This window comes from Podarcis bocagei (genome assembly GCF_964188305.1).
Source record: "Podarcis bocagei genome assembly, chromosome: 15".
In the NCBI taxonomy this organism is placed as follows: Eukaryota; Metazoa; Chordata; class Lepidosauria; order Squamata; family Lacertidae; genus Podarcis; species Podarcis bocagei.
Genome location: NC_138141.1, coordinates 1385267 through 1961982, shown reverse-complemented (window position 1 = coordinate 1961982; position 576716 = coordinate 1385267). Strand labels below are relative to the sequence as shown.

General features: G+C 45.6%; 5 protein-coding genes across 21 annotated transcripts; 2 read left to right on the top strand and 3 right to left on the bottom strand.

Annotated features, from left to right (window-relative positions):
- Positions 1-21982: 21982 nt before the first annotated feature.
- Positions 21983-69535, top strand: PHYHIP (phytanoyl-CoA 2-hydroxylase interacting protein). Its single transcript, XM_081171464.1, has 5 exons — positions 21983-22051; positions 49965-50148; positions 58637-58811; positions 62243-62360; positions 64042-69535. The coding sequence occupies exons 2-5, from the start codon at positions 49984-49986 to the stop codon at positions 64574-64576; spliced, it is 993 nt and encodes a 330-aa protein (XP_081027590.1). The 5' UTR covers positions 21983-22051; positions 49965-49983; the 3' UTR covers positions 64577-69535.
- A 33329-nt stretch (positions 69536-102864) lies between these two features.
- On the bottom strand, positions 102865-281669 carry BMP1 (bone morphogenetic protein 1). 3 transcript variants are annotated; one of them, XM_081171377.1, is made up of 20 exons: positions 281474-281664; positions 192078-192191; positions 180355-180516; positions 176858-176975; positions 176422-176600; positions 175877-175982; positions 160374-160498; positions 142413-142528; positions 141002-141104; positions 134705-134821; positions 133656-133801; positions 132066-132261; positions 131038-131163; positions 129820-129980; positions 128632-128812; positions 115228-115353; positions 112453-112580; positions 108196-108409; positions 107111-107361; positions 102865-103532 (listed from the first exon to the last, which is right to left on the bottom strand). In XM_081171377.1, the coding sequence occupies exons 1-20, from the start codon at positions 281616-281618 to the stop codon at positions 103398-103400; spliced, it is 2949 nt and encodes a 982-aa protein (XP_081027503.1). In that variant the 5' UTR covers positions 281619-281664; the 3' UTR covers positions 102865-103397. The 3 variants fall into 3 exon arrangements, with proteins under 3 accessions (XP_081027503.1, XP_081027504.1, XP_081027505.1); XM_081171378.1 differs by lacking the exon at positions 281474-281664 and adding an exon at positions 191045-191135 and having other exon boundaries at positions 192078-192190; XM_081171379.1 differs by lacking the exons at positions 102865-103532; positions 107111-107361; positions 108196-108409; positions 112453-112580; positions 115228-115353 and adding an exon at positions 116190-116614 and having other exon boundaries at positions 281474-281669.
- LETM2 (leucine zipper and EF-hand containing transmembrane protein 2) lies at positions 161296-428895 on the top strand. Of its 4 annotated transcripts, XM_081171437.1 has the most exons (12): positions 161296-161305; positions 390311-390333; positions 392049-392128; positions 392894-393341; positions 395567-395710; positions 396977-397114; positions 397760-397963; positions 401829-401948; positions 406222-406329; positions 407221-407307; positions 407543-407617; positions 425105-425459. In XM_081171437.1, the coding sequence occupies exons 3-12, from the start codon at positions 392082-392084 to the stop codon at positions 425153-425155; spliced, it is 1422 nt and encodes a 473-aa protein (XP_081027563.1). In that variant the 5' UTR covers positions 161296-161305; positions 390311-390333; positions 392049-392081; the 3' UTR covers positions 425156-425459. The 4 variants fall into 4 exon arrangements, with proteins under 4 accessions (XP_081027563.1, XP_081027565.1, XP_081027562.1 ...); XM_081171439.1 differs by lacking the exons at positions 161296-161305; positions 425105-425459 and adding an exon at positions 428803-428895 and having other exon boundaries at positions 390247-390333; XM_081171436.1 differs by lacking the exon at positions 161296-161305 and having other exon boundaries at positions 390247-390333.
- NSD3 (nuclear receptor binding SET domain protein 3) lies at positions 295348-378182 on the bottom strand. Of its 4 annotated transcripts, none has more exons than XM_081171369.1 (24): positions 377813-378182; positions 365187-365908; positions 360159-360230; positions 358656-358815; positions 355240-355391; positions 353784-354296; positions 351208-351334; positions 347066-347166; positions 344671-344716; positions 339684-339814; positions 338944-339072; positions 335095-335221; positions 334382-334579; positions 331824-331997; positions 320302-320325; positions 317019-317175; positions 313084-313286; positions 312348-312460; positions 306998-307267; positions 302263-302379; positions 300138-300279; positions 298097-298203; positions 297523-297727; positions 295348-295626 (listed from the first exon to the last, which is right to left on the bottom strand). In XM_081171369.1, the coding sequence occupies exons 2-24, from the start codon at positions 365862-365864 to the stop codon at positions 295385-295387; spliced, it is 4188 nt and encodes a 1395-aa protein (XP_081027495.1). In that variant the 5' UTR covers positions 365865-365908; positions 377813-378182; the 3' UTR covers positions 295348-295384. The 4 variants fall into 4 exon arrangements, with proteins under 4 accessions (XP_081027495.1, XP_081027494.1, XP_081027496.1 ...); XM_081171368.1 differs by having other exon boundaries at positions 320302-320451; positions 377813-378181; XM_081171370.1 differs by lacking the exon at positions 320302-320325 and having other exon boundaries at positions 377813-378181.
- Positions 428896-467006: 38111 nt separating the features above from the next.
- Positions 467007-576379, bottom strand: FGFR1 (fibroblast growth factor receptor 1). 9 transcript variants are annotated; one of them, XM_081171388.1, is made up of 18 exons: positions 576176-576379; positions 552194-552417; positions 532216-532479; positions 528694-528777; positions 527792-527967; positions 519176-519299; positions 508167-508357; positions 506117-506267; positions 499578-499780; positions 497263-497408; positions 488138-488259; positions 486239-486349; positions 482466-482656; positions 481780-481902; positions 473187-473257; positions 471600-471737; positions 467983-468088; positions 467007-467550 (listed from the first exon to the last, which is right to left on the bottom strand). In XM_081171388.1, exons 2-18 carry the CDS (start codon positions 552282-552284, stop codon positions 467374-467376), a joined length of 2469 nt encoding a protein of 822 aa, XP_081027514.1. In that variant the 5' UTR covers positions 552285-552417; positions 576176-576379; the 3' UTR covers positions 467007-467373. The 9 variants fall into 9 exon arrangements, with proteins under 9 accessions (XP_081027514.1, XP_081027517.1, XP_081027513.1 ...); XM_081171391.1 differs by lacking the exon at positions 576176-576379 and adding an exon at positions 575810-575954 and having other exon boundaries at positions 499584-499780; XM_081171387.1 differs by lacking the exon at positions 576176-576379 and adding an exon at positions 575810-575953.
- Between the last annotated feature and the right edge of the window lie 337 nt (positions 576380-576716).

Genomic DNA, 576716 nt, shown 5'->3' with positions numbered 1-576716 from the left:
CTCCTGGCGGGAAAGGTGGCTCTGGAATCTCTGGAATGCGGAACTCCTTCCAATGTTCCCCCTTCCCTTCCCGCCTCTCCAAGGCTCTCGCCTCCTGGCGTGCTCCTATGGTCAGCGCGGATTTGGTCAGCTGGTCCATAGACTCCGCCCTGGGGCCCCAGGAAAGTTCGTCTTTCACAGCCGAAGAAAGCCCTTCTTCAAACAGCATTTGTATGGGTTCCGCCGATAGGTCCCACCCCAATCTATGGATCAACATGGTGAACTCAGTCCAGTACTCACGGACAGATCGGCTCCCCTGTTTGCAAGCCATTAACTGTCTGCGTACCACTCCCTGCTCAATATCGCTGGAAAACATCAGATCCATGGCACGAAAAAACTTCATTGTGTCCTTTAGGACGTCATTATTCGCTGCCATCAGGGGCCTAACCCAGTCTTTCGCCCCCTTTTCGAGATGCCCAATCACGAATGCCACCCGCGATTCCTCGTCGGGAAAGTCATCAAACTGCAGATTGAGGGCATATTGCATCTCTGTCCTAAAGGCATGATAGTCCTTGGGCTCCCCCCCAAACTTCTGCACCAATCCTGGCACCTTTCTGGTGAGCGGGGTGGTTTTCCCCTTCTCTGCATCTTGAGCCCTCCTCTCCTCGAGCCTCGCTGTCTGCAGCGCTAGCTGGACCTCCAACGCCCGGTACCTTTCTTCCAGGCTTGGACCCGCTCCAGCTCCTGCTTCTCCGGTTCCGGCTGGGTTGCTCATGATGCCTTCTCCTGCTCAAGCTGCTCACAGAGTCTGTCGGAATGCTGTGCTGGGACGATGAGCTGCTTGTGCGTAAAAACCAAGTCCCTCAGAGTTTGTTCAAGTCCGCAAACCTCTGTCTGTAACGGAGCCTCTCTAGCATGGCTCCGTCAGTCACTGGCAGATTCCGACAGTGGTTGCTTTCGGAATCGCTTCCAACATAAAAGCTCCTTAACGGAAACACGTCTTCTGGACTCACGGCGTGACAGTTTCCGGCGAGGAGTGGGTGTCCCTATAGGAGGTCCAGAAACCTCCCCACTGTTCTCGCTGGACGTGTCCCTGAGCCATCCCTCCTGCTCACTTTCCCTCAGAGACCCTCCTCTCCCCCTGCTGGTTCCCTCTTCAGCTGCTGAGTCTCTCCCAACCTCCGTGAGCCCTTCCACCACCTGTCCTCCCGATGGCAGTTCCCTGACACCATGTGAACCAGGAAGTACTGAACCTGCTTCTTCATGTGGCTCTGGGCACTGGCAACCCACGCTATGCCACTGCAGTAGGCAGTGTTGGCCACCACCTTGAATGGCTTTAAAAGAGGATTATACAAATTCGTGGAGGAGGAAAGGGCTGTCGATGGCTACTAGCTGTGATGACTGCGCTCTGCCTCCATAGCTGGAGGCAGAAATGCCTCTGAGTAGCAGTTGCTGGAAACTACAGGAAGGGAGAGTGGTCTTGTGCTCAAATCCTTCTTGCAGGTTTCTTACAGGCATCTGATTGTCACCTGAGAGAACAGGATGCTGGACTAGATGGGCCACTGGCCTGACCCAGGAGGCTCTTCTTACGCTATTTTGTTCTAATTTCTGTAATGGATATTGACTGCTAACAGCAGAGCTTGGTATCCTGGTCTCGTGTGCATTCCCACTTTACAAACAGTTGATAGTGTGGCCAAATAGTCCCAACCTACCATATGCAGTGTTCTGCATGTGCCCAGTCTTTTGCAATGTGCAAGGAATTCTTGGATGCCTGAAGGAAATCCCTCAATATCATAGTGGAAACATATTGTTATGAAGGTTGCATGCCTTCCTAATCTCTGCCAAACGATAGCAAAATTCCAGGGGGTTCCAGGCGCTCACCCAGGATTGTGTTTCTGTTGGGAATTCAAGGCACAGTGGAAGCTAGTGTCTTTAAGAAATATGGTTTATTTTACACATATTTACACCTAAAGTCTTCAGTGGTGGGGGAGCAGAATGTTACACCCCAAGAGTGTCTCTCATTGCCCCTCTCTTAGCTTCAGCAAGCTGGGGTCCAAAGCAGCAGTCGGTCATGGCTCCCAGTCTCTCAGGGCAGCCTCTTCCAGCCAGTGCCAAGATGGTTCTGCCCTTCAGTCCCCACATGGAGTTCTGCCTACCTCCCCCTCCTTGTCCCCATAACACCTTGCCCATCCCTCTGTGTAAAAGGACACTTTCCCCCTGAGGGCACAGCCTGCCTCCTCTCCTGTTTCCAATCCTAAACCTTTCTCTGCTCATGGTGACCATGGCAACTCTGTTTTGCACAGACCCAAGGATCCTTCTTTGATGTGTAGGTAACTGGCCATTGTTTGATAATGGCTTGCATACATCCAGCCTGGTCAGGCTAGTTTTCATAGGCTAGTCCCAGAATTTCTGTGTTTGGCACAGTTCAGGAGAACTGCTGCAGCCTGAATTTTCCCTTCAGTATCCCAAATATTATCACTTATTAATTTCTAACATTCATTAACTTTAGCTGTTATGGGTGCCCTTGTACATTACCCCAGATCTGCAACAGTATTAGGAGTTGAAGGAATGCCCAACCTCTGTGGGTCCTGTTGTGTCTCGTTAACATAGCTTTGCGTGGATGTGATCACCACTGGGTCACACTGCTGGCACATATTTCCTGTGTCATCATTTGAGTGTTCCAATCATCTGAGATGACTAAGAAATATGGAATGGCTAGTCTGAAATATTAAAATTACTAGTCAGCCACATAAAAGAATGAAGAGGATTTGGAAACAGGTTGTGACAACACAATTCTAACATACCTAGGCTGAGTACACACCAGAATGTTAATGAGCCCATGGGTTGCACAAATAGGATTCTGTTTGAGTGCATGCTCGTTTGCACCCCTGGGCGCTTACAACTGAATTCTATCTCAATGTTTTCTGTCCACACTAGTGGGTGGCACTTGATAGGATGCATCCGCAGTGTGTTTTGTCCCCTCCCCTCCCCACCTTCTCTGTGTTCCAGAAACCTACCGGCCATGGTGGGCATGTGTTTGTATGCAGCTAATTTATTCATTTGTCTTAGCTACAAGTTTTCCAATATACCACACTCAACATGCCTCCCCAGCAGAAGTAGGCAATAGATGGCACTGAGTAAAACATCCCCATGCACTTAATGCCGTTACCAGCAGACACACAAGGTGCTCCAGTATACCCAGAGTTGGGTGACATCCAGTTTTATGTTGAGTCCCCGCCCCCTTACCACATTATTGGCAGATCAGGAAAATCAGAATTGAATGAGGGTAAAGTGTGGGCCCAGAGGATTGGAGAAGATCAGTCTACATCCCAATCCCAAAGAAGGGCAGTGCCAAAGAATGCTCCAACTACCGCACAATTGCACTCATTTCACACGCTAGCAAGGTTATGCTTAAAATTCTACAAGGAAGGCTCAAGCAGTATGTGGACCGAGAACTCCCAGAAGTGCAAGCTGGATTTAGAAGAGGCAGAGGAACCAGAGACCAAATTGCAAACATGTGCTGGATTATGGAGAAAGCTAGAGAGTTCCAGAAAGATATCTGCTTCTGCTTCATTGACTATGCAAAAGCCATTGACTGTGTCGACCACAGCAAACTATGGGAAGTTCTTAAAGAAATGGGAGTGCCTGATCACCTCATCTGTCTCCTGAGAAATCTCTATGTGGGACAAGAAGCTACAGTTAGAACTGGATATGGAACAACTGATTGGTTCAAAATTGGGAAAGGAGTACATCAAGGCTGTATATTGTCTCCCTGCTTATTTAACTTATATGCAGAATTCATCATGCGAAAGGCTGGGCTGGATGAATCCCAAGCCGGAATTAAGATTGCCGGAAGAAATATCAACAACCTCAGATATGCAGATGACACAACCTTGATGGCAGAAAGTGAGGAGGAATTAAAGAACCTTTTATTGAGGGTGAAAGAGGAGAGCGCCAAATATGGTCTGAAGCTCAACATCAAAAAAAGTAAGATCATGGCCACTGGTCCCATCACCTCCTGGCAGATAGAAGGGGAAGAAATGGAGGCAGTGAGAGATTTTACTTTCTTGGGCTCCATGATCACTGCAGATGGTGACAGCAGCCACGAAATTAAGAGGCGCCTGCTTCTTGGGAGAAAAGCAATGACAAACCTAGACAGCATCTTGACTTCCGGGTTGGCGCGACCGGCTAATGGCGGATTCCCTCCGAGCTCCGGAGGGAATCGGCTTAGCAGGGGGCTGGGTCTTGCCGTGCCGGCGACACGGGGACCCTTAAAAACCATGGGCACGGAGCCCGTGGACATGGTGACTCGGCGGGCACCGTAAGCGCCCTCCCGACTCGTGAAGGAGCCTTTTTAAAGGCTACGGAACGGGTGCCGGGGAGCGGCGTGGTGCTGTGAGTCCTCCGCTTCCCCTGCCGAGCGAAGCCGCATGCCATTTGTCGGACAGCGCTGACTTCTTCCTATCAAATTTGGACTTAAAAGCAAGAACAACAACCTGTGAATAATTTGAAAATTGGATTACAAATTTGGATTTGGCACGAGCGGGGGAGGTGAAAAAAAAAAGGAAGTCCGTCTCCCCCCTATTGTAAACAGTTCAAAGCAAGGACCTGTCAACTAAGGTTGCGGGAAGAATTGTCGTGATTGGATAAGGATATAAATTCCACGGATTTAAAGGACTAAGTTAATGTGCTGGAGGACTAGAGTTTACTTTGTTTGGATTATAGAATCATAGAATCATAGAATCATAGAATCATAGAATCATAGAATCATAGAATCATAGAGTTGGAAGAGACCACAAGGGCCATCGAGTCCAACCCCCTGCCAAGCAGGCAACACCATCAGAGCACTCCTTCAGAGTACCACTTTTCTCAAGCCCAGGAGTAACCCGTGTAAAGAGCCTGCTGAGGATCTACAGGAACTTTTGACAGCTGTCAAACTAGCTGTCAAAGTTGGAAAAACTGAAAGCTGAAACTCTAACCGGTTATATTGTTACAAAATATTGAAAGCTAAGAAAAATTGATACAAATAAATCTGACTTTTGGATCAGAAGGGAAAAGAACACTAAGTAACCAGAATCCCTCTAGAGGGGATTCTTGGACATTACAAGAATGGAGCTAAAACAGGGAATACAGGAAATACGTGCTGGCCTGAAAAATCTGATCTTTCTCGTGGGAAAGTTGCTAGAGAGGAATGAGAAAGGTCATGTTTTGTCTACGAGCCCTTCAAACCCAAAGTTAACTGAAAATATACCTATTGAACTGGAAAGGGGCTCGATGTTCAAAACACAGGCAGCTGGACAAGAAAAAGAACCAAAGATTGAGGAGGAAAAGACATCTGCCAAACAGGAGGAGCTGAAAGAAGGGATGGCTGAAACGTCACAGAAGAAAAAAGAGAGCTGGAGACCTGCCAAGAAGAATCTTAAACTGACCAAGGTGAAAGTTGGACTATTTGGGATATACAGACTTAAGAAACAGAGTTGGAGCACCACCTTTAAACAAGTAGGCCTCGTTGGAAGAACAATGGTCAGCATTGGGAAAATACTTCTTCGATCCTGGGTGTTTAGTATGAGAGACTTTCGAAGAAACTGGCTGAAAGGGATTGAGAGAGATTGGCGAGCCTCGGACGTAAGATCACCAGGCTAGAAAGATGGACTAATTGGACTTTGGTTAGGGATTGAAACCGGGGAGAGAAGGGCGGGATCTAGAAGTCCAAAGGGGGTTTGCTTTTTGTCTTTGCAGCGTAAAAATTATAGGCTTTTTATTATTATAAGAATGGGGAATCCGTGGAGGGGAAATAGTGGCAACCTTAGGAAAGGTATCTTTTTAAATTTTATTCTTACATCTCTGTTTCTTCTTTTTATATAGGGCTAAGGTATATATTTTAAAAACTGCTAAGGTATAACAACGAATTAAAGTTTAAAATTACTACAAAAAATTATTTTAATTAAATTAAGGTTAAGTGATTTTAATAAACTATGTTTAGGACATTAAGGGAAAAACTTGCTTGAATAAACAACTGGAGTTGGAATACAATAAGGGGAGACGTGGGGAAGTCCTGAAAAGAAGTTACTGAAAATGAGTGTTAAAAGGTGGAAATTTTCTTTGTTGTTTTTTGTGTCTTCTTTTGGTTTTCTTACTTTTTTCTTCTCTATTTTTTCTTATCTGTTCTGTTATTTGTAACCTTTTGAAAACTTAATAAAGATTATTTTTTTTAAAAATAGACAGCATCTTAAAAAGCAGAGACATCACCTTGCCAACAAAGGTCCATATAGTTAAAGCTATGGTTTTCCCAGTAGTGATGTATGGAAGTGAGTGCTGGACCATAAAGAAGGCTGATCGCTGAAGAATTGATGCTTTTGAATTATGGTGCTGGAGGAGACTCTGGAGAGTCCCATGGGCTGCAAGAAGATCAAACCTCTCCATTCTTAAGGAAATCAGCCCTGAGTGCTCACTGAAAGGACAGATCCTGAAGCTGAGGCTCCAAGACTTTGGCCACCTCATGAGAAGAGAAGACTCCCTGGAAAAGACCCTGATGTTGGGAAAGATGGAGGGCACAAGGAGAAGGGGACGACAGAGGACGAGATGGTTGGATAGTGTTCTCGAAGCTACAAACATGAGTCTGAACAAACTGCGGGAGGCAGTGGAAGACAGGAGTGCCTGGCATGCTCTCGTGCATGGGGTCATGAAGAGTCGGACACGACTAAATGACTAAACAACAACAACAAAGTGTGGGACTTCCGGGGTGGCGCCATCGGTAATGGCGGATTCCCTCTGATCCGGAGGGACTGGCTCCACGGAAAACGGGTCTGTTCTGCTACGGTGAAGCGGGGACCCTTTAAAAAATCACAGGCGGATGAAGCCTGTGACCATGGGACTCAGCGGGCACCTTTCGCGCCCCCCCAATTCATAAAGGAACCCAATTACGGGCTCCGGAGCGAAGAGGGGCTAGTGGCGCGGTGCTGAGAGTCAACTGCTTCTTCCATGGAGAGAAGCTGCACAGCCATTGCCGGAGAGTGCTACCTTTTTCCTGGGACAATTTGGCTACAAAAACAACTACCCATGAACAGATTAAATTTGGACAATTGGACTTTAAACAACGATCTGTGAGTAGAATGGAAAATTGGATTAAGAAATTCCTCTTAATTTGGCACTGAAGCGGGAAGGTCTAAACAGGAAGTCAGCCTTCCGTTTCTTGTAGATAGATTAAAGCAAAGACATGGCAAACTAGAGTTTAGAAAATCGTTTGTAAAGGATCAACTTTCATCATCTAAAACTACTGAACCCCCTTCGGAAGCAGGAGAAGAGGGGGGATTTTTCCGGATTGTTTAAACCTGCAGAAGAGAGTGTAAAGAAAAGTAATTTTCCACCGTCTTGAACCTAGGAGCGGGGTGTCAGGACAGACGTTTTTGGGAAGTTCATTGACTATAGACAAATGTTTTTGACAGACAGTTAAAAGAAGAGAAACATAGTGATTCCATTGTTCTCTTTCGCATTTTAAAGGAACAAATATTGACAAAATATCTGAAAAAGGAAACTTTGTTGTTAGATCTGCTGTTAAAAAAGAAAAAGAAAAGAGATTGATACAAATAGAAGTTCTTCCCCTAGAAGGAGCTTGTGAAACTGTTATTAAATTTGAACTGGGGAGCTTCGCAGCTGCAAACAGATTAAGATTGTGGGAATAGACTTCTGACCTTGCATAACAATGTATTCAGAGGCTCTGGTGCGTGCTTTCTGCAAGACAAGTGCTTTATTGGAACAGTTACATGAGAAGACGGATTTGATGACTGTTGCGATTAGAAATTTTGAACAGGTAGTGGGTATCTATATAGAGCCCACCCAGGAATCAACTCAGGAGTGTGCTCTGACAGATCAGATGAGGGAGGAGGTTGTTGCTGGACCTCGGGTGGCAGAGATGGAGGGAGCTGTGGCCCAGCAGGAACATGAGTTGTTGGATCTGACAAATGAACTTGGAAACAGCCAGATTTGGAGAGATAAGAGTTTTGTTTGGCTGGGAGATGGGGGGCTGGATAGACCCCCCTATGCAGGGATGTCTTGACTTTTCAAGTCTGGCAATGGGCCGTGAGGAGTTTGGGGTTGTGGGGGTCCTCAACTCTGGAGGGACCTTGAAACACGCTTTTAAATACCACATGGAGTTCAGTGTGGACTATGGAAAAGGGGCTGATCTGTCGAGAAGGGACAAAAATACTGTTAAGTTGGAGTTTCCACGAGTGAAAGGCCTAGGAGACAAGTAAAGTACAGGTATAAATATGAAGAAGATCTGCGGAAGGGACATGGAAGAGACTTAAGGGCCTCGGACATAAGATTACCAGGTTAATGAACTAGATGGATGGGATAGAAAGGACTGACAAAACCCGGGACCAGGAGGAAGAGACGTTGGATGAAGATTGGAAGAAAGTTTTAATTTTTTTTTATTTAGGATTGCTTTGTAAAATTAATGAGTATTAGAAAAATGTTGGAACGAAATTATTTGGCTTTAGCAGAAATGTTAAAAAGAACTATGCAAGAATATGTTATGGTTATGATAAATTGGTATAAATAAGATTTAAGTTTTAAGTTTTAGGGTTTTTATAGTAAGATAAGGTTAAAATAGATTAAGGTAATTTAATGACAGAATATTATGAAAAATGGGAAGGATTTGCTGTGATAATTAATAACTAGAATACAAAAAAGGGAGGTGTGAGGAGGTCGATGAAATAAGGTAATGATAGTTAAGGATTTGAGAATATTGGATCTGTTTTTAAATTTTTGTGGTTTATTTTTGTTTTTTGATTTTGATGTGTTATGTGTTTTGGTTTTGCTTTTTGCTTTTGATTTTTATTGATTTGTATTGTTTGATTGCTGTTTGTTTTTCCCTTGTTTTTTTTTGGTCTTTTTGTTTTCTCTGTAATTTTAAAATGCTTAATAAATATCATTTTAAAAAACAACAACAACAACAACAACAAAGTGTGGGCTGCCACTTGGGTGAGAATGTCATGTAGATGTCTTGAAGAACATGTACCTGTGGGATGCACAGAATCCACTATAAAGTGATGTTTGTATACAGTCCTACTCAGAAGTAAAACTCATGTAGTTCAATGGGGCATGCTCCCAGACAGTGGCAGACTGTAAGGTACCACTGTTTGGGGTAGGCGCGCAGGGCGCTCCCCTGAGTGAGGGACGCACTTGTGCGCCGCAACCCAGTAGAAGAGTCCACTCCAGGTCAGACCTTGGTCAGCTCCCTCATGCGCTGGAGCCAGGCTCCAATGAAGGAGCGTGTTGTGGGGGCACCTGGTTGCACCCCCCCAATATTGTGCCCAGAACCGCGGGGGCCCTCAGCTCCCCCACACCATGCCATTGCTGCCAGACAAGTGGGTATAACATGGCAGTCTGAATCTGGAGGATGTTGTGGCTATCAGCTTGGATGACTTTAAAAGTGGTTTAAACCAATGAATGGAAACCAGTCATGATGGCTGCATATTATTATCTCCAGTATGCAAGGCATTAGGTCTTTGTTGCTGAGCTTGCCCTCATGTCCTGCTTGTGGGCTTCCCTTTGGCACCTGACTGGCCACTGTGAGAACAAGAGGGCTAAAGGGGCCTTTGGTCTGATCCAGCAGCCAGCCTCTTCTCATGTTCCTAAGCCTTCACATGAAGACAAAACCAGTTGCCAGGAAAGCGCCTGTCAGGGGTTCAGAGACAGAGGCACAGGTGAGGGGGGAGACGGAGAGCGATGGGGAAGAATCCCAGGACAGTGAGGAAGAGGATGACAATGACTTGAGGTCTTCCATGAGTCTCTCAAGTGAATCGGAGGATTCCCAGAAGGGGGCGCCCCTAGTCAGGCCAAGGGGGGTCACAGGGGGGACCTGCCAGGAGCAGGGAAGCAGCAGGGAAACCCCGAGTGGGAGTGGGAGATCGGGGCCGGCTTCCCAGCAGGAACGAAGTGAAGAGAGTGGGGTTCCCAGTGTGACACACGGAGCGGAGCAGGAAGGAGACAGGGGAAGGAGATCGGGGCAGGACGTCCTGCCGGAGGAGGCGGAGAGTAGTACAGGGAGTAGTGTAAGTGTCAAGAGAAAGGTCAGGGGTAGCGAACGCGCGCCAAGTTCAAATGTGGAGGCGCGCGGAAATGGAGAGAGCCCGGAGGAGGAGCCTGGCCCCAAAGCACGAAGGAGGGGGGAACAGGCATCTGAGGAATCCGCTTCAGGAGAGAGCAGGAGGGAAGGAACCCAGGGGGGCAGAAAGACCCTGCGGAAAAGGAAAGACAGGAAGAGGTGGACTAGCACAAGCCTCTTAAGCTGGTGTAGGGGCGGGACCGATTCAGAGGGGACTTAAAACGTCTAGGCTAAGAGACGCGGGGCTGCGCGCCTCGGTTGTGGAACCAATAATGAACTGCAATAAACATCCTTGTATATAAGAAGAACTTGGCGTTGGTCTTTTGTGAGCTGAGACCTGAGGCAGCCCTGACAGTAAGTCCCCTCTCCCAAGATACGCAAAATTTTTTTTTGCAAAGCTCACGAAGTTTGGCAGCCATGAGTATGGAGCAGCAGATAGCTGAGCTACGCAACGCAGTCTCCCAGCTTACCGCTGAGGTAGCGATCTCCCAGAAGAGGGGGGAAGAGGCGGAAAAGCGGTGCCAAGATCTGCAAGCCAGGTGGGATCATGCATGCCAGGTGGGGTTCCCGGGGGCCAAAGCTGCGGGAGTAGCACTGGGCAGAAGAGGAGGCAACTTGGTAGCCCACTTCGATGGGAACCTGAAGCAGTACCCCAGTTTTAGAGCAGACGTAGAATATGCGTTGCATTTGCTTCGCGACGACTTTAAAGATGAGGAGGAGAAGGTGGGTTTCATTGTGTCCCACTTGCATGGGGAAGCGAGGGCTTGGCTGCGCAATCTGTGGCGCGAGGATTGCCCTGCTCGAAGGAACTCTGATGAATTTATCAAATGCATGGACGCTTGCTTCCAGTCTAGCGTGGATGTGGATGTAGCACGCCAGCAGATGCATGGTTTAAGGCAAGGCAAGGCTTCAGTACGTCAGTACCATGCTCGCTTTTTCGCCTTGCTGAATGTGCTGCGATGGGAGAAAGATTCTCTGGCAGTCAGAGACTTGTTTTGGGAGGGGCTCTCTGGCCCTGTGAAAGACGAACTGGCAAGGGGGGACAGACCTAAAACCCTGGCAGACGTGGTGCAGCGGGCGCTTGCCATTGGAGTACGCCATGAAGAACGCCCTTGGCGCAATGAGGGGGGTAGCCAGCTTCACGCACCGTCTAGAGTGCCTCCTTTCATTCCCAGAGATCCAGGACGTACGCGTCCCTCCCCTCAGCTGCCGGCAGGGGAGGAACCGATGGAACTGGGGAGTGCAAAGGCTCAGTCAGCGGCCGGAGCCCCAGCGTCCGGAGCAGTCAAGACAAAGCCTCCTAGAGGGAACAGGAAGTGTTACATCTGTGACAGTGGGACGCACATGGCCAAAGAGTGTCCCCAGAGGCTCCGGCAGCACACTGCAGCCTTAGCAACAGTAACTGCAGCAGCACAACATGAAGAGCAGTTTCAGGGAAACGGCAATGCCTGGCTGGAAGCAGAAATGCTGGGGCACAGCCAGGCGAGTCAGTAGGGCAGTCCCCAGCGCTTTTGCAGCCTACAGACCCCCTGCCACCTAAGCCAGTGGTGCAGCTCACTGCAACTCTCCAACTACCTAATGGACGCACCCTAGAAGTCCCCATTACAATTGACAGTGGGAGCAACGCAGACTTCGTGGGGGTGCACTTCGTCAAGCAGCATAGCATAGAGCTCCTGCCAGCCACGCTGCCTTTGAACGTCGTCACGGTGGATGGCAGGAAGTTGCTGGGTGGGCAGGTGGTGCAACAGACGCCACCCATGGTGATGCAGATTGGCAATCACCGAGAAATCATCAGTTTCAACGTCACCCGCCTGTCAGACACGCCTATAGTGTTAGGCATGAGTTGGCTGGATAGGCACAGCCCAACCATGGCGTGGTACCAGCGGCAGCTCACCTTCGGCTCGTCCTACTGCGCGCAGCATTGCATCCAGACCGGTCAAGAGGAGGAGGGCCCAGAGGAAGGGCAGCAGCTGAGGCTCAGCATGGTGCAAGCTGTACCCCTCAAGTACAAGGGGTTTTTGGAGGTTTTCTGCGAGAAGGAGGCTGACCAGTTGCCACCCCACCGGCCCTACGACTGCGCAATTGACCTCTTGCCAGGGACAACGCTACCGACTGCGAAGCTGTATTCCATGTCCGAGGACGAGCTGCAGGAGCTCAAGGAGTTCATAGCTCACAACCTGCAGCGGGGATTCATCCGAGAATCGAAGGCTGTAGGGGGCAGTCCTGTGTTTTTCGTGAAGAAGAAGGACACGCCCCAAAAAAGGCTGATCGTGGACTATCGCTTCATAAACTCGAAAACAAAGCCTGCAGCCTTCCCCATGCCCAAGATTGACGACCTGCTCGGGACGGTGCGGAAAGGAAAGATCTTCACCAAGTTGGATCTCCGCAGCGCATACAATCTCATACGCGTGCGAGAGGGTGATGAGTGGAAGACGGCCATGTTCACACCGTTGGGCACCTACGAATACAGAGTTATGCCGTTTGGTCTCCAAAATGGCTCCCACTTCTTCCAAGCTTTTATGCATCACGTGCTAGCGGGACTCCTCTACAAGAAGTGCGTATGTTTCCTCGACGACATTCTTATCTTCTCGGAATCGCCGGAGGCTCACGAGAGCGACGTTAAGGAAGTCCTGCAGAGGCTACGGGAGCACAGGCTCTACGCCAAACTGGAGAAATGCCAATTCGACGTGACGGAGGTGGATTTTCTGGGCTATCGGCTGTCCGACAGGGGACTAGCCATGGACAGCGCCAAGGTCCGCGCGGTGTTGGACTGGAAGAGCCCGCGAACGCGGAAGGAGGTCCAGAGGTTCGTCGGTTTCGCCAACTTTTACCGCAAGTTCATCAGGGGTTTCGCCAGGGAGACGGCAGCTATCACGGACACTCTCAGCTCCAAGAAGAAGAAGTTCACCTGGACGGACCAGGCGGAGCAGTCCTTCAGGAGACTTAAGAGTCTCTTTGCGTCCGAAGAACAGCTGTTACACGTGAATCCCGGCAGGCCCATGAGGGTGGAGACTGATGCATCTGACAGAGCGGTGGGGGCCGTCCTCTTGCAGGAAGACCCGCAGGGGTACTGGAGGCCCTGTGCTTTCTACTCCCGGAAGCTCAGCAAGTCGGAACAGAACTACACCATCTGGGACAGGGAGCTGCTGGCCATCCACGCAGCTTTCAAGGCATGGAGGCACTTTCTCATCGGAGCCAAGCACACCGTGCAGGTCTGCACGGACCACAAGAACCTGGAGTACTGGCGCACGGCGAAGCTACAGAGCCAGAGGCACATACGCTGGGCGGAGTTCTTTGCGGATTTCGATTTCAGGATAGAGTACATCCCAGGTGATAACAATGTCATAGCAGATGCGCTCTCCAGGAAACCGCAGTATCTCAAGGAAGCGGCACTGGCGGCAGCCAGGCACATTTTTGCACCACAGGCGTGGGCGTGCGCTTCAGCCGCCGTGGACCTGGAGGCGGTGCGTCGCGCGTTGCAGACGGATCCGTTCGCACAGTCCAAGATGGAAGAGGTGCGGAGAGGCACGGCGAAGGACGACGAGTTCCAGATACGCGACGGCCTGCTGACCCGTAAAGGTGCTCTCTACGTTCCGGGAGACGATCTCCGCGCGAAGGTTCTGCAGCAGTTGCACGACGCACCCAGCGCTGGCCACTTCGGCAAGGAAAAGACGACGGAATTAGTGGCCAGAGACTTTTGGTGGCCCCAGATGCGAGGGGAGGTCGCGGAGTATGTCGCCAGGTGTGACACATGCCAAAGGTCCAAGCCAGTGCACCAGAAGCCAGCGGGACTGCTGGAACCGCTGGAGACGCCACTGCAACCGTGGGAGCGGGTGGCGCTGGACTTTGTCACTGATCTGCCCAGTTCGCGAGGCAAGACGGCGGTGCTTGTGGTTGTAGACCTGTTCACCAAGATGGCGCATTTCATTCCTTGCGCGAAGGTGGCGACAGCGGAGCAGACCGCCAAACTGTTCATCGACCACATGTTCAAGGTGCATGGCTTGCCACGGTCCATTCTGTCCGACAGGGGGCGCCAGTTTGTGTCCAGCTTCTGGCAGAAGCTCCTAGGGATTCTGCACGTCAAAATCAACCTGTCGTCGGCGAGACATCCGCAGACCAACGGCCAAGCGGAGAGGGTCAACGCGATCATGCAGCAGTACCTGAGATGTTACGCCAATCAACGACCCGCGGCTTGGGTGGATTACCTGCCGATGGCTGAGTTTGCCTACAACAACACGAAGCACGCGTCGACGGGGGTGACGCCGTTCTTCGCTAACAATGGACGGCATCCCAGAACCTTCCCGGGGCTCGTAACGACGGGGGAGGGGGCGCCACAGGAAGCCGACCATTTCGCAGCAGAATTGCAAGAGGTCCACGACGAGCTACGGAGACATTTGGAGCTAGCCAAACAGGCCTATAAGGTGCAGGCAGACAAACACAGGAGGGAGGGGGAAGACATCCAGGTGGGAGACTGGGTATGGTTAGCGGCCCAAGCAATGCCGGCCAAGTCGTTAGCTAAAAAGAAGCTAGGACACAGGCAACTAGGGCCGTACCAAGTTGAGGCCAGGATCAATCCCGTAGCGTTTCGACTGGCCCTCCCCGAAGGTTCCAGAATGCACCCGGTCTTTCATAGGTCGGTGCTCACCCCTTACAGGGCCCCACACAGATTTCAGGAGTCAGGGACGGCACCAGAACCGAGCAGAGAGTCGCCCAAGAGGGGGAGGTCACCTAGGGACGAACCAATCAACGAGGTCACAGAGATTCTGGACTCGAGATGGGGGGAAGAGGGAGTAGAATATTTGCTCGCCAGGGAGGGCGCCCCGGCCAGCGCCAACAGTTGGGTGCCGGACTACGCTTTGGACGAACCCCTCCTCAAGGACGAGTTCCATGCCCTTTTCCCACACAGGCCCATGCCAGCACAGTTTTTCGACGATTGGCTTTTTACGCCCACACTTTCCGCCACCACCTTCCGAGGGTTCTCCTCCGCAGAGGAGACGACGCCAGAGTCGAGCCCTCCAAGGGGATCGTGTTCGGGGGTGGACACCAACCCTTCTTACTGGTGGGACGACCAACCAGAAGAGGACTGGCGCATGAGGTGGCGGATGGGTCCTTGGCAAGCAGACCCCACCCAGGCAACAGGGGGAGGGGAGGACATGAACATGTTGGAAGAGGACCTTGGGTTCGAGCACACAAACAATGAACTGGAAGCAGAGGAGATCGACGTCGACGACCTGTGTCCGGCAGCGACCTCCGCAACGACGGAGCCCCCGGAAACTGCGCCCGATCAGCGGGAGGGGGGAAGGGGGGTCTTCGAGGGGGGGATGGATGTCAGGGGTTCAGAGACAGAGGCACAGGTGAGGGGGGAGACGGAGAGCGATGGGGAAGAATCCCAGGACAGTGAGGAAGAGGATGACAATGACTTGAGGTCTTCCATGAGTCTCTCAAGTGAATCGGAGGATTCCCAGAAGGGGGCGCCCCTAGTCAGGCCAAGGGGGGTCACAGGGGGGACCTGCCAGGAGCAGGGAAGCAGCAGGGAAACCCCGAGTGGGAGTGGGAGATCGGGGCCGGCTTCCCAGCAGGAACGAAGTGAAGAGAGTGGGGTTCCCAGTGTGACACACGGAGCGGAGCAGGAAGGAGACAGGGGAAGGAGATCGGGGCAGGACGTCCTGCCGGAAGAGGCGGAGAGTAGTACAGGGAGTAGTGTAAGTGTCAAGAGAAAGGTCAGGGGTAGCGAACGCGCGCCAAGTTCAAATGTGGAGGCGCGCGGAAATGGAGAGAGCCCGGAGGAGGAGCCTGGCCCCAAAGCACGAAGGAGGGGGGAACAGGCATCTGAGGAGTCCGCTTCAGGAGAGAGCAGGAGGGAAGGAACCCAGGGGGGCAGAAAGACCCTGCGGAAAAGGAAAGACAGGAAGAGGTGGACTAGCACAAGCCTCTTAAGCTGGTATAGGGGCGGGACCGATTCAGAGGGGACTTAAAACGTCTAGGCTAAGAGACACGGGGCTGCGCGCCTCGGTTGTGGAACCAATAATGAACTGCAATAAACATCCTTGTATATAAGAAGAACTTGGCGTTGGTCTTTTGTGAGCTGAGACCTGAGGCAGCCCTGACAGCGCCAAACTCTTCCCTGAACCACCTGTCCCTCACTCTTTTTTCAAGAAATGTAACAAGGCACCAATTTCCTGAGGCAGCCATGTTCGTCTGTCCAGGCAAATTGTGTAGCAGTTCCATATCTAACAGACTGATTACGGCACAAGCGTTGATGGTCTTACAGTGTAATTCCTAACATGTCTACTCAAAACCAAGTCCTATTAAACTGAGTGGGGGCTTACACCCAGGTGGGTAAGGCTAGCGTTGCAGCCTAATTTATATACTGTGTTAGAGAGGGAGATTCATAAAACAATGAAGGCAAGAAACCATCTCTGACAGTTCTATGCAAAGCTCATCTTGAATGCAAGATAAGAACAAAATGACCAGTACACACTGCAGTCTTTCTGATGGATTTACTAGTTGCAATGGGAAGGAAACTCACACGAACCTGATGGAAGCCATATTTAAATAGCATCCAATTTGGTGATAAGTTAGAGCCCAGCAGCTTCTCTTTGTGGTCTTTTTTTGCCGAAGAACCATAGCACTCAGGTCATCGGCAGGAGAGACTGTAATGTTTTCCTACTGGTTCTGAATGTCACACTTTAGGGAGGTCAAGTGTTGTGTTCATTTATCCTTTTGCATAAGGTAGCCCTGTGTCTCTCCATTCGCTGTGCTGAATGACTCTGCCGGAGCCCCTTTCTCCACAGCCCTCATTTCTCTTCTTCTTTGATTCTCTTTGTCTCTGACAAACACAAATCCTTCATCTCTGCGTGCCAGATTGTTAGTCCTTGGGCTTTTTCATGAGTTACATTAAAAGTGCCTTGCGTGGCGAGTTCCCGCCCCCACCAGGATAAATAAAGACACGAGACACCATGGTTTAAGGTTAAATGGGCGAATTAGGCCACAACTTTATTGAATTCAGGAATGAGAGGCATTGGCTTAGGCATTGGTCCTAACAACTATCCGGCTCCAGCCCATTTGCTGGAGACACGGGGAAGGGTTAACACTATATCGGGGGAGTCTCCCGCCGAGGCACGTCGACTAGGAGCTCCCCCGGGTCACCGCTCGCGGGCGTGCCTTTGGCCCACACCTCCATAGGCTTCGGACAGGGCCACGCCCCCCGGAGTCCTTTAAGGGACCACCCTTCGCTCACTGGGGGGAAGTGATGGCGTTCCTCCCCCCCAAACATCCTCTTAACCCCTTCTTACCAATGCCTACCGCCAATGCCGAAGAGTTGTGACGAGTTGCTACGAGGTAGGCGAAAAACCAAATGGCTGTAAATTGCCAATTGGGAAAAATTCCTACCATGCCCCATGCGGCGACAGACCGAAGTCCATAGCAAAGTCAGAGACCTACCTAAAGGGAGGGAGGGCGGGAAAACGTGGGGGCAAAAAGAGGGTGAGCCCCCTCTGCGCCGGCCCTAAATAGGACAGACACGGCCGGGATTCCCCTGCTCTCGCGGGGGCTGAAACCAGCCCCTGCTCACGTGGGGGGTGGGCGTGAAGCCCGCAACCCCACCTCCTGGGCAGGCCGGAAGTGGCTTTGTAGTTTGGCATGTGTCACTTGTGAACATTGTTGTTGGAGCACTGAAAGCAGAGGAGAGCTACATTCTAGACTAGTAGTTCCCAAACATTTCTTTTTTTGGCAACAGATCACTCCCAAATTGCTGAAGGTCTTAGCAGACTACTTAATTATTTTTCTGCCTGATGTAGCAATTGTAATGTACTGTGCTACATGCAAGATGCTTTTAGAGTTGTTGTTTTTTGCTTTTTTCTATTGTATTATACTCTATTACAATTTGAATACCACAGGATTCAAAGTGTAATTCAATAAAGTGTGATATAATAAATAAATGAAGCAATTAATACAATTAAAAATTGTAATTAATTATTACAATTAAAAATACAATTAAAAATCAATATGAATATATAATGTGATGGATCCCACTTTTAGCAGCACTTTACACGCACATAAACAAAACAGCAAAATTTCCCTCAAGCTGGAGCTCTGCGTTGATTGTATTAATACATAAGAAAGGCCCACGTACAGAGCCGAGCAACTTTAGGCCAATCAGCCTGCTAAATGTCATTGGGAAGATTTACTCGGGGTACCTGCTAAACAAACTATCGAAATGGATGGAGGACGACAATATCATTGCCGATGAACAGGCGGGTTTTCGCCCTGGAAGATCTACCATAGACCAAATATTAACCTTGAATCATCTAGCGGAAAAGTATGCCGGCAAAGCCCCAAAGGTTCTTCATGTGGCTTTCATTGACCTTAAGCAGGCATTTGATCGAATCTCTAGAAAGCAGCTATGGACAAAACTGGCTGCTACAAAGATCGATCGTCGTCTCCTTCATCTGATTATCAGCCTCCATACAAACACCTTTCTGAGAATCAGGCTAGACAATAAAGGCCTAGTCTCCAACCCTGTTACCACCACTAGAGGGGTAAGACAGGGTTGTCTATTGGCCCAAGCATTGTTTAATTTTTACATTAACTCACTGGTGACCCACATGGCCAATGATGCTTTCCACACACCCCCCCAAAAAAATTAGCAGGCCGATCTCTGAATGTTCTTCCGTATGCGGACACCGCCGCACTTCTTGCCAGATCCCCTATTGGACTGAGGAGAATGCTGCAAGCTCTACATGAATACTGTGATCAGCATGAGCTCCAACCCAACTATGCTAAGACCAAGATCATGGTCTTCTCTGCCCGACCGAGACTCCATCGATGGTCGATGAACGGGATCCCCTTAGAGCAGGATAACTGCTTTAAATATCTGGGACAAGTAATACGGTCAAATAGGTCTTTTCTGGCTCATAGAGACTATATAACAACCATCGCATCTAAAGCAGCCATCCAGATTAGATCCCTATATGCTAAGAATCAGGCTCAATCAGTGAAGATAGCCTTGAGACTCTTTCAAATGAAAGTCCTCCCCCTTCTTTTGGTGGGCATTTCTTTAGGCTCCCGTAGGGATTTTTTGAAACTGGATTCTATCCAAACGCGATTCCTTAGAGCCATCCTTAGGATTCCCCCCTCGGTAGCGGGTGCGGTTATGAGACTAGAGGTCGGCTGGCAAGCTCTACGGCATGTGGCCTTGAAGACGAAGCTCTGGCTATGGCTCAAGCTTTGTTTTAAACCAGTGGGTATTGCCCCCTTGATACTGAGGGACGATTTCCAATCATCGTGGGAAAGGGAGGTCACTAACGAGGTTCAATCCTGCGGATTGTCTCACCTTTACCTTGAGTCTATGACGTACAATCAAGCTAGAGCTGTGATCTCCCGGAGACTGAGTGACATTGCCAGACAAGAGGATATAGCCCAGGTAAAACCAGGGATGTTCCTAGGGGACCAGATTTATCGGATCATACCAGCCCCGATACATACATACAGACCTTGCAGAAATTCACTATGTGGAATACCGTAGACTTCTTACAGCGGCTAGATTAAATGTCCTTGACTCTGCGATATTGTGGGGAAGGTACAGGTGAGTACCATACGCCCAGAGAACCTGTCATTGTGCCATGGGTGTGGTTGAGTCCACTGAACACATTCTTTTGACTTGCCCTTCTTATGCAGAGCTTAGACAAAATTTTATAGACCCACTCCTATGTCAATCTAGCTTCCTACCCAGAGAAAACCAGGTTTTACACTTGCTGAATAACGTCACTAGAGCTATACCTTCCTTGGTGGCCAAATTTCTTTTTTTAGCTTTTAAGCGTCGCAAGACTATAATTGACTGTATTGATATGGGGCTATCTGTTTAGCCCATTTTAGTGTTGACTAAGTTCTAAAATCTTCCTGGAGTTTTTAACTGTGTACTGACAAATGTATTTTTTTTACTGACTGACGGTCGAATAAAATGATTGATTGATTGATATAATGTGATGGGTATGACCTCTTCTGTCTTCAATCAGAAATTCACAGACCACTAGAAAGAAGTTCATGGACCACTGCTGGACCACAGTTTGAGAACTTCTGTTTTAGCTAGTGTGCTTTATTGTTCCAAGAGGATAAATAATGCAAATGAGTCATCTGGGTATGCAAACAGATTGTTAGCAACAGGTGTATTTTTTTTTTAAAAAAAAATTGCTGGATTTTCCATGGATTAAATGGGGAAGGGGAATTGGTTAGCACCCATTTGCCTCAGGAGACAATGGAGGAGTGTGCCTTTGGGTATGAAGTCAAACTGTTGGAAGGTTGCAGCGCCTGCTGTGGCTGTGGCGACCAATGCGGGAGAGACTTTGTTTTGTTGCAGTTGGGGCAGATGAAGGTGTCCAGTTGTGCTGCTGCACATGCACCATGGTGTTTCTTCTCTCTGCGCTCATCCCAGTGGTCTTTCCTCCTCTGGATACACAACCTGACTGACTGTCTCCAGGCGGTGCGGTTGCCTGCAATGGAGTCTCACAGGGCAGGGTGCAGGAGCAGCTCCAATTCCACAATAAATGCCCATCTGGAAGCACTCTAAAGATATATTTGTACCTAAGTGCTATTTAGGCCAAATGTGATAATCAAAGAATGTGTGTGTAAGACAGTTTGCAGAGTCTGCTGCTCAGCAGATGTTGTTAGATTGCAATGCCCACCATCCCTGGCCATTGTTATGTTGGTTGAGGCTGATGGGTGTTGTAGCCAAAGAACATCTGGAAGGCCGCAGTTCCCCACCCCACTGCATCCCTGGTGCAAAAGAAAACGTATGTAGCAAACTCATTCTCCAAGGATGGATCTTTATGCAGACAAAGCAGCAGCACTTATCGGCAAGTAGGAGGTATCAGCAGACTTGAGAGGACACCAATATTTGAAGACTTATAATTATTTAAATAGAATAGAGGGACCCTCCAAAACAGCCCCATGATGACGGGGCGTACTCAGTAGCCCCAAAAAAACAGAGTGTCTGTTGGGCAGAGGAAAAACAGAAAAAAAGTCAAAATGAAATGGAACAGCGCCTGGCTGGCTGACTCCCTGAGCAGCATCCATTCAAATGGCAACATTTTGTTGCAGATCCCACTTGTTGAGGCTAAAAGTGAACACACAAGTTATAGGTGCATTTAAATCGATTGATTTCAGTGGGGCTCAGTTCTGCATTGGATGTAGACCATAATGTCTGCTCTAGACCTGCCTTCACCAGTCTGGTGCACTCCAGATGTTGAGGGTGAAGCTGATGGGAGTTGTAGTCCAATGGAGAGCAGCAAGTTGGAGAGCGCTGCTCTGGACGATGCGCTGCAGAATTATTTATACAAAATAAACCTCGCCCCGCATAATCGATCACAAGAGGCGGCGAACAATGCCCGTCCACTTTGGGGACCAGCCACCCCCCCATCTTTTATTGGGGGGAGAGCGGATTGTGATGCGAAGAGTCCCTGGGCGCCTCTGGCTCGCCTGCCCCTTCGGGACTCCCTTTCGCGTCGCCCAGCGGCCCTGCCCGGCTCGCCTCCCTCCGTGCGCTCCGGCGCCGAGAGACTGCGGAGCTGCGCGCTGCCTTGCGCGCTCCCTCCCTCCCTCCCTCCTGCGCTCGCGCCTCTCGGCGCAGTCATTGGCTGCAGCCCTGGATGCTGCGCAGGCTGAGAGCTGATTGGCCGAGAGGAGCCGGGCTCCGGGGGCGCCTTGCCTGCCTGCCTCCCTCGCCGGCTGCGGAGCCTCGGAGTCCTGGCTCGCTCTGCGCGGCGCCTGCTGGAGTCGCCGGATCGCGCTGCGCTCTCGCGCTCTCCGCGCGCCTTCCTGCTCCGGCCCGGGCAGCAGCTGCGGGATCCCGCCGAGTTCTTGCGGGGGAAGGCGCTTTGGGACAGGCTCGCTCTCGCCCTCTCGGGCTCCCCGCGCAGCCGCCACCACGTGGACTTCCCAGAGGTCCGGGGTCTCCTGCGGAGCCAGGTAGGACGGCGATCCTCCGGGAGAAGCCTAGGCGCGGAAGGGAGGGAGTCGCCAAACCGAGGCGCCCTTCCTTTTCCGCCGGTTCCGCTCATTCCGTTTCTTGCCCGCCTTTCCTTCCAGGAGCTCGAGGCGGCGCCCGGCCCTCCTTTCCCCCTGCAGCAGCCCGGTGAGGTGCCGTAGTGGTTGCCGGGCGAGAGCAGAGGCGCGGAGGCGCAGGTTCCCGCCTGGCTCCCGCGATGCCCCTGGGCTTCTCGTGCAGGCAAACTGCGGGGGGAGAACCGTGTCCGTCAGCCCCTCGGAGCGGCTGAGAGGAAAGGCAGGACATCCATGTAACAGATACAAATGAAGAGCAAGTCAAGCTCCCTGCCCCAAAGAGATTCCAGTCCAGTCATCCAAAGGCCAGCAGTGTAGGAGGGGAGAGCAGAGGGACGTAGCTCAGTGGGTAGAGCAGGAGACTCCTAATCTGAGGGTTTGGGGTTCAAGCCCCACGTTGGGCAAAATATTCCTGCATTGCAGGGGCTTCGACTAGATGAGCCTCAGGGTCCCTTCCGACTCTGCAGTTTTATGATGCTTCTCTGACAATGACTCCCGTCAAAGCCTCAAGCAACTCACTTCATCTTCTCAGGGGACACATTTCGCCAAGCCGCATGGTTTTCCCCTTTAGAGTAAAGGCCAAAGGCACCTCCAGGCAGCAGGACTTTTCTCCTCTGCTGATGGGGTTGGGGGGGGGAATGTTTGCTCTGGAGAATTAATGGATCTCGGGGTGGGAAATGCTGTAGGAGTGACACACTGCTTCAGCACAGAGCTCCCCCCTTAAAAACAAACCCATATATTGTAGGACAGGCAGCAGGAACCTGGTCCAAACAATGAGACCAGATAGGCAGGACACAGATCCTGTCAACCGATTCCTCCTCACTTTGGAATCTACTTAATGAAGGCAACTGGACCTGTCAGACTGAATTTCACAGTCCCGAAGGGATGACCTTCCTTCACTCCCACAGCTCCGCCAAACATGGGGAAACCACCAAGAACTTCAGCTAGGTTCTTGCAAACAAGGAGCAGATGATGTTGCAAGCATAATAAAGCTTAGGGAAAAGAAAAAGTGCGGGGATGGGGGGCACAGAGGCCACACGGATGGAGCCTGCTGGTGCTTGCCTGGCTTGGTGAGCCGGTCTGTGTTTCAGATGGGTTTTTGGTATATGCAGATTCAAGTGATTGTATGTGCATGCACAAGTCTGGGGCTCTAGACAAGGTGTCGGAGAGCATGAGTACACACCACTTGCATGCATAGGCAAAATGTGTGTCGCAGTGAAAATGTGAAGTCAACTTATTCCATGCACAGTCAGATGAGTGTGCATTACATGCTGGCTTAAGTGTTTTATAACTATCCACCTGAGTACTTGTGGGAACAGATTTTAGAAGTAGGGAAGAGGTTTAGAGGCAGCACAAACAGCAATAAGTCCCAAGTTTAATTCCTGACAACTCCAGGGAGGACTGGGAAATATCTCTGTCTGAAAACCCAGAGAGCTGCTGCCCATTGGATCAGTGATGTGATTTGGTGTAAGGCAGATTCTTGTGTTCCTACGTAGAGCCAGTGTGGTGTTGGAGTGTTGGACTAGGATTAAAAAAACCTGGGTTCAAATCTCCATTCTGTTATGAAGCTCAGTCAGTCTCATTCAGCTGCGCTTACCTCACAGGGTTGTTGTAAAGTGAAAAGGCATGTGTGTGGGGTGAGTAGAATATAAGAAACTTGGAATATAAATATAAAAAATAAATCAAGGGTTTATGTGTAGGGAAGATGTGATTTTAAAAGGGCATTTTGAATGAAGGCATATGTAGAATAATTAGGATCTTATTTATTCATATTTTTCGATCTGCCTTATTAAAAAAACTCAAGCTTAGTATTTCAACATTTAGGTCAGAAGGAACTTGTATGTACAGTGGTACCTCTGGTTGCAAATGGGATCCGTTCTGGAGGCTCGTTCGCAACATGAAAAGCCCGCAACCTGAAACGCTATATCGGCGCAGGTGTGCGGTGCAATTTGGTGCATGTGCGAAGCGCGATTTAGCACTTGTGTGCATGCGCAAGCGGTGAAACCCGGAAGTAACCCTTTCCGGTACTTCTGGGTCGCTGCGGGACGCAACCTGAAAAAACGTAACAAAACAAGTTTTGTTTGACCACAAACTTGACATGAGCCAACAGTGTGACGCGGCAGCTAAAAAAGCCAATGCAATTCTGGGCCTCATCAATAGGAGTATAGCATCTAGATCAAGGGAAGTAATAGTGCCACTGTATTCTGCTCTGGTCAGACCTCACCTGGAGTACTGTGTCCAGTTCTGGGCACCACAATTCAAGAAGGACACTGACAAACTGGAACGTGTCCAGAAGAGGGCAACCAAAATGGTCAAAGGCCTGGAAACGATGCCTTATGAGGAACGGCTAAGGGAGCTGGGCATGTTTAGCCTGGAGAAGAGGAGGTTAAGGGGTGATATGATAGCCATGTTCAAATATATAAAAGGATGTCACATAGAGGAGGGAGAAAGGTTGTTTTCTGCTGCTCCAGAGAAGCGGACACGGAGCAATGGAGCCAAACTACAAGAAAGAAGATTCCACCTAAACATTAGGAAGAACTTCCTGACAGTAAGAGCTGTTCGACAGTGGAATTTGCTGCCAAGGAGTGTGGTGGAGTCTCCTACTTTGGAGGTCTTTAAGCAGAGGCTTGACAACCATATGTCAGGAGTGCTCTGATGGTGTTTCCTGCTTGGCAGGGGGTTGGGCTCGATGGCCCTTGTGGTCTCTTCCAACTCTATGATTCTATGATTCTATTCTAAGCAAATGTAAAATGAGGCATGACTATATTCTTAAATGATTTTATTTCTTTAAGTGGATACAATAATGCTAATTAAGATCTTATGTCACTCTGATGTGTGTGCCTAGCTGTAACAGTACACATGAAATGGTATTGTGGGGACATGCAGGGTTGCGCATGACTTGCACATAATTATGGGAATTCATAAGTGTGCAGAACTATGAGGAAGTTACGTGATCAACCAAGAGAGAAAGTGTCTGCTTGAGACTGTGAAATATGTGTGCCGACATATTTGCAAGTGCGTTATCATGAGTGGGTGTGAAAGTATGGACATTTACATTAGCATAAGCAGGGCTGCTTATGTGCATGACTTTGCTCGGGGAGTAGTGGATGGGCGTGCAAGGTTCTTAATGGGTACGTGGACATTATTTGGATGTAGGGCATTCAAGTACACATTGAATATGGGCACAAAGCTATTGCTGCAGGCAGTGCAAGATTCCAGGGGTTCCATCACTCATCCAGGGTTTGTTTCCTTTGGGAAATGAGGCACAGCAGAGACTGTGTTGTCTTTATGATATATGGTTCTGTTACACATATATACAAACCTATATGGAGAGAGTACAGAGCTTTAACATCCCAAAAAGGGCTTATTTCTTCCATAGACTCAGCCTTGGATTCAAGTAATTTCGTTGTCTCCGAAGGGAGCAATGACAATAAAGATATTATTATTATTTTTTAACATAAATCAAACATTGTGCTCTGCCTCTCTGACTTTACAGAGAAGCTCAACTGCAACTCTGGCTTTGTCCTTCTAACTATCTAAGAGCTGGAGGAGGGGCCCAACTCAGTTGTCATCTGGCACAGGGTCCCCTCTCCTTTGCTCTCTTAATGGCCCATTACCTTTCTGTTGCTCTCCCATAATGGCCCATCACCCAGGCAATTACCTTTGTTCTTCTGTAATGGCCCATCACTCAGGCAAAAACACAGAAAACTAGCCTGGCTGATATTTTAACCCTTACTGGGTCCAGGGGCTCAGGACCAGTCTGGCACCCACAAACTCATTACCCTGTATTTCATAATATGGAGTATGGGTGTGTGAATCTGAGTGTGCAGAGGGGTATTTGCAGAGCCAGCATGTTGGTCACATGCTGAGAGGGTGTTGGTCACCATCCGAGGGCCAGAGTAGATGTGACATTTGTCATAAGATCTTAAGAACAGCCCTGCTGGATCAGGCCAAAGGCACATCTCGCCCCACAGCCTGCTCTTTGAGGAGTCAGGGAATACCGGGTGGGGGGCCCTCCAGCGTGCTTCTTTCCTGCTTGCAGGCTTCCTATAAGCACCTGACGCCCAGTGGTGCAAGTAGCACACAACCATGATATCTGGTAGCCCCTTGGTACATCGCTTGAGCTTGCGCAGCTGATTTTTGTTTAACAAGTAGTTGGTGTAGAGGGACCCCCACAAGCCGGATTGGGACCAGGGTGTGGGGAGTCTAAGCCTTTGCCCCTGCTGTGGGCCCAGTGGGAACCAAGGCCTCCTCAGTTTTTATTTGCAGTGGGAGGGAAGCTGCAGTCAGGGCTGGCAGGAGTTTTCCTTACAGTGTGAATAGAAAAGGAGCTGAATCTAACTGGCACCAGGGCGGAGTAAAGAGTTAAAGCTGTTGCATCACATTCCCAGTCTGACCTGCCTCCAGCGCTGGCTAATTTTAAAACAAAAATCATATAGGCAAGGCCTAATGGTGTGAAAAAAAAATAATTTGGCTCTGAGATCTGTGTGGGTTGGTATAATTATCCTAGTAATATATTTTTTTGGGGGGGTGGGAGTTTTGTGCCTATGCCTTTTAACTCTGATACATAAGCAGATATATTTTTTCACAACAATAGGCACTCAGATGGTGGCCTAAAAGACATACAGGTCCTTTTGAGGAATCATCACACAGAACCTGAAGCATATTCCCCACTCACTAATTTTTTTGATTTTATTTCTTTTAAGCTGATTCTAATATTATATTTTAAATTGCTGTAACCCTTCATGGGACCTTTTGGTGAAGGATGTGTAAGAAATTGAACAACAACTACTACAATAATAGTGCATACTAAGTTTTAGCTGCCGGTAAAAGGAAGGAAACAGGAAGTGGGCAGAGAGAAGTTTTTCTTTGTGTCTCACAAAACCAAAGGCCAAGGCTATCCAAGGCAGCTGAATCGTGGGACAGATGAGGCTGATTTCTTTCTTTCTTGGATTAATACCTCACCTTTCCTCCCAAGGGGCTCATGGGGGCCTAAATGGCTCTTCCACCTCCTCCTTTCTTCCTCACAACAACCCTGTGAGGTAGTTTCGGCTTGAGACACAGTGAGTGGCCTGGAGTCACACAGGGAGCTTCGTGGCTGAGTGATTATTTAAACCCTGTTTTCCTTGGTCCTAATTCAACACTCGAACCCACTGGGTGTCAAAGGGTCTGGCAGGAGAGGATGGCAAATGTGGCAGGAAGATTCAAGGACAGAAACATTTAAACATTTCAGTGTAGAATAGGGGAGTAGAGTATCACAATATTTATTTTTATTTGCAGAATATGGATAGATATATTTTCAAATCCCCTTTTAAAGCAGGGGGAGGTGATGAGCACCAAATTTAGTGACTTTAAAGGGGAATTAGACAAATCCATGAAATGTGAGATTACCAGTGGCTGCTTGCCACAACGGCTGTGTACTATGTCCAGTACAGGCAGACCCTCCCCCCCCCCCTTTTACACAGGTGTTACGTTCTGAGGCACCGTACATGTCAGTGAAATCATATATAATTGAAACCCAGTGAAAATTAGCCTGCAAACACTGTTTGGCACTGCCCATGCCCCACCCTTTGGGTGATGCTTCTGTGATGTGTTTATGACGTTCCTGGGTCACTTCTGGGTTTGGCGCGTTGTGTGTGTACACAGTTGCACACATATTGAACAAGGGACTACTGTACTGAAGGCAGCAGGCCTCTGGATAGCTGTGCTGGGACTCACAAGTGGAGAAGTTCTTCACAGTGACCCAGGTTCAAATCCCTAATCATTTCCCCAGGACACTGTGTGGTCTTTAAATGTGTGGTAAGAACGCTCAAGTTCCACTTTCTGCACTGAAACAAGAAATAAGCATGCAGCCAGTTGTGAGGTGGTCTCTGCGAGATTTGGAGTGTGCACCTGGACATGTGTCCATCTCTCATAAGAAGCTGCCTTGCGCAAAGTCGGGGCATTGGCCACCCTGCTCAGGACAGAATTGTCCATGCCAGGCATGTAGAACCTCGCGTCTCCTCCCATGCCCAGCCTTTGCCGAGCTGTGCTTTGCACTCCCCAAGTGATTCTTGCTTGGCTGGACTGTATCCTGGAGCTGCTAAGCATGCCATTTGCCTGCCTCGATGGAGGACCCACAGATTGGATGCTTAGAGGCCTCTGATGTTTGTGTGACTGGAATGGGTACATTGCGCAAAGGAAGAGGCATCCATTGGTCCACACACATTTGCCTCTGGCATGCAGCCCCTTAAAGTTGCACACAAGGGGATGTGGCTCTCAGGCCAAAGAAGAGGGATTTACTTCCACATATTGCATTTAAGATTGGAGAATTTTAGCAATCAGCAGCTTCCCCAAACCTGACTACAGCCAGCCATAGACCAAATTATCTGGGGGGGGGGGTGCCAGGCTGGGGAAAGGCTGGCATCTTTCTGGAAGGGAGCGAACCTGGTAGCCTCCGTGGTAGAAGCTGGGGGAGATTCAGGTGTCTTTGCATGTGCATCTGAGAAAGAACCTGGCGGAAATGTGCATGTATGGTTTTGAGTCGTTATCTGCAGGGATGTGAAGGAGTTGGATTGCTGTGAGTGGGTGCATATCCACGTGGCGGTGCTTGCGAACATGTGAGTGGAGGAGAAGCATGAGGCCATGTGAGCTTGCCTGGGGGGTTGCATACTGAACCTTTTTGTTGCTGCTGTTTCCTGACAGGAACATTTTGACCTGACCGTTATCCTGGCTCCGGTGATTGCTTTCCTGTAGATGGGTGGTCCATATTAATGGAAAGGCCCTTCACAGCTCCCTTTGGCGGCAGTCAGGCCCTCACCTCTTTGGCCTCTTCCTCTGACTCCTCTGCTTCAGCTCTGCAAACGGGAGATGGAGCTTTTTCTTGGGGAGGCTGTGCAGGCACGTCTAAAGGGAAGGTCTGGAATGTCAGAAGGGCGGTGCTGTGGGAAACACTTCAGGGACATGAGTGGGGGAACCAAAGAGTTCTGGCTTTGCTTCCTACGCCTTGCTTCAGAGACCTCCCCTTCAACTCTCCTCTCTGTGCAAGTCCTTGCTTAGCCAGGACTGCAAAATGTCTTTTATTCCATGTGACCCGCCTCAAAACTCCCACACCCCGTTCTGCTGTTCTTTATGTTGGCATGTTGACTGGGATTACAAGCAAGGCATGTTATGCTCTTCCTCTGAAAGGGATGTCTCATTTCTTGTTTTTCGAGGCATTTAAAAAAATAACTGAAGCAACAGTGATTGAAATGGCATGAATTCAACAGTTAGGGAGATGCGTTTGCCGGCCTAGGTGAGTCTGTATGCAAGAAGGGGTTTGGATTAGCTTGGCTACGAGGAAAAGGCTCAAGCGCCTGAAGGTTTTTTTATGACAGAGGTTTTTTTAATTTCAAAGTATCCATAGAGAGTGACACTCCCCCCCCCCATTCGTTTCTCATAACATCTCCATTGGAGCTTATTGCTGCTGGTGCTGCTGTAGTGACATTTGTATTTCGCCTTTCCTGCAAGGACTTCATGGTGGCCTGAATGCCGCTGCTTGCGCTCTGTTTTATCCTCACAACAACCTGGTGAAGTAGGCTAGGCTGAGAGGCAGTGACTGGCCTAAGGTCACCCAGGGAGCTTCATGGCTTAGAGTACAGCAAAAGGAAGGGCTTCTGGATACAGTGCACAATTAACTCAGTGGAACAAGGTGTGGGCTTTGATTAGATGGCTTTGAAGAGGATTAAGTAAATCTTGTCAACACCTGCAGTAGAACCTCCAGGTTAACAGGCAATATATCTCTGAATATCAGGCACTGGGGGCAAATGAGTTTGTCAGTTCCCCAGAGACCTCTGCCTGAATGCTTTTAGAAGCAGGTTAGTGGAGCAGGTAGACCTGTAGTTAGAACTAGTTGGGCAGTTCTTATGCCCTGAGACTATTTAATTACGGAACTGGTGTTCAAAAGTCTGAATAGCTGTGCATGCACCTAATTAAGTATCATCCCTTGCTGTTGTTCATCCCATTTGCAGACATGCACACTTTATTTCTCTTTCATACACGTGCTTTTAGAGACAAAACAGCATTTTTGCAAACACCCACATATTCTGGCACGCAGGAGAAGCTATCTTCTGGAGTGATGTCCAGGTTATGGAATTCCCTTCGCTTGGAGGCCGATTGGTCTGCTCCTTATTGACATGTATGGACGGTTAAGAACTCTTGGTTCCATTTAGGGGTGTCAGAGAATTCTGAGGGAAATGGGAACAGAAATTGCCAATGTTTGCTTATGCATCCAATGCCCAGAATGAAAATCAATCCCATCCCTCCAGCCCCCCTTTGCCTGGGTGAGATAATATCATGCCAATGTGGTTTGAGTAACATGTAATTAATTACGTAATTTACGTTAGTTATGCAATTTTGCCACAGTGGATGGCAAGACTAAGAATGTTGGTTTTGGAGATGAACGGCGGCAGAAGGGAAAGAGTGCTGTAGGTGGCAAAGGCAGGACACAACGGAAACTGATGCCTTCGTACACCCCTAGTTCCACTGCACCTTCAGTTATCTCTGCCCCAAATAACTGTATGATCCATGGGCTAGATTTAACTATAATCCAGTGTGCTACGGAAACCAGCACTCCCCCCTCCCCAGTGCAATGGGGCTTTCTCCCTCTACAAAGCAGATGCTCCAGCACTGAACAATGGCAACCTCCTGCTCAAGGCAGAGGACAAACAGTATTTCATGAAGCACCACTCTATTCTGTCTTTGTCAGGCCACACCTGGAATACTGTGTCCAGTTTTAGGCACCACAATTTATGAAGGGGATTGACAAACTGGAAGGTGTGCAAAGGAGGGTGATCAAAGTGTGGGAAAGGTTGAGAGAGTTGGGTATGCTTAGAGGAGATGGAGAGAAGATATGATAGCCATCTTCAAATACATCAGATTGATGAGGTTGCAAGCTTGTTTTCTCTTGCTTTGGAGGCTAGGACTCAAACCAATGGATTCAAGTCACAAGCAAGGAGATTCTGACTAAACATCAGGAAGAACTTTCTGACAGTAAGATTGGTTTGACAGTGGAATGGTCTTCCTCAGGAAGTGGTGGACTCTCCTTCCTTAGAGTTTTTTAAGCAGAGGGTGGATGGCCACCTGTCATGGACGCTTTCGCTGTGATTCCTGCATTGCAGGGGGTTGGACTAGATGACCCCTAGGGATCCCTTCCAACTCTGTTATTCTACAATTCCTAACAGATGGCTCTCCAGCCTCCTATTGGAATCCTTCCTGGAAGGAGATTATTATGCAACCTCCCTCTGATGCATCTTTCAAAAGAGAGAGAAGAGCTCTTTGCTCTTGCCAATCGCTCACGCTTTGCTAAGCAACTCTTTCCCATATCCAGAATCTCTCCCAGGTTACCAGGAGCATTTTACACCCACATGCTTCCCCAGCCACGTGCTGCTTTCTGCTGCCTGAGTCAGGCCGGAATCTGATGCACCCCTTGCGCACGAGTCGCAGCCGCCTTCCTGCCACTGTCTTTCTTGGATCTGGGAGTGCTTTAGGGCAGGATCCTGGTCAGCTTGGAATTTGGGAGAGGCATGCTGCCAGGATTCCTCGCCTGCTCACAGTCGAGCTGCTGGGTTGCATCCTCCCTCCCCTCTTTCTAAAGGCCAGACTTCAGTCTCAAACTGCTCTTGTACTTCTCACAAGGAGGAGTGGAAGAATCCCTCTGTTTTTTGGTCCATAGCGTAGCTTTTGCATATATTCATTCACAAGTCTGTTTTTGCCCATTTCTGTGGTGTGTTTTTAATTTGCACACAAAAATCACATTTCAGTATGTATTTTTAATGGCTTTTCTCTCAAAATAAGCATTTTGGTATATTTCATGAGCTGAGGACTGTGCTAGAGCATTTGGAACAGGCAGCAGCTGGTGGGTAACCAAGTTCCACATTAGTCCAGGAGGTGCTGATCTGGTTAGTTCATATCAGAATTTACAAAGCTCAAACTTCTCAGGAATCCCTAATTACTCTATGGCAGGATTTCTGGGTGGCACCCCCAACCCCCCCCCAAATTGATTCATATACAACTGAAGAGTTGGAAGGAACCACGAGGGTCATCTAGGCCAGTCCCCTGCAATGCAGGAATCTTTTTGCCCAACGTGGGGTTCAAACCCATGACCCTGAGATTTAGTCTCGCTTGCTGTACCAACTGAGCTATGCAGTTGGCTATTCTACACTGACAGGCAACAGTTCTCCAGGGTTTCACGGCGGGAATCTCTCTCAGCCCTACTTGGAGATTCCAGGATGGAATCCAGGACCTCCTGCACAGCATATGCTCTACGGCCATTGAGCTACAACTACGGAGACCATGTTTGTATTTGGGACCAAGTGGCTCTCTCACAGGAACCAGGTCACCCCTGAGAAGAGGCTGTTACACTCTCATTGAGGGGACTCTCCGCAGGGCATTGTTTGCCAGCCTTAAAGGACGAGGGCTGAGCAACACCTGGCCCATTCCAAGTCAGACCATTGGGCCATCCGGCTTGGCCTGATCCAGACTGATTGGCAGTGGTTCTCCAGGATCTTCAGGGAGGCAGAACTCTCTCAGCCCCACCTGAATCTGGAGCCTTCAGCCTGAGAAGCAGTTGTTCCAGTGCTGAGCAATGGCCGAAAGAGATCACTCAAGAACAGGGTCCTTCATCAGCCACATTCTTTATTGTCAAAGCCATTAGAACATAGCAAATCTTCGTATGACAGAAAATTGTTCCAGTGCAGCAAAATTGTTATCTCCATAGCAATGGGTTTGCCTCCATGAAAAAATCGCCTTTGTTTTTCTACACTTTTAGTATTTGATCTTAGAAAAGGGTGTTCTTACAGGTTGACTTGCCCTGTAGTACGCAGCATGGCTCACTTATGCAAGTCATCTAGAGTGACCTGCTGTGCTGGCTCCATTCTGCAGTTTACCCAGATGGCATTCTGCATTGTGCCATAAGGGACTTGTTTTGTCCAGGCTTGCTGTAGCTGAAAAGAAATGATTTTAATTTTGAAGTACAATGGTATCTCGGTTTTCGAACATAATCTGTTCTGGAAGACCGTTTGAGCACTGAAATGTTCAAAAACTGAGGCGCAAAGAGTGGTCTGCAAATTTAATAGAGAAAATTGAGAAAAATAACATATACACTCAGTGGAGGCCGTTCAACTTCTTTTTTTTTAATATAATTTTTATTGGTTTTTCCAGTTTTTACAATTTTTGACATCCTAAAAAAGAACATTTTATCCCTTGCTCTGCCGAGCTTTTGACTTCCCTCCCTCCATCTTCTGGTTTTTTATATCACATTTATATTTCCCCACATTTTTTACATTTCGATTCTGATTCTACCTTATATTATTAAACACTTTAATCACACATCTGCACTCTGATGGTGTTTCCTGCTTGGCAGGGGGTTGGACTCAATGGCCCTTGTGGTCTATTCCAACTCTATGATTCTATGATTCCATAATATCAGTTAGATTTAGTATAAATATTATTAGGTGAACTGTTACCTGCAATAACATTATAATCTGAAGTATCCTTTGTTTGATCCACTTTGTGTCATAAACTTCCTTTGTGTAATAAAATATTTCTTGTTTATTTGATCCAATCCTGCCTGAGACTCCAAATCATTAAGTTTTCCCTCACACAAGTCCCCCACTAGATAATCTGGGGCAATTTGTAGAATTTCATGTAACTGGTGTACCGTGAGGTGGTCTCACTATATTTAAGTGAGGGCCAGCCCAACGGCACCAGGGTAGGAAAGGGCTGTTGTGCCGCCACAGCCCCACCTCCAGGAAGCAGGCCTGGTTCCCTTGAGCCAGTGTAATGGGAACCAAGTGTAAGAGCTGCATTGGGCAGACCTTGGCTCAGTTCCCAGAGGCCCCCGGAGGCCGAAGGGGCTGCTGCTTGGCCAGGGCCTCCCCAGACCTGGAGCTGCCCCAGGCAGCTAGCTGAGTTCTGCTGCTCGGCCCAACGGCCCCCTAGCCATGGAAGAACCATCTGGGTGTCCTCCATCTGTTGTGAACGAAAGCCTCCATCAACCCTCATTCTTGGTCATGGTGGATGGAGCTGCTGTGAGTTGTACTTCGGTTCCCATCTCACTTCATGTGGGCTACCCCTGCTGTATCCTTTCAGCAGGGGCGAAACTAGGCTTTATTTCACCCGGGTCAAAGACCCAGATTGGCACCCCCAAGGCGCATATGCAAACACACACATATAGGCTGGGAGCCTCAATGGCGCCCCTGGAGGCTTCACCTGGGGCAAAAACCCTGGTTCAACGCCCCCCTGCCCCCGGCACTGCTTTTAGCTCTGCTGCCTCTGAACAGGTGCCCACTTCATAGCCCTAGCTCTTTCCCAGATCCCTAGGGGCTGCCATCCTCTGCAATGGGTGGAGCTGTATCTTTGCCATGGAAACAGAACAGAGAGTCCTGCTGTGTCGCCATCCCTCAGTTTTTTGCCCTCTCAGAGCCTCCACTTTGGCACAGCTTCCAGATGCCTCCTCCCAGAATTGTGGTGGGGCTAAATTGAGATAACCCCCATGTTTGCCATTCCAAGCTCCTTTGGAGGATGGGCAGGATGAAAAAATGATGATACCTAACCTCTGACTGCTACTTTTATGTAACTGGAAGAAAACTAAACAGCAGGATAAGCGAGGCTGGTGTGGTGGGGGGTCAAAATATTAATCAAGATGACAATTTCTGCCTCTCTAAAATGGGATAATAAAGGCGACACTTATGCACACTTATTTGCAAGTCCAATTGAACTCAGTGGGACTTACTTTTGAGTAGACATAGATAGGATCTTGCTGAAAGAGAACCTCAGTCAGGTAGTAAACAGTCAGGATCTTTGTAATAAGAACTTTATTTGAACCTGTCCTTCTGCGCTTCACCCCTGAAGCTGATTAAATGCTGCAGTTCAACCCTGAAGAATGATGGGCTCCCTGAGCAAGCCAAGAGTGCTTTTTCCTTCACCACTAACTACGCCTAGCCTCCAAACATCCAGGCTCATGACAGCAGTGCCTCTTATTCTGAAATTCAGTGCTAGAAATGTGTCAAATTTTTTACTATTGCACCATGAGTAATTGTTGTTGTTTAGTCGTCTTAGTCGTGTTCGACTCTCCGTGACCCCATGAACCAGAGCATGCCTTGGAAACGCTCACTTTCTTCTCAAAGCTTCTCCTTGTTTATGTCTGTGGAGTTTTCTTGGCAAAATACTGGAGTGGATTGCCAGTTCCTTCTGGCTCTGTTCTGACTGGCATCAGTTTTCCAGGGTTTTGGCATTTCTCTTCCCTACCTGGAAATGCCAGGAATTGAACCTGGAACATTTTGCATGCAAGCCTGTGTTCTACCACTATAGCTACAAACCCTAAACAGAGTACGTGGTAAAAATATAGCTTAAAATACATTTAGTTTGGGGTCTGCCTTGTTGCAAGTGAAGATACGGAGTATTTTAATGGTATTCTGCTTTTTACATCTTAAACAAAACAAAACGAAAGAGATGTTTCTGAATAAAAAGTAGTCCTAGTACCTTCTGCTTTTATATTCCTGGTTTTATTTATTTTAAGCCACCCATTTCCTGACAGCAAGAGCCACTTCAGGGACGGTTGCAGTCGGGAGACTGTGATTATGGGGCCGGCTGACAGGTTCCTTTGCTCCCTGCAATCAGTTCTTGTTGATAGCTGGTTTGTTCTCTCTCTTTCATTAGAGGAAGTGGAGCTCTTGACTTTTTGTTTCAAGCTGGGTCTGCGTGTGCGCAGATAAGTTTCATGCTGCTCCTCTTTGCAGCTCAACTCATAGCCGCTATCGAGAAGGTAGATTTGGTGCTATCAGATGGATTTATTAGGCCCACCAGAGGGTTCAGTTCTAATCAGCTGAATTCTGTCAGGGAAAAAAGCAGGCGTGGGGGCTGCCAGGGAGACAGCTATAAATACAAGCAGTTTCTTCTCAGAGCACAAAAGGAGCCGTCACGGGGAAAGGAGTTGGCAGGGAAGAGCTGTGAGGCTGCCACGGAAGCAGGTGCTGCTCACGTAGATGGAAAACGAGTAAAGTCAAAGGAGAAAAGAGGGAGTGATAGAGGGGAAGCAGAAATACAGCTTATTTATCCCATAACATGGAGAAGGGAAATGTGTGGTGAATTTATTATTGGAAGTTAGGAATACCAAACATAGTATTTGATATGTATATTATGAGCATTAGTATTTATTTTGCAGATTTATAAACTTCTTAATGGCTGAAAACTACTGAAGTGGTGTATGATAAAATGAAATGAGACAGAAATACCAAAGATAAACTCTTAATAAACAGTAAACTCATCTCTATGATGGTACAGTTCTTATTCCATAAAATGACTCAGCCACACTTCAGGAAAGGCCTCATTAAGCAAAAACATATTTAGGAGCTGCCTAAATATCAGGATGCTAGGACTGATATTGCTGCCCTGGGTGCTTATGCAGAAGAACATAAAGAATGACAAGGAGGGGGGCGAGGGGACAAAGAGGGGCCTTGGTCCTGGTTTGCAGTTGTTTTAGGAAGCTCTCAGGGAGGCGTCCGGTGGTGCTGTTTATGCAGGGACAGGTGTGTGGTTGGCCTTGGTGGACTTACCTGGACTTATTTGGCAGCACCACTGGATGGCTCAGCGATGCCATTTTGATTTCCCACAATGCAGCAGAGTGATGCTAAGTTGGGGACATTCTGGGAAATGAAAATGACAACAGGACCAAACTGAGTGGGAAACTAGTCAATTTTTGTTAAGGTGGGCCAAAGGCAGGCATGACCAGCAGAGCATTAGGCTTAACAGAGACGCTGGCATTAGGCTCATGGATTTCATTAAGGTGCCCTCTTCCCATGTATTTCAACCTTGTAAGAGAATGTTCCTTGGAGGTCCGGGGTATAATTTAGCTTCACTCATTCCAAGTCTCCACCGATTTGCTGAGAATCCCCTTGAGGTCCCAGGCAGTGGTTAGCTAGTTAGTAAATTTGCCAGCTGTTCTTCTGCATAAGCACCCAGGGCTGCATATGGAAGCCCTCAAGGAAACATAGCAACCCCAAAGCATCAAAAAGAAAAAAAAGGAAAAAAAACCCCATAAAAATGAAAAGCTGAACTATAAAATAGTAGATTATACAGTTGTTTTGGATGCCTGGGCAAATAATAATAATAATAATAATAATAATAATAATAATAATAATAATAATAATAATAATTAAAAAAAACAACTTTCACCTGCCAATTGAAAAGTATCAGAGTTGGCATCAGGTGGGCTTTCTAAAGTGGAGCATTCCAAATGCAGGGCACCTCAATCAAAAAGGCCTTCTGTCCATTCACCACCTGCCTAACCTCGGGTGAAGGTGGGACTTGGAGGAGGGTCTCATATGAAGATAATATGGCTTAGTTCCAGTTGAATGGTAGAAGGCAAGTCATCTGTGTGAACTAGTGTAGCATAGTGGTGAAGAGACTTGCAGAGCGTCTCCGAGTACAAGAAGCTGGTGGAATTTGCAGAGGCCTAATGGAAGCTGGTGTAAGTTATCTCTCTTCCAAACTCTGTTCAGGAGTGCAGCTCCTGCCAACTGAGCTGGCCAAATCCAGTCAGAGAGAAAACAAACCTTTAAAATAGAGTTATACCACCCTTTTTGCTGGTGTGAATTGCTAGGTAATGTGACTGAACTGAAAAATGTTTGGATTAGATGTAACACTCTCCTTACCCCACCCAACTCCCCCTTTTGAGGTGTGTGCTGGTGTGAGTTCTGCCGGACATCCCTGACTCAGCTGGGATAACCCAAGCCCTGTCTATTCGAGTCTTGTTTATTCTGGTGAATATTGGGTTTGGATTGGGCTGTTAGACTGTAATTCTAATCTCACCATGGAGTGAACACAACTGAATTTGATAAAACTTACTTCTGCATAAAGGGCAGGTGGGGTTCGTCAGTGTGGGAAGGGAGCCCATCTAGGAGAAGGAAAACTCTGATCCTAAATTTCTGCTCCCTTGTGGTATATCTTTGGAAGAAGAAAAGGCTAAGGAGTAAAGCCCACATAAATCCGGAGTGGACTCCCTAAGATGGTTGGGTGGCACCTTGTACACCTCCTTCCAGCTACTACTGCAGCCCAGCTGGGCCAAACATCTTGCTCTGCCTTCCTTTGGACCCCACCAGTGAGGCTGAGAGAGGGGGGGGGTCTTGTCGTCTGGGCAGCCCTGGACCTCCATACATACAGCCCAGGCTTGTGTCCCAGGAGGTCACTTTGATGCTGACTTCACTGCTGGAGGCACACTCTATTGTCTCTTGAGACAGATGGATGCCAACAACTTCTGCATAGACATGGTTAGGATTATAATGTTAGTTGTGAACTGGGATGTTGCCTGCTCAGATATCATCTCTTTTATGAACTCACTGGTAGGCTTAGGCAAACTTCTCTCAGCCTCGGTGCCTCTCCAACTCCTGTACGGGGTTAGTAATACTCAGGGCCTTTTTTTCAGCCAGAACTCACCAGAATTCAATTCTGGCCCCTCTCAAGTGGACGCTATTGCCATTATAAGAGAACAAGGGAGGCTTTCATGGTGAATTCCAGCACCATTATCCCCCTAGAAAAATAGCACTGGTAATACTGACCTACAGTGGTACCTCTGGATACGAATGCTTCTGGTTGCACAAGTGTTGGGTTACAAGCTGCGCTAACCCGGAAGTAGTTGCTTCCTGATGTGAACTTTGCCCCGGGATGTGAGCAGAAATCGAGCGCCGGAGGCGCACTTCCACCACTGGCACCTCATGTTAAGAACAGTTTCAGAATAAGAACAGAGCTCTGGAACGAATCAAGTTCGTAACCAAAGGTACCACTGTACTTTCCAGGGAGATTGTTAGAATTACTGAGATCATATATGCCAGGCCAGCCCAATACATTTTGCTGCCTGAGGCAAAGGACACAATGGTTTCTCATTCTGCATACAGAAGTCAACTGGACTGACAGTAGCTGAATGTTACTTTGACACTGGCCATGGGATCATGTCCCCCATGCCATCTGAGGGCAGCAAGTTAATTTAGGGGGTGCAGGATCTGCTGTGTGGCACACCTAGCATTTATTTACAGAAGTATTCTGCCAGCATTTATTTGTGACCATTTATATCCCAACTTTCCTCCAAGGAGCTCAAGGTGGTCCCATGGTTCTCCCTTTCCCCATTTCATCCTCACAACAATCCTGTGAGGTAGGTTAGGCTGAGAGACAGTGAGTGGTCCAAGGTCCCCCAGTGAATTTCATGGCTGAGGGAGGGACTAGAATCCTGGTCTTCCAGGTCCAGCACTCTAATCAGCACCACATTGCCTCTCCACACCACACTGACCGCCTGAGACGGTTCCCTGCCTTATGGTGCATATATGGAAAACACTATGAACATTCAAATAAATGCTAGGTATGTATATATCATCATCATCATCATCATCATCACAACAATCATTTATTCAGTTAAAAGGGAAATGGTTAGGGATGGGCAAATACATCAGTTTCATTTTTTCATTTTTCCAATCTTAAATTCGGTTCTTCACATTTTCACATCAGATTGCAACTTTAAAAAAAAGTTCTTATGAAAAGTTAACAGCATTTTAGTACACATTTCTCCTGATATACACATTTTTGTATACAGCTTTATACACACTTTTATAACGCAGTTTCCCCTTAATATAATGCATTTTTCTACACCATTTTCACAAATACAGTGGTGCCTCACAAGACGGAATTAATCCGTTCCGCGAGTCTCTTCGTCTAGCGGTTTTTTCATCTTGTGAAGCAACCCTATTAGCGGTTTAGCGGCTATTAAAGGCTTAGCGGCTATTAAAGGCTTAGCGGATTAGCGGGTAAAAGGCTATTAGCGGCTTAGCGGCTTAGAAAAAGGGGGGGAGCGAAAAAAAATCGGAACACTCGCAAGACGTTTTCGTCTTGCAAAGCAAGCCTATAGGGAAAATCGTCTTGCGAAGCAGCTCAAAAACAGAAAACCCTTTCGTCTAGCGGGTTTTCCTTCTTGCGAGGCATTCGTCTTGCGGGGCACCACTGTATATGCATTATTATGAGAATTTGGTAGGTTCACCTTTAAATGTGAACTGAATTGAATTTCTCCTCCATCTCCATACCAATGATAAATGACCGTTAACATGATGATGCAAAAGCGGTCTACTCCCAAATCTCTGTTCTACCAGGGAGATTACTGGGTAGCTTCACAGGATGGTGGTAATGCTAACATGAGGTGTCACCGTGGATGGTTAGGAGACAAATGTGCAAAGTAGTAGGGCGAGAGGTGCCAAGGTGCCAGCTTGCCTGAAGTCACATCCTCTGACCCGAAAGTGTGTTTCCATGCTCTCACATTTCCAAAGGCTTATTGTGGTGATGCAACACAAGGCGTATGCCGTTTCTAATTCACGTGCTCTGGTGTTATTTGGCTGAAATTAGGCCTTTCACATGTCCCATTAATTTCTCTTGCTCTTGGAGAAGCCAAGGATGGGACTCTAAGCCACGTGTGACTGGACTCTAGAGAGTCATCAAGGAGCACAGCATCTTCAGAAATGATCTATGAAGGAAAGCACTTTAGCTGTCTTCCCAGTAAACTCCTCTCCTCAACGAATCATGAGAATTCTCAGTCAGCAACCTCACAAAACCAAAGAGACTCCCATGATCCTTTGGGGAAAGCCAAACTGGTAAAAGCGATGCAAAGCACAAAAGTATTTGTAGTGTACATAGAACCAAACAGCTCTACTGAGGTGTCTACCAGCAGCTTCCCCCCTTCAGCATCAAACTCCTTGATTTTATTATTACATGACAACCTTCCTGAGAAGAGGCTGGCTGCTGGATCAGGCCAAAGGCCTGTCTAGTCCAACATCCTCTTCTCACAGTGGCCAGCCAGATGCCTGAGGGAAGCCCACAAGCAGGGCCCGAGTGCGAAAGCAGCCCTCTCCCCCCCAACAGCAGTGGTGGACATGGCCCTGAGAGCCTCATCCTCCATGAATTTGTCCAGTCCTCTTTTAAAGCCAGCCACACTGGGGGCAAATTCCGTAGTTTAACTGCACCAGGTGAAGAAGTATTTTTTGTGTCTGCTCTGAGTTCTTTCTCAGAATCATGCATAATTTTATACACCTTCATTATGCTCCCCACACTTACTAGCCCTTTTCCAAACTAGAAATTGCTCCCTGCCCTTGACTATTTTGGTTGCCCCTTTCTGGACCTTTCCCAGCTCTATCATATCCTTTTTGAGATGAGGCTGCCAGAATTGTACACAGCATGCCAAGTGTGGTCTCTCCACAGATTTGTATAACACTAAATTTCCTCCAAGGAGCTCTAGGCAGTGCACACGATTTTGCCTGGCTCAGTGCTGTAAAGTAGATTAGATAGAGAGGCAGTGACAAATGCAAGGTCACCATGAGCAATAGCTGAGCGGGGATTTGAACCCTGGTTTGCCAGTTGCTAGGCCAACGCTCTAACCACTACACCACACTGACTCTCCATGAAGGTTTTTAGGTACTTGGCTCTGCTAGGAATGCAGTTCAAACCCTAGCCTACACCTACATAGTTAAACTGGAAGGGTGAAGAAAAGGGGCAAGGAAACTCACCCCAGGAAATGACTCATCCAGTGCCCCTCCCCCACTCAAAGGGGGTGGACAGACTTGTCCTCTCTAGATAAGGCCTCACCCTACCAAGTTGGTTCCTCTTGTTGATATACAGGATGCTTCTCTTTGGAGCCAGAGTAAACCAAACTGCATTTTGGAGTCACATAGGCCAGCTGTCTCTGCCCTAACACATATGCTCTGTTATGATGACAAGGTCTTTGAAAGAGCTGGTCTGTTTTAATTTAGAACTGGCTTCACCAAACCAGATTCACATTTTCCTTTCTCCTATCCATGCTCTATCCCAGACATTCTAATCTGGAATGGGAAGTGGTTTAGTCTGGATTAATTTTGCTATGAAACTGTGAAGCCACACCAATGGGACTGGTGTGAGGTAGATGTTTACATTTCATTAGGGCCTCTTTAGGGACATAGGAAGTCGCCTTGTGCCAGGCCACCTCCGCACCATTCCTTTAAAGCAGCATCAGATCACTTTAAACATTCGTAGCTTCCCAGTGCTGAAAAGGCTGCAAAGGGGACCAGCAAATTCATGGAGGGCAAATCTCACTAATGGCTGCTGCAGGTTTTGAAGGCCATATAGAGCCTCTAGATTCAACAGCTGGTGGGCACCTGGGTGGGAGGGCTTTAGCCATCTGGCTCTAGCCTCCTCCTTGAATTTGTCTCATCTGCTTTTAAAACTATCCAAAGTCACAGCCATTGCTACACTCTGTGGCAGAGCAGACAAACACTTCCTGCATCCTCAATTCAGACAGATGTTTTGCTCAACTGAGGGCTGTTCAGATATTATAGCTTTTTAAAGGTGCTGTTTTGAGAACATCGTTTCCTTAGCAAACGTGCGCTGTCATATGTATTCTGTCCTGGTCAAACTAGTTTGGCTAGGATTTGGGTAGTGATTCAAGCTGTACTGTGTAATACTGGGATTAGCCCCTGAGTATCTCTAGTTGTTGGTGTGTGTTCTGGTATGCCTGTTATTGGAACCCACAGAATAGTATATATGATTTGTTTAATAGACTTTTCTCCACCCCAGGCCCAGACTGGATTTAAACCATGTTTACATTCTTTTTTATCAAGACAATGTGCATATTTACCGCTCTGTGTGTGTATGTGTGTAAAAAAAAAGTAAAAGTGTGAAGTCTTTTTTAAATTAAAGAGTGAAATTAACTAGAGCACAAACAGCTTGCATTTTGGTCTAATCAGTCTAACCACCTCACTAATCTGTACAGAACTAGGGAAAGCATCTACAGTTTGGAACGAGGCAGGAATGGTCCAGAACCTTTCCTTCCTGTAAACATATCCCAGTTGGCTGGGTTTCCCAGCGTCTTGCTGCCAGTTACTGCCTGAGCACACTGACTAATTACTACTTTTTCCTCAGACTGAGCCCTAGCTTGTTTTATTGAATGAACACAGCTCTCCAGGTGGGGGTGGCAAGCCACATGTGATTGAATTTGAGAACTTCTCCCAGCAACTTCCCCCCTCCACCCAGAAGGTAGGAGCTTCATGAGACGGATGCATTTGCCAGGCCTGCTAGCTCATTTCTAAAAAGAGCTGCCAAGGCTCAAGCCAAACCCCCAGACGGGACAACGGAGGCCATGAGGCAGACCCTCCGGGTGTTTTCCAGGGACAGTCCTGGATTTACAGAAGCTGCCCTGGTTTCTGTTTGACCCCAGAATGTCCCACTTCCTTAGGACTTCCCTGTTTTCATCAGGAAAATGTTGGAGGGTATGGAGTTATCCGACATCTGAAGGCAGCTCTGTATAGGGAAGTTGTTTTTTATGTTTAATGTTTTATTATATTTTTATATATGTTGAAAGCCACCCAGAGTGGCTGGGACGACCCAGTCAGATGGGTGGGGTATAAATAGTAAAATAATAGTAACAACAACAACAACAACAATAGATTTAGGATGTCCCTATTTTCATTGGCAAAATGTTGGAGGGTATGCATAAGGTTGTATTTGCAAGCTTATTACCTGTAAAGTTGCATCCTATTGGTATGTCATCCAACAGCCACTGACTTGCCCCTCTCCCACCTTCTTACAGGAAACTGACATTGTTGAGCCTTTTAGCTTCTCGTGTGGTTGTGGAAATGGTGTTTTGTTGCTTTTGCTTTGTTAATAGCTTGGGTACTCTTGAGCTCCCATGATGCGAGAGAGTGAACAGCAGGTTCCTCTTGTTCATAGCCATTATCTGAGTTCTCCTTTAATGGGTTTAACCTTTTAAAACCTTGCCTCCAGACTAATGAGATTACTTTCTTTAAACAGGTAGGGTAGCCTGCTGACGGGACTCCTGTGCCCTTAGCAGCAGCATAACAGCCAGAAATCATCAAGTGAAACTGGATCTGGCATGAAAATTTCAATGATGGCAAAACTATCACTTGTTGATTTATGATAGGGGTAACCAGTTTACCTGCCGGATGTTTAGAACTACAACTCCCATGGGCCCCAGCCAGTATGGTCAATGCTCAAGAATTATGGGAGTTGAAGTTCTAAACATCTGGAGGGCCCCTGATGGGCTACCCCTGATTCATGGCCACTATGAGGCTGTTAAGGGCACTGGAGCTCTGCAGTGGGAAAATTGAGGTAACTCACAAGAGTCTCACTTATCCCCACAATACCTTGTGAGGCTTCCTACTATTACTCACATTTTAGAATAGAATCATTGTGGCTGAGTAAAAGAGGTTTGCCCAAAGGCTATCCTGTGTGTTTATGTCTGAATTTGGCATACACCTGATTTAATTCTCCCTGGGTCCACTATAAAAACTTCACAGTGACTCGTAAGCGTTTTTCTCTTAGCTGTCAAGTAGCGATTAACTCTTCATCTGTCTGTCTGTCAGAAGCCTCTTCTGTTGGATTGCCATGTTGCAACCGGAGATTCATACTGCAGCTTTGAAATGACCAGTTAGGCAGCAGAGACAGCCCCCCCTCCTGTTCCTCCCCAGTTCTGCCATCTACCTCTATTCCTTCCTTGTGACTATCTCCAGGGGTATACCAAGCAGGGGAAAGAGAGGGGCAGGTGGAAGAAGCAATAACTTTGGCATCTCTTGGTCAGCTGGCAAGTTGTTAAAGTCATAACATGAATCTCCCAGTTCAGCCAACTCTGGCAACTCTGTGTTTTTTGTCTGCAGGCGTTTTGGCTAACATTCTTTATAGGCCCCCCTTTCATTTGGCAAACACTGAAGGTGAGAGTACACACACACACACGAGTTATGCTTGTACATGTCTGGAATCAACTTCCACCCTTGGCAAGCTATTAGAATAAATCATAAAACAATCCATTTGTAAGCACATAAGAGACAATTGGATAATAAGCAGCCAACATGGATTACTTAAGGACAAATCATGCCAAACCTGATTTCCTTCTTTGAAAAGGCAACTGGTTTGGTGTGTAATTTAAGCACAGAGGTTTTGTAAAGTATCTTAGACATTGACATAATAAAATTCGGGCATGCATAGCTCAGTTGGTTAGAGCCTGGTGCTGATAATACCAGGGTTGCAGGTTCAATCCTCTGATGGGAGAGCTGCCTATTCCTGCATTGCAGGGGCTGGACTAGATGATCCTCAGGGTTCCCTCCAACTCTACAATTCTGTGATTCAATGATTGCTCCAGCCCTTATGCTGTTGTGTCCTAAGCATGTGTATTTAGAAATGGCCCACTCTGTAACTGGGCTTAGGACTGCAGCCTTGAGTTGGCTTTCTGGCTCGCAACCTGGAGAGCTCTTTTGCCGTAAACATCCCCATAGTTATGAAGGAAGATGCGGTTGGTGCCTTCGGGATGTAGGAAGATTTGTACCAAGTTAGCTCATTGTTCCGTCCAGCTCAGTAGTGCCTACACTGACTAGCAGTGGCCCCCCAGGGTTCCAGAGAGGAGATGCCATCTGGGACCTTTGGTATGAAAAACACATGTTGTACCACTGGGCAACAGCAGCCCTTTCCTGCCTGGCTCAGGCTTCCCCAGCGCTACCACCCACCCTCTGCCTGCCTGCCGAGGGTCCTGCTTGTTCTAGTAAGCGGGAGCTTTGGGGCTTGGAGAAGGTGGACAGTTCTTCTCCCACATCGCAACATGACAGCCCGAATAATGTAAAGTCCTATCAGTTTCAATTGGGAGAGTGACAACTCTCCCAAGGCCAGTACTCTGCTCCCTCTCTTGCACAGTTGCTCTGGCTAAGACCAGAGACCTCTTTGGTCACACAATGCATTGCTCCCCCAAATGCTGCTGCCAGTGAAACTCCTGGGTGCATTAAAAGGCAGCACAGCATCTGAACAAACCCTAAAGAAAGGCTGTGCTGATATGTGTTGTCTTTGGCTTCCTTCTAGGGAAGGGTAGATGACATAGTGCCCTCCTGATGTAGACTACAGCTCCCATCATCCCTGGCCATGGGCTGTGATGGGAGTAATAGTTCTAAACATCTGGAGGAGCATATGTGCCCCATCCCTGCTGTTTTCTCATGGCCACCAAGTTGTACAAGTGCCAATTCTTATGTAGCCAAACAGCAGCAGTCACCCACAGGAAAGAAGTTTCAGCAGTTTTTTCCTTAAAGCCACCGAAAAAATGCCAATCTAGGGAATCTTGCCATTGCATTGGGTTGCATCATGTGCTTTCTTTCTGCTGCCCCAGGTGGTAGGAAACTTCAGGGGCCAGTTTGAAGAGGGCCTCTCCTTCTCCTTCTAAGGAGAGAAAGAGTACCCGAGACTTGTGGCATTTTAGTAGTCTTTGTTGCTTGAGTAGGAAAGGCAGGGGCAGCAGGCAAGCAAGCAGGCTGTGTTAGTATTCAGAGTAGTAACAGAAATATTTCAAGTACAAGGAGGCAGGGGGGCTCAGTAGCTACTAGCAGCAACCAGCCTCCTTGCTTACTGACCTTCTAGTCATCTGTAACCACCAAAGCAGCATCTTTACTTGTTTTGCCTGTGCATACAAGGGTCGCAAATGCAGTGCACAAACTCACGTTGCACACCTCATTTTTGTGACAAGCATTACAGAATTATAGTTATACAGCCTGTTTCTCCACACTCACGGGTTTGGGCAACACAGGTGGATGCGTGTGTGACTGTGCATTAGCTGTGCACCAATTTTACACCAAGCATGTGTGATTTATGTGAATAATAGTGAATAATAATAGTGAATAATAATAAATGTGAATAATAACACTTATTCTAAAAAAAGAATATGTGAATAATAACACTTATTCTAAAAAAAGAAAAGAAGGACTTCCGGGTTGGCGCCATCGCCGAATGGCGGACTCCCTCCGAGCTCCGGAGGGAGTCTGCTCGGCAGGGGCTGGGTCCTACCGCGCCGGCGACGCGGGGACCCTCAAAAACCACGGGCACGGAGCCCGTGGACATGGGGACTCGGCTGGTACCGTCAGCGCCCTCCCGACTCGTGAAGGAGCCTTTTTAAAGGCTACGGATCGGGTGCCGGGGAGCGGCGTGGTACTGTGAGTCTATCGCTTCCCCTGCCGAGCGCAGCCGCATGCCATTCGTCGGAGAGCGCTGGCTTCTTCCATTGGAAATTCGGACATTTAACAACAACCCGTGAGTAATTGGGTAACCGGGTATAAAAGGAGAAAAAAAGGAATTTTTTTTGGATTCGGCACGAGCGGGGGGGGATCTAAAAAGGAAGTCAGTCCCCTACCTGATTGTAAACATGCTAAAACAAGGACTGAGAAACCAAGATCGATTCAGAAGTTTATTGCTGACAAAAAATATCAATTCCACGATGGGATATTACAAGAATTGTGCTGGAGGAGAAAAGTCGAGGGTGAGAGGGAAAAGGCAACCCCCCCTGGGAACCGGGGCGATTCGGAGAACCTGGCGGAGAGAGATGGAGAGTTTGACAGCTGTCAAAGTAGCTGTCAAATCTTGAGAATACAAAGAGGACTTTGTTACAAGTATTTTGCTGGTTAATTTTGTTACAATTGGACATAAATATGGATACAAAATGTCGGGGGAAAAAAGAAACAACAACTTGACTTTTGGATTAGAGGACACAAAGTTACTGCAACCCCCCTAGAGGGGCTTTGGGACATTACAAGTGGCGTATGTGGAAAACTACTCCGGGATGTGTACTGGTCTTAGCTCCTGGGAAAGTAGCAAAACTGAAATATTGTTTTGTCTACAGAGGTGACAACACAATAGAATCTTTCTATTGAAACAAGGTAGGAACTGGACGTAAGTTTTTGTTCCTGAATAACAAACCTCTGTAGAGATACTAGATTTCAGAATAAGAATGGTTTTGCAGCTGAACAAGACAGAAACCTGAGAAAGTAAGAAACAAAAGAGCAAAGGACCAACTATGCCACAGAAAGAACAATGGGAGGAGCAACTATGACCAAGGGAAATTAAAGGCCTCTATTAGACTGGATTTTTGAAGTTAAACATTATCAAAACAAGCAAATTCAAAGAAAACCGGCAAGATGGATTGAGGAAAATTTGGTTGTGGACTTGAGACCTCCAGGCCGACAACATACAGACTGATGGACATGGGGAATCCAAACCGGGGAAGGGAGGGGGAATTCTAGAATCCAAAGGCTATGTAACCAACTTTTGGAATCTTTTTCTATCTTCTATCTTTTATCTTTCTATATAACTTTGGTATTTTGATTTAACATGTTTTGGAAAAAAAGGGGAATTCGTGGAAGGAAACGGGGCAGATCTTGGGGGGGAAATCTTTGTTCTATTTTGTTAAAGATGAGGAGTGATGTTAAGATTGTAATTTAAATTGGCTAATAGGTACAACATATTAGGTTTAAATTGGGAATGAGAACTTGTGGAACCAACGTAGGGAAAGGGGAATACAGTCGGGAGGGGAAGGAGGGAGTCCCAGAAAGAAGGTTATGAAAATAAGGGTTTAAAATTGGTCTTTCTTTTTCTTTCTTTTCTTTATCTTTTCTATTTTTTCTATTCTGTTATTATTGGAAATTTTAATAAATATGATTATAAAAAATAAAAAAGAAAAAAGAAAAGAAGCATAGCTGCAGCATTGTCCAAATTGTATCACTCTCCAGCTTGTTTGCACAGTGGTGTTAAGCCAAACTGCCTTATATGAAATGGAAAACAGATTTCATACTCTGCAAGACAGGATTACTTCAGCCTCCACACCAAATTATATGGAGATGCCTATGTGGTGCTTTCTCTGTATGCCTCTTACATGCCTGCACATGCGTTTCCCTCCCTCCCTGAGCTTCCCCTTTGTTCTGCCTCAAAACAAAAATACCCCCCTTCCTTCTGAGCCTGTTGGCCGCGAGCCCCTTCCCTCCCTAGCACCATCTGCTCTGAATCTGTCCCTTCCGATGCTTGCCATGTACTCTCTGAGCACTGACATCTGCAAGGAGCCGTCTGCTCTGTCAAGGCTTTGTGTGGGATGACACCCGCTCTTCAGATGGCTCCATGGTTGCAGAAAGAATTAATTAGACACAGGAGGGAGAGTAGGGTAGTTGGGGTAGAACCGGTAACTATAGGGTCCCTGTCTGGAGGTAAGGATTGTTTGGGGAAGGGCTCATAGCTCTGTGGTTGATACAGGTGGAAAAGAAAGCCAATTAAGTTCACATTTAAAGGGGGATCTGCCTAATTCACACTTTTTGAACCACTATGTGTACTAAAGCACCAGATTTGTGCTGCTCTGAATTGTGCAGTACATTTCTTCCACCAAGAAATGTGTACAAAAGAGTATATTCTAAGGTGGTGTGCGTTAAAATGCATATATAGGAGAAAATAACATACGAAAGGCTTTATATTAAGGGAAATATAAATATCACAAATAAATCTCAGGCAGCATTTCATACAAAAAACTGTGTATATTGGGATAAATTTAAACCCAAGTGCTGATGAATTTAAAAGATTCTATAAAAGAAAATTGCAAACTGTCAAGGAGAACAGAATTTAAGATTGGGAAAATGAGGAACAGAGACAAAAACTGAAGTGGACTAATTTGCCATCCCTAGTGGGAAAGGTTTGCTTTGCATGCAAAAGGTTGCAGTTACAGCTAGAGGGTTCCAGGTTGAATAATGTCTTTCTGCGTCAGAAGGGGACTCTGACAGCCTAAGGCAGCTTATGAGGCCTTCTGCATCTTCAGAACATTTGGTAAGGAGGGTGACTGCACCAGTGGCAAGCAGCCTCAAGACACCTCGTCCTTGTGCCAGTGTGAACGCCTTCCCAGGGTTCCAGGGTATTCTGGCCACGCCCAGCTGGACCTTGGTTGCTGCAAATCTCCCCCCTTGAACACCCATCTTTCACTGTCTTTTGTCTGTTCCAACCATAGGAGCCAAACGGGCCGGATCATGGAGTTGCTGTCCACCCCACACAGCATTGAGATCAACAACATCACCTGTGACTCATTCCGGATCTCCTGGGCCATGGATGTTGGAGACTTAGACAGAGTCACTCACTACTTCATCGACCTGAACAAAAAAGAGAACAAGAACTCCAACAAATTCAAGCACCGGGTGAGCTGTTACAATGGGCTGCCTTGGTGTTCATCAGGGGTGAAACAGAAGAACCTGTGGACCTTCAGATGTTGTTGGACTACAACTTCCATCATCTCTGGCCATTGGCCATGCTGTCTGGGGTTGATGGGAGTGGAAGTCCAGCAGCATCTGAGGAAGGCCACAGGTTCCTCATCCCTAGCATACAGGGTGGGGCAAGACATGCTCTCCAATACATCTCTACTAGCAATCCCTTCAGCCAATAAAAAGCACCCCCCCCCCCTTTGCTTCAGTTGCACGCAGACTTAGATCCTTGTTGGCAGCTGTTGATTACCAACCACTAGGGGTGAGCAATGAGATTCCCTCCTGATGGGCTAGATTGTATGTTCTGTGGTTGCACAGCCCACAGTCGGTTCTAATGGGAGCAGTGGTCCAACACATACAAGGCAAGGGCAACTAGGCAGCCTACCGCCAGTGCTCCATGCTGTGGCTGCCTCTATATTTATGAACCTACCAATGCTTCTGATAATAACCAGATCTCTCACTTGGAAGGCTCTGGGCATTGCTCTGCGGAAAGTGGCAATTTTTTTTCTCCAGGGAAGCCTGGGAACAAAGGCTTTCTCTTACTATAAAACAGAGATGGGCGAGTAGCTTTAAAAGCTGTTTGAGGTGTAGGGGTGTGCGTGTGACACCCTCACAATGAGAACACTTAAAAAGTATGTTTCTGAACAGAGGCTGCAGAGTCGTGAAATGAATTACTCACATCTTTCTCCCTCTGAAATGGAGTCACTAATTTGGATGCTGTTTAACAGGTTGGTTGGTTGCTATGACAATGCTACTTAATGTTTAACATTAATTCACACACACACACATTACCCTTTCTGTGAGAAGGTTTTCTCCCCTCCCTTTTGCTGCCGTCTCCTGACTCTTCCACATTTGCTGTTGCCACAGAAACAGCCTTGCTCCGCAGAGGACCCCCGGTGGCTTGCAGGCTGGTGTGACCATGTTCTCCCTTACTAACAAATATTTTTAAAGCACTTGCTCTGTTCATTGGGCTATTCCAACTACATTGAAAGAGGATGGGTTTTTTAAAACCCTTTGTCAGTTTCTGCCTAGGCCTAGGGTTTGTTATGGGCATGGGTAGGCAAACTAAGGCCCGGGGGCCGGATCTGGACCAATCGCCTTCTAAATCCGGCCCGCGGATGGTCCTGGAATCTGTGTTTTTGCATGAGTAGAATGTGTCCTTTTATTTAAAATGCATCTCTGGGTTATTTGTGGGGCATAGGAATTTGTTCATTCTCCTCCCCCCAATATAGTCCGGCCCCCCGCAAGGTCTGAGGGACAGTGGACCAGCCTCCTGCTGAAAAAGTTTGCTGACCCCTGGTTATGGGTGCTGAGAGTTGTTAGGAGACCCCCATTCCTCCCACAGAGATACAATTCCCAGAGTTCCCTGGGAAGCGGGATGGATTGTTAAAGCACCTTGGGAACTGTAGCTTTTGGAGGGAAATAGGGATGTTCTAACAGCTCTCAGAACCTTTAACAAACTACAGTTCCCAGGATTCTTTGGGGGGAAGCCATGAATGTTTAAAATGGCTTGATAGTGCCTTAAATGTTCTAGTGTGGATGCTGGTAAAAGTCCATGCCATTTCAGGTCAAAGGTGGAGACTCACATGACCAAATGTTCATTCATATAAAAAGTGCTTTGTACATATACAAGGAGCCTGTCTAAGAGGAGGCTAGGAAAGAACTTTCCACTTGGCTAGGGGTCCTCAAGGATTTTGTTCAGTCTGCATTTCCCCAAGCTATTATCCAGATCAGAATGTGGTTATCCTTTGGGTTTTGCAGTTCTTTTAATTTTGCATGACAATGTGTAGAAAAACATGCAGTTTAGATTAAAGCATACGAAAAAGCAAGGTATTTGAAAAGATATGTACAAAATTATGCAAACAGGAGCAGATTTGCCTAACTCTTACGTTTTTATTTATTTATTTATTTAATTGACAGGATTTACATACTGCTTAAGCAACTAAACCTCTAAGCAGTTTGCATAAAATATAAAATAATATATTAAAATTACTCATAAAATCAGATGCTAAAAACAAGTTAACCTTTCCTCCCCCCCAATATAAATAAAATTAGAAGTTTTAAAAATAAACATGAAAAAGGCATATTAAAATGCTTGTCAAATTTATGTCTGGGTAGGCATTCTTAAACAAATAAGTTTTTAGCAGGTGCTAAAAACAGTACAGTAAAAGCACTTTTCTAATAATGTTTTGTTAACCACTTAGAAGACACCTAGGCATTAAGTAGTAGTGGTGGTAGTAGTAGTAGCAGTAATATTATTATTATTATTAATAATAATAATAATAATAATAATAATAATAATTACTATGTGGTTGCTTCTTAAGGAAATATTTTCATCATCATCACCATCAATGGGCAGGGAGTTCCATGTGGTAATGGAACAGGCTTATGAAAGAAAACATGCGCAGCTGACACAGGTGGGAAATAGACTGACTTGTCCATTCGTATCCCTGATATGCTATATACAGGAATGTATTTTATTTGGCCTGGAGACATAGGGGCTTATGTGAGCCCCCCATAATCTGAAGTGGTACAAGATGGATGCAGGTTTAGCAACTCAGCAAGAGCCAGGTCCTGGGATGAGGGTGGAGAGGCAATATTCGGACCTCACTACAGGGTGAGTCATTTTGAAACCTGAGTATACAGCAACCATATTAGTCATTTTAAAACTTAAACAAACCGAGGTAAGTACACAGGGAATGCAGTGCTAATAAAATGCTGCTGTATTTCACAGAAACATACTGCCCTGTTCATCAATAATTTTTTTTAAAATAATTTTTATTGGTTTTTCACAATTTTTATAAACACAAACATAACACAATACAAAACAAACAAACACATAAATAAACATGTATAATTTCAAATCCTTTTTTCTTAAACCTTACTTCACCGACTTCCCCATACCTCCCCTTTCTGCATCCCAGTTCCCAAATTTGTTTCAACAAATCCTACCCCTTGGTTTTATCAAATTTTCCCTTATTCTTTTCTTTTACTTAACCTTTTACAGCTGTAGTCTCCTTTTAACATTTTAACATTCATTAATTTTACAATGTTTCTTAAGATAACTTTTAAATTTCTTCCAATCTTCATCCGCCGTCTCTCTCCCCTGGTCACGGATTCTGCCCGTCAATTCAGCGAGTCCCATGTAGTCCATCACCTTCATCTGCCATTCTTCCAGAGTGGGTAGAGCTTGTGTTTTCCAATACTTTGCAATAAGTATTCTTGCTGCTGTTGTAGCGTACATAAAAAAAATTCTGTCTTTCTTTGGCACCAATTGGCCGACAATGCCCAAGAGAAAGGCCTCTGGTTTCTTAGGGAAAGTACATTTAAGTACCTTTTTCATTTCATTATATATCATTTCCCAGAAAGCCTTAATCTTCGGGCACGTCCACCAAAGGTGGTAGAAAGTACCTTCAGTTTCTTTACATTTCCAACACTTATTATCAGGCAAATGGTAGATTTTTGCTAGCTTGACTGGGGTCATGTACCACCTATAGATCATTTTCATAATATTTTCCTTTAAGGCATTACATGCCGTAAATTTTATACCGGTGGTCCACAACTGTTCCCAGTCAGCAAACATAATGTTATGACCTATGTCCTGTGCCCACTTAATCATAGCTGATTTTACTGTTTCATCTTGTGTATTCCATTTCAACAGCAAGTTATACATTCTTGACAAATTCTTAGCATTAGGTTCTAGCAGTTCTGTTTCTAATTTTGATTTTTCCACCTGGAAGCCAATTTTCCTGTCCTGTTTGTAAACCTCCATTATTTGATAATAATGGAGCCAATCTCGCACTTTATCTTTCAATTTCTCAAAACTCTGTAGTTTCTCCCTCCTGTTCCAAAATTTCCCAATATTTTGGCCATTCGGCCTCCATATTGAGCTTTTTCACGGCTTTTGCCTCCATTGGCGACAACCACCTTGGGGTTTTGTTTTCCAACAGATCTTTGTATCTAATCCAAACATTATATAGTGCTTTCCTGACAATATGATTTTTAAACGCTTTGTGAGCTTTAACCTTGTCATACCATAGATATGCATGCCATCCAAATACATTGTTAAAACCTCCCAAATCCAAAATATCTGTATTCTTGAGGAGCAGCCAATCTTTCATCCAGCAGAAAGCTGCTGATTCATAGTAAAGTTTAAAGTCCGGCAGGGCAAATCCCCCTCTTTCCTTTGCATCCATTAAAATTTTGAATTTTATTCTGGGTTTTTTGCCCTGCCAGACAAATTTCGAAATGTCTTTCTGCCACCTCTTGAAACAGTCCATCTTGTCAACAATCTGCAATGCTTGAAATAAAAATAACATTCTAGGCAATACATTCATCTTAATAACAGCAATTCGGCCTAACAAGGAAAGCTTCAAATTTGACCATATTTCTAAGTCCTTTTTAACTTCTGTCCAGCATTTCTCATAATTATCTTTAAATAAATTCACATTCTTGGATGTCATGTTAATCCCCAAGTATTTCACCTTCTTAACCACAGTCAACCCTGTTTCATTCTGGAACCTCTCCCTTTCAATAGCTGTTAAGTTTTTCTCCAGTACCTTAGTTTTTTGTTTATTTAACTTGAATCCTGCAACTTGACCAAATTCTTGAATTAGTTCTAAAACCCTTTTCGTACTAGTGTCTGGCTCTTGTAGGGTAAGTACCAAGTCATCTGCAAAGGCCCTTAATTTATACTGTTTAGCTCCGACCTGAACCCCTTTGACCAGCTGGTCACTTCTAATCATATTCAGCAAAACCTCCAGGACTGATATAAAAAGTAATGGGGAGATTGGGCACCCCTGTCGTGTCCCTTTTTCTATTTTAAATTCTTCCGTTATCACATTATTTACAATTAGCTTAGCCTTTTGTTCAGAATATATTGCCCCCATACCATTCTCAAATCCTTGGCCTACCCCCATCCCATGTAGATTCTTCTTCATAAAACTCCAAGAGCTATTGTCAAAGGCTTTCTCCGCGTCCACAAATATCAATACTGCTTTAGTGTTTATATTCACCTCTAATAACTCCAAAATGTCTATAATGTTCCTCACATTGTCTGACAAATGTCTTCTTGGGAGAAAGCCAGCTCGGTCCTTATGAATCTCTTCCACCAAAACTTTTTTCAATCTTTTTGCCAAAATGTCTGCAAAAATTTTGTAATCCACATTAAGTAATGATATAGGGCGGTAGTTCTTAAGCTGAGTCTTCTCAGTCTCTGTTTTCGGTATGAGTGTAATATATGCTTCTTTCCACGATTCTGGTGCCCTTTTCCCCTCCAAAATTTCATTGCAGACTTCCTTCAGAGGTTGTAACAACCACTCCTTCAAAGCTTTATAGTATCTGGAAGTCAACCCATCTGGTCCTGGAGATTTGCCCAGTTGCATATTTTGAATGGCACCTTCTATCTCTTGTTCAGTTATTTTCTGATTCAGATCTATTTTACTTTGATGGGAAATTTTTTGTAGTCCAAATTTCTTGAGAAACTCATCTATATCTCTTTCATTCTGCGGCCCTGTTCATCAATAATTACTGATAGCAATAAATATTGCAGTGTTCCACAGTAACCAAGTACTATTTTAATGAATGTTATCGTTCTCCACACTTAATTTATACGGTGCCTTTTCTTCTGTGAGCACTGTAAGCAAAAAGCCTCCCATCACCCATCTTTTTATGGCACCTAGGATGGCCATTCTGCAGTGTTTCAAACAAGACTTTGATGCACATTGATGTAGAGGCTGGGATGTTGTGCTCAAAAGATTTTTGAAACCTTTAGAGAAAATGTACTTTTACACCACATAGTAAACACATAAGGAAGGTTGCAGCATATTGTCAGTTAACAAGTTAGATTAATTTATTAAAAACTTTTTGATTGATTAAAAGTTTGCCACCATTAATCAGACAGCAGATATTTTAAAAAACTTGTTAATTCTCACACAAAGGCAAGATCACTCACCCCCCCCAACCTGGCTGTTAGGTGTTCAGTGGCTGGCAGCTGCCACCAGGCATCAAAAGCTGTTGAGTGTCCATCAAAGTAATGTCTTCAGCTGAACAAAAGACTAGAGCCATAGCTCTTAAACTGTGGGGTAGCAGTGACATTTTGGGACAAATAGGACCCTAAAGCAGGTGGAAACTTCTCTGCTCTCCAGCCAAGATGCAGGTCGTGTTTTGAATGGCTCTGGCCAGGGACCTTCACAGATCCATGTGGGATTTGTGGGAGCTTGCTGCACCCTCATTGCCCCATCATCTCGCATATGATTTTAGAAGAACGGCGCTTAGGAAGAGCTGCCAATTTCTTCTTACAATGTTTCTCAGCCCGTTGTTTTAGGAAAGCATCATCGATAACCTTTTCTGTTCACCTTCTAGTGCTAGAGTGGAACTTTTATTATCTAGAGTCCCTTGCACCCTTGGCAAGGAGCTGTATCAAACAGTAATGGGCAACAGCCAATAAAACCACAAAATACCACCAAAGCAGGTGTGGGGAACCACTGGCCCTCCAGATGTTACTGAACTACAACTCCCATCATCCCTCACCATTGGCCGTAGTTGCTGTGCCTGATGGGAGCTGTAGTTCAACAATATCTGGCGAGCTTAGACAAATGGGGAGAAGAATAAGGTAGAGCCCTGCTGGCTATAGAGAGACCCCATCTTCTGAGCATGGCCTCTGAGCATAGGTTCTGCTGAACATAGGAAACTGTTAGATCTGGCCATTACTCTGATTGGCAGCATCTCTCTTGGTTTCTGGCACAGAGGTCTTTCCCACTGCCTGCTTTTTGGTCCTTTTAGCTGGAGATGCTTCAGGGATTGAACCTGGGTCAGTCATGCAAGGTATGTGCTCTCTCATGATCACACTTCACCAAAGATCTTAACACACAGGCACTTTTATAGGGCAGCAAGCAGCCCCTTCCCTTTCCTGCTCCAGGTTTTGGAAAGAAACTGGTAGCATTGGCCAATTATTACCAGTTCTACCTCTCCCAGTTGATGACCTGGCTGTCATCAGAGCCATAGCTAGGGGGTGGTGAGGTGGGCCCCGCCAGGGGCGCAGGCGAGGGGGCACGCGCACACAAAATTGGCTTAGAAATATGTCCATAAATATGTCTATAAATAAAAATATTGATTATTGCCTCATAAGAAAAGGTTTTTAATAGAGGGCGAATTGAATGGGGGGAGGTTGGAGGAGAGGCGGAAAGAAGAGCTAATTTGTCCATGGCTGGGGGACACAATCTGGACAGTTTTTCCAGGGGTGCAAGATCACCTAGCTACAGCTCTGGCTGTCATTCACTGCATCATTTCCAGTTTGCAAACAATCTGTACAGACAAGCCTCCCCACCTAATGCAATGCATAGACAAATGCATCAGGATTAAAGGTTCCTGAATTAGAAGATCTTTAATGGTGGGAAAGAGGGCCTTCTCCAGGGTGAATTTTTAAAAATCTTCTGTTGCCTGTTAACAGACTATTATTATTTTTTAAAATTATGCCAAGGATTCCAAATGATGAATTAATCTGATTGTTCCTAACATAGCATGCAACTGAGTGGCATCTTGTACCTTGTTCCAGTAATGAATAAACAGGCTCAACTTCCTGCACAAATGAGTCATGTAGTTGTTTTCCCTCTGTCTTATTCTTATAATATAAATTTAAATTATATATTTTTCTTCCACATCCTGAGATCTCAGAATAAAGGGCACTCTGTACGTATTTTAAATAAACAAAAAGTGGAGGAAAAGTTCTGCTGAAAGGCAGGTTGCCCCCCACCATGACTTCACCTGCCCAGCTTTGCGGGAGTGTCAGCTGTGAGTTGCACAGCACCCTCTCGGCTTGCATGAGATAATGGGGAGGCCCAACAGTGCTAGCCAGTGTCCTGCATGGACTGAGATAGCACCCTAAAAACATGGTTGTCAAATCCTCTGCTTTGCCCAGGTGCTTTGCTGCAGCCACACAGAACTTTCATGGCCGACAAGCAGATACGGGAAGGTAGAAAATTTGGGAAGTAGACTATTTGGAGAGTGCACTAGTCTATAAAGCCAGGAGTGGGTTGGTGCAGGATGCACAAGGGTTATCTTATTTTGTGGACCAGCCTTTGTCAACTTTTGGCCATCTAGATGCTTTGGGCTGCAACTCCCATCAGCCCCAGTCAGTTCAGTTGGAGTTGGGATGACTGATGGGAGTTGTAGTCCAAGGCATCTGGAGGGCAAAGGTTGGCAAAGGCTGCCATAGATCAAAGGATGGAGCACAGCCTTTTATCAGGCCAGGAGAATGTAACTTCCCATCTGTGGCCAATCCAGAATTAAAGCAAGAAACCTTGGCCTCTCCCTTCTCCTGATGGTGCCTAGGGTGGTGGCGCCTGGGCCCAGCCATTTCCTAGGAAACTCCAGGCCACAAATCTAGTTTGATTCCTGACGCGGCTTGATTCTTTTCTTTGGGCAGGATGTCCCTACCAAGCTAGTGGCCAAGGCAGTTGCTCTGCCCATGACTGTGCGGGGTCATTGGTTTCTGAGTCCCAGGACGGAGTACAGCGTGGCCGTGCAGACGGCAGTGAAGCAGAGTGACGGAGAGTACCTTGTGTCTGGATGGAGCGAGACCATTGAATTCTGCACAGGAGGTGAGTGTTCAGCAGAAGCCTTGAGCCTTGGCAGTCCTACTCTTGAGAGGGCCACATACCCAGAGGTGCACTTGTACTATGTACTAGAACCATAATAGCCAACACATCACACTCCAGATGTTTTAGAAGACAACTCCCATCAGCCCCAGCTAATATAAATAAATGGTCAGGGTTGGTGGAAATTGTGGTTGTAAGCATCTGGAGCAGGGGTGGGTAACCTCTTCTGGCCAGAGGGCTAGATCTTTATCTCCTCCACCCCTGGGCAGAGCCACCCACCTGTCAACCGCCTGACAACATCATGACATCCGCTGATCCACCTTCCAATTGTTGGGACTTCAAAGTGAACCAACAGCCCTTAGTAAACATATTTGTGTGTTTAAGAGACCCCCCTCCACTATTTTTCCTTCAAACTACAAAGATTTGAAGGAGCACAGAGGTTGGGAGCATGCTTCCATTTGCCTTCCAGCTGATGGGCAGGTGGGAAGACACCTTCAAATGCCCTCTCCACCTTCTCCTTCAAAGTTCCATGGAGCATGATGCTCCTGCCATCACCTGGGGTGCGGGGTGGGGGGCATGGCTTCCTGTAAATGGCCTTGCGGGCCAAACAGAGAGGCCTGGGGGCCAGGTTTGGTCTGCAGGCTGGAGGTTCCTCACCCCGATCTGGAGGTTATCATGTTGCTAGAAAGTGTGCTCTTTTTGTTGCAGCCCTCTGACTCAGTTACCAACTAGACAAGTGCCAGGTAAATTGATGTTTAGGTGACTATTGAAGGCCCCTTTGCTTTAAGAAGGCTTTTCCGGAAGTTTGAACCAGGAATGTTAAGGACTATTGATTGCAAAACCGCAGAAACACTGTCATTCATTTCAATGAAAATTAAATCATTGAATTTGTATTCTTCCGTATTTTATGTTATTTTGTCTTACTAAACACTACTTAAGTAGCTTGGGTTGCAAAGCAGCTTATAAATCAGCAGATAAATAAAATACATGCTAGAATCGGAGAATAATAGAACTGCAGAAACATAGAATTGCATAAAGTTGGAAGGAACCGCCAGGCTCATCTAGTCCAGCCTCCTGCAAGGCAGGAATCACAGCTAAAGAATCCCTAAGAGATGGCCATCCTGCCTCTGTTTAAAAGCCTCCAAGAAGGAGGCCTGGCAACGTGGCTGCCTTGTGCAGCGGATCTTCTGTGCTAGAGGTGCTAGGGCAGTGCAGGGGGCCTAATTCAGGGGGACAGCAGCCCCCAGAGCTGCTCTCTTCTGGAAAACCTGCTGACCTCAATGGCAACGTCTTGGAGTCACGGCCACAGGGAGGCCTCTTTCATATACCCCAGACACCTTGAAATTTTTGTTCTTATTTTTAAAAGGGAAGCTTCTGACTTTTATGGGTGAAAAAGATACAACAGGGATGCAGCCCTTGTGGCTCTCCCTGGCTGGTGGGAGTTGGGGTCCCAGGGCATCTGGAGGGCCACAGCTTCCCCACAACTAGACAGGAGGAAAAGCTGGCAAGCAGGATTTTACCCAACTGTTCACTAAGGGCTCATCCACACTTCCACTTTTCCCGTGCCTAGAAAGCAGAAGTCTGAATGAGCCCTAAGAGATAAATTTATTCCACTTCCCACTAAGTTCAAAGGAATTGAGATAGCTGACAAGGCCCTAGGCACTCATTTTTAAGGGAAGCTTTTTTTCCTTCAATGAAAGCTTTTGCCGCACAAAGCAAATTGCAGGTGTGGGGGCCCTGATCCATTTCAGGGCTGCTGCAGTGAGAGCCCCACCCCCACCCCTTGCCTTGCACCTGGGTCCCAATCCAAATCGCTCTCACCCACCAACCACCCCAATGTCTGCAATTTGCTTTTTAAAAGTGTAATGGTAAATTTTTGAAATGCAGAAGCTTACCATGACTGTCCCTGTAATTAGACTGGAGATAAAATAACACATCTCACTATTGTTTGCGGCTTGGCTTAAGTCCTGTGCATAGTTATCTGGGTGTAAATGCCATTGAACTCAGGGATGCTGGCTGCATAGGTTCAATTTGTAAATACATTGAGCTTTAAGGAAAGCTATTCAGCCAGCTGAAATGCAGGCTTTAGCTTTTAAATAGAAGGACAGACATTTGTGCCAAGAGGTAGGAACCCCGTCAAGGAAAAGGAAAGAAGTATCCAGCCTCTTGATTATTTTCCTTATTCTCTGACTTCTTTCTGCCAACTAACAATAGTAAAACTCAATATCACTTCTTCCCTATGGAGGGTTTGTTAATTACTGTGGTGCTCCAGAAGAGAATGTCCTCACTCCTGCTCTGAAAAAAGAGTGCCTGTTCTGCACTCTTCCACATTTCTGCTCCACAACACTACGGCCTACAAGCTGGTGCCTTGTCTGAAAGCACTTAAGCAGTCTCAAAAGACCTACTTGCATGGATGGGAAAGGGAATGTGGGCCATTACAGTGGTACCTCTGGTTACGTACTTAATTCGTTCCGGAGTTCTGTTCTTAACCTGAAACTGTTCTTAACCTGAAGCACCACTTTAGCTAATGGGGCCTCTTGCTGCCGCCGCACCACTGCTGCGCGATTTCTGTTCTTATCCTGAAGCAAAGTTCTTAACCCGAGGTAATATTTCTGGGTTAGTGGAGTCTGTGACCTGAAGCGTATGTAACCCAAGGTACCACTGTACAGTGGTGCCTCGCAAGACGAAATTAATCCGTTCCGCGAGCCTCTTCGTCTAGCGGTTTTTTCGTCTTGCGAAGCAACCCTATTAGCGGATTAGCGGATTAGCGCTATTAGCGGTTTAGAGGCTATTAAAGGCTTAGCGGCTATTAAAGGCTTAGCGGCTATTAAAGGCTTAGCGGATTAGCGGCTAAAAGGCTATTAGCGGCTTAGCGGCTTAGAAAAAGGGGGGGAAAGTGAGAAAAAATCGGAACACTTGCAAGACGTTTTCGTCTTGCAAAGCAAGCCCATAGGGAAAATCGTCTTGCGAAGCAGCTCAAAAACGGAAAACCCTTTCGTCTAGCGAGTTTTCCGTCTTGCGAGGCATTCGTCTTGCGAGGTACCACTGTACTGTATGTTTTGAAGTTTAAGGAATAAGGGAGATTTTATAATAAACACACTTGTTTGGGCTAGCTAAAAGGCGGGGCCTTGTTTGATGGGAGCTGGAACAGGCTGAGTGGTGCTGAAAGGTAGTAAATCCAGATTTCGTGATGAAGCAAGAGTCTCTGAGTGGGAGGCAAAAGGCATGCCGTTGCAAGACGCCCAGAGCAGGTGAGGTGGGTGGGGGTGACAAGCAAAGAGAACTGGCTGGAGGCAAAAGATCCAGGTGTGGGAAGAAGAAGAAGAAGGGGATAGGGATATATTGGGGCGGGGGGCTGAAGAGAGGTGGAGATTGGTCATGTGGCAATTGATGGAGGATTTGATGAAACCCTGTCCCCTTGGTGTCCCCTGCAGACTATGCGAAGGAGCATTTGGCACAGCTGCAGGAGAAAGCGGAGCTCATTGCCGGGAGGATGCTCAGGTTCTCCGTCTTCTATCGGAACCACACCAAGGAATATTTCCAGCATGTCAGGTAAGGGCTTTCAAGCCACGTGCGAATGGGGACCAGAGTGGCAGGAAATGGGTGCTGGTACCCCATCTCTTCCTCCACACCAAGTTGCCATATCCCGTTGTCACGGTTATCGTTTGCCCATATCCCTCTTCTCCCTCCGACAATTGCACTGGACAGAGGTGTGCTATGACATCCGATATGACGTCAGAGAGTTGGATTTGGACTTGGGGCCTCCAGTTTCTGACCCCAACGTCTATTCTAGAGTCTCCCTTCTAGTTAGGGATCATAGAAAGTGGGTGATGGTGGGGACCCTCACAAAGAACTGCCCAGTCATAAGCTGCAATTCTTCACCTTCCCAAGTTGTCTTGTCTTAAAGGTGAAATCCATTTCAGACTCTCCACCAGAGTTGAGAATACAGGTCAGGCCTCTGGATTCCTGCTACTCCCCCATTTTGATCAAGGTTTCCAGTCATTACATTACCGTTTTATCCCATCCTTCCTCCAAGGAGCTCAAAGTCTCCTTAATTTTCTCTTCACAACAATCCTGTAAGGTGGGTTAGTCTATGTCAGCTTCAAGGCTGCATAGGAAACTGAACCCTGACCTCCCTGGATCTAGGCCAACACGGTGACCATTATATAATACACTTTAAAAAAATGAAAAGAAATACCGTATTTTTTGCACCATAACACTCACTTTTTTCCTCCTAGAAAGTAAGGGGAAATGTCTGTGCGTGTTATGGAGCGAATGCCTGCAGGTGGCGGGGGGGATCTGCTGCAGTCGTGAGCAGAGGATCCATGGTTCCCCTTCCTTCCCTCCTCCGTGGTTACAAAGCATGGATCCACATGGATCCTCAGGATTTTTGCACTGGGCTACTCCAAACTCACTGTCAGATCACATGTCTGTGGCCACAGCATGAACCACAAAAATCATATATCCACTATTTCGTTTAGAATATTTTTTTCTTGTTTTCCTCCTCTAAAAACTATGTGCGTGTTATGGTCTGGTGCGTGTTATAGAGCGAAAAAATACGGTACATTTTCTTTCTTCCCTTCATCCAAAGAGCTCAGAGCACAATGCATAAATCTCCCTTCCTCACCCACTTTTAACCTCCCTGCAGTCCATTGAGGTAGGTCAGGCTGAGAGATCACAAAGGATCCAGGGTCACCCAGTGAGCTTCACGACTGAGTAGGCGTTTGAATCCAGGACTCCCAAGGCCTAGTCTAAAACTCTTGAGCCACTGCTTCACACTGCCTCTCACTCCTGCTCCCTGAGCTAGGTTGAAGTACTAAGGGTGGGGGTCAGAGGTTGCTTCACCTGCTCCAGAGTGTGGTACAGTGGTTAGAGAGCTAGGCTAGGACCTGGGAGAGCAGGGTTCGAATTCCCACTCAGCCATGAGGCTCACTGGGTGACCTTGGGCCAGTCACCAACCTGTAGCCACACCTACCCCACAGGGTTGTTGTAGGGATGGAATGGGGGGGGGGGAGAACCACGTCCACCACCATGAGCTCCTTGGAAGATACATGTTGCATATAAATGAAATAAATAAATAACTATTCATGTAACAATAAAATAAGAAAGCCCTGATGATCCCCTCCCACCTTCCTGAGGTCACTTCCTGTAATTCAGGGTGGGGGCATAGTCAGAAGGGCTGCTGCTTCTTCCCCCCCTTGTGGCTGACTGTCTGCCTCTCCCTCCCGGCCAGAATTCACAGTGGGAATGTCATGAAGCCCTACCTGAAGGACAACAGCGGCAGCCACGGATCTCCCACCAGCGGGATGTTGCATGGCATCTTCTTCAGCTGCAACACTGAGTTCAACACAGGGCAGCCCCCGCAGGACTCCCCCTACGGCCGCTACCGCCTCCAGATCCCTGCCCAGCGCCTCTTCGGCCCCAACACCAACCTCTACTTTGCGGACTTCTACTGCATGTACACCGCCTACCACTATGTCATCCTGGTGCTGGCGCCCAAGGGGTCCCCCGGAGACAACTTCTGCCAGGAGCGCTTGCCCCAGCTGGACATTACGGGCAACAAGTTCCTGACCTGCAGTGTGGAGGAGGGCGAGCTGGTCTACCGCCATGCCCAGGACATCATCCTGGAGATCATCTACACCGAGCCGGTTGACCTCAGCCTAGGGGTGCTGGGGGAGATCAGCGGCCATCAGCTCATGAGCCTTTCGACGGCCGACGCCAAGAAGGATCCCAGCTGCAAGACGTGCAACATCAGTGTGGGGCGCTAGAGACCGGAGGGGGTGGGGTGGATTAGGGAGGGGAAGGGAGGGGATACGTGAGATCTCTGTGGAGCAAAGGCCCCTGGCAGTGACGTGGCCGGCTGTGAGCTACCGCCTCCCCATTGCTAGAGAAGTGGGCCCCTCACTGCATCCATCTCTCTAGCCCTTGCATGCTTCCATAGAGCCACTGTAAATAAGATCCTGAGCTAGAGAGAGGTGGGTGGAGTCAGCACTGCAGGGCCCTGCTCTTCCAGCAAGATAACCTGTGGGTCCACTTGTGAAAGGTCAGCCTAGATTTCTTGGGTTCTCTCTATAGGGAGAAAGACCGCTTGCCTTCTGTGCCCCTCACCCTGTTCAAACTCAGTGTGGGCATTTCACTGCACATGCAGCAAACACTCTGGCCAGTGTGATAAAGGATCTGCCTTCTGAAACAGGTCCCAAGTGGGAGCCGTCTCGACTTCTTTACCACCCTATTTCCGCTGGCCGCTCCGCTCCTGAAGGCTCACTGTACCACCCAAGAGGCCTTTCCTGCCGCGTCTCCCTCCCTCGTCTACAGCAGAGCCTGGGAGCCTGTGGCCCTCCAGCCGTTGCTGTCCTGCGTCTCCCATTCTCCCTGCCCTTGGTCATGCTGGCAGGGAGTGGGGAGAGCTGCAGTCCAGCAGCGCCAGGAGGCTCACCCCTGATCTGCAGCCTTCTGTGTGTACGGAAGACTGGAGGGGGAGAACCCCCCTCCTTCTGGGGGGAAGCTCACATATTCAGCTGGCACCCCCCCAACCAGGTTTTGTGATGTGCAGAACTAGTCTGTGGTTTGCACGGACAAAGGGATGCAGGAGGGAAGCCTTGGATGATGCGCCATATTTCTGGGGCTCCCAGCAGGGAAAGGAGAATCACAGGTAGATTCCTTCACTTCCTCTGGGCGCGACATCTTATTGCTTCACGTCATTTATGTGTTTTGATGAAATAAAAGAAGCAGTTGGAGGAGGGGAAAGAGGGCAGAGAGAGAGAAGAGGCAGGCTCCAGCAGGCCTGTTGGCGCAGCCTCAAAGAGGACTGGAATGCTGGTGGCTGGTATTGGCACAGAGGCTCCCAGCCTGACTCCCTTGTCTGTCATGCAGCCCAGCCTTGCCTGGTCTCCCTGCTTATCTGGCCTGGCGGAGGAATCCAGTTTGCCCACGTTGGGCCAGGCTGTGTGTCCTCACGTGACTGTCTTTTGAGACTATGGAAGCACGGGGAGCGGGAAAGCGGCACCTCGCCATGGGGCCAAATGACATGCAGCCCCACCAAAGTATGATTTAAGCCAAAAGCAGCCTGGTGGCCATGGCATGATAGGGGGACAGGGCTGCTCCACCCTTTCCCTTCCATCTGACTCTCTTCTTTTCTCCCCTCTGGCTGGAGTGGGGAGGGATATGCAAGGGCCACCGCCACCCCGTTCCTTTGCTTCCAGGTGCAGCTCTCTTGAGGCTGCTTTTGGCAGCTGACAGTCATGCAGCAGGTAATTGGCCACGTCTGAAGCTGCTAAGTGCTGGACCGCGCTCTCTGCCTACAGCCAATCTGGGGAGCAACTGCTCTACTTGCAGCAGGAAAGAAGAGTCAGAGGAATGTGGGGGTAAAAGCAAAAATCTCAGGCTTGGCCTGACAGGTGTTAGCACTTCCTTGGCAGCCACTCCCCAGCTCTGTCTCAACCTGCCCCTGACTTCATTCAGCCACCAAGAACCTGCTCTGCTGAGACAGGCTAGACCTGCTCAACCCCCCCCCCCAGCTCAGGTCTGCGCTTCAGGCTCAGGCCACCTCCGTTGATTTGTTTGGGTTTTCTTGTGCTGTGTGCGCGCGTTCGAATATTTTGCCTTCCAAGAGAGCTGCTTGCACACTGCTCCTTTTGATGCAGGGCAACCTGAGAGGGCATTGGCACAAAGACAGGCCAGCACAGCCATTAAGAACATGAGAGGAGTCCTGCTGGATCAGGCGAAAGGCGACTCTCATGCAGCTTCTGGTCCTCACAGTGAGAAACCCGTAAGCAGGACCTGGGTGCCCAAATGCCTCCCTGCTGATGATTCCCAGCAGCGTAGATTCAGCGACATCCTGCCCCCAAGAGCCAAAGGAGAACGCGGCCGTCACGGCTAGGAGCCACGGAGAGCCTGGTCCTCCATGAGTTAGTCTGGTCCTCCTTTCAAACCATCCAAGTTGGTGTCGTCACAACATCTTGTGGGAGCAGATGCCATATTTGAACTACGTGCATTCTTTTCATTGTCCTGAATCTTCAGTCATTCAGCTCCTTTGAATAGTCCCAGATTCTCGTATTGTGTGAGGAGGAAGAGGACTTCTCTATCCGCTTGTCTCCCCACAGCCAGGAGGAAAGAGGGTTTCCATTCGGTCAGTGTCTCTATTTTTGCTGAGTTGGCATGTAAGATATGGCTGGTGATGAGCAGAGATTCCATTTTGCATTGGGGTAAAAGTCTACGACTGTTGAATAAATAGGAGTGCTGTGCCAGAGAACTCCCCCCCCCCAACCCCACTGGCAGATTTAAAGGGAATACTCCAAAGGAGCGCTCACACCTTGAGAAAAACAACTTGTGAGCACACAGAGAGAAATGGAAGGCCACTGGGTGGCAACTTTTCTGAGGTTCTTCTGAACCTATAAACAGCCTTTGCCCAACTGGGGCTGAGAGGAGTCAGCTGGTCTATAAGAACCCTGGAGTGTCTGTCTACCATGAAGATCATAGCCCACCCCCTACATGTGACCTGGCAGGTCTGTCTGTCTGTCTGTCTGTCTCTCTCTCTCTCTCTCACACACACACACACCCCTCCTATCCCCCCCCCCCAGGAAGCAGCAAAGCCAGAGAGTTCATCAGGCCTCTATTGAGCCTCCATGTATGGCTAAGGGGGGCCATTGGGCTCAGTGGGCTGCAGATTTCTGCAGATCTGCAATGCATTTTGCCATTCTTGTGGGTTTTCAGCATGTGTAGCTGCTAGGAAGCCTTGGACAAAAAGATCTGTAATGGCTGCCAGGTGTCTCTAAAAGGCAGCCTGTCTGTGATCTGGAACCATAGCAAGGCCAAACAGATATGGGCAGGCTAGCCCATAAACTCACACTGGGCCAGAGTCGACTAGCCTGGAATGCTGGCAGAAGCGATCACAAGGAATCCTGCTAGAGCAAAGGGCCTTTCACCCCATTGCCTCCCCCAAATCCTCTCTGGATAGTCGAGGGAACCCACAGATGGGTGGAGAAGAAAGGAGATAATTCATATTCCTAATACTAATATTCGTATTAGTGTGGAATCCCACCCAGTGCTTTAGACTGCATCCCCCAAAATCCTCCACTGTGTGTGGAGATTTGCAGGAATAATTCTGATGAATATAACAGCAGATGAATCTACAGTGGTACCTCGAGTTACATACGCTTCAGGTTACAGACTCTGCTAACCCAGAAATAGTGCTTCAGGATGAGAACAGAAATCGTGGTTCAGCGGCGTGGCAGCAGCAGGAGGCCCCATTAGCTAAAGTGGCGCTTCAGGTTAAGAACAGTTTCAGGTTAAGTACAGACCTACGGTACAAATTAAGTACTTAACCCGAGGTACCACTGTACATGGAAAGGTGAGCCTCATAGAAATCTTGAGGAGAAAGGACCATAAGAGCCCATCTAGATCATCAGCCTATTCTTCCAGTGGCCAAGGAGTTGCCCATGGGAAGTCAACAGGCAAGACGTGAGTGCGACAGAACTCTCCTTACTTTTCATTCCATGCAACTGGTGTGCAGAGGCCAACTGTCTCCAACCACAGTGGCAGAACATGGCAGCCACTGATAGCTTCACGCTCAGTGAATATAGATTGGGAGAGGCAGTGACTTACCCATGGAGGAACAAGAATTTGAAACCAGATGCCAACCACTTTCCCCCCTATCTGCCAATGGTGGTCTTGAAAGCCACCTTTTAGATGACAGCAATTCCTCAGTCGCCAAATCCAAGTAATTTCAAAAACAGGAGATGATTCTGGAGTTGGGTCAAGACACTGTAGAATATAAGGCACCTTCATGGTGTTCAGCTTTTGCCAATCTGGTGCCCTCCAGTCCCATCGGAGAAACAGTCCTGAAAATAAGACATTTGGGGCCATCTCAGATGGGGTTGTCTTGTTGGTTGCTGAATGACAAGGCAAACTGAAGTCTCTTTTGCAGACAGTGAAAGCAAATTATAATCCTCTTGGATGGATGATGCAGAAGGATCAACAGTTCCCTGTGTAGCCAGTGTGTAGTATTGAGTGTATTCCTGCAAAATACCTCATTGGCTGAAAAATACATGAGGGTACATCAGCAATCAATCACAAGCACTGTCAGCTGGATCTGTGCTCAGCTGGGGCTGATGGGAGATGTACTCCCCAAACAGCTGGAAGGCACCAGGTTGGGGAAAGCGTTGTTGTTGTTGTTGATTACCTGCCCTTCACCCAAAGGTCCCAAGGTGGGTTACAACATTCACACACAATATTAAAAACAGTTTAAAACAATTTGCAATCACAAAAATAAGGTGGGTCCTAAAAATATACACTTCAAGTGTAAAAAGCCACAGGAAAGAGGTATGTCTTCAGCATTCTACAGAGGCTGCATAATGAAGGTGCCAGGTGGACCTCTGTGGGGAGGGAGTCCCACTGCAGGGGGCCACCACAGAGAAGGCCTTCTAGTCCACCAGCCCCTGAGCCTATGAGGGCAGAGAAACTACCAAGAGGGCCCCCTCTGCTGATCTCAGCACCCGAGAGGGTCTGCAGGGAATCCCACAGCTAGACCAAGGATGTCTGGTATATATTGCACTTCCATGTTACATTCCCCACTCATTTTGGAGGACTCTGTCACAACAAACCTATCAGCAAAGCTGTGTAGATTGTACTTCAAGCCTGGATTCAAGCCTTTTGCAAAATGACTAGTGTGCTCAAAGAAGTCCTAACAGAGAATGTTTTTTCGTTAAAATAAATATTATTACGTGGCAGTCAGTAAATCAGGTTTTAAAGCAAAGAGGTTTTGGCAGGGGAGGCTTGGCTTTCAGGGCTGCAGATAAGTTTTTATTCTTGGCAGCATTTCAAAATGAACAAGTGAGTGTCCAGATGTTCAGTGCAGCCAGCTGTGTGGTGATTGCTGTGTGCTGTCGCAGGTATCGTGCCGTGAATGCTGCTAGCATGGAGTAATAAGAACCCTGGCTTTTTCTATACTAGCTTTCAATTTCCTCTCCTCCCCCTTCCCCCTTCCTGTTGCACTGCAAATTTCAACCTTGCTGATGGAAAGTGTGACACCTGCCCCTGGGAATGCTGTATTTACTTAGAGGCTGTTGGGAGGCAAATTCAGCTGTCCTTGACTCTTTCCAGCTTTGTGTTATGCTAAGAAATCCGATGGCAGTATGTGTTGGATTTGTTAGGTGCTTTCCCCCCTCCAGCAGGTGTATCTGAAAATTGTATTGGGAAGAACTGTGGGATATGCCTTCCTGTCTCTGTGAGACAAGAGCCTTTCCCCATTTCATTTCCAGTGCAAAAAAGAGAGCATTTGGCTGGTGAACCAGGCATAGAAGGGGAACAGAACAAGCGACAGGCAGCTTTCCTGTATTGCATATCTTCACACAGAATCTGTTTGCCAAACACCAAGGGTGCATAACACCGATTGCTTCCCCTGTGCAGAGGAGGTGAGGAGTACTATAGCACCCTTGGCCAACCTGGCGCCACCCAGAGGTTTTGGACTACAGCTCCCATCAGCCGCAGCCCAGACTGATACAGGCTCAGTCTGCTGAGTTCATCCTGTGCAAAAATGGCTCCTGGACTGGTGGGGGAATTGGGTGATGCAAGGCTCCCTCCCTATAAAATCTCTTCACTGAACCAACCAATTAAATGAGAAAATAAATGTCAAACCTCAGTTAGCTGTCTTAAATTAATGTACTTGATCTTAAAGAGGGGAATGCTGGTTGGGAGAATTAGGAGGAGGAGATTTTATTTATTTTCCTTCCCAATATCAGAACTGTAACATTGCATAATTGGATTGAGATTAGGCTAACTAGTTGATGGATGATAAAAGATTGAATAATTTTAATATCCTCATAAGAAAGCATGGGAGAGGAACTTTCAGTCTACCAGATCAAATGCCATCTATGCCCTCTAGGATTCTCTGATCCTTTGACTGGCAGCAGGGGGTTTTCCCATCACCTGCCACTTGGGTCACATCCACACCATCCATTTAAAGCACTATTATACCATGGGAAGGGTAGCTCTGTGAGGTCAGTAACCTCACTTTGCAGGATTCTATTAAAGTGAGAGTGAGCAAGAGAGAGCTTTTTCAAGTGGACAAAAGAGAGCAGGTCGCAGCAAAAGATCCACTTCAAAAGTGCAGACCATCAGCAGCTGATGTGATACACAAACTGGGTGAGAAACCCAGGTAAGAGCATGTGGGTGTGTTCTAGAGACCAGGTAAAGCACAGATCCACACTACATTTAAAGGGCATCTAACAGACATTTAAAGCACCTGAGCGCCTCCAAATAATTCCGAGAACGTTAGCTTCCCTCTCACAAAGCCACAATTCCTCGCATCCTTTCCTAACTTCACTTCCCCAGGAATATGTGGGAAAAGTCATGTGTTTTAAATGTCGGCTGGATATGCTTTAAATGGATGTGGTGGGTCTGCCCCTAGTCAGCCATTAGCCTGTGTAGGCAAACATGGAGTAAGTAAAAACACACATCTCTCTGAAAAAACACATGCCAAGTATGAAGTATGTCAGTTACATTCATGAACACATCCCATATTTAAAAAATCATAAAATGCAGGATTGGGAAGAGGCTTAGCCTGTCAATCTACTCCCTGTTCTTTTCCTGTCATGTGGAGCTAAGACATGCTGAGGATTGCCAGCTCCATGTCAAATGCCCTTGCAAGCCCTCCATTGGGGCTGTGGCTTAGTGGTAGGGAATCTGCTTTGAGTGCAGAAAGCCCCTCCTTCAATCCCTGGCATCTCCAGGAAGGACTGGAGGGTTTGTAGGGCAGCAGTTGAAGAAGGGGCAAAAAGGGTTTTCTTGTGTGTGTGTGTTTCTTGTGGCTGATTAGCTCTTTTCCCTGTGTAAAGGTCAGAGGGGGCAGGGTTTCTGTTGAGGCAGGGGATTAGCTGTGGGAGGAGCTTATCAGAGTTGCAGGGCAGCAGTTGAAGAAGGAGCAAAAAGGGTTTTCTCTTGTGTGTTTGTGTTTCTTTGTGGCTGATTAGCTGTTCTCCCTGTGCAAAGGTCAGAGGGGGCAGGGTTTCTGTTGAGGCAGGGGATTAGCTGTGGGAGGAGCTTCTCAGAGTTTGTAGGGCAGCAGTTGAAGAAGGAGCAAAAAGGGTTTTCTTGTGTGTGTGTGTTTCTTGTGGCTGATTAGCTGTTTTCCCTGTGTAAAGGTCAGAGGGGGCAGGGTTTCTGTTGAGGCAGGGGATTAGCTGTGGGAGGAGCTTCTCAGAGTTTGTAGGGCAGCAGTTGAAGAAGGAGCAAAAAGGGTTTTCTTGTGTGTGTGTGTTTCTTGTGGCTGATTAGCTCTTTTCCCTGTGTAAAGGTCAGAGGGGGCAGGGTTTCTGTTGAGGCAGGGGATTAGCTGTGGGAGGAGCTTATCAGAGTTGCAGGGCAGCAGTTGAAGAAGGAGCAAAAAGGGTTTTCTTGTGTGTGTGTGTTTCTTGTGGCTGATTAGCTCTTTTCCCTGTGTAAAGGTCAGAGGGGGCAGGGTTTCTGTTGAGGCAGGGGATTAGCTGTGGGAGGAGCTTCTCAGAGTTTGTAGGGCAGCAGTTGAAGAAGGAGCAAAAAGGGTTTTCTTGTGTGTGTGTGTGTTTCTTGTGGCTGATTAGCTCTTTTCCCTGTGTAAAGGTCAGAGGGGGCAGGGTTTCTGTTGAGGCAGGGGATTAGCTGTGGGAGGAGCTTATCAGAGTTTGTAGGGCAGCGGCGCGCGCCTAGCGGCGCGCGCAGTTATATCCATCTTTTAGATTTAGGGGAGCTAGTCTCAAACGTTTGTTGGGGGAGACCTAGGGTTTTTTTTGTGGGCGAAGTTATTTGTCCTGTCTTCAAGCTTTTTATGATGGAGGACCTCTGTAGCCACCCCCAACAACACGATCTCAAGATGGAAGGGGAGGGAACAGCTGCAGTCGCCTGCGATTCCTGCGCAATGTTTGCCATCTTGCCAAAGGTTGCAGGCAGCTTCACCTGCAGCAATTGCATGTTGATTGCCCTTTTAAAAGACAAAGTCCAGCAACTGGAGGAACATGTAGCTACGCTCCAAAGAATTAGAGAGCTGGAGCTCTTCTTGGAAGCAACAGAGCACACCGTCCCCACCAAGGAGGAGACAGGGGACTCCCCTGAGAAGGAGGCTAGTTCATCAACACAGGAGCCAGATATATGGAGAAACGTGACGCAAAGAAGTAGGAGGCCCAGGGTTCACTCTGATTGTTTAGAAATACACAATCGCTTTGAGGTCCTCTCCCCTAGCATGGAAGACGAAGAGCAGACTCCATTTGAGGATCTCTCCCTCATTACAGTCGAAGAATAACAGAGACCTCATTGTGGGAGTTTACTATAGACCCCCAAGCCAAACGGAGGACATAGATGATGCCTTCCTGGAACAGATGGCCAAGCATGCAAAAGGAAGGGAGATAGTAGTAATGGGGGACTTCAATTACCCGGATATTTGTTGGACGTCAAACTCAGCCAAGAGCATAAGGTCAAACAGATTCCTCACTGGCCTTGCAGACAACTTCATTGTCCAGAAAGTGGGAGAAGCAACAAGAGGAACAGCCATTTTAGATCTGGTCCTAACCAATGTTGATGACCTGGTTAGTGGGGTAGAAGTGGAAGGATCATTAGGCGCGAGTGATCATGCTCTTCTGAAGTTTACTATACAGCGGAAAGGAGCAGCCAAGCATACTAGGACTCAATTTCTTGACTTTAAGAAAGCCGACTTCATAAAACTTAGGGAAGTGCTGGGTGAGATCCCATGGACAGCAATACTAAAAGGAAAGGGAGTTCATGATGGCTGGGAGTTTGTTAAGAGGGAGATAGTAAAAGCACAACGTCAGGCAATACCAATGAGACGGAAACATGGAAGGTGCCTAAAGAAGCCAGGGTGGCTATCTAAAGAACTTTTAACTGAATTAAGATTAAAAAAGGATGTGTACAAAAAATGGAAAAGGGGGGAAACCACCAAAGAGGAATTCAAACAAATAGCCAGCACGTGTAGACACAAAGTCAGAAAAGCTAAAGCACAGAATGAACTCAGGCTTGCTAGAGAGGTTAAAAGCAACAAAAAAGGCTTTTATGGGTATGTTCGTAGCAAAAGGAAGAACAAAGAAACAGTGGGGTCACTCAGAGGAGAAGATGGTGAAATGCAAACAGGGGACACAGAAAGGGCTGAACTCCTCAATGCCTTCTTTGCCTCAGTCTTCTCCGATAAAGAAAACAATGCCCGACCTGAAGAATTTGGAGCAAATGATTCAGCAAAGGAAACACAGCCCAGAATAACTAAGGAGACAGTACAAGAATATTTGGCTAGTTTAGATGTATTCAAGTCTCCAGGGCCAGATGAACTGCATCCAAGAGTATTAAAAGAACTGGCAGATGTGATCTCAGAACCACTGGCAGTCATCTTCGAGAAATCCTGGAGAACAGGCGAAGTCCCGGCAGACTGGAGGAGGGCAAATGTTGTCCCTATTTTCAAAAAGGGGAAAAGAGAGGACCCAAATAATTACCGCCCAGTCAGTCTGACATCAATAGCAGGGAAGATTCTGGAGCAGATCATTAAGCAAACAGTCTGTGAGCACCTAGAAAGGAATGCTGTGATCACCAATAGTCAGCATGGATTTCTGAAAAATAAGTCATGTCAGACTAACCTGATCTCATTTTTTGACAGAATTACAAGCCTGGTAGATGAAGGGAACTCAGTGGATATAGCCTACCTTGATTTCAGTAAGGCATTTGACAAGGTGCCCCATGATATTCTTGTAAAGAAGCTGGTAAAATGCGGTCTTGACTCTGCTACCACTCAGTGGATTTGTAACTGGCTGACTGACCGAACCCAAAGGGTGCTCATCAATGGTTCCTCTTCATCCTGGAGAAGAGTGACTAGTGGGGTGCCACAGGGTTCTGTCTTGGGCCCGGTCTTATTCAACATCTTTATCAACGACTTGGATGATGGACTCAAGGGCATCCTGATCAAATTTGCAGATGACACCAAACTGGGAGGGGTGGCTAACACCCCAGAGGACAGGATCACACTTCAAAACGACCTTGACAGATTAGAGAACTGGGCCAAAACAAACAAGATGAACTTTAACAGGGAGAAATGTAAAGTATTGCACTTGGGCAAAAAAAATGAGAGGCACAAATACAAGATGGGTGACACCTGGCTTGAGAGCAGTACATGTGAAAAAGATCTAGGAGTCTTGGTTGACCACAAACTTGACATGAGCCAACAGTGTGACGCGGCAGCTAAAAAAGCCAATGCAATTCTGGGCCTCATCAATAGGAGTATAGCATCTAGATCAAGGGAAGTAATAGTGCCACTGTATTCTGCTCTGGTCAGACCTCACCTGGAGTACTGTGTCCAGTTCTGGGCACCACAATTCAAGAAGGACACTGACAAACTGGAACGTGTCCAGAGGAGGGCAACCAAAATGGTCAAAGGCCTGGAAACGATGCCTTATGAGGAACGGCTAAGGGAGCTGGGCATGTTTAGCCTGGAGAAGAGGAGGTTAAGGGGTGATATGATAGCCATGTTCAAATATATAAAAGGATGTCACATAGAGGAGGGAGAAAGGTTGTTTTCTGCTGCTCCAGAGAAGCGAACACGGAGCAATGGATCCAAACTACAAGAAAGAAGATTCCACCTAAACATTAGGAAGAACTTCCTGACAGTAAGAGCTGTTCGACAGTGGAATTTGCTGCCAAGGAGTGTGGTGGAGTCTCCTTTTTTGGAGGTCTTTAAGCAGAGGCTTGACAACCATATGTCAGGAGTGCTCTGATGGTGTTTCCTGCTTGGCAGGGGGTTGGACTCGATGGCCCTTGTGGTCTCTTCCAACTCTATGATTCTATGATTCTATGATTCTATGACTGGGAAAGAGTCTGGTCTGAAACTCCCAGGAGCACCTGCCTTTTGGTATAGACCATGGCTTGGCAAATTGAGGCCTGCGGGCCGGCTCAGGCCCAACTGCCTTCTAAATCCAGCCCACGGGTGGTCCGGGAATCACCGTGTGGATCGCCAGCATGCGCACGTTCTTTCCCTCTTCCTCCCATGGCGGCGTCAGCACCTCCTCCCTCCCTCCTCCTGGCTTCTCCCCGCCCTGCCTAGAGGAGGAAGGGGGCTGGGCTTCGCTGGTGCCAGCCCCTCTCTGGAGCCCTTTCAAATGCCACTCATTGTCCCTCTGCCACCAGCCCCTGCTGCTTGCAAGACACAGGAGCCGCGGTTGGCTGAGTGCCCCTCTTGAGCGGCCGCCATTTAAAGCAGCCCCTCTCCGGAGCCCTTTCATGCACCACTCATCGTCCCTTGTTCATTCCCCCCAAAAAATATATAGTGTGGCCCCCCACAAGTTCTGAGGGACAGTGGACTGGCCCCCTGCAGAAAACGTTGGACTTCACACATCTCTTAAAGGTAGTGGGTTTTAATCTGTGCTGTTACTCTGGGATTCCTCAAGGAGAGGGATTATTACTCAATGGCCCACGGCAGCTTTCCTTGCGATCTGTAACTGCAGGAGAAAGATGGAGAAGTACATACTGTAGAGCATGCTTTCATGGGGGGTCGGGGTCATCTGACAAGCCTCGCCAGTTCCCTACATGGATTGAGACTGTGCCCAAGAATATGTCCCAGGATGAAGGGCAACATGCTGAGTTCTTGGCCTGGAGCCTGGGCTTCCTCTGCAAATGTGGGAATGGTTCTCTGAATGACGAGAACTTGAAAATCAATGTCTCTTCCACTAGCACCAATGGCAGTTTTCCTCCTGGAAATACTAGCAGGTTTGAGATGTTACTTTCACTGGACCCAGGATTCAGCTAGACTGGTAAAGAAAAAGTGATTTATGGTACAGTCATACCTCGGGTTGAAGTAGCTTTGGGATAAGTATTTTCAGGTTGCGCGCTGCAGCGACCCAGAAGTAACGGAGCATGTTACTTCTGGGTTTTGCCGCATGTGCAGACGGTCAAAATGACGTCACGCGCATGTGCAGAAGCGGCGAACCGCGAACCGCGCACGCTTCTGGATGCGAACGGGGCTCCGGAACGGATCCTGTTCGCATCCAGAGGTACCACTGTCTATGTGTTGTATATGCGATATAACATTGTGCCACTAGATGGTGATGTGGAGTCCCATTTTTCTCTACCTGTTTCCCCTGTTTAAATTTACAACGCTTTAAATTGAAACGCTTCTTTAATGTGTCTAGATCTAGCCCAAGAGCATAATGCAGGAGAAGAAAAGGTTAAATGCCCCCTCCCTACCCCCGCCCCCGTGGCCTCAGTCCTTATCAGACTCCTCTGCACCTGCCATTTAAGTTGGGGGGAGAGTGGATAACAAATAACAAAGAATGCATGGATGCATTTTATGTATCATTTGGTCAGTAGACACTGGTTTTCCTGGAGAGCATTCTGAAATTGAATCAGGATAACCTTCAGGCTGTGACCGGGAATATGCCCGTTAGAGCAACTTTTGCTGGCTGGGGGTGACAAGAGCTGTAGTCCAAAACATCCACCGCGTACCATATTGGGGAAGGCTGATTTAGAAAGTGGTGGGTCTTATGGCAAGGGTTTCTGATTGCAGCCTAAGAAGTTGGCTCCCTAGCCTCACTCCACAGCCCTCCCAACGCTTGCATGCGGCTGAGAATTTCAGCATGGCTCTCACGCCACAGCCTAAGCTGCATCCTTTTCCAGACTCTGTGTATGATGCACTCTGTGAAACGATATCTTGAGCAAGACTGTGCTGTGCTTACAGTGTGTATCAATAAACTACGAACCTGTGTTCAACTGCCTCTGCTATTTTGACTGTCTACACTGCCACCAGAGAGCCCACAACAAGAGTGCATTGACATCTGAATAAACTGTGCATGGGTGGGTGTGCAGTAGAGCTATCCTTGCATTGTGGGCATTTTTGTTTCTTGACATGCACAAATGCCATAATTGAGAAAGTTTTTTTCTTGGTCCTTAAAGACTCTAGTGCAGACTGAGCGATGATTTCTCTTGTTTCATCATTTTCCATGAATCCATATTCATAAATGTAGACTTTGTTGACCACAGGCAAAGGTCCTCACACAAAGTTCTCACATCCCATCTAACCATTTACACAATCCATACCTAAGGATAATTCAGCATCATTCAGAGCAGGAAAACCATTACAATCTCAGGTTTCATTCAGAATTCAGATGACCTTATTGAGTAGTCATCCACATTTTGCCCAAAATTAGCAAGAGGTTATACCACATTAGTATACTGAGCCTTCGTTCTGATTTGTTTGCAAGGTGCTTGCTTGATGTTGCATCAAGCAATTGCAACCCCCCACTTTCTGCTACATTTTCCTGTTACTTTCCTAATTGCAAAAAGTATGTTGAAAAAAGCAGGTTTGTAGCTCAAGGATGCCAAATCCAGTTAAATTACACAACCTGAATTTGCTGATATGTCACTGAATCTCAAGAACACTAAGCATGAAAGTGCCCTCTGTGCTCAGGTTAAATTGTATCCTTGCTATTTGCAGAAGTCTTGCTCCAGAGATAATGATTGCTGTTGCCACATGAGTGTTTATTTAGAGATGATGGTAGAGATGCATTTAAGCCGAATCCTCCATACATATACGAACTTCCACTCCCTTAAACCTTACAGTAACTAGTAATATTAGGAACCTTAATAATAATGTAACAGGAAGTTTTTAATGTTTAATGTTTGCTTTTTATATGTGTTGGAAGCTGCCCAGAGTGGCTGGGGCAACCCAGCCAGATGGGTGAGGTATAAATAGTAAAATTATTATTATTAATGATACTAATAAGCTCCAAAGCTGTTGCTGGAGCTCCAGCTATTTTGCAACTACAATTCCCATCATCCCTGACCACTGGTCCTGTTAGCTAGGGATGATGGGATTTGTAGTCCCAAAACATCTGGAGGGCCAAGTTTGGCCATGCCTGGAACAAAGTGGTCCTTCTGTCCATCTCTTTTGCCCAACTACCAAAAGCAGACATGCTTTGGGTATGTCTGCTCCTTAGCAAGTTGTGTGCCGTGAGCGAATATCCAGTGCATGGTGCGAAAATATTTGCTCTACCTGTCTATCATGGATTTCTATATATTGCCCTTCAATCAAATGACCAGGGTGGCTTACATGCAGAAAAAAATTACTGCAAAGCAGTAAAATGACAACAAAACAGCAAAATTTACAAATGCCAATAAAATTAAAAGGTAGCAAGACTGTGAATGTCAAAGCCACATAAAAGAGTCAACAAAATAAAACCTGAAAGGCTTGTGAAAGTAAACAAGATCTTTGTTGTCCTCCGAAAAGGAAACAATGCGGATGCGAGGCCAGGTTCTCTGGGGAGAGAAATCCATCACTAGAATGGTATGCCACAATCAGGGCTGGCCCACCCAGGAAGAAGGGTGAAGCAGCTCCTCAGTTAGCAGAAGCCCCCCCCCCGGCCCCCACTTGCTCTGCCGCTGCCACTTCATGCTGCTGCTGCGCAACCTGGGAAAGGAGGCTTTGGTGGGGGAAGGACGGAAGGGGCTGCGCCCCTCCTGGGCAGAGCCAACTCCTTCCAGACTGAGCACTTTCCTCCTCCCTGGTGAGTTTCACAAGGGCAACCCTGAGAAGGAGGAGGAGGAAGCTGACAGCCAGCCCCCCCCCCCTGGCAGGCAGATGGGGCTGCCTAAGGGCAGACCAGCCTCCTCTGCCATATCACTCAAGGAAGACCTACAGAGCCAATGAATAAATGTAGATTCGCTACCTGTCCATTGGGGGTCCACATCCAATATGCACAACTAAGGATGGGCAAACCTGTCAATTTTGGTATCTCTCACTTCCTCATTTTTTAAATCTTAAGTTCAGTTTTTTATATTTGCAGATCAGTTTGTGATTTTTTTAAACAAGTTCTCATGAAAATTCACATTAGTGAAAATTTCTTCTAATATGCACATTTTGTGTGCAGTTTTGCCTAATATGTTCATTGTATATTATTTTCATCAATATATGCCTTTTTAAGCACACTTTACCCTAGTATATGCATTTTTGCACACATTACGTGATAGGAGAATGGCAAATTCCGAAGGATGTCTGTGTTGCAGTTTGTGTATCGTTTCAGAAGCGCAAATGAGGTAGATTTGCTGTTAAATGCAAACCGAATCAGATTTCTTCCCCATCCCTTGGCACAACCAGGTGGTGGAAAATAATGTTGTTTTAAAGGATCTTTGTAAGAACAGGTTTTTCAAGCTGCTACAATTTAAACAGCTACAATTTCAGCAACGTGATGAGAGAGACATTTTTGCATTAGTCATCTGAAGAGGGGCATCTGAAAGTTAGTCACAGCAAGAATTATGCCAATTATCCCAGCAAGGCTTGGCACGTGTCTGTAAATGTACTTGGCAAAGCAAGTTAGGCACAGGGCAAGAATGGGGGAGGATTGTTCCAGAACCTTGGCAGGGTTGTAGCTTGAAATGTGGGAAGTTTCTATCTCAGGCCTTTTCAACCCCAAACACACACGCCCCTGCAGATACTATTTTTATTCTTTGACAGTTGTTATTGCTATATACTGAACACACACACACACACACACACACACACACACACAGACACACGTTGCAAATCAGACAACCCGTGTAGAGAGAAAACTGTTGAAACAAGATCTGGACTAAGTGGCAATTAGTTTGCAATTACCCAACATGCCCTGTGTCATTATTATCTCACTTGGAGTATTAAGCATTAAGTACATAAAATAAATGAGAAACCAGCCATTTTGTCTGTCATCCTTCTCTCTGAAGGGCTAGCTGTGGCTGTGCATGTCATTTTCAAATACTGCATTCACCGGTGGCATTTCTTAATAAGATGAGTTGTACAAAGTAGCCCTGATAACGAAACCAAATTCAGAATACAAGTCTTCCCCAACCAAAAAGGCCACAAGAAGTCTGTGTGTGTCCCAAAGAAGCAAAACATTCTGTTTTACCATGTGAACAATTAACGCTACCCAGAACAAACTTAGTTGGCTTCTAAGGTGGTACTGGACAATTTTTTAATTTATTTTGACTGCATCAGACCAACACGACTACCTACCTGAATCTAGAATTAACGCTACAGTCATTTCACACATTACATAGGAACAGTGTCAATTTGCTATTGGGTGGTCAATCTCAGGCCACTGACAAGAGTATTGACAGGTTTACGAAGGCTGTTCTCAAGTAGTGCCTTTCAGCCCCTTCAGCTCTTCTCCTGACTCCCTGCCGAAGCTTAGGCTGGTAGCTATGAGAAACAGGATTTCCTTGCAGTGGGACCTGTCATTTGGATCTGCTGAGTTTTTGGGCAAATGGCCAACCCAATCTGTATAACAAGACATTTGGAGGATAATTTTTTTTGAGACTGGTTTTTTTGCAACAAATCTGTTTCTGTTTTTTTAATAATGTTTATATCCCACATTTCCACCCAGGAGCCCAAGAAAGTGCATATGGTTCCCTTCCTTCCTGCAACTGGTATTCAGAAGCATTCTGCCCCTGACAGTGAGTTTTCATCTTAAATTATTGATGGGCATGGGAGCTTCTCTCCTTGTAGCTTCTCCCCTATGACGGCCCCCCTTCAAGCCCATCCTTATGCTGCATGTGGGAGGAGTGAGCGGGATGTGACTGCTGTTGCTAGGCAACTGGACCCCATGACCCATCATTGGTTCTTGGTGCTGACTGAGATGCTCAAGATAACTTGCTCTCCCATGAGATTGGGATGCAGGTTCTAAGAGGGGCAGCCCAGGATCTCAACCTCTATAGCAGTCTTGTCCAATCGAGTGCCCTATAGATGATTTGGACTGCAGTGTCCATCAGCCCCCAGACAGAATGGGTGTATATATATATTTAAAGAAATGTGTGGCCACAATTGTGCTACTTAGGAAGCAAACTGAATCTCAAGGAGATGCAAAGTAGACAATGACTATTTGGTTTGATTTGTAATAGTATGGAAAATCAACAAAAATAATTTGGGGGGAAACACACACACACGCATAGGTGATAAAAAAACAAACTGTAGTAGACAATGAATGGATGGTAAAACAGTGGCATGGCAACAGGTTTCTTAACTAGGATGCATTATTATCACCAACATGCTCCAACAGCAAGCAAGATCACAGTAGCATTCACACAAACTCCTCGAACCCAGCTAGATTGGTAAAGAAAAAATGTTTCATATGCATTGTATATGCAGTATAACAATGTGACACCAGGTGGCACTGTGGAGTTGCATCTTTCCCTACCGAATTTCCCTGTATGAGTTTACAACGCATTTAACTGAATAACTTCTTTGACATGTCTAGTTCAAGCCCTTGTGAGATGTCTGCTCCTCCACCCGTGTTCACTTTGTACCTTGTCAAGTTCTTATATACTCCAGGGCTGTTCAGCTCCTTAAGATTGGCCAAGCAGGGCCGGATTTAGATGAAGAGAGGCCCTCAGCTCCTCCACTTGTGAGCCCCCCATCCCCCACCCTCAGGACAAGAAGAAAATGGAGGTGTTATAAACAAAATTGAGTGAAGCAAAGGATGAAGATCCGTATTTAAAATTCTGCAGTTCTCAATTTCTCCTCTAAAGGACATAAGATGTTAACTTAAATACCATGGTGATGTTTAAAAATGCATAGAATTAACACTGAAAAACTTTTGCAATTACTTAACTTTGTAAACCTGTTGTGGAATAAGCATAATTTTTTAGGAAAATGAAGTTGTAATGTTATCCTTTAAAAAAACACCTTGAGCTTACAAATTATATTGCCTGGGAAGTGTAAATAATATGTTCATGATTACCTGACAAATCTTTTACTCATTCTTGGATTAGAATCTAAAAATAAGAATAAAAATTAATCTTCAACTGGGTAAACTTGGGTTTCTGTCACTCTTCAGTAGCTGCCACCACTCACTGACTTCCCTATGCCTTTCTTGAGGGGCAGTGAAACCCCTCTGGCTGACTCCTGGGGTTTGGAGATGAAAACCCCTAACTTTGGGTTTCTCTCTCCCCCCCCCATTTTTTTATTGATTTTCACAAAATTAATAAACACACTAATAAATAAACAGACAAACATGAATCACAACCTTATTAAAACTAATATTCTTAACATTGTTAAGTGACTTCCTCATATCCCCCTAGTTTAATTTCAGTGGATATCATTTTAACTGTTTTCCAAATCAAAGTTCTTAAAATCTTAACATAATCACTTAACATCCGTCTTTCTTCCCAATTCAGCGTTAAACATAATAATTCCTCACATTACTTATTTAAATCCTAAGCCTAACTGGTAATTGCAAGCTTTTTCCAATTATTAACTTAATATATTTAACTAAATAATCATTAAATTTCATCCATTCTTCCTGGTACTCCTCCTCATTCTGGTCACAGACTCTTCCGGTCAGGTCGGCTAGCTCCGAAAAGTCCATCATCTTCATCTGCCATTCTTCCACAGTTGGTAGTTCTTGCGTTTTCCATTTCTTAGCTAGTAATATTCTAGCAGCAATTGTGGCATACAAAAATAATTTAACATCTTTCTTGGGCAATTCCAAACCTGTTATTCCAAGAAGAAAGGCCTCTGGTTTCTTTATGAAAGTATATTTCAACATTTTTTTTCAATTCATTATATAGAAAATAAAATGGCAAGGAAAATATTCTCCAATATTCCCCTTGGACCTAGGGAAAGTGAACACTTTTTAACTGATTTAATATGTAGCCAGACAGTGCAGGAAAATTTGTAACCAAGTCGGTGGAAACGGAGATTGAATGTTTCCTCTTTCATTGTGACGTCACAATGGAGACTAGTCTTCCCTCCCGGGTGGTCCGCTGCAAAGTGGGGAGGTCTTGCTTGCAAGGTTTCAAAAGTTTTCACTCCTTTAAGGCTTCGGTCTTTGTGCACCGATTTTAACTTTCTCCAACAAAAGGGGACCGAACTCTGTTTTTAAATCCCCTTTTCTTCCCAATCTTCTTACAAATTAGCTTTGTAGTTACTTACAGTTCCGAATCTTAAGTCTTTTTTCTTGAAGGAATTGGCCGCTCACAATCACCAGTCTCAGAGCTTCACGCTTTGAAGGAAGCAGTTGTTTCCCTAACCCTAACCCTGTCTCCAACCCCGCTCGCTCTCAGGGCTCTTACGAGGTTACCGGGGATCGGGGGAGTCTCCCAAAGGCACCTGCAGGAACACCAGGTCCTCAGAACGCCCAATCTGAGGTTTTTTGTGGGGAACAACAACGCTCTCGCTGTCTCCCCAACTTCAAAGCTGTGATAGGATATTTATGGTTTTAGATATATAGTAATGTTCATAACTGCACATACATAGATCAGCACAGGAACCATTTTGATTCCTAAACTGACCAAATCCTTTCTCTGCAAGGTTAAAAATGGAAAAGCCTCCCCATTGTCTCTTCCTTTAATCTGTGTTTGAATAAGGTGTGAGCCTGTGACCTGGCCCAGGAAATAAGTATTTTAGCACTACAAAGGAATGGCCAGGCTCCCCAGAAAATCCAATCAAGTAACCTGCTAGACAGGAGATAAACAAGGACAAGAGAAAAACAACATTTAAATTTCTGTGATGTAGGTGGGATGTATCTGAGGGGTGGTCTTAGGTTACACCCCTTCTGTGATGTATGCATAATGTTTCTGGGGGTGGTCTTGATCTAGAGAATGGGAGTTTCAAAAGTCTTTATAAGGCCTTGCAGGCCATTGTTCTGGGTCCTCTTCCTCTCCTGCGTGTGAGGGGGGTACCCTGTTGCAACAGATCAATAAAGATCAAGCTTACTAGCTGCTTTGCTTCTCAATATTCTCTGGTTGGCCTCTGTTATTTTCTCCTACCAATAGGGAACCTATGTAAGGACTCTATATGGGCTCTTGGATACCCCATAAGGGAAAAGGGCATATTTTTTATTTACAACAGATGGCGACCACGCACGAAGGGACTTTTGGTTACCCGGATTCTGGAAACGAGGAAGGACTGGTTATCCAGCGCGCACCAGGCAGTTTGCCAGGAGGAATAACCAGTCTTCCATCGGTCCCAGGGTCTGGCAATAACTTGGAGTTTCAGCGGGGCTAACCAGAGGAAGCAAAGCTTGATCAGGCCGGCCTTAAACAACCAGTCAAGAGATCCCGGGATCACCAGGACAGCGCTTGCGAAGTGAGTATGAGTAGGAAAAATGGGTAGTGGGGTGGGATTCTGCAAACCACAGCAAACCTATACTTCTCAAATCCTTACTTCTTTCCTCACTTTAACTCTTGAAAAAATTGCCTTCTACTCCTTTCTGTCCCCTCGATCTCAACACCAGCCTTAGCCCTTCGGAGTATGCCCAGGCAAAGGTTGTGTGTGATTTCTTCCACTTAACTCTGTATGCCAACCTATTCCTTCGGAGTTTTGCCCAGAAAGGTTGTGCAATTTCTTCTGCACTGAAAACTATAATTCCCAAAACTATAACTCCCAGGTGTAGCCGCACCTCTGCCATGGCGATCTTTGTTAGAGATGACCTGTGAGCGGAGAAAGCAAGGGCACCTGATTCCTTTCCTTCTTTGTCATTTCTGAGTCTCAATCTGGCATTGCAAGTGTGCAAGCGTTCAGTAGGGACTCTGAGTTAGATTGTAAAAGGCAGGGAGGTTGCTGTGAGTTGTAGAATAGAGATTAAGTGAGGTATCCCCAGGTTTTTCCCCTCGGAGATTTGTCCAGGTATCCCCAGGTTTTTTTCCCTTGGATCCCCAAGTTTTCCCCTCGGAGATTTGTCCAGGTATCCCCAGGTTTTTTTCCCTTGGATCCCCAAGTTTTCCCCTCGGAGATTTGTCCAGGTATCCCCAGGTTTTTTTCCCTTGGATCCCCAAGTTTTCCCCTCGGAGATTTGTCCAGGTATCCCCAGGTTTTTTCCCTTGGATCCCCAAGTTTTCCCCTCGGAGATTTGTCCAGGTATCCCCAAGTTTTTCCCTTGGATCCCCAAGTTTTCCCCTCGGAGATTTGTCCAGGTATCCCCAGGTTTTTCCCATCGGAGATTTGTCCAGGTATCCCCAAGTTTTTTTGTCCAGGTTTCCCCCTTTTCCGGACCCTTCGGAGTTTTGCCCAGGTCCAAAACCCTTTTAATTGAAAATGGGTGCACCTCAGTCAAAAGAAAAATAGTCCCCAGACCCCTGGCGTGAAAGAAGCCCAGTTGGTGCTTACTTCCCGCCTGGACTCTGACAGTCCCCTTCAATTTGTGTTTAAGAAACGTTTTTCCTGTGTTTAAATTGTACTTAGGCAACATCCAGCAGCTGCTTATCTTAAATGTGCCATCTAAAATAAAAATGCAAGCTTGCTCCAAATTCTAAATCTAAGGAAGCCATGTTGAACCTTATCAGTCTTAAAAACAAGACAAAATGGAGAATGAAGTGTGCAAATGTTTGTTATTTGAGAGAGGCTCTAAAAGAGAGTTTTTCTCCCAAGTGGTAAAATCCTGTATACGTGCTACTTGTGTTCTGAAAGGAGGATTACCCCACCTCCTTTCTCTAGTTTCAGTGGGGAGGGTGAATGGTAAATGATGATGTGTTGTAACTTTTGAGTTTGTGAGTACACCTGTGTTCCAGTCTAAGTTAACCTAATGTTTCTGCTGCAAAAGCCTAGTTGAGCCAACTGCTCTCTCAAGCTAAAATGCAGTGTATGTATTTCATTAAGCATATGCCTATGAAAGTATGGTGTTCCTTCTAAGAAAAATATCTGAGTCCAGTTTTAACTTTGATCTGGTTGGACAGAAGAGTTATTGTAAGGCTCCTGATATCAGTCTCTATAAGACGTCCTGGCCTCTTTTCTTAGAACATGCCCCCCCTTGTTTCATTCTGTCTCTTTCAGGGTTTTTTTTCCCTTCTCCTTCTTATTCTGTGCCAGGTAAATTTACTCCCGAGTAAGCTTCCTTTAAAGGAAACTGCAAAGGGGGGGGCATAGATTAGGCTTACTATTCCTCTGCAAGTTCAGGAAAAATTGTCACTTTTGTATTCCTTTTAAATCAAATCTATGGCTGTTTTAACTATGCTTTATAAGAGATCCTCTCCCTATCTTAGGAAAAATGTTCACTTCAGTCTTTAAAGATAATTTATCTAGGAACTTTCACTCTTTAGTCTAAGGAAGTAAACACTCACTCAAACTAGCTTCAAGATCTGCTAAAAGGGTTGGGTACTTTTATTTTCCTCTTCCTTAGTACATGATAGGCGCATGGCTTGTGGTCTCTTCCCCAGTTGTGTCTGTGTACATAAGTATGTGTGTGTCTCTCTGGTAGTACAAATCTTGCTATGAACCCTGTATTTTAGGGTTGGACTAGATGACCCCAGGTCCCTTTCAACTTTCCCAATTTGTTGAAATCCAGCCCAGATTTGCTCTTTGTTTTTAAAGGTGAGAGGTGAATGTGTGTGTTTCTGGTAGTACAAATCTTGCTATGAACCCTGTATTTTAGGGTTGGACTAGATGACCCCAGGGTCCCTTTCAACTCTCCCAATTTGTGGCTGTGTGGAAGACCATGTGTCTGCAAGCATTGGACGGTAATTCTTAAATTCTGGTGTGGTAATGGAGTTGAAATTCAGCCTAGCTTTGCTCTTTAGTTTTAAAAGGTGAGAGGTGAAGCCCAACTGGTAATATCAAGCATTTGAGTGATTACAGTGTTTATCATTTTGTCTACTATTTAAAAAATCAGACTTAAAAGTCTACTCAAAGTTTAAGCACATACAAATGAATAATCAAGTAGAATTAGCCTTGACCATTCCTGTAAATAAAGGGCAGGAAATAATAATATTAATAATAATAATAATATTTTTTGTCTGCAAATGGTAAGGCTGAAATGGCTGAGAATGTTAAAAAAAAAACAAAAAACCTATGAATTCTAACTCTGGCCATTTTTACTCATAAATAAGAGAGCGGTTGATTGTTCCGCGAATGGCCAGAGGGATATTAGCCCTTTCCTGTACATAAAGGAAGCAGTCTCAGTTTGCTTGGGCTGAAATTGCTAGCTTTGGTGAATACTTAAATTGCTGAGTTTCTCTTTTTTGTTTAAAATTAAACCCTGTTTTCAAAATCTACTCCTTACCCTTCCTTTCCCTTATTCAAATGGTAATTTAGCCAAAGGATGCAACATTTTCAATAGTATAAAAGGTTTGCTGAGACATGAACTCTGCACATGCACAGAGGCTAGATCAGCTAAAGAAGAGAGAGAGAGAGGAAGGGGGGAACTGTAAGGGGGGAGAGGAGGTTTCTTCCAAATGTAAAAGAACCATTGAGGAACCATTGAGGGAAATCACCCTTAATGTGTTTTGCTCCAGGGGCTACTTAATACAAAAGAGTGAAGTACTGGACATGCCAAATTCTTTTCACAGGTAAATATCAAAGCACTCCCACTGTGAGTTCCTCTCTTGAGTAGTTTCCCCCCCCCCATGGGATTTAAATTTTATAACAGTTTTTTTTGTTTTTGTGTGTGTGTGTGTGTGTGTGTGTGTGTGTGTGTGTGTGTGTATGCCTATGCATTTTAGGAACAGCATTTCCTGACAGACCTCTCACATGAAATAATTTTCCCTTTTAACAGAGTGTCCTTTCTTTTCTCCCACAGCACAAATGATAATGAGGGGATGCAAACAGTGATTTAAATACTCTATAAAAAGTAATTGCATTTGTTTTTCTTTTTGTCTTTCTTCCCTTAAAGGCAAACAGTCACTTTCTTTCTGTTCAGCAAAACAAGTCTGAATCCCTGCTATATTAGTTGATTTCCATCTATCTCTTTGTGGCTTTGACATTTTTTTTAGGTTACAAATAATTTGTTTTCGTTTATTAAGTTCGTTTTATCAGTTCTTTCATTATATATATGAAATTAATCGAAGCACAACCAAACATTGTTTGTGGAATGGTATTGTTTACCTTTTTGCCTGAGCATTTCTTATTAATTCTGTCATTTTGGCTAGTGCAAGTTATTTGCACAACTTTAAAATTGCCATTCATTTTTTCTTGGTATTAACTCATTTCCCAGTATTAACATTACAGCTGATGATGTCACATCAAGAAACACTTTTATTTTCATTCGGGATGTTAGAATGCCAAAACAGATTACTTCAGGTTTCTTATTAATTGTGTGTCTTAGCATTTATTTATTTTGGTTCCTCATAGCTCATTTTGTGTGTGTGTGTTTTACTTTGGGGACATGTTCATCACATGTTGAAAGTCAGTCTCATGAAGTTCTTTTATTGGATAGCACATGGTGAATTTTAAGTTTTCCCCATTGTTTTCCCATTTTTTTTTTCAGTCCAGTAGTAATATGTGTGGTTTTGATAATATCTTTGTACTATTTAATAATAGTTATTTTCTGAATCTGATGTCTTTGTGTCAAGTCCATTTTCATCTAACTGGTAATCTAATTTTTTGCTTTCTTTTTATTTTTTAACCTTTCTTGTGATAATATCTTTGTACTATTTAATAATAGTTATTTTCTGAATCTGATGTCTTTGTGTCAAGTCCATTTTCATCTAACTGGTAATCTAATTTTTTGCTTTCTTTTTATTTTTTAACCTTTCTTGTATTTTTTACAGTTCTCTTTCTCTACATGTGGAGTAATTTTTTATTAAGTGAAAGAAAGCAAACAAACTTAGCAGATAATAACAGTAATTATATGGAAATGTGATAATAAATAATAATAAATAATACATTTTATTTATATCCTGCCCTCCCCAGCCGAAGCTGGGCTCAAGGCGGCTAACAACAATCAAAATAGTCCAATAATGATAATGAATAAAATGTTTAATCCACTAAAATTGTTATTATTTGCAGCTTCCCATGGAAACTGGAGGACATCCTTTTTGCCTTTTGCCCCTTTCATGTCTAACTGTGTTTTTAAGTCACCCCAAAACCCTGCCCCTTACAGGATATCACTTCTACAGATGTGCAATGATGAGCAGCAACAACCCCTCAACTCAGTCAACCCATCACAAGACCAGCAACAACAGAGTTTTCAAAGTGCCCACAGCTATCTCTTTCAAAAGATATAGACTGCCGGGGGGGGAGTGGACCTGACAAAGGGGGGAGTGGACCTGACAAAGGGGGGAGGAGTTGAATTGCAAGGACATTTTTTCACTTGAACCTTAAGACTGTGCTCCAGGATTCAAAAGATACATACGTAAAAGATCACAATTGTGTCAAGATATGCAACAGATATTTAATTATTTTGTTTTGTATTATGTGTTATTATGTAAGAATGTTGAAATGTGTCTGACAGTGTGATTTCCACAAAGGGGGGCAATTTATTGTGTGTAACTGTTTTTATGTTTAATGTCTTATTGCTTACACACCAATGGAGAATTCTCATGCATATTATACTTTCTAATAGCTCACACTATTGTGTAGTCCAATGTTTAGATAACCACATTTCATTGTCCCACCTGACACTATGCCAATCTTTCCCTATCCATTTTAATATGTGTTAAACCTCGTTTTGCCAAGGACAAACTTCTGGATCCATAAAACACCAGGTACATGACGGTGGATATGCTTTAGTTTAGCAGGAATGATCCCTTATAGAGTTAAATTGACTTATTTGGACAAAGTGCCCTTTTTAAGAATGGTTTTCTTTAACAGATTGGTTTGAAGACTTGAGAACCATGGGGCAAGATAAATTCAAATTGGACTCAGTTTGAATTGGGCAAGTGTATCCAGGCTGCAATTAGCTTTTGGTCCTTTAAGTGCAAGTGAGCAACTTCCCATTGTGCGAGTGCGAGACCACAGCCTATAATAAAATCCCATAGCTAAAGGCCAAGGCGAAGACCTCTCCCTCACGAGATGCCCAAAACCTGTGCCAGCTATGGTGAATGCCAGGCGACATGGTTAAATGAAAGCCCTGAGGGGATTCAACAGAAGGGATGTGTTGCTGTAGCACTATGTCAGTGTGAGACCACATAAGAGCTACCTTGACACCTGAGAACACAAAAATGGCGGGGGGGAAGCAAACTGCACTTTTCAGTCATTAGTGGACCTTACCTTCCTGCTAGGTGTAAAGCATAGAACACTATTGAGTAAATGGTCTCTCCCAAAGTGTTAGAATGCCACAAGTAATTTAGTAGCAAAACGCAACATGTGTTATTTTTATGATATATTTATACGAACACATCCATTTACAACATACGATGTTATTATTTGTGGGGCAAAAATTTTTAAGAAAAATTCTAGCCCCAAAGGGGGGAATATTGTGATAGGATATTTATGGTTTTAGATATATAGTAATGTTCATAACTGCACATACATAGATCAGCACAGGAACCATTTTGATTCCTAAACTGACCAAATCCTTTCTCTGCAAGGTTAAAAATGGAAAAGCCTCCCCATTGTCTCTTCCTTTAATCTGTGTTTGAATAAGGTGTGAGCCTGTGACCTGGCCCAGGAAATAAGTATTTTAGCACTACAAAGGAATGGCCAGGCTCCCCAGAAAATCCAATCAAGTAACCTGCTAGACAGGAGATAAACAAGGACAAGAGAAAAACAACATTTAAATTTCTGTGATGTAGGTGGGATGTATCTGAGGGGTGGTCTTAGGTTACACCCCTTCTGTGATGTATGCATAATGTTTCTGGGGGTGGTCTTGATCTAGAGAATGGGAGTTTCAAAAGTCTTTATAAGGCCTTGCAGGCCATTGTTCTGGGTCCTCTTCCTCTCCTGCGTGTGAGGGGGGTACCCTGTTGCAACAGATCAATAAAGATCAAGCTTACTAGCTGCTTTGCTTCTCAATATTCTCTGGTTGGCCTCTGTTATTTTCTCCTACCAATAGGGAACCTATGTAAGGACTCTATATGGGCTCTTGGATACCCCATAAGGGAAAAGGGCATATTTTTTATTTACAACAAAGCGCAGGGGTTCTTTCAGCCAAAAGAGCTCCTGACCGCCATTACCGGGCGACCAACCGAAAGTCCTAACTTTGGGTTTCTCCTGGAGGGTTGGCACTTGCACATTTTTGGGCTTTTCCCCTCCCAGGACCCTTCTTAAGGCACTGGTAGTGGGCAGAGCAGGTGAGACTCTGTAGGCACAGCACCAGACTGGGCTTTTAAACAAAGAACAAATATTTTCTTGACTATCTACAAGTAACAGGATTTTAAACACAAAAGGCCCTTTAAATTAAACACAGAAAAGGAAAACACCACCGGGCACAAATAAAATAAGACAAAACACAGTTCCTCTGACCCTGAACTAATCCCTATACTTCTTTCCGCCCTCAGGATGAGGTCCAGTTACCAACCTGCAGCCTGGCCTCCTGCCTTCTACAGGTAGTGCTGGATCCCTCCGAGGATCCCTTCCCACTGTTGCCTTCCCTGATCCCCAAGGCCTCTCTCTGCCTGTGGGCAATCTGCAGTGCATGCTGCAGGCACCAACAGGGCTCTGTGCAGTGTGAAAGATAGACTTCTCTGCCTGGGAGGGGTGAGGCCAGTGCCAGTCATGTGCGCTTGCCTTGCTCTGTTCAGGCCAAGAAGGAGGGAGGGAATGAAAGAGACTTGGGAGAGCTAGCTTGCGTAGTCTTATCTGCTCCATGCGGCCTCCCGCTCACACGCTCCCACTGATTAAAGTGTAGCACGTACCACTACTGACTGACCCTTGAGCTGAGGAAGGCTGTGTGTTTTGTTAAGTACCCACCACCTAAAGAACAATAAAACTATCAATGCATATCCTTGCCTTCTGGCCTTCCTGAGGATGGGCTGTGGGAACACCAACCTCAGGAAACCCATCAGTGGATATTCATTGTTCCCCTCAAGGGAGGGGTGCTGTGTACTTGACTGTATATCCCAAGGATTATGGGGGAGGGTGGTATCCAAGTTGAGTACGTGACCTCTCCCTTAGAGGATTATGGAGGAAGGTGATGTCCAAGCCTGTCTTTCCTTTTGAAGCAAAATGTCGTTGAAATGGGGGAGACATGCCTTCGCACGAAGTCTTGGGTTTGCAATTTTGGGAGGGGAGACTGTCTGCAGCGCTGGGGAGCGGGCCGGCTGGCGAGGCCCCCTAGATCTAGAGGCCCTAGGCTTCAGCCTACTTAGCCTATACATAAATCTGGCCCTGGAGCCAAGGCAACACTTATTTGCAGTGTGAAGCTCTCCAGCCAAGGACTATATTGAGAAAAATGCATATGATAAGTAAATTGTGCACAAAAACACTTATTTCAGAAGCAAGCCAGCAATAAACCACCTGGAGTAAGTGAAGTTAATTCTTTATTAGATGAAACAGGATATACACAGGAGTGCCAGGCCTCCTGAGCACAGCAACTCTTCTTCGGTATCTATCAGGCAGTTGTGGAGACTGAAGGTTCCCTGTCTTCTCACAGCTGCCTAAGTCTCCTTCTCCTGGGTCTTTCCCAAGCAATCTGAGACTCTACTGCCTGCCTGCCTTTGCTCCTCCCGCTTCATGCCTCTCCCAGTGCCGGAAGACATGGGGGAGAGGGGAGGGGGAGCCCCCCGTGCTTCTTCACCAGCCTGACCGATATCTGCCTCTTGACCTCCCTCTTCCACTTCTGCTTCTGCTCCAGAAAGTGTGGGGCCTGTTATAGTCTGGTCCAAAGGAAGTAGCAGAACTGACAGCAGTGCACTGTGACTTGTTTGCAAGGCATTTTGAGGATAAAATTGTTTGCATCCGCCAGGATCTTGACTCTGCTGTTATAGCAGATGAATCTCAAGAGGTGTCCAGAGCACAGTCTAGTCCTGTTGTGTTGCATGAGTTTCAGTTGGTAAGGCTCGAGGATGTGGACAAGGGTGACCACTTGCATTCTGGGCCCTTGCCCCCCTTGGCGGATAAAAAAACTTCTCTGCTTCTCCTTTACATCTGCAGGTGAGGCAGGGGATGTGCTGGACTGTTGTCTTGCCTCAGTAATGGACTGGATAAGAGCCAGCAAAAAGAGGCTCCATCCAGATAAGACGGAGGCACCTTTAGTGGGTGGTTCCCTAGAGCGGATGGCTGGGAGGTGGCCTGAAGGGGTTGCACTCTCTCTGAAGAAGGGGGTACACAGCTTGGGAGTGCTTCTGGATTCTTTGCTGTCACTTGGGGGACAGAGTGCCTTCCATCAGCTTCAGCTAATGGTGCAGCTGTGCCCTTATCTGGACAGGGAAGGCCTAACTACTGTTGTCTATGCTCTGGTAACCTCTAGGTTAGATTACTGCATGCATTATATATTGGGCTGCCTTCGAAGACTGTTCAAAAACTTTAGCTGGTGCAGAATTCAGCGGCCAGGTTGCTCACAAGGACATGATGATTTGAGCATATGATTTGAGCTGGTCCAACTGCAGTGGCTGCCAATTAGTTTTTGGGCCCAATTCAAAGTGCTGGTTTTGACCTATAAAGCCTTAAATGACTCAGGGCCCCAGAACCTCAAGGACCACCTCTCTCCTTATAAACCTACTCAAACTCTGAGATCATCTTCTGATGCCCTTCTTCTTGTGCCTCCTCCAAGAGAGGTCCGGAGGGTGGCCACATGAAAACGGGCCTTTTCTGCAGTGGTTCCCTGCTAATGGAATGCTCTCCCCAGGGAGGTTTGGCTGGTACCTTCATTATACATCTCCAGGCAGAGATGTTCCTCTTCAATCAGGCCTTTGGCTCATTGACATCTGATGCCCTTTTAAATGTGTTCTGGTGAAGCTGCCTGGACGTGGTCAGAGATGGCCTTCATAACTGTGAAGTGAGCCACTGATCTCAGATAAAGTCCCTGTTTGCTTGCATCAACATATCAAAACACAGCACTAGCTTGTCTAACAGAAAGTGGGAGAAGCAACAAGAGGAACAGCCATTTTAGATCTGGTCCTAACCAATGTTGATGACCTGGTTAGTGGGGTAGAAGTGGAAGGATCATTAGGCGCGAGTGATCATGCTCTTCTGAAGTTTACTATACAGCGGAAAGGAGCAGCCAAGCATACTAGGACTCAATTTCTTGACTTTAAGAAAGCCGACTTCATAAAACTTAGGGAAGTGCTGGGTGAGATCCCATGGACAGTAATACTAAAAGTAAAGGGAGTTCATGATGGCTGGGAGTTTGTTAAGAGGGAGATAGTAAAAGCACAACGTCAGGCAATACCAATGAGACGGAAACATGGAAGGTGCTTAAAGAAGCCAGGGTGGCTATCTAAAGAACTTTTAACTGAGTTAAGATTAAAAAAGGATGTGTACAAAAAATGGAAAAGGGGGGAAACCACCAAAGAGGAATTCAAACAAATAGCCAGCACGTGTAGACACAAAGTCAGAAAAGCTAAAGCACAGAATGAACTCAGGCTTGCTAGAGAGGTTAAAAGCAACAAAAATGGCTTTTATGGGTATGTTCGTAGCAAAAGGAAGAACAAAGAAACAGTGGGGTCACTCAGAGGAGAAGATGGTGAAATGCAAACAGGGGACACAGAAAGGGCTGAACTCCTCAATGCCTTCTTTGCCTCAGTCTTTTCCGATAAAGAAAACAATGCCCGACCTGAAGAATTTGGAGCAAATGATTCAGCAAAGGAAACACAGCCCAGAATAACTAAGGAGATAGTACAAGAATACTTGGCTAGTTTAGATGTATTCAAGTCTCCAGGGCCAGATGAACTGCATCCAAGAGTATTAAAAGAACTGGCAGATGTGATCTCAGAACCACTGGCAGTCATCTTTGAGAATTCCTGGAGAACAGGCGAAGTCCCGGCAGACTGGAGGAGGGCAAATGTTGTCCCTATTTTCAAAAAAAGGGGAAAAGAGAGGACCCAAATAATTACCGCCCAGTCAGTCTGACATCAATACCAGGGGAGATTCTGGAGCAGATCATTAAGCAAACAGTCTGTGAGCACCTAGAAAGGAATGCTGTAATCACCAATAGTCAGCATCGATTTCTGAAAAATAAGTCATGTCAGACTAACCTGATCTCGTTTTTTGACAGAATTACAAGCCTGGTAGATGAAGGGAACGCAGTGGATGTAGCCTACCTTGATTTCAGCAAGGCATTTGACAAGGTGCCCCATGATATTCTTGTAAAGAAGCTGGTAAAATGCGGTCTTGACTATGCTACCACTCAGTGGATTTGTAACTGGCTGACTGACCGAACCCAAAGGGTGCTCATCAATGGTTCCACTTCATCCTGGAGAAGAGTGACTAGTGGGGTGCCACAGGGTTCTGTCTTGGGCCCGGTCTTATTCAACATCTTTATCTTTATCAAAGAAGCGTGCTTTGGCACTTGTGGCTTTTGCTCAGTCTTTGCAGGAGGCTCCCCTGAGTTTCCCCCCTGCAGCTTGAATAAAGCCATGCTCTTTCTACTTGCTGTTGTCTTCCCTGGCTCAGAGAACTGGCAAAGCCCAGACCCCTTAGAGGTGCTCATAGCCATGAATAGCAAAATCATGCATTGCTCCCTACAAAAACCTGAAACATTCCAAAATTTTGAAGAGGTTTTGCACAAGGCCACTGTTTTCATTCAAAGAAAAAAGATAAATTTCAGTGTACATGCTCACTATTTACAGTGCAGTGATTTTAATATCTAGCTCCTTCCAAGCAGGTTGTTTAAAGTCGGAGTAGGGAATAGGGCCACTTTGTTTGGTATTGGGGGAGCCACCCAAAGCAAAATGGCTGAATCATGCTCAGGGGAGGAGCCAATGGACATTTGGGTGTGGCGTTAGAGAACTCTTACCCATCACCACACACATGGCAAACCACCTGCCACAAAAAAACATAGATGCTAATGAGTTTTCACATGAGTGGTGACTGTCAATATTTTTCTACTTATCACATGTTCTGTGGTAAGGGGGTATCCATATTAAATGTGAAAAAGCTGGTATTTTGATGATGACATCATGTGGACGCCATAAAAAAGGAGTGTGTGTGAGAGCGTCATGCCAATTCTACAATGAACTACTTCTGGAAGAACTCTCAGTCTCTCTCTCTGGTGTGAAATCTGCTTCTTCCTCACGGTGCAATCTGATGCCGCTGACAAATTGTTTTAGAAAAGTGATTAAGTTCTGCCTGGTCCTCTAGTTCTTCAGCTGCATCGAGGGCACACCAGGCAGGAAGCTAAAGAAGAACTTTATTAGCACTTCCCCAAAAGGCCAGGAGCAGGAATCTCCCAATTCCACCCAGATACAACTAGGTCCAGGGCAACCCAGTGTCCAAAGTACACACACATATCTAAATGGAAATGGAGGCATGGTCCTAGCCTCAGTAACAGGGGGGAAGCTGCAGCACGGCAGGGGCATGTTCACATCAGTGGGGCAGGATGCGGTTTGCCCACTGTCTGCCCACACTAGCGGGCTGAGAGGGGGCATGGATGTCTTAAGGCTTATATTTTCAGATCAGATCAACACATCAAAACAAAGTATTTCTCAAGAAACTACCGGATAGGTGTCAATTGTGACCAGCGCTGTGAATACAGGGCTTCTTCACAAGTCAGCAGTGGGAGTGCAATGAACGCAGAGTACTGTAAATGTGAATGTGTACTTTGTAGCTCTTAGGAAAGGTTTGATTCCTATGGAAAGCCTTGTTGCCCCTGCTGATCATTCCCATAGCCAAGTACTGTTTACTCTGACTGCCAATAGCTATGCACTGTCGTGCTTCCCCCCAGCCTTGCCGTGTGATCTCTTTTTAACTGGAGGTGGGACCTTCTACATTCAGAGCACCTGATCAACCCCACCCCCGCCCGTTGCTGGTTGATTTTTCTATATGTTTAATTCAAGCAATACTTACCTCTCACACAAGCAAATGTGCTGCCCTCTCCCTAGCACTGTGCAAAAGAAAACAAACAGAAATATAAATGACACCCCCCACCCCAAAGAACCCCAATTATTTAGGACATTTATTTACTATAGAGGACAAAAGAGACTCAAGAAAGAGCATGCACTCTTGGATCCTTTCCCACCATGAAACTTGGCAACTGTCTCCCGCTTTTGGCTTCCTGCAGCTTTCCTTTCCTTCTGAACTGGAGTCTTCACATGGGACACATTCGTCCATCTCAGTCTCTTCTTGGTCATCTGATTCCTCTTTCCATAGCTCAGCTGGGAGCTCTGGTCTTCGACATGCACCACTCTTCAGTCCGCAGTTGTCATCTTCCTGTACGGATGGCACTTGGACACAAGGACTCTTGTTTTTCCATTTATTGCATGGCTGCTGGACCTCATTTTCTAACTCTATGCCATCTTCATTATCCAGAAATATATTTAAAGGTACATTTAGGTGGATGTCTATAGGGACGATTCTGCGCTTCTTCAGGCTGGGCTGTTCAGTAGAGCTGCATTTGACAGTTGCTTTGCATGTAACTCCTGCATTGCTTTTTCTTCCATGCTTTTGCCTTCTCTTTCCTCTTGAACATTTTGCTTTCCGGAAAGCAGTGGGTGACTCACATATCTGCCCGCAGGAGCTGCTACAACAAGATGAGGTGGGGCTCTTACATCGGTCTTTGCTGCTTTTGTTACTTCTTGAGAGGGAGCATAAAGACTCCTCGGACTTGTATACCTTTTTAGTTTTGGTCCAAGCAAAAGGTGAAGAAGGATCTTCACACTCCCTTCGCTGCTCCTCTGATCTTTCTCTCTTTCTGCTACAAGATGTTGATGGGGCTGCAAAACCAGGCGTTTCTTCACATCTGCTTTTGCATGTGATCTTGTATGTACACTGGTTCTTCCTGGGGCACTTGCGCTTACATGGAGGTGAACAGATGCGGGCATCTTGTGGGACTTTGATTTGAACTGGTATGCGGTAGCTCTGTGTGATGAATTCGGCCATAGAATAGGTGACCCCTATCTTCTTGGACAGCTGCCTGGGGGTGAGGCCCAAATCCTGCCACCTGGTCTTGTCGATGTTCATTCTACTGTTACTTTCCAGCTACCCCATCTTTATGCCCACCCTTGCTCTCCAGAGCTTGCAGTGGTCCTTGGGGAGCAGGAGTTCTGTGACATCAGTAGCTACAGAGCTGATGTCATAAGCATGACTGCACCTTAGGTTAGCATATGTGTCACATATGAGTCATTTTTGTTTTAAATAGCCTCTTGCGGTAAAAGAGAAATCCTTCATTTAAGTAGTTCCTGAATTTTGACATTGCAGGCAACACACCTGCAAGAATGTTTATGGATCAGCAGCATTCTGGCAGTCCAAGAGCAAATGTAGGAAACAAGTTTACCTATCATTCCTTTCTGTTTTGTGATCCCAGGACGAGCTCACTCTGGTGCCATCCCCCAGCCAAGGAACGAGGGCCTCTGAGAGGCTGCTTCCCTGGAAGAACATCACGGCAAGGGGTTGACCTGCCCAAATGAATCTATTGGCCAGAGAAGGATCTTGCTTCCACCACCCTGCTTCAAAGAACATTTGGGCTCCCACTGCCATTTGCTATGGGACAAATAGTGAATCCTTTCCCTTTTAGTTGTAACTGAATTAACTGTGAGTCAGAACTTATTGGTTATTTTAATGAATTAATATCCTGCTTTGCAAACTGTCATCAAAGTGGTTTACGGCACAGGGGTGAATTTTGGTACTCTTTGGTAATATGGCCCTGTGAGTGTGGCCAAAATTTGGCAGCCCCAAATGGATTTCAGTTATGGGTCTTCTAAATTTTATTGTTGTTGTTTAGTCGCATCCAACTCTTCGTGACCCCCTGGACCAGAGCCCGCCAGGCACCCCTGTCTTCCACTGCCTCCCGGAGTTTTGTCAAATTCATGTTGGTAGTTTTAAGAACACTGTCCAGCCATCTCGTCCTCTGTCGTCCCCTTCTCCTTGTGCCCTCCACCTTTTCCAACATCAGGGTCTTTTCCAGGGAATCTTCTCTTCTCATGAGGTGGCCAAAGTCTTGGAGCCTCGGCTTCAGGATCTGTCCTTCCAGTGAGCACTCAGGGCTGATTTCCTTCAGGACAGATTGGTTTGATCTTCTTGCAGTCCATGGGATTCTCAAGAGTCTCCTCCAGCACCACAATTCAAAAGCATCAATTCTTCGGCGACCAGCCTTTTTTATGGTCAGCAGAGCTAAATTTTATACCCCCTCATATTGGCATCCTGTGTGGGGGAAACCACCTGCACCGCCCTAAATCTGGCACTATCCAGCCTCACTGTCCCTGTGCAGCTAGCTCCACTGGAGCAGGAGTTGCCATTGGATGTTACTTCCCAGCAGGTCACCTGGTGTTATAAGGCCTTGTGGAGCAGGTGCTTGCTGCTGCCAGAACAGAGCAGGCGGATACATGATGAGTCAAACCTGTGTTCCATTTAACTCAGTATCATCTAGAGCAGAGTTTCCCAAAGCTGTCAAGTCCCATCAACCCTAGCTAGCAGTGGCTCTCAATAATTTTAGATGGCGGACATTCCCAGCTCTACCTTGAGATGCTGGCAAGTGAAACTGGGACCTTCTGCATGCAGAACAGATGCTCTGTCGCTGAGCTACAGAGCTTCCCATGTCCTCACCTCCCTCCTGTGATAGTGAAGTTGGTTATTAGTTATCATGCCAATAGCAGCTAAAATGTGTAGACAACAATAAGGAACTGGATCAGCGCACACTACGTTAAGTGTTGGACCATCACAAATAATATTCCAGAAGATAATCCTCTATGATATGGATCACATCTGGCCCAATGCTTGTTTTGGGTACAACATACTGTCAACAATATGTATCCATACCACTAATCACCAAAATATATGGAAAAGGAATAAGCAACTGGGGCTCTGCTCCCAGAATAAACATTAGACCACAACAAATGATAGTTTTATGAGAATACCCTGAAATAGCATTGAATCTTGTTTGACCCAAAGCTTGACACAAGACACTGTGCTTATGTGTCCATGCCAATAGCCAAAATATGTAGAAAGGAATGAGGATATGTGAGTATTATCCCCACAATTTGCATGCCCAATGAAATGAGTGAGAACTGCACCGGTAGCTGCCAATTCATCAATGAGGCATAAGGAGAACTTTCTGGTAGATGGTGACCTGTGTTGGTCAGCACCAAAGCATCTCAAGTGCTGGATAACTGAGATTCAAACTTAATAGCTGTGTCATGAGTATCACTGCAAATACTTCCCAGCATCATTTATTATTGGGCTCATCCCCATTACACAGAGAGTCTTCACACTAGCTTAAGCCGCTTCCAGGAACATGTGATGTGAAGACTCCATGCAGTAACTGGTTTTCACACTGCAGCATCTGTTTGGAGCTGCCTCTGGGCATTTCCTGTGGCCCTTGTGTGGCTGCTGCTGCATAGGAAGTAGTCCTTTTACTACTTTTAGATGTAAGGAGTTGCTTACTAGCGAGACATAGGAGGTAGCAGGGAATTCATTATTTGTTCCCCATAATGCTTTCATGCGACCTCCAATTCTGATTTTACTCCTTTAGGGACAAATGACTGGAATCAAACCTACTCTGCTCCCTTGGCCCCAGGCCAGATGATGGGAGCTATACCCTTCTCACTCATATTTTGTTCAAGTTAAGTGCTCCCTTTTCTTCTTCATCTCATTTATTACACAGATTGCCATAACTTGCCTCTGTTGCAGCCCAATGAATGTAGGAGCAAGTTCACAGCTGGACTTTGAATGTGACTACTTGAGCCACTGTGATGGAGTGCAGTGCTGGACTAAAACCAACCAGCTAGAGTACAATTTTTGTTTAGCCATGAGACTCCAATGACCGTGTGCCAGTCAGTCATCTGCTCTCAGCATCATTTAGTTCACAGGTTGAGTGAAGAAGTGAACTGAGTGTTTTCTCATGCTGGCATATTCTTGGTGGTACTTGCAATGTGAGAATGTTCATGCTTTTAGGGCAGTGAATCCCTTCCTTGGGGTCTCAGGAAACCTCCAAGACCCACTGTCCTTTTGTTGAACTTTCCATCTGCAAAGAAGGGCTGGCTGGCTTTTCCTCAAAGGGAAGGAAAAATGGCCAGGTTAGTCACCTGTACTAATAACTCTAACTCAATGCACACCTGTGCAAAAAAGAAAAGATGGTAATGGGGTCCAGAGACCAGGAGACTCTGGTGAAATGCTCTTCTGGGCCACGGCCTTCTTGCAGGGCCTTGGGAAAGAGTCCCTCTTTTCTGAAGACTTCATAAGAAGATGAGTGAAATAAGGACCACAATCCCAAACAGCTGAATGAACTGGTATAGGATTGGGCACAGTAGTGAGCGCTATTTTGTACACCTTTTCTACAGCTGCTCAGCAAAATGGTCAAGTCTGCAATCCTTTTAAAAACCAGTTGCAATAAAAGTTCTCAATGCTTTTCTGCTGGCCAAATATCTGGCTTCTAGAATTGTGAAAAAGGACTGTGGAACATTCTACTATTCATGGTTCCATGGAGATACATTTACAGTCATCTAAAAGTAGCTTGGGCATTCATCCCCCCAAGATTCAGACAATGAATTCCACAGAAATTAGGAGAGTTGAAAGTACAGGCCCCCAAAAGAAACTGCAGCTAAGCTGATGCCTGAACTGAGGACAGTGAGAGTTCACGGCATCTATTTCCAGCGTCCAGTGGCGTAGCGTGGGTTGTCAGCACCCGGGGCAAGGCAAGTAATTTGCGCCCGTGGATTTTCGCCCCCTAACCCTAACCCCCAGATGTTGCGCCCGGTGCGCCCGGCCCCCCCTGCACCCCCCACGCTACGCCACTGCCAGCGTCAGAGGAAGTAGGCCTCCAAATCCCACTTGCTGGGGATCACAAGTGGGGAGAGGGCACTTGCCCTTAGGTCCTGTTTCACTTGGCCACTGTGAGAAAAGGACGATGGACTAGATGGGTCTTTGGCCTAATCCAGGAGCACTCTTACTTATGTTCCACTTGAGCAGGAAGTGAATGGCAGGAATAATGAACAGGAAACCAGAAGGGAAGGTGATCACTAGAGAAAAAACAAACCATCCCAAAAGGAAAGTGCAGCTGGAATGGGGGGAAAGAAAGAAATGGCCAAAACCCCGTTTGAAACAGCTCCAGAAAGAGAGTTGCACAGAACCAGAACGAAAAAGGAACCCATGAAAATAAAGATTCACATGGTAATTTCAGGAATTCTGGTTGTAGTACTTTCCCTTTTTGTAGGTCTGGACAAGTGGGGACTGCAAGTTCTGCTTTTATTCCAATTAAAAATTTAATTTAAAAATAAAAAAGTTAATGAAGGAGCAAGAAGTTTTCAAGTTACATTTTTCTTGGTAATGGAATAATATTTTTTTTAAAATCTCAAATAGTAAACGTTTAAAGAGGCTGTTGTGCATCTCTTGAGAAGTACAAGAAAGAGTGTTTATTACATCATTACAACAGATAAGACAGCTTCTGCAAGCATGGCAGTCTCTCCACTGCATGTGGGTCTGTATAGTCAGACACTTTGCTGGTCAACCTGCTTTATAGAGTTTATAAAGGAAAGCGTCTGCCATAGGTTGGATTTCCCAGTATCTAAATCATAACCTCCAGGACGGGGGGAGAGCCGTGCAGACAAAGAATCAAATTGTAAATGGAAGCTGTGAAGTGGTTAGTCCTGGAGACACTCTGCTCAAGAAACAAAGAGGCACAGAAACGGACATTTGTTTTTTAAATGAAAGGACTCCCCCGAGACAAGTCTGTAGAAGCAGCTGGCAGCACCTTTGCTTTTGCTTGAGTGTTTCACACTCTGAGGTGTATTGTGTTTTTCTCCTTCCAGTCTATTTGAATTTTCTCCAGAGTGTCTTTTTTCCTTTTTCTGCAGACAGTGGAGACCTGCCCCTCCAGTACTGGAAGGCTTGCTCTCCTTCGTAGGGTGTTGGGCGGCCAGAGATCACTTCCGTGTGTGCAGCGTGTCCTGGAACTTGGTACTGGTGTACCGCAGGTGGAAACCCTTCTTGTTAATGGTGTCATCTGAGTGGAATCTTACCATCACGGAGTCACCAGCAGAATAGACCTCTTCTGGAGGCTAGCAGGAAGGAAGGATCAAGAGAGAGAACAGGTAAGATGAACTGGGGAGACACGATTCCTTCTTAACCCTAAGAGGTAAGATCCTCCCTTTCTCAGGATAGGCAGGCTTATGTTCCGTCCGTGCCCCCCAAAATCCAGTTTCTGTACCTTGAAAACCCAAATCTGTGCTTGAAATTAGGCAAGTCAAGCAGTGTGGTTGAATTTGCATTGGAGGCCGAGGTGATTGGTGCCAGTAATTAAGCCTCTGCAAACAGATGTCGGGGGGGGGGCTGACGGAGGGGGGCAAGGAAGCTCCTCCTTTCTCAGCACCCTCCTGCTTTTGCCATTATCCAGGCAAAGTGTACTGAAGTGTTGCAAATACACTACTTTTCAATTTTGCTTGCCTTTCTATTTGGCCTCTCAGTTTCAAGTGCTGCCTAAGGTTGCACCAAGTGGTCTCACAAATGCATTATAATGGGAGAGGAAATGTGTTAAGGTAAAATTGCTGGTGAGCAAGGGCTGGGGATTTCCATGCAGCCATAAATATACCTAAGTGACCTTGAGCCCATCACTATCTCCCAGCCTAAGCTTCCTCACAGGGTTATTGTGAAGACAGGAAGGAACCATATTTTCTACCATGAGCTTTTTGGACGATGGGAAGAATAAAAATGTAATAGTTAGATGGATAGATAAGTGTTTGAAAAGAGGGAAAACTGTCTTTGCTACATTACTTAAAGTCTGTAAGGGATGTAAGTGAAGTACACTGGTACCTCGGGTTACACACACTTCAGGTTACGCGTTTTCGGGTTGCGCACCGGGCCGAACCCGCAAGTACTGGAATGGGTTACCTCTTGGTTTTGGTGCTTGCGCATGTGCAGAAATGCTAAATAGCACTCTGTGCATGTACAGAAGCACTGAATCGCAACCCGTGCATGCGCAGACGCGGCCCTGCGGGTTGCAAACGTTACGGGTTGCAAATGTGCCTCCCGCATGGATCACTTTCGCAACCCGAGGTTCCACTGTACCCATGACATGTACACATGACGATGCAGCAGAAATTTCAGGCTACTGCTGTAGAAATCTATGGTGCAAAGCTTACCATATTTTTCGCTCCATAGGACGCACTTTTTCCCTCTTAAAAACTAAGGGGAGGGGAAGTCTGTGCGTCCTATGGAGCGAATGCAGGGGGGAGGCAGGCAGGAAAAGTCCCCAAGAGCTGCACACAAGCTTCGCACGGCTCTTGCGGGCTTTTCCCCAGGAGGGAGAATGGACTGACACGGCCAGTCAGTCCCTCCTCGTAGAAAAGCTCGCAGGAGCCACGCGCTCCTTAAAGGGTGCACAGCTCCTGTGGGCTTTTGCGAGAGGTGGGGGAATTGCCATAGCCGCGTGCAGCCTCTCCAGCTGGGAGAGGCTGCACAAGGCTAAAGACGCCAAGACAGCCAGCGGGATCCATCCCGCTGGCTGTCTTGGCTTCCTCTTTAGCCTTCCACAGCCTCTCCAGAGCGGGATGGATCGCGCTCGCTGCCTTGGCTTCTTTAGCCACACTTCTTTAGCCTCGCTGGAGAGGTTGTGTGGCTATGGCAGAAGCCAAGACAGCCAGTGGGATGGATCCCGCTCGCTGTCTTGGCTTCTTTGCTCTTTGGGGCTGGGGGCGAAACCCGGGCTCCCCCCCCCCCAGCCCCGAGAAGCTCTGGGAGAAGCAGACAGGCTGCGGGCATAATATTTTTTTCTTGATTTCCCCCTCTAAAAACTAGGTGCGTCTTGTGGTCCGGTGCGTCCTATAGAGGGAAAATACGGTAATATGCAATCCTATCCATGTCTATTCAGAAGTAAACCCCAGTGACTTCAATGGAGCTTACAACCAGATAAGCAGGCATCTAGTTACAGCCTTAAATGCTTAATTATGGTATCTATTCTAACAGGGTTTAATCAATCTAGACTGGCTGCAATAGTGTTTTTAGATTTCTATTTTATTCCAATTGCATTTACAGTGGTACCTCAGGTTAAGAACTTAATTCATTCTGGAGGTCCGTTCTTAACCTGAAACTGTTCTTAACCTGAAGCACCACTTTAGTTAATGGGGCCTCCTGCTGCTGCCACACCGCCAGAGCATGATTTCTGTTCTCATCCTGAGCAAAGTTCTTAACCCGAGGTACTATTTCTGGGTTAGCAGAGTCTGTAACCCAAAGCGTCTGTAACCTGAGGTACCACTGTATTGGGCTTCATTGGATCCAAATATTCCAGCAAGGGCTGGAGTAGAAAAGGATATGGAGTCAGGCTCAGGTTGTATGGCAAATCAGTCAGGAGAAAGAAGTCCACAAAAGAGGAGTTAAGTTCTCTTCTGTGCCCCCATATTACTAGGTGCTTCCCGCTTATGCAACAATGTTAAAATATGTTTACAATGGTATCTCGGGTTACATATGCTTCAGGTTACAGACTCTGCTAACCCAGAAATAGTACCTCGGGTTAAGAACTTTGCTTCAGGATGAGAACAGAAATTGTGCTCCGGTGGCGCGGCAGCAGCAGGAGGCCCCATTAGCTAAAGTGGTGCTTCAGGTTAAGAACAGTTTCAGGTTAAGAACGGACCTCCAGAACGAATAAAGTATTTAACCCGAGGTACCACTGTAATTATCTCTATTTTAGCAACATTCTCAACAGGGCTCATGCAAAACATTTCTGTTGCCTGAGGTCAAAGAGAAGAGGTCACCCTGTCCTACTCTATGAACTGCCAGCTGACCAGACTGGCCCTTGAACCTGGCTCTCCCACGGCCCCCGAGGGCAGCCAGCTGGCCAGGTGGCACACACAGTGGGGGCCTCCCGCCCTGGGGGCTGCTGCTCCTTGCCCCCCTATTAGCTGCCACCTGAGGCAGCTGCCTCACTGTCTGCCTTATGACACCCTTGATGCTTAATGGGTTTTTAAAAGTGGTTTTTTTTAAAAAGAAATTAACATTATAGCAGTACAGTGTTATAGCACTGTACCTCTCTTTCATGAAAAGAAAAGAAGGCTAACTGGATTATCTTTTCTTACTGCTAATTAAGAGAGTGATAAAAAAACGAACCAGGCATAAATGTCAGCTATTGCAATGGTTATAAATGAGCTGTGATAGGGTCATATGCTCATTATGCCTACATAAATGAAAGCAACCCTTCTTTTCAAAAACCTGCAACAGTAGCACTGAAGGCATTTATTCCTTCTTCTGAAAAAGAAAGATGGGAGAACCACAGGGAAAAGGCACGCTGTCCCTGGCAGGGTCACCTGGCCGTGTGGATGTGCCTGTACAAGTGCATCCTGGGGCTCTTGGGAAGATAAATTTTGTGCTGTTTTCATATAGACGAAGAAACAATGGCCATCCTACAGAATTACAGTCTTGCCCCTGGACACCATAACAAACGTTAGAAACGGTTTGCCCAAGTTCTAAAGATAAGCAATTCACCAGAGTCACTTCTATCTTATTATATAGATATGCATTCTGCTCCTGTCCCAATTTTATCATCTAAGTGCTTTGTGCCATCTTTGTTTTGTGTTTCCGCCAGAGAGAGACTCCTGGAACAGTTGCACAAGAAGAGAGCAACAGGGGTACTAAGCAAGTAGCTCACCCCAGAGCCGCAGTAGCGTCCCAAACGGGGGGCTGTCCCATCATAGCCATCAAACAGCTCCATGTAGTCATAGCCACAGTCTGCCTCTTCCTCAATCTCAAATGTCTGGAAGATGAGCTCCACCCCATAGCCTTCTTCAGCCACAATCACCCATTCGCACTCCGAGCCTCCAGGGTAGTTGTTGTCTCCAAACTGGGCATGAGAATAGAGATCCTTGGTTTTTACTTCAGCTCGCATCTGGCCTCCACATTCTGGAAATAAGAACAAACACACAGTGGAATTCTTGGTTGTCCCAAAAGAAAGTGCATCCTTCACACAGTGAGTGAAGCAGACAAGATGAGTCATTTGCTAGCCAACAGAAATCCCACCCCACTCTTCTAGACAGCTGGATTTGGCTAGACATCCCTTAGCTGGGATCTCAGACTAGGAAGCTGCCTTCTGTCCATCTAGTCTAGTGTTTTCAGTTCAGTTTGGCAGTGGTTCTCCAGAGTCCTGAGTAAAGTCTTCCTCATCACCTGCTTCTTGAACCTTTCTTTCCTAAACTCACCGTACCAGGACTTGAACTCGGGACCTTCTGCATCTAAGCATGTGCTCTATCGCTAACCTATTCTCTCTCCACAAGGGCACTGACAAATGGTTGCCCATGGCACGCGCTCACTAGGGAAGCGGTGAAATAAAGGCGTTTGGTCATCTTTAAACATTCCTGGGGGACTGGAGGGAGGGAAAGTGAGATATTTAAGGTGTGCCCACTTATACAGTAGGGCAGGGATGGTACCCTTCTATTCCCTATATGTGAATTACTGTTTTTTGACCAGAAAACCCTGGTGGATGAACCTTTTGTGATGGGATTATCTGATGCATCAGCTTCTTTTATAAGGCCTTCATAGATAGTATTCTGGTTTCCAGGGCTATTTTTCCAGCAGGAACTCGCAGGTACTCAGTTCCTGCCCCTCTCAGGTGAGTGCCACTGCCATTCTAAGAGAACGAGGGAGGAGCTCCTGATGAGTTCCAGTACCTCTTTTTCTAGAAAAACAGCACTGCTTCAGACCACCCATCTTTGGCAACGAACCAGTGTGGGGTGTTACCTGATGTGTAGGTTGCCTCAAAGCCTTTTCTTTGGACGGAGTTATCTGAAAAGAACCTGAGGAACATCCTGTTGCTAGAAGAGATAATGGGGTCTGGTTCTTTAGACCCACAAAACCGGCCCAAGACAGGAGCTTTGGCGTCTTTCCCATTGTAAACTTCCAGGTGATCATAAGTGCATTCCTGGTGGCCTTCGATATCCAGCTCCCTGATGGTCTGAAATAGGAAACTTGCTTACAAAGACAGTGGGCAGCAAAGTGCATCGCGTGGCTTTACTGAAGACCTGCTCTGCGGAGGGGATGGTGGCCACAGGCCACATCAGACTGCCTGGCCTCACACGACAAGACATTGCTTTGTCATACAGACATACATTCATTCATACCCTCTTGCCTTGGCAGTTTCCAACTGGAAACCCAGATCATGTCTACCTACTCTGGAAGAATGGCAGACGAAGGTGATAGACTATATGGGACTGGCCGAAATGACTGGCAGAATCCGTGATCAGGGGAAAGAGACGGCGGAAGAAGATTGGAAAAAATTTAAAGTTTATCTTAAGAAATATTGCAAAATTAATGAGTGCTAAAATGTCGAGATTTGAGGGGGAAAAGGGGTTTACAGCTGAAAAAGACTAAGTAAAAGAAAAGAATAAGGGATAAATCTGATGAAATTAAGTGTTAGGATTTGCTGAAATAATTTTGGAAATTGGGATGCAGAAAGGGGAGGCTTGGGGAAGTCAATGAAGTAAGGTTTATGAAAAAAAAGATATGAAATTATACATGTTTGTTTGTTTTTCTTACTTGTTTGTATGTGTCTATAAAAAACTTTTGTAAAACCAATAAAAATTTTATTAAAAAAAAAGGAAACCCAGATCATGACTCTCAAGGCTTAGTATTGACACTATGATATCTATAATAAGATCTAGATATTATAGATCTTTGAAAGAGTGGTTAATACAGCCTTTAAAGGAAGTCTGCAATGAAATACTGGAAGGGAAAAGGGCACCAGAGTCGTGGAAAGAGGCGTACATTACAATTATACCGAAAACAGAGACTGAAAAGACTCAGCTTAAGAACTACCGCCCCATATCATTACTTAATGTGGATTACAAAATCTTTGCAGACATTTTGGCCAAGAGATTGAAAAAAGTGTTGATGGAAGAGATTCATAAAGACCAAGTGGGCTTTCTCCCGGGAAGACAGTTGTCTGACAATCTGAGGAATATAATTGATATTTTGGAAAAACTAGAATTGAACATAAATACTAAAGCAGTTTTGATATTTGTGGACGCGGAGAAAGCCTTTGATAATATTTCTTGGAGTTTTATGAAGAAGAACCTACAGGGGATGGGGGTAGGCCAAGGCTTTGAAAACGGTATAAGTGCAATTTATTCAGAACAAAAGGCTAAACTAATTGTAAATAATGTAGTGACGGAAGAATGAAAAAGGGACACGACAAGGTTGCCCAATTCCCCCATTGCTTTTTATATCGGTCCTGGAGGTTTTGCTGAATATGATTAGAAGGGACCGGTTGGTTAAAGGTATACAGGTCAGAGCCAAACAGTACAAATTGAGAGTGTTTGCAGATGATTTAGTATTGACGTTACAGGAGCCAGAATCTAGTACCAAAAGAGTTTTAGAACTGATTCAAGAATTTGGTCAAGTTGCAGGATTTAAATTGAATAAGTCAAAGACCAAGGTTTTAGAGAAAAATTTAACACCAATGGAGAGAGAGAGGTTTCAGAACGAGACAGGTTTAACAGTGGTTAAGAAAGCTAAATATTTGGGGATCAACATGACAGCAAAAAATGGGAATTTATTCAAAGACAACTATGAAAAATGCTGGGTTGAAGTGAAAAAAGATTTAGAAATTTGGTCAAATTTGAAGCTTTCACTGCTGGGCCGTATTGCTGCGGTAAAAATGAATATATTGCCGAGAATGTTGTTTTTGTTTTTGTTTCAAACATTGCAAATTGTGGACAAAATGGACTGTTTCAAGAGGTGGCAGAGATATATTTCTAAATTTGTCTGGCAGGGCAAGAAGCCTAGAATAAAATTTAAAATACTAACAGATGCAAAGGAAAGAGGTGGATTTGCCCTGCCAGACTTTAAACTTTACTATGAATCAGCAGCTTTTTGCTGGTTGAAAGAATTGTTGCTTCTTGAAAACACTGACATTTTGGATTTAGAAGGTTTTAACAATGTATTTGGATGGCATGCATATCTGTGGTATGATAAGGTCAAAGCACATAAAGCATTTAAAAATCACATTGTCAGGAAAGCATTGTTTAATGTCTGGATAAGATACAAGGACTTATTGGAAAATAAAACTCCAAGGTGGTTGTCACCGATGGAAGCAAAAGCTCTGAAAAAGCTCAATATGGAGGCCAAATGGCTGAAATATTGGGAAATTTTGGAACAAGACGGAGATAGATTGAAATTGCAGTTTTGAAAAATTAAAAAACAAAGTGCGAGACTGGCTTCATTATTATCAGATAATGGAGACATATAATTTGGATAAGAAAATTGGTTTCCAGGTGGAAAAATCAAAATTAGAAACAGAACTGTTAGAACCTAAAACTAAGATTTTGTCAAAAATGTATAACTTGCTGTTGAAATGGAATACTCAGGATGAAACGGTGAAATCTGCTATGATTAAATGGGCACAAGATGTTGGACATAACATTATGTTTGCTGACTGGGAACAGTTGTGGTCCACAGGAATGAAGTTTACGGCATGTAATGCCTTGAGCGAGAATATTATGAAAATGATTTACAGGTGGTACATGACCCCAGTCAAGCTTGCAAAAATCTATCATTTGCCCGATAATAAATGTTGGAAATGTAAAGAAACTGAAGGTACATTCTTTCACCTTTGGTGGACGTGCCCAAGGATTAAGGCTTTCTGGGAAATGATATATAATGAACTGAAAAGGGTATTTAAATATACCTTCTTGAAGAAACCAGAGGCCTTCCTCCTGGACATAGTCGGCCAATTGGTGCTAAAGAAGGATAGAATTTTTTTTATGTACGCTACAACAGCAGCAAGAATACTCATTGCAAAGTATTGGAAGACACAAGATTTACCCACTCTGGAAGAATGGCAGATGAAGCTGATGGACTATATGGAACTGGCAGAAATGACTGGCAGAATCCGAGACCAGGGAGAAGAGTCGGTGGAAGAAGATTGGAAGAAATTTAAAGACTATCTACAGAAATATTGTAAAATTAATGAATGTTAGAATGATGTTGGATAGAAATTAAGTGGTTTCCAGCTGTAATGCTTTAAGGGAATATGAAAAATGGGTTGTTAATAGGGAAAAATCTAATGTTACTATTTTAAGACGAAAGATTAGGATGGAGTCGGTGGAAGAAGATTGGAAAAAAATTAAAGTATATTTACAAAAATATTGCAAAATTAATGTTAGAAGGATGCTGGAATGAAGCTATATGGTTTTAGCAGAAATGTAATAAAGAATTAAGTAAAAGCTGATTGATAATGGGCCAAAATGAAAAAAATTAAGGTTAGACTGTTAAGATAAATTATAGAACAAAAATTGAGAAAGATGGAAAGAATTTGCTGAAATAGTTAATTGAACTAGAATACAAAAAAGGGAGGTGTGAGGAGGTCGATGAAACAAGTAAATGAAAAGTAAAGATATGGAATATTGGATGTGTGTTTTAGTGTTTTTGTTTCTTTTTGCTGTATTGTTGTATTGTTTTTTATGTATTGTAATGTATGTTCTGTTAAACTTTTTATTGTTTTCCTTTTTTCTTTTTTCTGTAATCTTTAAGCTTCTAATAAATATCATTTTTTAAATAAAAATAGTATTGACACTCCGGCTGCCAGGTGGTGAGTCCCAATAAGCTTCACTTTGATGAGCCACTTCACCTGGAGGACCAAAGTTTTTAGTTTTATGTTTGTATGTTTTATTTCACATGTGCATTGCTTTTTACTGAAAGCAGCCCAGAGACTTTTGTATTATGGAGTGGCACACAAATAACAAAGATGGTCGTCTCCCAGAGGGGATGCTTCAGGGTTCTTGGTTTTTTTAATCATCAGCAAAGAACCACCCGTCCTTCCACAAAAATTCTGTGAAAACAACCTGTTGTTATTTATGGTAAGGGACTCCCCACCTGACCCCTTATTTGCCTGCCTCTGTTCCTGGTGAGTTAGAGGACTGCCAGTCTAAATGCAGTTTGAAACCCTGTTGATCTATGCCTTGTTTTTCCTTCTAACACTCTTCCCTCCTGCTCAGTTACCAGTTTGACACGGTGTCCTGGCGTAGTTGTCATTGCCCAGGTGCATTCCTTCTTGCTTGGGTATTTATCAGGCCAGTTTGGGCTGGTGATGGTTGCAGTGATGGAAGTCATCTTGTGATCACAGCCAGCTGTAAGAAGTGGGACTTCAGTAAACAGACAGATGCCATGAAGTCTACTATCTATTTCCGTTCCATCTTTCTTTATCCATCACATACAAGGTCACTACAGACAGTTGTTGATGAAATGGCCACAGAGAAAATAGGAAGGACCCTTACTAATCTATCAGAATATTTCTCTATCTAGTCTTGTATTGCCTATACCAGACAGGCAGCAGCTGTTTTAGGCAGAGGTTTTTCCCTTTCAGCTAATCTCTTTCCTTGTAACTGAGGTTAGCAGGGGCTGCACCACCTGCAACCTTCTGTGTGAAAAGCTTGTGCTCTAAACCATGGAGATTTTCGGCCTCCCTGGGAATTAGATACAATGTTATAGATAGTCCAATGGGCACATTAACACTGCCTAAAATATTATATAGTATTTTAAACATGCAAAGTGCATTTAACTTCTGTCTTTGCCCCTCCACAATCCTGTGGAATAGGTCACAGTCTATCCCCACTTAGGGCCAAGAACTGAGCAGGGTAATTCATACCCCCATTGCTACAAGTCTACCAAGTCTCTCCCCTCAGCAACACCCACCCACAGCTCCTCCACCTGGCTTCATTCTAGTTCCACCCATTAACCCATCAGCCATGATAAATAAATTGAATGCTTGCGTTTATAGGTAGCGTACCTCTGAAGATCATATGCAAGGGCATATGTTAGTTTCCCATGGCCTTTGGCTGGAACCAAGAGTGCTGGACTTGCCCAAGGCCACAGACAGGAGCACAGGGAAAAGGTGGGGAGACTGAGCCACAATGCGCTATCCATCTCCCTTCAGTTAATTTACACCCCACCACAAAGAAACCTGCCCAAACAAATTCCCTTTGAATTTACCTGCTAAATACTCACTTCCCACCCAGATTCCACCACAATCAATTCTTCTTCTTTTCTCTCACTCATTTCTCCTCTGCTCATCCTCCCCTAAATAAAGCTCCTTCTGGTCTCATTCATGCCTGCCCAGAACTCTCCTTAGATGCCACCAAGGTTGTAACAGCAGATGGATCCTCTGTTGCCCACCCTCTAGGTTTCTTGAGGAGAAAGTGCAACTGTTGTCCTGGAAGAACACACTTGATGAGCCAGTCCAGCCTGCAGCCACTATGCTACCCCACCAAGCTCCTCCAAAGTAGCAAATAGTTAAAAAACACACGTTTGCATTAATGCTACTGCCAGAGCACCAGAAACCACCAAACAATCCAGTATTGATATCCATGGAGTTTCCCCCCTTGAGATGACAGTTCAGGGGCAGTTTCTTCCATAAAGAGCACAGCATGATGAACCACACCGAAGGGACAGTGGCCTACCCACCCCTGTGAATCCACAGCACAAAACAGATCTGATTCTTGATCTTCCAAATCAAGTCTGGCACCTTCTCTGCTGAACCACACAAATTCTAGTGCCCCCAATAACTTTCAAGTGAGAGCAAGCACAGTACATTTGCCAGACTAGTTCTTCAGAAAGCAGTGAAACAATCAAGCCTGGGATCTGGGATGTGTGTAACAGTACATTGCATTAAAGCAGGGTAGGAGAACAGGATCCAACCCACGGGCCAAATATTGACCTCCCTAACCCTCTGCAGGCCATTTTGATGGGTGGATGCAGACTCCCTCCTGCCAATCACCCAATGTCACAATGGCAAAACAAAAAATACTTCTTGGCGGACACAGCTGGAGTTGCACCTACAAAGGAGGAGCATTTGCACTGCGGATTCTTGGGCTTGCTGCCAATGCAGATCCCAGCCAGCTTGCTGTAGGTGCCCATCAGCTGTTGGCTGCCTACATGAAATCCGCTGGGATGTGCTGTGCTACCAAGTTCCTGAAGTGGAACTCCCTTGTGCAGCTAATTGGGGCAGGCTTGCTGCCAGCACCAATAAGTAAACTGGCCCTGAGAAGAGGCACTTTTAAGGCTTCAAATTGTTCCACAGCAGCCACATTTTCACCTGCCCCACATCTGATATCACATATGACATCAGAGGTGGGACACATGGGTGCCTCACAGGGGGAAATTGTGACCTATGCTCTAGGGCCTCTTGACGTGTGCAGGCTACAAGTTCCCCACCCCAACATTCAAAGCAAGGATGGGGAACCTGTGACATTCCAGATGTTGTTCCTGCTCCCACTCCCATCAGCATCAGCCAGCAGGACCAGGGTTCAGGGGACCTGTAGTCCAACATCATCTGCAAAGCCACAGGCTCTCTACCCCAGCATTAAATACTACTACAAAAACCTGACCCTGGCCCCATATCTTCCCTTGCCCATGGACACCCCTAGTTCCATGGGACGCAGGGGGCTGCCCTATGCCCTTGCTTCATCTAGCCCAGTCTTGCCTATTCTTAACTGGCAGCAACTCTCCCGCTTCTTAGGCAGAAAAAGATCTTTCCTATCCCCTGCTCCCTCTTCCTGGGGATGGGACCAGGGATTGAAACTGGGGTCCTCTGTATGCAAAACATGTTAAGAAAGTGGTCAATAGCTGGCACGTATTACACAGGTGGAGGGCATCTATCTTGCATCGCTGGACCCAACCAATCTTTAATGCCTATGGATTTTCAGACAAGGATTTTGGCACTGGCACTGGGAGATCCACAAGGGGGACCCTTTTCACCAAGAAAACCATGTAACGCACCTTCTTTGCAGTCATGCTTGTTGTCGTGCAGCACAAAGCCGCTGCGGCACTGGCACTCGTAGCTGCCAAAAGTGTTCAGGCACTCGTGCTGGCATCCACCATTATCCTTCGAGCATTCATCTTTGTCTAGGAAAGAAGCGTCACTTGCTTAGCAGCTGCCCCCTACTGACCAACACAGTTATTGTAGACAAAGTGGCATCTAGATCAGCTGAATTAATTTGAAAACTGGCAACTTCCAGTGTCAGTGAGCCCATGGCATGATTTCAGCAAGATTAAGTCCTTCATAAATTCTATGGTTTACCACATGATTTGAGTCCTCCCTGAACAAGGGAGAACAAAACACAATGACACTTTGGGCCAGTTTATGCAATCAACAGAATAAAACAGTAGAGCTATTCCTGGGCGGTAGCAGTCCTCAAGTAATGGAAGTGCCCCCTCCCAATGAAGCAGCATGTCAAGAGCAGTTTTGTCCCGCCTTCTCCCAGAGAAATGTGCAGAGAGGGGCCTTCAGGAACTGCCTATAGTTGTCCATAGTCCAACAAAAGCTTTTCCACTTGAGTCTGCTGACTGAATAAACTGGACTTTTCATGCCACTGCTTGCCTCTTCCTTGGTTTATGTTAGGCTAGGTTAGTCACTGTTCTTCTGATGGGGCCGTTCGACTCCAGCACCTCCCCTGCACATTCTCAGAATGCAGAAAGAAACTACCAAAGCACCAAGCTACTCTGATGCTCAGCAGCACCCAGATTGGCAGGACAGCCCCGATTAAGTCTCTCAGCAGCACAAATCAGGATTCCACAGTATGTGAACAGTAAAATGGATGGTGCCAGAGCCCATAATCCTAGCCAAGACTGCCCTCTATGTACAGATGATGCTACACAGCACATAACAAATGGGCATAACCATTACCTGCTTACTGAACAGATGAGCAAGAAGAAAAACAGACACATGGACAACAAGGAGATGCAGGAAAGAGACCAGGACATGGTGCCCCTCTTTACTTATCAATGGAAAATGTCACAGACACAATAAAAAGGCAAAAACAAGGTCAGCTGGTCAATGACAAACCAGAGAAATCGAAAAACAACAGTGAATGTTAAAAGCACCAGCAATCAGTTCAGTCAAGAAAGGATTTGGGGAGTTCTGTTGGGGCAACGACTAGGGCTGTTTTCTTGATGGCAAAACCTCCAAGCTTAGGGTAGAACAAAGGAGGGGGGTTCTCCCTGTCTTGGGGAACATGAGGAATACTGATGGACCCATCCTTTGGAGGTGCTGTGGAGTTCCTGAGAAACAAATGGAAGGGCAGCCAAGTTCAGTATGGGGCTTGTGTGCGCTTCTTCAGGCGAAATTTCAAGCCTGGAGGACGCATTTTCGGTAGCTGGTTCTTTTCTGAAATGAGAGAGGGAGAAAAGATGAGAGGAAGTACAAGGGAATGGGCTGAGGTGGGGGAAAATAATGTTACTTTTAAATAATCAGTTGGAGGGGCATGCAGTGAGAGGCCATACTCTTACAGTGCATACCACAAACAGCCAAATTAAGAAGCAGCTAAGATACAGAGAGGGACACAGCTACAGGAAAGAGAGAGACTGCATCAAGAAGAGGCACTGCAGTCTGGCTGAAGGCAGAGGGGTCTAATAAGCTGATTCAACCTAAAGCACAGTTCCAGGACCTTCAGCCGAGCTTCAAGTGATGGCTATCAATACAACTTTGGTGTACCTGTTTGCAGTAGAGACAAGGTGGAGACCTGGGAAGGATGCTACCCACAGCTCAAGAAACATCCTTGGAAGATGATTAAGACCCTACCCTGTTAAATCAGCAGAAATTCTGGCTATGCCGAACTGTGGCATCGTAATCTAACAGCACAAAGAGAACTGAGATTTCCAGGGCCCAAAATCAAAGCCCCCCAAAATGGCTCACTGCCAGATTGCAGGAAGCAGCATTGGCAGGAGGCTCAGGAAGGTGCAAGCCAGAGGAGGATTGCTGATGCTCCATAAAGGAGAAACGTAATGTACCTGCACGTTTTTTCCCTTTGGGGCAAACAGCAGTTTGAATTTGGGTTATGAAAAGAGTGCTGTGGGAAGGGTTAAAAATACCTCTCCCCCACTTGATTTGGCTTCTCTACCCTGCTTAGAACTAAAACAAAAAAAGAGCAAAAACTTAAAAGCCAAAATGTTGGCTACAGATGTGCTGCTAGAACTCTGGCATGGCAAGCAAATTAAGCAAGCCAGTTGCAACTGCCTCCCTTTCTCTCTCTGCTTTCAGGCAACCTTTGGTCTCAAGCAGGCAGAGGGCTGGGACAATTCTGCCGCTCACACCAATACTGTCCACTTAGTTGTCGTGTTCTGTCCCTTCCCACTTTTTTTGCCTGGTCCTCTGATCCAATGCATCTCAGGTGTATACACATTCACACCATCCTCTCGTTTTTCTCAGAGAAAGAGATATATATATAATTCCTTTCTTTTCTTGGGCAGTTCTGCTGCTGCGTCTTTGGCAGGTGGGGAGAGGCCAGAAGACCTAATGTTCCTCTTTAAAGAGAAATTTGCTTCCTCACTAGGAAAGCTGGAAGTGATTACTCCCTCTGGGCTCCAACTGCACCAGCTTTCCTCAGGACACATCCCAGGAAAAGAGTTGATGCAGCCTAATTGCTCCTTTACCTGTTTCTGATTTGGAATAGGGTCTACTGGAACTCTGCAACTTCTTACACCAGAAGGCCATCCATGGAGATGTCTAACTTGAAATGACACTGACCTGGCAGTGTTGGAACCTCTGGTATAGTAAAGAGCACAAGGTGGCACTTGCGTACCTTTAAACCTTAAACTGTGCACACAGATCCCAGAGCACTAAAGTACACAAGCCTAAGCCTGAGGTTGCGAGCATTTCTGAATCACAAACACAAAAGCTCTACCAAAACAGATACAGCAAACAAAAATTTAAGCAGAGCTGCATTATGCTAACATTTAACGGCCTCTGACTCTAAGGGCTGTTTGGATACCTGTTGACAAATATCACTGTTTTACATGTGCCTAAATAATAATAATTTTATTATTTATACCCCACCCATCTGGCTAGGTTTCCCCAGCCACTCTGGGCGGCTTTCAACAGAACATTGAAAACAGAATAAAACCTCAAACATTAAAAACTTCCCTAAACAGGGCTGCCTTCAGATGTCTTCTAAAAGTCGGATAGTTGTTTATTTCTTTGACATCTGCTAGAAGGGCGTTCCACAGGGCGGGCGCCACTACTGAGAAGGCCCTCTGCCTGGTTCCCTGTAACCTCACCTCTCGCAATGAGGGAACCGCCAGAAAGCCCTCGGTGCTAGACCTCAATGTCCAGGCTGAATGATGGGGGTGAAGATGCTCCTTCAGGTATACAGGACCGAGGCCGTTTAGGGCTTTAAAGGTCAGCACCAACACTTTGAATTGTGCTCAGAAACGTACTGGGAGCCAATGTAGGTCTTTAAGGACTGGTGTAATATGGTCTCGGCTGCCACTCCCAGTCACCAGTCTAGCTGCCGCATTCTGGATTAGTTGTACACAGTTTCTGGGTCACCTTCAAAGGTAGCCCCACATAGAGCGCATTTCAGTAGTCCAAGCGGGAGATAACTAGAGCATGCACCACTCTGGCGACACAGTCTCCAGGCAGGGATGGTTTCAGCCTGCGTACCAATTCTGGACACAGAATTGACCTGTGCCTCCATGGACAGCTGTGAGTCCAAAATGACTCCCAGGCTGCGTACCTGGTCCTTCAGGGGCACAGTTGCCCCATTCAGGATCAGGGAGTTCCCCATACCGCTTTATCACTACCCGAAGGAGTCTCAAAGCGGCTAACAATCTCCTTTCCCTTCCTCCCCCACAACAAACACTCTGTGAGGTGAGTGGGGCTGAGAGACTTCAGAGAAGTGTGACTAGCCCAAGGTCACCCAGCAGCTGCAGGTGGAGGAGTGGGAAAGCGAACCCGGTTCCCCAGATTACGAGTCTACCGCTCTTAACCACTACACCACACACCACAAGACTTCATTTTGAATCATCAGAGAAGCACCAGGTACCTGCAGCACTTCCAGCTGCCCATGTATTCCTTGGCTGGCAGAAGCACCCTAGGATTGCTTTCTTACCGTCTGCCATCACTCTGGTGATCTTGTCCTCTTGCTGAGGTATGTGCTCTAAGGCAGAGGGATTCATTCTCATGCTAACCAGGCCTTGGGTTAGATGGTCCTCAGGGTCCTTCTGACACTACTGTTCTAGGATTCTACAATTCCTCAAGTGGACTCAGTGGTCTTTCTGCTGCCTACACTTTATTCAGCTCCAGACACAACCCACTGTGCGGAGAAGGGTAATTTTCCCCACAAGAAGGGCATGCACACAAATGTGTATTTGCTAGAGGAGCTGAAACACCAAGTAGTTTTTTCCCCTGCATTCCCTACAAGGTTTTGCCACGCCAGGGTCCTAGAGAGCTTGAGGAGAACATTAAAATGGCTTTTAGGGAGCTATTCTTCAGTTACTCTAGGTTGTTTGAGCTACATCACTAGGACAAGTGACAAATAATGGGGCTTGAGACAGTTTTGGAAAAGGAATCCAACGGAGGTTTCATCCTGCTGCTGGGCACCTGAAGGTGTGCTACTGTGACCTGTGTGAGAAGAGACAGAAGGGCAGGAATTGGTTTATAGCTTTGCAAGTCTTGCATCTTTGGTCTTTGTAGAAGCAAGAAAAAAATGTACTTCCCTATTTACATTTTCTGCACATTCAGCATAAATATTTGTTGTCAAGGTGGCTAACAATTATAGATAAAATATAGCGCAAGGCAGGGGTGCCAGGTCTAGGGGGTGCATGGGCTTCAGTCCCCTCAATAATTTGAGGCAGGGGGCCCAGCCCCACCAATATGAAGGGGGACTGTCACCCCTCACCACCGCCAGCTGCCCTCCATGCATCCTTGCCCCCTCCTGGCACTTGCCGCGGGGAGAAGAAGGCCCAGCGTGGAACCCAGCTCTGCACTCCCCATTCTCCCCCCGGCGTGCGAGCAGGTGTCACATGATGCACCCCTCCAATGTGGGGAGCAAGTGGGCACCCTGGCGCAAGGCATGCTGAAAAGATGAAACCCTTATACATAGTTGGAAGAGATAAAAACCAAGAGAATCTTAAAATGTATATTTTAACATGAAATCAAAGCTAACCAATGTCTGGGGTTTGTTGAGCTTAAATGATGGTTCTGAGCTAATGTTAAAAAGCTGCCTATATATTTAAATATGTATACTGATGTACTTATACGATATATGAACGTGATTTTGTGTAATTTTCTTTATGGTTATTACAAGCAAGCAAGCAAGCAAGCAAATAAATAAATAAATAAAGGCAAAGACAAAAACTGCAAAATGAAAAACAACAGCTAAAACTGTAGCAGGTTTTGAGTGTTATTGATTTTCCACGTAGTTTCTGCTGCTGGCATTTACCTTTCTGCTTAAAGATCCCTCTTTTATCCCAAAGTGAGAGATGGAGCTGCATTTAATCTATTATTGTCACTCTGTCTCCTCTCCTTCTTTCCTGACAGTTTCACACAAGTGGCTTTAACTAGTTCTTGATTCAATCTTTTTTTTTTTTTGTCATGTGACTATAAACCTACATTACCCAGAATGCTCAGCTGCCTTGCATATGCCTCTCCTCTGCTTTGTCTTCTGCCTGAACAATGGCCAACCCCAACAGAAGTATTGCATATAAAAAGAGTTGTTGTCTTCTTGCTCCCTCGTGCCTCTCACCTCTCCCTCTCCCTCTTCCTTTTCTTTCTAAAAAAGCAAAACCAGAAAATGCTGACTGTTCCCCTTGCACCACCTGTGCGTGCCCCAGTTGTGTGCTATGAAAGTCAAAGCTGCAAGCCACAGGAGCCCAGGGATCCGGACAGCACCTAGCAGAGGAACACGCTGTGCAGCGCTGGTGGTTTTCAAATCATAGGTTTAAAGGAATCTCTTCCTTCATGCAGAGAACTGTTGAAGAGCTCACCCAACATAGTAAGTGATAATAAGAATAAGAATAAAAAATAAGGATGACTATTATATTTTATATTAGACTGATACCTTTTGGGTTTAACTTTGCAAGCTTTCGAGCTACACAGAACTTGTGAGGCAGGAAAAGGCTGATGTTCACTGATGGCTTTTGTTATCTTCAAAAGGCATTTCTCAGCTCTAACAACACTTCAACTTGCCCTCCTGATGTGGTGGCATAATGCACATCCAGAGCAATGCTCGGAAGACAAGGATGCCCATTGAAGGGGCTTTGCACACCTTTCCCTCGCTGCCCATTTTCTGCCTCACTGGAGTCTGCAAATGGCAGCATGAATGGGGTGCAGCTTGTGGAGATTGCTGTCCATCAAGCAATGGCTTTTCCCAACTGCTTTGCCCCCCCCCCCGCCTGAGGAGCCCCTCCCAGACCACGACTGGAGGACAGCAGAAGCCGCTAGGGAGAGAGAAGAGGAGCTCAGGGATATTTCTTTAAAAAATAATTCAGTTGTGTGTCCTTGTTTCTCAATTTGATCCTCTTACATGGTGTTGTATGTTTTGTGGTATTTTATGCATTGTGACTTGACATTATTTTTTATTGATTATTGTTTAGTAATTCTTTATTGTAACGGAGAAGTGTAAACTGTTTAATTCTTATTTGCTGATATTTAATTATACTGTTTACTACTACATTTTAATGGATTAATGCTTTGCCCCAATATTAATGAATATTGCTTTATTTTATATGTTGTTTATTTTAAAGCTATTGTGACTTTTTTGCATTGGGTCAGATTGTTATTAGGTGTGTGAACATTGCTGTCTATTTTGTTGTTTCTTCAGCTTGTAAACTGCCTTGTGAATAGTAACAGAGTAAGGCGGTATACAAATTTAAAGTGAAATGAAATAAATGACTGAATGTCTGTGGGAACCGAGTAGTGGGGATACAGATATGCTCTAAGCACACTGCCCAGCAGGGACCTGGTAATCCAAGATTTATGTTCGACAAGGTTCCAGATGAACTCTGAGATATCCCCGCTGCACTGAACATTGCCACTTCTCAGTTCAGGCTACTTCCCAGGGTTGTTGTAAAGCAAAACATTGCTTTGAGCTCCTTGGCAGAAAACAAAAGCCACAACTTAACAATAGTTAATAATGTTCGCTGATGTTCTGGTGATGAGCTGGCAGTACTGTGACACACAATCTGATGAGAACGGGATAAAATCTGTATTTGTAACCAGTTTTGCTTTCTCTAGACAATCTGCATGGCCAGATTGTTCTGACTGGGATCACTTTGAAGGCAGATTGCAGGGGCTATGGCATGATGGCACAGGCCTGGTGGGCAAAGGTTTCCCAGGACTACTTTATCGTTGTGATTTTTGCTTTAGAATTCAGTGCTACTTGGAAGCTTGCACATTCCTTTACCAGCAGATCTTGAGTCAGTAACAAATACCTCCAACATTCATTTGTGTTTCATTTGCAAGGCCTGTTAGGGACATGATAGTACACAGATTAAGAAGGCTAAAAACGTTCATCTTAACAGTGTCAAATGTTCCTATATACAAACAGTCAATAAGGCCTCTGCTCAGGTGAGTTCCCTTGAACCATAAGGAAGAGGAAGATAACAAGGTACTCACCCTGCTGCCTCTGAAGTCTTGTTGGCTGGGTTTTATTCTGGGATGGTTCATGGCTTCTTGATTGCTGGGTGAAACATGCCTTGCTTTTGTTTTTAAAAAAGTAATTCAAACATACCATACCCCAAAACCAACTCAAATGATTTTTTATCTAGTTGAATGTTCCCCAGCTAAGAGCAAGAGAGCACCTTCGCAAACAAAGTGGCCAAGCCATCTTCTTTAGAAGCTGGGCTCATCAGATGCCATACGTGGAGGCTGTAGAATGCCTTGCCCAGAACGGGGGGGGGGGGTATTTCTAAGCTGGGGTGGCAAACAGGGTGCACTGATAGGGACCGGAATCCAGGAGAGGGAAGAAGGAAGCACAAACCTTTCATTGGCTTTCACCTGACTTTTATAGACGGAGAGTTGGAATGGGACAATTTTTTTTTACCACACCTGACATTTGGTAAACTTCCTTCTATCATTTGGGAGGTACAAAGAAACCAAATGGTTACATACACTCTGTGCTAAATTACCACTTGGTAAATGTTTGTGTGGCTCTACCCAGATTTAGGGAATAGCCCATACATGCACATGGTGAAGCCCATCTTACTTCAGACATGACTTAAGGAATACTCATGCATCCAACTTCTGTTATAGAGACAAGAACAGTCTTCAAAGGAATTGCTCCCCAGAACCAAATCCTTTGCAGCAAATAACCAGGTCCCTATGTACTGGCATAATGATGCAAAAGCAAACCCTTCAGGATCAACCACCCTCAAGGGTTTCACAGAAGAACAAAAGCTGCAGATATCCTCAAAGGTTTATCCAGGAATTAAACAATGATAATTTAATAAGATAATTTAAACTGACGAAGTTATTGCCTAGACTTTGATCCCACCTAAGGGCTCTGCTTGATGCTCATCAGGTGATGTGGAGAGGCCTGATAGCCAGCGAGCTTCCTTTGAGCCCTGACTGGGAGCATCGTTCCAAAGCCTTGGGCAGAAATCTCTCATAGCCCTGCTGGCTGAGACCTTGTTGGCCAAAGACTCCAGAACTGAACCCGGGACTTCCTGCATGCAAAACAGGTCGTCTCCCATGGCGGGGGGGGGGGAGGGGGGAGAGTGCATTGCTCCATCTGCATACATAGAGGCCTTTAATAAGCCGTTGAGAGTTTATGCGGCTTTTGTTTCCCTGCCATCTCTTTCCTGTGACATTGCTGAAGCTTTTGCTGATTAGGCCAGCTGGGGCGGCCTGCTTTTGAAAGTGTCAAGATAAAAGTTGCTCAGAAACCAGAGATTATTTTGTCGCACTGACATGAAAGTAACAAGACAACATGGAACACAAGACAACATAAGCAGGTAATGGTTTCCCAACATCCTCTGCCTTCTCTGAGCCAGCAGTGGTCTGGCTACATTCTACATTCTCCTCTAGAATCTCTGTGTGTTTGGGGGGGGTATTGCCCCATCTTATATGCTACATACATCAGACAGATCATTCCTGCAAAAAGGCAAACAATCTTCAGGATGGATTGACAACAATGCCTAACTAGTCCAGAAAAAGGGGTGTTGGCTCCCCACTGTCTATCCTATATCAGGGTTTGTCAAAGCAAGTGGAGAAACAGAGAAGCTGCCATCAAACAGAGCAAAAGCCACGTTGCCTTGGGATGTGGTCAGAGTGTGTCATAGCTGAGAGTGGAGTTGGTAAAAGGTCAAGCAGAGCACCGTGTGCGGAGCACACAGACAGCATAGTACAGGCAGGAAAAGCAGTGAACTTGCAGAGTTCATACGCCTGGTGAGTGTTAAAAATCGAAAAGAGCAATGCTAGAGGATGCAGTGCCTTAAAGAAGGCAAGTTGGCTCAATGTGAAAATGGAAAGCTCTGTCTGTCATTCAAGAAATGGCCAACTTTGGATTTGGCTCCAAGTCAAGGCTGAAATGAAGAGCAGCATTTAGGTCAGGGCTTCCCATTGTGGAATTTGTGCCTTCTAGGGATCAGGAGAGTACAAGCTGGAGAAGGCACCAGATGGAACCCGATGGATGTGGCAGATTAAGGGCTTTTCTACACTTCTTCACTTTTCTACACCCAGATGGAGCAAACGGCAGCTCAGGTTTCCTCAGGAATGATTTCTGCTCAGATTTAGAGCTAAAGAGCAGCTTTTCTCTGGGAAAGGGAAGGTGAAGGGAAAACTGCTTGGACCTGAGCTTTCTCAGCATTGGAGAAGTGGAAGCAGGGATGAGCCCTAAGACGTCCAAGCAGTTCCTGGCTTTGTGGGACGTGCGCAGCAAGGGAAGCCAACTGGGTTTCCAGTGAGAAATGGTGCTAGAATGCTCCTGAGGGGACCGAAGAAGGGCTTGGCCACAAACCATGACAAAGCTGTGATCGAGAGAGGCTTGGCCTTGACTGCAGTTGCAGCAGACAACCAGCTCTTCCCCCAGCGTGCATATTTAAGAAGTATGTAAAATCAGGTAGAACAACACCAGCTTCTGTAAGGTCAGGGCAGCCGACCATCTGCATCTGGCAAAGCTTCTTGCTGGCTGCACTTCTCTCACACATACTTCATAGGAAGGCAGTTGCACTGGGTTGTATTCAGTGCTAGCCCTGCTCAGCACAGACCCATGGAAGTTAATGGACATGACTAACTTAGATTAATTAATGGCAATGGGTCTGCTCTGAGCAGAATGAGCACTGAATATGGTCCTGTCAGACTTATCTCAAAGTCACTCTGTTCAGGATAAGGATACTGAACTCACATCTGACTGTTCCCATTTTACATAGACTGGCATCATGCATCTAGTTATAGTCACATCCCTAGAATCAGATTGCCCCTATGGAATCTATGGGAATTTTAAAAAGCTCACCTGAGCACAACTGTAGCTACTGCTTGCATCTCCCATTAACCAGCAACTCAGATAGCTAACAAGGATGGCTCACGATAAATGCTTAGAAAGGGAAACCGATGCCTCTTTAATCTGATGTAATTAAGTGCACATCAGATAGCCAGAAGTCAATTTTAGCAAAAACAATGCAATTTAGTAAGAAGCACTTCACTCCAAATAAGAAAACATATTTGAAGAATAGCTGTCAGAAGCTGCAGACTGACAACAAAGCAACTATCACCAATAAATCTCTCCCTCACCACTAGTTCCTTTTCAAGGCAATGTTTTCCTCAAAACACTGTGCCAGAGTTTGTCAGTCATAAAGTCCTGCAAATGGCTTAGTTTCTGTACCTGACAAATGCATTTTGTTTGAGAAGCAGAATATGCTAAACGTCCTTGCTAGTTGCAGACTGTATAAAGATGAGCAAAAATATAGACAGGGACATAAATTCAGCAGTGGTACAAGTATCGTGAGAAAATTAGGGCTTTTTTAACCAAATTCCATTTTGGAGGCTACATCTGTTTCAAGAGAATTTTTATTAAATACCAGCATAAAAGGCAGTATCTGAGTTAAGGGGACTTTAAAAAGGGCTGCACTTGGCAGTATCAGCCCTGGGAATTACAATGTATTCCCATAACTTCTCCTCCCCCCCCCCCGCAACTCTGCTCTTTTCCTGCTTTATACTGTGATTTAACCACTTTGCAAGGGCTTTCACAGATAAAGGCAGCAAGTGGTGTTATTTAATACACATTAGCTCAGTCTTTGTAGCAACATATGATGTCAATGGGCCATCCATAGGATTGAGGCTAAGGCTAATTGTGTTCAGGCCAAGACAAAAAACACATTTTCACACACATGAGAGAACATCTGGATGGGCTTTTCAAAAGCCAAACTACATGTGATGTTAAATGCATCTTTGTTGTCCAAGGCGCTGTATTTTACAAATTCAATTTGCATTGGGCACATGGGAGGGGGCTGATAAATTAAGGGGCTAAGAGCAGGCATGGAGGGGGAGTTTAACTGCTTCCTCCCCTGTTGTGGACCTGAAGAAAATTCTTCCTCTGAACCTGCTATTTTCACCAGCAGAAAATCCCCCATCAGCACCACAAAGGGAGTTTCCTGCAAAGCAAATTCGGCTGAACTTCCATTCATGTCAATGGGGACTGGAATGGATGGTCCCAGCAGTTTGATGTGAGATGACACAGGCCGGGATCGTGTGGGTGCCCGATTACACTTGGTATGAATGAGGAGCAATTAAGAAAGGAAAGAGCCTGACCACAGTGGTGGCCTCTCCTCTGCATGTAACAATTATAGAAAGACTAGCACAAGAAGCCTCAATGAGGCCGAACGAGAGCAGCTGCAGGATGCAGGAGAACATGAGCCCAGCCTGCTCTTGGTGGCAAGTCTTCTTTAGGTCTGCCCCAAGTGTGAAGGAAACTACAGGTGTGCTGGCAATTATAACCCTCTTCAGGTATTATACACACATGGAATATGCACACAGGAAAGAGCACTCCAACCTCCACACTCCCCCCCCCCTCATCCAGTCACCTCCATGAGTTAGGTGGGTCATTTGGCAGGGGTGCTCCAGTTATGGGATGCCCAGAGCCTACATGAATAACCTTTCTGCACTGGGCAAAGACCTTTTCATTCATTCTCCCAGACCTTTTAGAACTATGTTTCCCCCCATGGAACAGATTCATTCTGCATCTGGATTTAAAATGCTGTTGTGTTGCTTGTGCTGGTTTTCAGGCTGAAGTCTGAAGTGATGGCTTTCAATGTTTTCAATGTATATTGCCTGACTCTGTGTGAACTGCCCCAGGGGACATTGTTGATTTCGCAGCCAGCAGATGTTTTAAAGGAAGAACTAAATAGGCTCCTGCATGATGTAGAACCATAGACAATCAGGATTCCACACCATTTGGGAGCCTAAATGAGCACAGGATGCCCTCCCCATAGATGGGTGATAGGGGGCAGATCCCATGCATGCATCCCCACTCACACGCTCTAATTCCTTGTGGGTAGAAGGTCTGAGAAGAGGTTACACCACTGGGGCTGCATGAAAAATGGGTGTCTTAATGGCCCTTCAGCAGAGGAACGTGAATTCAGCAATTTTGCTTTCTCTTGCTCTGAAGGGAGCGCCTGACAACAAGATTCGTGCAAGAATCAATCTCCTCTGTAAAGAGGAGCAGAAATCATGGCTACTGTTAGACACAGGAGACATGGCTCCATAGTCAAACAGACTCACCTGCTGCACATGACAAGGGAATAGCACCTCACATGACGCTAACAGGGCTTCAGCAACCATGGGTGCCTAAGGAAACCAGTAGACCTTTTAATTACTGGGAGTATAGCAGTCATGGTATTCTGACTGACAACCTACAGGGTATGTTAACTCCCTCCTAATTCAATGCTCTGGAAGTATACACGCAAAGAAGAGGAACAGCACCATCTGGCCATGTCTACGCAGTGCCCAAGAGAGAAGGGGAAAAAGGAATCAGGATGGTTAGGCAAGACTCATGTTTGTGTGCCTGAAAAGAAGTTGAATACCTCACTGTGTTGACAGAATACTTTGCTGGTTTAAAATACAGATTTCTGAAATGTGGAGTTCTTAAGGGACTCAGTATGCACTGGGGGCGGGTCATCCTATCCTCAGCTGGTGCAAAGTGGAACATTAAGTCTCCTAGGACCAAGGAAGATTCACACCCAGTTCAAGAGTGGGGGGTGAACACTATTCCTGGTGAGTTCCTTCCAGGGGGGGCTGCCAACAGAGCCAAGTGCAGAGCAATCCTTTAAAGAACCCCAGAGTGCTCCTGTGGGGAGAGATCAGGGACTGCACCCTCTAAGCACAGGTAAGTGTATAAAAGGGGTTAGTTGCTGGAATGAGGGGAAGCAGCCAAAAGATATCCATGCCTTGAGTGCACCAAGCGGCTCTACCTGAGAAGAAATGAGCTTTGAAACCCTTCTTGGAGACAGTGTTGTCGGACTTGAACTCAATGCGCATGTTGTTGTACTGGGAGGTGATCACATCAGGCTTTTCCGCCCCACAAAACTTGCCGTGTAGTTTGGCCTCAGAAGTGAGGCCGCTGCGCACTTCTACAAAGTCATACTTGCAGACCTGCGGGAAAGGCAGAAACAGGTGATTCCCTAGAGTTACGGAAGGTGGGCGAGAGGCCAGAGGAAAGAGTCTGCGGATCTTCTATGCAGCCCACAGTATTTTGACACCTGAGGTTAAAATATGCTCCCTCCAGCCCCAAGCACAGAAAGACAGCCTTTAATATCCATGCGTCATCTTCCCTTGGTACAGGGATGTTTTACATTGTTTAGGGGTGGAAGGATGAGAAGGGCTCCCCCCTTGTGCATTTATATCTGTAGAGAACAAAAGGACACAACAATATTTTCTTAATAAGAATCTAAGAAGATCCCTGGCTGCATCCGGGTCAGAATCCTGTTTTCCACTGATAGCTAGATTCTTCTGGGCAGCTCACCAACAGGGCATGAGGACAGCAGACCTTCCATGCGATTGCACCCCCGGCAGTTGACATTCTGTGTTTCCTTTCTCTGAACAAGGAGGTTCACGTAACCATTATGGCTGATAGCCCCCCAAAGACCTTTCCTCCTCCATAAACTCCTCTAATCCTCTTTCAAATCCATCTAACACAGCAGCCATCACCACAACTCCAGGCAGTAAAGTCAATTTACTTATGTGTTTTCTGAATAATATTTTGTCGGTACTGATTCTAGAGTTAATCAGTTTCACTGGGTGACCCTGAGTTCTATTATTAGGCGATAGGGAGAAATATTTCTCTCTATCCACATTCTGCCCTTCCCCCTCCACCCCTGCCACTCATTCCTTCTCAATACGCCCCCCCCCGAAATACTAACTCAGGTACCAACTGCAGCATGGATCAGGGCCTTTTGGGTGGCTGCTCCAGGGTTGCAGAATAATTTACCACGGGGGGTGTCAGAATACACCTCACCTCTGACCCTCAGAAAGTGGCGCAGAGGCCAAGACGCTCTTCGCTTCCTAATCCCAGGGGATGCAAGGGAGCTGGATACCCTCCTAAGGGGTGTGACACTCCAAAGGGTTAGTGAAGGAAGTTCTGCTTAAAGCCAGGCACTCACATCATTGCCCTCTGTCTCAAAGAAGTCAAACTGCAAGGATATGCGGTACTGGGTGGGTGCCACCAGCTGCCAGATGCAGTTCTTGTTGGGCGGGTATTCCTTTGGCCATCCAGGGCTTGTGATGGAGCCATTAAGTTTGGTGAGGAATCCGCCACAGGCAGCTGCAAGACAGAAAACCCAACAGGTCAATCATGATGGGCATATGGCTCTCACATCCCAAGCTATCACCCCGTGGGCACTGTGTGGAACTCTGTTGTACTATAAAGGGTGTGCAATCAACCTCCTGCCTTAATCGATTTGGGACCTACCGTATTTTGGGGGGGAAATAAAGGAAACAATTTTTATTCCCCCCCCCCAGCCACGGATATCTGCCCGAAGCGCGGGGCGCTCTGCTTTGGCGCGCCCCACGCTCCGGGCAAGCAGGCTGCGGATATCTGCCCGAAGCGCGGGGCGCTCTGCTTTGGCGCGCCCCACGCTCCGGGCAAGCAGGCTGCGGATATCTGCCCGAAGCGCGGGGCGCTCTGCTTCGGCATGCCCCATGCTCCGGGCAAGCAGGCTGCTATCCCCGCGGGCTCCCCAGGCTTGCCAACCCCTCTCGCTCTCCACACTTCAGCGAAAGCCTGCATTCGCCCCATAGGATGCACACAGATTTCCCCTTTATTTTTGGAGGGGGAAAAGTGCGTTCTATAGGGCGAAAAATACGGTATATATATATATATATTTAAGGACTGCCTTCTTTCATATGGGATCTTGCAATTGTTCTGTCCAACATCTGAGGCCTCCTCTGAATGCCATTCTAATATGAAGTTTGCAGGTCATCTGCTAGGAGCACAGTTCACTGGGTAGTGGCACTGACTCTGTGAAATTCACTCCCTGCAGAGGATAATTATGCCAGTTCCCAACACTTTACTCCTCAGCGAAGGCCTGGCTGTTTCAGAAGGCTGTCGGCCAGCATGAATTATTTTTACACTTCTAGGTAACCAACACAATAAGGGCTAATATTGAACAGTCAGTTGCTGCTGTTTGGGGCTACGATAAGATAAGTGGTTTTTATTGTTTTAATTCAGTAGTTACTTTGGCTGTTTGTAAGTCATTTTCATGTTAAAGAGAAGCAGTGTATAAATTCTTCAGTAAAATGATTTCTGCCGTGCCCTCGTAGCATCAACTAGGAAAAGGAGGCCCTCTGTGGCGGAGAGGTCCCACTCCTCTGGTACTCACCCTCACACCTGCGCTTGTCTGGTGCCAACTCATAGCCAGGGTCACAGGCGCACTTGTAGCTGCCCAGAGTGTTGACGCAGCGCTGCTCACAGCCTCCATTGTTGGGCCTGGAGCACTCGTCCACTTCTAGGGAGACAACAGCAGAGAAGTCCCAGGGTGCTGGGTGTCTATTTGGTGCCAACTTTGGGGTCAAAGAACCTAACAATTGTAGGGTTGGAAGGGACCCAGAGTGCCACTTAGTCCAACCCCCTGCACTGCATCTCTCCTTCTAATTCTGTTCCTCTCTTAAACTCCAGAAGGAGTTTCTACCTTGCTTCTTTTTCATATCGTGCCCTTAAAGAGGTAGCTATCAAGACGAGAGAGAGAGAGAGAGAGAGAGAGAGAGAGAGAGAGAGAGAGAGAGAGAGAGAAACTAAACTACCAGTCCTGCAAAGAAGAAAGGAAGGAAGATGAGAAGTCTTGGTAGTCTTTTGATTTAATATGGCATTTAAAAATGCTTTACATAAATACATACAAAAAATTGTCTGTGGAGGCAGGAAAGTAACAGCTTCTGGAAGTCAGAGGATGCTGGTTTCCTCAGCTCAGCAAAATACACATTTTCCTGTGCGAAGCCTGCCTCCTCGTTGCCAGAACAGGAACACACCAACCACATGGAATGCCTTCCCAGCAAAATGCAAGGTCAGCCTTCCTAGCCGGGGGCCCTTCAGATGTGGGGCTAATGCAAGTTGCACTCCAAAACATCCAGGAGGCACCAGGTTGGGGGAGGCTATGTAAGACGTCGGCTGCAGCATGTGAACGGGCGTGAATCTTCAGGAGCACTTTGCTTTAAGATCAAGATCTCAGATCAGAGGGCTGAACAAGCTGATCCTTTAGATCCAAACGAGCACATAGAAAGTGGCATGGTTATGTGCCTTTTTTTCAGCTGAATAAGCACAGATGCTCAGCCCATAGAAATCTGCTCCCCATCCCACAGAAAACTGATGCTGATGTACAACACCATTGCTTCCTAGGGGAAGGACCGGGGGTACCTTTGAAGAAACTGACAGCAAAGCCAGCCTTGTTGATGGACCCATCTGACACAAACTTCATCCACAACTTGTTGGAGGTGCTCTTAATGTCATCGGGCTTATCGTAACCGCAGTACCTCCCTATCAGATTGCCTGTCTCTGTGTTACCATCCCGGATCTCCAGGTAGTCGTAAGCACAGCTATCATGGCGCTCAATCTGCGGGAATGAGGGGGAAATGCAAGATTAGGGAACATTTCATGCAGTCTTAGCCAGGATACACAGTGCAGGGGGCTGCCAGAGTTGACTCTTGCAGGTCGTCTCAGTCACAAGCGGTGGTGGTGGGCAGATCCACAAGCCCTCCAGAAAGAATAACAGATTCCCAAACTCGGAAGGGACACTTGCTCTCCCCTCATGGTGCAAAGGTCCACTTCAAACAACCCACCTTGACAGCCTTACTCATTCTTCCACCGTCACTGGACCCTGTCTTACTCTATCTCTGCTACTCATTGGACTCAGCTATACAGCTGCAAATAAAATGCTTTAAGTGCATTATACAAATGTGACCACTAGATGGCGATGGTGAGCTATGGCAAATTCAATATCCCCCCCCCCAAAAAAAGTTGTTTAATAAAGCATTTTCACAGTGTTTTTTATATGTATGTAGATTCCACCATTGCCCATCCTTCCTGTCCTGATTCTCTGCTTGTCCAGCCTAATGTAGATTTTAAGTCCTGAGGGTGCAGGCTGCCCTTCTCTTGCTCCACACGCCTTCTATGCTGCTGCCATGAGGTAAGAAGTAACAATAATGAGTAACTGTGAGTGAGCAAGTAAGTTGTCGGTGGGTAGAATGCCTAGGTTGCCATGTCTAGACCCAGAAGGGATAAGGATTCCATGATATGCTACTTTTATGTGTGTAGGGCATTTGAAAAATAAATAAATAGACAAACAGTGAAACATGTGACCCACCCCACCTTGCAGTCTTGAGAGGTACAGTCCCATGTGCTTTTTGTGACTGTGCAAATAAGCTCTGAGTGGGCCCAAGCTGAGAATGTGACAGGAATGAGGTTTTGGTTTTCCGGATCCTAGCCTGTTGACTCATGTTGCTTTCAAATGTGGATGGAACTCAGGCACTGAGATCCTAGAAAAGGCTAATGCAGGGGTCCCTAAATGCAGTAACTTTGCTGACCCCTGCGCTAAAGGCTGTAGCAGAAATGGCATCAAAGTTGTCTTGGCACTTAACATGCACATAATTTTTAAAAATGCAAATAGCAGCTCGGGGGGGGGGGCTGATTAAAGGGAACCATTTTCATCAGGACCACAACAGTAGAAGACAGGGTGAAATTTCCTTTCCCTACCTGCAACTATGATTATTATCACACACATACACCCCAGCAGACGCTATCTGCATTTTTAAAAACATGCATATGAAACAAACAAACAAGCAAGCAAACACACACACACACACACACACACACACACACACACACACACTGAGAGTCTTGGGGAATGGGAGAACTGCAGGTCCTTTTTTATGGTACAATATAGCACTGGTGATCTACTGGGAAGGCAACCCAGATGCTGGTAGTTGCTTGTGGCAATGCCTTTGGTACCTCAAATGACAGGAAAGAAAGCCCCACGTGGTATCCTTCAGAGACGATAATCTTCCAAACACACAATTTATTGGGCCGGTAGTCATCAGGATAGTTGGGAGACTGGATGTGCCCACTGTCTTTCTTCACATCTCCCCCACAGATGGCTGGAAGTAGAACATGAAGGTATGAGAAATGGATCCCATTTCTTGGAAAGGGAACCTCTGGGAATGACACTCCAGAGCAAGAAGCTCACCACCAGCTAATGCAGGGAAAGCCCACCTGGCTGCCTTTAATGCAACAAAAGAATTTCCCCCCATGAATGCCACACAGAGACCAACCAAAAGTTGAGTTGGGGAGATGGACTGTGCAAGCTGCTTTCCTTGGTCGGTAGAAAACTTGACAAGATTTATTTAAATCTGAGGTTCCCCATATGGGGCATCCAGGAACTGCACTTGGTTCCTGTTCTTCCTGATTTTTAAATTCAAACCTTAAAAAAAAAGAGTAATGCAGGACTGGTTGGAAAGTAAAGTGTAGGTCTCCAGCCCCCCAGCCTCTCGTCTCCCTTTCCCAGACTGGCTCTTGGCCCCGCACTTTGTCTCGCAACAATTTAAAAACAATTAAAACAATTTAAAAGCAAAAAAGCTAAAAGCAAGCATCAACAAATCGTTCTGGGATGGGTATTCTTGCCTGCATAGACTTGGAGGAATAAAGAAGTTTTCAGCAGGTCTTTAGAAGTTGGCACAGAAGTCACCCGCTTTCATGTGGTTTGTGTGTGTGTGTGTGTGTGTGTGTGTGTGTGTGTGTGTGTGTGTGTCTGTTTTGCTCATGTTTTGTTTATTTGTGCTGTTTGTGCTGTGTCATTTAGGATATTTGTGTGTGTTTCTCTGAGCAACACCAGTTTTCCTTCTGTGAAATAGTCCCATGACACTTTCTCAGATTTCCAAACCTAGGAAAAATATCATTCTGGTTTCTAGGTTTTTTCTAGCTCTTCCCCAGCTCTCTTCCCAAATTTAACCTCTACCCCTCCCTCCCCTGACTCTGCCAGGTTGAAGAAGAGAAGACAATACCTTCATAAACAGCAAAGAATCCTTTTCCCACCCAGTTGCTGCTACTGCTGAATTCTATCCAGAGGCGGCTGTCCGTAGAGTAGATGGGCTCTGGTAGTTTGTTCCCACAAAACCTACCTGGAGAAAAACCACAGGCTTCCTTGGGTATGTCACTTGCACCTCTGTTGCCATACCATTTATTGTATGGTCACGTATACTCCTTATAAACTTTAATAATAACAATTTTATGATTTATATGCAGCCCATCTGACAGGGTTTCCCCAGCCACTCTGGGCAGCTTCCAACAAAATATTAAAAACACAATAAAACATGAAGCATGCACATGCCACAAGGTGAGTAGAGCAGGAAATAAAGAGATAAAGTATGTTGACACATCAGAAATGGAAAAAAAATCGTTAAAGGAAGATTACTACCCAGCCCTAACCTCTATTCCCAACCCATTGCCAAATGTGTAAAATTCTTTGATAACTTGGATCTTGGAAGCAGAAGAAAAACAGAAAAAGTATAAAAGCTTATATACACATATATGTAACTTTAATTGCATAATTTATTGTGAATATGAAATCGTACAAGAAAGGATTGAAGGGCTGGAAAACAGTGGAAATGCAGAAGAAAATGGATTCTAAAGGAGTCTTATATCTGCCCATAATAGAAACAGAGGTTTGGTTGTTAAAGTCATGCCAGTTTATAATGTAAATTAGACACACTTCTGGTGAACAGTTACACCACTGGGCAGATTGCCCAGGAAAGGAACAGATTTTACATCAAATGCTGCCTTTAGATCAAGATGAAGTTCCCTTCTAAATGACAAAGTGCAGCCCCATCTGATCTAAGGGCCTTTGCTGCGAGCAAACTGGCTACTTTATTAATCACAAACCACCAACACATATCTGCCTCCAAACTACAGTTCTTGTAACCAGGTAGTCCTTTACAGCAGAGTAAAACTGCTCTCAGGTAAAGAAGGAACAAAGTGCAGTGCTTTGTATTCATCCTTGATTGAATTTAACTCACTCTCCAAAGGGCCCTAGATACGGCCAGTGATGAATGAGCTGATAATGATTCTAAGGGAAGTACAATTACTCATCACAAGTGAGCATATTGGGTGCTACACAAGTATGTAAGTACACAGGGAGAAAAGGAAACGGTTCAAAGATTTCGTGTTTTGTTCCCCTGCCCCTGCCTGAGTGGAGTTTCTAATATTTCTCTCTGCGCTGCAAAGAGGAAAGAAATTATGCCCCCAAACATTAAACCCCCTAAGGCCTTCCCCTGAGCTGTGAAATACAAATCAAACCAAGCATCAATCTGGCATTATAAACTGGAAGGTCAGTTATAATAATAATAATAATAATAATAATAATAATAATAATAATAATAATAATAATAATTATTATTATTATTATTATTATTATTAATACCCCGCCCATCTGGCTGGGCCTCCCCAGCCACTCTGGGCGGCTTCCATAAAAACCAAAAATACAGTAAAATATCACACGTTAAAAACTTCCCTGAACAGGGCTGCCTTAAGATGTCTTCTGAATGTCAGGTAGTTGTTTATCGCTTTGACATCTGCTAGAAGGGCGTTCCACAGGGAGGGCGCCACTACTGAGAAGGCCCTCTGCCTGGTTCCCTGTAGCTTTGCTTCTCGCAATGAGGGAACCGCCAGAAGGCCCTCGGCACTGGACCTCAGCGTCCGGGCAGAATGATGGGGGTGGAGACGCTCCTTCAGGTATACTGGGCCGAGGCCGTTTAGGGCTTTAAAGGTCAGCACCAACACTTTGAATTGTGCTCGGAAACGTACTGGGAGCCAATGTAGGTCTTTCAAGACCGGTGTTATATGGTCTCGGCGGCCGCCCCCAGTCACCAGTCTAGCTGCCGCATTCTGGATTAGTTGTAGTTTCCGAGTCACCTTCAAAGGTAGCCCCACGTAGAGTGCATTGCAGTAGTCCAAGCGGGAGATAACCAGAGCATGCACCACTCTGGTGAGACAGTCCGCAGGCAGATAGGGTCTCAGCCTACGTACCAGATGGAGCTGGTAAACAGCTGCCCTGGACACAGATTTGACCTGTGCCACCATGGACAGCGGTGAGTCCAAAATGACTCCCAGGCTGCACACCTGGTCCTTCAGGGGCACAGTTACCCCATTCAGGACCAGGGAATCATCCACACCTGCCCGCCTCCTGTCCCCCAAAAACAGTACTTCTGTCTTGTCAGGATTCAACCTCAATCTGTTAGCCGCCATCCATCCTCCAACCGCCTCCAGACACTCACGCAGGACCTTCACCGCCTTCACTGGTTCTGATTTAAAAGAGAGGTAGAGCTGGGTATCATCCGCATACTGATGAACACCCAGCCTAAACCTCCTGATGATCTCTCCCAGCGGCTGCATGTAAATGTTGAAAAGCATGGGGGAGAGGACAGAACCCTGAGGCACCCCACAAATGAGAGCCCAAGGGTCTGAACACTCATCCCCCACCACCACTTTCTGAACACGGCCCAGGAGGAAGGAGCGGAACCACTGTATAACAGTGCCCCCAGCTCCCAGCCCCTCAAGACGGTCCAGAAGGATGCTATGGTCGATGGTATCAAACGCCGCTGAGAGATCCAGCAGAACTAGGAAACAGCTCTCACCTTTGTCCCTAGCCCACCGGAGATCATCAACCAGTGCGACCAAGGCAGTTTCAGTCCCATGATGAGGCCTGAATCCCGACTGGAAGGGATCCAAATGGTCCGCTTCTTCCAGGCGTGCCTGGAGTTGTTCGGCAACCGCTCGCTCAATCACCTTGCCCAGGAATGGAAGATTTGAGACTGGGCGATAGTTGGCCATCATGGCCGCATCTAAAGATGGTTTTTTAAGAAGCGGTTTAATAACTGCCTCTTTCAGCGGGTCTGGGAAGGCTCCCTCACGGAGGGAGGCATTCACCACCCCACGAAAGCCCATCGCCCAGTCCTTCCCGGCTAGCTTTTATAAGCCAGGATGGGCAAGGATCCAGGAGACAGGTGGTTGGTTTCACTCGTCCAAGCAGCCTGTCCACATCCTCGGAGGTAACAGATTGGAATTGATCCCACTCAACTTGACTAGACAGAACTTTAGCACTCTCCCGCCCTGGTCCTGCTCCCACGGTGGAGTCTACTTCTTCCCAAATCTGAGCAATTTTATCTGCAAAAAACTTTGCAAAATCATTGCAGGAGAACATGTGGCCCGTACTGGGCCCCGATGTTGCAGGTGGTTCCGCTAAATTGTGAACCACCTGGAAAAGTCTCCTGCTGCTGTTTTCTGCAGATGCAATAGAGGCGGTGAAGAAATTCTTCTTCGCCGTCGCTATCGCCACTTGGTAGGCTCGACGTTGAGCTCTAACCTGTGTCCGGTCAGATTCGGAATGAGTTATCCACCACCGGCGCTCTAGCCGTCTCAACGATTGTTTCATTGCCCTCAGATCCGTGGAAAACCACGGGGCTGTCCGGGCTCCATGCAATCGGAGAGGGCGCTTCGGAGCCAAACAGTCAATAGCCCTGGTTAACTCCACATTCCAGCGGGCCACCAGGGAATCAGCTGAAAGGCCATCAACATGGGATAAAGCATCCCCCACCACTCTCTGGAAACCATTTGGATCCATTAAGTGGCGGGGGCGGACCATCCGAATTGGTCCCACCTCCCTGCAGAGGGGATGGGTCGCAGAGAAGTCAAGTTGCACCAGGAAGTGATCTGACCATGGCACTTCTTTCGTTTCACTTTTACTTAGTGTCAGATCACCAACATCCATAGAGGTAAACACCAGGTCCAAGGCATGTCCACGGCTATGGGTTGGGCCAGACTTATTCAGGGACAGCCCCATGGAGGCCATGCTTTCCACGAAGTCCCGAGCGGCCCCTTGTAAGGTCGTGTCGGCATGGATGTTAAAATCCCCTAGGACGACCAAGCTAGGTGTCTCCAGGAGAACATCCGCCACGACCTGAAGCAGCTCGGGCAGGGAATCCTTGGTGCAGCGGGGAGGTCGGTACACCAAAAGGAATCCTGTACTGCCCCTATTGCCCAACTTCCAGAACATGCACTCAGAAAACTGGGTCTTCCCAATAGGACGCCTGGTGCAAACTAATGACTTCCTAAAAATCACTGCAACCCCCCCTCCCCGCCCACATGACCTGGGTTGCTGTGCGTAAGAGAAACCTGGTGGACAAGCAGCGGCAAGGACAGGCCCATCTGCTTCATCCAACCAAGTCTCTGTTACACATGCCAGGTCAAGTCCTCCATCCACGATCACGTCATGGATGGCAGTGGTCTTATGAATCATTGACCTGGCATTGCACAGCAGCACCTTCAGGTCATGCGGGTATCCCTTGCTGATTCTAGTATCCATCTGGTCAGGACCAAACCCAGAGGCAGGAATAGTCCTCAGACAACGACTAAAATGAATATTTCACAGGATGTCAGACAAGTTGGACATGGAAACTTCTTCCAACGGCAAGATATAGGCCTCCATATGGACTTCCGGGTTGGCGCCATCGCCGAATGGCGGACTCCCTCCGAGCTCCGGAGGGAGTCTGCTCGGCAGGGGCTGGGTCCTACCGCGTCGGCGACGCGGGGACCCTTAAAAACCACGGGCACGGAGCCCGTGGACATGGGGACTCGGCTGGTACCGTTAGCGCCCTCCCGACTCGTGAAGGAGCCTTTTTAAAGGCTACGGATTGGGTGCCGGGGAGCGGCGTGGTGCTGTGAGTCTATCGCTTCCCCTGCCGAGCGCAGCCGCATGCCATTCGTCGGAGAGCGCTGGCTTCTTCCATTGAAAATTCGGCTATTTAACAACAACCCGTGAGTAATTGGGTAACCGGGTATAAAAGGAGAAAAAAATGAATTTTTTTTCGGATTCGGCACGAGCGGGGGGGGGATCTAAAAAGGAAGTCAGTCCCCTCCCTGATTGTAAACATGCTAAAACAAGGACTGAGAAACCAAGATCAATTCAGAAGCTTATTGCTGACAAAAAATATCAATTCCACGATGGGATATTACAAGAATTGTGCTGGAGGAGAAAAGTCGAGGGCGAGAGGGAAAAGGCAACCCCCCTCTGGGAACCGGGGCGATTCGGAGAATCTGGCGGAGAGAGATGGAGAATTTGACAGCTGTCAAAGTAGCTGTCAAATCTTGAGAACATAAAGAGGACTTTGTTATAAGTATTTTGCTGGTAAATTTTGCTACAATTGGACATAAATATGGATACAAAATGTCAGGGGGAAAAAGAAACAACAACTTGACTTTTGGATTAGAGGATACAAAGTTACTGCAAGCCCCCTAGAGGGGCTTTGGGACATTACAAATGGCGTATGTGGAAAACTACTCTGGGATGGGTACAGGACTTATCTCCTGGGAAAGCAGCTAAACTGAAATATTGTTTTGTCTACAGAGGTGACAACACAATAGAATTTTTCTATTGAAGCAAGGTAGGAACTGGACGTAAGTTTTTGTTCCTGAATAACAAACCTCTGTAGAGATACTAGATTTCGGACTAAGAATGGTTTTGCAGCTGAACAAGATAGAAACCTGAGAAAGTAAGAAATAAAAGAGCAAAGGACCAACTACGCCACGGAAAGAACAATGGGAGGAGCAACTATGACCAAGGGAAATTAAAGGCCTCTATTAGACTGGATTTTTGAAGTTAAACAGCATCAAAACAAGCAAATTTAAAGAAAACCGGCAAGATGGATTGAGGAAAATTTGGCTGTGGACTTGAGACCTCCAGGCCGACAACATACAGACTGATGGACATGGGGAATCTAAACCGGGGAAGGGAGGGGGAATTCTAGAATCCAAAGGCTATGTAACCAACTTTTTGAATCTTCTTCTATCTTTTATCTTTTATCTTTCTATATAACTTTGGTATTTTGATTTAATATGTTTTGGGGAAAAAGGGGGAATTCGTGGAAGGAAACGGGGTAGATCTTGGGGGGGAAAACTTTTTTTTTCCAATTTTGTTAAAGATGAGGAGTGATGTTAAGATTGTAATTTAAATTGGCTAATAGGCACAACATATTAGGTTTAAATTGGGAATGAGAACTTGTGGAACCAACTTAGGGAAAGGGGAATACAGTCGGGAGGGGAAGGAGAGAGTCCCAGAAAGAAGGTTATGAAAATAAGGGTTTAAAATTGGTCTTTCTGTTTCTTTCTTTTCTTTATCTTTTCTATTTTTTCTATTCTGTTATTATTGGAAATTTTAATAAATATGATTAAAAAAAAAAAAGATATAGGCCTCCATATGGCCTAGCTACATGCCGTGGCTTGGTCACCAATATATTCCCAATGGTTACCTCGCAGGTTGGCCTTCCTCCAGAATCCGTCTCTCACCTCTACGTAGTCATACCAGCACAGCCGACTTCGGTACAGATCCATGGATGTAAAGTTCAGAATGATCTGAGAAGCAAGCAGAGGTTACACCCTGAGTAAGAAGCGGGTACAAAACATTACTTCAAAATGTTCTGTAATTTTCTTCCTAGGAGACCAACTCTCTCTCTCTCTCTCTCTCTCTCTCTCTCTCTCTCTCTCTCTCTTAAAAACTGAGAGTCTGGGCACTGGTGCAAAGGCTCCAATTGCGCCACTGATAATCTCTCTGCTTCCAGATTATTGGAACTGGTGGTCAGCTGTCAGCTCCCTCAGGTCCCAGAACTTAGCCCTTCTTAAACTCTGCCCCATTCCTTATCAGGTCAGGGCTGTCGCCTCTTCATTTAGCAGAAATGTGTCATGCTGTAATTCAGGCTGCTTTTAAAGTGCACAAGCAAGCACCATTAAACTTGTGGCCCTCTGAGTCCACGTGGAATGTTGTGAGCAATACTGAAGAGGCCAACAGGTCACTGGCACTGGTTCAGATTTCCCCTATTATTACTCTGGATCTGCACTTTTGAGATGATTTTAGACCTCCCAGAATAGCTCCAGAAGCACAAAAAACCAACAACGTCAAACTCTGACTGCTGAAATCATGTGTCCTTTTGCAACTGTGGAAAACAATTGCAGACAATGTTGTTCCAAGATAGCAGTCATTTAGGCTCATAAGTCTGGAAATGGCCCCAAATTTCTGTGCCTGAGTCCAGCTCACACTTTGCTTGACGTGAATGATCACTCTCTATTTTAAGTCATTGGAAACAGAAATAAACCTACAGCTTAAGAGAGCAGTATTAGAGACACGGATATGGCAAAGGTCAACAGATGATGGGAAATTTTTGTTATTGTCTGCAAACCTGACAAATAGCTGAGTAAACAAGAGAAAGAAATTGAGTTTCTGTCTTTTTGTTTCCCTGCTCTGGTCCTGAAAATGCATCTTTGTAATACTATGAAAGGCCCCTCACAAAGCTGGAGTCTTCTCCTCACAGCATGCATCTGATAACTTTGCTTTCCAGCATCACAGCATTCAAATGTCCTAGTTTTCACAACTAAGGGAAATGTTACTTCAGAAGCAGTGTTAAGATGGGGTCAATGGAGGAAGACACTGCACAAGAAGGGGAGGACAAGCCTTCACTCACACACCCAGATCCAACTTCAGTTGGGTGATCCCATCCTGCCTTCCCTTTGTGGGCTGTGGATTCCAAGGATAAGAAAGCTCAGCCCACAACATCAGATTGGAAACAGTCACTTCCCTGTATCCCAGCCTCCCTAATGGCAGTGAGTTGGAAGAAGGAGAGGGAAGGGCCAGGGGCTGTGAGACAGGTGGACTGGAGCGGCAGCTACCTTCTCCCCGGGGGTGACGGAAATCCTCCAGATGCAGTGCATGTGTGCAGAGTACCCATTGGGAAACTCGGGTGAGGAGAAGTTCCCTTGACTGTCCTGCAGGGTTGCTCCACAAGCTGGAGGTGGTGGCCGGAAGGAGAGAAAAGAAAGCACATCATAAGGCGGTTAGAAAACAGCTGTGAACTTGCCCACCCAATGCTCTCCCCTAAACAAACACCTTCAGCACAGCCAGGTGGCTCTCGTTTCAGGGACACGCTGCTTCCACAGTCCAGGAGACTGTTTTGCAGTTAGGTCATCCATACCCTGGAGGGGAAAAAGCACCCCCCCCCTTTTCTGGGATACTTCCTATGCACCTGGTTTGCTCAGCTGCAAGACTGGGGATGAGACACGGACATCTAGACAGGACCATGAAATTAAGGTTGCACTTTCCCCCTCCCCCCCCATCAAAATCCTCTGCCATGCTTAAACAATTTCTTCAAAAAGAAAAACAGAATCCTGCAGCATACGTATATTATGCAATTTAAGGACATGTTTGTTTTGCATAATTTCCTCTGCTAGTCATGGGAAAGAACAAAGAAGTGTACATGACACTGAAGCCATACAGCTGTAAATCCTAGTCATCACAACTCCCTCTGGATTCTGAGATTTCTCCAGACATCGGGGACATATCTTTGAGCCTTAGGGACTAGCAGCTTGCTTTAAAAAATAAAAAAGGAAGTGTTCTCACAACATTGTTGAAGTCTGTGTTGTGACCCATTTGAAGCTCCTGTGGAGGGGGCCAGACTGCAGAGTAGAGCACTCACACTCCTGCTTTTTTCCTAAGCAACTATACGCCACAGGATAAACTCCTGTTTTCCCTGCGAAATTGGCTCATTCCGGATAACCCCCCTTCTCTTTCCCCAAAGTATCTATAGCTTGTTCCGCAGCTGTGAAGGTAGCTATGGAAACCAAACCTTATGCCATGTTGCCACAGTGACGGAAGTCGGGGCTTTAGCGCAGGCAATCGAAACCTTTACAAGAGTTTTCATGTTCTCTCTTGTTGCTGCTCTCCCTCCTTCTGCAGCAAAGCACCAGGGGATCCTGGATCCTTTAGGAAACAAGGTCTCCCTCCCCTCCTCATCCTTCCCTGCCAGCCTGCCAGAGCCATGATCCTAGCCAGCTCTTAAAAACATCCAAATGCCAGCAAAAGCTGCCCTACCAAAGGGCAAAGACCCAGTGGCAGTGCCCGCAACTGGCCTCCTGTCCCCTTCTTCCATCCAGGCACGGGCGAGGGGGTCAATTCCCAACACTGCCACGTCACCCTCCTCCAGGCAGCTCACTTGCCAGCTGGGACCATGACAGCTCTCTTTGCTCAGCACCACCTGGACCCAGCCCAGCGCGGCCATCTGGAAGCCACATGGACGAGGCTTCGCTTAGGGGCTGATGGGGAGCTAAGACACCCATCCTCACGAGTGCTTCCAGAAGGTCTCAAAAAGGGGAAAGGAAGCAGCCCTGGAGTAAAGGGCAAAATTGTTCATTGCACACCAAGAGCTTTCTTGCCCATATGCCCCTGGGCGACACATACTGGGTGGAAAACAACATAATTAGTGGCAGCAAGATCCAGCAATTTTGAGAATCTTTATATGAATGAATATATATATATATATATATATATATATATATATATATATATGAATGAATATATATATATACAGTGGTGCCTCGCAAGACGAAATTAATTCGTTCCGCAAGTTTTGTCGTCTTGCGATTTTTCCGTCTTGCGAAGCACGGTTTCCCATAGGAATGCATTGAAAATCAATTAATGCGTTCCTATGGAAACCGACTTCAGACCAGGTCCGGGGACAGTCTGTCCCCCGACCTCTTCTGAAGGCTGGGGGGACGACCAAGGGCTTTTCTTCCCACCCCCAGCATTTTAAAAAACCCCGGGACAGCGGGGGACTTCTCCGCTGTCCGGGGCGATCTTAAAATGCTGGTGGGCAGGAGCGATGCCTCCGCAGTCGCCCGCCAGCATTTTAAAAAGCCCCGGGACAGCGGGGGACTTCTCCGCTGTCCGGGGAGATCTTAAAATGCTGGCGGGTGGGAGCGATGCCTCCGCTGTCGCCCGCCAGCATTTTAAAAAGCCCCGGGACAGCAGGGGACTTCTCCGCTGTCCGGGGCGATCTTAAAATGCTGGCGGGCGGGAATGATGCCTCCGCTGTCGCCCGCCAGCATTTTAAAAAGCCCCGGGACAGCGGGGGACTTCTCCGCTGTCCGGGGAGATCTTAAAATGCTGGTGGGCGGGAGCGATGCCTCCGCTGTCGCCCGCCAGCATTTTAAAAAGCCCCGGGACATCGAGGGACTTCTCCGCTGTCCGGGGCAATCTTAAAATGCTGGCGGGCGGGAGCGAAGCCTTCGCTGCCACCCGCCAGCATTTTAAAAAGCCCCGGGACAGCGAGGGACTTCTCCGCTGTCCGGGGCGATCTTAAAATGCTGGCGGGCGGGAGCGAAGCCTTCGCTGCCACCCGCCAGCATTTTAAAAAGTCCCGGGACAGCGGGGGACTTGTCCGCTGTCCCGGGGCGATTTAAAAGCCCCCGGGAAGGCAGGCAGGGGGGACAAAGACTTTTGCCCCCCGCTGGCCTTCAGAAGAGGTCCTGGACCTCTTCTGAAGGCGGGCGGGGGGCAAAAGTCTATGCTCCCCCCCAGCTGCCTTCAAAAGCCCTCCGGGACAGCGGAGAAAGGCGCTGCGTTTCTCCGCTCTCCCGGGAAGGCAGGCAGGGGGGAGCAAAGACTTTTGCCCCCGCCGGCCTTCAGAAGAGGTCCTGGACCTCTTCTGAAGGCGGGCGGGGGGGCAAAAGTCTATGCTCCCCCCCGCCTGCCTTCAAAAGCCCTCCGGGACAGCGGAGAAAGGCGCTGCGTTTCTCCGCTCTCCCGGGAAGGCAGGCAGGGGGGAGCAAAGACTTTTGCCCCCGCCGGCCTTCAGAAGAGGTCCTGGACCTCTTCTGAAGGTGGGCGGGGGGTGAAAGTCTTTGCTCCCCCCCCGCCTGCCTTCAAAAGCCGTCTGGGATAGCGGAGAAACAAAGGCTGGCGGCGGGAGGAGGTCTCTCTGCCCGCCGCCAGCCTTCGGAGGAGGTCCGAGGACAGTGGGGAAGACGCGCTGCGCTTCCCCGCTGTCCCGGAGATTTCCCTATGGGCTTTCGTCTTGCGAAGGAAGCCCATAGGGAAATTCGTTTTGCGAAGCGCCTCCAAAACGGAAAAACCTTTCGTCTAGCGGGTTTTCCGTCTTGCGAGGCGTTCGTCTTGCGAGGTACCACTGTATATGATTTCATTTGGGAGACCCCTACTCTACTGCCTCCTATCTAGCCACCAAGGGGGACATAGTCAATAAACCCATTAAAAATATAATAAAATACAACACAACATCTACATTAAAAAACAAAACAAAACAAGAAGAGTAAATAAACAGCAATAGGAGCCATAAATGCTACAGGAGAAATAGAAGGAATAAAAGAGTAAATTCTTCTTCCTTTTCCCCATGACAAGCAGGAGCTGCCTGAGGCTGCAGTCCTGTACACATGTACCTTACTTTAGGTCAGTCACGGAATTCAGAGTAATTTTGGGATAGCTCTCCTTATGCCTCATTTTTCTTTGGGGTTGCACTTCTGTGGAAGTGTGTCAAGAAGCATGCAGAGAAGCTTGCGTGTTTCTGAGGCTTTTCCAATGCCGCCACATGGTACTCTGTTCCTACGGTTGAGCCAGGCAGCCAGTAATCTAACATTTCCCTGCAGAGATGCTCCTCCTCCGAACTTCCTAGAGCAGGGGTCTGCAACCCGCGGCTCCAGAGCTGCATGTGGCTCTTTTACATCTTTGCTGCGGCTCCGGGGCGGATACTAGCGAGGGGAGGAGGCGCATTGTGCGCCCCGACACTCCTCACTGTGGCGGGCGCTGTACTGCCTGTGACGTCGCATGGGGGCGGTGCGTGCGTTAGTCACGCACCGTCCCGACGTCACCTTTCCACCCGCTGTCAGATCGTGGCTCCGGAGATATATTTGTTTTAAATGTCGCAATGGTTTTGCGGCTCCCAGTTGTTGTTTTTTCTTCGGAAACGGGTCCAAGTGGCTCTTTTTGTCTTAAAGGTTGCAGACCCCTGGCCTAGAGCATCCCTATGCTCCAGAGGCCTGTCCTGCACCGCAAAGGCTATTGCATGCCAGGGCGTCTACCTGATTCCACACCTGGCACCTCTAAGGTGAATCCCAAGCCTCAACCACATTTATGCTAAGTCTTCTCAAGGTGAAATAGTCACGTCCCAGTAACCAACTCCTGATAGCAAATTAGACTAGCTATATTCCAATTAATGTCATTTCCATTTAGTTAACTGTCCTCCTCTTCCCCCCACACTTACTTTTTATTGTTTCAATATAACAATGCAAACAAAATAATTCCAGTTACATGCACATGCAAAGCAGCACTGAATATGGAGTCAGGCAGAATGGACATTAAAGCAGCTAAGAGAATGGCCCCCGTAGATGCACAGAAGGCTCCAGCTCCCCAGGGAGATCTGGTGTCATACTCAGAGCAGCCCTTGCATCTAGGCGGCCACCATATAGCCTTTGCACATGAAGACCTGGGTTACAGGAGGAGAAAGGAAGGCCGGTCCTTGTTAAGGTACAAGAAGAAAAGGAGCCATGCTTCCTTCTAAGAGAAGCCTCTCACTACCCTCCTAAGTTGCATGAGATGTTCTGATAGGACTACATTCCAGATGTTATTTATCCCAGCCTCCCTTAGTAGCTTTGAAGCAGATCTCCAACGCTGAGCAATGCCCAACTGTGCCACTGTCAAGCAGAAGAGCACCAGATCCACAGCATATATATCACTGGCCAGCAGTAGCAGAGCTAAGGACGGGTCAGATTTCAAAGACTGGCTCATAAAGGAGGAAACGGCTGCAGATGAAGTGAGCTGCAAAAAGAGCACACCTGGGTTAGCAGAAACCAACTAGGTGTCAGCCCCTCCAGCTTCTCGCAGAGAACATCTTTTGTCAGCAAAACCATGGACTCCCCTGGGTTCCCAGGCCTGGAATTGTTGAAACTTACTCATGTGTCAAAAAGCTAAGTGATCAAGTCTACGAGTGAGTGGGGACACTCTTAGGGCCGACACAGAGCGCCAGCCACTTCACACCAAAAGAAATGACTCTGTAGGGTAGGTTCATATGGGAGAAAGTGATCTTTACAGGATTTTTGCTTATGACCATTTGGCTTTACAAGGCAGATCCAGCCTTTAACAGTCTTGTCTCATTTGTCATGGGAACATTTTATTGCACTAGAAACTTGCAGCTCTTGCAGAAGATTGTGTGTGAGGGATCCATGAGGATTTCCTTGGACTAACCTCCTTCCTCCTGTGTTGAAATCCCTGCAGCCTGAGATTCAGTGTGCTCATTGAGGATTCACAACTTGTCAATCACCCAGCCCAACTCACAGAAGATCCTACAGGCGGAAAGAGAGCAAAGGCCTACAGGGGTGGTGGCAACACCTGGAGGAGAAGAAGCAAGGTTGGCCTGGGGTGACTCTGAAGCAGAAAAGACTACAAGAGGACAAGAAAGTGAGGCTGTCAAGAGGATGACAGATGGATCAAATAAGCACCCTTTCTAGAACCAGCTACTTTCCCCACTCTAAACAGGTCCCACTACTGCCAGGTCAGACCATCTCCATGTGGTGTTATTGGTGTCTAGGACGGCCTGGCTGATCCTCCTGGTCAAGTTGTCTCAGAAATATCAAGAATTAGGCTCAAAGAGAGTCTGAATAAGAGGCCAGGGCCTAAATATTAGCAACAGTTATGGGGAGACTTGGTGATGCTTGGCCCATTGAAGCTAATGAGGACTGTTGGGTTTTGCCTGTGAAGCAACTGATGAAACTGCACTGGCCCTGCGGGAATTCTGGGGAGGGTGAGTTTCTGCTGGGGTTTTGGCTTGATCCATGGCTATGGATTGGTGTTCCCCTACCCCTGCCACAACCAGATTACATTTGGAAGAACTCATGATCTGCAGGTGACGTGTTTTATTTCATGGGTCTGTTGACACAAAAATAAAAAATAATGTTTGCAGATGCAAATTTTAAAAATTGACTTGGGCCTTTCTGTACCTTCATGACAATTACTTACTTTTAACAAAAATTCTCCCTTTCTTGTGAGCAGTTTGAAAAAAATAAAACTTTCTCCTAACAAGAAACCATAAATTTTAAAGAATCTTACTGATCAGAGACAAAATGCCTTTACAAAACCTTGTTGTTTTTAAACTGTCTTGGGTCGATTAGTTTTCATCCCCGAAGGGAAGAAAGGTGTGAGAGCATTGTGCACAAAATTAAATTTTAACTGAAAAACTGCCATGCAAGCAACCTAGACAGTTCACTTCTCAGGAAGCTGTACACCCCCAGTTTTATCATGTTTTGGCCATGACCTTTGGACCAGTGACATTTATTGCATTTGTAATCCGAGGGCTCTGGGGACTTCCAAGAAGTTTGGGGAATTTCGCTGCAAGTTCTCACAGGATGGCTTAAGCCCTGACACTGAGACGACGTGCAACTGACTCATGTCTTGTCTGACCACACTTCTGCATCTCATGAACAAGCATCTCTCTAGGGGAGCAAAATGCCCCTCCAGACTTGGGGAGAGATAAACTGTGAGTCATTTATATTCTCCAGTGTGCAGAGGCACCACCTTGGGATGAAGATGGGGGGAAAGTGGTGTGGCACGCAATGTGTGTCACATGCCTGTAATGTTGCATGTGTGTTGTCAGGAGGAGGCCTTGTCCAGGGCCACGCAGTTTCAATGGCCACAGCTGGTCCTCTCTTGCGCTAGGGAGAAACCTGACTATTATGCTGTGCCACGCTTGGTGGTTCAGCCTCCTCTGCCCCTTCATTACTGGGGGGAATATTGAGAGGGCTGATGACACCTCCACCCCCTAGAGTTGGCATGCCTGCCTGAATGCCACATCAACAGAGTCTCATTGCCAAGGCCAAAGAGAATACTATTGAGCAAGGACTCCTGAGTGTCAAATGGTCCCCTATGCCTACCAGAGTTTAACATTAGAAAGGGATGGCTTTAGTGTTCCAAGTGCCCAAAAGTCATGATGTTCTCAGCGATAGGCTTGACTACTTATAAAAGCAAAGAGGGTGGGTGTGTTTTTAACCTGCTGTTATTTACTCTTCAGCCCCATGGCCAAATACTTCTGGCAGTGTTTGACAAAGCGGTGCAAAATGCTGCAGCTGAAGCAGTTCCTAATGGCAAACCTTAGGTGCTCTTCCACCTGTTGTACTTGGTCCTTCTTTGGTTATGGAATGACGCAGGAGAGCTGCCTCCCCCTGATCTGGAGTATCAGGCACCTCCAAGTACTGACATTCTGAGGGAGCCCCACAAACTGAGAGGGACAGGCAGCCGCACCTCTGGCAAAGGAGGAAGACAGACACCTCCTTCTTGCCTTGCTCTCCTCCAGCAAGTTATCTCGTCACTCTGTTCAGGGGCAAGTTTGCTGCTAGCTAGAGCTGAACGCAGTATAGTCTTCTCCTGGCACACTAACTGATGAGTAAGATATTGTGCTTGTTCCAGTCCACAAAGGCAGCATTGCCATTTGGCCACACTGCTTCGTGGAGATGGATGAGTTTCTCCTGCACTTCAGGAGTACCACTCACTTGTTCTTCCTTTTAGAAGGTAAAGTTGCTCTTGAAATTTCCTTCCATCTCAAAACGTCACCAGGCACCATAACAGTACACAGCTCATGTGTTCTCAAGCTTATGTTTACAGCTTTTCAAGCCCTAGCCTTCATCAACCCACCCATTACACGCATGTAAGCAACAGTCCCTAGAAACTGAAGAGGATGCCAGCTGCTTCATTTGCCTATACCAGAAAGAAAGGTTGGGCGGAGTTAAGAAATGATCTGATGGCTTGCATGAGCAAGCTGCACTGAAGTTGCTGCAGGGGTAAATTCCCAGTGTGTGCACACATTTTCAGCACATGCAAGCTTGGGACTGCAGCCATATCATCTTTCCACCAGGTACAAGACAGCTGGGAGTGAGCCAAGTGCCTGCAGTTTCTGTGCATTTCCCTCATGAAGGTTCCCCTCCACTGCAGTTTGGGAATCCAGGCCAACATGCAGGGCCCAATAAAGCAGTCAATCTCCCCCCCCACACACACACACATAGAGGAGGCATGCAAATCCTTCCCTCCTCACATGTTACCCTGAAGCCAAAAAAGGAAGCACAAGTCACTCAGGAGTCCTCCTCTTCTGGCACTTCCTCCTAACATGTGAAGGCACCTTCTGTGAGCACCAGTTCACAGCAGCAGCATCAGTTGCACAGGTGCTGAGTGGCGAATGCTGGTTAAGCAACTGAGACGAAGTGTGTATCTCCATGGATATGCTATGGGGCCAGGGCCCCACAGCCCAAGCCTTCTGTTGCCTGGTACTCGGCTCAGTTCTCTTCTCGCCCTTTTCACACTGCTGCTTTGCAACTGCCACAAAAATTCAGAAAGAGTTCTTACAGCTGAAGCATCTGATAAAGACAAAAAAGCAAGGGGGGAAGGAGATGGGGAGCTTGTATGTGGAGAAAGAAAGATGGGAAACAGGCACGAGAGAACTTGGATGCTAGGTTCTGCTGCTAATGCCCCCACTCTAAACTCACTCTGCACTGCACTCCCAGTTGTTTCCCCTGCTCCTCTCTAAACATTTCCCTGCCAACTCCTCTCTTTTGCTCATTCTCACTGCCCTTCTTGCTGGCTGACTTTCCCATTCAGAAAAGATCCTGCTGCACTCCTCACTAGAAAGACATTCTGTTGACAAGGCTTTGTCCTCTCCACAGAAACAGACACCCGGTAGGGGACGGATGCTGGGGAGCTCCAAGCCAGATCAGGCCTTGGGAGTCAAACAGGAAGCAAAAGTTTCACACACACACCCTGCTTGTCTTTGGCTCATGGTTCCTGGCCTTCTGTTCTGACATCTGTTCTGTTTCCAGAGCCAGAGCTGGCGTAGATGGGATGGTCTCCAAAGCCTTGGTGAAGGTGGGAGCCTCCCTCCAGCCCAGGCTCCCGTGTTATGTCCTGATGTTTCCATTCATAAAGCAATGGGAAGAGTGCAGACTGAGCATGAGGTCAGACCCTGGGGGGATTATAACATGCAAGAGAAGGGCCAGGACATTCCGGGCTCAGCTTAGTCCAGCCGCAACAAGCTGATGTCACAAGACTGGAAGCAATGAATCTCCTTCCACTGTAACTCCCCAGTTGCCTCACTGTGGACAGTTGTGGCAAAATAAGGGGAAGGATCAGTAGCCAGACCATAGATAGGAATAATTAGGAATGATTTGATATGTTTCAGAAAATGTAAAATATACAGAACTAGAAATATGGAGTAGAATATAATATAGGAGCCAATTAACGAAATAAGCTTTTGGTCAAGGGCTTTCCATGTTCACTCAAGCTCCAAAATGCCAGGAAATGGTAGCTGTTAAAGGCCACACCCTCACCAGACCTGCTATCCAGGCAATACAGACATGGCATCTCGCATTGTGATTAGTTCCAGTTTCATCGCTCCCTTGGAGCTGGATGGCTGTCAGTCACGCAGGTGTCCCAGATTTGTCTGTTCACAGTGATAGATGCCTGGTTTGTAGGCACCTGAAGATATTGTGCAAGTGAAGTTACTGTTCCATGTTCCAAGTGCCAACGGGGAACGAATGCCACTGCCATGGAACAAGAGAGTTGGAAGGGACCTTGTACTGATGGCAGAGGCAGCAGCGGGTGGATCTACCGCCCTCCCAGGGGGTCCAGATCCATTGTCAAAGCAAGGTACTGCACCCTGGGTCATGCAAGGACTGACCATGCCTCCTCCCCAATTATAATAGTGGTACCGTATTTTTCGCTCTATAAGACGCACCAGACCACAAGATGCACCTAGTTTTTGTAGGAGGAAACAAGAAAAAAATATATTCTGAATCTCAGAAGCCAGAACAGCAAGAGGGATCGCTGCGCAGTGAAAGCAGCAATCCCTCTTGCTGTTCTGGCTTCTGTGATAGCTGCGCAGCCTGCATTTGCTCCATAAGACGCACACACATTTCCCCTTACTTTTTAGGAGGGAAAAAGTGAGTCTTATAGAGCAAAAAATACGGTAACTAGAATTTGCCCTCTGTGACAAAATGGCTATTGTCCTTTTTAAAGTTATGTTTATGTTTACTATGACGTACATTTGATTTTAATGGGATTGGTTTCTGACCACGCCCATGATTCATGGCGCTAGCTCTCTTTTGCCCTCTGGGGCAGAGGGGAGGTTCAAGCAGGGGGAAACCAGGATTTATGAGGAAAAATTCCTGGCAATGCTCCTCAGGCGGTTCTGGGGAGTTCACTGCATCCTTGTACTGCTTATGCCTGTTTCTGCCTAACTGAAAGGCAGAACGGGCGCAAACTGGGAGTGTGTCCCTGCCTTCATCGGCAGCACGATTTGTGAATGGTTCCTCAAGAATTTGGAATATTATCATGAATTATGGAGCACTCCTGAAGCGGCATATGATAATGGGCTGCAATTAACCAGCTACCGAATGGACTGGACATGAGCTATCATGGTACCTGAATGACTTTGAACAAGCAAGAAATTTCTTACAGCAGCCGGAATGAAATGGGGGCGGGGCAGTGTTTGCTTTCATGGTTTTTTAAGGGTCTTTTATTTCCTGACCCCACCCCTACAAAATGAAATAACTGTGTGCAGGCGTTATGATGTTATCTGACACTGAGAGAGGGGGGAGCCAATGATTTGTGCTCTATTAAGGGTTTCACAATGCTTTTCTCTACACCCCCCCCCCCTTTCGACTGTATGGATTTTATATAAATTATGCTTGGACTGGATCTGGAGTGAGAAGAGAGTGATTTGTGAGGACAAGAAACTGCTAATTATACTTGGCAGGAAATTTTATATGTGACTTTGATTTCCAACTGCGGGCTCTGGAAAATAATCCCCAGAGTTTTAATGGCGGAATGGTTGTCTTGTTGGGGAGTTATTTGTGGCTCAGTGTATCCTTGAACAACGGAAGGACTGCTTTCAAAGGAGTTCTCAGGGGAGTGGAATGTGAATGGACAATGAATGATGGTGGTTAATCTCTCTACACACCAAACCTGAGAAAAGAGGGCTGCACACGGGAAATGTACTTTTATGTGTTTGGGAAACAACAGAAGAGCTGACTGCAAGGGCAACAAGAGCGGGTAGCTATGTAAATGGATCAAAACGAACAGAAGGATGAGAAGATGATTCAATAAGAAAAATGAAGAGGCAACATCAGGAAGAATTGGGCATAAGTTTTTAACAGGAGCGGGAAACCTAATTATTTTTTTAAAATGTTGAAATAATTTGGATTGATTTGTTAAAATATGGAAAACAAACGAATAAATAAATAAATAAAGATTTTAATGGGGGTTACTCACAAAATGGCTGCTCAGAAACCACACACTGTACTTGTTCCCTATGATAACTGTGTATTGAAATCATCTACTGTAATACAATGTACAACACTGTCTGGAAAAGGGTCCTGAGTACAACCTTTATCATCTGAAAATATCTGATGGCATTTCAATTTGTGGGGATGCCTTAAGCCTCTTGGTGCCCCTTGCCACTGTCGGGGGGGGGGGGGTCACGGTAGCGCCTCTGCCTGGGTAAGGTCCCAGGTAATTTCCCACCTTCCATCCAATTAGCTCAAGGGGGCTACATGGTCCTCTGTTACAAGATGCATTGTCATTTCAAGATCTTACCGGGGCACCACTTCTTTGATAGAAACAAACAATATTAATAAAGGGTTTCTTATTAGATCATAACCAATAATTTCTTTCATTGCTGCTTATGGTTGAGCCCAGTGCATTCCGATTTGGGGGCACAACCACAAAAAATGAAAAGTGCCCGCCCCACAGATTGGCTGCCAATATAGGCTGCTTGAATTGGGATACATTTTATTTAATTTAGGTTTTTGAAAGATACACTTAGATGTGTGCATAGCAAATGTGTAGGAGACTGGCACTTATATAGGTGGCAACCATTTTGTGCTCGTCTGATTGATGTGAGACCCCCAACGCGTTTGTCGTTTTTGGCCCCAGAAGAGGGTGGAGCCACTGACGCATCCAATGACTGGGACCTCAATCTGCATGCAAATGGGGGAACTGCCTGTAGAATATCGACCTGAGCATTCACTACATGCTGCTGTGGTGAGAGAGCACAATGTGTTTTCTGGACACACGAGGGAAGAATTCCCAGCTGCATACATAGCATTAGCAAACAATTCTGCCTGGCTATTTTGCACCCCCCCCCCAACATGCCTCTGATTTGTGCCAGAATAACCTGTTAAATAAATATTCCAAATAAGCCATTTCTTGTCCTTTCTCCCTAGTTTGTAATGGACCTTACCTTCCTTATGCTGCCAAGTTTCAAATCAGTCTGTTGAACCATTTTCTAACTATACCCCCTGGAACCTACTGTCCTCCCACCCCCTCCTGACACAATTTTGGATTACAATGGCAGCATGTGATTCAACATTTTCACATAATCCTAGAATTGTAGGCACCCCAAGGGTCATTTAGTCCAATCCCTGTCATGCAAGAATCACAGCTAAAGAATCCCTGACGGACGACCATCCCACCTCAGTTTCATTTGTGATAAATAAATGAATACATTCCACATACCTCTCATCTCCTCCTCCCAGTCCTCTTCTGTCCCTCACACATCCATCTCCCTGTCACTCATTCTCACTTCATCCAACGTGCCATTCCCGCCAATTAACCTTTTCTCACAACAGGTTTGCCCCACCGAGTAACATCATCCACAGAAATGCCTTTTTATTACAAACTACAAAGATGTTAACATTACTATTTAACAAAAGCTAGATGCTGCTCTTGACCTAACACAAAAACCCGTTCCACAAAGCACACAGGGAAAACCTTGCCAGCCAATTCTGGGGAGAAAAATGCACATCCTGGCAATTTGTCAGAACCTCTGCTCAACGTTTGTGACTTGTTCAGATTAAGCCATTTCTTATCCTTTCTACCCTGAATTCATGAGGGAACCCCTCACAGTGACTTCTGCCCTGCCATGTTTCAGATGTCCTAACTGCTGCCCCCTAGTTCGTTCCTCATTTGACTGGAGGAAAGCAATTCAGCTGGAGCCCCTCACACTGGGCTATGGCAGACAATGATTAGATAAAGACCTGGAAACTCTGAAACCTGGTGGGATAAGTCCCACGATTGGAATGTAATAATGGGGGGATACAATCTATTTCAGAGAAACAGACCAGACAAGAAAGGAGGAGGAGTGGCGTTATATGTCAGGGATGTGTATACCTGTGAAGAGATCCAAGATTTAAAACCTCAAAGCCAAAGTGAGAGCATTTGGGTCAAAATTAAGGGAGAGAAGAATAACAGTGACCTCATTGTGGGAGTTTACTATAGATCCCCAAGCCAAACGGAGGACATAGATGATGCCTTCCTGGAACAGATGGCCAAGCATGCAAAAGGAAGGGAGATAGTAGTAATGGGGGACTTCAATTACCCGGATATTTGTTGGATGTCAAACTCAGCCAAGAGCATAAGGTCAAACAGATTCCTCACTGGCCTTGCAGACAACTTCATTGTCCAGAAAGTGGGAGAAGCAACAAGAGGAACAGCCATTTTAGATCTGGTCCTAACCAATGTTGATGACCTGGTTAGTGGGGTAGAAGTGGAAGGATCATTAGGCGCGAGTGATCATGCTCTTCTGAAGTTTACTATACAGCGGAAAGGAGCAGCCAAGCATACTAGGACTCAATTTCTTGACTTTAAGAAAGCCGACTTCATAAAACTTAGGGAAGTGCTGGGTGAGATCCCATGGACAGTAATACTAAAAGGAAAGGGAGTTCATGATGGCTGGGAGTTTGTTAAGAGGGAGATAGTAAAAGCACAACGTCAGGCAATACCAATGAGACGGAAACATGGAAGGTGCTTAAAGAAGCCAGGGTGGCTATCTAAAGAACTTTTAACTGAGTTAAGATTAAAAAAGGATGTGTACAAAAAATGGAAAAGTGGGGAAACCACCAAAGAGGAATTCAAACAAATAGCCAGCACGTCTAGACACAAAGTCAGAAAAGCTAAAGCACAGAATGAACTCAGGCTTGCTAGAGAGGTTAAAAGCAACAAAAAAGGCTTTTATGGGTATGTTCATAGCAAAAGGAAGAACAAAGAAACAGTGGGGCCACTCAGAGGAGAAGATGGTGAAATGCAAACAGGGGACACAGAAAGGGCTGAACTCCTCAATGCCTTCTTTGCCTCAGTCTTCTCCGATAAAGAAAACAATGCCCGACCTGAAGAATTTGGAGCAAATGATTCAGCAAAGGAAACACAGCCCAGAATAACTAAGGAGATAGTACAAGAATACTTGGCTAGTTTAGATGTATTCAAGTCTCCAGGGCCAGATGAACTGCATCCAAGACTATTAAAAGAACTGGCAGATGTGATCTCAGAACCACTGGCAGTCATCTTTGAGAATTCCTGGAGAACAGGCGAAGTCCCGGCAGACTGGAGGAGGGCAAATGTTGTCCCTATTTTCAAAAAGGGGAAAAGAGAGGACCCAAATAATTATCGCCCAGTCAGTCTGACATCAATACCAGGGAAGATTCTGGAACAGATCATTAAGCAAACAGTCTGTGAGCACCTAGAAAGGAATGCTGTGATCACCAATAGTCAGCATGGATTTCTGAAAAATAAGTCATGTCAGACTAACCTGATCTCGGTTTTTGACAGAATTACAAGCCTGGTAGATGAAGGGAACGCAGTGGATGTAGCCTACCTTGATTTCAGCAAGGCATTTGACAAGGTGCCCCATGATATTCTTGTAAAGAAGCTGGTAAAATGCGGTCTTGACTATGCTACCACTCAGTGGATTTGTAACTGGCTGACTGACCAAACCCAAAGGGTGCTCATCAATGGTTCCTCTTCATCCTGGAGAAGAGTGACTAGTGGGGTGCCACAGGGTTCTGTCTTGGGCCCGGTCTTATTCAACATCTTTATCAACGACTTGGATGATGGACTCAAGGGCATCCTGATCAAATTTGCAGATGACACCAAACTGGGAGGGGTGGCTAACACCCCAGAGGACAGGCTCACACTTCAAAACGACCTTGACAGATTAGAGAACTGGGCAAAAACAAACAAGATAAATTTTAACAGGGAGAAATGTAAAGTATTGCACTTGGGCAAAAAAAATGAGAGGCACAAATACAAGATGGGGGACACCTGGCTTGAGAGCAGTACATGTGAAAAGGATCTAGGAGTCTTGGTTGACCACAAACTTGACATGAGCCAACAGTGTGACGCGGCAGCTAAAAAAGCCAATACAATTCTGGGCTGCATCAATAGGAGTATAGCATCTAGATCAAGGGAAGTAATAGTGCCACTGTATTCTGCTCTGGTCAGACCTCACCTAGAGTACTGTGTCCAGTTCTGGGCACCACAATTCAAGAAGGACACTGACAAACTGGAACGTGTCCAGAGGAGGGCAACCAAAATGGTCAAAGGCCTGGAAACGATGCCTTATGAGGAACGGCTAAGGGAGCTGGGCATGTTTAGCCTGGAGAAGAGGAGGTTAAGGGGTGATATGATAGCCATGTTCAAATATATAAAAGGATGTCACATAGAGGAGGGAGAAAGGTTGTTTTCTGCTGCTCCAGAGAAGCGGACACGGAGCAATGGATCCAAACTACAAGAAAGAAGATTCCACCTAAACATTAGGAAGAACCTCCTGACAGTAAGAGCTGTTCGACAGTGGAATTTGCTGCCAAGGAGTGTGGTGGAGTCTCCTACTTTGGAGGTCTTTAAGCAGAGGCTTGACAACCATATGTCAGGAGTGCTCTGATGGTGTTTCTTGCTTGGCAGGGGGTTGGACTCGATGGCCCTTGTGGTCTCTTCCAACTCTATGATTCTATGATTCTATGATTCTATGAAAGACAAAACAATATTGAGGAACAAAAAGCCCACAGCTTGATTAAGTTGAGCTGAGTGAGTGGCTAAGGAAATAGAGAATTTTGATAAGAGTGTATTTTGTGGGGAGATTAGATTATTTTGGGGGTGCAGGTTACAATCAGCTGGAAAAAGGGTGAGGGAAAAGGTAGAGTTACCTGGGAAAGTCCGAAGGAAAGAGCTGCCTGAGGGATATCTGTGTGAGTCCCAGACTAAGGAAATGCAGGAGGAAAACAACAACAACAACCACCTCTGAATCTTGAGAAGCAAAAACTGCCAGATCAGACCCAAGCACTAAATAGGTCACATTGTGTTTTTGTAATATTATGCATTTGATTGACTTACATTGTTATAATAATTTTCAGGTCTTATATATATAATAAATGTTCATAAATGTAACAAGCAAACACACATATAAATATATAAACCACACGTCTGAAACCCAAAGGAAAAGTCCTAAAGCCATTTTGACTCTTTAAAGGTAAAGGGACCCCTGACCATTAGGTCCAGTCGTGACCGACTCTGGGGTTGCGCCGCTCATCTCGCTTTATTGGCCGAGGGAGCCAGAGTACAGCTTCCGGGTCATGTGGCCAGCATGACTAAGCCGCTTCTGGTGAACCAGAGCAGCGCACAGAAACACTGTTTACCTTCCCACCGGAGCAGTACCTATTTATCTACTATTTATCTACTTGCTCTTTGACGTGCTTTCGAATTGCTAGGTTGGCAGGAGCTGGGACCGAGCAACGGGAGCTCACCCTGTTGTGGGGATTTGAACCACTGACCTTCTGATCGGCAAGTCCTAGACCACAGAGCCACCCACGTCCCTATAATTATAATATCATTTTGACTCTTTCAGTCACCTCTACAAGGTAGAAGGAAATGCAGAAGCCTCCTGATTGTCACATCTAAGGTGTGAATAGGGTGAGCCTATGACCTAGCTCAGGAATTAAGTATTATCATTACAAAAGAATGACTGGGCTCTCCAGGTAATCCAGTCAAGTGGCCATTAACAGGTAACCTAGCAGACAGGGTAAAAACAATGCACTTAGATTTCTGTTGCAGACAGAACCTTTTCTGTGATGTATGTATGATGTTTCTGGGGGTGGTCGTGGACTCCAGGGTGGGCAATTTAAAATGTCTACATAAGGGCGGGCACACCTAGGTTCTGGGTCCTCCTCCTTCTACTGCATGTGAAGGGGGCATCCTGTTGCAACAGTTAATAAAGGCCAGGCTTACCAGCTGCTTTGCTTCTCAATATTCTCTGGTTGGTCTCTGCTATTTTCTCCTACCAATAGAAAACCTACAAAAGGACTCCATAAGGGCTCTTCGGTATCCCATAATGGGAATGGAGATGGGGTTTTTTTTTTACTTATATCAACTTGAAATAACCCCACTTTCCCACAAATATAAATTAATAAATTATATCCCTGTGCAAAGTGCTTCTTCACTTTTGTCTTCAGATTAACCCCTTTTTGCTCCTGTGCGAGTCTCATGTTTTGCACCCTGACAAACGGTGCTGTGGTCACAACATGGTCCAGGCTGTGTTCCTCATCATCAGCGATGCCACAGGGGCAGGACTGAGAAGGCCACCTCAGGCAACCACATTCAGGACTGCATGCCAAACAGCAATGGCTTCTCTAACTGGGGAAAGAATAGCATTTTCCTAGTGATATCATCTTGTAGTATGAGTGATGAGAAAAAGTGAGAGATCATCAAAAGAGTAGCATTTCCTGAGGAAAGGTGTTTGGGTCACTTGAGCAACAATTGTGCAGACTGTGCTATTTCACGCTGGGTGGGGTTGGAGTACAGCCATAAGCATATTGTCTGGGAAACCCCCTAGGACCGCAGACCCCCTGGCCAGGCCAAACAAGCTGAAGTACTCAGTTCAGAATATAACTTTAGACCACTAGCAAGAAATAAACATTCAGCATTGGAGGCAGTTGCAAAGCCCTGGATTTCTACTTGCCTGGTGTATAGTCAGCAATACTTACCGGGGCATTTATAGAGCTTGCGCGCCTGGGCAATATCTCCCTTGCTCAGCCGGGTCCGTTGGCCAATGACGGGCTGCACCCCATTCACCTCATATTTGGGATGGATGGTGTCTAGGAAGATCCCCCTGAAATCACAGCACAGAGCAGTGAATGAGCATTCCCAGGATCTCAGCCCCTGGCCTGGGCACATCCTCGAGGCAAGCAATCTGACTGCTTTATTCAGGTTGCGTTGAGACGGCTGCTGTTTTCCAGGTAGGAGTCAATTGTACACTGGCAAATTTAGGTTTTACAATTAAAGTGGATTTGATGCTCTTGCACAACAAACACACGTCCCCAAAAAGCCCCCAATGACTTAATTTTTGTAGAACAAAAAGTGATGGGAAATGTATTGGAAAGTTTGGGATAGCAGCAATGTTAGATGATGGCATAGAAGCTCTGCACAAACAAATCCATAAACCGGCCCTATGGAATGCCCTCCCATCAGATGTCAAAGAATGTCAAAGAAATAAACAACTATCTGACTTTTAGAAGACACCTGAAGGCAGCCCTGTTTAGGGAAGTGTTTAATATTTGATGAATTATTGTATTTTAATCTTTTGTTGGAAGCTGCCCAGAGATGGGAGGGGTATTATTATTATTATTATTATTATTATTATTATTATTATTATTATTATTATTATTATTATTATTATTATTAACAGCAACATTGCTTAATTCCAGCGCAACCCTTGGGCTCACCCATAATTACCTTTCACCCCAAGATTTCAGGTCAGGGCTTTCCTGCCCTGTGTCTGAGCATTTGGGTTTCTTTTTTTTCACTCTGCCACTTTCCTCACTCTTTAATGCTGAATTGGAACAAATGGCAATCTGGGTTTTCCATGGAATTGTTTTCTGCGGTAAAGAGCAGGTTTTTGTGGGGAAAGCGGCAGAGCAGGAGAAAAAGCGTTCAGACATAAAGCTTTAAGGCGCAGAAACAGGGCACAAAATGAAGTCTAGATGCAGGAGGGTCGGGGGGCTGTAGCCCCGGGCACACAGTTTTTAGGGGGCACGAATCAGACCCCCCCGATCCCCATCCCACCCTGCCTGCCACCAGGGGTCTTTAGGCCCCAAAGCCTGGCCTCGCTGGCCCTGGCTGTCTCTCTCTCCGGGGATTGTGTACGGGAGGCTTCTCTGTTGTGGCTGCTTGACTCCCTCCCTCCCTTGCAGCCTTTGTGATTGCAGGGGTGGACACCGGCTGCTTTTAGCTTCATGCATTTTCCTGCAGCCGAGTTGACCTCTGGGCTGTTCCCACAAACTGAGGAGACTCCAAAAGCTTGCAGGGAAAAACAGTTTGTAGGTTACAAGACAAAGAAAAAAGACCCAGATAGCCCAACAAGTACTTTTGCTCTGTTGTTTCCATGAGCTACATCAGATGAAATGAAGAAAAAAATTAAGAGCAAGGGAAGGAGAGAGGTTTGTGTGGAAGGAAGCAAATTGGTCTAAAAAACCTGTCAGTTCACAGTATGGAAGGGGATGCATAGTACGAGGCTCCCTTTCCTGTGCTATATGAAATTTCAGATTTCCAGAAACACCACAATACATCTTCAAGGCCCCACAAACGCTACAAGGCTCGTGTTCTAAGCTGGCTGAAGGCTCAGCAAGAACACTCATCCTCTTGGGGTAAGGAGATGCACTGCAACATTTTGTTGCTGATCTCCACTCAGGTCTGTCTGTGAGAGCAATATGTGTATAGGAGTGTGTGTTTGACTGACAGAGATCAGGATAAAATTATATTGTTAAAAGTTATAAGCTTCTATTTTCATCCATAACACACAGCTGTTAAGATTTCAAAACAGGAACTGGTAATTCTTAGCATGCTGAAGGTGAAAGAAATTCCAACGAAGGCAACATTGGCCATATAAGTGGTAACGGAAAACAAATGTTAAAAATGAGATAAGATGTAAAATATATGTATTATCCTCCAAGTTACAGGATGTTAATCATGTTTCTGTCTGTATGTCCAAAAAGGGAGTATATCTTGCTTCCAGTGATTCATGAGTAGACATTTCTCTTTTGGAATTATTTCCATGTTTGAAAGTTTGACAACAGGTTGCTCAATAATTCCATTTTTGTGTGTGTGATTCACTGTTTTCCATCAATGCCAACCCTAAACCAATGCCTAGGCTGCCTCACTTCTTGCAGAAAATAATGTCTTGGAGCTACAAACTCACCACAGAAAAGATGCATCTTGGTTGCTAGGAGAAATTTCAAGGAATTGAAAATAAGACAGAACTAGGAAAAGATTGGAGAAAACAAAAGCTCTTTGGGACTCCAGGGACTCCCATTGCCTAGGGTCCAACTCACTTAACAATCACAGCTCTGACTTCACTCATTGGCTAAAACACTGACAGGCGGGAGCACTCCATAGAAATTAAAGGAAGGTTGTAAAATGTTCCTGATTCTCTTATTGGTAAGACAATAAGTCTTTTTGTAAAACTGCTTTGAGGGTTTTTTTTAAGCAGCCATGCAATGTCTAAGTTTTTATGAAACACACTAAATATAACATTGCTGGGTTTACATGAGATATTCTAGGTACTGCAGATGGTCTTGCTGGTGGTTCTTTTGAAGGCAGTTGATTTCCAATGAAAAGTCATGGGCCAAGGGGAGAGACACGGACTGGTACAGGAATGGCACTGCTGTGGCTCTCTTGTATATAAAAAGTGGGGGGGGGGGTATCCAGATAATCAGAATTCTAGATATCCTGCTGGTAGTCAGATCTAAAGGCAGGAAAGTTTTCTTAGTGCTCACCAGGAAGCACAGTGGGGGGAGCCTGTAGGTAGAGCACTGCTGGAATCACAAAGCTGGCCATGAACACTGCACTGCTGGTATTGAGACACGATTGCTCTGCTTGGTTGCTCCTTCCTTGCTAGGAGCAGAAGGAAATCCCGAAGAAAGCCCCTGGTACCTTTCATGAGCACGGAATACACTCCTGAACCTTTTCCCAAACCTCTGCAGAGAGGCATGCAATAAGACCCGGGGATGAGCTTGAATCGGAGATCCTGGATTCTCTCCTTAAGCTGCCAGAAAAGATTTGGGTCAGCTGGGCTAGACGAAGAGAGCAAGGAGCCAAGACTTAAGGCTTTTGTTTCCATAACCAAACAGCAGCAGCATCAGGCCAGATTTTTATGGTGGTTAAAGCTTAGTTGAATACTGCAGCCTTGAAAACAAACCAGGAAAATGCATGAAAACATAAAGCAAAGGCACAGAAGTATCTCTGCAAGTAATGGGGATGTTTCCATGGAGATGGCAGCTGGAAGGGAAAAGCCTACGTGTAAGATCACCCCCTGCCTTATTTTTGAGCGTGCGATGAAAGGGGGGGGGGGGGGAGAGGCACCAGGCTTATTACGCCAACCATGGACACCACCTGTCAGAAAGCCCTAAGGGAGCTGGGAGGAATTATATGTTTAGGAAGGGGAAAGTAGATAGAGGCTCTGGGGGAGGCTTCCATTTCAGTGTGACATCCTGCATCTTGTGAGAGGTCCTCATATAAACAGAAAAGGTCAGGGCCCACCCTCCTTCTTTGCCAGGGAAAGTTCTTAAGGGAGATTTAAAAAACTCAGCCAGAGAAGCTCCTTATGCCAAGGAATGTCCAGCCTCTACAAAATAAGGAAATTAATTTGGTAAGATAAAAACAAAACAAAAGCTATGGCCAAGGTAGCAAACATTCTGCACGGGGTAGCGTGGGGGAAGGAAGAAATTTTGCACCCTGAATGCAGATGGGAAGGGCTATGGCTGGATGGTACAAGGGGACAGTTCCCCATGGCATCCCCACTTAGAAGGGGCAGGTGGCAAACAACACAAAGGATGTTTCCGCCAGAAACCCTGGAGAGCCCCTGCCAGTCCAAGGGACTATACTGATCTAGATGGACAAATCACTGGCCTGCAAGGGCTCCAACTGTAGAACAGCCTATGTGGCATGTAATCCACTGGAGCAGTCAAGTACAACATTACCTGTTTTGCTAGAGTGGTCATGCAGGGGATGTTGGTCCAGCCAGTCAAACTTCCTGTTACACCTGGCTGGAGCATCCTTCCTTTTTGCATGTGACTAGTAGGTGGGTGTGACCTTTCCAGACCTGGTAAAAGGCCAAGTCACGCAGCCACCTCCCTCTCTTTGATCTTCTTTTTTGTCCTGCAAACTTCCTGATTCACCTGGACTGGGGTAAACCTGTTTGTAACTTTAAGCCTAAAGCCTGCCTTCAGGGATCACACTGTGCTCTGCCTGATCGTGAGTAAAACTACTTTTTGTTACTTATGAATAAGACAGTTGTGTCTTTATTCTTTTAGGAGGGATCAAATGGGTCTTACCAGGAATAACAGAATTTATCTCAATCTGGGCAAGCCAGATTGAATTGTTTCTTGTCTTAAGAGACTCACACGAGTCTGCAACCAGTTTTCTGCTGCGTAAGAAGGAGAATGCACTCTGCTGTATAAAGAAACTTGCTGATGGAAGTTAGGAAGGCTACCTGTATATCTTTTCCTGTCACCCTCAAAATTCTCACAGCCTTGGCCCAAGGTGTCATGGACTTTGAAGAAACACGAACTCAGGACGAAAGGGAGAAATGTGCTAAGAGGAAGGCACATTTGGCAAATCCTCACCGTGACCAACTCCTGCCTGAAATCCTATGTCCCCACTGTGGAAGGACGTGGGTATCCAGAATTGGCCTCCACAGTGACTTACAGACACACCATTAAGATCATGTTCATAGAAGACAATCTTACTCCGCTATGAGTGATCGCCAAAGAAGGAGATAAATAACCCGAACTGGTATGAGGGTGCTTTTTTTTAAATTTCCATAATTTATTCTGCTAATGAAAGCCAAGGGGAGGACGTCAAGGAATTCTACATGGCAGTGAGTCTCCTGATCAGGGCTTCCTTTCTGACCACCTTCTGAGATTGCACAAAGAAATGCCTTTGTGTAGCCAGTTCCCATGAATATAAGCGCTAGACACTTGATTTTTTAAAAAAGAAGATATGCATAGTGATTACTTCCACATGGGGTACCAAACTCCATTTTGCATGGCACAATGCATTTTGATATCTTGAGATAGAAAGCTCCCAAGAAGCCCACCCTGCACAGTGGTAGAAACAGAACAAACTACATTAACTGGCCATCTTTCTTAATGAAACCTGCAACTCTGGCCCCAGGGGGAGTTGGGGGTGGTCTGCATTGCCCTATCCTTGTGTGGCCTACCGTGTACCTGAACTGTCACTGGTCAGCAGGTCAAGGAGAGGGAGGAACACAGGAAGACCACCAGACCATCTAGTTCAGGCACTCGCTCTTTGGGATTTCAGACAGGAGTCTCTCCCAGTCCTGCCTGGAAATGCCCTTGGGGTTGAACCTGGAAAGCAGGCCTTCTGCCACTTAGCCATGGTCCTTCCTCAGGCTGTACTGAGGAGCCAGGCTCCTTCCTCCACCAACTGTCCCCTGAGCATAGCCATCCTATCAGGCTACATCAGAGAGATGAAGAAAAGGACTGCAGGACTACCCTACTGGCACCACCAAGAGACCAGCGACTTTGGGTTTCTTCTCTCCTTTGAACAGTTACTTCAATATGCCTATTCCAGTGAACAGGCAAACTCTGCTACTAACAGATATGCAACACTAAGATAGTGGTGAAGGTGGAACTAACCACAGTATAGGATACCATACCATGCATGGTATTCAACCAACCCCTTCTATCACTATAACTTCCCCCCTTTCGCTCCCTCATAAATCGGTTCTGGGGGTTCCCCAAGCCCCCTGGAGCTGATCTGAGGAGGCTGCAGGGCAGACACAGAAAGAGGATTCCACTGTACAAGTGAAAATCCTTGTGCAAATGGCATGAGTTAGTCAGATACTACGCCATATCTATTAATGGTGTGGCTTTTAAAGGGTATAATATCTCAGTGTCTGGGGGCTAGAGTGAACATTGAAAACCCTTAACACAACACACGAAACTGAAATGTGTTGTTTTGTTTTTGTTAACTGGGTATTTCTAAAGCCGAGTATCACTCATGCTATTGTGAAAATTCCAAGAGGAGTAACTGTGTGAGTTATAACAGTTTTGTGGTACCTTAACAACTAATATATTTTATTATGTACATGATTTCATGAAGTAGAAGCCACTCACTGGAAGCATGGATATGATCTGATGAAGCAGACTCTAGTCCATGAAAGCACATGCTGTGATTAAGGTGCTGCAAGCCTGTCGTCTTGCTTGTGTGGCTTTCCTGGGAGAGAAGACCTTCAGCAAAAGAGGTAGCAGGTGCCTTAATGTTTGGGCTCTGACAGATTTTAGGCCTTTGAAGAGTTTGCACCAACCTTGCAAAGTTTATTCAAGTTTATTCTCCTATCACTGATGATTTAGCCATAGAAAACTTAACAGTGGTGGCTACAGCAATTTGGAGAAGTAAGTGAGGACCGTGAAAGAATACGGAGAGGAAGAGAGAGAAAATAAGGAAAAAAGCTGAGAGTCTGCATGCTGACACAGTTGTCTCTCTCAACGCATGGGAATTTGGTTGTTAGCCAATAGAACCTTTCCCTTGCCACCCATATTGACCTGTTTTAAGTCTGAAAGAGCTATTTTCACTAGTGACCTACAAGTTTCCATCCTGCTGCCTTAAGTGATTTTCAGGAGTATTTTCCTGGCCTGTTGCACTTAATGTTACACCTTCCTCCACTTGGCAAAGGCCTACATCTGGCAACTGACCCAGACTGACAGAAGCAAAGGAATTTCAAAAAGGAGCAAAAGGGAAGACTGACATAGGGCGGCCCCTACCAGACGCACAGAAAATAGTTGCAACCTGCCTCTTCTTCCTGCTGCCTTCCAAATCTCCATCCAGGAAACCAAGTGGGAACAACTCCAGGACAGCACCACCATGAATAAACATACATGGAGTTTTTGTGTACAATCTTGGAACCCGAGTCACAAAAGCACCAAGGCTGCTGTTGCCCAGTTGGTTTATCAAGCAGGCTTAAAAATACCAGGCTTGTTCTTGGAAGACGCTTCCCAGAATGGTGGGATTAGGTAAAGCTCTTAGGGAAAGGACTGGCAAATGCAAAAATAATCCAGGGATAGAAGCTCTCCAGACATCACAGCATGCTATTGTCACAGCCCAGAAAGTGTCTGTGTGTAGACAGTGGGTCACCCTGTGTCATAATTGCAAAACTTCCCATTCATTTTGGGTGCCTCAAGTTTCCACCCCCCACAGATACACCTGGAGACATTTTGAAGCCTGTGGGGTTTGCAGGCACTGCTTGTTTACCTGCCTTCCCTGAATGAGTGAGCAGGGGCAGGAGCAAGAAGGAATAGCAGCTTCATTTTGCCTCTCCCTCTCCCCAGGGCTGGCTATGGGGATTAGACCCAGAGGGCAAGCAAATGGGCAGCAGGAAGGAGGAGAGAGTCCACGCAAGCAAAAGCAAAACCAAACACACCTCACTGAGGGCATCTTCTCTGAGCAGCTTCCCCCAATCTGGACTCATTGTGGAGAGTACCGGGCTGGAGGCTAGTGCCAGGTCCCGGTCTGGGCTGTCAGGGACCAAATGCAGAGAGAGAGAGAGAGAGAGAGAGAGAGAGAGAGAGAGAGAGAGAGAATGTTCTCCAACTCAGGGTCCCAGAAGACCATCCTCAGAGCTGGAGGCTTGAAGCAGATCTGCAGCAAAGAGAAGATACTCCTCCATCAACTAGGCAAGGGCTGAAGTGATCCAAAAGATTCATATCGCCTTCAGTCAGAGTGGTTGATGTTGCAACCTCTTAATTGCTTGGCTCGCTGAGGTTCATGGTTCAAGCCTTGGGACCCGTGAAAGCTGGTGTGTCAACCCTGATATAGCTCAATTAATGGACCATGTAACTAGAAATAGGCAAACTGGACTCCACCCACCCTGGGATGGCAAGGATGTGGGCAGCAGGCTGGCCAGTGATGGGGCAATGCCATCTCAAGGGGGAGACAGCACAGCAGATGGCCCCACTGGCATCTCCCCTTCTGGGATGCTAGCGGGGGGGGGGGCAAAGGCTGAACCCACATGGAAAGGACAGAAGGACCTTGAGCAAGAGTCAGGGAAGTTAAATTCTCCCAGGGTGAGAGGCAGGGAGAGGAAAGGAAAGGAAAGCTACCAGCAGAGAGCAGAGGCTCTGGCATCTTCTTAGGAGGCCAGGAATTTGCATTTGTCTTTGGCTTCTGTATTCTGGGACACCATGCTGCTGATTTTTCTTTCCCTTATATTTTATACTGTTGCTATATTGAGAATCTGTATTTTATTATATTAATTCTTAGTATTTTATTATGCTTATATAATTGTTTTAATTTATATGTTGCACAGGTATTTGGTGATATTTGTGTTGTAGGTTGTAAACTGCATTGTGGTCTTCTGCTGAAGGGTGGTCTACTACTACTACTACTGGACTGCAGTTACATAGAAAGGCCTGTAGAAAACTCCCAACTACAGCCCATTGTCAAGAGCCCTGCTAGAAGACAAGTTGGCAATGCTAACGATAAGGGACCCCGGGGCTCCAGGGCAAAGAGTTTTGGCACCATAATTATCAACAGCCTTCCATCAGAAAGACCCAGAGGCGTGTCTTGGGCAGCCTGGATATCCCTGACAGCAATACCAGCCTCAGCATGCTGAATAGCATAAAAATGCTGAGCAAGAGCAAACATTATGGGGGCCACACCCTCCTAGCCTGGGGCCATATACTTCTGCAGAACACGCAGAAATCATCATACTTAAAGATTCCCTTGGCAAGCCAACCTTCCCAGGGAAAAACATTGACAAGCCCAACAAAAACGAAGGATAATCCGGAGACAACAAGAGGCTCAGGAGACAACAGCATAATTTGATGGCAGGCAAAGGCATGATCAGATGAGCGATAGGGCTGTGGTGTAACAAAAGCATGCTCACCTCAAGCTGCAGCTGAAGAATGCAAGCTCAGCACCTTTGGCCCCTTCCCAGGAGCCCAGATGCTTTACTACAGAAATCAGAGATTATTTACACCTCCTCAACACGCCACTGGCAGGACTGAAAGGACACAGGCTCCTCCACTGGGCAGACCTAAAAGAGGCAGCTCTTAGCTAATGTACTGCCAAGAAAATGGCTCATATGCCAAGATAAGAATTCGTATGCCGGTGCCATCCAAAGAGTAGAAGGCTGCATTCACATGTGGGCAAGGAAGCCGATGCCAAGCCACAGACCTGGACAAACCATGTGGCTTATATCAGTCTCTCAAGCAAAGGGTTAACACGTCATCTCCAAGATTACTGAAATCCAAACTTGGGGAATTATTTTCCAGAGAACAATCCTCTATTGACATTTGGGGGAAACAACCAGGAAATGACAGCTATGTTTACTATATAGCTCCCTTCAGCTGCAATTCGAGCTACAATCCCTCCACTCATTCATCAGATTTCCTTCTGCAGAGTCACACCATTTAGACAAAAGCTGTGCATTTAATTTGGTTTGCAGTGGGAACTAGTTGAAGAGGGCCAGAAGGGTCACCATTAGCTGTTTTTTTCCTAGCGCTGCCTGCTTCTCTTGTTGGTAGCAGAATAATTGGCAAGGGGGGGGGAGCAGCAGCCTGGAGGTTTCTCAGCTTTGGCATCTTTCACGCATAACTCTGTGAAGAGGTGGGCAGCTGCCCTGCCTTCAGGCAAGGGGGCAGTGGGAGACCCTGGGAAGAGGTACCTCGGATGCAGTGTCCATTACTACAAGCAATGCTTGTTCTAGTTTTAGAAAACAACTGGTGTGGTTTGCCCAACTTTTCCAAGACCCTTTCTTCTGCTCTTACTTTTACCAGTCATTGCTAGGCTGCGTAACTCTGCCTACATTTAAATTTATTTCCTTAGTGCTGTGATAGCCTATGCTTCCTCATATGTGCTCAAGAGGCTGTACATGGTTCTCATCCTCCCTCATTTCATAGACTCACAGAATTTTAGAGTTGGAAGGAACCCCAAGGGTCATCTAGTCCTACCCCCTGCAATGCAAACCTCTGCTTAAAAACCTCCAAGGAAGGAGAGTACCACCTCAGTTTCCTGTGCATCAATGAAACTATTATCCCCAGTGCCCCCAGGTGTTCTTCTCTCATCTGTAATGTTTTGCCCTCCCCCTCAGGATCTAGTTTAAAGCTCTCCTGATGAGGTTCGTGAGACTCTTATCCAACACATTCTTGTCAACTGCTATGAGGCATAGCCCATTTCTTGCCAGAAGTCCTTCTTCAAGGAAGCAGAGACCAGGCTTTTTTCAGGGGGAACTCACAGGAACTCAGTCCCAGCACCTCTCAGGTGGGTTCCAGCACCTCTCAGGTGGGCGCCATTGCCATTCTAAGAGAACAAGGGAGGTGTTAATGGTGTGTTCCAGCACCTCTTTTGCTAGAAAAATAGCACTGGTGGAGACCATGATCCAAGAAGCCAAACCCTTCCTTTGCGACACCACCTGCACAGCCACTGGTTGCCCTCCAGTATTTTCCTCTCTTTCTGGGTCACGACCTTCAACAGGAAGGAGTGGTGAAAATGCCACCTGTGCCCCAAGGCTCTTCAGCTTCCTGCCCAGAGTCCCTTGTTATACGTTGAAGGCTGTGATGGCAGCATTATTTGTACCCACATGAATCAGAAGGAAGGAGTAGTGGTCAGTGGGCTTTATAATCTTCACAACAATCCTGTGAGGTGGAATAGGCTGAGAGAGGTGAACTGAGACCACCTCAGTAGGCTTCATGGCTATGTTGAGATTTGAACCTGGGTCTTGCCAGCTCTAATCCTGCAATAATATTTTCAACTGTGGGATTATTTAGAGTCCCCAGGCAAATGTCTCACCTTTGGACTGGCATGGGCAAAAGGATAAGAAATGAGAGGAGAAGGGAGGTAAGCAAGGCCCTCAAGCTCTGCCTGGAACAGGGGCAGCCAGCCTGGAGGCTTTGCAGAAGTGGTTTGACTACAATTCCTAGCATCCCTGGCCACTGCAATGCTCAGTTTGCAGTACAGAGGTAACTCGGTTTTCGAACATAATCTGTTCCGGAAGACCGTTCGAGTTCTGAAATGTTCAAAAACTGAAAACTCAATAGCCGACAGCTAGGCCTCAGGATCTTGCACTCAGTTGAAGCCGCATTTCCTGTTCGAAACCCAAAGCATTTACTTCCAGGTTTACGGCGTTCCAAAACTGAAATGTTAATCAACGGAGATGTTAAAAAACCGAGGTACCACTGTATTTCCTTACTGAGGATGGTTTCAAGTTAACCTGGAGGAGAAAGGATCATTGCTGCTAATGCCTAAGACAATTCCCCAAGTTCATGCCAATCAAGCTGTCTGACCTGTACTAACCCTTCCTACCCCCAATTCACAAACTGACAGGAGGCTAATGTCAGACAGCTGATATTCTGCACAGCTTTCAGCCTTGGGTCCTGAGAGGGAAATATCCTCTCTTTTACAGGGCTACTTCCCACAATTTTACTTGTGCAAAAACACAACTGGCATTTACTTGTGCAAAAGCACAGCGATGTGTACATCAACACACAGAAAAACAGGCAGAAGTGGTCCAAGCCTGAGAGGGGGCAGAGGGAGCTGCAGGCATTTCACTTGTGCACAGATTGCCTCCTTCTGCCTTTCCTAAGGCAAACATTTGACTCTGCTCCTAATTCTTAGAGAAATCCGGATGCTGCCTCTCTGCTGCCAGGCCTCACTAGGAGTCTGCCAGGGCTGTTTCTTTGAGGGGGTGTTGGTGTTGGCCTTGGGACCATCATGTGACGAGCCTTCCTCTACGGCAAAGCGTGAACTTGTTCAGTAGCTGCTCCAGGATGACCCTCTGGCACCAGACGGTATGCGGGATGCAAAGCAGGGGTTCCTCTGGGATCCGCGGTGGAATATCCCCGTTTGAAAGTGCGTCAGAGCAGAGTGGCTGAGTCAACAGTTTTTCCTCTTCATTACCTCTGACAGCATCCCCCCTCCCCTGCTGCTTGTCCCCCAGTCCCTCCACCTGCCCTCTGGCACCAGTGCATTCCCTGCCACATGAATGAGGCAGCTGTTTCTTTCTCTCCCAAGCTCTCCAGCTCTCGCCTGGGCACATGCAGAAGCCCATTCAGCAGTCCTTTCTGTGTCTGCTTGCGCCTGGACTTAGAAAGACCTACTGTGGTGCTATTCAGAAGCCAGACTAGGAGAGAACAGAACATCAGGGTTCCATGCATGCCTGGCAGCTTGGGCATGGACTCCCCTTCCTGTGGCCTTAAAGAAAAGAGACAAAGGGTGAATGAAAGTGGTTTTCTGACATCTGCAGTGTGCGAGAGAGAGACACAGAGAGAGGATGGGATTAACAATCTTGTCATATGGACTTCCTTCTGAGTAATCCCATCATAGACAACACTACGCTGCAGCCTGTGTCACCCTCACCGGCACCTCTTTCTCTCCTGTCAGCCTGCTTCCTTCTTCCGCTTCTCCCAATTAACACTTTCCTCCCCTCTGGCCACCACTATCTCCAATCCTGGTCATTCTCCTTGTAAACCAGCAACCATGTGCAGAGTGTGCACATGGGGGGGGGGGCAGAGAGAGACACAATCTTGTCTGTGGCGCCATACCCTGCTCTCGGAGAAAATGGTAATTCACTAATCCTATGATTTAAAAAATAAAATTAAATAAAATAAATAAAATAAAATAATAAAAGCTAGAGGCCATTCCTGATGTTTTAAAGCAGGGGTGGGAAACCTGTGGTCCTCCAGATGTTGTGTAGGACTACAACAACCATGGGCCATGTTATAAACTTTATAGGGCCAAAGGATCAATTCTTCATCAGAAGCATAAAATCCTCTTCTCAAATAACAGAAGGGGAGGGGTAGCCTTGCCACGAGTGAATCGTCATACTTCTGATGACAGGCACAGACAGGGCTGATGTGTTGTGTGCTTGATGGCTGTCACATCAGGAGAGACCAGCCAGGCCTCCTCCCAATGCAACATTCACCTGCCAGACTGCCTGGCCCGGGGAAACAACCTGTCCCCTCAAGATGGGGAGGGGCTGAGTCCCATCCCAGCAGACATGGGGGGGGGCTGTAGAGGCCTCAGCCCCATCGAGTTGGCAACCCTGCTTCTGATTGTCACCAAATACTAAAGGATGAATGCGTACCCCAGTTTTTGCAACAGAGGAAGGAATGCCTTTCAGAGAGCTAAACAACAATAGTGTACATATCCCCAACATATATATAATCTAAATCTAATGATGTCAGTTCCCAATTTTAACTGGAGTCAGAAAGAGGCCCACTTCTCAGTGAGGCAGCAAGCCTTCCCTTTGCCTGCACCTCTGCTTTTGGCTGCAGGTAGGGTTTCACCTCAATACTATTTCCCCCCTGCACACAGAAAACAAGCTTGTCAAGGAGAAGGCTAGTCTAGAGTCTTTCTCCTTAATACCTGGGGTGGGATTTTTCTTGCAGGGGGTATGGAAATGCATTCAGTCACAGGAGCTTCCACCTGCAGTCTAAAGTGGTCTAGGCAAGATTCGCGGACGGAAGCTGGAGCTAGAGCTCTCTTCCTGTGGGGGGCTTTCAAAGAGGCCAGACCCCCCACTCTTGGCCCCCTCACAGTTCAACCCAGGTTGCTTCCAGACAATCTGTTTACTGAGCCGATTTGTTTGCACAAAGCTTATGGGGAGGTTAGACAATGCCAGGTCAAGCAAGTGTGACTTTCTGGTGCATTTTCCTGTCACTTTCCTCACCACAAAAATTGGCTTTCAGCCAAAAATGCCTTAGTCAAGGGCTTATTTTTTGTTTATTACCTGAACCAATCTCAAAAGCTTTTGTTGTCAAAAGAAACCGATAGAGCGAAATCTTGTGGGAGGACCACCTCACCCCATACCTTCACATGCTGCAATGCGCACCAGCATGTTTCTTTTTTGCAAGTTACATGAACACAAGCTGAAACCTCATTGCAACCAGGCTCATAAGCAACCCAAGGCAGCCGACAGTAGCTGCTTCCGGACACGCGGCTTCTAGCACTAATCGTCATTGTTCTTCCGCTGCAAGCTAGAAGCAGAATCACAACTGACCTTCCACACTACTGGGGACCCCATACTTCTTTGGTATGAGTCTCCTGCTAGTCCCTCTTCACACCAGTGGACATCACACAGCTGCTGGTGGGGGAGCAGGAAGATGCTGGTCACCTGAGCAGTTATTTGGGGGGGATTTCAGGAGAAGAAGAAGAAGAAGAAGAGTTTGGATTTGATATCCCGCCTTTCACCCCCTTTAAGGAGTCTCAAAGCGGCTAACATTCTCCTTTCCCTTCCTCCCCCACAACAAACACTCTGTGAGGTGAGTGAGGCTGAGAGACTTCAAAGAAGTGTGACTAGCCGAAGGTCACCCAGCAGCTGCATGTGGAGGAGCGGAGACGCGAACCCGGTTACCCAGATTACGTGACTACCGCTCTTAACCACTACACCACACTGGCTCCCAGGAGGTGGTGACCAGGAAGGAGTCTCCTCATTTTTTAAAAAAATTAGCATTATATGTTACAGCACCATAACCCTCTTTCACTTAAGGAGTTTTAGTGATAATGTAGAGATTGATTTAAATAATAATAATGAGATTATAAAATGGTGTCCGCCCAAAAAGTTTATGGTGAATGTGTGTTGAGCTGTGAGAGGTTCACCTGCCAAATACATCACTGGCCATTAAAAAAACCACCTCCTTTTTTAAAAAGCAGCAGCAGCAGCAGCAGCAGCAGCAGCAGAGTTCTACTAGGGGCAGCTACACCTGTGGAGAATGTGGTACTCTTTCATCCATCTCAAAAGAGACAAACTTTCTATGGTAAGAAAAAGCAAGTAAGCAGCACTAGGAAAACCTGGGAAGATTACACACGGATCATGTGGAGCCCCTGCAAAATCTGAGTGGGCAAGACATGGCGAATCCACACTAGAGCTGGCAAATGGCTGTTCTTGGGGACATCAATTGGAGGGAAAAGCAGCCAGGGGGGCAGATAGCAGCAATCAGAACAAGGGCTAAACTTTAGGCCCCCAAACAGCTGGAGTCACTCCTGAGAATGGTTCAGATATGGATTTCCTACTCTTGATGAAAGGGGTTGACTTAGAAGAAGAAGAGTTTGGATTTGATATCCCGCTTTATCACTACCCTAAGGAGTCTCAAAGCGGCTCACAATCTCCTTTCCTTCCTCCCCCACAACAACCCTCTGTGAGGTGAGTGGGGCTGAGAGGCTTCAGAGAAGTGTGACTGGCCCAAGGTCACCCAGCAGCTGCATGTGGAGGAGCGGAGACGCAAACCCGGTTCACCAGATTGCGAGTCCACCGCTCTTAACCACTACACCACACTGGGTCTTTAAAATCCCTCTCAGCCTCTTGGGCTCATTGGGCTTTAAAATCCCTCTCAGCCTCTTGGGCTTGCGAATGAAACCAGGAAACCTTTCCCCCAGGGTGTGGCCTTCACCTGAAAGAAGAGCCAGGTGCGTCTGCGTGTCAATGCATATGGGCTGAATGAATGTAAGAAGTAATAGCATCTTGGACTCTCACTTGGAGAAGGTGTTCCTGGCATAGTGCATTATGCTGTCAAAATCGTACGTCTCTCCCAAAGACTCCACCTCTTCATACTCCATCTTCAAGAAGTTATACTCCTGCCCTGCGGAAACAGCAGGAGGTAGAAGCATGAGAAAAGCAGACTAGGCTAAGCTGGGCAAGGAGCAAATATCTGTCTCTCATGTACTAGCATCTCCCAGGTCTCCTGCTCACACAGAACTGCTATCCAGCGGTAGCGATTAGAGCAGCGCCTTGGCTTAGGCTGCTCAGTGATGCTGACTGAGCTATATGCTTCACTGTTTTTGACTCTGCACAAGTTCAGCAGTGAAATTTGAGGTACATCAATTTGCCAGCCTGTCCCAGGCTCTGCCATTTTCTAAGTTTGTCCAATGACAAGGTGAGTCGTGAATGGATGAAGAAAGAACAGTGGGACTAAGGACAGAACTCCCGTGTTCCATGCTGGACTGCTCATGCTTGCTTTACATTACTTTGCTTTGTTGGGATGAAGACTAGAAGAACAGGGAGAAAATGGGCACTTTTACCTGGTTGGATGTTTTCACGGATAATGGACACGTGCTCATCTCTGTCTGGGCGTGTGTGCTCATGCCAAAAACCAATGACATGGCCCAGCTCATGCACCACAATGCCAAACTTGTCACAGTTTTTCCCAATGGAGATGGCCTGTGGTCCTCCTCCTCTGCGCCCCACATAGGAACAGCACCTGTGAGGAGAACAAGAGAGTGCCAAATTCACTTGCAAATAGGCCAAGAACATCTCAGCAAGAAACACAAGTACAAACTTCTTTGCTTTTTCCACTGTGAGAAGGAGAAGGGTCTTTAGAAGGTAAAATCATGCTCCTCTCCTCACCCCCATTCCCTTCCCAGGAGAAGGAAGAACTGGACCAAGGGAAAGACATGCTGCTGGGGACTTCAGCATCCATGCGACTTCAGATGTTGAGAAGTTCTGTCTCTGGCTTACCCACAAGGTCTAAAGGTAAACACAATGTAGCTGTCTTCATCATTCCGTTCCAAGAAGGTGACACAGGTGTGCTTCTCCCAGTGGCGCATGGCCTGCCGAAAGACGGCTCGTTGGCTGCCTACAGGAAACAGAGAGAGGCCCAAAGCTGACTAGAGAGGGAAGATGTCTATAGTCATAGAATCATAGAGTTGGAAGAGACCACAAGGGCCATCGAGTCCAACCCCCTGCCAAGCAGGAAACACCATCAGAGCACTCCTGACATATGGTTGTCAAGCCTCTGCTTAAAGACCTCCAAAGAAGGAGACTCCACCACACGCCTTGGCAGCAAATTCCACTGTCGAACAGCTCTTACTGTCAGGAAGTTCTTCCTAATGTTTAGCTGGAATCTTCTTTCTTGTAGTTTGGATCCATTGCTCCGTGTCCGCTTCTCTGGAGCAGCAGAAAACAACCTTTCTCCCTCCTCTATGTGACATCCTTTTCTATATTTGAACATGGCTATCATATCACCCCTTAACCTCCTCTTCTCTAGGCTAAACATGCCCAGCTCCCTTAGCCGTTCCTCATAAGGCATCGTTTCCAGGCCTTTGACCATTTTGGTTGCCCTCCTCTGGACACGTTCCAGTTTGTCAGTGTCCTTCTTGAACTGTGGTGCCCAGAACTGGACACAGTACTCCAGGTGAGGTCTGACCAGAGCAGAATACAGTGGCACTATTACTTCCCTTGATCTAGATGCTATACTCCTATTGATGCAGCCCAGAATAGTCCTCACTCTGAGCTGTGTGAGCAATTGAACAATTGTCAAGATGAGCATGTGGAGTATATGAGACAGCATATTACAATTGCAATGGTGCTGTAGGAGGAAGTGCAGGTCTTAACCAGAGGGGAGTGGAACTCAGGACTGCTCTCTAGCATCTGTACAGGAAAAGGCAAGGTCACATCACCAGACTCAGGATTAGAGGGGGCAGGTCTCAGAGGGGACTTAGCCATGTTCCCCACAAGATGGAAAGAAAACTGCCCATGCTGTTTGTTGGCAGAGCCATACATATTATTTCAGAACTGCACACATTGCAAAACATAAAAACAGAAAACAAAGTCATCTGCGTAGGCAGATGCTTCTGTTGAGATGCAGATGACATAACCCGGATGTGAGTGTCAGTGATGGTTTGCTAATTTCTGAGTCCAGAAGAGAGCTACTAATAAAAACAAATTAATGAAAAAATATAAATATATGACCTATTTGCCAGAGAACCCCTAATTTTGGAGTTTGCCCTGCTGGTTGCCACATATGATGCCCTTAGAAGCTAGAAAAATGATCACAATCCAGTTTTCAGAGATTCTAAGTATAGGCTTTAACGTTTAATGGAAATTTAAATTTGTCTGTATCTGGGGGTTTTTTAAAGAGAGAGACTAAGATGAGTGAATAAAAAAAATGAGTTGAATTTGGCCCAGTGCAGAGAGGTGTCCGTCTTGGTAGTGGAGCACAGCAGGAAGGGAGATTTCTCTTGTCCCAATGCACTGCAGGTTCATGTGGAATTTGGTGTTAAATATTCATAGATGGCTTTAATTTCAAAACATATGATTTATTAATTTTAGATCCAATGGTATTGATTGCCATGTTGTTGCTGTCACTGTTGTTTTAAATCACTATTTATCCATCTTGGCTTGGTAGCTACTCTGTTGGTATGAAAGTAGCTGATGAAAACCCATCTTCACTCCCCCTAGCTTGCAGGCCTGACTTAAACTGAAAATTGAGCTTCCAAGGCATAAGAGCAAGCCCTGGTTAAAACTGGACAATAAATTTCTTACTTCATAGCCTGGAATTTAGCAACTGAACATCCAAGTACTTTTTGTTCAGATCACTAAGGAGATGAGGCAATTGGATTACAACTAACAGGGAACCAAAACAGAGCAATAGCCATCAGTGAAGCTGCTCAACATGATGTCCATACTTGAACCTAGAATCTAGATCACTGTTTCTCAAGCCTGGGACTCCAGGTGTTGTTAGATTACAATTCCCAGCATCCCTGGCTAGCAGGACCAGTGGCCAGGGATGATGGCAGTTGTGGGCTGGATCTAGACACATCAAAGAAGCGTTTCTGTTTAAAGCGTTGTAAATTTAAATAAGGAAAAGAGGTAGAGAACGGGAACTCCATGTCACCATCTCGTGGCACAATCTTATATCAAACATACATTGCATATAAATCACTTTTTCTTTACCGGTCTAGCTGAGTCTGTAGTCCAACAATAGCTGGAGACCCAAGTTTGAGAATGGTTTAGACAGGTAAGCGTCTGTTGTGGCCCCAATCTGCCTCAGATGGCCTCACCTACATCACCTGCTTTCCCTTTCAGTGGTTCAGCTTGGAGAGGAGTGATGGTGAGGCTTCTGTGATTTCTAAGATGCAAAGAGCTGGGCAATGAGTGGAAGGAGAACAGGAAAGGCCTCAGCTGCAAGGCCTTCTAAGGGAGAATGAAGCACAATTTGTCCCATGCAGATTTTTTTGAGAAAGGCAGGAGCAACACTCAGAGGTGCCCTTAAAGGCTCATTACTGAAGAACCCCCACTTCTGGAGTAAGGCCTGCTGGCGTTTTTTGCATTCAATATGCAGCACACTGAGTTCCTGGAGGAGGGAAAACGGGATTCATACGCTCTGCAAAGCCTCTCCTACTATCAGCATTCTTTTCCCTACAGCACATAACACTGTAGGGTTTCTGGCAAGAATGGAGTTCTCAGTTCAGTTCTCAGAGACTTGCACTGGCACATTCTTACCAATCCAGTTTGTTGATAAATGATTACTCAGTTAAGGTATGGGACTATTATTTATTTTAATGCAATCTCAATTACCTAAATCATTAAGATAATCAGATATCTGAATACAGATTGACATGGGAGCTACAGACTGAAGTATGTGGCATTTCTACTAGAATTCAGACATAGGGGATTTCCCTTGCATATTCCTTTGTAGTGGCATGTACACATTGCATGCTAATAAGTGCTGAGTTCAGGTGTTTTCTTGTGCACACACAACATAATCCCCAAGTCATCCTTATTCCACACTACTTAATCAATCAAAAGCACATTCTGTAGGACGGTTATAATCCATTTTGTACCAAGAATGCTCTTCTCAAGCTGCCTGGCATAGCTCTTAAGTCTAGTACAGCCTTTCCTAGTGTGGTGCCCCCAGCTGGCTGGAACTGACAGGAGTTATAGTTCCAAACATCTGGACAGTACCAGGTTAGGGAAGACTGATGGAGTAAATGAGTATTAACCTGAGAGTACGAGGTTCTCTCCTGAAATGTAAGAGAAACCAGTTAGTCTATTTTTCATGTTTTGTTTCAGGCGGAATAGTAGGCTTCACAAAATATGCAGTGCAGAGCAATCTGGCAATCTCTCCACAATATCTCTGTCTCACCGGAATCATGCTGTAGGCCTAGCAGTTTGCTCTTCTTCATCTCTGCATTTTAGGGGAGAATCACAGTTTCACAGTGTGTAAAACTTACCACTGAAATTTCCGCTGATCACATAAGGAATGACTCCATCTGGCCACACCCGCTCAAGGCGGGATGTGGCGGCCCGGCGGCTTCGAGGCTGCCCCCGCCCCTGCTTCCATCGCCTCCTCTGCTGCCTCCCGGGTCTCATACTGGTACTGTTTGAACTGTTCCCTTTGATGGAGACAATAAAGAGGTTCATGAGCACAGTTCTTTCCCATTTCGTGCAGGGAGAATCCCTCACCCAACTTTCGTTCATTGACTTCAGGGCAGAGCTGGCACGCAAGACCAGTTCTGCAAATATCTTGGTATCACTTTCCAAGCTACATCTAGCTGGCTTGCCCACTTCAAGACTGTAGCCCTTCTAACACGTAGGACAATCGGTGCTCTGCTCAGCTTTTTCTATTCGAGGGGAGGGCAACTGGTGATCCCGGCACTAAAAGCTTTTGTTGGAAAAGTGATTCCCCAGATGTTATATGGAGTAGAACTCTGGGGATGGAACCAGAAGCTGTTAGAACGGCTTGAAATCTTCCAAAATTTTTATCTCAGAAGAATTCTAGGCCTCCCTCAGAGTACTCCGGCAGCTCTCCTAAGAGTGGAAGTAGGATTACCTTCTGGGTCTGCCAGGGCCCACTTAAGATTCTTGCGTTTTTTCACCAACCTCACAGATGCCCCGAACACCTTATTGGCTAAACAAGCCTTTGTATCATTACAAAATAATACTACTTGGCGTAAAAATCTACTAGATATCCTATCTAGTGCTGTCTCCCCGGGGCTAAGATCCAAGATGTAACTGAACGGCTGCAAGGAATCATAAAACCCACTGACAAATACCCCTTCCTCTTGGTTCATTTGGGAACCAATGGCACTGCAAGCAATAGCCTCCAGAAGATCAAAAGAGACTACGAGGCTCTGGGCAGGAAATTGAAGCAATTAAATGCACAAATTGTCATCTCATCTGTCCTCCCAGTTGAACGGCGTGGCCCAGGGAGAGAGGGAAAAATAGTGGAAGTGAACAGCTGGCTTCGCAAATGGTGTAAACAGGAACGGTTTGGATTCTTAGATCACGGACTGCAGTTTCTTGAAGATGGACTTTTGGCAAGCGATGGGCTGCACCTCACAACGGTTGGGAGAAATGTTTTTGCCAAAAATCTCAGAAACCTCATCAGGAGAGCTTTAAACTGACTAATGTGGGGGAGGGAGACAGTGCTCCTGAAGGTAGGAGTCTATCAATTGATGAAGATGATCATCCAAATGTCATAGACCAAATGGAGCAAACAGCACGCAGACCTAGTGGTGGGAGGAAAAAATCCTTAAATAAGAGACACGGGGGAATGATTAATGGACTTCAATGTCTGTACACTAATGCGCAAAGCATGGGAAATAAACAAGATGAGCTTGAGCTCTTGGTACAGCAAACTAAATATGACATAATAGGCATCACTGAAACCTGGTGGGATAAGTCCCACGATTGGAATGTAATAATGGGGGGATACAATCTATTTCAGAGAAACAGACCAGACAAGAAAGGAGGAGGAGTGGTGTTATATGTCAGGGATGTGTATACCTGTGAAGAGATCCAAGATTTAGAACCTCAAAGCCAAAGTGAGAGCATTTGGGTCAAAATTAAGGGAGAGAAGAATAACAGTGACCTCATTGTGGGAGTTTACTATAGATCCCCAAGCCAAACGGAGGACATAGATGATGCCTTCCTGGAACAGATGGCCAAGCATGCAAAAAGAAGGGAGATAGTAGTAATGGGGGACTTCAATTACCCGGATATTTGTTGGATGTCAAACTCAGCCAAGAGCATAAGGTCAAACAGATTCCTCACTGGCCTTGCAGACAACTTCATTGTCCAGAAAGTGGGAGAAGCAACAAGAGGAACAGCCATTTTAGATCTGGTCCTAACCAATGTTGATGACCTGGTTAGTGGGGTAGAAGTGGAAGGATCATTAGGCGCGAGTGATCATGCTCTTCTGAAGTTTACTATACAGCGGAAAGGAGCAGCGAAGCATACTAGGACTCAATTTCTTGACTTTAAGAAAGCCGACTTCACAAAACTTAGGGAAGTGCTGGGTGAGATCCCATGGACAGTAATACTAAAAGGAAAGGGAGTTCATGATGGCTGGGAGTTTGTTAAGAGGGAGATAGTAAAAGCACAACGTCAGGCAATACCAATGAGACGGAAACATGGATGGTGCCTAAAGAAGCCAGGGTGGCTATCTAAAGAACTTTTAACTGAGTTAAGATTTAAAAAGGATGTGTACAAAAAATGGAAAAGTGGGGAAACCACCAAAGAGGAATTCAAACAAATAGCCAGCACGTGTAGACACAAAGTCAGAAAAGCTAAAGCACAGAATGAACTCAGGCTTGCCAGAGAGGTTAAAAGCAACAAAAAAGGCTTTTATGGGTATGTTCGTAGCAAAAGGAAGAACAAAGAAACAGTGGGGTCACTCAGAGGAGAAGATGGTGAAATGCAAACAGGGGACACAGAAAGGGCTGAACTCCTCAATGCCTTCTTTGCATTCAGTCTTCTCCGATAAAGAAATCAATGCCCGACCTGAAGAATTTGGAGCAAATGGTTCAGCAGAGGAAACACAGCCCAGAATAACTAAGGAGATAGTACAATAATACTTGGCTAGTTTAGATGTATTCAAGTCTCCAGGGCCAGATGAACTGCATCCAAGAGTATTAAAAGAACTGGCAGATGTGATCTCAGAACCACTGGCAGTCATCTTTGAGAATTCCTGGAGAACAGGCGAAGTCCCGGCAGACTGGAGGAGGGCAAATGTTGTCCCTATTTTCAAAAAGGGGAAAAGAGAGGACCCAAATAATTACCGCCCAGTCAGTCTGACATCAATAGCAGGGAAGATTCTGGAGCAGATCATTAAGCAAACAGTCTGTGAGCACCTAGAAAGGAATGCTGTGATCACCAATAGTCAGCATGGATTTCTGAAAAATAAGTCATGTCAGACTAACCTGATCTCGTTTTTTGACAGAATTACAAGCCTGGTAGATGAAGGCAACACAGTGGATGTAGCCTACCTTGATTTCAGCAAGGCATTTGACAAGGTGCCCCATGATATTCTTGAAAAGAAGCTGGTAAAATGCGGTCTTGACTATGCTACCACTCAGTGGATTTGTAACTGGCTGACTGACCAAACCCAAAGGGTGCTCATCAATGGTTCCTCTTCATCCTGGAGAAGAGTGACTAGTGGGGTGCCACAGGGTTCTGTCTTGGGCCCGGTCTTATTCAACATCTTTATCAACGACTTGGATGATGGACTCAAGGGCATCCTGATCAAATTTGCAGATGACACCAAACTGGGAGGGGTGGCTAACACCCCAGAGGACAGGATCACACTTCAAAACGACCTTGACAGATTAGAGAACTGGGCCAAAACAAGCAAGATGAACTTTAACAGGGAGAAATGTAAAGTATTGCACTTGGGCAAAAAAAAATGAGAGGCACAAATACAAGATGGGTGACACCTGGCTTGAGAGCAGTACATGTGAAAATGATCTAGGAGTCTTGGTTGACCACAAACTTGACATGAGCCAACAGTGTGACGCGGCAGCTAAAAAAGCCAATGCAATTCTGGGCTGCATCAATAGGAGTATAGCATCTAGATCAAGGGAAGTAATAGTGCAACTGTATTCTGCTCTGGTCAGACCTCACCTGGAGTACTGTGTCCAGTTCTGGGCACCACAGTTCAAGAAGGACACTGACAAACTGGAACGTGTCCAGAGGAGGGCAACCAAAATGGTCAAAGGCCTGGAAATGATGCCTTATGAGGAACGGCTAAGGGAGCTGGGCATGTTTAACCTGGAGAAGAGGAGGTTAAGGGGTGATATGATAGCCATGTTCAAATATATAAAAGGATGTCACATAGAGGAGGGAGAAAGGTTGTTTTCTGCTTCTCCAGAGAAGCGGACACGGAGCAATGGATCCAAACTACAAGAAAGAAGATTCCAGCTAAACATTAGGAAGAACTTCCTGACAGTAAGAGCTGTTCGACAGTGGAATTTGCTGCCCAGGAGTGTGGTGGAGTCTCCTACTTTGGAGGTCTTTAAGCAGAGGCTTGACAACCATATGTCAGGAGTGCTCTGATGGTGTTTCCTGCTGGGCAGGGGGTTGGACTCGATGGCCCTTGTGGTCTCTTCCAACTCTATGATTCTATGATTCTATGATTCTATCCAGATACAATCTACCTGAGTTTAATACTCTCAAATTGTGGAGCCCTGATAAACTTCGGCAATGGATCTTTGAAAAAGACGCCTTTTTGGACTCCACAAAGATAAAAAACTCGGGGTTTTCTTACTGGCTTCCCCGAGTAAAAGCAGTCAAAATCTGTGCCAACTACTTGGTGGAGATCACTGATCCCACCCTTCGGAGAGCTTTCACTATGGCACGGTTTCAAACATTGCCAACTGCATATCTGACCGGTAGATTCACAAAAACCCCAGTAGAACATCGTTTATGTCCTTGCCTTATGAAAACTAAAGAGGATCTTACACATTACCTCCTCTATTGCCCCATCTACTCGGGCTTTAGAGACGCATTGCTGCAAATTATACCCAACTCTATAACCAATCCTGAAGATAGAGTAAAATTCTTGTTAGTTGATGCAAACCCACGTATTACCCATGTGGTAGCGGTTTTTGTGATGAAGGCCATGAAAGCCAGGGAAAGATTTATGGATGACAATGCAAAGACCCCTTCATCGTCTGTTTAACTCATTGCTTGTTTTCCCTCTCTTTCTATTTTGTGGGATGAAGGTCTTGTTGACATAGTATGTAATGAATTTTAATATTTTTAACTATTGTTGTGTTGATGTTTGTGTACAGGCATGGTCCTCACAATAAACAGATTTGTTGTTGTTGTTGTTGTTGTTGTTGTTGTTGTTGTTGTTGTATTATTTTAAATAATATTTATTAAGTTTTCCAATCAACAATCCAATAAATGCCACATTAAAGACATTCCGAATTATAAAATAATCAAACAGTCCAAATATTAAGCCAAATCATAGATCTTTGTTTGACTTCCCACACTCTGAGGTCAGAGGATTGCCTTCATCTCACATTTGCGCTGCTTTTTTAATTAGCCCAGGTGGTTCCCATAAATCAATCCGATGTTAATCCTTCATTCGTTTTCACAGCCTCTGAGTTCGTCCAGCAAGTGAGTTATATCAAAACAGTATGTTTCTGTGTGGGTGTTTATTTTCTTCTGTGTCTTTCACTTTTGCTTCCTCATGCCAGTTGTTATCCAATACAACACGTCCCAAAATGGAGGAAATCTGGCTTTCTGCCAATTGTTTCAGGCATATGTCCAAACCCTTCCGTTTTGTCTCATACCAGAACAGATAAGCCTGTACTTTACCTAGGAGCCTCAATTCCCATCTTCCACTCTTAACAGTCCATCAGAATTAATTGCAAGTTCATAAGTCTTTCCCACACAGTTAATAACTCACTCAGAGCATGCCTGTTAATTAGGTAAGTCTGAATTATCATCTTAAATTATCATCAGGAGTTTGCTCGCTCATGGTGGCGACTTTGGAGAGTTGCTGAAGAGACGCATGGTGTTTTCCACCCAGCGCCCCCTGCCCCCTCATTCCTACCAGATTGGGGGCAGGTGTTGGGCGATCTGTGGGTGAAGCTGCCCACCCGGCCTGGGGGGGGGGGCTGGAAGGATGATTACTCACATTTCATCCTCAAAATACCCCATGCGAAATGGCAGAGATGTAACCAACAGCAAGCCAACCATGGATGACCAAACCGGAAGTCTCAATGGCTGCCTGGGTTTTAAGTGCATTGAACTGCTTTGCTAATGCTTCTATTAAGATGCAGATCTCAGTTAACCACGATGTAAGTCCTGTTGAGTGAAAGAAACCACTAACCCTCTCACTACTTGTTCACCTTCCTTTCCCTCTGGCCCAGAAAAAAAGTGATGCGTGCAGACAGTAGATGATGCCACTTGCTTGCTCATTGGTTCTCTGTCTGGCAAACGGTGATGAGGAAGATGACAGCTATCAAACAGCATCGAGATGACTAGGGGGGTGAGACAGGGTTGCATTTTGGCCCCCACATTGTTTTGTCTATTCTTAAATGACCTAGAAGAGAGCTTAATAGACCCAGATTCCAAAAATAGGAATGAGAAGGACCCCCTTGTTGTTATATGCTGATGACGCGGCCATCATCTCACGTTCCAGACCGGGTTTGAATTATCTGCTGAGGAAATTTTCTGATTACTGTTCTGGAAATGGTTTATCCATTAATTATGAAAAATCTAAAATTTTAGTTTTCGAAAGAAGCTTCTCCCGGTCTAAATGGGTGTTGGATGGCCATAACCTTGAACAGATAAAATACTTCAGTTACCTAGGGCTCACATTCCATCATACAGGATCTTGGAAGCATCACTGGCAAACCTCCCTTCAAAAGGCGGAGATTACAAAGCTAGCCATACTCAGATTCTTTTTCACAAAGGGCGGCAAATATGTTCCAGCAGCCTTAAGGGTTTTCAACGCAAGACCCGTTTCCCAACTCCTGTACGCAGCAAATGTCTGGCATAATGGGGACCTGCCAAAGCTAGATGGCTTTCAGGCAAAATTTCTACGATCTCTGCTGCAGGTACCCAACTGCGTCCCCAACTCCATTCTTCTGTTAGAAGCTGGTGAATGCCCGATTTCAACTAAAGCGTGGTGGGCTGCCCTAAAACATTGGCTCAGGATTTCAGTGATTAATCTAGGGAAGGGTTTGTACCAACACCTGACCAATGAGGAATTTTTTCAGCAAATGGCAGAAAACCATGGCTAAAAAAGCCATCTCTATTGATCTGTCATTCCCCCAACTGTACTACCTGAGTTATGAAGTTAAAGCAAAGATTATGGGATAATGCACACAGTGACTTGCGATCACGATCATACGCAGTCTGTAGTCCGCTGGCAGTAGGAGTTCAATATGGGCATGTCTTTAAGTTAACATCTTACATTAAAAACCTGACAGTACCAAACTACCGAAGGCTTTTCACCAAAGCCAGACAAAATGTCTTCCCTTCTGCAGTGTTGGATGGCAGGTTGAGAGGAGTTCCCTACCAGGACAGACTTTGCTCGTGTGCTCAAGACATCGATTCCATAAAACATATTTTGTTGCATGGTGCAAAATATGAGCAAGCCAGGGCTGAACTGATACTACCCTTGCTGGTACCTTTCCCGGGAAAATCAGAGGCTCATTATGTCAGGTTCCTACTGGAAGACTGGACAAATGTTAGAACATTAGCAGTGGCAAAGTTTTTATCGGTGGTTGCACAATCAAATGAGCCCTATATTCTAAACAAAATACCCTGGAGGTAGGCTGTATGAATTGTGTATTGTTTTGTAATGATTTGTTAGGTCTCTGGACCGTAATAAAGACTGATGCTGCTGCTTGCTCTTTGGTTCTCTGTCTGGCAAACAGTGATGAGGAAGATGAGCATCAGCAAGCTCTGCGGCTAATGGCAAAGAGTAACTAGACCCACGGGGGGGGGGGGGGTGTCATGCTGGGGGTCCTGGAGAGTGTCTTGCCAAAGGGCCCATCAAAACTTGGAGCTGTCACTACATTCCTTATCAACCAATAGTCTAATGCCATTTTTCATGTGTCTAAAGACCCCTGCTGCCTGCCAAGGTAGGCTGCGACACTAGATTAAAGATTGGGCTGTTATTTCATATCAATCAGTGAACTTCAGTTTTTTCCTCCAAGTTCATTTTCTCTCCTACTTCTCCTTATCCCCCCTCAGAATCCCACTTTTTGCTTTCTCCTCATTCTCCTGAGACACTCCTTTTTCCTCCAAATTTGTTTTCAGGGGGCAAGACAAGATGGGCCACTACATACCACACCTGCTATTTATGCAAACAAGCTTGAACGGTGCCACATCTAGTTTGCCCCACAGGCTCCAGCCTCTTCTCTTGGGGGTTTCTGTTTGCTCCACTCAAGCAGCCACTGCTAGGGAGGCCTTTCACTGCCCAGCCCCTCTGTGACAGAAAGGCAGGCAAGCCAATCATTGCCCAAAGCTTCTTGAGCATCACTGCTTCTGCCACCACCACCAAGTCTCTTAGTAATTTATTAGATAGCTAGTGACATGACAACTCTTACCACACAAATTGAATCCTATGCATTTTCTTAAACCACTCTTTGTCCAAAAATGCTGACTCCTTGGTGTGTCTTATACAGCCATTTTCCATTTTTGTAGGTTAGGTATTTATTGTGGTCTTCAAATCGGAACCAGTGAAGGCGGTGGAGGTCCTGTGTGAGTGTCTGGAGGTGGTTGGAGGATGGATGGCGGCTAACAGATTGAGGTTGAATCCTGACAAGACAGAAGTACTGTTTTGGGGGGAGAGGAGACGGGCGGGTGTGGAGGACTCCCTGGTCCTGAATGGGGTAACTGTGCCCCTGAAGGACCAGGTGTGCAGCCTGGGAGTCATTCTGGACTCACAGCTGTCCATGAAGGTGCAGGTCAATTCTGTGTCCAGGGCAGCTGTTTACCAGCTCCATCTGGTACACAGGCTGAGACCCTCCCTGCCCGCAGACTGTCTCGCCAGAGTGGTGCATGCTCTGGTTATCTCTCGCTTGGACTACTGCCATGTGCTCTATGTGGGGCTACCTTTGAAGGTGACCCGGAAACTACAACTAATCCAGAATCCGGCAGGTAGACTGGCGACTGGGAGTGGCCGCTGGGACCACATAACACCAGTCTTGAAAGACCTACACTGGCTCCCAGTACGTTTCCGAGCACAATTCAAAGTGTTGGTGCTGACCTTTAAAGCCCTAAATGGCCTTGGTCCAGTATTCCTGAAGGAGCGTCTCCACCTCCATCATTCTGCCCAGATACTGAGTCCAGCGCCGAGGGCCTTCTGGAGGTTCCCTCACTGCGAGAAGCCAAGTTACAGTGAACCAGGCAGAGGGCCTTCTCGGTAGTGGCACCCGCCCTGTGGAACGACCTCCCACCAAATGTCAAAGAGAAAAATAACTACCAAACTTTTAGAAGACATCTGAAGTCAGCCCTGTTTAGGGAAGTGTTTAATGTTTAATAGGTTATTGTATTATAGTGTTTTGTTGGAAGCCGCCCAGAGTGGCTGGGGAAACCCAGCCAGATGGGCGGGGTATAAATAAATTATTATTATTATATTATTATTATTATTATTATTATTATTATAGGTATGAAGCCATGGAAAACCCAGGTGGCAGAAGGCAGGTTGGTTGCTTAAACTGTTTTGCCTGCTGTCATGTCAAGAAAACAGGCCATTGCATCTTTTTCTTCTAGTGGATGGTATTAAGGCAGCTGCAAGACATGGCTAGTTTATTCAGATGCAATGCATATTTGACTGTGAAAAAGCAGTTTTTCCTCCAAAGCTTTGGCTGGTTTTGTTAACGCAAGAGCAGAAGTGCAAGGGTTTATGCCAAGATCTCTGTCTCCAAATTGTCTGGAATGCTCTCTATCAGTCAAGCTGCTGACACAGCCTATAGAAAGCCTATTACCTGGCAGGAGAACCTACCCAAAGGCCCAGGGAGGAAGGCCCAGGGAGGAAGGCAAGGAGAAACTCAAAGCTAGGCTTTGTACATGCCAAACATGAGCAAGGAGTACCCAAGGCCTCCCTGCACACCTCACAACATGAACCAGGTCCTTTTCACTGCCTCTTTGCCATGAAAAGTGGGGCAGGGTGATGGGGAGGGCCCAATCTGAACCAGAAAGGACACAACACCCACGGAGGCTTCGCGGTCACATTTTGGTCCTCCCAAATGAGGACAAAATAGTGAGTTGCCAGCCAACATTCCAAGTCAAATAACAAAATCCAGGTGTGCCAGATTTGACTGAAACTCTGGGCACATCCTTCAGATACACTCTAAAATTCGGGGGGGGGTGTGTGGTAAAAACAAACCCCAATACCTGAATAGCGTATGTTTTTAGTGAGCAATTTTGTTGGAATTAAATAATGTTGCTGCCTATATAGCATCCTCCAGTCTTTCATCCCTTTCTCTTGAGGAGATTATCCCACAGTTAAACAAATGTCACTGTCAAGGAGATTTCATTTAAAAAAACCACCCTGGGCAATAAATCTTCCAATTGTTCCCTCTCTGCTAAAGAAATGCAGAGAGTTACACGGGTGTTCTTGAGGATGGCTGAGAAGCAGACCCATGTCAGCCCAGTTACCTTTGTCCTGTGCCTGATGAACGTGGATCCTGTCAATATTATCCATGGACCTGAGCCAGGCTGGCTGCACCCTCTTCCAGGCTCCCCCAAAGGAACAGCAGCTGAGCTAACAGTGCTCTCCTGACCCTTGACTTTCAACAGAAGCATGATGAATATAATGCAACCCTATAACACTTTCTTTATCTTTGCTGCACTGACTTTCCTCATCTCCATTCAGTCTCATTTTAGAAATCCTTTAGCTAAGACTACAGTGAAAACTAAAATGAGTCTACAGAATGGAAGAAACAGAAATCAGGTTTGGAAATGGAGTATCGCAAAGCACATCCCAGCTGTCAACTACTGAATTCTCCTGACTTCTGCCTTCTGGAAAAAGGGTTAGTTTGCACAATCAGCGGAATCAAGTAGCAAAGTTTTTTTTCTAGACTGTCCCCAAAAGAAAATGAATTAGAAACCATTCACAAAATGGGTTTTAACGCAACAAAAACAAAACCATATTTTCCATCCTGTGCAACTCACCTGTTGCAAGTGTAGCAGATACATTTTTGAAATACATGTGGTGAGACTATAGAAAACTTTAGAAATTCTTTCACGGTGGTTTAGAAATAATCTGCGTAATGAAAATTGCACAGTCCAGTTCAGTTACAATTCTGCTATATCTAAAAATTCTGGTTAAATTTGAAATACAAATAAACAGGGTCAACCTGGGCCCTGCTAGGCCTATATGGTCATCCCACCCAGCAGCTCTTTTATGCACACAGTAGGGCAGCCTAATAATGGGTCAACATGTAGGACACTCTATGCCACTTTGGGGTCTCTTTTGTAGAAGCGGCTGGGACCATTGTGCATATATTTGTTGCTTTCAGTAAGACTCATGGGGACCATGCGGCCTAAACAGATGTGAAGGTATAACATGTGTTGATAGAGCAGTGCTAGAAGTGTGCCAAAGTTCCCTGCATGGCTGTGGGGAAGGGAAATCTTAAGCACACCCTGAACAAGAGGTGTGGGTTAGGGTTTTGGAGAGTGTGGTGGGTCACTCCTTTGCTTAACAATATAAAATGTTAATATGCAAGCTAGCTGACAATAATTGACAGTAACTGGTGGGTGTAAGCTGCATCACCACCACCACCACCATCATCATCATGTGGGTGGGAGATGGGGGTCCATCACCTCCTCTTCCTCACTTGAACAGTCAGTAACCCGGAGGCAAGATGCCTACTTCAGTGGGCAATTACCAGTTCACAGAGTTTTCAGTCAGTTCTGAAACCGTTATAATGACCGTAAACATTACTATTATTTTTGAAAAGCTAAAGAACCAGACTGAGAATAGCTAAAAACTTGAAAGTGAGAACTGAAGCGAAACTGTACAAGTGATGAGTAATCCAAACTAGTACTGAGAATCAGATTCTACCCCGGGCCGTGTGTCAAGACACGCTATCCAAGTTCCAGTACAATAAGTCTGCTCATTAGCTACCAGAAACACGGAAGTCACAGGTTTGTCTCTGTGTGTGCATTGTCTGAGTCCTTGTTGTATGGAGATGTGCAACTGTACCTGAGGAGTTAGTGGCAGTTCTCTCAATGGTGTGCCGTGTGAGATCCACAACCCGATCCACCTGGAACATCTTGAGGTCTTCTTCATCCAAGGCAATGTCTCCTAAAAAGGCAACTGTGGAGGGTGGAGAGAGAGAGATAACTTGTGAGGAAGAAGTTCAGTTCTGATTGCTTTGTCTAGACCTTGAAGGAATGTGTTGTTTTTTTAATGGATGGGAAAGCAGGACACATTCACCCGCTTTGCATGTGATTTGTGTGAGAAACACCACGGTCACCAAGGGGAAGGGGACCAGTATGGGGAAGCAGGAAACAAAAGACCTCAAATGCACATTAGAAACAGTTTATTGAGGCAAAGACAATGTGTTTTTGAGGGTTTTCCCCCTAGTGTAACTGAGGTTATGCACACACTGGACTGTTAATGTGCTGATGGATTTCACAGATCTGGGATAGCTCAGTCAGTAGAGCATGCGATACTTAATCTCAGGGTTGTGGGTTCGAGGTCCATGTTGGGCAAAAGATTTCCTGCACTGCAGGGGGCTGGACTAGATGACTCTCATGGTCCCTTCCAACTTTACAATTCTATGATCCCAGTTTTGCACAAACCTGCCCTATATATAGTGTGTCATTGGAAGCATGAGGGCTGTTGCGGCTGTGCACCTTTAACTTTTTAAAAAAATTGAAATACAAGAGCAGTTCTGTGCCGAATAGCCATTAGAAAGGGTTTGATTGTCTTAATTTATATAGTTAATGTATGCTGAAGATCAGGACGCAGGTGGTGCTGTGGGTTAAACCACAGAGCCTAGGACTTGCCGATCAGAAGGTCGGCGGTTCGAATCCCTGCGACAGGGTGAGCTCCTGTTGCTCGGTCCCTGCTCCTGCCAACCTAGCAGTTTGAAAGCATGTCAAAGTGCAAGTAGATAAATAGGTACTGCTCCAGTGGGAAGGTAAACGGCGTTTCTGTGCGCTGCTCTAGTTCGCCAGAAGTGACTTAGTCATGCTGGCCACATGACCCGGAAGCTGTACACTGGCTCCCTCGGCCAGTAAAGTGAGATGAGCGCTGCAACCCCAGAGTCGGTCACGACTGGACCTAATGGTCAGGGGTCCCTTTACCTTTACCTATGCTGAAGATCTGTCCTTTCCATTTGCACTTTTGTGCACGTTCAACCAGACAAGCACTTTCAACTGAACACTTTCTCACTGTTTCACATTCACACTAGTGTTCAATGTTCAATGGGGTGTATTTGTACTGTGTGTCCCCTCAGCTAGTACTTCTCCATCCTCCCTCAGTTCCAGAAACCTGAGCTCCATTGTAGGCAAGGGCACAAGTATTTGTTTATCTGTGTACATTTTTCAATATATCAGACTTGCAGAAAACAGCAGAAGCCCACTGAAGAGCACCTCACCAAAACCCCAGCCTTGAAGACTTTCGTCTTGCTCTCTGATTTTACTTTTTAAACTTGCTAATTCAGCATATTCCATCCATTTCCATTCCCTTTCATAGATACTGCATCCTCCTGCCATTTGGGGGCACAGTACTCTCGCTGCCGTAGTTGCATATGGAAACAAATTCCTTTGATTCTTTGCTCCATCTGATCCAGTTATCCCTAAAAGAAAAGCTTCTGGTCTTTTGGGGAGAGTCCTCTTCAAAAAACATTTCATTATGTATCATCTCCCAAAATCCCTAAGTTACTCTGCAAGTCCACCACATGTGGTAAAATGTACCTCACTTTCTTCTTCTTGGTAAATAATGATGTTTGATATACAATCATCTTGGCAGCAAATTGTAATAAACCAACACTGATAAAAGACAACAGGAAGCATCTACTAGCATGCACACTGAGCAGTGCAAACAGTGCACATGCAAGTCAGGAGTAGAATGCGACAGCTGTAAACTGGTCAGACTTTAATTCCCCCAAGACCCCTGCAAAGTCCCTGAATATCGCAATCTGTTTCTGTCTTTTGCTTGAAGCGGCATCTGATAACTCTCCATGCTACTTTTGGATAAGAGAATTCCAAAATAAAGCCTGAAGAAATGTATTACTAATATCTTCGTCCCGTTAATAGAAATGTGATACAGCTTCAAAAGAAGAGCACCAAAAACCTTCATTAACTGAACTGGCTTTTTTGCAGCTGCATCACATTTGTGGCTCAGGCATCCTGTGATCAAGCAGGATCTGCAGATCTCCGTCCTCCTTCTGCTGCTCCCAGCCCAGCAGTCTCTAACCAGTAAGAAGAAAAGGCATGATTTTAAACAAGACAGGATGATTTTAAACAAGGTCTTTAAACAAGACAGGAAAATTGGCTTCCAGGTGGAAAGATCCAAATTAGAAACGGAATTGTTAGAACCCAATACTAAAACTTTGTCAAGAATGTATAATTTGTTGCTGAAGTGGAATACACAGGATGAGACGGTTAAATCAGCTATGATTAAATGGGCACAGGACTTCGGTTATAATATTATGTTTGCTGACTGGGAACAGTTATGGACCACCGGTATAAAGTTTACGGCATGTAATGCCTTAAGAGAGAATATTATGAAAATGATTTACAGGTGGTACATGACACCAGTCAAGCTTGCAAAAAATCTATCATTTGCCCGATAACAAATGTTGGAAATGTAAAGAAACTGAAGGTACATTCTTTCATCTTTGGTGGACTTGCCCAAGGATTAAGGACTTCTGGGAGATGATTTATAATGAAATGAAAAAGGTATTTAAGTATACCTTTCTTAAGAAACCAGAGGCTTTTCTCCTGGGCGTGGTTGGCCAATTGGTGTTAAAGAAGACAGAACATTTTTTATGTACGCCACAACAGCAGCAAGAGTTCTTATAGCAAAGTATTGGAAGACACAAGAACTACCCACACTGGAAGAATGGCAGACGAAGGTGATTGACTACATGGGACTAGCTGAGATGACCGGCAGAATCCGAGACCAAGGAAAAGAGATGGTGGAGGAAGATTGGAAGAAATTTAAAGTTTATCTTAAGAACTATTATAAAGTAAATGAATGCTAAAACGCCAAGGTTAGGAAACTACGAGGTTACTGCTGTACTGATTTGGTAATGACAAGAGGGGTTAAAGGTCAATTAATTAAATTTTGAAGTGAGGATTTGCTAGAAGAAATTTGAAAACAGGGATGCAGAAAGGGAAGGTATGGGGAAGTCGGGGAGACAGGGTTATGAAAAGAAGGTTTTGAAATTTTACATGTTTATGTGTTTGTTTGTTATTGTATTGTGTTTTGTATGTGTTAATTATGTGTTAAAAAACCAATAAAAATATTTTTAAAAAAAGAAGAAGAAAATGCATGATTAATCCCCAAATGCATGACCTTACAGTTTATACTATTCCATTTCATTCCATTTCTATGACTCTATTTCATGAGGCCATCTGCTTTTCCCTGCAGAATTCCTAGATCTTTATTGTATTAAAATATTTTCTAAATTTTGTTTCTCCAGATTTCATCAACACACTTCTACTTCCGTCCACAGACTGTTTGCTAAAAGGTAAATAAAGTAGTCCTGGGACCAGTCCCTACTGAACTTATATTAGTTAATTCTTCCTAACTTTAAAACTTGCTTATAGCACAAAACTCTTGTCATTTTACCTTTAGTTAGTTTCTGTAGGGCCTGGATCTCGTTTCCCTGTTTAAATAGTAACATTAATGTTGTGTGGTATAAAATGCTCTACTGAAATCCAGGCATATTGTATGTATCAATTACAACTCCTCTCTGTCCAGTGAATAGCTCTCATATAAAAAAGGATGAAACCATGATCTTGTGTCCTGCATCTTCAAGGAAACCACACTACTATATGTCACATTAGGTAGTTTTTTTTCATTCCTTTAGTATTTATTTCAGAGACTTGCTTTAAGGGATATAGTTTAAGTCCTGTACGTTTGAGGAGGGGTCCATAGTGTTGGGATCTTGACCAAAGTCCAGGCCTTTCCCCTGAATTCTGAAAAGCACTTTAAAAAACACAACTACTATTTACAGAGAAATAAATGAAGGCACACTTGTTGCTTAAGAATTGTACTCGCTTTATTTTAAACATGCTGTCTAATAATACTGCTTCCATTTGTTCTCTAGGGCAGTGTACTATGGCCACTCGCAATGTTGAGTTCTACCCCAGAGTTCTACCCTAGTTTCAACTGCTGGGTGCTCTGGTAGGTTGGGTTTTCAATGGATAACTAAGCCATCCAATCATTTGTGTCTTGCTGTCTTCAAATAAATTCAGGGCAGGAGACATGTACCTTGTACTCTCACAACAACCCTGTACCTGAGCAGATATCTGAACTCACTTCTCCCTAGATCAGAGCTTTCCAAACTTTTCTTTTTTAAAAAAAATAAATAAATTTTATTAACCAACCAATCAAATCACATCACATCACATAAATTCCAAATTACAAAGCCGAATTTTTTGTTGGGGGGACCCATATTTCAAGTTCCGAAGGGGATTCCAATCATCTTCTTGTTGCTGCGTTAATATCCACAAATCTGTCCACATAATGTTCATAATTCGATCCAGTCCTATCTTGCTGTTCTCACATCTCATCTTGTTCATATATTTTTCTTTTTTCCTTTATGATCTCTTCTGATAATCTCCTTAAGCAGGTAAACACCAGTTATAATCCTGTGTGGATTTTTCGTTCGTCCAATCATCATGTCGAGATGGTATCCATATATCATCACTTTCATAAATAAAAGCACTCTTTCCATCATCAGTCTCACACATCTGTCGCCTTCTTTAGTCCCTCTGAGGAGGCTCACCCACGGTATGAAAACAAAACTATTCATAGAATCATAGAGTTGGAATAGACCACAAGGGCCATCGAGTCCAACCCCCTGCCAAGCAGGAAACACCATCAGAGCACTCCTGACATATGGTTGTCAAGCCTCTGCTTAAAGACCTCCAAAGTAGGAGACTCCACCACACTCCTTGGCAGCAAATTCCACTGTCAAACAGCTCTTACTGTCAGGAAGTTCTTCCTAATGTTTAGGTGGAATCTTCTTTCTTGTAGTTTGGATCCATTGCTCCGTGTCCGCTTCTCTGGAGAAGCAGAAAACAACCTTTCTCCCTCCTCCATATGACATCCTTTTATATATTTGAACATGGCTATCATATCACCCCTTAACCTCCTCTTCTCCAGGCTAAACATGCCCAGCTCCCTTAGCCGTTCCTCATAAGGCATCGTTTCCAGGCCTTTGACCATTTTGGTTGCCCTCCTCTGGACACGTTCCAGTTTGTCAGTGTCCTTCTTGAACTGTGGTGCCCAGAACTGGACACAGTACTCCAGTAAGGTCTGACCAGAGCAGAATACAGTGGCACTATTACTTCCCTTGATCTAGATGCTATACTCCTATTGATGCAGCCCAGAATTGCATTGGCTTTTTTAGCTGCCGCGTCACACTGTTGGCTCATGTCAAGTCTGTGGTCAACCAAGACTCCTAGATCCTTTTCACATGTACTGCTCTCAAGCCAGGTGTCACCCATCTTGTATTTGTGCCTCTCATTTTTTTTGCCCAAGTGCAATACTTTACATTTCTCCCTGTTAAAATTCATCTTGTTTGTTTTGGCCCAGTTCTCTAATCTGTCAAGGTCGTTTTGAAGTGTGATCCTATCCTCTGGGGTGTTAGCCACCCCTCCCAGTTTGGTGTCATCTGCAAATTTGATCAGGATGCCCTTGAGTCCATCATCCAAGTCGTTGATAAAGATGTTGAATAAGACCGGGCCCAAGACAGAACCCTGTGGCACCCCACTAGTCACTCTTCTCCAGGATGAAGAGGAACCATTGATGAGCACCCTTTGGGTTCAGTCAGTCAGCCAGTTACAAATCCACTGAGTGGTAGCATAGTCAAGAACGCATTTTACCAGCTTCTTTACAAGAATATCATATTCCTCCTCCCAGACATAAGTCTTTCGACAGAACTTGCCAAAATGGCGACGCTATTTTTTGCTGCGTCATTCCAAAGCTCTTATACTTTCCACGGTCTTCTTAAAACATGCTTTGGTTAGAAAATTATCTCCACACAGTCTTAAATCCTCAGCTTAAGTCATTTAAACGGCATTTCTGACTTGTGACTTGTGGGGGGGGGGAATTCTTGGTTAATCACATAAAGAAAGGAAAGTCCCCCCCCATCCAGTCCCGTTGCCGAACATACCGAGCCTTAGTTACAGATAGGTAGCCGTGTTGGTCTGCCATAGTCAAAATAAAAAAATTCCTTCCAGTAGCACCTTAAAGATCAACTAAGTTAGTTCTTGGTATGAGCTTTCGTGTGCATGCACACTTCTTCAGATACCTGCACACGAAAAGCACACGAAAAGCTCATACCAAGAACTAACTTAGTTGGTCTTTAAGGTGCTACTGGAAGGAATTTTTTTATACCGAGCCTTAGTGTGTCTTCTCATGATTTATTCCTGTTCCTCCGACCCGTCTTGTTTCTCAGAGATCTCTTCGGTTAGCAGTCTTTACTCCCCATTCTTCCTTGAAATATGTGCATTCGCTTCCTCCTAATTGTTTCTTTTGAAGTTGCTGCAGCTAGTGGCGCGAATCGGAGACAGTGTCCAGGAGCGCCGAAGTCCGCACAAGGGCTTTCTGCCTAGTGCCCCCACCCCCTCAAATTCGGGGGTGGTATAGGGCACAGCAAGCAAGGGCAGTCCCCCCCATGCTTGGGGGGCGGGGCGGGAGGCTGTTTACTACCATCACAGCCTCTTAATTACCTCATGTGGGTCGGAGAGATGTTATTGTCAGCCATCTTCCGATGCGCCCCTAGTGCCCCCCCCCCAGAGCTTTCCAAACTTTTCATGTTGGTGACATACTTTTTAGACATGTATCGTTTTGTGACACAGTAATTCAGTTTTACTAGCAAACCAGAGGTTAAACTAACCCTTTTCCAGCCCCGGGAGGAACGTTTGCGTGACACACCTACACATTGCAGCCAATTCACTAATGTGGTGCGACAAACAGTTTGGAAAGCTCTGCCCTAGATTAAGACAACTTGCTACAGAATGCATTGTCCAGATTTGCTTTTCCCCCTACCACCTCCATATTAAGATGGATCTAATAAGACAGACCACTGGAAAATATAAATGCTACAGCCTCCGCCACCAATTCCCAACCTGCCCAGAAGGATACTTTGATACCATTATCAAATGCTGCAGAGAGATTCGGGATAATTATTAAATTTACACTCCCCCTGTCCTCCTCCTCCTTCATCACGACAACCAAGGCAATTTCAGGCTCTGCAGAGCAGTGAAGCTTCAGTTTCAGGTTCCCATGACTGCACAATGGCCTGCCAACAACTTCTAAATCTTATTTCCACAACCCAAAGTGCTTTTCAAAAATAAAAATCAATGCTGATAGTTTTTCCCCAATGTAGACATTCCAGATAATGAATGCTATCCTGAGCAATATCATCAGGGATGCAAGGAATGTAGACAATATAGCTCAAGGTCTCTTTATGTAGGGGTTTCGTCTCAAAGACTGGGATGAATTGGCTTCATCATCAGATGGTGGTGTGTGGAGGGTGTGTGGAGTAGCTAATCTAGGGGTAATATTTGCTCTCTCCTTTTGAGAGCTTGGTTCTTCCAACCCTCAGGATGAGGTGAGGAATAAAACTTTCGCTTCAGCAAAGCTACACCTTCGAAAGAATGCCACAGCCCCATCCTTCTCATCTGCCTTTATATGAGAGCACAACGCATGCAGGGAGGCAGCTGCCATGACCGACAGTGCCCGAGTACCCCATCAGCTCACCGGCTCTGCTGGCAGCTACAGTGTTTGAACATCTGGCTCCCAGAAAGACTGCTGCATGTCTTAGAGATCTTTTCTTTAAAAATTACTACACAAATTGTTTTAACCTTGAACTTCTTTTGCAAATTCCCTTTCTAGTACACCCTCCTATTTTTCTCTCTGCACACACATGCTGCTGAGCCAATCTGAGCTCATACAGCCAAGGGATACTCAAATAACCTCCTATTCATTTGCCACACAAAGTATCAAAACCATATGGTCTAGCTGAAAGAAATGGGTAACAAGCCCTGCTCCCTGGAAGAGAACCTGGACTCAGTTCCCTCCTCCCATAGCCCAATTCAGGGACACTTCCCCACTCTAGGCAATTAATACAGAGGACTCAAAGTTCAGAGTGTGTATGCAAAGGTCCACATTCTGCAATCAGCAACACTGAATTCTGTAATCAAAATAACACATGTTCCCATTTGCTCCCCCCTCCCAATCTACAAGTTGTGTCGTTTTAAGACTTGAAGCATGTCTGTGTAACTCTGGTGGGCCAATCTCAGAAGTCTAAGCTTTGCCTGAGCTCACAACCCACTGGAGGAGGCTGCTGGTGAGCCTGATGCTCACAGGTGCCATTCCCTACACTTAAAACCTCTCAACTCTCCCTTGGCAACTGAGGGTGAAACCGGACTCCTTAACTAATCCAGCTGGGGCTGCCAGCTGCTGGTTTCAAATCTGGATACATAAAATATTTAATATCTGCAAAAGCATGTTTGCATGCTTTATTCTGCTAATTTTCTCTTTCAAAGAATTTTACCTAATAAGATATTCCCAAACATAGTGCCCATGCAGACAGATGCATGAAAGGAAACTCTAAGACCTAATCCAAAGAGGGTGGTGCATGGATGCCACAATGGATAAAGGTGTGTGTCATGTTCTTTGTGTTAGAAGTGTATATCGAAAAAGCATGCCATGTCTCCACACAGGCATCCTGGGGACAGTGAACACGCTGGGCTGATCAGCAGACTCTGCATTTGCTTTGCCATTTAAAAGTTCCCTGAGGGAACAAAGAGACAACCACCAGCCAGAACTTTGCACAGAGCAAAATCATACAACGGGAATAAAGGCTATGTGGCAAAGCAATCCTGGAATGTGACACATGAGGATCCTTGGCGCACAGAATGGAAACATCTGCAGTCAGTGAGTGAAAGCAGGCAGAAAGAGGCCTCTTGGTGCCCAGCTCCCAAAATGGACCAATTGCATCCCAAATTCATAGTGATTTCTTGGAAGCAGCACAGCTCCTACTCAGCATCTCCACCGCCTTCCCCCTCCTTTTCTGACTCAGCTTGGTGACCCCTGGAGTGATGGCCCCCTGTGACAAAAGGGTGGCACCTTATTCCGACATGTGGGGCAAATAACACAATTGCCAAATGCAAAGAATGTACAAGTGGGTTCGCCTTTATTAACGCCACTTTTGTAACCATATATCAAGAGCCACCTATCACCTTGTACAGCTTCTTGAAGGACGTATTTAAAGGCATCTTTAAAATCCTTTCTATTACCTAGGCTTATTTCCTCCATCCCCAGGAAGTTGTATGAGATGCCTATTTGACACTGCAATTCCCACTTCAGAGCACATTAAACAGGATGCAGCTGAATCATGTTCCCTAACTCTGAAACACAGCTGCTTCCAGTTGGAAAGACCTGGCTGTTGAACAGGGCCAGGCTGGGCTCAAGACATGATGAACTCAGGGGATGCGTCTCCTGGGAGTTCTGTTGAGCAAGCGCACTAAAATTAACAGGAGATGTGCAAGAGCACTACTAGAGTGTCATTTTTCATACAACAGGATGGTCAGACCCTATAAAATAGGCTTGTTGAATTAATTACTTATTTCGTCAAGGAGACTCAAGGTAGCTAACAAACAGTATTAAAACTGGAATAAAAACAAAAGCTTGAAGATATGTGGAAATAAAATTACAGTATCTAACCTGTTTAACAAATTTCAGCAGCACAAAAGTAACACAGAACTGAGCAAGCAAGAATTATATAATTAACCAAGAGCCTTCTTTAAAAGTCAGGTCTTTGCCAACTGCCTGAAGCAATATAGCGGAGGAGAAGTGCCTCTCTCTGACCCCAACCTTGCCTCTTGAGGTTGAGGGATTTGGAGCAGGACACCAGCTCCTTCTTGCAAAGGAACCTAGAGAAGATGCCAGCTCTTAAGGTGCCATCTAAAGGTAAAGACCACCTTGAAACAAGCCTGAAAACTAATAGGGAGCAAATGAAATAATGTAAAGCTGGAGTTAAAAAATCCACAATCTGGCTGCAGAATACTGTGCTAAATGAAGTTCCCAAACACTTTTCAAGGGCTGCCTCACATAGAACATATTAACTTAGGTCTGCTGTTGTCAGGAGGGGCTGTAGACAGTGTACCAACCAAAGCTGGAAAAAGACACCCTTTGCCACTGAAGCCGCCTGCATATCCAACAGGAGCGCCAAAAGGAGTACTCCCAAACTAGGTGCAGTGCCTGATCTTTCAAGAGGAGTGCAACCCCATCCACAACTGGCTACAAACACAACTCTGAGTCACATGGTCCACCTACCAATAATCCTTCCATGTTGGCTGGATTAAGTTCCAGTGTACTGCACCCCAGCCAGTCCTTTGCAGCTCTCAAACAGCGGTTTAGCCTTTCAGCTGCCTTCTTAGAACCCAAATCTCTAGATGACCTCCCCAGAAGAGAATGGGGGACAAGATGGAGCCTTGTGAAACTCCATTGGGAAAGGCCATTGAGAAAACCAGCAGTCCCCCAGAGCACTTTCCAGAGCCTCTCTCAGGAATGAATGGACAGTTCAACACCATGCCCCCAGTTCCCATCCCTTCAACATGACCCAGAAGGACACCTTTGTCTATGCTATCAAACCAACAGGGTGACACTTCCCCTACCATCTACCAGCACCGATCACAGAGTGACCAGAGCAGGCCAAAATCCAAACTGGAATGGATAATTGTTTCCATCGCTGTGGTCCATGCACACTCCCCAAATGGGTATTAGACATGGAGTGATAGTTGGGCAAGTCTGAGGGGTGCAAAGAAAACAGGCCATACCATTGCCTCTTAAGATGGAGGGTGTGAAGCCCTCTCTAAGCGAGGCATTTCTTACACAGGCTGTGTGCATAAGCCTGACTATTGATTTTATCAGCCAGGACGGGCAGAGATCAAGACCACAGGTCAGTGAACGTACTTCTCCAAAGGTTTTGTCCACTTCCTCAGGGCCAACAAGCTGAAAGGTATCCAGTAAAAAGGACAAACCTATTCCCTATTTTCCCATGGAGCCTCTACGGACAAACAACAGCCCAGGTCAGGGTAGATTCAAGTTATTTTATTGGCAGAGAGCTTTGCAAACAAAGTGCTTTGCAAAGCAAGTTTCTGTGGCCTCATTTAACTCTTTTCAATGACCATGAAGTTAAAAAGATCCTTCACAATATAAAATAGCTCTGCTGTATATCACTGAGCAGATACAGCAATGGAGGGAAATTTAGCAGTCTTTGTCACCACCATTGCCACAGAATAGTTTCAATAACGAACTCTTAACTGTGTTCTGTCACTCAGCGCAAATCTTCCTCAGCTATCATTGTAGCCTTTCCCTCTCTCATTTATTGAGCTTCTAGGTCCTCAATAAACCATGGGTGGGTGGGTGTGCTAGTGGTCCCATCAGAGGGAAAAGGGTGCTTAGGACTTATTGTGCCAATTGCCTGAGTCATTTTTGTGTTGCAAAGACTGGCCAGAGCACTGGTGGAACTGCCAAGCCATGGCAGTTGGGAAATACCCGAGCCATCAGGAATCTCTTTGAATCCATCAGTCTCCAGGGGCAGATTTCCCTTAATTGGCACCCCAATCCTGTAGAGTTGGACAGCTGACCAGAACCTAACTTTATCAGGCAATGATCTGACCATGGCAACAGATGCACATTGAGCTCCCCCCACCTTCAGTTCATGGCCACCATGCCCAAAGCAAAAGGTGAGGTTAAGCTAACGTCCTGCAAAATGAGAAGGTCCAGATACTGCTTGAATTGCCATTAAGGCCATGAAGTCCAGAGTTGCTCCAGGAAGGATATCTTTCACATGAAGACTGAAGACACCCAGGACAACAAAGCTGGGGACTCAAATGCTGCCAGAGATTACCTCTGTCAGTTCAGGCACGGAAACTGTTAGAAAGCAGGGTAGGTAGTACAGTAGCAAAATCCTGATCTTGGTCTGGATATGAAACTTCACATGCAGGCATCCAAACCCAGTAGATTGCAGGCCAGGACCACGAGCAAGGGAGACAACCAGCAATGGCAATGCTGCCACCCTGCTTGCTGGGCCTGTGCTGCTGCACCACCAAGTAAACTTGGTGGGCCCAACTCAGAAAGATAAAAACATTCCCTCTCTCACATATCCATGCAGACTCAATGGTTCAAAACAAGCCAGTGGGATCATCCAGGAGTAAAGCTGAGGTAATAGCAGATTTCCCTTTCACTAACCTGGAATTAAAAGCACAATAGAGCCAATGGAGAACTGACATGGCATAGCTGAGGACCACATTTGGATAGAGGCATGAGTGAAGGTCTAGCCCCCCTGAGATGCCTCTATCCTTGTCTTCTCACCTGGATCCAGATGGGGGCGGTGGCAGTTATTGCAGCCATCGGAAAGCTCACTCCAAGTTTGCAGTGAGGTAGTTGCCCACAGGTCATGCCCAGCTTTGACAGTGAGCCTGAGAACATTTGCCTGTAGCCAGTTTGGCGGGGCTGCTGCATGTGTCAGCAGGCCCCTTGCTTAATAGACTTCAAAGCATTCAGAAGCCCAGGGCAGAGATAAGCTAAATTAAATAGGAGACTTTGGGAAGACTTCCTGTTCCCAAAAGGAGCAATATGGGAAGCATAATTGCATGGTCATGCTTATGTGGCAAAAGAATGGGAAGATTCACAGAAGACTGAATTTTTTTAATAATGAAAAGAACTCCTTAATAATCTGAAAAAGGGGATTCATGGAAGTGAAAAGAGAGACTATTCAAGGAGGGGTAAATGTGTCACGAGAAAGGCAAAACTCACCAATAAGCTGCAACAGGCTGGAGTGGGGGGGGGGGAGAGACTAGACAACAGTTCCCAGCATCCCTAAACTGCAGGCTTGACATTGTAACCCCCCTCCCAACTTGTCATTGTGTGCTAATTAGGGACTGATTTATCACAACTCTGGTAAGTCAGTCAAGCCAGTTTCATAACCCAAGGTTTGAAACTGGTTTGCTTTGCAACTGACCAGAGTTTGCGACAAACTAAGATCACACCACTCACTACAAGCGGAGACGAGGAGAAACTAACCATAATTCTGACAAAATCCTCCTTCTGGCTGTGTCAGAGGCGGTGGCGAGGAAGTCAAGAGCCTGAGGTTCTTCTTGGGTTTCCTCCACTAAACCATGTTTTAGCATTAGGTACAAACGCAGCCAGATTATACTTGCCAAAAGGCTCTTTTTCGTGTGTTTGCAGCAGCAGACTAACACAGCTATCCCTGAGTTTACCAGAGCAGGAGATCTGAACATGGTCAAGTAAGGATAGGGACAGAGCGGATAAGGCTACAGCAGGATGGAAAAATACTGATGTCTGCATCCTGTGAAATAGGACCACAGCAGTGGCTAGAAAGTGCATCATAACCCACAGCAAGGAAGCATCTAATGAACTTGCCATATTGTTCCTGACCAGCTTGTGACCCCAGGCTCCCCGAAACAGTGCCTTGTTCTGCTCAGACCAGCCCATTTACTGAAGTTGTTGTCACTCGGCAGAGGTACATCTTACCCCATGGAAGGCCTTGTCTGAGGTGCTGCCACATTGTGGAGCAACCTTCTACAGTGTGCAAATGTTTTGCAAGCTGGTAAAAACATACCTGTTCACACAAACATTCTCGGGCACTGATCCGCACTACCAGCTCTACTGAATTTTGGATAGCCGACTGTTTCCCCGATCGGTCTGTGAATGATTTTAAGCAAGCAAGCAAGCAAGCAAGCAAATGTTGGCCAGACAGAAGGAGAGAGCAATCAGTTTTTCTGTGATTTCACTCATGTGGAACTGGCATCTGGTGCAGAATTTGGATCCTTATAATTAAGCAGCTTTCTAGTCCTCATGGCTCTGGAGAAACACTTGAGGATTCGCAGACTGTCTCCACTAAAAGTTGGAACTTTTTTGCACGAGTGGAATATTCTGGAGATGTGCTCTGCATCCTGCTCTCCACACCTCTGCCCCCCCCCCTATGCAGGCATCCATCCTGGTTTGCCCCCCGTGCATGAGTCTCTTAGAACTCTAAAAGATTAATTTAGAATAAAGATGGCTCATGCAAAATAAGCAAACCTTCTTGACAATGGTGTGTGGTGAATTTTCTTTGCAGGGCTAGAATTAGGGCTAGTTGCCAGGTGAACCCTGCCAAGAGCAAGGAAGGGGGCTCATCAGGAGCTTGGCAGGGCTCTAGCAAGGGCAGCCTGCACAGAGCACCCCTGGCATGCACACGCATGGGAGAGGAGTGGGGTGAAATGCCCCCCCCACTTCCCTAACCTCCAACATTTATCCATTGAAAATAGGGATTCCATATTCCAAAATAGTAATTTTACTATTTATACCCCACCCATCTGACTGGATTGCCCCAGCTATTCTGGGGGGCTTCCAACATACATAAAAACATAATAAAACATTAAGAAAACTTCCCTATGCCGGGCTGCCTTCATGTAGCTCCAGGGTCAGATAACTCCAACATTTCTCTAATGAAAATAGGGACAACCTACCATACCCTCCAATATCTATCTGGTGAAAATAGCGACATCCTAAGGAAAAGCAGGACATTCCAGGATCAAATTAGTAACTGGGATGACGTCTGTAAATTTGGTGGTCTGCAGTTCCCCCAGGAGTATGTGTGGGCGCCCGACTGCTGCTCCCCACTTCCTTCCTTCCTTCCCAACCTACCTTCCAGGTGCCTGGCCGTTTGCTAGAGAGGCTGGGGGTGATGGGTGGGTGGAGAATTCGAACACCCTGCCCCATCACTCCTGGGAGAAGGAAGGCAGGAAAACCCAACACATTTGGAGCTCTTAAGTACACCACGATCAATAGCAAGGAGATCTTTGGATAAATTTCTACTTTTGAAATGATTCACACATCTAAGGAAGGGGCCCTAAAATTACATGAGCAAGCGCCATTTCAGTCCAGGAGATATCAGAGTGCTTGTTACTGGATAAATGTTTGCAGAGCTGCAATTTGAGGGGCTTGGTGTCTCCCTCATGCCAGTCCCTGCTTAGCTGAATTTTGACACTTTTGTCCTTCATGCAGCCAAATTAGAAGGAGGCTGTGAGCATTAAGAAAATGGCAGCAGGGAGGACAGGACAAGAGGGAAAGAGGGAACAACCATCAAGCAGAAGAAGCTCTGAGAGTTCAGGCACGGGCCTCTTTCCATGGAATTATTAAGCCATGAAGATGGCCAAGGTCTGAACCCTCTCTCCCTTATTTAGACAGTTTAAAAACTCTTCTTTGAAGGCATCCGCAAAAACCACACTGCCATTCCCCCCCCCCACCATCCAAGGAAAGCGGTGAGGCACCTGAAGCAGGGAAGGCTCCTCTTGAGTGGACTCGGGGCTTCCTTGGCCCTCTCAACATCCTGCACCAGGCCCCTGCCAGGTCTCTCGCTCTGGGTTTTTTTGCTTCCTCACACCAGTCCAAATGCGGTCGTGTTTGTCTGTTTTGGGTGTTTGTTGTGTGTGGAGGCAAAGGACCTGCCCCTGGGAGCAGGCATGACCCCGACCACACATGGGCACACAAGCACCAGAAGCTGCCTTGGCCACTGGCAGGGCTTTTCAGCCGGAACTCACTGGAACTCAGTTCTGGCCATAGCCATTATAAGAGAACAAGGGAGGTGTTCATGGGGAATTCCAGCGCCTCTTTTTCTAGAAAAATAGCACCGGCCCTGGGAACATTTAGGGGACTAGCCTGCCCCCCTCCTGATCCACTGACCGCAACCTACTGATTCCTGAACTGTAACATATATTTTTGTGTGGCAGAAATGGAGCATTCTGGGTGAAACATGAAGACACTGAATGTGGAACAGCTGAGTGTCTGGATCTATAATAGGCAAAATAAGCAAGTGACCATTGCATCCCACAGCTTCTGTGCAGTGCACCACAGAGAAAAGGGGGAAGCCAACTCACTAAATGAGGATCAACGTTGCATTTGTAGCCAAAACTCATAAATAAAGAAAATGCGAAGAAAGCACATAAGGTGGGGGAAGGGAGAGCCAAGAGTGAATTTATAGTGTGTGTAAGAAAGCTGAATGACCAAACTGGGAATAGCGCGGAAGAAATTCAGAATATCCGTGAAGCTTAACCCTCCTTTGACTGGAAGAGATTCTGCCCTGCGGCTGATTTGTACTTTCAGCATCTGAAACTGTGTGGTTAAATAGGACTTTTAAAATAAAACAATAATTACAGCCTGCTTTTTAGCGACAACACAATTTCAACAATGAGTTGGACTGCTTCACATTTTATAGTGCTACAGATCTCTTTTAAAATGAATAATCAGAAAATGAGAATGACCATCAAGCAGAAGCAGCTCTGAGAAAGCTGCATGGTATTTTAATAGATCCAGAGGGGCTCCTGCCTTGGCAGAAGGGCGACAGCAAGGATGTGTGGAAATGGCAGAGTTGGTCTCTCGGCCACCTCTCAATTCTTCAGGGTCAACTCCCAAGGAAAGGGCTTTTAAATAGTGCTGTCCTGTTTTTACTACCTCTGTTTTAATATATCTGCTTTTATATTGTTTAAATTCAATTACAGTTTAATTATTTTTACCTGTTTTAAATATGTTTTTCACATTCTGTATTTTATCTCTGTAAGCCACTTTGAGTACTGGTCTTGGAAAAAGGCCGGATGTTAATAACAACAACAACAACAACAACAATAATGTTCTCCACCTACTATAATGGGTTGCCACTAAAACATGATTTGTTTTATATAGTGCTTTTTCCTAAGTGCTCAGAACAGTTCATATATCCCAGTCATCCCTAGAAAAACCCTCCATATTGTTATCCCCAAAGCAGAGTTGGGGACTGAGGCCGCTCAGTGAGTTTACTGGTGAGATTTGGACAGGTGTCTTCTAAGTCCTGCTTGGCGCTCTGATGGCATGACTGTGCCTGCTTACTACAATATGCCAGCCCTGACCACTTTCACCATCACTAATGCATCTCTCTAGCCAGCTTTTGTGCTACTATGTTGACTATTCCAAAAATGTTGGTCTAGGGTAATCGGCTTAAACTGACATGTCCAACGGCATGTTCAGCAGTGAAAAGTCATAAATACCTGAGTGCCAGAAGATACACAGCCTTCTGATTGGTTGGCACTCATCTACACTCTGCTTGCCCCATGTCTAGAAAGGTCAGGTCCGAGCAGTTCTCCACTTGTCCTGAGCTTTCTAGGCATGGGTCCCGGTGATTTTACCTTGGCCCCATCACTTCCCCCCAGAAAACCTGTCCCTTAGCTCTAAATCAGAACAAACTGCAATTCGTGGAAAACTCGGTTGCCAACTCGGTTGCTGTTTGTTCCAATTCAGTGCTAAACCACGGGTTTTCCATGGGGAAAGTGGTGGGGAAAGTGGAGGTGTGAATAGGCCCTTGCTGGTGCAGTTGATGCACCCCATGGTGAGAGGTGGTCTTCGCCACAGAGGCAACCTGGGTCTCCCTGGGCAAATATGGCTCCAAGAGCATCCCTAAGCTTTGCACCTTTTGTAAACTACTTTGAGGTTTTATACAATCAAGCAGTGAATAAAATTTTATGAAATAAATAAATGTCTGTTTCCTCAAAGGGAGTGCAACTCCACCCACAACAGGCAAACTCCCCAATTCTCATACCTGGCACCACTCACCCAGAGTGCCTCTGTCGTAGAAGGATTCCGTTTTACTCTACTGGACCTCACACATTCCACCAACTCAGTTTGTGCACGGTCTCTCCTGACTCAGATTTAACAGAGAAGTAGAGAAAGGTGTCATTAGCTTACAGTGATATAGTGCCCCCAAACCTCCTGATAACGGCTCCCAATAGCTTTGTTTAGATGTTAGCATTGGGGACAAAATAGTGCTTTGTGGCAGATAGGTGCAAAACTGCCATAAAACAGTGCCTCCAACTCTCAACCCAGGAAGAAGGTCCAAAAGGATGGCATGGTCAATGGTACCCAAGCAGCGGTGGAGAAAGCCTCTCAGGCACCTGGGGCAACGTGCCAGGGGCGGGGCAGACCGGCCATAGGGGTGGGGCACAGTGCCCATAGGGGCGGGGGGGTGCAGCACCCATAGAGACAGAATGGGGCGCTCGGTGACCCGTGCCGTCCCTATGGGCACAGTGGCGCGCCCCATCCCTATGGATGCCGCGCACCCCATGTCGTGCCATCCTGTCCCTATGGGCGTTGCTGTGCGCAGCAATGCCTTAGTAGGTGGGTGGGTGGGTGAGGGAGGGAGGGAGGGAGAGAAGGAAGGAGTGCCAAGCAGCTAAGCTGCCCCCAGCGCCCAGCCTTGGCATCAGGCCACACCCCTTCCACACACCCTGCCCCCCCTCGCCTACACCCCTCCCCATCTTTTAATGTTGGAATTGGTGCTGCTGGTGAGTCCTGGCACTTGTTTTTCTAGGAAAAAAGCACTGATCATGTGTATGATATCATTTCCCCTGCCCTAAACTATGAATCCAGGAGAAATAAGGTGCAGCTTATTAAAGTCAGTTATAAAACTCCCTGTTATTTCTGTGTGGCCAACATTTCACCTCTGACGTTAACAACAGAACAGCAGATCCGGGGCGATAAAAGCAGAGGGTGCCGAATGACTGGCAGAGCGCCAGTGGTCTAAGCAGGCAACTTCAACCTCAGCTGCTGTCTCAAGTTTAAAATCAAGTTAGCTTATCTGCACTAACTGGAATTATCTAATTTGAGTCAAGAACAAGCTCCTTATCTACTAATGCTTTATCCCTTTTCACTCCTGGTAAGGCTGAAAGAAAAGAGCTATTGGAAAACAAAACCAGTGGGTCAAGGAACCAGGTCTTGGGCAGGGGTCACAGCCAAAGATATTGCTGGGGCTTAACCAGGTCACATATCAGGCAGCATGACACGCGCTGCACATCCCATTGGGGTTTCCACAGGGTCAGAGTGGGCTCTTTTCAGGTGGAGGTGTTAGATTTAAGGCATCTGGAGAAGTGTGCATGTGCATGGAAGCTTATACCCAGAACAAACTTAGTTGGTCTCTAAGGTGCTTCTGCTCTCTCAGGCTCCTCTTCAGCCAGGTTCTTCCCCAGCGGCCTTTATCTTGTTCTTTATCTTGTGGAGGCAGCCCACCTTGTTATAGCTCAGGGCTGGAAAGATGGTTCCGATTGTGATGCCTTCAGTCCAGGCAACAGCCTCCTTGGGCAAGGGTTGCTGTGATCACTAGGTCTGCGCTGTTTTGGTTTCTGGGAATAAAGAGTTCACTGACAGCGGGTGTTTTGTTGCTGACCTGCACTGGTCTCCGGCTCCTGACAATAGCCCAGAACTGGAAAGGACTGGAACATCTGAATATATCTTGTTGGAAACAGTATGTGTGGAAAACTGCTATACAGGAAAAATTAACAAAGTGACTACATGCATCAAACAACGCAGATTACTTTATTAAAAATTGGGATCCTCTTATAAAATATTCCATTGATAATGCTGAAGAATACGGAAATGACTGGCAGAATCCGAGACCAGGGAGAAGAGTTGGTGGAAGAAGATTGGAAGAAATTTAAAGACTATTTACAGAAATATTGTAAAATTAATGAATGTTAGAACGATGTTGGATAGAAACTAAGGGGGTTTTAGCTGCAATACTATAAGGGAATATGAAAAATGGATTACTAATAGGTAAAGATTTAATGTTATAATATTTTAAGATTAAAGATTAGGATAAACAAAGAGGGGAAGGATTTGCTGAACCAACAAACTGAACTGGAATACAAAAAAGGGAGGCGTGAGGAGGTCCGGGAAACAAGCTAATGAAAAATAAGTAATGGAAAGATTGAGTTGTTTTTAATTATTTTTACTTTGTATTTTCCTTTTTTTATTTTTATTTTGTAATACTTTGAAAATCTTAATAAATAATGCTGAAGAATGGAGTCCACCAGAACCACAAACAGGACTTTGCCAAAACTTAATAGCCCAGTGGTTCCCAACTGGTGGTCTGTCGACCCCAGGGGGTCTGTGGTCCCATTCACATAACAAAAACCACCACAGAGATATCAAAATTTTCAAAAAGTAGGGGCTCCATGACTTGGCTTTTGAAAAAACAGGGGGGCTGTGGTACTGAGCTAATTGGGAACTACTGTAATAGGCTGTCCTGGGAGGGGGTGACTTTGTAATTGTGCTTATCAGTAAAACTTCTTATGAAAAAGAAAAATGACAGGTGGTTTTAACGTTACTGAGGAATTATAGCTTTTAAATATAGGAGGGAGGAACAGAGCTCGATCCGGCTGGACTAAGGTACAAATCATGTTGCTAACCATATTTTCTATTCACAACCATCCACAGGCAAAAGGATAATATTATTTTGAGTTGCATCCACAACAGACCCATTGAAATCAGTGGACATTACTAAATTAGGTCCATTAATTTCAGCATATCTACTCTGAGTAGAACATAGTTGGAAATATCCCATTGTTTCCATTGTCTATGTTATAAGGGCTAGGGCTGGGTGATAAATACTTTTCAACATCACAATATGTCACCATTGTGATATAGTGATATATCACAATGTATGAACTAAGGATGGAGCTGTGCAAAGGCATTGGCTGGCTTCATGGCTTTTCCTACATCATGATTTTTGCTTAGCCTCCCCCCCCCCCCGCCCCGATTCGCCACGTCAAAAATTATGAAACGGTTATCACAATATGGACTTCAAACTGCACCCCACTTCTCCCCCCCCCCACAGTAAGAAAAGAAAAGAAAAAGGCCCTGCAAGGCAAAGGGTTCGCAGAAGAGCCCCAACTGGGTGAATGATAGGAACCAGGATGTGGGAGAAGTGGGAGAAGCATCCCTAAGGCACACTCACACGCAGCCTCCCAGCACAGCCCCCTGGGATCCCTAGGCAATGATGTTGTGCTCAGAGTTATGCAAATTATTTGCACTGGCATAAAGAACGTGCAACTGATGAGGAATAGCTTGTGAGGTTACTGGGCTAGGCTGTCTTACAGCTACAATCCTAAATTCTTACATGTAATTGATGGGTTTGGCTTATATCTGTTGTGTTTAGGACACCTCAATCTGAATTCCCAACAACTGACATTTGCATCACTGAGCCTTCCTTGTATGAGACATGTTACCTCCAGGCAGACAGGTTGAAGCAAGTTTGGATTTACACATTTATCTGTGGTTACAGAATGGGCTACATATTTTTCTAAATAGATTGTAATATGTAACACTGTGCTCAGTTCTGCCATATGTAAGCCATAGTGTTGGTCCAATACATTGTGCTGCCTGAAGTGGAGCACAAATGCTCCTCCCCCTGCCCCACCCCATGCTTTAAAAAGTCTTGCTGCACCATTTCTAGTCGTTGCCTTCATCAGCGGCCTCTGACCACGGAGGCCGAGCACAGACATCATGGCTACAAGCCATGGATAGACTTATGCACCATGAATCTGTCCAATCCACTTCTAAAACTATCCAGGTTATCCCCCATTCCATGCTTTGCTATGTGAGCATAAGTGAGGCATCTGATCAAGATCTGCATTTTAAAATGAACTTAAAAAATATATTTGTAAATGTTTTGTATCTCTCATGCCAGGCAGAAACCAGCTAGGTGTTTTGGCAGATGTTTATCTTCCTAAACAGGGCCCCACTGATCTATAAGCAGGAGACGAGCGCCTCAGGGTTGTAAAAGGAAATTACAGGCTGGGAGCAAAAGGTCACACTGACCATACAAATTACAGAATACAATCAAGCTGGAAAAACCCAAATTAAGAGTTGGTAAATAGTAAGTTTTATTGTTTAACAGAAGACTCGAGTCATATTTTCATAAGGTTAAAAAGGGCAAGAGCTAATAGAAACAGCAGCTGGCTAGGGAAAGAAGGGTTGTAAACCGAAAGTGTTTTTATTAAGTTCCTTTTCTTTTAAAAATCTGTATATGTTATGTATAAAATATATTGGCTTAAATGTAATTATGCAAAGGATTTAGAAAGTAAGAAATGTTAGATTCTTATGTTAGATTCTTATTTCATTGATGGTGTGTGAGAAGGTGAACCCAAGATCTCTGTTTAAGATAAAAATTAAAAACCATGCACCATCTGTTTTAGCCAGCTGTTTTGCAGTGAATAGGGCAATAGGGCAAGGATGATCTGATAATTAAGGTGCCTGGTCGAGGCAAATGTAAGATATATGGCTACTTGTTTGCCATTTATGGATAGAAGGAAATATAGCTCTTTGTCTCCCATAAAAGGTAATAGGAAATGGGTGTATCTTTTATGATTGGTTCTAGCAAACAGCCAATAGGAATTTCAACCAGGCTGATTGGACAGAGGCAGCCAAAGGAGGAGCAAGGGGGCTGAGCTGAAGAAATATAAGCGCTGGCCATCAGGGCTGGAGTGGGCAGAGCTTTGGTAACCATATACCACTGTGTCTCTCATTTATTTGTTCGACAAATAAATTATTATTTTAATTTCTCTATTGCTGCGTTGAATATTTCATTCCAGCTAAGCGTTAACCACAAGCAGGGTGCTACATAAGAACATAAGAAGAGCCCTGAATCCGGATCAGGCGAATTTGCCCATCTAGTGCAGCACCCTGTTCTCACAGGCACCCACCAGATGCCTCTTTTGGGAAACCAGCAAGAAGGCCATAAAGCAGAACAAATGACAATCCACTGAAAACCCGGCTGCTGTTTTCTCCAATTCAGCACTACACTGCGAGTTTTCCTAGGGGAAAGCACTGAAGCCAATGGATGCGTGGATGAGCCCCAAATCACAACAGCGTCCATGACAAGCAAGAGCAAACATAAGGTGCCACTGGCACTGCCAGTATCCTGAGCAGCCCTGAAAGGTCCATATTCCAGGTCAACAATTAGATATATTGGAGTTTCTATATGAAAACCAATAACACAAGTCTAATCATGTCTGATCAGGATTAAGCATTTTATCCAGCAGGGCTTACTTCCAGCTAAGTGGGGTTGGGACTGAAGCCCAAGTTTTTGATTCACGGGAGACTCAGTACCTAACTTTTGAAGTAGTCTGTAGTCCCATTGTCGCTGCTTTTTCTACAGCAGGGTCAAATTTGTCTAGGAAGGAGTGCCCAAGGGTTCATCTTGATGTCAAATCCTTCATAGAGAAAGACATGCAGAGAAACGATCATGATGGAGTAAAAATCTGTGTGTATTTTGCTAGAAAGGGTAAATTGTCTCCTGAGGGTGTCTCCTATTTTGTGGGCAGGATTCAAGCCCATAGCAGAAACTTACGTTGTGTAATTATGTGGATTAAAGTGCTCTGTTGCTCTAGTCTAATGCAACAAATCCACTAAAAAAAAAACAAACTTTCTGGGGAAATTCACTTAAGTGTGGGGTGAACCCATGATTAAGAGAAAGATGTCTAAACATACTGCAAGCATGAAGTCGCAGGAAGTTGCCTTATCCTGGATCATAGAATCATAGAGTTGGAATAGACCACAAGGGCCATCGAGTCCAACCCCCTGCCAAGCAGGAAACACCATCAGAGCACTCCTGACATATGGTTGTCAAGCCTCTGCTTAAAGACCTCCAAAGTAGGAGACTCCACCACACTCCTTGGCAGCAAATTCACTGTCGAACAGCTCTTACTGTCAGGAAGTTCTTCCTAATGTTTAGGTGGAATCTTCTTTCTTGTAGTTTGGATCCATTGCTCCGTGTCCGCTTCTCTGGAGAAGCAGAAAACAACCTTTCTCCCTCCTCTATGTGACATCCTTTTATATATTTGAACATGGCTATCATATCACCCCTTAACCTCCTCTTCTCCAGGCTAAACATGCCCAGCTCCCTTAGCCGTTCCTCATAAGGCATCATTTCCAGGCCTTTGACCATTTTGGTTGCCCTCCTCTGGACACGTTCCAGTTTGTCAGTGTCCTTCTTGAACTGTGGTGCCCAGAACTGGACACAGTACTCCAGGTGAGATCTGACCAGAGCAGAATACAGTGGCACTATTACTTCCCTTGATCTAGATGCTATACTCCTATTGATGCAGCCCAGAATTGCATTGGCTTTTTTAGCTGCCGCGTCACACTGTTGGCTCATGTCAAGTTTGTGGTCAACCAAGACTCCTAGATCCTTTTCACATGTACTGCTCTCAAGCCAGGTGTCACCCATCTTGTATTTGTGCCTCTCATTTTTTTGCCCAAGTGCAATACTTTACATTTCTCCCTGTTAAAGTTCATCTTGTTTGTTTTTGCCCAGTTCTCTAATCTGTCAAGGCCGTTTTGAAGTGTGATCCTGTCCTCTGGGGTGTTAGCCACCCCTCCCAGTTTGGTGTCATCTGCAAATTTGATCAGGATGCCCTTGAGTCCATCATCCAAGTCGTTGATAAAGATGTTGAATAAGACCGGGCCCAAGACAGAACCCTGTGGCACCCCACTAGTCACTCTTCTCCAGGATGAAGAGGAACCATTGATGAGCACCCTTTGGGTTCGGTCAGTCAGCCAGTTACAAATCCACTAAGTGGTAGCATAGTCAAGAAGGCATTTTACCAGCTTCTTTACAAGAATATCATGGGGCACCTTGTCAAATACCTTGCTGAAATCAAGGTAGGCTACATCCACTGTGTTCCCTTCATCTACCAGGCTTGTAATTCTGTCAAAAAACGAGATCAGGTTAGTCTGACATGACTTATTTTTCAGAAATCCATGCTGACTATTGGTGATCACAGCATTCCTTTCTAGGTGCTCACAGACTGTTTGCTTAATGATCTGCTCCAGAATCTTCCCTGGTATTGATGTCAGACTGACTGGGCGGTAATTATTTGGGTCCTCTCTTTCCCCCTTTTTGAAAATAGGGACAACATTTGCCCTCCTCCAGTCTGCCGGGACTTCGCCTGTTCTCCAGGAATTCTCAAAGATGACTGCCAGTGGTTCTGAGATCACATCTGCCAGTTCTTTTAATAGTCTTGGATGCAGTTCATCTGGCCCTGGAGACTTGAATACATCTAAACTAGCCAAGTATTCTTGTACTATCTCCTTAGTTATTCTGGGCTGTGTTTCCTTTGCTGAATCATTTGCTCCAAATTCTTCAGGTCGGGCATTGTTTTCTTTATCGGAGAAGACTGAGGCAAAGAAGGCATTGAGGAGTTCAGCCCTTTCTGTGTCCCCTGTTTGCATTTCACCATCTTCTCCCCTGAGTGACCCCACTGTTTCTTTGTTCTTCCTTCTGCTACGGACATACCCATAAAAGCCTTTTTTGTTGCTTTTAACCTCTCTAGCAAGCCTGAGTTCATTCTGTGCTTTAGCTTTTCTGACTTTGTGTCTACACGTGCTGGCTATCTGTTTGAATTCCTCTTTGGTGGTTTCCCCCCTTTTCCATTTTTTGTACACATCCTTTTTTAATCAGAACTCAGTTAAAAGTTCTTTAGATAGCCACCCTGGCTTCTTTAGGCACCTTCCATGTTTCCGTCTCACTGGTATTGCCTGACGTTGTGCTTTTACTATCTCCCTCTTAACAAACTCCCAGCCATCATGAACTCCCTTTCCTTTTAGTATTACTGTCCATGGGATCTCACCCAGCACTTCCCTAAGTTTTATGAAGTCGGCTTTCTTAAAGTCAAGAAATTGAGTCCTAGTATGCTTGGCTGCTCCTTCCCGCTGTATAGTAAACTTCAGAAGAGCATGATCACTCGCGCCTAATGATCCTTCCACTTCTCCCCCACTAACCAGGTCATCAACACTGGTTAGGACCAGATCTAAAATGGCTGTTCCTCTTGTTGCTTCTCCCACTTTCTGGACAATGAAGTTGTCTGCAAGGCCAGTGAGGAATCTGTTTGACCTTATGCTCTTGGCTGAGTTTGACGTCCAACAAATATCCGGGTAATTGAAGTCCCCCGTTACTACTATCTCCCTTCCTTTTGTATGCTTGGCCATCTGTTCCAGGAAGGCATCATCTATGTCCTCCGTTTGGCTTGGGGATCTATAGTAAACTCCCACAATGAGGTCTCTCTTATTCTTCTCTCCCTTAATTTTGACCCAAATGGACTTCCGGGTTAGCGCGATCGGCTAATGGCGGATTCCCTCCGAGCTCCGGAGGGAATCTGCTTGACAGGGGCTGGGTCTTGCCGCGCCGGCGACGCGGGGACCCTTAAAAACCACGGGCGCGGATGCCCGTGGACATGGTGACTCGGCGGGCACCGTTAGCGCCCTCCCGACCCGCGAAGGAGCCTTTTTAAAGGCTACGGAACGGGGGACGGGGAGTGGCGTGGTGCTGTGAGTCTTCTGCTTCCCCTGCCGAGCCAAGCCGCATGCCATTTGTCGGAGAGCGCTGACTTCTTCCTTTTAAAATTTGGACTTAAAATCAAGAACAACAACCGGTGAGTGATTTGGAAATTGGACTAAAATATTCTTTTTGTGGATTTGGCACGAGCGGGGGAGGTGCAAAGAGGAAGTCCATCTCCCCCCCCCCATTGTAGACAGTTTAAAGCAAGGATTTGCCAACTAAGGTTGCGAGAAGAGCTGTTTTTTTCCTGATTGGATAAAAGTTATTAATTCCACGGATTTAAAAGTCTAAGTTACTGTGCTGGAGGACAAGAGTTTATTTGTTTAGATTAAGTGCCACTTTTCTCGAGACCGGGAGTAACCCGTGAAAGGAGTCTGCTGAGGGTTTACAGAGGATTTTGACAGCTGTCAAACTAACTGTGAAAGTCGGAAAAAACTGAAAGCTTTGGCTTTAGCCGGTCATATCGTTACAAAGTATTAGTAAAGAAAGAATTGATATAAATAAATTTGACTTTTGGATCGGAAGTGAAAGGAATATTAAGTAACCAGAATCCCTCTAGAGGGGATTCACGGACATTACAAGAATGGAAATAGGTCGGAAAATTCTGGCAGATCTGGATGAGGTCGTCTTTCTCATGGGAAAGCTGCGAAAGATGTATGAGCAAGGCCATGTTTTGTCTACAAGTCCTACAAAACCGAAGTCAACAGTAAATATATCCTCTGAGCTGGAAAAGGACTTGATGTTCAAAACACAGGCAGCTTAACAAGAAAAGAAACCAAAGACTGAAAAGGAGGAAAAGACACTTGCTGAACAGGAGGAGCAGAAAGGAGGGACGGCCGAAATGCTACAGAAGGTGAATGAGAGCCGGAGGCCTGTTAAGAGGGCTTCAAGCTCGACTAAGGTGGAAGCTGGAGTTTTTGGGACACATGGATTTAAGAAACAGAGCCTGAGCTCCACCCTTAAACAAGTAGGCCTGGCTGGAAGGATCATTGACATTATTAAGAGAGTGCCCCTTCGAGTTTGGGTGCCAATCATAAGGGACTTTCAAAGAAGCCGGCTGAAAGGGACTGAGAGGGATTTGAGAGCCTCGGACATAAGGTCACCAGGCTAAGTAGATGGACTAATGGACCATGGTTTGGGATTGAAACCGGGGAGAGAAAGGTGGGGTTTGGAAGTCCAAAGGGGGCCTGATCTTTTTTATGCTGTGTTAAACTTTATGTTGTTTATCATTATCAGAATGGGGAATTTGTGGAAGGGAAATAGGGTCAACCTTAGAAAAAGTGTTTTTTTTACATATGATTAAGGTTTATAATTTAAAAGTTGATTTATAAATTGAACTAAATATAATAATGAATTAAGGGTTAAAATCTAATACAAATAAATACATTAACAAATTAAGGTTAAGATATTAGGGATAAAAACTTGTTGAATAAATAATTGGACTTGGAATACAAGAAGGGGAAGTGTGGGGAAGTCGCGAAAAGAAGTCACTGAAAATGAGATTTTAAAGGTGGAATCTTTATTGTGTGTTTTTTTCTGTCTTTTTGTTTTGTTTTTTGTACCTTTTGAAAGTTTAATAAATATTACTTTTAAAAAAAATTTTTTGACCCAAATGCTCTCACTTTGGCTTTGAGATTCTAAATCTTGGATCTCTTCACAGGTATACACATCCCTGACATATAACGCCACTCCTCCTCCTTTCTTGTCTGGTCTGTTTCTCTGAAATAGATTGTATCCCTCCATTATTACATTCCAATCGTGGGACTTATCCCACCAGGTTTCAGTGATGCCTATTATGTCATATTTAGTTTGCTGTACCAAGAGCTCAAGCTCATCTTGTTTATTTCCCATGCTTTGCGCATTAGTGTACAGACATTGAAGTCCATTAATCATTCCCCCGTGTCTCTTATTTAAGGATTTTTTCCTCCCACCACTAGGTCTGCGTGCTGTTTGCTCCATTTGGTCTATGGCATTTGGCTGATCATCTTCATCAATTGATAGACTCCTACCTTCAGGAGCACTGTCTCCCTCCCCCACATTAGTCAGTTTAAAGCCCTCCTGATCTGGCCACTGGTGCCTCTAACTGAGTCCTATCTACACCGACTGGAGCTGCTCTCTGGGTTCTGACAGGGCAGAGTCTCTACCCTACCTAGAGATACCAGGGGTTGAATCTGGGTCGTTCTGCAGGCATAGCAGATGCTCTACCGCTGAAGGATGGCTCTTCAAAGAAAGATGAATGCTTATTGTTCCAAAACTGCCCAGCAAACAAGAAATCAGAATGAATGCTCAAGAAAGAACACACAGAACCTCCACATAAGCTTTGTCAATAAAATCAGAAGGAACGAATGCTCCATAAACAGGTTGTCTAGAGGAGTCCTTTGTTTGTCATGGTGATTCACCCCCCCCTTGTCAAGCCATACCAAATTGAAGTGAAATGCATGGCTTTGAAATGTTCAGGTGTACCATGTTTTCCTGACAGTCAAAACACACCTTTCAAGTGTTTCCTCTCTCTAATGACAAATTGAACAATACTTTGCCAGTTACTGTACTAACAACTGGACAGCTGCAGAAACTTTCCGAGAAGAGAGAAGTACAGTCTGAAGACTCCTTAGATTGACAGAGGGAGAAGCAACTAGAGCCAGCAGTTTGGAGTTAGCAGAGCAATTTTAAAATGGAAAATAAAGATAGAGATTTTACAGCAGCGAAAGATATTAAGCGAATGGGCTGCCAAGAGGGAATTGTTTTAATCCAAACTAGATGTCCTTCTAAGAAATCCATTTTAGTCAAAGAATGTAAGCATCTCTGTGGCCAAAATCTTTTAATATTGCACATGAGCAGCTTGAAACAAAATCTTAAAGCCACATCCTCATATGTGTAATTACACTAGAGCTCTGCTGATATCAACTCTGGTGTGGAGATGAGCTGGGTAGCGAAATTTCCTGGGCCACAGTCTCCTTTAATGGAGAATGCCAGGATCTAACTTTCTTCTCTTCACAAAAGCAAAAGTTGTGAGTCACTTTGAGGAATCTGATCAAAATGCAGAACTATTTGACTCTGGTCAAATAAGCTTTCATCCTCCTAACCATACTGCAGCCACAAGAAGGAATTAATGAAGTGAACCACCATAGAAATCTTGCAGAGCAGATTGCTTGGGGAAGTGAGCCAAGCTGTATGCAACAAGAAAACAATAACCACAAAGTGGGCAGTGATTAGACAAAGGGGTCAGCAAACTTTTTCAGCAGGGGGGCCGGTCCACTGTCCCTCAGACCTTGGGCGGCCAGACTATAATTTTTTTGGGGGGGTGAACGAATTCCTATGCCCCACAAAAAACACCAAGCAGGCCCCACAAATAACCCAGAGATGCATTTTAAATAAAAGGGCACATTCTACTCATGTAAAAACACGCTGATTCCCAGACCATCTGCGGGCCAGATTGAGAAGTTGATTGGGCCAGCTCTGGCACCCGGGCCTTAGGTTGCCTAGAATCATAGAATCATAGAATCATAGAGTTGGAAGAGACCACAAGGGCCATCGAGTCCAACCCCCTGCCAAGCAGGAAACACCATCAGAGCACTCCTGACATATGGTTGTCAAGCCTCTGCTTAAAGACCTCCAAAGTAGGAGACTCCACCACACTCCTTGGCAGCAAATTCCACTGTCGAACAGCTCTTACTGTCAGGAAGTTCTTCCTAATGTTTAGGTGGAATCTTCTTTCTTGTAGTTTGGCTCCATTGCTCCGTGTCCGCTTCTCTGGAGCAGCAGAAAACAACCTTTCTCCCTCCTCTATGTGACATCCTTTTATATATTTGAACATGGCTATCATATCACCCCTTAACCTCCTCTTCTCCAGGCTAAACATGCCCAGCTCCCTTAGCCGTTCCTCATAAGGCATCGTTTCCAGGCCTTTGACCATTTTGGTTGCCCTCCTCTGGACACGTTCCAGTTTGTCAGTGTCCTTCTTGAATTGTGGTGCCCAGAACTGGACACAGTACTCCAGGTGAGGTCTGACCAGAGCAGAATACAGTGGCACTATTACTTCCCTTGATCTAGATGCTATACTCCTATTGATGAGGCCCAGAATTGCATTGGCTTTTTTAGCTGCCGTGTCACACTGTTGGCTCATGTCAAGTTTGTGGTCAACCAAGACTCCTAGATCCTTTTCACATGTACTGCTCTCAAGCCAGGTGTCCCCCATCTTGTATTTGTGCCTCTCATTTTTTTTGCCCAAGTGCAATACTTTACATTTCTCCCTGTTAAAATTCATCTTGTGTTTTTTTTTTATAAATTTTTTTTATTGATTTTACAAAGTTTTTAAAACAATACAAACATATAAAAAGACATACACACACGTATAGTTTCATAACCTTTTTTTCATAAACCATGTTTCTGCATCCCAATGTCCAAAAGTTTTTAACAACTCTAAATATTTCTGTCAGTCCTCTGTCCTCTTAATCTTTCCTTTAGTCTAGTCTTGTATCGCTGTAACCCTTTCTTATTCAAAACCTCGACATTCTAACATTCAACAAGTTTATAGTAGTCCTTAAGGTAGATTTTAAATTTCTTCCATTCTTCTTCCGCCGTCTCCTTTCCCTGGTCGCGGATTCTGCCAGTCATCTCGGCTAATGTCATATAGTCCATCACTTTCATCTGCCATTCTTCCAGGGTGGGTAGATCTTGTGTCTTCCAATACTTTGCGATGAGTATTCTTGCTGCTGTTGTAGCATACATAAAGAAAGTTCTGTCCTTCTTTAACACCAATTGGCTGACGATGCCCAAGAGAAAGGCCTCTGGTTTTTTAGGGAAAGTACATTTAAGTACCTTTTTCATTTCATTATATATCATTTCCCAGAAAGCCTTAATCTTCGGGCATGTCCACCAAAGGTGATAGAAAGTACCTTCAGTTTCTTTACATTTCCAACACTTATTATCAGGCAAATGGTAAATTTTTGCTAGCTTGACTGGGGTCATGTACCACCTGTAAATCATTTTCATAATATTTTCCTTTAAGGCATTACATGCCGTGAATTTAATACCGGTGTTCCACAACCATTCCCAGTCAGCAAACATAATGTTATGGCCAATATCCTGTGCCCACTTAATCATAGCCGATTTAACTGTTTCATCTTGTGTGTTCCATTTCAGCAGCAAATTATACATTCTTGACAAGTTCTTAGTATTTGATTCTAACAGTTCAGTCTCTAATTTTGATTTTTCCACCTGAAAGCCAATTTTCCTGTCCTGTTTAAAAACCTCCATTATTTGGAAATATTGAAGCCAGTCTTGTAATTTAGGTTTCAATTTCTCATGACTCTGTAATTTCAATTTATCTCCATCCTGTTCCAGAATTTCCCAATACTTTGGCCATCCGGCCTCCATATTGAGTTTCTTCAATGCCTTAGCCTCCAAGGGTGACAACCATCTAGGGGTTTTGTTTTCCAACAAATCTTTGTATCTTATCCAAACATTAAACAACGCTTTTCTGACAATATGGTTTTTAAAGGCCCTATGCACCTTGATTTTGTCATACCATAAATATGCATGCCAACCAAATGCATTATTAAACCCTTACAAATCCAGCATGTCTGTGTTCTCGAGGAGCATCCACTCTTTCAGCCAGCAAAACGCAGCTGCTTCATAGTACAATTTTAAATCCGGCAGGGCAAATCCCCCTCTTTCTTTGACATCTGTCAGTATTTTGAATTTAATTCTGGGCTTTTTGCCCTGCCAGACAAATTTCGAAATATCCTTCTGCCACCTCTTGAAACAGTCCATCTTGTCAAGAATCTGTAAGTTTGAAACAAAAATAACATTCTAGGCAATACATTCATCTTAATAACTGCAATTCGGCCTAACATTGACAGTTTCAAATTTGACCATATTTCTAGATCTTTTTAAATTTCTAACCAGCATTTTTCATAGTTGTCCTTATACAAGTTCAAATTTTTAGATTTCAAATAAACCCCTAGGTATTTCACCTTTTTGACCACTGTCAAACCTGTCTCTTCTTGAAATTTCTCCTTCTCCATGACTGTTAATTTTTTTTCTAAGACTTTAGTTTTTTGTTTGTTCAGTTTGAATCCAGCTACCTGGCCAAATTGTTGAATTATCTCCAACACCCTTTTCGTACTAGTGTTTGGCTCTTGTAGGGTCAATACTAAGTCATCTGCGAATGCCCTTAACTTATAATGTTTAGCTCCGACCTGTACACCTTTAACCTGCTGGTCATTTCTAATCATATTCAGCAACACCTCCAGAACAGAAATAAAAAGCAATGGGGAAATTGGGCATCCCTGTCGTGTTCCTTTTTCTATCTTAAGTTCCTCAGTTATCACATTATTTACAATCAGCTTGGCTTTTTGTTCAGAGTATATCGCACCCATACCATTCTCAAATCCTTGGCCTACCCCCATCCCATGAAGATTCTTTTTCATAAAACTCCAAGAAATATTGTCAAAGGCTTTCTCCGCGTCCACAAAGATCAGCACTACTTTAGTGTTTATTTTCACCTCTAGCAATTCCAAAATGTCTATTATATTCCTTACATTGTCTGATAGGTGCCTTTTTGGGAGAAAGCCTGCTTGGTCCCTATGAATCTTCTCCATCAACACTCTTTTAAATCTTTTTGCCAAAATGTCTGCAAAAATTTTGTAATCCACATTAAGTAATGATATTGGGCGGTAGTTCTTAAGTTGAGTCTTTTCAGTCTCTGTCTTTGGTATGAGTGAAATATACGCTTCTTTCCACAATTCTGGTGCCTTTTTCCCCTCTAAGATCTCGTTACAGACTTCCTTTAACGGATAAACCAACCACTCCTTCAAAGATTTGTAATATCTGGAAGTCAGTCCATCTGGCCCTGGAGATTTGCCCAGTTGCATGTCTTGAATGGCACCCTCTATCTCTTGTTCTGTTATTCTCTGGTTTAAATCCACCTTGCTTTGATGAGAGATTTTTTGTAATCCATATTTATTAAGGAATTTATCTATGTCCTCTTCATTTTGTGGTCCTTGAGAATAAAGTTTTTTAAAATAACTCAAAAAGCAGTTTCTAATCTCATTGGGTTTAGATATGTCCTTTCCATCCACTTCTAGACTTGTAACTGTATTTAGTTTCTGCCTTTTCTTCAATTGCCATGCCAGAAGTTTACATTTGTCTGCCGATTCGAATGTCTTTTGTTTCATTTGCTTTATTTTCCATTCAATCTCTTGATTCATCAATTCCATATATTGTGTTTGATATAACTTAATCTCTCTCAAAATCTCCTGGGACTTCGGTTTTGATCTTAATTTTTTCTCTCCTTCTTTTATCTTTTCCAAAATCTTTTCCTTCTTCTCATTCTGCTTTCTCTTTTTAATTGAATTTTGTTGAATCAAAAATCCTCGCATCACAGCTTTACTTACGTCCCAGATCACTCTTTTTTCCACATCGGCCTTTAGGTTTATTTCAAAATAGTCCTTTAAAGTTTTTTGGGCCTTCATGTGGATCTCTTTATCTCGAAACAGGGTGTCGTTCATCCTCCATCTGAATTGACCAGTTGTTGTAAGTTTCATTTCCATCTTCAAGGCGTTATGGTCGGAGCAGGTTTTTGGGCAGATTTCTATTTTCTTGATCTTTGGAGCCATCCCACTAGTAATCCAAATTTGGTCGATTCTGGTCCAGGTCATCATTGCTTGGGAGAAAAAGGTTCCCTCTCTCTCCAGAGGGTTCCTTGTTCTCCATATGTCTATTAGGTCCATATTTTCCGTCATCTCAAAAAAGGTTTTCGGAAGTCTCCCTTCCTTGGAGATTGTCAGTCTTTGTGCCTTATCCATATTTGTAGAGACTACACCATTCATGTCTCCCATGATTATCATGTTGTAATCCAGATAGTCCGTCAAAGTTTCATGGAGTTTCTTGAAAAATTCCGCTTTGCCTTCATTTGGTGCGTAAATTCCAACTATTAAATATTTTTCTCCTTGTACTTGTATTTCCACTGCCAGGTATCTTCCTTGTTCGTCTTTAAACATCATTTTTGGGACCCATTTTTCTTTTACATAAATCACGACTCCTCTTTTCTTAACTTTATCCGATGAGATGAAATCTTTTATTTATAAGTAGTTTCCTGTGTACTCTGGTTATATGAGTTTCTTGTAAACAAATCAAGTCCAATTGTTCTCTTTTCAGAATGTGGAATACTTGGCGTCTCTTCAAAGGCATGTTCAGCCCATTACAATTCCAACTAAGGAATTGCAGGGCCATCTTGTTATTTTTCTGTTACTCCTCCAACCGCTCCAAGTTGTTGCTCTTCCTCTGATGGTGCTGGGTCAAGTCCGTACAATAGGTTAAGAATGTCTAGTGCTCTCCTTTGTTCTGCAATTGGGTCCACAGTTCCCTTCTGTAAGTCCTCTTGGTTTCTTTCCAGGAATCTTTCTTTGTCTTGTATTGTCTTTATTTTCACCTTCTTTCCCTTATAGTCAAAAGACAGTCCTTGTGGGTACTCCCACCTGAAAGGGATGGTGTTCTTCTTCAACAGATAGACCAAGTCCTTATAGAAGGCTCTTAGCTCCAAGATGTGTTTAGGGATATCTTTAAAAATCTGTATAGATGAATTTTCAATTTGCAAGGCCCTTCCATAATGTAATTTTAGTATTTTGTCTCTTTCTTCCTTCGATCTAAGGGTAATCAAGCAGTCCCTCGGGGTCTTTCTGTTCTGTCTTCTGCCCAGTCTGAATGCTGTTGTTATTTTTATTTCTTCGTCCTCCAGGTCTTCCCAGAAATCAGCAAACTCTCGTGTCAGAAACTCCACTAGGTTGTCTCCTTCGCTCTCAGGAATCAGTCTTAATTTCAGATTTCTTTCCTTTCTCTGTAATTCCCACAAAGCCAGAGTTGTATCATGTTCATAAACTTTTTTAGCAATCGGTTCTAAGTTCTGTTGAGTCTCTCCAGCAATAGTTCTGGCTTCCTCTGCAATCTTACGTGTTGCGGAATTTTCTTGGACCAGCTTATTTATAGATTCTGTATTCAAATCCAATCTTGCTGTTAGCTCTGTTAATTTCTGTGTATTTTCTGTACTCTGCTTTGTCAAGTTCTCCAAAGACTGGTTTATCTTGAGAAGCGCTTGTGTCACTGACTCCATGGAAGCAGCTGTCACTTTTTCTTTTCCTGTTGTTCCTGTAGGGGTTGCGCCAGTGATTGAGCCTCTTTTCTTTTGTTGCTGTTGCTGGTATTGTTGTTGCTTAGCTTTGGCTCTTGTGGTTATCTCTTCTGCTGAGCCACTCATGTCCCAAGGTCGTTCCCAAGGGAATAGTCCTCTGATGGAAAATTCCACTGTCCTAAACTGTTACAGCCGTTACTTTAGCCCTCTAGGGGGAGCAAACCAAAATGTCTGAGTACGGAGACAAAGAAGTTAAAGACAAATATATCAGGAGGCTTGTAAAAGTCTTTTACAACACCTTTTCCAGTGGATACAATGTCCACATGCTCCAGTAAACTGTAACAACAGAGTCAAAAAACTTTGTAACAAAAGAAACTTCAACTATGTAACTTTCCCAGAAATTAAAGACAGTTCAGTGCTTTAATGCCTTATTTGGCAGTCCGCTTCAGGGGAGTGAGGCAGCAGAAGGGTTTTCCCTTTTTAAATAAATCATGCAGTTCTTAATGTCCTTTTTTCCTCCCCTCTGCCCTGCTTGCTAGAGGGGAGATCTAAATTCAATGTCAGGTTTAAGTAGTCAAAAAATATCACATACGGATGCAGCTTTAAAATTCCGTTGCTTTTAGCTGTCATGCAGTCAAGGGGAGGCAGACTTCCTTAATTTTTACCATCCCCGTTTTCAGCCGAATTTTCTTTTAAAGGGTTCCAAATTAGCGTTCAGTCTTACTCACAGGTTTTATCAGTCCAGATTTGTAGGAAGGAATCAGCGCTCTCCATCAATGGCGACGCAGCTTCACTCTGCGGGCTGGGTAGCGACTCTCAGCACCGCGCTCTCCTGATGCCATTCCAGAGCCTTTAAAAAGGCTCTTTCTGCAGTAAGGGGGGGCGCTTCTGGTGCCCACCGAGTCTCCTTGTTCACAGGCTTCAGCGCCTGTGATTTTAGGGGTCCCCCGCTTGCCGTAGCGGGTCAGACCCGAACTCGCAGAGCAGTCCTCCTCCGGAGCTCGGAAAGAGGACCGCCATTAACGCTGGCGCCAACCGGAAGTGAAAATTCATCTTGTTTGTTTTGGCCCAGTTTTCTAATCTGTCAAGGTCGTTTTGAAGTGTGATCCTGTCCTCTGGGGTGTTAGCCACCCCTCCCAGTTTGGTGTCATCTGCAAATTTGATCAGGATGCCCTTGAGTCCATCATCCAAGTCGTTGATAAAGATGTTGAATAAGACCGGGCCCAAGACAGAACCCTGTGGCACCCCACTAGTCACTCTTCTCCAGGATGAAGAGGAACCATTGATGAGCACCCTTTGGGTTCGGTCAGTCAGCCAGTTACAAATCCACTGAGTGGTAGCCTATCCATGGATTAGACCAGCCTTCTGCAATCTGGCACCTTCTAGAGAATGTTGGACTACAAGTCCCATCAACCCTGGCCTGCAAGGCAAATGGTGAGTGATGACTGGAGTTGTAGTCCAACATCATCTACAGGACACCAGTTGGAGAAGTCGGGGTTAGAGATTGAGCAGGAAATTTAAGTCTGATTCCTACACTACCTAAGCAGCACCTGTTGCTGCCGTATATTCAAATAATGTAACATGGAATTCTTGTTGCTTTTTTGGTGGGCATCAAAAATGTGTTTTTGGATTGCACTTGACTTAGAGGTTTGAGTAGCTGCTTTTTGGTTTTAAAAGACAGTTTTAGCCTCTCTTGGGAAGCTTACTGAATAGATGCCCCAAGGTTATAAGAAACAAAGGTTAGAAGAAACAAAGATCATTATGCCCTAGATAAAACAAAATGACTACCATGGTTTCTTCCATCTATCTGTCTGGTCATTTTAACTGTATCTAGTTTTGAAATTGTTTTGTGGGTCTTTGGACCGCAATAAAGTTTTGATCTGATTAGATAGACTGAATAGATGCTGAGATATTATTCTTCCTGTTTATTATGAAATGGTATTGCATTATAATATTGCATATGCGTTTAGCTGGTTTTATCAGACACTGCTCCAGTCTGCACATTATGATAAACCATTGTTAATTGTTAATGGTTTATCATGAACCCACTGAGCTGGCTGTTTCACTCTTCCCCAACTGTGCTGGGAGGGACCAAACATGAGTGGACTTTACATCTTAACCAGTTTTTTCTGCCCCAACAAACCACAGACAGTAAGCCAAAAAGAACAAACCTTGGCTATGGACTGTGGTTTCTTGGGAGTGAAACAAGCTAGGATCCCTGTTTCAGATCTATTACCTAAGCCAAGGATGGTGGTTTGCTTCACCAGAAACCAGGAGGAGCAGGGCACAGCACAGCAGGATCAATTTGCCTGGGCACAGGAAGCAATGGTTTGCAGCTTATTGTTACATATGAGCCATATCACTGTGAGTGAGAGGAAGAAGTCAGTTCCAGGAAAGATAGCCTTGTTTTGACCAGATCTGTGGGACTGCTTTCTGGTGGTGGTCCACTCATGGAGTTAAAACTATATGACAGCATGCCTTCCTATGCCATCTGGAATCTCAACATCAGCCATAAAGTTCAAGTAGCATGAGAAAAGATCTTTAGGTATCCAAGAGAATTTTACTGGGATACAGAGGCTTCTTGCTGAGAATCCTACATCTATTGATAGCATTCCTAGATTCAACATCCTTGCCAGCTGGTTCTCAACACTTGCTGGTGGTGGGCTGATGGAGTTTTCATCCAGACAGGACCCTGTGAACTGGAGAGCCCTGCTCCTCCTCAGAGATTCCTTCCCTAGCAATGGCTCTTCCAGGTGGAAATTGCTGTGCATCTGTTCGTACCACAACTGCCTTTTTCTTACTCTAAATTCCAAATCGGAAAAATGACGAAGAGTGAGCTGCTGTGGTAGACAGCTTATCCTTGATGTCTGGGCTTTGTAAAACTCTGGATGTGCTGTGGCTTGTTTGCTTTTTGTGGGCTGGGGTTTAGGTGTCAAACAGGCATCAGAGAATGTCTGAGGAAGCAGCCTGGGGAAAAGCGTGTGTGCATGTGTACACACTAAAATATAGAGCAAGGTATGCATTAGCTCTAATAAAGTTTGCCACAGAGTCTTGAATTCAGGGGAATCCTTTCCTACTCTGAAGCAGCCTGACAAAAAGGCAAAGTCCAAAAACTACAAGGGATAACAGAAAAACCAAGATATCAAGGGCTACATGAACCCAGGTTTAACTTCCTGTGTGAAGCATCAAATGATACTCAGTGGAATCTTAATGGGGCTTTTAGGGGGACTGAGCACTCCCATCTCCAAGGTTTCTCTGGCACCACTTTGCATCTGCTTTTTAAGGCAACTTCTCTTTAAGCCCCTCTTAGCATTGAAGTGCCAAATCAAGTAGCAAAAAACAAGCAATTACAGACTACTTGCTAGTGTCAAACAAGAGAAAGTCATGCTTTTTTCATCTGCAAACTGGAGAAGGAATATGGAGAGGGGTGGCCGCTGTGGGACATGATCAATAAGTGGGAGGGAAGGTGTTTATTCCCTTGTGCACCCACTGATTGTCCCTCGCAAATCCCTCACAGGCCACTCCCCCCCCATCCTACTCACTTCCTGGTTTGGAGGGGGGAAGGGACTTTTTAAGACAACCAGGGGAGAACTGGCAGATGAGGGAAGGATTAAGTATCTCCCTTGCATGCGACAATTCTTTGCAACCAATGTCCCCCTGCAGAGGTTCCCTTATAATGTTTAGTTCAGCTTTTAACTCTGTTGCAGCAATGCATCTCATAGCATTTTAATGGCTGACCATTTCATGGTTTCATCAGATGTATTGACCAGGCCTTTTGATGCAGCCTTCAAGGCATAGAGAAAGAAGCAGGACTAGAAAGCTAGAAAAGGGAAGGCAACAAGGTGGCAGGAGCGAGGTAGCCTGATGAGCAGGTTTGAGTATCAATGCTACGCCATGCTGAGCAAAGCACACAAATCGTGCCTTTGAAATCTGGTAAAATGTTGCATGCAGTCTTCAAGAACTAAGAAGAGTCATCGTTCAGTGATTGACAGCTGGTGACCTCACAGCACCTTGGTTCCAGCACTATCTGGAGGCGGTACAGATCTGTAGCTAACTTCTTCTTTCTGTGCAAGCATGTCTTGGTTCTGTCAACCTGAAATTAAGTCTCATTTATTTGAACAAGGTCTTCAAAGGAAAACAAGAAAATCATTTCATAAACAGAAGACAGTGTGCAAACCACTGCTTTTGCCAAGAAGCAATGCGAGGTCCATCTGTTGCAGGAAAGGTTAACCTCAAGCAAAGCAGAAGTGATGGAGAATGCGGACAACAGGAATGGAAAGCACAGCAGCTGAAAGGGGTCTGCTCTGCCTTCTCATACAGCCTTGGTCTCCAGGCACAACAGGATCCCGTGTGTGAGCCAAGTGGACCACCTCTTACTCACTGCTTTTCCTGATCACAGGCCCAAATGAGCTGTGTTATGGCGTGTTAGGGGAGGGGTAGTACCTCTGGTGGGAGACACGTCATGCTCCTTCTTTGGTCCACACTCTGCACTCAGCTCTCCCCTGGGGCTCCTAGAAGCTGTCAGCCTACAACAAAGGCCACACACTGGGAAATGGCTTTGACTGGCCGTCTAAACCAGGTGAGGGTAGCCAGTGGGTCTCAAATCCTCAGTGAGTTAGGGGCTTCCCCTGCATGCAAAAACAGGCTGTAGCGGATGGATCAGACAAGCCAATGGTTAAGAAGGTGGTTTCTGCATGTAATGTAGAGGGATGTGAGAGGCAGATCAGGCTCATCAATCTGGGAAGGTAACCCATCTAGGAGAAGGAAAACTCTGATCCTAAACTGCCTTATGGGACATCTTCAGGTGAAGAAAAGGTTAATACAAATCCAAAATGGAGTCCCTAAGAAGTCCCTAGGATGGCGCGTTGTATGTCTCTTTTCGGCAACTCCTGCAACCAAGCTGATGCCAAACATCTTGCTTTGCTTTCCTTTGGACCCCATCAGCGATGCCAAAGGGGGTCTTGAAGTCTGGGCAGCCAGGTCCTCCATACACACTGCCCAAGCTTGCGCCCCAGAGAGGTCACTTTGGTGCTGCTAGCACAGCAATTTGACTTCCCCCCTCCCTCTGGAGGCACACTCCATTGTCTCTCAAGACAGATGGATGCCAACAACATCACCTCCTGGTATGGAGGTGTGGGCTGTCATCAAACTCACTGGTGGAAAGGGTACACCCACAGTCACTATGCATATTCTGTGGTGTTACCTTTCTGGACTTGTTGGTGGCAGATCATGTCCCAACACCTTGACTGGCTTGACAAAGAAGGGTTTATATAGATAGCTCTCCTTAGGAATAAGAAGAAAGATAGGGTGGATGTATCCAGCAAAGTTGTCCTGTTTGCACAATAATTTGTTCCTGTGCCATGAGACTTCCTTGCCTCTCTCCAAATCTGATCTGCACAGAATCTGTACAGGAATGGATTTTGCAGGTGGGTGAGCTGGAAAGGACAGGGGAAAGAAGTCTCATTTACAGGTGGAAATCCTTGCGCTAAGGACTTGCACTTCTTTGGATATAACCCTAACATAACATTTTGGAAGTTCAATACTTTATAGACCCTTTATAAATCCCGACTAACCAACTGGTTGAGATTTCTGCATCTAGGACTTGGTTTCTGGTCTTGAGGGTGAAGACCACAACTGTGTTCTGCTAATCCAGGCAAATATGCTAGGTGATGATATTGAACAGCAAGGTCCCTATATCCTGTCTGAACCTTGCCATTTCCTGTCTTTGTATATTCAGATCATTTAGTTTTACAAGACGGAATTTATTTGGTACCATGTTCAGGAATGCAATGTGTAAATAAATGGCTTAGCCTCAGAAGTTCTACTTTATCCTGTATTGGTTATTTGGCTGAAGTTATTAAAAAAGCATAGCAAATTATCACACAAGAGTCTTTAAAATAAGCTGATTTCACATTTAAACCTGAAAAGAATTCAAACAGTTGGTCCTTGAAGCTTGGCTGAGAATCATGCTTGATGCCAAAATAACTGCCCTGCCTGCCAGGCAATTATCAAAGGGAGATGCCTTTGGCCTGGGGAACTAGCAGCCCAGCACAAGATGGGGACAGGAAGCAGGTTGAGACACACATGCAAGGTGAGGGAAGGACTGAAGAGCAATGCCAGGCTGTAATGAAATTTGATGCAAATTACAGACCCCTTGCAAACATCACCAGCTAGCACCAGACACAAACGTGAAAGGCCCCTTTGGGATTCCTGACTGGCCTTCTGCTCCACCAACTGTACTGTTTGCTTCAGCACAAAATTTTAGAATCATAGAATCATAGAATCATAGAATCATAGAATCATAGAATCATAGAATCATAGAATCATAGAATCATAGAATCATAGAGTTGGAAGAGACCACAAGGGCCATCGAGTCCAACCCCCTGCCAAGCAGGAAACACCATCAGAGCACTCCTGACATATGGTTGTCAAGCCTCTGCTTAAAGACCTCCAAAGTAGGAGACTCCACCACACTCCTTGGCAACAAATTCCACTGTCGAACAGCTCTTACTGTCAGGAAGTTCTTCCTAATGTTTAGCTGGAATCTTCTTGTAGTTTGGATCCATTGCTCCGTGTCCGCTTCTTTTATTTTATTTAACCAGTCAGGAATCCGCTCTGCTCCTAACTGTTCTCCCGCCAGACTCTGCTTTGCCTTATTAAAAACAAAACCAAACCAGTTGTTTAGCCAAGTAACTCAGGAAACAGAACACCAGCGCAGGCTGACCAGATGAAGCTACTGGCCAGCCAAGTTTCCCACACCACCCTCCCCCGCGGGAAGAAGGGAGAGCACGTCTTGAGGAATAGCAGGGTCAAAGGCAGAACAAGGTCATTTTGTGCCTCTGCTTCTTCAAGCTTTGCCCTGCCTCCAGGCAACTGAGTGGGGAAAAAGAACTCTGGCCATTTTAGGGGCCATTTTCATTCCCAGTGTTAAGTTGTGGGCGAACATATCAGACGACACAGCAATTCTTCAACAGCTCTTGTTTATTCAGAGGCCAGAATAGAACTGAACTGAAGAGCTCAGTCAGCCTGCTTATATAGAGCTCCAGTACAACGTTACTGTAGCAACTTTCTAAAACTATCCAATCACTGAATGTCACTTTCAATCCTTCATTTGCATACAAACTATCCAATCACTGAACGTCACTTTCTATCCTTCATTTGCATAACTATCTACAGTATCCCCCTGCTGGCCCAGGGTGAAACTTCAGTTACATAACACCCAGTGCTTTTTCAAACCTCGTCACCAGCAATACAGTGGTACAGTCATACCTCGGGATAAATACGCTTCAGGTTGAGCGCTTTCGGGTTGCGCTCTGCGGCGACCTGGAAGTAATGGAGCGTGTTACTTCCGGGTTTCGTCACTCGCGCATGCGCAGACGGTCGAAATGATGTCACGCGCATGCGCGGAAGTGGCAAAACATGACCCGCGCTGTTGAGTCTTACGTTCTGTTCAGGGTGCAAATGCGACTCTGGAACAGATCCTGTTCGCATCCCAAGGTACCACTGTACCTTGGTTTTTGAACGTCTCAGAAGTTGAACATTTTGGCTTTCAAACGCTGAAAACCCGAAAGTAAATGCTTCAGTTTTCAAACGTGCCTTGGAAGTCGAATGGCTTCCACTGAGGTACCACTGTATTTTTCTCAATTTTCTCTTGCAGACTGCCCTTTGCACCTCTGTTTTCAAATGTTTTGGAAGTCAAACGGTCTTCCAGAACAGATTACATTCGAAAACCGAGGTTCCACTGTACAAACAAAACAAAAAAAATCTAAACTTCAGGACTGCCAGGTTACATAGCAAAGAAAAAATTTTTACACACACACCCCTTTTGGGGATTTCTACAATAATCTCTCTTAGTTGGGAACCAGACCTCACAACTTGTTAAATTTGCATTTAATATTGCTGAATTGTAGTACATATGTTTAAGAAACAATCATCTTTGGCTATAGTGATGTGTTTTTACGCATCTGAATGCAAAAAGGGGCATTCCGCATAGTAAGGAATTTTTATTTTGAAGACTTAAAAGAATTCTTTGGTGGAACGTGACATCAAGCACAAAACTAATGACTCACACATCTGCCTGGTGTGCTATCAGATTATATATTCCCTATTCAACAGATATAAAACAAGGGTGCCTATTTTTCTCCGCAAAATATTGAGGGAATGCTCACTATTGAGGGATATTTGTACTACATTTGGTTTCTCCCTGGCCTGCCTTCTTGAGACAGGGGCCTGAGGGAGCTGCTGGAGCATTTCTGCTAATGAGTCACCAAGAAGCTGCTGTGTCAGAACCACAGGGAATTCTCTCTGAACCACAGGAAACCCAGGTTTGACTGACTTTTTCGGATGTCTGCAGGATAGCTTAATCCTCAACTGACGTTTCACTTTAAAAGAAAATTCTTGGAATGATGATGTAATCCCAGGGTTGCAGTTTGTACAAACAAGACTTCTATTATGGCACCAATTGGTCTCTGGAGCACCGATTCTCAGATGGGGAAGGGCCTGTGACACACTTCAGTAAACATCAAAGTCCTTCCTTCTGGTCACCCTTTCAAGTTCCTCTGACAGGGGATTCAATGTCCAGCCACAAATGCAAAATCCATCTCCCTTCAGTCATTCAGAAAAGTGTGCTCAAGGAATCACAAGCAGTGTTTCTTAGAGCTCAGGGGTGGAATATGATCCAAAGGGGAGGAGAATTTCTTTTCTCTAGTGAAGGATTTTTCTCTCCCTCACACTGTAATTTCAAAAGCCACTTCTAGAACTGGAAGAGTCTCAACAGGGTGATACTGGGCTGCCTTCAAGATGACCAAGGAAGAAGAGAGCAGGAAAGATGACGTGGGGTCTAAGAGAGGGCATGGGGCATCTTGGGCCCTGCAGATGCTGCTGGACTCCAACTTTCCTCAGAAGAAGAAGAAGAATTTATTACTTTTACCCCACCCATCTGGCCGGACCTCCCCAACCAGCATGGCCAGGGAGTCCAAGAGCAGGAGGGCCAGAAGTCTCCCCCTCCTTGATTTAACAGGACTTGCTCTGACCCTGAGGCAGCAGACTGTGGGGTGAGGTTGGCAAGGGGAAGGCCAGCCATCCAAACAGCAACACCTCCACCTCCTTTGAGCAGAAACCATGAACTCACACAGGAAGCTTGAAACAATGGGGGACTGATGAGCAAAAGAACCAAAAAGGGCACAACCTGGTAGAAACCTAGCCTTCATTGAACCTGATTATAATTATTCATTTATAGAACCACAAAATTAATTGAGAACTTGTGGCAGGGGCCTGGACCAGATCATCTTAATGCATCATGTGTCACCAATTAAAATGCCTCACCAATATCACCAAAAAGCAGGTAGTGCTGAAAATGTGAAATAATAATTCACCAAGGTAATCCAAGTTCTCTGCACAGAAAAACTTACAAACACTTGCTCATTGTGGGGAGAAGCAATGCCACTACACACACACACACACACACACACACACACACACACAAACAAACTTTCTGGAAATCTTGCTTACCATTACCTGCCTCACACTGACTTTTGAGATTTCACCAGGCATTGCCCAAATACCCTATCTTCACAGCTATAGGGCTTTTACAGAAAATCAAAACTAAGATTCATAGGAAGGGGAATTCTGCATCCAGTATTAAATCCTGGGCCTGCACAGTAAGATTAATGGAATATGCCTCGTTCTGCGGCATACTGATTCACATCATTTCAGTTATTTCACAGACCACAAGCAGGCAGTAGGAGAGGACAACATGTCTTTGGATAGTGGTGCCTTCTAGCTGAAGGATCTGCATAATGGCATACATCTCAAGCAAGCATGCCAGACAACAAAGCACAGGTTGAAATTACAAAAATGTCAAAATTATGTGCAGAGACAAGCAAAATTCTGCAACCTGTGTGCGTTATTCAGATCACTCAAATATGAACAACTTACTCATTTACATAATTTATTTTGTGTTTTAGTAGTTACGGGGCTATGCATAGGAGCTATGCATAGCACTAAATCCCAGGCCTGACCCCTGAAAATCTAATTCAGAATTCCCTCTGGTTTCTGATACTTCTGAAAAGAGACCTATTTCTCATGTGGTGGAAGCGGTGGGCAGGAGCCCCGTCTTGTGTCTCCCCTCGCCGCCGCCTCCTCCTCTTCTCTCTTTTTCTGCCATTCCCTTTCCTCTCCCTCCCCATCTTCATGGTATAAAGCTGCTCTTTTAGAAATACAAACAGTGATCCTATGGGAAAGCTGCACCAAATACAGCATTCTTTGCTAATGCTTTCCCACCCTTTTAAAGACATTATCAATCCTTTCTACCCCCGTTCCCTCCAGTGCTTGTGCAAAAGAGGAACATACATCCAGCCCTGAGAAAGGCTCAATAAATCTCCAAGGGGACATTAATCAAAATCAGCTTAGGAAATTTCCTCTTCCCTGTCCCCATCTCCGCAAGGCAGGTATGATGCTCTCCTTGATGTAATGGCATTATACAAAAATTGACTGTTTTGTTACTGTTACTATTTACAGCAGACGAACTAGATTAGCTGGATGTTCATTGAAATAGTTTCTCTCCTGTTATTAAATGTTAAAATGTTCATGGTAAACAAGAAAAGCATACAATTAATTGAAAGCTACAATTAATTTTGCTATGTCTGCAAGTAAATAAATGTAAATGAATAATGTAAAGGTACTGAGTTTTATTTACAGCTGGCTTTTCATATGAAGGTTTTAGTGGCCATCACTGTAACTACAAGTGCCAGTTTGTATGTGTTTTTTGTCTGCGATGGTGACCTATGATTTACATCTAAATAAGTTTCTGTTCAGACATCTGTTGGGTAACTAACACAGCCAGACAAAAGCATCACAGAAGCTCCCAAGGGACACGGAGGAGACAGTTTTTATGATCAAAAAAGTGAAAAACTCTTAAGTGAAGAAAGGAAGCGACCCTGGGCCAGCTTTGCAGATGAGGAAGCACTTCAGCGCAGGAGATCTCACATTCTGTGTTCTGAGGCCAGATCTATGCTACTAGCAATTAAATTAGAGGCAATTTACTTGCCAGGCCTGCAAATGAGCCTGCACTGGTGCTGCACAGCCTCATTCCCTTTGTAGCAATCAGGCAGCAGCTAGCAACTGTTCCAAGGGCCATACAGCTGGTGCTGCCATATTTGCATTTTCATGAATGAAATTCAGAAGCCGCATCCCCTTGGATTCCTGCCAATATTAGCCAAATTATACTCCCCTCCCAGGGCCTTCGAAACATAGTACCTAGGGAGGAGCTCACAAAACATATGGGGTGAGACCCCCTTTGTCCCCACTGCAATTCCGTCCCACCTCCCCATATGGCTGTGCAGAGCGTGCATAGACTTGTCCTTGTGGCAGTGTGGTCTAGTCCCACTCCAAATGCTCTCCCCAGGTTTAGCCTCTGAGTTGCTCCCATGTAAGTCCTCCTAAAACCAAAACCACTTGGGAGCATCTGCTCTTGCCTCTGGATACCCCAGCCCCAAAGGCAAGTACTGGTGAGATGTGTGTGGCCTACAATATGTCTTCATGTGTACGTAGAGTCCCTTGCAATGTACATCTTACTCTGCGCCTTCCCCCAATTATAACAAGCCTGTCAACTAGCTGCAAATATAATTAGGACGAGACATCCATGCCTGTTCCAGGAAACATTTATTCCAGGGTGGGGGAGTCCTCACTGAAGTTCGCTGCCCAGCAGAAAAAGTAATCCATGAGCTGCTTCAGTCATAGAATGACCAACAGCAGTAATAGTTTGAAGTTGGAGATAAATACACAGCCAGATCTGGCATCTAGGTCTACAAAGAAATAAATTCCATGACAGAGTTGGGTGTGTAAACAGCCACATGCAAAGATCCCAAAAGAAGTGTGCTTCACATCTTGTGAAGTCTATCCCCACATAGCTAAATTTGAGGTTGGTAGTGGCCTGATGGCCAAACTGCCTGTGCTGCTTTACAAGTCCTCAGGATGCAAATCAGGGTTTGTTTTTGTTTTTGTTTAACACTCACACCATTCCAATTTGAAGGGGCTGGACCAGATGATCCTCAGGGTCCCTTCCAACTCTACAATTCTGTAACTGCGCTCCAGGCTCAGGGGTTTGGGCAGGTGTGCCATAGCACACCACTGTCCTTGCTGGGCATGCAAGATGAAATAATGAACAGGCCATTCTAAAACCTGCCCATTTTACAGGAGGGGAATCAATGCCAAAATGTTCAGGAGTTTCCAAAAGACTGTTCATAGGTAGCCTATGGTTCGGCATGAATCGAAGCTTACTAGCCGCTAAATCCCCATTTTATCATCTGAAACACAGTAGATCGGTTTAGAAAAACTGTATTCTTGCCAGTTGCTTATCTGGCAATAATAATACAGCCACAGAATCAACAGATCAGCAGATCCAACATACTTCCCAAAGTTGTGAAGTTATGTCAAGAATGTTCCCTGCATACCCTCCCCCTCACAGCCCAGCTGCTCCCTATATAACAAAACACATGCTGGTAGCTGTGAAGAATACACAAACAGAACTGCAGGGAAGAAAATTTTGCCAATTCAATACAAAGAACAGGGACTTAACATCATCATGAGGAGGGTAAAGGCTCTAGGAGGAGCTAGACAACCTGGAGAGCCCAAACATCAAGCTAAAGACCTGAGCGTTAAATGACAGCCAAACTTTCTTTTGCAAGGGTGTTGTGAGGAAGGAAGTATCGCTCAGTGGTGGAGCATGAGCACTGCATGCAGAAGTTCAACCCCTGGCATTGCAAGTTAAAAGGATCAGGTAGCAGGTGAGGTTTGCAGGGCAGCAGTTGAAGAAGGAGCAAAAAGGGTTTTCTTGTGTGTGTGTGTTTCTTTGTGGCTGATTAGCTCTTTTCCCTGTGTAAAGGTCAGAGGGGGCAGGGTTTCTGTTGAGGCAGGGGATTAGCTGTGGGAGGAGCTTCTCAGAGTTTGTAGGGCAGCAGTTGAAGAAGGAGCAAAAAGGGTTTTCTTGTGTGTGTGTGTTTCTTTGTGGCTGATTAGCTCTTTTCCCTGTGTAAAGGTCAGAGGGGGCAGGGTTTCTGTTGAGGCAGGGGATTAGCTGTGGGAGGAGCTTCTCAGAGTTTGTAGGGCAGCAGTTGAAGAAGGAGCAAAAAGGGTTTTCTTGTGTGTGTGTGTTTCTTTGTGGCTGATTAGCTCTTTTCCCTGTGTAAAGGTCAGAGGGGGCAGGGTTTCTGTTGAGGCAGGGGATTAGCTGTGGGAGGAGCTTATCAGAGTTGCAGGGCAGCAGTTGAAGAAGGAGCAAAAAGGGTTTTCTTGTGTGTGTGTGTTTCTTTGTGGCTGATTAGCTGTTTTCCCTGTGTAAAGGTCAGAGGGGGCAGGGTTTCTGTTGAGGCAGGGGATTAGCTGTGGGAGGAGCTTATCAGAGTTTGCAGGGCAGCGGCGCGCGCCTAGCGGCGCGCGCAGTTATACCCATCTTTTAGATTTAGGGGAGCTAGTCTCAAACGTTTGTTGGTGGAGACCTAGGTTTTTTTTTTTGTGGGGGAAGGTATTTGTCCTGTCTTCAAGCTTTTTATGATGGAGGACCTCTGTAGCCACCCCCAACGACACGATCTCAAGATGGAAGGGGAGGGAACAGCTGCAGTCGCCTGCGATTCCTGCGCAATGTTTGCCATCTTGCCAAAGGTTGCAGGCAGCTTTACGTGCAGCAATTGCATGTTGATTGCCCTTTTAAAAGACAAAGTCCAGCAACTGGAGGAACGTGTAGCTACGCTCCAAAGAATTAGAGAGCTGGAGCTCTTCTTGGAAGCAACAGAGCACACCGTCCCCACCAAGGAGGAGACAGGGGACTCCCCTGAGAAGGAGGATAGTTCACCAACACAGGAGCCAGATATATGGAGAAACGTGACTCAAAGAAGTAGGAGGCCCAGGGTTCACTCTGATTGTTTAGAAATACACAATCGCTTTGAGGTCCTCTCCCCTAGCATGGAAGATGAAGAGCAGACTCCATTTGAGGATCTCTCCCTCATTACAGTCGATCAGGTATATGAAGACGAGCAGCAAAGTCAGTCCTCAGGGAATGTGCAGGCGACCTTGGAACGGACAGCTCACGGAAGAACCCCGACCAAACCCAAGAGGAGGCGTGTAGTGGTGATAGGGGATTCCCTACTGAGGGGAACAGAAGCAGTGATCTGTGGGCCTGACAAGATGTCTCGGGAAGTGTGCTGTCTCCCCGGGGCTAAGATCCAAGATGTAACTGAACGACTGCAAGGAATCATAAAACCCACTGACAAATACCCCTTCCTCTTGGTTCATGTGGGAACCAATGACACTGCAAGCAATAGCCTCCAGAAGATCAAAAGAGACTACGAGGCTCTCGGCAGGAAATTGAAGCAACTAAATGCACAAATTGTCATCTCATCTGTCCTCCCAGTTGAACGATGTGGCCCAGGGAGAGAGGGGAAAATAGTGGAAGTGAACAGCTGGCTTCGCAAATGGTGTAAACAGGAACGGTTTGGATTCTTAGATCACGGACTGCAGTTTCTTGAAGATGGACTTCTGGCAAGTGATGGGCTGCACCTCACAACGGTTGGGAGAAATGTTTTTGCCAAAAATCTCAGAAACCTCATCAGGAGGGCTTTAAACTGACTAATGTGGGGGAGGGAGACAGTGCTCCTGAGGGTAGGAGTCTATCAATTAATGAAGATGATCATCCAAATGTCATAGACCAAATGGAGCAAACAGCACGCGGACCTAGTGGTGGGAGGAAAAAATCCTTAAATAAGAGACACGGGGGAATGATTAATGGACTTCAATGTCTGTACACTAATGCGCAAAGCATGGGAAATAAACAAGATGAGCTTGAGCTCTTGGTACAGCAAACTAAATATGACATAATAGGCATCACTGAAACCTGGTGGGATAAGTCCCACAATTGGAATGTAATAATGGGGGGATACAATCTATTTCAGAGAAACAGACCAGACAAGAAAGGAGGAGGAGTGGCGTTATATGTCAGGGATGTGTATACCTGTGAAGAGATCCAAGATTTAGAACCTCAAAGCCAAAGTGAGAGCATTTGGGTCAAAATTAAGGGAGAGAAGAATAACAGAGACCTCATTGTGGGAGTTTACTATAGATCCCCAAGCCAAACGGAGGACATAGATGATGCCTTCCTGGAACAGATGGCCAAGCATGCAAAAGGAAGGGAGACAGTAGTAATGGGGGACTTCAATTACCCGGATATTTGTTGGACGTCAAACTCAGCCAAGAGCATAAGGTCAAACAGATTCCTCACTGGCCTTGCAGACAACTTCATTGTCCAGAAAGTGGGAGAAGCAACAAGAGGAACAGCCATTTTAGATCTGGTCCTAACCAAGGGATGGCATCCAATTTCGTTGCACTTTGTACAATGTTGCACTTGTGTAATGACAATAAAGAATCTATTCTATTCTATTCTATTCTAACCAATGTTGATGACCTGGTTAGTGGGGGAGAAGTGGAAGGATCATTAGGCGCGAGTGATCATGCTCTTCTGAAGTTTACTATACAGCGGAAAGGAGCAGCCAAGCAAACTAGGACACAATTTCTTGACTTTAAGAAAGCCGACTTCATAAAACTTAGGGAAGTGCTGGGTGAGATCCCATGGACAGCAATACTAAAAGGAAAGGGAGTTCATGATGGCTGGGAGTTTGTTAAGAGGGAGATAGTAAAAGCACAACGTCAGGCAATACCATTGAGACGGAAACATGGAAGGTGCCTAAAGAAGCCAGGGTGGCTATCTAAAGAACTTTTAACTGAATTAAGATTAAAAAAGGATGTGTACAAAAAATGGAAAAGGGGGGAAACCACCAAAGAGGAATTCAAACAAATAGCCAGCACGTGTAGACACAAAGTCAGAAAAGCTAAAGCACAGAATGAACTCAGGCTTGCTAGAGAGGTTAAAAGCAACAAAAATGGCTTTTATGGGTATGTTCTTAGCAAAAGGAAGAACAAAGAAACAGTGGGGTCACTCAGAGGAGAAGATGGTGAAATGCAAACAGGGGGCACAGAAAGGGCTGAACTCCTCAATGCCTTCTTTGCCTCAGTCTTCTCCGATAAAGAAAACAATGCCCGACCTGAAGAATTTGGAGCAAATGATTCAGCAAAGGAAACACAGCCCAGAATAACTAAGGAGATAGTACAAGAATATTTGGCTAGTTTAGATGTATTCAAGTCTCCAGGGCCAGATGAACTGCATCCAAGAGTATTAAAAGAACTGGCAGGTGTGATCTCAGAACCACTGGCAGTCATCTTTGAGAATTCCTGGAGAACAGGCGAAGTCCCGGCAGACTGGAGGAGGGCAAATGTTGTCCCTATTTTCAAAAAGGGGAAAAGAGAGGACCCAAATAATTACCGCCCAGTCAGTCTGACATCAATAGCAGGGAAGATTCTGGAGCAGATCATTAAGCAAACAGTCTGTGAGCACCTAGAAAGGAATGCTGTGATCACCAATAGTCAGCATGGATTTCTGAAAAATAAGTCATGTCAGACTAACCTGATCTCGTTTTTTGACAGAATTACAAGCCTGGTAGATGAAGGGAACGCAGTGGATGTAGCCTACCTTGATTTCAGCAAGGCATTTGACAAGGTGCCCCATGATATTCTTGTAAAGAAGCTGGTAAAATGCGGTCTTGACTATGCTACCACTCAGTGGATTTGTAACTGGCTGACTGACCGAACCCAAAGGGTGCTCATCAATGGTTCCTCTTCATCCTGGAGAAGAGTGACTAGTGGGGTGCCACAGGGTTCTGTCTTGGGCCCGGTCTTATTCAACATCTTTATCAACGACTTGGATGATGGACTCAAGGGCATCCTGATCAAATTTGCAGATGACACCAAACTGGGAGGGGTGGCTAACACCCCAGAGGACAGGATCACACTTCAAAACGACCTTGACAGATTAGAGAACTGGGCCAAAACAAACAAGATGAATTTTAACAAGGAGAAATGTAAAGTATTACACTTGGGCAAAAAAAATGAGAGGCACAAATACAAGATGGGGGACACCTGGCTTGAGAGCAGTACATGTGAAAAGGATCTAGGAGTCTTGGTTGACCACAAACTTGACATGAGCCAACAGTGTGACGCGGCAGCTAAAAAAGCCAATGCAATTCTGGGCCTCATCAATAGGAGTATAGCATCTAGATCAAGGGAAGTAATAGTGCCACTGTATTCTGCTCTGGTCAGACCACACCTGGAGTACTGTGTCCAGTTCTGGGCACCACAATTCAAGAAGGACACTGACAAACTGGAACGTGTCCAGAGGAGGGCAACCAAAATGGTCAAAGGCCTGGAAACGATGCCTTATGAGGAACGGCTAAGGGAGCTGGGCATGTTTAGCCTGGAGAAGAGGAGGTTAAGGGGTGATATGATAGCCATGTTCAAATATATAAAAGGATGTCACATAGAGGAGGGAGAAAGGTTGTTTTCTGCTGCTCCAGAGAAGCGGACACGGAGCAATGGATCCAAACTACAAGAAAGAAGATTCCACCTAAACATTAGGAAGAACTTCCTGACAGTAAGAGCTGTTCGACAGTGGAATTTGCTGCCAAGGAGTGTGGTGGAGTCTCCTACTTTGGAGGTCTTTAAGCAGAGGCTTGACAACCATATGTCAGGAGTGCTCTGATGGTGTTTCCTGCTTGGCAGGGGGTTGGACTCGATGGCCCTTGTGGTCTCTTCCAACTCTATGATTCTATGATTCTATGATTCTATGAGGTGAAAGAACCTCAACGGCAATATTGGGACAGATCGGCAAACAGTACGACTTGATATAAAAGCAGCTTTCTAAATCAGTCATTCCCCCTATCCACCCACTGCCATTTGACTGAGCTAGGGAAGAGGCAGCAGCACAGTGCAAGAGGTGGATGAGGCAGTTAAGACAGGCATGGCGAAACAGTGGGATTCCAGATGTTGCTGGACTACAACTCCCACAATTCCTGGCTGCAGCTTATAGGAGCTGAGGACCAAAAGGATCTGGAGGGACACAGGGGGCTCAGTGGAATAACCATACCCTTAGTTCTTCTGGCTCTTGTTGAAAGGCTGCATCCCACAACACCTTGAATGACTTTTACATCCATAATCATCCACCCCTGCTGAAGAAGAAGAAGAAGAAGAAGAAGAAGAAGAAGAAGAAGAAGAAGAAGAAGAAGAAGAAGAAGAACCCGTCTGACTGGGTTGCCCCAGCCACTCTGGGCAGTTTCCAACAGAATATACAAAAACATAACAGCAAATCACACATTAAAGGCTCCCTGGTACAGGGCTGTCTTCTGATATCTACGGAATGTCATATAGTTACTTATCTCCTTGACATCTGATGGAAGGGTGTTCCACAGGGTGGGCTCCACTACCAAGGAGGCTCTCTGCTTGGTTTCCTGTAGCGTAACCTCTCACAATGAGGGAACCTTCAGAAGACCCTTGGAGCTGCATCTCAATGTCTGGGATGGACGATGAGGATGGAGATGCTCTTTCAGGTATACATTTAGGGCTTTAAAGGTCAGTGCCAACATTTCGAGTTGTGCCAGGAAGCAATGCAGATCTTTTAGGACAGGTGTTACAAGGACCTAATCTGAGCAGGATCACTGCCTGTTGTGAACAGCACATTCTAACTGTAAGTGGCTGAACAGAAGCTCTTCCAAGGCCTGCTTACCTGGCAACCTTATTTGCCTTTGGGCCAGCAAGGGGTGATTCCTACCGACTATGATGCTTTCACTGGTGTGTGAAATGCAAATCCATATAGTCCTTTCTTGGCCAATTAACGCTATGCAAATTGCTCAGGAAACATATTACTTGTTGCACTTGCCTCCACTGATAGGTGTTGCCATCACATGATGATAAATCAGAACTATTTCCTATGGTTATTTCTTAGACGCTAGCTGGTGCATGACAAAACGCAGCTGTGAGAATCATCATAAAAAACAAGGTTACTCAAAGCAAAGTGGAAAGGGTTAGTTGGCTGTTCCAGCAGATTGACCCAGTTTGTTTTTTAAGCCTTTATACTTCCTGCATTTAAACTCAGCAGATGTGGAATGAAAACCTACAGAACGAATGTGCAGGCATGTCTGCACCAGTTGTTAGATTTGATTCCACCTCAATGATTCAAATCATAGCACCATAAGCCAGGCGCCTCTCCAAGTCACAGGGCAAGTGAGCCTCCACTGTTGGGCTGAGCTCTGGAGCAATGGCCCCACAGCCAGATTCCACAGAGCTTTTCGTTCATTTCTCAGGATTCTGCCTGCTTCTGGCAAAGTGAAAAGGCACCAAAGCAGACAGAGGCCCCATCTCTACTTTTCTCATCTGTCCAGAAAGGATTCCACTTTGGCTTTCCTCCTCTTCTCAGCCACTGGCAAAGCCTGGCACAGACAACTAGAGAGAATTTAAAATAAAACACAGCCTGCAGCAATGCTGCACAGGAGGCAGTTTAAGTCCACAATACTGTGCAGAATGCAGTTCTCTAAGTGCTGCAGAGGAAAGAAATGACAGCCTTGGAGAGTAGCAACCTGCTACAAGATCCCACCAGTGCCACCAGCCAGCCTGCTTCAGCTGCAAGACTAGAGTTATGATCCGCAGAACTCACTGTGTAATAAGAGGGTGAAAATTCCAAAATTGTTTGAGGGATGGGAGGGGGAATGAGCAGGAGGAACGAAACCTTCTATTAAAGGTCTCTTGGACAGCAGCACAGTCAGAGATTCCACGGCCCACTGTGGCCTGTTGCCTAGCAGCCGCCTCACGAACTAGTGAAGGGCTTTTTGCTCCTCTGTTGGATGCCTGATCTCTCCAGTGTTTGCACAAGCAGGCTCCAGTTCTTGGGATGTTTGCCTGGCAGCAGCCTTGGCTGCATGAAGAGACTCTGAGAATAGCAACAAGGCGAAGACACTCAAAGCTAAATTCTGGGAAGCCTCTGTCCACTCTCACAGCAAGATGCCAGATCACACACCCAGGGCCCTTCTTCAGTTGGGGGTCAGATGCACTCACTGTGAGAGTCATGTAGCAATAGGAAAAGCTATAGCTCAAAATCTCACTGAACCCTTAGGCAAAACCATTCTCTCGGCCTCAGTTGCTCCATTTGAAAATATTTAATTGATACATAAACACGTTTATATATTTATGGACCCCAGAATGGTTTACAATGTTTGTTTACTTATTTCTTGTTATATCTTACCCATCTTCCATCCTAAGGCCCCAGAGTGGGTTATAAACTAAATATGGCCACAAAACCCACTATTGCCAGGGATCGTGCTGAGGACGGCGGCACTGAAGAGGAATGGTGGGAGTCTCCCCTCCCCCTGCTCCTGATCAGGGTCCTGAATCTTCCCAGGAGCAGTGGGACAGTATAAATTTGGAACAGTCGTTTGCAGAGGGACATAGTTCAGAAGACAGATGTTGGGAAGAAATGAGTGGTGAACAGCTAGGAGAAGAAGAACTGGGAGAGAGAGAGTTAACAGACTCTCTTTCGCTAGAAAGTGTACATCTGCTCACCCCAAGGTCAGGAGGAGCAGGTAAGGTGGCAGCAGAGAAAGCAAAGTGGTTGTGAGGTCAGGCTGCAAGACATGGAAGTGACTGGGGGGGAGTGGGGGGGATCCTTAATTGGGAGCACCTTCATTCCTAGAAATGGATTCTTTGTTCTCTCACTATGACCATTAAAATTTCTAACTGATAAGAGATTCCTTTCACTTTGTTCTGCTTATCTACTGCCAAAGGGGGGGGGGAGGAAGCCAAGTCCCTGAAACCTGACAACTATATATGTATTTTGGAAAGTGGCTTTGTTCTCAAAATCAGTGTTTCTCAAGCTTTTTCTGACTGTGGTCCCTTTCTGATCTTGTTTCCTTCCTGTGCCCCCCATCCCCGTCCTACTGGTAGAAAGGTAGCAGTGTAAATGTTTTGTTTGTAAATAGAACATGTTTTATTTTTGATTTTTATAATTTCAATAAAATACAATTACATAAAAAATTATTTTTTCTCATTGATTGAGTATTTCTCAATCAATGTGACCCTTGTGCTTGATGACCAGAAACAAGGTGTTTTTTTATCTGGTTCTCTTGCTATGAGAGATAACCCAAGATCACCTCTGTCCTGTATGTTAAGGCGATTCCAGGGTAGGCTGAGTTTAGAATTCACACAACTGAAACCTGATTCTACCAAATACAAAGTGGGAAATGCCATGAAAAAGAATTTTGCTTTATCCCAAAGCTGTGGAAGCTTTTTAGATATTGTACTCTTTATCGAAAAATTGTGTTTTTCTTGACTGAAAGTTACTTTGGCTCTGCAGCCCTGTGATTGCTTCGCACAATGAAACAACAGCATCAGAAGCATTCATAGCAAATGGATCAGCTACCCAGCCGGAATACCCAGATCATCACAGTACTGAACTTCCATATCATTATAAAGCTGCTTCTCTGTTTTCTTCACTTCCCACTTCCCTCTGTGCCCCCCTAGTCTCATGCCATGGCCCCCCATTTATGTGATTTTCTCATGTGGCCCCCATGGAATATCCTCGGAGCCCCCAGAGGACTGTATGGTCCCCAGCTGAGAAATGCTGCTCTATAGGTTCAGATGCCTCTCAAGATATCATTGGCAAATGAGGCACAAGGGTTCCAAGGTAGGAATGGCCGATCAATGTTTGGATGCCGGGCACCATCAAGAATCAAGATGGCAAATCAAAATATGATTTTCGTGTGACTTCACCCATTTTTTGACACAACATGGCCAAACTGTGCCGATTTACACACCTCTGAACTTGTTGTTGCTGGATGTGGTGGCATATAGGTGGAAGAAATCGTGAGGCAACGGCAGAGTGAAAAGGAAAAAACTGTAGCAGTGGTCTAGCCATTATAAGTAAAAGCTACTGATCTAGGCAGAGTCGACATTTGGATTATCAGCTTTTAGGCTTAACATGCCAAAATTGCACATGAGCTTCAGGAGCCCACAGATAGCCACTTCACCCTTTGCGTGATTGGTGAAATAACAACAGGAACAGAAGGTCAGACCAACAAACTCTTTTCAGAGTTTCTTCCATAGTTCTGGGGATTAAATGTGGCTTTAAGAAACAGGAAAGCAAATTAGGATTTTGAAAAAGGAGCACTTCCCACAGATTCTTGGCACACAACACCCCCCAAAAAAACAAAGTGCTGCACTTATTACCTTTCCCTGCATGTGCCAAGTGGGATGAGAAGTGCTATACAGTGGTACCTTGGTTCTCAAACACCTTGGTACTCAAACAACTTGGAACCCAAACACTGCAAACCCAGAAGTAAGAGTTCCGGTTTGCGACCTTTCTTCGGAAGCTGAATGTCCTCTGTTTTGAGTGTTACGACTTCCGGAGGCGGCGCAAAACGGTAATGGCGGTTCCCTTTGCGCTGTGAAGGGGAGCTCCGCAGAAACGGGTCGTCCGCTACGGGAAAGCGGAGACCCATAAAGATAAACCACAGGCAGAGTGAGCCTGTGGCCGTGGGACTCGGCGGGCACCAGAAGCGCCCCCCGAAACGAAGAAGGAACCCCGTAAGGGGCTCCGGAACGTGGAAGGGTGGTGCGGTGCTGTGAGTTGATCGCTCTTTCTGCGGAAGTGAAGCCGCGCGGCTGCTGCCGATGAGCGCTGACCTTTTTTCCTGGAACATCTGACTCCAAACTACAAACCCATGAGTAGGGGAACTTAAGAATTTCGGGACTAAAGTGACTGAATTTGGCTGAAAGCGGGAGACGCAACCAGGAAGTCCGTCTCCCGGCTGTGCTTAAAGAATTAAAGTAAAGACTTTGACAAGCTGGAAGCGTTTTAAAAGGGCTTTAAAAGTGTGGATTACTGTGCAACAATTGAATTAGCTTTTAAGAGACTAAGAGAGACAATTTCGTTTTATCTCTGTTGGTTTTGGACTGGACTTTTCCCCTCCTTTGTGGATCTATAAATGACGGAGAAGCCCAAATTCACGGGCTGCCAGGATAAAAAAGAACTGTCAAATTGCTGAAACTGTTTAACTACTGAAAGTGTTACATTAGAGCGCTACAGTTTGGATACAAATGGGGAAACTGTTTCTCGCACCTCTTTAGAGACTTTGTTTTAACTTTGGGAAAGTTCTGCACGTCAAAAGGGAGCTGAAGGATCCTTTCAACGTTTTAAACTGCTGGGATTTTAATGGCGGAACAACTTTATTCTTTCTTTTGAGGCATTGCTGCACTCCCCCTAGAGGATTTTGGATTTACAACTGTCTGGGATTTGCTTTTTGTTTTGATTCTCTGCTGCCTGGTTGTTTACTCTCTGGAACTGTCTTTCCCATGGGACTGTATATAGCCTGACCTCGGCACGTAGACAGGATTGGAATGAGTGGTGCGGGGAAAACAAGATTGGCTAAAGCGAAAGCTAAACAACTGGTACAAACAACTTTGACCTCTCAGCCACGCAGATCATCTGTCCCAGCTGTTTTAGAGATACAAGAAGGAGAAGTTGAGCAGACATCATTAGAGGATATGGCTGCAGGAGGATCTGCAGCAGTTTTAGAACAAATTTTGGGACAATTGGAAAGTTTAAATAAGAAGGCAGACGAGCATTCGGCCAAAATTGACCAAGCCACAGCCAGTATTAGTAAATTGACTGAACAAGTTGCTCAACATACACAAGCAATTGGGAGTCTTCAGGAAGCAACTGCAGAAAACCGCAAATTGGCGGAGGAAGCTAATCAAAAAGCCGCGGAAGCCAATCAGAAGGCCGAAGCAATACAGGTGGAGGTAAAACCTTTGCACAAACAGATTAGTGAACAGCAGGCCTACCTGTCTATGATTGAACTGAGAAATAGGAAAATAATCTCAGATTGAGAGCTATCCCAGAACTTGAACAGGGGGATTTGATTGGCTATTTGACATCAGAATTTTCAAAGTTCTGGGCTATTGAAGAAGACAAGGATTTTAAAATCGTAAGTGCTTTTAGATTGGGAAGAGTGGTGAGGAAGGACAGATCCAGAGACTGTTTGATCATTTTGAGATCCAAGCAGGAGAGAGACAAAATATTAGGCCTACATTTTGAAAAATCACTTGTTATTCAAGGCATCAGAGCAGAAATCTACAAAGATATTCCGAAACAACTCCTGGACCTCAGAGCTACATATACAGAATTAACAAGATTACTGAAGGACAATTCAATTCCCTTTAGGTGGGAATTTCCCCAAGGATTATCCTTCAACTTCAAAGGAAAGAAAGTTAAAATCAAAACAGCAGAAGATCAACAAAAATTTGTGAACGACCACGGAGAGGACCTTCAGAAAGGGACTGTAGGACCTGGGTCTTGGCCACCACCACATCCTATACCTACACCTTCGGGTCAGGAAGACCCAAAGGAGGAAACGCCACCACAAGACTAAAAGACTGATCCAGGATGTCTCTGCAGCTTCTTAGCTGGAATATAAATGGAGGAAATTCCCCGGAAAAAAGGAGAAGAATATTTCACATATTGAAGAAAGAACAATTGGACATTATTTGTTTGAAGGAAACCCATGTGACTAGGCTCCACAGAAAGGTGTTAATTAACAAAAGACTAGGCCAAGAATTTATTTCATCGGATAGAGTTAAAAAAAGAGGAGTGGTGATCTATGCAAAGGAGAGCCTATCACCAAAGTTTTTATTCAAAGATGAACAAGGAAGAATTTTGGCAATTGAGATTCAGACTCAAGGAGAAAAGTTTTTGATATTAGGAATATATGCACCGAATGAGGGGAAATCAGAATTTTACAAGAGACTGCATGAGATCATGCTGGATTATCTGGACTATAGTAACATCATCATGATGGGAGATATGAATGGGGTGGTCTCCACAAATATGGACAAGTCACAAAATCAAAATTTAACAAAAGACGGCAGACTACCTAAAACTTTTTTTGAACTAACTGACAACATGGACTTGGTTGACATTTGGAGGACAAAGAACCCCCTAGGAAAAGAAGGAACATTCTTTTCTGAAGCCCATCTGTCATGGACAAGAATCGACCAAATATGGATAACTAGAGGACTGGCACCTAAGACTAGAAAAGTGGAAATCTGCCCAAAAACCTGCTCCGACCATAACGCTATGAAAGTGGAAATGAGACTAACTCCAATCGGTTCCTTCAGATGGAAAATGAATGACACCCTGTTAAGAGATCAGGAGATTGTGAAGAAGGCCCAAAAGACTTTAAAAGACTATTTTGAAATAAATTTGAACACTACGGTGGAAAAAAGAGTAATCTGGGACGCAAGTAAAGCTGTTATGAGAGGGTTTTTGATACAACAGAATACGATAAAGAAAAGATTTTGGAATGAAAAAAAGGATAAGATCTTAGAGAAGATAAGAGATGGTGAGAAAAAATTGAGATTAAAACCAAAATCACAGGAGGTTCTGAGAGAAATCAAATTCCACCAAGCACAATATGCCAAATTGATAAACCAAGAAGTTGAGTGGAAAATTAAACTAATGAAACAAAGATCATTTGAATCAGCAAATAAGTGTGGGAAACTGCTAGCATGGCAGTTGAAAAAGAGACAAAAATTGAATACGGTTACAAACTTAGAGACTGAAGGGAGAAATATCCAGAAACCTGAGGAAATTAGAAAGTGCTTCCAGAGATACTTCAAACAACTTTATACGCAAGGGCCGCAGAAAGAGACGGAGATAGACCAATTTTTAAAAATTAACGGACTACCAAAATTATCCCAGGAAAAGAGAACAATCCTGAACTATAAGATAACACAACAAGAAATTGAGGGTGCCATTCAGAATATGCAACTAGGCAAATCTCCAGGGCCAGATGGACTCACCTCCAAGTATTATAAGACATTGAAATATTTCTTGATACAACCACTAATGGAGGTGTGTAATCAGATCATGGAGGGGAAGAAGGCACCGGAATCGAGGAAAGAAGCTTTCATCACATTGATACCTAAACTGGAAACTGAAAAGACTCAACTTAAGAACTACCGTCCCATCTCACTCCTAAATGTGGATTACAAAATTTTTGCAGATATCTTGGCAAATAGACTCAAAAAAGTGTTAAATGAAGTAACTCATAAAGATCAGGCAGGTTTTCTCCCAGGTAGACATTTGTTTGATAACACTAGGAATATTATTGACATTTTGGAACTTTTGCAAACTAATATCAATACAAAAGCAGTGTTAATTTTTATTGACGCGGAGAAGGCCTTTGACAATATTTATTAGAAGTTCATGAAGAAAAACCTTGAAGGGATGGGAGTGGGACGGGGGTTTGAAAATGGAATAGAGGCAATTTATTCAGAGCAAAAAGCTAAATTGATAGTTAACAATGTGGTGACAGAAGAGTTTAAAATTGAAAAAGGAACACGACAAGGTTGCCCCATATCCCCTTTGCTATTTATTTCAGTCCTGGAGGTGCTTTTGAACATGATTAGGGAGGACCGGTTGGTGCAAGGAATACAGGTCGGAGTGAAACAGTACAAACTGAAAGCTTTTGCAGATGACTTGGTTTTAACATTACAGGAGCCAGAATCTAGTACGAAAAGAGTTTTAGAATTAATTCATGAGTTTGGTCGGGTGGCGGGATTCAAACTGAACAAGCAAAAAACTAAGGTTTTTGGGGAAAAAATTGACACCTTTGGAATCAGAAAGGTTTCAGAAAGAGACAGAGTTAAATGTGGTTAAAAAAGTGAAATACCTAGGGGTAAATTTGACTGCTAAAAACCTGAACTTATTTAAGGACAATTATGAAAAATGTTGGTTAGAAATTAAAAAGGATCTAGAAACTTGGTCAAGATTGAAACTTTCCTTGTTGTGTCGAATTGCAGCTATAAAGATGAATGTATTGCCAAAGATGTTGTTTTTGTTTCAAACCCTACAGATTGTGGACAGAGTGGAATGTTTTGGAAAGTGGCAGAAAGATATTTCTAAGTTTGTCTGGCAGGGCAAAAAGCCCAGAATAAAATTTAAGATTCTAACTGATGCAAAGGAAAGAGGGGGATTTGCCCTGCCGGACTTAAGGTTATATTATGAAGCTGCAGCTTTCTGTTGGATGAAGGATTGGTTACTTTTAGAGAACACTGATGTCCTAGATCTGGAAGGGTTTAATAATGCTTTTGGATGGCATGCATATTTGTGGTACGACAAGGTAAAGGTTCATAAAGGGTTCAAAAACCATATTGTCAGAAAAGCAATATTTATTGTCTGGACAAAATACAAAGACTTACTAGAAAATAAGACCCCGAGATGGTTATCACCAATGGAGGCTAAGGCCCGAAAAAGACTCAATATGGAGGCCGGTTGGCCGAAATATTGGGAAATAATAGAAAAAATCAGAGACAATTGGAGGTTGCAGAGCTTGGAGAAATTAAAGAATAAGGTGCGAGATTGGTTACATTATGCTCAAATCAAAGAGGTTTTTAAATTGGACAAAAAGATAGGATTCCAGGTGGAAAAATCGAAATTAGAGACAGAATTGTTAGAACCAAAGACTAAGGTAATTTCAAGAATGTATAACTTGCTGCTTAAATGGAACACGCAGGATGAGACAGTCAAATCAGCCATGATAAAATGGGCTCAGGATATTGGGTATAACTTATGTTTGAGGACTGGGAAAGGTTATGGACCACCGGAATGAAATTCACGGCATGTAATGCCTTGAAGGAAAATATTATGAAAATGATATATAGGTGGTACATGACCCCAGTCAAGCTTGCAAAAATATATCACCTGTCTGATAATAAATGTTGGAAATGTAAGGAGGCTGAAGGGACATTCTTTCACCTCTGGTGGACTTGTCCAAGAGTGAAGGCCTTCTGGGAAATGATTTATAATGAGTTTAAAAAGGTATTTAAATATACCTTTGTTAAGAAACCAGAAGCCTTCCTCTTGGGCATTGTCGGCCAGAAAGTGTTAAAGAAGGACAGAACTTTTTTTATGTATGCGACTACAGCAGCAAGAATACTTATTGCAAAACATTGGAAGACACAAGATTTGCCCACACTGGAAGAGTGGCAGATGCAATTGATGGACTATATGGAACTGGCTGAAATGACTGGCAGAATCCGAGATTTGGGTGAAGAAACAATGGAAGAGGACTGGAAAAAATTTAAGGACTATCTACAAAAACAGTACAAGTTGTATGAATGTTAAGAAATTGCACGATCCAGAAAAATATGGCTCCAGTAATTTGACTGTGAGATACAGAAAATTAAGCGATAAGTAAGAAAAGGTCGAAACTTAAAGCAATATTATGTTTAATCTAAGTTACAAATAATTGATAAAAATTACTTTAAGTTTAGAAATATAACATTTGAGAAGTACAAAATAAGGAATGAAACAAGGTAATAATTTGCTGGTATTTTTTATTACAAAGAATGCAGGGTAAGGGAGATGTGAGGAAGTCCAGTTAGTTATATAAAAAATGTTATGAACAGTTGTGTTTTTCTTTTTCTTCTTTTCTATATTGTTTGTTGGTGTATTTGTACTTGTTTTTCTGTTTGTTATTTCTTTGGTGAAGGGATTTTGTGTGTTTGATATGTGACTCTTTATTTTGTGTTTGAAAACTTAATAAAATATTTATTAAAAAATTTTTTTGAGTGTTACGCTTCTGATTTGAGTGCCAAACTTCCATTTTGAGTGTTATGCTGAGGTCTGTCTGTTTTTGCTATTTACCGTATTTTTTGCTCCATAAGGCGCACCGGACCATAAGGCGCACCTAGTTTTTAGAGGGGGAAATCAAGAAAGAAAAAAAAAACAGCCTGTCCGCTTCTCCCAGAGCTTCTCAGGGCTGCCCGGGGAAGCCCAGGTCCCCCCCCCCCAGCCCCAAAGAGCAAAGAAGCCAAGACAGCGAGCGGGATCCATCCCGCTCGCTGTCTTGGCTTCTTTAGCTGCGCACAGCCTCTCCGGCCGGGAAAGGCTGCGCATGACTATGGCAATTCCCCCACCTCCTGCAAAAGCCCACAGGAGCTGCGCATCCTTTAAGGAGCATGCGGTTCCTGTTGGCTTTTCTACGAGGAGGCAGAAGGGACTGACTGGCCGTGTCAGTCCCTTCTCCCTCCTGGGGAAAAGCCTGCAAGAGCCGTGCAGAGCTTGTGTGCAGCTCTTGGGGGCTTTTCCTGTATGCCTCCCCCCTGCAATCACTCTATAAGATGCACACACATTTCCCCTTACTGTTTAGGAGGGGGAAGTGTGTCTTATGGAGCCCAAATACGGTATTTTGCATTTTTATTTTTGCGGCTTTTTTGTTTTGTTTTTGTGACTTTGTGGAAGCCAGTTCAGCTACTGACTGATTGTGTGACTGCAGTACATTGTTTATTGCTTTCATTTTATGGATTAATGGTCTCATTAGATAGTAAAATTCATGTTAAATTGCTGTTTTAGGGGTTGTTTTTAAAAGTCTGGAACAGATTAATTCATTTTGCATTACTTTCTATGGGAAAGCACGCCTTGGTTTTGGAACGGACTCCCGGAACGGATTAAGTTTGAGAACCAAGGTACCACTGTACTTGGAAGACAGTCCAAGGAACCCTACATACCAATCAAGAATTATAAAGTCTTCTGGCTGAGGTAGTATTTAAGATGGGGACTTCATAGCTCATCTATACTTCAACTGCTCACCTGCACACAGACTATTCGCATGATCAGGTCAAGTATAGAGGACAAGAGTCTGCCAAACACTTATAAATGGCAGCATATGGCATTTATTCAACATATACTGAACATTAAGCTTGGAGGGGTTACTGTAAAAAAGCACTGGGGTAATAAAGAAAAATGCAGAAGAGTAACATGCATCTAGCAGACTGAATAAAACTTGTTCTTTCTCATTATTCAGGAATTAGGGAACATTTGATTAAACAAAGACTTGGAAGTACACAATGCATCGTTAATCGTGCTGTTGCAGGATGCTATGAAGGTCAATGGGACAACTGGATCAGAAACAATTACACTACTTTGGGGAAGATGGACCATTTGGGGCTGGCTGTTAGGTGCCACTTTCAACTTCATTTTAACTCCAAATTCTGCCAGAATTTGAAAGTGAACAACTGTGCAAGTGACTGTTTGCATAAATGAAAAATGTTTATTCTTGTAAATGAATAAGTTTAACATGATAAACATCAAGGCAGATCTAAGAACAAGGAAGCAAACCCTGCATGGTTGGCAATACCTTTTGATGGCTCAGATAGCAACCCCTGGATCATTCCTTAATTGTTCTGTGGTTTCCTTTCAAGCATCCGGTATTCACTGCTGCTAGAACAGGAAACTGGGTTAGATGGGCCATTGGCCCAATCTGCTAGGTATTTTATTGAGGCAAGGGTCCAAAACAATATTGGATAGTGCAGCTGCAAGCTGCCATCCTCTAGAATTTGCAAGGGGGCCCCCTCCACAACTTCATAGCTGAGAAAACAGCCTTGTGCACACAGAAACCAATACAAGATTATCCCAGAGCCCATATTTCCCAATCTTATTTGAAAGGCACAGTTTGGGGGTAGGACCCAGATGCAGATCAGGGGAGCCACACTCTCCACGTCATGAGTGGCCAATGCCTTATTTAGCTTATATGGGTTGCCGGTTCAGAGGATGATTTCTTGCCATTCCAGTCTCTTAGGATTACATCAGACTCTCTCTCTCTCTTTCTGGCAGAAAATTTCCTGAAAATATCAATGATTCTATTTTTGAGCATGTTTCAAAGTGGCTGTATTGACAACAGTGTAGTCACCCAGAAGCACATAAGCATACTAGACCAACTCCAACATCACATTTGGTGCTGTCCCAAATCCTTTCCAAAACATAACAGCAGGTGCACTTACTTATGAGTAAAAAAGTGATACTTAGATCATTGCAGCAGATTGCTAGTTCGGACTCAGTGGTATGAAAAGAGTCAAAGGCAGTTCAGCTCTTGACCGGGATACAAATAAATTTATTATTATTATTATTATTATTATTATTATTATTATTATTATTATTATTATTATTATTATTTCAGAGGTAAGTCTTGTCTAGGAAAAAATGCCAAAGTTGCAGAGTCTACAATCAGTAATGAGAATTTGAAGGCTACACAAGAGCTGTGAGGTTGTTCCAATAAGTTTTCCCACCTACCTGCCAAGCTTTTAAGCACAGATAGGGAAAGTGTACTTACTCAGAAAAATTACCTGCCTCTGCAGGAGTTTCTGACCTGAAGGCGGGTATTACATTGAAAGGGACACATTTCTTATTTGGGTGCACTGCTTTTCCCTGGGAGACAATAACAGCCCTGCGTCTTCCTACTCTGTCACATCAGGCAGTGTCCCAGATCCCTCTCCATCTCCCAGCAGGGAAGCAGTCTCCACAGTCTTTGACAGCCCTCTCACTTCCACAGGAAGAGGAAGCCTATGGGACTCCTGCTTCAACAGAGCCAGATGCATCTGGGGGTGGAGAGGGGGGCTCCAGCAACTGTCAAAGTGACCCATGTTACTTTTCTGGGGGAAATCCCACGTGCAGGATCCTAGATTCCTCTTAAATTCTGCACATGGAATCTTTCCAGGAACAGCTAAATGGATAACCAATTCCAACATTAAGCATTTACCATATCATTTCTATAAACTACCTAATAAGCATCAGTTGTTGTTACAAGAGACTCAACCCATAGCCACCGATTCTGTTGGGCACACACTTACTAGACAAATTTCCTGTTCACAAGTAATTACATAGTCTTTATAGCCAAAAGGTGTAACTTATAATGAAAAAGCCTTTAACCCAGTCATGACAGTGACTCTACTGAACAGCATGTTCTGCTTTGGTCAGGTGACACTTTGCACAGTGCTTATTGGCCTCTGCAGTCCCTCTTACTCACCTGTCGGCTGAGCAATTATTTCACAGACCAGTTACTGCCTAGACCACATCTCCTGATTTTATCTCTTCCTTCACCTTGCCCACAAAATAGCCTGTGTCAAGGGAAGGGCTAGAGTGACATTTGTGTACAAAATCAAAGTTCATCGTTACATCATTGCTTGCAGAAACCAGGTTAACTTTTATGTCCCCTCCTCCACCTCATTTGCACAATTAGAGTCTGAGCTGATCTACACTGAAGTTTGATGTGGATCTGAAGCTGCTTGTGTCTCTTTTTTCCTGAGGCATCCAGACACCCTCCTCCTCTTCCAAGTGGCAGTCCACACCGCTCCCCCGAAATTCAGATTTTCTTGATTTGTGCATAAGGAAGGAAATCCAGAGTGGCAGAGTGGTTAGAGTGTCAGACTAGGACCTGAGAGTCCAGCGTTCAAATTCCCACTTGGCCAGGAAGCCCCCAGAGGGTCCCTGCGCCAGTCATTGCCTTTCACCCCAACCTGCCCTACAGAGTTGTTCTGAGGATAACATGGAGGGGGAGAATGTGCATGCCAACGAGCTCCTTGGAAGAAAATGTGGGATATGTGTGTGTATATGCAATAAAATGAATCAATAAAATTATATGCTACCAGATTGAGGACACATTGAAGTGCACTGTATGGGTTCACATCTTCCTGGGTACTATTTGCTGTCAAACCCTCTACTTCCATTTCATTTCCATCACCCAGAGGAAAGGACGCAATTGATATCCCAATGACAGAAAAGGCGTTTGTCTATGCTACAAGCGTAGCAAGAATGTTAACTGCTAGGAATTGGAAGGGGGAGAAGACGCCAACCAAGGAAGAGTGGCAAATCAAATTGTGGGAATTTGGACTTGGCAAAAATGACAGTGGCAATTAGACACCAGCCAAACCAAAACATTTAAAAAGAGTGGGAATGTGCAAAAGACTATTTGGGAAAACATTGTTCTGTAATAAAATCCTTGATATGTTTTGAATAAATTTCGCAAAGTTAAGAACAGATAGATAAGCTATATTATGTAATAGAAAGGTAATAGATACAAACAACACAGTTGAAAAGAGAAAGAAGACAGAAGAAGCTGCAATGAGGTGGTGGGAAGTCACTTGTGAAGAAATATTGATATTGTCTGGTTTATATATGTATACAGTATACGTAAAAAAATGATTGGAATATGTATATTAATAACAGATGAAAAAATTAATAAAAAGCATATTAAAAAGAAAGTCAAAGATACATGACTGTGCATACACTCTACATTTAAAGCCCCTGCTGCCAAAAAACAATCATGGAAAAACTGCAGTTTGTTCCTGGTGCCAGGAATTGTAGCTCCGTGAGGGGCATACGACTTTCCAGGATTCTTTTGGGGAGGGGGGTGTCATTTAAATGAATGGTGTGTGCCTAGCGCCAGTGTATCTCGAACTTGGGTCTCCAGTTGTTTTTGGACTAGAACTCCCATCATCCCCAGCCAGAAGGACCAGTGGTCAGCGATGATGGAAGTTGTAGTCCAGAGGTAGGCAAACTAAGGACTGGGGGCCGGATCCGGCTCAATCGCCTTCTCAGTCCGGCCCGCGGATGGTCTGGGAATCAGCGTGTTTTTACATGAGTAGGATGTGTCATTTCATTTAAAATGCATCCCTGGGTTATTTGTGGGGCATAGGAATTCGTTCATTCCCCCCCCCCAAAAAAAATATAGTGTGTCCCCCAAGGTCTGAGGGACAGTGGACCGCCCCCCTGCTGAAAATGTTTGCTGACCCCTGTTGTAGTCCAACAACAGATGGAGACGCAAGTTTGAGAAACACCAGCGTAGCTGATTACTGACAAAAGATGGTAACATTTTGCCCATCCAGATACACCATTTAGGAACCACTGTCTTCAGCACCCTCTCCCAATTCAAATGTTATTCTCTTTCAGCTCCTGAGTACAGATTAGACATATTCTTGTCTTTGCTCCACAGATATGTTTTCTCAGCAACAAGAGAGTGGAAGAAGCTGCCCAAGGAAATGCTTTTTCTTACCACACCTACAGCATGTGGTCCATAAGCCTCAGAAAGTTCCTTCCCTCCTTACTAGATCATTTATTTCCATTTCCCTAGTTCAAATCTCGCCTCGCTTATGAACTCGCTGGGTTACCTGAAGCAAAAGACATTGAGACGATTCAGTTGTAATACCCAAAGACTGGCATTACAGAGACCAGCATTCTAATAGTCTCCATCACACCCGACCCCTCCTCCCTGGTGCAAGGCAATGTGCCACCTCCTTTCTTAGCCTGAAACAGTAAACTATGACTTGTCCCAAGTTGAGGAGAGAGGAAATTGGAGGAGGAAGGCAGGGGCTGAGATTGAGGCTGCTTGAATGTGTTGAATGGTCACTTTAAAATGTGAAGGTTCATTCACATTTTACACATTCACAGACATGGGGGAATGATTAATGGACTTCAATGTCTGTACACTAATGCGCAAAGCATGGGAAATAAACAAGATGAGCTTGAGCTCTTGGTACAGCAAACTAAATATGACATAATAGGCATCACTGAAACCTGGTGGGATAAGTCCCACGATTGGAATGTAATAATGGGGGGATACAATCTATTTCAGAGAAACAGACCAGACAAGAAAGGAGGAGGAGGGGCGTTATATGTCAGGGATGTGTATACCTGTGAAGAGATCCAAGATTTAGAACCTCAAAGCCAAAGTGAGAGCATTTGGGTCAAAATTAAGGGAGAGAAGAATAACAGAGACCTCATTGTGGGAGTTTACTATAGATCCCCAAGCCAAACGGAGAACATAGATGATGCCTTCCTGGAACAGATGGCCAAGCATGCAAAAGGAAGGGAGATAGTAGTAATGGGGGACTTCAATTACCCGGATATTTGTTGGATGTCAAACTCAGCCAAGAGCATAAGGTCAAACAGATTCCTCACTGGCCTTGCAGACAACTTCATTGTCCAGAAAGTGGGAGAAGCAACAAGAGGAACAGCCATTTTAGATCTGGTCCTAACCAATGTTGATGACCTGGTTAGTGGGGGAGAAGTGGAAGGATCATTAGGCGCGAGTGATCATGCTCTTCTGAAGTTTACTATACAGCGGAAAGGAGCAGCCAAGCATACTAGGGCTCAATTTCTTGACTTTAAGAAACCCGACTTCACAAAACTTAGGGAAGTGCTGGGTGAGATCCCATGGACAGTAATACTAAAAGGAAAGGGAGTTCATGATGGCTGGGAGTTTGTTAAGAGGGAGATAGTAAAAGCACAACGTCAGGCAATACCAATGAGACGGAAACATGGAAGGTGCCTAAAGAAGCCAGGGTGGCTATCTAAAGAACTTTTAACTGAGTTAAGATTAAAAAAGGATGTGTACAAAAAATGGAAAAGGAGGGAAACCACAAAGAGGAATTCAAACAAATAGCCAGCACGTGTAGACACAAAGTCAGAAAAGCTAAAGCACAAAATGAACTCAGGCTTACTAGAGAGGTTAAAAGCAACAAAAAAGGCTTTTATGGGTATGTTCGTAGCAAAAGGAAGAACAAAGAAACAGTGGGGTCACTCAGAGGAGAAGATGGTGAAATGCAAACAGGGGACACAGAAAGGGCTGAACTCCTCAATGCCTTCTTTGCCTCAGTCTTCTCCGATAAAGAAAACAATGCCCGACCTGAAGAATTTGGAGCAAATGATTCAGCAAAGGAAACACAGCCCAGAATAACTAAGGAGATAGTACAAGAATACTTGGCTAGTTTAGATGTATTCAAGTCTCCAGGGCCAGATGAACTGCCTCCAAGAGTATTAAAAGAACTGGCAGATGTGATCTCAGAACCACTGGCAGTCATCTTTGAGAATTCCTGGAGAACAGGCGAAGTCCCGGCAGACTGGAGGAGGGCAAATGTTGTCCCTATTTTCAAAAAGGGGGAAAGAGAGGACCCAAATAATTATCGCCCAGTTAGTCTGACATCAATACCAGGGAAGATTCTGGAGCAGATCATTAAGCAAACAGTCTGTGAGCACCTAGAAAGGAATGCTGTGATCACCAATAGTCAGCATGGATTTCTGAAAAATAAGTCATGTCAGACTAACCTGATCTCGTTTTTTGACAGAATTACAAGCCTGGTAGATGAAGGGAACACAGTGGATGTAGCCTACCTTGATTTCAGCAAGGCATTTGACAAGGTGCCCCATGATATTCTTGTAAAGAAGCTGGTAAAATGCGGTCTTGACTATGCTACCACTCAGTGGATTTGTAACTGGCTGACTGACCGAACCCAAAGGGTGCTCATCAATGGTTCCTCTTCATCCTGGAGAAGAGTGACTAGTGGGGTGCCACAGGGTTCTGTCTTGGGCCCGGTCTTATTCAACATCTTTATCAATGACTTGGATGATGGACTCAAGGGCATCCTGATCAAATTTGCAGATGACACCAAACTGGGAGGGGTGGCTAACACCCCAGAGGACAGGATCACACTTCAAAACGACCTTTACAGATTAGAGAACTGGGCCAAAACAAACAAGATGAATTTTAACAGGGAGAAATGTAAAGTATTGCACTTGGGCAAAAAAATGAGAGGCACAAATACAAGATGGGTGAGACCTGGCTTGAGAGCAGTACATGTGAAAAGGATCTAGGAGTCTTGGTTGACCACAAACTTGACATGAGCCAACAGTGTGACGCAGCAGCTAAAAAAGCCAATGCAATTCTGGGCCTCATCAATAGGAGCATAGCATCTAGATCAAGGGAAGTAATAGTGCCACTGTATTCTGCTCTGGTCAGACCTCACCTGGAGTACTATGTCCAGTTCTGGGCACCACAATTCAAGAAGGACACTGACAAACTGGAACGTGTCCAGAGGAGGGCAACCAAAATGGTCAAAGGCCTGGAAACGATGCCTTATGAGGAACGGCTAAGGGAGCTGGGCATGTTTAGCCTGGAGAAGAGGAGGTTAAGGGGTGATATGATAGCCATGTTCAAATATATAAAAGGATGTCACATAGAGGAGGGAGAAAGGTTGTTTTCTGCTGCTCCAGAGAAGCGGACACGGAGCAATGGATCCAAACTACAAGAAAGAAGATTCCAGCTAAACATTAGGAAGAACTTCCTGACAGTAAGAGCTGTTCGACAGTGGAATTTGCTGCCAAGGAGTGTGGTGGAGTCTCCTACTTTGGAGGTCTTTAAGCAGAGGCTTGACAACCATATGTCAGGAGTGCTCTGATGGTGTTTCCTGCTTGGCAGGGGGTTGGACTCAATGGCCCTTGTGGTCTCTTCCAACTCTATGATTCTATGATTCTATGAATCTACGGCCCTTTAAATGGGGTATATTTTTATGTTTATATATTGTAAACCACCCTGTGATCCTCAAAAGAAGGGTTGTATAGAACTTTAATTAATAACAACAACAGCACAGGAATATTATCTAAAATCTCTGGTCATGCAGGCCACACGCACCTTCAGAAATTTAGTTGCTTAGAGACAGATTTGCATTTGACCTAAACATATAGAAGAATGCTAAGCAAGATTTCTTGCTTGAAGGCCGAGACTGTGGAATTCGATACACACTTACTTGGAAGAAAGTCCTGCTGAACAAAGTGGGCCTTATAGCCTGATCCTCCTGCATGTTTACTCAGAAGAAGTGGCCAAAACTTTCCAGAATAAAGGACTGGAAGTTCACTGGGAAAGGATTAGCATGTTTCAGATTATCGTTTGAGGCTTTAGGAGTCCTGTAGGGGTCAAGCTAAGCATTCTCTCATTTTTCCCTCCTGTCACGTGAAAGCATCCAGGTAAAGATCCTAAAAATTAGTTCCTCATTTTGTCCAAACCAGGGAATTCTGACTTAATGTTGGTTAACAAATGAAGTAAATGTGTCAGGAAGGTGGAAAGTCAACTTCTATGGTTTTGATTAGTAGTGACATGTATATTGATAATTTGAGAAGCAAATAGCAGGACTAAGATTAGACAACATAAATAGGAGCACAAGATTATCCATACTGGTTTGGTGGATGATCCTGGTGAGATACAGAAGGCAGCTCCAGGATCCTAGCACTTCTTATGATTTGTTAGACCCTAGATCTACTAAGACAAAAGGTCAATAAACACACATTTTGTGGCATCATTTACACTACTTAATCCTCTCAATGATTTTTACACAGAATTCATTCAATGTATTTGACTTTGAATACATTCGTTTTAAGAGATTATGGCCACTATTCACAGGATTATGTATGTTTAATCCAATGAGATCAATGGTTTTAAGAATGCTTAGCTCTGTGATGGAGCCTATATATGTAGGCTTTAATATGTTCGTATATATTAAATTCCATTTAAAACTGGGCTACAGCTACCGCATTGTCATGCCATCTACAGATGGGGCTTGTCCACCTGGGAAGGAAGCCCATTGAGGAGAAGGGAACTCTGATCCTAAACCTCTGCTACCTTGCAGCTATACTCATTCCTGAGAAATGCTTTAGGAAAACCATTTCCTGCTGCCTTGTGGAAGATCTTCGGGGGAAGAAAAGGCTGTGGAGGAAACTGTTATGTACTGAAGTTCTCACCCTGGGCCAGCAGGGGGATACTGTAGATAGTTATGCAAATGAAGGATCAGAAGTGACGTTCAGTGATTGGATAGTTTTAGAAAGTTGTTACAGTAACAAGGTACTGGAGCGCTATATAAGCAGGCTGACTGAGGCCTTCAGTTTCAGTTCTGTTCTGGCATTTGAATAAAGAAGAGCTGTTTGAAGAATTGCTGTGTTGTCTGATATGTTCACCCACAACTTAACAGTGGCGACGATGATGGGATCGATGGACATCAGAGCACAGCCAGATGCAGCCACCCTCTGAGCAGAGCTGAATCACTGAGCGAAATCACTGAACAGAACCAATTCAGAGCTGACTGTTCTGGCTAGAGCACGGTGTTCCATCCATCGCCCTTCACACCGGCATTGGAATCATGGCTTCACTTGTGCCTCTACCGCCGTTTGCGGTAGAATCATGGGACTCCTATCTCACTCAGTTCGACTGCTACCTCCAAGCCAACGAGCTGACAGAAGTATCAAAGGAGTGGAAGCGGGGCCTATTCCTCAGCCTCTGTGGGCCTGAAGTGTTTGAGATGGCCCGAGCATTGGTTGCGCCTGAAGCAGTCCAGGCAACACCGTGGGACACGATCCAATAGAAGCTCCGCAACCACTACGCACCAAAGCCGTCCAATATTGCTGCCCGCCATGCGTTCTACCACCGGAACCAGGCAGAGGGGGAGTCAATTAACAACTGTACCACCGCCCTCCGACAGGCTGCAATGTACTGCGAGTTCCAAGACTTAGACGATGCCCTGATGGATCGAATCGTCTGCGGGGTCCGGGACATCCGTCTGCAACGGCGTCTCCTCGCCAGGCTAGACCTCACGCTGCAGAAAGCCACTGAGGAGGCCGTGGCCTTGGAAGCTGCTGAATGTTCTGCCCAGGAAATCCGCAAGGCCAGCAGCCCGCGTCTTGCTAGGAAGCCAATTCCAGTGCATCACGAAGAGGCCAGCAGTGTCGAGGCATCCTCCAGTGAAGACGATGACGTGCACCAGACAAAGCGGGAATGCAGGAAGTTCCAACAGAAGTCCAAGGGTCAATCGGAATGTGCCGGCTGCGGAGGCAACCATTTCCGTGCCAAGTGTTGATTCAGAGATGCCATCTGTCGGAAGTGTTCCAGAAGGGGCCACATCGCTAAGGTCTGCCGATTGGCACCATCTGACACCCCCCCTTCACCGACTCGCAAGTCCAAGTCTTCACTCCAATCCGCCAAGGAAAGCTGTTTCACTCTCACCAACTGCCGCTGCCCGTCTTGGAACCACGATTGGCCAAACCGACTCGCCTACCCGACGCAAGCTGAACCTCACTGTGCTCATTGTAGGAGCTCCATGTGACATGGAGATTGACACTGGGTCTGTCGGTTCCGGATCACCTTCAAGGATTTTTCGGGCCTGCTCTGACTGGTGGTGGTCGAAGGTCAGCGGCCAAGCCTCCTAGGGCTAGACTGGTTTGATGCCCTCGGCCTGGAAGTCACCGGCATCAACTGCAACTGTAACGCAGAGGCTGAGGGTCTGGTCAAAGACTTTGCCGAGGTTTTTGACGGCACTTTGGGGCAATATACAGGTACGCCCATCTCCTTTAGCCTTGATCCACAAGTCGCCTCCATCAAGCTAAAGCCACGCCGGGTTCCCTTTGCTCTCAAGGCTAAGGTGGACGAACAACTGGACAAGCTGATCGCCCAAGGAGTTTTGGAGCCGTTTGACCACCGGCGGTTGAACCCCCATTGTCACACCTGTCAAGCTGGACGGGTTGGTGAGAATCTGAGCCGACTACAAGTGCACGATCAACAAGGCACTTCATTTTTTTTTAAAGATATTTATTAAAAGTTTTTAAGATATAACAAGAAAAAAGAAAAATAAACATACAAAATAAAAAAACAGTTAAAAACACACATTAATTTTCAATAACATAACTTCCATACACTTATTTCCTCGGACCTCCTCATACCTCCCTTCTTTGTATTCCAGTTTGATTTGTTAGTTCAGCAAATCCTTACCATTAAACCTTTACCCATTTGTGAAACCTCTTTTTTTTTCATATCTCTTAAAGCATTACAGCTGGAAACCGCTTAGTTTCTATCCAACATCCTTCTAACATTCATTAATTTTACAGTGTTTCTGTAAGTAGTCTGAATTTCTTCCAGTCTTCTTTCACCAACTCTTCTCCCTGGTCTCGGATTCTGCCAGTCATTTCTGCCAATTCCATGTAGTCAATCACCTTCATCTGCCATTCTTCCAGAGTGGGTAGATCTTGTGTCTTCCAATACTTTGCAATAAGTATTTTTGCTGCTGTTGTTGCATACATAAAAAAAGTTCTATCCTTCTCAAAGGTTGCAATAACCACTCTTTCAAAGATCTATAATATCTAGAAGTCAGCCCATCTGGTCCTGGAGATTTGCCCAATTGCATGTTTTGAATGGCACCTTCTACCTCCTGTTCAGATATTTTATGGTTCAGCATTAACTTGCTTTCTTGAGAGATTTTTTGTAATCCATTTGTCTTCAAAAATTGGTCTATGTCCATTTCTTTCTGTGGCCCTTGCATGTATAATTATTTAAAATACTTCTGAAAACAATTTTTAATCTCAATTGGATTATGTATATTCTTTCCTTCCACTTCTAAATTTGTAATAGTGTTTAATTTTTGTCTTTTTTTCATTTGCCAGGCCAACAGTTTCCCACATTTATTAGCTGATTCAAATGTTTTTTGTCTCATTTGTTTAATTTTCCATTCTATTTCCTGATTCATTAATTCCATATATTGTACTTGATATAATTTTATTTCTCTCAAAATCTCCTGGGACTTTGGTTTTGCTCTCAATTTCTTCTCATTTTCTTTTATTTTCTCCAGAATTTTATCTTTCTTCTCATTTTGACTTCTCTTCTTTATAGCATTCTGCTGTATCAGAAACCCTCTCATAACAGCTTTGCTTGCGTCCCAGATTACTCTTTTTTCTACATTGGTGTTCATATTTATTTTGAAATAGTCTCTCAAGGTTTTTTGGGCCTTTTTATACACTTCTTCATCTCTAAATAAGGTGTCATTCATCCTCCACCTGAAGGATCCGGTTGTTATTTGTTTCATCTCCATCCTTACAGCATTGTGGTCGGAGCAAGTTTTTGGGCAGATTTCTATTTTCCTTATCTTTGGTGCCATTCCTCTAGTTATCCATATTTGGTCAATTCTAGTCCATGTCATCTTGGCTTCAGAAAAGAAAGTTCCCTCTCTTCCCAAGGGGTTCTTTACTCTCCAAATGTCCACTAAGTCCATATTGTCTGTCATCTCAAAGAATGTTTTTGGTAATCTACCATCCTTGGTGACTACCTGTCTTTGTGCCTTATCCATATTTGTAGATACTACACCATTCATGTCCCCCAACAAGATCAAATTGTAGTCCAAATAATTCAATAAAGTCTCATGCAACTTTTTATAAAATTCCGATTTCCCCTCATTCAGTGCATAAATTCCTACAATCAAAAATTTCTCTCCTTGTACTTGAATTTCAATTGCCAAAAATCTTCCTTGGTAATCTTTAAAAATAAATTTCGGTGATAGTTTCTCCTTTGCATAGATCACTACTCCTCTTTTTTTAACTTTATCAGATGAAACAAACTCCTGTCCCAATCTTTTGTTGATCAATAATTTCCTGTGTGCCCTTATTATATGTGTTTCTTGTAAACAAATCAAGTCCAATTGTTCTTTTTTTAGTAAATGAGATCAAAAAGGCACTTCAGCAGCACGCTTACCCGGTTCCTGTTGTTCAACACCTACTGCATTCCCTGGGTGAGGGTAAGGTCTTTGCTAAGCTGGACCTTGCCCAAGTCTATCAACAACTGCCCATTGATAATGCCACTGAAAAGCCCAGATGATCGTCATCCACCGAGGGTTATTCCGTTTCCGCCGTTTGCAGTTCGGGGTGAGTGTGGCTCTTGGCATCTTCCAAAGCCTTATGAAACGTCTCCTGCAAGGGCTTCCAGGCGTGGTACCATATTTTGATGACATCTTGGTGTCCGCAGACTCACACCAGCAGCTGTTCAAGTGCTTCCACGCCGTGCTGACCAGGTTCCAGGAGGCCGGGCTCAAGGTAAAGAGGGAGAAGTGCCAGATTGCCGTTCCACAGGTGGAGTTCCTGGGCTATCTTATCAACGCCTCTGGCCTTCACCCGACCACATCCAAGATCCGCACTATCCAGCAGGCCCCCATCCCAAAGAACAAGACGGAGTTACAGGCGTTCCTGGGACTGCTGAACTTTTATAACATGTTCCTGCCCCACAAAGCCACGGTGGCTGAGCCTCTTCACTGACTCCTCAGCACAAAGACACCTTGGTCCCGGGGTCATCAGGAGACGGCGGCCTTCAACACAGTCAAGGCTGTCCTTTCATTGGAGAGTGTGCTGGTACAGTACAGTGAAGCCAGGCCGCCGGTCCTTGCCTGCGACGCCTCACCTTTTGGCATCGGTGCTGTCCTTAGTCACCGTTTTCCAGACGGAAGAGAAGCACCACTCGCCTACTTTTCCAGGGCGCTATCTCTGACTGAACGGAATTACAGCCAGCTCGACAAGGAGGCACTGGCACTTGTGGCTGGAGTGAAGAGGTTCCATGAATACCTCTACGGCAGGACTTTCGACCTCATCACCGACCACAAGCCACTCCTGGGCCTCCTCGCCAGTGATCGACCAACTCCACCAGTACTCTCGCCGCGCATGCTGCGATGGACTGTTTTCCTGGCTGCCTACCACTACCAGCTCATCCATCGCCTGGGGAAATCGATGGGCCATGCCGACGCCCTCAGCCGTTGCCCTCTTCCAGCGTTTGTGGAAGACCTGGCTCCTGCTTCATCGCTCCTCCTGATTGATGATCTTCCGGCAGCGCCTGTATCGGCTGCCACTGTGGCCTCCGCATCTGCCCAGGATCGCACCATCAGCTGTGTGCTCAACAGGGTGTGGAGGGGGTGGCCACAAGGGCCTTTTGCATTGGAGTTCCAGCCCTTCGCAACCAGACAACATGAACTCTCGGCTCATCGCGGCTGTCTGCTGTGGGGAGACTGCGTCGTGATTCCCCAAAGACTCCGTCAATGCGTCCTTGAGGCTCTGCACGTTGGCCACCCGGGAATCGTCAACATGAAGGCGTTGGCTCGGTGTTACGTCTGGTGGCCTAACATGGACGATGCCATCACTGCCTGGGTTTCTGCCTGTCAAGCGTGCCAAGAATCGAGGCCTGCGCCACTGGCAGCTAAGGGACACACCTGGTCGAGAGTGCACATCGATCTGGCCAGCGCCTTTCGCAGCTGGACCTTTATGGTAGTGGTGGACGCCTATTCCAAATGGCTGGAGGTGGTCCTGATGCCCTCCACCACTACCAAGGCCGTCATCCGTGTGCTGCGAGGCCTCTTTGCGATGCATGGGTGTCCTGATGTCCTTGTCTCCGACAACGGACCGCAGTTCACATCAGGCACTTTTGAGCGGTACCTTTTGGGACTGGGCATCCGCCATGCCCCAACGGCACCATTTCATCCATCCAGCAACGGGCAAGTGGAGAGAATGGTGCACTCGGCAAAAGAGGCACTGGCGCGCCTGGACCGGGGAGACTGGCACGAGCGGGTCGCCGAATACTTGTTCGTGCAACACATCACCCCTCATGCAGCCACAGGGCGGAGTCCTGCTGAACTGCTTATGGGCTGCCGCCTCAGGTCCCCCGCTCAACCGGCTGCACCCGGATTTTGCTGTGGCCAAACCGTGCCAACGCGCCACGGTCATTTGTTCCAGGAAACCAGGTGTTTGCCCGGAACTTTGTGGGGGACATTCCTTGGGTGCCAGCCACAGTAGTGGGAGTCACTGGACCTCACTCGTACCAGGTGGCACTCGAAGACGGACGCTTGTGGCGCCAGCACATAGACCAGCTTAGGCGCAGGGTTGGGGACTTGGACACTACTGTGGTGCCCCCAACTGCACTCGTGGCTCCGGAACAGACACTTACAGATGGCGAGGCTCCACCTACACCAGGGGTCTGCAACCTTTAAGACAAAAAGAGCCACTTGGACCCGTTTCCGAAAAAACAACAACAACTGGGAGCCGCAAAAACATTGCAACATTTAAAACAAATATAACACTGCATATATTGTTTCTGGCCTTAATGCTATATATACAGGATCGTGCAGTCAGCTGTCAATCTCAAGAAAAAAGGACAAATTAATAGCTAATTAAAATATTTAATTTACAACCAGGTAACCAGGTTAATGGGACTTTTGCTCCTGAACCTCAGTGCTCAGTGTCTGCACATCAGGGCTGTAAGACGTCACCTTCATTTTCACACAGGCTTGCAAGCTGTCATCTGTGAGGCATGATCGGTGTTTGTTTTTAATATAGTTCATGTTGGAGAAGACCTGCTCACATACATATGTGGAAGAGACCACAAGTGCCATCAAGCCCAACCCCCTGCCAAGCAGGAAACACCATCAGAGCACTCCTGACATATGGTTGTCAAGCCTCTGCTTAAAGACCTCCAAAGAAGGAGACTCCACCACACTCCTTGGCAGCAATTCACCAAACTTTCACCTGCTTAAGTTTAAAAAGGGGCTTCAAGCAACTAAAAAGGGGCTTCAGGCAACTAACTCCACGTGGAATTCCACGCGACCGCGACTGCATAATCAATGCCACAAAATGCCAAAGAAAATTAACCAGGGCCCCAGTGAACCATAAATCATAATCAGTGCCTGATGTAAATAATAATTAATAATGAGGGCCCAATGTCATCCTCGTCATTATAAAAATAATCCCTCTCTTCGTGCCGCCCAGCCTCCCAAGAAAAAAACCCCACTTCAAACGGTCACAAAGCACAAATTCCACGCGACCGCGACTTGCTATGCCCAATAATCAATGCCCCAAAATGCCATAGAAAATTAATCAGGGCCCCAGTGTACCATAAATCATAATCAGTGCCTGATGTAAATAATAATTAATAATGAGGCATTCGTCATTATAAAAATACCGTATTTTTCGCCCCATAGGATGCTCCGTCCCATAGGACGCACCTAGTTTTTTTGGGGGGAAATAAAGGGGGAAAAATTTCCCTTTATTCACCCCCCCCAAAAGCAGGTCGGGGAAACCAAACCAGGTCGAGGAACAGCGGGATGGCAGCGCTGCGCCTCCCTGCTGTCCCCCGAGCTTGTGGGGCTGGCCGATGTCTGCCCTGCGCGAGGGGCGCTCTGCATCAGGGCGCCCCCCCTGCGGGGCAGCAGGCTGCTATCCACAGCGTGGGGAGCCTTGCCTGGAAGTCCGGCAAGGCTCCCCACGCTGCGGGTGTCTGCCTGGCGAGGGGGCGCTCTGCTTTAGGGCGCCCCGCCCGCCGGGTGGCAGGCTGCTCCCCTCCGCCCCTTGCCTCCTCCCCTCGCCACCGCCTCGGAGCCGCAGCAAAGGCTTTAAAGAGCCGCATGCGGTTCTGGAGCCGCAGGTTGCCGACCCCCGACCTACACCTTTCTCGCAGACTGCGGGCGTGGAGCCGAACCAAGCCACTTCAGAGGGTCTGCCGGACTTCCCACAGACTCAGACCACTGCCGTGCCTGACATTCCACCAACTCCACTCGCGGAGGTTCCACCCACAGCAGCGGATCCAGGGGACTTGGTTTCAACGCCACCTAGGGTCGCGCCAGAGCCTCAGCAAGAATCGGGCAGCCCACTGGACCGGGGTACTGCTCCCCGGCAGTCTGGCAGAGTTTCCAAGCGCCCAACTTATTTAAAGGACTATGTTGTTGGACATGTAACACTGTTGGTCTAAGTATGTGGAAATATGTGAAATGTAACCGATATGCTTTTGTGCCTAATTGAACCATTACGTGTAGTGCTGTATATAAGGAAACCATTATGTTTTAAAATATTTTTTATTGGTTTTACAAAAAAAAATTATAGACAAAACAAACAAATAAAGAAACAAACAAACATGTATAGTATCATATCCTTTTTTTCATAAACCTCACTTCTCTGACTCCCCCAAACCTCCCCTTTCTACATCCCAATTTCCAAAATTATTTCAGCAAATCCTAAACTTAATTTTATCAAATATGTCCCTACTCTCTTCTTTTCTTTTACTTAATCTTTTGTCGCTGTAATCTCCTTTCTTTCTAAAAACCTCAACATTTTAGCATTCATCAATTTTATAGTATTTCTTGAGATAGATTTTAAATTTCTTCCAATCTTCTTCCGCCGTCTCTTTCCCCTGATCACGGATTCTGCCAGTCATTTCAGCCAATATCATATAGTCCATCACCTTCATCTGCCACTCTTCCAGGGTGGGTAGATCTTGAGTCTTCCAGTGCTTTGCGATGAGTATTCTTGCTGCTGTAGTAGCATACATAAAGAAAGTTCTATCTTTCTTTGACACCAATTGGCCGACCATGCCCAATTGACCATGACCATTATGATTGTAACTAACGCCTTATCTCGGTGGGGAGGGGTGTTATGTACTGAAGTTCTCACCCTGGGCCAGCAGGGGGATACTGTAGATAGTTATGCAAATGAAGGATCGAAAGTGACGTTCAGTGATTGGATAGTTTTAGAAAGTTGTTACAGTAACAAGGTACTGGAGCGCTATATAGGCAGGCTGACTGAGGCCTTCAGTTTCAGTTCTGTTCTGGCATTTGAATAAAGAAGAGCTGTTTGAAGAATCGCTGTGTTGTCTGATATGTTCACCCACAACTTAACAGAAACCCTACACAAATCCGGAGTGGAATCCCTAAGAGGATTGGATGGCACCTTCTAGCAACTCCTGCAGCCCAGCTGGTGCCAAACATCTTGCTCTGCCTTCCTCTGGACCCCATCAGTGAGGCCAAGAGGAAGGTCTTGCTGTCTGGGCAGCCCAGGACCTCCACACAAACAGGCCAGGCTTGCACCTAGAGGAGGTCACTTCATTGCTGCTAAAGCAGCTGTTTGACTTGGCCCCCAGAGGCACACTCCATTGTCTCTCAAGGCAGATAGATGCCACCTCACCCTGAATAAATGTGTTCTAGTGACCTTTGCAAACCTAAACAGTGGGGCCAGGATACCTAAACAACTGCCCGTTCCAATATGAACCTGCCTGGGTGCCAAGACCCTTCTCCAAGATCCCAAGAGCCAGTATGGTATAATGATCAGATGGAGAGACCCATGTAAGAACTCAGTCATCTAGTGTGGCAGCAGCTGCACTTTGAAACCGCTTGCCTGTGGAGATCAAGCAGGGGCCTTCACTGTACTCTTCTCAGCACCTGCTTTCTTGATTTCTCTATTTTATCTTTTGTAAACTGCTTTGAGGTTTGTTTGTTGTTGTTTTTACAATCAAGCAATGTATCAATTTTATCAAATAAATAAATAAATCAGATAACCCCTTAGCCACAACATGGGTGACCTTGGGCCAACCATTCAGTCAAAATTGGTACCTCACAGAGTTGCTGTGAGGATAAAATATGACCATGTACCTTGCACTGAGTTTGGGGGGAGAGGAAAATACAAATGCAAGAAATACGTAAATAAAATCTCCCCGTTGTCAGAAGTGACAGGAGTGACAACCAGAGACAAGATCTGTATGGCAACTCTTAGGACTGAACCATAAACCATGGGCTCCTCGCTTTTCAAATAATGGAGGCAGATATTCCCAGGTATTCCCCCCTGATGCTGCTGCTTTGTCTCTATCCACTAGAACAGCTGAGATGATGACATCACTGCAAGGTCAACCCCGCCCCCACCACCCACTTTTCATATGTGAATGATCTGACATGCCACATTGCCAGATAGTTCACTATCTCCTGGCTGGCTTTGTATGTTAAAGGGATTCCAGGAGAGAGCGCAACGCACCTGCTCCTTGCTTTTGCTGTGCTGCAGCTTGGATGGGGCGGGGGGGGGGGCTGGCAAGGGAACAGATGGCCCTGCCTCTCTGCAGGAGTCGGGCCAGATGGCCCTTCCTGCTGCATGGTTCTAGAAAATGAATTGTACTCTGGAGATATCTACATTGTACTCTGGCAAGAGGATTTGTCGGGGTTAGTGACGCCTCTGCACACAGAGTGGTGCACAAGGAAATCTCGTGTGCATGCACACACACTGAACCACACTTGCTTTACGATGCATTCTTCTTGTAGAGGCGTACAGAATTATGCACAGTATGGATACAGTGGATAGGCTCCCTCTCCTAGAACACCTGAACTTGGCTTCATCTACAAGGCAGAAGGGTGGGAAATTCTGAACTTACAAGAGCAAGCGCTTCACGCAGCACCTAGTTAAAACTGCAAAATGTGCCAGCACAAGGCTTGGGTGGCTTTCAGCAGGATTACACAACTCCTGAAGGAGAAGGCTATCAATGGCTACTAGTCACGAAAGCTGTGTGTCCCACCTCAAGGACTAGAGGCACCTGCCTCTGAATATAAGGAGCTGGGGAGCCACAGCCCAGGTCTGGCCTGTGGGGTTTCTGTGGGCATGTCACTAGCTGCTGACGAAACATAACAGCTCACTGATATGTTTCAGCAGAGCTTTTCTTATGTTACCTGGTTTAGAGAGTGGGGCTACTGTGTCCAGGAACCAGGGATTTCGTTCCACACTTGGTCTGCCTAGCCATGACTGCTGCAAAGGGGGAAACGGTTCATTACTGTTGCAGTGGAGACCTGTCCAAACCAGGCCCAGCCGAGAGTGGCCGAGAGTGGGGTGAGATAATGATGGGGGGGCGGTAGGTGAAGGTGGCATGAAGATACCCAGAGGAAGACTTTTTATTGGTCAGATTTGCAAGAAAGACCCAGAAATCTTTAAAGGGACCACAGCGTTAATCTGCCGAGTCTCCTGAGTACAGGGAAGCTGCCAGGGCGCCATGGCTCCTTCACTGCCCAGGGCGAGGTGACTGGTGTGCCCCACTGACCATCTTACAACTTCCTAGTTCAAGACTTACTGTTGATTGACCTCTTACTACCAACAGTAACTTAGGGGGAGTTAATGCATGCTCAGCCCCATCCTTCTCACTTTCTGCTTGGCAATAAAGTAGGGAAGACTTATAACTAATTTCTTGTGCATGGAAAGTATGAATTGCTCCAAGGAAAATTCTATTCTCCCCTTCCAGAGCTAACAGTGTCCTTGATGGCAGAACTGGACAGCCTCACAACAATCTTGCTTAGCTCTGATGTTGGCTGATTGGATAGGAAAGGGAGTCTGTGACGGAGACAGGTGCTGGGAGGGAGAAAGCATTGTGGGACAAAACAAAGCATAGTTAGTGGACTGGGGTGTGTGTGTAACATTTGCAAGGGTTTCTCTTGTTCCTATTATAACAGAACTGTGGGCAGCCTGAAGAAGCTCCAACAACCTCATTGCCTGGCCATAAAAGAAAGCCTAGAGACTAGGGGAGGTCAGCAGGTTCCAGGTACTCTCTCTTTATGGTGAGATTTTGGGGGTGGTTTGTGAGTTTGTTTGGGCCCTCAGTAAGAGGGTGCCTGGGTGGTGTCCTGGGTGAGAAGCAGGAGACTGACAGGTGTTGATTATGGAGGTGTATCAGGAGGAGGAATTGATATCAGTATATATTTATGAGTAATTTGTATTAATTGTTTCCTTACGTATTTTTGTAACATAGATTGTTGTTTTAGTTGTCTGTACACAGCTTAGAGATTTTTTATATATACTGAGTGGTATAGAAATGGCCTAAATAAATGGCAATGATGTGGCGCTGGGTATGGGGGTGTCTTCATAAAATGCAGCGTCTGAATGACTTTAGGCCTAGGAGAATGGGTAGGTGCAGGTTGTGCCATGTTATATGAAGACCCCAAGAGCTGGATACCGATACAGTCTTACAGAGGAGTAAGAGGGGAAGCACAAGGCCTGCAGAAAGAATAGGATGTGCATGATAAGAATTAAGTATATTATTTACTGCATATGCCCTGTGCTTGGCCCTTCCAGCTGTACAGGACTTTGTACCTGCCGAGGAGGCTTATCTGCCAATGGTGCTTCTGTGACTTGCTTTAAAAAGTCATGTCAGTACACTTTATTAGGTTCATCACACACTTTACAACAAAGAGTATATCCTTTCAGTGTGGAATAAAAGTCACATCTTTACTCACAAAGCACTAGGATTGTTTGGAATAGCTGTCACTCACACAAACATGCACTCAAGGATGAGGAAAATAACCCACCACCTTGACTATCTCAGGAAGAACGGCTAAAAGATGATGAGAAGTACCGAATCAAAGAAAGTCATTTTCTGTCTATCCTTATAAGACTCGGGCGGCTGGGCTGAGGGGTGAATGCAATACTTTTATTTAAACACAAGTGGTGCACAAACACAAACACACACACACACATTAAGGAGAACATCCTAAAACTTTAGGCAAATGGGAGCTTCATGATGCTTTGATATAAAAGGGGTGATTTTTAAAAATACCTCGGATAGATGCTTTCTTAACCTTTTTATTCTGGTAGAGAAGGAACTTAAAATGTCATTTTGCATTTAGATGTTAGAATGTCTAGTAGTTTGTTGTTGTTGTTGTTGTTGCTGTTGTTGTTGTTAGCTCTGTTGTGTGGATCTAGGCATGTAGTTGGCCTACATGTAGACACTGCCTTTAAACCCTTCAGGATATCTAATTGACATCACTGTACTTGATTTACCATCAATATCTATTGATGATGTAAACACTTTTTCATAAGACTATTTGATATTCCATTGGCTTCTACCTGATGGCAATGATACTATATTATTATTATTATTATTTATTATTCTTTGTGAACTGGCATTGACATGTGTCTCATAGAGATTTACAAATACGTTTTGAAAACAGTTAAAAATAGGCTTTAAAACAATACAAAAAATGCCTTTTCATCCGGTTGGAAAAGCTTGTCAAAACAGAAAAGTCTTCACTTGTTTCCAGGAAATAAAATAGTTCCACCAACAGGGGCTGCCACATTGAAAGCCCTGCTCTGAGTTACTGTGGAGCAGACTTCTGCTATGTGGGCACTCTAAGGAGAAACTCTCCTTCCTGCAGAACACAGGAACTTACTAAATGCTATTAAATGATAAATCCATAGAGATGGGGGTCTGATTTTAAATCAGCTTGGCAGTACACTTGCCCTTTAACAACAAACAAACTACCCTTACTTTCTGACTTTTGCGTACATTGGAAGTTGGAACCCTGTCCTGCAACCAGGGTCACCCAGGAAAGTGCCACATAACAGGTTATATAACTCAAATCATAACTCAGACCCTTAAAATAAGTGGAAGGGGATCTGATCTTATTTAGCTTCTGGCTACTCGGAAACAAGTCCTGCCATACCTTCCAAGGTATCAACTACAAGGACTGGAAATGCAGTAGTGTGGGGAGGGAACCTTCAAGCACTAGCCTGGGCCACATAAAAACCGCTTCAGCTTTTAGACTGCAGTTCTACTTATTAGGAAGCAAGCAAGCAAGCCATATAAAACACAAGAGAACCTCCAAGAATACATGCTAGGACTGCATAGCAAAAGCAGCAGGCAGGCAGGCAGGGTGATGGCTGCTACTCCAAACCAACACACGGATTTAGTTCTTTCCTCTCCCTCCAAGAGCCAAATTATATTAATGTTATTACTGATCACATCTCTTTGGAACTTAAGTTCCACCGACTTCAGTGTCCCTCAGCTCTAAGTCAGAGGCTGGAGAAACAAGGATAGCAGCGTATGGGCCAAAAAATGAAGCTACCCAAGCCAGTATTTGAGGCTTTGGGGCATGCTGTTTTAACCGCCATTTATTATTTATTAATTGTATTAATTATTAGTTAATTTTAATGGCCATTATACTCTACCCTTGCTTCATTTTGTTTTAAAATCATTATTACCTGCTCCACGTCCATGAGACGTCACCCTTCTGTGCCCAGGGGGAAAAAAATAAAAATTAAAACATCAACAGCCTATTATTAATATATGAATGCTTAAGACTCTGCAGGTTGCTTTTATATTTTTACTTCATAAATGTTTATACTATAAACAGCAACTCATGTATTAAGATAATAATGGAATTTGCCAACCTACACTCTCACTAGTTCCAACTTTGGAAAGGTAAGTGACAGAGCAGGAGGCCATGCAGACTGTAACAGAAGCTAAAATAAAGAGTAATGAATAAGCACTTGTAGGTTCCTCTTGCCTCGCAGGGGGACAGTGTGCTTTTGTTGGGCAAATGGGAGAATTGCTGCCTCCTCTTCACAGAAAAGAAAGCCAAAGGAAGGTATTAGCAACAGATAGCAAAAGCATATGGGCGGATGCTCTCAAAATCGTCAGAGCAGAGCAGTTGATTGCAGAGGGGTAGACTCCACATTAATCACTCTATTTCACTCTAGAGTGACCTTGAGACAATAACCCCAGATGCATTTACAAACACCTAAAAACCTCAAAGAAAAGAAAACTTTATACTTCAGTTGTTGTATCATGGATCACACAGCCTCATTGTCTTTCACACTTTTATTTCTCCACTTCTTTGTTTGAATGAAAAAGTGTGTGTTGTGGGGGGAGAGGGAGAGAGGAAGAACAAAACGCAAAAGCCCTTGAGCCGTTTCTTGCTTCTGCTGCCCTGGGATCTGGCACTGTCACAAGTCATTGAGCATTCTGCCCCTGATTGTATTGGTAGAAGGATTAAAACGCTGTTCAGCAGAGCGCAGGCTCAACAGAAACACACCAACCCTTTATTCACAGACAAGGCCAGGGGACTCTAAGCTGCCAGCTCAGAAAGTTTGCTCCCTCCCTGCTCTACACACAGGCAGGATGGCTGGTCCCATAATGGACCGCGGGGCTGACAAGGGCTGGTGCAGGATGTGCAGCCTCACAAGCAGGTTTATGGGGGGGTGTAGAGGGGGTGGTATAGGTCACAGTACACCGTGGGCCAAAGAAAAGAGGGACGTGCCATCTGGGTGTTCTACAACACACACACACACACACACACACACACACACACACACACACACACACACGTTGATTATTTTAATGTAGCATGACTCCTAGGGATGAGCAAATAAGGATGGGTGATCTGTAAAATATTTCTGGGCCCAACACATTTGCCTCTTTTGACAGCTACCACCCAGCAAGTGTCTGCCGCTGCTCCAGACAGACAAACTGTTTGAGAGGAGGAAAGGGCAATGATGGGGTCGAGTTCAAGCCCACAGTCCTTCACCTCGGAGCTCCTGCCAGCCTCCCCCCCCCCCCGCGCAGCTTCTGTTTACTTTCCTTCAAGCAAGCAGCCCCCCCCCCCCCGCAGGCACATCCACAAACACATCAGGTCTCCTGCCCCTGCCTCACACAAAGAGCCACAAACAGATACAATCTTTTTTATGGGACACGGAGGAAGAAGAAAAACAACAACAATAGAGGGCAGATGGAAAAGAGTTTAATTCCCTGAAATGGGGCGGGGGAGGGGGAGAGAAGCTGTCCTGTGAGTCCTTACTCTGGAGTTTATATATCAAAGACTCTTTTCTTTCTCAGGCTAAACTTTAAAAGCCCAGGAGTTATTTTACAGCCCAGAAGAGCGAAAGGGATGGAGGGGGAAGGAGAGAGAGGGAGAGAGAGCAAAAACTTTCCTTTTTTCTTTTGTCTGCAAGCTGCGCTGCCAACTCGGCGCTGCCTCCGACCCAGGTCGAGAAGCCCCTCTGCCCGTTTCAGAGCCTCCAAGCCGCGTCCAGGCACACAAAAGACCCCGCCGCCCCTCGCCCACCCCCGAGAGCGGAAAGAGGTGGTCGCGGCGGGACCCCCCCCCCAGCCTCACCCGCTTTGCAAGGGTCCTTGTAGTCGATGGGCTCGGCGTCCTGCTCGGCGTCTTCCTCCAGGACGTCGCCGTAATCCGCGAAATCCAGCGCCTGTCCCAGGACCAGGACGGAGAGGAGCAGCAGCCCGCGCCCGGACGCCGGCATGCTGGCTGGCAGGTCCCGGGCGATGCTGGGCGGCGGAGCGGGAGAGACGGAGAGGGAGGAGCCCCCCCTGGCTTTCAGGGAAATGAGATCTGGCGGAGGCGGGTTCGAGCGCGGAGCTCAGCCCCCTCCCGGGAGCCGGGCGCCGGGAAGGGGGGCATTCTAGGGCCGAGGCCAGAGCAGGGCGAGCGGGCTGCAGCGCCCCCGCCCAGGACCCCTGCCAGCAAGAGGCCTCTTCGCGGCGGAACACTTCGGGACTGGGCGACACGCGCTTAGATCCAGGCGGCTGAATGGCGGCGCTTGGCCGCCGAAAGGGCTCCGGCTCCCGCCCCCTGGGCCTGCCCGTCTCCCTTCTCCCGGTTCCCGGCCGGACCAGGGGCTTCCCGCCCCTCCGCAAATCCTTCCGGACACCTTCTTGCCAAATTCCGGCCAAGTGGGAAGATTCTGAACTGCCTCCGGCTTCCCTGCCAGCCGCCCAGCTGAGCCCGGGCTGACTTCCCTGCTGAGAAGGGATGTGTGAAACCTGGGAAGGTCGGAGAAAAGGTGCTCTTAGCTGCTTTGGAAAGGCAAGGTCGAAATCCAGGCACCAGCAGAGTCCGAGTCATGTCTATTCAGAGGAACTTGGATGTCAGACCAAACTTTTTCCAATCCTTTGTTCTTTTCCTTCGGAGTCTCAGAGGAAGGAGGAAAGTGTTCCCTCAGCAATAGCGGTCTATATGGTCTTTCACTGCCACAAACACTTAACTCATTATTTCTGCTAATTTATGAACCAGTGAGGCCTAGATCCGATGTTCCTATTGATTTGTAACTTCCTTTTATGATTTTGTCCCCTTCACCTATGACTCCTACCATCATTTGCCCAGCATGTTATTTTGATCCATTTGGCTTGTCACAAGCGTTGTCTTTTGTTGCTCTTATTTTGAGAACACATTTTTCCTAAGGTAAGAGTTGAGGAAAATGTGCTTTTCTGGAGTAGGAAGATTAGCCGCTTTTAAAATAGAGTTTGCTCAGGTAGGAATTTAATATCAATAAGTAATCTTATGTTGGACACATTCTCGCCACTCATTTCAGTTGAACCACAAAATCTTGCACACTTCCACTGAAGAGTTCTGCATAACAGTTGTAACTCAAAATCTTGCATGCTCATACAGACTTCAATTGCTTGGGAAACTGCCATCCCTTTTTATGCCGTTCAGCTGGGCAGCAGTTGTCCATTAAATAATTGGTTGTGAGAAGGTTAACTCTTAGTACCAAACTGAACCCTATTTTCCCATCGCAGTTCAGATGCTACTTTGGGGAGGACTTGCCTCAGTTCTGTTTGATCACTTGTCAGGGTGCAGAGAGGGACCTTCCAGCCCTTAACTTAAATGGGGCTCCTGTCGATTCAGATAGATGGGAAGTAGGGAAGCTTTTTGCAGCTGAAGCCTTCTGCACTGAAATTCAGGAGGGCCTTTAAAGAGATGTGACAAATATAAAATACACCACAGTGGCAAATGTATTACTGTGCCTGTGCCACCTCTCCGTTTTAAGGAAGCAGCCGCCTTGACCAGAAATGGGCATGGTGACCCCAGCAGAAGCAGAGGCTGCTGAAGTGGGAGCTGTGGGAAGGTTTTGTCTGCTGTGTTAGGTGCAACAGCTGTAGTTGCTGGCATTGGAATAAATATTGGCCCACAACCTGTGAACTACATATCTAGCTTGACTGCGGGTGACACCTACAGGTCAAACTATATCACTTTGGTTTTATCTGCAGTAAACAGGCAATATAATTAGAAATAGCTGCTTGTCAGAAGACCATTTTATGCTTTGTATGTTTTAGTAGTTGGGTAAAAATAAAAACTGAATTATTATCCTGTTTTGGAAAGGGTCGCTGCCCTTTCCAAGCAGGGGAAATGGGCATTTTCACCCTGAAGGCCACCTTCTCTTCTGGGCCAGCTGCCAATGGTGGGCAGATCCAGAGCCAACACATCTAAACTTGTCCTTTGTATGGCCAGGTAATTTTTACACACATCTCTCTTTCATCCAAATCATCAAGAGTTAAAGGATACCTTCCAGTCCTGGATAAGCAGTCAGGGGTGTGGCCTCTGGAGATGGGTGTGGCCTGGGGCAGAGTTCTGAGGGCCAAGTGGAGAGCCCTGGAGGGCCTGAAGCTTACCACCCTTGCCTTAAAGGTTCTGTGCTGAGCGGCTTCATAGAGTGGCTTCTCCTGCTACAACAAACCCTGTGGGCCACTGTTTCCCACTGACAAGACCACATCCTTGTACTAAAGTTGAAATTAGTTTGGAAGGAGGAAAAGCACATTCTCAAGTGTGCTCTGTTACTTTGTGTTTTCTCAGAGCAGCTGCAATTTGCATTCGAATTCCTCGCCCCTGCCAAACAAAGCTACCTATGGACTATGTTAGCTCTTGGGGAAAGCAAGATATAGAAATGTTGTTTTAGCTGATTGCTTTAAAAATCAGAGTTTTAGTAGAAGCCTAGACATGTCTACTCAAAAGTAAGTTCCATTGATTTCAGTGGTGTTTACTTCCATAAAAGTGGTCGTGGGATTGCAACCTTAAGCTTCATCCTTGTAAGTTTTATTCAGACTTATCTTTAAAAGTAAACTCTTCATTCTAAAGGTGAAAATTTGATTCTGAAATTTGCCAGATTTTAAATGTGTATGAAGTACTATGAGGACACACATTTTTACCCTGGCCTTTGGCACTTGATAATGTCCCTGCTCTCATTATTGTAATTTATTTCTAACCTGTTTTAAATATTGATTTTTTAAATTGTTGCAACCCACCTTGGGAACTTACAGTGAAGGGTGGTAAGAAATCCAGTAGTTAATAAATTTTGATTATACTTAGAACTTATTCCCCCTTTCTAAACTCTCTTTTAACTGAATGAGAATCCTAGGAGCTGCGGTTTGTTCAGGGTTGTGAGCGTTGTTGGGAGGACTTTTTCCCCTAAAGGAGGGATGGTTAATCCACTCCCCATGCTGCTCAACATCCGTCACAAACTAGAGCTCCCAGAATTCTTTGGGGGAAGACATGGCTGTTTAAAGTGGTGTCATAGGACTTCAGATGGTGTGAACATGGCTCAGGTTTGGCTAGATCTGTTCATGAAACATTACTAGAGGGGCTGCTGCCTGCTATTAACTTCTCCTCAGGGGCTGGGCAGAGGAAGGCTTCAAAGTTCTGTCCCCAGGAGTGGCTGCAGAGAGCACTCAACAATTCACTGGGCATCAGATGCCGTTGCTGCTGCTGCTGAAGAAGTGCTGAGGAGATATTGCCTGGCGCCGCTCAGATTTCCCTCCTGCATACAGACCGTGTGCCCTGGCATGAAGGGGCCTGAGTGCTGCAAGGCTCAGCAGCTAGAATTATCTGGCAAGTCTGATCAGACTCAGGACCCTGCTGCTCCACCTGAGGACTAGGCCATCCCTATACATTATGTCTCTCCCTCCTCATGTCATGTACAATAACATTTTTAATATTTGATCCCAAGAATGCCAGCCTGCCAGCCAGTCCCCACCCCTCCCCACTGCTTTTTATGAAATCCCACATCTAGTAGCATGGGCGTAGCCAATTTTTTTTGTGTGGGGGGGGGCTTTTGTTGGGGGGGGGCAGAACCTCAGTTAGCTATGTACCATATTTTTGTTGAGTTTTACTGATCTGGAAGGAAATATGACTGGTTAAGTGGTTGTGAGGCAGCTGGATCTCACTGGCCTGAACAGAAGAGGCTTGTACCCACCTGAGCCTCAGGGATGCCCCCAGGATCCGCAAGTGAGCCTGCAGCATCCGTGCCTCTGCCCACCCCCAGCAATCTAGGGACAAGAAGTGCTGCTTGTGTACATATATGAACTGAACCTACCTCAAAAGAGTTGTTGCAAAGATATGGAGGGTGTGGGGAGCAGAGGAAAATGTACACAAACTTGAGCTGCCTAGAAAAGCAAGATACAACTACATGTCACATAGCGCAGAGTTACAATTCTCACATCATGCAAAGAAAGCCAGAAAAGAGGCCTCCTTGCTTTAACTGCAGCATTTCATACCCAAGCAAATAGGTTTGCCAGTCCTCTTTAAGCAAGTGCTGTTTCACAGCTTTGCTTCCTGCGCTACCATTAAAATGTTGTATTTTAATCTTGTTTTTAAGTTGTATTCATTCAACTTGGTTTTATTATTGCTTGTTAGCCACCCTGAGCCCGGCCTTGGCTGGGGAGGGCAGGGTATAAATAAAAATTATTATTATTATTATTATTATTATTATTATTATTATTATTATTATTACTACTACCAGCTCTCAGCCCACCCTACAAAACAGGGCTGTTGTGAAGAGAAAAGAGGGAGGGGAAAGAGTGCACACAGCCTGGAGCTCCTAGGATCAAGACACAAATATACAAGCAACCAGCATGTGTGGAGTCACAACTCTCCACGCATACACAACTTTTTGCCAACCTAAAAGATCATAAAATATAGTCCATGGGAATTTTAACTTGATGTAGCTGTAAGCCTTTTAATTGTTTCGTGGGTGCATTTGAAAATTCATTCTGTAGTTCATATTTTTGTTTTATGGTTACTTTCTGCATACTAATAAATGACAAGCAGAACAATAGAGGCTTTGTGGGGGACTTGGAAAACTGGTGGGGAGACACAACTGCAATATCAGTTTTTTCTCAGTAGAAAGTAAACCTCATTTATTGCAAGACAGTTGCTTCCAAAGAAAACATAGCAAAGTCAGTAGTGTTTTATTATGTAAAGGCAGCACATTTGGGTGGATGAAATAAAGTGAACAGGAATGAAGTGCAATCATACCCCCATTTCCCTCCTTCATCCAACTTTTTTTTTAAAAAAAATTTATTAGTTGCAAACACAAATACATCAAATATACATAAATAAAACTAAAAAGTAAAGGATATAAGAGAGAGAAGAAACAAAATGAATAAAAACAGAAAAATAGACAACTTCAAAAAATAAATATTTTCACATCAACTTCTACGTAGGGAGTTCAATCCCTTTTTAAACAGCTTCGGCTTGGCTCCTTAATTTGTATCTTGACTTCCCGCTATCAATGAACGTACTTAGTATATCAATTTTTTCCAGATCTGTATTCAAATGGTAAATCTTGGAGAGACAGTCTGTCAGTGGGATTTAGTCCGCGTTAAGGCTGGAAGCCTTCTTTTTCCATGTAATTAATAAAGACAGCTCTTTTTCTCCTTGTTCTTTCTTTTGAGTGATTTATTAGATCTGTTAATTTAGCAAGTTCTAAATATTCACTTAATTTTAAGAGCCATTATTCTTTTGTGGGACTTGTATTACATTTCCAATGTTTCGCTATCATGATCCTTGTGGCTGTGATTAGGTACAGAAATCTCTTTTATTTTCCTTTGGGATGAACATTGTGAAAATTTCCAATAAAAATAATTCTGGCTTTTCAAAATATGTACGTCTAATCATTTTTTTTCTTCTTCATATATCATGTCCCAGATTTTTTTGATTCTGGGACACATCCACCACATGTGGAAAAGACTCCCCTCTTTTAGATTACATTTTCATCATTTGTTACTAATATTTTTGTTCATTTTAGCCAATTTTGCTTGAGTCAATATACCACTGGTACATCATTTTAAGGAATTTTTCTTTAATCATGTAACAGGCTGTGAATCTGATATCACCTTTCCAGAGGTTTTCCCATTTTTCTAATTATTATATCCCAGGTCTTGCGCCCATTTTACCATTACTGCTTGGGGAAGTGGGGGGGGGGGGACCCCTTCTGAGCCCCTGGTGGGGGTGGTGAACATCCCTTCTGATTGCTTAGCAATAGTTATTAAGCATCCTTAGCAATGGTTCTCAAGCACTCAATCTGCTTTCACTTTTTGTGCTCTAGCTTTCTTTAGAAACGTCCAACTGACTTAGCTTTCATTTCTTAAAAAATGAAGACTAAGTTTGGGGGGCCCTGCTGGCATTTGGCCCAGGACAGAGGCATCCCTTGCATCTGCCCACACCTATCCATGGGTGGCCTTGCCGGGCCTGTATCTTGGCCTTGTGGCTATGGTGGTTTTGCATACGTCAGTAGAAGCCTTGGAGATTTATTAACCCTATGATCTGATGGAAGGGCTTTAAAATACAAGAAATGGAGTGCTATATGTATAATATATATCCCCAGTTTACGGAGCCAGCATCTGCTAAAAACAAGAAACTCATCAAAATTGCGGGTATGGAGCAATAGTGGTGCTAGTCTATAGCAAAACATGCACACCTATAACACCTAGCAAACCGCTTTCTAGCACAGGTGTGGGGAACCTTTGGTATTCCAGATATTGTTGAACTACAACTCCCATCATCCCTGGCAGTTTCTTTCTGGGGGAAGTAAAGCTCTGTGTAGAATTTTTTTTATAAAGTTTTATGTAAACATATGCAAAACCAAGGAGAATCTTTCAGACTGCAGTAAGACAAGGTCAAAGATGTAGGTTCTCGTGAGATTTTTAGAAGCCCAGTATAAGGGAAATCCAGCATGAATTACTCTGCCCTCCACCGAGAAAGGGTTTGCCCTCAAACTAACATCTGGTAATTTCCACATACAGGCAATCTGAAAAAAAGATCTGGACTTTCTTTACCACCCGTCTGCAGTTGTTACTCAGGGCGGTAAACCAATTACAAGAGCCCAGTAAAACAGGTAAGATTAACAGAATCTCACATGGCCACTCCCCAATAGTGCTCTTTTCAGGACCCCTGAATTATATTTCATACTAATCTGCATTTTCTTCTCTTCCCAGCCTCCTAATTCACTAGCCCACCCATCTAAATATTCTGTACTACCACCTCCCCTCAATGATGCCCCATTTCTTTTTAGGTTACCCCATGTTTCAGCTTGCCTTTAATGTTCTCCCAGCGCGATTCTGTCCTCCACAAAACTGCCCCACCTGTTCAGAGATACCCAGGCCAATACAACTTTCTATTACTCACATACTCAGCAACAAATCACCATTCTCCATTTTTCTCCCTAAGAGACAGACTACCTCAATACAATCTTATCTGTGCTTCAGCCCTCCATTATTCTCCTCTGAACATTCCTTTGGAAAACCCCATTCCTATTTTGACACTTTCTCCTTGATACAAGTCACATCTGTTCAATACTCTCCCTCAGTTCCTCCACAAACCTCAAAACAGTTCCATTTATGACTCCCCCAAGGCTTCTACTCCTTCCTCCCTACAGGAGCTCCACTTCTCTCTTCTTCCCTGCAACCACTTCCCAAAGTCAATTTTATGGGGGAAGAGGGGGAAAACTTCAATAGGGCATCACCATCTTTTCCTTTCACATGTTGGAAATTGTTCTCTTCTCAACCCCCCTGGAGCCCGTCCCTGTTTAACATCTTGTTCCACAAAACAAAGCAGACTGGGCAGCTAATCCAAACCTTCAAATCTTTCAAAAAATTATACACATTTTTGACAATTATTGCATGTGGCACTCTTAACAGTTTGCTTGGTATTTTATCCCCAGGAATTTCCCCATTTGTTACCTCCAATATACTTAACAAAAGAGTAACAGATATTTAGTTCTAGTCAATTCAAAAATGCTACTCTCAAAATAACCCTTTATGCTTGAAGAGGCAGTGAGTAAAATAAAATAGTCAAATACTTAATTGGAACATTCAGAACAATTTATTGAAGTCAACCTCAAGCAAAGATTTAATCAGTGGAATGTCATTTTAAAAACCTTTCCAAATTAATTTTCACAGAAGCAAAACCACATCTGAATTCCGAAGTATTTGTAAAATAAAAAAGGCAACATCTCCGTTAATATAATGTACAAAAATTATATGTTCCTACCATCACTCACATTCAGTAAGAAGCTAAAATATTACAGGCAATCCTAGCTACACTATGACTAATAAACAATGAGCTATCTATATACAGGTTAACCAAGCTTCATAGATTTCACACTATGCAAGAGAACATAGGCCAAACAACAAAACCCTCCAAAATGTTGTTTAAGTCTCAAAATCTACGCAGCAACATCAAGTCATAATACAGTAATGTCCCCATGGAACATCCCCAGGGAAAAAATAACACGACTTTAAAAGTGTTGAGAGCTTCTATTTGGGTTTGAGAAACTCCTCTAATATATTGACTTTAAAGTGAATAACAATGATTTTGCTATTAAAGACTCTGGTGATTTTTGTTAAAATAACATTTCACAGAATCTACAAAGGTTGGTACGTAGTAACAAGGTCTACAGAAATAACAATTCTACAAATTCATTGTTACAGATAGAGTACACAGGAATGGAGACAAATTGTTGGTACTGGTGCCCATTGTGCAATATCACATGTGTGGGTACAAATGGATTTTTGTCATTTCATATAGCAATGTCAGAATAAGCACATACCCTTATTAACAATAAAAAGACACAGTCTTGTTACTAGCCAGTCATAATAGCTATTTTACCATCATGGTTTTCAACGGCAACACAAATTATTTGTTGTTGTTTTTAAAATGGGAGGGGTGATGACACAGGCTAGACACAGATCAATATGAATGAATAAACAAATATAATATTTTCTCCAGTTCTTATTGAAAAATAATTCCTTCGGATGTCCACTTGGGGGGAGAGGACAGGTGTTTGGGAGAGGATTCAACACACTGATTTTATTAATTTCCAAAAGCAGACTTCCAAAACCACCGCTACACTGGTTCCTCTGCACAACTGCCAATAGCATCACCAATGGGAAGCTGTGAATGGAGGAACAGCTTTGGCAAAGTGGCAGTGTTTTTCTTTTAACTGAAATGAAGTTAACACGTGGGGCAAAGGATGTAACCCACCAAGCTCTGCTCCTGGGCATTCTGCACTCCTCTCCATGAAGCTTGTATGGTTTCTGCACCAATCTCACTGGCAGATATGGCAAGCCCACAGCAACAGAGCTTGCCACCCCTGGACTTCTGCATGAAAACACAGTTGCAAAGAGCATTCACTTCATTTCTTTCTTACCAAAGTCCAGGGAGGGGACCCCTCACCCAACTGCATCTGCACTGCAGCTTGTCATACAACAAAATGCTGATTTGCCCAATTCTACCCGCTAAAGCAATCTAAAGCACACCCAGGAGTGTTTTGATAAGTGCAAATATCTTTCCTGAAATGCATGACGGGGGCAAGAGAAAGGAGACTAACTGATTGTGGAAAAGTAAACATTTTTTAAAGTCATAATGCTGATGTCTTGTACAACTGTCCTTTTTTCTTAAGAGCACAGGAAAAGAAGACACTTTTCAAATCCTTTCTGTTTGCCTTGTGACCAAGGAACTGAAGCAGAAGTCAGTTTCAGTTTCAGTGTTAAGGTGGGAAAAAGAGAGACTTTCACAATACCATATAAAATACATAAATATAACACAAGCTGTAAAGTAAGAATGGGAACAGCTTCAAGTACATTAAACCCTGAATTCAATGAGGCAGAAGTTCCAATGTTAAAGTGACTAAATTCGTACCAGCGGCAGACCCCCCCCCCAAACACCCGACCCATAACGTCTCAGTATATACAGTCAACTATGGTTAGAAGGTCATTGTCAATGATACTCTAGTAATTACATCTTCCCAACACCACCTGTATATGTTGGAGGCAAAGAGTCCAAGCAAAAGACCAATGAAATACCCAATTTCCTTTTTACTTCATGTTAATACAAGTTCTAAAGGGCTGTTTCTCACATAGCAATCTATGTAACACAGATGCACACGTGAGGGCTGCTAAAACACAATGTGAGAAGTGCATACTTGCATGTAAAAACAAACCAAAAGCACCACTCTATAGTACATACAAACCCTTGTCCGTGAACAGCAGCAGACATGTATGACTGTATGTCTGCATAATGCAGCTGCAAATCACACCCATCTTGAGAGATAAATGGAAAAGTATTGCAAAGATGATAGGACGTTCCCAAGAGAAGACGCTTTGCCTTTCCTTAAAATGTAACCCAAATTATTTGTGTAGTTTTGAAGTGCTACCTCGCATGGTGTTCCCTATCTGTCCATTGCTTGCACGTGCTGTGAGCACAGTGACATCTGATGCAGGGAAAATGCAGGGGGCATCCCAGTCGACTGCATTTCCCTAGTAGGTGTCCACAGACAGGACTCCACTTTGGAAAGGAGAATCTGCATCATGCCACATCTGGCTGACCTCTCGGGAACAGCATCAAAACGGCAGCCTTTATTGTGTACTGGTCTTTTTGGAGATGGAATCACATATTGCTATAGCTTTTGATGTGCGTGCAGACAAAAAAAGTGTTTCTTGTGGCAGTGCACCTGTGTTATTAAGACTGTGATGTGAAAAGCAACCCTGAATCTCTGGTGAATGTCATGGTGACAATTCAACCAGAATACTTCCTTACTCTACAGGCAGCGTTCCTGAGCTGAATGTGTCCATTCTTTCATTCCAATGGGCAAGGTAAAAAGAACAGAAGCCTGCAGTATTCTAGTGGAGCAAGCCAGCAAATACTCCAATCAATGGAATAAAGCAAACCCTAACATGTTCTACACACAGCCAGATCATCATTTGTACAAACAGAGTCTAAAGCAATTACACACAAAATTGAATTCCACTGAATTCACAGAACAAGCCTAAGCAAGTTTACTCAGAAGTAGGTCCCACTGTGCTCAATAGGGGTTCACTCTCAGATAAGTGCGTATAAGATTGCAACCGAAATGAGGCAGGACCACCGTGGCCTCCTGTATTGGCCAGGCATTGTTCTAGCCCTTTCCACTAACTGCCTGAGGAAAATCTTCAAGCCTTCATTTTAAGTCGTTAGGCAGAGGTGGGGAAAAGCAGAGCAAGAGATAAAGGAGGAGTGCTTAGTCCACCTCTCTGCTTAAGGCAAGCATGCACAGGGGAGAGGAATGCCTGTTTACCACGTGGACAATCCAAATAAAGGCTGTCAACTGGTGCAACCCCATCTTCCAATAAATGGCACTGCTTAAACTGCTCATTTTACAGTGACAAGGTGACAAAATATTTAGAAACCAAGAAAAATAAAGTCCACAAGGATATTACTTGCTGACTTGCTTATATGGAAACACTTATTAGTCCATGATTAGTATTTGTTATAAAACTTGTTTAAAATGTCACATTATTGTAGCTCTGCATTTTTAAAAGAAGGCTCCTTGCTGTTTTTCAGTATTATTTTTAAAAAACCAAGTGCTAAAAAGTTAAATAATGATGTATAATAAAAAATTAAAAGAACACTCATAGTCTCCCCTGCTATGATGTGAAACATTTTAACCTTATGAAGAACCTTTTCCAGCACACCAAAAGGTTCCATCCAAATACAATGCCTTTTCCTCTTCTATACGCATATCAGTGCATACAATAATTTAAGCTGCTAAGTGACCTGGCAATGGAATTCCTATTTATTCCACAGAGAGGGTTGGCTTGACCACTGGTTCAATGAGATACTTTCCTTGGGTGCTGACCTTGTAGGGCAGGGTGGCTAAAAGCCAACACTGTCCACGGTTAACTTAGTAGCTATGTACATTTCAAAACCCATCACTACCTGAATGGCATCTGTTGCCAGGAATAGTTAAGCCTTTGGGGACTGGCTATTTGCTCTATCCAAACTCTGCCACAGGAGAACTGAGCACCATCTAGCGCCTCCCACTCCATCAAGTGACAAAGGAGTGTAGGGAAGAGAAGATACCGCAGTCTGAGCGGAGAGTGCTTGCACCATTCTGTGCCCACCAGCTTTGTGTAGTGGGCAGGCAGAGCAGCTCTACAATCTTGTGGGAAGGCAAGCTCTGAGCCTGCAATTTTAGATGGGGACAAAATTCTCCCCCAAAGGATTTCTTCCCACTCCTCCTTCAAAATACCAACATGTTGCCAAACAACATATTCAGAAAATTAAAATCTAGTACACAAAAACAAAGTGTAGTGTTTTAAATTTTGCCTTTAATATTGCCCCTTAGTTTGGTCAAGTGTGTGGCAACTTCCTTTAGAGCTCTATACCACTCAACTGGCCCACAAGCAGAGCAGGAAGAGGCAATGGAACCTGTTCTGCAATGGGAGTTGCAGAAAGACTCTGCAAAATACTGAAGCTAAAGTACAATTCATACGCTTTGCAGAAATGTAGTGTGTTTGCCTGTACAAAAGGAGGAAAGTAAGTTGCATTTTCTCTTAAATTAGAAGCATTTTAAAAGCAGCAGGGGATGGCCGATGGGAGGAAGCCTATTGAAAAAGCTGAGCCAGGAAACAGCCTACTGTCTTCTTTTCTGGTACTGACCAGTCTATATCTGAAGTTGAACTTTTCCACATAAATCAATGCATGGTTATAATTACAGCAAGTGTCTCTGGACACATTTAGAGAGCACTCATTGGGAGAAAGTTGGTAAAACTGGCTACTTCAGTGCTGTACTGTTGCTTTGCGAAGAGCTATTAACAAACATGATCCCTTCTGGGATACAAACATTGCTTTTGTTAGACTGATGGTATCACCATGGGCCATTTTATACCCTGTACAGTTAAAGAACGTACTTTTAAAGACATTCAGGTTTTTATTTAATCAAGAGATTTCGTACGACCAAGCCACACACCAAAATCAGCTATAGAGCCCCAGAACAAATAACCAAAACTCACAGTATCCTAGGTCCTCAGAAAGTAGGAGGAGCCAGGACCAAGGAAATGAACCTATCAGATATTGGCAAGCATGCCACAGAGCAAGCATGGATTGGACATTAAAAATGCACACTGAAGGCCAAAGGGAAAGCATAATCAGGGGCTAAACCAGCAGAGACCTCGGAGGGCCAGGTGGCAAATCCTGCACAACAAGAGTTTAGTGGAACCCAGTTAGGGCAGAACCTGAAGGCAGTAGATTTTTACTTTGCACCCTGCACTATGGCAAGACTTACAACAAGCAAGGAAAGCACTGTTTAATCATTCTTTTCACGGTAGAAAAGTGACTTATGCTTAATTAAACTGAATGGTGGACAAGACACCAGATGCCCCCAGGTACCTCCAGCCATTTCCCATTATCTAAAGTGAATTATTGTGGACGCAATCTTTCAGAAGCATCTGCTCCCCAAGCACTTTCAAAATGAAGTGGGGTTTCAAACACGGCATGTAAGAAGTCTACAGTTTCACCATTTTCTGAAAATGTAGTTTCAAACAGAATGCACTTCAAGAGTAAGCAGATCACAACTAGTTTGCTGTGGGAGAACCTCTAGTATGATCACTCTTCATTCAGTTAAAGTGACATAAACCAGCCCTCATCTCAACACTTTTTGTCATGGTGAACGTACTGGAATGAGGCCATGTCACTTGCCAGCTGCCACGATAGGCTCTTGCTCCAGCCCCTAATAAGATTTATCTAAAAGGCTATTGGTGTGCAGAGGCTTTTTCTCATGTTTCTAAAACTAGACAGGAAAATAACCCTACAGATACATACATAGATACCAGGCTGGTGTTGCTACTCCTTTTAGACACACTGACCGTAGAAGGACGCAAAATCCTCAAAGTCCATTAAAATTTAAATAAATAAATATTTTGCTATGTTTGGTTTCCACACTCAGAGAAGATACTTTAAACATGATGCCTCTCCCCCCACAAAAATGTCGGAAAGGCTTCCTCTTCTAACAACAAAAGGTTGCCAAGACACTTCTTCCCGTTTCTCAAGGGCAAATGGATCGGAGCGCAGATGCTGCAGGCTGCCAACGGCCACACAGACTCAGGTGGCCCCTGTCTGAGTTCCAGGGAAGCCACTCCAAAGACAAAAAGAGAGGATGCCGGGCAAGGTGGGTGGTTGTTTTAAGGAAAGGAAAGTTTATTCCTTCGAATCTTCCTCAGGATTCTGCTGTTCCAATCGGCGTTTGATCTTGCTCCAATACTCTGGTGCCACAGGAGCCTTGGGGTTGTGTTCAGAGCAGCACGGACGCCCATCCAAGCCAGAGGCCACAAGGGCCCCTTTTTCATGATCCTTGCAATAAGAATGGGGGCAGAACTCACAGAACGAAGAGGCAGGGCTGCTGCAGATGTCACACTGGTGCCACGGACATTCCCATTTTCCTGAAAACAGAGCAGGGTGTGGGGAGATATTAGTGCAGGCACTAGGAAGCAAATATCCTGTTACCAGATTGCCAAGGCACACATAGTTCCAGCTCACACATAATGCCAAGCCACATTTTATCTCAGGTACTTCTCTCTCCTCTTATACACTCCAGGTTTTTAATTACTTTCTCTGCAGCATACACCACAGTTTGATGTCCTATCCAGCAAACACTGGTTTGAAGCTGCCTAAGAATCCTGTGTGAGATTTAAAGCATAAACCAACGTTTGAAATGGCAAACTATTGCTTGCTCTAAACAAGGGGATTCTGCAATCTGAATCTGAGTGGCAAAGTTTGAGGAAACAATTTAGCTCAGTTCTATTCTCAATATAAAAAAGAAAACAAGACTTTAATAAACCACATGCTAATGTAGTTTATTGGTCCCACTCACAGGTGGCACTGTGGTCTGAACCACTGAGCCTCTTGGGCTTGCCAAGTGCAAGGTCGGCGGTTTGAATCCGCGTGATGGGGTGAGCTCCTGTTGCTCTGTCCCAGTTCCTGCCAACCTAGCAGTTCGAAAGCACACCAGTGTGAGTAGATACCGTATTTTTCGCCCAATAGGACGCACTTTTTCCCCTCCAAAAATGAAGGGGAAATCTGGGTGCGTCCTATGGGGCAAATGCAGGCTTTCGCTGAAGCCTGGAGAGCGAGAGGCATCGGTGCGCACCGACCCCTCTCACTCTCCAGGCTTCAGGAAGCTATCCACAAGCCTTGCAAGCCCGGTGGGAGTACCCGCGGGCTCACAAGGCTTGCGGGCAGCAGCCTGCAGCCCCCGGGAGTGTCCGCAAGCCTTGCGCGCCCGGCAGGAGGTCCCACCGGGTGCGCAAGGCTTGGGGCGGCAGCCTGTCGCCCGAAGCAGGGGGAGCCCTCCGGAGGGCTCCCCCTGCTTCGGGCGAGTGTCTGGAAGCCTCGCGCGCCCGGCAGGAGGTCCCACCGGGTGCGCGAGGCTTGGGGCGGCAGCCTGTCGCCCGAAGCACGGGGAGCCCTCTGGAGGGCTCCACCTGCTTCGGGCGAGTGTCTGCAAGCCTCGCGCGCCCGGCAGGAGGTCCCACCGGGTGCGCGAGGCTTGGGGCGGCAGCCTGTCGCCCGAAGCACGGGGAGCCCTCCGGAGGGCTCCCCCTGCTTCGGGCGAGTGTCTGCAAGCCTCGCGCGCCCGGCAGGAGGTCCCACCGGGTGCGCGAGGCTTGGGGCGGCAGCCTGTCGCCCGAAGCACGGGGAGCCCTCCGGAGGGCTCCCCCTGCTTCGGGCGAGTGTCTGCAAGCCTCGCGCGCCCGGCAGGAGGTCCCGCCGGTGCGCGAGGCTTGGGGCGGCAGCCTGTCGCCCGAAGCACGGGGAGCCCTTCGGGTGTTTTTTTAATTCATTCCCCCCCCCCCAAAAAATGAGGTGCGTCCTATGGGCCGGTGCGCCTTATAGGACGAAAAATACGGTAAATAGGTACCACTGTGGCAGGAAGGTAAACGGCATTTCCGTGCACTCTGGCTTCTGTCCCGGTATGCCAGAAGCAGTTTCGTCATGCTGGCCACACGACCCAGAAAAACTGTCTGCAGACAAACGCCGGCTTCCTGGCTTGAAAGCGGAGATGAGCCCCTCACCCCATGGTCGATTTTGACTGGACTTAACCGTCCAGGGGTCCTTTACCTTCACCTTTACTTGGTCCCATTATTATTAACCATCATATATGCCAGGGATGGAGAACTTGTACCCCCTCCCTTCCCTCCGGGATGTTGTTGGAATATCAAACTGTTTCCTAGGTGTCACAAAGTTAAACAGGTGAACTCTGCCTGCTCTTAATAATTCCACACCGAGGTTCATGGCTACCAAGAAAAACCTGTAAAGTCAAGTCAGGAAGCACCTACCAAAGGGTGGCTGTGTCAAGTTAAGGCAGAGGAGGTGGTATGCTTTGGGACAGTCTTTTTTGTCGCACATGACCAATTCACCCCCATCTCCACACTGGAAACAGTTGTCCTCATGCATCTGCTTCTGCTCTGTTTTTATCTTCCGCTTTTTCTGTTTTAATTTTGCATTCTTTGCTTTCTCTTCATTTGCTGTTGCGCATGCCGTCTAGCAGTTGGAGGAAAGAGTCACCGAGTCACTTTAACTGTCAGAGGTCCTTTACCTTTTACCATTAAAAAGAAGAACCCCCCCCCCCCTTCTGTTTCTCCGGCTCTGGCACTGACACCTGAAGACACCAGCAGCCAGTAACAAAAAGTAGTGCCTCACCCAAAGAGATCCAAGCAGGCACCAGAGGTTTTGTACATGCTGTGTGTGTTTACAACAAGGAAGAACAGGGACGGATGGTCCCATTTTTCTCCCACAATGAGCTTTACTACATACATTGGGGAGGTTTGGGCACCCCGTGTGACATTAAGCATGAAGGTTTCTATTTGCCAATTCTGTCCCAGAGGGCTTTACTCCGCTTGCACAACTAACCTTTGGCCGCACTCCTAGGAATCCACTGCAGTTATCTGCTCCACAGTGGCATTCTGTCCTGCCATTCCCCAGGCAATCCAAATTATAGTTAAACGTTAATTCCATCCCTAGAAGTTCAAAAGAAGCACTTTACACACTAGCTGTTTGTGAAACAATGTCAGCATCAAGTGTATTTCAGAAAATTATGATGCGCCAGCACATGTCAAATCTTAAAAGAGGTTGGACAAGTAAGCAACATATTTTTAAAAATGTGATTGCCCCTCTTGCCCATCAAGGTCAGAGCATTTCAGCCAAGAAATTTCTTCTAAACTGACCTGGTGTTATGGCTTTCAGGATCCAGATCCCTTGCCTGCCCTATTTCTATATGGTATGCACATGTGAATGCCACACTTGTTCTTCTACACTTAGCCTTAAAACATTAAAAACAGTTCAGAATGAATTACCATGACAACGAGGGTGGATCCGTATCACACATGTATGTCAAGGGTAAAGAGGTGCATCTGCAGCATTTGGCAAAAACTGTGCAATGAATTTGCCAGAGAGGGAATCCACAATAGCAGCCACCCAAATGTCAATGGGAAGCCCACAAGTATGGCATGAACAGAAGAGCACTCTCCCCCGCAACTGAGACTGAAGGAGCACCACAACCGATATTGGACGAGAAGAGCTGGGCAATATATTGGGAAATTGCCTGAAACCAGTATGGCGTTCAGATCGTGATACCAGTTTCAGACATTTTGAGCTGGCAGTACATCACACCAGCTCAAATTGCCTGCAGACAGCAAAGGTGCAGGCAGATGGAGCCTGAGAGGGTTCTGGGAGAGCACCTTCTTGGGCTCTGCCTGCCTGTGCCTTTGAGGAATCCGCCTGCCTGTCCGGCTGACACGAGTCAGAGCAATATGGGGGCTCACTCAGCTAAGGGGTAGGAGACTTCCCATTCCCAGGGGAGTAGTTTAAGGAAGTTCTTGCAGCCTTCCAGCTCACATGAGCTGGAGAGGCATCAGGGCTTGCTCAGCAGGGCTGGGCATGTCTCTCGGCTGTGTCTTCCTCCCCTAAGGTGGAAAGGAAGAAGCAACCAAGACACATTCAAGACATTGTGATATAATGGTATATTGTGATATTTAGATCTTGAAAACCAGATGTTGCCCAGCCCTAATGACTAGCAACTATTGAAAGTGTTATCCTCCATGGATTTGTCAAATTCCCATTTAAAGCCATCCAAGTTTGTGGTCATTACTCTATCTCACAGTAGCAAATTCTATAGTTTAAACATGCACTGTGCAAAGAAGTGCTTTTTTGTCTGTCCTGAGTCTTCCAACATTCAGCTATATTGGAGAACTCAGGTTCTAGTATTATGGGAGAGTAAGGAAAACTTCTCTTACTCCACACCACACATGGTTTATACACCTCTTTCATGCTGCACCTTACTCACCTTGTTTACTCAGAGTAGACCAGCTAAAATCAATGATCCTTATTTAGTCTTGTTTATTACATTCAGTGGGTCTATTCCAAATAGGGCACTGTGTGCAGTGGCGTAGCGTGGGTTGTCAGCACCCGGGGCAAGGCAAGTAATTTGCAACCCCTAACCCATGGATTTGCGCCCTCTAACCCGTGGATTTGCGCCCCCTAACTCTAACCCCCAGATGCTGCGCCCGGTGCGGCCGGCCCCCCCTGCACCCCCCACGCTACGCCACTGACTGTATGCCTCCCTTTTTGTCGAAAGCAAAAGGCCTTGAATCATGGCAGTGACAGGCCTTCTGTGCCCATTCAGTGCTCATGTGATAAAAAGTGTGAGAATGGTCTCAACCACCGCAGACCATGCCTTAGAAGGCCTGATTCCACTGCAGAACATGGCTGTTGTGCTGCCACTTCTCTATCCCCTACCTGAGGATCAGGACCATCACCCAATTATATTAGCACTACAGAGCAACAATTTACAGTATTACGGATCCTCAAGAAAAAGGCAAGAAAAGGCTGCAAGGCAGGCGAGGAAAACAGAGTAACATTAAAAGGAAATGGAGCAACACCAAAGCACTCTTACCTGCAGGAATATCACAGAGAGCGAAGAGCCCAACTCGGACATCTCCACTCACTGTCCATTTCTGAGTTTCACAGTTGGGGTTGCAGCTGTGGTTCATAAAGCGAGAGTAATTTCCCTTGGGGCCAGCATCTATTATACGGTCCTTCAAAAAGACCAAAGAACAGAGACACAATCATATACAAAATGTCTAAGACTTAAGTTTGAATCCATCCTGTTGTAGCAAAAAGCAACACACTTTCTTGCGCCAGATATTAAGTTACCTCAAGACTCTTCAAAGTTTCAACAAAACTATCTGCACATAACATTCACTGAGACAGGAAAGAATTTAGGCACAAACCAATGTGGAACTGGCCCAGAAATACAAAATGCTGCTACCACATGAAAGCCCTGAATGGCAACTGCTAAGCGCTGCCAGAGGGGAGATCGTGAGTGCAGGTTTCCCATATGCGACCCTCCTAAGAACAGAATGCTGCACACAGTGGGTCTTTCACCTGATTCTGCAGGGTATGTCTCCCAGCACCAACTTTACCTCAGTTCGAACTAGATGTGTGAACTCCATATATTCAGAGGGTTTGTGGCTCATGGCTCATATCAAGACGAACCAGCGGGTAGGGCTAGGGCAATGGGTTGGTCCTTACTATTGGGATGAACAAGCGAAAAACGAAGAAAAACCCCTGTCGCCTCTCCCCGCACAATACACAGAGCAGAAGTTCCACTCACGAGACCCAGCAGTCTGTGCTGGACTGCAAACAGACATGTGACACGCAACAATCTCATGTCTGCAACAAAAGGTGGAATGGAATCTCCCAACACATGCTGCTGCCAAATGAAGCACAAGGCCTCCGCTAAGTGTGAGGATGAAGGGCAACAAGCAGATTAGCATGAGATCTCAACCAAGTGGGGAGTGTGTGCTTGCAGGGGTGACTTCTTAGGGTGAGGTGGCCTTGGGGGGCACATTCTCTGAGGCCAATTATGCCTGGTATTAGAGGCAGAGCATGATGGCAGCTTCACCTGCCAGCTTCGTACAGAGGATGAAGCCGATGCCACTCCCAAGTCCCTTTGCTGCCAGCGCTGCTTCCAACATGGGCTGCTGGTAGCAGAGGGACTCGAGAGCAGTGGTGGCTTCACCCAAGGTATACTTCCAGGTGAAGCCACCACCACGCTCTGCCCCTCATACCACAGAGGGAGGAGCAAACTGTATCACCAGAGCGATTCAGCTTGTTTCTCCCTCAGCTTCTTTAAACTGCTCCACAAAGGCTTGGGCAGCAATGTGTTCCTGAGCAGAGCAGTTTGAAGAAGCCCCCACCCCGTCTCCAGCTCACATGAGCCAGAGGCAAGGAGGCAGCTCCATTACACAGCTGAGCAAGCCCCAATGCCTTGCACACAAGCCAGAGAGACATCAGGGTTCCCTCAGCTGGGGGGCAGGAGCCTTTGCACCCCCCAGCTGAGCAGTGCAAGGAAGCCCCAGTGAGGAGCTGAGGTTGAGGCAGCCTGCTCCCTCTGCATGCTGAGGATGGATTCCCTCCACCCCCAGTGCCTGGCGCTGGGAACAAGCTGCGTTGTCCCTGGCCTCGCGAAGTGCTGCGGGAAGAGTGGCGGCAGTCACCCCGGGCCTCGCAGGGCTGGGGCCAACACAGCTTGTTGTTTCAACATTGCGGTGTACCCCCAGATTGTGATCTTAGGCTGGTGACAAATTGTGATTTTGAAAAGCTGACATCACCCAGACCTAAGAACAATTCCTAGCTATAACGTTTTTTTTTACACAGTTTGCCACTCGCTGCATTTCAGACTCAACAGGCAAGTAGTTGCCCTTGTAATTCCACCTGAATGAGTGGCCTCATGGTTTATGAAGGCTTCATGGATATCTCAATCCAGTTTCTAATTGCCTGATTCCCACATACCCTTGCAGTAGCATCACCACACTCCCTGCAAGGATATGGTGGAGCAGCCAGCCAGCTAGGCTGAATAGGCTCATTTCAAGCCTTTTGCAATGTCACTCATTGTGGTAACCCATGCAGCAGATGTCACTTACTGGGATTTCAGTGGCATTTAAAGTGTAACACATTTGAAACTGAGATGGCATTACATGAACCAGTCCCACATAGAGAGAATGTCTTCTTTTTACCTTTGTAACAGTTAACATATAAAAATTGGTCACACTGTTCTCATGTGCTCGTTTGATTCGCAATCTGCATTCTTCCTCATCAATTAGCTCACCAACATACTCGTTGACAAATTCACCCTGAAAAGATTAAAAAGAAATGCATTCTGGCAATTTGTGATGCTACTGCAAGGAATAAACACCAAAAATAAATCCCTTGTTAGGAGACAAGCAGTGTGGTACAGCAGAAAAAGAGATTGAAACTTGAATCATGCACCACTAAAATGAGCTGCATGGCCTTTGGTAAGACAATCTAAATACAGTCATTTGCAAAATGGTTACAGTGCCCTCACAGAATAACGCTGAAGAGGTTCATTCAATAAAAAAGCCATTAAGCATTTTGGAAGCATATACACATCTGGGAATTAGCAAGCAATGGGACCACGGAAACCTTTGCAGCGGCTTAAGGCACATATACTTTGTATTAAAGACGGAAGTAGAACTACATTTCCTTCTAACATAATTTTTATGATCCCTCCCAATTCTGTCTCGCTTGAGGCCTTCTAAAACCCAAAGAAATATGCTTCTACTAAATATGCTTAATTAATTTAAAACATTTCTCCCTTTATCAAAAGATTAACAGGAAGTGTACAAAGTGTGAAGAATAATGAATTCATAGACAAGATATAAATGCAATTTAAAACCAGTAAATAAACAAAATTAAGTAGAATGAGACAAAAAAAAAATGTTACAATCTAAACCATTTAAGAGCAAATGAGAACAAATAGGAAAGCCGTCAAGAAGCTGGCAGTGTCAGCTCCAAGAACAACTGCTTGAGGAAGAAATCCCAAACTTGGGGTGTGACAGCAGAAAGGGCCCTCTTCCAGTGATCGAAGCTCCCATTGTTCCAGGCGCATTTTGCAACAAGGAATTTCATTAACGCGAGCAGTTTCTGAGCTCTGGGTGCAGTACAGCACCTAAGATTTCAGATTAAAACTGCAGAGTGGAAGGAGTTACAGATGGGTAGCCGTGTTGGTCTGCCATAGTCCAAATAAAAAAATTCCTTCCTGTAGCACCTTAAAGACCAACTAAGTTAGTTCTTGGTATAAGCTTTCGTGTGCATGCACACTTCTTCAGATACACTGAAACAGAAGTTGCCAGATCCTTCTATATATTGAGAAGGTGGGGAGGGGTATTACTCAGAAGGGTGGTGGGAATCGGAGATTGGCAGATAGCTGAGATGAGCCTGTTGACGACTCTTAACGACTGTAATAGGTCTTACAGGAAAAGGCAAGGGGTGAGGAGGTGAGAGATGGCTTAGTCATGTATAATGAGATAAGAATCCAATGTCTCTATTCAGACCAGGTCGCTCCATTGTTTTAAGTTTGGTAATGAGTTGTAATTCAGCAGCTTCTCTTTCCAGTCTATTTCTGAAATTCCTTTGTAGTAAAACAGCTACTTTGAGATCTTGTATAGAATGTCCTGGGAGATTGAAGTGTTCTCCTACTGGTTTCTCTGTTTTGTGATTCTTGATGTCAAATTTATGTCCATTTATTCTTTGGCGTAAGGTTTGGCCTGTTTGTCCAATATAGAGAGCTGAAGGACACTGTTGGCATTTGATGGCATACACAATGTTAGACGATGAGCAATTAAATTAAATAGCCCCGAGATGGCAACTTCTGTTTCAGTGTATCTGAAGAAGTGTGCATGCACACGAAAGCTTATACCAAGAACTAACTTAGTTGGTCTTTAAGGTGCTACAGGAAGGAATTTTTTTAATTAGAGTGGAAGGAGAGGAGGACCTTTTTCTCCCTCCCCACTTCCAGCTACTCTCTGAAGACTGGAAAAGAGACCTTCTTAAGAACATGGGGGGGGGGAGGGGAGGCATAGCTTTGTTTTTTGCAGTCTCCAGAGGACGAGACCATGTGAAAATGACTATAAGATTTTAGCTGCAGTTCATTCTGCAGGGCATCCTGATCAAATTTGCAGATGACACCAAACTGGGAGGGGTGGCTAACACCCCAGAGGACAGGATCACACTTCAAAACGACCTTGACAGATTAGAGAACTGGGCCAAAACAAACAAGATGAATTTTAACAGGGAGAAATGTAAAGTATTGCACTTGAGCAAAAAAAATGAGAGGCACAAATACAAGATGGGGGACACCTGGCTTGAGAGCAGTACATGTGAAAAGGATCTAGGAGTCTTGGTTGACCACAAACTTGACACGAGCCAACAGTGTGACGCGGCAGCTAAAAAAGCCAATGCAATTCTGGGCTGCATCAATAGGAGTATAGCATCTAGATCAAGGGAAGTAATAGTGCCACTGTATTCTGCTCTGGTCAGACCTCACCTGGAGTACTGTGTCCAGTTCTGGGCACCACAATTCAAGAAGGACACTGACAAACTGGAACGTGTCCAGAGGAGGGCAACCAAAATGGTCAAAGGCCTGGAAACGATGCCTTATGAGGAACGGCTAAGGGAGCTGGGCATGTTTAGCCTGGAGAAGAGGAGGTTAAGGGGTGATATGATAGCCGTGTTCAAATATATAAAAGGATGTCACATAGAGGAGGGAGAAAGGTTGTTTTCTGCTGCTCCAGAGAAGCGGACACGGAGCAATGGATCCAAACTACAAGAAAGAAGATTCCACCTAAACATTAGGAAGAACTTCCTGACAGTAAGAGCTGTTCGACAGTGGAATTTGCTGCCAAGGAGTGTGGTGGAGTCTCCTACTTTGGAGGTCTTTAAGCAGAGGCTTGACAACCATATGTCAGGAGTGCTCTGATGGTGTTTCCTGCTTGGCAGGGGGTTGGACTCGATGGCCCTTGTGGTCTCTTCCAACTCTATGATTCTATGATTCTATGATTCATTCATTTTCAGCTTTGTATTCTTGTTATAAAAAAGTGCACCTAGACATTCCATTGTTGTGCCCACAGCCTGGGTTTAAGATGCCATTTAGCTCCTAGCTTTCATATCTCAGTTTCTAACACTGCCCTCTACCTTGTAGAAGCCTAATGCAGGCTGCTTGAAACAGGGCCTCTATACATCTTAAGACATTCTAAACTTTATTTGGGGCAGTTTCAGCTGTGCCTGTAGCAGGTAAACCATTCAACTGCTTTTAATATATGGAGCTGCTTCATTATGTTTTTATTGTATTGCTAGAATACTTCAAGATGTTTCACAGAAAGCAAATCATAAATTAAATAAATACTATTGATGAGGATTCAATAAAACTTGCCTTTTATTTTATAAGAGCCTGCTTTTGGCACGTGTGCTGGAAAAATTTAGATAGCTTTTAAAACAGGGTGGGACTCTTGTGCGGCCCCCTTCCTTCATGATGTTGCTGATCTATGGCTCTCCTCATCTTTAGCCCCTGGCCATACTAGCTGCAGCTGATGGAGAGAGCTCAGCAAAGTCAGCTTAGCTACTGTCACTGGGCAACGGGCTCTAGGAAGACCGCTGAAGCCTAAATATTTTATTCATCACATGTGGATTCACAGCCAACCATGGGTGACCAACAGCTTGAGTCAAAAATATTTCCAGTTTTGTTTACTGGAGATATTTGCACTCCAGTCTTTATCCAAGTAAGTTGCCAGGGTGGTAAATATGAAAAATCAAAATTAAATCAATAAAGCACCCCCATAAAACAGAGGTGGTGTACTCCAGTCTGACAACATCTCTGAGGCACCACATTGGCTAACCCTGTACTAAAACAAGATTATGTGAGAACTTTTTGTATTCTTTATGCTTAATCTGAAATTTCATTTCTGCTGATTACAGGTGACACAGGAATAATGGCCTGCCAACTGTTTCTTTTGTCATAATAATAAAACTTATTATTAACAGTAAGGTAAAGGTAAAGGGACCCCTGACCATTAGGTCCAGTCGTGACCGACTCTGGGGTTGCGGCGCTCATCTCGCTTTACTGGCCGAGTCATACAGTTTCCGGGTCATGTGGCCAGCATGACTAAGCCGCTTCTGGCGAACCAGAGCAGTGCAGGAAAACACCGTTTACCTTCCCACCGGAGCGGTACCTATTTATCTACTTGCTTTCGAACTGCTAGGTTGGCAGGAGCAGGGACCAAGCAACGGGAGCTCACTCCGTCGCGGGGATTCATACCGCTGACCATCTGATCGGCAAGTCCTAGGCTCTGTGGTTTAACCCACAGCCCCACCCGCGTCCCATTATTAACAGTAGGGATCCCCAAATATTTGAGTTGTACATTTAAAACCAATCTGACCAACAAGAATTATTTTCACCTACTCTGTCTCAAGAAAGGGAAGCGGGTGGCGCCGTGGGTAAAACCTCAGTGCCTAGGACTTGCTGATCGTAAGGTTGGCAGTTTGAATCCCTGCGGCGGAGTGAGCTCCCATCGTTTGGTCCCAGCTCCTGCCCACCTAGCAGTTCGAAAGCACCCCTAAGTGCAAGTAGATAAATAGGGATCGCTTTTCTAGCGGGAAGGTAAATGGCGTTTCCGTGTGCGGCACTGGGGCTGGCTCGCCAGCTGCAGCTTCGTCACGCTGGCCACGTGACCCGGAAGTGTCTTCAGACGGCGCCGGCTCCCGGCCTCTTGACCGAGATGAGGGCGCAACCCTAGAGTCGATCACGACTGGCCCTTACGGGCAGGGGTACCTTTACCTTTACTCTGTCTCAAAGTTTATTTGTATGGGCTACAATGCAAGGGAAGACACCCCCCCAAAGCTGCCATCTATTTAAACACTCTACAACAGTTCAAAAGCATTCATCCTATATGTTACCTTCTTAATGCTGCGTTTTGTCCTCAGACCCCAGCCGCGCCGGTCCGTTTTTATAATTTCTGCTTCTGGGTAGAGTCTTTTGGTGAAGCACTGGTTCTGGCAGCGCTCTCCTGCAGGGCAAACCTGGGGGTGGCATTCATACTGCAGCATTCGATTCAGACACTCTGACTCCAGGCCACAAGGGTTTTCGTCAGTTGGCTTACAGTTACATCGAGGGATTTCTGACAAGTCTGCAACTTGGATCTGAACTTTCCCTACTACTTTGTTGGACTGTGAAACAGAAAAAGAAAAGATAAAATGTGTAATTCTGACACTTGCATGCAAGCACACACAGAGATTTGGTTCATATATGCATGTACATCATTTGCATTCTCAGAATTTAGTAAACCATGCACCCCCCCCCTTACCCCCGGAAAAGTACCAAGTTTGAAATTGCATTTGTGGTTTTCATATGTCTACTTTTGGGGACAGACTACAGCACAGTGGCAGAGTGCATGCTTTGTATTTAGAAGGTTAAATCCTTGACATTTCCTGTTAAAAATTCAGATAGCTGGTGATGGAAAACCTTTGCCTGTCAAGGGACTTCTGGTTTGCATATCAGGGCACATGTTCGTTCTCTCCAGGGGCAAACCTGATCGCTGTAGGGGACCTGGGGGGCAACGCAGCCCCCAAAGGCTCAGGTGGGTGTCCTGAGACCCTAGAAGCCTCTGTGGTGCTAAAAAGAAAGATTCCCGGTCCACGTGTGAGAAGCGAGGTGAGGGGACTAATGTTTTATAAAGTACTGTTGGTAGACAAGGAAAAAGCATTTGATAACATCTCCTGGTGCTTCATGAAAAGATTAATTAACCAAATGGGTTTTGAAGAAACTTTCTGCAAAGGAATTGGGGCGATATACTTGGAGCAGCGGGGACATGGGTGGCGCTATGGGTTAAACCACAGCGAGCTAAACTTATCATAAATAGCAGTATTACATATAGTTGCAATACAAGGAAAGAGACATGGCAGGGGTGCCCTCTGTCCCCACTAATATTTATTTTGATTTTGGAAATATTGAATAGGAAAATAAGAAGTGATGAAAATACAAGAGGAATTGTAGTAGGGGGGAAATCATTTAAATTGAAAGCCTTCACTGACAATTTGATAATTACGACTGAAAACCCAAAAGAATGCTTACCAAAAGTGCTGGAAATGATTAAAGAATGTGGACAGGTGGTGGGTTTTAAACTCAATAGTAAAAAACAAAACTGCCGCTTAAAAATATGGAAACCCAAGAAAAAAAGGAACTAGAAAGGATTTCCAGATTGACAATTAGTAAGAAAGTAAAATATCTAGGAATATGGCTTAGGCAAAAAACAACAACTTATTTTAAGATATTAAGACCTGGAAAGAGATTTTTAAAAAATATGGAGATCTGGAATAGACTTAACTTATCATTATGGGGGGAAATATCCACTATAAAGATGAATGTGCTTCCAAGGATGCTTTTTTTCTTTCAATCAATTCCTGTGATCGGGGGAACGGGCTATTTCAAGGAATGTCAGAAGGATTTCTCTAGATTTATATGGCAGGGGGGACGGGACACCCAGGATTAAACACAACTTGCTAATAGATATAAAGGGGGAGGGGTTACCTGCCTGACTTGAAATTATATCACGAAACTGCCAGTCTCTCCTGGATCCAAGAATGGATGATGTTACAAAATACCGATCTGCTCAACTTGGAAGGATTTTATAATCAATATGGATGGCACACCTACTTAGGGTATGATAAAGTCCATAAAGGTTTCTTGAACCATGTCATAAGAAAATCTTTATATTTGGTGTGGTCTAAATATAAAGATCTGCTAGAGCCTAAAAAGCCATGGTGGTTATCACCGGTAGAGGCAATCTCTGTTAAAAAAAAGAATTTGAAAGGAAACTGGGCAACTTACAAAGTATTACTGGAAGAGGTAGAAAACCGACTCAAATTAAAATTTTGTTTTGAAGAAATCCAAACGCATTTATCTGACTGGTTACAATATCATCAGCTTAATGAGACATTTAAAATAGATAAGAGACCTCATTGTGGGAGTTTACTATAGATCCCCAAGCCAAACGGAGGACATAGATGATGCCTTCCTGGAACAGATGGCCAAGCATGCAAAAGGAAGGGAGATAGTAGTAATGGGGGACTTCAATTACCCGGATATTTGTTGGACGTCAAACTCAGCCAAGAGCATAAGGTCAAACAGATTCCTCACTGGCCTTGCAGACAACTTCATTGTCCAGAAAGTGGGAGAAGCAACAAGAGGAACGGCCGTTTTAGATCTGGTCCTAACCAATGTTGATGACTTGGTTAGTGGGGTAGATGTGGAAGGATCATTAGGCGCGAGTGATCATGCTCTTCTGAAGTTTACTATACAGCGGAAAGGAGCAGCCAAGCATACTAGGACTCAATTTCTTGACTTTAAGAAAGCCGACTTCATAAAACTTAGGGAAGTGCTGGGTGAGATCCCATGGACAGCAATACTAAAAGGAAAGGGAGTTCATGATGGCTGGGAGTTTGTTAAGAGGGAGATAGTAAAAGCACAACGTCAGGCAATACCATTGAGACGGAAACATGGAAGGTGCCTAAAGAAGCCAGGGTGGCTATCTAAAGAACTTTTAACTGAATTAAGATTAAAAAAGGATGTGTACAAAAAATGGAAAAGGGGGGAAACCACCAAAGAGGAATTCAAACAAATAGCCAGCACGTGTAGACACAAAGTCAGAAAAGCTAAAGCACAGAATGAACTCAGGCTTGCTAGAGAGGTTAAAAGCAACAAAAAAGGCTTTTATGGGTATGTTCGTAGCAAAAGGAAGAACAAAGAAACAGTGGGGTCACTCAGAGGAGAAGATGGTGAAATGCAAACAGGGGACACAGAAAGGGCTGAACTCCTCAATGCCTTCTTTGCCTCAGTCTTCTCCGATAAAGAAAACAATGCCCGACCTGAAGAATTTGGAGCAAATGATTCAGCAAAGGAAACACAGCCCAGAATAACTAAGGAGATAGTACAAGAATATTTGGCTAGTTTAGATGTATTCAAGATGAATTTTAACAGGGAGAAATGTAAAGTATTACACTTGGGCAAAAAAAATGAGAGGCACAAATACAAGATGGGTGACACCTGGCTTGAGAGCAGTACATGTGAAAAGGATCTAGGAGTCTTGGTTGACCACAAACTTGACATGAGCCAACAGTGTGACGCGGCAGCTAAAAAAGCCAATGCAATTCTGGGCTGCATCAATAGGAGTATAGCATCTAGATCAAGGGAAGTAATAGTGCCACTGTATTCTGCTCTGGTCAGACCACACCTGGAGTACTGTGTCCAGTTCTGGGCACCACAATTCAAGAAGGACACTGACAAACTGGAACGTGTCCAGAGGAGGGCAACCAAAATGGTCAAAGGCCTGGAAACGATGCCTTATGAGGAACGGCTAAGGGAGCTGGGCATGTTTAGCCTGGAGAAGAGGAGGTTAAGGGGTGATATGATAGCCATGTTCAAATATATAAAAGGATGTCACATAGAGGAGGGAGAAAGGTTGTTTTCTGCTGCTCCAGAGAAGCGGACACGGAGCAATGGATCCAAACTACAAGAAAGAAGATTCCAGCTAAACATTAGGAAGAACTTCCTGACAGTAAGAGCTGTTCGACAGTGGAATTTGCTGCCAAGGAGTGTGGTGGAGTCTCCTTCTTTGGAGGTCTTTAAGCAGAGGCTTGACATCCATATGTCAGGAGTGCTCTGATGGTGTTTCCTGCTTGGCAGGGGGTTGGACTCGATGGCCCTTGTGGTCTCTTCCAACTCTATGATTCTATGATTCTATTCTATGATTCTATGATAAAAGGAAAGGTTTTTCTACAGAACCATGTAGACTCGAGAAAGAACTACAGTGGTACCTCGGGTTAAGAACTGAATTCGTTCTGGAGGTCCATTCTTAACCTGAAACACCACTTTAGCTAATGGGGCCTCCTGCCACCGCTGCGCTGCTGCTGCGCGATTTCTGTTCTCATCCTGAAGCAAAGTTCTTAACCCGAGGTACTATTTCTGGGTTAGCGGAGTCTGTAAGCTGAAGCGTCTGTAACCCGAGGTACCACTGTAATTCAAAACAAAGAGAAATCACTCTCTAAAATGTATAGGCTCCTCCTATACTGGGAAGTCAAAGAGGAGGAAGTTAAATTGGTAATGATTCAATGGGCCAGAGATTTTGGTTATAACATTCTAATGGAAGCCTGGGAACGATTATGGAGGGAAGACTTGAAGTTTACTGCATGTTATACCCTGAAAGAGAACTTTATGAAAATGCTATACCGGTGGTATTTAACACCATCAAAATTGGTTAAAATGTATAGAACCAGGTCAAGCATTTGTTGCAGATGTAGAGAGGTGGAGGGTATGATGATTCACATGTGGTGGAATATAATGAGCTCAAAAATATGTTTAAAATCTCCTTTGAAAAAAACCCCAAATGTACATATAGACATTCCAAAAAAATTGAGGAAAATCTTCCTGAATGCAACAGTGGCAGCAAGAATCTTAATAGCCCAAAAATGGAAAGGAGATTCCATTCCGACCAAAATGGACTGTCAGATGAAATTATTGGAATACACAGAATTAGCAAGGATGACAGAAAGAATTAGAGATAATACAGAACAATCGTTTACTAGAGAGTGGGATATTTACAGAGAATATCTTAAAAGAGCATTGTAAAAATATGAATTCTCTGGCTGGCCTAGAATGACCCCAGTATGAACATAGAAAACTTATTAAAACAAAAATTTGGGAGAAGTTTGGAGTGATAATGAAAAGTACGCTACTTAAAAGAAACCTGGGACTCTTGATGGGGTGACTGGAAGTCATAAAAAGAAGTTGTATTGTAAGAAGTTAATTTAATTTTTTGTAATTTGTATCATCCTTTGTTTTTTTTCTTTGTTGACTTTTTTCTTTTTTATAATCAATAAAGCAATTAATAATAATAAAAAATGAAAACCTCTGCCTGTCAGCTGCTGCCTGTCAGAATAGACAATCCTGGGCTAGATGGACAAATAGTCTGATCTGATATAATGTCACTTTCTATGTCCTTATGGAACCTCTTTTGCAAGCCTCTGTAAATCTGTACAGGGAACATGCGCTCAGAGAGGCTGGTTACCTGATGTCATCGTAACATTGGGTGATTGACAGTGGGTAGCCCTGCTCACATGTCAAGTCTGGCCCATGAGGAGTAGGGCAGATGCAGACCTGGCTGGCCGGGAGAAAAAGGTTTCTCACTGTGGATGTAAAGTGCTCATGTGCTCAACACAACCAACACAAATAAGAGCAAGAAAAGCGGCTCACCTTAATATGTTTGTATGGAGGTGGTTTCCTTGAGTTCCTTTCAATTTCAAGTGCTTCTTTGCTTTCTCTTTGTGCTTTCAGTTCCTGGAAGCGTTTTGCTGCTTCTTCAAGTGCTGTGTGAAGGAGCCCAAAATGGAGGAAGGAGTTAGTATTAGCAGTTGGTGCAGAGGGAACACTCTACGCTCTGGAAATCCAGAACAAAACGGTTTTAAGCCATCAGATAATATTTAGACCTGTTACTCCAACTTACAAATTTTAAAATCTATTATTTCATTTAATTGATTAACTGCATAAAGGGGTGAGGGGAAGCATACTCTTCTTGTTCATACCCCATTCACAAGATGGCACAAAGAGCCAGCCCCCCACCATGTATTTAAGGGAAAGAAACTGCTGCCCAATAATCAGGAACATCTTTTTCATCAAAGATTTTTTAACCAGATTTTTAAAAATCAATTAATAGACTAATCAACTAAATGCTGCAGCACTAATATTAATGTTTTATCATTTTACCAAACATGCACAGGGATTGCTACCTTCTAGATGGAAAACAATTCCAGAACTGTTGTCGCATATAGTTATAAACATTTAAACCAGTTCTCAGTAGAGTTCAGCTGGAGTTTCACACAGGACACAAAACACAACAACCACAATTTCCATGTGATTAAGTAGTGATGGAGACACAAAAAATGTGGAACATTTTGTCATTAAACCACTAAAAACTGTCTTTTGATTTTACCTTTCTTGAAGGTCTTGTTAATATTAGTTTGCCCCTCAGCAAAGCTTTTGTCTCCTTCAACATAAGGGAATACTCTGCCCTGATGTACCCAATAGTAGTCATGTGAACCAAAGAAAAATACTGGAAAGTCCCCGATATCATGTTTGAGGCCCTGAATGTTGAGAGGAACAGACCTGGGATTGCAGATCTCAGCTGGCCACCACCTAGAAATAATGGAGTGAGAAAAAAGGAGGGGGTTTTAAGTAAGAAATTCATTAAATAAAAGGCATACTGTCTGTCTTACAGCTCTCAAACCATCTCTCTGCTAATAAATTATGTTCTGCAGGATTATTCCTAGTGTAGGTAACAATCTTAGAAAATTCCGTATACAAGTGAACTCCTCATCACTTAAGAGCTAACCACCCAGCAGTCCAGCTGCACAAGGTCCATTCATTTCAATGAGTTTGTGCAAAAGTGGTATATCCTAGAAGAGAATATGAGCTCTGTAAGCAGAAAACAGACAACAATAATTCAATTTTGAAAATGTCAATCAACAGTACTAGTCCATAAGACATTTTACTAACCAATTCACATAACTAGGTCAGAAAAATATGACAACTAGTGAAAAGACAGAGAGAGAACACTACTGAATACTGTTAGAAGTTGCAAAAAGTTTTATTAATCCACAGCACATTTTAAGCAATGCAATTCCTTAGAAGAATATTATTTTTAAATGATTTTCTGGAGAACTGGAACTTGGCGACATCAAGTTATGAATGATACATCTTTCTTGCTCTACTCCCATCTCAGGTTTGGGAAGACTCTGGAGATCCTGAACTGTAGCCCAAGATCAACAATGGACTAGATATTTATTTGTACAAGTATATATATACCACATAAAATATTAAGGCAGTGCACAACATAAGGTACCATAAAACAACACAAACCTTTCTTCAAAAGGTTTGCAATTTTTGGATCCTCTTCAATACATCTTTCCTCCTGGACTGTGGCCAAGGGTGCCACTGCACAGCTGAGGCCAAGGCAACAATGACACTCTTTCCAGGAGTCACAACTGCTTTATTTATATCCAACTGAATAATTATAACAGACTCTAAGTGAAGCTGCTCCAAAGACTGTTCAGAAGCTTCAGGGGGTACAAAGAGCAGCAGCAGAGCTGCTGACTAGAACCAGCTACATGGAGTATGGGAGGTCTCGAAATCACCTTCACTGGGTACTGGTTCATTTTGTAGCACAATTCAAAGTCCTAAATGGTTCGGAACCAGGCGGCATCAAGGGCCATTTCCTCTCATACAATTCTGCCTCTTCTTTAAGGATAGCTGGAGACAAAGTTGTCCATCCTGCCACTGTCTGGAGGGTGGCTGGTAGAACCTTAAGAAAGGAACTTGACCCGAATTCAGACTGCCAGACATCATGAAGCTCCTTGAATTCTCTTGGGCCAGGTCTTATTCTCTGAACATAACCTATCTTTCACTCTAGTTGTTTAGTTGTGTCCGACTCTTCGTGACCCCACGGACCAGAGCACGCCAAGCACTTCTGTCTTCCACTGCCTCCCGCAGTTTGGTCAAACTCATGCTGGTAGCTTCGAGAACACTATCCAACCATCTCGTCCTCTGTCGTCCCCTTCTCCTTGTGCCCTCCATCTTTCCCAGCATCAGGGTCTTTTCCAGGGAGTCTTCTCTTCTCATGAGGTGGCCAAAGTCTTGGAGCCTCAGCTTCAGGATCTGTCCTTCCAGTGAGCACTCAGGGCTGATTTCCTTCAGAATGGAGAGGTTTGATCTTCTTGCAGTCCATGGGACTCTCAAGAGTCTCCTCCAGCACCAGAATTCAAAATCTTTCACTCTTACTGTGAATATAAAAAGAGGGAATGCCGCCTCCCCCAGCTGCACTATGCTCCGGAGAAGAGGGGAAGAATACAAATACGACGAAAAATAAAATCTGCAAAGTATTTTGTACAGGTAACCCACATCTTTTGCTAATTTCACTTATGTGATTGCAGCTTTGCACGCTTGGCCAGAAAATAATGAATTAAATACAAAGTGTGTGGAGTAGGCAGAGAGAAGGGCCAGTGGGTGGTCTAAGCAGAATAGTAACCCCCCTACATCCCCCTTCCTCTTCCTTTCTGCAAGGCTGGCTCGGAAACAGTGACTCACACAAATCCTGTCCCTCGGGCTGGGCTCCTCTGCATGGGGTAACCAGAGCCCAGCAGCCCCAGGAAAGAGCCCAGCAGCAGCATGGAGAACGCGGTGTGGAGAAAGCTGCTAAGAGACCCGCTACTGTAAGCAAGCTGGAGGGCTTAACAGCTTTCTCCATGCTGGGCTTTCCAGATACAAAGAGAACAGGAAAAACCAGAAAGCAGAGCCAGGGTGGGGTAAAGATGTTCTTTTTTAAAAGAAAGTTTGCGAGTTTGCAGGGATAGAACAGAAAGAGCAGCAGCAGTCAAGGAAGGAGAGGCGGCAGCAGCAGCAGCAGCTAGAAGATGACTGAGGAACGCTGCTGAGGGAAGGAGGCTGCGTGAGGACAAGTGGTGTTTCCTGAGACCCCAGTAAGAAAGCCGGAGGGCTTAACAGCCAGATCTCAGGAGGTGGGAGCAGTTCTAGGGGTTGTGGAGGCTTTGAGCAATTTAGAAACATAACCCCTGCATAAGATGTGAGTTACCTGTATAGTTTTAAAAAAGAAATCATGATAATAATAATAATACTAATTTTTATTTATGCACCGCCCTCCCCAGCCAAGGCTGGGCTCAGAGCGGCTTACAAGCAATAATAAAAACAAGTTGAATGTGTCAGGCCTGGTCGTTGTCCTCTTCCGATCACCACACAAACACTTCTTGTTCTTTTATAACTTTTTATTGCGTATTAACAAAACAATCTTATAAACGGTTCTTAACTCTTCTTCCTCAGCGTCACTTCTTTCAGCTACCTTCTGAGCTCTGCTTCTCGGTGACCAGCCACTCTCAAAATGGCGAAGGCGCCCTTTCCTTCACTTTCCTGCTCTTTTTCCTACCCTCCTGGCTAGAGCTGGCTTGGATCTCCCCTCCTCCCAATCTGAGCTAGAACTGAAGCCTTGCCTTTCCTGGGAACAGCCGGTCCCTCCCTCTTGTTCCTCTTGCTCTCTTCTGCTCCTCCCCCCCCTTGGGGAATGCTTTCTCCCTCTGAGAAACTGGAAACTTCTAACTCTTCCCTGACAGAATGATTACAACTTAAAAACAAAATTAAAATACAACATTAAAATATTGAAACATTGAAATGTAGCCTCATCGCAGGAGGAGAAGGAAAGGAAAAAGAAAGAGGGGGAGGGAATCAAATTGGCTCCAAGCCAAAGGCCAGGCGGAACACCTCTGCCTTACAGGCCCTGCAGGAAAAAATCAGATCCTACAGAGCCCTGGTCTCACGAGGCAGAGCGTTCCACCAGGCCTTTGAGAAGGCCCTGGCTCTGGCTGAGGCTAATCTAACTTCCTTAGGGCTCGGGACCTCTAGGGTGCTGCTATTTATGGACCTTGAGGCTCTCCGTGGGGCATAGCGGGAGAGGCGGTCCCGTAGGTACGAGGGTCCTAGGCCTTGAAGGGCTTTAAAGGGCAAAAGCAGCACCTTAAATCTGACCCTGTACTCTACCGGGAGCCAGTGCAGTTTGAAAAGCACTGGGTGAATATGCTCCCATGGCAGAGACCCCGTGAGGAGCCTCACTGCAGCATTCTGCACCCGCTGGAGTTTCTGGGACAGCTTCAAGGGCAGCCCCGCGTAGAGCGAATTACAGTAGTCAAGCCTGGAGGTGACCGTCGCATGGATCACTGTGGCCAGGTCGGGGCGGGAAAGGTAAGGGACCAACTGCTTGATGCGGCGAAGGTGGAAAAATGTCGCCTTGGCTGTTGCTAGAGTAGTAGTAGTAGTAGTAGTAATGGGATAACCACAAAGTATTTTGAGTTGGGCTTCACTTGCCTGTAGTTTCCCAGCTTGACCCAAACAATCTGCTTGTACCGTAGCTTCTTGCCCACTTTGCAGTCATTGCAGTTCCAGGAGCCCTCTGGCATCTCGATGTTGAGACATTCCGGGTGGAAGGACGCTGGACATGATTCACAGCACAACAGCTTCCCACCTTTAAACAAACAACATTGCTCAGTTTATAGTTAAAGGTGGCGGGCAAGATTCACCGTCTCTCAAGTGCAATATGCCCAGGATTACCAACCCATACAATACAAACGGCAAAACAAAAGGATCAAGTCAAATTTACAATGCTGGATTTAAAAACACATATTCTGTATGTACAAGACTAATAAAAAAAACACCTCCCAAGCCATGTGATTTGCTAAAGTACATCAACTTTTTATGTTATACAGCCAAATCAGACCTACTTTTGAATATAAAAAAAACTATGTGGAAGTTTCCTTTTCTTAGGCAGTCTTAATATTAAGAGATGCCAATATTTCAGATAAATGACTGGTTGTAATATGTTTTAAACCAGCATTGCCATGACTGAATCCCTTAGCAATCAGTTAGTGCATAAAAGTCAGCCTATAGGTTGATCAATTTTTTTCTGCTTCAAAAACGATACAAGAGAAAAATAAATTCTATTATCTCTAAATTGCAAATCTTTGCTGACTCTCCAAAACAAAGGTTTCCTGCACTACGTGGCTTGTGCAGATGTAACAATTCCCTTCTCTAAAGTGCACAGCAGGCTAAACTCACTTGCGCATCCCTCCCTCCAAACACTTTCCCTACTTTTCTGCTTTTGGAGCAAACCACACAGTAGCCTGACATCTGCACCAAGGTTGGCTCTTACTATGGGAAGCTTCAAACCAGTGTGATCAGGGACATCACATCTGCACGAGCTACCTGTATTTTGAAGTAGTTAAATATTTATACTAACGGATGGGGATATTTGCAAGTGGGGACTTGATTTTTGTTCAAATATGTTGTTGATAGCAAACAAGCACTCTTGCAAAGCTGGGGGCCCCCTCAAAATTTAGGACACAGCATTAAGCTGCTTTTGTGGGACTTTTTAGTATCTGGAGAAATTTGGATTCATGTTTTCCAAAAGGCTGTCAGAAAATCTTGTCCACCTATAGACTTTCAAAGCTGTGATTGCACTGGTTGTTATAGAGCTCAAAAAAGAGTTTGTTAAAACAACAACAAAATAATTACTATATTTCCTCTGCTGTGGATGCAATAAAGCCTAAAATGCTTGATTTCCCTTTCATTTCAAAATCCCACAATTAATTCTAAAAGTGTAAACACCATTTCAGAGGAAATACAGCTCCAATCATTGAAAAAAATGCCCAAACAAGGTAAAATGTCAAAAAGATGTGAAAACCAAAGCAAACAACCAACAAAACACACACACACACACACAATTTTCCACTGCTAAGCAGGAAATTGGCTCTTACAATGCATTAGTAAGATTTGCTGAAGCTAAGCATAAAGAGGGCTCAAAATAATTCTGAGTGTCTCAAGTCTCTCAGTGATGGAGACTAGCTTAAGAACAGCAACAAGGTGAGTGAGCTATTAGCAAAGGGAACCAGGTCAACACTCTTTTGGAGAGTTCAAGCACTCAGAAACAATAGAAGCTGTTTTCCAAACTTCACAGACAAAAGCCCTAGTTTGGACAAGGCTCCAACTGTGTACAGCTCACATGCAGTTGAGGAGGCAGGCCCAACCAAAGTCCTCATAGTGAACATTATGGGTTCTTATCCAACTAGCATCTACTTGGAATAGACCCACTGAAATTAACAGACCTCAACTAGCCGTGTTTATTAATTTCAGTGGATCTACTTTGAGTTTGTCTTATGTTGGATGCAACCTCATGTTTTCCTAAGAGTTATATGTGCCAAGTGGAAGTGAAGGCAGGGAACATGGCAGATGGCTGGGTAAGCTTCTCCTGTGGATAGATAGGGTCTATACATGCATGGAACCTCTCCAAATTCCTTCAAAACTGGTGTCCTACTCTTGTTCTCATTTGAACTGAAGGACTGTTGCAGAGTTGTCACCTGGCTCGTCTTCTGTCCTTTCTGAGTCTCAAAATTAAACAGCAATTGTGAATCTTTGGAAATTTAAAGAAAGATTACAACTTTGCAAGAGTCATTTCTACATGTGAAGCCCTTAAGAGAATTATTCAGTAGCATCAGGTGACCACATTTTTAAAGCCATCCTTCCTATTCCCAACTGTCTCTTGCTGGAAGGACTAAATTTGCTTCTTCAAATGTAGTTTCTTAGGAACCCCCATGAGAAGTATTGTTCCAGGGAGAGGTAGAGAAACAAATCAGCTGTGTGTAATATGCCCATTCTGTTATACCACATTAATGAAAATGGATGAGGGGATAAGAACATAAGAACAGCTTTGCTGGATCAGGCCAAAGGCGTGGGTATTATTTATTAGCAGCAGTCCAGCATTCTGTTCTCATGTGGCTAGTGAGATATCTATGAGAATCCCACAAGCAGGACATGAGCACAACAACCCTCTCCTACTCAGGTGTTCAGAGGACACACTGCCTGTGATGCTGGAGGCAATAAATAGTCATTGATAGCCTTATCCTCCTTAAGTGGCGACAACTGGTCAGAAGGAATCTTCTGGGAATTAAACCAGCAAAAGCTATCTAGCTGCCTAAGAAATAAGCAATTAAAAGGCTGCCTTCTTCCTCATGGAGACTGAATAAGTCGAGCAAAGGGTTCTCTACAGAAAAATGGCAGTTGAGAAATATGAAAGCCATCCAGGCAGAAATGGCAAGGATTGGTTCAAATACATGGCAGCCCCATACGATTGATGGCTTGAAAAGGGGTCTTGGTGATCTTACAAATCACGGCACCAAAAATCTTCTCCTGGAGTCACTGGCTAACATACTTGCAACCTCTAGGCAATCCCATTCTGGCTGTGAAACAGGTCTGAACGAGGCTCAAATGGGCATTTCTCTCATTTAGTGTGGTTAACATGCAACACAAAGACAAAACAGATTCTGTCTCACGGCTTTCAGGAAAGTCTATTAGATTTGGTTGGTAAAGTGCAGCTCAGTAACAGAGCGGAATTTAGCAATTATTTTAAGCCCCTTTGTAATATTTTTGCCAACATGAATGCACACTCACAATAAGCAATGAGTGAAGTTTATCAAGCGCAACAAGAAGGTGCTGGATGAGCATAGAGAGCTTGATTTGTTTTTAAAAGCAAACAAAAAGAAAGGAAAAGCAGGAAAGTGAAAGAAAATTAAAAAGAGAAAGAAGCTATTTTGGTTACCTTTCTCACATTTCTTTTTGGAAGCTGACGAAGAAGGAGGAATCATAGGTAATTTCATCAACTCAGCACGATTTGATTCATTCAGTAGGTAGTGGGACTTATTGGCATATGAACTGAACAGGGGGTCTGAATGATCCTGCACTATCAGCCCTATACGAAACAAACAGAAAGAAATGAGTTGCAATGAAGCTACCCATGATTCCATAAGGAGAAAAATAAAATAAAACCAAATTAAACACCTACTATGCATATTTTACTTATGTTTTAAGTATGGAAAGAAAAGTGATGTGATGAGGAAAAAGAAAAAGTGAGAGAGAAAACGGTTCTATGTCTACGGAGAGGTTGTTATGTTGAATAAGATAGCATCTATGTGCCTAAGTATATAGGATTAAAGATAAGATATAGGTCCAACATTGTTTTTCACATGTGCTCTATTTTAACCTGCACACTTGAGAAAACACATCTGTGACTTTCCCTATAACCGATCTACCCTCAGAAAGGAAAGGCAGCTAATTGGGAAACATGCTGCCAATCCCATCAACAGGGGCTAAGAACTTAAGACCACACGTAAGCCACAGCCACGTTAAGAATCACCTAGAGAGGATTCAGAGCTTGGCTGCAACTTCTGCTGCACAATGCAGTCCTGAATCAATGCCCTTCTTAGATGTTGCTTCACGGGAGCAATTTCAGCCTGGTGAAATTGTTAGACTCAACAACATCTGATTGATGTGCCATGTTTATCTGAGTATTCCTTTCCCCAAATCATCATTAGGAAGAATGAGTAGGGGGGTTGGATGGTTGTGGTGTAAGGGAGGCATCATGATCAAATAAATGCAGTAAAATGGGGATCAGACATTTCACATGTCATGGTAAACCATCGTGAGCGGTTTGCCATAGAACATGCAGGTGGCTCCTGTTTCACGTCTGCCCTGGCAGGAATGGGAACAGCATTATGTCCAAACCAGGGATCTAACAAACCACCCCTGCGGAGACATGAACAAACCTCAGCCTCAGATCATGGCTTGTCTGGAGTGAAATAAAGCACATTCCCCAGGTTGAAGGTAACCTTGCACAGGGATTGTGATTTGTTGTAGCCACTAGTGAAGCAGCAAAGCACAAGTCATCTGCACATACATATCAAACCATTTATGCCAAAATGCAGCCATTACTCCCCCCCCCCACAGTACCCCCACACGGATATATTTTAGAGAGTCTCACCAGATTGAGATTTCTCTCCAGTAAGTTAACACTGGAGCATAGTTTCTTTTAATTTTTACCAGTCTCCAGTGACTAAGGAAAGACCCCAATATACAAAAGGGATGAAAAACAATAAAATGACTTTTCCAGAAACAACTGCAGGACACAAAGCATGATTTAATTAAAAGTCTCCTCAACCAAAGCATCCTAGGTTTGGCAACTCTCATGGCAAAGGGGACAGTTTCTCCTGACTTCCAGCTTCAACAGAACTTTTTCTTTCTTTACTTCTTCCTCCTTACACAAATTAAAAGTGTAAAACATACATATTGATCAGTGCACATCTATGCTGCATGGAATCTACATGCTAGAGAGCACGATCTTTCAAGAAAAAGGGGCCATATACAACTAATTCACTTAGAGCATACCCACTGAAATTAATGGACCTAAGTTACTGAGTAAGAAAAACACTGGATACAGCCCCAAGATTCTAAGCCATCAAGGCTATAAAATTTGTGAATGTGCAAAGGCTTCATAGGAAGAACCTGAAGTCTATTCCTCTGGTGACTAAGGCAAGGGAGGCAAGCCACGCTAAGTTAAACATTCCACGCATGCCAGTTCCATTTAAAAAGCTTATGTTATGAAGTGCATACTGCAGTCTCAACATTAAATGTTGGTTTCCTACACAAAAATGTACGTATGTTGAGGAGTAACGCACAAACAATTATCATGAGATGTCTGAATTGTATTTGTTCTCAGGGACCCCAGTATTTACTAGAACTGCTATCAGCCAAGCTAGGAGGCAAACCCAGAGAAAGATCAGGAAAAAATCATTATAAACATGATTATAAACCATGCAGCAAAATCAACACTGCAGGCCACTAAAATTCTGGTTAGCTTTATTCCTCCTTTTTGTTAGCAGCAAAGCACCCCAGAATTTTGGGGTTAGCCTTACATGGAAATGTGGCCAACATAAACTTTTGTCTTCAAACTACAGAAGGCACACATGATAATCAACAGAACACTTTGGGAATCTTAAAATTTTATTACAAAAGCTAAGAATTCATCCATTTTACTCAGATTTGGGACAAGTCTCCATTTTATACCCTCGCATGGCAAGACTACACTATACTCTCTCAAAGCCTTGTTACACTTCCAAAGTTGTTGTCTCTGAAACACGTGTTCCTAACAGTGACCAATACATCTCAAAAGTAAATGCAGGATATAGCTGCAAAGTACTGAAAGCTATTCTTCAATGCATTTTTTCTTTTAAAAAAATCCTAAACATGCCTACTTAGAAGTAAGCCCCCTTGACTTCAAGGTAACTGTGTCTTGGATTACAGCCTTCATTACAGAACCGTCAAGAAATACATCTCTGTGAAAACCAGATCAACAAGTCAACGTACAAGAAAGTATTTTTTCTCCTTGTTCTTATTATTCAATGTATTACTATTCCACCTTTCTCTAATGTTGGGATTCAAGGCGGCTTCCAACATTAAAAAATAGCATCACAAAATATACAGTAATAAAAATTAACAAGTTAAACCCAATAGTTTAAATATATCAAAACACATTTAGAAGTAGCAATTGAAATCCAATGTGCCCTTACATCAGCCCAGTGACCAGCATCGTCTGCAAGAATAGCAAAGAGGGAGCCAGTCTAGCCTCTCCTGAGAGGGAATTCCACAATATGGGACCAGCCACAGATGAAGCTCTATCTCTGGTGCACCCCCCACATGCTTGTGAGGTTGATGGGACTGACAGAATGTCATTAGTCAGGGAGCAGGCAGGGTATTAATGTGCCATCCTGTGTGCCTTTGGATCACACAAGAGCCCCATTTAGCCCGCTGTGCTAGTTGGAGCTGATGGGAGTCCCATTATTATGTTCACTAAACCACAATACAAAAGGAACATTGGACACTTACCATGAAGGTTCCCTTCTGGTTTGGAGTGAAGAAAAACCCAATCAGGTGGGCTGACTCTTACCACCCAGAAAATTAGAGAACATGTGAGCAAACCTTTGCAGCTCAGCCTGGTCATGTAGACTCCTTCTCAGCTCTGCCCTATATGGCCAAGCTTGAGGAAGAGTTTGCTGAGAAGTGTAAAGAACTGGAGCTCCAGGGGACCTGATGCCAGCCAGAGGCCTCAGCAGATGTAACTGTTCAGGAGTGTCCAATAAGTGCTAGAGGTTGGCTGTGGTAGAGTGAGCCTTGGATGCCTTGTTCACCCCCCAAAAGAAGATAAGTGCCCCAAGTTCCTTTCTCAGTTTAGAGTAAAGGAGCATCCGATAGTGTGATGTGTGCAAAAGCTGCCCTGATCACAAGGGAGGGAAACAGAAAATGAACAGTGGCTGAAGTTCATAGAATCATAGAATCATAGAATCATAGAGTTGGAAGAGACCACAAGGGCCATCGAGTCCAACCCCCTGCCAAGCAGGAAACACCATCAGAGCACTCCTGAAATATGGTTGTCAAGCCTCTGCTTAAAGACCTCCAAAGTAGGAGACTCCACCACACTCCTTGGCAGCAAATTCCACTGTCGAACAGCTCTTACTGTCAGGAAGTTCTTCCTAATGTTTAGCTGGAATCTTCTTTCTTGTAGTTTGGATCCATTGCTCCGTGTCCGCTTCTCTGGAGCAGCAGAAAACAACCTTTCTCCCTCCTCTATGTGACATCCTTTTATATATTTGAACATGGCTATCATATCACCCCTTAACCTCCTCTTCTCCAGGCTAAACATGCCCAGCTCCCTTAGCCGTTCCTCATAAGGCATCGTTTCCAGGCCTTTGACCATTTTGGTTGCCCTCCTCTGGACACGTTCCAGTTTGTCAGTGTCCTTCTTGAATTGTGGTGCCCAGAACTGGACACAGTACTCCAGGTGTGGTCTGACCAGAGCAGAATACAGTGGCACTATTACTTCCCTTGATCTAGATGCTATACTCCTATTGATGCAGCCCAGAATTGCATTGGCTTTTTTAGCTGCCGCGTCACACTGTTGGCTCATGTCAAGTTTGTGGTCAACCAAGACTCCTAGATCCTTTTCACATGTACTGCTCTCAAGCCAGGTGTCACCCATCTTGTATTTGTGCCTCTCATTTTTTTTGCCCAAGTGCAATACTTTACATTTCTCCCTGTTAAAATTCATTTTGTTTGTTTTTGCCCAGTTCTCTAATCTGTCAAGGTCGTTTTGAAGTGTGATCCTGTCCTCTGGGGTGTTAGCCACCCCTCCCAGTTTGGTGTCATCTGCAAATTTGATCAGGATGCCCTTGAGTCCATCATCCAAGTCGTTGATAAAGATGTTAAATAAGACCGGGCCCAAGACAGAACCCTGTGGCACCCCACTAGTCACTCTTCTCCAGGATGAAGAGGAACCATTGATGAGCACCCTTTGGGTTCGGTCAGTCAGCCAGTTACAAATCCACTGAGTGGTAGCAGAGTCAAGACCGCATTTTACCAGCTTCTTTACAAGAATATCATGGGGCACCTTGTCAAATGCCTTACTGAAATCAAGGTAGGCTATATCCACTGAGTTCCCTTCATCTACCAGGCTTGTAATTCTGTCAAAAAATGAGATCAGGTTAGTCTGACATGACTTATTTTTCAGAAATCCATGCTGACTATTGGTGATCACAGCATTCCTTTCTAGGTGCTCACAGACTGTTTGCTTAATGATCTGCTCCAGAATCTTCCCTGCTATTGATGTCAGACTGACTGGGCGGTAATTATTTGGGTCCTCTCTTTTCCCCTTTTTGAAAATAGGGACATTTGCCCTCCTCCAGTCTGCCGGGACTTCGCCTGTTCTCCAGGATTTCTCGAAGATGACTGCCAGTGGTTCTGAGATCACATCTGCCAGTTCTTTTAATACTCTTGGATGCAGTTCATCTGGCCCTGGAGACTTGAATACATCTAAACTAGCCAAATATTCTTGTACTGTCTCCTTAGTTATTCTGGGCTGTGTTTCCTTTGCTGAATCATTTGCTCCAAATTCTTCAGGTCGGGCATTGTTTTCTTTATCGGAGAAGACTGAGGCAAAGAAGGCATTGAGGAGTTCAGCCCTTTCTGTGTCCCCTGTTTGCATTTCACCATCTTCTCCTCTGAGTGACCCCACTGTTTCTTTGTTCTTCCTTTTGCTACGAACATACCCATAAAAGCCTTTTTTGTTGCTTTTAACCTCTCTAGCAAGCCTGAGTTCATTCTGTGCTTTAGCTTTTCTGACTTTGTGTCTACACGTGCTGGCTATTTGTTTGAATTCCTCTTTGGTGGTTTCCCCCCTTTTCCATTTTTTGTACACATCCTTTTTTAATCTTAATTCAGTTAAAAGTTCTTTAGATAGCCACCCTGGCTTCTTTAGGCACCTTCCATGTTTCCGTCTCATTGGTATTGCCTGACGTTGTGCTTTTACTATCTCCCTCTTAACAAACTCCCAGCCATCATGAACTCCCTTTCCTTTTAGTATTGCTGTCCATGGGATCTCACCCAGCACTTCCCTAAGTTTTATGAAGTCGGCTTTCTTAAAGTCAAGAAATTGAGTCCTAGTATGCTTGGCTGCTCCTTTCCGCTGTATAGTAAACTTCAGAAGAGCATGATCACTCGCGCCTAATGATCCTTCCACTTCTACCCCACTAACCAGGTCATCAACATTGGTTAGGACCAGATCTAAAATGGCTGTTCCTCTTGTTGCTTCTCTCACTTTCTGGACAATGAAGTTGTCTGCAAGGCCAGTGAGGAATCTGTTTGACCTTATGCTCTTGGCTGAGTTTGACGTCCAACAAATATCCGGGTAATTGAAGTCCCCCATTACTACTATCTCCCTTCCTTTTGCATGCTTGGCCATCTGTTCCAGGAAGGCATCATCTATGTCCTCCGTTTGGCTTGGGGATCTATAGTAAACTCCCACAATGAGGTCTCTGCTATTCTTCTCTCCCTTAATTTTGACCCAAATGCTCTCACATTGGCTTTGAGGTTCTAAATCTTGTATCTCTTCACAGTTCAAGCAGAGGGAGAACACGCTAGAGCACTCTCTCCCCCAAAGCCAACTCAGTGGAGGTAAAAATGTTTGGTGAACATGAAGGATTTCCTTATGGCTGCCCTGCAAATCTCCATGAGAAGAGCACTGCTAGAAAAAGTAGTGGTCTGATGTTTGCAAGAAAGTTCTGGTTTCTCTCCTGCGAAAAGCACATTAAATTCTTTTTTCTGGGTCTAGAACTGCTCCCATGTGCCATAAGCTTCTGGGTGGGTAGAGATGGCTTTTCTGCTTGTTTATAATGAAGCCAAAGTTTTCTGTAAGTCCTGTCGTGCTCTGTTCCTGGATAAAGACCCAAAGAGCAGGAGGTGAAAGGATGCTACTGATATCAGTGTCTACCTGTCTGCTGGTATACAAAGCTCATGAGTTGCCCAAACAGAGAGGATACGGGGATATGAAGGCATGGCCCTGTTAAATCTATGGAGTCCACTTTGTGAACTGCCTCCCTGGTGGTCCTGAGGGACTCCATCCTGAACTTGCAATAAATCCTGACACTGTTTACATATTCCAAGTCCAATATGGACATCCAGTTCCCTCTTTCCTTTGGGTCAACAAAGATGACTGACTAAAGCAGAGAATTATTCCTCTGAGGGAACTGGCTCAATGAACCCTATATCTAACAGATTCTGGATGATGTTATCACCTGTTTCACCTCCGACCAGAAGGCTGGCCATGGTCAAAAACAGTCTTTTGGTCTGGACTAAAATTATGTGACTGGGTTTAACACCCAGTTGTCCAATTAGGGTTCCTAGGTGAGGAGAAACAACTTCAATCTTCTTCCCACTGGAGGAAGGCTGGCAGCTCAGCAGGTCTGCCCTAGAATATGTGTCACCATATGGGCTTCAGTTTCTATAATCCCTGTAGTGAAATGAGCTTTTACTGAGGTGAAATGAGTAATAAGTATATCTAGGCTGTCCCTCCCCTGTTGGGATGCATTTGTCCTTTGTTTCTACAAGGGGTTGCTTGAGTACACATCACCAAAGAGACAAATCCTGTTAAAGGGCACTGATTAAAATGGGAGGTGTGGGGTGAACTCCCTCTACCAGAGTAGCAGTGATCACCTGGTGAAAAATGGCAAAGCATTCAGGGTGGGATCTACAATGAATGCCAAGGCCTCAGGCTTTGGCCAGCCTTGTCAATGCTCTATGGAGGATTCTATCATCCAAATCCTTGTTTTGAAGGTTTGCAAGTCAGAGAAATAAAATGATAATTAAAGAATGAAAGTAGAAGTGGCTCTTAAAGCCAGGGCTTAGTCCGAATGAGATTTCTTGACTGCCACATTGGATTTCTTTTCAATAGGCTCTTAATGCAACATTCATTATCCATAGGTAAGACAGCACATGACAACAAGACTGTCCCCAGGGAATCTACTACTGGGATTTCTAGTTTTTCCATTGGTTGGGAAGAAAGAGTGTAGAACCTGTGAGCTAGTTTAGCAGCCTTTTTGCTCTGTAAGGAGCTAGCCCATTCCAAGTCTACCATCTGAAGAGGAGGAGGAGGAAGAGCACTTCCTTGGAGGCTGACCAGAACTCAGAAAACACCAGTACGCCTCTGGAACTCATTGATGGCTGAGGAGCCAAGGTTGTAAACCAAGTGACAATAAGGCTTTTGCTAATAAAGGCAAAATATCATAATTATGAGTAAGTCTGGTAGTGGATTACCCATCAGTTATGCTGCCAAGTGACCCTTCTCTAGCTCCCTTCTCCAAGCTACTCTGTTGTTGGAAGTCCCCTTGATTAAGAGGGGAGAATGAGGTGCCTGTATGGGAAGCCCTGAGAGGCAACATTCTGCAGGAGGATAGAAAGCCAGCAGATGTGAGTTCAGGCAAATACTGATTAGGTTCCTCTGATAAAGAGTGAACAAGCAGCATGGATTGTTTAGCTGGGGGCTTTTGTCTGGCTTCTAGCTATCCCTCCTGTCTGGGGACTGGGGGAGACAGAAAACTCTGAATGTGCTGATGCCATTCTAAAGTGTTTTTGAAATCTATCTTCTATCTATCTTCTTTGTTTTGTTTTAACATTTAATTGGTGAAATCATCAATAATAGCCCCATAAATTCTATGAATAAATTGTTCCTCAGTTAAAAAAAAAAGTCTGGAGGTGAAGGACTTAGTAGCCATGGAGGAGGGAGACCCCAAAGACGACATGGGGTGTAGCATTTGAGCAGTTGTGGTGCATTTTTGAAAAGGCACTGCATTCTGCTAAAGTTAGCTGCAGGCAGCTATGTGGGTTGGCTGCTTGATGCCCTGCCATCCTCTGAAAAGGGACTGCCATATAAATGTTTTTTCCTCATCTGCAGATGACACCTGCTACAAAGATGCAGAGGCTGAGATAATGGTGCTGAGAGCACCCTCCTCCTGCTTTGCTATCCCTTTGCATCAGCTGAGCTGGAGGGCAGGTCAGTGCTCCTCAGACTCCTCTGTTGTTGTTGTTGTTGGCTGGCCTTGAAACTTTGTAGTGACAGCGTCAGGCATGACAGGACCCCAGCAGTTGGCTGCACAAAAGCAGGAAGCAAGCAGAGGAGGAATCTACAGGGCTAGGATGAAAAGTTTGATCACATGTCCTCTGCCTTCCTGGGTGGTAGAAGGAATCAACCCACTCTGCATGCTTCCTTTGCCCCAAACTAAAAATGTCAACTGTAACAATTTTTTTGGCAAAAACCACACTTTCCCTTTTTCTCATTTGCCTTACACTTCAACGATTAATAGCATACCTAATATTTTTACCTACAGACTAGACAGTCCTAGCAGACAGAGCAATTTGAAACACAACAGACATCGCTGTGCTTTTGAAGAATACTGCTCAACATCAAAACCAGTAAATTTGGGAAGGGAAACAACTTTTACGAAAGAGAGAACAAAATGTACCAGCATCCCCATTCACCCCATGAAGGTTTCCAAGGACAATTGAAACCATGAACCTGAGAAGGCAACGGCCTAGAAAGAACAGTAATCAGAGGTAGGCAACTAGGTACAAAGCAAAGTGTTTGAAGGTCAGAACCCATTCATGGCTGTTGTGCATGTCTAATAAATACACTGTTGTTTGCATCAGCACTCTATTACTGTAGCAACCACAACTCACCCTGCAAACCTTGTCAATAGCCTACTATCCAACAAAGATTTTCAGAAATAGTGTGCATATATCTTAAAACGTGCAAAGAATTTTCAATTAGGAAGTAGAAATCTACAAGCTATTCCTTCACTGCACAAGTACTGCAACAGAGCAAATTTCACCACTCTGAAGGCCAACTGTAATTTCTCAGAGAAAATGTTTATGTCACCATCTCCAAGACAGAAACTGCTCAAAATTTGTCGGCATGGTGCCTTGCCTTGGGCACTGGCTCAACCACGTGGACAGTCTCCACATCAGGAGGTTGGCAAATGGTTCTCCAGTGAACTGGGGCAACCCATGAAGATTATGAGCCCCCATGTGAAAGCTTCTCGATGCAACAGCATGTGCAGCATCTTCCCATATTAAGAGGGAAACCTGAGCACTGCAGCGGCTGAGGCACCAAGTCCTATTCTAATGTGGCTGTCTATGCCTTTTGGCTGCTTGAATTCATAAGTTTTGTTTTCTTTATTTATAGATTTATTTACATATCACCCCCTTGCAAAACATCAGGGCAGTGTATGGGAACATAAAAATCTTTTGAAAGCAATACAGAACAGTAATTAAAATGACTAGCTACTTAAGAGCATTTAAATTACCAGCTAATTCTCCTTTTGATATAAGAACAAAAGAGCTGCTCCCTCTGTCTGTCCTAAAGTAGAAGTTCAGGAGAATTTACCCAACCCAGACCAGAGAGGTAGGCAGAAATCATAGTGTGATGTAATTAACTTAGGACTGGAGTGTAGGATGACCAAAGTGGCCACCTGCCTTTCTGAACACTAAAAGAGCTGGAATCTAAAAACTACAAGTTTTGGAAAAGCTAGCAACAGCCAACCCATTTAAGAGGTTTTGATCTTGTATATTAGATATTTCTAGCTATTTTAAATTTGATCGCCTATCAGATGTGTTTATTTTTTTAAATCATGCTTGTAAATATGAAAGTGAAGTCAATCTTAAAGTTGGAGGGAAAGGTAGCTAAGAAGTAACCCCCAACCCCAACAGGTAAAAGGAAACTGAAGCAAACAACGCTAGAGGTATGTAAATAGTTTGTGCCCACAACTGTGACTCCATTGGCATGAAGACTGCTTAGGACAGTCACAACATACTGAAAAGGAGTTAGATCCATTCACTCCAGATGTTGGAAATTATTTGGTTTTCTTACTGCTCCAAGGACCCCTGCTCAAGCTCAACACTCTAAAACTTACTGTTTCCCTCTGAGCCTTCAGGCGCCATTCCTCTGGAAAAAATTAAATTTATTTAAAGGGACATGAACTTTGTCTCCTGTTTACCTCCACGCCCTGTGTCAGCATCATTGCCTCTCCTGTATGTAATATATCCCAAGGAGGAAATGAATTAGTTATTTCCACCACACCTGTTTATGTTCTCTGTCTCTGTATGTCTGTCTCTCTCCCCTTCACCTGCCTTTACAAACAACATTCAAAAAATTTTAATTGACATCTATTGATGAAACTTTGGGGAATCAAGCAGAAAGGGGTGCATTCTACCAGGCAATGCAGGTATATTCTTCTCATTTCAACAGGGCAAATGTAGTTGCTGTCAGTACCTGTTAGATTCTAGTCCAGGCTTCCTCAACCTCAACTGTGCAATCCTAGCAATGTTTGCTAAAAAGCCCTATTGAATTCAATAGGGCTCACTCCCAGCAAAGTGTATGCAATTCTAGTCTCTATGCTTTAAATTAGTAAAATTTGTAAAGGCGGATTCAGAACTACTAGAATTAGAGAACAGAAGTCTCTTCCTACTTATATTTAACTTAAAAAGTGGTGTTTCCTCTAACTCATATTTAAAAGTATTTCATGGTTGAAAAGGGACCTTTTTCTAATCTATGAATAACCCACCCACCTGCAGGATCAGTTTTGATTTACATGATGAACTGAACACATTCATGGCTGCCAAAAGTGACTGAAAAAGTCAGTATTAGAATTCCAGCCGCTGGCATCAGGGAAGCAGAAGGCACCACCTTGGTATCCTTCCTAACGTGTCTAAGAATGGGCACTAGCAGCTAAAAGCCTGTAGAAAATTAATATGCTACATCCAATAGCCAAGAAGGAAACTTGAGAACAAAAATAATTCCCCCAGAGCAGAAGGGGTGGGAGTGGGGGTTCACAGTTCAGTTTTTAACAAAATCAAGGACTGAACACCAAAGATATAAACAGAGGAAGACAAAAAAACAGAGCTCACCTCTTGCACAAACGAAACAAAAGCCTACATTTACAGCTGATGAAGAGTGATTGCTCCTTTTGGAATGGTTACTACAGATGAGAATGTGGGATGACACAAACAAACTTCCTGCAGCAATACAGCCATCTCCCGAGTGATAGGCAATAGGGCATCTCAAACATCTCACCATGCGACCTGTTTAATATAAAATGCACCATAGGACAGTATGTTTAGAACATGGCTACAGACTTCAAAGTCTGCAACGAAGTTTTGATTTTCATTTGATATACCTAATAATGATGTAACAGTTTTCAAAAAGCAATGACATTTTGCATCCCTAGGGGTGCAACTCCACCCACACCCTGGGGAGAACCTGTTTTGGATAATCCTAACATGAGCCGTAAATGGGCACAGCCAAATTCATATTGGGATTATTCCATAGGAGTGCAGAAAAGATCTATCACATCATATCATGCTCAGAGGTCAGGTTCCCAAGAACCTCAGCTTCCATAAATAAATAAATACATTTTTAGTGCTCATGTCTATGAAGGCAGCTTTAAACACCTGCTGCAAACTCAGAATCAGAGTAGATTTACTTACACACTTACTTACACACACACACACACACACACACACACACGCCCCTGCAAAGTGAGGCTTTCGTGCCCTGATTCTGGCCTTCCCCTCTCCCATATCTAGAAAAACTAGATGGCTGGGTTGTCAACACAGGGAGCAGTGAATACCACCAGTATTTCCCAAAGAATCTCTCTTTCACCTGCACATCAAAAGCATGGTAAAGACCCTTTCTGTCCACATGGCTCCACCACTGCAAGAGTGAGGGCCATTAGCAGAAGAGTCAACCTTTTCTTTGCTTTGACTAATCTTGATGAGGCTGAGATCCCTCCCCCCTTTTCAACCTAAAAGAGCCTCAGTACACCAAAGTCTTGAGAGTCCCTATCCGACGTGCCTTTTTGTGGCTGAGAATTCATATGCTCGACAACAAGGGTGGGGAACAGAACCTGGCTGATGGGCTGGATCCTTATCTCTATGCCCCCCCTCCCCAATGTAGAGTATGACAGGTGGGCACACAGACAATCAGCTGACTGCTGGGACTTACACAGCCGTGTGGCACTTACCAAATCCTGGCAATCAGGTGATCATCTCTTGCAAAGGGCTGTGCAGGTGCTGCTGATTAACAGTGTGTGCAAACCCCCTTTGGTGCAGCTGCACCTTCTCCCGTCCCACACCTGATGACATGTGTAGGGTTGGGGTCATGGCTTGGCCAAGATGGCCCGGTGGGCCTCATTAGGCCCATGAGCTGCAGGTTCCCCAGCCCTGCTCTATAGCTTATCTCAAATGTATTCTAGCTAACTCTGGCCTAATTCAATAAAGGCTGCTAGGAACGCTAATGGATGTTTGTTAGGCAGATGTGTTTCAACCCAATTGAGCAATCCTCCAGCTACCCCTTCTTCTTTAAGTGACAGGTCCACTTTTCTTCACGCACAGGGTACACAGATTGTTTTACACAAAATATATCAATAACCAAGCAAAATATAACGTCACTTCTTTTCACATCCTACTGTACAGGTTTTATGTCTGCTGTACCAAAAGGTCTCTGCAAATTCTGTTAAGTAACTGAAAATAAAATGAAACAAGCTCTGCTATACTTGTTGGTAGCCTAATATTTGGCTTCTCTTGTTCACTGCCAACAGCAATGAAAAACAGCCAGAGGCCATCAACACAGCTTAATACAGTAACTACTTCTCACTCCTTGGATAGAACCAGAACAGAAATATGGCCACCCGTATTAAGTGCCTGGCTGAGTTTCTTGCTGATATAACAATCTGAGACTAGCTCAGCATACCGGCATGTCTGGTGCATGAGCAGGAAAACATACAGATATTATAAGTTGCATCAAACATTCTCCGTCCACTAGTGCAAGGAGTCTTACACTGGTGGACGGGTGTTTGAATGTTGCACAAGAATCCAACACAACAGCTGGGATAGTGAAAACTTGTTACACAACAAGAAAACATTTCACCAGTGAAACAAATATACTGCTAAGTGGCTTTGTGTGGTACTCAACTAAGTTTTACTCAAAACAGACCCACTGAAGTTAATGAGTATGACTAATATGTGCTGATCCACTTTCAGATCTTGGCAATGGGTTCCTCCATCACAAGCCAACTACAGGAATTGGTAGCCTCAATTCAAGGCCACCAACACCATTTTTTATTTATTTAAAAGATTTCTGACCTGCCCTTCATCACAGCATGAACGTCAAGATATGATACACCAGGCTGCCCTTGCGCCATGGGAGAATAAAACAGCACATTCTCCAAGGTAATTCAATGACCACAGGGAAGCCTTGTATCAGGATACCTGGGCCAGCGTTATGAGGTTGCCTTAATGGCAGCTATGAAGAGTGTCCCTGATGCTGCTCTTCCTATTTCCAGGGTCAAGCTAAACAGGCTGAGTGGTAACTGCAGCAGTCTAAGCGCCTTGGGGTTGTTGCTGCAACACATCAGAGAGTCTGCAGTTTCCTGCTCTTCTCCAAAGACAACAAGTAAGAGTCTTACCTTTGCTCGCTTTATGAATATCCTTCTCCATGGAGCAGGCAGTACAGCAGTGTTGGGGGCAACGGAATCCTCGGGACTCAAAAACAGCCGTAGCAAACTTGCGGATGCAGACCTCATGATAAAATTTGCCACAGGCATTGACAGAGCAGCGTTTCACGTCTTTGCCAGGCAGCTTGCAGGAAAAGCACGCATGCTGTCCTTTAGAAAAGAGAAATAAAGAGGACCAGCCTAGGGTAAAACATTCTGAGAGTATGAAACAAAGCAGCCATGACAGGCAGTAGCTGCCCTAGGTCTCTGCAGACTTCTTCAGAGAGAGTGGACAGGAAAGGAAGACAACTGTATATTCCTGCCAGCTTTCTGAGGCTGAGAAAGCTGACCATCAAGGCGATTTCCCCCAGTTACTCAGTACGAATAGAAAGTGGGTGGCAAGGGGGGAAGCTGAGTTAATGGACGGTGGCTAGAAAAGAAGGAGCAAATTAGCCAAGATAGTGCCACAGAGCAAGATCCAGGCTGGGAAACCTGAACAGTTTAATGTGCTTACACACACACACACACACACACACACACACACACACACACACACGAAGCCAATATATTTGCTAGTGAACCCTCCAGGACAGCAACACAACAGCCAAGCTGAACAAATGGCAAGCAAGAGCCTCCAGAACTCCTACCAGGAGAATTCACAAGGTAGAAGTCATTCCCTCATTTACCATTTTTGCACTCCAGGCAAATGAACTTCCCATCAGGCTGTGAGCTCAATCCTAGGCATTCTGTATGGAAGACCCTGCAGCATTCTCCTTCACAGGACACCAGAGATTCACCAGAACTTTCACAAATCTTAAGAGAAAATAATGAATATGTGATCATAACGACTAGAGGTTTTAAATATTCAATGTAAGCAATAAGAGCTAAAGCTAAAAGAGGGGGACACCACACAACCCTGCAAGGTTCCATCACTATCTAGCACAGGACTCTTCTACAGGTCGCATTTTTTTGGTATGTCAAGAAGCACTGGTTGAAAAGTACTGGGCTGGTGTGACCAAGATTCTTCAGATGAAGTGGCTGGGCTAGCCAGATGGGAGGAGGCTTGAAGATCAACTGTTGGGGCCACCAGAAACAGGGAGCAGAGTAAGCCCCTTTCAAGGCCCTGCATTTGAAAAAAACTAGTCCTGCACTGCTGGAATAAGGCAGCCCCACGGTCAGGAGCTTGCAAGGCATGAGGAGCACACCAAGGCAGAGGGCAACCCTCAGAGATCCTTGCGACACCGTTAGTGACCCTGGGCAGACTCCAGAGCAGTAATGATGTCAAGAACCTGGTAACACTACTCTGCTTCAGCTCTACTCCTATCATTGGGTGAATGTGATCAAACCAATATTTTCTTCACTCTTTTAACAAACATTTATAAGGTGAAGTATGGTTTCTACTTGAGTACAGAGTCAGTGGCTGGGAATTCTTCCAGACTGACCCAATGCAGAGTCCAACACTGAGGGTTGTAGCCAACGCTAGCTTTACTCAGAGTAAACTCACTGGAATTAGGACAGGACTTTAGGCTCAGTGGGTCTATTGTGAGTAGAACTTAGTTGGCTAAACCCCTGTGATGCTGCTACATATACAGTGCAGATGTCATTACCTCAGTTAAATTTGAATCTTTTTTCCAATCCCTACATTCCCTCCTATTTCTAGAGGCCACACTTTCCACTTTATAAAATTTGCACAACTTCAAATGCCTCCTATCAGATGGAATGTCAGCATATGACCTGTTTTGCAGCCAATCAACCTCTGATGGGCTGCCACAATACTAACTAAAATAATGCTAACCAGCCTTATAGGACTATTGTAAGGATTACTAAACTAAAGTAATTTGATCCCTTGAAGTTCACCATTAAAATGGTCTTTAAATACTGATTACTAGGGTAGCCGTCAATGTCAATGTAATGTAAGGATTCTGGTCTTCAACCCAGTTCTGTTTGATTCAAGCCTGCTGCTTTTCAGATTATGCCCAGCGCCCTTCAGGTAAGGTTGCGATGTCATGTTTTCTAAATGTCAAGTCTTCTAAAAAGTAGTGCCTGGCTAAGACCATTACCAAGCTGAGATATATTAGGTTTATAGGCGCAATTCCTTGACACCCTGCCATAACCTGCTTAGTCCTGGAGTCTTGCCTAATACTTCTACCCCTTATACTGCTATTCACTCCCCATATTTTCCTTTCAGTGCACTGAATCCACTACAGTCTTATTCATTTCTTCTTCATCTCTTCTCACTGCCCCCACTTCTCAGCACCTGATTGTATTCTAAATGAGGGATGGATGGGACAGTCTATTTCCAGACCATGTCAATCCTGCATGTGTTCATTTGTAAGTCCTGTTTAGAATCCACAGGAAAATGCATATTTAAATTTATTTTAAAATATACATCATTCTAAACATCTTTTATTCTAAGATACATATTTTTAACACATTTTACACCTTTTTTGAGCAAAGAAAATATCACAAAATTCAAAGAAGTGCTAAATTTGAAGGCTAATTATATTCCAATCCACCTATTAGTCCAGGAAATGTGTACCAGTTTGCATCCAAATTCACAAAAACTAAATTCCTCAAACATCCCTACTCTAGATATGACCTATCAGAGGTTATTCTCCCAATTCGTGACTTTAAGGCTGCAAGCCTATAATCACTTACCTGGGAGTAAGCATCATTGAACTCAGTAGGACACTTAGTTTTGAGAGGGCGCATGTAGGCATGTGCTTGAAAACTATCACAAATCTGTATTATACGTTGTAATAGGTTCAACCCCTAGTGACCTTTGGACAGAGCATTTAAAGGATAGTTTTGTCTCTGTCTAAAATACAACTACCAGGATCAAGGAAACTTAGAATCTTAGACTGTATTCACATTACCGTATAAGGCGCACCGGCCCATAGGACGCACCTAGTTTTTTGGGGGGGAAATAAAGGGGAAAAAATTTATTCCCCCCCCCTTCAGGCGCGGGGCTGGGGTGGGAAGCTGTCCCCTGAGCTTGTGGGGCTGGCGGCGGGGAGAAGCAGGCTTCTCCCGCCGCCAGCCTTCTAACCAAGTCGGGGGACAGCAGGAAAGGCGCGCTGCGCCTCTCCCGCTATCCCCCAAGTTTGCGGGGCTGGCGACGGGGAGGAGCAAGCCTCTCCTGCCGCCAGCCTTCTAACCATAGAATGCCTATGGGGCATTCACCCCATAGGACGCACACACATTTCCTCTTCATTTTTGGAGGGGAAAAGGTGCGTCCTATAAGGCGAAAAATACGGTATATTGTATCTTGCGGTTGCTGTTCCCAAAGATGCCTATTGTGCTTGCCTCTTGGAATTTGCCAGCCACCCTCAAGACAGCCAGTGTTGGACTTGGGAGACCTGGAAGATTCAAATTTGAATCCCCACTAAACCCTAGAGCTCACTGGGTGACCCTGGCCAGTTACTGCTTCTCAGGCTCACAGAGAATAAAGAGAGAAGGAGGAGAACCACATGTGTCACACTGAGCTCCTTGCAGGAAAGGTGGGGTATTTTATAGTCTCTCATTGATACAGAGGACAATCTGATGACATGCGAGTGGGAATTGCTTTAGATTGTTAAGGTGTTTCTATTACTGTTATAACAACATCTACTTTTTTATCATTAGCAGAGTACCTGGATTTTTCAATGAGGTGAGCATTTGTTAAAAATTGTTATGGTTGCTTAATTTTTGTTTCAGCATATGGTTATAACAACTAAATGTTTCCCCCCTAAAAAGGATGGTGGATGATGATTACGATAATAATAGCAATAATGTGGAATTTCAGAGTCAGTGCCCTCAAGCTTTGTGGATCTATAGAGGTCTAAAGTAAATGGGAATTCATTATGCACTGAACAGCTGTGATTCAGTTGCATTTTGGCCAGCACTAATGCAAAGTAGCCACTTTCTGCTTAATTTGCAAGCAAAAAAAGCAGGAAAGAACTTATCCTGGGCACTCAGAGTTACATAGTATCAGAAGCAAGGCTAATCCCTAATTTTGCCAGAGGTACAAATGCAGAGAAAATTAGCTGGAGGTATATTATGGGAAATGCAGTCGAAGGTATGTAACAAGGTTGTGAAGTAAGTGGTTACACTTCGGGTTACATACGCTTCAGGTTACATACGCTTCAGGTTACAGACTCCACTAACCCAGAAATAGTACCCCGGGTTAAGACCTTTGCTTCAGGATGAGAACAGAAATCGTGTGGCAGCGGGAGGCCCCATTAGCTAAAGCGGTGCTTCAGGTTAAGAACAGTTTCAGGTTAAGAACGGACCTCCAGAACGAATTAAGTTCTTAACCCGAGGTACCACTGTACTTCTTAACGAAGGCTTGAATCAGCTAAATAGCTTTCAAGTCCATGCTGGGATTTAAACATCATGTACCATGGTGCTGACCTTGTGTTGTCCAAAAGGTTTTAGCTGAAAGCAGTGCAGCTCAATTCTGTGCATTTTTACTCTGAAGTAAGTCTCACTTACTCTTGCTCCTATGAGTGCATGTATAGGATTGCAGCCTTGACCCTGCCACACTTTTTATTTACCTGACATATTGTGTCTCTCTTACTTGTCCCAGAACCTCTTCTTGATAAACTTGAGTCCACGGATTGTACATCAGAAGCATCAGCATCTGCTGCAGCTGAAGGGCTGTCTGACTGTTTTCCAAAGCTACCCTAAAAGAAAAAGCCCACAGCCATTTATATTGCCAACTTTTTAAAAGGAATGCTACAAAAGATAAACGCCACTGATTGAAAGAGAAAACCATAATCATATGATAGACATTGAAATTTTCTATGAAATATTCTCTCTTATTTTAGATCAACCCTATAGTATGTTCTGCCATTTCCAAATTCGTATCAATACAATGTGTAAATGAGGAAAACATCACAGCCGGGGGGGGGGGGGCTGCACCAAAATCTGAAATAAGAAAAGTTGAATTGTGTGGCATGGAACTTAGCTTCTTATTTTCAATAATTTAGTCTGCCAGTTGGAGGAAGCAAAAGGAGCAAAACTGAGTATTTTCACAACCATAGGACCTTGCTAAATGAATTAAGAGAAGGGAGGAAAGGAGCAGTAGCTGAGATTCTGAGTAAGTTAATTGTTGTAGCTAGGATGTTTTCTGCATCTTTGAAATATGCAACTCTGTCCATAACACCAATCTACTCCCTACATTTCCCATTTTCAATGTAAAATGCTCTGACTAATCAAGGAGAAATTATGCACAGTTCACTATCATTAGTTATTTGCCCATTTGAAAGCACATCAAGAAATACAAAACATGTACCTGTGGATCATTAAGACCTCTCGAATCAGAGTCAGATGTATCTCTGTATGCTGAGCTAGTCAGTTCTACATCTGTTGAGGCACGACTCCTTTTCTTTAGAGGCTTACAAGAATCTGAAATCTCACTGGCACCTTGAATACAACATACTGGAATTAATCTTAAAAGATCTCTTAAATGTATTAAACACTGAAGGAGAAACTAAGGGGCTGGGTAGACACATGCAGAGATGGAACTGACAAGACACTTAGTTTAAAAGCTTTTAAAATTGCAACTAGTCCACTAAGATAACTCCAATTCTTTGAAAGATTGTCACTCCAACCCATAGATCAGAGGTAGCCCCCAGGGTGCTCTGCAGGACTACATCTCCCCTCATTCCTGACCACTGGTCATGCTGGTTGGACTGGATGAGAGTAGGGAGTCCACAACATCTGGGAGGCACCATGGAGAAGAAGGGAGTAGCAGGGGGTGAGGGTGCTTTGTATAGTGTTTATTTCATTCATCCATAACCTGTCTTTAAATATGAAATATTTTCAAGGCTGCTTACAGTATAAGCACTAAAACAGTAATAAAAACAACAGAAGTTGAATGCTATACAGTACGTAAAGGTCAGGGAAGAGGCAATGATGCTCAACACTACAAAGCTAAACCCCACAAAACTAAAATTCAAAGCATGCTTAAAAAGGCAGCAAGAAAGGGGGGGGGTTGACCATAGTGTTATTTATAGATTTTTTTACCCTATTCTTCAGTAGGCTTTGGGGCAGTTTACACCTATCAATGGCATATTGCTGTTATTATAATGATTATTTGTCACCTAGTACAAAATGTCTCAATGACTTGCATGATTTTTTTTAAGTGCATCATCAGATTTAAGAATAAAATACCGTATTTTTCGGACTATTGGACGCACCGGTCCATAGGACGCACCTAGATTGGGGGGGGGGGGAAATAAAGGCAAAAAAAATTTATCCCCCCCCCCAGGCCCGAGCTTCCCCCTCCCCCAGAACGGGACCCAGAGCCATGCTTTGGCATCGCTCTGGGAACTTGCGGGGCTGGGGGAGGAGGAAGCCTTCCGCCAACCTCCAAACCATGTCGGGAGACAGCGGGATGGCGCGCTGCGCCTCTCCCGCTGTCCCCCGAGCTTGTGGGGCTGGCGGTGGGGCTCTCCTGAAGCCGGGAGGTCGTGGGGATGGTGGGGGGGGGAGAAGCAGGCTTGCTTCTCCCTCCCCCAGCCTCCCGATCAGGTCGGGGAAAAGCGGGATAGCGGAGCGCCGCCATCCCGCTTTCCCCCGACCTGATCTGGAGGTTGTGGGGATGGTGGGGGGGGAGAAGCAGGCTTGCTTCTCCCTCCCCCAGCCTCCCGATCAGGTCGGGGAAAAGCGGGATAGCGGAGCGCCGCCATCCCGCTTTTCCCCGACCTGATCTGGAGGTTGTGGGGATGTGGGGGGGGAGAAGCAGGCTTGCTTCTCCCTCCCCCAGCCTCCCGATCAGGTCGGGGAAAAGCGGGATAGCGGAGCGCCGCCATCCCGCTTTTCCACGACCTGATCTGGAGGTTGTGGGGCTGGTGGGGGGGAGAAGCAGGCTTGCTTCTCCCTCCCCCAGCCTCCCGATCAGGTCGGGGAAAAGCGGGATAGCGGAGCGCCGCCATCCCGCTTTCCCCCGACCTGATCTGGAGGTTGTGGGGATGTGGGGGGGGGAGAAGCAGGCTTGCTTCTCCCTCCCCCAGCCTCCCGATCAGGTCGGGGAAAAGCGGGATAGCGGAGCGCCGCCATCCCGCTTTTCCACGACCTGATCTGGAGGTTGTGGGGCTGGTGGGGGGGAGAAGCAGGCTTGCTTCTCCCTCCCCCAGCCTCCCGATCAGGTCGGGGAAAAGCGGGATAGCGGAGCGCCGCCATCCCGCTTTCCCCCGACCTGATCTGGAGGTTGTGGGGATGTGGGGGGGGAGAAGCAGGCTTGCTTCTCCCTCCCCCAGCCTCCCGATCAGGTCGGGGAAAAGCGGGATAGCGGAGCGCCGCCATCCCGCTTTTCCACGACCTGATCTGGAGGTTGTGGGGCTGGTGGGGGGGAGAAGCAGGCTTGGTTCTCCCTCCCCCAGCCTCCCGATCAGGTCGGGGAAAAGCGGGATAGCGGAGCGCCGCCATCCCGCTTTTCCACGACCTGATCTGGAGGTTGTGGGGCTGGTGGGGGGGAGAAGCAGGCTTGCTTCTCCCTCCCCCAGCCTCCCGATCAGGTCGGGGAAAAGCGGGATAGCGGAGCGCCGCCATCCCGCTTTCCCCCGACCTGATCTGGAGGTTGTGGGGCTGGTGGGGGGGAGAAGCAGGCTTGCTTCTCCCTCCCCCAGCCTCCCGATCAGGTCGGGGAAAAGCGGGATAGCGGAGCGCCGCCATCCCGCTTTCCCCCGACCTGATCTGGAGGTTGTGGGGCTGGTGGGGGGGAGAAGCAGGCTTGCTTCTCCCTCCCCCAGCCTCCCGATCAGGTCGGGGAAAAGCGGGATAGCGGAGCGCCGCCATCCCGCTTTCCCCCGACCTGATCTGGAGGTTGTGGGGCTGGTGGGGGGGAGAAGCAGGCTTGCTTCTCCCTCCCCCAGCCTCCCGATCAGGTCGGGGAAAAGCGGGATAGCGGAGCGCCGCCATCCCGCTTTCCCCCGACCTGATCTGGAGGTTGTGGGGCTGGTGGGGGGGAGAAGCAGGCTTGCTTCTCCCTCCCCCAGCCTCCCGATCAGGTCGGGGAAAAGCGGGATAGCGGAGCGCCGCCATCCCGCTTTTCCACGACCTGATCTGGAGGTTGTGGGGCTGGTGGGGGGGAGAAGCAGGCTTGCTTCTCCCCCCGCCAGCCTCCCGATCAGGTCGGGGAAAAGCGGGATAGCGGAGCGCCGCCATCCCGCTTTTCCACGACCTGATCTGGAGGTTGTGGGGATGGTGGGGGGGAGAAGCAGGCTTGCTTCTCCCCCCGCCAGCCTCCAGATCAGGTCGGGGAATAGCGGGGTGGCGGCTCTGCGCCTCCCCGCTGTCCCCAGCTTTTGGGTGCAGGCTGCTGCCCGCAAGCCTTGCGAGCCCGCGGGACATCCCGCCGGGCTTGCAAGACTTGGGATAGCTTCCTGAAGCCTGGAGAGCGAGAGGGGTCGGTGCGCACGGACCCCTCTCGCTCTCCAGGCTTCAGCAAAAGCCTGCATTCGCACCATAGGACGCACACACATTTCCCCTTCATTTTTGGAGGGGAAAAAGTGCGTCCTATAGTGCGAAAAATACGGTAATACCATCCTCCCCTCCAAATAATATTTGCACAGAAACAGCAGTAAGAGTGGTAATCACATTCCCTCAAATGCTTGGAGAAGACAGGCATCTTAACCTGGCACTGAAAGGATGTTCATGTTGGCATCAGAGGCCCTTGCCAGGAGAGAGCATTCCTTAAATGGTGGGGAGGGAGACAACAGAAAGAAGTATTCTGCCTTCTCACCACCCTCCGAACCTCTCTGAGGGGCCGGGGAAATGTTGGAACAGACCTATAGCTGTCACAGTGAGCCACCCTGGCAAGGATACTTTTTACACTTTCTGCAAATTGTCTGCTCTTATACACAAAAGGCTGCACCAGAAGCAATTATCACCACACACATTTTCCAGCTTATATTGAATTGACATCCTTTTGTTCATATGTAGTGTGATAGAGAAGACCAAGGTCATAACTATTTCAATGACAGTTATTGGGGACAGAGGAGCTGGAAATAATAAGTCTTGTCCCTGCCTTTCCACAAAGGCTAAAATCCATCACACTGCTTAAGAAAGTCTAAAGAATTTTAAAAAACTCTCTCACCCACCCCATTCCTCTGAAACAAGACCTCCGCACCAAATCAGCTTTCCATGTGACATACAAGATGAGTGTTTGAGAAACACAAGCCCAAAGGCTTCTGAGGCTCATGGAACCAGTGACAAAGCTCTTTTGATTTGATTTAGTTCTTTTGATCCCTACCTGCCCGCCAAACTTTTCCTAGCTCTTGTAGGTCAGTGCAACAGATCCAATGCTACCAGACCTGATTGATCTAGCAGAAGGAGAGACAGGACCACAGGGCCTCTCCATCTACTCTGCTGAGAGACCAGATCCATCAGGCTCCTCCCTCAACTGTCATCTATCCACAGCCATCCCATAAGGCACGAGAGAGAGAGGGGGGGTGGAGGACCTCTCTATGGGACCTGCTGAAAGATCGGCAACTCCTCTCCAAATTGTTCCATTCCAGCCAGTCATTACAAGAACATTCTTCTTTCCTTTTTTGTTCCACCCAATCCCTTTTGAGTTTCTGTCTTTTAGATTCTGAGCATTCTTATATTTGGTTATGTTTTGGCCACTCTAGAAGCCTTTTTCGGCTGAACAGCATGTTAAAAATTCTTTAAATAATAAATAAATATTACCTCCAACATCAGAGGTAGGATGTCTCTGAATATCTGTTGCTGTGGGAATTTTAGATGGGCTTCTGGTCTGATCCAGGTGGGCTCTTATGTTCACTGCATTAACTGTTAATGCAAGAGATTAAGAAGGAGTGTCCCTGCTTTTTGCAAGCTTTTAAAAAGAACTTTAAAAGCATGCTGTTGTCCCTATGCTCAGGGACCTGGTTCATTCCCTTTTTATTTGATCTGGCTACCACTGGGCAGTAGGTGAATGAGCCAGTTGGCAAGCAAACTCTTCTGGCAAGCAATGACTTCAGACCAGGGCAAAGTCTGTGAATCCCAGTCCTATTTTCCTAGTAAGCGCTCCAATAATCTATAAAGTAGCATGGAAAAAGGGGACAAGAAGGACTTGAGGCAATGAAGTACAGTCCTACACCACTCCATTCAGATGTGCACATTGAAATATGCAAGAGGTGGTTAGGCAGGTGGTTGTTAGATGTGGGACTACAATGCCTACATGGATTACTTACATACACAACATGGAAGGCATAGATGAGTAAAAATGAAATAGGCTGTATACCAAGTTTTGGGTTATAAGCAGCACTACTCACCTTTCTGTAATCCAGTCTTCACTGTTGTCTGTGGGACTGTTTCCACCTGTTTGGACAGGAAAACAAGCAATTAATAGAGGAATTTCCTGTTCCCTAGTATAACAGAGGAAATGAAACTTCAATGCAAGCAATTAGCAAAAGGGAAACTCATGTTGCCATCTCCACCCCCACCCCACCCCAGCAAGTCGTTTCTGATCCACCTCTTATGGAGATAAGTGACGCTGCCTTCTCTGAACTGGGTGATGAGGCGCCTTCCCTGAACTGTGTTTACTTCAAATCATTCACTTTGTGTACTTAGTGATGGAATGCTTTTATCTTTGGTCCAGGCATCAGGAGAGGGGGTTTAGCAGCCACTCCTTGGGCTACAGAAAACCCCTACAATGGCTAAGGAAAGTAAAGAGAAACAGGACACTCTAGTTCCATGTGACGCTTAACTTACTGCCCCATTTTTTTAAAAAAGGCACTTCCACTCAGCAAGCACTTGAGCTTCTGAGGCCATGGGCTGCTCCTCTGTATAGAGTGCTGCAAAGGCACAGCGGAGCAGGAAGCATTGCAGGCCTCTATACAGCAACATCAGCACAGTGCTTGGGCAGGCAAGTTGGCGACCTTGTGAAAGCACTTCATGGCCTCCAGGATCAGTGTCTTGGATCCTACATTGGAAGGCAAGCTTTCTTCCAGAGTACACCCAAGTTGTGAATTTGGTAGTTGCAAGCAGCTGCTTTTGCTAAGATCTTGCTTTTAGGCTAAAATTGCCACTTGAAATAAATAAATAAATAAATAAATAAATAATCTACACAGGTTGGTTATATGTGCATGTAAGAAACACGTCTCATAGATATTTATTAAGGATTATTCTATAATTTTTTAAAAATATTTTATTTCGTTGTACAATGGATAAAAACATACAATAGAAGGATTTGTATAGGATACAATTGATAATACAAATATAAAATCTAAACAATCACTTGTATTTCACTACCACTCACTGCAACAGAATTAACATTGCATCTCTCATTTGTAATTAAAATTCCAGTTATAATTTTAAAACCGAAAGGATGCAGAAAAAATTTGGAAATTCACTGCAACAAAGCTCGACCCTGGGAAACAAATATGGTTGCAGAATCCTAAGGTATCAGGACGCCTTTCTCAACATATATCACATCCAAGCTTATGCATTACAGTGCATCTCTGACCATTAAGTTTTGCTGGCCATATGCTCTTCCTGAAAAACATGAGTACAATATACTATGTTGTCTTAATTAGCTACATAGTATAAAGCAAGCAAGACTACTTGGGGAACAATGGCATGTGGTTCTTGTACCATGGTTAATTAAAAATATATAAATTACTACAGCTTCATATTTAAAAAGGGAAACTGCAACAATTGATGCCAAGAGTTATATATGCTATTTCCCAATATTTAATATTCACTCTAGGAAAAAAGTCCTTTAACTTCCACCATTTTGGAAATCCAACAAGAGAAATGTTGAACAGGGCAGCAACAGAGTGGATATTTAAATAGAACGGTGATGATGTATTTTCAAGACTTTCAGCTAATGAAGAAATCATGTGCAACACGATTAAAGTTTATTAGAATTGTAATTGCAAGAAATGTTTCCCCCCCAACATTACTTGGCCCTTGCAATAATCATGTTAGAGAATATTTATTACATAGTGTATATGGTTCAAGGTGGGTTGCCCTTAAATTTAAAATGGGAGCATACTGAAACAGTTGAAACAGTGACAATAACCTTCTTGAAACCTGCAAAATCCATATATCGCATGGGTGGTATGCAACTTGCCTATTCCTCTTCACTTACAAGTGGCTAGTTTCAAAAGCAGTATCCTTAAAAAGGAATGCCCTGTACATGTTGGTTCTACTTAAAGGACAAAACAAAATCAACCCATCATGATGCTCTTCCCCTTCTGCTAACATAAAAGGCTATAGCCTTTAAATAATGATTATGCTAATAGTAAATTTTCAAGAGTAACCAAACAAATCCATCTAGCTTTTCTTTGAAAACAAACTAAAACCTCAGTACAAACCAGCAGCTAAACCAAGGGTAAGACAAGAAAGAAGCTAGTAGCATTTCCAGAGAAAACACTGAAACATAAAATCACTATGCTTGTAACAGAAACAGCCAAAGTAAACGTATCAGCTCATGAAGAGGTCACTGTGTTCCCATTTATCCAACGTGTGATTGATGCTGAAAAGGGATATCAGTTAACAGCAATATTTACTGAGGGAGAGGATTTCAGGAGGGGAAGTCCAAAAGCAAACCCAATGGGGGATATAGAGGGGCAGGTGGGTAGGTAGAAATAAAAAGGCATCAATATTAAGCCACAGAAAGTATGTATACAGTATATTTTAACTCTCTACATGGAGGAAGCCAACCTGCTCCTTTTTGATCTTCTTCTTTGGCACAACTTCAGTGGATTTCTCAGACTCTGAGCGAGTTCGTATTGATCTTCTCTGTTGCTTCTTTTCTACAGAACCTGAGGGAACAGAATGGTTTCCATTACAGGAGTGTCTCTCTCTCTCTCTCTCTCTCTGCTCTCTTTCCTCAATGAGGGATGATGTTCAATAGCAAAGTCCTGATTTCTCTACATTCTTCTTTGAGTGCATAGACTTTAATCTGCCAGCTGGCGTTCTGGCTGCAGGCAATACATCTCAGTGCTTCAGGGAGAGTCCTGAGTTCGGGAAAAGACCAGCTTTAATATGAAGATAAAGGGGAAGTCTAGAATTCAAAGTATTAAGAAGGGGTGACTTTTCATGTTCAGAACCTTTAAAATCAACCGGGAACTTGCTTAAATGTCATAAGTTACCAACCACACCAAGGACACAAATGTTCTGAATTTTATTTTCAAAGTATTTGGCTATGTAGGCAATATTTTGCATGTCTTTAAATGAACATCTTATTCCTCTCTCTGTCTGAATCTAAGAAGGGGATGGAACCCTAAAGCCTCCATATGTTGCTGGACAACAACTTCCCTCTTCCCTGAATGTTGGCCATCAGAAGTGGCTGGTGAGATGCGATGTTCAGCAAAACATGGAACCCACAACTTCCCCAATTCCTGTCCTGCCAGGTTTAGTCATTGTACAACATATAATATTCTAGTGCAATATTTTGGGCACTTTAGAGTAAGTAAAAGATGAGAAACAAAGAATTCTTATGCGTTCTCCAAGCATGGGGCTGTTCATTCAAGACACGGAACCCAGGCTCAGTATCAATAAGGGCAATTAGGGTACTCAAAGCCATCAAAGAACCTGTGCTGCTCAGCAAATGAAAACCCCAATTCACTCCAAAGGGCTTAAAAATCATTGAGAGCAAAAGTTACATTTAAGAATCCTGGGGAAAACTTTAACAGGCAACAACTTTTGATACCCATCAAGGGACTGAAATAGACAGACTCAAAAGAGATTTATTGTCAGTGCCCAATTTCTAGGAGGAGCTATGCTAGAAGACCAATTGCCTGAAAGTCATGGGGCCCCCAATCAATGATACACAAGAATGGCATCCTGAACCTGCTCAGATGCATCAATTACTTCAAATACTCTGGGAAGATCTGTGTCTTCATGATAAGCCAGTTTGTTTTAAAACATGGGTTAGTAGTGAATATGGCTGCCATGGCATGCCCTGCATGGCTTGCTTCTGTGGGCGCTGCAAGAAGCAAAAACAAGGCATGGCATAATGCAACTCTGATTTGTTTGTTTCAAGCATGCCATGAATGTTAAGCCAGAAACAAGTAAAAAACAAAATTTTAGCTTATTTCTGGCTTAACACTTGTGTTTCTTTTTTAAAAAAAACTATGATTCGGGTTTGCAGAACACAAGAAGCCACGCTATCTGAAGGAGGCTATGCTGCAGGATTAATCCATGGTTTAAAACAAATTATGGCTTAGCATGGCATGTGAAACAGCTGTATGAATATGAGGAGACAGGCAGAGCCTCATTTCTAAGCATTTTGAAAGACACATGTGAAAACTCAGAATGTGCTTACCTGTGGATTATCCTCCTACTTGTTCACCAGGCAGTGGTCCATGGCCATTGGGCGCAGAGGCAGCAGAAAGACTGGCTCTAGGGAGGAGCCTCTTAGTCCAAACCCCGCAGAGTCTTTCTTCTAAAAGAACCTGCCTCCTAGTGGACAGAGATCACCCCAAGGTCTGGACCACTGAATGGTGACAAATAGGGAAAATAAAGCATCTTGGAAATGAGTGATATTCAAATACTATAGAATTCTGATGGTGCTGCGACCCTCACAGAATATACCAAAGGGCTCCCCCCCCCATAAACAAACACAGCTGTGTCACATAAGTAAAGAAAAAACCACTGGGAGCATCATTTGTTTGCACAATGCAAGTAAAAATGACTAGAAGCATTGTGAGAATACAACTGCACTCCTGCACAACTCCCATTCATTTCAAAGAGGGCATTGGGTTGAGTGTACTGAAAATGATTAAGGCCTTATTCAAACGCATCTAAAATACTGAAAATGATTAAGGCCTTATTCAAACTCATCTAAAATTCAAGCTCATCTAAAATACCAGATTCAGATCTGATGTGCTTCACTGACAAATGCTTAAGACATGACATTAAACATATGATCACATTGGAGTCTGAGTAGGAGTAGGTTGGAGGTTTTTTTTCCATTTGTAAAAGGTCAGCCTATGTTTGGTTTACCCATCAGTCCATTTGTTTATGTGGTACACGGCTATTTCCTCCTCTGGCTGGATATGCAGAGGCATTGAGAAACATTTCTTCCCACATAAAGGAACACATACCAGTAGCAGCAAACAAAATGTTTCACATGCATGAGGCCTAAAGTTCAATCACCAATACTTCCAGTTAAAGGTTTTGGCCAGGAGTGTGCACAGGATAAGAACTCTGACCTAGTCAGGATTGGACTTTACAGAGATAACCAAGTCACTGGTCTGCCTCTGTATTAGGCAATTCCTTGTAACTGCTCCCAGAGCCTTCCAAGTAGTATTAGCCTATATCAAACTCTGAGATGTGTTATGATAATGCAAGATATTGGCTAAAATTCCTTTCCTGTGTTAGGATAATAATGGGAACATTAAACCAAAATCCGTAAACCCCTATAACTGTATGACTCTAGCCTTTTAAAGATAATTCACAACTACTACTTAAAATTCAAGACCAAATTAAACACAGTAGATTTTCTATTGTACTAACCTAGACAGAATTAATGGCTAAGAGGGATTTATATATGAATCTGCATCTGCTCCTACAAATAATGTACTAAATAAAAAATGAGATTTTAAACGCACAACTGCCGTCCTGTGAAACAGTTTTAGGTTCCAGAATATGCTATGACATCTAGGAAGTTTGGGGTGGGGAATTCATGGTACCAATCAGTACCAGAGTGCAAGATGAGCCTAAAAGGAGAAGCATCATGCAATGAAGTACTGGTGTAGCTGACTTGGTGTCTCCACATCTTGTTGCACTACAACTCTCATACCTGGCCATGCTGTCTGGGGTTGATGGGAGTTGTAGTCCAACAATGTCTGAAGAGCATCACCTTAGCTACCCCTAGAATGGTGGATAGTGTGTTAGATTTGGACTTGGGAGGCCAAAGTTCAAATCCCCATAAAGTCAAAGTGTGAGCTCAAAGTGTGCCTTGGGTCACTGAGCATCTTTTAACTTAACGAACCTCACAGGGAAAACAAACAGATTTGCAGCATTGTTTAAAAGACTAACAGATTTATGTCATAAGTGTTTGTGGACTGGAGTACAGTGGTACCTTGGGTTACTAATGCGGCAAACACGGAAGTGTATATTTCCAGGTTTCGCCGCGTACACATGTACAGAAATGCTCTGTGTGCTTCGCGCATGCGCAGAAATGCTCTATCGCACCGTGCGCAGAAGCGCTGTATCGTGCCATGCGCATGCACAGAAGCGGCGCCTCTTTTTGTGGACTTTTCGGGTTGTGCACGGACTCCTGGAACGAATTAAGTTCGTATCCGGAGGGTCCACTGTACCCAGAAATCAGTTTGTATTTAAGATGCTGCAAGACACATTGCTGTCGTAACAACAACAAAAACTTATTTATAACCTGCCCATCTGGTTGGGTTTCCCCAGCCACTCTGGACGGCTCCCAACAGAATTAAAAGCACAATAAAACATCAAAACAACTACAACATAATACTATGGCTTCCCCCTCTGAATTCCCCTGCTACCTCACGGGGATGTTGTGTATGTAAAAATGGGGAAGTCTTGAGTAAGATTATCAGTCTCTAAGAGACAAACATGTAACAAAATGTTTCCGTTAGTTTTCTGTGTTCTGTAAGTTTAAGAGTTTATGACTAAAATGAGAATTCCTGCATTGCTTAAACTGCTGCAGCATAACGACCTCACAGCCCACCACCCCAAAATAATTTTTCAATGAAGCTTTGCATAATGCATTAGCCAGTTTTACATAGTAAAGTGATACTTCTGACTGCTGTATTCTGAAGACTACCCCAATGGAGGAGGTTTGATTTACTGGATATAACCCAGGAGTTGCAAACTTTACCTACTTGCCAACCCAGAAGATGTTTCAGGAGAGGGGGCACTTTGTGAGGAGGCTCTTTCATTTCGCTGGTTTGAGACAGAAGTGAGTTTGTCTTGCCCCTTGATGATTATTTCAGGTTTGTTTCCTATACCCTGTTATGAATAGAAAAGATCGAGTTAGTAACTATTGAATTAGTCCTTTTGGTTAACTGCTGCATCTATGAAATAAACACTTTCAACTGCTCAGTTATAAACTTTGTATTTAAACTGAATGCCTCCAAAGTGGGAGAATAATCCTATATGCCGCAGAACTGTGCTAAGGGTAGAGAATGTCAAGGCTTTTCCAAAAAATAGTGAGGGAAGTGGGATGTCCAGCAACTCTGCTTTCTCAAATAGCCAACAGCTAGCCAGTTTGTGCAAGATTCTAATCCTCAGAACAGTTTCAGTCCCAGAAGCTGGCACTGCACACAAACTAAGTGGGGGGGGGGGTGATGCATACTACTGGTGCTGCCAAGCGTCTCACAGACTTCACAGTTTTCCTGACCTGACTTTTAGCATTCATCCTAGGAGGCTAGGCTGGGAGTATGAACAGGAAACATCAGAAAGTGTGATGATGTGAAGTGAGAAGGGTTTTTTGTTGTTTTTTTAAAGGAGACTGGGCAGAGTACCCCCACAAGTTTACTTTCTCATCTGCTGCTTGTGAGAGCTAGGCCCATAATAACTGCCTTGCAATAAGAGACCAAATATATTATTTCCAGTATATGTTCAATGCCAATCAAATTCCTCTGGAAAACACACATACACACACACACACACACACACACACACAGGGTTCGGGTCTTAGCACCCAATATTCAGCGGATGCCTTTGTGCAGAGGAAGTCAAGAGCCAAACATGTTACATTTTTAAGCAATGTAGTGAACATCCACTTTGCCACACAGGCCCAGTTCAGATGTCACAAACCTAGGGATCAATCATGAACTATAGCTTCATGCACTCCCCTTTCCTCTCGCATGCAAGTTCCTCCTCCACTTCCCTAACCAAAGCTGCCTGTGATGTCAAAATTGGTACATATAGTTAACACCTTGCTTCCAAACCATTGTTTAAAATTATGGTTTGAAGTGAATGTGAAAGTCATAATATGTAAAGCAAGTTGCTAACCATACTTGGCCACTTCAGATGCCATGGCAAACTATGATAAAAGAAGGAAAGCAAGTGAAAGAGAAAAATACTAGCATGTTCATCAGTCTCTAAAACCATGGCTTGGCTGATTTGAATTAATGATGTCTGAAGTGGGCCATTGTTTACCAACACCTAATGACAACCTGCAGTCTCAGAATGGCAGAATCATAGAGCTGGAAGGGACCACAACGGTAATCTAGTCCAACCCCCTGCAATGCAAGAATCTTTCTGCTCAACATGGGGCTCGAACCCATGACCCTTAGACTAAGAGTCACAAGCTTTACCAATGGAGCTATCCTTCACACAAATCAAATGAAATTAAATGAAATGAAATTAAGAAAATCTATTGCTATGCCATCTCTCTCTAACTAATCATCAGGAGTCAACAAATTCACTTTATTAGCTTGACAGCAGTGAATAAACTTTCTAATCCGACAAAACAAAATTAGCACAATTTCAGGGATAAAATCCTGCTGCTTTCGAAGTTGGGAGGAGGGAAGTCAGAGAAAAGTACAATCTTTGCCTAGCTAGCAAGATCATCTATAATTTGTGAACACCTACTTGTTAGTTACAAAGCAAAGACACAAGCTAACCCAAAGCAGCCTAAACACTTCTTTGATTTAAGACTGTAATATAACAGTAAACAAGCAATTTAAATAGTGGTGCCTCGCAAGACGAAATTAATCCGTTCTGCGAGTCTCTTCGTCTTGCGGTTTTTTCGTCTTGCAAAGCACGGCTATTAGCGGCTTAGCGGTTATTAGCGGCTATTAACGGCTTAGCGGCTTTAAGAAAAAGGAAACGAACTCGCAAGACGTTTCGTCTTGCTAAGCAAGCCCATAGGGAAATTCGTCTTGCGGAACGACTCAAAAAACGGAAAACTCTTTCGTCTTGCGCGTTTTTCGTCTTGCGAGGTACCACTGTATCATTACAGAAAATTAATTTAAATTATCTTGATTTTCTGAAACTAGGAAGGATTGGGTCACAGACTTCTTGTTTTGCTGAAGACCACTTTGGGGTTTTTTGTTTTTGTTTTTTTGTGCTGCTGGCAGTGTTTCACAGGGACTGATAGCAGTATAATACTTCACATGTATAAGAGATGATGACAATGATGATGTTATTTTGATTAACATTTACAATTGGGTATGGAAGACGAGCTGCTGATTTTCTGGGCATCACCTGCTAGCTCAAACTGAACAACTCTCACAAAAGGTACCTGATTTCACATTACATTTCAGTCCAGAAATCAGGCTTAGCAAGCATGGGATAATGAAACTCCCAACATTTTAAGACTAAAGAATTCACCCAAATATTTTACACAAGCTTGCAAAGACCACATTCTGAGACAAAGGTGAGCAGACAAGAATAAACCTTTTAATTCATTGCACATTTATGCCTTTTCAATAAATATTTATGTCATTACCTTGGTAGAGTAAACAAACTGATCAATGAACTTTCCATTCCCAGCAGCATTCTGTAGAGCAAACACTTGTTCAATTTTAACAACTGGAGACATATTACATTTCTGAAGGTCCAAAGTTCCCTGGTGCATGGTGATGGATGCTGGCAAGGATTTTCTGGCTGCAGCCGTTTTCCATGCTATTTTAACAGGAGGGGGCTCTTCATCCACACTTGACTGCCTTCTCTGACTATTCCTCTGGACTTCAGTATTGGATGGAGAGGACACGGCCAACACCTCACTGGTGTGTTCTGGCTGTGCATTAGGCGATGGTTTAGACCTACGGGTTTTCTTCACTTCTGTCTTCGGCGCACCAGTCCTCTTGGCTTTTGACAAAGCCTCTTCTGGCTCTTTATCTATATAGATGAAGGTATATTGCTCCGTTCTCTCTTCTCGAGTCATTTTCAGTGCTTCCTCAGCATGAGCAATGCCAATATCCCATTGTGCACGTTCTCTCTGTGGCCTTGGTTTGCGAATCTTTAAAATAAAGGGGATAGCGTTATTGCATTTACTCATCTCCACCTACAAAGCATGCCTAATTGCTGTTGTTTTGTTTGTTACAACTGAATCCGTCAGTGCTAACAGGATAGCACGAAGTGGGAAACATTAGAAGGAAATGTTCATAACTACAAGCATCTAAAGTATTCAGACCTCAAAATACCCATTGTGCCCCTCTCATACTAGTGGACTGACCCAAGTACCCAGAACTCCCTATACTTTTGATAACACCCCTAATTGGAAACATATGTACACCAATATATTAGATAAAACTATAAATCAGTGTTGCTGCTGAATAGGGTAGGCAGCATGACTTTTCAAAACTTAAGTTTAAGGAATAGTCTGGGAAGGCTGAATCTAGGCTGTACCTACAATGAGGTACAAAGGCTGTACCTTTAAACCATCCCCACACCATCCTGCTAAATCTCCTCCCTGACATACCCAAATCACAACTGCCTTCATTAAATTATTATGAAATTACTCCAGCCAGCAGACAGATGGAAGGTGCATCCATATGGCTTTTAATTTTTAAAAAGCTACATATGGAATGTGCACCAGTAAAATTAACTTTAAAGGAAACAGCAAATGTTGTCGATTTTTTAATGGTATTTTGTATGTAATACAATACAAATGGCAAACTATGTATGTTGAGCCACAGCTGATGTAGGGCTTGAGACCAGGTGAGCCAGGGCTGACCATCACCATATCCATGTCTTCCTATTTCCTTTGCCTTAAGGGCTGCAGGCACTATTCCTGGCTATTCTTCCCTGAGACAGCAAGGCCATGGAGCAATTTGCAAGCCCTGTAAAAAACTGGCTGCCAAGGCATAAACAGGAAAACAACATCAATCTGAATCTGTCCCAACAATTATCCTCTCACCCCGCTGGTAAAATAAACTGTTGTCATTTCAGACTGTACACACCTTCTGTTTTTCAGAGTGGTTGGCTTGCTTAGCAGCCTCTGCCACCAACTGATCATACTGTTTACGTCCTTTGTACTCTCGCACCCGCTTCTCATGCACCCATGCTCTCTCAGGCTGGTTGCTAAAGAACTGGACATGATATTCCCGTGCACCTGAAATTGAAAGAAAGCATTCTGCTGAGAAATTCCATCAACACAAATCTCCTATCACTTTCTAGAAAAATATCCTCCACACCATTTTTTAAGCTGCATAGAAAATAATGGATAGTTCCAAGCTGGAAGTATACCCCCAGCATGACTCAAGAGCAGCCCCCTCTCTCAGAGACTGCATCAGGTGAACTCCAGCAACAACCAAGGCGAGTGTGTTGCGGGGCTATGGGAGGGGCCAGGTCGAAGCCCTCAGCTCTTGCTTTCCTGGCATCCTGGCAAATGTCCAGACAGCACTTCACCAAAGAAGAGACCTTGGCAGTACATCGCTTATCAGCCTGTGGGCCAATCAGCCTGATAAGGGCCAGATGTTTTCAGCCTTCTCCACCTCCTACTTCTCATGGGATTTGCAGAAGGTAAAACCCAGCAACAGCCAAGGAAAGCCAAGGCCGATAAGTTGCTGGGCAACAAGGGGTGGGCAGGGAGAAGCTACCAAACACCCCCATCCCCTCTTCCTCTCCTTAACTCCTGACAAAATGTCTTGACAGAATTTCTCTTGTGGGCCGAACTTGACACAACATTAATTATGTGAATGTTATCAACGTGTATTTTCATTGTGTGGACAGCCACAGAAAAATATTACGTCTTGGGACATGAGGTTGGTGGTAGGGAAGGGATGTTGAAACTGCTTTTTGACTTCAAAGGAAGATCACATCAGTGCCAAAGGGGTCCATCCTTGAAATGCAAATAGCTGCTTCAGAGAGGTTAATTTTAGAAGCTTCTTAGGCTTCCCCACGACTGTTAAGAACATGTACGAATACCTTGCTGGATCAGGCCAATAGCCCATCTAGTCCAGCATCCTGTTCTCACAGTAGCTGTAGGAAACCAGCAAGCAGCATTAAAGCACAAGAGCCCTTTCCCCCCCCCTCCCGTGGTATCCAGAAACTAGTATGATTTACATAACCAACATGTCCATTAAAAAGTGAGCCTTCAGGGAATGATCTGTGAGGTCCTTCTACTCCCCTGGATCCAAGGAAAAATGTGAGACCATCCCCCAAAACTGTTTACAAAGCTATGCAAGGAGCAAAAAGGCCCTACAGTCAGATACAATTCACTAAGGTCTCTTAAGCAAACCACTTATTTTCAGCCACAGGTCTTCAGTCTACAATTTGAGAATAATAATACTGATCCAACTCTGAGTTGTGGCAAGAAAGGTAAGTATATTTGGGCTTTTAAAATGCAATAGCCAGGCCATAGAGCATGCCTAAAACTGGAATATGCTTTAAGTCAGATATCACCAAATCAATCCCCTCACAAATAGGCCAGGGTCCATAAGAAAGTTGGCACCTCCTGGCTTTAAGAGCTTCACAGTTATGTAGCTCAGGGACAAAACTGCACAGTAGTAATCAGTTGCATATGAAATCTAAGAGAGCTACAGTAAAGTACAGGATATTTGTCAATTCCACCCTCCTATCCCTCTCCTAACGGAATGGTGTGCAATCCTTCTATCATCTAAAATTTGGAAAGACCTCAGGAGCCACAGCTTCAGAGGCTACAAGTTGCCCATCCCCACTTTGTGCAGTTGTCTTTACATGCAAAAACTAGTCCTGCGTGGTCTGAAAACTCATGAAGCAGCCACCTTGCTGAAGCTAAGCAGCTGAGAGTGCAGCTGGCGCCTGGATAGGAGACTTCCTGAATTCACCAGCTTGGGGGCAACCACAGGTGCAAAGGTGCCACTTCTCAAGACCTTGTTTATGGCCCTCAGCCATAGGAGGCTGTGGAAGGAAATTTACGGGGAACTGTGAGGGGTGAAAGCCCACAATAATGGGTGGGCAAAATGCCCTTCTGGATGAGAGCCTGGCTGGGAATGCCAGCACTAGCCCAGGTGTGAGACGTGATGGAGACCTTCGGGGTTTGAAAATTGAGTATGGGAAGCAAACCACTGGATACAAAGGCACCATCTGAAATATGGGATACTTTATATGCTACTATTCGATTTTTGTTCTGTTTAAGATTGTTCTGTTAAGTTTAAGTTATTTAATTAGGCTTGCTTTTTTGTTTGTTTTATGCAATTTTTATAGTTCAAGCTTTTAAATTGGATTAACCTATTTGTATTGCTTTTATATATTGTTATAGGGACTGACTTTTTGTACTTATTATGATAAATCTGAATTGTTTCTAATATGTTTCTGAATTGTTGTATTGTTCATTTGATATGCTACAAGCACAATTTTGTGGAGAAGTAGCAAATAAACAGATGGTGATTAAGGCCCACATATGCCACCCTGAGTTCCATAAATGGAAGAAATGTAGGCTATAAATATACAGTGGTACCTTGGGTTGCATACGCTTCAGGTTACATACGCTTCAGGTTACAGACTCTGCTAACCCAGAAATAGTACCTCAGGTTAAGAACTTTGCTTCAGGATGAGAACAGAAATCTCGTGGCAGCGGGAGGCCCCATTAGCTAAAGTGGTGCTTCAGGTTAAGAACAGTTTCAGGTTAAGAACGGACCTCCAGAACGAATTAAGTTCTTAACCCGAGGTACCACTGTACTTACCGTATTTTTTGCACCATAACACTCACTTTTTTCCTCCTAGAAAGTAAGGGGAAATGTTTGTGCGTGTTGTGGAGGGAATGCCTACGGGTGGCATGCCTACGGATTTTCCTCCTCTAAAAACTAAGTGCGTGTTATAATCGGGTGCATGTTATAGAGCGAAAAATATGGTAAATACTAAGACAATGTATATAAAGTGATCTGAGCAATATACTACAGGCATGCATGTATAATTAATAATTATCACTAATGTATTATCCTATTCTTTGCATCATCTGCAGCCAATCTCATTCCTATACAGCCAATAGAATCATCAAATTGTAGAGCTGGAAGAGACCTTGAGGGTCATCTAGTCCAGCTCCCTGCAATGCAAGAATTTCAGCCCATCTGAGGTCCCCCATCCAATTTGAAACCATACAGGACCCTGCATAGCTTTGAACATGGGCTAGCAGTTTCATTGCAGTACCACTAGAACAATAAGGCAATCATTCAGATATGCTACTCAAATCCTCCTGGGTTTGTATAACACTAACTTCTACTCAGAGAAGCCCCATGTGTGTAAATTTCAACATGTCTACTCTGAGTAGGACTAGCACTGAAAACAACCTATACATTTTTAAATCTGAGTTTAAGAGAAGCCCTAACAAAGTAATCAAGTGCATTAGCAATTCCAAACAAGTTTCTAACAAACCTACTAAGTTTTAGTTACTTACCTCTTGTGTTAATTTTGGTATGAACCTCAAGTTGTGGATCACTTGAAACCATGCAAGGCCACCAAGGATATGTCCCCACTTTGGACCAGACCAAATCTCCAACCTCAAACTTGATATCGCTTGCTACTTGTGTTGGAAGAGGAGGAGAGATTTGCTGGACCTGCACCAAAAAGGAAAAGTTGTGTACCAGATATTCTGTACATATAGCAAATACTACCAAACATGTGAATGAACAGACCTTTCACAAGAACACCCCAGCAAAAATATACATGACAATCTCTCTCCCTGCCCCCACTAGTGTAGGTGCAAGAAAAGCAGAGTACAGTGGTACCTCGCAAGACGAATGCCTCGCAAGACGGAAAACTCGCAAGACGAAAGGGTTTTTGGTTTTTTGAGTTGCTTCGCAAGACGATTTTCCCTATGGGCTTGCTTCGCAAGACGGAAACGTCTTGCAAGTTTGTTTCCTTTTTCTTAAAACCATTAATACAGTTGCGACTTGACTTTGAGGAGCAACTCATAGCACGCGGTGTGGTAGCCTTTTTTGAGGTTTTTGAAGACTTTGGTGATTTTTGAAGCTTTTCCAAAACTTTTCCGAAACCGTGCTTCGCAAGACGAAAAAAAACGCAAGACAAAAAAACTCGCGGAAGGAATTAATTTTGTCTTGCGAGGCACCACTGTATATCAAACTCTGTGGCATTGCCCTCATTCTCCTTTAGTAGAGCTACAGTCTTTAAACAATTCTTCAGTTAGATTCATCATTCTAAAGCCACTGAAAGTAACTTATACTGCAAAACTCACCATGTCTACACTGAAGTCCTACTGAATTAGGACTGAAGCTGAAAAAGGTACCCACACTTATTTGACCACTGTGTGCAGTGAAGAGAGACAACCTCTTCTAAGATGGTGCAGAAGTGATATATACATGTACCATGTAAGAACACATGTTGGTCTTCCATTCTTTCTCCTGCCTTGCACCCTTTTGAGAAACACTACTCCATTTTCACCCAGGCTTACCTGTTCCACACCCTACCCAAATACTTCTGTGTCCTGCAGGCTACCCATGCATCTGGCAATGAAGCCCTATATCTGAAAGCAGATTTATTTTTTTATTACAATTTATATACCACCTTTTCTTCAAGAAGCTCCAGATGGTGTACTTGGTTCTTCTCTGCCACCCATGTTATCCTCACAACAACCCTGTGAGGTAGGTTAGGCTGAGAAATGGTATTTAGCTCAAGGTCACCCTGTGAGCTTCACAGCTGAGTGGGGTCTCCCAGGTCACAGTCCAACACTCTAACCCAGGCTTCCACAATCTCCAGATATTGTTGGACTACAACTCCCATAATCCACAGCCAGCAGGGGCAGCAGTCAGGGGTGATGGGAGTGGCAATCCAACAACACCTGGGAACCCAAGGTTGAGAAAGGCTACTCCAACCCCTACATCATACTGGATCAGCTTGAAAATTCTGCAGTCAGAACTCCAGAGGATTTGACTCTACTCACCAGGGTTTCATCCGCCAGCTTAGTTTCTTCCCTTGGTCTTTCAGACAGTGTGCTCAGCCTTTCATTTGGTCTCTGTGAACAAAGGCAAACAAAAAGATAAGAGTCAAAATGGAACAACAATGAAGAAGATGGAAAGGGGAAAAAATACAGGAGAAACAAAATCAGAAGAGTCTGTGTCACATCCTCAGTAGTGATGTCCCAGTTTATTTTAGAATTCAGTTTGAGCCACAGTCTCCTAACTGCTCTGGAGATCTACATTAATAAGACACAGGTCAGAGAAGTACAGGAAAAGAGAGGCAGGACAACTGATATGCCATTTATATTTTTGAACTGTTATATGCAAGTTTGTTGACAATTAAAACAAAAAAGGTTCTCTTTTGGACAACACACTTTTATACATACTAACCTCAAAGAGAGGTTATTTCACTGTCAGTGGCAATGAAGTCCATTGAAGCACACAGAGAAGTGAACGGCATGCATGATGTAAGCCAACCACGAGGGGAGGGGGACTGAGGTAAATTCAAAATTTCCTAAGGCAGTTACCTTCTAAACAAGGTTGCTAACTGTATTTGGATTTAAATTAAGTATGTTCAGTCTTTAGAATTATCACATCTTGAAACAGAAATCCAATTTAATGTGGCCAGACTTGACAACCTTCTTGCAAGTTCAACAAACAATTACTTGAACTTAAGAGATAGGAAAGCATCCTTACAATTCAACATATCCAGAGCATTCTGTTGCAAATGAAAAACTCATTGGCAGACAGGCAGTTCAGCTAAAATTTTAAGAACTATTTTGCCAATGGGAAGTTTACTATGATTGTGATACAGCTTCTCGGTTATGTTTTCAGCTACGTTTGGCAGCACTGTACAAATTGCACACACAATTACAGCGTTCAACCCAAGTGTATTTTGAAGCACTCTATGTACAATCAATTTTCTTCCTGATGCTACAGAGGAATAGGCCCACAAAGGAACAGGCCCCCTTTACATTTCTCTTCCCAATAAACACACAACATACAACCAACGGCAATATCAGCTTCATCTAAACTCACAGCCTGTTTCCAGGCTGAAAGGCCATTGTGATTAGATATGAAGAGGTCCTATGAAACCCCTTTAAAGGTATTTGTAGAGTACAATGGAGTACAGTGGTGCCCCGCAAGACGAATGCCTCGCAAGACGGAAAACTCGCTAGACGAAAGAGTTTTCCGTTTTGGAGGTGCTCCGCAAAACGAATCTCCTATGGGCTTGCTTCGCAAGACGAAAATGTCTTGCAAGTTCCTGCGGGGTTTTTCCCCTCCCCCCCCCTTTTTCTAAGCCGCTAAGCCGCTTATCAGCTGATCCGATAAGCCGATAAGCCGCTAAAAGCCGCTAATAGCACTAATCTGCTAATCCGTCAATGGGCTTGCTTCGCAAGACGAAAAAACCGCTAGACGAAGAGACTCACAGAACGGATTCTTTTCGTCTTGCGAGGCACCACTGTATCAATAAACATGGATTAGTTGTAGCAGCAGAGCAGGACATAAATTTAGAAATATGAATAGGGAAAGAGGCAATTGAGGCCAACTCAGTCTAATGTTACTGGAGATGGAAAGGTAAATTGCAAGCTTTAGAAAATTTATTTTTCTGGCTGAATTTCTCTCTCTACACTGTGTTGAAATGTATTGTCACCTTGTTTCCATGGGGTTGTGTAATCTCAGGCAGGCCAAATTGCTTGCCCAAGAATCACAGTGCCTGTATAAACCTTTGTTCTTGTTATTAAATTAAGAAAACTTGGTGAGGCTTAGTTACCACTAGCTTGGGTTCATGCAAATGATAATAATAAAGTCAGCAGAAGGGATTATTCACCACCAGTAATAATACTGTTCCGTATTTACATGGAACAAATTGCTTAAAATCTACGATCTACCTTGACAACGTCTTAGAATTCTACTGTAGCTTGGCAAGAGCCATATGCCAACCTGATCTAAGCTATGAACATATAATTCCCAGTTTATACCAATACTCACTTTTATTTCATAGTAAACAATTTTTAGAGCACCTTAACAAAAATAAAGCTTGATGTTTCTCGAACTCAAGCAGGGATGGGAACCCTTAAGCCTGGCAGCTTCTCTTTCTGGCCTTTCAGAGTCTCTCCTGCCACACTTCCATCCTAGGAACAGCCCCTCTCGCTGGGCCATGCCCCTCACCCGCTTGGTTCTGCACCCTTCATGAATGCTGGAATGTGTCCTTGTGCTCCGATAATGTCTCTAGGCTACCTGGATGGAGGATAGAGGGGTGTGTGAGAGTGTGAGCAGAAACTAGTCTGCTGCAGAAAGGTAAAATTTACATTCACTGCTCCACCAATTTTTGCCTCTGGCCCCACCCAGCACTGAAAAATGGCCCCAGAAAAAGTAGCCCTTGAGTTGAAAAAGGTTCCCCACTCATGAACCCAGGTTCTCCTCCCCATGAGTTGCCTTAGTCTTGATTCTCTTTAAAAACAAAAAGCTTTCCAGCTTTCCCTGAAGAAGTAACACTTTAGCAGTGAACATATTAAGACTGAAGGGAAGGAACTAAGTGACTCAGATATCCTACTGGAGAAGAAGTGAACCTTATAAAGGAGCTATGAGAATGTCTTCTCTCTACAGACTGCAGGGCTAACTAAGCTGTTAATTTAACTGTCCTGAAACTGGCTTGACTGCCACAGCCCATGGGGGGGGGGATACTATAAATTCTGTATACTTTGAATTTGCAAAAAAACCTCTGTAATTTAATCATCATTTTGTTCTACTATGGGCTCCAAAGAAATGTGCTCCAAAGAACTGTGATGCTGAGGAGACTTTAGATGTGGTTTTCTCCAAACAGCAACCACCCAAGTCAAATTACTTCTAAAACGCAGGGGATTTCAAGTTTTGCTTTGTACCATGGCACTGTGGGGTGTCTGTGTTTGTCAACTGTTTGAAAAGGAAAAAGCAAGGATTACATTGGGCCAGTATAGGCAGCTCTTTGGAGCCTACTGCAGTTTTCTTTAATTAACAGAGAACCAAGGCTCTGGTCAAGGCCAGCCTAACCTCCCTGTAGCCCAGGACCTCCAAGATGCTTTTGTTTGAAGACCGGCCCATGAGCCACCCCTGAACCAAGCCGCCCACTCGGTGAGTCCCCGTGTGCGGTGCTAAACTGGCACAGCATGGCGCGGGGACTCGCTTCCGCGGCGTCGGAAATTGCGTCTGTGCAGATGCCGGAAATCGCAGGCGCGTGCACGCTATCCGGTCCAACGAGGGATCTCCGCTGGACTGAACTGGCCCAGGCGAGGTAAACCTTGCCAACCCCTGCTCTATATTCATAACTATATTATCATTATTAATTACATTTCTATCCTGCCCTTCCACCCAAAGGAGTCCATGGTGGCAAACTTCAAAAAGTTAAAACAATACAATTTAAAATAAAATAAAAACTTATTTAAAACATTTCACAACAATTTAAAAACCATCTAAAAGCAGTTACATACCCTCATAATTACGAATTTCAAAGTTGTAATGCCCAATATCTTTCAGCCATCAATTACCTGGGTGTTTTTAAATTTCTTCTTAAAGTCAATAAATATTACAGACACATCTCACCAGGAAGGGCATTCCACAAATGGGGAATGAACATTGAGAAGGTCCTGTCACAGGTCAACACTAACTGGGCAACAGCTGGAGGTGGCAAACATGGTTCGCCAACTATGTGTACCACAAATCCATTTTACAGTACAGTGGCCCTTGGTTTACAAACTTAAACCGTTCCAAAAGTCTGTTCTTAAACCGAAACCGTTCTTAAACCAAGGCGTGCTTTCCCTAATGAGGCCTGCCACCCATCCACCATTCAGATTCTGTTCTTAGACCGAGGTAAAGTTCTCAAACCAGGACACTATTTCCGGCTTAGCGGAATTTGTAAACCGAATTGTTCGTAAACCGAGGTACCACTGTATAAGAATGCCTTTCCAGTCCAAACAACAGCTCCTATACAGCTCAGCCCCTCCCCACCCATGTCTTGGGCCGGTTTTTCCTTTCATCTTCTGAGCTAAGGAGCAGGCCTGACTATGGGAAAGCCAGAAGTGCACCTGCTGCAGTCCAAAGGTGCCAGACTTGTGGCTTTGGTGCTTCAGGTTGGCCATTCATGGATTTGTGCATCAAAATGAAAAGCTGGAGCCCTGAAGTCAAGCCCACCAAACAAGTAGCTTAGCTGCAAAACTCTATACATACTCACCTGAGAACATGTCACAATAAATACTATAGGAGTTGTGAGTAAACATGCACGGCATCACACTACAGAATAGAAAAAAAGCTTTGAATTGCTCCAAAATCCCTCTTGCCTTCTCCTTCGCTCCACTGAATCTTACAGAATATTATTCTAATGCCCTTGGCACAGATGATTATATTTACTACTTCCTGCATTAAAGCCAGCAATTCTTATCACATGCAACAAGTATAAATTAACTGTGTTAATTATACAGAAGGAAATAAATTTACAATATTAGAAGAGGCTTCCTTTATTCAGAGCTGCCCCATGTATATACAGTTAAGAAATTAATTAACACAAGAAGAAAGAGAAGGCAAGGAATGGTTGTTAAGAGACAGAAAGCTTGAAGTGATTTATACTGAATCTAAAAATACCAAACTTTTCTTAAAGAAAAAGTTTGATGCAGCTTTAGGAGAATCATTCCCTCAGTAACAATAAAATCACTGAAAGAAAAATTATGTCATTGATCAGGATAATTTTACTCTGTCAGGATGTCAAGCTTCTGACAAATCATTATGGGAATTTGCATACTTTACGCAAAGAAAATCCAAATTCTGTTTTTGCAATAAAGAGCAATCCACCAAGATAAAAAATAATTTAAAAATGAGAGATCCATAATGGTGAACTGTTCAGGAAAGAAAACCACTAATCAATCTTAACTGTGCTGCCTAACTGTAGATGCTTTGATAATCTTTCAACATGTAAACAAAAAGAAAGAAAATAAAAGCAGTGTTGGAGGAAAAGGCTAAAATTCTCCGTTTTCACTTACATTTTGTTCCTCTGGCTCCAGTTTTGGAATTTTATGTGATTTGCGCTCTTCTGAGTGGGAAGAGTCATGCTTGCTACTTTTTTTCCTTTTCTCTTTTCTCCCTTCATGTTTTGACTTCGCATACTCACTTCCTTGTACTTCATTTAAAAGGTCCCCACACAGAGAGGACTCAAACAATTCCCTGCCGTTCTGGATAGTTTTGGTTATTTTTAATTTGATTTCTGGTGAACCAGTCTTCTTTGGAATCACCGTTTGGGATACTGAAGGAGGTGGCTGCTGTGGAGGAGATGGTTTTTCCAGATTTTCATGTGGCCTTATGCTAGAGTTCTCCATGTGGTAATACTCTGGTGGACTAAAGTTTCTAACAGTGCCAAAGCCATTGGCTGAACCATTAGGATACTGACTATATGGCTGATATTTGGCTTGGGGTTCATACATGCCAATTGGTGGAAATCCATTAATGAGGGGTGGAAGATCCTCCGTGGTTGGCGTAGGGTACTGAAAACCTTGCTGCAAGGCAAGAGCAGCTTCATATGGCGTCTGACTACCATCTTCAGTGATGTCACTGCTGGCATCAAAAGCATCCTCTTGGCGGTTGTTAGCCGAGTCAATGAGTTGAGGTGGTTGCTGAATTGTGTTTCCCATGATCCCTTGCATGAAAGAGAAGGAGAAATCCATTGTTCTGCTCCAGCATCCTTAGCTTTCCCTTTTTCTCATAGGGCCTAAAAAAAGAAACAAGTGAAAAGATAAAGCAGTTGGTGATGCAAGTTCTTTGGTAAAGTTTAAGAAGCCAAGACAAATGCTTGGGAGTGGACTGGGCGAGAATTTCCCTCCATGCTAACACAATGAGTCTTAGGGCACTTCAAAGGCTAACAGATGTTTTATGGCATAAGCTTTAGTGTGCACTTCATCTGATGCATGAAGTGCTACCTTCAGTTAGAAAAGTATATATAAGATCCTAAGAAGAGTGCTTCTGGACTCCTCCAGTCCAACATCCTGTTCTCACAGTGGCCAGTCAGATGCCTGTGAGAAGCCTGCAAGCAAACAGCACTTTCTCCACTTGTGATTCCCAGCCACTGGCATTCAGAGACATACTGCCTCCAATAACAGAGGTAATACATAGCCATGATGGTTGCGTTCTACACACACCACACACAGAAGGGGGGAAAATGCATGTCTAGAATCTCTTGCATTTCACAGCCTTTCCCCTCACTGCTTATTTCCCCCCCTCTGTACCCATGTGTGTAGGGCTGGGAGACATGTTGAAACGTCATCCAAAACCGATTAGAAGTCCAGATCACAATAATGGTTTCAGAATTTTTGACCTGGCAATATATCATGAATTCCCACTCACTTCCTGGCAGAGGGAGCTCGAGAAATTTCCCGCCCGGCGCCCGCCTGCTTGTATCCTAGCAAGTGGGCTGCCTCCTTCCTCCTGGTCACTCCTCCTGCCCACTCCCTCCTTATGCGCAACAGAAGTGGAGAATTGTGCCATGTAGCTGCCTGGCTCTTGCATGGCCGATATGCAGACACCAGATTACAACACAAGGACTGGGTGATGTATCGTCTAAAACCAGTTTGAAGTCCATATCCAGGAATCAACTCTCGGTTGCTTCTTCTTCCCCACCTTATTTCCTCTTTCCTCCTTATTTCACACATCATGATATATTGGTATATTGTGATGGTTAGCTGGTAATATATTAAGATGTTGAAAACCAGATCTCACCCAGCCCTATTTGTGTAAAATATATTTAAAATCTCTAAGCCATTAAAGGTGCCAAAAGCACTATGAACAATATGACTACAGTGGTACCTCTGGTTAAGAACTTAATTCATTCCAGAGGTCCGCTCTTAACCTAAGGTACCACTTTAGCTAATGGGGTCTCCGGCTGACGCCGCGCGATTTCTGTTCTCATCCTGAAGTAAAGTTCTTAACCCGAGGTACTATTTCTGGGTTAGCGGAGTCTGTAACCTGAAGCATATGTAACCCAAAGTGTTTGTAACCTGAGGTACCACTGTGGAGCTAAGGGCACTGGCTGAACTATTTTTTTAAGTCAAGAGTTATCTACCTATACATTGCCCTCTGTACCCCAGTTTTTATCTTTTGGGATTATCTTGCATTAAAAAATGTATCTATTAGACAAGAGCAAATACATGTAGTATATATATGCTACACGTTCTTCCAAAAACTGAGTTTTCTTACATACTGATGTGAGCAACTCCATTTGTGTGGTGACCATGACAAGGAAGCAGCAAATTATTTTACAAAATCACTGATATGGAAGTAAAAACACAATCTTGCCATTCATGCATATATAATAAAGGTAAATTAAGTGGAGGCATCTCACAGCAAAAACATCCTAGGGCCTATTCAAAAGTTGAAACAGTAAAGGACCCCTGACAGTTAAGTCCAGTTGCAAACGACTCTGGGGTTGCAGAGCTCTGGCCGAGGGAGCCGACGTTTGTCCAGAGTTTTTCCGGGTCGCGTGGCCAGTATGACTAAGCCACTTCTGGGGAACCAGAGCAGCGCACGGAAATGCCATTTACTTTCCCGCCGAAGCGGTACCTATTTATCTACGTGCACTTTGACGTGCTTTCAAACTGCTAGGAGGGCAGGAGCTGGGACTGAGTAACAGGAGCTCACTCCGTCGTGGGGATTCGAACCGCTGACCTTCCGATCGGCAAGCTCTAGGCTCAGTGGTTTAGACCCCAGCGCCACCCGCGTCCCTTATTCAAACGTTACTTATATCCCATTTTGGACTGTACCCAAGGGAGAGAACAGAAGCATGCTGACAGCTCATGCACTCCCTCCCTTTCTATTCTCAATGGGGGGAGAGCAGAACATCCAACTTAGGAGGTCTTAATTATCTGAACATACGTCAAAGTGCAAGTAGATAAATAGGTACTGCTCCGGCGGGAAGATAAATGGCGTTTCCGTGCACTGCTCTGGTTCGCCAGAAGCAGCTTAGTTATGCTGGCCACATGACCTGGAAGCTGTACGCCAGCTCCCTCAGCCAATAAAGCGAGATGAGCGCCACAACCCCAGAGTCGGCCACGACTGGACCTAATGGTCAGGGGTCCCTTTACCCTTTATCTTTTTACATCTTCCTTATTCTGGGAGACCAAGCACTGTTAAAGAGTGCTTATCTGCCTGGAATCAGGGAAGATTCTACATTGCAATAACCACAGGACCTTTTTGTTCAGGCAGCCATGTCTCCTGCAGTGAGAAAAACAGGTGCACTCGATAAGGAGCACAAGCCCAAGGCTCAGTCTTGCTCTCTTCCTGGTAAGAATCCAGGCTAGGAAGGTGGTATCTTTTTAACGACTACGTACAGAAAACGTTTAAAGACCTCCTCAGGCGGCATGCAGATGAAGATAGCAAAAGAAATCTAGGTTATTTTGAAGAACACTCCTTTAAATTTGACACACATTGTGATGGTTTTATGAACAAACTGTTCGGCTGAACTACTTGCTGGCAAATTTGGCCCTCCGTATCAACAACCAGCTTGCATTAGCACTCTACACTCCAGATCCAAGAATAAGCTTTTACAGTACTGTATTGCTGATCCCAGGCCAATGAGACATACAGCATAGAATAAGCATAATGACTCTCCCTCCTCTCCCCTCAAAAAACATTTTAAATACACACAATATATCCACCATCCCAATGCTTCCTTCCTAGCTGGTGTTCTGAATTCAACAATATACCAAGTCCTAAACGTTTTGCACTCAGACTTATTATGACACTTGAGAAAATGAACCCCAAAAATGCAACTATGCACACAGCTTATAACTTCATGTTTGATCAGCAATGCCTGTTTTATATGTTTGAATAAACAAACAATTACTTTGCTATTTTGCTAAGTACAAAACATTTCTAAAGGGACATAAGTTTTTAAAGTGGCAAAATTAGGAAACTTGACTTCACTTTCTTAAAATCTGGTCTACAGTACATACGCTTCAGGTTACAGACTCCGCTAACCCAGAAATAGTGCTTCAGGTTAAGAACTTTGCTTCAGGATGAGAACAGAAATCGTGCTCCGGCGGCGCGGCAGCAGGGGGCCCCATTAGCTAAAGTGGTGCTTCAGATTAAGAACAATTTCAGGTTAAGTACGGACCTCTGGAACAAATTAAGTACTTAACCTGAGGTACCACAGTATGAACATTCTTTCTCTTCCATCATCTTGCAATTTAACATACAGTATTCCATTTACTAATGACACAAATACAAAATAGATCTCATCTCTCAAAAATATGAATCCAGCACAGTTAGGATCAGGGAAAGTACAGAATGAAAAAACACAGATGCACTCTCTCTCTCACACACACACAACTTTTTTAAAATGGGAAAATTGCTCAAAACAGAGAGCAACAGCTATGGCAAATTACATCGACAACTAAAATGAAAGTCATTCTGGGAACCTGGTTGTAAGGGTGACATAAATACTAAAAAGAAGGAAGAAGCAGCTCAAGATTCTTAAGACAGATCCCTGGTTTGAAGATCAGGCCACAGGAGTTCATGCTTTTGTTGGTTTTACTGTCATTTATAGTCTTGGAAATGGCTTCAATTCTTTATTTAAATCCTAGTAAAGAGCAAACCTTTAAGAAAGGAATGTAAGGAACTGGGTTATTCAATTCCATGTCCCTGAGAATCCTAGCATACATAATTGGCACCATTTAAGAGTCAAAGAGAGAAATAATGCCTCCCCCATTTTCAGAACTGCTCTACAATAGAGAAAAGTTGGAGGAGGGAAAGGAGCTGCTGTGCTTAGAAAGGAGAAGCCACAGCTGCTGACAGCTTGGTTTTCCTCTGCAAAAGCAGTTTTGGCAGAGCAGCAGCAGAGGGGGAGTTGTACTGCTATCGCCCTGACATTCCTGTTCCTGACATTCCTGTTCGTAGAACAAAGGAAGAGAGGAGGGAACTTTTTATCACAATCTACAGCAGACACTCAACATCCTGGCCTGTTTGTCCACCCTTAAAAGTCATCCCTCCAGCATTCAAAGAGTTCTCTTTCCAGGATACTTTCTGCAGGTTGAGATGCGAAATAGCCGACCAACACATGCCCAATATAAAAAAATCAGCAGTACAGTGGTACCTTGGGTTAAGTACTTAATTCGTTCTGGAGGTCTGTTCTTAACCTGAAACTGTTCTTAACCTGAAGCACCACTTTAGCTAATGGGGCCTCCTGCTGCCGCTGCACCACCAGAGCACGATTTCTGTTCTCATCCTGACGCAAAGTTCTTAACCCGGGGTAATATTTCTGGGTTAGCGGAGTCTGTAACCTGAAGCGTATGTAACCTGAGGTACCACTGTAGTTCAGTGACAAGTATAAAACCTCAAAAGGATAAAAAGCATAATCTTGTTTACCTCAATCACTGACAGTAAACCGTAGAGAAGTGTGTCACAAGTGCTTGAGCTGACTGTAGGTAATAATACTTTAACACCACACTGTGCTGGTCCTAAATGTTAAAGTGATCTCTGGTGTATATTAAAATTACTTTTTAGAAATGTGATGGGTTTTGCTACAAGGCAAGGAAAAGAACTACATATTGCAATCAGGGTAGCTGAGCATTTCCTGATATGCCTGGCTTCCAGAGTAACACACTTTCTTGCTCCGACAACTAATCATTTATTTTTATTTTTGCTTTATGCAGAAGACACTATAATGCAGTGCAGCTGCATTGATAAACACTCAGCTAAAATCAAAATTCCACGAATTTCCAACAAGTTATTTTACCAAAGTTCATTAGGGATGTTAGGAGTGGGTGGATGCTAGCATCATACACACATGATCCTCTCCAGAAGCCCTCCTTCAGGTCCCCAAGAGGTGAGAAAAGATGGCTCATCCGTCACAGAGCTCAATGCCTTTGGTGGCGGATGGAGAGTTTTTATTCACCCAGGCCTTTTAGATGTTGGGTTTTATGAATTTTTTTAATATGGCTTATTGATCATTGTTCTGCTACTGTTATAGGATGCATTTTCTGTATCTATTACTTTTTTAGTATTTCAGCTGCATTAGTAACTCAGAAATCACCTGAAGCAAGATATTAATGCTCTAAAGCAATTAAAAAAACATTATTACAAAATACAGTGGTACCTCTAGATGCGAACGGGATCCATTCCGGAGCCCCGTTTGCATCTAGAAGCAAATGTAACCAGTGATAACACGTCTGCGCATGCACGCGTTGCTTTTCATCGCTTCTGCGCATGATGTCATTTTGAGCGTCTGCGCATGCGGTGAAACCCGGAAGTAACGCGCTCCGTTACTTCCGGGTTGCCGCGGAGCGCAACTTGAACGCGCTCATCCCGAAGCACATTCAACCCAAGGTATGACTGTATAGCAATAAGCAAACTTCATGACAACTAATAACCAACATGAAAACTTTAAACACATTTTTACATTATTGATATTTATTAATTTGTATCCCACTCTTCCTTTCAAGGCAGCAAACATCAAAATGTTACATTTTATATTTAATGTTCCTGAAAAAGAACATGATGCAATACCCAAGGAACAGGCTGCAAAAAGCAGAGTTAACAAATGGTCAAACTAGGACAAAGAGTCTGACCCCCTGCAACACCATTATATTGCATTAACCCCAGCATCCCATTTTGTGATAGTAGGCAAATAGCCAGCGTTTCACTGATGGAACATAACCCTTTCATTAGTAATGAGACACGGTTAGACTGAGAGAAACAGAATATCAGAAAGTCAGCACAAAGCTTTACATCCTCCTTCATCAATACAGTTGTACTTTGGATCCCAAATGCCTTGCAACTTGAACGCCACAAACCCAGAAGTGAATTTTCCAGTTTGCAAACGTTCTTTGGAAGCCGAACGTCCGGCGTGACTTCCTGCACTTCCGACTGAGTGCAGGAAGCTCCTGCAGCCAATGGGAAACCCCACCTTGGTTGTCGAACGTTTTCAGCAGTCAAACGGATTTCTGGAATGGATTCCATTCAACAATCAAGGTACGACTGTAATTACAATTCTGCATTTTTCTAGAATGTACACAAATGATGTAATTCATTATTAGAATGTTTCTACCCAAAGAGTAGTATTTTTCCCAATCTGATAAACACAATGCTACTCAATTTCAATTCTAGACACACACAAAAGGTTAAGTTTAAACTCAAAAGTAAGCCCAGGCTTAACTTGTAGGTTATCTATCATATGGCATTATTCAGCCCATTAAGCACTTTTAAGTCCCAGCAAGTAGCCCAAGGAACATGACATGTAGCTTTGTACTGGAGGCTACAGCCCAGTCATTCAGAAGTCAAGCTATTTCTACATGTGCGTGCCTCCATCCAGGCAAGCAAAAGGCATTATTACAGTTCAATGACACACTGCATCTAGACAGGAGGGCCAGTGAGAAATGTGAGCTTGAGAAGGGGTGTGGCCTGAAAAGAAAAGGACCAGACAGGCAGAACTATAAGGCTGCAGTGGACCCCTGGGTCTGAGACAGTAACGCTTTTCTGTGTTTGCCCTACTATCTGAACTAGAGAGTTCAACACGGCAACCTCCCTGCACACTTTCCATCAGCAGATGAAACACTGCCTGGGTACTGGTCAGCTTATTTATTTTACTCTGATTATGACACTGCTGTTTATGGCTTTTGTGGCATTCTGTTTTTATGGTATCATATTACAGACTTTTTTCCACATCTTGTTAACAGTATGAGAGAGAGCAGCTACTAAATTATATACAAATAATTATATATACACTACAATAATTAGCAACACTACCACCAGAGGAGCGGACTGGACAACATAATCTGCAATCTTAACCCCAAGGAATTCCACAGAACTTAATTCTGAGTAGACATAGTTAGGATTCCATTAGTAGGCTTCAACAGTAAATCAATGACACCCTCTTTCAAAAGAGATGTGTCTGGGCTAAGGTGTCAGCTGTCTAACACTATCACACTTGCATACAAGCAGCCATACAGAGAAGAAAATCAAGGCCTTCATGCTGCCTACCATTTTTATATGTATGTATATAGTCTTTCAAGTATACAAAATCTTCCATTTGCAAAATAAAATAAAAATTTTACCTTCTTCACGTAACAAGAAACACAGGATGCTATTTTCACTAGATCAATTAGGTTTTCAAAATAAGCTCAGTTCGAGTATTTTAAAGCCTAGCTGGTCCAACAAAGGCATCATCACATGGGTCGGGGTTTCTCATTCCCACATAAATTGCCAACACTCTGGTTGTTTTGTATATTTATATTATAGAAAGCATAGTCTAAACAGTTTTATGAAGAGCAAAGCAGTTCATCAACCTAGCCATCATACAAAATGTTATGAGTAATTTCCAACTTTACATACACATAGTTAAAAAGTAATCAATTTAAAGTGAAAAATAATTATTCCTAGAAAGCATTTTGTTACAAACCTCCCCTTTGCCAACGTACTTGTCCTCTCTACTGGAGCCAAACATCACTACTTTAACCGATTCAATAGCACCTGGTGTCATCCACTGATCATCTTTTACAAAGACTTGCTTAGAGAAAATAGTAACAAGAAAGAACAGCACTAGAGTTGCAGACATTGCCTAGTGTTACACAGAACATGGTGCAGTTATGAAAATGTTAATGAAATATTGTTATTTTACATATAACTGCAGCATTGCAGCCAATCATAGTAATAAATTATATATTGCCCCCAGAGTATTAGGGTTTTTAAGGGCAAAAACAGGAACACTGAGAAACCTGTAAACAGATGTGTAAAAATGAAGCAAGCATATCAAAATATGATACTTTGATTTTAAAACAAACTGACACAGGATTTATCCAAACATGCAAAGATTGTGGCTGATTGACAAGACATTCACATTTATACTTCTGTCAAATCAACAAAGAAAAACAAAATGAACAAACTACAAACATTAGAGATACAATCAGAATATGGAGCCTCTCTCCACTGCAGAAAAAACCCTCGGATGCTATCAATTCAAAAAAAATTATCAAAGCATCACACAAATATACCTGCTTCCCACTAATCAGATACCTGAACAGCAATTTGTCTCACATCTCTGTTGTCTGCTGCACATGAAATACAAACAACAGCACCTGCACAGTTCAATGGCAGTTAAAATAAAGGAACACTTAGCTATCTGTACAGGAATAGAGTCAAGAAAAAGCATTAAGAAAATGTAGGAGGAAATCCCTTCATGTATAATATTTAAAACACAATCAGTAAGTAAGTTTCATCTTGCTGTTCACAAACAAGTGTGCCTTTTGTCGACAGCCTTGGCAATGTCATTTCCTTGTTTACTTAAAGAAATTGCTGAAGACGGTTCAGCCTTCTGCCATTTACAACAGAGACAGCCCCTCTACCTATTTAATTCTTCATGAAAATGGAGAGGAAAATGTCTGTATAATCCCGCTGCAGATTTGTATTGAAAAGGGTTAATTTCTGCACCACAGTCCCCTAGCAGTACTGGCTGCAGAAAGGAATGAGAAGGAGGAAAGATGTTCCTTTCTCAGCCTGCTTATGATAAATTTCAGAATGGTATGATTCTAAGATAGAGAATAAGGAACAAGGAGCAGGATCTTAAAGATCATTTGTTAACCCAAAACAAGCCTTGTTTCTTTTGGGGAGTAGGGGGTCTAAAGAGATTTACACTGCAGTATATGGCAGCAAACATGGCTGCCTCTGCCCCTTTAAATCCAAATGGCCCTCCTCCATCACATTAAACTATTATCTGATCTATCCTCAATTATTCCTCAATCCTTCTTTGAAAAACAAAGAGGGTGTCTTTCCCTTTAGCAACAAGAGATCACTTTCTAGAACTCTAGGTTCAAGCCTTAATAGGGCATTCATGCAAATTTATACATGTAGGCAGGCACTGTATATACATACACAAAAGGTTGTGTTATTAACAGTCCCAGATTAGACTTCTCCAACTCCAAGGCCAACTCCAACACTACCCCATGACTATTTATGGCTTTCTAGTTAGAATGTCATGCAAAACAGCAACCCCATGGCAAGCGACATAACCAATTCCACATCCAGTGTCCATATTCTCAAACTTATATATGACACTACATTAAGGCCATCTTGCCAGACTCCAGCACAGTTATTCTATTATTGTACTGGTCACAACACACAACCCATAACAACACTTTGTCTATAAATTATTTCATAATGTATTTTCCTATATTGTTTCTCATATCCTTTAAGCCAACAGTCTTGAAGAGTCTAACACTCCAAACCACCTAAAATGCCTCAGCAACTGTGTTTCCATTGTCATGTTGACAACATCAACCACAACTATAGGACTATAGTTGAGGTTATAGGACTATAACCTCCTTGCATACCAGCTGACTTTATTATTCATCACCAAATCATCAATCCCATTTTATTTTATTTATTAAATTTGTACACCTCCCTTCATCTGCAGATCTCAGATGAAGCACAAAATACATGATAAAAACAACTATAACCCCACCTCCCACAAACAAATTTAAAAGGCATATACAATGGTACCTCGGGTTACATACGCTTCAGGTTACATACGTTTCAGGTTACAGACTCGGCTAACCCAGAAATATTACCTCGGGTTAAGAACTTTGCTTCAGGATGAGAACAGAAATCATGCTCTGGCGGTGTGGCAGCAGCAGGAGGCCCCATTAGCTAAAGTGGTGCTTCAGGTTAAGAACAGTTTCAGGTTAAGAACGAACCTCCGGAATGAATTAAGTACTTAACCTGAGCTACCACTGTACTGTAAAATGTTAATCAGTCAAAGGACTGATTGAAGAGGAACATTTTTGTCTGGAACCTAAAGGTATATAATCATAATGCCTCAACCCGCCTCCAGCCTTCATCCCAATTCTGGCATCCTCACAATCCCATTGCTCTATGTGAGAGCTAGCCTCCAGTCATCATCCCACTTCCACTCCATCTGTTTCAAAGTCCTATACCACCCATACATCCTCACATTCCTAGATCTCCCCAAACCCCCATTCCCCCAGAATATATATGTTGCCCACACCTCACCTCTGCACTATCTACCACATACAGTGGCACCTCGGTTTAAGAACAGCCCTGTTTACAAACGATTCAGTTTACGAGCTCCGCAAAACTGGAAGTAGTGTCCTGGTTTGCGAACTTTACCTCAGTCTAAGAACGGAACCTCATTAGGGAAAGTGCACCTCAGTTTAAGAACAGTTTCGGTTTAAGAACGGCCTTCTGGAATGGATTAAGTTCATAAACCGAGGTACCACTGTACTGTCAGGGATTAAGCTGCTGTGGAATAGTTTTTATGTATTTTAATAAAGTGTTTGATGATTTGATGATACTTTGTTGGTGTACGTTCGCTACAAGTTCTTGGTGCTGCTACTGCTAAATGTCTACCAAACACGCAAATACTATGGTACTCAGAGCCAAAGCCACTATGAAAAGTCCTTACTTCCACATCTAATGACCCCCCCCCCCGACTCTTTAGAGCTCTCCCTCAACTGGTGGTAAATTAACCAATTCACTACTACTGTATACATATCTCCTCAAGAGGCCCACTAAGCTCAACGGGGCTCACTCCAAGAGCTAAGGGACTATTAGGTCAAAATTTGGAAACTTACATACAGTATTTTAAATCTCACTTTGCCATGAACTCATTATGTGGTCTTCAGCAACCCACTGTCTCTCAGATCAAATTCTGATATAATAATAGCTACAGGTTATTTGTCACGATTTTATATTGCCCTTTCTCCAAAGAATTCAGGGCAGCACACATAGTGTTAGGCTGAGAAATATTGAATGGCCTAAGGTCACAAAGTGAGTTTAACAGCCGAATGAGGATTTGAACCCACTGATCCTAATGCACACCACATTACAGTGGTGCCTCGGGTTAAGAACTTAATTCATTCTGGAGGTCCGTTCTTAACCTGAAACTGTTCTTAACCTGAAGCACCACTTTAGCTAATGGGGCCTCCCGCTGCCACACGATTTCTGTTCTCATCCTGAAGCAAAGGTCTTAACCTGAGGTACGACTTCTGATTTAGTGGAGTCTGTAACCTGAAGCATATGTAACCTGAAGCGTATGTAACCCGAGGTACCACTGTACCTTTGGATTACAGATATACCCTAAAGCACTACTTTGGATTACAGATATACCCTAAAGCACTGAGGGGGGGGGGACCTTGAAAATGCCCACTGGTGCTTGTCTGTGCCAAGTAAGGTTTGCTTCTTGGAAACTGGGAAGGGAAAGCTTTTGCTTCCTGCGCTGGGTTCCCACCTCATCTCTCTTCAGGTCTCCAAACTGCTACAGGGAGGGAGGTCACCCATGCAGGAGCAAAGGAGGAAGACCAGGTGGGGATGACTCTGGCTCTCGGGTTTGAGCCCCGCATCGGGCAAGAGATCCCTGCATTGCAGCGGGTTGGACTAGATGACCCTCGCGCCCCTTCCCACTCTCCCGTTCTATCATGAGAAGCCTAACCCCCTTCAGCTCACGTTTTCATCAAGGGTCCTGTAGATGAAAAACGAAAAGGAAAAATGGAGGGCCTCGGGCTCTCCAAAAGGTAAATATTGGACACGGAGGAGTGTTGAGGACTAGCAACTTGGGGAGGCTCGTTCGCAAGGCGACGTCTCCGCCCCCTGCCCCCCCCCCGTGGCGCCTCACCGTCAGTCTGTTCCATTCTAACTTCCCCGCCGTATCGGACCGATCGCCGCCGGGACGCGTAACGAAGGAAGCGCGCCGGAAAAGGCCTCGCCGGGCCGGGCTCGGCAAAGGGGGCGGGCCAGGCCCCGCCGTAGGCCGCGCTCGATCCCCGGCCTCAATTGACGCGGCGCTCCCGCCGCCGCCGCCTCTGCCGCCGCCTCCTCCTCCTTCTCCTCCGTCGCGGGCGGCGCAGGAGCCTCCTCGGGGGCTGCGGGCGAGGAGTCCGGGGAAGAGAGGGGGCGCTGGCGCTCCGCGCTCGCTCGCTCGCTCTCAGGCCCCGGCCTCGGCCCTGCCCGCCGCCTTCGCCGCCGCCGCCGCCGCCGCCGCCTTTCTTCTCGCGCAGCACAAAGCTCCCTCAGAGGCAGCGCCGGAAGAAAGCGGCGCCTCATTGGCTGCCCGCGCTGCGCCAGGCGCCGGGCATGCTGGGAGTTGCAGTTTCCCGCCTGGACGGGTCGGGCGGAGGGCGCGCGCGCGCTTGTCCCGGGGCAGCAGCGCCAGGCGGGGTCCCGCAGGTACAGCCCGGCTGGCAGGAGGGGTTGGGGCCCCAGAGGATTTGGGGCTCCCCTGTGAGGCCTCGAGAGGCCCCGGGCGCGCGCGCAAAACTCTTCCCCTAGGGAAGGCGGAGACCCGCTCTCGGGGCTCGGGGAAGAGGCCCAGCTGTGGGTTTTAATTCACATATTCATTGGAATGGCTATACTGGGCTTCCCCTCAATTCTACAGAATGCTGACTTCAGAAGAAATAAGCATAATCTGTCACCTCTCTTAAAGTCCTGTTTGGACAAGAATCAGCAGACTTGTGATTTCAGGACTCTGGAAACTGGGCAGAGAAATTTAAATGACATACATGAAGAAGAAGAAGAAGAGTTTGGATTTGATATCCCGCCTTTCACTCCCCTTCAGGAGTCTCAAAGCGGCTCACAATCTCCTTTCCCTTCCTCCCCCACAACAAACACTCTGTGAGGTGAGTGGGGCTGAGAGACTTCAGAGAAGTGGGACTGGCCCAAGGTCACCCAGCAGCTGCAGGTGGAGGAGCGGAGATGCGAACCCGGTTCAGAAGATTCAGAACTTAGAAAGAAGGCTAATATAATAAAGAATTGCTATGTACATACACCCATGCCTGTAACTTGAGGCATACTGGTTGGGTGCGTGGGCACGTAAACCATACAGCCAAACCTCCTGCTGAGGGCAGAACATCCAAACCTAGAGCTTCCCCAACAGATGGTTGGCCAGCTCCTACTAAGTAATGTTAGAGTCTGGGGATCAGGCCAAAGACACAACTAGTCAAGCATCTTGTGGCCAAGCTAGTGCCTAATGGCAAGCCTCAAAGCGGGACCTGCACACAACAGTCTTCGCCTTCTCCCGGTGGGTGTTTCCCAGCAACTGGCATTCCAAGGCATCATTGGAGGTGGAACAAAGACATAAGGCTAGTAAGCCATCCATAGTCTTATCCTTCATGAATTTGTCTAATTCTCTTTTAAAGCCACCCAAGTGTTGGTGGCTTGACCTCCACTGAGGGAGTCTTCCACATCCCTGGGTAACGGATTCCATTATCAAACTGCTCTTACTGTCCAAAGGTTTCACCTGATGTTTTGCTAAAATAGTATATCATCGTATGACTTAATCCCATTTAATTTAGTCCTTCCCATCCTGAGGCAGCAATAAAACCGCTAGCACATTTGCAAAGCTAAGCCGTGTCTGGTATGGTTTCAGATTGGATAGGGACCTTAAATGGGTTGAGGTTCCTGCACTGCCGGGCGAGAGGACCCTTGGGGGTTTTTCCAACTCTATGATTCTAGGAAAAAAACCTTTGCCTGCCTCTATATAGCAGCCCTTCAGATTCTGGAGTAGTGCTGTCATGTCTCCCCCTCAGTCATCTCTTCTCCATCAACCTTTCCTCAGGATTTATTTTCTATACCAATGGCCGTCTTCATGGCCTTCCTCTGAACCTGCTCTAATCCATCTACATCCTCAAAATGCAAGTCCAGAAACTGGGCACAGTCCACTGGATTCAGAATAGTCCTGAATGATGTGGAAGTAGGCCTTCTCATGACTTGGAAACGATGATTCTGTTAATGGGGCCATAAATCTCATTCGCATTCTCTCTAGCCACTTCACACTTCTAACTTCATGTTCAGCTTGTGGCTGACTACAGTCCCAAGCTCATTTTCACAGGTGTTACTGCCATATCAGATCTCCCCCATCTTATACATCTGGTTCATGTGCCTAAATAGATAACTTTGCATTTTCATTCTGCTGAATATCATTTTATTAATTTTTATTCCTGTCTCCTGAGATGTTAGCAATACCTCCTGGTTTTGTGTCATTTCCAAAGTGATAAGTGTTCCCTCTATCCTTTAATCTAAGTCATTGATAAAACTTTGCCTGTTGTTTAAATATGCTGCTGATCAAAATATCATGGGGGACTTTACCTCATGCTTTGTTGAAATCCAAATAAAGTATGTCCACAGCATTCCCACTATTGACTTCGCTAGTAACCCAATTTTTAAAAAATCTATAAAGTTAGTTTGGCAGGGTTTGTTTTTGACAGTCCACGCTGGCCCTGACTAATCACTGCATAGTTATTTACAGTACTTGAAAAAATTGCCTTGAACTTCAGTCCCAAAAAGACTCCCAGAGTAGCTTATAGACCAACAGACATAATAGAGTTCCTGCCCTCAGACTTACAATCTAAAAGGACACAATCTAAAATGACACAAAAGGAAAATTGTTTGTGAGGGAGGAGGAAATAAGCAACTTGTGCATTCCATATCAATTCTAGTACCTTTCCCAGTCAGACTGATTCTGTGGTTTTCTCAAACTTTCTTACCTAAACCCACTTTTTAATATAGAAGATTAGGACAACATTTGCCAGTCTCCAGCCTATCTGGCTCAACAGCGTCTAGATTATTTAGCAGTAGTTTTCAGACAGAATACATTTGCGGTCCTACCTAGAAACATCCAGGATTGAACCTGGAATTGTCTGCATGCAAAGCACATGTTCCACTCCTGAGCTACAGCCCGTCCCTTACAAAGGTAAATTTGTCTGTTCAGGATTTCTCAACGATGATTTCTCAGCCCTCTCTTCCACCAAAAGACTTTAAGAGGTAAAAATGTTGCACTAAACTTTTTATTTTATTTTTAAAAAATACTTCTATACTGCCTTTTACTCCAGAGAGTATCAAAGCATAGACTGTAAAACATATCTGGAAAATGTAGTAGATAGGTAGCCGTGTTGGTCTGCCATAGTCAAAATAAAAAAATTCCTTCCAGTAACACCTTAAAGACCAACTAAGTTAGTTCTTGGTATGAGCTTTCGTGTGCATGCACACTTCTTCAGATACACTGAAACAGAAGTTGCCAGATCCTTCTATATAGTGAGAAGGTGGGGAGGGGAGTTACTCAGAAGGGTGGTGGGAGTGGGAGGTAGGCAGATAGCTGAGAGAGCCTGTTGACGACTCTTAACGACTGTAATAGGTCTTACAGGAAAAGGCAAGGGGTGAGAAGGTGAGAAATGGTTTAGTCATGTATAGTGAGATAAGAATCCAATGTCTTTGTTCAGCCCAGGTCTTTCCATGGTTTTAAGTTTGGTAATGAGTTGTAATTCAGCTGCTTCTCTTTCCAGTCTATTTCTGAAATTCCTTTGTAGTAAAACAGCTACTTTGAGATCTTGTATAGACTGTCCTGGGAGATTGAAGCGTTCTCCTACTGGTTTCAATTATAGTAGGGTGCTAAATTCTTGACATTAAAGGTCAGGAAATATCTGAGCATGCCAGAAGCAACTGACAGTTGGTAGTGTGTATTTGACTGGAAAAAACAACCTGAAGTGTAATGCATAATGTAAATTATGATAGGCCTGGAGATTGGCCTTGCATGTGCTTTTAGTGGGCTTGAAAAGAGGCATTGTGGTAGAAATGACCATGTGGAATATGCATAGACCTGATAGGCTTCCCTTCTGGACAAGAGTAGGCTGGGGTAGAGACTTGAGGGCCAAATGCAGCCCTCCAAACTTCTCTGTCTGACCCTCAGGACTCTCCCCATACCAGAAGCCCTCCCCAGGCCTCCCCTCTCACTGGTACCTGGGCTGCCACTCCTGGAATATTTCTGGCTGGCTGGAAGGCATCCTTGACCTCTGGTGATGATGCCTCTTGCTAGGCTTCATAGGGAGGCAGGAGTGAGTGTGCATTAGAAGCAAAGATAAAGCATATATTCAAAAGGTTGTCCAGAAGGCTGAAAAGGGTTCCCCAGGCCTGCATTGGAGTCTGAAAGAGGAGAAAGTGGTCTGGAGTTGGAGGGAGTTGCAGCATTAAAGATTCAGAGAGTGACTGGTGGACTGCTAGGCTGCCACAACCTATAAAGGGAGATGGAAGCCATGAAGAAGAAAAACCTGGCTGTTTGTTCAAATCAGCTTACAGAGGCCCTCCTCCTGTACCCACAAGAATGGATACTTGGGTTGGAAACCACAAGTGATAGGGCCTTCTCAGTGGTGGCTCCATGGTTATGGAATTCCCTGTCATACAGAACCTGGAAAGTCCCTTCATATATTCTAATTTGCCTTTCTTGAACAATGTTATTTCTGTCAAAGATTCCTGAGACTTGATGCTTCCTTACTATTCTGGAGTCTTCAGTTTTCAACTGTACACACATCTCGCTCAGATGGATTTCCCCCAGTTATACACTGCTTTGTAAGGCAGATTATAAAATGTTTTCGATAAACAAAGCTAGGGAACAGGTTGTGTTTTTTGTTTTGGAGGCTTTGGCTACATCTGATGCTTCTTGATTTGGAGGAAGGTGCAGGTAGACAGAAGCACCAAGGGCAGGGCAGGGGGCTTTAAATTGCTTCAGTGTGTTAGCATGTCCTTTACTCATTACAAGATGAAGTGGTCACAGCCTGGGTAGGAGTGATGTAGCCAAGAAATTCTACAGACTCATTTTGTAATATACAGAAGGCAGTTCCAGATTCCGGTGAATCAATTTGCATTACAGCATCTTGTTGAGTTCCTAGCTCTACCTGTTGGATGGTTGCCATCTGGGCAGGAGACTGAAACTGTAGGTGGGGTGTCATTCTGAATGCTCACAGACATGTACACAGATCCCTGCATGTAGACAACTAGCACATCATGCCGAAAGTTTGCATATCATGCTCTCCCCGCAGTGGAGACTTTTATGTAAGGGGTTGCAATAATGCAGGAAAGAACTGTGTTGCTGCGGTTAACATGTCCCCGAGCAGAGCATGAGAAGGGGGGTTCTTCATTACTGGGAATGACAGCAATAGGGGGACTGATGTGCTATTTTGTCCTGGGTTTAGAGCAAGGAGAGATCTTCCACACAAGCCTGGAAAAGAAGATAAGATGAAGGCTTTTCAGTGTTTTCCTTTTTTAAAATTTTTGAAGCTGATTTCTGGTGAGTCAAGGTTAAAATGGTATAAGTTGCTCAGGTGTGAAAAGGGCTAAAATCTTAAATGTTTGCTTGGGCTGAGCAAAGTAGTCACTGGTAATGTCAAACCCTTACCATATGGAAACAGAAATTAAGATATAACTGAATTAATGAATGCACACCTGTCATTGGATATAGAAAAGACAGCAAGTCAGGATGTAGAATGGCTAATCAGCGGCACAGCCATTTACATCCTCTTTAAATGAAAATACATGCGTGCACACACCACACTGAGAGATGGAGGATGCTGTTAATTACTAATAGATTGCATTTAATTACTAATGCATTGCATAAAGACAGGGAGCATGCAAGATTCTGGAGGATCAATATAGCATCTGTCTCAGGTTCTGCTTTTAGCTGCTGCGGTTTGACATCTGGGCAAGAGACTGGGAATAAATACCATCAAAGATCAAAGATGCCAAAATAATTGGAGTAAATTTATTGAATATTTAAAGAAGAATTGTAAAGAGGTTAAGACACATAGAATCATAGAGTTGGAAGAGACCACGAGGGCCATCGAGTCCAACCCCCTGCCAAGCAGGAAACACCATCAGAGCACTCCTGACATATGGTTGTCAAGCCTCTGCTTAAAGACCTCCAAACAAGGAGACTCCACCACACCCCTTGGCAGCAAATTCCACTGTCGAACAGCTCTTACTATCAGGAAGTTCTTCCTAATGTTTAGGTGGAATCTTCTTTCTTGTAGTTTGGCTCCATTGCTCCGTGTCCGCTTCTCTGGAGCAGCAGAAAACAACCTTTCTCCCTCTTCTATGTGACATCCTTTTATATATTTGAACATGGCTATCATATCACCCCTTAAGCTCCTCTTCTCCAGGCTAAACATGCCCAGCTCCCTTAGCCGTTCCTCATAAGGCATCGTTTCCAGGCCTTTGACCATTTTGGTTGCCCTCCTCTGGACACGTTCCAGTTTGTCAGTGTCCTTCTTGAACTGTGGTGCCCAGAACTGGACACAGTACTCCAGGTGAGGTCTGACCAGAGAAGAATACAGTGGTACTATTAGTTCCCTTGATCTAAATGCTATACTCCTATTGATGCAGCCCAGAATTGCATTGGCTTTTTTAGCTGCCGCGTCACACTGTTGGCTCATGTCAAGTTTGTGGTCAACCAAGACTCCTAGATCCTTTTCACATGTACTGCTCTCAAGCCAGGTGTCACCCATCTTGTATTTGTGCCTCTCATTTTTTTTGCCCAAGTGCAATACTTTACATTTCTCCCTGTTAAAATTCATCTTGTTTGTTTCGGCCCAGTTCTCTAATCTGTCAAGGTCGTTTTGAAGTGTGATAATCTAATCTGTCAAGGTCGTTTTGAAGTGTGTCAGCCACCCCTCCCAGTTTGCTGTCATCTGCAAATTTGATCAGGATGCCCTTGAGTCCATCATCCAAGTCGTTGATAAAGATGTTGAATAAGACCGGGCCCAAGACAGAACCCTGTGGCACCCCACTAGTCACTCTTCTCCAGGATGAAGAGGAACCATTGATGAGCACCCTTTGGGTTCGGTCACTCAGCCAGTTACAAATCCACTGAGTGGTAGCATAGTCAAGACCGCATTTTACCAGCTTCTTTTCAAGAATATCATGGGGCACCTTGTCAAATGCCTTGCTGAAATCAAGGTAGGCTACATCCACTGCATTCCCTTCACATACCAGGCTTGTAATTCTGTCAAAAAACGAGATCAGGTTAGTCTGACATGACTTATTTTTCAGAAATCCATGCTGACTATTGGTGATTACAGCATTCCTTTCTAGGTGCTCACAGACTGTTTGCTTAATGATCTGCTCCAGAATCTTCCCTGGTATTGATGTCAGACTGACTGGGCGGTAATTATTTGGGTCCTCTCTTTCCCCCTTTTTGAAAATAGGGACAACATTTGCCCTCCTCCAGTCTGCCGGGACTTCGCCTGTTCTCCAGGAATTCTCAAAGATGACTGCCAGTGGTTCTGAGATCACATCTGCCAGTTCTTTTAATACTCTTGGATGCAGTTCATCTGGCCCTGGAGACTTGAATACATCTAAACTAGCCAAGTATCCTTGTACTATCTCCTTAGTTATTCTGGGCTGTGTTTCCTTTGCTGAATCATTTGCTTCAAATTCTTCAGGTCGGGCATTGTTTTCTTTATCGGAGAAGACTGAGGCAAAGAAGGCATTGAGGAGTTCAGCCCTTTCTGTGTCCCCTGTTTGCATTTCACCATCTTCTCCTCTGAGTGACCCCACTGTTTCTTTGTTCTTCCTTTTGCTACGAACATACCCATAGAAACCTTTTTTGTTGCTTTTAACCTCTCTAGCATGCCTGAGTTCATTCTGTGCTTTAGCTTTTCTGACTTTGTGTCTACACGTGCTGGCTATTTGTTTGAATTCCTCTTTGGTGGTTTCCCCCCTTTTCCATTTTTTGTACACATCCTTTTTTAATCTTAACTCAGTTAAAAGTTCTTTAGATAGCCACCCTGGCTTCTTTAGGCACCTTCCATGTTTCCGTCTCATTGGTATTGCCTGACGTTGTGCTTTTACTATCTCCCTCTTAACAAACTCCCAGCCATCATGAACTCCCTTTCCTTTTAGTATTACTGTCCATGGGATCTCACCCAGCACTAGCAGGACTGACATAATACCTCCAATGTATAATAGTACTATTAAGAGAATGATGTGTGCGATAGAAAGGGGTTAAATATACCAATTGTGGGGAGGGAGGGGAGTCGCAACTCGGCAGAGTCAAAGGGAATGTATGGTGTTATTATAATTTGTTGGAAAAAAATATGTAAGGAAAACAATAAAAAATTACTTTAAAAAAAAAGAGAGATGAAAGGTTTTTATCACTTTCTTAACAGAGGCTGGGTGTGGATCTCCACATTTCCCTTATTTCTCACAACCACAAGCAAATAAACAATATATTTGCCTTGTATGTGTTCTTGGGTAATCCAGACTATATGAATATGCATTTTAAAGCAAATATTCTATTTTAAAATCGTAGGTTGGGGTGTCTTAGGAATGACTTCCCTTCTTCATCCTGCTGTTCTTATATTACCAAAATATACATTTTTTACCCCAAAATAGGACCATGGAGGACATTAACTGCATAGGCTGCATGGGCTGCATGGGGAACCTTTTTCAGCCCACATTCACTTCAGGTTGAGTAGGGCCACGGATGCGACTCTTACCTTTAAACCAACCCCACAAGTTAGAGGCTTCTACCCACACCCCTCTCCATCCAAGCAAGAGTTAAAGGACACGCTCCAGCCAGGTGGCTTTTTAATCTTTGAACCAGAATTGAACCCGATAGCCCTTCAAATAGAGGATTGTTCCCTCTCTGGAAGGGTCTCCTTGCAGAGCTAGGTTGACATAGGATACTGAGGAAGAAGATACACTATTGCTTAGCATTTCCCCACTCTCATTTATCTCTTTTTGCACACTTTCTTAGGTGTGAAATCCATAGAATTCAGTGGGATTGTTTTCAGCAAACATGCATCTGCTTGAGCTACATGCAACATAATGTGATGTTTTTCTACTGCTGTATTTTTGCATGAAAAGCTTTTCATTTATAAAAATGCACTCTTTTAAAAAAATTGTAACATGTACCAGTCAAACTGGGCAGTTTCAAAGCTTTCATTATTTTTTCAGGAAAGTATCCCTAGGAAGTGTGCATGGATAAATAATAGATAAAAATGCATAGCTCTTTAGCAATGTCCAAAATTAACATACTAATAGTTTTCAATGCCTTCATGTTTCAATCCCTTGATAGCAATAAAGGCAGGCAGGCAGGCAGGCAGGAAGGAAGGAAGGAAGGAGTGTGTGTGTTGTCAAGGCCACCCAGGCTTAAGAATCATACTTATGGTCATTGTATCATTTTGCCACCACCTTTGACCATCCAGGAATACTATCTCTCCTTGTGTAGGATATCTAATGGCTTCAACAGTTCCTAATTTTCCTTAAAGTGTTGTTCTCCTTTCCCTTTTAGATCCTAGTCTGAATTATCTAATTCCTTTAACTTGGCATTGGGCTTTGGAGTGAGCCCAAGCTCGAGGGATTGTTTCCCACACGATCTAAGGCTCTAAACAGCTTTGAGTTACACGACATAATTGCACCTAGGGCTAAATGCAAGGAAAACAAGCTGCCCAATCCTGTGGAGATATGAAGGATGCAGCTGGTTGCTGTCGTGCCCAGGCAAGCATCTGGGACATGACACTGGCATTCTTTCATGGTTAGAATTAAGAGGAAAAGGAGGTGGCCAAAACATACTAAAAATCTAAGTTGTACATACAACTGGCCCACCTCACAATGCAGTTGTGGGCATGGCTTTGTCACAAGGGTGTCCTTGAAAGCTACGGTTTATTTACGAGTGGACAAGCAGAATCTATTGGAAGCATGTGGACTCATTCAAGTCATCAGATGCCCAGATAGGATCTGATTCTATTCATATAATCGGTATATGAGTCCAGGACTGAATTTCTTGGATGCTTTGGAGTCTTAAACTGCTTATGGAAAGTACTTTGAGATATTTTATACATTAGAAGAAGTCTATAAATTGCCCAAGTAAGTATTATGCTCAACTTAGCCTTCCCTTGGCCTTTCAGACCAGTCTTCTTCATGTTGGGGAAACCCTGAAATTCAGGAAGTTGTAGGGGCAGTGGAACATGGACTTCAGCTTTCACACATGCATTTATTTGGGTTAGGTCAGGGGTGGTCAATCTCAAGCGTGAGGGCTGTGTGCAGCCCTTCAGGTCTTTGTATCCGGCCCCAGGGACACTCTCCTGGCCAGGCCGCTCACCAGCCTTGCTGCATGCCCTCCTGGAGTGTTTTTGCCTGGCTGGGATGCATCCTTGAACTCTTACAATATCTCTGGCTTCCCTCACTGGAATTTAAAGAGGATGGCTAAGTGCATGTGGAAACCATACAGAGGTAAAATGTACATTCAATGCTCTGCCCGCTTTCGCATCTGTCTCCACCCACCAGCAGGTTGTCCAGAAAGAAATGTGGCTCTTGGGATGCAAAAAGAATTCCCAACCCTGGTTTAGATTAGTAAGCCAAGTAGCCATGTTGTGAAACAAGCTCTGCAGTTGCTTCACTGTGTGTCTGGCTCACAATTCAACCCAAAATTATGTGAAAGTCTGCTGAACGTCCTGAAACACATTCAGCCGGGGTGAAAACATCACACCACCACTTTGCCGCTTGCTGGAGTCACCCCGTCAGTCATGCCTTCCAACTGGCTATCTAATGGCTGCTTCACGCATCACAAATTTCCCATGTACATGTCAGAAGCCACCTCTGTGCAGACATGAACACCTGAACGGGTGGGGCAACTACGAAACATGGGATCACCCTCAGTTGTTTCTAAAATATGTCTACAGCTGGCTTGGATTGAGGGTTGGCAAGCAGCAAGCCTCTTACTGGCCTGGCTAGAGCTCCCGCCTTGGCTCACTTGTTCACCCTCCCGCTAGTCTCCATGACAATTTACAACATGTCATGCAAAGCAAGGAAGTGAATGGGAGTGTAGTAAAGTGAAATGACATCACACATTCCCTTGTTAGAGGAAAATGTCACCATCCGTCACACACAGGCATTAAAATGGCCACATAACCTGGTTCGTACAATTGAGGGGTAGCTGTGTTAAGTCAGTTGCAGAAAAAACAACAGAGAGACACATGGTGTTATGTACTGAGTTGAATAGGATCCAAACTGCAGCAGTCTGATTGGTCCTAGAACAATAGGATCCAAACTGCAGCAGTCTGATTGGTCCTAGAACAATAGGATTCAGAATGCAGCAGTCTGATTGGTCCTAGAACAATGCAGCACTATGATTGGTTGGCAGGAACCACCCAATCATGCTCCAGATAGAAGTGAATCCACAACCTGATTGGCTTACAGTAGAATTCCGGAATTAGCCAATCATGTGCAGGCCATTGTGTAAATAATGTATATAAAGCAGATACTTTGAGGGGACATTCATTCATTCCTCCTCACCACTATGAGCTGAATAAAGAGCATGAAATCACTTTGTGACTCTGAGTATATTTCACATGGCATCAAAAGTAACACATTTATTATAGCATATGCTTTCCCGGACGAAAATCTTTTTCCTCAAATGCCAACTTGCATGTGACCTTAAATGTGTATTTGTGCCAAGAATAGCAACTTGTGGGAAGCCATCAATGTCAGCATCACAGCAAGGAAAGACCTAAAGCTTCCCATCCCTGACCACCGCACCGCCATCCTGCGAGTTCTCAGCCCCTTCCACAGTGGATGCCCTTGCATGCAAACTGCAAAGAGACGTTAAAGGCACATCTAGCTTGGCCCTCAAAGGTTGGCAGGTGCATCTCCCACAAAAGGATGTAACAGAAAAGAGGGGAAACCGTAAACAGTGGGATTAAATGGAGATTAAATGCAAAAAGCACAATCTGCAACTATCGAATTAAGTAACCATTTGCAGCAGTAACTGATTTACAGTGTATTGTTTATTTAAAGAAATTATATCTCGCTCTTCACCTTTTTCCGTCTCAAAGCAGCTTACAACAATGAAATTCTACAAAACTTAAGACATACATGTTAAAGCTGCAAAATTTAAAAATCTCGATGATTTAAAAGCCCCAGAACGAAGCAAATGGCGACAACACAATTGCAGCAGCGCAAAGTGATAGGAAAAGTTCCGCTTCCGCGCTGGAAGTCAGAAATCTCTTTTCCTGCAATGCCCGGCCGCCCTCTCAGCCACGGGCTGCATGCAGGCAGGGCTGCTGCAAGCGGCTCTCTCGCCGCCCGGCCTGAGCAGCGCCAAGAAGAGGAGGAGGAGCCGCCGCCGGCCCCTTGCCCGCCCTGCAGGAAGCCGGGCTCGCCGCCAGGGGGCAGCAGGCAAGCTCCTCCTCCGAAATGCCGGGCGAAGGACCCGGAAGTGGGCTCCCTGGCCCCGCCCCCTGGCCCTGCATCCCTATTGGCGGGCATCCGCTCGCGAGAGAAAAAGAGGATCCGGGGCGCGCGCGCGGGGGCCGCTGGGGCCGAAAGCGGCCGGCGGCAGAGCGCGGGAGGGGCGCTCCCGGGAGAAGGAGGGTACGTGGGGATGCGGCGTCACGTGTACGGGCGGGGCGGGGGAGATAGGGGCCGGAGGCGCCGCGGGAGTGGGGCAGCGGCTTCTCCGCGCGCCAGCCCGGCCGGCCCTGCTTCCCTCCCGGCCACGGGGTCCTGGCGGGAGGCGAGAGGGAGGCGCGGGGGACCGGGCGGGGCAGCGGGTCTCAGGCAGATCCCGCCAGCATCCTGGGCACAATATTAAAAAGTTTTGATTTTGAAGTTGACCTTAAAACTCAGTCCTGTTCTTGTCTCTGGTGTGTTCCATCTTTTGGGGTGGCTTTAAAAATAATTTTATTAGTAATTAAAAGACTTCTTTCTCAGTCTCAAGGCAGCATACAACAACACTATTAAATTTGCAGACGACCCTCCATCCATACATCTCAGAGCAGTTCACAACATAAAAATGTAGCAGCCACTTTAAAATCAATACAGATAAAAAGGAGAATGCAGCTCATAACCCAGGGCAAAATTAAAGCAGTGTTAGAAACTCAGATATACGAGCTAGATGCCAAATGGCTCCTTAAGCCAGGGTTTCAGTCGCCAAAATGGAATGCCTAGTTACCATTTTTCAGCCAGAAGGCTCCAAAGTCATATTTTTCAATAAGATTTTTTGATTCCTGAAATTCATTCTTGTTGTGCAGATAAAATATAACAGATAGAATTCTACAGGGTGTGTTGCTAGTGTGTGAAAGCAGTCCAGATCCAGGCATGGACCTACAGAGAGTGGAGATGTCAGGTGCCATCCTGGTGCTCAGGCAGCTTCACTTGGTCGCAAGTGGCTGATAGCCAGGTGCAAAATGCGCCTGGCAGATTTTGAATGCTGAGTTAAAGCATAACAAACTGCTGGAATGAAACACCAATGAAGGCCGATTCATTTTTGAATCATCACATTTTTGTTTTTGACCACTGTGCATCATGCCAATACAGATCAGGGGCAGCCCACACGCTGCTCTCCAGATATTGTTGGGCTACAGCTCCCATCAGTGCTGACCCTGCTGGGATTGGGCTGATCAGAGTTTGAGACCAAAACATTTGAAGAGCCAAAGAGTTTCTGCCTCCTATATTACAGTATGATCACATGTTATGTGCATTAACTCGTGTGATTTCAACCATACATAGTTGAAGGCCGGCTGGTTGAAATTCAACATGTTAAATGAAAGCAAGGCAAACAGCTTAAAAGCTTTTTTTGTGTGCCAGTGAAACCTGGTGCAAAAAGAGCTTTTAAGCTCTCTGCTTCGCTAAGGGGCAAGGTCCTCTCCGCGCACCAGTTTTGGGATGCTCTTGCAAGATCTCGCAGGGCTTTTTGAGTTCCAACAAAATCTTATGTGAGCATCCCTAGCAAGCAAGGCTAGGGAAAAGAGCTAGAGCACTTTTCATGCTGGGAGAATCAAAGAACATGGGTTAGTAATGGGTTCCCACCTTATGACCAAGTCATGGAAAACACATTTCTTGATGTGCAATGAGCGAAACTGCCCTGATCCTATATATTGGCTGAAAATACCATTTCAGATGGAAGCTGTGTCTGTGACAAGCAGAATGCTTACTAACCTGTTGTAGTATTTTCTGTTGAAGACTATGTAAAGGAATAGTTTGTTTAATGAACTTCCATTTTAAGTTGTTTACTGCTACATTAGTTGAGTGAATTCCCTTTTGAAGAGGCAGATGTTAGCTTAAAATGTTGTTTTTCATTCTGCCAGGCCATAGACCAAACAGACTGACTCCAGGTGAACATGGCCTTCTACGGCTGTAACATATTCCTTGCAGTAGCTAGGTCCAGGTAAGAAATTAATTATTGACATTATTTTGTGGACTATAATACATCACTGTTTCAGTTGCCTAAAGCTTGGAAGAAGTGCGTCATCATTCTACTGAGAAACAGCGCCACTCATTAAACACATTGGGTTGCAGGAATGATTAATGGAATACTCAGGGGCCAATGAAGGTATTTGCCCGGTCACCAATACTGCTCATACCTGATGTTGTGCTGAGCTTCAAGGGTTTGTAGATGCAGTAAGGAGTCTTTCTGCTTCTGTATACCTCTGAACCCCAATAGAGGATTCCAGATAAGGGCAGGATCTTGTCTATGCTGTTGCACTGGACTTCAGAGATGCACAGAAGTAGCAAAGACTACTCTGCTTCCAAGTACCTCAGAAACCCAGCATGGGCAAGACCCAATTTCCTTCTTAAGCTGAGGAGAGGGGTGAGTACTGATCACAATATTTTAGAGATGTGTTCTTGTATTTCTCCTATGCCCTTTCTCCCATAGAGGTACAATGCAGACAAAACTACAATTACAAAACAATTAAAACATTTAAAAACAGCTGTACAGAATAAACTCTCACACACACACCCCTACACACAAAATTGCACAGTACAGCAGGTGAGGAATACTGCTCCATCAGATTCCAGTCACCCTTCTCTACAGGCATGGACAAACTAGTGCATCTTTAGTTGATGCCAAAGGCCTGCAAAAATTTGGGCAGTACCAGTATTTTTGGTATTTTGTTACAGCAATTATTGTTTTGTCTCTTACCCGTCACAGGGGACCTCATCTTCTTGTACACTCCATCTGCTCCCCGTTCTCCCCATCGGTTGTATTTGCCCAGCTGTTGGATTCCCACCTTAACCGAACATACCTGAAGGACTCTGAGAGCCAGCAGTTGCTCCTCAGTGCGCAGCAGGGCATCAGGTTACCTCAGTTGCTAACTAAGCCCATGCGAATGCTTCACACGTCAGCTTCCTGGCACCAAGAGCTTCAGGACAAAACTCAGCCTAGCCAAAGTACTGTAACAAAGGACACTGAGCTGGCCAAAGTTCCAGTGGACCAAGCGACAGAGACTGCCAAGATACCGTTACGCCAGAGGATTATAGATGAACTAAAACATTATTACAATGGTTTCCATCTGCTTTGGATTGACACAAAAGTTGCTGCTAGGATGGTGTGGAGGCTGTTACACGGGCAAGTTCTCACTCGGAGGGAAAGGCGAAGGGTGAGCATTGAATGGAATGCAGTGGAGTCCCGTCCACTGGACCAAGCAATCAAATGAATATTTGGAGCTGACTGGCCCCTACCATCAGATTTTTGGGCTGGTTCCAAACTTTTGTTCACTAGTCTGATAAGGTTGCCAAACGTTTTGGCTCAGTGGGCACATTTCAGATTTGGGGGTGCCACTCACAAAGTGGCTGCCATGGGGGGAGTATGGCATAACACAGAAATTAGAGAGGCAGTCATTCCTGGCAACCTTATGTGTACCATAGGATGTCAGCTATGTCCTGATTGTGGAAATCACATAATATGGATCACACACACACATGCACACACACACACAGATGCCTCTCTGAGTTCACGTGCAGGATGTGATGATGACTTCTCTCCCTGTCTTGTTTCCAGTATTTGAGGCCAGGTCATAGGCATCACCTTTCTCCTTGGGGGAAACTCAGGATTGCTGCTGCAAGAGGGGAGAATATCATCCTTCCCTCCCATGCCCCTCTGAGCAAACTGTCTGACACAGCATGGCCTAGGAGAGATGAGTGGTCTCTGATCAGCTGCTTTCTCAAACACTCAGCTGAAAGGTTGATGCTACTTTTTCTGGGGGAGCAGGGAAAGGCACAGTTACGTAAACAATCCTAAGTTAATGTTGTTATCTCTCCCCACACAACGAAATAAGCCCATTGAGGTGGTGCTTTTCAGGCCTGAGAGTTTTTAACTTGTGCAGGAAAAAAGCACATATTGAAATCATTATGCTAATTTATAGCACAGTTCAATTTGTGATTTCTTGTCATGCATAAAATTGCGCATTTGGCTTGCTGCGACAAAATACTAGTTTCAAAAAATATTTTTTAAAAATATTGTGTACTATCAAAGTTAATCCCTGCAGGACAGAGTAAAGAACCTTTGGTCCTCTGGATGTTGTTGGACACCTCCTCCCATCAGCCCCAGCGACCACGGCCAGTGATCAAGGATAGACATAGACAAAAAATCTTAGAGTTGGAAGGGACCCTGAGGGCCCTCTAGTCCAGGCCCCTGAAATGCAGGGATAGGCAGCTGTCCCAGACGGGGATCGAACCTGCAACCTTGGCGTTATCAGCACCAAGCTCGAAGCAACTGAGCTTGCTTTTTAAAATATATTTTAAGATGTAGAAGGGGAAATTCTGTTTCAATGTGGCTCTTAAGGTTGCTAATTTAAAGTTAATAAAAGGTAAACCCCCTTCTTCAGGGCTAAATACATGTTATTGTCTTATTTTTAATTGGCAGAACTTTCATTATTTATTCAGCTCCTAAAAGTGTATGTTGCTTAGGAATTGCAATGATGCAAAACCTTTGATGGCTTATTCTTTGAAGCCCAGTTCTATAATTCTTGAAGGAACCTTTTCACAGAAGTCAAATCTCAACAGTTTAGTACTGGTTTTGAAGCATAGTATTTAAGCAAATCAAACATTGTTTGACAAACATGCAATACTGAAATAAAAAGCATTTTAAAGCTGCTATATGTCAGTTTAGTATATTGATTTGTACGAACAAGGAAAACTTAGTTATACAAGATAAATTTCAGTTTTTATTGAAAAACAATAGTGGATTTACCTCAATTTAGAAATGTGCAGCTACATTTCTTTCAACAAAAGTGAATTACTATGTTGCATTAATATCAACAAGCATCAGACATGATGAGAGTTCTAGTTCTTCAGCCTTTGGAGAGCCACAGTGTCCTCTCCTCTAGATAACTCAGTTTAACTGCTTCTGTACATTAAGTCCTGCAAAAGAGAGACTCTCCTTTTTCCATTTCATGCTTTCAAGATTTTGTGCAATCTTATATTTATATGAAGATGCTGTTTGAGGCACCATTTTCTTCTCAGATTGCTTAGCCATGCCTTAAAGAAATAAATCTGAAAGAAGTGTAGCTTATAACTTTAAAATGATATCAGCGTAGCTTTAGCAAAATGAAAGATAGTGTCATAAACAAGAAAATGGGAGCTAGCTTAACATTTCTCCAGCCATATAGGAGACTAAAATCCTGCCTCAAAAAATTATTTGAATGACATCTTAAAAACAAGTAGGGAAGTGCATTGCAAAGCTTCTCTGAAATTCCAGAGCAACAAAAAGGCACTTAGCCTTGCTGATGTCACCTTCCTGGTTCTTTTGAGCAGGGCCTCTGCTGACAAGTTGAATGCATAGGAAGAGACTCTGTTGTTCTGCTTTGTGTCTTAACCTCTGCAGCTGATGAGAACATCTGCTGATCTTTTCCGGCTGGTTCCCTTTTTGGTGTTCATCATTGTGCCCTTCATGGAATTCCTCTTACCTGTATTTCTGAAACTGTTTCCTGAGATGCTGCCTTCAACCTTTGAAACTGAATCTAAAAAGGTCAGTGTGAAAAGCAGCTCAGCCTTCGCTTCAACCACAGTGTATCACAGCATGATGTGGCACCACTGCATCAGGAATTCTCTGCCTCCAACTCTGCTGCATCTGTTTGCTGTATGGGAATCAATGTCTCCATAAGCTGTATGAAGGGGGATAGAGAGGCCCAAGTTCAAATCCTCTCGGCCTTGGGCTGAACACACTTGCATGTACACTCTCTTAACCCACAAGGTTATTCTTAGGATAAAGTGGACAAGTGGGAGATCCTATACACTGAGCTTCTTGAAAGAAGGATAGAATAAAAGGATAATAAGTCCGATATGGGTAAGTGCCAGGCATTATGCTTTCACAAGTGGGGATGAGAATCCTAGGCATAACTTGATACCTGCAACACCTAGCAATCTAGGTGTGCAATCTACATCTCAGAATAGAGTCTCGAATGGAACTGAATCTTCATGGCGTCAAGATCCAGCCCCCTGCCTCCTTTTGTAGCATCTTGCTGATGAAGAGTTCGGGAAAATGCAAAAGCTTGTTCACTCCTAACAAAAGTATTGCCCAACAGTGGATTTGGGAATGAAATAATAGAATAAAATATAGGCAGCAACCATTTTGCGTACGTTCAGTTGATGCACACTCACCAATGCGCAGCTCCCTTTGGACACACAAGAGGGTGGAATGGGATAAGGTGTGTTTATGCGTGCTCCACCAATGCGCGTGGGGGCCAGGAACAGAACCTGCGCACAAAATGGTTGCCACCTATAGAGAGGAACAGGCACCTTGATGCAGTTAAAGCAGCAGTCAGGAAAACGGTACTTCTGTATCTCACAGGCAATTTTAGCATTCATTCTCATTAAGAACCTACAGTAGTACCTCTAGCAAGTCTTTGATCTCTTGTTATCTCCTATAAATTTAAGCCATGAGAAATAACAGTGGAACAGAAACTGACTAGCTGTGAGCAAAAGGATAATATTGGCATATCTTACAGCACAGAAGGCTCACCTGTGGCCTTGCAGATGTTACTACACTATAAATCCCATCATCCCTGACCATTGGCCATGCTGGCTGAGGCTGATGGGAACTAGAGTCCAACAGCAACTTTAGGGCCCCAGGTTATTTCTTGTTCCATGACCCTGCCTTATAGGGTTCTCAGCCATGACTGGGCCTAATGGTCAGGGGTCCCTTTACCTTTACCTTTTTAAGAAGTACTGAAAAAGCTTTTGAATATTTGAAATCATTAGATAACTGCAAATGTTTATTATTATTTGTATTAAGGAAGAAAAGCAGAGAAAGAAACTGAGTGCAAAGTTGGAACTAGCCAAATTCCTGCAGGAGACCATCGCAGAGCTGGCCAGAAGAAACAAAGCCAGTACTGGAGAAGCCACGAAGCAATTCTCTTCTTACGTTCAGCAGGTACAGACTTCTACTGCCCATCAGCTGATGGCTGGCTGGCAGCATGCCTTGCTCCAGCAAAGGAAGGAACCATCAGACGCCCCGCGCTTACACCCCCACCTGACATCAAGGGTGACATCTGCTGAGGGTGACTGGGCATGGCTTCTCAAAATTGGTCTTGTGGGCCAAATTTGGCCTGCAGGCTGGAGATTCCTCAGCCCTGTTCTAGCGGAAAGCATTTGAATCCCCTCGCCACAATAATGTAGTTAGGTTTTGGAGACCATATAGAAGCTATGTCTTCCTATTTAGACATAGGAAACTCTTCCCAATATTGTTTTCTTCTTTTTGTTTTTACCCATTACTTTAGGGTATCAGTTGCACTCAAAGTCAGTACTGTACAGAGATTCCACATTGAGCGTCTGTCTGTAGCAGCACATTCCTCAGCTTATATTTCCAACAATGTTTCAAGATTGAGTAATCCCAAGGCCTCCATAGAACGTATCTGTTGGTCTTGCCAAATTTCAGGACCTTTTGAGGAGAGATTCTCCATGTCCTGAACATTATATGTGCACTAAGGAAAGAACTTCCACTTGTTTGTGGAGCATGTATGGGAGGAGAAGGAGGAGGACACGTTCTTGCTGGAATCTTATTCATTGCTTTGTGCAGGTTCGGCATAGTGGCCAGCAGCCCAGCACCCAGGAGATCGTGCGGTTTTCAAAGCTATTTGAGGATGAGCTGACCCTGGAACACTTGGAGCGGCCACAGCTGGTGGTCCTCTGCAGATTGCTTGAACTGCAGCCCATTGGCACTAATAACCTCCTCCGCTTCCAGCTTTTGATGAAGCTCAGGTCTATCAAAACAGATGATGAAGTAAGAGACCAAAAAAGAAAAAAAGAAAATGTTAACAGCTCTCTGCCAGTCATTTCTCTCTTCTGATACCTGAGTCTAAAAGGTGCAATCATGCCCAAGTCTCAGTGCTTTGGGCTGACAGATTATATTTTCCACAATCTGTGAAGGTAACACAAAGTGCTGTATGTGAACTCCCAATTACTTTCATGTAGCGGAAGCAGCAAGTGCTGCCTATTTTCTTTCTCGCCATCCTAAGACTCCAGAATATTTCAGTTGGTCTACATAACAACCTTTATTTAAAAACCTATAGTGTTCAGAGAAAGTTGAAAAAGTTAAGCTTTGTACAAGTTGCCCATGGATGCTGGAATTTAATACAGATGTCTGCAAGGTCACCCTCTAATGGATATGGCAATGTGGTTCTGTGCCATAACATCAGATTCCTGCACTGAAAGGGGTTGGACTAGATTACCCTCGGGGTCCCTTCCAACCCTACCATTCTGTGATTCTATCATCTCTGCCACCAAGGTACATTTAAGCAGTTTGCTGCCCCGCTAATACTGAAACAGTTCAACCAATGACAGTGACAGGAGACTTGAAGCCACCTCATTCCCACCCATATGCAGTCTTAATGTGAGGTCAGAGCAGCTCAGCCAATGGCAGGAAGAGGCAAGGCAGGCACAGAGATTCAAGATGTAGGCAGATATTGCCGGTGTGAATAAGTTAGATGGCGAGGAAGGTTTTTACAAGAGAATTAAAAAGACAGGCCGCTTAATAACAACAATAACAACAACAATAATAAAAAAAATAATTTATTTATACCCCACCTATCTGACTGGGTTTCCCCAGGCACTCTGGGCTGCTCCCAACAGAATTAATGATGATGATATGATAAAACATCAGACATTAAAAACTTCCATAAACAGGGCTGCCTTCAGAGGTCTTCTAAAGTCAAATAGTTGCAAACCCATAGCACTACCCCCACTCTAAGAAAATCACATCTGACATCACATGTGTGATAAACCAAATGGAGCTCCTGTTTAGAAAAACAACAGAACGGTTAATAAAGGCATTGGAACACACATTACCAACATCATCATAACACAATTACACTTTTAACCCAACATGGTAAAAGCTTATTCCCAATCCATCAAGGTTTCTTCAGGTCTCCTGCTTCCTTCTTGGTGCATACTCCAGCCCAGGGGTCGGCAAACTAAGGTCCACAGGCCAGATCAGGCCCAAATGCCTTCAGGATCCGGCCCACGGACTGTCCGTGGATGGGCGTGGGGATTCTGTTCATTCGGGCTGCACCACTTTTATTCCTGCGCCATTCCACCCCCCCCCACCGTGATGGTGGTGCCTCCTCCCTCCTCCTGGCTTCTCCCCGCCCTGTCTAGAGGAGGAAGGGGTCTGGGCTGAGCGCCATTTTAAGCAGCCCCCTCTCCAGAGCCAGCCCTTTTGCGCCACTCGTCTTCCCTCCGCCATTGCCGCCCTGGTGCTCCTGTGGGCCAGAGAGCGGAGCGGACAAGCTCACCCCACCTCCTCATGAGAAGAAGCTGCGGCAGCAGTCCCTGGGAAGGTATGCGCAGCGGCTGCGGGTGGGGAGGAGGACTTCTTGCCCCCCATGCCTCTTCCCCCCCCCCTCACCCAGTGCCGCTTCTCCGGTTCGCCACAAGGTCTGAGGAAAAGTGGACCGGCCCGTGGCTAAATCCCCCCCCCCCCAACCCCTGCTCCAGCCTGGAGCAAAAATAGCTTTCAAACACATAAGCAGAGTAATTCTAAAAATGTTAAACAGTCAGAAATAATAAACATGCAAAAACCCCCTGTGTTTCAAAATCTGTTGCAAAGACGGCCTCGGCCCAGTATACCTGAAGGAGCGTCTCCACCCCCTTCGTTCTGCCCGGACGCTGAGGTCCAGCGCCAAGGGCCTTCTGCCCCTTCCCTCACTGCAAGAAGCGAAGCTACAGGGAACCAGGCAGAGGGCCTTCTCGGTGGTGGCACCTGCCCTGTGGAACGCCCTCCCATCAGATGTCAAGGAGATAAAGAACTATCTGACTTTTAGAAGACATCTGAAGGCAGCCATGTTTAGGGAAATTTTAATATTTGATGAATTATTGTATTTTTAAGATTTTCCTGGAAGCCGCCCAGAGTGGCTGGAGAAACCCAGCTAGATGGGCAGGGTATTATTATTATTATTATTATTATTATTATTATTATTATTATTATTATTATTATTATTATTACTACTACTACTACTACTACTTGCAAGAATTCCTGCAGCAAAAGTGAACAAACCCAAACTCCTGTGTCCCTTGCCCTCCCCCCCATCAGGTAGCTGGCTGTATGGCCCTTTGCCTTGGGGTTTCTTAGAGTTTTCCGGCTTGAGTGAATCACACTGCTACATAGAGTTCCTTATGGCATTTTCACAAAGTTCTCATTTCAAGCAAGTTAAACAACTACTTTGGTGCCAAACTCACAGGTTCTGCTTCTCTGGTTGTGGGTCAGAAACATTAAACCCACACCCGTCCCAAAATAGTTCCTGTATGGTCTTTTAGGTTAGTTAATCGGGGCACCCATTGTTTATCTGAAAGTGATTGAGTGCTGGCTATACTGAATCAGCTAAAGTGTCTCCATAATGCTTCTTCTCTCACTTTCTATGGTCACAAATTTTCAAACTTGCATAACCACAGCTGTGCATAACTACAGCTTTCAGTTACTAAGACTAGGACTCATAACCAAATAGGGATTTTGATTTTTAATCAGTAGGCTGATTTTACACTTGCACATTGCTAAAACCTGGATAGAGGTGACTTTTGATGTATTGACAGAAGCAAGATAACCTAATAAACCCAAAGCTATGATTTGTTGTTGGAATGAAAGCCACGTGTAATTTTTTTATTTCTTATTTTTTTAAAAAAAAATATTTGATTTTCAAGAATATAAACATATAACAAAACCAATTCCGAATCCAAATATTGAGATTTCTCTAAATCTCCTGACTTCCCCCCATCCCTTCCCCCATCAACTGCATATCAATACCTCTCCAATTATTTTTTATCTTTCTAAGTTATCCATACATTCTGTTACATTACAAGTGTGTTTAAAACCTGCTAATGTTTTAACCTTCTTACAATAATCTTGTATATACATTATAAATAGTCCATCTACTTGGTTTGCCATTCTTCTCTGGTTAGGGTTGTCTCTTCCTTCTATCTCTGGGCTAGTAATGTCCGTGCAGCTATTGTCACGTACATGAACAGTTTTTTCTGGTCCTTTGGAATCTTGGTACCTATAATTCCTAATAAAAAGGCTTCTGGTTTTTTAACAAAAGTTATTTTAAACTTTTTTTTTCATTTCATTATATATAATTTCCCAGAAATTTTTAACTACAAGTCCACCACATATGATAAAAGGTACCGTCTTTTTCTTTACATTTCCAGCATATGTTTGTACTTGTTCTATACATTTTTGCTAATTTTACTGGGATCAAATAACACCAGTACATCATTTTAATATAGTTTTCTTTCAGTGAAGAACATGCCATAAATTTCAGATCTGTCTTCTATAGCCTCTCCCGGTGTATCATTTGTATATTATGTCCCAAGTCTTCCGCCCAGTGTATTTGACCTGTTCATCTTTTGTATGCCATTCCATTCCATGGCATATGAATGGAATGGTGTAATGTTTTTTGTCTTTTCAAAAATAGTTTAACCCTCTGCATTGCCAGGAAAAGGCTCTTTGTTTTACTCTTAGTACTTCAATTTGTTTCTATAGTCTATGTCAGTGAGAGAGTGTTACCTTCTGAGTTCACCACTTGCTGAAAGGGATGGTGGCCTGATTTCCAAAAGAAGAAGGTGGTGCTAATCTGATCTCTCTTTGCTATGTGCAGATGATTGCCAAGGAAGGTGTTAATGGCTTGAGCGTCTCTGAGCTGCAAAGTGCCTGCAGAGCCAGAGGAATGAGGTCCTTGGGCCTCACGGAGGAGCAGCTGAAAGAGCAACTCAACCAGGCAGGTTGGGGAGGAGGGAGGGTGGGGAATCAGCTCCGAGAAGAGAATTACTCTTTTGTATTAAATTTATATTCCACCCTTCCTCCCAAAGGAGCCCAGGGCAGCAAGCAACAAAGGAGCAAAAGAATTAAAATAAAGCAAAACATTAAGAAAGCTAAAAACATTTAAAAACAGTCAGCTACCCCTCACAACTAATAATTTCAAGGTTGCCAGGAGCAGCATTCATTATTCTGAATAATTTCCCCCCTGCATCTCCTAGATGTGCACAAAATATACTACAAGCTTAAGCCCAAGTTTAGCCCATAGATTCATGGAGGAGGAGAGATCTACTCATGGATATCTGCAGCATCCAGAATCAGGAGAGGAGCTGGCCCTGCGGGCAGTGAGGGGGTGGCAGGGAATGGAGAGTGGGGAGAGCAGGCTGCTTGCAGGCTTCCCATAGCATCTAGTTGGTCCCTGTTAGAAGATGCTGTGTTCAATGGCCTGTTCTTATGTCATAACAGAATACATCATCTGAAATAACAGGACCCTTAGGGTCTCTAACAGAAAGTAGTGCTGCTTTTATGGCTAAATCGCAATTGGATCAACTTAGTTTTCCCAGTGCTATTCCCCATTATCAGACTTTAGTCTTACATATTTAAACATCCTGTTCCAAATTAGGTGAGAGCCCAAATGAGCTGAATTGGGTACCATCTCACATGAGTCAGCAGTTATTGGTAGGAGATTCAACATACCAGGATTAGATCCTTTGCTGAAGGATCTGAGAGAAACAGACCAGACAAGAAAGGAGGAGGAGTGGCGGCATATGTCAGGGATGTGTATACCTGTGAAGAGATCCAAGATTTAGAACCTCAAAGCCAAAGTGAGAGCATTTGGGTCAAAATTAAGGGAGAGAAGAATAACAGAGACCTCATTGTGGGAGTTTACTATAGATCCCCAAGCCAAACGGAGGACATAGATGATGCCTTCCTGGAACAGATGGCCAAGCATGCAAAAGGAAGGGAGATAGTAGTAATGGGGGACTTCAATTACCCGGATATTTGTTGGATGTCAAACTCAGCCAAGAGCATAAGGTCAAACAGATTCCTCACTGGCCTTGCAGACAACTTCATTGTCCAGAAAGTGGGAGAAGCAACAAGAGGAACAGCCATTTTAGATCTGGTCCTAACCAATGTTGATGACCTGGTTAGTGGGGGAGAAGTGGAAGGATCATTAGGCGCGAGTGATCATGCTCTTCTGAAGTTTACTATACAGCGGAAAGGAGCAGGCAAGCATACTAGGACTCAAGTTCTTGACTTTAAGAAAGCCGACTTCATAAAACTTAGGGAAGTGCTGGGTGAGATCCCATGGACAGTAATACTAAAAGGAAAGGGAGTTCATGATGGCTGGGAGTTTGTTAAGAGGGAGATAGTAAAAGCACAACGTCAGGCAATACCAATGAGACGGAAACATGGAAGGTGCCTAAAGAAGCCAGGGTGGCTATCTAAAGAACTTTTAACTGAGTTAAGATTAAAAAAGGATGTGTACAAAAAATGGAAAAGGGGGGAAACCACCAAAGAGGAATTCAAACAAATAGCCAGCACGTGTAGACACAAAGTCAGAAAAGCTAAAGCACAGAATGAACTCAGGCTTGCTAGAGAGGTTAAAAGCAACAAAAAAGGCTTTTATGGGTATGTTCGTAGCAAAAGGAAGAACAAAGAAACAGTGGGGTCACTCAGAGGAGAAGATGGTGAAATGCAAACAGGGGACACAGAAAGGGCTGAACTCCTCAATGCCTTCTTTGCCTCAGTCTTCTCCGATAAAGAAAACTATACCCGACCTGAAGAATTTGGAGTAAATGATTCAGCAAAGGAAACACAGCCCAGAATAACTAAGGAGATAGTACAAGGATACTTGGCTAGTTTAGATGTATTCAAGTCTCCAGGGCCAGATGAACTGCATCCAAGAGTATTAAAAGAACTGGCAGATGTGATCTCAGAACCACTGGCAGTCATCTTTGAGAATTCCTGGAGAACAGGCGAAGTCCTGGCAGACTGGAGGAGGGCAAATGTTGTCCCTATTTTCAAAAAGGGGAAAAGAGAAGACCCAAATAATTACCACCCAGTCAGTCTGACATCAATACCAGGGAATATTCTGGAGCAGATCATTAAGAAAACAGTCTGTGAGCACCTAGAAAGGAATGCTGTGATCACCAATAGTCAGCATGGATTTCTGAAAAATAAGTCATTGTCAGACTAACCTGATCTCGTTTTTTGACAGAATTACAAGCCTGGTAGATGAAGGGAATGCAGTGGATGTAGCCTACCTTGATTTCAGCAAGGCATTTGACAAGGTGCCCCATGATATTCTTGTAAAGAAGCTGGTAAAATGCGGTCTTGACTATGCTACCACTCAGTGGATTTGTAACTGGCTGAGTGACCGAACCCAAAGGGTGCTCATCAATGGTTCCTCTTCATCCTGGAGAAGAGTGACTAGTGGGGTGCCACAGGGTTCTGTCTTGGGCCCGGTCTTATTCAACATCTTTATCAACGACTTGGATGATGGACTCAAGGGCATCCTGATCAAATTTGCAGATGACACCAAACTGGGAGGGGTGGCTAACACCCCAGAGGACAGGATCACACTTCAAAACGACCTTGACAGATTAGAGAACTGGGCCAAAACAAACAAGATGAATTTTAACAGGGAGAAATGTAAAGTATTGCACTTGGGCAAAAAAAATGAGAGGCACAAATACAAGATGGGTGACACCTGGCTTGAGAGCAGTACATGTGAAAAGGATCTAGGAGTCTTGGTTGACCACAAACTTGACATGAGCCAACAGTGTGACGCGGCAGCTAAAAAAGCCAATGCAATTCTGGGCTGCATCAATAGGAGTATAGCATCTAGATCAAGGGAAGTAATAGTGCCACTGTATTCTGCTCTGGTCAGACCTCACCTGGAGTACTGTGTCCAGTTCTGGGCACCACAATTCAAGAAGGACACTGACAAACTGGCACATGTCCAGAGGAGGGCAACCAAAATGGTCAAAGGCCTGGAAACGATGCCTTATGAGGAACGGCTAAGGGAGCTGGGCATGTTTAGCCTGGAGAAGAGGAGGTTAAGGGGTGATATGATAGCCATGTTCAAATATATAAAAGGATGTCACATAGAGGAGGGAGAAAAGTTGTTTTCTGCTGCTCCAGAGAAGCGGACACGGAGCAATGGATCCAAACTACAAGAAAGAAGATTCCACCTAAACATTAGGAAGAACTTCCTGACAGTAAGAGCTGTTCGACAGTGGAATTTGCTGCCAAGGAGTGTGGTGGATTCTCCTTCTTTGGAGGTCTTTAAGCAGAGGCTTGACAACCATATGTCAGGAGTGCTCTGATGGTGTTTCCTGCTTGGCAGGGGGTTGGACTCGATGGCCCTTGTGGTCTCTTCCAACTCTATGATTCTATGAGTTCTCTTGAGCAAGACAGATATGGCTTCAACATCTGTGCAGGTAATCAGCAAATTCCACCTCTTAGCTGAAAGCTAGCTTAAGCTGCCTTGTAATTTTGCACTCCAGCATCCCTAGGTGGCCTTCACATGTCCCCACTGCCTTTTCTGCTGGGAGCTTACAGGAAAGTGTGGGGCCTCAGGTGGATGCTGAAATGGTGGAGCCCCATATTTTCATGTTGTTGAGGAACCTCTGGCATCTTTAGGTCTCCCCTTCCCCTGGGTGAGCTGCCGTCCATTGGATTTGAGCTCAGGCCAGCATGAGTCCATAGGATATTCCGGGGCAAACTCCAGTAGCCCCATCTCTGCAGAGGCCTGCTTTGCCTTGAACTCTTACTCTAAAGCATTGTGGGAAAGGAACACAGGAATGTTGCAGGATTTTCTTTTCAGTTTAAACAACTTAAGAATGATATGGATCAGGCAGAAGATAAAGCAAGCATGGGCAGGCTGCCTAATGATAGTTGAGATGCCAGCCTCTATCAGAACAACTGTGTAAAAATCATAGAATCATAGAGTTGGAAGAGACCACAAGGGCCATCGAGTCCAACCCCCTGCCAAGCAGGAAACACCACCAGAGCACTCCTGACATATGGTTGTCAAGCCTCTGCTTAAAGACCTCCGAAGAAGGAGACTCCACCACACTAAAGGGAGGTTGCTTGTCCATGTGGGAAGGTGGCCCATGCTCCAACACTTGCGCATGGATTTTTCAGGCTCACTAAAATGCAATTCCCCACCACAGTTTAAATCAAAATTCTCTGACACCGTCCTTCTCTTGTTTCTTTCTGCTACACAGTGGCTAGATCTACATCTTAGAGAAAACGTTCCTCCTTCTCTGCTGCTACTTTCTCGAGCCTTATATTTGACAGAGGTGAAGCCCAAGCCTCTTGTGAATCCAGCTGAGGTGAGCAGGATCGACAGCAGCAGTGTTCAAGAAATGGACCTGGTGGCTTCCTGAGGAGGAGTGGGTTTGTGAGGCTAACAGGGATGACCTAGAACCGCTGCAGCAGAGTTTTTACAAGAGGGGCAGACCCACCAATAGGTGTGGGGAACTCTTCCTTCCCCAGTTTTAGACTACGCATGATTATTTTGCAGGAGCACTTATGGCTAAAAGGTATAAAGAAGTAAATATAACAAATGCTCTTAATACACACTTTGTTAGGTCCAGTCTAAGTTAGTTGAATTTGGGTCCTGATTAAACCAATCATTTTTGTCATGACTTTTTAGTTCCTGTTGATATCATTGGAACCGAAGTCCAGCTAACTTGCAACTGAATCCTGTACCTGTTGGCCCATAATCTCATTAAGTCTAAGTAAGATTTATTCCCAAGAGTGTATAGCATTGCAGCTTTAATCCTGATCGTGTCTGTGAAGTTCGAAAGCTGGCTCTTGAACTCTCCCTCCCCTGCACCTGAAAACTGAAATGGCACCTCCTGAGTGAGGTTAATTAGACAGTTTGGGAAACCCCGTGTTTTGTCCTGCATCAAAAATGTCCTCCGTATGGGCACCTGCAGCACTGCTGCTTCCTTCAAGGCTGGTCCCAAGAATGCAGATCTCAGGATGCATAAAATCTTTCACAGACTTCTTCCTTGCTGATGGCATCTGCACACAATTCCCAAGTGACACACTTTGTTTCTTGTGGGTCCAAGTCTCAGAGACGGGTGCTGTAAACCCAAATTAGCACTGCAGGAAAGCCTTAACATTTTCCCTCTGTAGATAATTAGGGTGAAGGCAGTCTTGCTTCACTGAGATCTAGAAAGCAAATAATGACACCAAGCTTTCTGTTCTTGCTTTAGCCTCTGAAGACCGAGGGTGATGCAGACACAGATGATGAGGATCATGAGACCTTGTTGGATTCTGCCCCCAAAGTACAGGAAAGAAAGGTGAGAAATGGTGTGTGCTCTTTGGGTGTTTTCTCAAAGCTTCTCCAATAATTAGGCTCATAAGTAACTAATAGGGTGTTCACCAGTTGCCCTCATGGTGTAGTAGCATTTCTTTCTTGAAGAACACCAGGGCTCTCGCAACAAAATTGCTTGGGTTCATCGTTCTATTTTTTCCTTCTGAATCTTGGCCTACAATCCAGTTCTCTGACCTTATTTCTCTCTCTCCCTCTTGAAGAGTGAAGAATTTATATTGCAGCCAACAGAGAAATTACCAGTTCCTGAGGTGTCAGCCAAGCCTCCTGCAGGAGAGGTGAGTTTTACCTCTTTGCCTCTTGCACTACAGCTTGTAAATAAACAATGACTAAGCTGACAGTATTTAAGACTATGTACCACACGAATAGATTTTTGTTTTATCATCTTAACCAAACAAAATAGCTATTTAAATTACTGATAAAATAGAGAGTCTGGGGAAGATGGCGCCAGGTCAAGTCTCAACTGAGTCTCTGCTGCGTGAGTAGGAGATCTAATGATCAAATTACCCTGATAAAAAGGCTTATCCTTTGAAAATACCTGCCAACTTTTATCAGTAAAGGACTCTGGGAGCTGTCGGGTGGACTTTTAAACCTCCCCTCCCTTTTAAAGCTACTTAAATCAACTTTGAACCACCTCCCTTGAAAAGCCCATAAAGCTGTGGGTTGGATAAAATAGCCCCATTTATTTCTGAGTACGAAGATGGTACTTACAAGACAATGTTGCAAAGAACTTAGGATTTCACCTTTATAACCTGTAACAACTCCCCCAAAGAAAAAACAGGCCAAAATTTCAACCTACTTCCATCCCAAGGCTGATGAAGCAAATAATCCAGGAAACCTCCATTCTCATGAGTGGTCTATTGACCACACCTGGATTGGAAGGGAGGAAAAAACTAACGTCGGAGGTGGGGGAGTGGACCTGGCAACAAAACTAAAACAAGCTGAGCTAGCCAAAGAGGGACCTGAAGCAAGTTTAGAACAGGAGCTATTCCTGGAAAACCCAGAAGCCATGTCAAACGAGCCTCCTTTCCCCTCCCTATCAGGAGAGAATTTAAGGTGCCCTTCCCCGACTGAGACAGACAAATGGCCAAACAGCTTAAGGTTACAGCACCCGGACAACTTTATCTTCTACTTGTCAGGGATGTTCGAAGATTTACTCAAAACTCATTTCACACAGATAAGCAAAGAACTTGAGCCAATTAAAAACTTCCTTTTGGAAAGCTTGAACCTGCTTACCACCCTAATTGAATTGATTAAGAACCATGAGGCCGCTTTCCCTCACTTGACATCTGGGACTAGGACTAAGGGAGGTGAAACCAAGCCGGGACTCGATTACAAAAAACAAACAGAAACAATTCAGTGCAGGAGAGAGGGTCCCTTGCTCCCAAGAAACCGACCTGAAAGAGAAAATGCTCAACACAAAAAATATAGAAGACCAAAAACATCAAATTGAGAGGCCAAAAGGGAACGCCGACCTGCCAGACTAAAAAAATGAATTCCCAGAAGCTCTTTAAGCTGCTGGAGAATACAACAACAAAGAACTCTGCTCCTACAACCCAAAATAAAATCACAAACTCATGCATGCCAATAAATATTCCCAAAAAAATCGGAATAGTCACCAGGGGCCTCGTGACAGCAGAAAATATCATCAAGGTAAAATTCCTCCCTCATGATACGACCCATGATACGATCGTTTCCAGACCTTTGACCATTTTGGTTGCCCTCCTCTGGACACGTTCCAGTTTGTCAGTGTCCTTCTTGAATTGTGGTGCCCAGAACTGGACACAGTACTCCAGGTGAGGTCTGACCAGAGCAGAATACAGTGGCACTATTACTTCCCTTGATCTAGATGCTATACTCCTATTGATGAGGCCCAGAATTGCATTGGCTTTTTTAGCTGCCGCGTCACCCTGTTGGCTCATGTCAAGTTTGTGGTCAACCAAGACTCCTAGATCCTTTTCACATGTACTGCTCTCAAGCCAGGTGTCACCCATCTTGTATTTGTGCCTCTCACCTTATTTCATTCCTCTGCATGAATAGCTTCTAGGGTTCCCAGGCAATCCATGAAGATTGAGCCAATTCCTGGCGCTGGCACCACTAGTTCAACTTTGAACTGGGTTGTTGGTGGAGGTGTAGGAAAACCCGTTTCTTCTGGAGACAGATATCAACAAGTTGTCCATTCCTCATTGGTTAAAGGCTTTGATTTGCAATTGATGTAATTAAATTTCATGGGAGGAGGCAGGGCTAGAGGTGGAAGGGACTTCCTTATGGTCGATAGTCTTTCAATTAGTGTATGCTGGGAAAGTAGGATCTGCTCGAGGTAGGTTGTTAGGAGTTGTTCATCCTCTGAGGAGAAATCCTTTTCTAACTTATTTGGTGAGGGTGGGGTTTTGTACAGCCTGCCAGATTGTTTAAGGTTGCCAGCCTCTGGGTAGAGCGGCTTACCGTTTCTGGCGCTGTTGGATTCTGCAGTGCTGGTTTTGGTTTTTGGTCTGGCTGGCCTATGTGCTCCTAGAAATGGTAAAGGGTCTTCGATGTTTCGAAGAAACGGTGCACAAGCAAGCCAGCCCTCAGGAAATGGTCTTTATTTGAAAGGGTCTGTTTAGTCTGGAAACGATGCCTTATGAGGAGCGGCTAAGGGAGCTGGGCATGTTTAGCCTGGAGAAGAGGAGGTTAAGGGGTGATATGGTAGCCATGTTCAAATATATAAAAGGATGTCACATAGAGGAGGGAGAAAGGTTGTTTTCTGCTGCTCCAGAGAAGCGGACACGGAGCAATGGATCCAAACTACAAGAAAGAAGATTCCACCTAAACATTAGGAAGAACTTCCTGACAGTAAGAGCTGTTCGACAGTGGAATTTGCTGCCAAGGAGTGTGGTGGAGTCTCCTTGTTTGGAGGTCTTTAAGCAGAGGCTTGACAACCATATGTCAGGAGTGCTCTGATGGTGTTTCCTGCTTGGCAGAGGGTTGGACTCGATGGCCCTTGTGGTCTATTCCAATTCTATGATGATTCTAAGGTCTTAGCGGGTGACTGCCTGGACAGACAAATTAATACCCCCAAATTAGTCTTCCCCTCAATCAAGCCAAACTCAAAGGACCTGAGGAATCAGCAGCAGAAAACAGCTATGAGAGCCTGGAATCTAAAAACCCAAGAATCAGCTGCTGCCCTAAACATCATCTCCTGGAATGTTGCTGGCTGGTCCAGATGCCTCTCCCATTCTACAGACATTCCCTTCTACCGTCAAAACGTTAACATCATCGCTCTCCAAGAGACGTTGGCAGCTGAAAACCCATCATTGGAAGGATACTATACATATGCAGTGAGAGCGGTTGCAGGCAGAGGACCAGGGAGGCTCAAGGGGGGGGGGTTATGCATCCTAATCTCACTCTGCCTAAACGCCACCTGTAAGGAATTGTCCCCTGTAGACCACCTAGCAGTGGCCCTACTCATATCCTGGGGAAACTGCAGTTTACTAATTATCAATGCTTATATCCCCCCAACAAGCAAAAAAAAACAACGATATTGAGGGCATCTGGAATAGACTGGACTCTTATGTCAGGTTACTGCTAACGGACTATCCGGGAGCAAAGGTCCTGCTGGTGGGCGACCTAAACGCAAGGCTAGGTCCTGATGACCCCAGTTTAGAAACCAAATACAGGCAAAAAATAGGGTACCCTGACGATTTTGGCCCGGAGGCTTTACAACTACCAAGGCAGTCAAAGGATCAACATTCAAATTTTGCTGGAGCCTGGCTCCTCAAATTCTCTAGGCAGCTAAGTCTTCATATTCTAAATGGTTGCACCAGGGGCGACATCCCCGGGGAATATACATTCATGTCTGGGGTAAGATCCAGCAGAATTGATTATATGTTGGCGGACAGCGAATTGCTAACAAAAATAGTGAATTTAAAAGTGCTCCCATTCATAGAGGGGGACCATTTCCCTTTGCACCTCCAGGTGTCTCCGTTAAACGAGTCACCCTTCCTGAGAACAGTATATCCTGCAGAGATCACCGCATTAGAGCAACCTGGTTGCCAAGTTAAATGGACCCCTGCACTTGACTTCAAACTGAAGAAGATTCTAATCTCTGAAAAACTCCGTACAATTATAACTGACTTTGGGGATAATCCTAGGCCTGAGGACCCAGTTTCCAAGTTTGAGAGCCTGCTCCAACAATTAAAACCCTATCTTTTTAATACCACAGAGAAAAGGCCAACTAAACCAATAACATCAAATAAACCCTGGTTTGATTACACCTGCTTTGAGGCAAAGAAAGCCCTGCAAAATGCTTGAGAGCCAGTGTGGTGTAGTGGTTAAGAGCGGTAGTCTCGTAATCTGGGGAACTGGGTTCGCGTCTCCGCTCCTCCACATGCAGCTGCTGGGTGACCTTGGGCCAGTCACACTTCTCTGAAGTCTCTCAGCCCCACTCACTTCACAGAGTCTTTGTTGTGGGGGAGGAAGGGAAAGGAGAATGTCAGCCGCTTTGAGACTCCTGAAGGGGAGTGAAAGGCAGGATATCAAATCCAAACTCCTCCTCCTCCTCCTCCTCTTCTTCTTCTTCTTCTTCTTCTTCTTCTTCTTCTTCTTCTTCCAAAGCTGCCCTGACAGCTGAAAATTCTGTCAGACATCAAGCCTATCTTGCTGACCGTGCCCTAAAAAAAGAGTATAAAGACCTAATACTCCACCAAAAGAATGCCTATACCAGAAAATGTTGGCTAGAATTAATTAGTGCGGCAAAAGCAAAAGATCAGACACTATTCTGGAAATTGGTAGCTTCTGGCACCCATAAAGCTATTTCCCCCTTAACCTCACAAATTCCACCTAGCCTGTGGGTCTCATTCTTCCAATCTTTGTATGAGGACACTGAACCTCCACTACGGAATTATAATATAGAACAACTGGCTAAATGGCCGCCTGTTTCAGTAACTGAAGTGAAATCATATATAAACCAACTGAAAATGGCCAAAGCCCCAGGCTCAGACGGCATTACGCCAGAAATGATAAAAGCACAGGCGGATTGGTGGGCACCTTTCTTAGCCAACCTCTTCACTTACATAGATGACACTGGCCGCATCCCAAGGGAATGGGGAACAGCCATAATAGTCCCAATCTATAAAAAGGGCAACAGAGGGGACCCAGCGAATTATAGGCCGATTAGCCTATTAAGTGTGATCAGTAAGCTCTACGCAAAGCACCTCCTTAATAAGTTTACAGAATGGCTAGAGAATGAAGATATCCTGGCAATAGAACAAGCAGGCTTCAGACCCGGAAGGTCCACGACCGATCACTGCCTACGCTACAACATCTCATCGACAAATACAAATCAGGAGGGCAGGCCTCACTATACACGGCCTTTGTCGACCTAAAAGCAGCATTTGATACAGTCTCCAGAACCAGACTCTGGGACAGACTACAGGGTACCAATATAGATAGAAGGTTCCTGCTCTTAATTCAGGCACTGCACACAAACACGGCTCTTAGAGTCAGGTGCAGCCGCCTAGGACACCAAACGCACCCAATAAAACCTTCAAATGAGTCAGGCAAGGGTGCCTATTGGCCCTCTAGTATTTAATTTCTATCTAAATAACTTAGTATCTGCACTCAATGACTCAGAACTCCACCTGCTGAAGCTTGCAAATCGGCATATTTCGGTCCTGCTATATGCCGATGATGCGGTCATTCTATCCAGAACCCCCATTGGACTCAAAAGAGCACTAAGAAAGCTCGCAGCATAAAGTGAATCTGAATGTCTCATAATCAACTATCAAAAGACCAAGATACTCACTTTTGGGGGAAAACCAAAGCTTTGAAGCTGGGAACTCCAAGGCCATAAATTAGAACAAGTCACAAACTATAAGTATCTAGGAATAGTGGTACAGGCCTCAGGAACCAACAAACTACACATAAACTCCATCGGGAGTTCAGCGGAAAAAACTGCAAATTGTAACCTTAAATTCTTCAGAGCACATGGAGGCTTCTTTGTCCCCGCAGCTCTAAAATTATACAAGGCCAAAACTTTGGCACAACTCCTCTATGGTTCCTTTTTGGGCCCGCCTTCCTCTGCTTTCTCCCCACTTGAGAGAGTTCAATCCAGACTTCTTAGAGCTCTCCTCCAAGTCCCCAGATGTGTCTCAAACGCATGGGTGAGATTGGAAACGGGGATGATGACAGTGGAGGCTAGCATTTGCTTAACATCAATTTACAAATGGCTGACATTGAATCTGCTCCCCCGAGGGATAGCCCCACTGATCCTCTGCGACCACTTCCAGTCAGGCTGGCAGACTGCAGTTCTGAACACCCTCCGGAAATTGGGTTTTGCCCCTCAGGCCCTTCTAAGTCTGGGCTTGGGCCAGGCAAAAGCCACGGTCAGGCAAAGAATATTAGATACCAAGAGACAACAGGACTGTGCAAGGTGCGCCGACTATAAAATTGGAGAAATCGAGAGATACATAGCCTCACCGGCAGCATATCTCTTCTTTCTTGTATCTAGAAATGCAAGAAGGGCCTTTACACTCGCCAGAAGTGTGGCTCTTCCCTCGCCGGTCCTGGATGGAGCCTTTAGAAAAGTCCCCTATGCTCAGAGACTTTGCACCTGTCCATTGGGAGAGATAGGAAGCCCAGAACACTTGTTCTTTAAATGTCCCTTTTACGAAGAGGCACGTAGTAAGTTCATTGATCCCCTACTGGTGAGGCTCGCTGACCTCCCGCAAAAGCAAAAATTTGGCCTTCAGAAGAAGACCTGGATGGTCGCCAGATTCTGTGTACAAATCTGTAGGCGCAGACCATCGCGCAACTCAAAATAGTCCGGGATGAAAAGCCCCAAACACGGTTCCATGGGTGACTCTAAGTCAACTCCCTGGGATAGTTTATTGTTGCACATTGTGTCTAAATTTATTGTTGTACATTGTTTTAATTGTCTGTTTTAACCATATTTGCACATCAGTTTCTAATGCTGTGAGTGTCCTCTATTTCAGAGGCTTCTACTCTGCAGCCTCTTATAGTTGTTTTAACTGCGAGTCTTTTAGTTCTTATGCTCTTACAGTTGTTTTAACTACGTTTTTATTTGTTTTTAGTTTTTATCTGTTTTAATTATCAGTTTTTATTCATCCATTATCCGTGTTTAATCTTGTATTTTATTCAGATGTTTTATCCTATGCTTGTTTCTTTGTCCTTACTTGCTCCAACATTTATCAGTTAAAAAAATCCTAACTACTTGTGATGGGACGATGAGCTGCTTGTGCGTAAAATCCAAGTCCCTCAGAGTTTGATCAAGCTTGCAAACCTCTGTCTGTAACGGAGCCCCTTAAACATGGCTCCGTCAGTCGCTAGCAGATTCCGACAGTGGTTGCTTTCGGAATCGCTTCCAACATAAAAGCTCCTTAACGGAAACACGTCTTCTGGACTCTCTACGTGACAGTTTCCGGCGAGGCGTGGGTGTCCCTACAGGAGGTCCTGAAACCTCCCCACTGTCTTCGCTGGAAGTGTCTGAGCCATCCCTCCTGCTCACTTTCCCTCAGCTCACCTCCTCTCCCCCTGCTGGTTCCCTCTTCAGCTGCTGAGTCTCTCCCAACCTGTGTGAGCCCTTCCACCTCCCTTCCTTCCGATGGCAGTTCCCTGACATCCACCTCCCCTCCAGGGCCCCCTTCACCCCCTCCCACCCCCTCCTCTATGGGCGGTGAGGAGGCAAAACCCCGGAAGGAACTTCCTTCATCTTCCGACGTCTCGAACATTTCTCTCCACCTGTTGCAGTTCCTGGTCTCGAAGTACTCCTCCTCCTCAGAGTCCATCTCCCCTTCCCCTTCCGAGTCCGGGAATCCTTCCAACTCCTCCTCCTCATCGGTGGTCCCAAAGTATTCCCTCCGGAACCTCTCCACAGACTGAGGTTTCCTTGGGAACCTTTGATGGAACATTTCTATCAATACCTCGTCATTGATATCTTCTGCCATTACCCAAGTGTTTTCTGACTCCGGTTCTCCTTCCCACGCTACCAAATACTCCACCTGCTCCCCCTTCCACCTGGCGTCCAGGATTTCTGCCACATGGCTGCTGCATTCCCTTTCTTCTATGACCGGTCCCCATGTGGACATCCCTTCTCGTCCCCCCTCATACGGTGACAGTAACGACCTGTGAAATACTGGGTGCAGTTTCATGTGGTTGGGTAACCGGAGCCTGAAAGCCACTGGGTTGACTTGTTGAATGACCTCAAAGGGACCCAATCTCCTGGGTCTTAATTTCTTACAACCCCCTTTGAATGGCAACCCTTGGGTTGACAGCCACACCCGATCTCCCACCCTTATGGTTTCACCTTCCCTTCGGTTCTTGTCTGCCTGCCTCTTGTATTCTTCCTTCGCCCTTTCTAAGTTGAGTTGGAGCTGACAATGGATTGCTTCCATTTCTTCTACAAAATGCTCGGCTGGCGGGACGCTCCATCTCTCCCCTCCTCCCCCTGGGAATGCCCTGGGATGACACCCATAGTTAGCCAAGAAGGGGCTCATCCCTGTGGACACATTCTTTGCATTGTTGTAGGCAAATTCCGCCAGCACCAACTTCTCTACCCAGTCATTCTCTCTGTCATTGACATAGCACCTCAGGTATTGCTGGAGGACACCGTTTGCTCTTTCCGCCTGCTCGTTGGTTTCAGGGTGCCGGGCAGTCGAAAAGTTGACCTCCACCTGCAGTAAGCTCATGAGCTTCCTCCAGAACCTGGAAGTAAATTGTTTTCCTCTGTCTGAGACCACCCTCAATGGCACCCCGTGCAACCTAAAAATGTGTTCTACAAACAACTTCGCTGTCTCTTCCGCCGTGACTGCATGCGAGCAGGCTACAAAGTGGCACATCTTTGTTAGTAGGTCTACCACGACCATGATGGCTGTTTTCCCCTTGGACTTCGGCAAATCAGTCATAAAATCTATAGACACTGCCTCCCAAGGTCGTTCTGGTGTTGGTAAGGGTTCTAATAGCCCCGCCGGCGCCCGCCTCTCCCCTTTGGCTCGCTGGCATTGCTCACACCCTCTTACATACTCCCGTACATCTTCCCTCACCTTAGGCCACCAAAATTCCCTGGTGACCAACCACATGGTTTTATGTTGTCCAAAATGCCCCGCCGTGGGGCTGTTGTGCAACTGCTTGAGTACCCTCCCCCTTAACTCTCCTTCGGGTATATACAGTGCCCCTTTGTAATACAAAGCTCCATTTCTTTCCTCGAAACCCCCTGGTTCCTCTCCCTCACCTCTAAGACCTCTGAGCTTATTCTGGGTGTATTCATCATTCTCTGTTTCCTCTACCAGTTCTCTTTGTCCCACCAATGCCGCCCCACACACCCAGCGGTCCTCTGGGATGACATGTCTCTCTTCGGGTGCCCCCTCCCCTTCCAAATATTCAGGTTTGCGTGAGAGAGCGTCCGCCCTAACGTTTTCTGGACCTGGCACATAACAAATTTCAAAGTGGAATTTGGAGAACTCCTGGGCCCATCTCACTTGCCGTTGGTTGAGCACTCGTGCCGTTCTCCAATACTCTAAGTTCTTGTGGTCCGTGCACACTTGCACCTTATGTTGTGCCCCAATTAATAAATGCCTCCATCTCCTGAACGCTTAATGAATGGCTAGTAGTTCTCGGTCATACACCGTGTAGTTCCTCTCAGATTTGTTCAGCTTTCTCGAGAAAAAGGCACACGGTCTCCACTCCGACTCCTCCTTCCCAGGCTGCAGAAGCACCGCCCCCACAGCCCGGTCTGATGCGCCCGTTTCCACTCGCATCGGTTTTTGTAAATCCACATGCAAGAGCTGTTCTTCCGAAGCGAACGCCCTTTTCAGTTCCTCAAAAGCTCGCTCCGCCTCCGCCGTCCAAACGAATTTCCTCTTACTGCTGAGACAGTCTGTAATGGGAGCCATCAAGTGGGCAAAATTTCTGATGAACTTCCGATAGAAGTTTCCAAATCCAAGGAACCTTTGCACATCCTTCCTTGTTTTCGGTGTTTTCCATTCCAGTACCGCTTGGACCTTGCCAGGATCCATGGCCAGTCCCTTGTCCGACAAGCGGTACCCCAGGAATTCCACCTCCTTGGTATGAAACTGACACTTCTCTAGCTTCACCCACAGCTGATTGGCTTGCAGTCTGCTCAACACTTCCCTGACGTCTTTTACATGCTGCTCCTCATTCTCTGAATATACTAACACGTCATCTAAGAAGGCCACACAATTCTTGTAAAGCAAAGGCCCCAGGATGTGGTTCATAAACGATTGAAAGCACGCGGAGCCTGCTTGTAGGCCGAAGGGCATAACTAAATATTCAAATGCCCCCAAAGGGGTGAAGATGGTGGTTTTCCATTCATCCCCCTTCCTTATTCGTATCAGGTTGTACGCCCCCCTCAGGTCCAGTTTAGTAAAAATCTTTCCCTTCCTGACCCTTGTCAAAATGTCATCAATTCTGGGCATCGGGAAAGTCACTGGTTCGGACACTGCATTTAAGGCCCGGAAGTCCACTACAAGCCTAGGTTTGTCCGTGTTTTTTTTATCCACAAAAAACACTGGGCTGCCCCCCACCTCCCTGGACTCTCTGATGAACCCTCTCTTCAGGTTCTTGTCAATGAACTCCCTTAGCTCCTGCATCTCTCTGTCTGACATGGCGTACAGCTTGCCTACTGGGAGCTGTGCCCCAGGGAGTAAATTGATTTGACAGTCAAAGGGTCTATGTGGGGGTAGTTTGTCTGCTTCCCTCTCACTGAAGACGTTGCTCAGGTCGGCATATTGTTGGGGCACCTTCCCCTTCTCCGTTACTTCCGTCCCTGCTAGAGTGGCTCTGGCCCCTCCTTGAGCCTCCCCCTCTTTGCAGTGTTCTAGACAATGTGCTGACCCAAAGGAGACCACTCTCTGATGCCAGCCCACTAGCGGATCATGTAACGCTAGCCAGCTCATCCCCAGAATAATGGGAGCTCCTCCCAAGGTAGCCACATTGAACGCTATTAGCTCAGTGTGTCTTGCTACCCTCATTAGCATTGGGACGGTCTGCTGGCTGACTTCTCCTCCCAGCAGCTCCCTTCCATCGATCGTGGTCACCTGCAAAGGGTTACTTAAAGGGATAGTCTGTATCTGGTGCTCAGCAGCAAACTCCTTACTCATGAAATTGCAGGAGCTGCCTGAGTCCAATAGCGCCTTTATCTTTAGTGGGTGTCCGTTAGGCAGCTCTAGTAACACCTCTATCACTAGGGCGGGTTTAGGAGGTTCCGACGTGGGCACTTTCACTGCTCTTTGGCCTGGCTGCTGTGCCCCGACGGTGGCAGCCAGGCGTTGGCTTTTACTTGCTCCGGTACCTTTTCCTCCCTCTCCCCAACAGCTCCCGCCATCCATTGCCATTCCTTTCTTTGGGGGCAGACTCTGGCAAAGTGACCTGGCTGTTGGCAGAGATAACATTTCTTGGCGCCCTTCCCCTCCTTCTTCCGCTCTTCACTGGGCTTTGAAACTGCGCGCGTGCGCGCTGTTCCAATTTCCATCGGCTCTCCCGGCGGGAACAGTGGCTCTGGAATCTCTGGAATGCGAAGCTCCCTCCAACGTTCCCCCTTCCCTTCCCGCCTCTCCAAGGCTCTCGCCTCTTGGCGCGCTCCTATGGTCAGCGCTGATTTGGTCAGCTGGTCCATAGACTCCGCCCTGGGCGCCCGGGAAAGTTCATCCTTTACCGCCGAAGAAAGCCCTTCTTCAAAGAGCATTTCATAGAATCATAGAATCATAGAGTTGGAAGAGACCACAAGGGCCATCGAGTCCAACCCCCGGCCAAGCAGGAAACACCATCAGAGCACTCCTGACATATGGTTGTCAAGCCTCTGCTTAAAGACCTCCAAAGTAGGAGACTCCACCACACTCCTTGGCAGCAAATTCCACTGTCGAACAGCTCTTACTGTCAGGAAGTTCTTCCTAATGTTTAGGTGGAATCTTCTTTCTTGTAGTTTGGATCCATTGCTCCGTGTCCGCTTCTCTGGAGCAGCAGAAAACAACTTTTCTCCCTCCTCTATGTGACATCCTTTTATATATTTGAACATGGCTATCATATCACCCCTTAACCTCCTCTTCTCCAGGCTAAACATGCCCAGCTCCCTTAGCCGTTCCTCATAAGGCATCGTTTCCAGGCCTTTGACCATTTTGGTTGCCCTCCTCTGGACACGTTCCAGTTTGTCAGTGTCCTTCTTGAATTGTGGTGCCCAGAACTGGACACAGTACTCTAGGTGAGGTCTGACCAGAGCAGAATACAGTGGTGCCTCGCAAGACGAAATTAATTCGTTCCGCAAGTCTCTTCGTCTTGCGGTTTTTTCGTCTTGCGATGCACGGTTTCCCATAGGAATGCATTGAAAATCAATTAATGCGTTCCTAGGGAAACCGCCTTCAGACCTCTTCTGAAGGCTGGGGGGGGGACAAGGGCTTTTCTTCCCACCCCCAGCATTTTAAAAAACCCTGGGACAGCGGAGGACTTCTCCGCTGTCCGGGGCGATCTTAAAAGCCCCTGGGAAGGCAGGCAGGGGGGACAAAGACTTTCGCCCCCTGCCCGCCTTCAGAAGGTGTTCCCGCCCCCCGCCCCGCTTCGGAACAGCGTTCCGAAGTGGGGCGGCTGGGGCAGGTGTCCCCGCCCCCCCGCCCCGCTTCGGAACAGCGTTCCGAAGTGGGGCGGCTGGGGCAGGTGTCCCCGCCCCCCCTCCCCGCTTCGGAACAGCTTTCCGAAGTGGGGCGGCGGGGGCAGGTGTCCCCGCCCCCCCTCCCCGCTTCGGAACAGCGTTCCGAAGTGGGGCGGCTGGGGCAGGTGTCCCCGCCCCCCCTCCCTGCTTCGGAACAGCGTTCCGAAGTGGGGCGGCTGGGGCAGGTGTCCCCGCCCCCCTCCCCGCTTCGGAACAGCTTTCCGAAGTGGGGCGGCGGGGGCAGGTGTCCCCGCCCCCCCTCCCCGCTTCGGAACAGCGTTCCGAAGTGGGGCGGCTGGGGCAGGAGTCCCCGCCCCCCCTCCCTGCTTCGGAACAGCGTTCCGAAGTGGGGCGGCTGGGGCAGGTGTCCCCGCCCCCCTCCCCGCTTCGGAACAGCGTTCCGAAGTGGGGCGGCTGGGGCAGGTGTCCCCGCCCCCCCTCCCCGCTTCGGAACAGCGTTCCGAAGTGGGGCGGCTGGGGCAGGTGTTCCCCTGAGCGCTTCTAAAGGCGGGCGGCGGTGAGGGAATCCCTTGGCCCCCCGCCGGACTTCAAAAGAGCTTCGGGAAGTCCGGCGGGGGGGCAAGGGATTCCCTCCCAGCCGCCCGCATTTAAAAGCACTCCGGGGAAAGCAGCGAAGTGCGCTGCTTTCCCCGGAGTGCTTTTAAACGCGGGCGGCTGGGAAGGAATCCCTTGGACCCCCGCCGGACTTCCAAAGAGCTTCGGGAAGTCCGGTGGGGGGCCAAGGGATTCCCTCACCGCCGCCCGCATTTAAAAGCACTCTGGGCAAAGCAGCGAAGTGCGCTGCTTTCCCCGGAGTGCTTTTAAACGCAGGTGGCTGGGAAGGAATCCCTTGTACCCCCGCCGGACTTCAAAAGAGCTTCGGGAAGTCCGGCGGGGGGGCAAGGGATTCCCTCACCGCCGCCCGCATTTAAAAGCACTCTGGGCAAAGCAGCGAAGTGCGCTGCTTTCCCTGGAGTGCTTTTAAACGCAGGCGGCTGGGAAGGAATCCCTTGTACCCCCGCCGGACTTCAAAAGAGCTTCGGGAAGTCCGGCGGGGGGCCAAGGGATTCCCTCACCGCCGCCCGCATTTAAAAGCACTCTGGGCAAAGCAGCGAAGTGCGCTGCTTTCCCCGAGCGCTTCTAAATGCGCTGCGCTTCCCCGCTGTCCCAGAGATTTCCCTATGGGCTTTCGTCTTGCGAAGCAAGCCCATAGGGAAATTCGTTTTGCGAAGCGCCTCCAAAACGGAAAACCCTTTCGTCTAGCGGGTTTTCCGTCTTGCGAGGCGTTCGTCTTGCGGGGTACCACTGTACAGTGGCACTATTACTTCCCTTGATCTAGATGCTACTATTGATGCAGCCCAGAATTGTATTGGCTTTTTTAGCTGCCACATCACACTGTTGGCTCATGTCAAGTTTGTGGTCAACCAAGACTCCTAGATCCTTTTCACATGTACTGCTCTCAAGCCAGGTGTCCCCCATCTTGTATTTGTGCCTCTCATTTTTTTTGCCCAAGTGCAATACTTTACATTTCTCCCTGTTAAAATTCATCTTGTTTGTTTTTGCCCAGTTCTCTAATCTGTCAAGGTCGTTTTGAAGTGTGATCCTGTCCTCTGGGGTGTTAGCCACCCCTCCCAGTTTGGTGTCATCTGCAAATTTGATCAGGATGCCCTTGAGTCCATCATCCAAGTTGTTGATAAAGATGTTGAATAAGACCGGGCCCAAGACAGAACCCTGTGGCACCCCACTAGTCACTCTTCTCCAGGATGAAGAGGAACCATTGATGAGCACCCTTTGGGTTCGGTCAGTCAGCCAGTTACAAATCCACTGAGTGGTAGCATAGTCAAGACCGCATTTTACCAGCTTCTTTACAAGAATATCATGGGGCACCTTGTCAAATGCCTTGCTGAAATCAAGGTAGGCTACATCCACTGCGTTCCCTTCATCTACCAGGCTTGTAATTCTGTCAAAAAACGAGATCAGGTTAGTCTGACATGACTTATTTTTCAGAAATCCATGCTGAGTATTGGTGATCACAGCATTCCTTTCTAGGTGCTCACAGACTGTTTGCTTAATGATCTGCTCCAGAATCTTCCCTGGTATTGATGTCAGACTGACTGGGCGATAATTATTTGGGTCCTCTCTTTTCCCCTTTTTGAAAATAGGGACAACATTTGCCCTCCTCCAGTCTGCCGGGACTTCGCCTGTTCTCCAGGAATTCTCAAAGATGACTGCCAGTGGTTCTGAGATCACATCTGCCAGTTCTTTTAATACTCTTGGATGCAGTTCATCTGGCCCTGGAGACTTGAATACATCTAAACTAGCCAAGTATTCTTGTACTATCTCCTTAGTTATTCTGGGCTGTGTTTCCTTTGCTGAATCATTTGCTCCAAATTCTTCAGGTCGGGCATTGTTTTCTTTATCGGAAAAGACTGAGGCAAAGAAGGCATTGAGGAGTTCAGCCCTTTCTGTGTCCCCTGTTTGCATTTCACCATCTTCTCCTCTGAGTGACCCCACTGTTTCTTTGTTCTTCCTTTTGCTACGAACATACCCATAAAAGCCGTTTTTGTTGCTTTTAACCTCTCTAGCCAGCCTGAGTTCATTCTGTGCTTTAGCTTTTCTGACTTTGTGTCTACACGTGCTGGCTATTTGTTTGAATTCCTCTTTGGTGGTTTCCCCCCTTTTCCATTTTTTGTACACATCCTTTTTTAATCTTAACTCAGTTAAAAGTTCTTTAGATAGCCACCCGGGCTTCTTTAAGCACCTTCCATGTTTCCGTCTCATTGGTATTGCCTGACGTTGTGCTTTTACTATCTCCCTCTTAACAAACTCCCAGCCATCATGAACTCCCTTTCCTTTTAGTATTACTGTCCATGGGATCTCACCCAGCACTTCCCTAAGTTTTATGAAGTCGGCTTTCTTAAAGTCAAGAAATTGAGTCCTAGTATGCTTGGCTGCTCCTTTCCGCTGTATAGTAAACTTCAGAAGAGCATGATCACTCGCGCCTAATGATCCTTCCACTTCTCCCCCACTAACCAGGTCATCAACATTGGTTAGGACCAGATCTAAAATGGCTGTTCCTCTTGTTGCTTCTCCCACTTTCTGGACAATGAAGGAATCTGTTTGACCTTATGCTCTTGGCTGAGTTTGACATCCAACAAATATCCGGGTAATTGAAGTCCCCCATTACTACTATCTCCCTTCCTTTTGCATGCTTGGCCATCTGTTCCAGGAAGGCATCATCTATGTCCTCCGTTTGGCTTGGGGATCTATAGTAAACTCCCACAATGAGATCTCTGTTATTCTTCTCTCCCTTAATTTTGACCCAAATGCTCTCACATTGGCTTTGAGGTTCTAAATCTTGGATCTCTTCACAGGTATACACATCCCTGACATATAACGCCACTCCTCCTCCTTTCTTGTCTGGTCTGTTTCTCTGAAATAGATTGTATCCCCCCATTATTACATTCCAATCGTGGGACTTATCCCACCAGGTTTCAGTGATGCCTATTATGTCATATTTAGTTTGCTGTACCAAGAGCTCAAGCTCATCTTGTTTATTTCCCATGCTTTGCGTTCCGCCGATAGATCCCACCCCAATTTATGGATCAACATGGTAAACTCAGTACAGTACTCACGAACAGATCGGCTCCCCTGTTTACACGCCATTAACTTGCTTGCGTACCACTCCCTGCTCAATATCGCTGGAAAACATCAAATCCATGGCACGAAAAAACTTCCTCGTGTCCTTCAGGATGTCATTATTCGTTGCCATTAGGGGCCTCACCCAGTCTTTCGCCCCTTTTTCGAGATGCCCAATCACAAATGCCACCCGCGATTCCTCGTCGGGAAAGTCATCAAACTGCAGATTAAGGGCATATTGCATCTCTGTCCTAAAGGCATGATAGTCCTTGGGCTCCCCCCCAAACCTCTGCACCAATCCTGGCACCTTTCTGGCGAGCGGGGTGGTTTTTCCCTTCTCTGCATCTTGAGCCCTCCTCTCCTCGAGCCTCGCCGTCTGCAGCGCTAGCTGGACCTCCAACGCCCGGTACCTTTCTTCCAGGCTTGGACCCGCTCCAGCTCCTGCTTCTCCGGTTCCGGCTGGGTTGCTCATGATGCCTTCTCCTGCTCAAGCTGCTCACAGAGACTGTCGGAATGCTGTGCTGGGACGATGAGCTGCTTGTGCGTAAAAACCAAGTCCCTCAGAGTTTGATCAAGCTTGCAAACCTCTGTCTGTAACGGAGCCCCTTAAACATGGCTCCGTCAGTCGCTAGCAGATTCCGACAGTGGTTGCTTTCGGAATCGCTTCCAACATAAAAGCTCCTTAACGGAAACACATCTTCTGGACTCTCTTCGTGACAGTTTCCGGCGAGGAGTGGGTGTCCCTACAGGAGGTCCTGAAACCTCCCCACTGTCTTCGCTGGAAGTGTCTGAGCCATCCCTCCTGCTCACTTTCCCTCAGCTCACCTCCTCTCCCCCTGCTGGTTCCTGCTTCAGCTGCTGGGTCTCTCCCAACCTGTGTGAGCCCTTCCACCTCCCTTCCTTCCGATGGCAGTTCCCTGACACTACTATTTTATTTATATGTTTCTTTGTTTTTTATCCTGGTCTGTGACCGTAATAAAGTTAATTCATACTGATAAAATATACACATGAATTACTGAGACCTCAATATGGTGGTTTTTTTCTTTTCTTGACCTGTTGAAACATATATAACATGGTGATTTAACATTTTATAAACAAATCACCACTCATACAAGTTGATTAGAAAGTGCAGTTAGGAGCAAATGACTAAGATGAGAGAGGTGATGCTAGAAAGCTCTTCCAATGAGAGAAGTGCATTTTCAGGTGCCAAAGACTGAACCACCATGAAATCAGTGGAATGCAATGCTATGGCTGGACTGCAAAAGAACTGCTGCTGTATTAGGCCCGTGTTGCTATAAAACTCCCTCTCTCCTCCCTGCGGACACTTATTTGGAAGCAAGGCCTCTGGAACTGATCTCCAAGTGCCTTGTGTTTTGTATCAGAAGGTGACCATTTGCATGAGTATTCCAAAACTGTACACCAACAGCATCTCCTTTGTTACTCAGGTTTGCCTCTTGTTCTTTTCCAGACAAAAATAGAAGCCTCTCGGAGCAGCAAAGCCAGTGCTAATGGAGTCTAGCTGTTCTACCAGCAAATATTTGGGCACTCCAGGATTAAAAGTTCCATTCTCTGAAGTTGTAGACTAGCTCCTTTCCCACTCCTTTGATCTGATATGGATGCTTTTTCTTTGCATCTAAGCCAGGCTGAAGAGCATGTTGTATACAGTGCCACTCTCTTCTTTTATCTTATTCTGTGTTGTTTAACTTATTTTTTTGTAAATATGTACATAGGCTATGATTGGGAGAAGGTGTAACTTATGCAAACTTGTCAGATGTTAAGATTTGTATTTCTAAAATTTTTAGTAAAGCAGTGGCTTATTATTAGTTGGGTGGTGGGGTTTTTGTGTGTGTGTGTGTGTGTGTGTGTGTGCGCGCAAACAACTGACAAGCATCAATACTATAACAAGTACTTTTCTGTGTGGACATTATATAATTTTGGGCTTCCCAATTTAGAGGCTGACACACTTGGAATTTAAACTGATTTACAGGCTAATCCTAAACAGATGCATTTAAACCAGAGCCACAATCACATGGATTCTTTTGGGGAAGCCATGCACTTTAAATGTATGGTGTGGAAATGACCTTAGAAGGAAGCTCTGGATGACTCTATTCCAAATAAGCATGCATAGGATTGCAGCTTTACCATAACTATTTTATTTTACAAAGGTGGGGTAGAATGAATGAAAATAATAACTAATTCCCATCCCTCTCTAAGCAACAACATCTGATTACTCACTGGAGGAAATTCAAAACGCTATTTGAACAGTTATTCCTACTTAGTATCACCAGAGAGCAGCAGAGTACAACATTTCTTGGAGGAGTCATCCTTGCAGATCACTGGGAAAAGATACTATTTCCTAAGGAGAAGAACGGCAACTGTCACTGAAGGCAGTGAAAACAAACATCCAGTCCTGAGTCACTCCATGCAAGAGAGAAGTTCTGGTGATGTATATGGAATAGTCTGCTGCTTCCCACGCCTTAATTGGGAGCTTAATGCATCCATTGCCTGTCTGCTTTTCAACCTGCCTTGCATGCAGAATCTTCTCTATCCTCAGCTTTCTAAGGACAACCACTTTGGCTTGTAAAGCTGTTTGGAAACCTAATTTTTCCATGTTGCTGAGGAAGATGAAACACAAACATCTTCACTACTTTTAAGTTTCTTTGGACCACACCAAAGGCCCATCTGGCCAGCATCATGTTCTCAAACTGCTTATAAGCAGGCTATGAGCCCAACATCCCACTCCTTAACCTTGGCTCACTAGCAACTGGTATTCAGAGCTGTACCACCTCCAATACTCCACCAAGCACCCTGCTCACCCATCTTGGCTCAGAGACTTCTATCGTCTAGCACACCTAGAGACTGTGTTTCTCTCCAAATCTTGTGGCATCCATCTGTCACGAGAGACAATGGAGTGTGCCTTGGGGGTGAAGTTAGCAGCACTGAGGTGACCTCCACAGGATGCAAGCCTGGGCAGGATGTATGACACATAGGCTTTACAGCACATTAGCCTCTTAGAGTTGCTGTCATGTCCCCCAGCACTTTTCTTACCTGGCTCGACCTGCTCCCATTTGGGCTTTCCTAAATGGTTCACTCTCCTCCCTTAGGGAAGATTCATTCTGAACCAGACACTGAGCTCCTGTCAGCTTTCCCAAAGACACCAGTTTGAAAACAGAGGGGCAGAGCCCTCGAGCCCCCTCCGGGTGGCGCTGTGGTCTAAACCACTGAGCCTCTTGGGCTTGCCGATTAGAAGGTTGGCAGTTTGAATCCCCGCTACGGAGTGAGCTCCCATTGCTCTGTCCCTGCTCCTGCCAACCTAGCAGTTCAAAAGCACACGAGCGCAAGTAGATAAATAGGTACCGCTGTAGTGGGAAGGTAAATGGTGTTTCCGTGCACTCTGGTTTCTGTCACGGTGTTCCATTGCACCAGAAGCGGTTTAGTCATGCTGGTCACATGACCCGGAAAGATGTCTGTGGACAAACACCTGCTCCCTCAGACTGAAAGCGAGATGAGCGCCACAACCCCATAGTTGCCTTTGACTGGACTTAACTGTCCAGGGGACCTTTTCCACACCTGGCTGGAGTGGGTATTAAATTGTCCCTCCTCCCAGTTCTCCTGTCCAAACTTACCTCCCCCTTGTGCCCTCCAAATGTGCCGGCGGGAAGAAAACCCTGGAACTGGGTGTTCTGATCGGAGGGCTGAGCCGGCCTGGGATTCACGGGCTCTTGAGCCAATATCACTGCCATAAGAGCGTAAGAGCATGAGGCCCAATCCAGGACCGGTTTGTTTCCCTCCAGCCCTTCTCCCGTGAGCGGCAGGGCTGTGGATGCAGTAGTAGCTCTGCCACTCCACAAAGCTGCTTCACTTGCGTGTGTGTGAAAGTTAATATTGTTCCTTTAACCTATTGGTATTACAACTGCATCTTGCAAAGGAATCAAAGCTCATCCGAATGAAGCATTATTGATTGTTTTTCAGATAATATGATAAAAGAAAAAATCAATCTATTTGTCGAAAACTAACCCAAGCCATAACAAGGCAATTTTATACACACTGCATAAATAAAGCAAACAGGAATAGACAATAAACAAATAAATCATTAAACCAACTCTAAATAAAATGGTTTTGGCAATTGTTTCAGAGAAGAAGTCGGAGGAAGCTCCTTTCTGGCATAGAGCCTGTCTACTTTCCCGGGCCCTTTCAGTGAACATTTGCAGCACTATCCCTATGCTTCTCTTGAGCAGATCATGAGTTACCGTATTTTTCGCTCCATAAGGTGCACCTACTTTTTTGGGGGTGGGGAATTGAAGAAGAAAAAAAATGCGGCTCTTGGGGGCTTTTGCAGGGGGTGGGGAAAGTGAGAGAGCCTCACTCTGTCTCTTCCCCCACCTCCCGCAAAAGCCAGGGATAGCCGCGCGAAGCCTCAGGGCAGTGGGGTGAAGGCTCCCCGCTGCCCTGCAGAGGCTTTGTGGGCTACCCAGAGCTGCTCAGCAGCTTGTGGGGCTGGAGGGGGAAGCCCGCCCCCCCCTGCCCCAGGGATCACACATTTGTTCCATGAGACGCACAGACATTTCCCCTGAGATTTTAAGAGGAAAAAAGTGTGTCTTATGGAGCAAAAAATACGGTATCTTATAATCTTACCCTGGAGAGGTTTTAACAAGGGATGCCATCCTGTATGCATATATTGTTACAAGACTTGCCAACTCATTGCTGTGGAGAGGACTATCACTTAACATGTTTACCAAGAAGCAATACTGGGGACACCTTTGGTATTCCTCCACAGAATGCTCGTGGTTCATGCTGGCTAGGAAATAGTAGGAGATATACCTGGCATATTTTGAATGGAAAATGTGATTTTCCCCACCCCAGCTAAAGGGAAGGAGCAAAGGTGTGTGCCTGTGTGTGCCTTTGTGTGTGTGTGTGTGTGTGTGTGTGTGTGTGCGTGCGCACACACGCTTAACTGAGAAAGAGAAGCGTGACAAAGGCAGTTTCTGTGCAAGAAAGAAAGGGTTTGGGTTTGTTTGCTTGTTTGTGTTGCAATATTTTTGATTGTTTTGAGATAACAATAATAATTCACAACTACAAACAAACAATCCAGTCACAGATAACAAGCTATTATCATTGTATATTGATTTCCATACTTTAACAAGTACATTTAACAATATTCCACAGATTTCTGAGCTGTAATATACCTCCCTTCACACTGGCTCTTAAGTGCTGGGAGGAAAGAAAAAACTTCGCACACGCTTGATATATATGTAAAGAAGAGAAAGCAGATTCCATCGAACCTTCTATCTTGGATAGTTCAGCTGGTTAGAGCTTGGTGAAGCTGATACGGCCAAGGTTGCAGGTTCCATCCCCACGAGGGACAGCTGCCTGTTCTGACCAGGTGATCCTGAGGGCCTCTTCAAACTCGACAATTCTATGATTCTCTCTTGGAATGCCTGTTGCTTAAGGGGCGCTCCAACAAAGCCACGGCCCATACATTTTTGCCCAACATCTCCAGAGACAGGGCAAAGAAACTGCAGTTTTTAGGGGATGAGACAGAGAGAGAGGACTAAGATTGCTGGGGGTCCCACTCCCCCTTGCCTGGAAGTCTTGCCCTCTGGTAGTTTCCTGGATGGGCCACACCCCCCCCTTTGCTAATGGTCCATCCGGCTAGCCCTGCCAAGCTGGCTTGGCTTGGTAGCATAACTAAATCCAGTAGGTTTTGTTTGGCAAAGTTTAATCAAACCTTGATTAAGTCTAGCATTTACTAAATCCAGGAATTATGGAGACGATCTAGGGGAATCTGCTCCCCGCCCCCACAAGCCTATAACAGGATGTTGCTCTAATGCAATTGCCTGCCTTCAATTAGGGATGAAGGGGGAATTCAATTTAGTTTGCATTTAAAGCCAAACCTACCTAATTCACACTTTCTGAAATAATACTGAACTGAAAACATCCTTCAAAATCCACTCTTCTTTGGATTTTGCAATGCAGTAACTTGTGTATGTATATATATATATATATATATATTTTAGAGGAATGTGTGCATAAAATGCACATATAAGTTATAGCAACATACGAAAATGCATTATGGTATATTAGGGAGAATTGCTTTGCAAAAAGAGTGCCTATTAGGCAAAGTTATGTACCAACATGTATATATTAAAAGAAATTCACACTAAAATGTGGACAAATTCTTGTGAGGACTTTTTTTTTTGGGGGGGGGGAATTCACAAACTGAGGTAGAAATGTGGAGAACTGAACTGAAAAATGAGAAACCAAAATTGACAAACTTACATGCACTGGATCCCGCTGTTCCTTTTCCTCTCTCCGGTGAGCAGGAACAAACAATAAGCAACATAAGATAGAATAATAGAATCTTGGAAGGGATCCAAAGGTCATCCAGTCCAGCCCCCTGCAATGTGAGAATCTCAGCGCAAGACTCCATGACAGATGGCCATCCAACCTCTGCTTAAAACCTCCAAAGAAGAAAAGTCCACCACCTCCTGAGGGAAAGCATGTGCTTCCATGTGACAGACCTTAAGTATTTGAAGATGGCTATCATATCTCCTCTTTTCCAGGCTAAACATACCCAGCGCTCCTCATAAAGCTTAGTTTTTGACCATCTTGGTTGCCCTCCTCTGCACACCTTCCAGCTTGTTAACATCCTTCTTAAATTGTGGTGCCCAGAATTGGACACAGTATCCCATGTGTGTTTTGACCAAGGCAGAATAGAGTAGTACTATGACTTCCCATGATCTGGACACTATGCTTCTGTTGATGCAGCCTAGAATAGCATTAGCTTTTTTTGCTGCTGCATCACAATGTTGACTCATGTTAAGCTTGACCCCTAGATATATTTTTGCACAGATAAAATCAGCCAAATATAAACATGAACACAAAATTATATATCTGGGTAGCTTTGTTGATATTTATTTATGCATTATTTGTACTGATAGCCTCACCCTTTGCCAAATCATCCCAGCGTAGGTTACCACAATATCAGAGTGGAGAACATGGGATTCTGCCTCCCACTCAGTCCATCTGCCTCAGTGCTGCTGGCATTCGCTGGCAGTGCGTCTGCAGGGTTTCAGACTGAATCTCTCCCAGCCCTTCCTGAAGATCACAGAACAAAAGGAATGAAGACATCCACTCCATCAAATGCTTGAGAGGTATCTTGACCAGGCATTTAGCAGGCATCTAAACTGCTATAGTGGAGGTGCCTGCCTCTGGATAATAGGTTGCCACCTATTTTGTCAGCTGAACATGCACTTCTTAAGTTTTTCTTCTTCTATGCCCTCTCTTGCCTCCCCATTGGAGTCCCTTCTCAACCATCTTAATGGCAAGGTTTTAAGGGACAGAGACCTTGAATACAGAAAGGGTGGGCGGGGGGGGGGGAGCTGCAACAAGCTCTGCACATCTGTCCACCTTCCCCTCCCTTCACAACCTCTGCAATGCTCCGAGCCTCACGGCACCTTGAAGATAACATAAGAAGAGAAGGATCACCCAGTGCAGGCATCTTCTTCTCATTCTGACCAACCTGCACAGTGCAGGTCAAACCTAGCAGATGGTGGGGCCTTGGCCACCCACTCTCAGCAAGCAACCTGTGGTCTGAGGGGGCTTGGTTCCACTTCAGATGTCCTCTGCAAGCAATCAGTTCGGACCACGGGCAAGAGTTATATAACTCCCATGAGAGAGAACCTGGTGGCAGAGAGGGGGGTGGGCAGTAAGGGGGTCCTTATTCAACTTTCTCTCTGCCCACTGCCAGCTTTGGCCCTGTCCAACCGGCCACCCTACGTTAAAAGAACATACCAGGGCAACTGGCGCGTGTTGAAGAAAAAGAAAATGCATTTGGTTGAGCAATCATTTCAGTTCACAGGCATAATTAAGAACTGGAGTACAAAACCTTACGCAGATGAACACTCTTCCTTGACAGGGGCATAAAAAAAATTGGAAGGGAACCATTCTCAGGAATTCAAATCTGCAAAATAAGCCGATCATTAGTGGGCGGCATAATGAAACGTTTTCTGTCCAGGCACAACTTCAAAAGGTTCTGCCTGCTCCGCGCCGGCAGCCGTAGTCTGAAGCATCAAAGCTTGGAGCACAGGGCTGCCCCTTCCAGGCGCTTCCAGCCAAGGAGAAATGAACAACATGGGCTTGAACTTCCGAACTCTTCCAGGCCAATGTGAATTTTTAGCCCCTGACAGAGAACAATTCAGCAGGAAGGGTGAAAGGGCACATATCTGAAACCCCCCCCCCACGAAAGTTCCCTGCGCATAGAAAACAACCCCTTCGTTTCCCTGATTCAGAAATACTGCGGAGCAGGGAGCCCCGGGAGGGAGCTGTGGGTCCACCAGTGGAGCAGCTCAGGCAGAGAGCTTCCACTGCAGGCTCCACATCTTCCAGGTCTCAGCCAGTCCCTGATCCTTGCAGGTGCTTCCCTCTCCTCCAAGCTTCACGGGCAGCTAAGCAGGTGCTCCTGTGCCCTGAGCATGATGGTGGTGGTGGTTGGTCTGAGAGTCAGCCAGGAATCCACTGGCCCAGAGATGGAAAGAAGACAAAGGCCCTACCAGAGAGGAATGGCAAACCAAGCTGTTGGACTACGCTGAAATGGCAAAGCTGACCGGAAAGCTCAGGAACCAAGATGACAAAAACTTCAAGAAAGAATGGGGAAAATTTGTAGTTTATTTATGAGACCACTGTAAGCAGATGAAAACATTAACAGGATTTTAACAACATTTGTAATGTAACAAACATTATGGACAATATGGAGGGATACAAAAAATGGATTATGAAATAATACACACTTGAAAATGTTGACAATAGAACCCATGGAGGAGATGGTGGGAAGTTTGGAGTTTCAGATAAATCTCTAAATATGGTTATGTATTTGGTACTGTTATAACTTTACACTTGTAAAATCAAATAAAAATTATTTCAAAAAGAAGAAGAGAGAATCAGCCAGGAATCTGTGGCTGGTGTGGAGACATCTGCTCCTCAGCTGCAGAAGTCTACTCCAGCAGCTCCTCTGAGCCCCTGGCAGTGTGGGCGTGCAGGGATGGCAACAGCAGGTGGTGAAGGGGTATCCCTGGGCCCCCACTCTCTTCACTCACTCACAGCCAGGACTCCTCTCCCCACTTTCCCATGGTGGCAGCAGACCTGGGTCTCCTCTCTGCCTTCATTTGGCGGAGCAGAAGAGCAAAGGGAGGGAGGCGAGGGGGCGGAGGGCTGCCAGGGGAGCCACAGTAAAGCCATAAAAGGGAGCGAAGGGAGCGACTGGGAAGAAGGTCCCAAGTGGCTCACCTCAGGCTGCGCCAGGCCGAGTACCCGCTTTGGAGAACTCCTCCTACTCTTCTTCTGAGGTTTGAGCAGGGCTGAATGCCGGCGACGAGAATTCAGCCTAATCTCCCTTGCAGGCCAGTTTTGTCTCTGCCCAGCCTCCCTTCTCCCTCCCAAGTGGAATAATCTGCACACAGAACCCAGCCTGAAATGGAATGCTCCAGTAACATTGCAGCGTGCGGCTTTCAGGCTAGGGGCTCTTCCAAATGTTCCCAATCTGACTGAGCATTCTTCCTGATTTGTGGGTAGATTAGATGGCATTGACTATTTAAGGAGCACTTAGCTTGATGTGTTTGTGGGGAGGTTAGAAGACCTTGCATCAAAGCAAGCATGATCTCATACTTCCCAGCACATTTTCCCCATCACTCTCCTTATTGCAAACATCCCAAACTTTGGGGGAAGTGGGTTTGTTGCGCAAGACCTCCCAGTCAACTATAATTTACTATTATGAGATTTAATGGCACCTGGCAATAGCAATGGTCTGGCAGTGCCTTAGCTCAGTGGCAGAGAATCTAGGTGCTTGATCCCATCCCTGGCATCTTCAGGGAGAGCAGCTGCCGGCCAGAGCAGACTATACTGAACAAGATACACCACGGGTGTCAAACACAAGGCCCGCGGGCCGAATCCGGCCCGCCAGACCTCGTCATGTGGCCCGTGTAGCCTTTCCAGGATCATGGGACGAAACTGGCCAGGCAGCTGCGGCCCCGCTCCCCCGGGGAAGGTGCCCCATCACCCTCCGCTTCTGCCTTGCTCCCTGTGACAGGAATTCCCCAAAGTGCATCAGCATCTGCCGCTTGCCCAGCAGCCTCAGCACCGCCTTGCACCCGGCGCCCCCGCCATCCTCGGCACAGGGAGCGAGGGGCGTGCGGGCAGGCGCTGCCCGGCGGAGCGACGGCTCCTTCCGAGCGGCTGGCAGCGTCTGGGCAGGACTGGCCTCCCGCCTGGTCCTGCGGCGGCTGCAGACGCAGCCGAAGCAGCGCAGGGAAGGAGATGCCCGGCCGCCCAGCCCAGCCCCGCGCGCTCCCGCTCTCTCTCGGCGGCCGGGGAGCGGGGCCAAAGCGGGACCCCACCTGAGTGGCGGCTGCGCGAGCCAATAGGCGAGCTGGGGGAGAGGGGGAGGCGGGGCCCCGGGGAACAAAGGAGGGAGGGGGTGCCCGGGAAAAGGGGGCGGGGAGCTTGGCCGGACAGCCTCGCCCGGGGCGGGGCGGGAGGAGTGGGAAGCGCGGCGTGGCGCCCGGGACGCCCGAGTTCCGCTGGGTTAGAAGCCGGCGGCCTACCTCTGCTGGCCGCGGAAGGCAGCCGGGTCTGGATCGTGCCCCGAGAGTGGCGGGGTCCCGCGCGCAGCCTGCCCTTCAGGTTGGGAAGCTGCTCCTGGGGCTCCACCTGAAGCCACGCAGAGCCCTCAAGGCGCCCTCGGCGCGACTTGGCCGGGGCAAAAGGCGAAGCGGAACCTCTGGAGGGAAAGGCGGTCGGATTCCCCTCCTCGGCGGGTCCGGTAGTCTCCTGCCTCCCCTGAGGAAGGGTCTCTTCTTCAGCTTTTCTGATCCTTCGTGGCCCTCTTGGGAGAAGCCGAAATAAATAATGGCCGTGCCATTAAAGTTCTCTCTTTTATAAAAGGGATCCTAATATAATCATAGAGGGATCCCCAGGGTTATCCAGTACTGTACAACCCCTGCAAGCAGGAATCACAACTGAAGCATCCATGGCAGATAGCCATCCAACCTCTGCTTAAAAACCTCCAAGAACGAGATACCGCAACCTCCCAAGGGAGACCATTCCCCTGTTGAACAGCCCTTACCATCAGAAAGTTCTTTCCAATGTTTAGTCAAAATCTTTATTGTAACGGGAATCCACAGGTTCGAGCCCTACCTTCCCTAATGGAAGAATACAAGCTTGCTGCATTTCCCATGCGAAATGCCCTTTAGACATTTGAAGATGGCTATCATATCTCTTTTCAGTCTCCTGCCTTAGGTTAGTGGATCGGTGGACCTCCCATGGGAACGTAGACCAGAGGGAGCATGCCTGGACTAGGAACCCTTGACTGAATGCTGAAATCCTCACCACAGGCAGGAAACTCACTGCCATCAACAGAGGAATAGCAGCGCTTACTCCCCATGACCCTACAGTAGTTGCTGCAATAGTATTTTGACAGGCGTGTGACACCCATATCTTTATCCCAACAGAAGTGCATGCTTTTAGTACTTTCAGGTGGGATCTGTCTTGGTGGTGCATCCTGGAGGCTGCTCTTTAAAATGAAGGCTAGGGACCCTGTGAAGATTGAAGCACCCTGCCAGCTGACTATAAAAAAGCTGGCGGAACTGGGGATTATGACCTGGCCTAAGGTGGTGTGAGTGCGTATTCTGTGTCACTCCCCTCTACACTTGAGGTTCTGGAAGTGCAGTTGCGTTCCCAGGTGCCAGAAATGGTGGTACCTCCCTTCTTCGCACTAGAGCACGGGTGTCAAACACAAGGCCCACGGGAAGTCACAGCTTGAAAAAGACAGTCTTGCCCACTTTCCTATCTGCCAGAGCATCTCAACCTCATTCCCAGGTACTTTTTCATGTGCTCGATTGGGTACCAAAGTGAATCGGCTGATTGATGAATTCAATTGACGCTTTTCTGACTTTAAAGAACAAAACGTAACCTTTACCAGCTTTGCTGGTAAATTGACGCTTTTCTGACTTTAAAGAACAAAACGCAACCTTTACCAGCTTCAACATCGATGTTGACAGTGCACCACGTCACCTTCAAATGGAATTAATAGAACTTCAGTGCAACAGCAGCCTGAAAGCGAAGTTCCAGGATGCAACAGTCGACGACTTTTACCGTCTCCTCCCCCCTGCTTTGATGCCACAGCTCCGACTTCAAGCTGCACGTGTTCTGTCCATGTTTGGGAGCACCTATCTATGTGAACAGATGTTTTCAGTCATGAATCTGAACAAGACCAAGCTCAGATCACGCATCACTGATGATAACCTCCATGCTGTTTTGCGGATTGCTACAGCACAAGACCTAACGCCAGACATCGATGGACTGACCTCAGGAAAACGATGTCAGCCATCTAGTCAGAAAAGTTAAAAAAAGTTAATGCCTTGTGTTTGCCATATGTGTAATAAACAGTGTTTGGCAATATTTGTATGTTTTAAAAAAAATATTGCTGTCTGTTACCAAAAATCATTTTTAATAGATTGTACAATAATTGTACATTTGAATATCTACTTGCCATTATTCTGACTATGTTTCTGCTTTCAGAGCTAGTTATTACTTATATTATTACAAAAAACAGTAATAATTGAATGCAGTGACAATAATTTATGATAATAAAGAGTGGACACATAGTCCTACAGATACAACCGGCCCTTTGAGGGTGACCAAACTGCTGATGCGGCCCCTGATGAATTTGAGTTTGACACCCCTGAGATAGACGATTGGTCTGACCTGGTATAAGACAGTGTCCAATGTTCCTAAGCAGCCTGAGCCCCTGCTCTAGTTTTAACTCCTACATCTTATTTTACTGCTTGTGTTTTCCACATTTCTATAGAACATTTGCAAGTAAATAGTATTTCCGCAGCTAGCAGACTTTATTTTCTCAGTCAAGCTTTTTGTTTCCCTACTGAAACTTTTGCTAAAGAGCCCAACAACCGACACTCATCTGTAGAGATTGATCTCCTTCCTCCTCCCATGAAGAGGAGTGGAGGCACCAGAATTTCCAACATGTGGGCATAAATGTGTAGGCAGCTCCTGCTTTTTATTTCCTTTGCCACTCTCTCTTTGATTTCTTTTACATTTACATCTTAACATTCCCAGCCCACGGGCAAAGGATTTAATGGCTATTTGTTGACACTGGAAAGGCAACATTTTTGTCTCTGTCTGGAAGCTCAGTTTCTCCTGATGCTGAATTCTTAGAAACCTAAGAATTACAAACACAGGGTGGAACATTGATGGACAAGAACTCAGAAAGTTTCTCAAAACTTTGCCATCCTCCCTAAGCCAAACTCTAAGGCCACATCCACTCTATAGATTGAAAGCACTCTCAGTCCACTTTAAGAGTCATGTCTTCCTCCACAAAGAATCCTGCAAACTGTCCTTCGTTAAGGCTCTCCTAACAACTCTTGGCATCCAGGAGTTTCCAGGAACCTTTGTGGGGTGGGGAATGATTCCTAGGGTAGAATAAGAGTGCTTTAAATGCATGGTATGGGTGTGAAATGTGACTCAGGCACAGGCAACCCAAATGGTCAAAGGCCTGGAAACGATGCCTTATGAGGAACGGCTAAGGGAGCTGGGCATGTTTAGCCTGGAGAAGAGGAGGTTAAGGGGTGATATGATAGCCATGTTCAAATATATAAAAGGATGTCACATAGAGGAGGGAGAAAGGTTGTTTTCTGCTGCTCCAGAGAAGCGGACACGGAGCAATGGATCCAAACTACAAGAAAGAAGATTCCACCTAAACATTAGGAAGAACTTCCTGACAGTAAGAGCTGTTCGACAGTGGAATTTGCTGCCAAGGAGTGTGGTGGAGTCTCCTACTTTGGAGGTCTTTAAGCAGAGGCTTGACAACCATATGTCAGGAGTGCTCTGATGGTGTTTCCTGCTTGGCAGGGGGTTGGACTCGATGGCCCTTGTGGTCTCTTCCAACTCTATGATTCTATGACCTTTCACTTATTTATTCTGAAAATCTACCCCACACCTTTCAGACACAAGATTCTCAAGGCAGCCTATAAAACTCACACATGGACACATAACCAACATCTCCCTGTCCTCTGGCTGATGGTTAGGGCTAGATTTTGAGTGCCTCTGGGGCTGCAGTCCCAAAGCAACTGGTGGTTGGAGCAGAGTGTTATTTCAGGCAGGAAGTGAAAGATCTATTACAGGGGTCAGCAAAATAAAAAAAAATCCTTCCTGTAGCACCTTAAAGACCAACTAAGTTAAACTTAGTTAGTTAAACTAACTTAGTTGGTCTTTAAGGTGCTACAGGAAGGATTTTTTTTATTTTGACTATGGCAGACCAACACGGCTACCCATCTGTAACAGGGGTCAGCAAACTTTTTCAGCAGGGGGCCGGTCCACTGTGCCAGACATAACTATGGCCACCTCTATCATGCCCCTCCCACCTTTTTTCTACATTGGAACACAGGAAGCCACCTTGTTGACCATTGAGCCACACAGCCCGGCATTGCCTACTCTGACTGGACTTCCAGCCCAACCTGGAGATCCACAGGAGCTTGTGCTGGGGACTTCCTGCATGCCAAGCAGGCGCTCTATCCCGGAGTTTTGGCCTTCCCCTAAAACCCCAGTCCGTGTAACTATTGCACATAAGGGACTTGCTCTAGCCCCTCGGTTCTTATGGTTGCCCTTTTTTGTATGTTGAGGAACAGCTGCATGTCCATCCCCAAGCCTGTTACACCTCACCGTGAATGCACCTGTGGAAAATGGCCAGTAATGAAGCTCTCCTGACTAAAAGCTTTGCTACCTTTGGCTGATATTCCAAGTGAGGATTCAGGTCTGCATGGTCACTTTTAGACCATCAGTGTTTTGCAGGAGGAATTAAAACGTGCCCTGGAAATTAAAGTATACACAAATAAAGTGCATGAAGGTGCTCTGTTGCCTGGAAGAACAAATCCGCCTTTAAAAAAACACAGACTTTTTGCAGTTAAGAAAGTGAAAGTGAAATGCAGCGGAAAGTGTGGGATAAACAAACCATAGACATAATAACCTCCCTCTAAACAGTTGAAACTTCTGCACAAGGAGATCAGGATAAATGCTGGATACAGAGGCTGCACTGAGGACCCCCTGGTGCTCTTCCAAGGATGGCTGTAAGTTGTAAGGCAGAGTTGCTCACTTTTGCAGGCACAGAATGTGAGGCTGATAGTGATCAACAGGCTAACGCACATCTGCACAGGAAAATAAAGGGAACCACAAGAACACGATAAGTGGTGGAGTCTTTGCTCCAGCCTATCATAAATGGGGACAATGTTTAACTCTAGTGCTGTTTTTCTAAATGTTTAGGGGTACTCTCATTTTGACTCAAGAAAATCACAATTTTATAGTTCAAATTGGGAAAAATAAATACAGTAAATGGAAAAAGTACAAAGATTCACAAAATGTTTAGGGGTATGCGTCCCCCCAGAAAAAAGCACTGTTTAACTCTAGCAATGTGAATTACTATAATCTTAGCTTTAAAGCTATAAAGCAAAAAAGTACAAGCCAAGGCAGTTCCCCACACTCCAGTGTGTTGCATATAAAATGAAACAGCGCTCAGGCGTTGCTTTCAGCTAGGACTTGATTTTTTTGGTTTGGATATGACTGTGATTAAAACACGCTATTCTGGATCTGCCAAGTGCTGAAAGAGCAATGATTTGGTCGTTTTTTCCTGCAGCTTAAAGCAGGCCAATTGCCCGACATGCTTAGGAAAAAGCATCTCAAGTTCATTTGAGAGACCAAAGCAGACAAACTCCTGAATGCTGTTGAAGAGATTCTGTCCTTTTCAATTATCCTGTATTAAATGGGATAAGATGTCCTCTTAAGATACATTTAAAGGCTCTCTGAGAGAGCAGCTTTCAAGGAAACTTTATCCCTTTGCAGGAAATTAAGGATATTATCTCAGTAATTTTCTGCTCTGTTTCTTGAAGGAAAACTGGAAAAAATGGACCAACAAACTGAAACTTAAATCCCAGATCTTTGGTATTCTGAAGATATTATAATTTTATATGCAAATAGCATTGGCCTTGTTCAACAGAGGCACAAAGACCAAGAAGTGGGTATCTCAGAGCTGGAAACTATAAGGAGACGGTTCACACATAAAGCTAAGCCACATAGTGTATAAGTGTGAACTCATGAGTGTGCGGCTACTCTGTAAAAATCGCAGCTGCTGTGCTCCTCCCTTGGACATCCTGCTGCTGCATTTACAGGAGCTAAACCATGGTTAGGTTTAGCACTATGTTGAAACCCGGACTTGTGGTTTGCCTCCCTCCCTCCAATAAAAACCACAAGTGGAAAGCTATGGGTTGACTGTGTGAACTGGCCCTCAGAATAGAAAAGAGTCTTTCCCAGTTTGGCTGAGGTTCTTCTGAGAGATGCCAAGGATTGAAACTGGGACCTTGTGTGTGCAGCTAGGACTGGACCTCCGGACTAAGGTTCAGGCCCCACCCAGCCCAGGGCCTCCCCACCAACTGACCAGCCAGAGAGTGGCAGGTGATGGGGGCAGCAGCACTTAGGCCTCCTGTTGGCTGGAGGTCCATCCTGGCAGACCACGCTGGGGCGGATGCCGGTCGTAGCAGCAGCAGCAGCTGTGTTTTCTTCTTGTTTATAAAAAACGATTTATAGTTAGGATATAGCTGGCCAGGTATGCATCTGGTTACAGGTGCTCATTGTATTATTTTTACTTTTAAAATATATTAACCTTTTCTATGACAAAATGGTGCTTAATCCCAATTCAGTGTTTTTTTGTACTTGGGCAACAGAAGCAAACTCCATTTTGTTCCTGTAGCCAGAATGGCGCAAGGATTTAAAGTGAGTTTTACATGCAAAACTGCACATGCTCAGAGTAGTTCTTATAATAATAATAATAATAATAATAATTTATTATTTATACCCCGCCCATCTGGCTGGGCCTCCCCAGCCACTCTGGGCGGCTTCCATAAAAACCAAAAATACAATAAAATATCACACGTTAAAAACTTCCCTGAACAGGGCTGCCTTAAGATGTCTCCTGAATGTCAGATAGTTGTTTATCACTTTGACATCTGCTGGAAGGGCGTTCCACAGGGCGGGCGCCACTACCGAGAAGGCCCTCTGCCTGGTTCCCTGTAGCTTTGCTTCTCGCAATGAGGGAACCGCCAGAAGGCCCTCGGCGCTGGACCTCAGCGTCCGGGCAGAATGATGGGGGTGGAGACGCTCCTTCAGGTATACTGGACCGAGGCCGTTTAGGGCTTTAAAGGTCAGCACCAACACTTTGAATTGTGCTCGGAAACGTACTGGGAGCCAATGCAGGTCTTTCAAGACCGGTGTTATATGGTCTCGGCGGCCGCTCCCAGTCACCAGTCTAGCTGCCGCATTCTGGATTAGTTGTAGTTTCCGAGTCACCTTCAAAGGTAGCCCCACGTAGAGTGCATTGCAGTAGTCCAAGCGGGAGATAACCAGAGCATGCACCACTCTGGCGAGACAGTCCGCAGGCAGATAGGGTCTCAGCCTACGTACCAGATGGAGCTGGTAAACAGCTGCCCTGGACACAGATTTGACCTGCGCCTCCATGGACAGCTGTGAGTCCAAAATGACTCCCAGGCTGCGCACCTGGTCCTTCAGGGGCACAGTTACCCCATTCAGGACCAGGGAATCCTCCACACCTGCCCGCCTCCTGTCCCCCAAAAACAGTACTTCTGTCTTGTCAGGATTCAACCTCAATCTGTTAGCCGCCATCCATCCTCCAACCGCCTCCAGACACTCACACAGGACCTTCACCGCCTTCACTGGTTCTGATTTAAAAGAGAGGTAGAGCTGGGTATCATCCGCATACTGATGAACACCCAGCCCAAACCTCCTGATGATCTCTCCCAGCGGCCGCATGTAGATGTTAAAAAGCATGGGGGAGAGGACAGAACCCTGAGGCACCCCACAAGTGAGAGCCCAGGGGTCTGAACACTCATCCCCCACCACCACTTTCTGAACACGGCCCAGGAGGAAGGAGCGGAACCACTGTATGACAGTGCCCCCAGCTCCCAGCCCCTCAAGACGGTCCAGAAGGATGCTATGGTCGATGGTATCGAACGCCGCTGAGAGATCCAGCAGAACTAGGAAACAGCTCTCACCTTTGTCCCTAGCCCGCCGGAGATCATCAACCAGTGCGACCAAGGCAGTTTCAGTCCCATGATGAGGCCTGAATCCCGACTGGAAGGGATCCAAATGGTCCGCTTCTTCCAGGCGTGCCTGGAGTTGTTCGGCAACCGCTCGCTCAATCACCTTGCCCAGGAATGGAAGATTTGAGACTGGGCGATAGTTGGCCATCGTGGCCGCATCTAAAGATGGTTTTTTAAGAAGCGGTTTAATAACCGCCTCTTTCAGCGGGTCTGGGAAGGCTCCCTCACGGAGGGAAGCATTCACCACCCCACGAAGCCCATCGCCCAGTCCTTCCCGGCTAGCTTTTATAAGCCAGGATGGGCAAGGATCCAGGAGACAGGTGGTTGGTTTCACTCGTCCAAGCAGCCTGTCCACATCCTCAGAGGTAACAGATTGGAATTGATCCCACTCAACTTGACTAGACAGAACTCTAGCACTCTCCCGCCCCGGCCCTGCTCCCACGGTGGAGTCTACTTCTTCCCGAATCTGAGCGATTTTATCTGCAAAAAACTTTGCAAAATCATTGCAGGAGAACATGTGGCCCGTACTGGGCCCCGATGTTGCAGGTGGTTCCGCTAAATTGTGAACCACCTGAAAAAGTCTCCTGCTGCTGTTTTCTGCAGATGCAATAGAGGCGGTGAAGAAATTCTTCTTCGCCGTCGCTATCGCCACTTGGTAGGCTCGACGTTGAGCTCTAACCTGTGTCCGGTCAGATTCAGAATGAGTTATCCGCCACCGGCGCTCTAGCCGTCTCAACGATTGTTTCATTGCCCTCAGATCCGTGGAAAACCACGGGGCTGTCCGGGCTCCATGCAATCGGAGAGGGCGCTTCGGAGCCAAACAGTCAATAGCCCTGGTTAACTCCACATTCCAGCGGGCCACCAGGGAATCGGCTGAAAGGCCATCAACATGGGATAAAGTATCCCCTTATTATCTTAAAAATAATAATCAGGGCTGGCGAACTGTTTTATTTGGGTTTTTGTTCTAACCTATCAGGAATGTGAAGGCAGTTGTAAAGCATGAAATGGCAGCAGAGGGAGGCATAAGAGAAATGTGAATTCTCTGCTTCTCACCTGATGTAATGTATGTGGCCATCTAAAGCTCTTGCCTGAAATACCATGAAATCCAGGGTTGAAATTACCCAGCTGCACTACTGTAGGGGAACAGCCATATCTTGGGAGCCCAGTGCATGCTTTGCATGCAGAAGGTCCCCTCTTCAAGCCCTGGCGTCTCCAGACTTCTGGAATGATCCCCACCTGGAATCCTGGAGAGCCACTGCCAATCCGGGGGTGCAGAACCTCAGGCTGCGGGTCAGATATGGCCCTTCAGCTTCTCTATTCACCCTCAGGGCTGTCCCAGGGCCACACCTCTCTCCTAACGGGCCTACTCTGCACCCTCAAGTTCTCTAGCCAGGTTGGAGTGTGCCTGTGAACTCTGATAATGCCTCTTTTTTGCACAAAGGAGACACGTGTGTGAGTGTGAATACTGCCTTTAGCATAGCTGCAAGGTAGCCTGCTGTGTGAAGGAGAGAGGTGCACCTGTTGCTTCTCCCACTTTTGCTTCTGGCCTCACCAGCCACTTGCCTGTGGCCCCTGGAAGATTACCCACAAGGGAACGAAGTCCTTGGGCTGAAAAACATTCCTCCCCTTTGCTGCAGACAATGCTGAGCTAGAGGGACAAATGGTCTGAGCTGGTACAGAGCAGATGTCAAGGCTTCTGCCTGCCTGCACAACACGTAGTGTCTCCAGGAAGCTGTGGCCCTCTGGTCTCCCCCAGGATTGGGTGTGCTGGCTGACAGTGCCTCTCCAAGAGGTCCCAGGCAGAGGCCAAGGCAGCCCTGCAAAGGATTCTGGGGGACTTTGTGCAGGCCAGCGTGCCATCATCCCTGGCTTCATTTCAGCCTGCAAAGAGTTGCACTTGGGGGTGAACAAATGGGTCAGCTTCAGGTTCTCTTAGTTTCTAATTTTTCCAATCTTAAATTCATTTTGCCACATTTCTGAATCAGTTTCCTTTTTTAAAAGCCCTTGTGGAAATCTCACAATTATAGCGCACATTTCTCCTAATACAAACATTTTTTAATACCATTTTGCCCAATAAAACATTTTAAAAGCAATTTTCTGTATCATAATGCATTTTTGCATGCTGTTTTTGCTAATATATGCATCCTTATGCACAGTTTCCCCTAATATACACATATGCAACTGGAAAACATCATCCAAAGATTGCAAAAGTGCAAATTTTGAGGAATTGCTGTGTTTGCATGGAAATTGTTTCAGGAAGTGTGAATTATGTTGTTGTTGTTTAGTCGTGTCCGACTCTTCGTGACCCCATGGGCCAGAGCATGCCAGGCACTTCTGTCTTCCACTGCCTCCTGCAGTTTGGTCAGACTCATGTTTGTAGCTTCGAGAACACTGTCCCACCATCTCGTCCTCTGTCGTCCCCTTCTCCTTGTGCCCTCCATCTTTCCCAACATCAGGGTCTTTTCCAGGGAGTCTTCTCTTCTCATGAGGTGGCCAAAGTCTTGGAGCCTCAGCTTCATGATCTGTCCTTCCAGTGAGCACTCAGGGCTGATTTCATTCAGAATGGAGAGGTTTGATCTTCTTGCAGTCCATGGGACTCTCAAGAGTCTCCTCCAGCACCATACAGTGGTACCTCGGGTTAAGTACTTAATTCGTTCCGGAGGTCTGTTCTTAACCTGAAACTGTTCTTAACCTGAAGCAATATTTCTGGGTTAGCGGAGTCTGTAACCTGAAGCGTATGTAACCTGAAGCATATGTAACCCAAGGTACCACTGTAATTCAAAAGCATCAATTCTTCAGCCTTCTTTATGGCCCAGCTCTCACTTCCTTACATGTATGGAAGTGAATTATGTAGGCTTCCATTAAAATACAAACCAAACCTATTTTCTTCTGTACCCCTAGTTGTACCTGGGCTTACTTTTATTATCTGAAAACTCATTTGCTTTCTGTGCAAGCCTTTGGACAGTTGCTTCAGACCTCACCACACTGCCAACAATGCCATTTGACTTCACCCTTGGACAGAACCACAGAGCAGGTGGCAACAGCTGCCTTGACCAGGCATAGGCAAACTCAGCCCTCCAGATGTTTTGGGACTACAACTCCCATCATCCCTAGCTAACGGGACCAGTGGTCAGGGATGATGGGAATTGTCATCTTAAAACATCTGGAGGGCCGAGTTTGCCTATGCCTGGCCTTGACAGCCCTCAAAACCCTGCTTCAGCTTGCTCCTCCACAAAAGCTTTAAATGAACAATAGGAGACAGTGTGATGCCAGTAAGAAGAACATACTGTATTTCAATATCAGTGGAAGGCCAAGTCCAGGTTTTTATCTGGGGGTATTGTGCAATCCAAACCTCCTTTGAGTCTTCCTCTCTCCACAAGAAAAAGCATCAAAATCTTCAAAAATTACATGGAAATTTACACGCATTCTGATTTACACGCTTCTCCCCACCACCAGCCTCCAAACCAGGTCGGGTTTGGAGGCTGCTATCCGCAAGCCTTGGGAGCCCTGTGGGAACTCCTGCCGATCTCCCAAGGCTTGCGGATAGCTTCCTGAAGCCTGGAGAGCGAGAGGGGTCGGTGCGCACCGACCCCTCTCGCTTTCCAGGCTTCAGCGAAAGCCTGCATTCGCTCCATAGGACGCACACACATTTCCCCTTCATTTTTGGAGGGGGAAAAGTGCATCCTATAGAGCGAAAAATACGGTACATAAAAAAATCCCTGGAAGATCTTAGTTTCTCTGCTTGAGTTATGTAAAGCCCCCAAAAAAGAAAGAAAAAGAGAGAGGCATATTTGATTATTAACATTAATTCAGACTTCCTTTCTAAATAGCTGAATTAAAGTATTTTATGCTGCATCTTAATTACAATTCACTTTCCAAAATCAGGTTACATAGTTCATCGTCTCTGAGTGGAAGTAGAGAGACGGCAGCTGTGTTTGTTTATTAGACTGTGAGAGAAGATTTACTGTTCAGCCATAACTCCTGGAGGTATAAAGAATGTTAATTCATCTATTTACCAGTAAGGTCTGAACTGATGCTAATACCAAACATGCACTTTTAAATTTCAGACCAAGAATCCCCTAACAAACTGTGGGTATCAGAATGCAGAGTCTCTTTGTTTATTTTCCTTCTGTCTCACTAAAATGGCCAGAGGCAAGGGAGGGCTGGCCTCCTGTTGCTTCATGTTTTGCTCAAGAAGGGTAATTTCTGGGCGTGGGGGGCACTTTTTCTCACACACCTGTACAAGCTGCATCCATGAAAAATCCCTCTTCCTCCCAACCCTGAAAGGTATATGATTCAGCTCTCTCTTTTTATCTTCACCATGCCATGGCCATGTTCAAATCTCAGAGGCTGCATTCTGTGCTTTCAGAACTGAGCTGCTCACTTGGTGCATGGGGGCACCACGATCCACGGCATCCCCTCTGCATCCGCTCAACTTTGATGTTGAGCTGGAACAGAAGATTAAATGGCATTTCTATAAATCAGGCAGTTGGAGCCACCTTGCTCCTTTGCAGGGAGCATCCATCTTTCCTGGATAAAAGTGGGATAGGCTAGGAGAGGAGAGGGAGGCGTACCAGAATCTTCCCAGGAACAGCTCTCACTCTTGTTAATCACATGCGCACATGATCTGGCTGCCACATGGGGAGGGGAGATATTGATTTTATTGATGTTCACACTACCTGAGTAACTCATTTCCCAGCAGCTCTATAAATCTATCTTGTGTGTTCATTAGTTATTACTACATAGGTCAAATTTTATAGAGATCACAGTGTCTTATTTCCCCCCTTTGTTTTAGAACATTAAGTCTCTCTCTCTCTCTCTCTCTCTCTCTCTCTCTCTCTCTCTCTCTCTGTGTGTGTGTGTGTGTGTGTGTGTGTACACCTATTAAAACAAGTCATGTTGATATTCATCTCCCTCAACATTCATTCATACATTCATTCATTCATTTAACTTAACTTGTATTCTGCCCTTCATTGGAAGATCTCAGGGCAGTTCACAACATAAGCATACAAGATAAAAACACAAAAAAGACATAATAAAAGCAGGAACAAAAACAAAACAAAACATTGCTCCCCACCCCCTATTCTTCTTCTTTCTTCTTTGGCGATTACCAGTGGCATAGCGTGGGTTGTCAGCACCCGGGGCAAGGCAAGTAATTTGTGCCCCCTAACCCGTGGATTTGCGCCCCCTAACCCGTGGATTTGTTTTTTTTAAAAAAAAATTTATTTGGTTTTCTGCTTTTATAAAAACAAAACACACAAACACAAAACAAAAACATGTATAAAATCGGCAAATCCCCATTTCATAACCTTGTTCCCTGACTTCCCCCCACCCCCCCTCGTGCATCCCAGTTCCCAAGATTATATCAGCAAGTTGGTGTTTCTCCTCTTAACCATCTTATTCATCTTATTACCTCTTTTATAATAAAAATTGATTTTCCTAAGTTGGACTTAAGTTCTCTTCCATCGATTTTCATTTTGTCTTAATTAAGAGTCATATTAACCAAACCTAAAAGTCTTAAGAGTTTTTAAGAATCTCCTCTTCCCTCCCTCCCATCCCCGGTTTTTGTCCCTTCCCAATAGAAATCCAAATTCGAGATTCTCAGCCTGGGTTCCTCACGTCCGAGGCTTTCAAGTCCATTTCAGTCCCTCTCCGCCTGTCTTGTTGGTAGTCCTTTATGTCAGTCGTCGAGTCTGGAAAGAGTTCTTTCACCATCAAAGTGTATTCTCTTCCCACAAGGAGATTTGAAAGTAACTGCTGAAAAGTTTCCACAAAGCCTGTATCTTCAGAATCAAAGTCCAAACTGAGGCCCCAGTCATATTTCTTTATTTTAAGTTCCTGTATTCCATATTGTCCCGGGACCTCCTCCTTCTTCTTCTGTGACTTTCACAGACTTGTGGTAGATAAGTTCCCAGCATCTCCTTGCTTGTGTTCCACAGATGTCAACTTTTGGTTGTTACTTCCCAAGGTTACTTCTTCTTTTTCTTGTTGTTTAGTCTCTTCCACCTCTGTAGATATTGTTTCCCATTCAGCTGTGGATTCTTTCTCATTCAGGTCCTCAATACAGAGAGCAGAGTTGCCTGTTCCCAAGGTCATAGTCACAAGTTGTTTATTCATGGCCAAGCTCTGCTCTTGTAAGGTTCCCACCAGTTGAAACATCCTTTCGATTTCCACTAGTAACTTTCCTTCCACAGCCATTGTATCCATTGTAGTTACACAGAATTCCCCCTAGAGGGAATCTGGTTACTTATTAGTCTTTTCTCCAACAGTCCTTTAACAAATTATTATTACTTTGTTTCCAACAATTTTGGCTCACTTATAACTCGTCTTAGTCCAGAGGGATCTTAGATAGCTGTCAGAGCTGCTTCAAGATCCTAGCTCACAGAGGATCACGCTAGCCAGCGGTCATTAAGTAAAAGTCTTTATTGAGTTACAGTTTCCATTCTCAAGCTGCTACTTGCAACTCTACGTCTAATGGCTAGATCGGCGAAGCTCCGTCTGAGTCTCCGCCCCTTGTGCACCAACTTAATATCCTAGCCCTGCTCCACCTTTTCCGCCTGACTGTCCTCCTCTGGGTCCCTCTACCCCCCGGGGTTTCTTCCTTCCTGGATTCTTCTGACGCTGACCCGGACCCTCCTGCCTCCTTGCGCCGGGCTTTAGGACCTGGTTCCCTTTCCGGGCTGCTTACTGCGCCGCCTTCCTCTGCATTTGAACTTGGCGCGCGCGCCCAGCCTTCCACTTTCCTCTTAACCGTTTCTTCGCTCCCCGATGGAGGTGTGGCCACTCCTGACTCATGCCCTCCCTCCTGTGGTGAGCTGCCAGCGCTTGCCCCCTGGCTCCCTCCTTCTTCCCTGCTCCCTGGCGGTGACGCTGGTCCCGATTTCCAACTGCTCTCCCCTGAGTCCCCTCTGGCTCTATCTTCCTGGGGTGCCCCCCTAGACTCCCCCCTTGCCCTGGCCACTGGTGCTCCTTTCTGTGAATCCTCTGATTCACTGGAAAGACTAGGAGATCTCGGGTCGTCGTCATCACTCATCTTTTCTTCTGCCTCCTCCCCTTCGCTCTCTGTTTCCTCCCTTGGCCTTGCCTCTGCTCCTAAACCCCTGACAATAGCGATTTTTCCACTTTAAACCGCCCGTTTGACAGCTTTGACAGCTGTCAAACCCCGCTGCTCTTACACAGGCACAAAGGCAGGACTTTCCCGAGCCCGGGAGGGGGGGTTGTTTAAAACAAAAAGAAGGTTTCCAAAACTCCACTCTCCAGCCCAAAATTTCCTTTAGCCAAATCTTGAAAGTTAATGTCCTTTTTAACTCACCCCACCAAGGGTAGGCTCTCCAGCTTAGCTCTTATGTTGTTGCGTAGATCGTCTGCAAGGGGGGGTGCGGACTTCCTTTTAGCACACCCCCCGGTCGTCTCCAATTCAGGGTAAATTTTTAAAGTCCCAATCCGTCTTACTCACGGGTGATTCTTTCAGTCCAAATTTTCAAGGAAGGAAGTCAGCGCTCTCTGGTCATGGCTCGCGGCTTCGCTCCACCGAGGTAGCGATCGACTCTCAGTGCCACACCACCCCCGTATCCTCTCCGCAGCCTTTAAAAAGGCTCTTCGTGGATCAGGGGGGGCGCTTAAGGCACCCGCCGAGTCTTCAGTCCGCAGGCATTCGCGCCTGCGGTTTTTAAGGGTCCCCGCGTCGCCGGCGCGGCAAAGACCCGTCCTCGGTAGAGCCGATTCCCTCCGCAGCTCGGAGGGAATCCGCCATTTCCAGATCGCGTCAACCCGGAAGTCCCCTAACCCATGGATTTGCACCCCCTAACCCTAACCCCCAGATGTTGTGCCCGGTGCGCCCGGCCTCCCCTGCACCCCCCACGCTACACCACTGGCGATTACTCATAGCCGAGTAAGATTGTCTTCTATAAACACGGTTTTAACAGTGAGTCCGTAAGTGACTGTGGAGGCCAATTCTGGACCCTCACATCCTTCCACAGTGGGGGCATTGGTTTCCAGGTGGGAGCTGATTACGGTGTGGATTTGCAAAATGTGCCTTCCTCTTAGCACATTTCTCCCTTGTGTTCTGAGTTCGAGTGTCTTCAAAGTCCATGACACCTTTGGCAAAGGCTGTTCTCCAACTGGAGCGCTCGCAGGCCAGAGTTTCCCAATTGTCCATGTCTATACTACATTTTTTAGATTTGCCTTGAGACAGTCTTTAAATCTCTTTTGTTGACCACCAGCATTAAGCTTTCCATTTTAAAGTTTGGAGTATAGTAGTTGCTTTGGAAGACGATAATCAGGCATCTGCACAACATGACCAGTCCAACGAAGTTGATGTTGAAGAATTCAACTCCATCTCATCCACTCCAATATTCCAGAGCTCTGGCAGCGGAAGCTGTGGTGGTGGTGGTGGTGGTGGTGGTGGGGATTAGAATATTCCTTTACAGGAACATCCCAATTCCCTCTCAGTGGCCAAACTCTCCTTTCAGACCCAGCACCACCTTGCTGTGCCCACTCCTGGCACCTTCACCTTTACGTCCCCACACAGCACTTGCCTTCAAACGTGAACTGAATCCGTTTTCTTCTCCATAGCTAACTATCCAAAGCCAGTCACGTTATTTCGGCACCTGAAAGAAAACCCTACCAGTACTCTCTCCACCAACCACAATGGCGGCAAAAGTACAAGCGCCATAAATTAGATAACAGATTGCTGCCCTTTCATGGCATCCCAGCTGCCAGAGGGGTCAGGCTCAGCAGCCGCACCAATTCTCCTTGCTTAACTTCTCTAAGCATTTCTGTATTCACCCTGAGGTTTTCTACATCAACCTCTATTTTGCATTTGTGGAGTGCAGGCAGGGGGAGCTTTACTACAGATACGCAGAGGAATTCCCAACTGTGAGCAGCTCCAGTCAATGTTTTCTGGCGCACAATAGCCTCTACCCGCCTCTGGCCTAACAGGTCCTCCACTCGCACAGCTGCCAAGGAGCTGAAATGTCGTCTACTTTACAGTCTGTGCAATGTGAGCAAATCACCTCCTGCACTGCTGGCAAAGGCAAAAATTGAATCTTGGACTCCTCAGCTCACATGATAGCAGCTGTTTCATACATGCATGGTTTCCTCACATTTTATCCCCCCCCCCCAGCTCCTCTTCCAGGAAGACTGCACACAACTTTACATTCTACAATTAAAAATCATGTTGTGGTCATTGTATGTGTTTGGAGTGAAATGGGGAGACAGACCGGGATATATTCCTCCTTTTCTGTGCATGTCTCACCTTAAAAGCTCACAAAATAATTTTGAGTGCAGCAGCACCAGCCCCAACATTTTTGCCCCTGACTTTCCCCTCCCTGCTAGGGAAGAAGGGGTGAGGGAAGATCTACCTCAGGAACAAGCAGGGAAGAAGGATCTGCATTGGGATCTGCTGTCCTAGTGGCTCCTGCCACCCGAGGCAGTTGCCTCAGCTAGCCTCATGGGTGGACTGGCCCTGCAGAAGAGACACTTTCCAGAATGTTCTAGGCAGCACCCACAAAATTGTTGAGCTTTTCGAGGGACTGTTTTTGAATCTGTTTCCGCTGCTTTTTCCATTGCATTGCCAATGCAGCAAAATTCTCCCCTGACGCCATTTTTACACCCAAAAACCAAGACATGTCAGGAATTTTCCTGCTATATGACAAGCCTACTCCTGGCCAAAAAGAGGCAGCTGGCGGGAAGGCAAAAGAAGTTTTAATCTTAGCTGTAGCATTAGAAGGCATGGCAGGATAGTTCCAGAAATCCGAGCATAGAACAAAGGATGCACAAAGCATTTATGCAATTGTAGTAAACACACAAATGCATGATCTCTCTTGGCTAGGAATGAGCTTAAATCACACATTCTTCTACTTGGCTACAGAGCAGTGACTTCTTGACCCTCCCTTATCTCAATCTCAGACCAGGCCAGCAAAACTGGCCTTGCTGTTGCAGCTGTGGAAACATCTTGCAGTTGTTGTTGTGGGGATGTGTTTAAGCAGACTCAGCACTCAGCAGGCTGAGGTGAACGTGACGTGCAAACTTCAGCATTATGGCACCTCTGAGTTATAGCTTTCAGGTGTAATCAGAAATCTGTACTCTGTCCACAGAGTGTGTGAGAGATGTGAGCATACAGATGTACCACGTTGCGCCTGCGGGTTCTGGTATCTACCTAAGTCATGGCTTCCACCTGGGTTCCAAATCATTGTACACCACAGGTTAGGGCTGCCCACTTCCAATCTGAGCATCTCTGTTTTTAAAAATGTGCATAACAGGTGGATTTCAACAGGTGAAGTGGTTCCCATCACCTTGTGGTTCAGTAGCAGGAAACAGAGAGTTGGACTAAATGGACAGTTCTGTAAACAGAAGGATTTGGAAAGTGGAGCCCCCCCCCCCACATGGATCTTTTCAGCTTCTTCATAAATGCTTTAGGAGTTAGGGGTGAGCAGGGAGGTGACCAAGTTTGCTGAATTATTCACTGAAACAAAAGAGATTGTGGAGAGCTCCTAAAGGCCCTCTTCAAACTGGGTGAATGGGTGATAAAAAATGGTAAATGCCATTCAATGTAAACAAATGTAAAGGGATACATGTTGAGGCAAAAAACAAATCTTAATTTTACATATACAGTCATGGACTCTGAACTAACCGTGACTGATTAGTTGTTATTTTTATTCTCTTCCTCTGTACAGCTGTGTTCACACCACACATTTAAAGCACATTCCTTATTCCCGGGCGAAAAAATCCTGGGAACTATGGTTTGTTAAGGGTGTTGGAGATTGTAGAATTTGAAGGGGAAACTAGCAAACTTGGAAGCGGGGATGTGCTTTAAATGTTGGATGTGGAAACGACATGAGTGCATGAGGCAAGCCTGTTCAGCAAGATTCCCCGCTCCCATCAGCCTTCAGTTGCAGTGAAGGGAACCTGCTTCCTTTTCAAACTTTCCAGAGCAGAGGCCACAGTCTGAGGGTCTCACCAGACTGTATTCTGCAGGAGGGATTCCATCCATCCATTGCAGACGAGAGCTAAACCATTGTGGCGTTTGCCCACTCATTATGGAGATGTACTGGGGGGGGGGGGAGAGAGAAAGCATTAATAGGCTGACCAATACAGGGCTTTGGGCCATAGCTGTCAAGTGTCCCTTATTTGAAGGGACAGTCCCTTGTTCCAGCGCCATGTCCCGCTGCTGCCTCTTATTGATGGATGTCCCTTAAATGTCCCTTAAATTTCAAAGGAAGCAGCTCCTCTCCCTCCCTCCCTGCCGGCCAGGGAGGAGGGAGGCTCCAACTGTGTTGCTCACACAATAAGAAGTCTAAGAACAACTGGGGGGTGGAGCTTGCATGCCTTGTGTGTGGCTAGTTAATGCAAGCTGAGGGGGTTTTTGAACGCTGGACACCATTTTGTTGCACGTGCTGCTGCAAACTTTGCAGTGCAAAGCCAGGCCGGGGAGCCATCTTAAGTTGAGGCTGCATAGGCCTTGTGGTGCATGTGATTCAGATTCAGATTCAGTTGGGTGGACAGTGTTCTCGAAGCTACCGGCATGAGTTTGACCAGACTGCAGGAGGACAGGAAGACTGGAGTGCCTGGAACAGGTGAGACCGCAGGTCCCTTATTTTGGCTGCAGGTCCCTTACTTTCCAGGCTCCTGGTCCCTTATTTTCAAATCTGTAAGTTGACAGCTATGCTTTGGGCAGTTCCCTTGGTTGGTTTCTTGTGGGTGGGAGGCACAGGAGTCAGAGTGAGTTAGAGGCAGAGGGGAGACGAGAGAGTGAATCGGATTACAGTGTTTCAAAGCATTTAAAACTTGTTTGCGTTCACAATAAACTGGAATCTTTGTTAATACGTTACAACCTGACTAAGTCTGAATATATTACCGGGGAAACCTGGTTGGTGGCAGTGGAAGAGATAAACCATGGTGGTGCAGGGTCAATAGTCCGTGGAACGAGCGAGGCCACAACCACGAAGCTCACAGGGTGACCTTGGGCCAGTCACTGCCTTTCAGCCTCACACAGGGGTGCTGAGGGGATTCATTGAGAAGGGGGGGGGGAACCAGGTACATCGGCCAAAGATCCTTGGAGACTAGGTGGGATATAAATAATAAAATAAAACAATAAAAAACGAACCACGCTCAGACATTTGTAGTTGGAAAAGTGCTGAGGAAATGCTTGAAAAAGTGTGGAATGAAAGAACAGGAAGACTTATAAATACCTCACAAGCAAATGGGGTTGAATGCAGGATGAATATTGTATTCATTATTGTATAACTGTCCTGCCCCCAAGCAAATCAGAATGAATATTGGATATAATTCCTGCAATACACTCCATGTCGGGCTCCCCTCGCATGGGATCCAGACACTGCAGTTGGTGCAGAATGACGCAGCACAATGGCTGACAGGAGGTCTTGTCAGCATCTAATGCCGGAGCTCAGAGATCTGCACTGGTTGTCCATTTGCTACCGGGCCAAGTTCAAGGTGTTGCTATTATATTCAGACTGACGGGGTGTGGAGTTTGGCACCTTCAATTGGATAATTTATTCTTCTCCTAGAAATACATTTTGTATCTAAGTGGAGTGATGCAGGATCAAAATTAGCATATTTCTCTTGTTGGCAAATAAACAGGCGAGCGCACCATCAGGGAATGAAGATCTCACCTACGACAAGCAATTCCCTTGGAAAACAAAGATTTGCATACACCTTCCTTTCCTCAGTTCCATTTAGGATTGTGAGCAGCCAATACCAGGGATGTATAGTTCTGTCCTTGCTAGAAAAAGCCCTGTGTCACATCACATGTCACATCACAGAACACAGGGCTTTCTCCTTTTAAAGCACGTGCACATCGCTGCTCAGCTGCAGGGCTGATGGGGTGGGGTGGGGGGTCAGCGAAGGTGAGTGTCGCAAGAGTCCCGTCACATCCTAGTGCTGGGCAGGTTAATGGGTAGGAGTCAGCAGCTTACAGGAAAGTGATTTAGCTTGTCCTGGCCAAGATAATAAGGCTGAGGAAGCACGTCCATCTGTGCAGCAGCAGCAGCAGCAGCAGCAAGAGACAACACAGTCATATGACCAAAAGAGATTGAATAATAGAATCATAGAATCATAGAGTTGGAAGAGACCACAAGGGCCATCGAGTCCAACCCCCTGCCAAGCAGGAAACACCATCAGAGCACTCCTGACATATGGTTGTCAAGCCTCTGCTAAAAGACCTCCAAAGTAGGAGACTCCACCACACTCCTTGGCAGCAAATTCCACTGTCGAACAGCTCTTACTGTCAGGAAGTTCTTCCTAATGTTTAGGTGGAATCTTCTTTCTTGTAGTTTGGATCCATTGCTCCGTGTCCGCTTCTCTGGAGCAGCAGAAAACAACCTTTCTCCCTCCTCTATGTGACATCTTTTTATATATTTGAACATGGCTATCACATCACCCCTTAACCTCCTCTTCTCCAGGCTAAACATGCCCAGCTCCCTTAGCCGTTCCTCATAAGGCATCGTTTCCAGGCCTTTGACCATTTTGGTTGCCCTCCTCTGGACACGTTCCAGTTTGTCAGTGTCCTTCTTGAACTGTGGTGCCCAGAACTGGACACAGTACTCCAGGTGAGGTCTGACCAGAGCAGAATACAGTGGCACTATTGCTTCCCTTGATCTAGATGCTATACTCCTATTGATGCAGCCCAGAATTGCATTGGCTTTTTTAGCTGCTGCGTCACCCTGTTGGCTCATGTCAAGTTTGTGGTCAACCAAGACTCCTAGATCCTTTTCACATGTACTGCTCTCAAGCCAGGTGTCACCCATCTTGTATTTGTGCCTCTCATTTTTTTTGCTCAAGTGCAATACTTTACATTTCTCCCTGTTAAAATTCATCTTGTTTGTTTTTGCCCAGTTCTCTAATCTGTCAAGGTCGTTTTGAAGTGTGATCCTGTCCTCTGGGGTGTTAGCCACCCCTCCCAGTTTGGTGTCATCTGCAAATTTGATCAGGATGCCCTTGAGTCCATCATCCAAGTCGTTGATAAAGATGTTGAATAAGACCGGGCCCAAGACAGAACCCTGTGGCACCCCACTAGTCACTCTTCTCCAGGATGAAGAGGAACCATTGATGAGCACCCTTAGGGTTCGGTCAGTCAGCCAGTTACAAATCCACTGAGTGGTAGCATAGTCAAGACCGCATTTTACCAGCTTCTTTACAAGAATATCATGGGGCACCTTGTCAAATGCCTTGCTGAAATCAAGGTAGGCTACACCCACTGCGTTCCCTTCATCTACCAGGCTTGTAATTCTGTCAAAAAACGAGATCAGGTTAGTCTGACATGACTTATTTTTCAGAAATCCATGCTGACTATTGGTGATCACAGCATTTCTTTCTAGGTGCTCACAGACTCTTTGCTTAATGATCTGCTCCAGAATCTTCCCTGGTATTGATGTCAGACTGACTGGGTGGTAATTATTTGGGTCCTCTCTTTTCCCCTTTTTGAAAATAGGGACAACATTTGCCCTCCTCTAGTCTGCCGGGACTTCGCCTGTTCTCCAGGAATTCTCAAAGATGACTGCCAGTGGTCCTGAGATCACACCTGCCAGTTCTTTTAATAGTCTTGGATGCAGTTCATCTGGCCCTGGAGACTTGAATACATCTAAACTAGCCAAGTATTCTTGTACTATCTCCTTAGTTATTCTGGGCTGTGTTTCCTTTGCTGAATCATTTGCTTCAAATTCTTCAGGTCGGGCATTGTTTTCTTTATCGGAGAAGACTGAGGCAAAGAAGGCATTGAGGAGTTCAGCCCTTTCTGTGTCCCCTGTTTGCATTTCACCATCTTCTCCTCTGAGTGACCCCACTGTTTCTTTGTTCTTCCTTTTGCTACGAACATACCCATAAAAGCCTTTTTTGTTGCTTTTAACCTCTCTAGGAAGCCTGAGTTCATTCTGTGCTTTAGCTTTTCTGACTTTGTGTCTACACGTGCTGGCTATTTGTTTGAATTCCTCTTTGGTGGTTTCCCCCTTTTCCATTTTTTGTACACATCCTTTTTTAATCTTAACTCAGTTAAAAGTTCTTTAGATAGCCACCCTGGCTGCTTTAGGCACCTTCCATGTTTCCATCTCATTGGTATTGCCTGACGTTGTGCTTTTACTATCTCCCTCTTAACAAACTCCCAGCCATCATGAACTCCCTTTCCTTTTAGTATTACTGTCCATGGGATCTCACCCAGCACTTCCCTAAGTTTTATGAAGTCAGCTTTCTTAAAGTCAAGAAATTGAGTCCTAGTATGCTTGGCTGCTTCTTTCCGCTGTATAGTGAACTTCAGAAGAGCATGATCACTCGCGCCTAATGATCCTTCCACTTCTCCCCCACTAACCAGGTCATCAACATTGGTTAGGACCAGATCTAAAATGGCTGTTCCTCTTGTTGCTTCTCCCACTTTCTGGACAATGAAGTTGTCTGCAAGGCCAGTGAGGAATCTGTTTGACCTTATGCTCTTGGCTGAGTTTGACATCCAACAAATATCCGGGTAATTGAAGTCCCCCATTACTACTATCTCCCTTCCTTTTGCATGTTTGGCCATCTGTTCCAGGAAGGCATCATCTATGTCCTCCGTTTGGCTTGGGGATCTATAGTAAACTCCCACAATGAGGTCACTGTTATTCTTCTCTCCCTTGATTTTGACCCAAATGCTCTCACTCTGGCTTTGAGGTTCTAAATCTTGGATCTCTTCACAGGTATACACATCCCTGACATATAATGCCACTCCTCCTCCTTTCTTGTCTGGTCTGTTTCTCTGAAATAGATTGTATCCCCCCATTATTACATTCCAATCGTGGGACTTATCCCACCAGGTTTCAGTGATGCCTATTATGTCATATTTAGTTTGTTGTACCAAGAGCTCAAGCTCATCTTGTTTATTTCCCATGCTTTGCACATTAGTGTACAGACATTGAAGTCCATTAATCATTCCCCCGTGTCTCTTATTTAAGGATTTTTTCCTCCCACCACTAGGTCTGCGTGCTGTTTGCTCCATTTGGTCTATGACATTTGGATGATCATCTTCATCAATTGATAGACTCCTACCTTCAGGAGCACTGTCTCCCTCCCCCACATTAGTCAGTTTAAAGCCCTCCTGATGAGGTTTCTGAGATTTTTGGCAAAAGCATTTCTCCCAACTGTTGTGAGGTGCAGCCCATTGCTTGCCAGAAGTCCATCTTCAAGAAACTGCAGTCCGTGATCTAAGAATCCAAACCATTCCTGTTTACACCATTTGCGAAGCCAGCTGTTCACTTCCACTATTTTTCCCTCTCTCCCTGGGCCACGTCGTTCAACTGGGAGGACAGATGAGATGACAATTTGTGCATTTAGTTGCTTCAATTTCCTGGCGAGAGCCTCGTAGTCACTTTTGATCTTCTGGAGGCTATTGCTTGCAGTGTCATTGGTTCCCACATGAACCAAGAGGAAGGGGCATTTGTCAGTGGGTTTTATGATTCCTTGCAGTCGTTCAGTTACATCTTGGATCTTAGCCCCGGGGAGACAGCACACTTCCTGAGACATCTTGTCAGGCCCACAGATCACTGCTTCTGTTCCCCTCAGTAGGGAATCCCCTATCACCACTACACGCCTCCTCTTAGGTTTGGTCGGGGTTCTTCTGTGAGCTGTCCATTCCAAGGTCGCCTGCACATTCCCTGAGGACTGACTTTGCTGCTCGTCTTCATATACCTGATCGACTGTAATGAGGGAGAGATCCTCAAATGGAGTCTGCTCTTCATCTTCCATGCTAGGGGAGAGGACCTCAAAGCGATTGTGTATTTCTAAACAATCAGAGCGAACCCTGGGCCTCCTACTTCTTTGAGTCACGTTTCTCCATATATCCAGCTCCTGTGTTGGTGAACTAGCCTCCATCTCAGGGGAGTCCCCTGTCTTCTCCTTGGTGGAGACGGTGTGCTCTGTTGCTTCCAAAAGAGCTCCAGCTCTTTAATTCCTTGGAGCGTAGCTACACGTTCCTCCAGTTGCTGGACTTTCTCTTTTAAGAGGGCAATCAACATGCAATTGCTGCAGGTAAAGCTGCCTGCAACCTTTGGCAAGATGGCAAACATTGCGCAGGAACCGCAGGCAACTGCAGCTGTTCCCTCCCCCTCCATCTTGAGAACGTGTCATTGGGGGTGGCTACAGTGGTCCTCCATCATAAAAAGCGTGAAGACAGGACAAATAACTCGCCCCACAAAAAAATCCTAGGTCTCCCCCACAAATGTTTGAGACTAGCTCCCCTAAATCTAAAAGATGGATCAAACTGCGCGCCCTGCAAGCTCTGATAAGCTCCTCCCACAGCTAATTACCTGCCTCAACAGAAACCCTGCCCCCTCTAACCTTTGCACAGGGAGAGCAGCTAATCAGCCACAAAGAAACACACACACACAAGAAAACCCTTTTTGCTCCTTCTTCAACTGCTGCCCTGCAAGTTTGGAAGAAGAAGAAGGACATTTGACTGGAGCAGCCCACTCTGTGCCCAAGGGGACGTGAACCTTGGAGGTATTCTGCCTTCTGGTCCAGGAGGAATGCAGTTAAACGGCTATGCTCATTTGGTCACATTTCAGGATGCAAACAGAGGCCAGCTGTCCTTGGGATGAAGCTATTCCATGAGAGAGAAGCAAGAGGCAAGGCACTGCCAAAACATCTGGCCCTCACAGGCCATGGCTAATTTTCCACATTTGTCTAAGCATCCAGGAGGGTCGGGGTTTGGCTGATGGAAGGAACACTGGAGCCTGCATTCCCTCTGCACAAATTAAATTTTGATCTGTCCCATAAGAAAACTACAGATGGTAGAGTTGGCCCTCATGGACACAGACATCAATTTGAGGAGTACAGGCCGTCCTACAAAACAGGTTGCAGAGCTGGAAGAGACCCAGAACTTGTCGGAAATTTCTCAAGGGGTGACGGCAGAGCAAGTTTGGAAGAGATAAATCAGGAAATGTTTGTGAGAATGCAACTGCAAAGCCACTACAGCGGCTCTGAAGTTGAAACCTGTTTGTAACGTCAGAACTTGGGTCAGAAGTTAACAGATGGAACATGAAGATGATGTCCTGCTCCCAAAAATTACAGAAACAGAAGATACTGAGAAAAAGGGCAAGTACTTGACCTCAGCTGCAGCTTCCATTGCACAGGAGACTGGATGGGGCAGGCTACCCACCTTGGGGGGCACATCTGAAGAAAATTGCTCCCCATTTTGTATTTAATGGGAAATGCGGCTTTGATTTTCTAGTGCAGGGACCAGGATGCTACGCTCTACCTCTGGGACCCTGGCGACCTTCCAAGTCATCCATACCAATTCTGTGCATGCTTCCCTGGATGTAAGACTCATGTATTTGGTCTGGATGTATTGCTACACTTTGGCTTAGTACATTCCAGGCATCTTCTTCCGTCTCCATTCTCCCCCTACATGGCTGGGAGAAGGAATTCTGCAGCAATTCAGTTTCATTTTCCATGAATTCTGCCTTGTTATGTATGGATTGAGATTTTAAACAAACTCTGGTCAATTTCTAAACAAGCCTCTCTCAAACCATGGCCTATGAAGCAGACTTATTAAGCTAACCAGTTTGTTTGAAACCAATACAGTGGTACCTCGGTTTACAAACTTAATCCGTTTCTACAGTCTGTTCTTAAACCGAGGCGTGCTTTCCCTAATGAGGCCTTCAGCCGTCGGTGCCCTTGCACCGTTTGGTTTCTGTTTGTAAACTGAGGTAAAGTTCGCAAACCAGAACACTACTTCCGGTTTTGAGGAGTTCATAAACCAAATTGTTCATAAACAGGACTGTTCTTAAACCGAGGTACCACTGTACTGCATTCATGGAAAATGAAATGAAAATGTTACAAAACTCTTTCTTCTGGTCATGTGGGAGGAAATGAGGTGAGGACACCAGCACACAGCATGAAACTCATGTAGTGTTACGTACAAACTAATCTCTCAAGTAACTATGATTTGCTTAGTTTAAAAGACTCTTCCAATCTTCTCCTTGTAATCATGCCAGAAGAGAAAATATCACAAGTTCAAGGCTAGTTCATGATGTTAAACCATAACATAGTGTTATGTCTGCATGAGAACAGTGTGTTCAGCTAATTTCACTTCCAATAAAATCTGCAGAGGATTTCAATTTAAGTGCTCTTCCTTAATCTACAGTAATCCAATTCGTCCATGACAGTAAACCATAGTTAATTGCTCCTTCCCACTCATGCTGGGAGAAAACGAAGCATGATTTCTGGCTTGGTGTTGCAGTACTTGAACAAACCATAAACCTTGCCTTGGAGGGAACAAAACAAACCACGACCCCTGGTTTGGACATAATGCTAAATCAAGGATTGTGAACTCTTTCCTTACAATGTGAGCAGGGAGCAGTTTGTACATAGGAAAGAAGGGCTGTAGCTCATGGAGAGAGAGGCACTGCATACAAAAGGTTCCAGGTTCAATCCTTGGCACTGTGAAGTAGGTCTGGGAGAGACTTCTTCCCACAATCCTACAGAGCTGTTGCTGAATTAGATGGACCCAGCTTCCCATGTACTGTGACAGTAAGATTTGTAATAAATTTACTTATCAGAGAACTACAGCTCAATCTCTTCTTGATTTGCAGGAGTTCACTCTCTGGAGTGTCCATTCAGCTATATTTCCCCTTTCCATTACAACTGGATTTTTATGAATGTGACACTTCCAAATTGCATTGGAAGATGCAGTGGGGAGACTTCCGGGTTAGCGCGATCGGCTAATGGCGGATTCCCTCCGAGCTCCGGAGGGAATTGGCTTGACAGGGGCCGGGTCTTTGCCGTGCGACACGGGGACCCTTAAAAACCACGGGCACGGAGCCCGTGGACATGGTGACTTGGCGGGCACCGTTAGCGCCCTCCCGACTCGTGAAGGAGCCTTTTTAAAGGCTGTGGAACGGGTGCCGGGGAGCGGCGTGGTGCTGTGAGTCTTCTGCTTCCCCTGCGGAGCGAAGCCGCATGCCATTTGTCGGAGAGCGCTGACTTCTTCCTGCTAAAATTTGGACTTAAAATCAAGAACAACAACCCGTGAGTAATTTGGAAATTGGATTACAAAAAATTCGTTTGTGGATTTGGTACGAGCGGGGGAGGTGAAAAAAAAAGAGGAAGTCCGTCTCCCCCCCATTGTAAACAGTTTAAAGCAAGGATTTGCCAACTAAGGTTGTGAGAAGAACTGTCGTTTTTTCTTTTCGTGATTGGATAAAAGATATAAATTCCATGGATTTAAAAGTCTAAGTTAATGTGCTGGAGGACGAGAGTTTATTTGTTTGGATCAAGTACCACTTTTCTCAAGCCCGGGAGTAAACCATGAAAAGAGCCTGCTGAGGATCTACAGAAAACTTTTGACAGCTGTCAAATTAGCTGTCAAAGTTGGGAAGAACTGAAAGCCTAAACCTTAACCGGTTATATTGCTACAAAATATTGAAAGTAAAGAAAGATTGATACAAATAAATCTGACTTTTGGATCGGAAGTGAAAGGAATACTAAGTAACCAGAATCCCTCTAGAGGGGATTCTTGGACATTACAAGAATGGAATTAGGTCGGGAAATACGAGCTGACTTGCAAGAGCTTATCTTTCTCATGGGAAAGCTGCGAGAGATGATCGAGCAAGGCCATGTTTTGTCTACAAGTCCTACAAAACCGAAGTCACCAGAAAATATACCTACTGAATTGGAAAGGGACTTGATGTTCAAAACACAGGCAGCTGGACAAGAAAAGAAATCAAAGATTGGAGAGGAGGAAGACACTTGTTGAACAGGAGGAGCAGAAAGAAGGGGTGGCCGAAATGATACAGAAGACAAATGCAGTGGGAAAGTGTGTGCTACGAAGAAAATGTAAGTAGCACCATACGCAGAACCCCTTATCAGTTTAAAAGCAGACATCTTCTACTGACAAACCAGTTCTATTTAATTTCAGCATTTCCCACTTGAGGACAGAGTTTTAAGTTTTCAAATCTTCATTCAAAATAGTGACACTCCCAGTCTGTTCCATCTCTACCCAAATAATGCACATCTCCCAATAGCTACAGTGAGATTGATTCACAGGGAGACTGATCCAGAGTGGCTGGGGAAACCCAGCCAGATGGCTGGGGTATCAATAATAAAAGTATCATTATTGGTCAGAGCACTGTGCTAATAATGCCAAGGTCGCAGGTTTGATTCCTGCACGAGACAACCGCATATTGGGCGCGATGATCCTCAGGGTCCCTCCCTTCCAACTCTATGATTCTGATATTATTATTATTATTATTAACCTTCTCCCCCTCCCAGTGATAACTTTCATTCAGCCCCGCACACCCTGCATAGAGCAAGCAAATTAAAGAATATATATATATTGGTAAAGGCTTCAAACAGAAGTGGAGAGCCATTTTTCCCCCTGCCAAGGGCTGAATTCCATTGGCGGTGATCAGTTGGGAGCTTCTTCCTGGTGGCAAGGCCACCCCCTCTTTCTCAGCTGCCCTTTTCTCTCTCTAAGGAAATAAAATTTCTTACGTGCTGTAGCCCCCAAAGGCGTGAAATCAAGGGGGGAGGCTTTGTGTTCATGTCCTGCTTATGGTATGACCTGGCCAGAGGCAGCTGGCCGGCTGTTCTGAGAACATAAGGCTAGACTAGATGCCACCCCTTGTTCCAGGAGCAGCAGTTGAACTTGGGATGGCTGGGGACACCTCCACCTGCCACCACATGCCTCTTCCTGACTGCTCTGGAGGCCCATGGGTGCAAGAGAGGTTGCAAGAACTTGGTGCGAGCAGAGTGCTAAGACATTTCCAGGGTGCAGGTAGACAGAGAATCCCTTTTCTTATGTGTTTTGTGCGGTCTGAAGGTCTTCTCCTGTGCTGAGTTTGCTATGGACAGGTTGCGAGTATGTATGTCTGGCTCATGTGCACATTTATACACGTGCCCATCTGTCTTGTGGCTTCACTGCTTAATTCCTTAAGCACATATAATGCATGTGTTTAAGTAGCATCACAGTTTGTTGCTTGGCTTACTTTTGGAGTTATCTACTCTGCCATGGATTCAATTATGGTCCTTGGGACTAGCCTTATGTTTAAGGCACACTACCTTTCCTCCATGGGACGCGGGTGGCGCTGTGGGTTAAACCACAGAGCCTAGGACTTGCCGATCAGAAGGTCAGTGGTTCGAATCCCCGCGACGGGGTGAGCTCCTGTTGCTCAGTCCCAGCTCCTGCCAACCTAGCAGTTCGAAAGCACGTCAAAGTGCAAGTAGATAAATAGGTACCGCTCCGGCGGGAAGGTAAACGGCGTTTCCGTGCGCTGCTCTGGTTCGCCAGAAGTGGCTTAGTCATGCTGGCCACATGACCCAGAAGCTGTACGCCGGCTCCCTTGGCCAGTAAAGCGAGATGAGTGTTGCAACCCCAGAGTCGGCCACGACTGTATTTAATGGTCAGGGGTCCGTTTACCTTTCTTCCAAGGAGCTGAATATGGTGTGTATATGCTCAAAACAACTTTGTAAAGTAGGTGAGGCTAGGAGACAGTGACTGGCCCAACATCACTTTCACAGCTGCATGGAGATTTGAACCCTGGTCCCCCAAGACCTAACAGAGCACTCTTAACTGCTACACCTGACTCTCTTTCTGCTTTGTAAAATGTGTTAATGCTTTCTAGAAAGACTTCTAAATGCTTAGATTCTTACCAACATGAATTATTGTCATGTGTGGATTGTGTTAGGTTGATCTGCTGCTGCTGAGAAGCACAGAACATTTAATGGCCTTTCTTCCCTGTGCCCCAAGCAGTCGTTCTGCGAGTGTCTCCTCCTCTGTGTTGCCCTGCAGTGACTATACAGTACCATGTCATGACTTCTTCCAACTGGTAGATCGGGGGCGGGGGGAGAGTGGACCTCCCAAGCCAGAAGCCTAGCTGCTGTTGGCTTCCAGATGTTCAAGTCCACAGGCTGAAACCCACAGATTCTGGACTTCAAATAAGATATGTAACATTTACATAAATTTGCATGGTTTATTCTCATTTTCCCCATAAGAAAAAGAAGGCACACAAAGGGGAGAGGGAACAAGAATATCAGCTAATGTCAAGGAGGGTTGCAGGACTCTGTTAAAATCTTTAAAAATAAAAAATAAATTACAATGCCACCAGATTTGTTACAGAATTTTTAAAAAGCACAGTAATCTGACTCTATACAAAGGCAGGGCAAGCTTTCAAGTATGACTGGCATGGCTCTGGCTTCCAAGATACCACTGAGGAACAGAAAGCAAACTCTTGTTTCTTAGTCTAGACTGGGGGAGAAAGCAGGAAGAGGGCTTGGGAGTCTGCATGCCATTCTGGAAGCCAAGGGCCATGTCGATTATTTGGGGAACGTGAAAATTAGAGCAGTCTTCCCAACATGGTGCCTTCCAGATGTTTTTGGCTGTAATGGCCACCAACCCCAGCTGATGGCAGGTGTAACCCAACACATCTGGAGGGCACCAGGTTGGCAATGGCTGATATAGTGAGTGCTAGAAGAGCTTAAAGTATTGGAGGAAACAGGGCTTTTTTCCAGCCGGAACTCAGTTCTGGCCCCTCTCAGGTGGGCACCATTGCCATTCTAAGAGAACACGGGATGCATTCATGGTGAGTTCTGGTGCCTCTTTTTCTTGAAAAATAGCACTGGGCACAAGGAATGGTCTTGCCCTACCTCCTGGCTCAAAATGTGCAGTTCTAGTTCAGGTGTTCCCGGCTGCTTTAGAGGAGACCCGGATAAGGCTTCAGGGCCAAACTAGCTATTGGAAAAGAACTGGTAGGAAATGAAGAATTCTGACTAATTTTCTAGGTTGATCCCATGGAAGGGAGGGAGGGAGGGAGGGAGGGAGGGAGGGAGGGAGGGAGGGAGTGCACTTCCTCTCATCTTGTATGGACATGCAAGTTTCCACAGCTCATTTTAAGGCACTCGTGGAGTTCTTCCTTGGCACTGCCTGGGCGGGGAAAAGTTTGTTTGGTCAAAACGAGAAGCTGGGGCTGACCCAAGCATCATGAGAAGTCGAAGGCAGGGCCAGAGGCAGCTCTTGAGCTGGTCTTGCTCTGGGTTCCAAGTTGCCAGAGCAAAAGGATGTCAAAACTCAGCTGGGAAGAGCTTGCTCCGGCAACATCACTTTCTACCCCCCAAAAGGGCAAGAGCCATTTCTACCTGCAAAACATCAAAGAAATGCACAGACACAGCTGGAAAAGGGTTCCTCGTCCTCATGCGGCTTCAGCCCCACTGCGGACCAAGATTCTGAACCTAGAAACTGAACCATTGGCACACAGACACCCTTTTCTTGCGCCAATAAGGTGAACTGACTGTCCTCCTGCTGGGCACCAAATCCAAAGGCTGCACTTGGTGGCCGGGACAGAAATCAATGGCAGGGCAGGGGGGGAGGAGCCTAAGAAAGGAGGGAGATAGTTTCATAACAGCTTTCCAAAGGGAAATCAACATTAACCAACAAAAATCACTGTTTAATATAACCCCATATAAAACTGAAGCAGCAGCAATTTTATTGAAGTACCTAAATTGAAATAAGTTTTAGAACATAATTTAAAACAAAACAAAAAACCAGCAAAAGTAGCAAAATATATGATTTGTTTTTATAGCAACTGATACCTACCAGCCACTAGTAACTTACTACCAAAGTGATATTAACTCTGGTAAACAGCAAATTTTCTTAAAAAAAAGACATGTAAATATATATTTCATATTTATACATTTTGCAGCTATGTACATAAGCTTGTTTAATTAAAAAAAAAAAAGACTCTTCCGAGCACTGGCTTTGCTGGGCTGCATCCTCTCTGTTTCGCGTCAAGTGCTGTGAAGATACCCCAGGCTTTGGGGTTCCTGGTCACTTCCCAAGTTTGGTCCACAAAGCACAAACCAGGGCTGTGCCCTATGCCTGTTTTCCTGGGAGGAAGTCCTGCTGGGCTAGAAGGCTTGGTCCCAGCACAAGCATGCGCAGAAGTGCGCTGCGCCATCCCGACTGGCATCACAGAAGCAGCAGGCCCTCCAGCCCCAGATGTTGCTGCTGCTGCTTGGCTGAATTTAAGACTTCCCAGTTGACAGCTGAATCCAGAGTGTCCTTGGGCTGTCAGCTTCTTGAGCTGTGAAGAGGTTGTGTTGCTTGCATTTGGAAGTAGAGAGCAGAAAATGCCCCCTCTCTTCAAAGGAATGTTGTTCTCCCCAGAGTCCTTTTCAGAGAAGTGGCAGCAGGTTGCTCTTGAAGCCCAGGTGGCTGGCTCTGCCTTTTTGTTTTGTCACTGGCCAAAAGGGGGGCAGGGGACGCAGTTCAACTTAAGTTCATGGGAAATATTCAAGCACAGATTCCCTGTCAGCTCCTCTTCCAGAGGTCAAGGACTTGCAATCATGGCAGCTTTGAGAAGAAGGGGGCGGTGTGGGTTTGGTTATTCAAAATGGAGTCTCTGCAGATCATGACTATGGCAGCTGGAAGGGGGCTGATGGCTGCCCCATGCGGTGCTCCACCACCAGTCCAGCTGGAAGCGAAGTGCACACACACATATGCACACACACACACACTCCTCAACACATGCACACAAACACGCTACGCTTGTGTACACGGAGGGTTTGCAAACGTCCCACAGAAGTTGCAGTCTCAGCGCCTCTTGAGTCCTCCATTGGCAAGCTGAGGTGGGTGCTTGGGGAGGCAAGGTTCATCGGGGAGGGGGTCGTGGGAAAACACAGAGTCCTCTCCTGAAGAGCAGGTGGAGCTGCGGGTGTCTGGAAAACTAGGAGAATACTGGTCCAATGGCATGGAAAGGTCCAGGTATTCCTAGAGGGAAGGAAAGAGCCATGAGGGCTTAAGCACTGGCCAACCCAGGGTCTGGAGGCCTCGGAGAGGAGAGGGGAGCCCCAAGAGACAAATGTCAGTAGAAAGAGAAAGGGGCATTAAAGCAACAGTGAATCACTTCACCCCGAATTTTCCCACACCCAGGGAAAATTGGGCCTATCAGAACAAAGGTATCAAAATGGAGTGTGCTCCAGCGACTCTCCCCAAGAAACACCGGAATTAGTTGCAGCACTCAGCAGCAGGAGCCAAAGCCAGACAGAAGACCTGGTCGGCCCCAAAAGCCAGAGTCCCCAGGGGACTCAAAGCATTGAGCTTTGAATCCATGGTTAGTCCAGGAAGCGGCTCCCTGAAACCTTGCAGACAGACAGAATGACACCCAGGAGCATACAGTCTTTGGGAAAAGATGTATTTTACCTGGTTAGAGGTCATGGCCACAATCCTGTCTAAGTCTTCTACCAGTTGCTTAAATGTGGGTCTCTGGGAGGGAACAGCATGCCAGCAATCTCGCATCATCATGTACCTTTACAGAGAGGATAAGAGAATCGGATGAAAAATTTTAGCACAGAGTTGCAGGACACGTAACAGAACATGGACAAGCCCATGAAATGGCTATTTTATAAACAGGTTCAACAAAAGCAACAGATTCCATCAAAGCTATGAAGCTAAAGGGAGGCAGTAGACTTCTGAATATCAGATTTGGTGGGCAGGGAGCATAAGAAGGCAATCACCCCCAGGTCTGGTATGGATGCCAGGGAATGCTCTCTACATCCCCTAAGGCCATCAGCTGCTCAGGGCAGCAACTGAGAGGGAAGAACAGACCTCTGGTGTTTTGCAAAACCAGCAACTGTAGCTCATTAATCCGCAAGATCAAAGCAGAGTGGGAAATGACACAGGAGCACATATGCAAGAAGGGCCCATGCATTTTGTGATTGCATGCATGCAATTTTCGGGATGCAACTGTATTTTGATGTTTTAGACTGCAGTTCAGCTGTGCGTTGACGTTATTTGACATTATTTTTTACATATTTTGTAAAAAAAGAAAATTGGAGAGAATGGAAGGTGAAACTTGAGTAGAGTTGGTAAGAATTAAATAAATGCCTCTGTTTCCATGGGAAATAACCCACATGTGTGTCTGTGTGAAGGGTGTGAGATTTTTTTTGCTGGTCTGACAGCCTCCACTACTGGAATGCAATGCCCAACAGCTTTCCACCAGGGTGATGTGGCTTTTGGCTCCAAAAAGATTCCCCATCCTTCCTGGAGACTTCTCTGGGGCACTTGGTTTGCCACCGTTGGAAAGAGGTTGTTCAACGAGATGAACCAACCCAGTCTCAGCACTTTCTCCTGACGCCCTTCTCCATCCCATTTGGTGCCCTGCAGATGTTTTGGACTACAAGTTGTGGTGGCGGGGATGGGGGTCCAAAGCACCATCTGGAGGGCACCAGGCTGGCCAAGGCTACCCTGACACTTGCACCTTACTGAACTTGCAAACACTCCATGATCTTCCTGAGATCATAAATCCTTACAACAATCCTACAAAGAATGTTTCAGATGGAAGCTGAGACACAATGACGAATAGCATAGAACCTTGAAACAAAGTCCTCCACCCTAATCTAAGACCAGGTTTCTGTCCACCACCTCTGACATGTGACAAGTCTTTCCTAGTCTATCATAGACTGTTTATTTCTTTGTTACATCTACACCTGCCTTTCTTCTGGATGTGGGGTTCACAGGGGGTCTCCAGTGCAGACAACTGAGACCTGCTTAGTTCCACACTTGTGCCTAAAGCAGACCTCTTGGCTCCGGGGGGAGACACAGGCCTGCAAACTGTAAACTTCATTTTCACTGAAAGCACGTGACAGGCTTGTATCCCATTAAGTCCTTGTGTGAGCAGGACTGCTTGTGCAGTGGAAATCCCGCTCCCTCTCTTCCCCATAGGTTTTTAAAATGCCCACCACTTGTAAATCAAAGGTTGCTGCTTTTTATAAATAAGAGTCAAATGAACCAATGGCTGTTGATGAACATTTTGCAAGGCACTGAAGGCAAGTCTAATTTCTGCCATTAACATGCAGATTAATGCAAAAGGACTGCGTGTTTAATAGCAATTTAGTATGAAGCAGGGTCTGGATCTTTCAGCTGGGCCAACCAAGGGAACCCCGACACCGGAAGGTGCTTGCTTGAGCCTGCAGCAACCCTTGGCGTGAGCCCCTTCTTAGGTCTGAGCACCACAATCCTCCACATTGTGTGGCGAAGGAGGGAGGTGGATCTGTTGACAGCAGCCACTGGCCAGGCTGGCTAGAACAAACTGGGAAGGGACTGAGAGTCGATCAAGACAAAAGACCAAGTTACCCCTCTCCCCCAATTTGGGATATTCTCCTGCTGAGAAAAACAAAAATATAAAGGAAATGAAGTCTTGGTTTATTATCACGCACAGCTTTCAGCAGGGCTGGGAAAATAACGCTGAATTCCTGCCAGCGCTCATAATATGCATCTGCCGGTCAGCGGGGGTTCTGTTCTGCTGTGCCAGGCTGCTGCGCTCGATGGAGCTCTCCAGCCGGCCGGCCCTGCAAGCCTGGCAAGGAAAACCATCTCTGGGAACTCGTGTCATAGGAACAGGCTGACCTTGGGATCAGAATTGCTCAAAGCACCCCTCTTTCCTTTCGCTCCCACGTACCAAGCCACTCTGCTTCAGACGCCCTCGCATGGCAAGTTCAAATATCTGGAGGAAGAGAGACTCCACGGCTGCAGCCCCGAGGCTACGGAAGGGCCTCCAGCAAGAGGCCTGGTGCCATCAACAGCTCTCCTGACTTCTGGGAGGGGAAAGCACGAGCCCGACTTGCTTGGCATCTGGGTCGGAGGAGAAGGGAACCCCCGGCCCCCGGCTGTAACGGCCAGGGTCAAAGGCATGGCTTCTGTGAATGCCGACTGCCGAGAATTGCAAGTGGGGAGAACGCCATGAGAAACAGGGCGCTAGATGAGATGGCCTTTTCCAACATTTTATCTGTTGTGTTTAGGGATCACTTGGATATATGCTGTGTCGATTTGAAATGCCAGTATTGTTGCTGTTGCATTCATTTTAATGAAGTCTTTGATTTAACCCAAGCTGCCCTGGGCACAAGGAGAGGCAGCAAACAAACAAACAAACACTGCTGAAATAGGGATAGCTCCTAACATAACCACTGAAGATTAGATCACATGTAATCTCCTCCAGGATTTCTGTTCACCTGGAAGTTTTTGGGGAAGGGCCATAGCTCATGAGACATGCCTGGTATCTCCAGGGTGGGGTCAGCAACCTGCCCCTCCAGTCTGAAATCCTGGAGAGCCCCTGCCAGTCAGTGTAGACATTCCTGAGCCAGATGGTCTGGTATAGCTCAGTCAGTAGAGCCTGGGACTCTTAATCTCAGGGTCAAGCCCCACATTGGGCAGGAAGATTCCTGCACCGCAGGGGGCTGGACTAGATAACCTTTGGGGTCCTTCCAACTCTGTGATTCTATGACTCAGTATAAGGCAACCTCCCATGCTTCCACAGAGACCATAAGGGGCTGATCCTTGACAAAGCAGAATTCTTGCTGAAGCTTTCTGAACCATTTTGCAGGGAGGTATTTTTAGACTCTGGATTTAATGGTCTTACACGGCATTCCTCTTTAGGGGGTAATGGGTATTACTTCATTGGCTTCAAGGTATGGCGAACGAGCCCTGGTATGTTTGGAGCACCTCCCGCTCATTCTGCAACAAAGTCCTGTCCGGACAGCACCACTATCAGAGCTGGTAACACCTGAGAATCTCTCTGCCCGAAGCAGGAATAGCCTTTGAACCAGGAAAGGGCTAAGAGCTGTAGAAATGGCAAATAAAATAAAATAAACACCCCACAAAACCCAATGTACAATATATTGGCCTCATGCTGTGCTTTCAACCCTTTAACAAGAACTGAAGACCAGGGCTGGAAGAACCCCATCTGTGCTTCTTGTCTGAGTCCAGCACAATGCCAAAGACGCGAGAGGCAGGCTGGGAAAGAGCCAGGAGGCGACACTCACAGCTCATTGGTGCAGTTGCTGGGCTTGTCCATTCGGTGACCCTCTTTCAGCAGCTTGAAAAGCTCTTCCACTGGCACTCCTGGGTATGGCGACCCTCCCAGCGTGAAGATCTCCCACAGCAGTACGCCGAAGGACCACCTGGCCAAAGAGCAGAGACACAGTGTGTGGAAATGGGGTCTCCCACCCAACTCACCTGCCCAGTCCTCACGGGGCTCCTCACAACATCTGTGTGCCAGGGAAGCAGGGCACCCCTTCTGATGGGACACTTCTTGCACATGCAGCCTGGCTCAGCTCATCCAGCGCTGACATGGGGGAGGGAGGTGTGGGAAGACACCAGGACGGGAGAGCTCCCTTCTGCAAATGGTCTCCAGCTAGCGTTTGGATTTTTTTGTAGCTTTTTCCTTTTCTTTAAAGGTATGTATTTTTAAAATGTGTTTTTCCAACCATTCCCCCCCTCCAGCTCTCCCCTATGATCACATCTCTCCTCACAGTGCTATTTCTTTCATGGTTTTTATTCTTTAAGTTACAAGGTTTGAATGATGATTGGAGAGCCATGGCCAGACAGTGTAGCCAGTACGGAGACGGCTCAGAGTAAAGGAACTTCCTACATTCTAAACTGAGCATCGTGTGCACATCAGGAATCACAGCAGTAGCTGTGTAGTTTGGTTATGCTTGTTTGGCTGAGAAAGAAAAACCTGCTGGATAGCTTATCTTAAAATGTTATTTCATAAGCATTTAGGTATGTTTTTTGAACTGGAAAAAACTGGAAAATTCTGAGAAGGGAAAAATCCAAAAGACAACTGTATTGCAATCTGCACATTAGTCCAGGCCAGTCCCTATTGGAATTTGTAAAAACCAAATTATTCAAGCACCCCTAGCTCCCTTGGCTGTCAACAGGCCTGCTTCTCCATGAAATGGTCTCATTAATTTTTTTTAAGACTTCTTGTGGAGGTGAAAAGGTATTGGGCTGACAATAAGGCAGGAATCAGTAGCAGGATTCAAACAAACCTCAGTGCCAGACTGAAAACCCTCTTCCTGCTTATAATAATTAGCATTTCCTTAAGCAAAGATGAACCACATCAGATCTATTTCATCTTTGGGAATGGTATCCAGCACACTGGGCTTAGTTGGAGATGCCAGGAGGCTTAAGGGGGTGTTGCCTGCATACCACGGTTGTGTGTGAATTGGACCACAAGCAAAGACACACTCCTTGGAGGAGCCATTCAGGAGTGGGTTGCCAGAGCAGTTGGTGTCTTGGAGCGCAACTGTGAATACTGTGGAACCAAAAGTATAGCAGTGATATTTAACAGGTTAAAGGCAAAGCAGCCCAGTGCTCTTTCCCCAATCCCTCCACCCTCGAGGTCTGAGCAGATGGCTAGCAGGAGCAGAGGCTTCAGGGCTGGGACAGAGCCCTTGCCTTCCCGGCAGAAGGTCCTTCTTCCAATTCCTGGCATCTCCAGTCTGAGAAAAGATCGCATGGGTCTTTGCCTGAGCCCTGCAACCAGTTATGCCAGACAGGACAATCTGGATAGTTCCATGGACTGGCTCAGGTTAGGTTCGTGTCTAAAGTAGCCAAGAGGTACTCACACGTCACTCTGGTGCGTGTAGATCCTGTCAAATAAAGCCTCAGGGGCCATCCACTTGACTGGCAAGCGACCCTAGGAAATAGGAAAGACAGCTGCATCAGCCCAAAACTGTGGGAAGGAGAGAAAGGCCAGGGTCTGTGTGCGTGAATAATGCAAAAAATAATAAATATGGAGGTGTTGTGTTGCTATGAATTTAGCAGTTCAACTTTGTTGGACTGGTCATGTTGTGTGGATGCCTGATCTTCCAAAGCAACTACTCTATTCTGAACTTAAAAATGGAAAGCGCAGAGGGACTTCCGGTCGGCGCCAGCGTTAATGGCGGTCCTCTTTCCGAGCTCCGGAGGAGGACTGCTCTGCGAGTTCGGGTCTGACCCGCTACGGCAAGCGGGGGACCCCTAAAATCACAGGTGCAGAAGCCTGTGAACAAGGAGACTCGGTGGGCACCAAAAGCGCCCCCCCTTACTGCAGAAAGAGCCTTTTTAAAGGCTCTGGAACGGCATCGGGAGAGCGCGGTGCTGAGAGTCGCTACCCAGCCCGCAGAGTGAAGCCGCGTCGCCATTGACGGAGAGCGCTGATTCCTTCCTACAAATCTGGACTGAATAAACCTGTGAGTAAGATTGAACGCTAATTTGGAACCTTTTAAAGGAAAATTCGGCTGAAAACGGGGATGGTAAAAATTAAGGAAGTCTGCCTCCCCTGACTGCATGACAGCTAAAGCAACAGAACTTTAAAGCTGCACCCGTATGTGACTTTTTTATTTGACAACTTAAACCTGACATTGAACTTAGATCTCCCCTCTAGCAAGCAGGGCAGAGGGGAGGAAAAAAGAACATTAAGAACTGCACGATCTATTTAAAAAGGGAAAACTCTTCTGCTGCCTCACTGCCCTGAAGCGGACTGCCAAATAAGGCATTAAAGCACTGAACTGTTTTTAACTCCTGGGAAAGTTACATAGTTGAAGTCTTCTCTGTTACAAAGTTTTTGGACTCTGTTGTTACAGTTTACTGGAGTATGTTTAAATTGTATCTACTGGGAAAGGTGCTGTAAAAGACTTTTACAAGCCTCCTGATATCTTTGTCTTTAACTTCTTTGTCTCCGTATTCGGACATTTTGGTTTGCTCCCTCTAGAGGGCTAAAGTAACGGCTGTAACAGTTCAGGACAGTGGAATTTTCCATCAGAGGACTATTCCCTTGGGAACGACCTTGGGACATGAGTGGCTCAGCAGAAGAGATAACCACAAGAGCTAAAGCAAAGCAGCAACAACAACAGCAACAGCAACAAAAGAAACGAGGCTCAATCACTGGCGCAACTCCTTTAGGAGCAACAGGACAAGAAAAAGTGACAGCTGCTTCCATGGAGTCAGTGACACAAGCGCTTCTCAAGATAAATCAGTCTTTGGAGAACTTGACAAAGCAGAGTACAGAAAATACACAGAAATTAACAGAGTTAACAGCAAGATTGGATTTGAACACAGAATCCATAAATAAGCTGGTCCAAGAAAATTCCGCAACACGTAAGACTGCAGAGGAAGCCAGAGCTATTGCTGGAGAGACTCAACAGAATTTAGAACCGATTGCTAAAAAAGTTTATGAGCATGATACAACTCTGGCTTTGTGGGATTTACAGAGAAAGGAAAGAAATCTGAAATTAAGACTGATTCCCGAGAGCGAAGGAGATAACCTAGTGGAGTTTCTGACACGAGAGTTTGCTGATTTCTGGGAAGACATGGAGGATGAAGAAATAAAAATAACAACAGCATTCAGACTGGGCAGAAGACAGAACAGAAAGACCCCGAGGGACTGCTTGATTACCCTTAGATCGAAGGAAGAAAGGGACAAAATATTAAAATTACATTACGGAAGGGCCTTGCAAATTGAAAATTCACCTATACAGATTTTTAAAGATATTCCTAAACATATCTTGGAGCTGAGAGCCTTCTATAAGGACTTGGTTTATCTGTTGAAGAAGAACACCATCCCTTTCAGGTGGGAGTACCCACAAGGACTGTCTTTTGACTATAAGGGAAAGAAGGTGAAAATAAAGACAATACAAGACAAAGAAAGATTCCTGGAAAGAAATCAAGAGGACTTACAGAAGGGAACTGTGGATCCAATTGCAGAACAAAGGAGAGCACTAGACATTCTTAACCTATCGTACGGACTTGACCCAGCACCATCAGAGGAAGAGCAACAACTTGGAGCGGTTGGAGGAGTAACAGAAAAATAACAAGATGGCCCTGCAATTCCTTAGTTGGAATTGTAATGGGCTGAACATGCCTTTGAAGAGACGCCAAGTATTTCACATTTTGAAAAGGGAACAATTGGACTTGATTTGTTTACAAGAAACTCATATAACCAGAGTACACAGGAAACTACTTATAAATAAAAGATTAGGACAAGAATTTATCTCATCGGATAAAGTTAAGAAAAGAGGAGTCGTGATTTATGTAAAAGAAAAATGGGCCCCAAAAATGATGTTTAAAGACGAACAAGGAAGATACCTGGCAGTGGAAATACAAGTACAAGGAGAAAAATATCTAATAGTTGGAATTTACGCACCAAATGAAGGCAAAGCGGAATTTTTCAAGAAACTCCATGAAACTTTGACGGACTATTTGGATTATAACATGATAATCATGGGAGACATGAATGGCGTAGTCTCTACAAATATGGACAAAGCACAAAGACTGACAATCTCCAAGGAAGGGAGACTTCCGAAAACCTTTTTTGAGATGACAGAAAATATGGACCTAATAGACATATGGAGAACAAGGAACCCTCTGGAGAGAGAGGGAACCTTTTTCTCCCAAGCAATGATGACCTGGACCAGAATCGACCAAATTTGGATTACTAGTGGGATGGCTCCAAAGATCAAGAAAATAGAAATCTGCCCAAAAACCTGCTCCGACCATAACGCCTTGAAGATGGAAATGAAACTTACAACAACTGGTCAATTCAGATGGAGGATGAACGACACCCTGTTTCGAGATAAAGAGATTCACATGAAGGCCCAAAAAACTTTAAAGGACTATTTTGAAATAAACCTAAAGGCCGATGTGGAAAAAAGAGTGATATGGGACGCAAGTAAAGCTGTGATGCGAGGATTTTTGATTCAACAAAATTCAATCAAGAAGAGAAAGCAGAATGAGAAGAAGGAAAAGATTTTGGAAAAGATAAGAGAAGGAGAGAAAAAATTAAGATCAAAACCGAAGTCCCAGGAGATTTTGAGAGAGATCAAGTTATATTAAACACAATATATGGAATTGATGAATCAAGAGATTGAATGGAAGATAAAGCAAATGAAACAAAAGACATTTGAATCGGCAGATAAATGTGGTAAACTTCTGGCATGGCAATTGAAGAAAAGGCAGAAACTAAATACAGTTACAAGCCTAGAAGTGGATGGAAAGAATATATCTAAGCCCAATGAGATTAGAAACTGCTTTTTGAGTTATTTCAAAAAACTTTATTCTCAAGGACCACAAAACGAAGAGGATATAGATAAATTCCTTAATAAACATGGATTACAGAAAATCTCTCATCAAAGCAAGGTGGACTTAAACCAGAGAATAACAGAACAAGAGATAGAGGGTGCCATTCAAGACATGCAATTGGGCAAATCTCCAGGGCCAGATGGACTGACTTCCAGATATTATAAATCTTTGAAGGAGTGGTTGGTTTATCCGTTAAAGGAAGTCTGCAACGAGATTTTAGAGGGGAAAAAGGCACCGGAATCGTGGAAAGAAGCGTATATTTCACTCATACCAAAGACAGAGACTGAAAAGACTCAACTCAAGAACTACCGCCCAATATCATTACTTAATGTGGATTACAAAATTTTTGCAGACATTTTGGCAAAAAGATTTAAAAGAGTGTTGATGGAGAAGATTCATAAGGACCAAGCAGGCTTTCTCCCAAAAAGGCACCTATCAGACAATGTAAGGAATATAATAGACATTTTAGAATTGCTAGAGGTGAAAATAAACACTAAAGCAGTGCTGATCTTTGTGGACGCGGAGAAAGCCTTTGACAACATTTCTTGGAGTTTTATGAAAAAGAATCTTCATGGGATGGGGGTAGGCCAAGGATTTGAGAATGGTATGGGTGCGATATATTCTGAACAAAAAGCCAAGTTGATTGTAAATAATGTGATAACTGAGGAACTTAAAATAGAAAAAGGAACACGACAGGGATGCCCAATTTCCCCATTGCTTTTTATTTCTGTCCTGGAGGTGTTGCTGAATATGATTAGAAACGACCAGCAGGTTAAAGGTGTACAGGTCGGAGTTAAACATTATAAGTTAAGGGCATTTGCAGATGACTTAGTATTGACCCTACAAGAGCCAAACACTAGTACGAAAAGGGTGTTGGAGATAATTCAACAATTTGGCCAGGTAGCTGGATTCAAACTGAACAAACAAAAAACGAAAGTTTTAGAAAAAAATTTAACAGTCATGGAGAAGGAGAAATTTCAAGAAGAGACAGGTTTGACAGTGGTTAAGAAGGTGAAATACTTAGGGGTTTATTTGACATCTAAAAATTTGAATTTGTATAAGGACAACTATGAAAAATGTTGGTTAGAAATTAAAAAAGATCTAGAAATATGGTCAAATTTGAAACTGTCAATGTTAGGCCGAATTGCAGTTATTAAGATGAATGTATTGCCTAGAATGTTATTTTTGTTTCAAACCTTACAGATTCTTGACAAGATGGACTGTTTCAAGAGGTGGCAGAAAGATATTTCGAAATTTGTCTGGCAGGGCAAAAAGCCCAGAATTAAATTTAAGATATTGACAGATGCCAAAGAAAGAGGGGGGTTTGCCCTGCCGGATCTAAAATTGTACTATGAAGCAGCTGCGTTTTGCTGGCTGAAAGACTGGATGCTCCTCGAGAACACAGACATGTTGGATTTGGAAGGGTTTAATAATGCATTTGGTTGGCATGCATATTTATGGTATGACAAAATCAAGGTGCATAGGGCCTTCAAAAACCATATTGTCAGAAAAGCATTGTTTAATGTTTGGATAAGATACAAAGATTTGTTGGAAAACAAAACCCCTAGATGGTTGTCACCCTTGGAGGCTAAGGCATTGAAGAAACTCAATATGGAGGCCGGATGGCCAAAGTATTGGGAAATTCTGGAACAGGGTGGAGATAAATTGAAATTACAGAGTCATGAGAAACTGAAACCTAAATTACAAGACTGGCTTCAATATTTTCAAATAATGGAGGTTTTTAAACAGGACAGGAAAATTGGCTTTCAGGTGGAAAAATCAAAATTAGAGACTGAACTGCTAGAACCCAATACTAAGAATTTGTCAAGAATGTATAATTTGCTGCTGAAATGGAACACACAAGACGAAACAGTTAAATCGGTTATGATTAAGTGGGCACAGGATGTTGGGCATAATATTATGTTTGCTGACTGGGAATGGTTGTGGAACACCGGTATTAAATTCACGGCATGTAATGCCTTAAAGGAAAATATTATGAAAATGATCTACAGGTGGTACATGACCCCAGTCAAGCTAGCAAAAATTTACCATTTGCCTGATAATAAGTGTTGGAAATGTAAAGAAACTGAAGGTACTTTCTATCACCTGTGGTGGACGTGCCCGAAGATTAAGGCTTTCTGGGAAATGATATATAATGAAATGAAAAAGGTACTTAAATGCACTTTCCCTAAAAAACCAGAGGCCTTTCTCTTGGGCATCGTCAGCCAATTGGTGTCAAAGAAGGACAGAACTTTCTTTATGTATGCCACAACAGCAGCAAGAATACTCATCGCAAAGTATTGGAAGACACAAGATCTACCCACCCCGGAAGAATGGCAGATGAAAGTGATGGACTATATGACATTAGCCGAGATGACTGGCAGAATTCGCGACCAGGGAAAGGAGACGGCGGAAGAAGATTGGAAGAAATTTAAAATTTACCTTAAGGACTACTATAAACTTGTTGAATGTTAGAATGTCGAGGTTTTGAGTAAGAAAGGGTTACAGCGATATAAGACTAGACTAAAGGAAAGATTAAGAGGACAGAGGACTGACAGAAATATTTAGAGTTGCTAAAAACTTTTGGACATTGGGATGCAGAAAGGGGAGGTATGGGGAAGTCTGAGAAACATGGTTCATGAAAAGAAGGTTATGAAACTATACATGTGTGTATGTCTTTTTATATGTTTGTATTGTTTTAAAAAAATTGTAAAATCAATAAAAAATTTATATATAAAAAAAAAGGAAAGCGCAATGCTGGTGGTCAACAAAAGAGGTTCAAAGATTCTCTCAAGGCAAATCTAAAAAAATGTTGTATAAACATGTACAACTGGGAAACACTGGCCTGCGAGCGTTGCAACTGGAGAACAGCCTTTACCAAAGGTGTCCTGGGCGTTGAAGACACTCGAACTCAGGACAAAAGGGAGAAACATGCTAAGAGGAAGGCATGCTTGACAAACCCTCACCGTGATCAACTCCTGCATGGAAACCCCACTGTGGAAGGACATGTGGATCCAGAATTGGCCTCCACAGTCACTTACAGACTCACTGTTAAAACCGTGTTCATGGAAGACCATCTTCCTCGGCTACCAGGGGTCGCCAAAAAAGAAGAAGGAAGAAGAAGAATTTAGAAGAGCGCTTCAGGGTTTGGCCTGTGATGCAGGACTGTCCCACTATCCTTTTATTAGAAGAGTCCACTGATTATACTTGGGGGATCTGACTGACTCTCAGTTTTTAGGTTAGGAAGGAAACTTCTCCCAGCACAAAAGTGTCTGGAGATCTGGAAAGACCTTTCAGTTTTCCCTTGAAGTACCGGTATGTGCATTGTTAGATGCAGAAGAGTTTATTTCTCATGATGTTGCACCATAGCAAAACAATACAAATATATATATAAAATCATGAAAAAAATAATCACTTCTGAAAAACAAAATCAAACATGTGCACAGCTTTAAATAAGGGTGTGAGCTGGAAGTGCCCAGTGTAGTTTTGACATTTCTACTTCTAGCAAAAACTGCTGTTTAAATCTTGTTTTCCTTATATATAGCACATTAAACAAATGTGGCAAGCCCCCCACAATCTCAAAATCCACTATGCAATGTTGAAAAGTGACTATACACAAGCAGCAATAGTGCTCTCCTAATTGGATACTCAAGGTTGCTGTTGGGGGTTTTTTAATTGGGTTTTATAAACAAGAATAATGTTTAAAAATCCTCCCATAATCATTAATCAGTTTAAACATATAATACTATGGGGCATCCTGCCAACCTAGCAGTTCGAAAGCACGTCAAAGTGCAAGTAGATAAATAGGTACCGCTCCGGTGGGAAGGTAAACGGCGTTTCCGTGCGCTGCTCTGGTTCGCCAGAAGTGGCTTAGTCATGCTGGCCACATGACACGGAAGCTGTACACTGGCTCCCTCGGCCAGTAAAGTGAGATGAGCGCTGCAACCCCAGAGTCGGTCACGACTGGACCTAATGGTCAGGGGTCCCCTTTACCTTTTTACTATGGGGCAGCCCTTTACATCAGATTCCATGAATACATCTTTCAATCCATCTTAATACGGTTTAAGGCCAGCCATGCAGGATAAAAGTCTTCAGATTGAATTAAAGCCTCTGCTTCCTGGCGCAAAGGATCTCTTTTCCGAGGTGCATTTTGAAATTTGCTCTTGAATTTCAATGTGTGATCTCAAGCTGGGGTTGCCTTCATGGTGCCCATACGTGCAAAGGCATCATTGAGGTCTTCTTCTGGTGCCCACAAAGCCTCTGAGACTCCCCCCCTCTCTCCCTGGCTTCTTGGTCATGAGGCAACGAGATGTCCTCACCTCATTCTCTAGTTAATTGTGTGGAGAAAGGAATGCCTGAAGTGGCACACAATCTGATATCCAGGTAGAGGCCAGGCCCAGACTTGGACCTCCTCAGCTTCAGAAAGGTTTCTGCACAGTACCACATACATGACATCCACACCTTTTATGGGCAGAATATAATGATGAAAATAACCAATATTTTATTTTGGTCCCTTCACCACAAGGTCTGGGGGTAGACTTCAACAATTAAAACACAATATTAAAAACTGTTTAAAACAACTTACTACCACAGAAATAAGGTGGAGCCTTAAAATATGAATCTCTAGAGTCAAAAGCCACGGTTCAGAGGTGTGTTGTCAGCAGTCGCCGAAAGTTGTACAATGAAGGTGTCAGATGCACCTCTGTGGGGAGAGCACCCCGAATTGGGCCCAGAAATGAACGGAGGTTTTATGGGATCTAAACAGAACCCCAGCTAGAAGTCTGGGTGCTACACTACGGACCAATGGATGTTTCCGAGCCATTGTCACAGGCAGCCCCATGTAGAGCGCATCGTGACCATCCAATCTGGAAGTAACTAGCAGCCAAGTCACCTCTGTCGAAAAGGTGCCATCGCTGGCAAACCAGTTGCAGCTGAAACAAGGGACTTGTAGCCTCTGAGGCACCACAGCCTTCCATGACAGTGTGGGATCTAACAGCCTCACAGACAGTGACCCTGTTCTTCCTAGGGGAGGGCAACCTTGTCCAGAATACAGGCTGGCCGTGAGATGTGGTGGCCAAAACCCCTGAATCGGCTACTCACGTTGGTTGTCTTTTTGTAATAGTCTATGTGATGAATGTCTCGAGCCAGGCCAAAATCAGCAATCTTCATCACACTGTCTTCTGTCACCAATACATTCCTGGCAGCCAGATCACGGTGAATGCACTAGCGATGAGACACAGATTGTTAGGGACCTGCAAGAAAGAAGCAGCAGCCCTGGGAGGCCTTGACACCTCCCTCAGAGGAATGCAGGGGCATTTTCAGCTTAAAACAAAACAGGGAACATAACAGCAAAAGAGGGCAAAATTATTTTTGACCAAGCTAACTTGCAGCCTGCATATATGACGTGAACCAAGCAATCTGTGTGCCTCCTCCCTTGCGAGGGACCTACCCTGTTGTTGCAAGAGAAAGAATCTCACTTCTTTGCCTCCATACCCCATTACACATTTTTGTCTGAACTTCTGTGGAATTCTGAAGCCCACACAGCCCCCCCCCCACCATTATAACAACAACAAAGTTACAGATCCAATCAAACAATAAGCAAAGGGCTTCTGCATCCAAAAAGGCAGTATCCAATTGTCAACCTAATCCTTCTGCCTTTTTCTGCAGCAGACAATTTAAATAATTCCCTGGCCCTTCTATCCCTCTGGTCGCCTGCACAGCGGCCTCCTCAGCCCCCGTCCTCCTGTATGCACTGCACACCCACCATTCCTGCTGCGACTGCTCACCTTCTTGGACGCCAGGTATTCCATGCCTCTGGCCACTTGGTACGCGCAGGACACCAGGTCTTTGAAAGAGAGCTGCTCCTCTGGGATGTGGGTGGGGTTGTAGCAATATTCCATGCCTGGGGGGCGCCGAGCCTGCAAGTATTCCCTCAGGTTCCCTTTGGATGCATACTCCACGATCACATAGAGCGGCCCTGGCGAAGAGGAGACAGGCCTTGGGTTCAGAGAGCACAGCAGAGCCTGTCCTCATGCAATCTCCCACTCAACAGGGCTCCTTTCTGTTGTGACCAGTGGCAGACAGAGAGGATTTGTACATTTGAGTTGCAAGACATGCTCTGGTAACCTCTGTGCTGGATTACTGCAGGGAGTTGTTATACGTGGGGCTGCCTTAGAAGACGGTTTGGGAACTTCAGATGGGGCAAAATGCAATGGCCAAGCTGCTCACCAGAACTAGACGGTTTGAGCAAATTACACTGATCCTGGCCCAACTGCACTGGCTGCCAATTAGTTTCCGGTCCCAATTCAAGGTGCTGATGTTGACCTATAAATCCTTACACGGCTCAAGACCTCAGGGCCTTAAGAACTGCCTCTCCCCATACAAACCGGGCCAGACCCTGAGCTTGCCATCTGATGCCCTTCTCTATGTACCTCCTCCCAGAGAGGTTCGGAAGGAGGCAGCAGGAGAGTGGGCCTTATCTGTCCTGGCTCCCCACCTGTGGAATGCTCTTCCCCAGAGAAGCTCACCTGGCGCTATCATTACATGTCTTTAGGCACCAGGCAAAAACAGTCCTCCTTACCCAGGCCTTTAACCATTAAATGATCTATGGCCTGTTAAAGATTGGGGGGGGGGGGAGAGATTATTATTTCATTATTATGCTGTTTTTTATTATGTTTTTTATTACTGATGATCCGTAAAATGTGTTCTTACTGTTGTAATCCACGCTGGGATCTTCTGATAAAGGGCAGTATATATATTAAATAAATACAGTGGTGCCTCGCAAGACGAAATTAATTCGTTCCGCAAGTCTCTTCGTCTTGCGGTTTTTTCGTCTTGCGATGCACGGTTTCCCATAGGAATGCATTGAAAATCAATTAATGCATTCCTAGGGAAACCGCCTTCAGACCAGGTCCGGGGACACCCTGCCCCCGGACCTCTTCTGAAGGCTGGGGGGGGGGACAAGGGCTTTTCTTCCCACCCCCAGCATTTTAAAAAACCCTGGGACAGCGGAGGACTTCTCCGCTGTCCGGGGCAATCTTAAAATGCTGGCGGGCGGCATTTTAAAATCGCCCCGGACAGCGGAGGACTTCTTCGCTGCCCGGGGCGATTTAAAAGCCCCTGGGAAGGCAGGCAGGGGGGGACAAAGACTTTCGCCCCCTGCCCGCCTTCAGAAGGTGTTCCCGCCCCCCGCCCCACTTCGGAACAGCTTTCCGAAGTGGGGCGGCTGGGGCAGGTGTCCCCACCCCCCCTCCCCACTTCGGAACAGCTTTCCGAAGTGGAGCGGCGGGGGCAGGTGTCCCCGCCCCCCCTCCCCACTTCGGAACAGCTTTCCGAAGTGGGGCGGCGGGGGCAGGTGTCCCCGCCCCCCCTCCCCACTTCGGAACAGCTTTCCGAAGTGGGGCGGCGGGGGCAGGTGTCCCCGCCCCCCCTCCCCACTTCGGAACAGCTTTCCGAAGTGGGGCGGCTGGGGCAGGTGTTCCCGCCCCCCCGCCCCACTTCGGAACAGCTTTCCGAAGTGGGGCGGCGGGGGCAGGTGTCCCCGCCCCCCCCCACTTCGGAACAGCTTTCCGAAGTGGGGCGGCGGGGGCAGGTGTCCCCGCCCCCCCTCCCCACTTCGGAACAGCTTTCCGAAGTGGGGCGGCTGGGGCAGGTGTCCCCGTCCCCCCTCCCCACTTCGGAACAGCTTTCCGAAGTGGGGCGGCTGGGGCAGGTGTTCCCGCCCCCCCGCCCCACTTCGGAACAGCTTTCCGAAGTGGGGCGGCGGGGGCAGGTGTCCCCGCCCCCCCTCCCCACTTCGGAACAGCTTTCCGAAGTGGGGCGGCTGGGGCAGGTGTCCCCGCCCCCCCCCCACTTCGGAACAGCTTTCCGAAGTGGGGCGGCTGGGGCAGGTGTCCCCGCCCCCCCGCCCCACTTCGGAACAGCTTTCCGAAGTGGGGCGGCTGGGGCAGGTGTCCCCACCCCCCCTCCCCACTTCGGAACAGCTTTCCGAAGTGGGGCGGCTGGGGCAGGTGTCCCCACCCCCCCTTCGGAACAGCGTTTAAAAATCCTTCCCGGGACACGGGGAGATTTTAAAATGCTGGGGTTCGGCAGCGCTTCGCTCCCGACCCCCAGCATTTTAAAACCTCCCCGGGACACGGGGAGATTTTAAAATGCTGGGGTTCGGCAGCGCTTCGCTCCCGACCCCCAGCATTTTAAAACCTTCCCGGGACACGGGGAGATTTTAAAATGCTGGGGGTCGGCAGCGCTTCGCTCCCGACCCCCAGCATTTTAAAATCTCCCCGGGACACGGGGAGATTTTAAAATGCTGGGGGTCGGCAGCTAACGCTTCGCTCCCGACCCCCAGCATTTTAAAATCTCCCCGGGACAGGGGGAGATTTTAAAATGCTGGGGGTCGGCAGCTAACGCTTCGCTCCCGACCCCCAGCATTTTAAAATCTCCCCGGGACAGAGACTTCTCTGCTGTCCCTTGGAGATTTTAAAATGCTGGGGGTCGGCAGCGAACGCTTCGCTCCCGCCCGCCAGCATTTTAAGATCGCCCGGGGCAGGCGGGGGGGGGGGGGGAAGGCAGGCGGGGGGGAGCAAAGACTTTTGCCCCCCGCCGGCCTTCAGAAGAGGTCCTCTTCTGATGGCCGGCTGTGGGCGAAAGTCTTTGCTCCCGACCGCCAGCATTTCCCTATGGGCTTTCGTCTTGCGATGCAAGCCCATAGGGAAATTCGTCTTGCGAAGCGCCTCCAAAACAGAAAACCCTTTCGTCTTGCGGGTTTTCCGTCTTGCGAGGCATTCGTCTTGCGGGGTACTACTGTAACAATAAGAAGAAATTAAAGGACAAGCACTTTACAGAGTTCAAAGCCCAGCACACAACTATTCGTCTTTCTAATTGACTTTGGAGCGACCTCACACCTATTCTCAAGCAGGAAGGAATATAGAAAGCTTTCTTACACCTTCTAACTACGGGCCCATTAAAGCTCAGCCCTGTCTCCTCTGACTGGCAGCACCTGGGTCACAGGCAGAAAAGGGCTTCCCCATCACCTGCTGCTTGAGATTTCCTTCAGGGGAGAGGTCAAGGGTTTCTTTCATCTTAACAAAATATATGTACCGTATTTTTCGCTCTATAACACGCACCCGACCATAACACGCACGTAGTTTTTAGAGGAGGAAAATCCGTAGGCATGCCACCCGTAGGCATTCCCTCCATAACACGCACAGACATTTCCCCTTACTTTCTAGGAGGAAAAAAGTGAGTGTTATGGTGCAAAAAATACGGTACCTTTTTGTAAGAAAACCTCTAAGTGGCTTACACAAAAAAAGATGTTTTTTTTAAAATTCTCAATAAAAACAGCTAAGAACAGGTAACAGTCAAGAGATGACTAAACTTTCAAGAGATGATAAAAATCAACAGAAGCTAAAAAGAGATAAAACACATTTAACTAGTGGATAGGCTTGTCCTGAAACAGAAACACTTCCAGCTATTTTTAACTGGGGACATTCTGCCGTCCTCTGCTCTTCCACGGAGCCACAACTGGTTCCCCCCCCCCCGAAAAGAAGTGCTCAGCCCTCACCATCCTGAGTACAAGCTCCCAGGAGATTGATGATGTTCTTGTGTTTGCCAATAATCTTCATCATCTCCATCTCAGAGATCAAGTCAGACAGATCTTTTTCCGTGGCGTCGGCTGAGGAAGAAAAAGACATTGGTGCTGGCAGGTTGAGATTAAGAGTGGCTCAAAAAGGAATCAGCAGCTAAGGCTCCTGGGCACCCCCCCCCCAAAAGAAAGTAGTGCGTGGCCCTTCGATAGAGACAAAGGAGAGAAAAGTGGCCATGTAATAAAGGTGCCGGCAAACTGGAACATGCCCAGGAAAGCAAAGCGGAAGGGTTTGGGTATGTTTAGCTTAGAGATAAAAGATGGTGAAGGTGATTTGATATCCATCCTCAGATATTTGAAGGGGAAAAGAAGATGGGGAGAAAATTTGTTTTCAGTCACTCTAGTGGGTAGGACATGAGCCAATGAGTTCAAATGACAGGATAACAGGATTTATACAAAACCTTAGGAAGAATGTTCTGATGGTATGAGCTATTTGGAGCAGGCTGCCTTGGAAGATTTCAGCAGTTTTTAAGTAGAGGTCGGATGCAGGCTATCAGGGATGCTGCAGTAGTGGGTTTTCAATACTGATAGGGGGTCTGAATATAAGACCAGCTCTGAAGTCCCTCCCAACTGTATGATTCTACTGCCCCTCTCCATGGCCCTGAAGGAAAAGCAAGCGCGAGATCCATAGGCCAAGGGGGGAGCATCTCAGGCGACAGCTGTGGACTTGGGCAGCTGCTCCCTTGGAGGGGAGCACACTGGGAGCCCCACAGCAGAGCAGGATATAAATGGAACACCAATTAAGTAATTCTAAAATGTAGCTGCCAACAAGAGAGTTCAGAGGAATGGAAACATGGCTTGTGGAAGCTTCAGAACACATTTCTCTTCTATGATATCATAATTTGGATAGATACATAAACCTCTTGGCCAGCAGGCACATATAAAGAAATATATTTTTAAAAAACCTGGAGTGGTGGCAAGCAGAGCCATGATGTCTCAGTTGGTGATATTGCTACATACAGAAATGTTTTTATGCATTTTCTTTCTTATCTCTCTCTCATTTAAAAAAGCTTTTTATTTACTTATTCCGAAGGGAACAAATAAACATCATTAAGCTGGCCTTAACGGCAAAAATATTCTATCCATCTTGATTTAATTGTTTAATTAATATAGGTGTAGAATTTAATCATCAGTCTTGTTTGGATACCTATTTGGACACAGGATTGCCTATGTGAATGCATTTTCTTTCAACTGAACTAGAGAGTCTTGCCGTTATCCTGTTTATATGTAACACAAAGCAAAACCATGGCTTGGCAGAAGCATGCAGGTGCTCAGGGAGGAAATCAAAACTACTTTGCTCCTCCTCAGACCCTGCAGTGAGCTAAGTTATGGTTTGGCTTAGCATGTGGTCTGGACCTAGGCTTATAGTCTGCCTTGTTCCAGACAAGTCATGAGTTTGCTCCTTGTGGTTTGTCTGGACACATTCCAGGCAAACAAAAGCAATTAAGGAGGAGGCAGCAAAGTGGGGCAGTTGAGAGGTGTGCCCTGGAGGACTCCATTTGGCCCCTGGGTCTAAGTTCCCCCCATCCCTGCTCTTAAGGAAGGGATGGGATCATTCACTGCCCTTTTTGGTACAAGCTATGAAACCCATTTTGGGACACGCCAGTCACCTGACATTGCAATCATCAACGGATGAACATAACAAATGTGAACAGATGAAAATATTTCCAAAAGTTAAAAACGCAGACTTAAGCCCCTCAATGGCAGAAAGTCAGCTGTTGTTCTTCAAGAGGCCCTTGGAACAAAGGACACATGCAGGTCTTTTGGAAGGAAACACGGAGCAGCCTGAAGAGAAGTTACAGGAAAGCCGTTACTTACATTTTAGCATCTTCACTGCCACTTTGGCCACTCGGTTTGGCTTGTCTTTGTCTAGTCCGATGGCCTCAGCAAGCACCACCTGCCCAAAGCAGCCTTCCCCCAAAGGTTTGCCCAGAATCAGCCTAGAGGAGAGCAAGAGAAAGCAGGTGATGGCAGGGAGGAGGCTGTCCCTCTTCAGCTCAAATGCACTTCAGCTCCAAGTCCTCACTTGCCCTTGGCTCAACACCCAACAGAAATTTCTTTCTTCTTGTAGATGGTTCTGGCTTTGACAATCTGGACCTACAGTGGCACCTCTGGTTACGAACTTAATTCACTCCAGAGGTCCGTTCTTAACCTGAAACTGTTCTTAACTAGAGGCGTACTTTCACTAATGGGGCCTCTTGCTGCCGCTGTGCCGCCAGCACATGATTTCTGTTCTCATCCTGCGGCAAAGCTCTCAACTCGAGGTAACTCTTCCAGGTTAGCGGAGTTTGTAACCTGAAGCATTTGTAACCTGAGACGTTTGTAACTCGAGGTACCACTGTAATACCGTATTTTTTGCTCTATAAGACTCACTTTTTCCCTCCTGAAAAGTAAGGGGAAATGTGTGTGCGTCTTATGGAGCGAATGCAGGCTGCGCAGCTATCCCAGAAGCCAGAACAGCAAGAGGGATTGCTGCTTTCACTGTGCAGCAATTTCTCTTTGTAGGGCAGCAGTTGAAGAAGGAGCAAAAAGGGTTTTCTTGTGTGTGTGTGTTTCTTGTGGCTGATTAGCTCTTTTCCCTGTGTAAAGGTCAGAGGGGGCAGGGTTTCTGTTGAGGCAGGGGATTAGCTGTGGGAGGAGCTTATCAGAGTTTGTAGGGCAGCGGCGCGCGCCTAGCGGCGCGCGCAGTTATATCCATCTTTTAGATTTAGGGGAGCTAGTCTCAAACGTTTGTTGGGGGAGACCTAGGTTTTTTTTTTGTGGGCGAAGTTATTTGTCCTGTCTTCAAGCTTTTTATGATGGAGGACCTCTGTAGCCACCCCCAACAACACGATCTCAAGATGGAAGGGGAGGGAACAGCTGCAGTCGCCTGCGATTCCTGCGCAATGTTTGCCATCTTGCCAAAGGTTGCAGGCAGCTTCACCTGCAGCAATTGCATGTTGATTGCCCTTTTAAAAGACAAAGTCCAGCAACTGGAGGAACGTGTAGCTACGCTCCAAAGAATTAGAGAGCTGGAGCTCTTCTTGGAAGCAACAGAGCACACCGTCCCCACCAAGGAGGAGACAGGGGACTCCCCTGAGAAGGAGGCTAGTTCATCAACACAGGAGCCAGATATATGGAGAAACGTGACTCAAAGAAGTAGGAGGCCCAGGGTTCACTCTGATTGTTTAGAAATACACAATCGCTTTGAGGTCCTCTCCCCTAGCATGGAAGACGAAGAGCAGACTCCATTTGAGGATCTCTCCCTCATTACAGTCGATCAGGTATATGAAGACGAGCAGCAAAGTCAGTCCTCAGGGAATGTGCAGGCGACCTTGGAACGGACAGCTCACGGAAGAACCCCGACCAAACCCAAGAGGAGGCGTGTAGTGGTGATAGGGGATTCCCTACTGAGGGGATCAGAAGCAGTGATCTGTGGGCCTGACAAGATGTCTCGGGAAGTGTACTGTCTCCCCGGGGCTAAGATCCAAGATGTAACTGAACGACTGCAAGGAATCATAAAACCCACTGACAAATACCCCTTCCTCTTGGTTCATGTGGGAACCAATGACACTGCAAGCAATAGCCTCCAGAAGATCAAAAGAGACTACGAGGCTCTCGGCAGGAAATTGAAGCAACTAAATGCACAAATTGTCATCTCATCTGTCCTCCCAGTTGAACGACGTGGCCCAGGGAGAGAGGGGAAAATAGTGGAAGTGAACAGCTGGCTTCGCAAATGGTGTAAACAGGAACGGTTTGGATTCTTAGATCACGGACTGCAGTTTCTTGAAGATGGACTTCTGGCAAGTGATGGGCTGCACCTCACAACGGTTGGGAGGAATGTTTTTGCCAAAAATCTCAGAAACCTCATCAGGAAGGCTTTAAACTGACTAATGTGGGGGAGGGAGACAGTGTTCCTGAAGGTAGGAGTCTATCAATTAATGAAGATGATCATCCAAATGTCATAGACCAAATGGAGCAAACAGCACGCGGACCTAGTGGTGGGAGGAAAAAATCCTTAAATAAGAGACACGGGGGAATGATTAATGGACTTCAATGTCTGTACACTAATGCGCAAAGCATGGGAAATAAACAAGATGAGCTTGAGCTCTTGGTACAGCAAACTAAATATGACATAATAGGCATCACTGAAACCTGGTGGGATAAGTCCCACGATTGGAATGTAATAATGGGGGGATACAATCTATTTCAGAGAAACAGACCAGACAAGAAAGGAGGAGGAGTGGCGTTATATGTCAGGGATGTGTATACCTGTGAAGAGATCCAAGATTTAGAACCTCAAAGCCAATGTGAGAGCATTTGGGTCAAAATTAAGGGAGAGAAGAATAACAGAGACCTCATTGTGGGAGTTTACTATAGACCCCCAAGCCAAACGGAGGACATAGATGATGCCTTCCTGGAACAGATGGCCAAGCATGCAAAAGGAAGGGAGATAGTAGTAATGGGGGACTTCAATTACCCGGATATTTGTTGGACGTCAAACTCAGCCAAGAGCATAAGGTCAAACAGATTCCTCACTGGCCTTGCAGACAACTTCATTGTCCAGAAAGTGGGAGAAGCAACAAGAGGAACAGCCATTTTAGATCTGGTCCTAACCAATGTTGATGACCTGGTTAGTGGGGTAGAAGTGGAAGGATCATTAGGCGCGAGTGATCATGCTCTTCTGAAGTTCACTATACAGCGGAAAGAAGCAGCCAAGCATACTAGGACTCAATTTCTTGACTTTAAGAAAGCCGACTTCATAAAACTTAGGGAAGTGCTGGGTGAGATCCCATGGACAGCAATACTAAAAGGAAAGGGAGTTCATGATGGCTGGGAGTTTGTTAAGAGGGAGATAGTAAAAGCACAACGTCAGGCAATACCAATGAGACGGAAACATGGAAGGTGCCTAAAGAAGCCAGGGTGGCTATCTAAAGAACTTTTAACTGAATTAAGATTAAAAAAGGATGTGTACAAAAAATGGAAAAGGGGGGAAACCACCAAAGAGGAATTCAAACAAATAGCCAGCACGTGTAGACACAAAGTCAGAAAAGCTAAAGCACAGAATGAACTCAGGCTTGCTAGAGAGGTTAAAAGCAACAAAAAAGGCTTTTATGGGTATGTTCGTAGCAAAAGGAAGAACAAAGAAACAGTGGGGTCACTCAGAGGAGAAGATGGTGAAATGCAAACAGGGGACACAGAAAGGGCTGAACTCCTCAATGCCTTCTTTGCCTCAGTCTTCTCCGATAAAGAAAACAATGCCCGACCTGAAGAATTTGGAGCAAATGATTCAGCAAAGGAAACACAGCCCAGAATAACTAAGGAGACAGTACAAGAATATTTGGCTAGTTTAGATGTATTCAAGTCTCCAGGGCCAGATGAACTGCATCCAAGAGTATTAAAAGAACTGGCAGATGTGATCTCAGAACCACTGGCAGTCATCTTCGAGAAATCCTGGAGAACAGGCGAAGTCCCGGCAGACTGGAGGAGGGCAAATGTTGTCCCTATTTTCAAAAAGGGGAAAAGAGAGGACCCAAATAATTACCGCCCAGTCAGTCTGACATCAATAGCAGGGAAGATTCTGGAGCAGATCATTAAGCAAACAGTCTGTGAGCACCTAGAAAGGAATGCTGTGATCACCAATAGTCAGCATGGATTTCTGAAAAATAAGTCATGTCAGACTAACCTGATCTCATTTTTTGACAGAATTACAAGCCTGGTAGATGAAGGGAACTCAGTGGATATAGCCTACCTTGATTTCAGTAAGGCATTTGACAAGGTGCCCCATGATATTCTTGTAAAGAAGCTGGTAAAATGCGGTCTTGACTCTGCTACCACTCAGTGGATTTGTAACTGGCTGACTGACCGAACCCAAAGGGTGCTCATCAATGGTTCCTCTTCATCCTGGAGAAGAGTGACTAGTGGGGTGCCACAGGGTTCTGTCTTGGGCCCGGTCTTATTTAACATCTTTATCAACGACTTGGATGATGGACTCAAGGGCATCCTGATCAAATTTGCAGATGACACCAAACTGGGAGGGGTGGCTAACACCCCAGAGGACAGGATCACACTTCAAAACGACCTTGACAGATTAGAGAACTGGGCCAAAACAAACAAGATGAATTTTAACAGGGAGAAATGTAAAGTATTGCACTTGGGCAAAAAAAATGAGAGGCACAAATACAAGATGGGTGACACCTGGCTTGAGAGCAGTACATGTGAAAAGGATCTAGGAGTCTTGGTTGACCACAAACTTGACATGAGCCAACAGTGTGACGCGGCAGCTAAAAAAGCCAATGCAATTCTGGGCTGCATCAATAGGAGTATAGCATCTAGATCAAGGGAAGTAATAGTGCCACTGTATTCTGCTCTGGTCAGACCACACCTGGAGTACTGTGTCCAGTTCTGGGCACCACAATTCAAGAAGGACACTGAGAAACTGGAACGTGTCCAGAGGAGGGCAACCAAAATGGTCAAAGGCCTGGAAACGATGCCTTATGAGGAACGGCTAAGGGAGCTGGGCATGTTTAGCCTGGAGAAGAGGAGGTTAAGGGGTGATATGATAGCCATGTTCAAATATATAAAAGGATGTCACATAGAGGAGGGAGAAAGGTTGTTTTCTGCTGCTCCAGAGAAGCGAACACGGAGCAATGGATCCAAACTACAAGAAAGAAGATTCCACCTAAACATTAGGAAGAACTTCCTGACAGTAAGAGCTGTTCGACAGTGGAATTTGCTGCCAAGGAGTGTGGTGGAGTCTCCTACTTTGGAGGTCTTTAAGCAGAGGCTTGACAACCATATGTCAGGAGTGCTCTGATGGTGTTTCCTGCTTGGCAGGGGGTTGGACTCGATGGCCCTTGTGGTCTCTTCCAACTCTATGATTCTATGATTCTATGATTCTATGATTCTCTTGCTGTTCTGGCTTCTGAGATTTAGAATATTTTTTTCTTGTTTTCCTCCTCCTAAAACTAGGTGCGTCTTGTGGTCTGGTGCGTCTCATAGAGCGAAAAATACGGTAATTTGTGGTTGGGATGGAATTTTACCCTTCAGACACAGCTGTAAGTGGTATTTTTGCGTTCTGAGAATGAAAATGTTGAAGAGTGGCAAGATATTGCAGTTTTCCAGTTTTCTGTAAAACCCATGGCTGTAAGATGGGATGGGGGACTTGTGGCCTCATCATCCCTGACCACTGGCCATGCTGGCTGGAGTTGATGGACTTGGGAGTCCAATGTCTGACAGGTCACATGTTCCCCATCCCTGGGCTACAATGAAAGTTCAGAATTGAACAGTTCAGGTACTGACTCCACTTAAAGTGGGGAAAGAATAACTTAGTAATTCCACCTTCCTTAAGCACAAGTTAAGCAATTGTTTAAAGAGCTGGTTAATACAAATCAGTAGTCAACTGGTAAAACTTTTGCAGGACTATACCACTTTAGGCTGCAGAGAAGGGATACATGCCTGAATGCTCCCTTCTAAAAACAGCAACCTACCATGCACACCCAAAACTATCATGCCAGGGGGAAGGTTTCAGTCTAGTGTTTTCTCTGATATACTGTTTTTCTGTGTGTAGAGTTTTTTGTTTTTGTTTTACATGCTAAAGTCAGCCTGTTTGTTTTTACAGTCCTAGGCAGGCAGCAGCCAAAACAGGAGGTTAATCATATCTCTGGTGAGACACACCTGCTCATTCGAACCAGTTGTAAAGTGATTCCGAATTACATTAGCAGCACATGATCTTGCTAGTTGCCCTTCCATCTACAGTGGTACCTCGGGTTAAGTACTTAATTCGTTCTGGAGGTCCGTTCTTAACCTGAAACTGTTCTTAACCTGAAGCACCACTTTAGCTAATGGGGCCTCCTGCTGCCGCCATGCGATTTCTTTTCTCATCCTGAAGCAAAGTTCTTAACCCGAGGTACTATTTCTGGGTTAGCAGAGTCTGTAACCTGAAGCGTATGTAACCCAAGGTACCACTGTATATCACATCAAAAGAAGGGCCAAACCAGATGAGACTTTAAGAGATACATTATTCGGCCTCCTGCCCCTTTAAATCAGGGATGGGAAACCTTTTTCAGACTGAGGACCACCTTCTCATCTGGGCAATTTTCTCAGGGTCAGAGGAAAAGTGGGCAAAGCAAGAAATGTGCATGTTACCTCTGTAGAGCAGGCTAGTTTCTTTTTTCAAAAAAATAATATTTATTAAAAGTTTCAAGATTACAGAAAAGAAGAAAAAATAGGAAACAACACTACAATACATAAAAAAGAAGGAAAAAAAACAAAGCATACAACAATACAGCAAAAAGATAAAGAAAAAACAAGAAAAAAACCCACAAATCCCATATTACATATCTTTAACTTCCATCTGCTTGTTTCATTGACCTCCTCACACCTCCCTTTTTGTATTCTAGTTTAATTAGTTATTTCAGCAAATTATTTCCATCTTTCTCAATTTTTATTGATAATTTATCTTAACAATTTAACCTATTATTTAACTCAACAAATCCTTTCCATCTTTCCCCATATTCTGTTATTCAAATTGCCTTGATTTATTTAACCTTATCTTACCATAAAATACCTTAGAGCTTGAAACTTAATACTCAATTATACATAACTCCTTATATCATTTCTACTAAAGCCATATAGTATCATTCCAACATTTTCCCTAATATTCATTAATTTTAGGCTAATTCCCTAAATAAAATTTTTTCTTTATAAATTTTCTTCCAATCTTCATCCAACATCTCTTCTTCCTGGTCTCGGGTCATGTCAGTCCTTACTGTCCATTCCATCTAGTCCATCAACCTGGTAGCCTTATGTCCGAGGCCCTTAAGTCTCTTCCATGTCCCTTCTGCAGATCTTCTTCTTGTTTATACCTGCACTTTTCCTTGTCTTTTGTTGGTCTCTTTCTTAATTTCTTTCCTTTCTCATTGAGGAGTAGGTCTCTGGGAGGTTCCAGCCCAAAATTATCTCCATCTCCCTTCATCAAACCAGCCCATTCCCCACAGTCCCACTCCCCACAGTCATCAATGTAATCCAAAAAATATTTAAGAGCATATTTCAAAGTCCCTCCGAAGTTAAGAACCTCCTCAGCTCCAGACTCCCCCTGGCCCACTCCAACTTCAATCTTCAAAAACAGCGGCTTATGCTCCTGCAGGGCCTCGGATCTCTCCATTTGTATTATTTGAGGTGCAACCACAACCTCCTCCATTATCTTCTGCACTTGCCCAATCAATACAGGTTCCTGAGTTGGTCCCTGAATGGTTTCTGTATCAATATTCCCTGTTTGTCCACAGTTATTGACCACAACAGTCATCAAATCCGTTTTCTCATTCATCAAATCCATCTTCTCATGCATCTGTTCCAACAAAGCACTTGTCTTGCATAAAGCAAGCACCAAAACTTCCTCCCAGCTCATTTTTATTCAAGGTCAAAAGGACTGATCCCACGATCTTAATCTCACATCTGTAGAGTCCTCAAGTAGACTGCAGCAACAATTTAACAAGCTCCCTCTAGGAGACAATTTCTATTTGTATCCATCTTTTTAAGGCAAGTCCAACAAAGGAAAATTACTTTCATTTTTCAGATATTTTGTTTCTTTAGAATGCAAAAGGCAACATTGGAATCAGTTTATTTCTCTTCTTTAGCTATCTGTCAAAGTATTCCATTCACAGTCAGTGAACCTCTCCAACAATTTCTGTCTCTGACCCCCCGTTCCCAGGTTTGAGACGGTGGAAACTTATCTTTCTTCACTCCCTCTCCTGCAGGCTTAAACAAAGATCCCCCCCTTTTTCCTGCTTCCAAGGGGGTTTTAGTGGTTATAAATGAAGGAAATTTAGACTTTTTTAACGACTTTCCAGACTCTAGCTTACAAGGTTTTTGCTTCAGTCTATATACAAAAAGTGGAAGGCGGACTTCCTGTTTGAACCTTCCCGCTTCGGTGCCAAATTAGGATATTTCTTGATCCAATTTTCCGTTTCTACTCATGGGTACTTGTTTTAAATCCAATTGTCCACAGGAAAAAGTCAGCGCTCTCCGGCAATGGCTGTGCGGCTTCACTCCGTGAAAGTAGCAATCAGTTTGCAGCACCGCGCCGCTCACCCCACTTCACTCCGGAACCCCGAAATGGGGTTCCCCGTGAGTAGGGGAGGCGCTCCTGGTGCCCTGCCGAACCCCACGTTCCCAGGCTTCCTCCGCCTGGGATTTCTAGCGGGTCCCCACCTTCGCCGCGGCGGGAAGACCCAGTTTCCACGGAGCCAGTTCCTCCTGTCGGAGGAACTCCGCCATTCGCCGATGGCACTAACCTGGAAGTTAGAGCAGGCTAGTTTCAACACACACTCGCACAACCCTCTCTGTCCTCCAGCCAGGAACCAAGAGGCATGGTCAGAGTTCAAAGGCACATTGGAGCCAGGAAAAAGCACCAATGGGGGTATGAAGTAGGGCTGGGGAGGGTCTAGGGAGGCAGGTTGTGGCTGAAGTAGCATGGCCTGGAGAGACTTGAGGGCCAGGGAGGTTTCCCACCCCTGCTTGGAATTGTGGGTGAGAAGCCCTCCCTCATCCTGGCTCCAAAGTACCTTGTTATCAATAGATAAATGGGAATCTGCTACACTTTCTGTGGAATAATATTCTGTCACCTACAATGGTGAGAGATGTTACCACTTTCATAGTATCTGCAATTCTCTGCCTTGTTTTGAAATACAACATTACTAGAGCTTTTCTTGCTCTGCTTCTGAAATTTCTGGAAAGTTGCAGAAATCTCCTTTGTGCAGGGGAAATGGGTTTCCTGCTCACCTCTCCCCAGAGGACCAAAACACCGTCATGAGCACTGGCCTTTTCCAACTGATACAATGAAAAAAGAGAATGGACCCCAAGCCAACAAACACAATAGCTTCTTCCTCACCAGTATCTGAGGGCACAGAGTAGAAAAGGTGTCAGACATCCCTGCTTGGCTGAGAAAGAGTAGAGTTTGTTACCTGTCTCTGGGAAGCTCCCAACGGGGGTCTTCTGGCAGCTCGTATTCAGAGACACCTGCCAGCATTGGGATCCCACTGGAGGAAAGCCGTGAGGGGCGCACAAGCATCACACCAGAGTTCATGGAAGAACTTGAATCAGCTGATACCTGCAGGGAAGAGTGGAAGTTACCTTCGGCAAAAAGACCCCATGAGTTCAGCTCTGGTAGGGAGAAGAGTTGCTCACCTCCAAGGAGACTATATTTATCTGTCCTGGGACCTGGGTCCTTGCTGCTGTAAACAAACTTTGCTCACTCAGGGCTTGCAAAAGTACCACAGAATCATAGAATATGGGTCACCTCCAAGGATCACCTAGTCCAACCACCTGCAATGCTGGAATCTGAATATATATGACTGAAAGCCATCCAACCTCTGCTTAAAAACCTCCAAGGAAGGAGAGTCCACAACCTCCTGAGGGAGTCTGTTCCACTGTCAAACTGCTCTTACTGTCAGAGAGTTCTTCCTGGTGTTTAGTTGGAATCTCCTTTCTTGTAACTTCTTGGTTCCATGTGACAGCCCTTTAGAGATTTGAAGAGGGCTATCCTGTCACCTCTCAGTGTCCTCTTTTGCCAGCTAAACATAATCAGCTCCCTCAACTATTCCTCATCAGGCTTGGTTTCCAGACCCTTGATCATCTTGGTCGCCCTCCTCTGCTCCCCTTCCAGCTTGTCAATATCCTCCATAAACTGTGGTGCCTAGAACTGGACACAGGACTCCAGGTGGAGTCTGACCAAAGCAGAATAGTGTGGGAATATTACCTCACAGCCCTACCCAGTCCCTGTCATCCTCCTATGGCCATGTCAAAATTCAGAGAGCCCAGTCATGCAGGGCTCCTCTGCATTTTGTAATCTGCACTGTGGAAATGCTGAATTTTGTATTCAGCATCCAGAAATTTTTGAGCTAACTTTTCAAAACAAGTTGCTAGGCATTATGGTTTCAATGGCTGGGGGAGGGGTATATGCAAATCTGTTTAATTTGCATTACATTATACTGGCTACAGGATTCCGTTTTCCATGGCACAGAACCTTGGCTTGTTTTTACTTTTGTTACATGATGAGGTCAGGATTGCAACAGCTGCATGCAGTTTATTAAAAGTGTGGTGTAAATTACTATAGTAACAATTATGACTATGCCTTCTTTTCTCTGCTCCTGCCTCAAAGAAGCAGATCTTGGTTGCTACTGCTTCTTTCTCCTGCACTTGCCTCACTTGTGACCTCTCTTTCTCACAACCAGCACGGTTGGGCCTTCTGGCCCAGACACATGGCAAATGAAGAATGAGGAAGTCACCAGAAGACCAGATACTCTAACACTGTTTAGATGCAGGGTAGCCTGCATACCACATCTCATGGAGGAACCTGCGTAATTCAGACCACAGCAGGTTCTGCTGCAGAAAGGGGCCAGCACACAGGTAGTTCTGGGTGCCTCAAGGGAGAATGGGTTTCCCCACGCCTCTCTTTCCAGCAGCCATTGCCTCCTCCTCCACTCCTTGGTTCTGCTGATTGTGGCTGGGAGAAGGACTTGGAAAGAGGCCAGGGTATGTCATTTGCACATTGTTCTTGTCTTTCTGGCCCCAGGAACTGCAGCTGAGCCTCCTAGGAGCCAGAACAGATAGCAGAACTCTCTGCTATTGGCTTGCACATTTGTAACCCACCAAACTTAACACAGCCTACCAGTCTACTGCTTGACAACCATTTTAATGTTGCAGTTTCTAATGGGCAGCAAAACAGAGATTTAAATCTGGGCCCTGGTGGGCTGTAGCAACAGAGAATTCCTCTTGGTGGGTCACAAGTTCTGCAGGCCTCCTTTGACCTCACCTGGAGTGCCTTAAGCCACAGCATGCCCAGCTCTGATCTATGCTGACCATACTAGGCAAGCAGTTGTGTCACAGGCATCACCTGCTTCTCTGTTTCCCCTGAGGGCAACGGGGGGGGGGGGACTCTACAGCCCCCTTCCAATGTGACTGGACTCCAATTCTCATTAGACTCCCAAGCAGCATGGCCAACGGGTCTGGGGTGATGGGAGTTGTAGTCGTGTTCCCCAACACTGCCCTAGGGAGTTCATCCACATCAGGAATAGCCAACCTGGTGCTTTCCAGATGTTGCTGGGCTACCAGACCAATGACCATGTTTGCTGGTGCTGATGTGAGTTGGAATCAAGCCACACCTGGAGGGCCACAGGTTGTCAACCCCTGAATTAGACCTAGTGAGCTTTGCTCAGCATGGAGGCGAGGCTCTTGCGGGAAGGGGGGTAGGAGACAATCAAACCCCCCATCTACTTTCTGTTACCTGTCTGCGCAAGGGGATGCTCTTGGCCAGCTTATGCACAGCCAGCTGGCTGTTGAAATCCGACTTCTTTGTGGTGCTCTTCATCTTGTATATGATGACGGTCACAATCATGCAGGAGATGAGGAAGCCCCCTGTGCAGTAAATGATGATCTCCAGGTACAGAGAGGAGGCCATCATAGCTGGCTTGTCTTCAATAGCTGGATTGGTGCAAAGAAAGAATCAGCACACTAGGCACTCATTCAGCAGCAACTAAAAACACCACCATAAAAAAACACCACTACGGGGGTCAAGGAGATAGAGAAAAGTGGAGAGAAAAAGCAGCTTTACTTAACTTCTAAAGGTGCCAGGTGTTGTCTGCCCTCACTTCCTGTGGCAGCCAGATGTGCTCCCCAAATAATGCAGAAGAAAAATGGATGTGCGAGCTGAAGCAGGAAGAAGGGCATGCCCTTTTTGCAAGCAGCCACTTCTGCAGCCCCCACCCTGGTGTTTCCTGCTTGGCAGGGGGTTGGACTCGATGGCCCTTGTGGTCTCTTCCAACTCTATGATTCTATGATTCTAAAAACAGACAAACTCTAGGCAAAAGGGGGATCACAAACCAAAGCGCCTTCATGAGTTTGCTTCTCTAGGATCCCAGTCTCTTATGCGACAGGATCCAGCATGGACCACATGGAATTCAGCATCCCTAGTAGATTCCTAGCACTTCCTGCAGACAAGCATTGACTTCATTGTTTAGAACTAAACATGATGAAGGTGCTCTATGAACAAAATCTCCTTATGTATTAAAGATTATCCTTTTTAAGGGCACCTGAGACCAAGCAGCCAACATGTGTCAGCCAGAGAGGAAGCAGCTGCAGGGAGTTTGCCTTGTCCCTCCCTCCCAGAAAGAACAGCAAAAGAACCCTGCATCTAATAATCAGTGCCTGAGCTTGCTTTTTGCCTTGTCTTCGTCAATCCCTTTTTCCTTTTGTTTTGTGTCTTTTGGACTGCAAGTCTGGGAGAATGGACGGACTTATTACTGAGCACTGTAAGCTGCTTTGGGTTATTTTTTCCAGCTGCAGAGCTGAGTAGCTAGTCCTAATAAGTGTAGACCCACTGAACTTCATGGAAATTATTTGGTTCATTCATTTCAGTGGGTCTATGGGGTGTTAGGGGAGGGGTAGTACCTCCAGTGAGAGACATGCCATGCTCCTTCTGGGGTAGTTGTCTTACCATTGATCCCCACCCTGCTCTCACTCAGCTCTCACCTGCGGCTCCTAGAAGCTGTCAACATGCAACAGCGGCCACAATCCGAGAACAGCTGCAACTGACTGGTCAAACCAAGTGAGGATGCTCAATGGGTCTCAAACCCTCGGGGAGTCAGGGTCTTCCCCTGCATGCAAAGACAGGCACTGGCAGATTGAGCAGATGAGACCAAGAGTGGGTCCAACAGTCAAGAAGGCGGTTTCTGCCCATGCTATAAAGGGAAGTGAGGGGCAGATGGCTTATCAACCTGGGAAGAAGGAACTCTCTGATATCCTAAGCCTCCAGTGCCTTGCAGAATATCTTCAGGAGAAGAAAAGGCTCAGGAGTAAACCGTACACAAATTCAGAGTGGAGTCCCTAAGACGGTTGGATGGCACCTTGTATGCCTCTTTCTGGCAATTCCTGCAGCCCAGCTGGTGCCAAACATCTTGCTCTGCCTTCCATTGGGCACCATCGGCAAGGCCGAGAGAAGGGGTGAATGTAAATTTACAAATGTAAATGCTAAATTCACTGTTCTGCTTATTTTTGTCTTCAACACTGCCTCCACACTAGAATGTGGCCCAGAAAGAATGTGACCCTTGGGCTGAAAAAGATTCCCCAACCTCATCCAATTGGGTGAATATTAATTGGGAGAATAAAAATGGTCTTTATACTCCTCCTCAAGAGAAAGGCCAAGGAAACTGGAAGCAGCAAAGAAGGGGCTCTCATGGGTGCATCTACTTCTTCTAGCCTTTGCCAACTGGGTCCCCTCCAGATGTTTTGGAGGATAGTTTCCATCTGCCTCAAGCAACATGACTGGTGGGAGCAGAAGCCCAAAGTTTCTGGAGGATACCTGGGTGGCAAAGGCTGGCTTGCATGTTAACGGAGGCCAGAGAATTCTGGGGCTACTGGTGTGCTCCAAATAAGAAATTTCATGGAGTGGCAAGTGGGAGTCAAAACAGAACAGGAGCAAAATGAGTGCTTGTGTGTGTGTGTGTGTGTGTGTGTGGCTGAACTCTGTTTGTGATTTCCCAACCTATTTCTTTGTAAAAGCCAAGGAGTGTTGAGGACCACATCACAGCTGCCTGCCAAACCTTTCAGAACTACATGAGTAATGCTTGCAGGAGATGAGTCAAATGTGTCGGATTCTGTTGTTTGCTCTGTTGAACCATCTCTTGCAGGTTTTGCCCAGAAACGTTCTCAGCAGGCCTGTCAAGTACAAAGCGCTTTCACCTGGGGTCTTCCTAGTTGTATCAGCATCAGCTTAATGCTTGTTTGCAAAGAGAGAACTCTTAGTGAGAAAGTGCAAAGCCTGTGTCAAGGCCAGAAACATTTTTCTGAACTTGTTTTGGAGAGGGCATTGGAGCTGTAATTTGAAGAGAAAGAGATGAAAAAAGGATGTTCCCTCCCTCACTTTAGTCCTCCCACTCTTAGAAAAAACAATAAGCAACAGAGAGAAGATGGATAGAGCATGTTGTTGGAAGGAAACGGCTGTCATCTTGCCCTGTTCAGATCACAGGGCTCTGAGTGGAAACAGGCTTGACAAGGAAAACAAAAGACTGATAACACAGAAAGTTTTTTTCCTTGTAGGTGTACAAATAGCACATGACCTCAAAAACTTTCTGAAGTTGAACATTACCAGTTCTTGCCAGCCAGCTTTTGATGGCTGAAAAATGAGCCCTGCATCAACCAGGCAGGGTGGAACAAGAGCCCGCAAAACAGCAGTTTATGCAAAGTAGAATCCAAAAGAGAATGCAGGAAGAATAGCAGAGACTTCAAATTAAGCAAAGGCCAGATTCCATTCCCTTTCAAGGCAAGGCCACCAAGAAAACAAAGCCATATTCGGGATCTTATGGGAAAGCAAGCAGATATTGGGGAGCCCATTTCCTAGTCTCAGTTCTTGGGGGACTAGAATCAAGAGTGTGCCCATTTTATCACAGCCACCTCACAGAGAGATGAATCCAGTTAAGAAAAGGGCCATCTTCACCCAAGCTCTCCAAGGCTTCTGCATGATTTATTTTATCTCCCTTTTTGCAGTAACCCACAAGCAATATGGGTTTGAAGGCCCCCTCGACAGACTTCCTGTCACCAGGAGGAAAAATAGCCACCTATCAGTGTGGGGGTGTCTGCCTGTATGAACTACATCGGTTTTCTTTGCACAGATGTATGGATATAAGGGGAAGCTACCCTAAGATAGCTAGTTGCACAAGCCTTCGGTTCTACAACTGGAACATCATCATAGTGAGACTCCTGTGTCAACTGCGAAGTTTTGAACATTTCCAAAACATAGACAAATCAATTAGAATCATAGAATCATAGAATCATAGAGTTGGAAGAGACCACAAGGGCCATCGAGTCCAACCCCCTGCCAAGCAGGAAACACCATCAGAGCACTCCTGACATATGGTTGTCAAGCCTCTGCTTAAAGACCTCCAAAGTAGGAGACTCCACCACACTCCTTGGCAGCAAATTCCACTGTCGAACAGCTCTTACTGTCAGGAAGTTCTTCCTAATGTTTAGGTGGAATCTTCTTTCTTGTAGTTTGGATCCATTGCTCCGTGTCCGCTTCTCTGGAGCAGCAGAAAACAACCTTTCTCCCTCCTCTATGTGACATCCTTTTATATATTTGAACATGGCTATCATATCACCCCTTAACCTCCTCTTCTCCAGGCTAAACATGCCCAGCTCCCTTAACCGTTCCTCATAAGGCATCGTTTCCAGGCCTTTGACCATTTTGGTTGCCCTCCTCTGGACACGTTCCAGTTTCTCAGTGTCCTTCTTGAATTGTGGTGCCCAGAACTGGACACAGTACTCCAGGTGAGGTCTGACCAGAGCAGAATACAGTGGCACTATTACTTCCCTTGATCTAGATGCTATACTCCTATTGATGCAGCCCAGAATTGCATTGGCTTTTTTAGCTGCCGCGTCACACTGTTGGCTCATGTCAAGTTTGTGGTCAACCAAGACTCCTAGATCCTTTTCACATGTACTGCTCTCAAGCCAGGTGTCCCCCATCTTGTATTTGTGCCTCTCATTTTTTTTGCCCAAGTGCAATACTTTACATTTCTCCCTGTTAAAATTCATCTTGTTTGTTTTTGCCCAGTTCTCTAATCTGTCAAGGTCGTTTTGAAGTGCCAGACCACACTCAAGTCCCAGGAATGAGTACGTAGAAGCTCTGTGAAAAAGTGTGTGAGAGGAGGAGCTGCACCCCTAATTTTCAGCACCATCAAATAAGCGTACTCTGGTGGATCCACAAGTACCCAGTTATTTTGACTGCAGTCCAATAGCTGCCTTTTGACCCCACTTTAAAATTGAAAATCTGGGCTGGGAGTGAGGTCCAAATAGGAGGCTGTATATATGGAGACCTGTATCTGACACTGGGAACCTGGAATCCCAAAACACCTAGCTCTGCTACCCATAACTGCAGTATGTGGGTGGTCCATGATCTCCCCCAATGCATCCACATAGGTCCACTGGGCACAGGTGGGGTTCTGTTTTAGAACTCCTTGCTGAGAAGGCAGCAAAGTGCATGGGGAGACTGATCTTGCCCAAGAGAATGGAACCAGCTCTGTCGGAACACCTGGACCTCACTTCTGGTTAAGCCCAAACTGGAAATTCACCATGCCTTGGTCAGCAAGAGCCACCAGATGTGGAGATGGACCATCCCAATTCCGCAGAGAAGGAAAATGGGACCACAACAGGGCAGATGGCTCACTGACTGTCACCAGTGGCGTAGCGTGGGTTGTCAGCACCCGGGGCAAGGCAAGTAATTTGCGCCCCCTAACCCGTGGATTTGCGCCCCCTAACCCATGGATTTGCGCCCCCTAACTCTAACCCCCAGATGTTGCGCCCGGTGCGGCCGGCCCCCCCTGCACCCCCCACGCTATGCCACTGACTGTCACACCAGGGATATCTCAATTGCCAAGCTCCAATCATATTTGTTGCTAAGCAATCCTTCCTCTAGGAAGGAACCAATTTGTGAGACACTCTGCCATCTTGGGGGTGGCTCTTGCGGACCACAGCGTGCTCATCTCCATGCATAGAAGAGGACAGCAAGGAGGCAGAGAAAGGAACAGAACCAGTATATACCTTCCAGAACCGTCAACCATGCAGAGTGGTGGGAGATCCCAATAGAATTACCCGCCAAACATGTATACTGCCCAGCATCCTCAAAGGAGACATTCCTTAAGTGAAGGACTTCCATTTCTTTGTCTGTTGTGTTAACACCAGCCGTCTAGAAAGGGGAAAAATGGAAGCAAAGGGGGAGAGAGAAAGAAAAAAAAAAGGAAAATAGGACGAGCAAACGTAAGACCCCTTTAGGAACCAAGGTGCAGGAGGAGGAAGAGGGAAGGGATAACATGCCCCCCAAGACCTCCTAAGGAACACAGACACCACTGCAGACATATTGCAACAGAGAGCCTTAGGACAACCTCCAATCCAGGCTGACCTAAAGAGGCAATGTTAAAACAACAACCCTTCACCAAACTGAATTTCCCTGCCCATCTGACATGCTGGTGATGGGCCACATGGAAAAACTAACCTTAGGTGGGGGGAAGAACCAGCATAGTTTCATGGGATGGGAAGAGGAATAATGGTGGAAGGGAGATGGGAAGACAAGAAAAGAAAAGAAACGGGAGCAAGGTCTGGGTCAAGAAGTGACAGAGCACTAGGAGAAGAGGCCATGCTCCTGTAAACAGAGTCATGAAAAAGAAATTACCTTTTTTATTTTGCCGGGGAGAGCAAGGGTACTCCAAGAACCCAAAATCAGATATGCAAAAAACTCAGGTTTTCAGACTTTAGTTGGTAGGTCAATTAATTGGTGACAGCCAGTTTAAAATTGGCAGGGCTGCACAATTAAATGGTATGGACATGCATTTTTATGTGGCTTTGATTTTGCTGTTTCAAAAGGACACCTATATTTAGATTTTTACAATACTAAAATCAATGTAATTGGCTGGTTACCTATCAGGCAATCAAAGCATTTCTCCGCAGCCTTTGTAAGAAAAATACAGAGAAGCCAATGCAATAAAGTTTAGCTTGATGTTTCAGCAAAAGAATCTGGGGATGTTTTCTTATATTGGCTGAATTAATATAGATAGACGGTTAAGAAAGCTCAAAGAAGGGAATGATCTGTTAAAATGAGGAACGGGGAAGGACATGAAACTAAACTGACCAGCCCCTTCTGAGGATTTTTCCATGGCTTACTGCACCAGAAACAGAGAAGAAACAGGAGAGCCACAAGAGTTTGGTTTTCCCACCACGAAGGACTGGCCATTCAAGCAAGAGCCCCAAAGTGGCGTTCTCCCCGTTTACCTTCAGCCATGGGTCTGGTGACGGTCAGCCACGCAGACTGGTTAGCCTCACCAATATAATTGGAAACCTTACAAACATACTCCCCACTCTCAGCCTCTGTCACATTATACAGGGTCAGCACCTCCGCATCGGAGCTATTAATTCCCGAGCTCTAGAACAAGACCAACAACACAGGAGTCACTCAATGGCCAACGGACGGGCACGTCGCTCCATGATCAACAGCAATAATCAAGTGGGCATCTCCCTGTGCCCACAAGCCAGAGGTGGGGGGAACTCAAGCTCTCTGCGCATCCCGCCCCCTCTCGCTGCAAGGATATCTCCTGGGGGCACAAACTGCACCCCTCTCACATCTAAAGGAGCAGCAGTAATTAATAGCTGTATGGCAGGGCCAAGTTCATCAGATGCTAGAACCTGGAGAACTTGCTAAGTGCTTTACAGTTCAAAAAACCCTCCAACCAAGCCTTTTTACTTGTTAATTTTTAGCATATATAAAAAACCAGTATACCATTTATGTCATAGAATAAGACATGTTTTAGATACATCATAAAAAGTAAACAAACATGTAAGCCACAATACTCTTTTGTTGGGCATACTAACTGCTAGCTTGTGATTAAAAGTACTTTAAACTATTTTATAATATCATTTTGGTGGCATTCAAATTAGCTTAAATGAGGTTTTATTCATGCATAAAAATCTCTGTCTTAACACTCACATTTTGGCCCTGTTTGCTGGGATAAATTGGTTCAAAAGCAATGCACTAACCCCCATTTTTCTACCCAATTCTCCTCTTTAAGGTGCTTAGCATTCCTTCAATAAACCTACTGTAAAGTGTTTAAAAGGCACAGATGTCTCTTGATGACCAGGTTTTAGTATCACAACCAGGTTGGATTCTGCTCACTGTCAGAAGCCCAAGGCATGGGATTTGAGCTTTTGCACAGCTATAAATAGCAGAGCAAACACATGAGGCAAATGTGAGTTGTGGCAACATATTGTGGGATGCTCTCCCCAGAGAAATTCGCCCGGTGCCTTCATTGTACACCTTCAGGTGCCAGGCAAAAACACTCCTCTTTAACCAGGCCTTTGGCTGACTGACATTCAATGCCCTTTTAAAATGTGTAATTAGGTTGTCCTTGTTTTTATTCTGATTATGTATTTTGTGATTTTATATTGTGATTTTATCCTGTGAACTGCCCTGAGACCTGGGGGTGTAGGGCGGTATGCAATTTAAAAAAACAAACTCGCTGAAGGCTATAAATTAAATTCTGAACCCATCCTCCACAGCACTAGCAGAACCATATCTGCTCTGTTTATATTTGGAGAAGTTAGTGGTGTGCCACCAGTTCTTCCCTAGCCTTATGGCAACTGCATGTAACCGTAAGCAGTTCCACATAAGACTCACATCCTCCTCCCTATGGGGGATTGTAAAACTTCAGGAAGGACTTTTGCTCCCACTTTTAGTTAATGCCAGCTTCTTGTTCCATCTGAAGCAGGGATAGTGTTTTAACTCTATTATAGCTTCATAACTCAAAGTTTGAAGTTGTATTGTTTTAAAACCACAGTGAGAGCTAAACCATAAATCCTGGTTCAGGCGAAACAACAACCTGGAGTTAACTACAAGCAGAAGCTTTCAAGTTAATCTTCCTGGCCACATGGTTGGGGAAGAGGGAACTGCAGGAGGGAGGCTAGGCCTCTTCACTTGGGGCTAAAGCATGTCTGAATGAGGTCAGCTGGTGCTGTGCTGTGCTTTGGCATCCCAGCCGTACTCCTTTGGTTGGGAATGGCCAAATTCTGTACCCTCCCACAGCTATTTTTCTTTTGCATGCTTTGCTGTAGAAATCTCACAATGGGGAACTTGGACCCAGAATGAGCTGGCTTGACTTAGTCTGGCTGATCAACCAATTGGAAATAGATTATCCTGCAGCATCAATTTAGAACGGTCTTGTCCCTTGCTTGTAGCCACCTTACATGTCTCCCTCCCAAGGCAGTGGAAACAAGCCCCATGTCAACAAAAATGTCACCCATCACTTGAGATAGTGGGGTTTTCTTTTACCTTCAAGACCTGCACATAAGGCAAGTTATTTGGCCCAATCTTGCTCCCATTGACCTCAATGTGCTTCAACCACTGGATGTGGGGCTGAGGGTCACTGTAGACTTTGCAAACAAATTCAACGTTGCTACCCAGGGAGACGGTCTTGTTAGCCGGGAGCCCAGCTTGTAAGATAGGCCGGTGAGGTGACCTCTCTGGAAAAGACACAGAAGAGAATGGTTTCAGGCAAACTGGAAAAGGAGAGAGAGGAAGACCCACTTGCCTGTTTATTTAAAACATTTATATACTGTCTTCCAGCCAGACGGTTTCCAGGCATTTCTTTTTTAAGTAAAGCAACAAGAACATCAATGATAAATAACAGAAAAAACAGTCCGTAAGACCAGCAACTGAAATAGCAGTTTACAATGAAACTCAAACTTTAAGAAGCCCAGGACAGCAAAAAGGTGTTTGTCTGGCGCTGGAATCATTGCAAAATTGGCGCCCTGTGAGCCTCGCTAGGGAGGCGCAAGCAGGGGGCCAATACAGGGAAGGCCCCTTCCCTGGTCACCACCCACCGCACCTCAGATGGTGCTTACTTCCTTTCAAACACCCCAATCTAATATGTTTGAACTCCAGCAACCCTCAGTTATTCATAAAAGCATTTCTATACAGTCGTATCATAAAATATTGGGGTGGTGTTAAAACATAAAACACAATTTAAAAAAATATTTAAAAATATCAAAATACAGATAATCATTAAGTAAAAACTGAACAGCTGCCAAGGCTTGGTGGAACAGAAAGGTCTTGGTGAGACTCTTGGAAGTGAAAAGCAAGGGTGCCTGCTGGATCCTTGCTGGAAGAGTGTTCCACACCATGGGACTGGAAGCACAAAATGCCCAGCTTCTGGCTGAGACCAGTCAGCTCTGTGTAAACACCAGCCTCAGTTTACCAGCCTCCAATCCAGCCCATCAGCGCCTCCAAGCCCTGGGCTAACATCTCAAGCACCTCTTCTGATTCAGATGGAGCAGACTGGACAAATGGCCACAAAACACTCAAGAGCCTTGCTGAATGATCATGTCTATGTGGTTGGAGGGTTTGATGGAACAGCACATCTCTCCTCTGTGGAGGCGTATAACATTTGCACAGACTCGTGGACAACTGTGACCAGCATGACAACCCCCCGCTGTTATGAGGGAGCAACAGTCCTGAGGGACAGCTTTATGCCATAGCAGGGTACGATGGGAACCTGCTTCTGAGCAGTATTGAGTGCTATAACCCTATCATTGGCAGCTGGGGTGACATCCCTGGGAACCCAAGGGTGTGATGCTGGTGTTTGTGTGCTGCCTGAGAAGTGACCTTAGGGGGAAGGCCTCGCGAGAGCTCTTCTGTGGAACCAAGAGACGATGGGAGCAAGTACTGGCTCACTTGCAGCCATGCTCTTGTAGCTGTGGATGCAGTGACCATTGCTATCTGGCCTGTGCTGAAGACCTTCAGGCTCATTTTCAAAGCTACTGATTCCATTCAAAAAAACCAATCCACACACAAGGCACTTTGAACTGAAAAGAGAGAAATCACATGCTCATGGAATGAGAACCCTCTGAAAGTGAGTTGCCTCTGGCCTGCTGCATCTCTAGAGCATCGGCACACACAAGGAAGTTTGAGCATGGCACCAACGGTTTCTGCCTGAATGTTTCCATGTACCAAACATGCTGCAGTGCAGACTTACTGTTAGTGAGCATTGTGTGGGCACACGGTATTTGTTTTTGGAAGCTTTTTATGCTCTGCACAGACTTGCCCATGGTGCTGGGGGGAAGAGGCTGCATTGCAAATGTCCCTCCAATCTCCACAAATCACTGAACTTTGCTTCAGGATGAGGACAGAAATCGTGCTCTGGCGGCGCGGCGGCAGCAGGAGGCCCCATTAGCTGAAGTGGTGCTTCAGGTTAAGAACAGTTTCAGGTTAAGAATGGACCTCCGGAACGAATTAAGTACTTAACCCGAGGTACCACTGTATTTCGTTAAGAGCACACTAATGTTTACACTGCATTGTCGTTTTACCTGCTGTCATCTCTCTCCAGACCCAATTACAACAACAAGGGTTTTAAAAAGTCCTCTTTCACATTTGCTCAAGGCATCTCTTTCGTGGCGTATTTATGATTCTCCTTACGTATTTTAATTACTCCTCTGGTGTGTTATGCAGCTTGTACTAGATATGTGAATTCATACCACATTGCTGAAATGGACACCTGAGCCTGTGGATAATGCACCTGCAACCCCTAAGCATTCAGCATGATCCTGGAGCGCTCTCTCTCTCCCCCCACCATGACCCTCTGAGCTTCTTCCTGTGTCACACAGCTCTACTGGAAGCCAAGGGGTGAGTGTATTTATTTGCTGTGTGATACTGGTACGTAGGCTGAGACCCTATCTGCCTGTGGACTGCCTCGCCAGAGTGGTGCATGCTCTGGTTATCTCCCGCTTGGACTACTGCAATGCGCTCTACGCGGGGCTACCTTTGAAGGTGACCCGGAAACTGCAACTAATCCAGAATGCGGCAGCTAGACTGGTGACTGGGAGCGGCCGCCGAGACCATATAACACCGGTGTTGAAAGACCTACATTGGCTCCCAGTACGTTTCTGAGCACAATTCAAAGTGTTGGTGCTGACCTTTAAAGCCCTAAACGGCCTCGGTCCAGTATATCTGAAGGAGCGTCTCCACCCCCATCATTCTACCCGGACACTGAGGTCCAGCACAGAGGGCCTTCTGGCGGTTCCCTCACTGCGAGAAGCCAAGTTACAGGGAACCAGGCAGAGGGCCTTCTCAGTAGTGGCGCCCTCCCTGTGGAACGCCCTCCCACCAGATGTCAAAGAGAAAAACAACTACCAGACTTTTAGAAGACATCTGAAGGCAGCCCTGTTTAGGGAAGCTTTTAATGTTTGATGTATTACAGTATTTTAATTTTTTTGGGAAGCTGCCCAGAGTGGCTGGGGAAGCCCAGCCAGATGGGCGGGTGTCAGGGCTGCCCGAGGTCCCAGCTCACAAAGGACCAACGCCAGTTCGTTCTTATATACAAAGGTCTTTATTGAAGTTCAGTTTCGCTTTCACAGTCGCAGCGTGCAGCTCTACGTCTGAAACTCTAGACTGCTGAAGCTCCGTCTGAATCTCCTCCCCCCAGACACCACTTTAAGACTCTAGCCTTGCTCCACCTCTTCCTTTGCTCTTTCCTCCTCTGGCTCCGCCTGTCAGCTGGGGTCTCGCCTTTCCTAGACTCTTCTGACGCTGAATCCCCCGAGTCTTCTCCCTGCCTCCGGCGGGCTTTAGGACCTGGTTCCCAATCCGGGTCTTCTGCTGTCCCACGCGCCTGTACATTCGAACTTGGCGCGCGCGCCCAGCCGGCAACCTTCCTCCTGACCGTTACACTGCTCCTATCACTGCTTCCCCCTTCGGGGAGGCTAGCTGGACCCGACCTCCCCTCCGTTCCCCCACTCTCCGATGGAGGCGTGGTCAGCCCTGACTCATCTGCTCTCCCTGCTGGAGGAGATGCTGGCCCTGACACATGGGACTCTTCCCCCCCTCCACTACGCTCTGGTGGGGAAGCTGGTCCTGATTTCCAGCTGCTGCTTTGGGAGTCCCCGCTGGCCCCTTGTTTCTGGTGTGTCCCCCCTGGGACCCCCCTTGCCCTGACCATCGGCGCCTCCTTCTGGGAATCTTCTGATTCGCTGGAGAAGCTCATGGAATCTCTCGGGTCACTGCCATACTCCCCTACGCTGCCCTCAGATTCTTCCCCTTCGCTCTCCATTTCCTCTCTCCCCTGTGCCTCTGTTCCTGAGTCCCTGACAGCGGGGTATAAATAATAAATTATTATTATTATTATTATGGCCAGAGGATTGGAGAAGATCAGTCTACATCGCAATCCCAAAGAAGGGCAGTGCTAAAGAATGCTCCAACTACCGCACAATCGCACTCATTTCACACGCTAGCAAGGTTATGCTTAAAATTCTACAAGGAAGGCTCAAGCAGTATGTGGACCGAGAACTCCCAGAAGTGCAAGCTGGATTTAGAAGAGGCAGAGGAACCAGAGACCAAATTGCAAACATGCGCTGGATTATGGAGAAAGCTAGAGAGTTCCAGAAAGACATCTACTTCTGCTTCATTGACTATGCAAAAGCCTTTGGGAAATGATTTATAATGAGTTAAAAAAGGTATTTAAGTATACCTTCCTTAAGAAACCAGAGGCCTTCCTTTTGGGCATTGTCGGCCAAGGGGTGTTAAAGAAGGATAGAACTTTTTTTATGTATGCAACAACAGCAACAAGAATACTCATCGCAAAGCACTGGAAGACCCAAGATTTACCCACACTGGAAGAATGGCAGACGCAACTGATAGACTACATGGAGTTGGCTGAAATGACTGGCAGAATTCGAGACCTGGGAGAAGAGACGGTGGAAGAGGACTGGAAAAAATTTAAAGACTATCTACAAAAGCATTATAAGTTGTATGAATGTTAAGAGAATGCACGATAGAAAGTAACATGGCCTCAGCAATTTAGTTGTAAGATATATGAGAATAAGTGATGTTTAAGAAAAATATGAAATTTGAAGTAATATTATGTTTAAGCTAAGCAGTTCAGTACATGATAAAGTTATTTAAAATTTGGGACATAATATTTGAGAATTACAAAACAAGAACTGAAATAAGGTAACAAATTGCTGTCTATAATTATATGACTGAGAACGCAGGAAAGGGTGATGTGAGGAAGTCCAAAGATTAGGAAAATATGATTTATGGATAATTGCTTTTTTGTTGTACTTTTTTTCATTCTATGTCTATTTTCTAATTTTTCTTTGTCTTTTCTATTGCTGTATGGTGATGGTGTTATATATGTTTGGTGGTTTGTTTTTTTGTTCAAAATTTGCAATAAATATCTTATAAAAAAAAGACTATGCAAAAGCCTTTGACTGTGTTGACCACAGCAAACTATGGCAAGTTCTTAAAGAAATGGGAGTGCCTGATCACCTCATCTGTCTCCTGAGAAATCTCTATGTGGGACAAGAAGCTACAGTTAGAACTGGATATGGAACAACGGATTGGTTCAAAATTGGGAAAGGTGTACGACAAGGCTGTATATTGTCTCCCTGCTTACAGTGGTGCCTCGCAAGACGAAAAGAATTCGTTCCGCGAGTCTTTTTGTCTTGCGATGTTTTTCGTCTTGCGAAGCACGGTCCGTCAACTGCGCCTCTTCAAGCGGCTTTTAAAAAAAAGCGCAAGACGTTTTCGTCTTGCGAAGCTAGCCCATAGGGAAATACATCTAGCGAAGCAACACAAAACCGACAAACCCTTTCGTCTAGCGAGTTTTTCGTCTTGCGAGGCATTCGTCTTGTGGGGCACCACTGTATTTAACTTATATGCAGAATTCATCATGCGAAAGGCTGGGCTGGATGAATCCCTAGCCGGAATTAAGATTGCTGGAAGAAATATCAACAACCTCAGATATGCAGATGACACAACCTTGATGGCAGAAAGTGAGGAGGAATTAAAGAACCTTTTAATGAGGGTGAAAGAGGAGAGCGCAAAATATGGTCTGAAGCTCAGCATCAAAAAAAACGAAGATCATGGCCACTGGGCCCATCACCTCCTGGCAAATAGAAGGGGAAGAAATGGAGGCAGTGAGAGATTTTACTTTCTTGGGCTCCATGATCACTGCAGATGGTGACAGCAGCCACGAAATTAAGAGACGCCTGCTTCTTGGGAGGAAAGCAATGACAAACCTAGACAGCATCTTAAAAAGTAGAGACATCACCTTGCCAACAAAGGTCCATATAGTAAAAGCTATGGTTTTCCCAGTAGTGATGTATGGAAGTGAGAGCTGGACCATAAAGAAGGCTGATCGCCGAAGAATTGATGCTTTTGAATTATGGTGTAGGAGGAGACTCTTGAGAGTCCCATGGACTGCAAGAAGATCAAACCTATCCATTCTTAAGGAAATCAGCCCTGAGTGGAAGGACAGATCATGAAGCTGAGGCTCCAATACTTTGACCACCTCATGAGAAGAGAAGACTCCCTGGAAAAGACCCTGATGTTGGGAAAGTTGGAGGGCACAAGGAGAAGGGGACGACAGAGGACAAGATGGTTGGATAGTGTTCTCGAAGCTACCAGCATGAGTTTGACCAAACTGCGGGAGGCAGTGGAAGACAGGAGTGCCTGGCGTGCTCTGGTCCATGGGGTCACGAAGAGTCGGACACGACTAAACGACTAAACAACAACAACAACAACAACAACATTATTATTATTATTATTATTATTATTATTATTATTATTACTATTACTGACTCCTTGCTTTGGGGATATTATAGCATGGGATAATGATGCATTTTCGAACAAAACTGAGTTTATAAGTTCTGTCCTATCACATCAGTGTTTGTGATTAATTTCTTATGTATTTTTTAATAAAAGTATCTCTGGTACATGGGGGGAGGTGCGGAGATGGAGCAGCGAGATGGAGCTGGGAGTCACCTGCCTACCAAGGACGCTTCTCTCCAGATCTCCTGGAATCTGCTCCAAGAGGCTTCACACAAGATGATATTGAATAGCCTGGTGGGCAATCCAGACCCCCGTTGGTCTGCAGTGAGGCAGCCTGGCCTCGCTCCCCGGTCCCGCTGCCTTCCCATGGAGGGGGCAATAGCTTCCATTCACATTGGAGTGGGAGAAACAGGGACTGCTCTGTAAAAAGTGTTCGGCCCTGCCTGGTTCAAGAAAGCTGTGAAGCAATCAAGTGAGCATGAACAAGTAGTCAGGTGCAGATCAGAAGTTGGACCCAAACTTCCCAGAAGCAAAGAAAATTAGGCTGGCAGGCCTGGAACTGAAAGCCCCCCGCCCCCGTCTGTGAACCTCGCATCTTCACTTGTGATGTGACAAAGCAGGGATTAAGAAGTTATTTTCCCCTCAACGTTGCAAGAGGTTGGAGCCAAGATTTTCTTCTACTTCATCCTAGTCAGCCACTTATTAAAAATACAAAGGGACTGCTTCCTCCTCTAATCCCTCTAGCTAAGGAGTCGGCCCTCCTATATCCTAAAACCATATTCCACTTCCTGAAGTAAACATCACAGGACCAGCCCTCTCTCTGCCAAAGGCTGTTCTTGCCTGGATTTAAGGAGCATCTTTTCTGCAGTGCTTTATAGGGTTTCCTTGCCATGCCCTCAGCCCACAGCCCTGGAGAGAGGATCGGAGCCTCTGCACTTAAGAGGCCTGTGCCAAAGGGGCTAAGATCACACCTTTTCCCTTTAACCATCTTATTCAATCCATTTTCCAAAATGAAAAGCATAACATTAACTGTACGCAGGAAACAGACATCAAGAAAAACATAAACAATTAAGAAACAGACGGACAAGCTAAAAATACTGTAAATGAAATCACATAATTAGAAGATCAAACTTGTAGCAAACTTGCCACACAAACTTACGTTTCAAAAGATCTACGCACAAACAATACATTGTGAGATGGTACTGACATAGCAATGATTTGTTTGGCATAGATATAATTACAAATATATGCAAGCTCCTTATTCTTTTATTTAATATTTATTTTGTTACATTCTCTATATATGCGCTGTACACTGCTTAGCTGTACTTGTTTGCTAATTTTTGGTGGCCTATTGCCATCTAGGTCTTCTTTCCTTGTACTGAGAATTCCAATAATAATAATAATAATAATAATCAAAGAATCATAGAGTTGGAAGAGACCACAAGGGCCATCGAGTCCAAGCCCCTGCCAAGCAGGAAACACCATCAGAGCACTCCTGACATATGGTTGTCAAGCCTCTGCTTAAAGACCTCCAAAGAAGGAGACTCCACCACACTCCTTGGCAGCAAATTCCACTGTCGAACAGCTCTTACTGTCAGGAAGTTCTTCCTAATGTTTAGGTGGAATCTTCTTTCTTGTAGTTTGGATCCATTGCTCTGTGTCCGCTTCTATCAGTACTCCTATTGATGCAGCCCAGAATTGCATTGGCTTTTTTAGCTGCCGCGTCACACTGTTGGCTCATGTCAAGTTTGTGGTCAACCAAGACTCCTAGATCCTTTTCACATGTACTGCTCTCAAGCCAGGTGTCCCCCATCTTGTATTTGTGCCTCTCATTTTTTTTGCCCAAGTGCAATACTTTACATTTCTCCCTGTTAAAGTTCATCTTGTTTGTTTTGGCCCAGTTCTCTAATCTGTCAAGGTCGTTTTGAATAATAATAATAATAATAATAATAATAATAATAATAATAATAATAATTTATTTGTACCCCGCCCATCTGGCTGGGTTTCCCCAGCCACTCTGGGTGGCTTCCATAGTTTTGAAGTGTGATCCTGTCCTCTGGGGTGTTAGCCACCCCTCCCAGTTTGGTGTCATCTGCAAATTTGATCAGGATGTGTTGTTGTTTTTTAAAAAAGATATGGGCGATTCAGTTAAACGATTGGGGAGTATTTTGCTGTTCAGCTTGGGAAAAGAAGGGAGATCAAACATTGGAGAAAGGGCTGCTGCTGCTTTAGATCACAACCTTATGTCCCCTGCTAAGAAGATTAGGAAGAACTTTAAAAGTCCCTTGGTTTCACATTCTTAAACCACTAACATAGTTGAGAGCCCCAAGCTCAGACTCAATAATCATATTATACAGGAACTGAGCCCGTTTATCCAGTTTTAGGAACAGTTTTGGCATTACTACTTCCTTGTCTTTGTGTGTCTTATCAGAACTTACACTGTCTTATCTGGTCTTATGTTTTTAACTGGGTGTGTTTTGTTTTGGAAACTTTCTGTACAGTATACACAATTTCATAAAAACTTTTGTCCTTTTGTCCCCCTGGTGGTGTGCATGGGGCTGGGGGTCACAGAGGCATCCCTGGGCAGTCCACAGGCACCATGATCTCCCTTTCCAGTGAAGAACCCTCTGCCGTCTGGGCTCAGCTGACCCAGGTTACAGCTTGGAAAGGGCACTTCAGAAGGTTCTGACAGTTCTTAACACCATTTGACCCAGAAAAAATCCAGGTCAGATGCAGGCAAATAAAAGAATGAATAAGCGCCACAGTGCTCCCCATGGCTTGCCAAATGCTCTGGGGATTCCCATTGTTTCTTTGGAGGCTGTCTTACAATACCCTATAAAGGCAGCTCTGACACTTGGAATTGAGTTGGGGTATAGAGAAGGAAGGAGGCTGCGATGGGGGGATTCATAAGCAGCAAGCAACCAGGCGGCAGAGGAGGGGATTGTTAAACCAACAATCTCTGTGGGGCGGTTAAGGGTAAGAAATAAATAGAAGTTCCCAGGTTGTTCCCAGCATCTCCAGGTTGGGGCTGGGAGAGAATCCTGCCTGAAATCCTGGAGAGCCGCTTCAGCCCAGTGAGATGGGCTTCAGCCCGTGGAAGCTCATTCTGCTGAGCGCAGCCCTGGGCGTCGGCCCCAGAGCCCAACCCTGAAGACACCTCCGCAGGAACAGCGTGACAGTCCAAGCAGCTTACCACTGGATGGCCCAGCTGAAAGCCATCATTTTTTGTTAGCAGCCCAGAGAATTTAGGTTATATGACTATAAAGATACAGCAAATGAATGAAACAAGTAAGCTTGTTTCTGGTTCACACATCCCAGGCCACCTCTTCTGGCCAATGGGCCCCCAATTGCACCTGAGAGCACCATGAAGCAACATCCGTCAAAGGCAGCAAAGGAGAAGTGGGCAGGTGAAGTTCTTGTCACAAAACTGGGGTTTGGGTTTGGGGGTGGCTAGCTATTCATCAAAGGTCAAAGGTCAGACAAACCTAATGAGGGCATAGCTGATTAACAAAGGGCCTGCCAGTGTGGGGAGTGAGCATTCACAACCCCCTTTGTTCCCCCTTGCAGACTATTCCCTTCAGTTTGCTCAGTGTAATCAAATTAAATTGCATTTTTAATGGTTCATTTAGTGGCATTTAGAGCAACTCCACAAGTGGAACGGCAGAGATCAGCCTGCCTGGGTTGGGAATTAAGGCTAATAAGGAGATTAATTGGGGAGGGTGGCAAGGAGGAGAGAGAGTTTCCGTCTGGCCTCTAAAATTATCATAAGTGAAAAATGAAGTACAGCTTCATGCTTGGTCTGCACAGCCAGCTGCTTGAGCCCACTCGGTGCACACCTCAGGACAGCCAGTCTGAACAAAGAGACAATTCAGAGCCAAAAAACAAAATTCACCCAACCACTGTCTCCTATCCCCTCCTGACACTGAGCCACATACATCCGGCTACTTGCAGAGAATTCCTGCCTACACAATCTTAGGAGCAAAGGAAGTGGAGGCAACTCAACCCTGCCCCCCTGGTCCTGCTGCTGCATTTTCCTGGGGGGAAAGCTGTACACCGAGAGACTGGATAACACAACCCCCACCCCAATGATGAAGCACACAAGGAACGTTTCTCTCCACCCCACCATTCCAACTCTCCATGCTGTAAAAAAACAAAAGCATCAGAACATCCGGGCAACCTGATATGTATTAAAAATAACATCTGTAGCCGCATAATTTGTAACATAGCACAGGCAAAGAAGTGATGAGACACCGGAAATAAAGCAGGCTTGGATGACTATATTCCACTCCTGATTTTCTACAGCAAACCAAAAGACAACCTTGATTAGAAAAAAGTACCCTGAAGACGTCCAGTTTCACATTTTAAACTCATGTAACTCATCATGGTTTTGCTCGCTTCCTGCCTTGGGCCAGTCACCAAAACTTAACCAAAACTACTTCATATGGCTTATGTGAAGCTCCAGAGGAGAGATAAAATGGCTGCAAGAAGGACTTTGTGCTTGCATTACAGGCATCAAATGTTGCTTCCTTGTAATGCCTCTTTGTAAAGAGATATTTTTCCCTCCCTCCAAATTTGTCTCCATTGAGGCTCTGACCAATGTGGCATCATTACTGTGTTACTGCACTCTGACTTCTGAAGAGAGATAAACTCTCTAGGAAAGCAATTTATAACTAACCCCTCCGTTTCCACACTCCTTCCAGCCTCCCATTTCCCTTCCTTTGTCCAGGTCTCCTTACCAACAACGTCAAGCTGGTAGGTATGGTTTAGGGTTCCGTACTTGTTCTCCACAATGCAGGTGTAGTTGCCTTTATCTGATGGCACAACCGAGTCCATGATGATGCTCCAGGTGGCATGACGGACCTGTGGGGAAACAGACAAAGGCTGATCAGGAAGGTTACCTGCTGATTGACGGCTGAGCCGGAGGGAGCAATGGCTCTGTCCCCTTGGGCCTTTTCATCTCAGGAGCAGGGCCAAAGGTCTTGCCTGCTCCTGTGCTGCATGTTCTAGGCTGCACATAATTGCTGTTCGAAGTCATGTCCCCCCCCCTTGCTATAGAGAGTAATTGCTGCCAGCTGCTGGGCTGACAACAGAGCTAGCTACATCTGGAAACTGGGATGATGGACAAGTGGGACAAGTTTTGTTGGCCAGTACAAGAACCAGTCTTGGAATTCCTCCAGCTGCTCTCCCACACAAAGAAGATTTCACTGTGCCCAAGTCTAGCCAGGGTGGTGTATTCAGGGGTGGCCAACTCTCAAGAGACTACGATCTACTTTCAGAAATAAAAACTGGCAGCGATCTACCCCCTTTTTGGGGGGTTCAGCTCAAAGTTGTAGAGCTTTTTTAGGGAGGAGGAAAGCCCCGTTTGGGGGGGGGAGTTCTGGTTTTTTTTTGGGGGGGTTAAAGGCAAGGGACAAAGGAGGAAAGTCACTCACAAAAAGATCGCTATGGATCAAAACAGCAGCAAAGAGAAAGCTCTGTCTTCTCTTCCAGAGATCATACAACAATGGAGGGTGGGGCAAGGGGCCATGGCAGGAGTCAGTTTTAGCGACCCACTTTATATGCTGTGCCTTGCAAACCCTCACAAGATGGCCTATGAAACAGCTAGTAAACAGCAAAAATTTAAAAACAGACCAATAGGTCAAAACAATTACAGTGGTGCCCCGCAAGACGAATGCCTCGCAAGACGAAAAACCCGCTAGACGAAAGGGTTTTCCGTTTTTTGATGCGCTTCGCAAGACGAATTTCCCTATGGGCTTGCTTCGCAAGACGAAAACGTCTTGCGAGTCTTGCGATTTTTTTCGCTCCCCCCTTTTTCTAAGCCGCTAATAGCCTTTTAGCCGCTAAGCCGCTAAGCCTTTAATAGCCGCTAAACCGCTAATAGCGCTAAGCCGCTAATAGGGTTGCTTCGCAAGACGAAAAAAACCGCTAGATGAAGAGACTCGCGGAACGGATTATTTTCGTCTTGCGAGGCACCACTGTAAAGACACCATGAGCTAAGCTGGAAAAAAAAAATCTAAAAACAAACATTAAAACAGTTAACCTTTTGTTTTTGCCCACTTCTTCCCGTGGTCCAGTCAGCAAGTCTCATCCTAGTCTACCTCACATGGCTGTTGTGAAGATATCTAAGAATCTCTAAAAGGGCTGCTAAGGGGAATTTGGTGCTTGAAGGCATCAAACATTGGTTCCTTTTACCATAGTTACACATCTTTGTACTATAGAGACATTTCCATCCAAATCAGCATAACTGCAAGGCTTCAGCCAATCTAAGTCTGGCTCAATGCCTGCATGTTCTAGATGCTTCAGTTCTATGATATTCAGCTGAGCTTGAGGAAAAGCATACGGTTGGTATTTTTCCTAAGTGCTCAGTAAAAAAACAAAGTCCACTCTCAACCTTTCAGTGTTGTTGTCCAACAGCAAAATCACTAAACACAGCGAGACTTAATACTGAATAAACATGCAAAGGATTGCATGGCACAGGCTGAATATACAGTGGAACCTCGGTTTCCAAGCATCTCAGAACCCGAATGAGTCAGAACCCGAACGCTGTAAACCTGGAAGTGAATGCTTCCATTTTCAAATGTGCCTTGGAAGTTGAATGGCTTCTGAGGTGCGTTTCTCCATTGTAATTGCCGACGGGCAATTGTGCCTCAGTTGTCGAACGTTTTGGAAATCGATCAGTCTTCCAGAATGGGTTATGTTTGACAGCGGAGGTTCTGCTATATTACAAGTTGTCTTTTAGGTATTTTCCCCCCAAGCACTGTATGGAAGTCATAGGTTTTCATGCTTTCTGTAACTTTAGAACTCCACCACTTCAGACAGCCTCTGAACCTGCAGCAAACCTGGCTAACTATCCAGTGATGGACACTTGTCTTTCTCCGGGTCTTTGGGCAGCCTACCTTTGCTGAGGGAGCAGAGACAAACCACATAAAAGAGCACCTGGCCTCCAACCTGCTTATGGGATGTGTGGTGCATCTGGCTGCCATTGGGGGAAGCGCAATGCTAATCCTGCCTCCCCCCCCCCATGCATTTGCTGGCTGGAATGTGTCCCTGGACTGCATAATGCCTCTTCCTTGTGTCTCAGTGTAAATGTATATCCTTTGCTCCACCCACTTTTGCCTCTGGCCCTCGGAAGGCTGCCCAGAGGGGAACGCGGCCCTTGGGATGAAAAAGGTCCCCAATCCAAGGTTCAACTCAAAACGCTTCTGGCCAGTCTTTGGCAACTGGTCCTCCAGGCTGGAATGTGCTAGGAGTATGAAGCCAGATTCACGGCCAGGTAGCCAACGTCTCTGCATCACAACTCCCCTTTCAGCTGCTACCAACATTAGCTGGCAAAGGCAGCAAAGAGAACAAAGGCAAAGTTGCAACATGGGCAGGCAGATTAAAACTAAGGAAGCTGCAGCAATGACTATTTCTGGAAAAAAGCCATTACTTTCAGGAAGTGCCCGGGAGCTGTTGCTTGATCAGGTTCAGCCCAGGAAAAAAATGACAGGGACCATCTGATTCATTAAAGCCACTACTGATTCTTCAGGCACAGCTCTTTGACCAGACGTGAAGATTAAAAAGGGGGAAAGTAGAACAGGATGGTTCTTGTCTGCGTCAGTGGCTGCTGCTAAAGGAGTTTTATTTGTAGCTGAGGGTCCCTGGCTGTGCCAACAGTGGGAGGTGCAGAGGCCACGCTCTGCTTGTGAGTCACTCCAGATGGAAACAAGTTGTTCTAACTGGAGGCAGCAGCGCCCGGCAGCAAGCGCCAGAATGACTTCTGCATTGTCGCACTTCCAGCCAAACGCCTCCGCCTGGCTTTGGAGAGGTTCAGAGATGATGAGACCACATCTAGCTGGAGGCAGGCCCTATTTGCAAGACATGCTGAAGATATTTCCCCAGCTGCAACAGGCACATGATTTGGGGACGTAATCTGTGATGTGGCATAAGAAGCTCCAGGAAGGAGGGAAAAAAGGACCATCAACCAATTTCGAAGCTTTTTGTCTTGATCAATCACCTGCTTTTCAGTCAGTGAGCTAATTGTTGTTGTTGGCTTCCATGTCTTTGGAGACGATGCAAGAGAGTGCCTTCAGAAGTCAAGTCAAACTGTCAGAGACTTACAGCACCTGCTGTGGCTGTAGAGACAGACTTTGCTGCAGGTGAGGCACCTGAAGGCAGCTGGTCTTGCCTCTACACGTGCACCATGACATCCCACACCTGTGGCGTCTGCTTGGTGGTGGTGGGTTGGCACCTCCCTCACTGGGGGCTGCTTAAGAAAGGCACCTGGGCCCCGGGGGAGCATGCATCTCCCCGAGGACACTCCCGCTCTGAATTTTATATAATGCCAATATACCGTCATCACTACTAGTATGCTAATATCCGGTTATATTATATCCTGTAAGGACCTCAAGGAGACATATATGGTTTTCCCTTTCTCCATTTGATCCTCACAAGAACCCTGTTAAGAGACAGTGAATGGCCCAAGGCCACCCAGTGAGTTTTCTTATTTGAACCCGGGTCTCCCAAGCCCAACACTCTAACCCATGGGTAGCCAACGTCATTCCCTCCAATGTTATGGGACTATAGCTCCCATCATCCATGGGAGAAGGGAGTCAGATCATATCCGTAGGCAACTGACTGCATTTGGGAGCCCCCCCCCCCAAAGCCTGCCATCCTGTGGCCCTAGGAACTGCAGTGCCTTCTCCTGCTTTAGAGAACAATTAGTGCCATTGTAACACCGTCTGCTGTTTTCCACTAAATTAAGGTAAATGAAGGCTGCTAGTGCACTGGAACTTGTGTGGAGGAGGGCAGCCAGGATGGTTGCATGTCTGGAGACTGTGCCTTGTGGGAAGCAGCTGGGGGAAGGATGTGTTTGGCATGGATGGGAGGAGGCTTGGGGGACGTGTGGTGACCATCTTCAAAGGTCTCAAGAGCTGTCCCATGGAAGATGGAGCAGGCTTGTTTTCTCCTGCTCCAGAGGGGAGGACCCAAGCCAATGGTTTCAAGTTGCAAGAAAGGAGATTCAGGCTCAACATCAGGAAGAACATTTCTGACAGTGGAATGAACTCTCTCGGAAGGTTGTGGACTCTCTGTCAGGAACCCAGGCTGCTGTCTTGATAACACAGCACGCAAGTTGTAATTAGCTTGAAGATTTATTGTAATACAATTAGTCTCGGACGTCTAACTGAGCGTCCGTGCCTTACGAGTCAGTTGACCCTTCTGAGCAGTGCTTCCTGGTTCTGCAGAATATCCTGAACCTATGACCCTTACGTTTCTGGGTTTGTTTCCTGTCTAATACCTGTCCCATACGTCTACTCTTTGGGCTCAGGGGATTAATTGCCTCCTCTTCCACTGAGGAAACGCTACCCCTCCTGCTTTCTGAAGCTGCCTGTGCTTCTTGAGCGAGCTGACTTCTCACCTTCCCACTCTCTGCTAACACCTTATCTACATTTAATTCTGTGTCAGAGGGAGGGGGACTGCTCCCAGATGTCTGGCTGCTTCCTAACTCTTGTTGTTTCTCTACTTGGGGCAGATGTGTTCATGACACCATCCCCTCCCTTAAGATTCTCCTCCTCCTTCTCCTCTTGTTCCTCCTTCCTCCGAGGGTCGCTGTCTAGGCCTTCCCATCAGTCCTCCTCACTCTCTTCCACTTCCCCTTCTTCTTGAGTTTCCCTCTGTTCCGAGCCCCACTCTGCCTCGCTCTCTTCTTCTTCCACCCCCTCCTCCTCCTCCCTCCACCCTCTTGGTTTGGGTTTGTTGGGGTACCAGCAGTGAAATTCTGCCTGTAACCTAGCGGTGTGCACGTTTCCAGAATCCTCCCAAGAATTTTCTTCATTCCCATAACCTTTCCAAGACACTAAATACTGCAATCTCCTTCCCCTCCAGCGAGAGTCCAGTACCTGCAACACTTTGTATTCTGGTTCACCTTCTATCATTATTGGTGGTGGGGGCGCCTCCTTAGGTGCTTGGTATGGGTGTGCAGGAATCACAGGAGACAACAAGGACCTATGAAATACAGGGTGTATCTTCATGGAGATTGGTAACTGAAGCCTGAACGACACTGGGTTAATTTGCTCCACTACTTCAAATGGTCCCACCTTCTGAAGGTCCAATTTCCGGCACCTCCCCTTGTTAGGCAAGTCTTTTGCAGACAACAACACCTTATCTGTCTCCCTCTTATATGTGTCCTTAGATTGCTCCAACTGCTCTTGTAGTAAGCTGTACATAGATACCAGCTCTTCTGCAAAATGATCTGTGTCTGACAATGACATGCCACCATCCTGCACCAGTAAGGCACGTGGGTGTTGTCCCAGGCAGGCAAAAAAGGGAGTTTGTTGGGTAGACGGGTGTACTGTGTTGTTGTATGCAAACTCCACTAGGGCCAACTTGTTGACCCAATCGTTCTGTTGATAACTCATGTAACATCACAGGTACGGTTGCAAGGTTGCGCTCGTCCTTTCTGACTCTCCATTTGTCTGGGGTGTCTAGCGGACGTGAGGCAAACTTCCACCTTCAGCAGCTACATTAGTTCCCTTCAAAACTGGGAGGTAAACCGTGCTCCTCTATCTGAGATGACCTTCAAGGGCAGCCCATGCAGCTTAAACACATGTTCCACGAAGAGATGTGCAGTCTTCTGTGCCGAGGGTAACTTCTTATAGGGCACAAAATGCGCCATTTTAGAGAACAGCTCCACCACCACCCATATCACTGTCTGCTTATGCGACTCAGGTAGGTCAGTGATAAAGTCCATAGCTATTGCCTCCCATGGTCCTTGAGGTGTAGGGAGCGGTTGGAGTAGTCCTGCAAGCGCTTCGCGGGGCTTCTTGACCCACTGACAAGTCTCACACGCCTTTACACAACCCTTTGTTTCTTCCTTTACCTTAGGCCACCAAAACTGTCTTGTCACTTGGAACAAGGTTTTGTACTGTCCAAAATGCCCCGCCATGGAGTTGTGACACTGTCTCAGGACACTGTCTCAGGACCTCTGGGACATACAGCGCTTTTCACTTATACAGCAATCCCCCTCTTTCAGCAAAACCTTCTACCACTGTGTCTCTCCTCTGTATTGCCTCCATATTCCTCCTTGCAAACTCATCCTCGGCAGGGTGTTTCAGGAAGTCGGGCATCTTGGCTACTGAAACCGCTGCTAACTGTATCTGTTCCAGCTTGAGAATGTGCCTCTGCACCGGGGCAGCCTCCTCTCCCTGATATTCTGGCTTCCGGGAAAGAGGGTCTGCTCTTTGGTTCTGAGGACCCAACACATACTGCACTCTAAAGCTGAATCTGGTGAAGAACTGCGCCCACCTGATCTGCCTCAGGTTAAGGTGTCCCGCCGTCTGCCAGTGTTCAAGATTCCATTGGTTGGTGCGCACTATAACCTGATGTTGCGCCCCTTCTAGGAAATGTCGCCACGTTTCCAGAGCATGCCAGATAGCAAGCAATTCCCTCTCTCATATGGTGTAGTTCTGCTCTGATGGCATCAGCTTGCGCAAGTGGAAGGCACAGAGTCTCATGGCCCCATTCTCATCCTCTTGCAGTAGCACTGCCCCCAATGCCCTGTCAGATGTGTCAGTCTCTACTACCATATGTCAGTGTGGGTCGGGATGCACTAGGTACTCTTCTGAGGCAAACATGGCCTTGAGGCTCTCAAACGCCCTCTGTGCCTCTTTCGTCCACTGGCAGGGTCTCTTACCTCTTAAGCAGTCCATGAGAGGAGCCGTCAGCCCTGATTATCTTGGTATGAAATTACGGTAGTAGTTCGCAAACCCCAGGAATTGTTGCAAGTCTTTCTTGGTTCTGGGTTCCTGCCACATCACCACTGCCTGCACCTTGGCGGGATCCATGTGTACTTCCTCGGGGGTGATGTGGTAGCCCAAGAACTCCACCTCTGTCACATGGAACTGACACTTTTCTAACTTGGCATACAACCATTTTATCTGAGCCACTGCAGCACCTCTTTCACATGTTTTACATGCTCTTCAGGGGTGTCTGAGTAAATCAAAAGATCATCTAGATAATACAACACTGTAGAGTCCACCAGACCCAACACATGATTGATGAACGCCTGGAACGTCGCAGTTCCCAATTGTAATCCAAATGGCATGACTAAGTACTCAAAACTGCTGTATCTTGCACAAAAGGTGGTCTTCTACTCATCTCTCGCTGTCACCCGTATCAAGTAGTAAGCCCCCCCTCAAGTCGAGCTTAGTGAAGATCTTTGCCAATCTCAACCTCTCCAGCAGGTCCCCGATGCATGGCAGGGGATAGCAATTGGGTACTGGTACCTTGTTCAGAAGCCTGTAGTCATTGCAAGGCCTCAACTCTGAGGTGTTACATTACTTCACGAAGAGCACAGGGGCACCCTCTGGGGCTTTGGATGGACGGATGAAGCCGCATGACAAATTCTTCTCCAGAAATTCATTTAATGCTGCCAACTCCCCCTCTGACATGGAGTACAGCCGGCTGTTGGGTAGCTGAGCCCCCAGCAACAAGTCGATTTTGCAGTCGTAAGGCCTGGGGGGGGGGTAGTCTGTCCGCTTCCTTCTCACAAAACACATCTCTGTAAGCCTTGTATGGTGGGGGCAATTGTCCTTCTTCCCCCGTGAGGGGCCTAAGATCTCCACCGAATCTGGTACTCTAGCCCCTTGACAGTGTAGGTGGCAACAGGCCGACGCAAAAGTTATGGATCTCTGCCCCCATGAGATCACAGAATCGTGTCGGGATAGCCATGTCATTCCCAGTACTGCGGGATAGGTGGCTAACCTTGTGATGTGGAACGATATTGTCTCTTGGTGGCCCGGTAACTCTGGGCCTACTGGACTCGTGGCATCTGAGATGCGCCCCGAAAACAAGGGGTGCCCATCGGTGGTCTGCTCTCCCTGGAAAGACTCTAAAAAATCCACTCAAAAGCATAGAATTATGATCTCAATGGTTAGTAGCGCCCTAATATTACAGTAAACAATAAGAGAAAACTAGAGCTTAAATGGTGGTCCAGGGAGCCATTAGTAGGCTCTGATATATTATCAGATGGGCTCTGAGGTTATAATGAGAGTAACAAATGCAAATACTGAAAAAAATGTTTGTCTCTTTTTAAGTTTCCACCACATGCTGAAGAGGCAACCCATTTCAACTTAACAAAAACAGTTTGTCTCTTCAGCAACAAAAGCACCTTTGGTGGACACTTCAAAGAAATACCATATTTTGAACACAAGCATGGCAAATTGGTTTTAATTTAGAGGGGTAGACAATGAAGAAAAAACAGACCAGAATAGCAAACAGCACAACAGAGTTTAAAGTCTCTGCACAGGAGCAGGAATTGCCCCTTTCTATATTCTCAGATCTGCCTCTGATCTCCAGACAAGCAGGGATCCTACCTTATATCCACCTATACGATGGTCAGGCTTGAATTCCCTGCCATTCTTCAGCCAATGCAGCGAAGGGGTGGGTGTCCCACTTGAGGGGCACCTAAACTTCACGGTCTTGGCAGCGGGAACAGCATGAAGCTTCTTCTCCATCTTCTCAGGGTACGTCCAGTAAGGCGGAATGGCTTCTACAGGAGACCACCCCCACCCCAAAAAAACAGACAGAGAGACAGATATGCGAGTAAGTTGGGGCTTATCAATATTTAGCACATCGTGAAGGGGGGAAAGCTCATGGCACCAGGAAGAACACGTCTCGTAACTAGAAAGTAGCACAATTGAATTAGGAACCCTGCTGGCTGCTGGGTTCTGGCTCCCTGCACCCCCAGGACAGCTGCTCAAGGGACGCAACTTCTAGATGTTGAAAATGGGACACTTGCCCAGCTTTCCTGGTCCCCAAAATCAGGTGCCACTGTGGAATTAATCCTGTCCCACTTCTGTTGCTCTACTCTCAGAAGGGACAATTTACTGCTGAGGGAGAAGACGAGGTCTTTGCCAGCACTCTGGGTGCCTGTTTCCTACCTAGCCTACCGGTAGGCATTAGGAACCTGCTGGCCCTTGGGCATGAGAGGGTGGCCCAGAGGCTGGAAGGGGTTGCAAGAGCCACACTCCCCACCACCAAGGGAGAATAAGTACTTCCTGCTAACTGATCCCCCACAGGAGATGGCAGCATTGCTAAGTAGGTTTAGGACACTTCAAGGGCAAAAAAAGAAAGGCATCACAGGCTTCATAGAATACTGCCAATGGACAGATTCCAGCTGGAAAAGCATCACTGCTACCAAGAGAATTTGAAAAATAAAAATCCTGGCTGTGTTCGTAACTGACAAGTTACATTAACTGATTAATGTCACACGTACGATTTGGTCTGGAGTTATCTGCCTCCTTCTCCTCCGAGGAAGAATCGTCGTCATCGTCATCGTCTTCAGCAGATGGAAGAGCATCTAGAAAAGGAAGTGGCTGGAATCATTTTTGAGTGGGCAGCATGCTAGCCTGCAATGATGCGGGAGAAGGGAAACTGACTCTGAGCCCCACACAATTACCTTCCTTAACAAGGATAATGGTGGGCACTTGCCTTTGGGATTGTGTTAGTTACACCAATCATACAACTGCACTCATTACCTATTTGCTTCCAGACCCAATTCAAAGTTTTGGTGATCACTTTTAAAGTCCTGCCTGCCTTAGGTACCTCTTGCCCCTCCCTAAGATCATGGCCACTCTTCTCTGCATCTCATCTAGGGTGAAAGAACATTTGAGTAGAAAGAGAGAGAGAGAGAGATCCTTTGCTGTGGCTGCACCCAGATTGTGAAGTGTCCGTGGCTCCCTCCCTATTTTGCTCTGCTTGTTGAATACAGTTTTATTCCAGAAGGCCTTTTCTGAATATGACGGCTAATGTTTTTATGTTTTGGTTTTAACTGCTGACCCCTGACTCCTTGGTGAAATGTTGTTTTGGTAGAATTCCCATGGTTAAATGTTGTATGTTGCCCTGAATGGTGCTTTTGCACCAAGATGGCAGGACAGAAATTTTAATAGGGAAATCTGTCCTGAGCACCTGGATCTGTTGGGCTGCTTGGTATGAAAGTAAGTGGGACTTGGGAGGAGAAAGAAAACCCCAGGACACCACTGAGGAATACATGAGTGGGACTGGGGCCCCCAACGTACTTCCCAGCTTGCCCCTTTTTTTCATTCTTCATTCTGAGATGACCCCCTGCAGGCAAACTTGCTGGCCTTGGGGGCTTTGACTTCATCCACACTTACTTACCTTTTGCCCATCTCTTTCCAGGCACAGCTTTTTAGTACTCAATCAGAGCAAACGTCCATTCGGATTTCCCGTGGATTACTGTATGCTCCAATGGAGTACTAGAGAGAGGGTTTTCATGGGAAAAGCTCTCACACGGAGCTTAAAAGTGCAAGCTATGCCTGGAAGGAGCGGGTGAAAGTTATGTTTGGATAAGCCCTTCTTTCTGCTTTTAGGAACTCTGACTGGCTCCTTGTGGTAGGGATGCCAGTGGCTGGTAGGCTGCCCTGGAAAACTCAGCAGGTGAGGAGTGGGGACGGGGGACACAACTGGAAAGAGTTGGCTCTGCCTGTCATGGGCTCCCCCTACTGTTGGCCTCCTGGCCTTCCACCCTACCCAGTCTCAAGCAGACATTTTGGCCGACTCCCAAAGCCAGTCAAAGTCTGTGGATCTTGTGGTTGGGTAACTTGTGGTTCAGGAGTATCTCGTCTGTCACTCTGTATTGATCAGCAACCCTATCAGCTTGAGATAAACAGCTCAGCACAGGAAAGAATTAGTCTGGGTCATACCATCTCAGACTGGAGACAGAAGATCACATGCTTCTGGATTTATTTACCGTATTTTTCGCCCTATAGGGCGCACAGTTTTTTTTGGGGGGGGGAATAAAGGGAAAAAATTATTTCCCCCCCCCCCAGGTGCGGGGAAGCCCGAGCTTCCCCCGACCCCAGCCCCCAGAACAGGCTGCTATCCACAAGCCTAGGGAGCCCGGCAGGAACTCCTGCCGGGCTCTCCAGGCTTGCGGATATCTGCCTAAAGCCCGGGGCTCGCTGCTCAGCGCGCCCCAGGCTTCAGGATGCAGGCTGCTATCCGCAAGCCTAGGGAGCCCGGCGGGAACTCCCGCAGGCTCCCAAGGCTTGCGGATAGCTTCCTGAAGCCTGGAGAGTGAGAGGGGTCGGTGCGCTCTCCAGGCTTCAGCGAAAGCCTGCATTCGCCCCATAGGATGCACACATATTTCCCCTTCATTTTTAGAGGGGAAAAAGTGCGTCCTATAGGGCGAAAAATATGGTACTTACGGGGGGAGGGAGGGGAAAATCCATAGCTTGTCACGAGATGTCTAGAGTTCTCCTTTGCTATCTGTTTTAAAAAATGGGAAGGTGTTCTGAAATGAAAGGTTCTCCTCATCCCCAGTCCGCTATCAGAAATTTGAAGCAGGGTGGCCCAAGAACAGTTTTATCTTTTGATAAATTGCCTGTCTAGATAGAACCTTGCAATGGCCATGAGAGTCAGCAAAGAGATTTCCCCACCCTTCAATCTGCAGCCAGAGGGGGACTCAGTGTTAGTCCTATCAGAGTAGATCCACTGAAGTTAAACTTGTCATAGTCTCTTCAATAGATCTACTCAGAGCCAGACTTAGTTGAATACAACCCACAGTTGTATTGTGAAATGTGGTATCCTGGCACACTACACAACTCAAGCAAATCTGTGTAATCCCTCATTCCACAAGGAATTATTTGTGGGAAGAAGAACAGAACAAGGCAGACAGCTGAAACTTTACTCACAACCAATGGAATTCTTATTCAATTACCCCACCCCGCTGTCTGAGCTTTTGGCAGGATTTGCCCACTTTGTAGCCATAAGGACTATAAACTTGAGCCTAAATAAAAGAAAAACCAAGATTCTCAAGAAATGGAGTTTTATACAGTTGGCATTGTAGAGCCATGATGACCACATCATGTCCAATGCTTTCCGCTCCACCATAGCTTCTGGTCAAACTGGGTTTGCCAGTCTCTGTGGCACCTTCAAGCACAACTGAACAAAATCTGAAACGCTCTCCTGGAAGCACAATTAGCACTTCCTGCCTTAGATGTGTGCTCACTGTACTGTGACTATCCTGGGAATCTATTAGGTGTAAGTAATTTCTTTGACATGAGCGAGCACACTTTTGCCCTGCTCTTAATAGCTGTGCTGTCTTTTGAATGGACAACAACTCCATCCCTGTTCTTTGCTTTGTTGGTGGACAGTCAATCCAGTTGGAAAATTTCCATGGAGACCTGGACTATAACAGCACCTAAGGAAGCCTCCTGCAACCACTCTGGGACCAGCAGCCAAGAAAGGAGCAAGAGGAAGCCGCCTCTCCAGGAACTACAAGGTGATGGAGGTCTGAGCTCCATCAGAGGAGGGGAAGGCCTGGTCTTCACCTGCTGGTCTACCAGCAAGGAAAAAAGCCTGCAAAGATGCCATCAAAGATGCGCCTTGGAACTACTCCTCATACAGCTCCCTCATACATCAGATCCAAGGAAGGACTTGAGTCAGAGCAGGTGACTTGCACTCAAGCACTTTGCATGTGAAGAATTGAGAAACACCCCAAACAACCCTGCAAGAGGCAGATTAAGCTGAGAAGCAGTGAGACTTGCTGAAGACCAAGAATCCAGAATGGGGTTTCCTTGCAGCCAGACTGGATACTATCTGCTGTGCTAGAGGTGGGGAACCTGTGGCCCTCCAGGTTTTATTGGATTCCAACTCCCGTAAGCCCCAGCCTGCATGGCCAATGGTCAGGGATGATGGGTGCTGAAACATTTGGAGGGCCTGAGCAATGCCTACACTAGTTTGCTGCCCCTCATCCCTGCGGTTGCCTGCTACAAACCTGAGACGTTCACGGAGAAGTAGGTGGTCTCGCTTCCAGAGGGGCTGTTGGTCATGCAGGCATAAAGCCCTGAGTCCTCTGGCACGGCGTCCCTAACCTCCACCTCCTCCCCTGTGATGCGCGTCCGGTTGTTCTCCGAGAGCTGGACCCCATCTCGTACCCAGTTGATGCTCTGCACATCATCCCGTAGCCGGCAGCGCAACTGGAGGAGGTCACCAGGGTGAGCTGAATAAGACTCCACTTCAATGCTTGCTTTGGGCAGAACTGGAAATGTTAGAGGAGACAAAGAGACAGAGAGGGAGGGGGGAAACAAGGGGGAAGCAAGGTGTGAGTGGTTTATCGCAGATGCATTACTCTGGCAGCATGCAAACACTGGGGAAGAAGGCATCCCTCCTACAGTTGTAAAACACAGCCCTCAGCTGGCATGCAGGTCGTTTGGAAGAGCGGAGGGAGCAAGGGTTGGGGGAGGAGGTTTCCATTTTTATTACTGACACAGGGCCATCAATTTACACAGTGCTCTGTTTTTAAAAACTTGTTATCAGAAATGAACTGCAGCCACAAAGCATCGTGCTACAATGGGCAAACGTCTAGATCTGACCCAGCCCAAGACTAAAAGGCAGGACGAGATGGGAAACCCAACTCTGGCAGGAGGGGCACCTACCTGAAGCTCAGCAGCTGGCAAGCTGGCTGCTCTACAGCCTTCAGAGCAAGGAGGGCATAGAGGCAGCAGGGGTTAAAAGCAACGCAAAGGATTTAAAGCCTGACCGACTGCATGGACCGCACTTGGATATAAACTTCCCCATTAAGTCACTGTTTGCTCAGTGCTCTTGGTTTCCTTGCACAATTGTGGGGCAATGTAGACATATGCAGATCAGCATGTTGTAAAACTGTCTCTGAACTACATTGGTTCATTTGCAGGTGAGGAGGCAGGGATTGCATGTTTAAATATTTCTCCATAAAAACAATTAAATGCACATTGAAAAGTAGATTTCAGAGAGATGAGTTCTACTCTTGCTTTCTTGCCTGACACATGAAAGGAATTGTTTCCAGGGAAAAATAGTTAACCTTGTCACAACAGCACCGATACACTCTAAGAACAGTTTTACTGTCGCATCTATTCTTTGCTAGAAATAGGACCTGGCAAACAAGGAAATCACCGGTGTTTGGCTGGAACACTCATTTCACCATCTTGAGTTATTTGCTGGGTTTCGTTATTGAACTGGGAGGCGGACTCACCATCAATCACAACTCTGCTATTACTTACACGATCATTTAACTCAGGATGAAAGAGGTAGAATAAAAACAGCTGATTTTGCTGGGTTAACCAACCAACTCAAACTTACTTCAACCTCCATATTACCTCTATGCCCGTCAACATTGTACTTTGAAGTGAATTCAGGTGGTGATATCCCAAGGCATACTGCAAGAGGGTAGGAATATTTTATTTAATGGAATTTACTGACTGACTGAACCCAAAGTGTACTCATTAATGGTCCCTCGTCATCCTGGGGAAAAGTGACAAGCGGGGTGCCGCAGGGTTCTGTCCTGGGCCCGTTGTTGTTCAACATCTTCATAAACGACTTGGATTGAGGAGATGCTCATAAAATTTGCAGATGCCAGCAAACCGGGGGGGGGGGGCTAATGCTGCAGAATTCAAAATGACCTTCACAGATTGGAGAACTGAGCCCAAGCTATATATAAAAAAAGAATTTCAATAGGGACAAATGTAAGGTTCTGCACTTAGGCAGGAAGAACCAGATGCACAAATATAGGATGGGGGACACCTGGCTTAGTGGACCACAAACTTAACATGAGTCAACAGGGTGATGCAGCAGCAAAAAAAGCTAATTCTATTCTAGGCTGCATCAACAGAAGTCTAGTGTCCAGATCAAGGGAAGTAAGAGTAGCACTCTATTCTGCCTTGGTCAGACCACATCTGTAATACTAGGCAACACAAATTAAGAAGGATGTGGATAAGCTGGAAGATGTGCACGGAGAGCGAACGAGATGATCAAGGGTCTGGAAACCAAGCCTTATGAGGAATGGTTGAAGGAGCTGGGTATGTTTAGCCTGGAAAAGAAGAGACGGAGAGGAGATATGAGAGCCATCTTCAAATATGTCAAAGGCTGTCACATGGAAGAGGGGACAAGCTTGTTTTCTCCTGCTCTGTAGAGTAGGACTCGAACCAATGGCTTCAAGTTACAAGAAAGGAAATTCTGACTAAACATTCAGAAAAACTTTCTGACAGTAAGAGCTGTTCAACAGTGGAATAGACTCCCACGAGAGGCAGAGAGGTGGACTCTCCTTCCTTGGAGGTTTTAAAGCAGAGGTTGGGTGGCCCTCTGTCCTGGATGCTTTAGCTGAGACTTCTGCATTGCAGAATCTATGATTCTTTACATTTATATCCCACCCTCTTCTGGAGTCCAGAGCAGCATGTGACAAATCAATCTTGTGGAACAATATTCAGTACAGTGGCACCTTGGGTTAAGAACTTAATTCGTCCTGGAGGTCCGTTCTTAACCTGAAACTGTTCTTAACCTGAGGTACCACTTTAGCTAATGGGGCTTCCCGCTGCTACCGCACTGCCGGAGCACGATTTCTGTTCTCATCCTGAAGCAAAGTTCTTAACCCGAGGTACTATTTCTGGGTTAGCGGAGTCTGCAACCTGAAGCGTCTGGAATTCATATTCCAAAATGGGAAGGTTTTTTTATTCTACAGTTTCTGAAACAAGGCTCCCACCTTTCCCCCTTTAGTATCTTAAAACCTATCTAGTTAGTTGGACTCTGCCCCCCATGCCTACCTTGCACACCAAATATGAAGGTAGAAAAATCCTGTAAGCTCATAAAAGTTACTAACTGCTTACCAATGTTAGCTATTTGTGGTGTAACACAACACTGATTTTCTGGGTCTTTAGGCTGTCTAAAGATGAATTTTATTCCCCATGTTCAGCACAATGCAACACTCAAGGAAGAAACAGCAAATACAACAAAGCTTCTTCCTCTTTTTCTGGTGGAATCCATCATTTTAGCCATTAATTGACAGAAACTTGACTTTGGTGCTTGGGATACTGATTTCTGAGCCATTTTCTGAATTATTTGCCTCCCTACAACACACACAACTCTAAATTAACTCCTGCTGAAAATAAGAGGGAGGCAGCATCCTAGGCTGGAATCTGATGCCAAAATTATTTGACCCAAGAGAGCACTTTGAGAAAGGAAGGAGAAGGATTGCCATTAGGCTTGGGCTCTTGACTGCATTCTCAAACCTTTTACAGAGCAGAGCCTGCCAGATCAGAGCCAGCCTTCTCAGTAGTAGAATAAATGCTTAATTCTTGGTATCTTCAGCTGGAACTATCTCAGGTAACAGGGCTGATAAGTCCAGGGCTGGAGGAAAGAGGTCTAGATCAGGGTGAGGAACCCATGATCTGCAGATGTTGCTGGACTATAGCTTCCACTGTCCTTGACCATTGGCCATGATGACTGGGGCTGGTGAGGAGGTGTGAGCAACTGACCCTACCAGGGCTCTGGGGCCAGGGATACTGCATGTTGGCATGAGGCCTGCCTTGGCTCACCTTGGGGCTGCTTGCGTGGCACTTTGTCCTTGGGAACATGAACGGGAGGGGAGCGAGTGTGGGCCTTTTGACCTGCACGCTCCCTCCCTGCCATGGGAAACTGAACAACATGAACTGGGGCAAGAGACACAACGCTGCACTTGCCAGTTCACTTGTTCTGGTGAGAGGCACGAGGGAGCGGTGTGCAGAACAGAGAGCTTCTCCCCCATCACTCCCAAACTGTGCCCCAGGAGCAAAGTATCACCCAAACAGGCCCCCTCTCAGCTCCGCTGTTATTCCTCCTCTACGCAGGGTTCGGTCCAGAACCTTAGAAGTTGAGCTCCCCCATCTACCCTTTTGAGCCTGTTATCACAAGAGAACAGAGCTTGGGACAATACAACCCTTTCAAGTTCTGGCATGCTGCTGTTAAAAAGTTATAAAAAATGGCCTCACTGCCGGGAAAGGTTGGCTTCAGGGAAGTCTGCTGTTATTAGTTTGCCGTCCGGAGAATCCCAAGTTTGAGAACAGATGAGAAGCAGCTGCCACAAAACCCAACATTTGTTTGGAGAGCACAAAGATATCTTTTTTTCTTTTCCTTCCACAGCTCTGCAGCTGGGCTCTGCTTGCCCTCAGTCTGCCTTGTTCCTCTCTAAACCCAGAACGGAGGAAAAAACAGAAAGGGAAGAAGAAAGTGGAAGAGAGGAATGCTGAGATGGTGTATGAATCTGTTCCAGCTGATCTCGCCATTGCTCCACGGAATGAATTTTCACTTCCCTCAGAATCCCCGGATTCCATTGCTTTCCTTTTTAAAAAAACAAAGTTTCTGTCCCTTGTGGGGCTATAGAAAAGTATATTAATATGAAGCCAGGGCCCACAAAAGTCAGAGACTGCAAGCCAGAAGGATCTTCCACGTGGCTAAAAACACCTGAGCTGCAGGGTGGTGTGCAAAAATTGAGATGAATGTACAGTGGAACCTCAGGTTACGTACCGTCCTCCTTATGAAGGTTTCGGGTAACGAGCTCCCCTAACACGGAAGTAGATGCTCCTTGTTGCGAACTTTGCTCCGGCATGCGAGCGGAAGTCGCGTGCTAGCAGCAACGGGAGGCCCCATTAGCAAAAGTGCGCCTCATGTTAAGAATGATTTCGGGTTAAGAACGAACCTCCAGAACGAATTAAGTTCATAACCGTAGGTACCACTGTACAGCAATAATATTTATATGAGTAGTTTACCCCAAAATAACACTTAAGGGCGATGCTTAATACTTCCTTTTCCAGCCACCATTACAGGAACATCCCAGAACAAAACAGGCTTGAAAAGCAACAATGTGCTCCTTTACATGGAACCCCGTCAATTCAAATTTGTTAATCAAACTTTAATTCATTAAACCGCCAATGAAATGGATTAATGCCTGGCTTACAGCTGTAATTTTAAGATCAGGATGAAGGCGCGGCCACACAGCCCTTAGCTCCTTATCTATAGAAGTTGAAACAAACAGTGACCTCGGATCATGAGGCTGGTTTGGATGAATAAGCAATGAGAGATACACAACAGAGTTTAAAGTAGTGAACACACAGAGGCTGCATTCAGAATCAAGGTAAATGATGGCTTATCGCGATACTGGGAACAAGCCACAGCCTCACTTGGCACGCAACACTAAGCCAAATCATGGTTTATTGAGAACACACAAGTGTACAGGCTCACAAAGAGGAGATTGGGATTCTTTTGGCTCTTCTGCAGTTCTGTTGCTGCTGCTGCTGCAAGTTAAGCAATGGTTTGGATTTGCATGTCACCGAAACCCAGGCTTGTGGCTTCCCTCTTCTAGGCAAGCCATTAGCCATAAACCAAAAACAAACCTTGGTGACAGTTTGTGTTTTGCCTGGAGTGGCCCCAAACCATGAGAACAGACAACATGCTAAGCCAAACCATGGATTAGCTCACTGGAGCACAGCAGCAGGGCTGGAGGAGGAGTAAAGCAGTAGGGTTTTCCTCTCTGAGTATCTGCGTGTTCATGCTAAGCCATGGTTTGGCTTAGTGTTACATGTGAACCAGATGACACTGAGTCCTGGACTCACATGTGCCCCTTCACATTTCAAGATGAAAAGGAACATACTGGAGCCCAATATTCTTGGTATACATTACAAAGCATCTCCTGCTCCCTGGTTTACACCAAACTGCAAGGCTTCACCACTCAAATCTCTTTACAAAACCTTGTCTGTGACTGTATCTTTTTCCGTTGAGTCCTCTAGCTCCTCTGTGGTTCTTCTTAGGGTCATTCCCTTCACACCCACAGGGACTAACAAGGATGCTGCTAGTTAAATGCCTCTTGATCTCTCTGTGTCTGTGTCTGCCTCTCTCTCTGTGTAATACTGGTATATTAAGCAGTTTTAGCCTTTTCAGTTCCCAGAGAGACCTGCTGTCTTCAAACAGAGCTGTCAAGGGCATCCGATTCCTGATGTACCCCTCCGCCCCTGCAGACAATGTCTGGGGAAGAGCAGCCCTCCCAGAAGGACATGAATTATGTACCCCGTGTTCCAAAGTAAGATTTGAGGGCCTCCTATTGCAAACATAAACATTTGACACCACCCGAGCATTTAGCAATGCCTGGATGCTTTTTTGATTTGCAGACATCAGCTTCAAGGAGCACAGGTGGCGTCACCATGTCTCAAAAGTCAATGAAGCTTCCCTTCCCAGCACTGTTCTGTACGAAACTGCCATGATGAATGCCTTTTCTCCCTGTGATAGACAGCTGTTCTCTCCCAGACCAGCTGATGAGACAAGGAAGTCAGAGGGCAAAGGCAGGCCACTGGCCTTTGAGAACCCAGAGCGCAGGCTGGTCAAGAGGCACAGTGGGAATGCAGAGAGAATGTCGGCACAGGCTAATGACCATATCCAGCTCCACCAGCCCCTCCCGCAGAAGGGGGACAACACCATCTAAGCCAGAAGGTGCAGCCTCAAGGTGCCTTAAATGGATTAGTGGTTCCAAAACATCTCTGCTCACCATCTCTGCTCAAGGGACTACTTCATAGTGTTGCTTTAAGACCACTGAGATATGGTTGGAAGAGAAGAGTTTGGATTTGATATCCCGCTTTATCACTACCCGAAGGAGTCTCAAAGCGGCTAACATTCTCCTCTCCCTTCCTCCCCTACAACAAACAGTCTGTGAGGTGAGTGCGGCTGAGAGACTTCAGAGAAGTGTAACTGGCCCAAGGTCACCCAGCAGCTGCATGTGGAGGAGCGGGGAAGCGAACCCAGTTCCCCAGATTACAAGTCTACCACTCTTAACCACTACACCACAAACAGTGAAGAAATAAAATTGTCAAAAAATTAAAAGTCACAGCCACCACTGCCACATTGTCCTCAGAAGCCAGCAGCTACTCAGCATCTTATCTCTGCAGCTCCACAAATGAGGCCTTCCCCTCTTTCTTTGGGTGCTGACATCCTCAAAAAAAGGGTCATCAGAGTCCCTGGGCTGGCAGTGGAGCCTCAGTCTGCTCTTCAGGTTGCCTAGGTGACGGGCCTACTTCTTCTTTGCAAGGTACCAATCCTACACTGGAACTAAGCCAACAACAGTGGTACCTCAGGTTAAGAACTTAATTCGTTCTGGAGGATGGTTCTTAACCTGAAACTGTTCTTAACCTGAGGTACCATTTTAGCTAATGGGACCTCCCGCTGCCGCTGCGCCATTTCTGTTCTCATCCTGAAGCAAAGTTCTTAACCCGAGGTACTATTTCTGGGTTAGCGGAGTCTGTAATCTGAAGCGTCTGTAACCCGAGGTACCGCTGTATTTCAAAGCTCTCTGGGGCAGGCCTAGAGCTCCAAAGAGCCGACTGGACCGAGTGCAAGCACACCAACATGCCCCTTCCCTTCCCCAAACCCCTCTGTTCCAGGAGCAGTGCTGTGGCTTTTTCACTTGGGCAATCCCCTTTGATCGCTGGGCTCCATCAGGCTCCAAGGGCTCTTTGCAACTTAGCGCAGCAGCCAGGTGCAGCTCTGATCGGAGCAGCGCACAGTCCACTGGTGGCCAGAGACGCCAGCCCCCTCCTCATAGATCCTCCTCTTGAACAAGTCTGCCCCCCCTCGCCCCCTTCCCCATTTCCAGCAATTGTTTAATAAGCCAGATGATCTCTCTGGGCTTTTGTGTCCGCCCCTATTGTGCAGAAAGACTCAAGAGACGCCTCAGGCAGATCCAGGCCTCTGAGAAAAGCTTTCGTCCTTAACAGAGCTTCTGGTAATCACCAGACAGTTCGCATCTAGGAAATTACCATAACACTGGGCAGAAAGCAGGACTCTTCTCTCATTCCCACAGATTTTTGGGGGTTGGCAGAAAGGGGTGAACTGGTAGGAGATAGGAAGAGTAGACTAGTAGTATTTGTACTTTTTAAATAAACTGTGCCCGCTTTCCTATTAAATGCTATCAAGAGTATACATATATGACCAACAGGAATTTAAGAAGGCATCATTTTCCTCTCTGTTCTGTATTTGATACATGCATCAGTTTCTATACTACTGCACTTAAGTTTTCCACCAGAAATGACATTGTTCCTCTCACTGTCCACAGCACTGAAATTATGTAATTTACGCAATCAATTATGTAAACTACAATGTCATTACATTATTCCACCCTGTTCAGCCACAGTGCTAGACTGATTTCCATTCTGGACATGGAACGAGTAAGAGAAATTCAGCAATCTCCACTCCAGTTTTCCTTGGAATTCTCCAACATCGCTAATGACCCAGCATGTCCCACTGCTGGAATTTGTGCAAGAATAATGTCAGACTCCCTGGAAAAGACCCTGATGTTGGGAAAGATGGAGGGCACAAGGAGAAGGGGACGACAGAGGATGAGATGGTTGGATGGTGTTCTTGAAGCTACCAGCATGAGTTTGATCGAACTGCGGGAGGCAGGGGAAGACAGGAGTGCCTGGCATGCTCTGGTCCATGGGGTCACGAAGAGTCGGACACGACTAAATGACTAAACAACAAACAACAACAATGTCAGCTGTGGGCTGGGGGAGGAGGGAGAGGAGAAAATGCCACATGTGCCTTGAGCAGGTTCTGGCACTATGGCTTGTCCTCTTCATCTGAGCCCCATCCACATGACTGCCTGGAGGGGGAGGCGGAGAAGGAAGGAAGACGCTCCTGCTCCCTGTCGCTTCCCCAGTGAGGAGCTGTTTCCACTATTCAGGAGTGCCCTGCTGCCGGATGCTCTGGGTGGGACCCTTTCCCCATGTACTCCATCCTTGTTACATTGCCATTGCCTAATTTGTTTGCCTCTGGGCAGAATCCACACCACCTCCTAGAGCAGGTTTCCAAGCTTTTTGGGTCCACGGTTCCCCTGACCAACTGCATTCTTTCTGCAGCTTCCCTGTGGGGCTTAGGGGCTCAGTTATGTCCCCCTTGCCTGCAGAGCCGGCAGCCCCTCACCCTCCCTTGCGGAGTGGTCCCTCAGCCCCCTCTCCCTGGGACTCCTCTGGGCAACTGCAGCTGCTACCCCTGGTCTCTGACCTGCACCTCCCACCGCCCCACAGGGGCCTGGGAAGCACCCAGGGTGGATTTGATTTCAATCACTAGTCAGTAAGACTTGATTTAAATACTTGTTTTTTACAGAAAGACTCATTCTTGCTGGTATAATCTTAATATTTACAACCAGATGAAGGTTTCATTTTTAGAATAATAAATTTTCAGAGTAGTTTTTACAGTTATATCAAAAATTACTGATTTGGTTATGCTAGTAGAAATACATTGACACATAATTATGAAATTATTGTGAGGTTTAAAAAGTTAAATGTTGATATTTGGGCAACTTTTCTGCTGTACTTTATTGGAAGGAGAAAAAAAATCATTTCCTTAATAACAATTTAAACAATTTATTTAACTAAAACAATAACATAGAATATGTATCCATGTTTGTTAAATGATGTGGTTAAACAATTTTTTTAAAAAACCAACAACCTTAGACTGAATTTTAGCACACATGAAAAACTTAAAACAAATCCTTATTTCCTGATGAATAGCCTTTGGACTATAGTGTAACTTAAATTGAAAACTATCTTTAGAAAGACTTTTCCTCCAAAAGCAATTTATTTTAAAAATTGATTTAAATAAAAAAACCCCTGTTTTTTATTTTTAAATCATTGATTTTTATCCACCCTGGAAACACCCCCTGGCCAGTCCCACAGGCACCATTTGCCTGGGGAGCTTGGCAGCTGCAACAAACAGCTGTGCAAGCCTTTGGGAGGCAGAGACTTGAGAGGGCATCAGAGGAAGGGAGGGAGGGAGGGAAAGAGGGACAGAGGCCAGTGTTGCCCGCGGCCGCACCCCTGGCCATCATTCGAGGCACCCCAGGGTCTTGGAGAAAAGGGGCAAGGTGTACAAGGATTGCTGTGATTTCTGCTCCTCTCACTGCTTGCTTGCTGGAGGACAGGTGGGTAGGAGCAGAAGCAAGGCCTGGAGGTCCAGGGCCTCAGCAGGTGCCCAAAATAATGCCAAGTTGGTCCCGGGGAGGGGAATAAGCAGCAACACGCAGCAGAGCCAGGAGTTGGCAGCTGGGCTCCTGCAAGGGCATAAAAAAGCCCTCCTGACTCTCATCCCATGAACAGCTATAAGAGTTGGGAAGTAGAGTAGGAAACATTGTGAGGTCTACAGTTCAAATCTCACCTATGCCACAAACTTACTCTGTCAATGTGGAAAGCCACCAGCCAGCATCTCAGACATCTACACTTGCAGCTGGTGGCCAACGTTGTGTGCTGGAGATGTTGCTGGGACGATGGGAGTTGTAGTCCAAGAACTCCTAGAGGGCACCCCACTGCTAAGCATATTTGTGAATGTTAATATCATGCCGCACCCGAAAAAGGAATGGCTGCAAATCCGTAAGATGCAGACCCTATCTGATTAAGAAAATCCAGTTGATAATCATAATTTCTATGGTGTTATTTCATGAAACCCAGAATTCCAATGTTGAATCAACTACAAGACATACACAGAGTATAAGATATGTAATGAACAATCTAATAGAAATGTGGACAGGAGCTGAAATAATTTAGATAAATCCTTCAGGTCAACAAAACAGGCCAAAGTTTCTCAAACTTGGGTATCCAGATGCTTTTGAACTACAATCCTCATCATCCCTGACCACTGGTCCTGCTAGCTGGGGAGGAAGGGAGTTGTAGTCCCAAAACAACTGGAGACCCAAGTTCGAGATACACTGGCGCTAGGCACACACCATTCATTTAAATGACACCCACCCCCAAAAGAATCCTGGAAAGTCGTTTGCCCCTCACGGAGCTACAATTGCTAGCACCAGTAACAAACCTTTTTTCTGTGATCATCATAATGGTTTCCAACCTTATGGCATTGTTGTAACCATTACTGAGTTAATGTAGGCGAACACTCTGAATACTTGAAATGCGCAAAATAGATCCAAGTCTACAACTCAAGATTTCAGTTTTGCTCTCTGAAAGCAGAATGGGGAACATAAAACCTACCTAGATTCGTGCATCTAGCTCAGTACAGTGACTGGCAACAGCTAACATAAGGGTAGAAGAAGGTCCCTGCTGTATCAAATCAAAGTCCTAGCTAGCAGAGATGAACAAGTGCCCCCCCTTTGATTCAGTCCCTGATTTAGTCCAGATCAGTTCAGACCCAATTCAACTCAGACTATGAATCCAAAATGAAAACTGAAAATATGAATCATTGTTAGTTCCATTCATATGCACTGGAAACCAAAAGAGTCATAACTGCAGCTCCCCATTTCACCACCCTTCTATGTGCTCCTTCTATGGGATTGTTTTACACTTTTGCAACATTTTGGAGAAAGGCTGTCTGTTTTTTTTACAGAGTGTTCTGAGATGCAGACTGGTCTGAATCAATCCAGGCCTGATTCAGATTCAGTCTGGAAACTCAATTTAGTTTGGAATTCAGCCAAACTGGTTGCACAGTCCTCCTGTCTGGTGTTCTGTTCTCATGGCTACAGGACGCACACAAGGAGGGTAAGTGCGCTCTCCCAGGCAGTCAGGCAAAAGTATTTCTCTGTCCTACCTGGAGATGCTGTCCTTGCCTGTAACACATGTGATTGCCACACCGTTAATGCTTTGCAATACAGAGACACTCAAACCCCTTTGCAGCATCTGGTGGGGCCACTGAGGAAACAGGATGCTCAGTTAGAGGGACCCTTAGTTCGACCCAACCAGGACTCTTCTTAGGTCCACCCCTGCCCTTTGCTTCATATTAGGACGTTATGGGCCAGTGAAAGCACAAAACCATTGTTCTCACCGAACCCAATGAAGCAGGAGAGGCCCGTTTATCCATATAAACAAAGCTTACGTAAACTCACCCCGGGGCAAACAAACAGGCTGCCGCATGCTCTTTGCGGCCATTTACACATACTTCAATGACAGAGAAATTGAAACAGAGATGATTGATGGAAACCACAAAAACCCCATCTACACTGCATCCCCCAGGGGATTTGGCAGAGGGTGTCTGTTAATACCCAGTGCCTGAGGCTGAAATACAAGAGCCTCTGCCTGCTTGGAGTGCGCTGGGGCACACAGAGCCACCACAGGGCTGGATGAAAGGGGCAGATTCTTCCAGGAATGGTTACATAATGATTTTGAAACAAGCCTAAAAATTACAAGCGTGATGTAACGTCCAAAAGCTCCGTGCTGCACTTCTGCTGAATTTTACTGCAGCTTTGAAACGGAATTAAATCCGAGTTTAGTCTGGTTAAGGCCTGACCAGATGGCAAAACTCAACAGGTTCTTAGAGCTGTCATTAGCTTTCCCGGGATTTCGGCAGGAGGGGAGGGGGAGAAATTTCAGAAGAGGGGATGGAAATAAGACCCCCCCCCAGCCCAGGCCCAAGCCCAACTCCAGGTGGGAAAAAGCCTGAGAGCAGAGAACTCATTGGCAAAAGAGAAGGGGGGGGGGTGTTTGGGGGTGGGGAGAGGAGAAGCACTAAGATTAAGCACTTTAGTCTTTCAGTATTTATCCAGGGCCTCAATACAGGCATTTTTCAGGAACAGATTTTTACTTTTTTTGCATGCAAATGGCCCTGTGCCAGACTAGGCCATCTGAATGTTAAAAAACAAAACAAAAAACCACCCTTCTGCATTCAGGGCCCTCACAAAACAGTGCAAACTGCTGTTACTTGCCAGGACGGATTGCAATAATGCAGCCAACAAAGAGATGCAGCCAACAATAAAGAACTGAATGGCTGAGATCAGCAGGTCCCCTTGCCGGTTGCCATGGGAACCCCACCAGGGCTTACTAAAGGTATTTCCTGAAGAAAAAGCACACACATGCCCAACAGCTCTGCTAATCCCAACAGGAAGCGCTTACTGGGCCTCTGGGGACTGGCCTCTTTCTATGGGGGGGGGGTCCCCTCCAAATTGGCCTTTCCTCAAGGCTAACTATGATCTGTTTGCTGGGAAGCGGCTGCAGATTGCCTTATCCAAGCCCCCCCCCCCCAAGCTCCTTTTACACAGAGACTCATGCACACAACCTCTGTCTCTAGTAACGGCAAGCAGTTTTCAGTGCTTGAGGTCATCCTGCTGGAGGGCATCCTTCACTCTGCTCTCCCTCACAACACCGCTTCCCCACATTAGAACATGGACACGGTCTGGTTTATAAACTCCAGCCTCTGCCAAATATTAATGAAGGGAAGTTGTTGGACACATGAGAGTGCACAAGAGCAGGAGCTCAAGGGCAAACAAAAGTTCACAAGAGTTGGAGCAGGAGTGACAGTCCAAATTATGTGGGAATGGATCCCTTATTGCCAGGGTGGGGGTTCAAGAACCTTTCAGGTTCTCATGAACAGAGGGTGGTCCCTTCCTATGTTAGTCAACTTCTTGTTTCAAACTGTGTTCTGGGGACACCCAGTGGGTTTGGGGTCTTCCCTGGAAGCTTATTAGCCAAGCCACTATTATTCCTACTTTACAAATGGAGAGTGCAGCAGACATGCCCTAGTCCTCTACAAAGGAACTGCAAGGACAAAGTTTGGCTCAACTGGTCATCCATTGGACATAGTGGCTGGGCTTGTGTCTAATGTTGCGCAAGTGTTTCCATTTGCAGAATGGGACTTTCCCACCCTTGTCTCCTCCTGCACATGCCCCATGCCCTCCCATTGCACAAGTGAAAATCCTTGCACTGACAGGACGGTTGCTTAGCATTACAGGCTACCACTGATTTACACGTGTCGAACTGATGCACAACCGTACATGCGTGCATTGCAACAACCCAGAAAAGGTCAGGAAAAGGGGCGGAAATGCAAGGATTAAGGCTTTCTGGGAGATGATTTATAACAAAATGAAAAAGGTATTTAAATATACCTTTCTGAAGAAACCAGAGGCCTTTCTCCTGGGCATGGTTGGCCAATTGGTGTTAAAGAAGGATAGAACTTTCTATATGTACGCTGCAACAGCAGCAAGGATACTTACTGCAAAATACTGGAAGACACAAGATTTACCCACTCTGGAAGAATGGCAGATGAAGGTGATGGACTACATGGAACTGGCGGAAATGACTGGCAGAATCCGAGACCAGGGAGAAGAGTCGGTGGAAGAAGATTGGAAGAAATTTAAAGATTATTTACAGAAATACTGCAAAATTAATGAATGTTAGAATGATGTTGGATTGAAGTTAAGTGGTTTTTAGCAGCAATACTATAAAGGAATATGTAAAAATGGATTGTTAACAGGTGATAACCTAAAGTTATAATATATTAAGATAAAAGATTAAGATAAAATCAAAGAGGGAAAGGATTTGCTGAATTAACTAATTGAACTGGAATACAAAAAAGGGAGGTGTGAGGAGGTCAGGGAAACAAGCAAATGAAAGATAAGATAGGGAAAGACTGATTTGTTTTTAACTGTTGTTACTTTGTATTTTTATTTTGGTTTTTTTTTTGTTTTACTTTTTTCTTTTATTTTTGTAATATGCTGAAATTTTAATAAATATCTTTTTTAAAAAAAAGGAAAAGGGGCGGAAATGGAGGAATGGAGCATAATGGGAGCATTATGGGCTTATGCATGCTCTACCGTCACATAGAATCATAGATGTAATGATGTGGAACACAACCCCATGTTTCCAAAGACAACACTGTGAAAGACTCCACAAGATCATGTGTGTGTTAAGAAAGAGATAGAAAGGAAAATACAGACAGACACTGGTCTTCTCATGGGCAACGTTCCCTGTGAGAGGTTGAAGAAATTGGGTGAGGGACAATAGTAAAAAAATCTGATTGATCTGTTCCACTTTTATTTTTTGTATTTCACTATGCAGGTCCCTGCTTTGGGAGTCTTTATGGTTGAAATGTAGTATACAAAAAGAGCAGAAGGAGCAGCAAATTAATATATGAATAAATAATAGGATGAATTTGAAGGAAGAGTGGTTGAGAAGAGACTGGCCTAGCACGCTCATGGACATTACTTTTTATAGACTTCTCTGTAAAAGGCATGACTTCCAGTACCTTTCTCATGTTTTATGGCATATCATCGCTCATGGTAGCAAGATGCTTTCCATTTTTCTACATTAATAGCAGCGAGGGTCTATGCTGGGCCCCTGCAGCGGTCCCTCCTATCATGGACTCCATGGCTTGAGCTCAGTGGCAGGACTTTGGGACAGAGGCCCATGTCTCCACTCAGCAGAATCAGCAGCAGCCCCCCAAGTGGCACAGAGCTGGCTTGCCTCACTTACTTCAAATGCAGCGATCAATATACATTACCATCTTAAGAGGGAGCCCCTGTAGGATCATTAAGTCCTTCTTGAATTGGGAGACTTACTTCCCATGGGAACATGGAACAAGGCTGCATTCCTAAGCTTAGCACAGGGGCAGTCAACATGGTGTTGGACTACAACGCCCATTATCCCTGGCCACTGGCCATCCCTGCTGGGCTTATTATGGGAGTTGCTGCTGAACGACCTTTGGTGAGCTCCCCATGCCTGACATAGGTTGGACAACCCACATCTCAGTATCAAAGGAAGGAAATGCGGTTTCTTTGCTAAGCAGTCTTTTCACGTGCACTTTCCGCATTTCTTGTTTAGCGTGGCAGCAGGAAACTACCATATATGGACATCTCCTAAGATTTGGAAATAGTTAAATATACTTTGTAGAAAGGGTTAGAGAGGGTTTTGGAGCAGGGTTATCTAGGGGCAAGATCCAACTGAGAATGAGCTTATTGACAGGGGAAGGCATGCCGAATACTCCACATCATCTCAAATTTCCAGTCCAGAAGAAATATTTACTCTGCAAGGACTGTATACATAACACCCCCTGTCCCAGCTGCCCACTGGGCATCTGCCTGTGCCACAGAAACCAGCTGGCACAAGTCCAAACAGCCTGCTGAAACCATGCCAACAAAAAGGAGTTGGAGGGGGAGGAGAAAGAAATAAAGGGTACCCTTTAAAAAGTAGGGGTATCACAACACAAGGTACAGACCAATATTACAAACCACTCACATTTATATAATGAGATTTAAAGAATAGATATTCCCACATATAGTAAGCTGCAATAATGCTAACTGACATGGAAAAACACACACCATATGTCGGCTAGTATGATGTTTTCCAGAATCCACAAACCGTCAGGCTGCTGGCTTTAAAGGCACATATCCATGGTCCAAGAAAGGATTCCAGAAAGCTGTGAACCAGAGGAAAGAGGCCTCAAATATATCCAGGATAGGGCTAATGACAGGTACTGCCACTGACCTCACTTATCTCCAGGTAAGCTATAGACCAGCAGACTACTCTCCAAGGCCCACAAGAAGAGGAGAGTTGTCAAAACATTGCCCCAGCTGCTAAGCACAATCCCCAAAACCATACTACAGATAATTGAAAGAATATTAGAATTTGGGAAAGTAGCCGGCTTCAAGTTAAACAAGAATAAAACCAACATTATAGTAAAAAATATGACCAAGCAAGAAAAGGAAGAACTACAGGAGATATCAGGATTAATAACAGTAAATAAGACCAATTATTTAGGAATTTGGCTGACCAATAATAATAGTAATCTATTCAAAGATAATTACATAAAAACCTGGAAAGGAATCATAGAATCATAGAGTTGGAAGAGACCACAAGGGCCATTGAGTCCAACCCCCTGCCAAGCAGGAAACACCATCAGAGCACTCCTGACATATGGTTGTCAAGCCTCTGTTTAAAGACCTCCATAGAAGGAGACTCCACCACACTCCTTGGCAGCAAATTCCACTGTCGAACAGCTCTTACTGTCAGGAAGTTCTTCCTAATGTTTAGGTGGAATCTTCTTTCTTGTAGTTTGGATCCATTGCTCCGTGTCCGCTTCTCTGGAGCAGCAGAAAACAACCTTTCTCCCTCCTCTATGTGACATCCTTTTATATATTTGAACATGGCTATCATATCACCCCTTAACCTCCTCTTCTCCAGGCTAAACATGCCCAGCTCCCTTAGCCGTTCCTCATAAGGAATCGTTTCCAGGCCTTTGACCATTTTGGAAGGAATCAAAAGAGATTTAGAAATCTGGAATAAATTAAGATTATCACTTATTGGCAGAATAATGGTGGTTAAAATGAACGTGTTGCCGAAAATGATGTATCTATTTCAAATGATACCACTAATTGAAGGAATGGGAAGACTATGGCAAAAAGAGCTATCCAAATTCATATGGCAGTATAAAAAACCAAGAATTAAACACAAACTTCTAATAGATAAAAAACATAGAGGTGGACTAGCACTACCTGACCTAAATTTATATTACGAAGCTGTTTGTTTAAATTTTAATATTAATTGAAAATGTTTTAGTTTGTGAATGTCTATGTGGGTTGCCTACAGTGCTGCTCAGAGGAGAACAATTGGAGTTAATGAATCTGACGGATTTGGTTCACTGATTTCAATGAGTTTACTCTGAGCAGAAGTTAGTTGGCCACAACCCCATTTGTGTGTTTACAGTGGTACCTCGGGTTACAAAGACTTCGGGGGTCCCTTTACCTATTGAGATAGAAGTTCATAAAAAAGTGAAATACCGTATTTTTCTCTCTATAAGACGCACCAGACCACAGACGCACCTAGTTTTTGGAGGAGGAAAACAAGAAAAAAAATATTCTGAATCTCAGAAGCCAGAACAGCAAGAGGGATCGCTGCGCAGTGAAAGCAGCAATCCCTCTTGCTGTTCTGGCTTCTGGGATAGCTGCGCAGCCTGCATTTGCTCCATAAGACGCACACACATTTCCCCTTACTTTTTAGGAGGGAAAAAGTGAGTCTTATAGAGCAAAAAATACGGTACTTAGGGATATGGCTAACAGCAAAAAACATAAATGTCTACAAAGACAATTTTGAAAAAGTGTGGTCTGAGATAAAAAGCAATTTATAAATATGGAGCAGAATGAACCTTTCCCTACTAGGAAAAATAGCAGCGATAAAAATGAATGTATTGCCAAAAATGCTCTTTCTGTTCCAGACAGGCCCAGTAATGGTGAAAAATGGCAGAAGAATATTTCGAAGCTTGTCTGGGGGAGCAAATGCCAAGGATTAAACACAAGATACTTACAGATATAAAAGAAAGAGGCGGGTTTGCCCTCCCAGACCTCAAATTGTACTACGAGGCTGCATGTTTAGTATCGATTAGGGACTGGAGAAAACTGGAAAAGGAAGAAGCACTAGATCTGGAAGGTCATGATAACAGATTTGGATGGCACATAAACCACATAAACACAGTTTTAACAATGAGTCCATAAGTGACTGTGGAGGCCAATTCTGGATCCACACATCCTTCCACAGTGGGGACATAGGTTTCCGGGTGGGAGCTGATCATGGTGTGGATTTGCCAAGCGTGACCTTTTTGCACAAGTATGACCTTTTTGATCACTTGCCTTCCATCATCATTTTTTCTCATTTAAATATCTTATAGGCATAGTAGTCACATGAAGATTTTAAGTACTGATTTCTACAGTTTATCTGAATTCCTGATGTTCTAATTTGAAGGTTCAGATACATTTAGATTAGAATCTAGATAAGTCAGGCATGAGAAAAATAAACTGTTGATCCTACTTGCTCCTACAATGCACAGACAAGATTAATTTTATTTTTACACAATTGCCTTATCAGGACTTATGAGGTTCTTCTCTAAAGATACCAGATTAGGAACTCAAAGATCCAGACACTTAACTGCTCAACTCAGACCAAAAGGATTGGTGACCCAGAAACAGAGACAGTTACAGTATAAGGTTCAAATTTGCAGTGACATTATAAAGTGGCCCTTCAATCCAATGAACATGCTATGCCTCTGCCTTATGAACCCTCTTCTGCTGCAGCGTTTTCAAGCTCCTGATCCAACCACTGACCTCAGGCCAGAGAACAGATTGAGGTACAGTTGTCTACAGCCCCAGCTGGGGAAATGGACCAAAGCCATCCAGGTGCAAACCTCCGCTGTGCCATTTCATCTACTGCCAGCCGTGAACAGGATCCGACTTTCTCTTAAAACAGAAGAACTTCTTCCAAGGTACCATAGTCAAGAGGATCAGCAAATCACAGCTACCAACCCACAGTCTACCGACTCCAAGACAGACGTATAGAAGACACCCAAGACATTCACAAGCCTAAGTTCAATTCGCAATAAATATATGCATCAGATTACAGATTGCAAAACAAATAGATTTTGTTTTCTTTCATTTTTAAATGAAATTCCTTTCAAAGTGTCCAAAATTTGTTAAGTGGTTTGTATGCTGTTTGAAACTGCATGTCTAAAATTCTATTTCAGAAAATAAGAATTAAATTTAAAACAAACAATTAAACAAAGACATAGGGGGTATTCTCTCAGCCCCATCATTTATTGCAGAGCTTATAAACTAAGTTAAGTACAGTGGTGCCTCGCAAGACGAAATTAATTCGTTCCGCAAGTTTTTTCGTCTAGCGAATTTTTCGTCTTGCGAAGCACAGTGTCGGAAAAGTTTTGGAAAAGCTTCAAAAATCACCAAAAACCTCAAAAAAGGCTACCACACCGCGTTCTATGAGTTGCTCCTCGAAGTCAAGTCGCAACTGTATTAACGGTGTTAAGAAAAAGGAAACAAACTTGCAAAAAGCGCAAGACGTTTTCGTCTTGCGAAGCAAGCCCATAGGGAAATTCGTCTTGCGAAGCAGCTCAAAAACCACAAAACCCTTTCGTCTAGCGAGTTTTTCGTCTTGCAAGGCATTTGTCTTGCGGGGCACCACTGTATCTACTTGAATTATGCCTGTTACTCAATGTAAAATTTCTGAAGAGTGCATTTACTCTTAATGCAGATAGGACAAAATATGTATTTATTCCTGAACATTTCTGGAGCGATGCTAAAGGCAATTCAGCTTTGTTCTTGTGAACGCTCTACCACGTTCCTTTTGATTCACCAAGAGAACAAAAATACCACTGAAAACTGAAGCACATCTACAGCTGGCAATGGCACAAGAGGTACTAACTCAGCCTACCTTGCTCAGGCAGAGTTTGTGCTGGTCTTGCCGTGGACAGTGTGGCTGTGACCAGCACAGCCCAAAGAATGAGGCACTTCCAGGTCAACATCCCAGTTCTCCTGCTACTGGATGACCACTGAGCTCTCAGACGCCATGAGGGTGTGCAGCTTTGGTGCCTGTTTGCAAAACGAGAGAAGGTGGCGGGGGTCTCACTTGTTCTCCAAGGTGCAGACTTTCAAACACTGTAAATTCAAAAACAACAATTAATGTACAGGAAAATAATTATACTACTGTCCTCAATATCTCAATTATTTTCTCCAACTGTCTAAAATCAGGACTTTTTGTGCAGTGTTTGTGCGCTTTTGTGTCTGAGCAAATTTAAGGAGGCAATCACACTGCAGATTCAAAATAGTGGAAAGGAAGGCAACTGAAGCTATGAATTGGGACTGGGGAACCTCTGGCCCTCCAGATGTGGCTAGACTTCAACTCCCATCATTCCTAACCACTGGGCATGCTAGTTGGGGCTGATGGGAGTTGGAGTCCAACAACATCTGGAGGGCCACACTTTCCCCATCCCTACTGCAAATTCCTGAGGCAGAAATCTCAGTTCCTCACTCAACTAAAATTCCCAGGCACCTTTGGGAGAAGCCATGCCTGTTAAAATGGTAGCAGGGAGTTGGTCATGTACACTGACATGAATTCTATCAGCAAGTAAGAGCAGCAATCAATTGTTATTAGGCCCAAATAAAAGTAAATGCTAAGACTGTGTATAAAAAACATTATTTTGTTGCAAAATAAAATAAATATTCTGCTATTGCTGCTTTTGGAATTTTTTCTCAATGGATCAGCACTGCTGGTTGTGGCTTTTATAGTTCAATCCACAGTAATTTCTTTGTGATGGCCTATTTATACATGGTATCACCCAGTGTTGAGAGTCAAATAATAAACATGCATACATAAACAAGCCCAAAACTCCTATGAAGAGAGTGTTTGCAGCAACAAAACTCACAAGATCACAATACAACCACTAGCCTGAGACCCATTGAGATGGCTCCACTATTCTAACAAAACAGAATCAGAACACACTGTCTTCTTTTTGTACTGTAAATAAGCCTGACTATGTGGTTCATTACAATTTTGTTGGTTGTCACTTTCTTCTCCCAGCTGTAATGATGGAAGTTCTAGCATCTGGAAGTTGTGAAACTGTGTAGATCACATCTGGCAGTACTTTTATTTATGTCGTACATTGATAGCCTCACATCAAAGAACTCCAGGTGATACAGCTGAGGTTCGCAGGTTCCCCTTCAGACGCTGACCAGACCCATGCGCTACACCTTGTACTGTCCACCATGTCCTCAAGCCAAGGTATAAGTGAACAATAAATTCACACACAGCACAGCAGAATAACCAGCTTAGACATACTGGAGCACCGAGTCTGGTGCGCCCTCCAGATGTCTTGGACTACAACTCCCACCAGCACCCAGCTAGCACAACATCCACAAAATCTGGAAGTTGGGGAAGATGACACTAAATTTTTGTTCTTTCCAAAAAAATAATAATTTCTTATTCCTAAAGATACAAAGTTTGTAAGTTGCTACCTTATTCGTTACTGGCTGAAGAAAACAGCACAGGATCATTTCTACTAGAGATGCCTTGATCTATTCTACCAACTTTTAAATTTGTTGTTGTTGTTGTTTTATGACTCATTCTACAGCCAAGCAGGCCCTCAAGGCAGCTCACAAAGAATAAAATTAAAAACCAGTACAATGCCAAAGGACAAATAATTACTATTTAAACTTAATAAAAACATTCAGCGGTTAGCCCATACCAAAGGCTCTCTTTCAAACTGCCTTTGCCAGCCTCCTCCTCTCTCCCCAGGCCTCCCCTGCCTCAACTCCAGCGGAGGCACTTGGAGGAGCAGACTGTTCCCAGAGGCCTCTGGGCATGGGCAGGTCGCTGCAAGGTCCCGGTCCCTGGGTGGGTGCCAAGCCATCTTTGCACAGGGACAGCGGGGAACCGCCTGGGTAGAAGCTGGATGCCAGACCAAAGTCTGCTTGGTTATCTTGCCCTCCCAAGCCATGGCGCCTGGGACATGTGTACTGATCCCGGCAGTTAAACAAACGCTGGCACCAGACCTCTGAACAAAAGAGCTGCCGCCAGACCCAGATCGTACATTTTTAAAATAGCTGGCTTAAAATGTTAAATCGTTTTGCTAACGAGTGAAATACTTGGCTGAAGGGTCTCTGGTATTTTCAGGAAACAACTGCCCTCTCTCTTAAAGGTTCTGTTTATCAACCCTCCTCGCTACTTGAGACACAACCCAGCAGAGAATTTCCCTTGCAACCCGGGCTCTTTTCTAAGAGAAACCTGCTGGACAGAAGGAGAAGGGGAAGCGCAGGGGCAGAGCAGGCTCCAAACCCTGAATTTTTGTCCCCTGAAACAGCTCACGGATGGCTCAGGGAAGAGTCACCGGGAAACCTGTCCTGGCTTCCCCGAGTGCCAGCTTCATACTTCCAGCATGAATCCCAAGGACAGGTCATGAGCCGTGATGTGGCCGTCCTTCAGGCTGCACAGAAAAGAGGCCCTGGAGACACTGAAGTGGCGTCAGCAGGAAAACATGCACTTCTCAGCCAAATTGGAAGGGGTGTGAGAGCAGGGGGCGTGCAGAGAAAGGACATCAAGGCCCAGTGGCCTCCTCCCTGGGGACAGCAAAGGAGGAGGAAAAGGAGCAGGTCCTCCTGGCGAGATATTAATGACAACTGCCTTTGCCCAAAGCACCACGGAAACCAGCTTTGTGAACTTTGTGCAACAGCTAAAAGGAGGGCAGGCAAAGGAAAAGAGGCGTCATAGAAACCTGGGGGATTTACATCTTGTGTGTGTCTACTCAGAAGTAAGCCTCACTAGAGTTCAATGGGAACTGGTCCGAGGTGAAGCAGGCATAGGATTTCAGCCTATTAAAATATTTAGGAGATCTATCATGTGGAGAACAAAGTGTTAAGTGGAGTGGAGGATATTGGCCGCATTCTTGATGAAGTAGCAAAGCTGAGTCCAGGCTGTAGAATCATAGAATTGTAGAGTTGGAAGGGACTCCCAGGGTCATCTAGTCCAACACCCCACAATGCAGGAATCTCAGCTGAAGTGACCGCAGGTGGTGAATCACTTGACGAAAGAATCCCCCACTCTCTCAGAATTCCCCGCATGTATTAAACTAGCATTCAGGGCGAAAGCTTCCCTAGAATTGCCTTCTCTAAATTTGTGTGGAATATGATTCCCTCTGCCGTCTTAAGTGGTACAGCTAGACCAGAGCTGGCTCCAGGTTGTGGTGCCTCCTTGGGCAAGATGCCTCAATGGACCCTCCTCCCCTAGAGAGGGAAAGGTAGGAAGCCTCCTCACACGAAGACCAACCTCTTCTCCATCTAAGCCAGGGGTAGGCAACCTAAGGCCCAAGGGCCTTCTCAATCCGGCCCGCGGACAGTCCGGGAATAAGCGTGTTTTTACATGAGTAGCATGTGTACTTTTATTTAAAACGCATCTCTGTGTTGTTTGTGGGGCACAGGAATTCATTCATTGTTATTTTTCAAAATATAGTCCAGCCCCCCACATGGTCTGAGGGACGGTGGACCGGCCCACGGCTGAAAAAGGTTGCTGACCCCTGCTCTGAGTACTGCCTGCCCCGTGGCAGCAGCTCTCCAGGGTTTCAGGGAGGGGACATGCTCAGGGATTGAACCTGGGACACCTCCCATGCCAACTAAGGTCTAGCTCTTTGTCAGCATTGCCAGCGCCTGCTTCTTTTCCTCCCCCTTATTGCTACCACCTGCCTGCCTGCCTGCTTGCCTGCGGGACAGAAAACCAAGGAGTGAAATCTCTGCTCTTCCTTTCACCACCACGACTGCCCAGGAGCAAGAGGCAGACAAATAAGCAGATGGGCAAGGGTGACAAGATGCAGGAGGACTTTGCCAAGGGCCCCCTGTTGGGTGTGCACCCTCAACAGACGCCCAATCCTACCAGCCACAGACAACACTCCTGAACGGGCCAAAGGTTCACCATCTTAGAAAGACACTTCCTTTGATAGTACGCTAAAATCAAGACATGCCAGTCTGCAGGCATGCTTATAAAGCACACGCAAACACTTTTGAATTGCCTTTCACACTGCGGTTAAAGAGAAGTCTAAGCCAGAGGTCTACAGCTGAAGTGACACACTTATACAAACTGTCCCTATGGGACTTATGGGACAAGGAGAATTCTTTCAAAAAAGGGATACGTGGAATCTCACGGAAGGGGCTATGCAAAGTGTAAAAGGTCCTGGAAACGAAGGCTGCACATGCCCCCCTCCACCCAATTCGGATCCCAATCCAGTGCTTTGGAGCAGCACAAACCTGAACTGGATCCAGGACCTGAACTGATTCCTACGCCTTGCACAGAGTGTTGCAGAGCTGTCTGGTGGCAAGAAGAAGGGAGAAGAAGATGGCAGCCTGCATGGCTCTCCTCTCCCTCCCAACTGCATGTTTGATCAGGCGTTTAAACCCTAATGAAACATGATTCGGAGGGGAAGAAGGAGATGTCTGCAGGCCAGCTGAGCATCTCTCCCCTCTCCTAGCCACCAGGTGGCTTCTTCCCTTTGAACAGCCCGGGGCTGCCTCAACATGACCCATCCAAATCCTGGACTGCCACAAATTGGCCCAATTGGGACCCAGAATTTGGCCCCATCTGAAGTACTGCCAGCATAGAAGCCACTTTTAGGATTCTGTGCCTTTTGAGGCAAAACACTCCCCATTGACGCCCTCATGTAACACCCTTGTTGCTAGACTATTCCGCTTGAGGCTGCAGGTGGGGGAGATTGTGCAGGTTGGGTTGCAACCATCTTCCACCCATGCAAACAATTTCTATGCTGGCTTTCCCCCCAAAGTAGCCTTCAAGGTGGCAAGCAATGCTAAAAGTAGCATGGATTGCAACTTGTGCATCAACCACCACCATTTGCCACCCGATTAAAGACATCAGCTGATGCGCTTTAGTTGATTAAGGCACTTACTCGTGAGAAAAGGTGGGGGTAATTTAAAGAAAAATGAAGAAAAGTTATTTGGTGGCACATGCATGCCCTGGCAGCCTTCATCTAAGAACTGCTCAGCCTTCTCGCGAATGCTTTGTTCACGATCTTGCTCCCAGTACAGTCTCTCCCCCCCACCGCCACCTCTACTCAAGTACAAGCCATCTCACCCTTAAAGGGGGACAGGCTCATTTTCAACGCCCCACCCGCCTTGCATCTTCTCTTGGCTGCTTTGTAATTTAGTTTTCTAATGGTTTCTAATTGTTTAAATATTTCTATGTAAACCAGTTTGCGAGGTTACTATGAAAAAGAGCACTTAAAAACAAACACAACCCATTTGGCATATTTATCCATTTATAGGTTCTAGCTCTCAAACAAGATAGCTGCAGCCCTTAAGACTAATACGGGGGCATCTTTTCAGTTGAGGTGTCTGTTTCTCCCCAATTAGCTGACTAAACTCTGCTGTCCTCAAAAGGTAGAACTACGTGGGGTGGAAGTGGGCAGGAGGCCCCCACTTGGGGACAAAGACCCCTCACGGGTGGGTGCGGAGTGTGGCTTCCCCTCCCTTCCTCGCAGCCTGCTCTGCGGAAGGGCAAGGGAACTCAGAGGAGGCTTGTGGGCACATGAAGGCGCAGCTCTTCTTGGTGTTTACACAGCCTTTATATATACACCTGTAGAGCACGACTGTTCCTTTCAGAGGGCATGTCAGTTCCTCCCTCCCTCCCACGAGTGGGAATCTTGCCTGCTGCTCCCCTCCAGCTTCCCTTAACAACCAGGCCCTGCACATCCTCCTTGTTAAAAAAGACTTCAGTGGTTAGGCAGACATTTTAGAAGACCACAGGCTGGCTCAGAAATGGGCCACGACAGCTTCTCCCCTTGCCTGTCCCAACGCGACGAAACGAGGTGCATGTGCAACCCACTGGCGCATGGATGAAGCACCAAGGCAAGCACACATGCACAGCAACACACCTTGCTCCTGCATAGCCCTGGACGTTCAACAACAAACACAGGAAATGGACTAAAAATACTAGAGCCACATTATTCCAGGCCATGTGTGGGCTTGGAGACGGGGGTAGCCCACAAGGGAACCGACACACAGGCCTCTCATCGCATGTTTTGCATGGGTGCCAGGGATTCTCCTTATTTATTTATTTTTATTTTATTAATTAATAAAATTTATTCACTGCTTCATTGCAAAAACCCAGTTTACAAAAATAAAAAAATCATGAGTAAAAAGAGTTAAACACAACTACAGTGGTACCTTGGTTGTCAAACCAATTGGCTCCCAAACACCGCAAACCCGAAAGTGGTCCAGTTTGTGAAGGTTTTTTGGAAGCTGAACTTCCGACGCGGCTTCCAACTGAGTGCAGGAAGCTCCTGCAGCCAATTGGAAGCTGTGCTTTGGTTTTCGAACGGTTCCAGGAGTGACAACCATGGTAGCACTGTATTTAAAACATTCAAAAATATTTAAAGTCTTCAGTAAAAACAGATGAAAACATATGTTAACATTCTATGTATCTGGCTAGGTTGGTCTAAACAATAGTTATTATCAGGCACCAAAAAGCATATAGTGAAGGTGATGCCACACAAAAAGATGGATTTCTTATGAATGCAGGAGGAATGTTATATGGCACCTAAAATAGTGCCAGCTTCTGCACAGATCAAAGTGGTCGAGCAGAAACACATGGGGGGGGGAAGGAGGTAGACTGGTCCCATGTTTTTCAGGGCTTTATATACTAACTATAGCACCTTGAACTTGGCCCAATAGCAAGTTGGCCACCAGTGCAAGCAGGTCTCTGAGCCCTGGTGTCATACCGTATGCAGAGAAGGTCTCCTTTCTGTCAGGAATCTGCACTAACTGCAGTTTCTGGAACAAGTGCAAGGGAAGCCCCAGAGTGTGTTGCAGTAAGGAAATCCTGAAATAACCAATGCTTACCTTTCCTGGTCCAGGAAGAATCGTAGCAGATGGTAAAAGGTACTTCTAGCCACTAAGTCTACCTGGGTGATCCAGAAGCATCCCCAGACTGCCAACCTGCTCCTTCAGGGGGTCCAACCCCACCCAGGATAGGCAACTGACCGATTTCTGAGACACCAGAACCACTCACTGACAGGGCCTCTGTGTTGCCAGGATTCAAGGGCAGCTTGTTTGCCCTCATCCATCTCACCAAGCACTGACCCAGGAACTGCATGGCCACTCCTGAGTCAGAACTGTGCAGAGGGCCTTCTCGGTAGTGGCACCCTCCCTGTGGAACACCCTCCCTTCGGATATCAAGGAGATAAAGAATTACACAACTTTTAGAAGACATCTGAAGGCAGCCCTGTTTAGGGAAGATTTTAATGACTGATGTTTTAATGTATTTTTAATCTTTTGTTGGAAGCTGCCCAGAGTGGCTGGGGAAATCCAGCCAAATGGGCTGGGTATAAATAAATTATTATTATTATTATTATTATTATTATTATTATTATTATTATTATTATTATTATCTGAAGGCAGCCCTGTATCAGGAAGTTTTTAACGCTTGATGTTTTTATTTTGTTTTTAGATATGCTGTAAGCCGCCCAGAGTGGCTGGGGAAACCCAGCCAGATGGGCGGGATATAAATAATATACTTTGTTGGACGGGTCATGTTGTGCGGATGCCTGATTATCATCTTCCAAAGCAACTACACTATTCCAAACTTTAAAATGGAAAGCGTAATGCTGGTGGTCAACAAAAGAGGTTTAAAGACTCTCTCAAGGCAAATCCTAAAAAATGTAGTATAAACTAAGGTTACCAGATTTTTTTTCAATGAATCCGGGGACACTTTTCAGCTTCAATGGATTTTGTCAGGGGACTGATTTGTAAATCCAGGGACTGTCCCTGGGAAACGGGGACGCCTGGTAACTTTAGTATAAACACCAACAACTGGGAAACACTGGCTCGTAATCTGGTGAACTGGGTTCGCTTCCCTGCTCCTCCACATGCAGCTGCTGGGTGACCTTGGGCCAGTCACACTTCTCTGAAGTCTCTCAGCCCCACTCACCTCACAGAGTGTTTGTTGTGGGGGAGGAAGGAAAAGGAGAATGTCAGCCGCTTTGAGACTCCTGAAGGGGAGTGAAACGCGGGATATCAAGTCCAAACTCCTCTTCTTCTTCTTTTGAAAATGCTCAAACTCAGGGGGAAAGGGAGAAATGAGCTAAGAGGAAGGCATGCTTGGCTAATCCATACCATGATCAACTCCTACCTAGAAACCTATGTCTCCACTATGGAAGGACATGTAGATCCAGAATTGGCCTCCACAGTCACTTACGGACTCACTGTTAAGACCGTGTTCATGGAAGACCATCTTCCTCGGCTACAAGCGATCACCAAAGAAGAAATCATTTATGATGATGATGATGATGATGTTATGGACAGAGCCCTGTCATCAGCATAGTGATGGCACCTTGCCCCCAAACTCCTAATTCTTACCCAGAATACAGTCTTATGTATCATTCACAGAACTACAGTTCCCATAGCTCCTTGGGGATATGAACATACTAGACCAGTTTCAAATGGGAAAGCGTTCTAGGAACAGCAGGTGTGCCACTCTGCGCCACTGAGGCCACCTGAGCCTCGAGCAACAGGAAGGCATCCAGGAGCACCCCTGAGCTACGAAGTTGCTCCTTCTGAGGAGTGTAACCCCATCAAGAGCAGGCCACCTCCCAGCCATCTGGTCTAGGGAAGCACCCACTAAGAGGGCCTCCGTCTCAGTGCCTCAACTAGATTGAGCTTCCATTTGTTGGCTCTCATCCAGTCCATGACCAAGACAAGACAAAGGTCCAGGACATCCCCAGCCCCACCTGCAGGTGTAAAGGAGAAGCAGAGCTATGTGCCATCAGCATATTGCTGATGACATACTCCAAAACTCTGGATGACCCCACTCTGCGGTTTCATGCAGATGTTAATAATAATTTATTATTTATACCCCACCCATCTGGCTGAGTTTCCCCAGCCACTCAACATATGTTAAACGGCATAGGGGATCAAAATCAAACCCTGGGGAACCCCACATTGTAAACTGTCCCGGGTATATGATTGAAGGGTGGGATAAAAATAAATGAACAAACAAAGGTTTGACAAAAGCTTACAGAATCCTTTAACTGTAGAGATGGAAGGGGCCCACGGGTTATCTAGTCTGACCCCCTGAGAATCCCAACTAAAGCCTCCAACAAAGGAGAGCCAACCACCTTCCAAGGGAGTCTGTTCCACGGTCAAATGGCTCTTGCGGCCCAAAAGTTCTTCCTGTTTACAGTGGTACTTTGGTTTACAACCTTAATCCATTCTGGAAGTCCAGTCTTAAATAAAAGCGGACTTAAACCAAAGCATGCTTTCCCATAGAAAGTAATGGAAAATGGATTAATCCGTTGCAGATAATGAAAAGCAACCCCTAAAACATGAATTTTTCTATCTAATGAGACAATTGATCCATAAAATGAAAACAATAAACCAGGCTGCAATCTATTATCGAGTATCAAAAACTGGCAGTGATCTACCCATTGCCACTGGAGGGACAAGACGGGAGGGGGGAGTTTAAGGGGTGTGTGGAAACACTCAAACTGGAGGGATGAGGAGCGCGCATGGGGTGCGTGTGGGGAAGGAGGTGGCTAACTGGATGCAGGAGAGGAGAGTTTTGGGGTGAGGGAGCTGCAGATCGCTGAGGGGGCGTTTCCCCCCCAAGCCCCTGCGGGGACTGCTCTCCTCCCGCAGCTGCTGAGGGAGGAGAGCAATCTCTGCAGAGGCTTGGGAGGGAAGTGTCCCCTCAGCGATCTGGAGCTGAGCTGCTTTGACGAGAGGGGGATCTCAAAAGATCTGGTTGGCGGGCTCGCCACTCTCTCCCTCGCAGCTGCAGGAGATGCCATGACAACCCCCTTCTCCGCTGCCGGACAACGGAAGTGTGGCATTCAAAACGGAAGTGCACCTGTGAACAGAGTACGTTCGTAATCATCATCATCATCACAACCCGGAGCACTAATTTCTGGGTTGTAATTGATTGTAATCCAAAATGGTGGTATGCTAGACTGTTCGTAAACCGAGGTACCATTGTAGTTGGAATCTCCTTCCTCTGGAGCATCAGGAAACAGGCTCCCTCTTCCACATGACAGGGATTTGAGGGTGGCTGATTTCTCCAGGCACACTTTTTCATTCATTCATTTAAAAGCATTATATGCTGCTTGAAGCAGCCCAAGCATTTCCCCAGAGAACAGGGGGACAGCAGCAGTCATCGCATGAAGCCTAGGGCTGGGCAATATCTGGTTTTCAACATTGTGCTATACAGTGTATCACCAGCTAAACAGTGTGATATACCAATATATCAGGATGTCTGAAATAAGGATGAAGCTATTGGCTGGTTTCACGGTTTCTCCCACATTAGGATTTTTGCATAGGACACACACACACACACACATCATGATTCGCGATATATTGCCAGGTGAAATATTATGAAACCAATATCCTGATATGGACTTCAAACTGGTTTTGGATAATGTATCAATTTATCACCCTGCCCTAGTAAAGCCTGAATGAAGTCATGAGATTGGCAGGTGGGTGGTCCTTTGCACCACACCTGAAACTGGATGAGAGACACACAAGCTAGACTTCTATGGCAAAATTCCACCAACGGGGCGCCACAGCAGAGAAGACCCTTCCTCATGCCACTGCCATGGGTTATGCTCCTCAGCAGAATTACACAAATGTCCTCCCCAGAAGATCTCAAAGCCCAGGCTGGCAGTGGCAGGAAGGAGTCATGCAGGAACTTGGCTCCCAAGCCATTTGAGACTGGGGGGGCCTCTTTGGTCACAGGGACACTGGGGAGTGTGACCTGGGGAGGTCACAGCTCCTTCCCATCTACATCCCTTGACTCTCATAACTACTCTTTCTTGGCAGAATGAGGACCAGAAACCAACCCACTGTCAAAAGGAACCTGTACATTCATTGCTTTGCCTTCTGCCCTGCCCCCCACCAACTTGCTGCCTTGGGAAGGCCGCTCAGAAGGTAATGTGGCCCCTGAGTTCAACAGGGTTCCCTAATAATAATACTTTAATAATGTTATTATTTGTCCCCTGCCCATCTGCTGGGTTGTCCCAGTCACTCTGGGCAGCTTCTGCTACAGACCAAGGAAGCCTCGGGGCACTTTCCCTGGGGCAGGGCAGAGTCTTGGCTGAACTCGGGGCCAGCAGGTCCAACCTACACAAAAAGAGCATTTCAGATGCTCCAGTGCAAAGCCAGGAATATAAAACGGATAAATCCAGCTGACTTCTGTTGCCAACTCCTCCCCACCCCAACTGTGTACCTTGAACACAAACAGCCTTGAGGCTTGCTTTTGTTTGGTTACAGAATTAGCTCTCCATATTTCACACAGCGGGAGGAGGGGGGGAAATAAATCGAAGAGAAGCTGCTGGGTGATTCAGCTGCAATGGAAACTTCAGCTCACCATCAGCCTCCTCCTATGTCACCCGCCGGCTCCGTGGGCTCAGCTATGTGACACTGTGCTAAAAACACAACTTCCAAACAGACCCACAGGAAGCCTAAAATCAGGCCATACCAATTACCACAGGTCAAAAAAACGTCCAGGACTATTCTGAGGCAGAAAGAAGGGCGGGTGAAAGAGAGACACTGTAGATTAACCTCCTCCAACCACGCAGCCTCCCGACAGATGTTTGGGACTGCAATTCCCATGAGGCACAGGCTGCGGGTCTAATGGTGGGGAATGAGGAAGTGGTGGTCTGAAAGCACCTGAGCAGTGGGAAGCCCACAAACAGGGCCTGGGCACCCCACCATCAGCTGGGGGAAGGCTGGCACAGGGGGCCCCTTGACTTGAGGACGGGGTTTATCCTTAGCACCCACTGACAGGGGCTCATCCATAAGCTCTCAGAATCAGAGAATGTCTCCCAAAGAACTGTCCCTCTGAACGGGCACAGAGTTTATTTCCCAAGAAGAGTAGGGGTGGCAAACATCAGCCTGGAGGCTAAATGCAGACCTCAAGGCCTCCCTGTCCGGCTCTGCGCACTCTCGCCAGACCACACCACCCACTGGCCCTCTCCCCAAACTCTCAGGAAGGTGTCCTTCCTCTGGCTGAACCAGGTGGAGAAACCTCCGACACTTGTGTGGCTGAACCAAAGCAAGAGATGCATTTGTTGCTCTGCAAAGTTTTCATTTGCTTCTTCCCACCCCTGGAATGGGACCCCCTGCTGTGGCAATGAAAAACCCCAGACTGGGGAAAGTTCCAGGCAGGCTGGGGCTGATGGGAGTTGTAGTTCAAAACACATGGATGGCACCAGGTTGAAGAAGGGTGCATCCACTTGTAATCTTCACAGCAAACCTGTAGGGTAGGTCACTGTTATCACCATCCCCCGACCTGCGGCAAAGCAAGCCGACCGGGCGCCTGGGGCAGCGTGCGTACCCTGTGCCCGGGGGCAGGGCCAGCCACCCAAGGGGGCACCGCAGGACCTCCAAGGAGTCTGCCTGCCTCCTCCTACTCAGCCGCCCTACAGCTGAGGGGGAGGCGGCGGGCGGACCATTTGGGCAACGCAGAGCCTGCGGGGGCTCAAGCCACCACGTCACTCCCAAGAGAGATGCATGGCTCAGGCATGCTGCAGGCCCCGCAGTGAGTGCCGCCCACCATTTTGTCACTCCCCCCCTCAGTGGGGACACCCAGGGCGGACGGCACCTACCACAACCCCCTTGCTATGCCCCTGACCCTGTCGTAAGATGAGCGAGAGCCAGAGCCAGTTGGTTACTTAAGGGCACCTAGTGGGTGAGTCTGTGACAGAGGTGACATCTGAATCACTTCATCCAGCGACAACCCCTAGATTAAGGGACTTTTCTTCTTTAAGTTCTCAAAGCGCTTAACCCAGCTCAAGGTAGTCATCTGAACTATCCAGATGTTTAACTGAGACTCAATCACAGTTAGTCCGTCATTGGAAAAATAAGACTTTAGAGCCATCTTGCCCCAAAATGGCAACGAGACATTGTGTTTCGACAGCTGAAACCTTGGTTTAAGGAGGCATTTGGCGCCTAGCTTATATATCTGAGTTTTTAACATTGGCCCTTGATCCATATCTCAGTCTCATAGCAATTATGCTATACCAATCCTCATTAGGAACCTGAAACAATATGCCACTCCTTACCAGTTAACAAAGGTTTCCTAGTCAACTGGAAATGATAACAGTAGAACACCACAAAAGCAGTCATTTACATACTTGCTGAATTCATTCCATGCACAAAAGGTTAGACTAGATTTCCCACTCAAGCCTTTAACCAGACTGCACGCCCAATAATTTATGCAACAATTAACAAGATCACTTAAAAACTAGAGTCAGAAAAAATCCTCGCTGAGAGCTTTGTGCACCTCTACATGTCAGGCCAGAAACAATTTGCTTAAATAAAACCTACTTAATTACACTGGGAGCAGAGGAAGGAAACCACACAAATTAATGGTTAAAGCAGATTCAGAAAAGTCAACATCCAGGTATGCAAAAGCAAGCAGCAGCCTCCTCCCAGCGCTGCAGACTCACACCTAGCAGGCAGACCAAGAGCACAAGCAGAATACTGTACTCAGCACTCATGTCTCACAACAAATGTAACTGATTTGTAAGAAAGACTGTACAACCTGAAAAAAGAAACAAGGCGTGTACTTTTGTAAACCAAGAAAATCATATATATATATATATATATATATGCTTTCGTAGATTTTCACGGGTACAGGAATGCAGGTTTTGGTGTCTTCGGGTGTCTTCCCGTGTAAGAGTTGGGGTGTCTAGGCGACGTTTCGACGAGGTCTCACTCGTCATCTTCAAGTTGGGGTGTCTAGGCGACGTTTCGACGAGGTCTCACTCGTCATCTTCAAGTTGGGGTGTCTAGGCGACGTTTCGACGAGGTCTCACTCGTCATCTTCATATATATGAAATGACCAGCAGATACCTCCCCCAAAGCAGCGGCAGCACATGGGGTCTGCCATGTATAGCCATGTGGCCAGCTCAAGACCTCTGGGCCACTTGGGGGGAGCCGAGGTGGCTTCGCATGTGCCGGGGAGGGGACATTTCTTGCCTAGAGCAGTCAAGTTCAAGTGGTTGACCCCCTGTTGATCCTGGCCGATCGTGGGAACCGCATTGACCGTTGGCTGATGAAAACTGCGAAATGATAGTTTCTGCCCCCCTTCCTCTGTCCCCCCATTGTGTGAAGTGGGCGGAGCTTGTCATTTTCTCTATGTGTTGGTGAATTTGATTATTGCCTTTATTGCTGCGTGCGTCTGTTAGTGGTGTAGTTTGAGGTGAGCGTTTTTCTCCCTTAAAAAAAGCTCAACAACTCTTGCCTCTCCCCAAAAAGCTCAACAACTGTGGTCAATGACATTGGGTAGATCACTGCCAGTTTATTTATAGTAGTAGATCGCAGTCTCTTGGGCGCTGGACAGGCCTGGCCTAGAGGACCAAATATTTATCTTCCCCATACCCACGAGCCTGCACAAGTGAAGCCCATCCCGTCAGGATTGCACCTTCTGTTCCCCAGCGGGCCAGGTGCAACGGAAGTTGTGGGAGAAGAGGGGGAAGCTAGAGAAGCAGGTGGTTAGAAACAGCTCTCAGGTACACCTGGGGCAAAAAACTGCCCATCCACTGCAGTGGAGGGACTTCTTCTTCTTCTTCTTCTTCTTCTTCTTCTTCTTCTTCACAGGCCGCAGACGCAACTGGCTGGCACAGAAGACAACTGGGGAGAGGGATCCCAAACATCACCCACCTGCTTTCTCCTCCTCCTAACGGAAAGCCCAATTCAGAGCCTTCCTCTTCCGTGTGCAGAGCTCATCCTGCTCATCCCAAAGGGGCTTGCACAGCAGGATTGTGTCCCAGGACCTCCTGCTTGGTTCATCCTCAAAAGACGTTTTGAATCAGCTGCAGTTTTAAAAAATGGACAGATGATCCTGATCTACGGGAGACTGATAAAGATCCTGTCTCTCCTGAAAGGAAGAAAGGCCTCTTCAGCAGAGCCAGGCCCTGTCCTCCTTGGAAGAGGAATTGCACGTAATGGAGGGCTCTTCCCCAGCCCACAGTCTTGTTCCCAAGCGGAGGCTTCTTTCCATTCCAGTCAGGGACTGTCTTGATGTATTTTAATCCTCTCTGAAGACGACAATGTAGGGGCACCAATGCATGCCAGCCACACACACACACCCCCCCCATTACAGAAGCGAAGTGCTCATGTGGGGCAGTGGAGAGAAATGGCCTCCTGCCAAAGAAGTATGTGAGAGACCTTGACACAGCCAAGGCTTGGCAAACTCCCCATTCCTCTCTTACTTCCCCTGATCGTTTGCATCTACTAAATCTGAGGGAAGCAAAAGGTCCACAGGAATCCATCTGCTCAAGTTGGATGATGTGTTTCAAATCTTCTCTCCTTGTGGGGCTGCTTCTGGCATATATATAGAGAGAGAGAGAGAGAAGAGAGAGAGAAGCAATTTCTCCATGGGACTTATGGGTCGACCCCCTTTCTGACCAAAGGAACCAGAGGTGATTTCCAATATTGAAGCCCAGAAATAAAGCTCTTTATTCCCTACCCTTCGCCCAATGCTACATCTTAATCACGTTTGGGAGCAAAATGGCCGCAGGCTGCCAGCCACCAGGAGAGTTGTTTTCCCATGCTCCCTCGCAAGCAGAGCTGTTTTTTCGTTGGCGTTCCTGGGAACTCTGCAGTTCCAATGAAGCTTTGCAGTTCTCAGTGAGCAGATCCATAATGACAGGCAAGGTTCTCTGAAAGACAGCTGGTCCCTGGAATCCACAGGTCCAGAGGAAAGTGGGAGCATTCCAGGGGGGGGGCAGGGATCGGGGATAGATCTCTGGGTAATTTGCAGAAGATCAGCCATGGTTTTCTCACTCCCAGCAGTTTAACAACAAATATGACTTTTTCTACTACTACTTTTTTGAGACTCTTAAATCAGGCTCTTGGAAGCAGAGTAAGATGAGAAAGAAACTGAGCTGAGTTCTGGTATTAAAAGAAATTTATGGGGATGAACACTCTGCTCCTCGATTCTATGCTCCGCACTGCACACAAATCACTATTTTGCACCTGGTTGGGCCTTGGGGTTCTTGTAAAAAAATCTAGTAGAAGCCTCAAGCCTGAAGTCTGCCCCGTCCTGTCCTACACGGAGTTTGCTTCATGAAGGCATAATATGTTTGGGTGCAGACAGTGATGGGCATCTTAGAGATCGCTCCCCAGAGTCACCCTCAATGTGAGGAAGTCCAAGGCAGACAAATCAATGTGGAAGGGTTAGGCTTGGACAGCTACTGCCCCAACCTTTTGGCTTCCCTGGCAATTACTCAGCTTGGAAATCCCCTACCTGCAATCTAGCTCATTAGGTGGGCTTAGGCAAGCTTCCACATATCAGAATAATATTGGCCTACTTTGCAGGGTTGCTGTACTTAAGTGCTTTGAAAACTTAAAAACACAACAAGCATTTTTACCATAATCCTAAACTTATTTACATGAAAAGGAAACCAATGTTTTCAACTGGGACTTCATCCTCAAAGTGAAGCTCTCTGAAGAAAAGTTGCCAGCACTACACACTTCAGACTTCTTTACAGCAACAAGGCTTCCTGGCAGATGGGCTTGCCAAGGAGTGCCAAACTTCCACTAATATTACAAGATTAAAATTCCCCAAGTTCCATGGGGGCAACGTCGCAGCAGTCAATGTGCTTTAAGAGCAGAGTAGAATTGTAGTGTTAATACAGTGGTACCTCGGGTTACATACGCTTCAGGTTACAGACTCCACTAACCCAGAAATAGTGCTTCAGGTTAAGAACAGAAATCGGGCTCCGGCAGCGCAGCAGCAGCAGGAGGCCCCATTAGATAAAGTGGTGCTTCAGGTTAAGAACAGTTTCAGGTTAAGAACAGACCTCCGGAACGAATTAAGTACTTAACCCGAGGTACCACTGTATTGACATTTCTCCAAAATTCCCTATAGGTTTGCTTTTCTACACCAAAAGACCCCTGAGTTGTTTTTGACAAGCCCCAAGCCTGGACATGTGCACCCACTTTTTATCTCTCTCACATTCACACAAAGTGCTAGGAAATTATTGAGGCCGCTAAGGCCTGTCTCTAACAAAGGGAGAGAGCAGTGTAGTGGTTAGAGCAGGGCTGTCTGAGGTGGAGCTGCAAACCCCAACCACCAGCGGCACAATTGCCAGCCTCCCGCAGAGGTTGGCAGGGAGGCAGACAGAGCCGCTCCTACAGAGCAGGCAGCCTCTTCTAGGAAGGGGTAACTTGAGACTCTGAGAGACATTTGGTTCTTGCTTCTTGTGGTAAAGACATTTCTGCCACAACAGACTAGTTTGCGAATTAATGCTCAATGGGCGTGTGCGTAGGTAGATTTTTTCCAGAAAATTTTCCAAGATTTTATTCTTCCACGGGGGGGGGGGGGGGAATCATTTTTATAAGTTCTTTAGTAACAACGAATGGGTGACAATCACAAGTAATAGGCAAAGCTTGCCAGTTTCAAAGAGGGTTTTTTGGGGGCTTTGTTTGTTAAACACAAGTAAAATGAGCATGCTAAATTAGATAATTGGAAAATTTTCCAATGCAAACTAATTTCCCCTGGATGCAGATTACTCTATACAAATTACCCCAATTTGCATAGGAAATAAATCAAACATGTTTTCAAGGACTACAGTCCATTTCATCCGATGTCGCCAATATTCTTGAATTTTATGCATCTGATGAAAGGGACTTTTGTCCACAAAAGCTAATGCCATAATAAATTTTATAGTTGTTAAGGTGCCACAAGACTCTTGATTGATTGTAATAAGAGAAATCCAAAGGATCTTATTCACACAAAGCAAAATGGCTCAGAATTCTACCTCCCAATATCTAAATGCATAGCCACCTAACCACCCCTGGACCACACTCTTAGACCAATGTGCCAGATGAAGGCATTTTGGTCACATTCTTAACCCAGTGTTTTTGTTTTCAGCCCACTCTGTTAACGTCCTCTTCCCTCTCTTTTCTCTCTGCCCAACCATCTGTTAACCTTTAGCCCTTTTCTCTCCCCATCCCAGGACACTCTCTCTATGCAGGTCACCCACTCTGGACCCACCCCTCTCATTGTCACAGGGGGTCTCTCTTCATCTTTACCTTCTAATAGTCTTGATACATCTGGGGCAGCTGTGGCTCTTTCAGAGCACCATCCACCCTGGAATAATCTAGATTGCAAAGTAGCAGCTGAATATTCTCCTTTTTCGCAAGGTACAATTACACAACAACTGAAGCTGAAGTCCTAGAGCAGGGCTGTGGAATCTGGTGCCCTCCAGATGTTGCTAGAGAACAAGTCCCATCATCCGTGACCACTGGCCATGCTGGTTGTCACGGACAGGTTGAACAAAGAAATGGTAGGAGGAACCCTCAAGGGAAGACGGCTCAGAGACCGGGGAGTAGGTGTAAGGCAACAATGAGAGGTGAGAGCGATAAGAAGACTGGGAGGAAGAGGTGGTGGAAGCTGAAGAGGGAACCGGGCTGAGTGAGTGGGGAGTCTGTCCAGAATCAGAGGCAGAAGCTGAAGCGTGGGAAGAGGGAGACTAAGAGGCAGAGATGAGCCAGGATGTCACTGTCTCCTGCTGCAACAGGCTCCCCTCCCCCCTTGTCTCCCAGAACCAGAAGAAGCATGAAAAGGGCGGAGGAGAGGTTGGCTGCACACAGGCATAGTCTCTGGTTGCTTGGGGAAAGCCCTGGAGAGGAGGGGTCTTAGCTGGCTGTGGGGAGGTTGGAACTTTCAGTCTTGGCAACTGATCTTCATGGAGTAAGGCCCCAAGGAGTGTGAACTGTGTGCCCAGTAGGTCTAACACTGAACCAACTCTGTGGAGGTTGTGCTTTTGCTAATAAAGAGTTGACTGACTGCTCCTGCGGCACAGGGTGGGGCTAACTGAAGTTGGGAGCCCAAGAGCATCTGCAGGGCCACAAATTCCCCATCCCTTACTCAGAGGTAGGTATAAAATACACAAACCTTTTTCACAAATCTGCCAAGAACCTACAACCCTCAATTCCCAGTGGCTGAACTTTCATCCTTAAAGCCATGCTGGATATGTCAAAGAAAACCCAGGAAAATCTGAACACTGGTCAAGCAAGTTCAGTCGGTAGAGCATGAGACTCTTAGCCTCAGGACTGTGGGTTCAAGTCCCACGTTGGTCAAAAGATTCCTGCATTGCAGGTGGCTGGACTAGATGACCCTTGTGGTCCCATCCAACTCTGTAATTCCATGGATCTAAGATTTAGATGGGTTCAGTTTAAACAGAAGTGAACAAATCAAAACTGGCTGAACAATGCAACAAGAGAATTATGTCTTTTATAGGTCTTGTTCCAAGAAATACTCTTCAGTTACAGAATGCCAAACTTCAAAAGAAGTGCCAATTATCATTTAGTCTGTTCCCACCTTTTCAAGATAGAAGTATCAATGGGATAAATTTCTAGGGAGTGTATTTATGATCTGGTTAGGATCTGGTGGTATTTGGAATCTTTCCTTAAGAGTTCCCAGGATTGTGTAATAGCCATTTGGGGCTGGAGGGATATGTGCAGTGAATAAAAATTAAATTGCGCATTGACAAAGGATGGAAGCTTGCAGGTTTGAAACATAAACCAGTTTTAGCTATCCCTCACTGTAAAACAGTTCTGGTTTTCAAACTCTTGAATTCAAGCCCAACACAACTTGAGAAAAATCTCTGCCAAGTATTTAACTCACACTTAACCTTATTTGTGGTGCAAGAGTCACTTCCTGCTTAGTCAAGGTGCAGGACCACTGATCCACTCATGCCGAACATGTGAAATGATTCCATTGAAAAGCCCTGCTTTTGAGGCCATGCATGAAGCCATTAAACTTTTTCTTGGGGTGCTTGATCTGTGATAGCTCATTCACACAGAAGTCACCACTCTGAATCATCAAATGAGAAGCTCACAAAGAAAAGCAGCTCAGAAACAGAAGGAACTGAAAATTCCCATCAAGCCAAAAGTGCCATCCTGTCAAGGAGAGAACAATCCCCCACCCCCGACAACGCCAAGCAGTTTCGCCAGGGACAGCCAACTCCTTTCAGAGAATAGCAAGAGCTCGGCTCTCGCACACCAAAGGCCTCCCTAGTCCCCCTTACCCCACGGCCCATGGGGAGTCCCAGGCCTCTCCTGATATTCCTCTCCTCTAGTAAGCTGTTACTCAGGGATGCTGATCCTGGAGGCACAAGTAGCCATTAGGACCAGCAGCCATTGACAGCCCTTTCCTCTATGCATCTGTCTAATCCTGCATAAAAGCCATCTAAGTTGGTGCCCATCACGGCACCTGGTGCAAGGACCCTTGAGCTGTGTCTCCCAGAGCTGGATTACCAAATAGGCAGAGTAGGTACTGGCCTACGGGCCCCAAACCTTTTAGAGGCCCCATGTCAGAAGGGAATTAAGAGAGCAAGATAACAGGTTGTTGCTGTTATTGTTTCATATTAAATAAACAGGGGTAGGAAAGGAAGGGGACTTTCAAAGGACAAGGGATGGCAGGATCTGGTGGTCGAGGAGATGGAATTAGGCACAAGGCAAGTGGGGCTGGGAAGGGGAAAATAGAAAGGAACAGACTCCTTCACTCTGAGCTTCTGAATCAAGAACTTCTGCCTACAATAAGGAGGCTACGTACATCACAATACCTCCAAAATAAATGTCTATCTTTAACTTGATGAAAGTTGAGCTTTGGAACACCTTGCCATAAGGAAAATGTTGCGGCAAGGAATTTAGCACTTTCTAACAATCGACAGGTTATCAGAGCATAAAGAGATGGCAGGACTTGCCAATCAGTTGTGCCAAAGGTTGCTTCCACCTGCCACCATTTAGTGACTGGCTCTTCCCTGCACCACCATTTGGAGACAGAATTTTTTTATTATTACATTTCTATACTGCCCTTCATCAAGAGATCCCAGGCTGGTTCAAAGAATAAAATACAACATAAAACACAAGTGAATAATTAAATCAAAACAAAAAGCCCACCTTTAAAAAGCTGTAGGATAGGCCTGGTTGAAGAGGAACATTTTTGCCTGGCACCTAAAATATATAATGAAGGTGCCAGGCCAACCTCTGGAGAGCATTCCACAAAACAAACTTGTCTTGGGGGTTGCCTTGGAGGTGCACCCACAAGGTCACCCTTAAAAGCAGCATTCATTGTAGCCAATAAAACAGATGATAGTGGGCTGTTTCGGCAGTTGCTCAGTTTTGCAAATGTGTGCCAGGGTCCCAAAAGGCTTTACCCTGCTGCCTCTCAATTGCTAGGCACTTGCCATCTCTTAAGTCCTTCTGGGCATGAATTCCATTGCATCAACATTCTGGCCAGCTCATAACACACAGTTGGCAAGAAATAAACGTTCAAAGAAGAACAATCATAGTTGTTATATTGCACTATGGCTGTCCCAGGATGTGCTCTGAAGGCTTTCTTTTCTTTTCTTTTCTTTCCATAGCAGTGGAAGTCCGCTTGCAGCTGAATTCCTGGACATGCTAGGAAAGCAGGGGAAGAGAATCTTTTGCAGCTGCAAAGCCACATTCACTCCTGGTCAGCCTTCTAGGGGCCACTTGGCAGTGGTGGGCAGAGTCAGAGGCAAAAACAAGAAGAAAAATCTAACTTTGTAGGATAGCCAAGTTTCTATGCACCCACCAGAGGTCAAGGACACATTCTAGCCTGGGGTAAACATTCAAGGAGGGTGTGGAATATGGCTGGAGAGGAGGCGTGTGACCTGGGAAGAATTGTAAGGGCCAAACAGAGACCTGGAGGGCAACATCTCACTTGGGACCAAGGTTTCCCAGCCCTGTAACTAGAGAGTAAGCCCCACTGAACTAAATAGGATTTACTTTTGACTAGATGTGCTTTCATTTGCACAACATACGGTTTCATCAGCTCTCCAAAACAGGCACTCTTCAGTCTGTTTGTGTCAACAAATTCCATAGGAATCACTGCACTGAGTCTCTCGCAGGCAGCTAAGAGCCCAGCGGTATCTCAGCAGATTTACTGTAACTTAAGCTCTTGTGGATGAGAGCCAAACCTGTGCACAAGATAAGGAGAGGCGACCCTGCACTTTCCTTGAACACATTTGGGCATTGCACAGAAATGTCACAGACTTACTGTAGCTCCTACATTTCAGGGGCCTTGGGCCCCCCTGCTTATATCCTCCCCCCACCCCACCCTGGAGTCCACTGCTGCCAATGGAGGAGGCGGCCTCATGCAGCTAATGGAGGCAGCTCTGGAGTCCACAAAAGATCACAGCACAAGTAAATCTCTTAGTCTTTAAGATGCCAGGAGGCTCTCTGCTCTTTCTGCATCTATCAAGAGCAGTCTTCCCTCCCCTTCAGCCAAGCAGGGTGCAAAGTAGCAAGGGGAGAAGCGGGGCTCCTTCCTCTGAACCAGCCTTCCTAAGGGAAAGGATGGGGTGTGGGGTTGGGTTTTTTCCAGGAGCCCAGTAAGAAACAGGCATCTCGGAGGGATTCTGGATACCTGCTGGCTCACACACCTCACCCTCTGTCCCAACCTTTCAGAACAAATAGATTTCAAACTTTAACAGGATTTAAACTTACAGCATTTCTTAGGTCTGTGTAAAAGGTGCGCCAACAGTCACATTGAGCAACAGGGACAAGCAAGCTGAGCTCCTGGCTTCCCAGGAGGGTGGGCAGAGTCCTCAGGGTCTGCCCCCAGGTCCCAATTCCACAGACCCTGCAGCTCTCCAGTTTGGCGACTGGGAGGGCAGCTGATATTCCTAGGATGTGGGGGGGTGGGGGCGCTGGGGGCCCCACCTGCTGCTGATCCTTTGCCTTAGGCAACCCAAGCACAAGCCACAGAAAGATCACACCTTGCTCTGGCGGAGGCAGGAGTTATTTCAGAATAGCTACCACTCAGCCGCTGCCTGATGCTCGGCAAGAGAGAGAACACTCTCTGCCCTCAAGGAGCTTACAATCTTCATTCTGAGAGCGGAGAGAAGGCCGGCAATTCAAGCCGAGACCGCGAGCCAAGGCAGCTCCTCATGCCGACTTCGCTTTCGTGAGGGGTCGGGAGTCGGGGGTGAAAGCAAAGGCTTCCGCGGGCAGGCGCCCGGATTCCCAGTTCGCCCATAAAGGGGTTTGCCTAAAAACCAAAACGTACCAAGTCGATCCCCAGAACCAGCTTAGCCGCTAAACGCAGGTCGACCGAGCACGCCAAGAGCGCCCTTGCCTCCCCGGCCCCGTCGGGCGCTGATCCGCCGCCAGCGCCGATTCCCTGCCAGCAGGATGCGGCCGCGCAGCTCGCAGCTCAGTCCAAAGCGACGGCGAGGCGGCCAAGCCTGCTCCGCTCCTCCCGGGGCCCCGCCGCGCTCCCCCCGCCGCCGCCGCCCCCTCCCTCCCCCCCCCCGCCGCCGCCCGCGCTGCACCGCCGGGAGCCCGACGCCGGGGGCGATGGCGGACCCGCTTCAGCCGCGGGAAGTTGGCCAGCTTCTGGCCGATCCCCGCCGCTGCCCCTCGCCGCCCGCGCCCGGATCCGCGTCTCCGGGAGGCCCGGCGGCCCAGCGCCAAGTTGGCCGGGAAAAGTTTCTGGCGCCGCCGCGTTGGAGCGACTTACCGCTGGGCTGGGTCCCTCCTGGGCCGGGCGGCGGAGCGGGAGCCCGGCAGGGCCGCGCGGGCCCCGGGAAACAATGGGCGGCTCTCCTCGACTGGCCGTCCCGGCTGGCGGGCCAAGGGCAGCCTCCTCCTCCCGGCGGGCCACGAGCTGGCGGCGGCGGCGGCGGCGGCGGCTTCTCGCTGAGGCAGCCGGAGCCCAGGCGGAGAGTGGCTCCCGCAGCGCCGCGCCGGAGCCGCGAGGGAGCCTCGCTCCGCCCCCGCCCCGCCCCGCTCGGAGCCCGGCCCCGCCAAGCCCCTGCCCCAGTCCGGCCGCGATGCTCCCCCCACTTACCGGGGAGTAAACCCCATGGACTCCAGGAGGACTTACCGCTGAGTAGCGAGGAGAGGCGCGCCCGTCTCCTCGGCCGGCCTTTTGCGGCAGGCTTACTCAGCGGCAAGCCGGCCAAGTCCCCCCAAGTCCCCGAAGCGCCGGCGCAGCTGCTCCTGCGCCCGCTCCCTCTGGGCTGGACTCGGGGCAGGAGAGCAGGGACCCCTCGGCCCCCGGAGCAGCTTCTGGAGGAAGGGAAGCCGCCTTCCCATCTCCAGAGCGCCCGCCCTCCCCCGAAAGACCGCTCAGTCTGGAGCTGGGACCGAGAGCGAGGAGAGCGAGGCTCCAACGCCCTCCAGCGCCCCTTGGGCAGCCGCTCTCACGAGGTGGCTGAGAGGATAAAAGGAGCAGGATGTCACCTTGAGCTCCTTCTAAGATGGGTTATAAATGCAAGAGGTAAGTAAAATTGCAGCTCATAAGGTTGAAGTCCTGGCCATATTTGCTTGGAGCAATCTCATTTCCAAGACAGCGTGTCTAGGATCAGGCTGCATGTTATGTATTGAAGTTCTTACCCTGCCCACCAGGAATATCATGTATATAG

Coding starts and splice junctions, on each gene's coding strand:
- LETM2 (XM_081171437.1), top strand. CDS start 392,082: ATGGCCTTCTACGGCTGTAACATATTCCTTGCAGTAGCTAGGTCCAG. Junction 392,129..392,893: donor CTTGCAGTAGCTAGGTCCAG/GTAAGAAATTAA, acceptor TACCCGTCACAG/GGGACCTCATCTTCTTGTAC. Junction 407,618..425,104: donor CCAAGCCTCCTGCAGGAGAG/GTGAGTTTTACC, acceptor GTTCTTTTCCAG/ACAAAAATAGAAGCCTCTCG.
- BMP1 (XM_081171377.1), bottom strand. CDS start 281,618: ATGCCGGCGTCCGGGCGCGGGCTGCTGCTCCTCTCCGTCCTGGTCCTG. Junction 192,192..281,473: donor CAAGGACCCTTGCAAAGCGG/GTGAGGCTGGGG, acceptor CACCCTCCACAG/TTGCCTTTTTAGGAGACATT. Junction 141,105..142,412: donor CCGTCACCCCCGGGGAGAAG/GTAGCTGCCGCT, acceptor CTTGCTTCTCAG/ATCATTCTGAACTTTACATC.
- PHYHIP (XM_081171464.1), top strand. CDS start 49,984: ATGGAGTTGCTGTCCACCCCACACAGCATTGAGATCAACAACATCACC. Junction 50,149..58,636: donor CCAACAAATTCAAGCACCGG/GTGAGCTGTTAC, acceptor TTCTTTGGGCAG/GATGTCCCTACCAAGCTAGT. Junction 62,361..64,041: donor GAATATTTCCAGCATGTCAG/GTAAGGGCTTTC, acceptor CCTCCCGGCCAG/AATTCACAGTGGGAATGTCA.
- NSD3 (XM_081171368.1), bottom strand. CDS start 365,864: ATGGATTTCTCCTTCTCTTTCATGCAAGGGATCATGGGAAACACAATT. Junction 360,231..365,186: donor TGGAGCCAGAGGAACAAAAT/GTAAGTGAAAAC, acceptor CTTTGTTCACAG/AGACCAAATGAAAGGCTGAG. Junction 307,268..312,347: donor CTCCATACAAACATATTAAG/GTGAGCCGCTTT, acceptor TCTGTTTCACAG/TCCAACAAAGTAGTAGGGAA.
- FGFR1 (XM_081171388.1), bottom strand. CDS start 552,284: ATGTTGACCTGGAAGTGCCTCATTCTTTGGGCTGTGCTGGTCACAGCC. Junction 527,968..528,693: donor AGATAACTCCAGACCAAATC/GTACGTGTGACA, acceptor GGTCTCCTGTAG/AAGCCATTCCGCCTTACTGG. Junction 486,350..488,137: donor GGCAGTGAAGATGCTAAAAT/GTAAGTAACGGC, acceptor TTTCTTCCTCAG/CCGACGCCACGGAAAAAGAT.